The sequence below is a fragment of the Cynocephalus volans genome, chromosome 6, assembly GCF_027409185.1.
Source record: "Cynocephalus volans isolate mCynVol1 chromosome 6, mCynVol1.pri, whole genome shotgun sequence".
Taxonomy (NCBI): domain Eukaryota; kingdom Metazoa; phylum Chordata; class Mammalia; order Dermoptera; family Cynocephalidae; genus Cynocephalus; species Cynocephalus volans.
In genome coordinates this window covers 68248604-68763899 of record NC_084465.1, presented here as the reverse complement: position 1 = coordinate 68763899, position 515296 = coordinate 68248604, and the positions used below count along the sequence as shown (strand labels likewise).

The following is a 515296-nucleotide window of genomic DNA, read 5'->3' as shown; positions in this document are numbered from 1 at the left end:
AATTCATATATCATACTGCCCTCTTCTTTTATATGGAAATCCACCATTTAGGTATTTTTCATATACATATCTGATAAGAAGGATATGACATAAAATTTACTAAACACTGAGCATCAAAAGCATGTCAAATGAGCAACATGATGTACTAATGAATTTTTCCTAACAATTCTATTTTTTTCTGAATGGGCAATGAACCAGCAATTAAATGCCTTACTCATAATAGGCTACATGTGACTTAGTCCTTTTCTTTCATATGTGATATATACTAATTATGAAAGTATAAGTAGGCAATTGATTGGAATGATAAATCAATGTCATTTTTAACTAAATAAACAAGTTAAATTGGTTAAGGGTAAAGTGCAATCAACACATATTTTCCAACAAGACATATTTACGAAGAGGAATTTATACAAATTTTCTCATTCTTTTTTACATTTAACATTTCACGTGGTCACATGTAGGTAACACTTGTAGGCCACACTTGTAGGAGAGAGATCATTACTTGACACATAATAAATCAGTTTCTGGTGATGATGTAATGTTATCATTCCTGACAAAAAGTTATTTAATGAGGAAACTAGGTATTTGACCTTGGACAAGTCTTTCACCTCCTGAGGGCTTCAGTTTCCTCATCTGCTCAAAAATTCCATCATTTCAAAACTCATGAGATAAAATAATCTATATGTCAGTCACCTTGTACTTTTACTTTGAAGCAAGAGAACAACTATTCAGTACTGACCATATCCTTCTGTTTACTTCTATTACTTATAGCACTGTAAGATAGGTACTGTTTTCCTATTTAACAAATGAAGAAACAGGCTATAAATTTAAATCTGTCCAACTCCAAGTATAATGTACTTTGTATTAACCTATGCTGTCCACACACTGGTAAAGAATCTCCAGCTATCTTCTGGATGGATTATTTTCTGTGAGAATAAAGAAATCAAAAGTATGATTATATAACATGTCAAAAACTCTAAGAGCACTGATTTAATTAAATTATTAAAGAACTCTGGAATCAAAGCAACAAAAATAAAATTGAACTGTCATGAAACCGGGTCTTCCGGATTCATCTGAAGGCAATGGGATGCAGAGACTGGATGCTACTGATTATAAAAACAATGCTAAAAATGGGACTTGGACATTCGCTGACTGCTCATTAGTACCCACTTAGGTCTACTCACACTCAAGTGATTAATCATGGCTCTAGGTCTGATCCATTGAATTTTGTACAAAATTAAATGCCGGTTCGAAATAATCATTGTAATGAACACTCAAAATGACAGATCTGACTTAGTGCAGGCTTTCTTCATTAACCTGAGTGTTTTTCCTACTACTCTTCTAAAAGCTCTCTCTCTCTCTCTGTATTTGAAGATGAGGCCGGTAACGATGGTACCATTCAGGTGTCTGCATTTATTTGTGAAACCATTGTGTACTTTACAAGCTCCCTCCATTACATGCATGGTCTTCTGTTCAGTAGTTTTATATACTTATTACTGAGTCAGTACTGGCCCTTTCCTATTCTGTCCATAGAAGAGGCCCCCCAAATGCTTTCTAACTCAATGAATGCAATTCTGCCTCTTTATCTTGAAGACTTTTTTGCCTCGCCTGGAGTCCCAATGTTATACCCCATCTCGGTTTTTGTTGTGTGAAAGAGTGTTCTGATGACAGATTTCATTTCCCAGAATTTATTACCTATTGTATACAGTGCACTTTATTCACAATGACTCCATCTGCATTTAGGTTGAATGGGGGCCCCACCCTGACCCAATTTAATAAAAAAAATAATGAGGCCACTCAAAGCTCATAGATGTGTCAGCACTATGAAAAGAGTCTATAATCAATGCAAATGTGATGTTTTCCTGCTTTGTGGAGCACCGAGGTTTGACACCCATCTCTTTTGCTGGATCAAATCAGCCTCCCTCTTTGCTTTGAGAATCTAATGAAAGGTATGGACTCTCTTCTTCCCTCAAAAAAAAAAAAAAAAAAAAATGCATGTGGCCAGATAATTTATTGAAATGTTAATTGGTGGGTTGTTTCATGCTCTATTTTTTTCTTCTCTCCTGTTCCAAGAACATGGTCAAGCCTCTTGAGATGTGAATGGTGCCCCTGAGGTTGTACAGAGCACAACCTGTCAATCCATTCATGAGAGGCCTCCTGGAAAGTTCAAGAACCTTTGTACTGCCCAAGGGTGGGGCTGGGAGAGTATCAGTAATGACCAACCTTGGATTTCCTGCCATCCAAGGCAGAATGGAGATTCAAAGTCAAGTTTAATTTGATTTAAAATTTGGTAAATAATATGGTATTTTTACACACTTGTCTGTAAGTTCACGTCTTAATAGTTCTATAAACACACACACACACACACACACACACACACACACACACGATTTTACAGTGTTTTTGAGGATTGTGATCCCTATCCCCCAACCCACCCTACCCCAGTCCCTGAGGTCAATAGTAAGAACTTTAATGTTTATTAAGCGCTTACTACTGAATTTTAATAAAGAATAATTTATGTATTTTTCATGAAGAAGAGTAAGGTTAGGAGGTTAAATAACTTTCTCAAGGTCACACAAGCTATGTTGGTGGATTTGAATCCAGACACAAATGGGGCAGCAGTAGCTATACTATTACCACAAAAACTACTGCTCTGTGAGTCTATCCCCAAGACTGGATTTTATTTCTTTCATCTTTCTTAGCTTCCTAAAAACACCCTTTAGGAATCTACAAATCTAAGCCTGGTCATAAGTCACCTAGTCCCTACACAGAGATCAGTCACTGCACACACTCTGACATGTTGAAGGGGTCTCTGCAACCTGTCATTGCCTGTTAAGCCCAACTCCCTACTCTACCAACCCCACCTCTTAGAACTGACTACTTCACCTTTCCAAACTTCAAAACTTCTTATACATAAATGTGGATGATAAGAATACAGCAAGCCCTCTGTATCCACAAGGTATTTGTTCCAGGACCTTCCATGGACACCAAAATCCACTAATCCACCAAAATCCAAGTCTCTTCACTGCACTTGGCATCCATGGGCTCCACATCTGCAGATATGGAGGACAGCTGACTGTATCTATGACATGAGATTGTGGTATGAATCATATAAAAAGCAGAGCACAGTAAATATTTGGCATAGGGTCCATTACATAGTAAGAGTTCAATAAATGGCAGCTTATTTTTATAATTAAACTGCACTGATCTCTTTGTGAAGACTTCACCTCAGTTGTCTTTAAAAGCGAACAAGGCCATGATTCTGGGAGGACTCCCTCAGGTTTATAAATTCTTCCTTTGCACCCCATAGTATTTTGAACATATTTCATTGCTGCTTTTTGGACTCCATAAAAATTGTTTACACATATCCATTTTTTCCTAACTAAACTGAGAGCATCATATTGATTGTTGACATCTCAGTTTCTAGCACAGGAGCAAGTGCAGGAGTCAAGGGCTCCAGGGGAAACCATTCATATTGTATTCCTTGTAAACCTGCCACGCCTAGTTGTGCCTTGCTATGCCCTGGGCATGCCCAGAACAAAATGTGACTATAATAAAAATGATTCTGTATGTCAGAATCCTAGGTATGAAGTCATATTTGATAAAAAAAAAAAAATAGAAGAGTCAAATGCTGTATTTTCAGATATTTTACCACTTAGTATTAATCTTTTTCTAATTCTTCTAAAGTGTCATTTAATTTTCTGCTATAAAAGAAAATTTCAAATGTAGCAGTATCCCTCAAGGTAACACACATACCACTGTAGAGTATAAATTTTGTTAGATGTTCTTTACAGGATTTAATTTAGAATTTAATATTGAGAAAAATTACTTGTTGTTGACAATAAACATAAAACATCTTACTTTTCTCTAGTTTGTATAAATTGAGATCTTTATAAGTCAAGGCTGGTAACATAAAATATCTTCAAAGCTGGTACACAGAACCCCTGTACCAATCATTTAAATGAGTTCTCAAAGAATTTAAGAGAATACTGATTCCCTTCAATTTACTATCAATATGTCCCTTGGGGAGAAAAGCTAACTATTACCAAAATAGTCAGACATGAAAGGAGGCTTCATGAGAAAAAAATTAAAAGTTAAAATTTTAAAAAGTAAATCAAGCTTTAGAACAATACAATTCAAGCCAGACTAATTTCAAATTTATGATAATTTCATTAATTGCACTGAAGCTGCCTTGATCCAATCTGTGAAAGAGCAGTTTGCTCATCAATAATTACAAACTATGGGAGAGTTTAAGGCATTGTATTTAAGCATTGTTTGCATTTGTTGTTTTCAAGCCTCATTTGCTCATAAACTGCTAATTGTCATTTGAATTCATGTATTAATCTAGGTCTAACAGAATCTCTAGTTATGTTTTACTAGTCATTACTAAAGTTACTATAATTACTCAAAAACCATATAAATGTATTTATGTTCAAATAATAAAATTTAGAATTTTTAAGGTAATTAAACTTTATATACTGATATAGGTTATGTGTTTTTCAATTTACTCAAAAAGATTTAACAGACAACCTCTACCTACTTTCAACTACATAGTCAAGGATTGAACTGCTGTGAAGAAAGTAAATAAATAAAACATTTTTACAAATAAGTTGAAAAACTGTCAGAATGATTTTTTTCCTAAGCTACAAAATTTTTATCCATCTGTCTTATACTTACACTTATCAGATAAAATAATTCATCCCAGTTATCTAATGGAATAGGGCATCTTTTCCACTTTAATTAAAATCTTTACATCTCCACAGCTGTCATAATTTACTTTTCTTTCTCAAACCATTCATGTCAATTCTAGCAGTAAAATGATAAGTAATTATCATTTAAGTTATTATAATGGATGATTAGGTAGAAGACAACTTATATCAATCCAGGGTTGCTTTTCAAAATGATTCTATTTCTTCCTATCTCAATAGTTCTATAGAGCTCACTGGTCCTCCAGTATTCCTCTTAAACCTCTGACCAATCTTCTTAAAGGTCCTCCTGAGGCCCTTCTTATTAGGTCGTATGAGAACTCTTTCGGCCGCACCCCATCATGGCGCTGGCTACCCTTCTCTTCCACCTTCTCCTTCCTGCCAGCACCACAATACCTTCCTGCTGGCGCGAATTGCATGCCAATCAGCACAGGCTCCCTGCTCTTATCCCCTTAGCAACGCAATCCATCCAATCCCCGAATGCCCCATGTCCTCAGCAAACCTATCAGAAAAAACCTCCTCCGGCAAGCTGCCTTGCATTTGTGTCTCATCCTTTAACTGGTGCTGAATTTTATTCCTTTCATTGGTGCCGAAACCCGGGATGGGATTGTCCACTGTGGACCCCATCTCCATCTCAACCAAGGCGGCTCGCCCTCGTCCACCTTTTTGGGCGCTGGCTCTTCGCACTCACCACTGCTTCCACCCTTAGGTAAGTCTCCCTTATAAGGCTGCCACCCTCCTCTGGGCTACAGCGGAGCAGTTATCAACTAACTAGACTCCGATGCCCTTAAGAGGTGTAAAATTACACCCCATTAAGACCTTTATGGTCGTGATGGACCCTCCGGCTATCCACTCCCTTCTCTCCAGGAGCCTTTGAGCGTGAGGGTTCAGGGTAGAGGCTCCTTTCTGCTTCTTTCTCTCTCTCTCTCTCTGGATGCTAAAACAGGTTCCAAAAATCCTAGTACTAGGTTCCTTGTGGCCTCCGGCACAGTGCCTCCTGGGAGCTTGAAGTGTGGGTGACGACCCTCACTCTCCTCCTAATCCAGTTCCTATAGAACCTCCGTGGCTCACAAACTCCTCAGGGGATGCCTCCTGGATTTTGCTGACCCACTTCCGGCCCGGGGATTCATTTCCTCATTTTCTCTTTTTCTCTTCCTCTTGATTTCCTTATCTCTGTCCACTTCACAATGGGAGCCTCTGTCCCGCGCTACCGTCTCGCCAGCAAGAACGACGCGGCACACAAAGGATCCTTCTGCAGATCAGCTTTAATGCATCTTGAGAGGGAGAGCATAAGCTTGCCAAAAATGGAGACCCCGAGCGAGGGAACCCGCGCCCTTTATATAGAGACTGCTCCTCGCCTAGGACGTGCTCCTACCTTATTGGTGGCTGCCTAATCGGCCCAGGCGTGTTACCGCCCTCCACCGGAAATCAGCGCCATCTTGTAATGGCGATTTCGGGCAGCTCCTCACATCTCCCCCTTTTTTATCATTTAAAGCGGCTGGTACAAGCTCGGCGGTCGCGGACAAATTAGCCAGCGTTCCTGTCCTAGGTCGTCCCTCCACAGACTTTGACCTTACCCGTCATAGGTTGACCCTATCGCCACCGGGCACCATGTCTTAGGTTGGTTCAAGTCTGGGGGAAGTTGCCCGTCTCTGGACACGCTGGAGCCTGTTGTTACACATAGACCTGTTTGAGCAAGGGCGAACTCCTCTGAACAAGCTTCAGGGAGGCCAGCCAACAGGAAGGGGGAAGGGGAGTCAGAGCAGGCTAATCCTTAAGCATGGACAGCCAAACGTCAGGGTTGGCCCCCTGTTCCAGGGCTAGAAATGCCTGGGCGATGACTACCCTGTCTCTCTGGGTCTGGGCTTTTAATCTGCAGACCAACCATAGTAGGAGCACAGTTCCCCCACATAAGAACATGCCAACCCCAATCACTCCTGCCCACTCCTTGAAGTGGGACACGGCCGTTTTAATCCATGAGGACAGTCCGGCTGCGAAGGAGACATCCACTCTTGTTGAATTCACGGACACAATGGCCATGCGCAGCTGGTTTATCAGGTTGTCAAATTCTCTCGTCCAACCTGTTGAAAGATGCTGGGATAATTGTTTAGACAAATTTGCAGCTTTGGTATATTTTTCATATTGGATACTGGTGACACATAACCCTGAATATTTCCATTGACACCCCAATTGAGCAATTTGCCATAAAACGTCTATTTGTTCCTGCACAAGATCCACCCGCTGGTTAACCACCATTAATCCTCCCTTCAGCTGAGCGTTTAGCGCAGTCTGTGTTTCTAGGGCCTGTGTTACCACGGAGGACAAATTATTCAACGTGGTGGCAGTCTGTACCGTGGTAGTCAAGGAGACGGCAGCAGCTGTGGCTGCACCCGCCGCCAGGGATACGGCGGTGACTATTGCCGCAGTGAGACCAAAATCCCTCCTCTGCCTGAACAAGACCATAGTATTGGGAGCTTCTACTGGGACAGGAATCCATCTAGGCATTCGAGCAACTATGGCCAAATTGAACAGCGTAGCATTCCAGCACTGTGCATAAAAGCAAGTATAGTTATCACAAGCAATCTGACTCCTCTCATCACTAATATTAGTTAAAATAAACATGAAAGGAGGATAAAGGCAAACTGGTGTTGGCGGGACAGAGTAATTTGTTCCAAGCTGTTTTATGGACACAGTGGATTTAAAGGACTCAGTCACATTCCACTCAAAAGAGGCATTTCCCCAACCACCGCCTTTTGAAAAGGCAAACGGTGAAAGGTCCGTGCAGCTGCCATTTACCCCACACAACAGCCAAACATCAAAAGGGTTTGAACTGGTCGCCATCGTGGGGTTTTGATATGTCCAATTGTATCCTGCAAAAGAAACATTATACTGGGTTCCTATATAAGGCGAAAAGGTAAATTGATTTTTCACTGCCCACCCCGTCTTCTTGGACTGGCAGCCCGTCCAGGGCGGGGTTTCCCCTTTCTTAGGGAGTGTCTTCCAAGCCTTAATGGCAGTGTTAGAAACTTGAACATAAGCACCCCATGGGAAAGCCGTCTGATCAGCGGCAAATGGGCCCTGGCCTGTTAACATATCAAAGGTCCAATCTCGCTGCTCGGGGGTCAGTGCAGCAGCGTTTGCCCTGGCTTGAGCTTGTGCAGCCTCATGCCATAGCGCCTTCCATTCCATGTATTGACCCATGGTAGGGAGCGCTGCCTTAGCCAACATTTGCCAGTCAGCGGGTGTCATAGCCACACCAGCAAACCTTTCTAGCATTACTAGAGTAAAATTGGCATTTACACCATATTTTCTAACCGCCTCTGCTAGATCCTTAATTTGGGTGTACTCGACGGGGGCATGAACTCTCCCTCCGCCCTCAACCTCAAAAACTGGGAAGGCAGCTTGAACCTTTTTCCTCACTTTATCAGAGAGGAATGAGAAGGGATTAGAAGACTGCACGTAAGGAGGAGGCGCCGAGGGCGCAGGTCGTGCGGGGGCCACTGGGGGCGGCCGTTTTCTCCACTCGCCGAGTGGCCTCCGCCGCCTGCCGGGATGATATCTCTCTTCCTCGTACCTGGCAGCTTCTTCCTCTAAGTCGGACTCCTCGCTAGGGCTGAGGGGATCAGAGTCGGACTCATCCAGATTTAAATCTTCTAATTCTTGTTTTAAGGCCCCCAGCTCTTGCATAGGGTAGAGGCCTCCTTCTTTCCTTTCCAACTTTTGTCTGGGTTTTGAAATCCCTCCTTTACTGGCAGATGTGCCGGGAGTGTCACTTTGTTGTTTTAGAATCTCTCCCTCGTCCGTAGACTTACCAGGAGGGCCCTTTTTCTTATGGGAGACGTCTCTCCTCCTGCGGGTACCCATCCTCTCACTCCGTTCAGTTTCTGACATGCTGTCTTGGACCTCCTCTAATGTATTTTGCCCTACTATCACTACCGGTTTACAGCCCTCATCTTCTAAGCAATTTTTAATAAACTTCCGAATGGTCTTGGTGCCCTGACGGAGGTCTCCCTCCGCGTACTTGCGGTCAAGGTCTCTGCCCAGTTTGTTCCAAGAGCTCAGGGTTAGGGAGCCGGAACAGGCAAACCATGGCGCCACACGATCTACCTCCTTTACAAAATTTTTTAGTACTCGGCCCCCTACCCTTATATCACGCTGTCTCAGCACGGCCTCTAACACCGTAACCACGGACTGAGTGGAGCCCATAGCACGTCCTGCTACGTAGGAGGCGCTGTAAGACACGCCGCTCCCTTATGTACGAGAGGCTTACACGGGTCTCCGGTGCAGCTGCTTATCTACGTCAGTCTGACCACACCAACGGGCGATTTCAAAACCTTTTAAACCAACCGGATTAACCCCAGACCAAGAACAGGCATACCTCTCCGAACTTACCCTCCTGCAGTTCTGAATCCTCCCTGTCTCCAGGGGGTCTCCGAAGGTGCTGACGATGACACAAGTTCCCGGGTTTCGGCACCAAATGTCCTGCGCTACCGTCTCGCCAGCAAGAACGACGCGGCACACAAAGGATCCTTCTGCAGATCAGCTTTAATGCATCTTGAGAGGGAGAGCATAAGCTTGCCAAAAATGGAGACCCCGAGCGAGGGAACCCGCGCCCTTTATTTAGAGACTGCTCCTCACCTAGGACGTGCTCCTACCTTATTGGTGGCTGCCTAATCGGCCCAGGCGTGTTACCGCCCTCCACCGGAAATCAGCGCCATCTTGTAATGGCGATTTCAGGCAGCTCCTCACAAGCCTCCTCATCCCTTCCAGAAACTCGCCCCTCAAATGCTTACTCAGAAACCTTACTGTACTCTCCCTTACACCAGATATTAAGCCAAAGCTCTAGATCAGATTTTGCACTTAAGATTGGCCCCAGTACCCCCTGGACAACCAAAACCATTGGCCTTTTGAGGGATCGCTAGACCCAGACCTCCCCAGTGACCTTTTTAACTACTGCCAGCACCTCAAAAAGTGGAAGGAGATCCCCTATGTGGAGTTCTTTCACCTCCTCAGACAAAATCCTCATCTTTGTTCTTCATGCTCTCCCTCCCAAGTCCTCCTGGCCTGTAAGTCTCCACCCCTTCTTGACCCTCCTGCTTTCGATCCTGTGGAAGAACCACCCGCATATCGCCCGCCTCCCTCCGCTCCCACTTCCCCCTCTGCCTCAGTTTCCTCCCTGCCATCTTCCATTTCAGCTTCCCCTTCCACTCCAATTCCACAGCTGCCCTCCGTTTCCCCTCCTCCCGCAAAACCTTTTAGTCCTCCACGGACTAGATCACAGGAGCTCCCTCCGATCCCTCCCACTATTGCAGCGCTTCGAGAGGTGGCTGGCCCAGAAGGGGTAATCAGAGTTCATGTACCTTTTTCCATCTCTGATCTCACACAATTAGAGAAGAAACTGGGCTCCTTTACCACTGACCCCACCACCTATGTTAGGGAGTTTCAGTGGATCCTGCAAACTTACAGTCTCACACACCATGACATATACATGTTGATAGCTAACACTCTCCTTCCTAAGGAGTGAAGGCATGTATGGGAATTGGCCCAAGCCCATGCAGACGAAACACACAGGACTAATCCTAACCACCCTACAGGTCCTAATGCAGTTCCAGAACAGGATCCCCAATGGGATTATAACACCCCTACTGGCATAAATTCCCGTGATGTCTTTGCTTCCTGCCTTGTAGCCAGCCTCAAATGGGCTGCTCGAAAAGTTGTAAATTTCCAAAAGGTGCAGGAAGTAATACAGAAAAAGGAAGAAACCCCTTCCAAATTTTTAGACAGGTTAAGCAAGGCCCTTCAACAATATACCAATCTAGACCCAGAAACCCCAGATGGTTGTCATGTTTTAATGACCTATTTCCTAGCCCAGAGCTACCCCAACATTAGGGCTAAATTTAAAAAGCTAGAGCAGGGGCCCGCTACTCCTCAGACTGAAATTCTTACGGTGGCTTTTAAGGTTTTTCATAATAGAGAGGAGAAAAAGGAACGCCGCAAGCAGAGAGCTGATCAGGCAAATTTTCAGATGCTTGCACAAATAATCCAAGGACAGCCGCAATCCAGGCGCCCACAAACCCATAAGCTGCCCCATGGAACCTACTTTAAATGTGGAAAAGAGGGACATTGGGCAAAAGCCTGCCCCTCTCCTCGGCCTCCAACCACTCCCTGTCCCAAATGCCACAAAAGGGGCCATTGGGGATCTGATTGCCCTGCCACCCGAAGGGGAGAGGGGCCAATCACCCCATAATCTAAGCCCGACCTGTTGGGACTAGCAGGAGAAGATTGATGGGGCCCTGGGTCTCTGTTCCCGACCATGACTATCACGACACAGGAACCCAGGGTGCAGCTTGTGGTGGATGGGCGCCCCATTTCCTTCCTCTTAGACACCAGAGCCACTTTTTTGGTCCTGAGGGAGTTCTGGGGCCCAACTACACCTTCCACCTTTCCTGTTGTCAGGGTAGGAGGTAAACAGATTTTCCCTCGTAAAACCCCGCTATTAACATGCACCATGCAAGATGTTTCCACACCCTTCTCACACTCCTTCCTTGTCATGCCCCAATGTCCCATCCCTCTACTGGGAAGAGATATTCTCTCCCTTCTCAGGGTTACGATCAGCATCACCTCCCATGCCTCGCCTACCACACAGTTTTTTATAGCACTCCTGGCCGACGACTCGGACTCACGGCCTCCTTTTCCAACGTTAACTGAGCCTGTCAACACAGTTGTCTGGGACACGTCAAGCCCCTCCACTGCAAAGTGTTCCCCAATACACATTAGGACTAAGGACCCCACTAAGTTTATATGCCAGGCCCAGTATCCCCTGACCACCACAGCCCTTCTTGGCCTTTGCCCCATCATTCAGGATTTACAAAAAATGGGCCATCTCCGGCCCACTCACTCGCCTTTCAACACCCCTTTACTAGCTGTAAAAAAACCTAATGGGGCCTATCGCTTGGTGCAAGATTTGCGCCTCATTAACTCCTCAGTCATCCCTATCCTTAATGCCAATGTCTATACCCTCCTTTCTAACATCCCAGCCACCACAACCCATTTTTCGGTTTTGGATTTAAAGGATGCTTTCTTCTCTATACCTCTAGCGTCAAGCTCTCAAGATATTTTTGCTTTCACTTGGACTGATCTTCACACCCGACACTCCCGACAGTTTACCAGGACTGTTCTCCCACAGGGATTTCGGGATAGTCCTCACATCTTTGGCCAGGTTTTAGCCCAGGATCTCCCTGATTTTTATGCCAACCACCCCGACTCCATGCTCTTTCAGCATGTAGATGACCTTCTCTTGTGCACCCCCTCGTGGGAGCAATCTCAAACAGATGCCGCTCACCTATTAAATCACTTAGCTAATAAAGTATATTGGGTCTCCCCACATAAAGCCCAAATTTCCCAGTCAACGGTAACCTACCTCAGCTTTCTCCTTTCCCCAGGGAAAAAGTCAATTTCGTTTAACAGAAAACAACTTCTCATGGACCTTCCCACTCCCCAAACAAAGGCTGAAATATTGTCTTATTTGGGATTAGCTGGATACTTCAGAGCCTGGGTCCCAAATTATTCCCTCCTGGCCAGACCTCTGTATAACCTAACTAAGGGTCCCCCTGATGAACCCCTACTCTCCTCCCCCCGCCATCCCTTTTTAAAATTGCGATAGACCCTTGTACAGACACCGGCACTTCATCTCCCTGATCTCTCTAAACCTTTCTTCTTGTACGTCCATGAGAAGGGCAGACAGGCACTCGGGGTGTTGGGACAAAATTATGGACCCACCTTTGCTCCCGTAGCATACCTTTCTAAGCAGTTAGATCCCACCGTCCGTGGATGGGCACCCTGCATAAGGGCCCTAGCCGCCGGACAGCTCTTACAAAAGGAGGCATACAAATTAACTTTCAGGGCACCATTAACTATCCTTTCCCCCCACCACTTAAAGGATCTCCTGACATACAAGGGACTTCAATCCCTCCCTCCATCCAGGATTTTGTCCCTTCTCACCTCCTTCCTTGAAAACCCTGACATCACCTTTCTTCCGTGCCCCCCCTTAAATCCTGCCACTTGACTTCCCATACCTTGTCCTTCACGTATAGGCACCCCTTCCCATGATTGCCTGGAGGCCCTAGAAAACTTCCTGCCCTGTCACTCCTCTATTTCAGAAGGACCTCTCTCTCATCCCGATTACATTTGGTTTATGGACGGTAGTTCTTTCAGACAGGACTCTGCCCATTATGCAGGACATGCCGTAACCTCTCTCATTGAAATCATAAAAGCCAATCCCCTACCCCCAGGCACTACCAACCAAGAGGCTGAGCTTATAGCAGTTACAAGAGCCTGCATTTTAGCCCAAGGTAAATCCCTCACGCTTTACACTGACTCCAAATATGTTTTCCACATCCTGTTGTCCCATGCTGCTGTGTGGAGGGAACGGGGCCTACTCACCACAAAAGGAAACTCAATCACTAATTCATCTCTATCACCAAACTTATAGAGGCCTCTCGTCTGCCCATCCAGCTAGGGGTAGTTCACTGCAAGTCTCATCGGAAAGACAACTCCCCTATCACACAGGCCAATTCCAGGGCCGACGCGGCTGCACGAACAGTGGCCATGAATCCCAAACATAAACCTGCTCACCTTTTAGCTGCCCTCACTGACATACTGCCCGGGGACAATACGGCCCTGTTCCAGCTTCTACATGCTCTCTTCCACAATAGCCCCCAAACTTTAACAATCTTTTTACAAACTTTCTTTATGCTCACCCCTTTAAATAAAGCCCTCCTACAGGAAATTTCCCTTACTTGTAACATCTGCCAGCGCTCTAACCCCAACACTCCTTTAAAACCTAAACCTTTCCCCTCCCACCAGGCCAGAGGTCACACACCTGCAGCTGATTGGCAGGTGAATGTCACTAACATGCTGCCTGCACGACGCACCAGATATCTCCTAGTGTTCGTAGATACCTTCTCTGGATGGGTAGAGGCCTTCCCCACATCTAATAAAAGGGCTATTAGAGTGGTGTCCATCCTTCTCTCTCAGATTATCCCTAGGTTTGGAATGCCCACTTCATTACAGTCAGACAATGGTCCTGAGTTTATCTCTCAGATTACCTAGAAAGTTTCCCAAGGTCTCTCTTTTCAGTGGCACTTACACTGTCCCTATCGACCCCAGGATTCCGGAAAGGTAGAGAGATCCAACAGAACTCTTAAAAATATTTCAACAAGGGCCGAGCCTGTGGCGCACTCGGGAGGGTGCTGCGCTGGGAGCGCGGCGACGCTCCCAGCGGCCGCGGGTTCGGATCCTATATAGGAATGGCCGGTACACTCACTGGCTGAGTGCCGGTCACGAAAAAGAAAAAAAAAAAAAAATATTTCAACAAAATTATCCTTAGAACTACACCTGGACTGGGTTCAGCTACTCCCGTTGGCCTTACTCAGGATAAGGGATCTTCCAAAAAAACCCTTTCTGTTGTCTCCTTTTGAAATAATGTACGGGCATCCCCTCTTACCTCCAGGGCTCACTCCCTCACAGGGTCCAATACCACCAGACCTCAATTTACCTCTACTTTTCCATCTCTGCTCTGAACTTTGGAAATTTCAAGATTGGCTTCTTCCTGACCCTGCTTCCTCTCAAAACTTCTTGCCTCTCCATCCTGGACAACTAGTATATTACAACTCCCTGGAAGAAAAAGGACCTCTCACACCCAAGTGGGAGGGCCCCTGCCCAGTTATTCTTTACACCCCTACAGCCGCCAAACTCCCTTTACCTGGTAACCATTTACTCCCTGGATTCACATTTCTAGATTCCCCACCGGCGTCCAGGATATCTCAGAAGAGTCCCGAGGCTCCCCTCCATCTACTCCTTCTCCCTCTTATTCTTGTACTCCAGACCCATCTAATCCCCTGAAATTGCGATTTTCCCGCATTCCTGCCCCTCCTCTCATCAACCACAAGGATGCTCCCTTTTAGTAATTTTAACACTTTTAATATTCTCCTCCTCTTTCTCTTTATACTTCCTCAAAGTTCCTCTTCTTCTCCATCTTACATATGGAGATTTAAGGTGAGAGAGTCATATACACACAAAAAAAACACCAGTCACCCATTTGGCCGCTACTGCAGACTGCTCCATCAAAGGTTGCTCCGAGGCTGTCACTATCACTCTTTCCAATTCCAAGTTAGTTAAACAAGCCAACCGCCCTTACCTTTGCTTCCTCTTTGATCAGACCCGCGATTACTGCCGCTGGTGGCCTGACACCTATGGCGGCTGTCCATATTGGACATGTAAGATCCACTGGGGGTTAGGGTATATGGGACAGCCTACTGGTAGGAGACTTTTTCAGTGTGACGGCAAACGACAGTGTTCTTAACCATCCAGGACCCATAGGAGAGCCGATGGGCTACCAGGGTCCTTGCTTCTGTTTACTGTAATGGCTATGCTTCACACCCCTGCGGAACTTTTGAAATATCCCGTGAGTATGTTCCTCTTCACGACCCTATATCTCTTGTCTCTACAGACATAAAACATCATGAACAGATCATATCCTCTTTAGAAAATGCCCCTTCCCTTCATGCCCTGGGCTCCCCTATAGATACTTGGTTACAGATCATCTCCGATACCCTGTCCTTTTTAAACCAGACTGTTCCATCCATTTCCCCCGGAAATTGCTTTTTGTGCGCCTCCTTGGCTCGCCCCCTGCTTGCCGCTGTCCCAGTCAACAACACCGACTCACTCCTTCGTCCAAACCCTTCCCAGGCCCCACTGCCCTCTTCACCCCTACCCAATGTTCCTTTGTGGGAGCCTGAGGACGGCAACCACACCCTCCTCCCTAGAACATGCCTCTGTGGCCCCACTATTTCCAAATCTTTCAATGACCCCTTTTGCGAGTACAGTCTTAACCTCACAAATACCACTCATGCATCGCCTGGAACCTTTTTTTGGTGCAATGGAACCCTTATCACCACTTTCCTCCCCAACATAACTTCTCCTTGTCTTCTCGTAACTGTTGTTCCCCAGCTCACCCTATACACCAGCTCAGAAATGTTTCACCTTCTTAATCCCCCAGACCAATAGAAAAGAGCAGCTTTCCTCCCTATCTTGGTTGGTATGTCTTTAACCATTTCCGTCGCCAGCGCCGGCCTCTCGGGAGGAGCCCTGGGCCACTCTCTGTGGGCTGTCGAAGATATTAAATCCAGGTTAGAAAGGGCCCTCACATCCACGGCAGAGTCTCTAACCTCCCTACAAAAACAAATAACTTCTTCGGCCCAAGTGACCCTCCAGAACAGTAGAGCCCTTGATCTGCTCACAGCGGAAAAAGGTGGCACCTGCCTCTTCCTAAGAGAAGAATGTTGTTATTATATTAACGAATCGGGTGTGGTAGAAAATAACATCATTAAACTCACTGAATTAGCTACCAGCCTGCGTGCCCACCTGACTCCAGCCCATTCTCCTCTCTAATGTCCAACCCTCTCCTGACCTGGGTTTGGCCCATCCTCGGCCCCCTCTCTGTAATCCTTCTGCTATGCCTTTTCTTACCTTGTATACTCAAGTTTTTACAAACCCAAGTGGGCAAAATTTCTAACCAGACTTTTAACCAGCTTTTACTTAGAAACTACCAGCTCCCAGCTACTGACGAACCCTCCGCCTCTTCTCGGAAACTCCTCACCACATGCTGATGAAGCATGCAGGACGCGATGGATGCCTTCCTAGATGCCCTTTCCTCCACGCCTGGCTACTGCACTCGGTTTTTACACATCAGGAATGGACTCAACAGATTATCGACTTATGGCTGCAGGGAACTTTCATCCATTTCACCCCCCAAGAGGTTCTTTTATATTCCACCATATTATGGGGTCTCCTAACCACATTCCTCCCTGACATTCCAACCCCTTCCCAAATGACGCCCCCTACCAGCAGGAAATAGCCAGAAAGAGAAACTGTCACCCTTTTCCTAACAAAACAAAAAGGGAGGAATATTAGGTCGTATGAGAACCCTTTCGGCCGCGCCCCATCATGGCCCTGGCTACCCTTCTCTTCCACCTTCTCCTTCCTGCCGGCGCCACAATACCTTCCCAATGGCACGAATTGCACGCCAGTCAGCACAGGCTCCCTGCTCCTGGCCCCTTAGCAACGCAATCCATCCAATCCCTGAACGCCCCGTGTCTTCAGCAAACCTATCAGCTCTCTTCTAACCCTATAAAAGCAGATGTGCCCGCTGAATCAAAAACCTTCTCCAGCGAGCTGCCTTTCGTTTGTGTCTCATCCTTTAACTGGTGCTGAATTTTATTCCTTTCATTTCTTCTTTCTCTTTTCTCTGGGTTTCCCTTGGGATTCTCACCTAAATTCTTTTTCTTCTGCCTTCTCATTTGCTTTGTGTATAATTTCAACTGTTGCCATGGAGTCAACCACAGCATTGATTCCCAAATCAATAGTTGTCTGCCTTTTCACAAGCAACCCAATCCAATGACTCAAGTTGTGTCTGCAGTATATCTCTCTACATATAAAGCCAGAATAATTACAACTTTAATTATTCAAATATACTAATTGATGCATACATTTTTTGCTGAAATTAGTTTTGGGTGTTTTTGGTTTTTTGTTTTCATTTGTTTTTGGTGGCTGGCTGATGCAGGGATCAAACTCTGGATCTTGATGTTATCAACATCACGCTCTACCCAACTGAGCTAACCACTTAGTATTTTGAAATAAATTTTATGAAATAAAAAAATACATTAGCATTTAGTATTTATTTGCCTAAAACTTTGTTATTCTCAATAAGCATGGTTTGTTAAATGCTTTAAATGATTTAATTTTTTATATTTTATAAGCCTTTTTACATATAAGTACATTCACAGGAATTTTTTTTTCTTCTGGTTCTACGTGACAGATGAGCCCATGTGGAAGCCTCTCCCTTCAACACTGAATAACTAGAAATAACAGAAAATATGTGTGATTTAAAAATCAATTGTCACAGAGGAAAATTTGAATGGCTACCCCTGAAGAAATCCTAGAGAGAAAAAAATATATTAAACTACACGTAAGGGGAGAAATGTGCTAAAACATGAATAGGAACAAGCTAATACAATGGGTTCTGCTCTGGAGACTTGTGGTTCCAGACAAGATGGAGTGAACACATCCCATCTTATTCCTGCCACTAACTACAATAAAAAGTCCTACACACAAAAAAAATATAATACTTTCAAAGACTCTGAAAAAAGGAAAAAAGGAGATAGAATGGCTGGGATGTCAGAACTTTAGGAACAACCTAGCAATGAGTCCCTGGGTTTTTTTTGTTGCCTCATAAATACCTTGGCCTGGGTGCCAGAGAAGGCCACAATCTAGAAACACCAACAGTCACAGACAGAAAGTAGCCTCAGAATAGGTTGCTTTCTCTAGCTGGAGGATGAAGAAAAAGGTGTCCCAACACACAGAAACCCTTTAACCACACCTGCCTGTTCTTGGGATGAACACCAGGAAAAACACCACTCCACACCCCTCCCCCAGCATAATCTGTCATGGTAGAACCCGTGGGCAGGGCCCTGCCTTTCACCTGCCCCTCTGTAGTAACAAAAATGTGCCCCTTCCCTACAGAACTATGAGCAGAACACTGGCTTCCACATGCCTCTCGCAGCAACAGGCAGAACTCCCCGCAGAATCTTCAGGTACGTTATGATTTTGATTCTTTTCCTGAAGTAACAGGAAGATGCCCCTTTCCCACAGACCCTGAGCATAGAACTCTGACTTATAACCTCTCCCCCACTTTTAACAGGGAGGTAACCCTCCCAGCTGAGTCAGGGGGTGAAAACTTGACTTCCAAAGTCTGTCACGTCAGCAAGAACTTAAAAGAATTTAACAATATCATCAATCAATGAAATCTAATTATATTCATAAGAACACTTCACCCAACAATAGAAGAATACTCATTCTTTTTAAGTGTACATGGGACATTCACAAGAGATCATATCTTGGGTTATAAAGTAAATGTTTAAAAATTTAAAAGAGTTAAGATTATAAAAAGTATGTTCTCTGATTCTAATGGAATCAAACTAGAATTCAACAACAGAAAGATATTAGAAAAATCTCCAAGCACTTGGAAATCAAAAAACCTATTTCTATTTGTGTGTCAAAAAGATAGTCTCAAAGGAAAAAAAATTTTTTAATGAATTGAACGAAAATAAAAATACCACATATCAAAATCTATGGAAAGCCACAATAAGATATCACCAGATACTTACCAGAATGGCTAATAAAAATGATAACAGCAATGACAACACCAAATGCTGGTGAGGATGTGGAAAAACTGAATCTCTTCTACATTTCTAGTAGAAATATAAAATGGTAGAGCTATTCTGAGAAACAGTTTTGCAGCTTCTTAAAAAACTAAACTTGCACACCTATCACATGACCTAGAAATTACATTCTGGGCAGGCATTTATTTTAGAGAAATGAAAACTTATGTTCACACAAAAACCTATGTATAAATGTTCATAGGAGCTTTGTTTGTTACAGCCCAAAACTGTAATCAGTCCAGATGTCCTTCAGCAGGTAAATTGTTAAACAAACTGTAGTGTGTACAAAACATGAAAACTGCTGAGCAATTTCCCCCAAAATGAACTGCTGATACACACAACAACTCTGATGAATCTCCAAGGAATTGTGATAAACACAAAAAGCCAATCCCCCCAAATTACATACTGTATGATTCCGCTTATATAATATTTTTGAAATGATATAGTCTTAGAAAAAGAAGACTAGTGGTTGCTGAGATTAGGGAAAAGGAGGATGAGAGAAAGGTAGATGTGGTTACAAAAGAGCAACAGGAGGGATCTTTGTGGTGTTGGAACTGTTTGGTATCTTGACTATGTAAGTGGATACCTGAACCTACAGAGGTGATAAAATTGTTTAGTACTTAACACATACACACACACGCAAGCACACACACAAATGAGTAAAGTAAAACTGAGAGAATCTGAATAAAATCAATGGATTTTATCAATGTCAGCATCCTGGTTGTCATATTATAACATAATTTTTTACAAAATATTATCATTAAGGGAAACTGGACAAAGTGTGTGAGGGATCTCTGTATTATTTCTTACCACTGCATGTAATCTGGGGGATGTAGCAAAGCAGCGGTTAGGAGAAATATACAGCAATAAAAAGCTTATCCTTTAGCCCAAGTTGCCTGTAATTTTTACTTGGAAAGCCTTGACTGTGCAAAAACATGAAAATATTAGTTGTATTCTGGGCAAGTAGATTACAGACTTAAACGAATAATGTAAAACCATAAAAATTTTAGAAGAAAACATAGGAGAAAATTTTTGTGATCTAGGGTTAGATGAAGAGTTATTAGACATGCCACCAAAGGCAGGATTCATGAAAGAAATACTCAATGAACTGTAGTCCATCAAAATTTAAAATGTTTGCTCTGCAAGTTACCCTATTATGAGGACAAAAAAGCAAGCCAATCACTGGGAGAAAATATTTGCAAATCATATATCCAATAAAACACTTGTATCCAGAATATATTTTTAAAATTCTAAATTCGACAGTGAACCACACAAGCTAATTAGTAATGGGTAAAAGATGTGAACAGACACTTTACCAAAGGAGATATATGGATGACAAAAAAAGATTTGCAACAGCAGTAGTGTAGTGGACAGAATAACGGCCCCCAAAAGATGTCCACGTCTTAATCCCTGGAATTGGTGAATATGTTGTCTTACTTGGCAAAAGGAACTTTTGCGGATGTGGTTAAGGTTAAGGACCTTGAGATGGAGAGCGTATCCTAGCCTATCCAGATGGGCCAGTCTAATCATACAAGTCCGTAAAAGGTGATAACTTTTCCTGGCTGCAGTCAGAGATACATGACAACAGAAGAAGGGTTAGAGAAAAGCGATGTTGCTGCCTTTAAAGATGGCAAAAGGAGGCCACAAGGCAAGGAATGCTTGTGGTCTCTAGGAGCAGGAAGAGGCAAGGAAACAGATTTTCCCCCAGATCCTCCAGAAAGGAATGCAGCCCCGCTTACACTGTGATTTTAGCCCAGTGAGACCTGTGTCAAACTTCTGACCTACTGAACTATAAAATAATGTATTTGTGTTGTCTTAAAGCTGCTAAAGTTGTGGTAATTTGTTATGGCAGGAATAGAAAACTAATACAATTAATAATTTCAGAAATGCAAATAAAACCATAATGAGATACCACTACATGCCTATTAGAATAGCTAAAATAAAAATTACTGACAGTACCAAACACTGAATAGAATGCGAAGAAACTGGATCTTTATAAATTGCCAGTGAGAATGTAAAATGGTCGAGCTGTGGGAAACAGTTTTGCAGTTTCTTAAAAAAACTAAATATGCAGCAATCTTATGACCTAGCAATTGCACTCCTGGGCATTTATCCTAGAGAAATGAAAACTAACATTTACACAAAAACCTGTAAAGGAATGCTCATAGCAGCTTTACTTGGAAGAGCCCCAAACTGGAAACAATCCAAATGTCCTTCAATGGATGAATAAACAAACTATCATACATCCATTCTATGGAATACTTCTCAGTAATAAATAGAAACAAAATATAGATACATGCAACAACTTGGCTGGATCTCAAGAGCATTATTCTGAATGAAAGGGGTTTAAACACTGTATAATTCCATTTGCATAACATTCTCAGTGTGACAAACTATAGTGATGGCAAACAGATCAGTGGTTGCCAGGGGTTAGTGTGGGGGGAAGTGTGTGCCTATTAAGGCATAACATGAGGGACTTAATTTGTGGTGATGGAAGAGTTCTGTGTCCTAGTTGTGGTGATAGTTATTTGAATCTATGATATAGATTATATTTATAGAACTGTCACCCCCCCCATTAAAGTATATAAAGCATTATTCATAATAGCCTAAAAGTGAAAAGATCCCAAACATCCATCAACTGATGAATGGATACACAAAGTGTGGTATATCAATACAATAAAATATTATTTGGCAATAAAAAGAAATGAAGTACTGATATGGGCTACAACATGGATGAAAACATCAGGCAAATCTCTACAGACAGAAGGTAATTAATAATTGCTTAGGGCTGGATGGAGAGGAATTAAGAGTCATGGCTAATGGGTACTGGTCTTCTTTTTGGAGGTGATAAAAATGTTCTAAAATTAAATCCAATCAATGGCCGCACAACTCTGTGAATCTACTAAAAACCATTGAATTGCACACTATAAATGGGTGAATTTTGTGGTATGTGAACTTTATGGCCGGTGATATATGAATAATATCTCAATAAAGCTATTAAAAATGCAGGTGGAGGAAGGAGTGCATAGAAAAAACCTGGATTAGTATTGTTCTAATATGAGTTTCCTGGAAAATACATAGGAATTTTCTGTATTATTTTGCAACTTCTTGTTAATCTTCAACTATTTCAAAATTTAAAAAGTTATTTTTGTGAAAAGGGGTGTTGCTCCACGCATATGGATCGAAGATATTTGAAGGAGGAGGGAGCTCTAGGGAAATGAACAGAAAGGTAATGGGGTGATTGCAGTAGGAGTAGCCAAGTAGGTCACCCACGCTATGCTTCCCTTAGTGTAAAGCAACCAGCAAGAGCAGTTCCACCGTTAGGCAGCAGTAATAAATGTAGGGGCCTCTACTGGAAAGGAAGGACTAGGGCCTTAGAACAGTGGTCACAGTCAGGATAAATGAGGAGTGTCCGGTGCAGAGACTAGTGATAGGTACACCCCAACTAGCAGCCTATTCTGCCTCTCCTCAAAAGTGACTGCAGGAAGTATGCCCACCCATGCCCAGCATCACTTCAAGAATTTCCTCCAAAAGCAGGCTGAAGTAAGTAGATTGAGCTTTCACCGCATGGCCTAACAGGGCATCATAAAGATACACACACAACTAATCATCAGTTGAGGTGAGCCAGCATCCTGAAAGAGAGGCACCGCATAGGGAAGAATGCACACACAGACAAATAGTTGCTAGAGTGGGCACAACTGGACTTCAGAAATTCATCATTGTTTTACTGAACATATATGTCTTGAGCCTGTCCATATGTACCGAACACTCTTTTAACTTATGGGGATACTGTGCTAAACAAAACTAGCAAGTTCCCTACCATCACAGACCTTGCAATTTATGGATGGAGACAGACAATGAAAAAATAAACAAAACAAAATATCAGAGAGCAAAAAGTGTTTTGGACAAAAATAAAACAGAGATAGTAAGGGGTGGGGGAGAGAGAATGTGCCTGAGGACATTAGGTGCTGAATAAGGGAGTCAGAGAATACATCTCTGATGAGGAAGTGACCATTGAATAGGGATCTGCATCGTGTGCAGGAGCAAGCCTTATACATCCAGGCAAAGAATAGGCCAAGCAAGAGGAGGAGGAAGTGTATGTGTGTAGAGGGTTTAAAATGTTGACAACAGGGAGACCAAAATGTTTGGAGCAGAATGGGCAGGGAAAACGTTCAGAGAATCCACAGGGGGCCTGGTCATGTGGGACATTCTAGGCCATTATGAGAATTTTTAATTTTATTCTGTTTCATTAATACAGTATGTTCCAAGAGATGCAAGAGAGTATTTTAATCAGCAATTTTTTAAAAAATCAACCAGCAATCATGCAAATTAAAAGTTTCATCTCTGAAATGAATCATTCAATAGATGAGTAGAATAGCAGATGGAACACGAGAAAAGAGCAAATTAGTGAGCTAAAGAAAAAAGCAAAATATTTTTTTCCCAGAATACAGGACACAAAATAGAAAGACATGAAATAAAAGGAAGAAGAAGACTTAAACGATTCATCCAGAGGATCCGAATTTTATTTAATACAAGTGTTGAAAGAGACTATTAGAAAAGTCCTTTTGGGAAAAAACGAAGAGGAAGCAACAATATTCAAAACAATGCAGATACAAATATACACTTGAATAATTCCATTAAAATCTTCAATTTATAAGAAACAAAGAAATCTCTGTACCTAATAAAAATATAAATATTTTTCAAACAACCATGGATCATTACAAAATTTGATCATATGCTACATCATGAAAGAAGCCTCAAAACTTCCAAAAAATAGCCATAATGCAGATGATGTTCTCTGACCATATTGCAATAACACTTAAAACAAATAAATTGCTTTTCAAAATTCCATTATTTGTAAATTTTAAAAATATTCTAAAAGTTTATGAGTTAACAAAATCAGGTCTGTTTCACATATACCACACACTGGCAAAGGAAAAAAATATAATACCAAGTATTAGTGGGTGCAGAAAGCAACCTGAATGCTCGTAAGCTGCTAAAGACAATGGAAGTTGGCACAGCCGTTTTGGAGAGCAATTTAACATTATCTAATTAAGTTGGAGATGACTATACCCTAAGATCTACTCTTAGGTATATAATCTAGAAACTCCTGGCAAATAAGTAAAAGGATATGTGAATAAAAATATTCATTAAGGTATTGTTTCTAGTATCAAAAATATAGATTCTGCTTAAAGGGAAGTCAGTAGCTAGGTAGATCAATACATTGTAGTCACTTTATAGAAAGAAATACTGTATTACCCACATATATCAACTCATAAATATAGAGTGAAATCTCACAAAGATAAATACAGTATACTAACATTTCCTTAAAGATTATGAACATAAAAAACAATACGGGACATTGTTTATAAATATATCCACAGAATAATGCATACAAATTCTGGAAAGTGGATACCTTGGGAGAGAGGGGGAAATGTGTTTGGGATTGATTAGAAGGGACTTCAATTAGATCTATCATGTTTTATTTATTTAAACACAGGGTGGGAACAGTACTTTGGAATGTAAGCTCCTCACAAGCCCCATTAACTAAGTAACTAAATTTACCTTTACGAAGACTTCAGTTTTGGTATCTGAATAATCACCACCATTGCCAGGCTTCTGATATCCCTTCTGACTAGGACAGAGCAAAAAAAAAAAAAAAAAAAAAACAATAAACAGAAAAACAAATATCTGAAGGACATTTAACCCATTTTGTATGGCTAAAATTAGTTTTAAATTTTTATAGGTTAAAATGGGGATCACAAGAGAAATTATAAAATGTTTAGAGTTATAAGACTTTTGAAGCATTACATATTAAACTTTAGGGGACATAGCTAAAGTCATACTTATACAATTTAGAACACAAGAAGTTGAAAATTATTGAACCAAATTTCAACTCAAAAAAACTAGAGGGAAGAGCTGGGGGAAAAAAAAAAAAAACAGAAGAAAGAAATCTTAAAGCTAAGAGGAAATTTTAATGACATAATAAAAGAGAGTGAGAGATGAACAAGCAAAACCTTGATCGTTTGGGGCTGGCCCCGTGGCTCACTCAGGAGTGTGCGGCGCTGGGAGCCCCGAGGCCGCAGGTTCGGATCCTATATAGGGGTGGCCGGTGCGCTGAGCGTGGTGTGGGCGACACCAAGCCAAGGGTTGCGATCCCCTTACTGGTCACACACACACACACACACAAAAAAAACTTGATTATTTGAAAAATCTTTTAAAGTAGTTAAAACTTTGATCACACCGGTCAAAAAAGAGAGAAAAGACAGAAGTAAATAGTATCAGTTTAAACATGAAGTAAAACTACAGATAAAGTAGGCAGTTTTAAAAATTAGAAGATAATATAATCAATGTCAAGCCAGGAAACTTGAAAATCTAGACAAAATGAACAATTTCCCAGAAAAATATTGTTGGCTGAAAAAGAAGTAAAAGCCAGAATAGATAAGTAAGCAATAAAGAAAATGAAACCACGATCAAATCCCCGCCCAACAACCTGGTATCAGGTCCAGACATACAAGGAACATGATACGCAAATTCTCTCTCAAAACGAAAACAGAAGGAAAGATACACAGTTCTTCTATAAGGCTAACCTCATCTCAAAACAAGGCAAATACTGCCCAAGAAATAAAATGAAGAGGTCAGTCTCACTTAAGAACATAGAGGTAGACCTAGAGCAGTTTCTCGGCGTCTTTTCGAATCTCTACCCGGTCGGCCTGCCCGCCTCCTCTCCAGCCTCCACCATGTCCATCAGGCTGACCCAGAAGTCCTACAAGGTGTCCACCTCTGGTCCCTGAGCCTTCGGCAGCCGTTCCTACAGGTGTGCACCCGGGGCCCGCATCAGCGCCTCGAGCTTTTCCTGGGTGGGCAGTAGCAGAAGTTTCCAGGGTGGTCCCGGCACTGGCAAGGGCCTGGGCCTGGGCCTGGGTAGGGGCTACACTGGGGCCGGTGGTGTAGGAGTCGTTGCAGCTGTCACAGTGAACCACAGCCTGCTGAGCCCCCTTAAGCTGGAGGTGGACCCCAACATCCAGGCCATGTGCACCCAGGAGAAGGGGCAAATCAAGATTCTCAACAAGAAGTGTGCCTGCTTCATCGGTAAGTGCTATTCGTGGAGCAGCAGAACGAGATGCTGGAGACCAAGTGGAGCCTCCTGCAGCAGCAGAAGACGCTCGGGGCAGCACCGGCGCACGGTTCACAGCTGTACCGATACCTTCCGTGGCGGCTGGACTTACTGGGCCAGGAGAAACTGAGGCTGGAGGCGGAGCTTGGCGACAGGCAGGACTTCAAGAATAAGTACGAGGATGAGATCAACAAGCGTACAGAGATGGAGAATGAATTTGTCCTCAAGAAGGGTGCGGATGAAGCTGACGTGAACAAGGTAGAGCTGGAGTCGCCTGCAAGGGCCGACTGGTGAGATCGGATTCCTCAAGCAGCTGTATGAAGAGGAGACCCCAGAGCTGCAGTCCCAGATCTCGGACACGTCTGTGGTCCAGTCTGTGGGCATCAGCCACTCCCTGGGCAGGGACAGCATGATCGCCGAGGTCAAGGCCCAATACGACCGCAGCCGAGCCGAGGCTAAGAGCATGGACCAGATCGAGTGTGAGCTGCAGACCCTGGTTGGGAAACAGGGAGGTGACCCGAGTCACACGAAGACGGAGATCTCCGAGATGGACCTGAACGTCAGCAGGCTCCAGGCTGAGGTAGAGGGCCTCAAAGGCCAGAGGGCTTCCCTGGAGGTCCCCATCGGTGATGCCCAGCAGCATGGGGAGCTGGCCGTGAAGGACGCCAAGACCAAGCTGGCTGAGCTGGAGGTCGCCCTGCAGCGAGCCAAGCAGGACACAGCGGCGGCGCGGCAGCTGCACTATATCAGGAGCTCACGAACGTCAAGCTGGCCTTGGACATGAGATCGCCATCTACCTACCGCAAGCTGCTGGAGGGAGAGGAGAGCCTGCTGGAGTCTGGGATGCGGAGCTTGAGTATCCATACGAAGACCCCCAGCAGCTACTCAAGTGGACTGAGCGCGGCCCATGGGGCTTCATAGGCCCCAGTCTCAGCCACGGCCTAAGCTCCTTCCAGCCCAGCATTGGCTCTGGCGGGAGCTCTAGCTCCTGCAGGCGCACCAGCTCCTCCAAGACCGTGGTTGTGAAGAAGATGGAGACCCACGATGGGCAGCTGGTGTCCGAGTCCTCTGATGTTCTGCCCAAGCGAAAGGCCACTGCTTCCCCTCCCAACCTCCCCCATCCTGCGGCTGCCCCAGAGCCTGTGAGGGAGGCAGATGGGCCCAGGAGCGTGGAGAACAGGAGACCCACCCGAGGCTCAGCCCTAGCCCAAGCCCTCAGCCCACCTTTGGAAGAAGTATACTGTCTGGGGTAACCCTTTTTGCCCATACGCCCAACTAAGAACCAATTCAATTGTCTTTTCCAAAATAAAGCTTCCCCTGGCTCTGCCCCAAAAACAAAAACAAAAACAAAAACAAAAAGTAGAGGTAGATTCTTAAATAAACATTAGTACATAAAAACTGGCTATGTAAAGGAGTTCATCTCTATATACTAAGATTATTCACTATTTAAATATATATGTGTGTAAGTTATCATGTTAACAGGTTAAAGATGAAGCAATATAATCATGCTAAATGATATAAGGAAAACTTTGGATAGAATTTGAAATTCATCTACGCTTTTTTTCCAAGTAAAATAAAGAGATTTATTAAGGAAGGGCTCCCACGAGACACCGGTAAGTGAATGGGAGAAGAAAGACCGAAAAAGGGCAGAAGTGGTTCAAGGGTATGATTTTATGTGAAGTCCCAGCCTCAGCCTGATCCTAGAACAGCTTTGGAGCATGAATTACTCCTCAGAGTAGATCCTTCCTTGCAGTAAGGAAGCTGAGCTTTTGATTTACCAAACCAGTCAGTCTCTGGCCCCAGGCCAAGAGAAGTGGTAGGAAGGGCGGACAGGTTGGATGACCATGGGAGATGTGAAACTCCCAGACACTGCTGGCTCTCCACAGAACTGAACTGGCTCCAGTAGCAAGTCAGGTGCCATCCGTCAACTGCAAAGAACTTAGCTGGAGGCTGGGCACCCAGAGCTGGCAAAGGGGATGTGGGTGGCACACCAGCAGCTTCCACCACAAGTTGCACTTCCAGGACTGCCCACTCTCACCACCAGGCACCAGTTTGGGTCTTTCATCATGTTCTAAGAAATCAGTAATATTCTTTAAGGTACTGAGGTTGGCTTTTCATCCTCCAGAGACATACTTTCTTCTCCCAGTGGGTAGAAGTGGGTGTCCCTGGAATGTCTCTGTAAGATGGAGCAGCCGTCCCAGTTGAAGATGATTCCAGCCATTTGGAAGCTGCATCAGGCATCCTTTTGGATTACCTGGCTCTTTAGTTCAGTGATTTTCTGAGACAGGCACTTGTAAACAGATGTGGAGAGTAGATTTCCTGGCTATGGATGGCCAAACATTTCATAGAATCTAGCTAGGGATTTCTAAGTCCATCATCCTCTTCCTGAAGTGTTAAGCTAGCAGTTCTCACAGATCCAGGAATCATTTTCTTCAGATTTAGTTTTCTAACGTTTTCATTTATTCATTCTCCAATGCTCTTCATTTCTTCATGTAGGTCTGACTTTCTGAACTATATAATTTTCTTTCTCTCTAAGGAACTTTAACAAGTCTTTTTAAAAAATTTTTTTTCTTTTTCTTTTTTTTTTTTTTCTTTATTTTTGAGAAGTTTAACAATTCTGTCAAGGCAGATCTACTGTGACAAATGTCCTCAGTTTTGTCTGAGAAAGTCTTTATTTCTTAGCTTTTGAAAGATAATTTCACAAGGTACAGAATTCTAGGCTGGTGGATTTTCTTTCTCAACAATTTAAACACTTCAGTCTATGCTCTTCTTGCTCATGGTTTCTGAGGAAAAGTCAAAAATTTTTTTTTTTTTTTTGGCAGCTGGCCAGTACAGGGATCTGAACCCTTGGACCCTGGTGTTACCAGCAGCATGCTCTAACAGATTAATTCTTATCTTTGCTCCATTATAGGTGAGGTGTTTATTTTTCTCTAGCTTCTTTCAAATTTTTTTCTTTAACTTTCTAAAGTTTAGATATAATATGCCTAAGTGGTGTTTTTTGTTGTTGGTGGTGGTTTTTTCTTTTGCATTCATCCTCATGAATGCAAAGAAAGATGTTCTCTGAGCTTCCTGGATCTGTGCTTTGGTGTCTGACATTAATTTAGGTTAAGTTCTCAGTCCTTATTGCTTCAAATATTGCTTCTGTTCCTTTCTCTTTTCTGTTATTCCTATGAGATACACACACACACACACACACACACACACACACACATATCATTGTACCTTCTAGATATTTCATTCTGGGTTGGTTTTTTTTTTTTTTTTTTTGGTCTTTCTTCTCTTTGTTTTTTCAGTTTTGGTATTTTCTATTGTTATATCCTCAAGCTCAGAGATTCTTTCCTCAGTTGCATCCAGTCTACTAAAGAGCTCATCAAAGGCATTCTTTGTTACAGTGTTTTTGATCTCTAGCATTTCTTTTTTATTCTTTCTTAGAATTTCCATCTCTCTGCTTACATTATCCACTTGTTCTTGCATGTTGTCTATTTTTCTCATTAAAGTCCTTAGTATTTTAATCAGAGTTTTAAAAAATTCCTGGTCTGATAATTCCTGCCATATCTGACTCTGGTTCTCGTGTTTGTTCAGTCTCTTCAGACAATGTGTTAGCCTTTTAGTGTCCCTTGTAACTTTTGTTAAAGGTGGACATGAGGTACTGGGTAAAAGGAACTGTGGTAAATAGGCCGTTAGTAATGTGGTGGCACGGCATTGGGGGAGGGGAAACATTCTATATATTCAGTGATTAAGTGTCATGCCCTGGACTGTACATTTCACCAGTGCTTCTCAGTTTTTTTCCCCACTTAGGTGGGACAGGATTTCTAGAGTGGGCTGAGGTTGGCTATTTCCCTTCCTGCAGGTAGGTTAGACTCTAAGATTGGGCTCTGGTTAAACAGTTTCTCCTGAGTGTGGATCTTGTTAAGAGAAACAGAATACAATGAGGTATTTCAAAATATTTCCTTTTCCCTCCTCCTGCCAGAAGCATGAGGGAACTTTTCTCCAATATTCACTATGAGGATCTGTCAGAGCTCCTGGAAGTAAAATTCACAAAAGCGTGGAGGTCACCCTAGGACAGGGATCCCTGGAGTTCCCCCTCCAGCAGTTTGCCAATTGTCAGGTTTTTCCGTCCTGACACTGGTTTCCATGGAGACTTTTCCTAGTGGGTTTTTGATCCAGTAAGCTGTGATTCTCTGTATCCACCTGTCTGTCTTTCCAGATTTGGGGGCAGTGGATTGCCCTGTGGCTTCACTTCTCTGATGGATCTATGAAGAGTTGTTGATTTTCTGCTTTGCTCATAGTTTTACTTGTTGTTAGGATGGGGTGGCAACTTCTAAACTTATATGCCCTAGACTTTATTTTTTAAGTGGTCTTAGCATATTAGGTCTACAAAGGAGCTTCTTTAACTTGCAAAGATACCCATCAAAAACCTAAACTGTATTTAATGATAGAACTTCAGAAATATTCGTCTCTTCTCTTTTTACTAAAATTTAATGTATCTTGGGGGGCTTAGATAATGCTATAAAAGGGCATACAAGATATAAATACTAGAAAAGGATAAAACTCTCTTTACTTACAGAAAATATTATATCTACTAGAAAATCCAAAGCAATAAACTAACAAACTCTTAGAAGTACAAAATGTTCAGTAAGGCTGTAAGACATAAGATCAATTTTAAAAATAAGTATTTTACATATCAGCAAAAACAAAGTAGAAAATAAAAATTTTAAAAAGGTCCCATTCACATAAGCAACAAAAGCATATGTATTTGGAAATAAAACTGATTTAAAAATATGTGTAAGATCTTAGTGAAGAAACTAAAGCCTCATTGAATGACATAAAAGAAAACTTGAATAAATGGAGAAGTATTTAACATTTTATTAGAAGGCTTAACCAATGAAAAGAGAAAAAAAAAGTATAAATCGTGGAAAAAAAGATTTAAATTTTTTTTTGCAGTCAATAACATTGACTGCTCAGAAAATTAAAGTGAATCCAAGATGACACTGGCAAGATGTTTTCTTGGATTTTCAGGAAAGGAGCCTAGATATATGATCCACATGCAAAAATTAACATCTTTTCTACATCCAGTTAGTAACCAATTAGAATATATGTCAGAAAAAAAGTTTCTATTTATAGCGAATTGAATAATGTCCCTCTGTAATTCATGTCTACCCAGAACCTCAAAATGTGATTTAAAGGGGAAATAAGGTCTTTGCAGATATAATTAGTTAAGCATCTCAAGACAAAATTATGCTGGATTTAGGATGAACCCTAAATCCAATGACTGGCATCTTTGTAGAAGAAAGAAGGGGAAGATGTTGGAGACACAGGCAAGAAAGCCAGGTGAACACAGGGACAGAGATTGGAGTTATGTTGCCACAGGCCAACGGAAGCTGTAAAGGGCAAAGAAGAATCATCTCTCAGAGCTTTTGGGAGGGAGTGTGGCCCTGCCCACACCTTGATTGAACCTCTGACCTCAGGAAAAACGAAAGAATAAGATTCTGTTAGTTTAAGCACCAAGTTTTTGGCAATTTTTTATGGAAGCCATAGAAAACTAGTACACCATGATACCACAAAAAGCTGTAAATTCTTTTGGAAAAACCCCAATTATAAATGTGCACAGTCTCCATGAAAAAAAAAAATCATATATTTTTAGAGAAAGAAGAAAAGAAAAACTAAATAAATGGATAACTACCACGTTCATGGATGGGAAGATGCACCATTTTACAGATATCAATCCTCTAAAAATTAATGTCTAAATTCAGTGTATCCCATGTCTAAAGTCAAAATGATTTTTTATACTTTTACATGGTTTTATATAAAAGCGTAAATTTTTAGGAATAACCAAGACTTTTTCGTTTTCTAAAAAAGATAACTGGGCTGGAGCAATAAACTTGTTCAACCTAATATGAAATTGTATTATAAAATATAGTGATTAAAATAGTGTTATTGGTATAATATGTAAAACAGGATAATATAAAAAAGGATGAGATACCAGAAACAGGCCCATGAATGTATAAGAAAGCCAAATTGCAGAATTACAAATGGCAAATGAGGGGAAAAGGTATTTTCATATTGCGGGTATGTTAAATTACATAACGACTCTGGAGGGCAACTGGCAGTGCAGTCATTGATTAAAACTAATATGTACGTATTCCATGATTCAGCAAATCCACTTCTAGGTATTTATCCTGTAGAAGAAGCACATGTACTTTTTGCATTTACCCTGTAGAAACATTTGTACTTTTGCATAAGAAAGCACATTCAAGATTATTTATTGCAAGATTATTTGTGATTGCAAAAAATTAGAAATAATCCGAATGACTATTGATATTGAAAGAGTTAAATAAACTATGCAGTGGAATATTATGCATCGAAGAATGAAGTATGACTATAAGAACAGTCCCAACATGGAAAGTATGCATAGGTGACCACATGTTCAGGCATGTAATTTAAATATCCATAAGAGCTTTATCGAGCCTTAATGATAGGCATTATTGGTAGACAGTATACAAAAAGAATTCAGACAAGATTTATTCAAGCTCAGAGATCTTTACAGTTAGATGAAAATACATTTATTTATTTTAGCCATAGAAACACAAAATTTAATCAAGTGATGTTGCTGCCACCTGGGTGAGGATTCACATTCTAATCTGATTTAAATTATGGATAATTATGATGGTTAATTTTATGACTTGGCAGGGCATTTGGCCAAACATATTCTGGATGTTGCTGTGATGGTGTTTTTGTATAAGATTAACATTTAAATTGGTGGAATTTGAGTAAAGCAGATTACCCTCCATAACATGGGTAGGCCTCATCCAATTAGTTGAAAGTCTTAAGGGCCGAGCCCGTGGCGCACTTGGGAGAGTACGGCGCTGGGAGCACAGCGACGCTCCCGCTGTGGGTTCGGATCCTATATAGGAATGGCCGGTGCACTCACTGGCTGAGAACCGGTCACAAAACAGACAAAAAAAAAAAAAAAGAAAGTCTTAAAAGAACAAAGAGTGACCACCCCCCCCCTCAAGTGAGAGGGAATGCTGATAGTAACCTGCATTTGGACTCAGATGGCAACTCTTCCCTGGCACTCCAGCCTGCGTGCCTTCCCCACAAATAACCCAATTCCTTAAAATAAACCTCTTTCAAGAAAAAAAAAAAAAAATAGTGAGAGAGAAAGAGAGAAACAGAGGGTAGAATACTGGTTCCTAGAAGCTGGGAAAAGGGGGTTTGAGTGGGCCAGGGAAATGTTGGTACACTGGTACAAAGTTAGAAAGTTACAGTTAGATAGGAAGAATAAGTTCTGGTGCCCTCGAGCGAAAATAGTTAATAATATTATATTGTATATTTCAAGGTAGCCAGAAGACAAGACCATGAATGTTATAACCACAAAGAAGTGATAAATGTTTAGGTGATAGATATGCTAACTATTCTGATTGGATCATTATACGACATATGCACGTATTAAAACAGCAAACTGTACCCCATAAAGATGTACAATGAAAAAAATTAATTAAATAAAAAAAATCTCTCTCTTTATACACATTCTTTTGGTTCTGTTTCTCTGGAGAACCTTGACTAGTACAGTAATAATATCGCTAAAATCCAAGGATGTATGTGGCCAGCTCACTCTTGAGGTTATGGAGTCATTGACATTGCAACTATTTACTGTAAATAAATAGGGATCAGTGCATATCATAATTGTCACAGGGATTCAGTTACATAACAGTGTATATCCTCTGTTTGTTAGGAAACTCCATCAAGCAAAGAAAGCAACCCCAAAATTATATTGCAAAATAACCTCAAAAATCATGTCAGATTACATAATTTTTCTGTAGTAAATAAGTAGCTTTCAATTGCAAGAAAATTTGAAATTAAATTTATAAAAGTCAAGTTAAATCTGTATTACCAATATTTTAGTGTTAAGAATTTTACACATATTTATATTCTATATACCTATAATATTTAGAATGTGGTCCAGAAGAATAATGGCTTATTTGAGCAACAGTCTTGTGCTTCCAATTTTAAGTACATTATTAAGTAATTAATTTAGACTTGTGATTTCAATTTAATATGTTTGCTTCATAAGCATTAATGGAACTTTAAGAGAACTTAAGAATCACCTATCTATAAGTATAATTTATTTGGTATATGAGTTATTTAAGTACTTAGGCAAATTTTATTTGTTAAATCATACAATGTAGAACTTAAAAAGGAAATAGAATTTATCATTTTCATAAATACAGCTCGAAGTAAAGAAGTGTATATAACTACATTTGCAAATTGGGCTTAACATTAATCAAAGACCTCTTACAACTGATTGTCAAAATTTGGTTTTATAGCCTTAACTTTTATAAAGTATTTTACTACAGTATTATTATTATTATTATTATTATTATTATTATTGGTGGTGGTTGGCTGATATGGCTGGTAATGCTCTACCAACTGACCTAACCAGCCAGCCCTACAGCATTAATTTTTAAAACCAAAGATAACCTCTGAAGAGTGTTTTCTTTGGCAAAAATATCATGCTCAAGGCACCAAAAAAACTAGTTGACATTATTGTTTAGTAAACACACACACACAATACCATTCGTTTCTACAGGCATGTATATAAAAAAAAACAATAGATATGGAAATAAAATAACAAGATAAGAAAATGATAAGAAAAGATGACAGTAGGATAGATAAGAAAATAATACATAAAAAACTGAGGATAGTTTTCAAAACTGAGGATAGGAAAAAGTTCAGGAGACTTTAATTTTATCAGTCATCTTTGAATATTTTACAATGCAAAGGCATTCATGTACTGCTTATGTATGTAAAAAATTAGAGTCTTTGTCAAGTCATGTGTATCCATTTTGGGTTCAATAATCAGGGCCAACATATTTCCTACTCCATCCTGTCTCAAAATGAGTCTGTGCTAGACAGTTAACCTCTCTCCTTTCATCATTAACAGGAAAACATTCTGCTAGCGCCTCTGTTTCTTACCCCCTTCCTGCTTGTGGGGCTTCGTACAATGAGTAAGACTAGAAAATACAAACAAGATTCAGAATGTAAGTTTGGCACTAGTGTTGAGAGTTTAGTTGTATTCGACAACATTCTCATGGCAAGGAGTGAAACATCTTACAATGAGAGAGGTAAGGAAGACAGCTTGGAAAGGGGCACTGGAGGGGAGCTATTGTCATACAAGACCGTATTTTTCAAGTACAGCCAGGAGAAAACACTTGTGTTTTTTGTTTGTTTGTTATTTTGGTGACTGGCTGGTACAGGGATTGAACCTTGGACCTTGGTGCTATCAGAACCAAGTTCTAACTAACGAAGCTAACTGGCCAGCCCACACTGGTTGTTTTCAAATAACTAAAGGTAGAATTCCTTGTAAGAAGCTAAGACTCTTGTTTGTTTACTACTAAAAAAAAAAATTACCTGTAGCCAGCCAGCTGATCTAGAAGAGAAAGCAGAATAGAGGGAAGGCCGAAATTCTTGGCATAAAGATTTCAACCTCGGGCAAAACTGGAAGAATCCTAATATGTTCTAGGATCAAGGCCCTTTTAAAATTATCATCTTTGATCTTGTCTTGAAGAACAATAGTAAAATAAAGTGACATTACTGGAGCTTGTATACAAATGTTTGCAGAAGATAGGACACTTAAAATTATGGCTACCTGTTGAAAACTTATACTTAGAAAATTTTATTAGGTTATATACAATTATGGGGTTTAAAATTTTACTTATTTATTGTTTTAAAGAAGTAGATCAGTGATGCATACTATCTTCCCCAATAAGGATTTAGTAATATCTGATAGGATTGGGAAACTCCTTGCTGAAATTCTTTGTAAAAATTTTCCCAGCACAAGAGATAGCCCCACTCTGACCTGGAAACCAGAATTAGGAGCTGAAAGACCTGATCCAACCTGCCTTTGCTCCCACATGTTAAGCCTTAACAGAGCAAGAGCTCCAGGCTGTCCAGGAGAGGCACCCAACTCCTGCGCAGAACTGAACTCCACAGGACCCCCCAGGTGAGCACTGGCTCTCATGGGGAGAAGCCATGGCCCACCAGAGGGCACTGTCTGAGGGTGGTTGCAATAAAGATCATTTCTTCTCCCACATAGTCAGGATGTTCAGTGCGATTAATTAAGGGTAATTGGCCTTCCCTTGATTAATGGTACCAAACATCTGATTATCTACAGAGGAACATTCTTCAGTGCTCTCCCGGCACGAGATAAAAATGGAGAAAATTTTCTTTTTGCCCTTTGGAGACCTGAGAGGGGGAAAGAGGTGCTGGAGAAATGTTCCCAGTAAAATGGTGGAACAACTATGTGCAAGGAGGAAATAGGACCAGAAAGAAATGTCCAGTAATGAAGATGACTGGGGGATACGAGGATAGGTAAAATAAGGACCCTTTATAATAACTTTTATATTGTTTATTTGTCTGCTCTGTGCTGCGACTCTCCTCCAGCCCCCACTTACCCCCATTTCAGTGCCACACACATTAATTGTCTTAACTGTTCTTTGTGGATAACTTAAAGGAAAGGAAGAGAACTGCATACCATAGGGTGGAGAGAAGGGATACAAGAAAAAAGACACAGAGCACAGATGGAGAACTCCATGAAAGCAAGAAGTGTGGTAGAAGCCACTCAACTTAATGCTGGGGAATGTTTGGAGAGATTTGGGCAGTAGATTATGTGAGATGAGGCTTGGGCAAGTTTAAAAAATATATTAATGAGAAGGATACCTCAAAGTTTGGAGGTCTGGTTATCATCCAGGAGGCTGTCGTGTGTATTACACAATCATTGACACCAGACATAGAGAAATGAAGAGTTGAAAGGACGGTTCTGTGTATTCCAGTAGACTCTGAGATTTATTTTCTACCTTTTAATCCATCTGTCCATTGATATATCACTGTTTTTATCTATCAACTTGTCCATCTCCAGTTTTCCTCAATATCACTTTCTATCTCCTTTAAGCCTTTAATGGTTTATTCAATGTGTAAGGAAATTCCTTTTTTTAATTAACAACAGTGGTAGAACTAGTAAAAATAGACTCCTAATGTAGTCTGCAGCCACACCAACTTAAAACCAACAAAACACACAAATTCCTTGCAAACAGGGAAACTGGGTAGAGCGAGGACACAATGCATTTTCTTGTTTCCCTCTTTGGTGGCAGGAGGTTTCTTACCAAAAATCTAGGAGATGGCTGAGGTGAGTTTTTCTGTAGCCCCAGGGGTGCCACGGGGACCCCTTATAGACCCCAGTTCCTTTCCAGAGCTGCCCGTGGGCTTGTCAGCAATCAGCGTTCATGGACAAGCACCAGCGTGGAGTCTCAGTGGAGGCAGCTGCCCCGCAAGCCCTTCGTCCTTTTTCATCTCTTTGTCCTGTGTGCTCCCTGCTGTTTCCTCTGTCTGATTTCCTCCACCTGGAACTTTCATTATTTCGCTGGCCTGCCTGGACACACTCCTGTGATTTCATGTGGCTTGTAGGCCTCTCTGCAGTGCCCCACATTGCTGGAATTGGCTTCATTTTCCACTCAAGACACTAAAGTAACTTCACTTTTTTTCTCACATATGAGTCACAAGACTTACTTTTAAAGTTTTTTTTCTAATATATACCAGTGTTTAAAAAATGTAAAAAAAATTATTGGAAATGAAACGTAAGGTCACAAAGGATACTGAAAACTTAGATTAGCATCCCCTTATCTCTGCAATTAATCATACTTCATGTAAACAGCCATTATGTTTTTAAGTCATAAAGTATTAAGTCAACACAGATGAAGCACTGTCTGTGTTTGGAATAAGAAATAGGCCTGCACCTAACTCCCATGCCAAAAGTGAGCTCACCTTCCCCCAGAGGCACCCAGGCAAATTCAAGCTCCACAGTTTCTGTGAAATATAAAATAATGAAAAGAAAATGTACAGGCTTAAAAGAGAAATAATGATAATAAAACACAGCTTGCAGGAAAAATAAATGAAATGAAATAGTTCTCCAAAAGTAATTCCTCAAAGATTCTCAAGTCTATTCTCCTAAAATAATGCATATAATATGACATCTAAATTCCTCCTGCTTCTCTGTGTTATACACACATAGCTAATTAGCAACAGAGACAGGTTTCTGGAAATGGGAGCCTTAACCGAATGAGCAGTTTTGGTTCTTGTTACATTTTCCCTATAGAGATAGTTCTTGACCTCTCCCACTGGCTATCACTGACCCCAGCAATGATTTCTTTCAGCTTCCATCTGTTAAAATACTGCCCAGTTTTCCCAGGCTGCAGTCAGGTTCAGACTATCCTTGACAATGCCCAGTCTCTGCTAATCGACTGATCTTTACCTGTGTCCCTCTGATGTTTCCTTGAATGGGCTCTGCATCTCTCCTGAAATCCACTGTGAGGCTCTTCTTTTGCTTGCTGTGGCAAGCCCATTTCTATCACTTGTACTCCTTTTGTCAGACTGTTTGAGTCAAAGCTGTTCATCAGAACAAATAATAAATGGCAGGAAAGGATACTCAAAAGAGAAATAATGCATTTTTCACAACACTTACCTACTTGAAGAAATTACCAGAATAGTTTTGCACTAGCTCTTACTACATAGGAGTATATGGTAGCCCTCAGAATTTAGGAAGAATATACATACTTACGGTGTACTATCCTGGATGCTGTTTTCACTATTTCAGTGAAAATCTACATTGTAAAAAATCAGCACTGTGCAAAGTGGAATAAAATGGAGTAAGTGTGTAGTGAGAGGAAACAGTTTTTGAAAAGAAGTCAGATATCAATGCAGGATCAAAGAATTCTCAAAGTAGACTACCAGAGGGAATGCACTAAAAAGATAAGAGGTGGTGATTGGAAAATGAAATCTTAAAATTGAAGTTTTAGAGGTGTTCTAATTACTGGTAATGACAAAGTCTTAAAGTATAACCATAGGGATAGGTGGCAGAACAGGGTGGAGACAAGGTCATTGGAGAAAAGAAATTCATGGAATTGAAAAGTTAGGTATGGAAAGTTTACGTAGATGGATGCTAAAATCATCAGTGTTAACAGTGTGGTATAAGAGGGTATGGCTGTGAGCCAGGAGCTAGCACCTTCTAGGACAGATGGGAAAGTGTCCCAGCATTGGGGGTCAGTAGATAACACAAAAAGATGAAGAAAATATTTAGAGATGTTGAGATTATAGTAGATTTGTTAATGACTGACTGAGTTCCAGAGGACACAAGAAAAGGGTTTGGGGAGTTTGGGGTGAATTGGGAGATGAGAAAAGTACCCAACTAATGGGGAAGGGAGTCTGGAGGATGAAGGTTACTTGGGAGCCTGGGCTTCTTTTGGTGACTGCAGAAAATGGGGATAAAGGGCCTAATGGGTTGCACGGATATTGGAAGTGAGGTAGTAATAAGCATTGATGAGAGGTCTCGCCAGAAGCATGCTTCAGGGCTCCTGTCACTCCTGCTAGTGGAGATATAGAGGCCATGAGAAGGGCTGTCTCATGCCACGCACAAGTAACTCTGGAGATTTCTTTCCAGCCCCCACTCCCACCCTCCTCTTCCATGTGGTTCCCAGTCTCTGTGGATGGATAGCAAATAGGTTTCATTCCCCATGGACAGGGAATGACTACCTGGAGCACTGGGGTTTGAAGAATTTCAAGGCCACATATCCAGAGTCAGGGAAAAGGGAAAAGGGCTGCCTCCAAGCCAGTATTTGCTTTCATTGGTTTCAAGTGATCTCTAAAGCTCAATTCAGTTCCCAATTATTCATCCACTTTCCTCTTTCAACTCCCCTCCCCGCCACACATTCCCATGAAGCTCTTCAGACTGCTGCACATACCACTTCACTTCAGGCTATGACCTCAAACCTTCCCAAAGGTCGTCTACTCGGCTTGTTGCACTCTCCACTAATGACTACCTCCAGACAAGACCTCATTTCTGAGCACCAGAAACTTTCCTGCAATTGTCTCCTGGGCTTCAAGCACATCAAATGTGCTGTGTCCCAAACTGCACTCATTATCTCCCCCTGTCCCTGCCCCCCAACTTGTTCCTCTCCCATCCCAGTTAGTGCAACCTCCTTCACCCATTTGAACAACCCAAGTCACCTTCAATCCCTCATTTACCCCACATCTTATTGGTCACCCATTTCTACCTATTCAACCTCTGAAATTCTTTAAATCTGTGTCTCTCCTTATTCCGTACTGCCTCTGCCTTGTACACATCTGTATCTTTCCTCATAGACTTCAGCCCACCTTCCCCACAGCCATCTGAGACCTAGGTAAAACACTAATGTTTCTCCCTCCCTTAAAAGTCTGTCATGGCTTTGCATCACTTACAGGATAAAGATCAAAGTTCTTAGTCCCTGCCACCACGTACTTCGTGTTTGTCTAGCTGCCTGTCACACTAAACTATGACCGCTACCAAGGCAGGGAATGTTCGCCCCTTGTAGCTTTGAATTCCCAGTGACTGCTTGGAGACACAGAACAAAATAAATAGAAATTGAATGAACGCAAGCAGGCAGAGGAAAAGTATAAAAAGCAACCAGCTTTAAACTCTCTTGTGCAAGTTTATGTGAGATCATTTTCTACAACTCCCACTACCAGTTCATTCATCTCTGCTTTTACCATAGGTGGCAAAGAAATAGAAATCTTTTCATCTGACAATTAACATAAGGCATATCAAGGGTGGGATAGGGTCTGAGTATAAATTTTCTTATATTGGATCCTGACTCCTCCATTTCCAGGTGTGTCACCCTGGGCAAGATACTTAATATCTGGCCTCAGTTTCATCACTTATAAATCAGGGATAATAATCACACCTAATTCAAATGGTTGTTAAATGAGGTAGTGTGTGGAATGGGAAGTGCTCAATAAATAATAGCTGTGGTTATTATTTCAGCCAACTCCTTCGTTAAGCCTTCTTCATTAAGGATTCCAAAAGGGGCTGTGCACATGGTTCATGAATACATAACTATAAACAAAGTTGCTTTGGACAATGAAAAACATGCATGTATTTCCTAGAATAGGATGAAACATGTCTTTACTTTTTCCGTAGCTTTCAAGTCATCAAAAGTCAGCTTCAAATGAAGGTTGGGAATTGTTTGTCTCTTTCTCCTCCACCCCTACCCCTTTCTCCTCCAGAATTTTCTACCTGTCTGTCCTCTCCCTGCCGTGTCCAGCAACCTCCTGGAAGAGAGGCAGCAAAGCCTACATCCCTCTGAAGAAATACATGTTGGGTCTTGTGGAGAGAGGTGGGCCACCTGGCCCAGGCTTCAAGTTCACAAAGAGCCTTAAATCTTGACTTTCAACACTATCTCACAATTCATTTATTCATTCATCATAAAGATACATTGGCATAACTGGAAAAAACTCATTCTTTCAAACTTGAGTTCTAGGCATGGACCACTCCTTCTATAGTAAACCAAGAACAAGATTTATAAATCGCATAATTACTTTTTAACTAGCATATTACATTGTATTTTATATTTGTGTATGATTTTGACCTCTGCAAATAAGTTCATATTGTTCTGTCTAATATTTGAAGATGTTAATTTGTTGAATATAAATATTAAATAAGTATATAATCATTTTTATGTTTCACTCATGGCATTTCTTCACTTTTTAATATGTTGGAATTCTTAGAAAATGGCATGGCTGGAAGGAAATCCCCTTTACCCTCTGAGAAGCCCCAGAGTGAAGCATCTACAAGGAAAATCTTTCTCTTGCTGATAATAATCATCTTTTATAAAATCTCTTCAATGCGTTTTTATGTTCAAAGATCTGCCTCCTTTTTTAAACAAAGGTAAAGAAGGGAAGGCATAAAAGAGATATGGAGGGCCCAACGCCTTGTCACATATTATATAAAATGACGATAATCATGAGTCACCTATTTCACAAATTGCGTGAACATTGCACATGATAATACACTGCAAAGAACTCTAAAGAGTTAAAAGCACAGTCATGAAAGGCAGTGAGCTCCAAGGACCATTTTCAGTGTACTAACCCATTGTTTCTGGTTCACGGTGAGATAAGTATGAAAAATTGATAACAAAGTAATTTTATGTCTGTTGAATCAACTAATAAAAGATTTGAGCTCGTATTTTGTATGTCTGATATTTTACTTCATTTTCCAGTAATTCATTTTCATCGTATTTTACAAAGGTAAAGAAAAACCTGTCCTTCACTGCACATAGTTTGAAAAGCATTGATAAAAGGTATTATTATTTTTGAAATTTTGCTTAAGAACCAGTGAATTTCTAATTATAAACTAATCATAAGTCATTATTTGAAAAACTCTGTTTCATACCAACTGTAAGGTGTTGCCAGCATACGAGAAGGTTCGAGAATAAGTTTGTTTTCTATTGAGTACCTTGGTTATTTGTTAGTCAGAAACATCATAAACCAGGGCTTACATTCTTGGCGTAGCCTATGAACACCAGTTATCTCAAAAGATAGCTAAGCTATACTATAAAATTTAATAACCAGTATATCATTCCTACAATGTAGAAGAAAGGTTTCTGATTTCCAAATCAGAAAATATTTCTCTTGCCCTCTCACCTGTGAGATTCCTAGGTCTAGCCTGGTAGTGGGGGTGGGGATAAGAATGGGACTGCTTCAACAGCCACATTCAGAAAGAAGAGTATGGGTGCCCAGGGCTACTCACACAGTTATGGGGGAACAACTCACTGGTCTTGTTTATAAAATTAAAATGTAGTTTCTCTAAGATTCTCTGAGACTGGGGTTAGGTAGGTTTTCTTTTTTGTTTTGTTTTGTTTTTCTATCTTATTTTTTTCTTGTTTGTTTCTTTTAGTTTTTGTTTTCTAGGTGGGTTTTGCTGAACTTGAAAGCCCTGGTTCTTTACCACAAATGCTTCCATGCTAAAGTCCAGGGCATTGCTCCCCTTGACCACCCAGCACCAAGATGACAAATAGGCTTCATCCTAAACTGAAATCTATCAGTGGCTAGCTCAGGGATTTGTATTTCTCTTTTGTTGTTTGAAAAGACTGTGAAAACCAGTCTAGGTGTGGTGAGAAACATTGCTATCATCTAGTATTGGTATTTGCCATGGGCGAGGGAAGAAGGGGATGTTAGCACAGGAGCTGGTGTTTTACTATCCTGAGTCCAGCCTAAAAGATGTGGACCTCTAACCCTTTAATTTTAATTTCAGCTGAAACCAGGCTGGAACATGATTTTTTTTTTTTTTTTTTTTTTTTTTTTTTTTTTTAACAGCTTGAGAATAGCAAAAGGGAAATAGACACAGAGAATAGCAAATAACTAGGTAATCTTAGATACAATCTATGGTTTCCTTATTATGCAACACATGTGAGAAGGTATCGTAGCCTGGCTCCTGACTGTGAGGCATAGTTCTGTGAACTTCCCGCTACCCAGAATACTCAGAACAAGACTCTCAGACTTAAGAGAGAAGCCCAGGCAATAGTCCCAGGCCCTGTGTTTTAGCTCTTCCTTCTCTTCTCTTCCCCAGTGGCTGACACCAAAAATGTCTCTAAAGAGGAAATCCCACCCCTATCTACTCCCTCAGGCCCTATGTTGATGTTCTTAACTCGACTGGGTAGTTTGTTTGTTTTTTTTTTTTTTTTTTGGTCTTTTCTTTTTTTGTGACTGGTAAGGGGATCGCAACCCTTGGCTTCGTGTCGTCCACACCGCGCTCAGCCAGTGAGCACACCGGCCATCCCTATATAGGATCCGAACCTGCGGTGGGAGCGCCACCAGCACCTCACTCTCCTGAGTGAGCCACGGTGTCGACCCAACTGGGTAGTTCTTAACCCACTGGTAGTTCAGGAGGATTAATGATCTTGGATAAGAAAAAAAAAAATCTTGATTTTAAATGGAATTTAGCATTTTCTTCAATTATTAAGGTAGGAAGCAAACCCCAGAAGCATTAACACTAGCAGTACTTGAGACTCTATTGCTAATGGAAATAATTGTCATTTTCATTATTTTATTACAGTAGTTGCAAGTATTTTGAAATAACATTAGGCTCATGATTATTTGAAAGAATGTTGCTAGATCTTGCTGTTTAACTGTTAGATAATGTAGCACGTAGTATGTTACTATATTCCTATAGCACAAACTTGTTTTTTTGAAAATCGCGATAATTACATTTCAATGTAATTGGTTTCCTTTGCAATCCTATGCATTTCATTGTACGCACTTATAAACGTTATATTGAAAGGTATACGTAGGTCACCACTGACAGAAAGGTTCATGACACAAGAAAGGCAATCCTCCTGGGCTTTCAAAGTACAACTATTCAGCTATCTACCACCCAGTATAATCCAATATCCCTTAGGACTGAATCAGAGATACACACACACTGAAGCAGGCGGCTCTTCATTTATTTTTTTCTGGTGGAAGGCCGGTGAGAAACTGGCATCTGCTTTAATTTGCTGGTTGTTTATAAAACTGGTGTTTATTGAAAATTTCCAGTTGTGACTATTTCTGCTTACATATTGTAGGGTGACCATTAAACACTGAAAATCATTTGAAGCTTATTTCAGATGTCCTCACGTATTGCAACTGTCTTAATCTTAATGGGTAAGTTTCTCTTTTCCACATTTAAAAAAAAATTCTTCATGTTACAGTTGATGGAGTAAAACAAACAAATAAACCAACAAACAAAAACAAACTTTACTCTTATTCCCAGAAGTAGAGCTTGGATCTAAAAGAAGTATCTAAGTCCTGTCTGCAGTCTAGATGAACTACTACCAAAAACAGGACATTTCCTTCCTCCCATCTACATCCTGTTATAAAAAGTAGTCATTCCAACGTGAAAGAGTTTCAAGACCTGTCCCAGGAACATTTTCCCCAATAAAAAAAAGAATCTTTTAAGGCTTTAGGAGTTTCTCACTCGGATGGCGGATGGCGAGTCAGGAATGTCTTTGAAGACTCAGGAAATGAGGAAAGTAGCGGCTGCCTGAGGCTTTTGTGGGGTTGTTTGTTTGGGAGAGCAGATGAAGGAAATCAAAGTTTCACGCCATTAGTCAAAACTGGGGCGAGGGAGAACGGGTCCCTCGTCTCTGGGAAGGTGTCTGGGAAGTAGCTTTGCGGGGACAAAGGCCGGGATCCGACCCAGGGCGGAGCCTCGTCCGCCCGGAGCAGGGGCCCAGCCGAGGCGAGGCCCGGGGCGGAGCGCGGCGGGCCCGGCCGAGCAGGGAGGCTGGCGCCGCCCACCGTGCTGCCCGGCCAGGCCCCAGCGAGGCGGCGCGCCCGGCTCCAGCGCCATGGGGCGGCTGCTGGCTCTGAGCTTGCTGGGGGTCGCGCTGGCGCTCCTGGGCGAGAGGTTCCTGGCGCTCAGGTAGGTGGGGCTCCCGCGCGCCCCTCCTCGCGGGTCCCCAGGCGGGAGGTGGCCGCGGGCTGCGGGGTGGGGGCGGCGCGGGCCCGCACCGCGGCCGGGTGAAGACCTTGTCATCGCTCGCGGTTCCCCGGCTGCTTGAACCCCCGCCTCCCCCACCCTCAGCCTCTAGTAAGCCCCAGCCATGTTTGGACCGAATCGCGACTCCTTCGGGAAAGTTTGCAAGCCTCTGCTGCCTACCAAGTTGTCCGCCTAGGTTGACAAGCGAGTGCTTTGCAATTGCTCCGGGCAAACCTAGGTACTTTTCACTTGAAAACAAAACTATTACTCATGCACTGAAACTTTAATTATAAAGATTCATTTCAGGTCATTGGTGCTGCTGCTCTCTGTTGGCCAAACCAGCCCCCGTCTTTAATGAAGTTGTTTTCCATCTCTCTTCTGCAAAGTTTGAGAAACCCTTCGGCTCTCTGATCTTCGCGCCGCAGATCAAAGACCCTTGAGATATTCAGCTACTGTCCGTACATCACTTCTTTATCTGTTCACCAGGGAACCCTGAGGCCAGAATGCCAAACTGTACAAGCAGACTCCATCTCACGTTTTAGTTAGAATGAAAAATCGCCTGTGGGTGGACATCACAGTTTCTAAATGACCAACTCAAATTTTGTAAGCCTCATGTAAAAGAGTTTCAGAAATACTGAGCACCTACTATGTGTCATGTGTTCTCCTGGCCAATGTAGAGTAAGACCCCTATGGGGTTTACCTTGCTATAGGGGAGGAGAGAAGTAAATACATGAATCGGGATGTCCAGGTCAGATACAAAGGAATTCCTATTGGCTTCAAGAGGAAAGATTACACCTGTGAAGGTGGACTTCCCAGAGAAAGGAAGAGATATTTGACTTTGGCCTTGCGGGATGGGTGCAACACACGTGAGGGTGAAGAAGCCATCTCAGATGGAAAGTGCAGTGGGAGCAAAGGGGCTAAGGCAGGAGGTTTGGAGACTAGCAAATGGTCCCATTTGAGGGGAGCATAAAGTCAAGGAATGAGAATAGGGTGGGTGAAGGACAGGTTTTGAGTCTGTTAAATATAAATTGAAAAATTACACCCTACTTGGATAGGCAAAAGGGAAGTATTGACGTATTTTTGTTTTGCTTTGTTTTTCAGCCAGAACCTGATATAACCAGTTAGTTGTGCTTTATAGAGAAGAACCTGGAAGGATGGATTGAAGTAGAACAGGATTTTCTGTATATTCAGATTTCCTGGCGGGCTGATGTCTGGGCACCCCCAGAGATTCTGATTCATTTGGTCTGGATGCAACCCAGGCACTGGTATTTTTATTTTTAAAAACTCTCCTGATAGTTCTAATGTGCAATCAGGGTTGTGAACTATTAGAAAAGAGAGTAGACACAGGAAAATTAGTTAAGGTATTGCAGTAGTCTGGCAGGGATAACAGGGTCCTAAATTCTGGAACCCCAAGGATGAGGAGGAGTCAAAAGTGATACCAGAGTTTATGAGACAGCTTCATTGTCCCATAGCTGTAGCTTCTCATCTGCCCATAAAACAATGCAAGGAGGAATAGTGTGGGGGAAGGGCAGGGGCAGTAGAGTTGGGGAAGGAACGCTTATTGGTAGGAAACGGACATGTTGATCTTAATTTTCCTATTATGTAAATGCCCATCCTGCTCTGCAGAATGTTCATGAGTTGAACAGTCTTGTGTGATCTGTCCAGCTCTTGGTCTCAAAGGCAAGACCACCAAAATTCACAAGCTCATCAAGTTGTCACTAATAGTCAAACCACCAGTACTTCCTTCCACAAGTTGAAGTTTTCTCAGTTAATAGAAAATCTTTCCTCTTCTTAACTAATCTTAAGGTTTTCAATTTAGGTCTCACTGAATGATAAATTTATAGTTGCAAACCTAAGAAAAAGTAATTAAGAATTATTGACATCGTAGGCACCCGATAGGTAATTTACAATTTGATACAACTTTTCTTTACAAAGATTTGACTGTAGTAACCTTCACTGGGCAGTGACTTTATACAGTGGTAACATTGTTGGATAGTTGAAGCCCCAAATGGGCTCATGTGAGAATGTTGGGGTATGTGGTAGGTAGCTAGATTTAGCAAATAAAAATATAGGATGCCCAGTTAATTTGAATTTCAGATAAACAAGGAATCATTTTTTAGTATAGGCACGTAATACATATACTATACTTTTAGTATAAGCCTGGAATTTGGGACATAATTATACTAAAATATCATTTATTGCTTATCTAAAATTCAAATTTAACTGGGCACCCTGTATTTTATCTTGCAAGTATATGACTGAGGAGTAATGAGTGCTTTCTGTTTACAGAGTTTGGTGGAGTACTCACACGCATAGCATTTCTCTTTTCAGACTCTAAAAGTCTTACAAAAAGCAGGGTATTTCCACCTCCCCATAAGAAAAGACTCTTCGGTAGATGGTGAAAGGACAGAGGCTTTCTGTTTGTTTTTTGCTCTAATCTGGTGCCTACTATTTAATTATTCAATTTTTAGAGATGGTGCTTCAGCAATCAAGTTATTTTTCTGCCCCAGATGCCCACTTAAATTTCAACTTGAATTTCAGATAAACGACGGATAATTTTTAGTATAAGTATGTCCCAGATGGATAAATGAAATCAAAGTTATCTTTTTCCTTCTGAACTATGACTGGCTAAGGTTCCCAGGGGAGGACGGCATTCCACACACCCCTTTTCCACCCTTCCCTAGTTGAGCAATAAAAAAGAAAATCAAAATGCATAAATAGTCCTAGGCCAGTTACTCCCTGTTGCAAGATACACAGCCTTGGATGAATCATGAGACCTGAGTGCATCAGAGACCTAAAAGTCTGCAGGAACCCCGAAAACAAGCGTATGAACCTTCCGCTTGATGCCTGACACCTTTTATGATAGTTCCAACAAGAAGCTTCGCAGTCTGTCTGGAACAGTTCTGAAGGGGCAGCCGTTTTTTTTTTTTTTTTAACCACCATCCTCCTTAGTATTTATTGTGTGACTACTGTGTGCTGGTCACTGTCAGAAGTATAAAAAATTCTTTATATGAAACCAAAATTTATATTTACTGATGTTTGGAAAGAAAGCCCTTTTACCTTGAGCCTTCATTTAGTCTTCATATATGTAAATCCTAAGGTTTGGAAAAGTCAACTAGTCAGTTCAACTAATAAGTAGTTAGTGCTGCACCTGTATTCTAAGCCAGACCTTCTGGTTCCAAGTACAGTTTGTCCCAGCTCCCCCACAGTCTCCTAGCTTCTCTGCCATTCGAGCAAATTTTCCCTGCCTAAGCACAAATTCATAGTTACTTTAGTGCAAACATTGCAGGGCCCCAAAGAGTGAGTTCCAAAGGGTTTTACAAGTCTTCACATACAAGATAAAGCCCCTCTTTGTATATGTCTGTACACAGAAGATAAAGCCACATCAGTTGTTTGTAAACTCAAAGGCAGTAAGATACGGCACAAAGTAATGCCTGACAGTAACACTGTGTTCTCACTCTGCTCAGCGGTGCACCCTTACTGATAACCCACTTGAGACAAGATGGTAACTAACAGCCTCCTGTCTCATTCCGCTCTGGATGGGGAATGCTTCCTGAATGAGGGAAATAGAGATTGATTTCATGTTAATGACTGTTGGTTAAAAGTTTGTGCTTAATGGCCAAATAGCCTGAATTTATTCATAGCTCCACTATTTACCTGAAAATTTGGACTAGATTTTTCGCCTTCCAGTGCTTCAATAGCTTAATCTGTAGAATCTGCTCCATAGTGGGAGTGTGAGAAATAAATGAGGTTATGCATGTAAAGTGCTTAAAACAGTGTCAGGCACATAGTAAGCTCATTATGAGTTACCTATGATGACAATGATGTTCAAGCAAGGTTTCTTAAAAACTTTGTGCCATAGATCCCTTTGGCAATCTGGTGAAGCCTTGATCCTTCTCAGCAACAGGTGTTTAAATGCATAAAATAAAATCCATAGGATTACAAAGAAAACCAATCATGCTTAAATACTTCTACCAAACTATTTTTTAAATCTAATTTATGATATAATGACCTGTGCTTATTTATTAAAGCCTTAAATAGAGCTAGAGGTAGGTAAATGCCTAACAGATATTTTGAAGTAGTTATGAGTGTAAACGGTATTTTGAGATATCTATAACAACTGAAATGTGATGTAGCAATATCTATAATTTCTATTAGTGAGAGAGTCATGGGTACTGCCAATAGTGCTGTGGTTTGTGGCCCACACTCATCATCAAAAGAAATAGCCAATTTCAATTAGAGGTTTAAATAAAGATGTATTTTTCCCCCATCCAAGTTCATGGATCCCTGAATTCTACCCATGGTTTCCTTGAAGGTCACTGGACCCCAGATTAAGAACCCTGATGCACATGTTTCCTATGGTAGTTATTTGGGGAATGATTGCTAGCACATGGAAGGAAGCCAATGTCTACTGTTTCCTGCATTATACCTGCCGTAGGCTTGTAACTAAAAGAAAAATAACTGAATTGTAATGAAAATGAAGAGAAGAGACAGAAAAACAGAAGGAATCTAGAACAGAGAAGGCAAATAACTTTCATCTTGTCTGTCAATTTTAATAGACTGGCAGTGCTTGTGGGAACAATGTGTCTGAGATTGGCTCTGGGTTAAAGGGAAAGAGTGCTATGATTGCTTAGTGATGTCTGCATGACAGCAGAGTGACAACTCCCATGCCTTTTCTGACTTACCGCATTCCTAAGCATGCCTTGGACATAAAGGGTCAGGGAGCAAAAAGGCAATAGTAAAAGTAAAAGATTTTACTCCTCTCATATCATCACTTATTTGTGTATGTACCATTTATTTTTATAGATTTTGCATGTATATTTTTAGGCTTATTGATCTGCCAATCCAAAGAGGTTTGTATAGCTTTCTCTTATACATTCCTCAAACTTCTTAAATCTAATACCAGTTAGGAATGCCTTCAGCTGTAAGTAACATACATTGAATTAATGGTAGCTTATACAAATGGGGATTTTTTTGTCTCACATGACAAAAACTCTGTAGGTTGGGCCAATCTAGAGTTTGTTCACTGAATTAGTGATCGCAGCAAGGAACTGGGTTCTTCCCACATTTTCATTCTTTGATCCTTCACTATGGACTTTACAACCTCATTCTTATCAAAGATGCAGAATGGCTGCTGTAGTCTCAAGCACTGTGTGTGTCTTCAGATCATGAAGAAGGGAAAAGGAGTGATGTCAGCTAGCTCTCTTCTTCTGTCTGCTCTTTCTATCAGGAACAAAAGTATGTTTCCCAAAAACCTGTGTCATATGATTACACCTGTATACAAAGGAGGCTGGGTAAACAAATATTTGGCTTGGTCGCCTCTGCAATGGAAAGAGCAAGGGAGTAAGGGGGTGAAAAGGGCTTTAGTTTTGTCAGCTAGTAGGATCTGCCACCCTAGAATATAGAAGTCCACTAACAAGCAGAGGACTGATAGCTGTGCCAGGGAAAAATTCTGGCAGTTTTCTCCTGAAGGAATGTGGAAGTTTTGTTGGGCCACAAAGGGTTGAAGAAAAATCTTCTTTTTTGGTCATAAAGGAAAACCAAGAAAAAATTATTTGATTAACTAGAAGTCATCCATCGCTTTTATGTAACTCCAGTTTTAATAGCAGGCAGTCTGCACATCTGAAGATGATAAAGTATAACTAAATTAGTTGATGAAGATTGTCCTATTTAGCAAAGTGCAATCATCAATATTTGTGCAAACCTAAGTTGGCTCTGAAACAAATACCCCATATTAAACTGTTCAAACACATCTGAATGTTACTTTGAATAGCTTTTATTTAATCCATGTAGTTTATCTTTGAAAAAGGTAGATTTTAATCATCATTATCCCTATTTTTGTATAGTCAAATAGGCATAATAGTAAGTTGTATAAAACTGATACCCAACCCAATGCATGATAGAGATGCTTGGTGTAGAAACTACAGCTGTGACCTATTGATTTGCATCTACATCTGTTTCTGGAGTCATACAACAGTAGGGTCTTGGAAGTCTTCTATGTTCATCCTTATTTTATCCACAAAGATGACTGGGGCCATAGCAATCTTAGATCTCTTCAGTCCTTTTAGAGAAAAGTACAGAGTGAACTAGAGCCAGGGCTGCCTCTGGGTGGCACCTGGTACCAGCACTTCCTCACTGAGTCGAACCTTGGGAACATTGCTTTGCCTCTAGCAGTCTGTTTCCTTATCTCTAAAATAGGGATGATGTTGCCTAATTCATAGAGTTGTTTGAAGAATTAAGTGAATTCATTGAGGAACATCACTTACAACAGTGGTAGACTTAGAACAGTGGTATATTATAGCTATTTTTATTATTGATTTCCTTTGATCATCCATAATAATAATCCTCATCACTATTACTGCTGCCACTACATTAAGTTATATCTACATTTTTTTCTCTTTTAAATTACTCCTTGGACACATTGGAGGAGATTTATCATATTTTCTAGTGTTTTATTTTTTAATTTAACTTCTTTAATGCACTATATTTTTATTACATTTATATATTTGATATTGATTTATTTATATTTTTGCTTTATTTTTATCTTCTTTCAAGGAATTTAATGCTGAGTTATATTATTCTAAATACATATAGATTTACACTTTAAGTAGAAACTTTATGTAAGATATGAATTGCCAGATGTATAGTTGGTACAGCCTATTAGTAGTTCTGTGTTATCTAGGCCTAGGCTTTCTTCCATTTTGCTGAGAAACCAGCGGTCTCACCCATACCCCATGTCCAGAAGCCAGAAGTTGTCAGGGATATGAATAGATGGGGGACAAGTGGCAAATTACTATTGTTGTCTCTTAGATGTGTGGTATGTGGCAACCACTTTGAAAAATGTAAAGTTCTCTACAAGAACTATAGTTATTATTTATGGCCTAGAGAACAGAGAGAGAAGGTGGGAAAATGAGAGAAGGGAAAGCCTATATGGTACGTGGCCCTCGAAACGATTGATCCCATATGTGTTGGTCCAAACTGCTCTGTGGCCCTCTACTCTAGGGTGCAAAGGAAGGCAGGAGATGCCCTATTAGAGTTCAATGTTATCTCATTACTTCTTCTTTTTAGTTTTCTTTGAACAATAATAGCAAGTAGTTTTGCTAAAGTAGTCGCAAAAGTCGTTGATACTCCCCAACCTTCCTACTCTAATAAATATTGTCATGGGGCTGGGACGTTCTTCTCTGATTTCTTAACAACTATTTGTGGGGTGTCTTCAGTGAGCCAGGCTTTGAGCAAGGCTATTTTCTCTTGGCCTCCTTTCAGGCATTGTATGAGGCTTACAGCCATTTCTCATTATTTGGCCTTTCAGAAGGAAGACAGGGCTTCTGCTTCTACATCTGGAACTCTCTTCTCACAACACCAGAGCTGTGAGAAGTATGACCTGATGCTGTGTTTATATTTTATAAGAACTTGCATTGCAAGTTTTATTTGTTGAGTTATTGGCTTTCTTTTATGACCCATGTCCATATGTAGAACTTTGTGATATACACTTTTGTTTTAACTTCATTTTTGGTGCTGTTTTATGTTCCTGTAGTTGTTTTTCTATCTTCTCATTCATCTGCTTTAGATTTATGCTGTGTTTTTATGTATTGCTCCAAGCCTCTTTAAACTTCTTCTGAAACAAAGCAGGGAATACATAAACCAGCAGTGTGGTTTTTTGTTTTTGTTTTTGTTTTTGTTTTGAAACAGGAATCGACTTAAAGCCTCCAGAGAAGTAGAATCTATAGACCTTCCAAACTGCCACCTGATTAAAGGAATTGGTACGTATGAGAAAATGCTTGTTGGACACATTACATTGTTTGGCCACCAATATTAAAACACTCATTAAGAGTATTTTAGCATGCAATAACTGTTTCTCAGTGAATAAATCACATTAGATCAACAGAAGCCTCTTTGGTCAATCTCTTTTGATCTCATGTACACTGTATTTCTTCTTTCTTACCTTCGCTATAATTTATTACTTGTGTGATCCTATGTTTATTATTTGATTTCTTGCTTGTTTAGTGACTTCTCTGAAGTATTTTTGTAAATTCTAAATTCTTTGTTGTGTATGGTCACTGAAGTCTGCCTGTTAGCCTAGTGGCCAGCTAGTGAAGGGAGGTCAGAAGGAAGGTAGTTCTACATAGGCAGTAACAGTATTTACCTTGCTTACCAGTCTCACCAGCATCTGGTTTTATGCCTAATGCATAATTGATGCTTCACAGTATGCACAGAAAAAACTTATTGTTATTTTATCTTCAAAGCCAAGACTGCAGGGGAGAGAACAATCAGTGGGGTTTCTCTGTCCCCTTGACTCCATGCAGGATGTACCCAGTGCCAGAGTCCTTGAAGGGCTCTGAAGAACAGGACCTGGTTCTGCTCTAGAGAGTGAGGGATCTGTCCAGATTCTCCCCTAGCTCCAAGGGCCTCTCCACTTTGTTTACTTTTTCCAGGGCAGAGTCCACATCCTACTGTTTTTTACCTGTTGCCATCTGACAAAGACTTGAGATCATAATAGACTGCTAGTAACTGTTGTTCAGTTATCAATGAACAGTTAAAACATTGGCTTTTCTTAGAGCTAGTTCATGATATGATTAGAAACAAAAAGAGTTAAAAGTCAAAACACCTAGTTTCTAGTTACAGTTTTTCCACAATCTTACAATGTGACCTTAGGCAAAGATGACCTTTGTATTTTTCACCTGTAATGATAAGTTTATGATTAGAGTAAAGGTTTTTAGACTTTAAAAAAATCTTGGACCAATTATTTACAATCTTACACTGAGAGCCATAGTGTGGAAATAACTAGTCTACCATTGTATTCCTTCTAGTCCTTAAATTACAACATCCTTCTGTAGAGCTGGGAGATACAGTTTAATGTTTTTTTTGGGGGGGGGGGGTTGTTTGCTTTTTAAGAAATTAAAATCCAGGTTACACAGAAGTGCCCTACTCATTTCCTAATAGGTAACATTATTAAACAAGTTTTGAGTGTCCTTCCATACTTTTTCTGTCTATTTATGAATACTCTCTCACAATTTGTGTGTGTGCGTGTGCGTGTGTGTGCGTGTGTGTGTGTGTGTGTGTGTGTGTGTGTGTGTGGCTGTGGCTGTGGCTATCCTATTATACATAACATTTCAGAACTAGCTTTTTGCATCTAATATTGTGCTTTGGAAGCTTATGTCAGTACACAGTTATGTTTTTTTAAAAACAACTGTGTAGTATTTTTCTGTGCAGAGTTCATATAAACAGTATATGTTTAAACAGTATAGAAAGATACAAAATGGAAAATAAAAATCTCTCAACAAACTCTCCATCCTCCACAGAAAAAAACCAAGAAATAAAGTTTCTTTTGTCCTTCGTGACATTTTCAGTGCCATGATATTTTCAGTAAACAAATATATGCATATATATTTTTTTTCACTAATGGCATCTTAGGATAAATATTACACCTGCTTTATTCCTAACGCAGTGTGAGCAGCTTTCCACATCAGCACATGTAGATTTACCTCATTCTTTTTTAATATTTCCACGTTCCATTATTTATTTAACCAGTCCCCTTTTAATGCACATTTGGCTGGTTGCAGTTTTTGCAACTACGTATAGATCAGTTGTGAACATTGTTGCAATTGCATTTGTATATCCGTAAAATAAATCTTTAACAGTGGGATTGTTGTTCATTTGGGGTATACATTTAAAGTTTTGATAGTCATTGCTAAATTGCTCTGGAATTGGCAACACTAATAAACTCAGTATCTTACATTTGTAACCACTTTCACACCAGACAGGGTTCACAGTGCTATTTTAGTAAAAACAAACCATCAGTTGTCAGAGCAAGCTTTCCTGCTTCCAAGTTTCTTTACAGATCTATTGTTTGCCTCTCATTCTTTAGACATCTATTTCCTATATGTTCTGTCTCCTTTTTTTCCATTGCTACTTTTTATTTCCCCAGTTCTATCTCCCTTCACCTAGACTGGTTGTTCTTCACCTAGACAGTTCTTTCACAATCTTACAATGTGACCTTAAGCAAAGATGACCTTTGTATTTTTCACCTGTAATGATGTTTATGATTAGAATAAAGGTTTTTAGAAGTGACTCTCCTGGGGTTTCTCCTCTTTCTTGCAGTTGCCCAAACACTTAGCAAGAGGATGTAAACTCAGAATCAAATACCAGACTGACTAGATATGTGCTTGATAATGCAGACAGTTCTAGAAATAAGGTTGTTCTGGAATGCCAAGAAACTCAGCAACTTCATCCTACCTTCTGGCTGCAGTCAAGAAGAGCCCCCCAGAATTGGTCCCTAAGCAAAAGCCAGATGGCATCTGTGAGGGGTATTGGACAAGGGGGGAGGTTGGGTCAGTGATCTCTTAGGTTACTTGTGCTACTGAGTTAATAATTGTCACATTATTAAACAGCCCGTGGCCCTGTGAATCCCACCTTCTGTGAATTCAGGTCTCAGAGTAGACACAAGGGCACAACCAGACACGTTACAGGACAGACTGCCAAGTGTATTCCTGTTACAACTTACTGGGATGGAGCGTTCCTTAGAGAAAAACAAGCCCAGCAACATTTGTATTCTGAACAGGCGTCTGTCTGTGTTTGTGACCTTTATGTTGTGATGTGTGTGAGCTGCTGTCTGGAATTGGAAAGAATGAGGAAATATGTCACCTATGGCCCCTCTTGTGAAGTGTATAATGCCTCTGAGGCACTTCAAAAAGCGACAGTGCAGAGAGGATGAGTGATTAGAAACACATTTGGGATACATTTTTAGTTCTAATTAGAATTGTGGGGCTTTTTTCTTTCTTTTTTGCTTTTGCCCTGTGGTTAGCACATACCATATGAGCAGTTGTTGAGTGCTATGTTAGTGGATGCATAACGATTAATAATAATTTGTGTTTATATATTTTTAACAACAGTTGCTTATTCAGTGGTCTTTGATTATAAGGAATAACAGTGTGCTGGACACACAGCATACATGCAACTTTTTATGATAAGCAGCAAAGGTATAGAGGACCTTTTTTTATTTTCTATATTAGAAACAGTACTAACCATGCACTTGAGGTCAGATAATCCTGCCAAGTGCTGAGACCCCCTACCCCTTGCCCTCTGTCCCCTTCCACACACACACATCACAATGCTACAATCACCATCACTAGAAATGAACTCTTTGGTGCTCTTGGGTGCTTTATACATATCATGTTGTCTCACATCTTTCTGTTTTAATAAGTAAGAATCATTGAGTACATATTATTCAGCAGTCATTGTCTACATATCATATCATACAGTGTGCCTTCTGTGGGGCAGAATGTTAGTTCAATATTTATTACATTTTTTTGTCCTTCCCAGTCCATCTTACAGACAGAAACTAAGCTTTTACACACCAAAGATTTGGCATAATATCAACATCTGCATAATACAAAGTATAATGACAAGATCTAGTCAACTTTATTTCAGGCTTAAATGCTTAATTAAAAATCTTATTTTCTAAATGTCTGGCATTCAGGGTTCTGGACAAAACAAAATTTTGAATGGACCGTCTTGAGTTAACTAACAGTTTTATGGACTTGGCTGTTAAGACCTTTACAATAACTGCTGCTTGGGAGATTGGTTGGGGAGGGGAAGGCATTAAAGTCTGTAGCTCTTGTCACCACATAGTTTATAATCTACCTGTGGGGGGGGGACAAAACAAAATTCAGTATGGTATATGGACTTTTTTTTTCTTTTTTCTTTTTATAACAGATAAAGACTTGAGTCTCAGAGAGGTTAAGTAACTTTTGAAAATTCTCCTTCCAGTATAGTATCTTTCCCTGGGGTGATTACCATATATACCTAGCTAGTGGAACAAAAACAGTGGAAAATAATAGGCTACCTCACATACTGGATACTCTGATGGGTATGGTAAGGGCCGATTTGCTGTTATAAAGTTGTAGTAGCATAGAGAAGAGAAAAGCTTATTTTTATTTTTCTCTTATGTAACAGTCCTAAGGCTAGCAAATGGTCTAAGGTGATTAGATGACTGTGCTCCATCTGGTCATTCACGGATGAAGGCTGATGAAACCACACAGCTATCTTCAACATACTGCTCCCATCTTGATCCAAGACTAGAACTCCAGTTGTTTCCATTTTCTAGTACAAAGCGGGTAGAAAGAAAATTTACATGGATATATCATTTTTATTTTATTTTAACCAGTAGTTGCATACATCTTGTATTCTCACATCCCACTGACCAAAACTTAGGTCTATGGCCACATCTATCATCAAGAAAGGGTGAGAAATGTCATCTGTAGCTCTGTTGCCACATGCTTATTGCTAAAAAAGAAGGGGAGTATGGATACTGGAAGAATTGGCAATCTTTGAGACAGACAGGTAATTGCCAAAGTAATAAGGGATCAAAATTAGACATGCTAAGCTAGAGATGATAGAGAAAGGGTATTGAAAGAGGTTTTAAAGAAAAGTGACATTGATGAAGATCTTCCTGAGAGGCAAGAAGCAAAAATTTGGGGAAAGAAGCTAACATACGGAATTGACCACAGTTGCATTACAAAATGAAGTATGTCTTTAGAGAGGAACCAGGAGATAATTCTGATAGAGAAAACTTATTAAATGCTAAGTTGAATATTTTATAGATACTTCTAGGTCAGTCCAAAGGATATGAGTCCCAGCTTCCTAGTTTACAACCCTGAGCAATTTGCTTATCCTTTCACAAGCTCCATATTTTAAACTCTAAAATAAGGGATATTGCCTCCTAGCATTATGAAAGTGTATGAAATAGTGTACAAAGTACTTACAAAGAGCCTGGTACTTGGTAAGCCCCTGAAGTGCATTAGTAACTGTTATTACTACTATTGTTATTATTGAATTAGAGGAGAAAACATTTCTCCAGCATTGACTGCTCTTACAGTGATCACACCAAAGAGGTGATATGAGATGATAAAAGCCTACTGTGGTGGTGGCTATAGAAATGAAGATAAGGGTGTATATCTGGAAAATATTCCAAAGAAAACTACAGAAAAGACTCGTTTCTGTCATTGGTATTACGCAATCAGATTAAACAGAAAGAAGTTACAATATGGCTGAAATGAAAATATCTTTTAAAAACACTGTTCTTTTCTTGAATATTAAAACAACAACTATTATCTGTAGAAAAATTTAAACAAAGAAAAGTATAAAGAAGAAAATTAAAATCACTCATAATTCTACTACCCAAAGAATGGGCTGGCTGATTGGCTCAGTTGGTAGAGTGTGGTGCTGACAACACCAAGGTCAAGAGTTTGGATACTGGTACTGGCTAGCCACCAAAAAAAAAAGAAAGAAAACCAAAGAAACATTGTTAATTTTTATATATCCTTTTTGGCTATGTATGTAAGCTTGTACTCATTGAAATTAAACTTTTAAAAATAATATTTAAGGAAAAACAAATTTTAATTGAGCTGCTACTAAATGGGTCCAGAAAGCAAAAACTTGGGCGGGAATTCTGTGTGTGCATGCATGTGTGTTTGTATGTGTGTGTGCATGTGTATGTGGTATAGAATTCTGCTGATCTCTGCTCATTTCCAGTTGAGAACCATCATGGGACTAGAGTCGAGTGGTTCTTAACCTTTTGGGGGGAATCACAGACCCTTTTTTGAATCTGCTGAAAGTCAAGTACTCTTTTCATGAAGTTCTCATCTGTACATATACAAGGCATTTTTCATTTCAGGGAATTTGAGAAGATTCATAGATCCCTTGAAGTGCATTTGTGTCTCTTTAGGGATCCACAGACCCCAAGTTGAGAACAACCTTCTTTCTGAGGAACATCTTTACAAAGTAAAATTCTTGGCATTTTTATTTTGTTTTGCTTTTCTGCACTATGATAGAACAAGTAACACTGGAGGCAACCACCTACATGTAAACTCATGAATCAAAACCCAAATGGCTGGATAGATAGATGCTGTTTGGGTTTGACAACCTAGAAATAATCTTGGAGAAATCCTTTGGAGAGGTCTTTAAGGGGAAGATTGGATTTTGTGGACTCAAAGAATGTGTCATGATTTGGCTTAATCTAAGCCATTTTTATTTCTCTTTTCTTGTGTTTGGGTCCATTATCTGTCTGTGGAATTTATACAGTGAGACCACTGGGAAGGTCTATGTCTAATTATTTGCTGTGCTGTGTGGAATGTACTACAGACAATCAATAAGCAATCAATAGTAATTGTAGCCTGCCTCAGAAATGGGAGCTGGAAGCTTCAACTGGCTTAGGAGCATGGTATTTTTCATTCATTTTCCTCTGCTAGTTTTTTCTGTAATTTAAAGCCTAAATTTAAAGATTAAATGGAAAGCTCTCTTTGCTTAAGAGAACAAGGAGGCACTGTTTTTTAAAGAGGGGCTATGTAATCCCAGGTGTTTTATCCCTGCTAATGAGAGAAATGTCTGTATGCTTCGCATTGAATAAGGAGAGAAGAGGGCAAGGATATTTGCATGGTTAAATGACAATGAGCCCTTCCTTCTGAAAGTAATATTCCCCTGATGTCAATTACTTTTATACAGACATCTGGATGTTTATCATAAGAGTGTACAGATGTCAACTTTTTTTGTATTATAGCTGGAAATGTGGTGATAACTTGACTTTGATTTGAGTAAACATAAAATATCTAACATTTAAAGTCAGAAGTTCACTTCAGGAGGGGGTTTAGACTGACGTTTTTAAAAGAGAGTGGTTCCTTGGAAAAAAAATCAGAACCATTTTCTAAAGGTACAGACACTATAAAACAAACAAAATCCCAGCTTTACTCTGTCTAATAAATAAAAGAATTTGAACATGACATTTATCTATTCCTTGAACTTACAGAAGCTGGCTCTGAAGATATTGACATACTTCCCAACGGCCTGGCTTTCTTTAGTGTGGTGAGTATCTTCTTCCTTCCCCAGATTCAGTAGAGGAGGTGCAAGTGTGTTTGATTAGACCTGCAGAGCAGTCACTTGCTTTTAAAATTCCTCACTTTCTAAAATATGTTCTGAAAAAAAGATAGGTCAAGCAGGATCTTGGAAAAGTTCCTCAGGCTTTTCTAAGAGCGTCGTTGCCAGTTGATTTACTGCTCTTTATTTCCCCACTGCATTGCACTAAACTATTCCAAAGCAATCTATGTTTTAAAAGAGCATTATTAAAAAGGATATTCGAGGCATTATTGTGGATATTCGATACTACCATTATACTATTTTAAATACAGCACCTGCTCTTCTTTCCATTACATATTCAGTTTTGAGCATATTTAGTTTTACTTATTCATATTCATTAGTATTTATTTCAAACAATATACTTTCCAAAACCAAGGCCAATGCTTTTTCTTTCATTCTCTTTCCCCCTGAATAGCCTTCATAGGTGGAAAGTCATTGACTGAGTTTATTTATACCTTTCACTTTTGCCTTAATTCTCATAAGTTGAAAAATAATATCCTTTTTGAGAATACAATAAAAAGACTTGAAAACTGATTGGCCTGTGGGTGCTGGGCTGAACCAATATCCATTCTAATTGGAAATCCAGAAAAGCAGGCAGATGAGGAAGTTCTGACCACCTTCCTCCCTGGCTTGGGCAGAGATGAGATTTCTTGGTGTCTTCATGGGCCCAGTTTTTCTTGAGGAAGAAGTATCCAGCTCTAAAGACTGACTGTAATTATTCTGTTCCCTCTCAACATCCAGGAGGGATGTGAAAAACTTGGAGATACTTTTAGAATAGATTCCCAACACTAATAAAATAGTTGTCAGGCTTATGAGAAAGGTGAGAAAACTCAGCTTGGAAGAAAATGAGGGTTAGAACACTCTTCGGGTTCCTGATGGTTTTTATATGAACGATTGTGAGCAGCTGGTTATAACCACTGAGGGAAAAAAGAAATACTGTGGGCTTCAGCAGAAACACCAAGATTTGTATTTAATTTAAAAAATACAGTTTTAAAAGAAAAGTTTTATTTAATTGCCTACACAGAATGAATAAAATGATATTTATAGTAGGACTCTGGGTTTGTTTAGAAGCACATTTGTGCATGTGTCTACAGGCTTAGGAAAAAAACCTGGGATTACTAGTCAAAATTATTCATAATTAGAGATGCAAAAATCCTGAATAAAGTAGAAGACAGTTGCATTGATTTTTTTTTGTTGTTGTTGTTTCTTTATTGCAAAGATATGTTCTTGGAGATTTGTGTAATCCAGAACTCACTTATTTCAAGATTCTCTCCACGGCCCTCCCAACCCCAGAACAAATATGAAATAGGAGGGGTAAAATCTCCAAGCACATAAATCTATAGCCATTTTAGCTGAAGGGCATATTGCAGTCACAATGATTTTCCTTCTTTGGTTATATGACTTTTTTTTTTTTGCAAATGTAGATGCATTCGCACTTTACTACTGTTTTTCATTTAACTTGGCATTGTCTCTAACATTTCCCAGATTGTACTTCCTTCTAAATGAATAGCTTAAACATCGTGGGGGTTGTTTGTTGTTGTTCTTAATATTTTTGCTCTTCTCACCCATCCTATTCTACAGTTATGAGGCTAAGGGTCACCTCAAAACTAACATCACACTTAATGAGGGATTGAATGGCACAGAATAAAGTATAAAAAAGACAATGAACAGGAGAATATCATACAACAATGTGAATGTACTTAACATTACTGAACTGTACACTTCACAATGGTGAATTTTATGTTATGTCTATTTTACCACAATTAAAAATAAAATAAAGTTTTAAAAAGAGAGTCAAAAGATTTAAATAATAGGGAGTGTTAAAATAACCATGAATAGGTACCACCGTGTGGTACAGCGTCCTGTGCATGTAAACCATGCAATTGTTTATGGGGCACTGATAAAGAATGGAGATTATTAACAACTGAAGTAGCACTGCTGTGTAGCAATAGCATAATTCCAGTTTGCTCTACTTACTGGGCCTGCCAGCCCTGCAGTTATGCAGTTGTAGATAGATTTTTTTATAACTGGAAAGATTTCCTGTTATATCCAATTTGGGGTATGAGGTGAGTCTTTATTTTCTTATTGTACCCCTAAATTTACATAAAATATGACTGCATTGTATTAGTAAACTGAGTAAGGTAGTGCATTCAAATGAAATTTATTATCACCAAGAAGGCTTTACCTTAAGAAGGTAAGGATGAATCAGCATTTTGTAGATAATTTATTAATTAATTGATTAAAAGAGAAAAAACCTAGATCATCTCAGTGAGTGCTGAAAAAGCATTAAATAAAATTATACTCATTCCTGATTAAAAGCTCCAAGCAAACTAGAAATAGGAGGAAAATTCTCAGAAACCTATAAAAAACATTATTCTTAATGGTGAAACATTAGCTGCATAAATGTTCAGAACAGGAAGAAATTCCCAACACCACCACAACCATCAGTAAGCTAGGGTTCTCAATAACCCAATAAAACAAGAAAATAAATGTGAGAAAGAAGAAAAGGACAAACTACCATTATTTTCAGATAATGTGATTACATGTTTTTTAAACAATCTAAGAGATCCAACTAATTACTATTAGAACTAAAAGGAAAGTTCAGTGAACAGTTGAACTCAAGATGAACATATAAAACTCAATGGCTTTCTCATGTACTAGAAAAAACCAAATAGAAAATGTGAAAATAGTAATGTTCCATTCAGAACAGCACTTTAATCTCATATATATGAGATTATTATATATATATCATACATAAAGCTATAGTAATTTAAAAAGTGGTATATTGGCACAGAAATAGGCACTAGACATCAAAAAAATATATATATATATAGTCTCCAAATAGACCAATATGTAAATGGAGATCTAGTACATGACAAAGGTGACATTTTAAATCAGTGGGGAAAGGATGGACTGCATGCCTGGCACTGTTCCAAGCACTGGAATCTAGCAGTGAACAAAGGAGACGAAGTCCCCGCTGTGTTCCCGTGGGCTTGTGAATGAATATATTTCAGATGGTGACAGTGCTTTAACAACGAATAAAGTAAGAGGGCAACGGAGAGTGACCGCTGTGATGAGGGAGGCGTCATGCTGCCATGTTAGAGTGTGATCTTCTCCTAGCTTTTCTATGTCTGTCCTTAGCCCCCTGAATATATAATATTTATTAGAGGTATAATTAAGTATAGATGTCAAATGACGATAAGGACAATGGAGAAAAGTAAACCAGGGTAAGGAGGACAGTATGTGCCGGGTCAGGTGGGTCTTTTGTTCGGGCATGTTCTCACTGAGAAGGTTACATTTGGCACAGATAGAAAGAAATTGAGGGAAGGAGCCCTTGCTCTCTGGGGGAAAGCATTCCTGGGCAGGGGAAGTGTGCTTGGTTTGTGAAGAACCTCAGGGAAGCCAGGATGGCCAAAGTAATGTGAGTGAGGAAGAGTCGGAGCAGATGAGGGCAGACAGAGGGGGTGTCTGGTGTAGGGAAGGGGAGATGGGCCAGTTGTACAGGACCTTAGGCCATCATAAGAAATTCTGCTTTTTATCAGAGGGCGATGGGAAGCCATTAGCGAGTTTTGATCAGAGGTGTGACATAATATAACATAATCCAGGTGCTCAGGTGAGAATAGACTGTAAAGAGTCAGGTCAGAGGCAGAAAGGCCAATCGGGAGGCAATTGCCATCATCAAGGGGAGGACTTGGACCAGTGCAGCCATGAAGGAAGCTCACATCCTTATGAAGGGATGTATTTTCAAGGCAAAGTCAACAGGATTTTCTGATGGATTGGATGGAGGGTGTGAGACAAGGAGAGGAGCCCTGTCTGGCTCCAGCGACCAGGACTTTCTGGCACTGAGGGAGCAGAGTGCAGGAGAGGGCTTTAGGCTTGCACAAGCAGTATGTGAACTTCCACTCATCCCCTCCCCTCACCTCTGCCTGGAGTTTCCCAGTCCACCAACCTTCTGGTTACCCTCTTCAGAGAATACATCCCTGATCTCCTGTCTCCACTCAATAAAATCAGTTATTGTTCAGCTTTCAGCTTTCTGGCTCCCAATTATTATTTTTTCTGTTGTCTTCTCTCTGTTTTCTTTATGCCACCGCCTTATGCCACCGCCTTTGACCAAAGTCTCTATCATTCATATATAGTTCCCACTTTAGTCCATAGAAATACTTGTCTTTTTTTTTTTTCTCCCCTTCCCCCCACCAAGTCTTGGTATTTAACTTTTTTCACTGTTTTGTAAAGGGTCTGAAATTTCCAGGACTCCACAGCTTTGCACCAGATAAGCCTGGAGGAATACTAATGATGGATCTAAAAGAAGAAAAACCGAGGGCACTGGAGTTAAGAATCAGCCGAGGGTTTGATTTGGCTTCATTTAATCCACATGGCATCAGCACTTTCATAGACAACGGTAGGAGTCGATGAGCTGCTGATGTTAGAAAACTTATTATGGTTTACAAATGACTGTGGGAAACTGGATTTGGATCATATTTATAGAAACAGAAGAACAATTAACTCATGAATTATATCCATATTTTCTATACAAACAAGTTGTTCATTTGCTTCTTCAGCCAGCACTAGGTTATGCTGCATTTTGAAATTTCCAGCAAGTAACACCTGAAAGAATGTTTAGATTTCATAACCTTTTCATATATCTATGATCATTGTATTGAAAAAGAACCATATTTCTGAATTAAATTATAAACAGTTATGCATGAATTCTGTATATGGAGTGGGATGTCGGAAACACTCATTCTCAAAGGTCAAGGGACTAATGATCAGAAATAACACCAGACAGACAGAAATGGGAAAGACGTGAAGAAGAATGATGTTAGGTTGTCTAACAACTTAACATTCAACCTTTCCTTGCCGGTGGTATTTAAATGTCAGTGTCTGCCCAGAGGTCTTACGGTTATATCTTGTAAATTAACTCTGTTCTTTCAATTCTTTAGATGACACAGTTTATCTCTTTGTTGTAAACCACCCGGAATTTAAGAATACAGTGGAAATTTTTAAATTTGAAGAAGAAGAGAATTTTCTCTTGCATCTGAAAACAATCAGACATGAGCTTCTTCCAAGGTACTTCCTCCTTTTGTTCTTTCTCCAATTTGTCTCTGGCATTTTCAAATATTCCCCATGCGGGGTGGTCCTTTCACCTTTTATAAGTGCTAATATGTACAAGTATTAGCTAATATATGAGTTAATATATATAATAGATGACATATATTATATATATTACAAGAGCACATTATATATTTATATAATACACATATTTATGTGTGTGTGTGTAGTTTCCTTGTATATCAGGGAGAGCATAGCATATAAAAGTTGATGTCATTCATTATAATAATCATTGTTCTATGTGGACTCTTTTGATAAATGATGAAATGCCTGAATACAAGGAGATACTCTTCAGGTCCATCTTGAGAGTAGAAGACAAACCCTACCTTTTTTTCCTACTATAACCCTCCATCTTAGATGACTCATCACCCACATAATAATAATCATACCTGTCCTGCCAGGGAAGAGTAGCCTGTTTTATATGGGGTTTGTATGCTTTGTATGGGACTTTGTACAAAGTGCTTTCACAGGGTTAATGGTGGTTGTAGATGAATGACCATAAAGAATTGAAAGCATTCGAGTTGGAAATGGGTCACTACTACTTCAAGAACATAAAGCTGATGGATAATGTGGCTAACATAGAATCATGTATGCCCTCCCAGCACAGCTTGCATTAACCTACTGCTTCTTTTAGCTTAAACTTGATGAATATTTTTAATTTCTACTTCCCTATCTAGGGCATAAGCATCTAACTTCCAATCATTCATCCAGAAATTCACTTCATAATAAATAGGAGCATAAATACCATTCAGGCAGTCTCTGCATTATGGAGCTCTTTCAGAAAAAGGAGATCCACCTTCCCTGTAGCTCTGTATTTTTCATTTAACAATGGATAAAGCAGCTCTTTCACAAATTTTTGCATAGGGTAATTGGAATTTAAATTTAATAACACCCTTGCCTAACTGGTTTTAAAAATGTAATTGTTTTTAGCATATAAATCCCTCACCTGAAGCATTGCACTACGGCAATTTCATCATCCATCTTTCTGCAAGTGTTTATTGAGTGCCTGTTCATTCTTGGCATGTCAGCTTTGTGAGGCAGGTAGAAATTGAACAGTCAACCTTAGTTTGACTAATAACTAAGCGAGGGAACTCATGAAAACATAGCAACTGAGTAAATGGAAGCTAGGTAAATGTTATTGACGGCCTAACCAGCTCACCAGCCAGTCAGGCTCTGTCCAGCTCTATACTATGGACAGCTCTGTCCTTACATATAAATTGTTAAACCCTACGTTTCTTGCTGTCAAAAATCGTACCCTGATGGTACCAAGTTCACTTTTCTTTCATAATAATCCTGCCGTAATGGCTAAATGACCTGTCTTCAAATTACCCGGTTCCATACAAAATTATTCTCTAGTAGATGATATTGTATATAGTATATTGCATATGACGGTAACCATGTGATTTTAGCTCATCTCTTTCTGGAAAACCTCTTACCAAAAATTTAAAGCACATGTTGTGTAAACTTTATGGATACTTAATCTTTAATATAGAGACCGACAAGGCTTTTTCTTTTCTCTCTCATGTTATTTTTCTCTTTCAGTGTAAATGATATCATAGCTGTCGGACCGGCACATTTCTATGCCACCAATGACCATTACTTCTCTGATCCTTTCTTAAAGTATTTGGAAACATACTTGAGCTTACACTGGGCAAATGTTGTTTACTACAGTCCAAATGAAGTTAAAGTGGTAGCAGAAGGATTTGATTCAGCAAATGGGATCAATATTTCACCTGATAAAAAGTACGACCCCTTACAGAATATCTTTGTTTCTCAGTTGTGGAACTAGCCAAATTCTTTACTTTGTTTTTTTTTAAATGTGAAAATAGGTTTCTTGACATTTTTGGTATTTTATATACATATATATACTTTATGTATTTAGTTATTTATAGAGAGAGTTTAAATGAATATTTTAAATTTCTACTTATCTAGGTCATAAGCATGTAACTACAAATATGTGTGTATATGCACACACACAACATATATATAATCATGTGTGTGTATATATATACTATAGATATATTTACATACCATATATTATAAATATATATTATATTATATAGCATATAATTATAAAATATATGTAAATACATCTACTGTATATATACTGTAGATGTATTTACATATAATATATAATTATATGCATTATATGTATTTACATATAATGCATATAAATATATATTACAGTTGATCCTTGAACAACACAGGGGGTTAAGGGTGCCGAACTCCTGTTCAGTCAAAAATCTAAGTATAACTTTTGACTCCCCCAAAACTTTACTAATAGCCTACTACTGACCAGAAGCCCTTCTGATAACATGAACAGTCCATTAATACATATTTTGTATATGTATTCTGTACTGTATTCTTATAATAAAGTAAACTAGGGAAATAAAAATGTTAAGAAAATCATAGTAAAGAGAACTTTGGGAAAATTGTCCCAAATCCCCTCAAAATTTTCCAATATATTTATTGAAAAAATCCACATATTAGTGGACACATGCAGTTCAAACCCATGTTGTTCAAGGGTCAACTGTATATGTATTTACATATAATATATAAATTTTGATATATATGATTTCAGATTTAATTTTGTAAATGTAAATTTTAACAAAATGGGATCTTATGTATGTATATTAAAGTATCAGGTAGGTGTTTCCTTTTAAATAAATGTCATTGCTTTTATTGTCTATATATTATTCCATTATAAGAATGATCCTAAACTAATTTAACCAATTCTGTATTGATGGATATGTAGGATGTTTATTTCTTTTCTGTATAAAAACCATTTTATACTTCTAATTTTCCACTGAAACTTATCCAAATATTTTTTTAAGGAAGAACTCCCTAAGAGAACAGTGTAGCATAATGGTCAAACTTGCAGATTTGGGACTCATATAGACCTGGGTTCAAATCCCAGCTAAGGCATTTGCTAAATGTTATTACGAGCCCCTTCTCTTCTCACATTTGTACAAGTGTTTCTGTAGAACAAACCCATAGAAATAGAACTACTTGCTCAAGCAACATGAACCCTTTAAATGTTAACTTTAATAGATACTGCCAAATTGTCCTCTAGACTTATCTCACTATTTTTATACAAGTATGCACAACCACAACCTATAAGAAAGGATATTCAATTCTTTATTAGCTTTCTTTTCTACTGCTTTAGCACACTGAACAATTTAAACTACTAAAAAAATAACATGAAATAAATTTGGCATTCTTTGACAACTAAATGTCCTTATTTTTGTGATGCAGTTTCTCCTTCTTTCTTGATGATTACAGAAAATGAATGTAGAACAATTTAATTTACATTGTCTCTAACTGACCTGATCCAACCTCTCCAGCTGAATCAGTTTTTCCCCCAACTCTCTTATTTCCATTATAAGAATAAAATTTTCCAGTCACCCAAGCTTAAAGAAAATAATAATGAAAAAGGAGATTCAGCTTTAACTCTTTGTTTTTCTCCATTCCTATCCAGCCAGTGAGCGAGTCATGCTGCTTCTCCTGCGCCCTCTTGCCTCACTCCAGCCCCTTTTCCAATGACACCCGCCTGGTCTAGGTTGTTATCCTCTCTGGCTAAAGTATAAGACTTTCTTCCAGCTTGTTCTCAGTCTACTTCCATTTTTCGCTCTCTTGCCAATTTTGTCTTTCTATAGTCCATTAGGCTTTAAAGGCTCCCAAAAGCAGGAGCTCTGTCTTTTTCACCTTTGACTCTTCACACTGAGCACAGTGCCAGGCACAAAGCAAATGCTCAGTAATTGCTGAATAGAACTAAACATTTGTTATTATGCCACTTTGTTATTCTGAAAATTCAGTAAAATCCAATTGCTTATGACATCAAGGTGGACTAAAGGGTTGGGCTTTCTTTAGTAGTCTAGCTCCTACCTCCCTTTTTTACTGTTTCCATACCTTCCACGCTTTAGACAAAGAACTCATTCTTTCACAGACATTTCTCCCTTGTTCTTGCCCCTGTGTCTATACACCCACGTTTTCCTCTGCCTGGAAGGTGCTCCATCCTCACATCCTGAAATCCAATTTCTACTTCCATATCCACTGCATATCCCCTTCCTTTGAGAGCCTTTCTGTGTACTCAGGACTTAGATATTTCTTCAGTCTCTTAGACCTGAACCATTTCTCATGGTACCAAATCATGCTGTATTAGGTGTTTAATGTTTACAAACCAGTCTGATCATCCCAACACATATAACCTTTTGAGGAGAGAGGCTGTGCCCTCTTTGTGTTTATATCACCCACAACACTGAGTTCATAGCTTTACACGTGATAATTGCTCAATAGAACAGTTGCCACAGAACAGTCAACTCAATGAGTAAAATTACCTCAAAGTATTCCATTAACTCACCTCCCTTAGATGTAGACAGATTGTTCAGAATACTTACCTTACTCTTAAAATCCCCAGGTATTAATATCCTATTAAATGTTAATAAGTATTAACAAGTATTTTATTAAAATGTGTTCTGTACCATATATTTCTATATGTAAGTGACACTTAGAAATATCAAATTATACTGTGGAATGTAAAAGTTTTTCTTATGAAGCCAAACATTTGGTTTATTGTCAATTCAGTGGCAAATATCATGGACTTTATATTCGAAATCATGTCGCATATTATTTTTTTCTTAACAAAACCTTTTAAAAAATAATTTAATACTTCTATGATTGTTGTAGCACTATTGAATTGATTTTGAAAGCTTACTTTTAAAATAAAAATTGACCTTTATCAGTCATTCCTTGAGGGTCCATCATTGATTAACTTCTTGGCAGTTTATTAAGACTTATTTTCATACCGTATTAATGAACCTTATATTGGCATGGATCTCTAACCAGTGTGTCCTTTCTACAAAGGTATGTCTATGTTGCTGACATATTGGCTCATGAAATTCATGTTTTGGAAAAACAACCTAATATGAATTTAACTCAATTGAAGGTAAAATATTTATTTTTATATATAAAGTAGATATTAATCTATTATACTTTGCAGTTACATAGTTATATGATATTATAACAATACGGCACTTAAAACAGAATATAGATGCTAGCGTAGCTATTTTGGGTTTTTAAAAATTACTTTCCTACAACTAGAGAAACCTCCTGTTTCCAGTGCTCACCAGGATTGACCATGATTACATGCAGCAGCAGGTGGAGAGTGATACTTGCTTCAGATTTAGGGCCATTGCATGAAGTATTGATGGCACACAATGAATTCCAGTACGAATTTTCACAATTGAAAAGACTAACAGATAAATTCTCAAATGAAGATTTATGCACGTTGTCAGTTCCTTTAATAATAAATGAAAGTAGAAATTGGGTTCCACACAATTATTATTTTCTTCCTGCTCGACAACACATATTTTAGGTTAAAAAGTTCCTATGTTGCTTTGGTTGAGTTCCTTGAGCTAGTTCCTTGTGCATCTTTTAAAGGAGGAGTTCATTTTTTTAAGAGAAATTTCTAGAGAGATTGATTATCACTCTAACTTTCTTAATTTTAGAGAAGATGCAAAGTGACTCCAAACCAGTTTATTAAATTTATTTTAAGTAATATTGGTGTTAAAGGGGGTGGAAGAAGGGAGATGTGTTTAATTTCCCCACATGCATCAAGGCAGAAAAGCTTAGCTGTAAATTATTTAATCGAGTTTCTCATTTCATTTAGATATTGACATTTTCTTATTTGGAAGGTACTCAAGTTGGATACACTAGTGGATAATTTATCTATTGATCCTTCTTCGGGGGACATCTGGGTAGGCTGTCATCCTAATGGCCAGAAGCTCTTCGTGTACAACCCAAACAATCCTCCCTCATCAGAGGTTTTTATATTTTGTTTTTCAAACTTAATTATACAAATCCTTTTGAACTAATAATACAATAAACTGTCACAGGGTTGATTTGTTTAGTTCTTTTAAACCAATAATACAATAAACTGATGTAGTGGTTTTGTAATTGCTTTAAGCCAATAATTGGCAGAATGTTACATTGTTCAAATACTTTAAGAAAGGTAATCTTTTGATGTGTTAAATTATGGTGGAAAATAGTCAAAAGGCATTTTTATAAAGACGTGCCCTTCTTGTGTGGTATACTGGCAATTTTTTAAATATCTGGTTTATTGTCAGCTCACCACATGACATGAGTTTTGTTCATGTTGAAGTACTGTGAAATTAGGCACATTAGTAAGAAAGTATTTCTTTTAATGCTGAATTGCTATAATAACACTAAATCCTGTGTTGGCATGGAATAACTAGATGGCTTAAGAAAGTACTTTCTTTGAAGTTTGAGAAAGTACTTTAATTTAAACATTAAAAAGATTGGTCAAACTGCCGTTTTCAACAGCATATCCTCTTAGACGTAGTGGAAGACAAGGCTGCTTGGTGATTGAGGGGCAAGGGTGGATGGAGGTTCAATATTAATACTTTGTATCTCCCGAATAGGTTCTCCACATCCAGAACATTCTATCTGAGCAGCCTACAGTGACTACAGTTTATGCCAACAATGGATCTGTTCTCCAGGGAAGTTCTGTGGCCTCAGTATATGATGGGAAACTGCTCATAGGCACTTTATACCACAGAGCCTTGTTCTGCGAACTTTAAATTGTACTTTCGATATGCAGGTGCAATAACTTCTCTTAACAATTATTTTTCTATGAATCGCTAATTCTGAGGGAATTTAACCAGGTGACCCAGAAATGTATGGCATGTATAGTTAATTTTATTTCAGTAAGGAAAGGCCCCTTCAGTTCTTGTAGCACTTTTAACATAAAAGGAAAATGAACAGTTTCTTAAAATGCCCAGGAAGGGAGTAAGAAGAAAACTGCTTTCCAGTAAAGTAAATACACTTTGCACAAAATAAGCCTCACCTTTGCCTTCCAACTGCCAGAACACGGATTCTACTGAAACAGGGTGAGGTGTATTTCCTTAAAACAGAAGTGACGTCGGTTCCAACACTGTGACTGTGACTGTTCAGAACTACTGATAAATAACATGTTTTGTATTTACATCTTTGTTTATTATTAAAGAGTTGAAGTTATATTAAATACTAACTGAAATCCAAGTTTTGTCTGTGTTTAATTCTCATGGCATGTCCTCAGGGGGAATGGAAAAACAGCTGCTTTCTTGGGTTTCCTTGGGGAAGGTAGGCATGGCCATGTTAATTTCTCTCATTGAAAGTTGAAAGTGAATGGGCTCTTTATTTGAAAAAAAACTAACTATTGCAACTGGAATTCTCAATTTGTATGGAGTGTTCCCCCAGTTCTCTTTCTTAATAGGAGCCCACCTTGGATACAAAGAAGAGATAAAAGGTTGGAGCTAGAAAGTTATGCCCCTCCTCATGGAGCAGAACTGTGAACTGAAGCCAGTTGTCCAAGACCACATGGTTAAGCAGCAGTAATGCTAAGATCAAAGCCAAGGGTGCCTAACTCACGGGGGAGAGTTTTTGCACTCACTGTACCTTCAGTAAAACCATGTTAATCCCTGGAGAGAGTCTGTCATGTGTTTCTTTCCATTGTAACTTATCAAAGCACTTTGCTTCACTTTTCATATTTTTTTCCCATCATCATCATCAAAACATTTGTCAGTTAATTACAACATGCCTAATAATGAACTAAAAATGTTACATTCATTATTTCATTTAATCCTAATTGCAGTTTTGAGAGAATCGGTACTGATATTTATACCACTGCTAACATTTCACAGATGTTCAAGGTTATACACCTAGTTAAGAGGTGGGTATCAATTAGTTCTGATGCCAAAGTCTATCCTGTCAACCACTACATAAAGCTACTGCCATAGGATTAATGCGTATTTTATTATTTACTTTTTTTCCTAATGTATATAGTTTCTTCTTTTTCTGTGGACATCGTTTTGAGTTCTGCTTTCAGATGAATCATTTAATGGTTTTTAAATGTAAATTGCAGAAGTATTCTTAAACTTGGCCTCTGTCCATTTTGGCCTGTGTTTTTATTTATATTTTTAAATAATCTGTTAATAATGTGTTTGATGTATTTCATGTTAAAATAACTTTTTTTTTTTGCTGTTTCCACTATCTATGAGAAAAATGTTAAGTCACAGATGAATAAAGCAAGATTAAATATTGTTTATCTAGGGATCCAAACCCAAGAAGCATATGGTTTAGATTTTAGGAGATTATAACAATGACTATCTAAAAAGCTACATTCATATGAAATACCAGAATACCGTTTGTAGATATAAGTTAATAAGCATATGCATTATTTATCTTAGAAATCTCCCCCCCCCCCAAAAAAAAACTCTTTTAAGTTAACTCTGATTTTTGGCCTCTATGGGCCATGAGGGATTATATTTTGTCAAACCATAAGTATATCATACATCTGTTTATGGTGATCTTCCTGTGATCATGTATCGAGTTGAACAATTTGGTCATTAAGAGGTCATCATTCAAAACAACTGAAACTGCAACTGGGATATACCACCACTAGATGGTACAGGTCTCATGGGGCTGGGGGGGGGGGGGTGAGAATTCTTTTTAATCTGGTATCCTGTTCACTGACGATAAATAGCCTCATCTCTTTTATAAGTTAAATGTGAACATGAGTACTTAATACAGGGAGCAAGGAAAATTAAAAGTAAGATATAACAACAGTATTTTTTTTTTCTCATTTTGTGTATGGATTAATCACTAATGACAACTAATCTAAGGCTGACCCTTTCTCTAGACTTTGATTTGCTCACTTTGAATCCTATCTTGGAGTCACAGCCTACCTAGGCTGGTGAATGTCTACTGGGCAAAGCCGTGAAGAATTAAAGTGCCCACTACCACTCCACCCACTTCCACCTTTCTTTGCCTACTTGTGTTTTCATTACTCACGCTCTTGCCACAAAAGGATTTCTGGATGTGAGAGAAGGAAGGTTGAGAGAATCCCAGTAGCTCTCTTAGCTTTCTGCTTCTGCTTTTCAACATTATTCTTCCAGTGTGTTTTAATTTTCATTCTCTTACTACAAGTGAGTTTAAACACACTTTCAGATATTTAAGGAGATTAGTATTAATTTTTCTGTGAACTTTCTTGTCCTTTTTTTTTTTGAAGGCCTTTTTTCTTATGAGTTTCTAGGAGTTCTTCATGTATAAAGGATGGAATTGTTTTTCTAGTTCATAACTATAAATCATCAGTTATGCAGTTCTTGATAGGGCTTGAAAGGATGAGGAAATGATATTTCTCTTTAGAGCAGAATGCAGTACATAAGTTTTTAAACTTTCAAATTCATGGAAGCTTGACCCATCAGCAGCAGTACTGAGTGCAGGATACATTACTCAGAACTTTCTTAAGAAAGCACTAGTGTAACAATAAATACATGTATTGCATGAAGTTGATTCAGAGCTTGAAAGTGATGATCACAATAAACATAACTTTGGTCACTCTACTTAGAGGAAAACTCAAGATTTCTCCTATAACATCAAATGGAAATCACAGCTTTAAGTGGTGGTCCTATTTTCTATCCACATTGCTTCTGCTCTGTGGTTCCCATATCCATGAATACAGCCCTCTCTAGCAGATTCTCCAAGCCTAGACAGCTCCCTTCATTTCTCCCACTCCCTCATCACTCCTCTGCCCACATTCAACCAACTTCCTGTATTGTCAGTCCCCCCACCTAAATATTTCTCAAATCTATACATTGCCAAGGCCAATGGGAAACAATCCCTACAGCTTCTCCAATCACCATCATGTATCTCACCCAGGCTAACACAAGAAAGGCCACCAACTATCTCCCAGCCTCCAGGATAGGCAAGCCCTTTACGCATCCTTAATCCATTCTCTTCATTGCAGAGTGATGTTTCTAAAGCATCCACTGAGTCATGTCCCTTCAAGTGGTTTCCCAGTGCTCCTTAGGATATAATTCAAATTTCTTAACTTGGCCTACAAGGCCCTGCCACCTCTCTAGATTCAGTTGTCACCATCATCCTCCCAGTCCTTTATGCTCAGTGGTTCCCAGAGTGTGAGAACCTGCACATCACCTTTGAACTTTTTAGCGATGTAAATTCCCAGGCCTCACCCCAAATCTAACAAATCAGAAACTATTGGTGTAGGACCCAGCAACTGTGTTTTAACAAGACCTCCAAGTGATTCTTATGCCTGCTAAAGTTTGAGAGAACCACTTCTCTATCTATACTGGATTGGCATCATTTCTGTTCCCATTCCCAGTACCTGCAGATGCCCTGCCCTCCTTCTATGGGCCTCACCACCATTTCTTCTGACTCACCAACTCCTACTTCTCCTGGTCATACATTCTGATAAGTTCCTGTTGAATAGAATAATGTAATTTGTTGGATCTACCTTGGGGTGTAATGCAAACCAGATCCACTGAGGGGCTACAGAATATTGATGAAAGATCCTCTGAAGGGAGCTAAAGGGGTAGATTAATCTGGAAAGGCCCTTCTTGGCAAGTGTGACCCCTTGTAATTCCCCTTATTAGCTTGTCAATTATATAGTGAAACATAAGCCTGGTTGGGCCCTGCTGCTTCTTGCTGCCAAATAGACTCAGCACAGGCAACTCCCAGCACACCATAGGCTGCACTTGAAGTCCTGAATGAGGGCAGACTTTCCCCATGTTGGGTTGCAGGAGGTAACTGAACAGTGTATCAGATACTCATCACGTGGCTTCATTATTAGCTGTATCCTTAGAGTGAAATTGAGAAATTTATCTAAATTCAAGTACTGTATACCAAAAATACTTAAATATAAATGTAAAATAATAAATTTCCTTAATAATATAAATTATTTCCTAAAATAATACAAATCTGTGGTCCTCTAGCTTTTTCCTTTCCCAAACACAAGACACAAATCAATGACATATAGTTGTCTGTACTCAGGTTTCAAACATCTGTCTCTATAGCTCAGGACAATGTTTCCTAATGTTCTAAAATCCATATCTTCTATTTCTAAAACAGCTTGATTGAGATATTTTCTCACCCCCTTTTAATTTGTTGTTCTTCCCTCTATCACCACTTCTTTTTCTGGGCAAGATTCACTGACACAAACAATCTTTTTTAATTAAAAGTTTTATGATTATAGATGTGATCAAGACACATGGTTTAAAAATTTCAGGTATCACAGAAGGTGATATGATAAAGGCAAAGCCTCCCCTTCCATTCTCATGGGCCTCCTGTTCTCAATGACTCCAATCTTCTGCTCTTAAAGTAACTACTCTTTAGTTTATATCTAATTTGTTTTTATGTATATGCATACATGCATATAATGTATAATTCTCCTACTTTTTATACCATAGGTTTATACCATATGTACATTCTGCATCCCCCATCTAGTGTTTTGATTATCAGTATGGTTGGACTAACTAGACTTATATATTGCACTTACTGTTGAGACATATAATTTTTTTTTGGTCCATATTAGCTATTTGAAAAACCCCACTGTATGTGTAAGAAAAGAAAGGCCCAGAAGTGATAGGTGATTTCTAATGATTAAAGAACCAATTGCAGATGGAACTGGAACTTGAATTTAGGACTTTTGGATTCATTTGTCCTGCCCTTTCAATGACAACGAACTCCTTTAATGACACTGATGCATTCTGTGGCCTCTTGACAAAGCCAATTTGGCCTATTGCCAAGGTCTTTCTGTTGACAATTGTGAACCTTCAAAGATTAGAAGTGGATGAGGCTATAGGTCCCTTTCCCCAAGTGAAGGTTAATTCTATCTTTCGACCTGGTTAGATGAAGGAATGCTGTGTGGAATGTCATGATGGTGAATAAGCCATTCTCTAAGTCCATGGATGGTAGTTTTGGCAGAGGCATTTTATGCTGGGAAGTCAAATCCATATCCAGAGTAAGTGTATATTCCAGTAAGGACAAAACACTGCCCCTTCCATGATGGAAGAAGTTCAGTGTAATCAACCTGCTACCAAGTGACTGGCAGATCACACCTGGGAATGGTGCCATATAGGGGGGCTCAGTGTTGGTCTCTGCTACTGGCAGATTGGGCATTCAGTGGTGGCTGTAGCCAGATTGGCCTTGGTGAGCAGAAGTCCATATTGCTGAGCCCATGCATAACCTCCATCCCTGCCACCATGGCCACTTTGCCTGGCTAAGAAAGGAGTTACAGTGTTGGCTGGGGTGACTGACCCAGACCACCAAGGGGAAGTTGGACTACTACTTCACAATGGAGGTAGGGAAGATTATATCTGGAATACAGGAGATCCTTTAGGATGTCTCTTAGTACTACCAAGCCCTGTGATTAAGGTCAATGTTAAATTATAACAGCCAAATCCAAGCAAGACTACAAATGGCCCAGACTCTTTAGCAATGAAGATTGGGGTCACTCCACCAGGTAAAGAATCACGACCAGCTGAGGTGCTCGCTGAAGGAAAAGGGAATATAGAATAGGTAGGAGAAGAAGGTGGTTATAAATACCAGCTTCAACCACGTGACCAGTTACAGAAATGAGGATTGTATCGTTCTCCCTGTTGTGTTAAGATTATGTCTCTATGTATATATACTGTACACATATTAGGCAATTATCTTTGGTTTTGTTCCTCTTATTCTTTATCATGTACCATGAGACTTACTGACTTTATACCAACATTTTTTTTTTTGTGACCGGTAAGGGGATCATAACCCTTGGCTTGGTGTCGTACGCACCGCACTCAGCCAGTGAGCACACCGGCCATCCCTATATAGGATCCGAACCTGTGGCCTCAGCGCTCCCAGCGCCGCACTCTCCCAAGTGAGCCACGGGTTTGGCCCTATACCAACATTTAAATACTGTTAACCTTACCTCATAGTATTTGCAATTTTAAGTTACGGGATATTGGGAGAAGGATAAATATCATCTAAGGACTTCTTGGAAAGGGATTAATGCGTTTTTGGTTGTATGCAGGATAGTGCATCGTGTTAGGCGAAACTATCATGTTATTGTACCATTTGTAAATTAAGTGTTATTTAAGGAAATAGTATGGACAACAAGTTGACAAGGGGTGGACTTGTGAAGGTTAATTCTAGGTGTTAACTTGGTTAGATGAAGGAATGCTGAGAAACCTGATAAAGCTACTTTTATAAGTGTGTCCATGAGGGTGTTGCCAGGAGAGATTAGTATGATAATCTGAGTGGCCTGGGTGGGAAAGACCCACCCTCAATGTGGGCGGGAACCATCCAATCTGCTGGGGGTCCAGAGAGAACAAAAGACAGAGGAAAAAGGTAAATCTCTCTCTCTATTCGATGGAGCTGGGATACACTCTTCTCTCCTGTCTGTGGACATCAGAGATCGAGACTCTTCAGCTTTTGGGTTCCAGGACTTATACCAAGGAAACCATTGGCTTCCCTGGTTTTGAGGCCTTTGGACTTGAATTGAGCCACACTACCAGAATAGTTTATAGACGGCCAATCACATGAGCTAATTCCCCTAATAAATCCCTCTCATATATTTAAAACATCTCCTATTGATTCTCTTTGGAGAACCTTGACTAATACACCCCAAAATCCCACTGCCAGGTGGTATGGTTCAATAAACACAAGGCTCCAACTCGCTCTGTTACACTGAAATGTTTATTAACGAGGAGCCATGAAAAGCATCCTATGAGCCGTTGTTCTGTAAACTCAGTGGAGTCCCAGCTCCGTCCTTTTAGATATTTCAACAAGCACCTGACAAAAAGGTTCAGTCTGAGACAAAGTCCGATGAAAGAATTCAACTCACCTCATATCAGAAAGCAGAATCTTCTTGGGTCAGTCGTGTGGACACAGCACCCAACAGTCTTATCCAGCCAGACTGAACTCTGGACCTTGATTTTATCAGCAACACAATCTAATCAACTGACCTAACTAGCCAGAACTAAAGTTTGCAATTCTTTAATACTAATTTGCTGTGCTCAGGATTTGAATTACTGATTATGGTATTTAAATAATATCTAGCCATTTCTAAGGTTTAAAATGAATGTACACCACACACATATTCCTCTGCCTAAAGTGAAAAATTTTTAAACAAATCGTAGATATCACAGCACCTTCAATCAATTGCCAAGAACATACCTCCTTCCTCACCTCCTCTTCATGCTATGCTGCGAGGCAGCAAACACAGGGAAAAGGAACATGAACGCTAGTCATTTGAGTTGAGTCCAAACGAAGGCTCTGACACTTCTTAGTTATGTAACCTTAAGTGAGTTATTACTTAACCTCTCTAAGCCTTACTTTCCTTCTTTGTAAAGTGAGGCTAATGAGAAGTAATAGAAGTGATAAGGCAAGCAAAATGCTTAGCTCATAATATGATTATTACTGTTTCATCACCCACTTCACTTCTTTTTATTCTTCCAAGTTTTCTTTCTCCCAAGTTCATATCTTGCATCCATGCATCTAGTCATACTTATTGAGCCAGTATTAAGTACAAAGTTCTATGGATGGCACTGAAGAGCCAGTGATCAAAGGGATCGTGTCTCTCCCCACAAGGAGTCTACAATGTCAAGTGCAGGTTCAGACTTAATTAGTGGTTAATCTTCACTGACGTCTTACAATGGACCAAGCACAGGGCTGAGCACTTTACACTCATTATCACACTTAATTATAAGCCACCTATAAGGTGGATGCTCTCTCACAGAAGACGAATCTGTAGCTTAAGAAAGTTGAGTACCTTATTCAAGCTGTATCTGAACCCAGGCAGCCTGACTCCCAAACCCCGTTGCATGCCTGCACCAGACCCCAGGCCCCTCAGCTCTGTGAGCACTCCTCCTCCCAATTCCTCATGAAATCAGCATTCAATTCCTCCTCTGCGTGCATGCTTTTAAAAATTAGTCATCTTAAAAAGAATTGTCTTATGTATACAACTGCAGATGTCACAGAGTTCTTTTAGTGCAACCCTTCTTCCATAGCTTTAATAGAGGCAGCATGTTAGAGCAGCACAGAAGAGGGTACAGACTTTGGAACCAGACTGTCTGACACTGACACTCACCAGCTGTATGACTTAGGGCAAGGCACCCAACTACTCTGTGCCACGGTTGTCTCACCTATAAAATTTAGGTAATGTTGGAGGTTGTTCTGAGAATTAAAAGTCTTAACACACGTAAAGTTCTAAGCACAAAGCAAGCATATAGTAAGTGCTGCATAAGTGGTAGGCCTCATTATTCATCCCATAATTATGTATTCATACTATAATTACTATATGCATAGGTCAGGGCCCACCTTTTCTTTTCCTAATGCCTCCAGGTCTGGAAAATCTTGATCTCTCAACAAATATTTACTGAGTTGAACGCAATAGGACTATCTCTTCCGTTGGTAAATAAAAATAGATCACCCTTGAGTATGCTACTTTGCCCAAACTCCTCAAGTCTTCCCCCATCTTCGGCTCGTCTCCTCCAACCTGGTCTTCATTATGAGAGGGAAAAGTTCACTCTTGGCGTGGCAAGACGGAAGACCTAGAAGAAAGAAGGATCAAGGAATTTTTTGAAAGTCTAACTTCCTAAGGAAACTACTTTCCTTTTTCCCTCTCTACTCATCTTTCTGTTTCCTATTTCTGTTTCTTCTCTTTCAATTCTTTATCCCATCAGCTATGGGGGCAGATACTGATGTTCGCAAATCCATCTAGTCAATACATTGAACTGGACACCCCCATGCTCAGCACTCTGAGGCAGAGCACGGGGACCAGGTCCTGCGCCCCAAGTCTTGGAGAAGGACCACTTTAAAGCTCTTCGCTTCGATTATCTTCACCCTTCCAGTGCCTTGGGAGCAAATCGTCTGTGTCACTTCACGTCTTACCTCCTGGGAACTCGAAGTTCTGGGCTGGGAACTCTACCTGCCCGCTCTCCCCGCCGCTTCGGGCTCCCCCTCAGTCCACTTGAGGGGCTGAAGTAGAATTTCACGGCTTTTAGGCGCAAACTCTCTCCATAGAACTGCTGTGTTGTTTGCCAAAGCTTAACCAGCGATCCCCTTGGAAAGAGGAACCCCGCGCCTAAAGGCTCCCTTGAACCTGGGCGGCGGGGCGGGGGCGGGAGACCCCCACCCAGCGCGGTGGGGCCCGGGGGGCGCACCTGCGGGAGCTGGGGGCGGAGCACCTGCGGGAGCTGGGGGCGGGGCACCTGCGGGGGGGGGGGGGGGCGGCGCACCTGCGGGGGAGTGGTGGCGGCGCACCTGCGGGAGCTGGGGGCGGCGCACCTGCGGGGGGGTGGGCGGAGCACCTGCGGGAGCTGGGGGCGGCGCACCTGCGGGGGGGGGCGGAGCACCTGCGGGAGCTGGGGGCGGCGCACCTGCGGGGGGGGGGGCGGCGCACCTGCGGGGGAGTGGTGGCGGCGCACCTGCGGGAGCTGGGGGCGGCGCACCTGCGGGGGGGGGCGGAGCACCTGCGGGAGCTGGGGGCGGCGCACCTGCGGGGGGGGGGGTGGCGGCGGGCGGGGCCGAGCGCGCAGGCGGATGGGCGGGGCCGGAGCCTCCTGCCGCGCCCCAGGAGTGCGCCTTGCCCGCTGGTCGCCACTGGACACCCCGACCCCATGGGGAAGCTAGTGGCGCTGATCCTGCTGGGGGCCAGCCTGGCCTTTGTCGGGCAGAGGTTCCTGGCGTTTAGGTGAGTTGTCATCTTGATGGGGGCGTCCTCGGTTTTCTTTCTCTCCTCTTTCAAGTTGGGTCGAGGGCTACCTGGTGCCGACTTCCTAGGGGTTAGGAATGAGGGGCTTGAGAACCTCACTCTTCACTCCCACCCAGGAGTTCTCCCTTGAGAACCACTTACATGCGAAGTGAGTGGACTGCTTGCCTTTCCTAAGATTGCAGGGCGGATATGTCCCCATTTATTTTCTGAAGGTCATGTCCCTCCTTTCCATCCAGGTCACCCTCAACATTCTGCTTGTAAAAAAAATAAATCCAAAACCCAAAGCAAAAAACGAAGTCCGTTAGAAGCGCCGAACTTGGGGGAAGAGATCAGGCTACCAGGCTACCAGCTGCGTGTTTATGGCAGACTCAGACATTGCCCAAGGGTTAGACATTGAGAGGTACAATATACAACTCCTGGTAGATTCAACAAGCTAGCCAGACAGCAGGGAAGTGAGCTGAAACCTGCAGGTGGTAACTGGCATTTTGTATGAATCTGTCCTTTTGAAGTGGAAAATCTAGCGGTGATGGCCATCCCAGAAATGCTTCAGGAAAAATCTATACTGGGATAAAAAGAGGAACTGTTAGGTGGGGATATACATTCCCGAGTGAATCTAAAGCCTCTGCTTGCCTTCAATTGTCTTTGGTTTGTTTTTGTTTATTTCTCCAAGAAGAAGCTGGTCTCCTTTGAAGTTCACATCTAGAATGTGTTGAGGTGCCTGGTACCTTTTGGTAACACTTTCTAGTTTAGCTTGAGAGTGTTTATTGTTATATTTGCTCCAAGTGTGACAAACTTAAATAATCACATAACAACAATAGTAATACTAGAGTAGATCTAAGGGGTATTTTTTTTTCCTAAGGGGTATTTTTATGTGTCTATATGATAAGTCTAAGTGTAGAGTTTCCCTGCATATTGCTTAATAAAAAATTTAAATTATCCTTAAAATTTAGAAAAATGTTTCATTGTGGAAACAAGAACGCTGTATTGAAAAATAATTTTGCCAATTATTTAAATTGTGATTAGTTTATTGAACATATATTTGCAAAGCAAGCCGGCATAAAATTTTTTAAAAATTAAGTTAAAGCAAAAGCCACAGGGTTTAGCTATTATTCTACTATGTTGAATTTGGGGAAAGTAATTTGGGGAAGGCGTTTAAAAGACAGGATTGTTGGGGATTAAGAGGAGAAAGAGCAAATTTATAACAGACAATACAAGTGTACTTCAAAAAGTTCATGGAAAAATAGAATTGAAAAATAATACGAATCTTTCCATGAACATTTTGAAATACCCTCATACTCTAGAAAATTAAATGATGCTATTTTGTTCATTTAAATTAATAATATGGTTCAATTACTCATATTATATAGTGTCTTTTATTTGGGCAGCAAAGTGTTTCCCATGTGTAATCGCATTTTAGACTTTCAGCAATAACTGGGTGAAATAAACCGATTTAGGTACATTATGCACATACTGTCTACATTAGGTAAATAAACATAAATAAAAGGAGTTGCCTACTTACTTTTTATGTTACCTGTAAATCATGATAGAGTTAACCAATATGAAGGTGATTAAAGACCATGTTTAAGCATTGATTTTGGATGTTGTATCTTGATCTCCAGTGTTGGTTTTTATCTTCTACAGAGACAAACTGAATATATCTCAAGAAAAGGAGCCAGTAGAACCCCAGAACTGCCACCTTGTTGAGGGAGTTGGTATGTATGTGACAGTACTAAAAGGGGCAGCTCAATTTCTTGGTCACCATCCACCTGACTGAGCCCTGCCAACTAATTTACTTACCTTTTTTGCCTTACACCTTACTTTCTGCACTGTTCACTTTACCCAAACTACTCCATCCAAGGTCTCCAGGGTCTCCTAAATGCCAAATGGTGGAGCTTTTTCTCAGTCCATTTCCTTACTGACATCTCTCCATCATTTGAGAATGTCATTGACTGTACTGTGGCTCTTCCCTCGCTGAATTCTCCTCCTTTCCCTTCTGTGATAGTTCACTCTCCTTCCTGTCCTCTGTTACCTGTCTTATATTTTTTTTCTTTCTTTCTTCCTCCCTCTTTTCCTCCCTCTCCTTGGTGGCATTCCTGGCTTCAAGTGTTACTTCCTTCAAAATTTATCTGCAAGTACCAAGAGGATTTGACTTAGCCCCTACCCTCAAGAACCTCACAGCCTATCTAGATGTCTTTAAAAAATTAATTTGAAATCCACAGCCCAATCTCTAACTTCTCATACTGCAGGCCTTCTTTTCTAGTCAATTAAAGAGAAGGGTAGCTCCACCTCAGACTCAACCTTGGCTGAAATCTACTTTACATGTCTGTCATTTCCTCCCTCATTCCTCCACCCACAACCAGCTCTTCTAGATTTCTGTTATGTCTGGTACCCCCATTCTCAAGAGTCTTAGTTCAAAATCTGGGAGCCATTTGCTTTCCCCCTGTGCCTCCGGCTTCCACGTGAGAATTGCTGGCATCGATCTCCTCTGTGCACCCATATGGGGCTGACTTCAGCTTCTAGTTACTGCCACACTGCTTATTTGAGCTCCAAGCCATCAATTGTTCCTGACACTGCTGGTAGAAAATAAATAAATAAGTAACCCAGGCTAGATTCTGTCCCTTGTTCTGGGAATATATTCTTTCACTTTCTCACCTTTGCTTATGAAATTCTCTCCATGGATTTCTCCATCTCTGCTTATTGAAACCAGCAGCAAATTCATCTTCCTCTGAACTCTCAAAGCATGCTGAAACTCTGATTCAGTTATGACACCTCCCACATGCTTCCTTTCAGAGCTAGCAGTGTTCTCTCTCACCATCGGATTGTAAACTCTCTAGCGTCAAGGACTGTGACTTATTTATCAGTATGTGACAGGATAGTTGATTTTGTGATATGAATTTGTATCTTATTTTTCTTGCTATATATATTTTTTTTAAAAAACAAAACAAAACCAAAAAAGAACTCTGGATTTTGGTCTTCTGCCTTTTGTCCCCACTCCCACTTTCTAAAAAAAAGTAACCCGGACCTTGTGTTCCCTAGTCTTAGGAGTGGTTTGTGCTGACAGCTGGTATGCAGAAGGAACTGAGGACAACCCCTTTCCTGACTTTTGTTTTTAAAATCTTGAGCTTCTCTAAGGGATAAGAATATGTGAATTTCTTTGAAAGCAGGGACCCTTGCCCCACTGCCTGACAGCATTCTGGGGAAGGAAGAAAACCTCAGAAGAAATCTTTAGGGAGGCTGGAACGTGTGTACTACAAAGCAAAGACCTTGTTTCCGTGCATGACATGGAAGTGGCAGAGCTGTTTGAATTAAAGAGACCATATAGGTTTGGCAAGAGTAATTCAGTGGTGACTAGTGTAGAGTGAAAGCCAGATAGCCTTCCTAAAACATCCTGTTTGGTTTTAAAAGCCATCACCTAGAATCCTTGCATAACCCTAGCAGAGAGACCCATTAATGACTCACATTGATTTTCCTATTAACTTAGTGGACTGGGGAATCAAGGTCAGATTTAACTTGATTTGAAAAACAAGGAAATGTGACAATCACTAATCTATTTACTGTTTTGTGGAGTAATATTTATACTTACTACACATATATCTCCCAAAAGATATGAGCTTGCCAAATAACTTAGAGTGATTATTAGACAATTGCTGAGGTGTAGTCCAGCTCTCAAATTGTATCATTCAACTAGGTTTGAGAAGCTAAAACTACAGTTAATACTGTAAGTCATAGGTTAGTGTTCTGATTCTCCAAATATTTTTTGTTTTTCTGGGTTTTTTGGTTATTTATTTATTTATTGGCAGCTGGCTGGTAAGGGATTGAACCCTGGCCCTTGGAGTTATCAGCACCATGCTCTGACCAACTGAGCTAGCCAGCCAATTTCCGTATCCAAATATTTTGAAGAGAACGGCTTAAATAAATAGTTGGTAGCTGGCTGGGAGCAGAAGAAAAAAAAAAAAAAACGCCTTGTTACTTCTTGTGTCTAATGGCATATGTTCATTTTATGTTTGAAGAACTGAATACATTAGAATGATCATGGTTCATCTGTCAATAGGACAATACTGATAGATATCTAAGGATGAAAACCTGCCTCGTCAAAGGCCTTGTGTCAACGAGCATTCTGTTGAGTCTTTTGCAAGCTTCTACATTATCCTCACAACCCATCTGTAAAGTGGGTGCTGCTCTCTGTGCTTTGCAGATTAGGAAATTGATACACAGAAGAATTAAGCTACTGGCCCAACAGTCTAGAACTAGAGGGTGACAAGCCTAGATTATGAACCAGGGTGATTTTCTGCTATGCCTTCGTACTCTCTGTTGTGTAACACTGCCTTTCTTATTTGCTGACAACACACTTTTATTACAGAAGCTCCAGAAAGTATTATGACAACAGAAAATAGAAAATCTAAGATGCAAACAGCTGAAATATCACTAAGTATAGGCTGACCAAAACAAGGCAAGCTAGATATTTAAAGATTAATAAGACAATATTCATAAGACCCAACTAGTCAATGCCTTTATGAGGCAATGGAAAGCCACTGAAAGATTCTAGGTAGGTTGTATGAGGTTGTAACAGAGCTGGAGAAAACTTCTGATTTGTCTTTTCTTCAAAACCCAGGCTTTTGAGGTTAATTGTATTGGTGGAAGAAACTCTTCCTTTTTTTCCCCCAGCATTCTTTCTGGGAAGAAAAGTTGAAAGGTGAAATATGAAATATGATTTCTCCCTCTAGAAATCATATCTCATATGATGTATTAAGTTTATCTTTGTTCCAAGGCTTTGAAGGTCAAAGATTGTTTTAACCAGGAAGTTCTCTGGCTGTCCTTGGCATCTAATCAAAGCTGCCCGTGAAATATGAATAGCTCTGTTAGGGCTTTCCCTGGGTAAGATTATCAAGTGGCAGCCTTGGTATGTGCTGTCTTCCTATCTTCTCTTTCTCCCTTTCCCCCCTTCTATAGCTTCCTATGTCTCCATGATATGCTTCTACTCTGTAGTAGGTTCCATTTGTTTTCTCAGCTGGCTGTCATAAACGTTTCTTCAAGATGTGAAATGACAATGATAAAATTAACTGATAGTAATGATTTTGTGTAACCCTTTCGCAGTGTGCCTGAAGGAATGAAAAAATGATGAAAGAAATAGTTATGCCAAATAGTAGAGGGTTTTCAGGTTAAAAAGCAGTAGGCACCTATTCATAAGACTGATTTTGATTTGACAGGCTTTAGTGACAGTTGTGCACAGGCTGTGTGACAGTTGTTGCTGAGATGCACTGGCCCACCATGCAGGTGCAGTATAAATGGAGGTAAAGAGGGATGGAAATATTGTGCAATCACCTGGTTATTTTGTTCCACCTCTGAGTGCAAAGCACCAGCTTACACATGCTCTGGATGGAGCAAGTAAATAGACAGGCACAATACCTCTGGAAAATGCCCACTCTGCTGTAGGTCAGTTAGTGAGGTAGGTTTTTACTATCAGAGGAGATATGTACAATGATGTTTGGAAGAGGAAAGGAGCCAAACCAGAGAGCACACAACTCAAGATATCTTGTACTTAGCAATTGACACGTCAATAGTTTGACCTCAAAACAAGACCAAGTTCAAAAAACTGAAAGTGTTTATTTTATTTATTGAGCCAACCAGCTTTTATTAAGAGCTTTTATAGTGAAAAGGCAGGTATTATGTTGGGTGCAAGGATACACCACTGAATAAAACCCAGTCCTTGTTCCCAGGAAACTTACTATCTAGTAGGAAATTAATAAATGAACAGAGGGGTGTAGCCCAGTGTGAAAAATGTCATGATGGAGGTAGTCACAGGTGACCATATTACTACATAAAATGGACGCTGAAATCAGGAGAGTATGGAAAGGCTGTGGGGATGGCCCCCAAGCTCATTCCAAGAGCCTGTGATCTTGGCCACGTGGAGGTAAGGGTGGGGTGGGAAATGTCTCAGTGTGGCAAGATAGCGAAACAGCGTGTGCACAGGCATGCAGGTGCATGAGTCTGGCACACTTCACAAACGACTCACATAAGGCCCCCACACAGCTGGAATGTATAGTGACCCAAGAGTGGTGCCAAGATGTGGAGGGGTTTGGACCTAGACCAAGGATCCAGCCCTACTGGTCCTCTGGAAGGTTTTAAGCAGGGGAGTGATGAGGTTAATGTTGCCATTAAAACGACAACTGTCAGCAGAGAATGATTGTAGGGGAGCAAAGCTGACCTATGGAGAAGCTATAGTAGAAATGCAGGAGAAAGACCAAGAGCTTGAAAGATGTGATTAACTGGATTTGGGGATTAGGAGAAGGGAGTCGTCATCAAAGATAACTCCAAGGTTCCTGCTTTGGGTACTTGGGGAATGGAAGTGCCATTTATTGAAACAGAAATATAGGAAATGAAGCAGGCAGATTTAATGGAATGGTTAAGAACAGCTCTCAATAGTAAAGAGATCTGGTTAAACTCTTCCATATTCATTTATACTCTCAGCAGTCTAACCTGAGACCTACTGCTTTTATAACAAGAACAATCACTCAATAATTTCCCAACATGATTTTATAATGATAGATGTTTAGGCCTCAACAAGTTGGAAGAGTAGGAATGCTTGGCAAAGAGGTCTATAAGAGACCTTCACAATTATGACTTTCCAAATTTTATCACTCAGTCTGTAGATCAGCCTTCTATGTGGAATAAAGCTGAATGTCTCAGGACATGCCCTAGAAATTGTTATTTGAAGAATAAATCTAGGATATAAATTTATTTTCTAGTTATTTGATTTTTTTCTCCTGAAAGTGGTGTTCTAAAAAAAGAATTTTGTGTTTGAGGAGTCTGACTCAGGTTTTATTGTAGAGTGACATGCCTGTGGGATTCCTGAAAGTTAATATAGTTTCCCAAGTAAATGGTTGAAAAAGTCAATGTAGTTTCCAAAAGAAGTTCAAAGTTTGGACTGTGAGATTTATTTTTTAAGTCTTCAGACATGCATCTTTCTAATTCTCCACTTCTTTTGCAGAATATGGCTCTGAAGATATTGATATACTTCCTAGTGGGCTGGCTTTTATCTCCAGTGTGAGTATTTTCCACGCCACTCTAATGCTCATGTCAATAGCTTTATAGACAGCTGCATTAACGTTATCGGCTAGAGCTGCCAGATGGACCCCTGCACTCTCATTCCACTTCTGTGTAAACCAGTCAACTGAAAAAGCCAAAACAGGATTCTGGAGGGCTAATTAGAACACCACAGGAATGCCCAGCTTTGACTGCCCCATGGCTGCAGCTCCCTGCGGGCAGATGCACACTCAGTAGAGTCTGAATAAATGTGTATTGATTTCCATCGGATTCCTAGGCTAGTGTCCAGATCTATCCTGTTGCTGTCCATTCCCATCATTGCCCTATGTGACAGACCTCAGCTTCTGGTAGTCATCTCCTCGCTAACTAATATTCCTATCGCCTTGCCTGCCTATGTTTGGAGCTCTGTAAATGCTTGTGGATCAAATGCTAACCATGTTACTCAGTCAAAAACCCTGAGCACTTTCCATCTGGGGTTCCCTGTAATTCCTTCTAAGTCTTTTAAAGAGAAGGAGAAAAGAGCCTACACTTTTTCCCCTAATACCGCTTTCACAGATTTGGAAGGATCAGGAAGCTATGCCAGGGACGGAATTTCAATAAACAACAACAAAAAAATGTATATTTGTAAAATGTTAAAAATTACCATGTATTTGTTATATCATTTGCACTTTCGAATGGGGACTAAGATTTTGGAAAAGTGGATTTACCACATTTTCAATGTGAATTCTGATTTCTGGAATTGCATGTCTAATACTTCATTTGGACCAATAAAATACCACCAAAGAATATGAATTTTAAATCTAAATATTTGGGGTCAAAAAGGTCATGTATAATAACCATGGCCTGAATTGCTAAACTCCCCTGTATGCACAATAGAGTATAGTGAGGGTCTCATCTGGATTTAAACTGCTGGTAAAACTGGTGCTGGTGCTGGTAGTGGTATGCGTGGGTGGGATTTTATTTCTTTCCTTTCCTCTACAATCAAAGATAAAACAAAACTGTCTAGAAAAGCTTTTTCTTTGTTTATATAAATTTTCTATTGTCAAATTAGGTTTTCTGTGTTATGCCAAATAGACCTTTAAAAATGATTATTGTGTAGCTAAGAGATTTCTTTGCTGTTAGGAAATACCATTTGTCATTCCTATGCTGTACACTTTTTTTTTTTTTTCTATTTTCACTGGAACTAAAAGTTCTGAATTGTTGCTATACCGAGAGTAGATATTTTCATCACAAATAATTCTACGAGGAATGTTAATATGAAGTTCTAAATAATGGATCTTTTTTTGTAAACTAACAAATATCTTACAGACTAAGGATTATGTTTTCTGCTTATTTCTAATCGTTCTGTGCTATAATAAATTCAAGACCTTGTCTTCTTGGTTTCTCCTATCACCTCTTCCTGCAATCCTAGATGTTTGGGAGCTACTTATTTACAGAATAATTCTGTGCAAGAGATAGTTTCAGTCTATGTAGAGATGCCAAACAGGGTATTTTCTTCCCTGGCTTGGGACTTGGCACACTTCTCTTTTCCTGCAGAATTACTTCTTCCCTCACACTTTGCCAGCTAACTCGTATTTCTCTGAGAGATCTCACTGTAGTGGCACTTTACTTCCTCTGGAAAGTCTTCCCTAGCACTCGCTTGCTGGGTGAGGTGCCTCTTCTGTGGTCCCCCACATCCCTGTGCTTAGGCTAATATGTTCCATATTGTGCTGATAGGCTTCCTTGTAGCTGCATCACCAGACTTCAGGCTCTTTGAGGCCAGGACTTTGGAGTGTCTTGACATGCCCAGCACCTAACACACTACTTACCTGACATCTGCAGGTGCTGGAATATGTTGGGAGAAATAAGATGCCTGCACTTCCAGGTGATTTTCATCACTCTCATTGGTGAATTGTATAAAAAAATTGCTTGCAATCAGTAGCACACTGTAGGATTGCTGCCCCAAATTCCTACCTAATTGCCTTTAACAGAAAACTAGGTGAGTGTGAGCCATTTATCAGAAGTGTTTCACTCATTATCACACTTAATCTAGGCCATGTTTGTTTGTAGTGCCTCGCCCTTACCTCTCTATCAAATCATTTCCATTTCTAGAACATTCAGTCTTCCCACTAGCTGGCAGCACCCTCACATGCCCCCAAGCCACCAAGGCACTTGCTGTTTTGTTCTTCCTTAAGCTGCCTTCCTGAGCAGTATTTTCCACTTCAAACCTTTCCTTATGCAGCAACAGAGACAGGCTGTACCCTTAATGATCTGGATGGTGCAGGCAAGTCGATCGCTTCTCTGGACTTCATTTCCCTCATAAGAAAAGGGAAGCTGTGAGATTAGAGGCCCCTGACCTATTTTTTTTCCAGTATTACCATTCTCTGAGCCACTGTAATTGGTGACAAATTGACTATGGGTGAAAGGGTGGACTTGAAGATTGAATTTTATGACCTGTTATTGAGGAGAACAGTGATGCCCTTAACTGAGAAGACTAGATATCAGAGAGGAAGAATTTCCAGGGAGAACATTGATTTTGGCTTTGACACATTGATTTCAAGATGCCCAAAAGAAGAAAGTGCAGAATGCAAGCTCAAGCACCAGAAAAAGGTTACAGGTAAATGTGCATATTTGAAAGTCACTGGAATAAGGGAAATACCCAAAATCTTATGACTAAAATCTGCAAGAAAACAATATGTAGTGAGAAGGGAGGAGAGATAGACAAGGACAGAAGGAGGAAGAATCCAAGAGGCAAGAAGAGTAGCAGGACTTCAACCTGGAAACTCTACTTTGGATTACTTGACAAGAAAGAAGTGGGTATACTGCAGTGTCAAATGCTGCAGAGATGCAGATAAGGAGAGGTAGAAGGGTTATCAAGTAAGGTATCTTGAAGACCATTGATATGACCTGTATAGAGGTGTTTTTACAAACTGGTAGGAGTAGAATACTGATTTCAGGGAGTGGAGAGTTGGAACAAACCAGGCATCAAGATCTAGTGATGTTTCTTAAAAAATTTGATGATGAAGGGAAGAGAGATCAATGAGTATTGGAAGGGGTAGTAAAGTTAGGAGAAGATTTGTTTCAAGGAATGAGAAACTTGAGCAACTTTCAAGCCAAAGAAGGTGAAAAATGAGTGGTAAAGTGGGAGAGGGGGCTGTGATTTCCAAAGAGAGCCCAGAGGACAGAGAACCAAGAAAACAGCTGAAGAGGTTAACCTAAGAACAGAAGAGGGATACTCCTTCCTTGAGAAAAGAAGGAGAAAGGAAAAGAATGGGTAAAACTAAAGAACTACTGAGAGAGAAAGGAGAGAATCAAAGGAAATTCATGTTAAGTGGCATGGTTTTTTCAGAGAAGTAGGAGATAAAGTCATCTATTGAAAATAAAGAGGAAAAAGATATTGGTTCTGGAAGATAATGAAGTAAATTCAGAATAGATACTTGGAGAAATCCAACCAATTACCTATTAGAATAAACAAAAAATTTCAATGAACAGTATTGAATGTCCAGTTGAAGTTGGGATGATTGACTTTGTAGTGGAGCTATTCAACCTGATTTTAGATTTGACCTTTATAAGAGCTAGACCAGAGCAAAGAGAGTTGGTAGAGAATTTGGTAAGGAAGCAAATGATGTGGCTTCTTAGAGGGAGATCTTTTGATTGATGATGATCTAATCTGGAAGCAGAAGTTTGTGGCTAAAAGCATGTGGATCCCTCATGGGGGTGTGATAGCTTAGGAGAATGAAAGAGAAAACAGCGCCTCCTGTGGTGGGCTTCAGTAGTGCTGGTGCTGTCTGGGGGAGTCCTGGCTTTCCCCCAGACAACACTGGGACATAAGATGTGGGCATAGAAAGGTTGTTCAAAGAAAAGTTTGAGGATGTAGGTGGAGTTGTTCAGAGAAGATTGACTACCATAGGGAGGTGGGGAAGTGGAAGGACCAAGAATAGTGAGTGAGTGAGTGAGTAAGTGAGAGAGAGAGAGAGAGAGGGATAGAGAGAGAGAAGGCAGGGAGAGTGAGAAGGAGAGAGACAGAGAGAAGGTAGAATAGAAAAGAGAGAATGTAAACTGACTATAAATGGAGATAAGGGTATGGAAGCAGATATGTTTGTTGACACTGATATGTATCAGAGTGATGAGGAGGGACATGGAGAGGAAGTGGACTGTTCTTAATTGGTGTGGAATATGCCAACCCCAAAGTTTAACACAATGACCTGGGATGCAGCAAAGGCCCGATACATTCAGGGTGGCTATTGCTATTTAATAAACACCTGGTCCTTCTAGCAGAAAGATCCACTGTCCAAATTACTGGAGTTAACTTTTTGTAATAACCGGAAAAAAAAGATTCATGTCAGAATTTTCAGACATACCAGGTCAAAAGTAGTCAACTCTATGAGACTAGCACCCCATGTTAATTCTCAGCTGATTCTACTATTTGCCACTACATAGTATAATCAATATAAGGATGGAAGCAATAAAATTAACCCAAATACCCTTTCTCGCTGCTTGAGGAAGGTTGGTTGTAGAATACCAGGACTGGAAAGAATCCTAGCAATTATACATTTTAATTTCCTCATTTTATAGATGAGTCTCTTGGCCTGAGGCATTGGCCAAGGGACTCACACACAACGTAACACAGCCTAGTTTCCTGCATTATATTTTTTTGGCTTAACTCCTAAGTTAAAAATTCTTTCTTATCTTGAATATGGTTCTTCCCATATTCATGGCCAATGCTTAGGTGATATCGAGAACCCCTTCAGATCAGATAATGCTAACAGCTGACAGAGTGAAAAATCCCAGAAATCTAAATGAAATTTAGAACTTCGAGCATTTTTGTTTGGCTTTTGATTTTAGCTTTCATATATGATGGAGTTTGTATGTATTGTCCTCCCAGAACTCATGTGGAAATTTGGTCCCCAATGTGGCAGTGTTGGAAGCTGTTTGAGTCACAGGGTGGATCCCTCATGGATGGATTAATGCTTTCTCTTGGGGATGGAGGTAGTGAGTCAGTTCTCCCTCTATTAGTTCCTGCAAGAGCTGGTTGTTTAAAAGACCCTGGCACCTCCCCCTCTCTCTCTTGCTTCTTCTCATGCCATGCGATCTGCTTGTACCCACCAGCTGCCTGCCACTTTCCACCACGAGTAGAAGCAGCCTGAGGCCAGCACAAGATGCAGCTGTCCCAGAATCGTGAATCAAAAAAACCACTGTTCTTTATAAATTACCCAGTTTCAAGTATTCTGTTATAGCAACACAAAAACGTACTAATACAATGTTTTGATATGTATATGTATAAATACTCATTCTCTATTTCTTAAAGGGATTAAAATATCCAGGCATGCCAAACTTTGCACCAGATGAGCCAGGAAAAATTTTCTTAATGAATCTGAATGAGCAAAACCCAAGAGCACAAGCACTAAAAATCAGTGATGGATTTGACCAAGAATTATTTAATCCACATGGGATTAGTACTTTCATCGACAAAGGTAAAACCTGAATGTTTAAAGATAAGGGAGAAATGAGGGAAATAGAAAACATTGATCCCCAACTACTCAACATTTGTGTTAAAGGAAGAGGGAGAATGCCTTTTTACCAGAAAGCTGAATATTTGTAACATGATAAATGTGTATAAAAACATTTTTAAACATTGCATTAAAGAAGGAAGACTAAGATTTTTGGCCCTGTGTAGTGTCTTCCTCTTCGTCCTATCCACTGTTTTCTGTCACAAACTGTTTGGATACTGTTTGCAGAAATCTGACACATAAACTAAAAGCTCTTTGAAAATAATTGTGTGACATATAAAAGAATATAGATAAATTAGACTCATCAAAATTAAAAGCTCTTGTGCTTCAAAAGACACCATCAAGAAAGTGAAAAGGCAACCCAAGGAATAAGATAATATTTGCAAATCATATATCTGATGAAAGGACTGTATCCAGAATATATAAATAATTCTTACAATTCAACAACAAAAAGACAAATAACCCAATTAAAAAATTGACAAAGGATCTGGATAAATATTTCTCCTATGAAGGTATCCAAATGGCCAGTAGACACATGAAAAGATGCTCAGAATCCTTAGTCCTTAGGGAAATGCAAATCAAAACCAGAATGAGATACCACTTCACACCCACCAGGATAGTAATAATAAGAAAGACAGACAATAACAAATGATGGCAAGGATGTGGAGAAACTGGAACCCTCATACTTTGCTGGTGAGATTGTGAGATGATGTAGCCACTTTAGAAAGCAGTTTGGCAGTTTCTCAAAATGTTAAACATAGAGTTACCATATGATCCACCAGTTCTACTCCTTGGTATATATCCAAGGGAATTGAAAACACACAAAAACTTGTACACAAATGTTCATAGCAACATTACTCCTAATACGCAGAAAGTAGAAATAACTCAAATGCCCAACAACTGTTGAATACATAAACAAAATGTAGTATATTTATACAACGGAATATTATTTGGCAATAAAAAAGGATGCATTGCTGGTACATCCCACAATACTAATGAACCTTGTAAATGTTATACTAAGTGTAATAAGTCAGTCACTAAAGGCCATGTATTAAATGATTCTATTTACATGATGTGTGCAGAATAGACAAATGTGTAGACACAGAATATGGATTAATGGTTGGCAGGGGCTGGGGGCAGTGGGGAAGGAGGAGTGATTTTTTTTTTTTAGTGATGAAAATATTCTGGAACTAGGTAGTGGTTATCATCACCCAACTCCATGAATGTACTGAATTGTACATTTTAAAAGTCCGAACTTAATGATATGTGAATTATATTTCAAAAAACTGTAACAAAAACATAGCATAGTTATTAATACATTGTATATGCTTCTAAAACAATTTCCGATATCATTTTTTACTTGTCCATCATTCGTAATTCCAAACTAATTTCATTTTTAAATATTTGTGGGCCCATATGACATGTAGAAAAATAAGAACAGTGAAAACTCACTACACATGAAAGGAAAGCCAAATTGAAGTAATGAAATTCAGAAATTTTAAAGAAATGTTGTTTTTATTCTTCCAAATACCTACTGGAGTCACAAGGTATTGTTAAGTATAAATTCTCTGAGAGTGATTTTAATGGATTAAAAAAATGATTAATAATTATTTCTGTACATTTATCCAACAGATCTTTGTTCAGTTCTTTTGGTCTCCACCAACACAGATTTGTTCATTTTTAAATAAATGAGTACCTTTCAAAATGCATGAATACTATTCTATTAAGTAGGTTAAATATTCCCCCTTAAAATCCTATATACACTTTTTATTTGCTTAGCAAGCCCTGCTTTGAAAGATAATTGTATTTAACAATTTCACATTGCTTTACAGTTTACAAGGCATTTTCATATATAATAGTTTCTTTATTCCACAAAATAAAACCCTGGGCCCAAACTTAATACTTCCCCTCTCCCTGACCCATTCAGTCAACTCATTATAATGTTTTGTCCGGTTTACCTCTCAAATATATCTCCAATATATTGAGACACTTATCTCAAATAAGTGTCTACCTTTCCTCATCCTCACTGCCACTTTCCCAGTCCAAGCTCCTAACATGTCTTCCCTGGATTCTGCATTGATTTCCCAACTGTACCTTCCTTCTTGTACCACCTCACTCCAGTTTTATAGCAAGGCTTATCTTATGTGCAAATCTGATTATGTCACTCTCTTCTTAAAATTCTCTGTATTCTTTCCATCACTCTGAGGATCAACCCCAAATCATCAGAATGGCCTGGGGTCCTGAGCACTTCTGCCATCCATTCTGCTATCTGTGTACTCTCACCAGCTTCAGTGGATACCACTGTCCACCAGACTCTCTGGACCCGGACTGGATTTCTTTTACTTCTGTAAAGTGCCTCCTGCCTCGGGGCCTTTGCATGGCTGTTCCCTCTGCCTGGATTGTCTTTCCTCCACTTCTGACCTACTCTTCCTCACCACTTTAAATACAGCCTTCTCAGAGCAGCCTTCCCACCGTCTTGTTCCAGGTTACGTACCTCGTTACAGTTCCTCTCAGTGTACTACTTCTTTTAGCGCTCACCTAATGGTTTTTTTTTTTTAAATTTTAAAAGATACCAACCTTCTTGCCTTTTCCTGTTATTGCTCTATTGCTCCTTCTCATCTTCAGATCCAAGCTTAACTGTCACTCTTCAAGTAGGTGACACTCTATGAAGAAGGTATCTCCCTACTCTAGTATTTTTGTTTTTAGTTTATTTACTAATTTTCCTTCTTTTTTTCCTTTTAGAATATAATCACCATAAAAGCATATGTGATTTGTTCATTACTGGATTCCCAGAGTCTAGAATAAAATCTGATGCATAGTAGGTACTTTACGAATATGTATTAAATGAATAAATGAGTGAACCCTATAGGACAGGTGGAGCAGATATTAATACTCAGTTTTATAGATGGAGAAACAGAGTTTAGAGAAATGCAGTCAAGTGTGACTTGACTTTTGTCATTAGTAAATGGTCAATCCAGAACTGGAACCCAGGTGGTCTCACTTCTAATTCTATGTCTTTTACTGAGGTGAGATTAGTCCAGACCTTATTTAAATAATTCAAAAGCCTCTTTTGCATGACACTGTACGAGATACAAAATGCTTCATTGGAGAAGGTATAATAAGTAAGCAGGTTAACCTGGAGATATTTCATTGCATGGATAGTGTTAAAGGTGAGTTATCTGGGGAGGGGGTGGGGGAGAGGGTGGTGATGTGATATTTGGTTTGGGGGTTTTTTTTGAGATGAGACGAGTTTTCAAATTAGCCCTCAATCATATAATCAGTGTTCCAGAAGTTGAGTATATTATGATTGACAACTTATTTATTAGTGACCTTCCTTAATTAGGGATCTAATTCATAAGGCCAAAACATTACACATAGAAATAGGGATGGAATAAGGAGAGAGAGAACAAAAGTATTCTCATTAAGCATATTTTATATGGAAGGAAGGATCCACTAGAGGCACTCGGAGGGGTAACAACAGAACAGCACATAGGATTGTGGACACAGCAGAAGAGTATCTGGCTGAAGAGTCATGTTGGGGCTGAAATCCAACCCATGTTCTGCTTACCAAGCCCTGGGCCCTGGAACAAAGCTAGCTCAGACCAGAAGAAAGATTCATGTGTGAGGGAGCACCTTTCCTTAATTTGCATAAAGTTGTCAAAGGTGTTTCAGGGGCCCTGAGTACAAACTGCATCTCAGGGCTTGGGATAGCTCCATCACGTGCTTGGAAACTACATCAAGGGAAGGAATAGGAAAGACAAACACAGAACGAGTCCTATAGTAGGAGGATGAAGCCAGATCCTTTAAAACTCCAGAGCTCATCAGACTTAGGGCCCCTTTTCAGATGTCAGAAAACAGTACTCTGAGAAACCAGGTTACTGCCCTCAATCCTGTTCATAGCAGTTGGTATTATGATATGAAAACAGGACAGTGAACGTTCTTGAGGTTGCTTATACCTGGAATTAGCTAATTTGTTTTCTCTTTCATTCATATTTACATTCCATGTCCTTTGGGTTCACTAAATGTTATTATTGCAACTGCAGATATTTGACTTTGTCAGAAATTCTTTGTCTAGCTGGGAAATGTTGCTTGTATTAAGACACTGCCCTGACATTCCTTGAACTTGTTTTGCAATGTAAACAATTAGCACACACACAATAATTCTCAGAGAAGTTTTGTTTGCTTGCGCCCACTTCTCTTGTTGAAGGGCCATCTGGGGAAACCACATTCATGTTTATGCACCATGGTAGCTCTGTGTTTGCCACATTCATGTTTATGCACCATTGTAGCTCTGTGTTTGCCTGTAAGAAACTTTATGCAGGTGAGGCTAAAGAGAACATTGCAGAAATGTCTGTGCTTGTGGTGAAATCGCTGATGAGTCATTCACTTTCTGAGCTTCCATTTCCTCAGCAAAATGGGGATTCTGGCATTTGTCTGACTTACTTATCAGGTGAGGGTCAAGTGCAAGATGTACGAAGAAAACCCTTGCAAGTGACCAAGTTTTAAAAAAGTCTAATAACAGTTGCAACAGAAATAAACTGCTTGGAAATTATGCTTTTTTTTTCCATTTAGACCATACTGTGTATCTCTATGTTGTGAATCATCCCCACATGAAGTCCACTGTGGAGATATTTAAATTTGAGGAACAACAACGTTCTCTTGTATACCTGAAAACTATAAAACACAAACTTCTCAAAAGGTATGGAATTAAAGTATTATCTACTTCTATTTATTTTGTACCTCTGCTGTGTGCTTTGTTTTCTTTGATTCAGCAGGCTTTCTTAAACTTTTGTTTTATAGCATTTTTTCTAAAGCTTCCTAAAGATTCCCATGGTGACACTGCCCAGCACCTCACTAGTAATTGCTGTGTTCAGTATTGAATATCCCTGTATTTTCCAACTTTTTGAAAGCATTTTAATCCTATAAAGGTGCTCAATTAGATTCTCAGCTCTAATTTCGTCCTCTTTACAACAGCAACTCAATACCTACTATCGGGCTCTCTTTAAACACCTACACCCTTTTCTAGATATCCTGGTAGGTGGCATTCTGTGAGCCTCACCCACTGGCTATTATAACCAACCTCCAGATGGACAATTTTCTTTGTTCAATCAGAACTTTAAAGTAGAATTTGAAAAAAGCCCATGGGTGCTTCTAAAAATTGCATTTGTTAAGCATTGACTATTTGCCAGGTACTATGCCAAAATTCTTCATTTAACTGAATTCTTACAACAGCCTTTAGTAATAGGCATGAGTAAACTGAGTCTTAGAGAAGTTTTGGGTCAGGTAACTTGCCTAAGTCTCACAATTTGTAAGTGGTAGAACTGGGTTGTAAACATGTGTCTGTCTGAATTCAAAGCTGACCTCCCGATTACAATGACGAGCATCTTTCTTACTGCAGAAAGATAAAATGTTTTTTAATAGGCTGTTTCAAGGCTGTAGCAAACAGTGAAGAATTTGTCTTTTATAAAATGGGCTCAGTGCTAAAAGACTGGTTCTAAAACAGTAGATGTTGACTTTTCCATAGGATAGAAGAATAGGAAAAGAAAAGGACAGAAGTTGATCTCTCCTTTGCTCTCTTTCTAAACACCATGTGTGAATTTCTCCCCACAGAATTTTGGGGCAACAAATGCAGAGCACAGAAGAAAGAGAAGTTGAAGCTGTTGACTCCTCCCATAATGCATTGTGCTGGGTTTTGAGGCAATAGAGACCAGGACTTCCACTGAGTCTCGGAAAAAGGGTAGACAAGTCACTTAATCTGTGCCTCAGTTTCCTCAGAAAAAAGGGGATTCCCTCATTGGCCTGACTTACCTAAGTGGTAGGTTGTGAGGACCAAATACAATAGCATATGACCTTACCGGAAGAGTTCCCTAGAAGCACAGCCTGAGGGAAAACCTGATATGTGTTCACTTTACTAGGGAGTACAATCCCAGGAAACAGAAGTGAGAGACCAGCCTGAGGCAGGAAATGGATTGAATTGTGTCTCCCCAAAAAGATATGTTGAAACCCCAACCCCTAATACATCAGAATGTGACCTTATTTGGAAATAGCATCATTGCAGAGGTAGTTAGTTAAAAGGAAGTGATACTGGAGTGGGGTGTACCCCTAGTCCAGTGTGACTGGTGTCCTTATAAGAAGACAGATGACACACAGGGAGAATGCCATGTGAAGATGCTGACATTCGAGTGATGTATCTATAAGCCAAGAAATACCTGGGGCTGAGAGAGGAGAGAGAGAGAGAGAGAGAGAGGAAGAAAAGACCACAATAATATGTTGAACTTTCAAAAAGAGAGAACAAACCTAAAGATGGGAGTGAGGGAGGGAGGGGGTTTGGGGAGTGATTGGTTGCGTAAGGGGCATAAAGAATTACGATTTGTAATAATGAATATGCTAATAAAAAATACAAATAAATAAATAAACTTTAGAGGGAACACGGCCCTGCCAACTCCTTGATTTCAGATTTCTAGCTTCCATAACTATGAGACAAGAAATTTCTTTTGCAAGCCACCCAATTTGTGGCTCTTTGTTATGGCAGCACTAGGAAACTCATACAGGGAGAGAGCCATAGCAAAAGCATGATCAAGCCAACCACTGCTAAGTACAACCAATTGCTTGAAATCATGGGATTATCCTTCAGTAAGCAATATATACCTCACGTCAGGGCAATCTGTTCAAGATAAGAAAGGGAGAAGAGTGTATCCACCAGCCCCATCTCCCATTCGTCAACAAAGATTTGCCTCAGAGGCTCTTGACTCCCCTACATTCCTGGTTGTGCACATGCAAGTCATGTCTGCTGGCATCCCATGCTTTGACATCAACCTGGAAGGCTGGAAGTGTGAAGCAAAAGGCCCATCACAGGCGTGACGTAAGGCACTGTTCGCTGTGCCTGTGGGAAGTGTGTCAAACCCTATGTAGAACTGGCTGAAGTAGAGGCAGCTGGAGCAGGTGAGTGAGGCTGTGAGGATCTAAAGAGGAGCTCGAGGTGCCTGGATACGTACAATGACCAAGCACTTACAAGAAGCAGAACAGAGTGCTATGGAAACATACTGTGAGGGCATTTAACTTAATTCATTGTGTCAGGAAATACCTTTCAAAGGAAGGAACACTTAACCTGAAACACAAAAGATGAGTAGGCCAGTGACCTTGGAAAAGTCATTGTATGTTAAAATCCCAAAATATTTCCTGATTTTTCCAAATTTTTCTTTCCTAAAATTTAATCTAAAAATGTTTAATCCTTTCTACATTTTTTTCAAATCACCGTTTTGTTTTTGTTTATTCTTTTCAAAAATGGAAATGACTTCATTGTTTTTTGCTGGTTGAAAGAGTAAGGCTTGCTTCGTTTAAACGTTTTTGGGGGGTTGTGGTTGGCCAGCGTGGGGATTCGAATCCTTGAGCTTGGTGTTACAACTCTGTGTTCTTACTAATTAGATAACTGACGAGCCACATTTAAACATTTTAATGGTATTAAAGAACATGAGAAAGAACAATACCCACAATCCACCTACTCTGAGAAAATATGAAGGTCAAGACAGACTTGATTATGTCACAATAACAGAAAAGAAAAACCCTGACATCTTAGTGGCTCAAAAGCACAACGTTTTATTTTATTTTATTTTATTCCTTATGTTATATATCCAATGTAGGTGACTTAGGGACTCAGTTTCATATTGTCCTTACTGTCTATCATCAGAAGTTACTTGTTAGTATGGAAACATGAGGGAAACAGGGTGGAGCAAGCACTGGCTCTTAAAGTCGTCTGGAAGCCACACACGTTACTTCATTCATTGGCCAAAGCAAGTCGTGCGGCCATGCCTAACTTCAAGTAGAGGGAGAAGTCTAATTCCTGAAGGAGAACCATAACAGTGAACTGCAGCATAACTGCTGCAAATAACCATACTAGCATTTACAAGTCAACAGATTTTGGAGTTTGAGGCTTATTTGTGTATTTATTTCTTTTTACTGACCTCTATGGAAGGCAAGAGCGAGAAAATAACAAATGAATAAAGAAAACCCATCAGGGCAAGGCAAAATTATGTTCTTCCTGTGAAATTCTTTAATTCATACTATTCATGTATACTTTTTCAAACTGATGAACATATTGGTCTATGTAGACATTAGTGATTTGGACACCCATCAGAGTATTTAAATATCCCATGAGTTTCTCTCTCTTTTTCTCTCTCACTTTAGAGTGAATGACATTGTGGTTCTCGGACCAGAACAGTTCTATGCTACCAGAGATCACTATTTTACCGGCTTCTTGATGTCACTTATTGAGATGATCTTGGATCTTCGCTGGTGTTACGTTCTTTTCTACAGCCCGAGAGAGGTCAAAGTGGTGGCCAAAGGATTTAATTCTGCCAATGGGATCACAGTCTCACCAGACCAGAAGTAAGCTCTTTTACAATTTTTCTGCCCTCTGCCCTTGACAGTTTTGTGGGCTCTTTCCCTTACAAGATGGTTACTTCTTTAGGCCTAAGTGGTCAATGTGAGTGGAGGGACTAGGCACAGCCAGGGTTCACTAAATTAGTGATCTTAAGCAAACTATTTGTTCTTTTGCATTTCAGGTTCCCCTCAGTGAAATGAGGTATTTGGACTCAAGGATATACGATCCTTGTTCCAAATTCTTACGTGACTCTAGAAACACACTTGCCTAACACAGGAGAACAAATCTGCTATCCCTCTGCCCATTATGAGGCTAGAATATATTTAACCACTTATACTAAGTTCAGTTACCCAAAAGCTCTTATTTGAAAGAGGTGCCTAATTTATATTAGGCATAGTGATTGTGTAAATTTCAGACTTACTGAATTACAACAGCAGACCATTCAATGAGAAAACACTATTTTAAGAAGCATGCAATTTTATGAGAAAACACTCATTGAAAGTGTTTTAAAATGGAAGGTTTTTTTTAAAAAGAGAAGTAGCATGAATATTAACATACAAATTTGAGATAATGACAAGAGATGATCCCGTGTAAAACAAATCTGTTCTTCCTCTTTTAAAAAATGATCGTGATTGAGCTTCGTGGTCATCATTTTCAAGCACTAGTTTTGGGAAGTATAGACTTTTTTGGCCTTATAAAAGGTCTATTTACCTCCATTCAATTTAAAGAAAAAATTGTGATTCCTAAATAATGGGACTGAGCCTATATGTCATCTAGAAACACTAATTTCATTACTTTAGAGTCATCTCTCATGTTCAAAGTCTGTTCAAAGCACTTAAAGAATATTTAAAGAACCACCACTTCTTTTTCTACTGTGGTTTAGAAAGGCATTGCAGTGGTAGTTTGGACTACTGTGAATTTTTATACCTCTTCTCCAAAATAAAAGTTAGTGTTATCTCTCATTACTAGTTGCCTAAATGTAATTGTCATTTACTTCAAAGGTATGTCTACGTAGCTGATGTAATGGCTAAGAACATTCATGTAATGAAAAAGCATGATAACGGGGACTTAACTCAGCTGAAGGTAAAAGTTCCCTGGCTGCCCACACAGCATGGCTTCTTACATTGGCCCCCATGCTCAACCCAGAAGTATGCTTCTTGAATGAAGGAAGCATGACTATTTCAGAGCAATGCTGGTGAGACTGTACTCGCACTGCTAAAAAACAATAGCAAAGCCCCCTAAAAGTACCAATTTCCAGGGCCACAAGAAGCCATTGGGGTGGGGCAGGGGAGGAATAGTTGAGACAGTGTCTTCACTACTCCCTCTTTTTGGAAGGTGATACAGTTGGACACCTTAGTGGATAACTTGACAGTCGATCCTGCCACGGGAGATATTTTGGCAGGCTGCCATCCTAATCCCTTAAAGCTGCTGATCTATAACCCAGAGGATCCTCCAGGATCAGAAGTAAGTTCCTATACTTCTCTAAGCTCACAGGCAAAGCTGCAAGAGCAGTTTGTTGAGGTGACTTGGGAGAATTTAAGCAGGTCATATTTGATGTTCCAGAACTAAACAAATTCTACATATGAAAAGAGTAGAGAGTTTGGCAGGATAGCAAGTAGGGTTCATTAAGTATTTCAGGCCAGCAGGTGCCAATTTAACATCAGTGCCAGACAGTGTGGTCCATCCCTGCAAGGGCTATCCTTGCTTTTGGGAGTAATGGAAAAATATGAACTTGATTATTCATATTGACTCAGATTGCATATCATGTTTCCAATCAGGAAGCATGCTGTGAGCAGGTCTCACAGTTAGGCAAAGAGAGAGGTGTATATAGAATCATCTTCTTTCACACTACCCAATATGAAGCCCAAATAAAAAGGTTAAATAACTGTAGTCTCAAAACCAAATAAGTTTTCACCTGCAGGTTCTAAAATTTGTGATGGTGTTGAAGGATGTCTCATTTTAAAGATGTTGTTTGTTTTCCTTTAAAGTATCTTTTCTAAAACAATAGCATAAGCCATTGAATTTTCTATGGCATTGAAAACAATAGCGTAAAGTGTTGCATTTTCTATGGCATTGAGTTTAAGAATAAAAAAAAAATCTCTAGTAAATTTAAATATAGCTATAAATTCTTGGCATACATAATCAGAGATTTAGTCACAAAAATTTATTGAGCACCTATAATGTGCCAGACATTGTTCTAATGCTTAGGATATATCAAAAAACAAAACATACAAAGATCCGTTTTCTTGGGGAGGGGAACAGACAGTGAACTGTAAGCATAAGAAGTAAGTAAATTATACAGTAATTTTGAAGGTGGTGAGTTCAGTGGGGAAAAAAGTACAGCAGAGTAAAAAGGACAAGGATTGCTGTGAGCAGGGGGATGAACAGGTCCTATTATTAATTACAGAGATCAGAGGGAGGCTTCATTGAAAAGATATGGTTTGAAGAAAGATATAATGTTTGGACATAGGTTTGGGGAACTGAGAAATTGACATTCAAATCCTAGCCTTGTAATTGGCCCAGTGGGTAAATTAGAACATGCCGTTATTTCTGTTTCCAATATTGCTGGTTTTCAGTTAAAAAAAAAACATAAGATTTTTTTCTCTTATTAACATATTACTCACAGCTTCTTAGAAAGAATGCTAAGAAATATTCAATTATGAGCCTAGAACCTGAAGAATTGTTACCCTAAAGTAACAGGTATTCTTGCCTCAGACAAGTGTCCCTAGACATGCCAGATGTAAGTCACCTACAAAAGCCCAACCACAATGTCTACTTTAAAGGAATGAGAATATGATCCATAGGATAATTGAAAAACTGTTTAGGATCTGTTTTCATATCTCTATTTTCAAGTTGAATCATTTATTTTAGATAAGACTTCTTTCTTCACAATTACTGACATCCTTTATTTTGGGTTGAGTCTCATGTTTTCTACATAAGATCCAATCTTGAGCATTTGTATGTAACAAACCTGAGATGAAGTTGTTGGACCTTCCTTAGGATAAAAAAGCAAAACTAAGCTAAAGTCTAATCTAATAAGAAATTTTGGTACAGACTCATGAATCATGAATTTCTGATTGTTTTCCTCTGATTCCTATTATGTTCTGTTTGAATAAACTTCATCCAGCTATTTCGAAGCCTGAGTGCTTATATATTTACTGATTAGCAAAATTAAGTGTGTTAATTCTAAGAATCAATGACAATACTTGGCAGTGATGTGTCAGATGGAAGTCCATAGTGGTATGCATTCTTTTTGCTTCCTAGTCATTTTGCAGATGTGAGGGGGCTCTAGCTGTGGTGACTACCATTCTACCAGTTACCAGGTTGGGTTGGATTGCTAACTGGCTGTCCTTTTGTCATTTTGTCCTGTGTTTCCCTCCCTAAGCTACAGGCTCAGTCAGAGGCTAGACCTTTCTCACAGAGAGAGGACCACTATCTGCTCAAGAATTTGATAAGAGTGGCCTCAGGATCTTACCTCCTCCTTTAGATGCCCAAACTATCAAAATTGTATAAGCCCTCTGTTGAAGAATTTAGCCAATGTCAGATAACCGGTCCACTTTGGTGCATAGACACCATTAGGACATTAGAATGTTCGTCAGAAAACATTACTGAAGATATACAAATTTTAGCTTAGTGATTTCTGAAAAATATATTAGTCCTGGGGTATTTGGGAAGGAAAACATCACTAGATGGATGCTTGCTTATAAAGCATACTAATGAATGATTTTCTCTTGGCAGGTACTTCGCATCCAGAGCGTTTTGTCTGAGGAGCCCAGGGTGAGCACTGTGTATGCCAACAATGGCTCTGTGCTTCAGGGCAGCTCTGTGGCTTCTGTGTACCAAGGGAAAATGCTCATAGGCACCATATTTCACAAAGCTTTGTACTGTGAGCTCTAGACTCCAGACATTCGGTAAAAGTAAGCCCATAATTATATGGTATATGGAACTGTGAGAAAATAGCAAACATCTATTATACCTAAAATAGCAAAAAACAAAAGTATGTCTTGCTTTTCTTATGGATAGACGTAAAGGAGCAGAGGAAGGTTACATAATATCCACCAAATTACAAGTCATGTTAGTGACAGTACAACAAGAAGCCAAACTGCTCAACTCTTTGTCTAGCATCCCCAATGTTTCTACAATAAGAAGTGTGGGCTGTGGCCACTGAGGTCTCCAGCTCACCTAGAGCCCTTTGGTAACCATGTAATAAAATTACCTCCTACAGCTGCGATGTTCTGAGTCTCCTGCAGTCCAGACCAGGAGAAAAGCTAACATTCAAATATTTACAAATCCTCTTCTCTTGCCCCAATTAATGCTGGGCATAAAATGCTAATCAACTGTCCCGGCCCACAGGTAAAAGCAAGAACTGGCATCATGAGACTGCCCAAAGCCCTCCTCAAGCTCATGTTCTCACCGAGTATAGACACTCAGAAAATCAGGTTCTGAGAAATCTGACAGCAACAGGCCTTACTGGTTACTTTAGGGCAGGCAGGGCTGATCCATTCATTTGTAATAAGTATTTATTTGTACTGATACTTGTATCTGAAGTATTGCTAATGTGCTTGACTTTCAAACATTATCTTTGTCTGCTTATCGCTCACTTGTCTGTTTAATTCAATAAACACTTACTAAACAACCTAAATGTACTTGGCCTGAAGGAATCTGAAATGAATAACACAGTACTGGCCTAAAGTCCTGTCTTAAGAACCAACCCAACCTCAGTTTGATGAAAATGAATAAGTGTCCCTTTCTTGGTCAAAACCCGAGACAAACTTTAGCAAATCCTTCATGGGAATCAGTGTACTACCCAAGCACCTCCCTTCTCTTTTTTTGACCTTTACTGTGGAGTCGTTGGGTTTTTTTCCCCTCTTCTGAGGATGGGGAGTTGGGGAGGTTTCTTTATATCCTAAAGAACATTGCTCAGTTAGATATTAGTTTTGCTGAAAAGTTTTGTAGCTGGATGAAATTTTACTTTTTAACCCATGTAACCCTTTCTGATATAGCCAGTAAGATTTGTAGTTTTCATTGCTTCAAGGGAGGAATGGCCCCACAAAATGTTATAGTCAGTTATAAGATGCTAAGTTTCAAAAGCCCAGCCATCAGGGAACACAGAAAAAAATTAAAATTAAGGGCGTATATACAGTAAGTCTGTTTCAAAGACCATAATAATCATTTTTTTTGTCCTTAACCCTCCCACCCACTAGGTTAGATCAAGTTTACCGGACTGGGGAGAATAAAGAGAGTTAGAGATGGAACGGTGAAGGGAATTGAGGTGCTGGTTGGTTCCTGAGAACCGGCCCTGCCCTGCTCTCTCCTCAGGCCAAGATAGGAAAGGATCAGTGATAAAAACCCTCCAAGAAATTTGGGGCATCTAGTTGCTGATGGACAAATGTGTCCTTTCACAGGGAGGGCCTGGGAAAGTCACAAAGGCTCTGTGCCCAGCCTGACGCAAGAGCGGAGAAGAAATGCCAGTGTGGTTTACTGGGGGTTAAAGAGAAGTCCTGATAAAGCATCATGACATCACCTGCACTCAAACCTGGCACAGAGCAAATGGATTGCCATGTGCCCAAGAGGGGCATGGGGGTTAGCAGAGAAAGAGAACTGATGAACCTAAAGAGTTCTCACTGTCAGGGAAGAGAATACAAGTAGTCGTCTGTTTAGAATGAAGACTGGAGGTTAGATGGTGATGTCAATGAACACATGTCTTCCATGATGCTTGGCTCTACTGAAGCCTCCTGGAATTTAGACAAAACTCCAGGGATTGGGAGGGGTCTGTGGAATTGCCTTTTGTATTGATTTATGTTGACAGTCAGTATGGGAACTCAAAAACCAAATTGCATGATGCTATGGAAAAACTATTATTTTCTGATACACATTATGGTTTTAGCTTTTTCAAAGTTGGAGCAGTGTACAGTAGAAAATGTTGGCCCTTTCCTGGAATGAAAGATTCATCTCCAGCTTACCCTCTTTTACACTTTGTCCTTGCTTTTGCTCCAAGTGGGTCACTCTCAGCTTTCACTTATTGGGTCCCCTCACCCAGTGTGTCCCCTTTTTGGGAGAGGCCCTGGCAAGGTGGCCTGAGCTTGGATTTCTCCTGAAGTAGTCATCTTACCCATTCTTGCCAAAGAATAGGAATGTAGATTACCCCACTATCATCTTCTCTCTGCACTGTATCTTCCTTTGATAATCTCTCTCTCTCTCTCTCACACACACACACACACACACACACACACACACACACACACACACACACACACACACACGCTCTCTCTCTTCCTAAGTAAGCACAGTTTTACCAACAGGTCTGCTGCCTAGACAGTCATCCAACCAAACCAATTTCTCCTTCGTGTAATCACTCCCAGTCTTTGAGTATCTCGAGCCTCTTCCCTCACTTGACTCAGGAAGAATTGTCCCTCATGATAAATGCTTCATTCTAATGACACATTCTCTTTCCTTCCCCAGTCTTCTGCTTAATAGTCAGAAATGCAGATTGAGGACACTAGAGTGATGATAGGTGTGGTTAAGCTCTTTCAGGAGCCACAAATAAGCTTTGAATGTGACATTTGGCTCCAAATATTTTCAGGTATTTCTAGAATGTGAGATACTTGGTGCATTGTTGGTTTTATCTTTGAGCCCTTAAATACTGATTCCGTGAACACTGGAAAATTCTCATTCTACACTCCTTTGGTATTAAACAGGTCTTCCTTCCAGGTAGCAGAAATCACTGTACCTAGTTTAAGAAAAAAAGTATCAGATGCAGGGAACTAGATGTTCACAAAATGCTTGGGTATTTCCTTAAGATAGGGAATAAAACAAAGATTCTTAAATTCATCATGACTATTATTTAACATAGGATTGGAAGTCCTGGTCGATGCTGTAAGATAAGAAAAAGAAACAAGAAGTGTAAAGATTATAAGGAAAGAGATAAAACTATTATTTTTTGTAGGTGACGTGATCATCTACTTGGAAATAAAACAATGGAACCAAGTGAAATAGTATTAGAATATTCAACAATGTTGCCAGATATAATCTAAACTACACTAACAAAGACAACCATAAATTTTAACCAAGGGTAAGATACCAGTCACAATAAAAACAAAATATATATAGCACCCAATAAATAAATTAACCAGGAGTACACAAGACCTCTATGGAGAAATGTTAAAACTCTAATAAAAGAGGTAGAAAATTCTTCTGAATATGTAGATACATATTCTAGGCTCTTGGGTAAGGTGAACTTATAAGGATGTAAATTCTCTCCAAGTTAATAAATTTAAAGTCCAGTAAGTTTTTTGTTTTTGTTTTTGTTTTGGGGATTTTTTAAAAAATTTGGGTTTTTTTGTTTTTTTTACTAAATGAGATAAACTTATTCAAAATTTATGAGGAAAACTTCTGTTTGTGGTAATATGGCAGGCTAAATAATTCAGAACCAAGCTGCCTAATAAAAATAACAAAAGATAATGGATAAAATATATTTCAAAAATATTTTTGAATGCATCAAATATGTCACATGATAATATGGAATTGCCAAGTCATAATTTAAGTGAAAGCAAAAATCCAGAGGTAAGTAAAATTAAAAAAATCACTTTTGCCCTGAAGGCATCTTCTGAACTGGTTGAACATGAGCTTTGGCTATTTAGAACTCATAGGGCAAGGGGGTACAGAAGTCAATTCCCAGGTCAGCCCGAAGTGATCTAACAGAGAACCATCTCCTATAAAACCAAAATCCTGTGACCTTAAAGGACTAAATATCCAGTTAAGGTGGAAATAAATGTAAACTAGCCCTATCTATATTTCCACTCCCAGAATCCTAAAAGGAAATTTGCCTTGGCACTGAGAAAAGCAGAAGAAACAAATTTAATATTGCTGAGAAGTGGTAACAATGTGCCTATCACCACTCAGATTTTGAGCCCAAATTCCCTCTACTTGGTCAAAAAATATCTCAGGCTGTGAATTTAGTGTGAAGTCATGTCAGGTTGACAGTTTATCTATCTACTCACATGTCCTCACTGGATTTTATCCTAGGTCTTAAAAAATCCCTATAAACAAATTTTTAAGGAAAATGAGCAGATGTCCATAGTAAATAATAATAATAACTGAAGAAACAGGGTAACATAAACAAGAACAGTAGAAAAAAATGTTAGCAGAAATACACTTGCAAAAAATCCAGATACTAAAAAAATACAGATACTAAAACTATACTTACATTTTTTGAAGAAATAAAAAGACAAGCTTAAACTCAGAGCCCAGTAAACTACAAGAAATGACCTAACAAATTTGGAAAATATCAAATTGAACTTTCAGAAATGAAAACCTAGTAATTGAAATTTAAAATATAATGGTGTTGGAAGTACTAGACAGAGCAATCAGGCAAGAGAAAGAAATAAAGGTCACCCAGATTGGAAAATCAAAGTCAAACTGTCCCTGTATGCAGATGCCATGATACTATACATAGAAAAACCTAAAGACTCTACCAAAAAACTCTTAGAGCTGATAAACAATTTCAGTAAAGTTACAGGATATGAAATCAACATGCAAAAAATCAGTAGCATTTTATACTCCAATAACAAATTAGCAGAAAAAGAAATCAAGAAAGCAAGCCCATTTAAAATAATCACCAAAAAAATGAAATACCTAGGTATCAATTTAACCAAGGAGATGAAAGATCTCTACATCAAGAACTACAAATCACTGCTGAAAGAAATTAAAGAGGACACAAAAAGATGGGGACATTCCATGGTCTTGAATTAGAAGAGTTAACATTGTGAAAATATCCATACTACCCAAAGGGATCTACAGGTTCAATGAAATCTCCATCAAAACACCAATGCTATTCTTCACAGAAACAGAAAAAACAATCCTAACATTCATATGGAACAACAAAAGACTCCAAATAGTCAAAGCAATCCTGAGCAAAAAATATAAAGCTGGAGGTATAACACTCCCTGACTTCAAAGCTATAGTAACCAAAACAGCATGGTACTGGCATAAAAACACTCAGACCAATAGAACAAAATAGAGAACCCAGAAATTAACCCACATACTTACAGCCAACTGATATTTGACAAGGGCAACAGGAGCATACACTGGGGAAAAAACTGCCTCTTCAACAAATGGTGCTGGGAAAACTGGACATCCATATGTAAAAAAATGAAACTAAGACCTGTACCTCTTGCCATATACCAAAATCAACATGAAATAAATTAAAGGCTTAAATATAAGACCTGACACTATAAAGCTCCTAAAAAAAAACATAGGAGAAACACTTCAGGAAGTAAGACTGGGCAAAGACTTTATGAAAAAACCCCAGAAGCACAGGAAACAAAAGAAAAAATAAACAAATGGGATTACATCAAACTGAAAAGCTCCTATACAGCAAAAGAAACAGTTAACAGAGCAAAATGACAACCTATAGAATGGGAGAAAATATTTGCAAACTATGCATCTGACAAGGGATTAATATCCAGAATATACAAAGAAGTCAAACAACTCAATAGTAAGAAAACAAGTAAAGCAATTAAAAAATGGACAAAGCTGAATAGACATTTCTCAATGAAGATATACAAATGGCCAACAGACACATGAGAAAATGCTCAGTATTACTCAGCATCAGGGAAATCCAAATCAAAACCACATTCCGAAATCATCTCACCCCAGTTAGACTGGCCATTATCAAAAAGACAAAGAATAATAAGTGCTGGCAAGGACGTGGAGAAAGGAGAACCCTCCTACACTGTTGGTGGGACTGTAAATTAGTGCAGTCTTTATGGAAAACAGTATGGAGGTTTCTCAACTACAGATAGAACTTCCACAAGATCCAGCAATCCCACTAGTGGGTATATGCCCAAAGGAATGGAAATCATGTCGAAGTATACCTGCACTCCCATGTTATTGTTCTATTTACAGTAGTCAAGAGTTGGAATCAACCTAAAATGTCCATTGACAGATGACTGGATAAGGAAAATGTGATATATACACTTAAAGGAATACTACCCAGCTATAAAAAAGAATGAAATTCTGCCATTCACAGCAACGTGGATGAACTTAAAGAAAATTATATTAAATGAAATAAGCCAGGCCCAGAAAAATACCTCATGTCCTCACTCATAAGTGGGAGCTACAGGAAAGAGGAAGGAAGGAAGGAAGGAGGGAAGGAGGGAAAAAAGAAAGAGAATGAGTCACAATAATACATTGAGCTTTTTAAAAAAAGAGAGAACATAATAACTGTGGTTAATAGAAGTGGGAAAAGGGGATGTGGAGGAGGTTAGCAAGAAATTAGTTAAGGGTCACTAAGATTGATTACGTCTTGTAAACATGAGTATACTAATAACCCTGACTTGATCACCACATATTGTACACATGTATTGATATTCTATTCTGTACCCCACAAATATATATAATCAATTATGTTTTAATACAAAAAAAACTCAAAAAAATTCCACATAATGGATAATCAGGAAACATCTTCTTGAAGTACATTAGCTTGAAAATTGTTCAAATGTAAATTCACAAACACTCACAATTCACTTTTTACTTTCAAAGCACCCAAAAGGTGTTTCTCCATTGGAAAGACTGTAAGAGTGACTTCTAACATTGACGACTCAACTCAAGACAAATGCTTTGGGATAGTAACTCAAAGCTTATTAATACACATCCTCAAGGTGGATAGTTCATTACCTAGTGAGGTCATGGAGATTATAAATAAATTCTGGATCAAAACATCCTCAGATAAAACACAAATATGTGATTCATGTGGCTAATAATTGGAAAGAGATCTGAATTCATTCTCAAGTTTTGAGGTCAATTTTTAGGGGTTGTATTAAAGGAACTAGGGACAAAAAGAAAGAGAAGAAATGAAAAGAAAAGAGAAAAGGAAAAGCAGGGAGGGAAAGTAAAACAGAAATACCTTAATGGATGGATTTAACAGGAGATGAGGCAGAGCTGAAGATATAACTAGTGAAATAAAAGATAGCTCATGAGAGATTATACTCAATATAACACAGAGAAACTGAAAGATAGAAAATCTAAAAGAAAGACAGAGGCTAAAATAAGAAGATCTAGCATATGACATACTGGACCCTAGAGGAAAAGGGGAAAAAAAAGAATTGGGCACAGAAAATATTTTAGGTAATGATATTGATAATTGGATATTCACACCCAGCCACATCTTGGTGAAACTATAGAATATCAAACTCAAAGACCTTAAAAGGGGCCAAGGATGGGAAGAGCTATACTGTTATCAACCAAAATAGACTTCAAGGGGAAAAGTATTGCCACAGATAGAAAGGATTACCCAGAAGAAACAGTGTTTTTAAATGTGCATGCTGCTTCTAATACATTCTCAAAATATTTAAAGCCAAAATGTGCAGAACTATCAGAAGAAAAATACAAATAAATTGTTATAATGTTTGATTTTAACTTGTATTCATTACTTACTGGTACAATTAGAAAAATTTTCAGAAAGATTAGTAAGGATAGAGAGAATCTGAAGTACATAATTAGCAAACTTGACCTAATGGAATATATAGAGTCTTGTGCCAAGTAATTGGAGATACATACTCTTTCAAGTTCACAAGAAACATCTATAAAAATTGACTATATACTGGGCCATAAAGCAAATCTTAATAACAGTATATGTTGTTTGATTACAATGCAATCAAGCTGTGACTCATTTTTTTAAGCCTATAAAATCCCCATGTGTTTGAAAATTAGGTAACATTTCTAAATAACCCATATGTCAAAAAAAAAAAAATGAAATTTAAAAAACGGTTTGAATTGAATAATGAAAATCTTCCCACAGATGAAATCTTGTAGGAAGCTAAAGTTTAACTTAAGTGAAATTTATGCTCTTAAATGCATATATTAGAAAAGAAGAAAAACTGATATTAATGAGTGAAGCATTCATTCTTTTGCTGATAGAAAAGAACAGCAGAATAAGCCCAAAGAAAGTTCAAGGAGGAAAATAGTAAAGATAAGAGCAAAAATGAATATGGTAGATAGCTCCGGGATGGCCCCCAGTGATGCTTATTTCCTGGTAGTCATGCCCCCACCTAGTCCCCTCCCACATCAAATATGGCTGACCTGTGCAACCAATAGGATATTCTAGAAATGATGTTGTGTGACTGCTGAGGCCAGATTGATTATACAAGAACATTGCCATTTCCACCTTGCTCACAGAAACTGTGCATCATGATAGAAGTCTCTAATTGTTTTAAGCTGCTAAGTTCTGGAGTAATTTGATATGATAACTAATACAATTAATGAAACAGAAAAGCAACATGAAATAAAGAGGTTCAACAAAAGCTAAAAGTTCATTTAAAAGATTCTTTAAAAAGATTAATAAAAACTAATTCGCATCTAATGAGACAATCAATAAAAAGAATGGTTCAAATATCCAATGTCAGAAATAAAATAAAACATGTAGATAGTGTAGACATTAGAGATATAAAAAGAGCAGGTGATAAACCACTTTTTGCCAACAAATTTGAAAATTTTATGAAATGAACAAACTCCAAGAAGAAATGTAACTTACTCTATTAATTAGGATGAGGATAAACTACTCTAACAAATAGAACAAAAAAATACAGTGCCTTAAAAACATGGATGTTTATTTCTTTTTCATTTAACAGGTTTTGGGAAAGTTATAAGAAGGGCAGCTCCTTTTGATGGGGCCAATCTGAGACCCCACTTGTCAGATCCTGCAGGAAAGAGAAGGCACATGCAAAAGGGCTACTCAGGGTATTTCTGTAAGAGGACTGTTGACATAAGGGTGGGAAGGTTAAGGGAAACTAACATGACACAGTACAATACTCCAGTGCCAACAATGGAGTGGGAGAGGTGGGCGGGGGGCAGACCAGGAACTCTTTCCATCCTTAGGTTTGAAGGAGCAAGGCGTAGAAGCAGTTACTAGAATGAGAAGAGAGTAGTTAATGTGGAAACTCCCAATAGATGCTGTGGCCATTGGTACAAGGAAGCAAGAACCTGTGACAACTCAGTAGGGAGAGTGTAGTGGATTGAATTATGTCCCCCCAATACTCATTGAAGCTTGAATTGTGTCTCCCAAGTTTTATGTATTGGAAACTTAGCCCCCACTGTGACTGTTAAGAGAGTGGGAAATCCTATCATGGTAACTGTAAGGTGGAGCCTTGAAGTAGTGATTGGATTGCAGGACTGTGCAGTAGTGAATGGATTAATAATGGTGGTCAGGGGCATGGTTCTGAGGGCTTTAAAAGAAGAGGAGAGTCTGTCTTTCTCTCTCTGTGCTCTCTCTGCTTCTACCGTCTTGCATTGTGAGACCCCTGGGTCACTGTTGCCACCACCAGATGGACTTTGGACTAATCAGTCTTAGAAACTCCAAATAAATTTTGTTTTTCTTTATAAGTCACCCAGTTGCAGGTATTTTGTTATAAGCAACAAAAACAGACTAATACAGAGAGAATGGAGGGAATAAATATCTTGACTTAGCTCTCCTTCTACTCTCCCAACTAGATGCCAGAAGACAAGGGAGCTATTGATGGAAAGCATGATGCCTCCAGGACACAGAGCAAGGGGGAGTGTCCTAGAGATTGAATCTTGAGCAGCAATGCCTTTTTCATGTTGCTTTACAATTCTCTAGGTGATTGCAGTTATCTGCATTGTTAGAGTTAGGTCACCACCATGTCTATGTTCCATCAAACTGGAAGGATAAAGAGAATAGAGGATGTAAAAAAAGAGGTATCCAATGACTTAAGGCCCATAACCAGTAACAATACTCATCACTTCTGCTGCCCTTCCAATGGAAAAAACTAACCACCTGGCCATGCCTAAATAACTGCAAAGAGAAATGGGTAATGTCATATGACTGCAGAGACATATGTTCAGGAGAAAGGGAGAATAAATGTTAGTGAACAATTTGCAGTCTGTGCCACAGAACACCATTTAGCCACCAAATATCCATCTGTACTCTTCTCCCACACACTGATTCCCTCACTCCTCACCCAGAGATCTAACCCGAAGCCCCATCCAACTTCTACATGCAGCTGAAAGTACAGGATCTTTGGGTGATTTCCCAACCTTCACATTAGGTCCCGATATGGCTGCATAGGAAAGCCTAGAAAATAAAATCATTACCCCCAACACATCCAAATTACAATGATTAAGTGTGGTCAGAGTAACTATAATAAACAGTCCTAGTAAAAGCAAAAAAGAATAGGATACACTCTGCCGTTGCTGTTTCATAATAGTGCTATTATTCCATGAGAGAGAAATTGAGATAGTTCTCTGTCTTGGCAGTGGTGTACTTTCCCGTGTCCTCTGTGATTCCAAATTTTGCTCTTCGGGAATTCTTCCTCATCTATTATGCTTAAAGCCACATCTGAATTGCATCTTGGAAAGGCTATGTAATTTTAGTATCCTACAGATATAAGTTGAGCGTCTGATTACATTTTGAGGCCAGGCTTCTGGTTGATTTTGAAACATGAATACCTTAGAAAATCGATAAACTTCTGGGTCTGTTTGCATTCAGTGAATACTGTGTGCCAGTAATGGCACCAAGATTTCATTTCAGAGCATAATTTTAAAGCCAACTTTACTTCTGGTTTCCATGACCTATTTCTTTCTTCCTCATTTAAATGCTGTCTCCTTTGAGGCCATCGAAGTAGATGGGTAAGAGGAGGCAAGGGCTGACTAGAAGGATGCATCACTGGTCTCTCCCACAGACAGAGAATACATCAAATATGCAAGTATACTTGGACGAAAAAGGTGAAGGGAGAGAGCTGGAACACATCAAAAGGGCAGCGGAGATACTAGTGAGTGCAGCAATTCAGGATGGCCAAATAGAGAACAGAAGAAAATTCCCAGCTGCCACCACCCCATCCCCCAACCGGGAGCAGCAGGAACCCAGGAGGAATCTTTGCCTGCAGGAAAGAGGTGAGCACAGCCCAGTGAGACAGGAGTCCAACCCACAACCTAAATGTCTGTCAGCAGATGACTAGATAAGGAAAATGTGGTATATATACATAATGGAATACTACTCAGCCATAAAAAAAAATGAAATTCTGACACTCACAGAAGCATGGATGAGCTTGGAGAAAATTATGTTAGGTGAAATAAGGCAGGCATACAAAGAGAAATACCATGTCCTCACTCATGAGTGGAAGCTAAATAAATAAATAAGAAAGAAGAAGGAGCAACAATCATAAAACAGGTTAACAGTAAGTTAATAGGAGAGATAGCAAGAAAAAAAATGGACACAAAACAGCTAGTTAGGAAAAATAAATTCTTTTCATGTACAGTCAAGCTAGTTGCCTGTAATTAATTTACTTCATGTTATCAAATGACTAGAAGACAAGAAATTGAATGTCCTCAACACAAAGAAATTGTTACCTTTTGTAACAATGCATATGCTAATTATTCTAACTTAATCATCACACATTGTACACAGGTATTGATATTCAACTCTCTACCCCACAAATATGTATTCATATTTCAACAAATAAATAAATACAAAAAATAAATAAACATGTCTATAAAAATTTTAAAATACAAAAAGTTAAAAAAAAAAAAAACAGAGGCAACACCTCTGCTACCATCTTCCACAGTGCTGGATCTCTTGGTTTTCGTAGTTGGGAGGCATTTGGGAAGGGCTATGAGCTGTAACAATCTTACCTCCTACTTTAGAGGCACAGCACCAACTTTCTAGACATTCTCTACAGCTTTCTCCTTTCTGCCAGCTAGTTTTTAACTGAGCACATAATTTTCTTACTGTCCTCTGCTAAACATATCAAGGGATAGCCAACGCATATCAACATTCTGGTTGCTCTGTAGGTAAATGGTCAACTTTCAAGTTATTGGAGGAAATGATTTTTTAAAATATTTCGTGCTTGTTTTCATGACAGTGTTATATGTCTGCTAATTAAAAAAATTTTATTCTCTTTCACACAAAAGATCTCAAAAAATCCTGATACTTGAAGCACTTCAGGGGACTGAGAGCTTTCCATTCAGGTGCATGCATTCTGTAAGGAATTACCATTATCTTTATGATCAAAACTAGCTCCCCTTCACGTTGGATTCCAGCCATGGAAAGAAGAAAGAAAGCGTGAGGAGACACATCACACATGTTCAGGCCTGATCTGGGAATGGCACAAACCTCTTCCACTGACATTCCATTGGTAAGAGCATAGTTATATGATTACACCTTACTGGAAGGCAGGCTGGAAAATTTAGTTCAGCTGGGTAGCCCTGTGCCCAGAAAGGAAGGATTTTGGTAGGCCACCGCTACCTTCTACCACAGTTCCTTAAACTGACTCAAAGAAGTTTGAAAATCATTATAGTTCTATAACCATCAAAGATAATTAGTTATTTAATGAGTTAGTATTAAAAAAAAACTTTCACATTAAAAGAAAATAAAAACTAGGAACAATCAAATTTCCATAAATGTTGACACGCATAAATAAATTGTAGTAAATTTAAATGATGAAATACTGTGCAGCAATGTATACCACAGTGAGAGCTACATGCAACATGTGGATGAATTTCACAAATGATGTTGAGGTAATGAAAATAAAAATGAATTCATGTTGTATGATTTTATTTGGGGGGAATTCCAAAAGTGACAAAATTAAACAACGTTGTTTGAGAATGCATGCCTAGGTGGTTAAACTAGAGAGAAGAGGGAGGCAATGATTATCCTGAGTTAAGATATTGGCTGTCTCTAGGGAAAGTGAGGGTTGTAGTCAGGGGAAAATACGGGGCAACTTCTGGGGTCCTTGTCACAGTATATTTTCTGATTTGAATTGTGGTTTACATTGATGTTTGTGTTATAATTATCCTTTAACTGTGTATATGTATTTATACACTCTCAGGTACATATGGTATATCTCATGGTAAATTTTTTATGCATTTGGGAGAGTGAAATCAACTTCAATGAATAAAAATAAAAGGCAAGGATAGGTCTAATAATAAAAACAGTGTAATATTTGTGCCAAAAAAATAGACAAGTGGAACAGAATATATTTTAGAAAACAACATATTTATGTACAGAGAATTAGTATAAGATAAAGTTAGCAGCAACAATCAATAGGGAAAGGATGTTTTGTTTAGGAGATGGCATTGGAAGAATAGATTCCCTTTATGGAAGGAAATAAAACTATATCCTACGTAGCATCACTATATAACTGCCTGAATTCTGGAAGGGTTAAAGAGCTACAGGTAAAGAATAACCCTTAGAGTTAATAGAAGGCAATGTAGGAGAATATCTTTATGATCTAAGGGTAGAGAAGAACTTCTGAATGAAATTTTAAAAGCATAAACCCTAGACAAAAAAGTTGATTGAGTTTGGGTCATCAAAATTAAGGATTTCTACTCAGTGAAGGACACCATTGGCAAAGATAATAGGCAAATATCAGAATGAGAAATATTTGCCATGTTCAACTGACAAGGTATTAATAAGTAGAATATATTTGGAACTCTTGAAAATGAAGTGGGGATGGTAACCCCAAGAAATGACAGGCAAATGATGTGAAGAAGGAATTTGCTTAAGAGGGGAAAAATTAAGCACATGAAACATGCTCAGAATCTTTGGTAATCAGAGAAGTGCCAACTAAAATAGCACTTCTAAATTACTTTATACCAATTAGACTAGCAAAAATTAAATGGTTGATATTGCCGAGTGTTGATGGGGAGGTGTGGACATAGCAAACCTCATGCATCATTGGTGGGAAAGTAGATAGTTGCAGCAATGATAGGTAAGGTCCAGAGCTCAAGGAACCACAAGAACTGTGTGCTTCGGAATCACTCTTGCAGCCATGGTCTACACTAGCAAAACAGATGCTTGCAATACTGCCTCTTTGTTCACTTTATTTCTAAATTTTAGTTTTGCTCAAGTCCTGCTAACTTATAGACGCAAAATTACATCCTGTACTCTGGCTTAAAGAGAATTTGGGGAATATAAAATACCTCTGCAGGGTGGGTACACACATTAGAAAAGTGGAATTCTAGTTGGGATTCAGACATCCCTAACTGGGGTTCAGACACTGGTATTTTAGTAAAATACATGATTCTAATATGTAGCTAGGATTTTAAAACATTTCACCTGAAGGCTGTTGGAAAAGAATTTGAAGGTGCTGATTTAGTGTCTCCACCACACGTCAGAGAAGTAAGAGCTGAATGAACACTTAATGTTATTGATGTGCTTGTGTTTGTCACAGTACCACAGGACTTTATCTATAGCAAGAAAGCAAATCATTTGTTTTTGCCAAAACACTATTTTCACCATGCAACGAGGTTGTTGAAAAAAGTGATGTATGGGAGATGTAAAAGGCTGTAATTAGCACAGCCAAGGGCAAGTCATCCAACTGAGGAAAAACCAAGAGGACTGTTGCTAAGTAGAAGCAAAGAATTCAATGGAAACTTTTAACATATTCAGTTTCACGTTTTCTACAACAGACATAGCAGACAAAGCTCAGTCCAACAGGGATAACTTTGGGAAATGGTAAAATGAATACTTATAAAATTGTGTTCATTGAGCTCCAGGCTTTGCATACCAGAGGAGCTCTGTGGTTTTTAACAGCTAACTGTTGAATCACATAAACCATAGAATGTCACTGAGTCCATCACGAAGTAAAACCTAAATGAAGTGCAGATGGAGCATTTTGTGGAATGTTGCCAATTTCCACTACAGAAAAAAATATTGGCTTCCGTGGTGAATCTGAAGATTGTCTGTGGGTGGAATGCAGACTGGAGATCTTTGGAAAATAAATGGTTCATGAATGAATTCTAGAGAAGCCCACTGGTATTTAAAATAATCACATCATATGCTAAAAGTTACACACACACATGCACACAAATATATTCATACATACAAATATACAGAAATATTGGCAATATAAAGTCAGATGTGCCCTACCATTAACAGATTTAACAATTTTGGTCCTTTCCCTGTCTTTATCTTGCTACACTCACTTCTTTCCAGCATTTTTACTAATGCATACTCTCTCAGTAATCTTTTCCATTTCTAATCCTAGAGAACCAGACACAGACTTCAAACATGAGTCCGAGCTGCTCAAGGTATTCTAGTTTTCTTCTTACTGTTCTATTTTCAGTGGGCTGAGTATACAACATCTGTGAGCTGTGGAACTCAGGAGTGGCCATGTGACACAGTTTGACCAACAAAATGTTACTAGAAGTAACACAGGTTATTTCCAGGTGGAAATTTAAAGAGTCACTGTGATTCACTGTGTCTCTTTTCTTTTTGCCCCAAAGTGGTAATGTTATAGATATAGAGTTTGCTCTGCCAGACTGGATTCTAGACTGGTGGTGATAGGAAGTAGAGGTGCAGTCAAACCTGCAATGGACAGGTAGCATGAGTGATAAATAAACCATTGTTGTTACAAGCTTCTGTTGCAGAATGCTGCAGTAGTTCATTCTTTTTTGTCTGTTTTGCGTAATGTTTCATTGTATACTGCAATTTATTTACCCATTCTGCTACTCATGGACATTTATGTTGTATCCAAGTTTTGGTATATTGTGAATAAACTGCAATAAACCTTCTTGTACAATGTGTTTTAATGCACATATGTAAACATTTTTTGTTGCATAACTATACAGAATTGAAATTACTGAGTAATAGGCTACATATATGTGCAGCTTTAGCAGATACTGACAAGCAGCTTTCCAAAGTGGTTGTACCAGCATACTCTTCCACTAATGATGCTGAAGAGTTCTAGTTGCTCCACTTCTTTGTCAGCACTTAATTGTGTCAGTTTTTCCTTTTTTAAATTTTAACTGGTCTGATGTATGTGTAGGAATATCTCACTGTGGTTTTTATTTATATCACTCAGATGATTAATGGAGTTAAACAAATTGCCATATGTTTATTAGCTATTTGGAGTCTTCTTTTCTGCTGTGAATGTTTAATATTTTGCCTATTTAAAAAAATGGGTTGAGAGCTGGCCAGTTAGCCCATGTTATATAATATGAAGGTCAAGTGTTTGGATCCCCATACCAGCCAGCTGCAAAAAAAAAAAAAAAAAAAAAAAAAATTGGGTTGAGATTTTTTAAATTGATTTGTGGGTATGAGTCCTGATTAACAGAAAATCTGCAATTTTAATAAAGTTCAATTTATTAATTTTTTTATGGATTTACTTTGTATATCCTGTTGAAGAATTCTTTGTGTACCCCAAGATTATAAAATATGCTTCTCTGTTATCTTACAAAAGATTTATTGTTTATTTTTCAAAATAGAGTGAATAGAGATCAAGTTTCATTTGTGGCCATGTGTATATACAATTGATACAGCATCATTCACTGAAAAGAAAATCTTTTCCCCACTGCATTGCAGTGGCACTTTGTCATAAATAAGGTGACCACATACGTGTGGGTTTATATCTGAACTTTTTCTTTTGTTCCACTGGTCAGTCATTGCACCAATACTATATTGTTATAAGAAATTACAATACATTTTGATTTTTGGTAATAAAATCCTCCTATTCTTCCTCAAAAATTTTCATGGCTATTCTTTACGCTTCACATTTCCACTTAAATTTAGAATCAGCTTGTCAGTTACTTCAAAACTTAATGGAATTTCATTGACTGTATAGATGAACGTGGTGAAAATGGGCATCATTAATTTTTTTTAGTTATTTATTTTTTAATGGACATATATTGATTGTACATATTTATGGTGTACAGAGTTATATTTTAACACATTATGCAATGTGTGTTGATCAAATCAGGGTAATTAGTATATGAATCAGCACAAAAATGTATCATTTCTTTGTTATGAGAGTATTTGAGCTCCTTTCTTCCAGTCATTTGAGAATATACAATAAATTATTGTTAATTACAGATACCTAGCATTACTATTGACCACTAGAAATTATTTTTCCTATCTGTAATTTTGTACCCGATAATCAGCCTCTACCTATTCCCCCTCCCCACCTCCCCTTTCCAGCCTCCAGTAGGCAGAATTCTACTCTCTACTTCTATAAGCTCAACTTGATTTGAGCTCCCACATGAGTGAGAACAAGTAGTATTCACCTCTCTGTGCCTTACTTATTTCACTTCTGTGCTCATCCATGTTGTCTCAAATGACAGGGTTTCATTCATTTTATGGCTGCGTAGTATTCTATTGTGTATATAAACCACATTTTATTTATTCATTCATCAATGGACATCTAAGTTGAGTCTATATCTTGGCTACTGTGAATAGTACTGCAATAAACATGGGGTGCAGATACCTCTTCAGTGTGCCAGTTTCCTTTCTTTTTGATAAATATCTGGCAGTGGGACTCTTGGATAATATCATAGTTCTATTTGTAGTTTTTTGAGGAAACTCCATACTGTGTTTTATAATGGCTGTAGTAATTTTCATCCCCACCAACAGTGTGTGAGTTCTCTTTTGTCTGCATTTTCACGAACATTTGTTATTTTTAGTCTTTTTAACAATAGGCATTTTAACTAGGATAAGATGATGTCTCATTGTGGTTTGCATCTGCATTTCTCTGATGATTAGTGATGTTGAACTTTTTTCATATACCCATTGGCCATTTTTGCCATGTTTGCTTTCGAAATTTCCACTCAGTCATTTGCCTATTTTTTAATCTGATTGTTAGATTTTTTTTGGTGTTGAGTTGCTTAAGTTCCTTGTGTATTCTGGATAGTAATCCCTTCTTGGATGAATACTTTGTAAATATTTTCTCCCATTCTGCTAGTTGCCTCTTCACTCTGTTGATCGAGTCTTTTGCTGTGCAGAAGCTTTTTAGCTTGATGTAGTCCCATTTGTCTGTTTTGCTTTATTGCCTGTGCTGTAGAAGTCCTCTCCATAAAATTTTTGCCCAGACCAACATCTTGGAAAGTTTCTCCTTTGTCTTCTTCTAGTACTTTTATAGTTCCTGGTCTTACATTTAAGTCTTCAATACATTTTGAGTTGGTTTTGGTATATGGTGAGAGATAGGGGTCTAGTTTCTCCTACATCTGGATATCTAGTTTTTTGAGCACCATTTATTGAAGAAGCTGATGAGGATACATACTTATAGCCAACAGATTTTGAACAAAGGCACCAAGAACATATATTGGGGAAAGGACCGCATCTTTAATAAATGGTGTTGGGAAAATGCAGAGAAAGGGGAACCCTTCTACACTGTTGGTGAGAATGTAAATTAGTACAGCCAGTATGGGAAACAGTATGGAGGTCTCTCAGACAACTACAGATAGAGCTGCCATAATGGCCTAGCAATCCCACTGCTGGGTACACACCCAAAGGAATGGAAATCATCATGTCAAAGGGATGCCTGCACTCTCATGTTTATTGCAGCACTATTTACAATAACCAAGTTATGGAACCAACCTTAATGTCCACCAACAGACAACTGGATAAGGAAAATGTGGTATGTATACACAATGGAATACTACTTATCCATAAAAAAGAATGAAATTCTGCCATTTACAGCAACATGGGTGAGCCTGGAGAAATTATGTTTAGTGAAATAAGCCAGGCGCAGGAAGAGAAATACTGCATGTCCTCATTCTAAGTGGGAGCTAAAAGAGAAGGAAGGAAGGAAGGGAAAAAAAGAAACAAGGGAGGGAGGGAAAGAAAGAAGGAAGGAAGGAAGGAAGGAAAGGAGGGAGGGAGGGATGGCTAACAATTACATTAATATGTTGAACTTTCAGAGGAGAGAACAGAACTGTGGTTACCAGAGGTGGGAAAGGGAAAGTGGGGGTGGCAAGAAATTGGTTAATGGATACAAAAAATGATTATATTTTGATGAATATGACAATTATCCTGATTTGATCATCACATATTGTACACAAGTATTGATAGTCAACTCTATACCACAAATATGTATAATCAATTATGTTTCAATAATTAATAAATAAACCCATTGTCTGTGGATTTATTTCTGGGCTCTCAAATCTGTTCCATTGGCCCATGGGTCTGTTTTTATGCCAGTACCACGCTGTTTGGGTTACTATGGCTTCATAGTATATGGAGAAGTCAAGTAGTGTAATGCCTCTGGCTTTGTTCTTTTTGCTCGGGATTGCATTGTCTATTCAAGATCTTTTGTGGTTCCATATGAATTTTGTAGTTCTCTGTGTAGAGATTTTGTACATCTTTTGTTAGGTTCTAACAATTTGGCATTTCTTATGCTCTTGTAGATAGTATCTTTTTAAAATTTCATTTTTGAATTGTTTGTTGCCATACAAAAATGAATGATTCTGTATACTGACCCTGTAACTAGTTACCTTGGTAAATTCACATATTAATTTTAGTAGTTTATCTGTAGAGTCTTTGTATTATCTGCATACTAATCATGTCATCTATGAATAATGAGTGCTCTAGATCTTCTTTTCCAATCTCGAAATCTTTTCTTTTTCTTACCTCTAGTAAGTGATAGTACTTAATATTCTTGTCTCTTTCTCAATCACCAGGGAAACCTTTCAATATCTCAAGTGTGATGTTTAGTAGAGCTTTTTCTTTTTGGCAGATATTTTTTATCTAGTGAAGCAATTAGCATTCTATTTCTAGTCTACTAAGAATATTTTTATTATAAATGGGTGTTAATTTTGTAAACACATTTTCTGCATCTATTGAAATGATTGTATTATTTTTCTCCCTTATCCTATTAATTATAATTGGTTTAAAACTTTAAGCCAAACTTGTACACTGGGTATATACTCCATTTGGTTATATTATTATCCTTTTATATATTGTGGATTCGATTAACTAATATCTTGATTATGATATTAATGTCCATGTTTTTGATAAAGATTGGCCTATAATTTTAACTTCCCTTTTTTCTAATTAACTTGTCAGGTTTTAGAATCAAGAATATATTGGCCTGGTCAAAGAATTGAGAGATATTCTTTCTTTTTCTTTTTTTTTTTTTTTTTTCTTCCTTAAATATTTGGAAGAATTTACTCATGACGCTATCTGGGACCAAAGATTTCTTTTAGGGAGATTTTAAACTATGAATTTAATTTCTTTAATAAATATAAAGATTTTATGTTTCTTATGTGTGTTTGGTAAATTTAGAATTTCGCAATTTCATTTAAATTTGCAAATTTAGTGGAATAAAGTAGTTCCTAATATCCTTTTATTATTTATTATTTTTTAATATCTTTAGGATCTGTAGTAATATTCTCTTCATTTCTCATATTTAGAATTTTTTCTCTCTCTCTCTCTCTGCATGTCTCTCTGTCTTACTAGGAGTTCATACACTTTATTAGTCTTTTCAATAATCAACTTTTAAAGGCCGGCCCGTGACTCACTCGGGAGAGCGTGGTGCTGATAACACCAAGGCCACAGGTTTGGATCCTATATAGGGATGGCCGGTACGCTCACTGGCTGAGTGTGGTGCTGACGACACCAAGCCAAGGGTTAAGATCCCCTTACCAGTCATCTTTAAAAAAAATAAAATAATAATAATAATAATCAACTTTTGGATGTTTTGTATTCTTTATTAAAGTTTTTATTGTAGTAAAATAAAATTCAACATTTAACCATTCTACAGTGTAAAATTCAGTGACACTTAGTACATTCACAGTGTTGTGCACCCATCCTCACTCCCTTGTGCCAGAATATTTTCATCACCCCAAAAGGAGACTCAAACCCATTTATTCCCCATCATCCTTTCGCCCCAGCCCCTGGCAACTACTATTCTGTTTTCTGGATCTATGCATTTGCTGATTATGGCAATTTCATGTAAATGAAATCCTAAAATATGGCTCCTCTCACTTAGCATAATGATTTCAACGTGAATCCATGTCATAGCGTGTATTAAGATTTCTTTAATTCTTTTTTTAATTCTTTTTTAAATTTTATTTTTTCATGGACAAAAACTGTCATGTACAACATGACAGTTTTTGAAATATGTATACATTGTGGAATGGCTAAATTGAGCTAACTAACATGCATTTCCTCACATACATTTTTCTTTCTTTTTTTTTTTTGGTTTTTTTTTTTTTTTCGGTGGTGCGGACACTTGAAATCTACTCTCTTAGCAACTTTCAAGAATACAATATATTATTAATTATAGTTACCATGTTGTATGATACATCCCTTGAACTTATCCCTCCAGTCTAACTGAAATTTTGTATCCTTTGACCAACATCTCCCCAACCCTCTACCCTCAGTGCCTGGTAACCACCATTCTACTCTCTACTTCTATAAGTTCAACTTCTTTGGAATCCAATATAAGTGATATCATGCAGTATCTGTCTTTCTGTGCCTGTCTTATTTCACTTAACATGATGTCCTTTGGTTCATCCATGTTGCTGCAAATAACAGGTTTTCCTCCTTTTTGAAGGCAGAATAGTATTTGGTTGTGTGTATATACCACATTTTCTTTGTGAGCCTTTGTTTGCTCAACTTCCTTTGAGAAGAGGTGATCTCTTGACCTTGGTCTCTGGATAATGATGGTGACATTCCATAGATTTTACTCTTGTAAGCACTAAGAATTTCATTACTGGACTTAGTAATGCACCCTCTTTTATTTTGGCAAGAACTGAGCGTGACTGTCCCTCAGAAAATAAGTCACAGTCTGAAATAACTTGGTCATCCCCTATGTGCTGTATCCTACATACTCTCAGAGCCCAGGCTAACACTGAGCGCCACTTTACCATCCTCAAATCTTACCTCAAGCCTCACATTTTCTATCCCTGACTTTAAGAACTTCAGCTACTTCAAGGAACATTTTTCACATTATCTTATGGTTCTGGAAGCAAGTGTATTCTAAACACCTCATATGAAGTGAATCTTGTTGGCTTTGGAATCTTAGGGGACAAATTGAGAGTAAGATAGAGTGGGAGGTAGTGGGATCTCCCCACTCTTCCCTGTCCTTCCCTGGGATTAACCTCTCCAAGTAGATTGTGGGGTAGTGAGGGCCAAGGTTTTGACTGGAGGAACAAATCTCAAGATTGACTAGATTCAGACTTCAGAGAAACATACTTCTCTCCTATAAGAGATGGGGATTAGGAACCAGAAAACACATTTTTGGTTTAGGCAGTTGTCTTTCTCCCTCCCTACATAGTCAATTAACCTGAGAATGCTGTGGGGAGGTTAGAAAGAAGAGAAGACATTTAGTTAGATTAAATATTTGGGTCACAACAGAAGTCAACACAAGATGCGGTCTCATCCCACGTTGTTGTATCCTGTAAGTCACCTTGGGAAAACTTTGCACTTGGCTTTGAAAGAGATGAATAGGTTGGGGAAAGAAAGGAAGACAAGACTGGTTGAAAAATGAGGGAGAAGTCATGAAGAGGACAAACAGTCAATGGCCTCAAATGAACATCAAGAATTTGTGTGCCAGAAGGACCACTTGGGTTCTTTGGTGCCCGTAGGACAACTGGGCTAGAAGAGGAGACAGTGACATCTCTTGCCCACTCCCCAACCCACCCTTCACTCCCTGCTCCTCATACCTCCTTTATCCCCCACTCCTTGTCATTCATTCATTATTTCATTCCCTCTACAAATATTTGAGCACCTACTGGGTGCCAGAAACTGTTCTAGGAGTTGAAGAGAAAGTAGTTAGCAAATTAATTGAGGTCTACGTCCTCCTGAAGTCACGTGCTAGTGTGGGAAGGCAGGCTGCTTTCCAGTGAGCAAATAGATGAGGAAGATGATTTCATATGGCGAGGAGTGCTGTGAAGGCAGGGGTAACAGAGTCCTCGACAACAGACCCAGCACAGCCTCCATCACACACAACTGAGCAAAGCACCATTTGGAAGAAGGCTCCTAGAGACCCTGCTGTACCAGGTAACGACCCCTTAGGTGCTAGATCATGGCCAAGTGGGGGGGTGTTTCAGGGATGGGGAAATGGTCAGTGTTGCAGGGGACCTCTTGGGGAGCTTGAGGAAGTGGCTATTTATCAGGCATTGTGGAAATATGTCACTACTCTAATAACTTGTAACTCTAATACTAGTGCTAACCATTTTTTTTTTTTTTTTTTATAAATTTCCCTTGTAGTGACTCAGTCAAGGATTGCTTCTTTTTTTTTTTTTTTTTGTCTTTTTCGTGACCGGTACTCAGCCAGTGAGTGCACCAGCCATTCCTATATAGGATCCGAACCTGCAGCGGGAGCGTCGCTGTGCTCCCAGCGCCGCACTCTCCCGAGTGCGCCACGGGCTCGGCCCAGTGCTAACCATTTGATATCAGCTCTGGGTTCTTAGTGACTGGTGGTGGGAAGAGGGTTCCGGGGGAAGCTACTGCAGATGGTAACAATGGGAAAAGCCTCTCAGAAGAAGTGACACTTAAGCTAAGATCTGAATGACAAGAAAGAATTACACAAGGAGCAGTTGGGAGCGAGTGAGGGGATGAGAGCATTCGAGCCAAAGAAAAGCAAAGACTAAGATGGTGAGGTGCAGGAGGCTTAGCTTGTGTGCAGAACGGTAAGAAAGCTGCTGTTGCTGCAACATAATGCTGAGTGGGTGGTAAGAAATTAGGTCAGAGGGTGAGCACAGGCAATATCTTGTGGGGCCTTTTAGGCCATGAGAAGTTAGTAAAATGAGAAGCCATGAGAGGGAGGATTTTAAGCAAGGAAATACTATAATCCGATTTATATTTTTAAAAGATTACTCAGGCTGCAATGAAGGGAATTAATTAGGGGCTGGGGGGAAGGAGGTTAGGGGATTAGGGAGTGAAGAGGTTGTTCTAGTCTGGACACAATGGTAGCCGAGACCAGAGGGACCAGAGTGATGGTAGTGGAATGGAGAGAAGTGGGTTGAGTCAAGATTTATTTGGAAGTTGTGGTGGTGTTAAAGATATGTCCACACATTCTCTGATACTCCCACCCTCAAGAGGTGGAGCTTAGACCCTCTCCCATTGAATGTGGACTAGAGTTAGTAATTTGTTTCTAGCAAATAAAATATGGCAGAAGTTAAGGGAAGTCACTTCTGAAATTAGGTTATTAAAAGATTGTAGCTTCTATTCAGAAGCCATGCTGTCTCACTCTGTCAGACTGCTCACCCTGGGGAACGTCAGCTGCTTTGTTCTGCTGCAGTTCTGTGGACAGGCCCATTTGGCAAGGGACTGAAGCCCACCATGAACCCTGTGAGTGATCTTGGAAGCTGATCTCACCTCCTCCACCCCACCACGTTGAGCTTTCAGATGAGGATGCAACTCTGGCTGATAGCTCAGCTGCCAACTCATGAGCTACCTTGAGCCAGAGGTATCTAGTGTGGCACATCTGGATTCCTGATCCATAGAAACTGGGATAAACGTTTGCTGTTTTCCACTGCTAGGTTTTGGTATAACTTATTATGCAGCAGTAGATAATTAACACAGAGTAAAGCCTGTGGGACTGACTGATACATTTGGTACAAGGCAGTGTGAAGGAAAGAGATGGATGAAAGAAGATGTCTAGGTTTGGGGCCTGAGCAACTGGCTGATAGTGGTGCCACTTATTGGAGTGTGGAGAACTTAGAAGCCATAACTAGTCAGGTGAGTGGATCCAGAGTACTACTGCTTTGGACATATTTTGAAGAGACTATTAGGCATCCCAGTGGGAATGTCAACCAGGCAAGCTGCTGAGCTCTGCCCAAATTCTTCACCCATTGTTTATGAGCATAAGAAAATGATTGTTTGGTTTAGCAACTAACTTTGGGAAATATCTCCAATCTCCGATTCTCTCCTTAACCCATTCTAGTACAATTTGTGTTCCTTTGACTCAGCTGTAGAATTTGTTTTTATGAAAGCACCCATTGCATCTATGCTGTTAAATCCAGTGGTTAATTCTCTGCCTTAGTTTTACTCAACTCACAATTACATAGGACACAGATCAGGACTCTCCCCTTTTAAATACTTTTCCCATGTGGATTCTGTGGTCCTGCTTTCTCAGGCATATTCTTCTGCTCCACATGGTGTCAACCAGGGTGCCTCAGTGATATTCAGCTGGTGACTAGGCTAGTCTGAATGGTCCAAAAAGGCTTCATTCATATGTCTGCTTCCTTAGTAGTCACATTCCCTCTCCATGTGTTCAGGGCCTTTGACATGGATGCTCCAGTGGGGTGGTCAGATTTATTACACAGAAGCTCAAGGTTTAAGAGCAAATATTCCAGGAGCAGAGAAAGAGGGCAGTACTTAGAATATGGGGTTTTCTCCAGAAAACAAGGAGTGATAACTAAAGCATGTTGGTATCTGATGGCAATCTTCTAGAAAAGAGGAAGAAATAGATGTTGCAGAAAAGTGAAAGTGTAACTGGGACCAAAAGTCTTGAAAAGGGACCCAGAGAAAAGGGAGGAGCTCATCTTTAGTGAAGTAGGAAACACTTCATTTATAGTAACAGGAGAGAAGAGAGAGCTGAGTACAGAGGCACCTCCTTCAGGTCTTTCCCCAACCCACCATTCTTATGGCATCTCCGGTACTCCCTGTCTCTCTCCCTACTTTATTTTTCTTCATAGCAGATGTGCATATCCACAACACACATATGCATTCCCCACAGCCTTCTATATGCCATCGTGATATGTTTTGCTGATTTCTTTATTGACTTCTCCCACTGGAATGAATGTAAGCTCGGTGGAGACTTTTGTCATGTCTCCTAGCATCTAGAACAGTGCCTGACACATACCAGATACTCAGTGAATGTCAACAGAGTGAGGGAATGAATGAACAGGGGCGTGATGTCCCTGAGAGCTGTGAGGTCAGAAGTGGTGCTGAGACAATGAGATGCTTGAAATCCAGACATTGGAAGGCGACACGAGGTGAGAACAGAGTTACACCTGAGGGTTTCCAACCACAGCCTTCCCTCCCGTGCCTGTTTTTGGCTGAGTCACCATGCTCAAGTGACTGAACCCCTCAGAGCCACGAGGATTAGGACCTTGTTGGCAGAAAGGGAGCGCTCACCAAAGCGTGGCTTTCCTTTCCCATGGCTATTTCCTCCAGCTTGCTTGATCTTGCCTCCTGGACGCGTCTAGGCACCTATTCTAGGTCTCCTGTCTCCTCTCTCTAAAGTCTGGGGGGAAGAAAATGAGGCGCAGGGCTCAGCGCGCAGCTCCCGGCCTCTGGCGCTGACCCCGAGCGCGCAGTCTGTGCCCCGGGCCAGGCCCTCCAGCTGCGGCCCGGCGGGCGGGGCGGGGCGAGCCGGGGCGGGCTGAGCCCAGCCGGTGGCTGCGGGAGCGCGGCTCCGGCGGCGACAGGCAGGCAAGGGCTCCTAGCCGTCGGTGCATGCACGCATCCACCCGTCCGTCTGTCGCAGGCCATGGCGAAACTGATGGTGCTTACCCTCCTGGGGCTGGGACTGGCGCTCTTCAGGGACCACCGGTCTTCTCACCAGTAAGTTGGGTTGTGGTGAAGGCTGCAGCCCCGGTGCTCCCGCTCCCCGCCAGCTCCAGCAGCTCCCCAGGGGGAAGGGCCCACGCTCTGAACGGAGAATGCACAGGCAGGCCCTGGATGCATGCACATCCCGCAAAGGTTTCAGGAATATTTGTCCAACTTTCATGTGCCACGTGAAAACACACCCTTGCTGACAATCTGAGAGATGGGGCAGGGAGACAATCGTCAGGGCTGTGAGTGGCCAAATTGTCAGCATACACCAATTAATTTTTCATGAAGATCTGTGTGCCTTGACTACAGACTCACTACTCAACCTGGCTAAAACACAAAACCAACCAACCAAACAAAAAGCAACCAAATAACCAGACTGGGGGTCCCCCTGATACTGTGTGAATTAGACAGAGGAGTTCCCTCCCTCGTCCCCCTCACCTTGGCTGCCTGGCCAAAGCGCAGTCTTCCCAGATTGGAGATTCTCAATGTGAGGACACGCTGAGGGACACAGAAAGCCCACGCGTGGCCCCGGGGCAGGTAGGAGCGAATGCGCGCTGAGGTGGCCCGCCAGCTCCAGTGGGGGACAGGCGGGGAGGACAGAACCCAGCGCCGGCATACGGTGTCCCAGGTTCTGGCTCTGCCTCTTGAATCTGGGATCTTGGGCTTTACATCGCTAAACGTTACATCTCAACTTCAGCTGCAAACGATAATCCACACTCACATAGGAAGCAACTAGCACCTGCCTGGGACACAGCAGCTACTGAGCAAGTGTTAGTTCCCCGCTTCCCTTTAAAGTATTTCATACGTTGCTAGGTGCTGCATGGGGGGGGGGGGGGGGACAATGTAGCAGAAGTTTCATTGGAACTTTTTACAGGGGTTCAAAGTCTAGAGATCATTCTAATGCTAAGGCTTAGTCAATAATATCTTGTTATTTACTCCGAAGTAAAACATTAATAAAAATTAAATTGAACGTTTTGAATTTTTGAAAAATTATATATTCTTACAGAGTAATTAGAAGCTTACACTCAGAATAAATGTTTATGAATTTTTTCCACCTAGTTGTCATTTTTGAAATCACAAAGTGTTAGAAAAAAGTAAGAAACACTTAGTGATTTTGGATTTTTATTTTCATCTTTCAAAACAGCTTTATTGATATTTAATTCACATATAAAATTCACCCACTGAGAGTGTATAATTCCTTGTTTTGACTTTATTCAAAGTGTTGTGCAATCATCAATCCCTATTCCCAACCTATTCACCTGCCCCCCACCCCCCCACCCCACCCCCAGTAAAACACTAATCTACTTTCTGTCTCTAAAAATTTAGTTGTTCGGAACATTTCTTGTCAATGGAATCATATAATGTGTCGTTTTGTCACTGGCTTCTTTCAGTCAGTGTAATGTTTTCAAGGATCAGCCAGGTTGTAGCTTGTATCAGTACTTCATTTCATTCCTTTTTTTTTTTTTTAACATTTACTTGTTCATATTTGTGGGACACAGTGTGTTGTACCTCCCTCCCCTCCACACCCCACCCTCTGGTAACCATTATTCTACTCTCTACTTCTATTACTTGTATGAAAACCATTTTTTGTTGTTATTCTTGTTTTGATTCCACATAGGAGTGAGACCATGTGATATTTGTCTTTCCGTGCCTGACTTACTTCACGTAACATGATGGTTTCCAGTTTCATCCACATTGCTGCAAATGTTAAGATATAATGTCTTTTTGTAGCTGAATAATATTCCATTGTATATACATATCACAGTTTTTAAATCCATTCATCCATTGATGGACGTTAAGGTTAATTCCATCTCTTGGCTATTGTGAATAGTGCTGCTATGAACATGGGAGTGCGGGTAGGTGTCTTTTCGATTATTGATTTCATTGTTAGTTCATTAGGAGTCTGCAGAGAAGAGGGCTTTGGAGCACACTGTACCAGCCCTAGGCCAGCAAGACCACTGATAGAATTTCCAACAACCCACATAGGAGCAAGGAGCTGCAGCCAGCTGAAGAAAGGAACCACCCAGTGATCCATCAAGAGGGACCCACACATGGCCCACCCCACATGAAGCGTTTGGAGCGTGGAAGGCAGGCTGGCCTGGAGAACACTGGGGTGCAGAGAGGGCAGCTGATCTGCCTTCTGATCATCACAGGCCTGCTCAGAGGAAACTGGTCAGGATGATAGGACTGCAGGGGGCAGACTCCAGGCAACTTCATGCAAAGGGCTCAGCTGCAGCATCTGCTGGTTCCTGCTCCATATGCTGCAGCTTCTTCCTGCCTCTCACAGGGCTGGCCCTAAAGCAGCTGGGGCTTGAAATGGTCGGAGCAGTTTCTTCTTCCTCTCATCACATCTTCTCTCACCCTCCCAAACTCTGCAGGTCTCTCCTCTTCTTCCCTCAAGTTCCATTAGTCCCAGATTGACAGTCTTTGCTTTTTAATAGCTGTAAATTGGTCAATTGTAGGGGAGAGTGATGTGGGGGACCATCTATTCCACCAGCTTGATGATGTTACTCTGATTTTGGATTTTAAATCATGCAAAAATTAGTTTGTGAATTTTCAATAATCATAGTACTATTCGCAGCCAAAGGAGATTGTAAATATGGATACAAAGATAGAGGATGGGTACAGAGCCTCCTAGAGTAGCCCAGAGGAGGGCAATTGCACCCACTGTCCAGAAGGCCCTAAAACCTTCCAACTCAAAGGGGTATATGGACCAGCTGTGTAAGCATCACCTACATAATCTAAGGCCCCACCCCACGCTATTGAATCAGAATCAGCATCATCTAACAAACTCCCGGGGGATTTGTATGCACCTCTCTAAAGGACATTCAAATTCTGTTGTCACCCATGTTAGAACTAGATCAAGAGATTCTGCAGAATCAATAAATGACCTTTATCTCCATTTGAAAGATAAGTTACCTGAGTCCCAGAGAAGATCGTGAATCTGTCCACGGGAGAAAAGGGAAGGGATAATGTCCTGAGGCCTGCATCAGGGGCAAGCCTGATCCACAGAGTGAATATATATCCCTTTTTTCTTCAGAGATGGGGTATATGAGGTGGGGGGAAGGTCACAGAAAGCTGTATAGCCTGGAATTTAAGGAACTTGTGGAAGCATACAAGGGGTGTCTCAAGGGATTTCCTGAGCTTCCAGGATAGGAGCAGCACAGAGGAAGGAACTGAAAGAGCTCCTGTGGACAAGAGTCTCCTACCCATCTTCGGAGTCAACTGCATGTGGCCTTGCAGGGTATTTGCTGTACAATTCTGGGCAAAGTCTCAGACAGTAGAAACAGCGCCTCCCAGAGGTGTGGGATGTCATCATGCCACAACTCTGTGGCAACTTCCCCTGTTCCTAAATTGCCAATCATAATGCTGAGACCACTGTGTTTACCTTCTTTAGAAGCAAAGCACAAAACTAACGTTAAGCCTCTCAATGTATTTTTTTAAAACTGTACATATTTATGAGGTGCAGTGTGTTGTTTCAATGCGTGCATATACTGTACAATGATTCACTTAGGGTAGATAGCATATCTATTGCTTCAATGTTTATCCTTTCTTTGTGGTGATTATGGTCAAAGTCCTCTTTTCTATGTATTTATAAATACACAATTTAATATTATTAGCTCCAGTCAGCCTAGAACACCAGAACTTATTCCTCTTATCTACCCGTGACTTTGTACCCATTGATTCACCTCTCTCCCTCCTTCCCCCGACTCCCTTCCTTTCCTGGCCTCTGGTAACTATTATTCTACTCTCTACTTCTATGAGAACCACTTTTTTTTTTAAAGTGAATATTTCTTTTTTATCTTCATTTGTTTGTTTTATTTTGAGCACTTTAAAAAATTTTTAATTTATCAGTATACAATGTAGTTGATTTTCCTGTCCCTTTACCAATTTCTCCTTGCCCCCCATCTTTCCCCTCCCCCCATCAACATCATATCTGTTCACTTATCTTAACAAGTTCAAGGAATTGTTGTGATTGTTATGTCCTCTTTTTGCCCCCCCCATTTATTTGTTTGTATATTTACTTATTTATTTTTATTAGCTCCCACAAATAAGTGAGAAAATGCAGTATTTCTCCTTCCGTGCCTGGCTTATTTCACTTAATATAATTTTCTCTTAAGTCCATCCATGTTGCTGTGAATGGCAGTATTTCATTCTTTTTTATAGAGAGTAGTATAGAGTAGTATTCCATTGGGTAGACATACCACAGTTCCTTATCCACTCACCCAATGATGGGCATGTAGGCTGGTTCCAACTCTTGGCTGTTATAAATAGTGCTGCAATAAACATGGGAGTACAGGCATCCCTTCAGCATGATGATTGAGATATGAGATACCACTTTTTTTTTTTTTAGATTTCACATATGAGTGAGATCATGCAGTATTTTCTTTCTGTGCCTTCACTTGATTGTCTCCAGTTCCATCCATGTTGCTGCAAATGACAGAATTTCATTTTTTTAATAGATGAATAGTATTCCATTATGTATCTATACCACAGTTTTGTTTTGTTTTGCTTATCAATTCATCCATTGATGGGCATTAAGGTTGAGTCCATCTCTTGGCTATTGTGAATAGTGCTGCTTTCAACATGGGAGTGCAGGTTTCTCTTCAACATATTGATTTAATTTCCTTTGAGTACTCAGTAGTGGGATTGCTGGGTCATCAGGAGGTTCTAGTTTTACTTTTTTAAAGAACCTCTATAATGTTATCATAATGGCTATATTAATTTACATTCCCACCAACAATGTATAAGAGTTCCCTTTTCTTCACATCCTAACCGGCATTTGTTATTTTCTGTCTTGTTAATAACAGCCATTCTAACCAGAATGAAATGATATTTCATTGTAGTTTTAATTTGCATTTCCTGATGATTAGTGATGTTGAGCATTTTTTCATGTACCTCTTGGCCATTTGTATGTCTTCTTTTGAGAAATGTCTGTTCAGGTCCTTTGACCATTTTGTAACTGGATTATTTGGTTTTTTGCTGGTGAATTGTTGAGTTCTCATATATTCTGGATATTAGCCCTTTGTCAAACACATAGTTTGAAAACAGTTTCTCCCATTCTGTAGATTGTCTCTTCTCTTTGTTGATTGTGTCCTTTGCTGTGCAGAATCTTTACAGTTTGATGTAGTCCCATTTGTCTATTTTTGCTTTAGCTGACTGTGCCTTTGTAGCCTTGTTCAAAAATGCCCACTCCCATTTTGTGTAGTGTCTCTCCTTGTTTTCTTCTAGTAGTTTCATTGTTTTGGGTCTTAAATTTAGGTCTTCAATCCATTTTGAGTTGATATTTGTGTATTACAAAACATAGAGGTCAAGTTTCAATCCTCTACATGTGGATATTCAGTTTTCTCAGCACAATTTATTGAAGAGACTGTTTTTTCCTCACCGTACATTCTCGGCAGCTTTGTCAAAAATCAGTTGGCTATAATTGTGTGGATTTATTTCTGGGCTCTCTATCTATTCCACTAGTCTATTTGTCCATTTTTGTGCTGTTTTGATTCCTATAGCTTTACAGTATATTTTGAAGTCAGGTAGTGCGATGCCTATAGTTTTGTTCTTTTTGCTCAAGATTTCTGTGGCTATATTTTGGGTCTTTTGTGGTTCCATACAAATTTTAAGATTGATTTTTCTACTTCTGTGTAGAGCAACATTGGTATTTTGGTAGTAATTGCATTGGATCGGTAGATTGCTTTAGGTAATATGGACATTTTGATTATATTAATTCTTCCAACCCCTGAACGCAGGATATCTTTCCATTTATTTGTGTCTTCTTCAATTTCTTTCACCAATGTTTTATAGTTTTCATTGTAAAGGTCTTTCATCTCCTTTGTTAAATTTACTCCTAGGTATTTTATTTTGGGGGGTAACTATTGTAAATAGGATTGCTTTCTTGATTTCTTTTTCACATATTTTGTTATTGGCATGTAGGAACACTACTGATTTTCGTATGTTGATTTTATATCCTGACACTATGGAATTTATTTATTAGTGCTAGCTACTTTTTTTGGTGGACTTTCTAGGGTTTTCTATACATATGAGCATGTCATCTGAAAATAGTGATAGTTTTTCTTCCTCCTTTCCAATTTGGATGCCCCTTATTGATTTCTCTTGCCTACTTGTCTGGCTAGAATTTCTAGCACTATGTTGAATAAGTGTGGGCAAAGTGGGCATCCTTGTCTTGTTCCAGATCTTAGAGGAAAAGCCTTCAGTTTTTGTTCATTCAGTGTATTAGCTGTGGGTTTGTTATATATGGCCTTTATTGTTTTGGTATATTCCTTCTATACCTAATTTGTTGAATTTTTTTTTGTTTGTTTGTTTGTTTGTTTCATCCCTGGGTTGAATCTCATTGATCTTAGTGAATGATCTTTTTAATGTGTTGTTGGATTTGGTTTCCTAGTATATTGTTGAAGATTTTCACACCTAATATTCATTAGCGATATTGTGATATTCGTCTGTAGTTTTATTTTTGTTGTGTCCCTTTCTGGTTTTGCTATGAGGGTAATGCTGGCTTTGTAGAATGACTTTGGAAGTATTCCCTCCTCTCCAATTTTTTGAGGAGTTAGGGAAGTGTTACTAGTTCTTTAAATGTTTGGCAGAATTTGGCATTCTGATGTTATTGCTGCTTCAATTTTATTACTCATTACTGATCTGTTTCTAACTCTTCATGATTGAACCTTGATAAGCTGTACATGTCCAGGAATTTATCCATTTCTTCTAGGCTTTCCAGTTTGTTTGCAAATAGTTGCTCATAGTGGTCTCTTATAATCCTTTGTATTTCGGTGGTGTCAGTTATAATGTCTCCTTTTACTTTTCGGATTTATTTATGTGAGTCTTCTCTCTTTTTTCTTCATTAGCCTAGCTAAAGATTTATTAATTTTGTTTATCTTTTCCAAAAACTTACTGTTTCATTAATATTTAGTATTTTTAAAAATCTATAATTCATTTATTTCTGCTCTTATCATTGTTATTTCTCTCCTTCTACTAATTTTGGGTTTGGTTTGTTCTTGTTTTTCTAGTTCCTTGAGGTGTAATGTTTGGTTGTTTATTTGAAGATTTTCTACTTTTTGATGTAAGAATTTATTGCTATAAATTTTCTCTTAGAACTGCTTTTGCTGAATTCCATAGGTTCTGATGTGTTGTGTTTTCATTTTCATTTATTTCCAGGAATTTTTAAATTTCCTTTTTGATTTCTTCTTTGACCCATTCATTGTTTAGGAACATGCTGTTTAATTTCTATTTATTTCCTGTTATTGATTTATAGTTTTATTTTGCTCTGGTTGGAAAAGATAGTAGATATGATTTCATTTTTTTGAATTTGTATGACTTGTTTTGTGACCAGCATATGGGCTATTGTAGAGAATGTTCCTTGTGCTGCTGAGAAGAATGTATATTCTGCAGCTGTTGGATAGAATGTTCCATAAATGTCTTTTGGGTCCAGCTGGTCTTGTGGAGATTAACTCTGATGTTTCTTGGTTAATTTTCTCTCTGTGTGATCTGTTTTTTGTTGAAAGTGGGGTGTTAAAGTCTCTAACTATTATTTTGTTGATGTCTATCCCCTCCCCCATCAAGTTTTAATATTTGCTCTGTATATCTGGGTGATCCTGTGTTGAGTACATATATGTTTAGAATTGTTATATTCTCTTGTTGAATCAATCCTTTAATCTTTCTCTAATGACTTGAATTCTATTTTATTATTTATTATTTATTTTATTATATTATTTATTATTTTATTTATTTCTAAATGAGTTCAATTCTTTCCTTGACTTCAATTCCATTTTATCTGATATAAGTTTAGCTCCATCTGCTCTTTTTCAGTTTTCGTTTGCATCAAATATATTTTTCCATTCTTTCACTTTCAGATGGTGTGTGTCTTTATAGGTGTAGTGAGTTTTTGTAGGGAGCATATTGTTGGTTCTTAGTTTGTAATCTGTTGAGCCATTCTGTGTCTTTTAATTGGGACATTTAATTGAAGTACATTTAGAGTTATTATTGATATATGGAGACTTGTTACCACCACTTTGTTCCTTTTTTTTTTTCTGGTTGTTATTTAGATCCTTTTTTTTCTTTTTTCCTGTGTTACTGTCACCCTTTGTGATTAAGAGATTATGTCTAGTAGCATATTTTGATTTCTCACTAATTATTTTCAGTATATGTGTTATGGGTTTTTGTGTTATGATTACCATGAGGCTTTCAAAAAATATGTTATAGTTATAACAGATTATTTTAAGTGAATAACATCTTAATTTTGACTGCTAAGAAAAAAAGATAAAAAGAAAGCAGACTCTACTTTAACATCATTCCCCCTTGCAGCCCTCCAACCCTCCTCCCCACTTTTTGACATTTTGTAGTTTCAAGATACATTTTTTAATATTGTCTATCTCTTATATGGTTGTTGTATTTGTTATTATCTGAATAGGTTTCTCTTTTAATCTTCATACCAAAGATATAAATGGTTTACTTAATGTCCGTACAGCACTGGCATATTCTGAGTTTGTCTGTGCACTTACTTTACTAGTGAGTTTTATACTGTCAAAGGGTTTCTTGTTACACTTTAGTGATATCTTCTTTCAGATTAAAGAACTCCTTTTAGCATTTCTAGTAAGGCAGGTCTAGTGTTAATGAATTCCCTTAGCTTTCATTTTGGAAAGTCTTTATTTCTCCTTCATATTTGAAGGTCAGTTTTGCAGGATACAAAATTTTAGCTGACAATGTTTTTCCTTCAATGCTTTGAATATATCATCCTACTCTCCCCTGGCTTGTAGATTTTCTGCTGAGAAATTCACTGAAAGCTGTATTGGGGCTCCATTGAATTGTTATGTGTTCTCTTGCTCTTTCACTATTCTCTCTTTGCCTTTGTTTTTTTGATAATTTGATTATCATGTGCCTTGGGATATTCCTCTTTGAATTGAATTTAATTGGTGACATCTGAGCTTCCTGTACCTAGGTACTGTCATCTTTCTCCATAGTTGGGAAATTTTCAGCCATTATTTCCTTTAATATGCTTTCTAGGCCTCTTTCTTTTTCATCTCTTTTGTGTACTCCAGTTATGCAGATGCTATCTCACTTGATGGTGTTTCATAATTGCTGCAGTCCTGTTTCTTTTTTTTTTTTTTATTCTTTTTTCTTTTTGATGCTCTGATTGGGTAATTTGTATGTTCTGTCTTCAGACACACTGATTCTTTTCTCTGTTTGATCAAGTCTGCTGTTAGAGCTTTCTACTGAGGTTTTCCTAGTTCAGATAACATATTCTTTATTTCTAGAATTTCTATTTGGTTTGCTTTTTTAATTGATTCTATTTCTTGGTCAAGTTTCTCATTCTGCTCCTCAACTGTTTTCCAAACATAATTTAACTTTCTATCTGTATTTTCTTATGAAACTCTGAACGTCTTTAAGAGGATTATTATGAATTCTGTCAGACATTTCATAAATTCATTGTCCTTCTGGGGTCATTGCTAGTGCTTTGTTGATTTCTTTTGGTGGCAAGAATTGTATCTTTATGTTTATACCTCCACATTTGAGGTTTTGCAGATGTTCTTAGATGATATTATACCTTTACAACCCAATATCAGAACTTTGTTTCTGGTTTGCAGGGGTTTTTGTTTGTTTGTTTGTTTTTAGTTCTGTGGTGGATTAACAGCAACCACCACCACTTAAATAATGCACTTGAACTAATTTGCTATTCTGTCTTTAATTCCCAGCTTTGGGAAGGCTTACTGCAGAATTCAGGACTTGAAGGCTGTGCCTGAGCTAAATTGCTGCCTTGCCATTGTTTCTCAGTCTGGGGAAGACTTTTTGCACAGACTAAATTTTAACTGTTGGCCTTCTAGTCACTTCTGGGTTATGGAGAGACTCTGCAAGAGTAACTGGTCAATGTGGAAAATCTGGCCCAGGTCTGAGCCTTTCCTGCAGGTAGTCATGACCTGGTAGTTCTTCTGTGCCTACTGGTTTCCACTGTGTGCCCCTGCAGATTAGGACACAGATCAGCTGCCAACATTGCTCCTCAGTGCACTCTGGTGGATCAACTCTGTCCCCTCTTCCTCCACACTCTAAACGTTCCCATGGGGCAGGCTCCTTACCAGTTCCTCCTGAAGACTTATAGACCACTGGGCAGATAAGACACCCATCTCTTACTCTCTCCTCTCACCTCTGAGACAGCAGGTCTAGTGGCCTTCTCTGTATATAGTGCTTTGCCAGCCTTGAAGGTGAGGGATGGAACTTGGTAAAGCAATCCTTTCCTCCCACTGGTTACAGCCTCTCCCTCGTATGTAGGTACAGAGGAACCTCATGAATAGCTATGTTGGCTTGGGAAATAGGATGGGGTGTTCTGAAATGATCTTTTCTGCCAGTGGTCAGGCATTTTCTCCCTTGTAGGCTCCAAGTAGCTTCACTCAAAAAATGCTGTGGTGGTTTTGCAATCTCCATGGAGCTGCTCTGTGCACTGTGCCACACCAGCCTGGGGAGCAGCTGGGGCTGGGACTGATTGGAGTGATCCTCCCTCCCATCTGCCATGGTTTCCACACCTTCACGGACTCAGCAGGTTTTTTTCCTCTTCGCCCAAGTTCTAGCAGTTTCATGATAGCAGTTTTGTGCTTTAATTGTTGCAAGTTGATTTCTTATGGAGGTAAGGGAGTAATGCCAGGGGTCATCGAGGCCATGATTTTGGTGCTGCTACTCCTCATAATTCTCTCAATGCATTCCTGTCACCAGTGCCCACTCTAGGCTACCCACTGTAGTGGCAAGAGGGCAGTGGTGGATTCCTTGTGACCCGGTTTAGATCTCACTTCTGCAACTATCTAGTCACTTTACTATTTCACTCCAAGATCAATTCCAGCCTGTTTCTTCCTCTGAAAATTGTGGAATAATAATACATATTACAGTAGGATATATATAAAACCTGGCACGTAATTGATGTCCTGTAAATGTTAGCTTTTATAATTGTCATATGTTTCAAAAATCCATCTATGAAGTCTAATGAGTGATATCTGAGTATATATTATGGTCATACCTCATTGAAACCCTAGGCTAAGATCAAATAATCTTCCCACCCTCCAGTCTCCCTTATAAATGCAACAAACACCATCTTTTCAGTCTGACGCAGTAGCCTAGTAACTCTGCAAAACAGTTTGGCAGAAATCTACTGTCTTCTCTCTGCAAGAGCTGTGTCTACACTGAAAGTCATAGGGACATAGTATCCACTCACCCTAGGAAATAGTATTCACTGGGAGCAAAAAGACCAAAAACTGATAACTTAAAACAACATGGTAGGAGACTTGATAGGTACATATGTGAACATTCATGGGGATAATTAGTAGTTATATTAGTAGTTATGGGGATAATTAGTTAAATAGTTATTAATACTAGCACAGAAAATCAGAAAAAGCTGCAGAACATCATGAGTAGGGATCTTTCCAGAGGGTAAGGAGGTAAAGGACATTCTAGGTGGAGGGAAAAGTGTGAACAAATAAAAAAAGTATGAAATAGTTAGGGAAAAGAGTTCTTGGTATCATGTTACCTAATTTCAATTCCCTACTCTACTCCTAAGTAAGTAACTACATACAAATTACTCAGCTTCTCCGTTCCTCAGTTTTCTTACCAATAAAACAGGGAAAATATAAATCTTTGTCTCAAGGGTAGGTAAAGATATTACATGAGGAAGTATGTGTGAGCCCCTAGCACAGGGTTTGGCACATAGCAGGCCTCAAAAAGAAATATTGAATGAATAAAGAGTGTGCAGTAGCAGAAAACAGATTGATGAGGATGATTGTGGCCCCCCAAAATGTTCCAGAATAGATTTCTTAATGCATAGCTAAATGTCCTCATTTTCTTTTGCAAGGATCCAGCATAAATTTGCACAGAATAGTTCACCGCAAAGGTTGTATTATTTCTGAACAGAGTTTAAGGGCTTGTGATTCAGGGACATGTCTCAGACATTGCACTTTTTCTCTTAGACCTGGAACATTTGGACTTAATAAAGCTCTTGACAAGATATTTTCTGATAATTTGAGAATAAGGTAGAAAATATGAGCTGGATTATTGTAACAGAGGCAGTTTGGTCTTCAGATGCTTTCTCCAGCTTTTAAGCAGTATTTTCTATAAATTTTGCCTGGTTAGAGGATTGAATGTGAGCTTTGCATTCATACTTGAGTTTCAATCCCAGCTCAGCCACTTCATAACTTTGTGGGCTTGGAAAACCACTTAATCTTAATCATCTATAAAATAGAGAAAATAACACCGCAGGGAGGTGTTTGAGGATTAAATGAAGGTATATACAGTGCCTGATCTGTACTGGCAACGATTCTCCTGTTGTCTGGGCCACAAATTGGAACGCAAGGCAACTGGGTGATGACTTAATGCCTCCTTGCCTACCCAGGCCTCCCTAAAGGTAGATCATTCTAGCTTTTCCAGGTTAGAGATCTTTTTCCATGTGAGAGAAGCCTGAATTAGAGTAGAAGCTGAGTAGTTCTGCCTCTGTCTGTCCTCTGTGAACTGATCTCATCTAATGAACCTTCAAGCCAGGCAGGCTTCCTGTGTGGTTTTGCATTAAGAAAAGCTGATTTGTCTATCTTTGACATTTTTCACAAGTCCTGGCCCATTCAGTGATTTCACATCCTTGAATCTTTTCTTCCATGCTACTCTTCTCATTGCCCTTGGCTATGACTTTTACCCTTAACACCTTGCACCCATGTGAGTTCCTTGGAGACATGCTCACTGCACTGTCCCTAGGCCAGGGTTTTCAGAATGGTAGGTCACAGATTGGTTTAGTAGATCATAACCAACATTTTAAATAAATGAAGTTGAAGTGAACAAAAAATGTAAGAATGTGTCACATGGACTAGGGTGAGTATTGTTCTGTGAACCTTGTTTCAGATTGTGTGTGTGTGTGTGTGTGTGTGTGTGTGCGCGTGTGTGTCTGTGTGTGTGTGTACTGTGCAGTTGCACCACGTAAAATGCTTTTTCTAATGTAGGTCTCAGTTTGAAAAGTTTGTAAGCCACTGTTCTATCACTTCTCCTTTTATTTCTTTATTGTGAACTTTTCCGATTATAATGTCAGATTTCCATTTTTGAAATATCTTTTAGTTTCTCGGGTCATGATATGGCGACCACCTTTCCTCTGAAGTCTGCTTTCTAAATTCATGTCTAACATTCAGGGAACCACAATTTCCTTGCAGGCCAACCCTTCCTCATCTATTCATTCATCTCTGTATCTCTAGCACCCAGAATGGCATTTCTCTACCCTGGTTGTGCACCAGGACAAACAGTGGTGCTTTTACGAAGCAGATTATTGGACTCCACTCCTGGCCTCTTAAGTCAGAATCTCTTAGAGAGGACTTGATAGCCAATGAAGCATACTGACTTTTTCTGAATAAATGAATGAAAAATCAGTTGGCCCCAAATTCCTATCATTTTGTAACATGTCGGTAAGAATATTATGAAGAGTGTTTGTTCACTAGCTCATCCTCCTCCTGTGAGACTAAATTACCAGCAAGGCAACTTACAAATTTACAGGACTGTTTTTAGCCAAATAAGATTTCTAAGGATTCTTGGATAATTGTCACTACTCACTATGACTATATTGTGTCACTAGTTCTCAAAATAACACATTTATTGTTTAAATTTCTTGGCCGTGCTAACATTGTAGTCTGTTTCTTTCCAATGCCTCCACAGCTTTGCTGTGCTCAGACAGCCTGCTGGTGCTGCCTTCTCACATCTGTCCTTCACATGGTCGCCACGATATTAACGCACTCATTTAATAAGTTGCTTGTGTGCACGTACATGTGTGGACAAGTGTGTGTGTGAAATGCCTTTTTATATGTGGGCCTTGGGTATGATTTTCTGAAGTTCCAAATCCTTTAAAAACAACTGTATTTTTCAAGAACTACATCCAAAAGCAGACACCTACTCCAGGCTGGGCAGATGGTTAGGAGGCCCATCTGTCAGCAGCCCTAAAATGTCAATGGGATTAATTGGAACCTGTTGCCATTTAACCCAACTTTGGACCTCGGAATCTTTACACAACTGCTGAAATACTTCCTGTTCCTGCCAAAGTGCACAGAGCCCTGGAGAAGACACCACCTATCTCTTTTGTGTATGGATTCTCCTCTGCTAAATAAATACTGAATGTTGTGTCCAGAGATCCCCCTTTGGCTTGCTCTGGCTTTGCCTGGTAGAATTTCAGGTGCCCAGGACCACTAACACTGGGGTTGAAATCAAAGAGAACTTTGTGGATTGCTTATGTTTGCAACTTAATTATAATTTCTGAATAGTTTTATGTGTGTTTTATTCCTTTCTCTCCCACAGAACGCGATTTAATGCTTTCCGAGAAGTAAAACCAGTGGAACTTCCTAACTGTAATTTAGTTAAAGGAATAGGTATGTATGTGAGAGGAGGCAGTGTCTCATTTAAACTTCCAGTATTATCTTGCTATTTATTTGATTAATTATATGCTTGTTTAGTTTTGTTCAAAAATAAAACTTGGAACCAGGAGAGTATTCTTAAGTCAGTAATTTTAAATACCACATTGTTTGACTTTTGACTTCACCAATGGTGTTGGCAGTTTTGACTATTTTTGTTTGGTCAATAGAGAGAAAATAATAGTCAAAACAATGTTTGATTTTTATGGTAATATAACCTGCAGAGGTGGCAGGAGAGGGAAGGAACAGGGAGATAAAGCAATGAATGTAGGATAAATTTTTTTTTAAATCTGTCACAGGACTTTGCAATTACCACAAGGTTTCTCCTCATGCATCTCTCTTTTTATAGCAGAGAGGAGAATTTTCCCCAGAAGCTCTCAGCAGATTTCCCCTTAGATCTCATTAGTCAGAGCTGGAGTATAGGCTGGTGCCATAGCTGCAAAGGAAGCTAGGAAATAATTATCGGGCCTCCATTGTGGGAGGCAGGCCCTGTCAGCAAAGATCAAAGGCAGGGAACAGCAGCTGGCAGGTCACCAACAGGGAATGGCCCAGGGCTCAACTCCCAGTCTGGTTTCAACCAAACAGCTTTATTATTTGAGGACAACTTGTTTGAGATTCATTTTTTTGTTATGATTTGGGTTTTTTTGGTTTCTTTTTTGAGAATTTTTATCTCAGTTGACTAAGGTTCAGAAGGCTAGACCAAAAGACTTATTCAGTTAGTATCATTAAACTTGGCCAAATATTTTATGACACAGTTTTTTTTTTTTCTGGAAAAATGTGATATGAATATCAAATATTACTGGATATTTGAAAAACAAACATCTTTTCTAAGAGTATACATACAAAATCAAAAACTCATTTGTCCCTAGATGAATTTAAGTTTTAAAAATTTACATGTACTTAAAGTATATTTATAATTATAGTAAATTCATATCCTTGATCATCTGAAATTTATCCCCATTTTAACTCAAGCATTTGAAATTTGTTTGTATTTCTGATATGGTTTTCAAAGGGTTTGATTTGGAACTATCAATATATACTTGCAGTTTACTCTGTATCTTTAGAAAAACAGCAAGCTTTTTCAAATTATCACATGTATAGTACATTTTCTGAATTTTCATAAACTTTGTGTAAGAGGTTTCAGATTCTGAGGGAAAAGTTCTAGTCCATCAATTTAAAACAAATATATCCAGTGTAAATTTTAATTGCACTTTAATGATATTAATGTCTTTTTAATTTCCATATAATCACATTCATCAATTTGAATAAATAAATGAGAGAATGGATTATTCTGAACCTATCAAAGAAGAGCTAATACGTAGCTTCACTTTCAAGTTAGGAGTGTTGAAGAAGTGGGTAATCAATGATATGAAACAATCTGTACTGTCTGTTCTCTTTTCTGGCAGAAAATGGCTCTGAAGACTTAGAGATACTGCCTAATGGACTGGCTTTCATTAGCTCTGTGAGTGTTTTCTTTCATTTACTGTCCTCTAGAACATTCCCTAGGACTGGCAGCTTAAGTCTTTTGCTTAGGCCTTCTGTATACCAATGCCTGCCTTCAAATAAAATGAGCAGCAGTCAGATGGTTCAGAAAACAAACTGTACATGTGTTTATACTGGCTTTATAGTTATGATCAGATGTGTCCTATGCATGTTTGTGTTCTTGTGTGTACACTGAACTCTTATATTACCTTAGCTTCTGATGAAGCAATTTGTTTGCAAGCTCAATGTATTCAAGAATGGCTTCCCATTCAACTGTCTATCACTTGAAGCATCTAACTGGTGAGGTCAAGTATTTGCTGAATTAAATGTATGTTTATATATACTCCCTCATACATCATTTTGCTTTTTACATTTTTTTACACTTTTTAGAATAAGCCCTTTAAAGTTGTTGATATCATTCCAAAAGTCCCAAGCCTTGAGGAGAGAACCCACCATGTTTGTTGAAACTCTCCTCCATACAGAACACTATGGCAGGTGGTATAACTCAGAACAATAAAAAGTCAATCATTCGGACAAGGAATCATAACCACAACAGAGTTGATAGGATTCAGTCACCCAGAATTTAAAAAGTCATCCAGCCATTTAAAAACCTTTGTTACCTGTTATGATTTATTTTAGTCCAGTTTTTTATTATGGAAATGGAAGCATCCTCTAAAGCAGTGTCTTACAAACCTGTTTTAAGCAGCTGAATGCATATTTCAAGAAAAATCTTACATGGGCTCCCAATATATAAAACAACAGCTTTGTTGTTCTAATTGAAGGCTAAGACAGGAGGAGTTCCCCATCCCGGTAGACTTTTCCTAAACCTCCATCCCTGAGATGCTTCTAAGGACCTGCCAGGGGAAAGTTGAAAAACCATAAGCAATGTTCTTTCTGTATTCCTTGCTAATATTATTATTGAAGACTATTAGTAATTGTCCCTTTGGTCTACTCTCCCATTTTTTAATCTTTCTCATGGGCTGGAAGCTGTGGCATGGTAAGCACATGACTTTGCTGCGAGGGATGGAAGGGTTTGTGTAAAGAGGCCTGGTGGAGCATGTGGCTTCCAGAGTCCACTGGGGGCCTTTTGCACAAGCCAGCTACGAGGCTTCCCATGTGGGCCTGTGGCCAGCAGCCCTGTGTCCTGGAGCAGACAGTGAATGTGCCATCCACCACCTGCATCAGCCTTTGAAATTCTTGTAATGTGTCTCCTTATTCCCTCTCCCCCATGTTTTATAAGGGATTAAAATATCCTGGAATAAAGAGCTTTGCACCTGATAAGCCTGGAAAAATATTTCTGATGGATCTGAACGAAGAAGATCCAACAGTGTTGGAACTGGGGATCACTGGAAGTGAATTTGATTTATCTTCATTTAACCCTCATGGGATTAGCACATTCATAGATGAAGGTAACGATATTTACTATTTATTAAAAACAAAACCAATCTTTTTTAAAAAACAAGAATTACTTGCCAATGAATGAATGTTTCTTCACATCCAACCAAAGCATAATCATGAACAATGTTCTTACTCTGGGTCTTAAACTTACCCTTTGTATTAATTAAATATAATATTAAAACAACTTAAGTGCTTGAGAATGCTAAATATTTAGGATTTGTAAAGTATGTAATTTTTTTAAATACCAACATTCGCAACATCACTATAATTACTATAATAACAATATTAAACTCTAATCATTATGGGTTTTCCATTTTAAACAATCTTCAAGACCTGGGCATTTACAGGGATATATTTTTCTAACTTAAGTCATCTGTTACTTACGGATCCAGTGACAGAAAGTCACCCTGGTTAGCTTTCTCTCAACCCTGTCACCTTCACAGCCTCCCTGTCCACTGGTTCCTTTGCTCTGTGTCAAACTTGTCCTCTGCATTTTGATACAGCTCAGCATAACTTGTTGCCCCATCTTTGAAGCCTTCATCCCACTTATTCCCTTCTATTTGCTTTTATTTCCTTGTTGTCTATATTAATTCTCAACCTTAGTTGCATACAGAAGCACCTGGAGCTTCTAAAAGCCTGATGCCCTGGCCCCGGCCCCAAAGATTCTGATTCAGTTGGTCTTTGCGAGGCGTGGGCAGCAGTACTTGTTAAAAGTTGTCCAGGTGATAAAAGTGTAAAGCTGGGCTGAGAACCTCTCCCACACCATTGCCCCGCTGCCTCAGCAGGCGAGCCCTCATTCAGTCCTTTTTCCGGGCTTTCCCCAGGGTGGGTGTCTAAAATCACTGCTTCAAAGGTCATCAGTAAAGTCCTTGTGGACAAATCTCTCTCTTCCCTTCCTCCACCTCCTTCCTTCCATCCTTCTTTTCTTCTTTTCTTTTTTCCTTCCTTCCCTTCTCCACCTCATTTTACGTTGTTGTCTCCTTTTTCCATTAAAAACATTGCTCCTCCCTGACATTCCAACACACTTCCCTGTCCTGGCTCCGGTCCTAATGAGACTTTTCTCCCCAGTCTTTGCTCTGTCACTCATTGCCCCTCTCTGAGCATTCCCCCAGAGGTTTGATCTTTTGCCTCCTCTTTATTTTCTTTATTTCAGAAATTTAAAACCAGTGTCACTATGCCTGTTTTCTAGGAGAACATTACCCAATATGGGGTATTACCATTTTGTTATTTTCATCAGTTTTTTAGTTTTGTTAAAGAAGGTGCTTACCCAGATAAATCTCTTCAGGTTCCTCTTCTATGGCCACTTTAAACTCAAAATGTCAAAAAATAATTTTCCATTCTTTTTCCCCTCTTTCCTCTTTCTTCATATGGTTCCCCCTCATTCATATCTTTCAACAGTTTCTCCACCCATACAACCATTCATCACCATTATATTTTATTTTTAAAATATATTTAAGTGCAGAGGAATTAGTGTTTGGCATGTATACTTTTCTAAATGACAATGGGGTGATATTACACAAACCTTTTTATAAATTGCTTTTGCATTAAACACTACTTCATGGACTCCTTTTTATGGCAGTGTGTTTAGAGCTGCTTCTCAATGGCTGTTTGTGACTCAGTGGTGTAGGAGTGCTATAATGCAGTTCATCTGCTGGGGGGTATTTAGGTTGTTTCCATCTTTATGTTCATTGCAAACAATACCAAAATAAGCATTCTTGTACATGTATCTTCTGTGCATGTTTGTTTCCTTAGGATAAATTTCTAGATGTAGAATCTGTTGTGCAAAATATGAATTCAGATTTTAATCCTCACTCATGTTTGATTTCTGCCTTCCTCATGCCTTGGCCATCACCAGGATCTTTTGATGCTTCCTGTCAAATGCCTCTCATGTCCTTTTCTCCCTTTCTTGTCAGTGGCATCCTCCTGGTCCAGTCCCTTCTCTCCATATGCCTAGATGACTGCTGTAGCCTCGGGTCACATTGTTCCTTGGCTCAAAGCCCCCAGTGGGTAAACCCTGAATCCTTACTCTAAACCCTTAACAAAACTGATGCTGGCTGCCTACCTCTATGGCATCAGCCCTCCCACTCTCTCATTCTTTCTTTCCTTCACGCTGCTCCAACTATAACCTCATTATTAAGTGAATGTGTCAAAGAAGCCCCTGCTGCAGGGCCTTTGCACACTCTCTTCCCTCAGCCTGGAATGCTCTTTCCCCAGATATCCACAAGGTTGGCTCTTTTATTTCATTTACGTGTCTTCTCTCACATCACCTCCTTAGAGAGAACATTCCTGACTCCCATGAACAAAACACCCCATTACCTTCCATCCTTTTATCCTGTTGTATTTTTCCTTTGGAACATTTAACATCAACTAAAATAGATTAAAAACTTGTTTGTTGAGTGGGTTAATAAAAAGCATCTTAGCTGGCTTCTTAGTTCAACCTGCTAAACTTTGCATTGTTTTCCTCTAAACACCAATACGATCAGGTCAGAGGTTTCTAAAGGCTTACTGTTCTTAAGGCAAAAAACATAATCTAACTTCACTTGCCAACTCTGATCACACGTTCTTGACCACTTAGATTGGTTTCCTTCATGTCCCAAAATCCCACTGACTTGCAGAAGCTGCTCCTGTTTGCTGCCATCTCTCCGATGTTCTTCTTACAGCATTTATCATCTTATGCTATGTAAATTACACCGTAGCACGCCTTCTCATGTTGGTAGTTCCCACATCTTTGATCCCTTTTATCTCAATTCTGCACCTCATGGAAACCATTTGAACTAGAAAGTTTAACAAGCTCTTTGGAGTTTCCGTGTCAGTGATGCTCATTCTTAAGTTGATTTTTTTTTTTCCTCCTGTGGAGTTTTGAGTTTTTAGAGACTGTCACTGGTTCTTCCTTTAGCCACTTTTCTTTGGAGCAATCACAAATGCTTTTCTCTACAAAGAGATGAAAATATTCCATCTGGCTGACACCCTAAGTGCTAGTTGGAAGTGAGTTGAAATTGCTTTTTGGAGACAGAGCTGACAGCTGAGAGATCAGTTAATGTTTCGATTTTTGTTTTTAATCTCCTCTCAGATAATGCCGTGTACCTGCTGGTGGTGAGCCATCCAGATTTCAAGTCCACGGTGGAGTTGTTTAAATTTCAAGAAGAGGAAAAGTCACTTCTGCATCTGAAAACCATCAAACACAAACTTCTGCCTAAGTATTGAGATATATCATATTTCCATCTTCCTGTAACAGCAGTGATGGTTCATCCACTTTCAGTTTTTCCTTTTGGCCAGGGCGGGTATGGGTGTTCAACTTCCTGTCTAATGATTACAAACTCCTCCAGATGTTCTTCTGCAGCTTCTTCTGAGGACTCAAACCCCTCAGAGAAGGTCCCTTTTCTTTCTCCCCCATTTTCAAAGCTGGTTGGAGGCTGGATCCTGGCCTCATGATAAACATTCACGCTTTTACCAAGAAAAACTCCAAAACCAGATTTAGTATTACAAACCCAAACAGGCTTCGTAGACGATTTCCACATCCGGAGTTTATTTACTTATTTTTATTTATATTTTAAAAAACAGAATTTTAGATATTTCTGTGAATTAGAAACACATACTAAAAAGAAGACCCCAAATCGAGTGAATCTCTATTCCACCTTCCTCTATCGCGTCCCTGCTGTTTGGTTGCACACAATTTATGTAACGGCGGATCTGTGGTAACACTTAGCACCATCCTAGGCTCTTGGCAATAGAACATATGGAGGAAGAAAACACCCAAGGATCCCCAATCCTTGTCAACCCAACACAAAGTCAACTTCCTCGCTTGCCCTATGAAGATTTGGTTTATGAAGCTAGTGATGGATTTAGGATAACCATCTGACACTATCTTCTAAAACAGTTTTTACCTCCTAATTGTGATGATTTTCTAGAATCCCAACCTCTTTTTGTATGATTTATGTACAGTATTCAACTCAATATTTTTAAATCTAGACTTGTACTCTTTGCAGGTGCCTAAGAGTGCTTGACACGTAGTATGCACCCTGTGTTACCAGTGCCCCTTCCTCTCCTATCTTACCCAGTGGTTTTGAAGATGAGGAAACCGAGATTGGAGAGAAATTGAGTTACTAGGTGAAGGTCAATCAACTAGTTAGTGGCCACATAGGAACTATAGCCCAGGTGTTCTTCTACACTCCTGGGATGAATGTAAGTTTAGAAAACAGTTTTTGGTGGAAGAGTTTATTCAGACATTCATTCAACAAATATATTTTGCAGAGAGAATGAGGTCACTGAGTGCTTGGAGAATGTAAAGAATACCAAGATCTGAAGCAGGGAAAAGTATGTAGAATGGAGAATCTGGGTTAATGATAACAATATAATAATGGTAATAATAACAACTTAATGAACTTTAACTATAAGTAAGGTGTTACACTAACCAACTTAAACAGATTATTTTATTGACTTTCTACAAATGTCTTCTTAATTAGGTTTCACTATTATACCCTCTGCAGATTTTTAAAAAAATTTGACGCCTAGAGAATTTGTTGTTGCCCCACATGATTTGATCAGTAAATGATACAGCTGGGATTTTAATCCTGGTAGCTTGAGTCCGGTGCTAGTGCTCTGAACTACTACAAAATAGTGAAAACTTACTTTATTTGTTTTACCATTTAATTTTGGAAATCTTGGGTTTGTCCAATTTCCCAGAGTTAGAGTATTTTTTTCTTGGCCAGTTGCAAAAATATTGGTCTTTGGCAGCATAGAACCAGACTGAAAATAACAATAATGCCGCAATTAACTAGAATTCTGCTCTCTCAACCCAAGGTTTAGCCATGTGTATTTTCTGCTTTGTATTTGCTGGTTGTTTTATGACATTAATATTCCTATTACTAAATGTGTTATTATTTAAGCATGTTATTATTAATAATGTTACAACTGTTATTATTGGTCATTTACTATAAACCAGGCATGGTGCCAAGGCCTTTGCATTCATCATTTTATTTTATTCTTGTTCCACTCTTTCAAGGTATAGAGAGAAAACTGAGGTTCAGAGGAGTGGCTCAAAGTTTAGAGATGTGCTGTGGCCCCACGTTGTGAGGGTAGCAAGCAACATCAGGATTCAGACTGAGTCCATCGGATTTCAAAGCTATTACTCTAAATCATTTCACTCTGCTCCTTTTAATGAAAAACAGGCAAATGATAGTAAAGCATACTAATTTCAGAAATTTACTTTTTAAAAAAAGAGAGTAAAACCAGCTTGCAAATTTATATCTAGAGCCTGTACAGACTAATCCTAAATCCCCAGGCCTTTTTAAAAAATATAGTGATAGTGGCTACCATTGATTGAGGATTTATTGCATGTCAGTCTCCCTGCAAAGCACACAACAGGCATTGTCTCATTGTAATTCCCACTGCAACTTCACAAACTAAGACTCCGACACTTAGTCTTCTACTAATGAGCTGTATGACTTTGGGAAAATCATTTAGCCTCTCTTTACAGATGAGAAAACTGAGGCTCTGCATGCTTGTCTAACTCGCCCAAGAGCCCAGAGCTGTGTCAGAGCTGATGCACTGGCCATTACGTTTCTCAATAGAGCAGAGATAATTTTCTCCTGGATCATGGCTCTGGGGAACTTCCGTCACCTCAAGCAGCAAAGAATGACTCACTTACTTGTTCACGATTGCACCTATTAAAGCAGAAAAATAGACTCATATCTCACATTCTCAGTAACAGAGAGAGAATCCTAATCAGAAAGAAAAAAAGCCATAGCATCTTATTTCTGAGCATTTTTGTTCATGGATGTTTTATTCAATTTAGAATTACAAAACTTTAAGGCTGGAAGGTAGGCCAGTCTATCATCCTTCTTTTACAGGTAAGGAAACTGAGAACTGGACATGTAAAAGAATTGATTTGCCTTGGATCACACAGCTAATAGTAGCAGAGCTTTAACTAAAATGCAAGTCTCTGGACTGCTAGCTCAATGTTTTTTTAACCACCTTGTAATGCCTTGTACCAATGGGAGTCAATTCTATGTGAGCACAAATAGATTTACCCTGATAATAATTTCTGGCCTATATAATGGCTACTGAATTTAGTGTGTCTACACACACACACAAACACACACACACACACACACACATGCACAACATAACACTATTTTTAAAATACAGCTAATGGGATTTTTATGTTACAGTGCTATCGTCACCTCTTAGGATTTCTTACTGCAATTATTGTTTTTGAGGATTGTATAGGTAGAACTGATTTCATATTAATTCTGTACCATAACAGCTAGTGTGAAGACTCCAATCCATATCCTGATTTCAGGAATAGACATTAATGCCTTCCAATTCATAATCCTGTAATGTACAATACCTTCACCTGTATATATTATGTGTGTGTGTTTTAATTGCAGTTTGAATGATATTGTTGCTATTGGACCTGAACACTTTTATGCTACAAATGATCACTATTTTGTTGACCCCTACCTACGATCCTGGGAGACATATTTGGGTTTAGCATGGTCATATGTTGTTTACTACAGTCCAAATGAAGTTCGAGTGGTGGCAGAAGGATTTGATTTTGCTAATGGAATCAACATGTCACCCGATGGCAAGTATGTGAATTCTTTAAAATGTAATGGACTTACTCAGATTCTCATTAGCTATCTTTAGGACATATTCCTTTTCTAAGCAACGTGATACATTTTGACATGTTATCCTAATAAGAAGAAAATAGGAAAAATGTAAAATGTCTTAATTTTTCAGGGGGTAAAATTTATCAAATCAGAACTTTCTGTTTTGTGAAGGCATACTTGTTTTATTTTCTTTTTGAAAAAAAGTGTGTTTTAAGAAGACTGTGATGTTTATTATTACAAAATAGCTTTGTTTTGAAGGAAGACTTTTGAGTACATAATGAGTTTAATATTATGAAAGTATATATGTATATATATATATATTAGTAGTGCTGGTTTTTGACAACATAAGAGCTTGCATCAAAATGTTAATAAAGGCACTGCTTTCTTCATCAAGAAAGTCTTACTATGAAAAAAAAAGTCAGCTTAACTAGGCAGTGTGCTTAGTGATGTAGTTGATTTATAGTATACACTCATGGTGGCCCTGCAATAAACAATTCACAGACCAGCATTGGTCTGGGGACCACAGTTTGAGTAGCATTTGTATCTGTATAATGTATATCCATCCATCTATACCCTTCTCCATCTTGTATCATCAAAGATTTCAGAGAGTAAGTAATATATACTTAGAAAAAGCAACATGGACAGCTTTCAGTTATTCACATCATCTCCTAGTCTTCAAAAATAAAAAATAATCAAGCGGTCATTTCTTTTTGTTCTGGGATGCACTGTGCTTAGACTGTGTGGCATTGCACTCTGTGCAAAATACCAAATCCACAGGGTCAGGACCAGACTCATGGCAGGAGAGGAGAAAGACTCCTCTCAGTCCAGGCCAAGCATTTTGTCTTCTCTCATATTTTCTCTGGCCCAAGGCAAAGGGGCTGCTGTCAAAGCACTCCCCTGCAGCTACCCTAGGAGGGAACTCACTATCGTCTGAAATGCAGAACCTGGGCCTTGCCATTATACTGACAAAGCAAGGGAAGCACTGTGATGCATTTTGCTCCCAGATACGAAGAGCTGGTGTTGGGGCTAAATTCCTTCCTTACTAATCAGGGACAACCAGGTTCCCACCTTTTGAAATAACTTTTCAGAGATTAAACCCCTTCATGCACTGTAAACTCACTGAGTTATTTCAGAATTTAGTGTGCTTTGAGACGGGTTCTATTTTCCAGTCCCTAAGCACAGTTCTTCCCCTAGGAAGAGTTATTACAACTTCACCAAAACCTTTGGAATTGCTTTACTTCCAGTACTTTGATGTAGCTCCCTCTTCTTTGAAGGTATGTCTATATAGCTGAATTGCTGGCTCATAAGATCCATGTGTATGAAAAGCACGCTAATTGGACTTTAACTCCATTGAAGGTAAGAAGTATTAACACTGTAAGTTTGCAGAGTGATAATTAGATTCTAATTGATTTGTGAAATTAAAAGTGAGGAAAATAGGACTGTCTAATTGGAATGGGTGAGAACCAATTTTTCACTCCTTTATTAAGAGTCATCGGCATCGCATGTGCTTGTTCACTGTCAGTCGCAGGGTGGGAAACAGCAAACCACATGTCTCCCCGAAGAAACTTGGACTCTTTCTGCGCTAGGGAATTTTAAGCCTGGCACTGTGTCCCCGGGTCTCCCTCCCTCCCTCCCTCCCTTTGTTTCTTCCTTCCTGCCTCCTCTCCTTTCTCTCTATTTCCCTTTTGCTTTTCACCTGTGTTGACGGACCAGCCGAGACATAGCCTCAATTTGTATTTAATACAGGAGTGCTCTCCACAGTGTTTACAAAGCCCACATGCTCACAATGGCTGCTGTGTGACCACCTGTCACCCCTCCTGCCTCTGGGTGTTCCTGGGCTCTCCAGGCATGGCTTGGACTCAGGACTAGGTGCTCTTTCCCTCCGCTGGGAGGGATCTTCGTCCTGTCTCCATGGCTCTCTCCTGCATCTCCCTCCAGTTTTTACTAAAGTGCCGCCTCAGCGAGGCCTCCCCTCCTGACCTAATCTAAACTTGCAGCTCTGCTCCCCCGCCTCACCTACTTCCTGTCTCCTCTACTGCTTTATTTTTCCTTTCAGCATTTATTCCCAACTCACAATATATTTCATTTCTCCTCTGTATTGTATCACTCCCCCACTAGGGTGTAAGCTCCACAAGGACAGGTTGTTTCTATTTGTTCCTGGAACTGTTCCCAACACCTAGTAGGCATTTGACAAATACTTGCTAAAATTCATGTAGTGGGGCCAGGGGTGCTTCAGGGGTCACCTTCTGCCCCCACCAATTCTGGTCCAGTCTGAAGGTTTGGGTCAAAAGGGGCAAAAAAAAGAAGGAGAGGAAAGAAAACTAGGAGCAAAGTAGAGCATTATGAAAGCAGACATTGGAAAACAACAGACGTTGCTCTCCTGCCATGAACGCCCACAGCACGAAGCCCTGTCACCGCCAAGTATGACTGTCCTCATCAGCACATCTGAGGTACTGTCATGAGGGGCCTCACTCAGAGAAAATTACCTCAAAAAGCAACATCTAATGTAACATCATGTCTGACATTAAAAATCATTGGCAGGGCTAGTCTGGTATGAGCTGAAGTAAAACGGAATTTTACACACACATACTGGCTGAGGGAATAAAAACAAACTCTGGTCATAACAATAGCTACTTTGGTTTATTGAAAGCTAAGTAATTTTATAAGAAAGGAACCCAATCCAATATGCATTAAACACAGAATTCCAGGGCACTGCTCCCACCAAGGCAAGATGGAAGGCAAGGCTTATTTCAGGTTTAGCTCCTGCTTTTGGCAACAGACCTTGCACATTTCCCATCGTAACAACCCAGTAGAGGTTCCCCCTCCACTGTAATGGTATTCCTTCTTTTGGAGGATCATATTAATTAACACCAGTTAATGAATACCTGGGAGTGCCAATAAATTTGATAAGCTAACTGAGGCTAATCTTAAAATTTGTGATGAGGTGTGGATGGGCTTATGTCCTGCCTAAATATGGTATATACATGTAATGGTTTTATTCAGCCTTAAAAAGGAATGAAGTTCTGATAGGTACTACAATATGGCTGAACCTTGAAAACCTTATGCTAAGTAAAATAAGCCAGACACAAAAGGACAAATATCGTATGATTCCACTTATATGAAATACCTGGAATAGGCAAATTCATAGAGACAGAAAGTAGAATGGTGGTTACCAGGGGCCAGGGGAGAGAGAAAGAGGGAGTTTAATGGGAACAGAGTTTCTGTTTGTTACGATTAAAAGTTCTGAAGATGGATGGTGGGGATGGTTGCACAACATTGTGAACGTACATAATGCCACTGAGTTGTACACTTAAAAATGGTTAAAATGGCAAATTTTATGCGATGTATGTTTTTATTGTAATAAAGATAATTCTTCCTTTCCCTCCCCCCCCAGTTCCAAGACTCAGTCAATGAATTACACTTCAATGAGCTTCAGTCTCTAAAACTGGGGATATTTGTTAACAGAGAATACAATTTTTCCCAAAGAGAATAATGTATTAACTTTCCTTGATCAAGAAATGTAAAGTTTTCCACCTGGCTTTGTAGGAGTGTGAGACGTGATGCACATGCGCATTTCAGTGAGTTAGCACAGCTAAGGATTACTTATTTGCAAGGCAAGAGTCCATTTCTGGACCCAGAATGGGCTTCCTGCTGGGCAGCTGGCTCTTCCTTGGCAGGAACCATATCTGCCAGATACTCTGCGCTCTCCGGGTGCTGAGCTCCTTGCACACCACATGGTGGGAGCCCAGCAATTGCGTGTTAAATGAACGGGACCCCAGGCTTCTGTGTCCTTCTCCCGCTCCCACCCCCAACTCTCATCTCAGCAAGCTTTCATCTGCCATGGAATTTACCCATTGGCTGTACCCCTTCCAAAGATAATAGCAGAGCACTGAGACAAATATTTTCTTCATTTAAAGGAATTAATGTATCAAGTAAGTAGAGTGATGACACTGGGATGGATGGGGGCGCGGGGGACAGAGAAAGCCTGGGGCTGAGTTTGACCAGGGGCTGCTTGCTCAGCCGTCTCCTTTGGCTAACCTTGCCTGTTTCCTGGGTGAGAAGGAGCGATGGCTGTGCATGCAGGTGGGGATGAGGCTCTGCTGTGATGCTGGAGCCCTCCTAGCCCTTGGTGGACCTGTGGGGACAGCTCTCATTTTGAGGAGGAAGCAGGAGGAAGCTCTGGCTCACTGCAGCTGCCTGCCCATGCTCTGGCCTTTGCAAGGAGTCACAACTAGTTATTTACAGGGTCTTGGGCATTGAGGTCCACCGGCCTCCGAGGTCCATCATAGATATTGTTTCTCCAACTGGGAGTTAGAGATAAACAAATAGACGGGATTTCTCCCTAGCGGAAGGCAGACAAGATGATGAATGGTGGAATTAAGAATCGTTCGTATTATTTATGATCCTGGTACAAAGCCTCTACAGCAATCTCTGCAGTCATCACACGCTTGCAACTTATATTTAGAGAATAAGCAGCAGAAGAACAGGGAGTTGAATAACATCAGGAAACCAAAGAACAAACTTTTCCTCAACTCCAAGGCAAAAATTAGACCCTGGGTGATCATTCCTTCTTTGGCTGCACAGCCTATGGTTAGCCATGAAAGAGCCTCTCTTTCGTCGATGTTCTCATGAGAAATGAATCTACATTTCTTGATTGTTTCTTGAATGCTTATAAAAATATCATTTGCACATGCCATTTTAGAAGGAACTGTTTTATGCTGTGCTTAAAACTTTTCTTCTTTTTCAGTTTTCGGTTCACGCACAGATGTTAGTCCAAATGATTTCATCCAACTTTTAACAGGCTTTCTTGGCTTTCCGGATCTTCCCCCTACCCCATCTGTCCTGGAAACTGATGAGATACTAGCATAGACGGAAGGCCAGAGGAATCCCCTGAGTGCTATTGCAACGGGGCAGAATTGTGTCCCTGGGAGCAGCAGGGTTGTGACTGAAGACAAAGGATAGTTTTCCCCGACTTACTGCATCATCGCCTCTCAATTTTTTTCACTTCCTGTCTTTTGTTCTCTCCTTATTTTTAATCTTGGAAGTCCCTCGACGTTGACACACTTGTGGATAACATATCTGTGGATCCAGTGACAGGGGACCTTTGGGTTGGATGCCATCCCAATGGCATGAAAATCTTCTTCTATGACCCGGAGAATCCTCCCGCATCAGAGGTTGGTTTGAAAAATGAACCAAATGAGTGACTTAATTCCCAGCCACCATTTTTCAGTTGAAAATACAATTCTCCATTATATGTGGAAGTAAAGTGGGTGTGGGGGGGACATGGATAGATGATCCAAATGATCAGAAAGAAAAAGAACTTTTGGAGGTATTTTAGTCAGAGTTTAGGCAGGAAACAGTAATTTAAGTTGGGTAATTTGAGGGGAGTTTAACGAAATGACTCTATACATAGGTGTGGGCGTGGTGTAGGGACCTCAGCAGGGGATGATGCAATACCCCAGGGCTAGCAAGGGGGCAGGTAATGGGGACAGCAGTGTGTACAGAGGGTTGTCTGGGGGGGACCTGGCCTCTGGTTGAAGGAGGAAGCATGGAGAGTAAATACCCCACCTCCCTCTCAGCCCTCCCATCCTTTACTACTGCTGCTGCTGCTGGAAGTGGGGAGCAAGGAAGCCCCCCTCAAAGTGACCTCAGGGCAAGTCAGGGCAGAATGGAGAGTGAGCCTAGAGGGCCAGGGTAAGGAGATCCAGCACTAGACAGGACTCATACCTTTATTTCAATAGTTTCTCCAACTCGGGAATTTACAATAGTTAGAGAGCATAATGGTGCCACACAGCTATGGGTTAATCATTCATTCGTTAGCTGCCTTCCTATTGAACTCCCGCTTCCTGTGTCAGTGCATTCACCGTAAAGCACAACGGGCCATCCTCCCTGCAGGATGGGGAGAGAAATCACTCGCTGGAATTATTTTACCTTAGAAGACTTCTTCTTCCATCTTAGTTACAGTACTTAAAGACATTTTTTGTTGATGGTCTTTATTCAGCAGACTATCTTGGCAGTGCAAATAAGAATTTGAAACCTACTTTGTGTGTTTGAATGTTTATCTTACCTGGTATTTTCTATCTTGAGTCTTCAGTATGTGCTAATTATACTTGTTATTTACATAAACTACATGATATCATTTTTGACATATTTGTCTATTACTGTGTGTTTTTAAAGCTTAGTTTGAAGAGTCAGTCTTACCCATCCACCTGTCCAACAGAAAAAAAATTTAAGGCTCTTAGCTGTTGGATAAAAAAAATCAAATGTGTATTTTCAATTACATTATGGCTCTCATACCTTTTATCTCTAGGTTTACAGGGTAATTGTGATCATGTTTAATGGCAAATCTTTTGTGACTTTTGTAAGTTTTTAGCTATTAGGGTTGCTGAATGTTATGTTTAATAGAATTGAAGAAATTTATTCTGTGGAGTGTTCCCCGTTCAGAACTGAGCAGAACATTAGATTCTAATTTGTTCTTGCTTGTTAGCTCATTTGGTGAACTTGGGTCATTTGCGATAGCATGGACTTGGCTCGTTCTGGAAAAAATAATTCCTTTCTAATGATGGATCTGGTAAGGAATCACAAAAAGTAATAACAATCTATTATGTAGTGCCCTGCCGCATCGAAGTAATTTTGTTTTATTAACCAGAGGCTTAGTTAAGCCAAGGTGCACCATCAACTATGTCCCTGTAAGTAACTACTACATGTTAATGTCATGGCAATTTCCTAAGACAACTGTCATTGGTGCCAGCTGTTTTAAAGAGGTCATTTTGAATGCTCCCGGTGACCCTTTTATACCTAGGCACTAGCTTTCTTAGTCCGCCCTACTGGTGTTTTTCTGATGTAGGTGTCCTTTCTTCAAGTCACTGTATTTTATACTAAAAGCTTAATAATAGAAAGTTAGAGTTGAAAGGAAATTTAGACATAATCTAGTCCCACTCATCTCATTCTACAGATGAGAAACAAACAGTAAGTGGAAGGTCCAAGACGTGATCCACGTCTCCTGCCTCAGGGTAGTGCTCCTCGTATTAGGTTGAATCATGTGACATTGCTATTTTTGTCAGCCAGAATGATTAAATATTGGCTATTTCGTATGGTCAGCTTAACATGATACTACACTGTTGCTAATGATTCAATCAAATTTGTTCTCGACCAAATGAAGAAAACCGAACTTATAAAATCTCATACATTTAGAAATGAGACCTTAAGTTCAGAAGATTGGATGAGTGTGGTAGAGAGATGTGAATTTTTTGAGATGTTTTTTTTTTCTTTTGGGGTCTGCACTTAAAAAACAATGAATTAAAGGCAAAAACCCAAATTCTTAGCTTATCTGAAAAGACCAAAAAAAGGACCTGAATTACAGCCTGGCAACAGTCTGGCTGGTGCTGAGCTACAGCTCCCCGCTCCAACTTGCTGTCATCCCCACTGCTCCCTAATCATGCCCAGGCTGAGCTGCTCATTCACTTGTCCTGCCTAGTTCCCATAGGCCTTTGGACGCTCTGCTTCTTTTAACCTGTCAATTTACAAATGATGAAACAGGTCTCTTAAATGCAGAGTAATTTGGGAACAAAATATGATTTATCTAGTTATATGAAGTGATATGTCTTCATACGGATAAAGGACCCCATGCTTAAAGTTGTTTTAAGTGACTTTTAGAAAGATATTAACCTAATTTTATTTCTTTGATAGGTGCTTCGAATCCAGAACATTCTAACAGAAGAACCCAAAGTAACACTGGTTTATGCAGAAAATGGCACAGTGTTGCAAGGCAGTACAGTTGCTTCTGTTTACAAGGGGCAACTGCTGATTGGCACTGTGTTCCACAAAGCTCTTTACTGTAAGCTCTAACAGGCTGATTCGCACCCATGCCATGGATACTGTGAGTCCCTCATTTCAACCGCTTGCCACAGTCTAAGGGGACTCAGTTATCTCAGCTAAACAATGAATGTTGACCCTAAATTTGGATATCATGAAGCATGAAAGTGCAGTTTAACTGGGAGCAGATATGATGTGTAAGGCTTTTTGAGATATCAAATCGATCTTGCAATACTTAAAACCCTTATATACCAATAAATATCTTTTGCATTACAATGGCTAAATTTATGTCAGTTGTCAGGTCCTAATCATTTAACTGTACAATCCCGAAAGTACTTTCCCGACATCTGTTCCCTGAAAGCACCGGAGTGTATTGCCGCCTTGCCGTGTCTTGTTGGGAAAAGAGGAGAGCAGGACAAGCTCGTGTGTGGTCAGAACTCGCTCAGGAGCTCCTGCCCCCCTGCTGGCAAACTGGATGCACACTAAAGTCACCCTTCAACCCCAGGCACTCCACTTTAGTGAAGCTTTCTCAGTAACCATCCCCCTAGATAACGACAACTCTCCTTTTACTCTTCACTTTTTCAATCCTCCTGTAGCAATGGCATGGAAGGAAATCTTACAATTCCTGAGGGTGTCGTCACACCTGAAAATTCTGAGTGTCTTGTCTCGGCATAAATTGTACGTTTTAGTTTCTCTGACCTAGTGAAAGGAGGAAGTTTGTTCACTTCAATGACTGGATACAGAATGAAGCCCATAAGTGACTCAGGTAAAGATAAGTGTCCCCAAAGTCTATATTGTTGATGAGGTGGGGGCAGGGGGGTGGGGAGGGGTCCTATTCTAACTTGCTTTGGAGAAAAAAAAAATAGAAAGGCAAACAAACAAACAAACAGAAAAGATCGACTACCTTTTGGCTATCTTCTGAGGGACATGACTAGGAAGAACACGTGACTCTATTGTTTTGTTATATAAAGGTTACCTATCTTTGTTTGTTTTGAACGTAAAAGCTCCAGGCTGAAGTATTTCTTTGGGACCTTAAGGCAGTCACTTCAGAAACTTCAGAAAGTTTTTCTAAGGCACTTGTCATAATGATGGTCTAGCATTTGGGGGAAAATGTTTTGCTGATAAATTAAGAACCGCTAACAGTTTAAGATCACTGACTGAAAGTAATAAACAGGAACATTTTGTTTGGATCATAAAACAGTGTCCTCACATTGGGATTGGCATCTAGTCATGATTTCAGTGGGCATGTCATGTGCCCTATGAGGGTCAATTATTCAGAGATGCTGTTCACAACCCAGGAAGCTGGATTCTCTGAAACACTGTTTTGAAACTATCAGTGAGTGTGGTGCTCAGGGAAAAAAATCCCATATTTCCTTTAAAAAGAAATCTCTTGAGCAGTTAGCCTCCACAACATCTTCAATAAAATGACCATATTCTGTTCTTTCTAGAACAAGCAAATTCTCCCTCGAAAAGAATGCTATCCAATTGACATAGCATACACTCAAGATCATTCAAATAGGGACATACCTCGGTTAGGAATTTCATAACATACACTCCAAGAAAGAGGAAAACAGCTTAATTTATTCTGTAATGTCCAGATCTAATTTTTGCCTCTTTTAAAAAATTTTAACATTTACTTCTACATATTTGTGAGGTACAGTGTGTTGTTTCAATGCATGTACATTGCACAATGGTTCACTTTTGGGTAGACAGCATAGTTTTGTACCCATTAGTCCACCACTTCTCCTCCCCCACATCTTCCCTGGCCTCTGCTCTCTACGGCTATAAGAACCACTTTTTTTTTTTCTTTAAATTCCACATGAGTGAGATCATGTGGTATTTTTCTTTCTCTTCCTGACTTACTTCACTTAACATAGCACAGTGCCTGCCATTTAGTAAGCATTCTATGCGCGCGCACACACACACACATTTTGGCAGCTGGCCGGTAGACGGATCAAACCCTGGACCTTTGTGTTAACAGCACCACGCTCTAACCAACTGAGCAACCAGCCAGCCCCCTCAGATCTAAATTTTTGCACTGCCAAAGGTTTAGTCACAGATAAACTATAATTTGTATGTGTGAGAAAAATAATGGAATGAATACCTCTCATTTATTAGAGCCAAGTCTTCTGAATTCTTAAGGTTTTAGAAATAAAATTGTTTTAAAAACCCTGTACTCTAGAATGCACCTGATTCTTTCTTAGCTTGCCCCTCGCCGCATCACGCTGACTGCTTAATGGCTGTGTCACAGACCTGTTCCTGGCTGACAGGGATCAGGAACTGATGGAGAAGTAGCGACGGGGAGCAGAAGGGGGCGTGAGGGGGCTCCCACTGGTGGCTTGGCTCTTTTAACTTTATGGCCAGTTCCATAATTGTGCTTTCAAATGTAATTCCAGCTGCCGATTTACACTTTATCAGAGTTAAAACTTATTTTTAGTTTCATTTCCATGAAAAACGTGCAGTTTGCTCTTGATTGACAGATATGTTTTGACAGTTAATACAGGTTTATTCAGTCACGGCTCGTTTTAGTTGAAGGTGAAAATGGAACAGGGCAAAAAAAAATTACTTTGACAGAGCTCAGCATTTCTTTTTATTGCATTCGTTGTCTAACAACAATAATACTCATTGGCAAGAAATGTATTTACACTAACAAATTAAATTTAATCACAGGTATTTTTAGATTGGTCAGAAAACAAAGGATCACTGTGATATTTTGCTTTGAATGCTTCTGAAAACCAAAGAGTAAGAAATGTCATTTGAAACAGAATAATCTAGAGAAGTACATATTAACCAAGCACAAGAGAACAATTCAAACGTGGCACTATTGTCTCTTCCATGCAAATGATCAGACATCAGAGTGTACAAATTAAAGTTTCAGGTAACATGCTATTCATACTTATCAGACTTGAAATTATTTCCAAACAACTCTTTTCCTTTAGTGACATATAAAGAAAGATGAAAATAAACTTCTTACAGTGGAACAGAATTTATTCTCTCTCTTTTATTTTCAGCTGCCCAGCTTTGTTAGTAATATGTAGCAGGTGTACTAGTGGTTTAATTGCAACACCATTAAAAAATACAAAAGCAGCAGTTATGACATTAAATAATATTCAGGAACACATATACATATACATTTTAAAAATTTCACTAAGCACTAACTAAATTTGATGTTGTTGGGAGGTGTTATCTAGCTGGAGTGCCTCTTAATTCCCACTTTTTAAAGCTAATTTAATTATTTCTAGCCAATTGTTCTTTCATGAATGAATGAATGATTAGATCCTTCACAGAAAACTTCAGTGTATAAATAAAATAGCTGAAAGAAATAAAAGTGTACACCTTCCAACAACATAATCACACTGACAACCACTTGTGTTATTTTTGGTGACCACCAAATGCCATTACTCAGCACAAAATGCCATTACTCGGCACAAGAAGTAAATAAATGGTCATATGGTGGCAACATTTCTATCAGAGAGCCAGTAGCCAGTGACTTAAGCATCACAGCTACCATGTCATTTTAGAAGTGTGAGCAGATGCATAAGAACACACAGTACAATTTTCAGCCAGGAAAACTGCAGCCCGCACTTGAAAATGCTCAAAGTTGCACAAATTTCCTCTGAGCTCTAAATTAGCAATGTGCAATCTTGACATCAAAGCATTAACCAAACATTTGAGGAAATCTTATCTTACTAAAATAACAAATATCTAATAAATCAATTTTACCAAAATATATAAACATGTAGAAGGATAAGTGCATTTAGTAGAAATACTTACATTTAAAAAATCTCTTAAAATCTATGAGCCATTCAACATATACACAACACAAAAAGTGGCAAGAAGGCTATGATTACAGCTTGGGTTCTTAACTGACATTACCAAGTTCCATATACAATATGCTTTTTTATGCGATGTGATTGCAGGGTGTATGTGTGTGTAAGATGGAAGGTATATTCACACATATGTAGTTCTGAACACCTACACAAGTGGCATGCACATTATTGAGAAGTTGTCTGTTGTTCTCTCATTCCTTATGTCTTACTCATTTTGAATCCCTAGTGGTTTGGGGGTTGGGGTAGGACCAAGGATTGGAAATCACGTTTCTTTTCTTTGCCACTCTGAGGACCTGGAAGCAAGTCACAGGCTGTGCTTAGTCCACAAGCTCACACATGTGAACCTCCAAGTAACAACCATTCCCTCAACAAACCCACACAGACACCCATGCACAAGCACGTAAGGTGCCTCTGTCTGCTGTAAACGGAAATTGATGCTTTCACTCACCGGGGGAAATTGATTCTGCAGGCTTTTTCTTTCCCCTCCAGCTTCTTAGTTGGGCCTATTCTATGCTGCTACTTCAAGTTACTCAAATGTGTTTTGTCTGGTGTTATTTTTTCCCCAGTATTTTGGACCAAGACTAAATTTCCTGAGACTTTAAATACCAAAAACAAATGGAAACAAAATCTGCCTTTATTCCCAGGCTAGTTTTCAGGAGTGAATCACTGAAGTGCATCAGACTTCCGATAGCACTGCTTTCTTAGAATTTACTCTCCCTCTACCTCTCACCACAATGAAAACAATTCTAGTAGAAAATATGAACATTTTATTTTTGAACCCCATTCTTAAATGCTTAGCTTTAGAATAGTGCACAGGTAGATCCTTGATTAAAGGTAAATTTGAAAAGATATAAAAAGAGTGGGCTTTTCTTTTCCATTTTACCTTTTCATTCAGAGAGCACTGAGGCTTAGAATTGAGTAGGTGACATGAACTGCTATCCACAAAAAGGACGTGCCCCTCATTTCCAGTTCTGTTGGGAGTACCTTTAATAGCTCAAATGGAATTTGGTAATTCTTAAACATCATATTGTAATGAAGGACATTACGCTACAACACATCCAAAGTACAGATGTTTCTTTCAGAATTGTTGGGGCACCTTCCTTTAGAATCTTCTTGAACACTACTGTTAAACAGTGGGTCTCCTCTCTTGGAGCTTAGTCTATATAATCTTTAACATTTATAAATGAGTTAGAATATCTATATGAATGCCAATTTTTATTTACCTTTGTTTACATGTCATTTTCAAACACATGTTAATCCTATTTCACAAAGAACCTAGATGAGAATTCTCTGTCCTCAGCAAAAATCATAAAGGTTGAGGTGCTAGATCAAACAACCTGCGACCATTTTTGTAGGTTGAGCCTGAGGTATTTTGAGATTTCAGGCTAGAGACGACTATAAGGTCACAGGCAGTGGCACAGGTTAATTTGTTTCCTCACTCTTCCTCTTACCACTTTGTTTCCAACAACAAAGGAGCACAAGGTAGAGCTCTCCACCTCTTGCCCACCGAAAGCTGAGTTTGGCACTAGCATCTGTCATACTGCAATCATGAACTGTCGCAAGTTAAAAAGGCTTATTTGCTATTGGGGGTGAGAAATCAACATAAACCCTGGCTAAAGGATGAGAGCCACGGCATAGCTTTATTGTCATGACACTAACGGTGGACCTTCTTCGTCAGGGTGTTAGAATGTACGAAATGAGGTTTCTGCCCTAACTTAACACTCTGAAGTAAACTTCTGACTCTGGTAAAAAGAATGAGAAAATTATTACATAAACTATGAGTTACCTTAAAGGAAATGGTCTTAAACAAAGCAATCTGTTATAAAACTCAAATCCTTTAGTCAAAAACCCTGACCCAGACAGGGCTCACACCACACTCTCTGTCTACAGCTTGGCCTCACCACACATCACCTCCCCACAAAGCACTACCTATGCCCCCAAGCACTTTTGGCTATTCTTAGAGTCACACTGAGCAGTCCTTTAGTAAATATAGCTCATAGTAACCAGATATTACCTTTTTGTTCATTTTCTGATAATAAAAAACTGCAACATCTTTAAGCAACAACTTTGTTTTCAATTGTATGGACAATGAAAACCACTAGCATTAAAGCAGGAATTGTGCAACACACTGGAACCTCATTTAGGTATCATGCACTATAGTCAATAAAAGAAATAATAGGAAAATAAAATGTTCACAAGATCTGAGTTCCTTCACTTTTTTTCACACCCTTATACCAATTTATATTTTATCTTCTGTTGGCCAGTTAAATCAAGTGTCTTATAATGTCAGCAGTTTGAGTAGTAAATTTAAAATAACTCATTTAGACCTAAAATTACTATAATTTAACTAAAAAAAATCAAAATAGTTATAATACAAACTAAATGATTTGAGGAATAACAATTTGATTTATAACACTGTCAGCTGGACATTGAGCTAAACATTAGAAGTGTACAAATAAAGTTATAATAAAGAATAATTATAAGACATTTAAAAATGCAATATAATAGATTATAAATTATGTGCCAAGACACAGACTTATAGACATTTCCAATATATACATTCATTTTCAAATGTTACCAAAGTGTAAACATAACTTAAGATAATCATCCTTCTATTTCCATTCTTGAAACGAATACAGTAAAACTTCCAGTGTAATCCAGATAACTTTTTTCCCAAAAATAAGTACAAATGCCAAAACTTTACAATAGCAAGCACTAGTATTACCAGATTTTTTACTAATTTAGTCTTTTAGTATTAGAAAAGGTTTGCCAAATTTTGTAGTTCATTAATAGTGGCTCCTGGTTTCTCATAATACTAATAAATAGCAAAGCACCAGACATTTCAAGATATTAATAAAATATCCAGTATGGCAGTTTCATTATCATACCCTCAAAGAAGATAGACAGAAAAATATAATGGTGATTTTGATAATGGTAAAACATGATGTTACTTTGTGTCAGCATTTCTGAGGACTGAACGATCTGTACCCAGTGGCAAAAAGGGCTGAGGCTTAACAGACAATACTCTGGCACCAAAAAGGAAATACCTTGGAGAAAGAGCAGGGTTATAAACTTCTAGTTTAGACAATTCCAGAACTTGGACATTCATATAAGCAAAATAAATCAAATCAAATCAAAAAATAAATCACAATGTTCAAAATATGAGATGGAGCTATAAAAGCAGGTCCGCCACAGTGTCTGTTACCTGTAATACTCAAAATCCCTCCCCCAAGCTCTGCGGACAGAACAGTTCCCGCAGAAGACATGGACAGTGCTGGGAACAGAGCAGGGACCTCCACGTAGCAAAGGAAGTAAAGTATTTGTCCAAGAATTCATTTCGTCTCAAGTCTTATTTTGAAACTTGTCTCTTGGAAAGTGGATGACATCATTTTTAGAGTCAATGCAGCAAAGAGAACCAGGCACGTGAGCATAAAAAGTAAAACAAAAAACAAACCAAAGAACTTCAAAATTTGAAATTTCTCAAGATGACTTTATTTTCTCCTCTTTCTGCCCCAGTCTCCTGCACTTGACTTAAATTTGGTGAAATACTGAAATCCTTAATACTGGCTTTAAAATAAGTATAAATTCCTCCACTACTAAAGTGTATCCTATGTACTACCTTAAACAAACTTTAACTGTAAAGTGGAAATCTCTAAAGTATGGAAGAGAATGGCTCAGAACAACCATTCAAAACATCTCTAAAATGTAACTGACAGCTCTCCTTTACAGGAACATTCTATGTGCTCAAAAAAGTTGGTTCTCTGGTTGAATGCTACCCAAATCTAAATCTTCTTTAACTGTTATTTCCATTTTTCTTAAAAGTACATTTATTAAAACACTAACTGAGCCCACTTGGGAAATCTTGAGTAGAAAATATGTGATGAGTTCCTGACTGTGACATAGGCAGGCTGAAGACCTGCCAGAATGTTCCTCAGGAGAGGAAACCTGAAAATGGCAGTTTCCTTAAAAATCAATTTCCTGTTCAATTTGTTGGGGGGAGAAAAAGGAACTGTGTTATGTTTGCCAGTGTTGCTGAAATACTGAATGCACAGCAGTAGCAAAGTAAACAACAGATCCCCATATCCCATGGCTGCATTAATGTCTGATTTTTTCTTCTTTATTCAGCTATATCTGGAGGATAGATGTTACCCTCAGAATCCCAAGGTAATATCCACATCCACATTCTTAAGGCTTTTGCTTTATTCTATAGTTAACAAATAACTATGATTCTTCTCTCTGTTTCTGATGCCCAGCAAGCAGAACAGTTTGCTTGCTTTTTCCCTCAGCAGGTAATTACGTGGTCAAGCACTGATGCTGCCACAGAGGGGATATCTCCCTGTGCAGACAGAATTGAGGGGGAACTGTTCTCATACACTGGAGTAGATTCTGTAGCCCTAGAAGTACTGATCCCAGATCTCATGGCAGCATGCTCTCTGCCATGCATATCTACGCAAATGCCCGGTTTCAGGATCCCACAATGAAAATTCATGGCACTCCATTAACAACACCAGGGTGTGTCATGCTCTTGTTGGGCAAGGTCATGCTGGTTTTCCAAGTGACACAACACACCCAACGCAACACAAGATGTTGGTAAGAGAAGAGAGAAATACAGCTACTTTGCATCTCTCATAAACAAGATCTCTGGTTTGTTAATAAACCAGAGGTGGTTTGGGATTGTTTCAGTAGGTTAAAATGAAGAGTACGTCCTATTATTGCAGAAAATGCAGTTACTCAACACACGGTTCCTCATCTGCCTAGAGCAGCATTACCCCTATCATCAGTTTCTTCATCCTTTGGAGGAAAGCAGGGCAGGAAGAGGTGGGGACTTCTCTTGGAGCATCAACACCCTCCTTGAGAGGGTGTGAGTTACTGCTCACCAGTGCCCTCTGTTGCAGTTGATGTCATCTTTTCTGTTTTTTTGGACTTCCGCTGCATTTGCTCTTGTTCCTTCCTCCTCAGCTTTTCTCTTTGTTTTTCCATTTTCTCTTGGGCCTTCCGAGCCTTCTCTAGAGACATCTTCATTTCCTTGAGTTTTTTTTTGACCATGGCTCGATCCTGGGATGATGTCATTCCAAGTGCCTAAGAAGGAAACATATACACAAACTGGATTTGAAAAACCAATGACTCCTCTGCTACAATGAGATTAATATCACAGTATGTTCAAATTCATAAACTAATTTAAACAAAGAAGAGGTAAGAACTTAGGAAGAGCTGATTGCATTTGCTAAAAATTTACACACTGGGGGGGCTATGCTTTATTAACTCGTGAGTGAATGAAAAAAGAGCACAATTTTACCTTTCCAACTTTGGGCTGTAGGCATTTACAGGTAAAGTACCACTAACCCCGTCAATATTTTCAAAGGGTAGGAGTGGGCACCTGCTGCCACAGAGGGCTCCAAGAAGGGCAGGAAGAATTGAAATGGCTTCCTCTCTGCCAATGCATTCATTTACAATGAGAGCCAAAAATGTCTTTGGGGCCAGAATGCTCATGTCAGCATGACTAGGCATTCTCTCCCTGTAGGCAGACCTATGAAGGAAGGTTGATAATGAGGAGGTTGCTCGATGAGCTTGGAATTCAGAATAAGGGGAGTTGGTTATGTACTTTAAAATGTTTCATGACCTTCAGAATCAACAGCGGGATGCATCCATCTCCCCAACAGAGACAGCCTTGTCAATGGGGCCTTCCTATTCACAAGCTACTGATTGATCTCTAACCTTTTCAGGACTGTCAAGGATACTCATCTGCCCATCAGCCTAGCAGGGGGTTGGGGGACTGAGGGAATGGGGGAGGGTGCGTGGAGCTGGCTGTAAGCTCCTTCTGCCCTTTTTCCACAGGGGTGGGTGCCACCCCAGTCTCTAAGAGACATGGACTGGATGAATGGAAATGAGCGTGCAATGGAGGGGGCGGGAAGACATGGCCTGCACATGTTTGGTCAAGAGAGTTCTGGGGAGACCATCATCCCAGTGTTGGAGTGGTGTGTAGGGAAGAGTTGGGGGTGGAGGAGAAATGAATAAGAAAAGGAAGATTCATGGATCTGGGTCTTAACTAATGGGATGAAAAAGTTCACACTGGCCATTATTAAAACTCATACTACATTTGAAGTAAGTAGAGTTAATACATGGACCATGTGTTGCTGGGTGGAAGCAATGGAGAGGGTCCCTCGCTCTCCTAATCAGCAGCCTACCAGTTGATTTAGAACCCCTGATGGACTTTCCGAAACTTCATTTACAACTCAGAAATAATTCAACGAGAATTACCTCTCAGATATGCAGAATAGAATGCTCTTATCTGATGAAAACATTTTAGGTGCTATGAGTAATATAAATTATACCTGGTTACCTAACATAGACATATAATTCTTTACCTTAAGTTTATTTCCATCCAACTGCAGGAGCTGCTCTCCAGTGATGTTTTGGGCACTGAATTCAGATACATACTGCTCCAGATTTAGGCTCATTAACCAGTGAGAAACCTGCTGCACGCTCCATTCATGAACGGCCCGATTCTGACACTGACTGTGTTTGGGTGACTGTCCATCGTCAAGGATCTAAGATAGGAATGTTACGCAGTGTTGTTAAAGGACCAGAATGCTCTGGCTCATATTATGCTATCAAAAGGAATTTCTTAACCTACTAGAGCCACATTTATTTTTAAACCACAAAATGATAAGTTAATGGTTCTAGTTGTGTTAAAAAGAAACATACTTATTACCTACATGCTTTTAGGTATTTGCAATTTAATAAATTCCCCCAAATTAAACAGCATGATTAATGTAGGAAGTTTAATATGGAAAAAGATAGACACTAATGTTGCAAGCTTTTACCTTAAAACACACTGGAAAGATTATCAGATGTAGGAAACAAATATTTCATGAATCTCTACATGCAACGTATTACTCTGCCTTTATCCTCTGATGAGACATGAGAATTTTGTAAAATTACACTAAGAAATATTGAGGTATCTTTCACTTGGAAGAGGAGAGACACCTACTTGGGGGAAGCTTCACAACCATTATTTCATTTGAGCATCAAGAAAACCTATGAAGAAGGTAGGGCAGGCAATACCCATAATTACTTTTAATAAATGAGGAAACTGATGCTCAGAAAGTCTACGTGATCAATCCAAGATCATGCAGCCAGTGAGTGGCAGAGCTCAACAGTTAGTGGTTTACTCCAAATCTCAAGCTCTGTCTACTGCAGAATATTCCTTTGAATAGTGCAAAGGGGCAAGCTGGTTCCTAGAACCGCTAAGCTAAGAGGAGATGAAGGCAATGATGAGGTCTTGGAGGAAAGACAGGAGTCACCTGCGTGACCCGTGTAGGAAACACAGAGGAGGGGATGGGCTAAGCTGAGGTGAAGGCAAAGGAGATGAAAGAGAATAGATCATATCAAGGTAATGGTGATGGGATAAATCGAGGAATCTGGAGGTGAAATGTGAAGATCCCCTTGACTCAAGAACATCTTTTAAATAAGATACAGACAACGAAGTCCTCAATTACACAGAGAAGTGTTCTTGCATGGTTTGATTTTTAAGTCATCTGCAAAGAGAGCAGAGCTGTTCACACAGTACCACAGGAGCCAGCACACACAGCCCACTGATAGCTCACCTCGTCATCTATCATGTCCAAGCTCTGAGGGAGGGAGCAACAAAGGAATCAAGAAGAAAAGTGTTACAGAAGCGGCAGACACCACATGTACAGTACACAGTTTTAATGAAGTTAAAATCATGCCAATCTCGAAGAATATGGGCAGAAAAGTTTACAAGGAAAAACCAAATTTTACAAAACAAAAAAATCATGTTAGAAAAGAATAAATAAGAACAAATATTTAGAGCAAAAATATCTATATTTATGGTGCTCCCTGACTCCCTCCCATTTGCGGGGAATGAAGTCAACTATTAATGTAATAATTTCCTGCCTCTCGTACATGTTTATCTCCTGATAAATTTTGGCAATGCTAATCTTGTCCCTGGCTTCTAAATAAGCAGTCTCATCCTATTTTCCCGCCTTGTGGGAACTGTGCCTTTCTATTGCAATGATTCTCAATCAGAGCCACACCCTATTCAGAGGGAATATTAGAAACTTTGGGGTAGGGGTGATTTGGGGGAGACAAGGGAGAAGGAATGGATAACTTGTAAACCTACACGTGATTTCTGAGCTGTTCCCCCACTTTTGTTCTCCAGTGCCAAGTCCCCCTACCATGTGTGTTTCATATACAGATGTAAAAGGGGTCTGTGCAAAGCTTAAAGGGTCTCAGAAAAAACACATTGCTTTCATGTTGAGAGAGAGAAGGAGAGAAATCATGAAGACTTCATATTAAATATAAAGCCATGGTCCAGATGATTTCTATGCAAAATCTACCCTAAAATATTTTCCCAGAATCATGGGTAAAATGTCCAATTTGAGAAAGCAGTTCTGTCATAGTGCCATAAAAGTACCTCATCTGAAGACAGTACTAAGGACTGGGAGAGCCCAGGTGTTTTGGGTTCTGCTCCTAAGCCACTCAGGTCTGCCGAGCTGGTACTGCTGGGACTGAAGTCATCATTGAAGGTAAAATTCTGTAAAGATAAATCAAGCTCAGTGTTAAGTAAGCACAGTGAGTGAACCAGAGGTAGGTGTGCCTGCAAGTTCTAAAAAGGCTTTTTTGAAATAATCTTAGACAAAATTCATGTTTAGTTCAGTGATGACCTTCAACCAGGCAGTGGTTGAGAACACTGCACCTTCTGCAGTGGACAGGCAGTTCTGGGCGCTTTCTCCACCTGATGAAAGGATAGGTGTTTAAGGGAAATGATTCTTCAATTTCTCTTCAAGGGTACAGAATTCATTATCCTCTGCAACTGCTCAGAGGAGTTAATATGAAGAAGCCTATCTTCTCTGACCCTAATTGTGATGAGTAACAGTGTAAGTAAAAATACAAGATGGTGTGGAAAGGCTGAGTTATTGGGAACAGATGGCAATTCATATCAGAAAGAGAGCTGGAGCACTCCCGGGAAGGATTGCTTGTTGGCCGTGATAAATACCATGACAAATGGCAGATCCCTTCCTGGATGTACCCTTCAAGACAATGAGTTCTGGGAGCGGTCACAGTCTGGCAATACACTAGTAAATACAAGCTAAAATACAAGTGTCTCCCGGCACTAGCAAGTTCCACAAAGGCTGTGGCACAGAACGTTTCCAAATAATCACCCGGGGTGGGGGAGGTGGGAGTGTGTAAATGTAACTTCCCCAGAACTTCATTAGGATGTTCAGTGGATATTAAAACAACTTAACAATGGCTATGTAGCTCCCTTTGTGAAAGAAAACATTTTAAACCAAATCTGGAGTCTCTTCAGTGAAGGATTAAAGTAGAATTTTTCAAGCAAGTTTTAGATGTCTCAGATCCAATAATGAAAATGTTTCATGGCCGAAGTGGTCTACTGCTGTCAAAACTTCTTTTGCTGATAATTCTAGGATGGCTAGATTCCCAGGAACTCTAAGCATTTGACCAACACCATCTTGTTTCTTATCCCACTTCTTAGGAATTACTACTTTTCCATTAGGTTCCCTTGTATTGGGTTTAGTTGGTTATCAAGAATAAATACAATGTCAGAGGCTGAAGAATTCAGTACCAAACAAACTCCAAGGTTTGCTAAAACTTCAGAAAAGGAGGCTAAATCAGAGCACACGGAGCGAGGCCAGTAGAACATTTAAGCAGCAGGGCATTTAACATAGAAAATCACTGTTTGGTATTGTCAATGGAGACATAACCCCAAACCCCAGTCAAAACCCTTTGAGCTGTTGACCTCAAGAAAGGAATTAAGTTCAAGTAACATTAATCACATATTTCTGAGAAAGCAAAGTAAACACAGATAAAAGGAGACCAAACAACATGTGAAAGTTAGCCACTGTATGTTTTTCAATAAAATGTTAGATAAGGTTTGCAGCGTCATGCTGGAAACAACCATCATGCATTTAAAAACAAATAATGCCCATGCATATAATACCTAATTCTGCTAAAGTTAAAGAACTTTGGTGACAGAATTAAAACAGTCGCTCGACGTGGAAGTTTGGTATTAAAAAAAGAAATAAGTAAGGGTGCTATGTCAGCATTGGTTTGTTTTAAAGAGTTTCATTTAGATGTACTGAACATATATTCAGCCCCCAATTTATTTGTTTTCCAATAAATCTTGAAGAACCCAGTGAAATAGTTTTATAATGTAATTTAAAGTAGAATACTTGGTAAACAGATCTGTCATACTGTTTCATGGGATTCAAATGCATCCTTCCCAGCATGGCTTAACTGTCAAACTGAGATTAAATAGCAATATGTGAAAAGACAGGCAAATCAAAGAGTAATGCACAATCTAGAACAGAACAGCATCACAGTACCGAAGAAGGTGAGGTTAAATGAGGCTTTCTTTTTTCCCCCACACAAGAAATACCATGCATTGTTTATTGCAGTGTTATCACATTGTTTTTTCGGATCCAGAGAACACACACACAAGTTGAGAATGCCTTCCAAAGATTGAAGAGGAGGAGGGATTTGGGTTTTTCTTGTTTGCTTTTTTAATCCATGTGTTTTCTACCTTGGACCCCATTTTATCTGAAATTAGAGTCTCAGAAGAAGGCTGAAGGGGACTTGTAGATGAAGGCTGGTTCCTGAAGGAATAGGATCCTTTCCGGCTTTCATTAAACCAGGAGAAAGGCATGCAAGGGGAGCGAGTGGAGGCTGGAGCTGCTGAGGGTGACCTGGGCTTCCAGTTTTCCAGCCTGCCTCTGAAGATCCTGTTTTGTGGAAAAAATGGTGTGTTAGACAAAGAAAAGGCAGATGTAAGACCTACTGAACCAAATTCTAATAGGACTCAGAATATGGACTAAAGTTAACAGTTTGAGAAATTGTTCTACTCAATAGAGTAAAAATTTTACACTCTAGATTATAACACTAATCTTAATAGTTATCTTTTTGCATCTAAATGGATTCCACGAAAATGATCAACATTTCCTTATTGCTATTGCCCTGATAGATTTTTATTAAATGTACCTAATAAGTGTATGAGGACAAATTAAAATCAGGGAAGGGCACAGTCTTCGAGGAACTGCTGCTAGGCTAGTCTTCCCAGCATTTCCTTCATCTGAGTGACATAGCGCCTTGCCACTAGAGGCATTAGCTCACAACCAGCATTCTTTCCTGTCTTTCTCTGGACTCATGTTCTCCATAGTCTGAAACTTTAGAAAATGGTACATTTAAATAATTTGGCAATTTCGGGGCTCATGATACTTTAAGCAGAACACATAGCTTATTGATTTTTTTATCATAATTTTAGTGCCTTTTTTCAAGAGGAGCATGAGACCTAAAGCCCTCATATCCCACTAGGAGGTCCAAGGTCTACCACTTCCTGAGTACATGGCCTTGGACATTCTCTCAGTCTCTATATCCCCATCTGTAAAAGGTGGATATTTTTTGTATTTCATGTGTGGTTGTCAAGAATTAAATGAGATAATATGTGTGAAAGTGCTTTGAAAACTGTCAAGGTATAAAGGTCTATGTTTATTGTTTAACATTTAAAAAACTCAAAGGCATTTAAGGAACAATGTTTGAAAACTGTTTTTTCCCCCTTAATGCAGGCAGTTTCATATTGTATTTATCTTTTGGTTAAGAGAAAAATAAGGATCAGGACCCAAAGTAGGAACGGGTAGTGGTTTATGTGCATCTTGGAAGAGGTAGCCTCAATATTTCCAAATGATATTTGATGGTAAGCCTATTATTTGATAGCTGTTGATATCATGACAACAAAGAGATTCCCTTTCAATTAAAAGTGCTTGAACACCATAGCTAGACAACTTCTGACCCACACATATAATGAATTTCAGTCTTCTCACATCACATTTCAAATATATTTTGAAATATGTATTTCAAATTTATACAAATAGTATAATTCCTAACAATTTCTGTTTATTTCCAAATCTTGCTGTGAGAACCAAATGGGACAATAAATATAAAAGCATCTTGTAAACTGTACAGCAATATGCAAATGCAAAGGGATTATAAAAATGATAATTAAAGAGAATGGAGAAGTCATTTTGGTAAAATACTGAGATAATAAGTTGGGTGAGTAAAATTGTTGGTCACACTAAAAATTCCAGAAGATCTGATGATTTTAATAGTGTACTTCTTAAAGACAACAACAACAAAAAAAAACACAAAGAAGTCTGCAAGGATTACAGAAAAGACCAACCAGAGATATGTCAACCTTCCATTTTACCCTAAAGTCTCAACTAAAAAAAGCTGTACCCTCAAATCTACCTACTTATTAGTAAAAGATGGGAAGAGGGTACTACAATAATTGGACTCAAGAAAGCCTGCTAGCAGAGGCACACTTGTCTTCTGTAAGAAGCACTTTTTATTCCTGGGCCATGGACCAGTGTAGTATTTCCTAAACAAGCCTGATAAGAATCATCTGGGGCATGTCTTCGAATACCAATTTTGGTTACCCAGACTTACAGAAATAGAATTTGGGAAAGGGGAATGGAAGAGTTAACCTTAAATCGGTATTTTAACACAGGTCTGAGCTGACTCTTAAAAGTTTTTAACAGAGTATCAATATTTATTAATACTATCCTGAATGCAAATATGAGGTTTTTGAAGCAGAGGAGATTATTATTCACTTACAGAAAATTGTTGTGCTGGGTCCCCATGCCCAATTTCTCCCTTCCAGGGTAACACAATGAGAACCAGATGTCATCCTGCACTTGGTCTACACAGCAGGCGAGTGTCTCCAAAAATAGAAATACAGCAGAGGGACAGCTGTGTCTCCCTCCTTCACTGGGCCAGGTTTAGGCAGAGGTGAGTGTTTGTCTATTTGTGCACATATGCTCATCTAGCTCTTAACTCTTCTGAAAGAGTGTGGTTCCACCCAGCTCAGATGACAGGCAGGCGCTCTGCCCTTACTCCGCAACAGGGCAGAGATGCCCTCCAGGCTCTTGTCATAGAAAATAATCTCAAACTCACTGTCGTGACATGATTTATCCAAAGCCTCTTTGAGAGAAATAACATCTGCGAAGGACTGCCTGAAGTATAATCCATGTAGTCCATTGATTTTTCAAGATATTACAAAAGTCATGCTTGGATGAACAAGACAGTTAGTAAAATACATATGGAGAATACTTTGTTTCATATCCTTCCCATCAAATTTGTTTTAAATATGAATAATAATAATAGTCATTTATATTTATTAAGGACTTAAAATGTACTTAGATGTGACCCTTTTAAATTGTCCCAACAGTGTATATAGCTCCATTTTGCAGATGAAGAAACTGAGGCACAGGGAGGTTATGTGACCTGCCCAAGATGATAAGTGGCAGAGCTGGGATTTGAACTCAGGCTCTTAACCATGTTGACACTAGGCTCTTGGCTTTCACTGAAAGGCCACTGTTATACTTACTGTGAAGGTATTATTAAAGATGTATTTTAAGTACCAACCTTACTTATTTTTTGCTTTGTCTTATTTTTCCCTATTCAATTTTTTTAAATGAATTATATTGTTTTAGCATATGTACTTTTGTATATAAATAGATTATTTTTGGAGCAAAGAGGAGAATATAAATAAATAAATAAATGAGTACATGCGAATTTACAGACCAACAGAAAATTAGTTAAATATCAAAGGAGGATTTACTTTTCACAGAATCATATAGATCAACACTATCTAATAGATATATAATACGAACCACAGGTGTAAATTAAAATTTTCTAGCAACTACATGAAAAAAAAGAGGTAAATTAATTTTTAAAATAACACTTTATTTAACCCCCTCAATCTAAAGTGTTATTTTGTTATGTAATCAATATTATAAAATTATTAATAAGATATTTCACATTCTTTGCTTTCATTCTAAGTCTCTGAATCCAGCATGCATTTTCTCCAACAGCACATCTCAGTGCAGATTAGCACATTTCAAGTGCTCAACAGCCGTACCTGACTAGAGGCTACCATATTCGACACTGCACATAGAGATGGACGGGGAGTTACAGACCATGTAGTTTTAATCCAACCCATTTAGTTCTGGTAAGAAGCCAAGGTCCCAGGAATTTAGAGACTTGCCTATGGAAAGGACTACTACTGCTACTACTACTACTACCAAATCCAAGGACTACTACCTCAGATGGCAGCTCAGTGTTCTTTCCACTCTTCACACGTTCAAGATAATGCAAACTCATGTCCATAGAGAAGTACCATCGCCTTTTCCCATCATTTCCCCAACATACCACCCTCTAGCCTTGTCTGAGATACAGGCATCTTCTCAGAAGACTTTCTCTTCAGTGACTAAACTGGGGGCTTCTCCCCAAAGTTCCAAAGTAGATGCTCTACTGACGCCAATAATTACTTAGTTTAGACTTTAGGACAGCATTTCATTTTACTCTTGGTGTGTAGTTTAAAGGATGAACAAGCTCTAACAACTAAATGTTTCCTGCTTTTGTTATCTGCTGTGCTGCCTATTTAAATCAGAACATTTGCTGACCACACATTTGAGAAGGGAAAGAATCATATCTCATACTTTTTGTTGGGTTTATTCATTATTATTATTATTATTATTATTATTATTAGCCTCATCTATTTTCTTTATTTGCCTCATGTTGGTCATGTATCTGAGTCATGTCTCTGAAAGGAACACAACAAAGTAAACTCTTTACTCTCATAGGAAGGAAAAAACTAAAAGCAAGATTAAACTTAGCAAAAGTCTTGCCTCTTTAAAAATCTAGCAGCCCTAACCCTAACCCTAACTGACTGATGACCTCATCAGATTTTCACAACCTAATAAGAATTGATGAAAAGCCTAAAAGATAAGATTTCAAACTCAATCCATGAGTCCTTCCCTCCTTTTTCTGAGAAAGTCTCACAGGGTTGATAAATTTATTCCCAGTTCTTAACAACTGCTGTGCAGCCCTGTAGCTGCTGGTGCTGGTAGCCCTCCTACCTCCAGGGGCCCCGTGGAACCAACTCAATTGCATTAAGCTCCTGCTGGGCAGTAATTCTGTTCTTCCTGGAATATGTTTTACAAGGTCCTAGGCCCATTATCAATCTATATAGGAGAACAGAGGCTATCATTAGATTTGACTGGTGTTAATCAATTACTCTGATAGCTCAAAATTATTTTTTGAAACAGAAAATGTCCCTCTTCTTCCATTGTCCTTCTATTTCATATATGAATTTCTTTCCTGCCCACAAAAATATGACTGTAATACAAATAATTATAAAATTGTATATTTGTAGCATTGCCACATGTGGAATTATTTATGACTACTGAAGCAGGGAGACTCCAGAGTTAATGCTTTAAAAATATACAGGGGGCTAGACAGCCAAGCTAGAAGCCTGGCTGTGGGTTCCACCACCCTCGACTAGCTGTGGTTTTGCCTATGGTAGAGTGAATGCTCACCAACACAACCAAGATTTGCTTGATTTTCACCTGGAACTTACACAAGAAGATGTTAATTTCTGGCTACTATGAGGAAATCCAGTCAAACATTCTCTCTCCTGCTGGCTGCTGGTGCTTCCTTCTCCTTAGAGCCTCAAAGGTGAGAGGCAGTGACTGCCTCTGAATCCCAGAGAGCAAAGGAAGGACAGTGTCAGCTCAGACATGCCTGAGTTTCTCTCCCATCATGTATCTGTGCATCTCGTTTTCCCCTAAATGGTTTCACTGCCTTTTTTCCTGAGTATACTTGACAGTTTTCTACTCTTAATTTTAAGGCACAAAGTAGACTATTTTCTATTTCTCACTCCAAAACCACCCAAAGTTAACTTGCTTTTGAGTACATATGGCCTCAGATTTACCTTTATTTTTCCTGAGGTTGTTGTCCTCAATATAATGAGAGCTTTCTACCCTTTCTCCATTGTACAGAATAAAAGAGACCCAGACTAACAAAAATAATTAATTTGGGAATTCTCTCTCCTCATTGCCCACTCCATACGCCTGTAATCCCGAGAAGAAGATACAATTTCTCACCAAGGTGTATGTGAGAAAACAGAAAAAAAGAAAAGGAAACAACAGGGGACAACCTATGCAATGGATAAGTTATTTTATAGTCTTTTCATTTTCAGCATTTTGTCTGTTTCTTCCTTCGTCTATGATATTGAGATGGTTCTAAAATTTCATAAAGAAATATAAGCATCATCAGGTGAACAAGTAACTGGAGGTGGCATGTGGTGTTGGAAAGACATCTAGACAGGAGGCACAAGCTCCAGCTTGACATTAACTGCCTACTGCTTAGCCCTGGGCAAATTCAGTTCTATGAAGGTGAAGTTCTTCACAATAAAGTATGGCACTATTATCTGCCCTTCCAATCTTATTGTAAGGATCAAATGCAATGATAAATGTAAAATTACACTGTAGCCTGCAAACAATAATAATAACAGCAGCAGCAAATTGTTATCTTTATTATATGTTTTAATACCTCCTATGTGCCAAGTACCATTTAATCTTTACACTAACCTTATAATGTAAGTACCATTATTATCCTCATTTTACATGAGAAAATAGAGGCACAGAGGGTTAAATAAATTGCCCAAGATTTAAACTGTATAAATGGGAGAGCTATTATTCAAACCTAGGCAACTGGACTTCAGAACTTTATGCTTTTCTGTCTCCCTATACAAACCCTAAGTTTAAAATAATGAAATCTCAGAATAATATTGGGAAAACTTGACAACATGCTGATCAAAAGCTCACTTCTCTATCAGAAAGTCTTTATTGAACAGTAAGTATAGTGTATAGTGCCTGCAGAATCAATTAAATAGCTAAGTCCAGCAAGAGATTGTGGTCATTCCTATATGCATGCCAACAAAGTATTTAAATGCAAAATTACCCTTTCAGACTTTCAAACAAAAAGAGAAGGCACTAGCATTGTAGGTAACCAGGCAAAACATCTGAAGTGTGTTTAAAGCATCACATACATACATTTATGCCATATTTAAATAAATACATTGAAACTATTCATGCAATCATAATCAGCAATTAAGGACCAATGGATATGCCCGAGGCCGGATGCAGGCCATTATTAGAGTAAGGCAAATATAAACTGACAGTGCAATTTTTCTTTCTCATCAGCTCTAGGCACATCACGTCAGCTCAAAGGTACTGACCACTGATTTTGGTTAAATATGAAAGAGGGGGCCAGAAAGTTTAGCCATAGAAATAAATCTGTTCTTAATCACCCACTCGTACCTGCTACCTGCAGAAAACCTATTGGCTTCTTTTTCTTTCCATTTCTTTCCCTTGTTGGAATTCCTTCGCAAAGGTGCCCTATAATGACAGCACACAGTCAGAAAGGGGAAGTCGAAATTTTCTCCTTTACTCCTTTTACAAAGGGCTTGCTTTTTACATCATCAAGTGCTTACCCCAGATCCACAAACTTCTGCTTAATTTTTCCTCCTTGCACCACCAACGAACTGGATTCCCTTAGTGATCTGGGACCTTTGGCACCATCTAGGATATACACATATATGAAAAAGACCAATTACTATTATTTTTTACAGCCACGAATCAAAAGTCATTGCATCTCTGAATCTAAGGAGCATGCCTAAATTCCTAACTGTAAAAGAAAATAATGCACACCTTTTTATAGGATATGGGAAACATAGCTATGCGAGGAGCATTCAGTTACGCAGGAGAGGTCCTGCTGGACAGAGGCCCAATACTCATCACAAAGAGTTTTAGCTTTAAACATATTGGAATTAACAAGATGAACAAGAATAAATACTACCAAATCATCCTTTGCATTCAAAGCAGAGACAACAAGGCTTTCCTTTTGTTCTTTCTCTGGCTCCAATCCTTGGCTTGCCATACCTGGGCTCTGTCCTCCATACCTTTCTTGCCTTTGGGTTTTAGTGCCTTCTGACATGAACCCAGCCCACTTCCCACCATATCTCCAAAGCCCAGTACAGAATGTCACTCCTGAAAGTCTGGGAGATTTAGGGAGAAAGTTAAGAGTCAAAGTTTTCCTTTCTGGTCTCTCTCTTGCTTATGGCCTACGGGCCAGTCCTGGGGCAAAGGAGGGCAGAACATAAGAGAGACATAAGCAGAAGCAGCCATAGAACATTTATATCTTTGAAAGGTCTTTCTTAGTAGTTGAGTTGGAGCACAACTTGGCTGGTCTTCTGTGATATGGAAGATGCCAAAATCTCCTCTGCGCGTGAAGATGACTGATCTTTGCCATTTTGAGTCATGTTGACACTCTAAAGGGTAGCAGCTGCTGTAGGATAGGGCCACTCGGAGCGATGCCAAAATCAACCAGAAGAGAGATTTGTGAATGGAGTTCAATGTTAAATGTGGGGACTAGATTACACCTGTAGCACTTACTCCACCTCAGACAAGGGTGGTAATTCCTGAGGCTCTCCCTGCAACTGTTCATCAAACGATACTGTTTGGTGTTATGTTTCAGCATATCCAGTTATCTGAGGTGATTAACAAATGGTATTTTAAATTTGATGTGTTTTTTTGTGTGAAACTATTCCTTAATTGTCTATTGATGTCTATTTGTCCGTCTCCATCTTTTTAAAATTTACAAAATTTCTAGAAACTTTCTGGCACAGAGTGCAGAGAGAACAGCCCTTCTAAAAAGTGTTCAATTAACCTTGCAGGTTAATTTTGGTTTTGATTTTTGTTTACTTCAAGAGAAATTTCTAAACACACATCGACATACATCCTTAAAAAAAGTGAAGTGCACACACGGTTCTCATTTAGGAGTTTAGGTTCAAAGCTCTAGAGCAGCATAGGACACTGACAAATACTCCAAAGATTTTGAGCAATGAGCTTTTCATATTTTTAGTTAACAATACTCAGATTACAATAATCAATTTCTTGAAATGTACATAATGAAATACAAGAGTCAGAAATATATCTGTGTCAACATCCACTTCTAGCCTCAAATATTTATTATGGGTATTTGCATCATTACTCTTTGGGTGACCAAATTAAATAGCCACAGATGTGGCATATACACATTAAAAAAATATCCATAGACATGGCACAAATGTCTTCTAAGGTGATTTTGCTAATGGACATTTTAACAAAAGCAGGATTTCAATTTTCTTAATAGAAGTTGAAGAAAAGAAAGTGCTGAATTCTTCCAGATCAATCCTAAAGCAACTCTTAATGGCTAGTACTGTGCAAAATTAAAAGGAGACTGCCTAATTATTTTCTGAATTAGAGGTAGCTGGGAGATGTTTTAATGAGTGATGAGAAGACCAGCTGAGACAATGTACATGGAAACACTCTGAAACCTATTAGTGTTGCAGTTATTTGGACATCTTGGGACTAAAAGCCTGCTTCTGCCCATCACAGAGCCTGCTGCTAGGCAACCTTACATCATTATCTCACACATTTGCCAAAGTGTGTTCCAAGGAACACTAAAATGAATGCTTCCACAAGTTTAAAGAGGCAAGATTGGGCCGAGCCCGTGGCGCACTTGGTAGAGTGCTGCGCTGGCAGCGCGGCGACGCTCCCACCGCGGGTTCGGATCCTCTATAGGACTGACCGGTGTACTCACTGGCTGAGTGCCGGTCACGAAAAAAACGACAAAAAAAAAATAAATAAATAAATAAAAAATAAAGAGGCAAGATTAAGGAATGAGGCAAGATTAAGATTAATGTACTTTCCCATTTTAAATCAATCAAATCCATTTTTAATGCACATCAGAACTTCTAATCTGCACAAAAACCAACACTGGATTGGTATGATTTCAAGAAAAGAGAGAGAAACATGACATTTTTGTTTGCTTACTTATTTATTTAACTTTATGTAAGACTTCCATTAGGTTTTTTGAAATCTCTCTAATACTACCTTCATGACCAATCAGAAGTCTGAGCCCCCAGACTGAGTGCCTCAGCTTTAAGCTTTGGCAACCTGATTTTCATTTTCAAAGGTAATAGTTGATCTCCTGGTAGCTAAATCCTAAGGTCTTTTCTTGGGCTGCATTCTCCTTAATCTCACTGCAATAACACCTTCCTTTATGACGGGGACTCCCAAATCTGCCTCCCAGCCCCTGCTTCTCTCCTGAGCTCTCCACCTTCTCTGTTAAAAAAAAAAAAAGAGTTATTTATATTTCCCACATAGTGTTTCTCATTTCCTATTTTCTGTTAATGACAAGACCATATGTTCTGAGGCTAGAAATCCTGTGATGAGTTTTGACTCACTTTCTCCCATTACCTAATAGTCAACTTAGTTTCACAGATCTAGTATCATTTGTTCCTGTCACTGTCTATTGCTCATCTCTAGAGATTATGTGTCTCCTAACTCAGCTTCCCCACACCTAGTATCTTTTCCTTTTTATTCCTCTGCTCAAACATCTTGTGGTTTCCTAGTAATATGGTGAGCTATCTAAGATACTGAAACTCCAGAACTGTAGACTTAACCTTCCTGCTCGCTTTTATATGCAACCACTCTACTCTGCATAAACAAGCTGTTTCAGGGACAGCCCCATTCCCTTAAATTCATATTATGTGTTCCTGTCTCTGTTAATGCCATCACTCTGCCTTACATGCCCTCCTTACCTACCCCCCCCCCGCTTTTTAAATAGTTTTTCAATGGCTTCTCTAACTGCACTTGCTTTGTCAAGTTTTGTTTGCCAACTTCAGATGGATGCAATCTCTCCATCTTCTGAGCAACGATATAATTTTACTATACCCATACTTATAGGGGCCTAATGCAACATATTAATAATCGAATCCTGAAAAGCTTTTAAAAAGCCAGGTTATATTTACCAGGACATTAAGTCAATGAATACTTCTGAAGACATGTTCTATGTCAAGCAATGTGTTAATAACCACACACAAACTTCGAATAATAATCTCTGGTAATTGTGAGTAAAAACTGATAGTGCTTAATTTACTCTACTCACAATTACTAGAGATTGACCAAACAAAGGCCCATTGCTATGTAAGCCCAGAGACCAAAACTGTAGTGTTAGGCTGCTTACATCATAGAAATGAGGAAATACTTTCATGCCTTCTACTGCCATATAGTCTGTTTTACCAACCTCTAGAAAAAAAATTTACTTCCTCTAATTTAACCGACATCCAGTTAGATGCTTATTATTTAGCCAGTTATAATGGGACACTATCCCAATTACCACTGAGATCCCTCAAATATGAAAAAAAAAGATGACTTGTAAATGTGGCATTAACACAATTCAGGAAACACCCAACTCCAGTTAGAGTAACCTCAAGCTTGCAATCAAACAGCTGTAACTTAATCATCTTTGTAGCAACACGATAGACTAAAAGTAAGGGCATATTATTTTTAAAGATTCTGCATAAATAGCAACCAATGATTAAGCCATTTTCGGGTTTATCCAGCAATGCTGAGTAGAGGGAAACATATTTCTAGACAAGCTTTTTCTATAAGGAGAGAGATAGTAAATATTTAAGGTTCGTTTAGATATATGGTCTCTGTCACAATACCCAACTCTGCCCCTGTAGCAGTAGATAGTATGTAGTAGATAGTATGTAACTCAAAGAGTGTGGCTGTATTCCAGGAAGACTTCATTTACAAAAACAAGTGGAGACTAACTTTTGTTGATAACCCCTCTTCTAGAAGACCAGCAGCACTGGTTATCTGAATAGACATAGTAATTTATCCAAGAAAATTACCAAGCATCAGTTACATGGTATATACCCTTTGTTAGGGATGAAGAATACAAAGATATGTTTGGGAGTGGAGTGGGTGTGCCTAAGTCTTCACTAAAGGAGGTGAAATGTAAGCTGGGCTTTGAAGAAGGATCAGGATTTTCCTGGCATGAAGTGTTAGGTGAGAGAGTAAACATGATGTCCAGTTTTTCCCAGTGAGTACCACTAAACTCTGTTCTAGATCCTTTATTGATGTCAATGAGTTGTAAGAACTTCACACACAGGGAAGCCATAGGCTTACCGTACCTAACCTCTCCTGAGTCTAGTGAGTAGTGGATTAGTCTCATATAGGAAGGAACTCAGGGTTTTACAGGATGTTATTCCCTGAACTGGATTTTGAGAACAATGAAGGTAGAACCCACTCTTCATGGTATCAGCCTCTGCAATGTCACAATAATGGCAGCATGGCGTTTCCCTAAAGTTTGAATGATAATGAGGTCCATTTATTGGGATCTGGGTTGGAAGAGTCCCAGAGGGACGAGAGGGAGCTGGAGCGATGGTGGTGCTGCAGTGAAACAGGCAGCTCCTCAGCAAGCTCTAATTTTATGTTCACTGAGCAACTTTCTGATTTATGAACCCATTAATCAGAAGAGAGAGAACAGAACAAATGAAGGATGTTGGTTATGATGTCAGCTTTACCTCCCAAAGCAAATCAGAAAATTAGAAATCAATGTTTTGTATGTTTGAACAGCATAAATCAGTCACTCTGAGCTTGACTGAATCTGGGTGTATTACTTGGTTTCTGGATTTAGAAAACTGAGGACCAGACCCTTAACTCTACAAAGGACTGTGTGGAAATAGGATACCCAGAGAGAGTCAATTGGATGATGGGTCTTCCTCTCTGACATCTTTCAAGATGCCACAGAGCATGAGAGTGGAAGGCAAGAAAGTATAGGCTCTTCCCAGTTGTTGCTGATGGTGGTGATCATCGGGTATCAAAGAGGCAAGGTCTGCCATGAAACTAAATAGAGAGAAAGAGAAAAAGAAACAGAGAGAAAAGAAGAGAAGAAGGTGGAGGAGGAGTCTGTAGACAGACAGACTCTAGCATGTAAACTCCTTGAAGGAAAGGATGGAGTCTTGTCTATCACTGTATATTCAGCCTTTAGCACAATGCTTGACAACTATTCATTCAATGAATACGTGAACGAATGGACTAATGTCAAATTAACATAGAAGGCACAGAAAACTCTTCAAGACTGGAAACTTTTATCACGGCAAGGAAAGAATGTGAGGTTTCAGCACTGCTTTCATCTGGTCACAGTTAGTACCTAACAATGGTTACCACAGTAGTAACTGACTATTTATAAAGCTAGCACTTTATAAAATCTCAGTTAACTGCTTCTGCCCCATTACCAAGAAGCACGATCAGCCCAGGGAAATTGAAAATGAGAAAGCCTGAGCACTTGGTCTCTGGGGAGGAAACTACCCATGCCCTATCTTTTGGTCCTGCTTACTTCCACTGAGAGCTTAATCCCAAAGACCAGTAACAAACAAGGGAGGCACTGGGGGAAGAATGAAATTCTTACATTTTACTGCTACATTTCTGCTGAAGGATTACAAAAGCACAATTCATATCCATGTAAAAACTTCTCCAATCTTGGACGAAACATTTGCTAACTTCAAAGAATCATAAATAAATTAGAAGTAAAAGGCAGAGAGAAATTATCTAGACATGATTTAGCCACTTTTGGTCAGATTTCATGTGTGAGTGATCCACTCTCAGCCTATAATGTAATTTCTTCCAGAGAGCTAGTTATGTCTCATAAAGTCCAACAGTGGAACACAGAGTACTCACCTATAGCTCCAAAGTATATGCTGCTTCTATTTTGCCTTTTTAAGGACCAAAATATATATATATTTTTAAAGAAATGATAGCCTTGTATTTCTATAAAAGTGATATTATAGCCCCACAATTTAGGTTAATTGACAAAAGTTTTTGAAGGCTTTATTTCTTTTGAAAGTAAGCCAAAATCACAGTCAAGCTGTTTGCCAACCTGCCAATCACTTCTGATGATTTAGCAGGCCTGACATATTCTCTTGCTTCCACTGGTATTTTGTCCCCCATTAAGTACTCAATTTTTAACTCAAAACTGCTTCCAGAAGCGCTGTCCTTAGGACCAGTCTGTGGAAGATAATTCTAGCAGTCCACAGGCTCAGGAAAGTAAGCCAAGGAGAAAATAGCAGGAATAAAGTTATGATGCTTACCAAGAGTTACAAAATAGCATGAGCCCTCATAGTCAACTGCATTTCTATGTTCACAAGGTATCTGTAGATAGATTACAATTTCTGATCTGGTAGAGATAAATGAGTACTGAATTTTCAAAAATGTAGTGATGCACAATCATACCTGCAATGTATGGGTGTGTCCTATGTCACCTCTGGCACTGGTCAATGGAATTCTTCAAATTCCAATCTGAAGATTTTGGCAATCTGCCAAATTTGGCAATTTGACATCTAATTTAAATGGTAATTTCTCTGATGATTAGTAAGATTAATCATCTTTTCATACCTTATAAGTATTGTGAATTTTCTCTTCAATGAATTGACAGATTATTTCTTTAGCCTATTTTTGACTTTTAAAAAAATTAATTCTTTGGAGCTACTTATATATTAGAGAGAATGTCCATCAATTAACTTTGTATGTGGAATCCTTTTTTATGATTATTGAATACTAAAATCAAGAGTATTTATAAAATACTAGAGCATAAGCAAAAGATAGAAAAACACTCATTTGCCACCCCACCCTCATTGCAGTTTCTACTTAACAACGTTTCTAGTGTGTCCTTCCTCATCCCTAATTCCCCCAAATAACCAACTTTGCCATTATCATTTGTAACATCAAAATTTTGTTTGTCTCTCTAAATAATCCGCTATTTTGTTGAATTCTATACAAATAGAGTCACGTGTTCTTCTACAATTTGCTTTATCCTCTCAATGTCTTGTTTCAGAGACTCACCTCTGCTGTTATGTTTCAGTGCAGTTTATTCACTTTCCCTGCTGCACAGATTCATTATGTAAATCTACAGCAATCCATTTATCCACTCTACAAGTTTTGCTATTGTTCAGCAAGGCTGCTATGAATATTCTTGTACATGATTCTTTAGTACAACTGTGCAAGATTTCTCTTGGTTATACAAATATATACAGGTGAAGACTTGCTGCCATTTATATTTGTAATAAATAATTGCCACAGGAGAATGTCCATAAAATATTATGTGTAAAACAAAGTTGCAGTGTAATGTGATTAGTAGGGTTCCTTTTTTGTAAAAATAGAAAACGAGTATACAAAACCAAAACACACACCAAAAAGTATTGTGTGTGTGTATGTGTATTTCATTTCAGGTGCAACAGATAATGTAACCGAATCTACTTGATTACTTTAAAGTAACACACCAGACAGGGAGGAGGAGAATGAACCTATCCTTTATACATCTCTACATTGTTTAATTTGTTTAAGCAAGAATTTATTACTTCTATAAATTAAAACATACAATTAAAAAGACAAATCTATTTACCCTACTATGAAATTCTGTTGTAATTCTAAGAGCCTAAAAGTTAATTGACTGACCTCCTTGCATTATCATTAGCCTAGCTTTTCTATAACATGCTTTGCAATGTAAATCATTTATTGTGAAAATTTCTTCTAAATAAAAACCAGTTAATGGTTTAAGACCTATATCACTTTGATCTTCATATTATTTTTTTTTTATATGACCATGTTAATGTTTATTAAAACTCTGGGCTGCTATTCTATAAAATCTCTAGAAGGTCCCCCAAAGAGTTTCTTTCAACAGAAAACTTGAAGAGGGCTGAAGAGATAAAAATACTAAACCATGTAGGAAGAGATTTTTTTAAAAAGGTAGATGAGGGGGTGGGTTGAGGTATCTCTTATCCCACAACATAAAATGAAAGAAATAAAAGGGGTCTTCAAAAAGTTCATGAAAAGATTTGTACTATCTTTAAATTCCATTTTCCCATGAACTTTTTGAAATACCCTCCTATTACTAGTTGTGAGAAGACAAATGACTTATGATTATGAGAAAATGGCACTTTTATATTGCAACAAATCAAGGTATTAGTGAAGTCAGAGGAAGCAAAAGCAAAACAACAATAAAACTAACAATACCTTCTTCCTGTAATATCTTCATGGTGGTGGCTTGATGGTGGCAAGGAGATTCTTCCATATCATGATCAGATTTTGAAGGAGAGGAGAGTGAAGTGTCTCCCCCAATAGAGGAGAAAGGCTCCCTTTCTGGGTGCAGTAGTCTTTCTTGAAATTCAGATACGTGGTCAGACGAGAAGGGCACATTGCTAGCCACTGGGGTGAGGGGTGAAACACTAGAATCTGATTCTGGAGAAGAAGTTCTCGAACCCTTGGGTGGAAGCAATTTGGTAATATGCATGTGGTTACAGAAACTGTTTAAAGGCTGTTGGTACAAGAGATTATAAAGGAGGTTATGCCACTGAGTATCAGTTCTATGCAATACTTACTTTGAAACAAGACCGACCTTTTTTAGTGAATCCTCATGAAAACCATTTTTTTTGTTTTCTGATTTACAGATGAGAATGCATAGTTCATAACAATTCACCATATTAACAATGTAGCTAACACAGATACCTAAGACATATGGAAACAATTACTTGTAGATTCAGTATCTCCCACTAGATTAAACCAGCAGCTGAATATCAAAAACTCCATCACAAAATATGACAATATGGATAATGCTCTTGGTTAGTTCACTGAATGAGTAGAGAAAAGAATCTGAATTACAACAATGTATTGAATTGAGTAAAAATTCAGAAGACAAAGACATGAATTATTCTAGCTATTTTGAACTAGGATGTAGACTCTGGTTGCACACAAATCATTGTCTCCAATAAGCTATAGGAACAATGATACGGCCCAACAGTACAAGTCAGAAAATGGTCAAGTGTGCTCACCTTTCGCTCTAGACTGTCCTCCCCATCTGTTGAACTGACGCTATCATAGAGTCTTGTCCTAGAGGGCCTTTGGCGTCTGTTCTTCAAGGAGAGCTGGGCTCGAGTTTTCAGTGCTTTTGAATCCAGGCGCTCTGTCTCTGGGACCGCTTCATTCAAGTCTAAGAAAAGAATATTGTAAATAATGAGTGACAGAAACCTTTGGAAAGGACAAAGAGACCACAGACACTGATAAAAAAAAATCTCAAGGTTATCAGTAACACCAGGTGAGAAACAGGTGACAACCATGACATCCTGTCTGACATCCCACAGGTAACAAAGAATTCAGTGGGATTTAAGAGAAATGTACATAGCCTAAAGGAAGAAAGCAACACTAAGGATGATCAAGGTACCAAACAAAAGTCTAATATCCAAAGAGCATAAAACCTTCCTACAACATGATTATAAAAAGAACTTATTGTATTTGTTTATGTGTATGCATGTTGGAGTGTTTGATAATCAAAGATACAGGGGAAGCTGTATCAAAGTTGGGAGATCTTAGAATCCAAGGACAAAAATCTACAAATGTCAGTTTGCTAGGTCAAGTGTAGGCAATAGTAGGTGACCATCCATATAAATTTCCTACAGCAAAATTTAATAATAGGCTGTACGGACTGTACCATTTTGGTCTTAATATTTTTTTCCCACCCCAAACAGAATTTCTGAAAATCTAGCTTGTTCCTCTTTGAACTCTGTAGAAAGACCAATGAGGAATTTTCTCTCTCAGCAAATTTAAGATAGATGAGGAAATAAAACAAGGTCTGGCTACACAAATGAACAAACAGTTAAACAACCACAGGTACTTAATTTGCCAGTATTATGGATGGAGTAGGTAAACATTTCCTTTTCTTTCATTAACTTCTAAGTTTATATTCCAAGTTATCTGTATGTGCCTCTGACTTGTTTCTTTTTCTGAATATCTTCTCTCCCCACCAGAAACAACACTGATTTTCCAGAGGAAAATATTTAAATCTTTAAATAGACTCCACGAGAAAAAGAGAATAGAAAAAGAAAGTAAAGCAGAACACAAGAAAATGAATTAATAAAGACTGCAGTGAGAGTCCAATGTGGTCCTCTTTAATCTGGCTCTTGCCACCTTTAATATTGCTACCCTGACTTTAAGTTAGGATCTAAAAATTAACATTCTAAAAGAGAAGAGGAAAGGTGACCCATGTACCTACCCAGGTATTGGGTGGTGAAAAGTACTCTCTGGTTGAATTTATTTGGAATGTTACTACTCCTTACATCTGAATATGTGATCACTCCTTAAAAATAAAGCAGTTTGATCACTAATCATATTTTATCTTTTGAAGGTAGCAGTCATTAAATGAAGTCACAGTCAATGAATTAATAATTAAGTGCTTCTGGATTTAAATTATTAAAAACAAAGCAAATAACTGAGTTGCAGAAAATTAATATGCACTGGTACCAATAGAATAAAACAATTTCTTACATGATGATCATCCCTGGTATGTAATTCCTTTTCACAGCATTATTCTAAAGATGCGCTTGAAATATGTTATAAAACCAAAACAAGAAAGGACCTCAGGTTGTGCCTCTCTTACCTATGAAACCTCGCACTTGGCATATGCTTCTAACAAATAAAATTAAACATATTTTTGCCCAGGACAATATTTACAGAATATTGACTTTTCATCTCCTATACTTGAATGAAGAATGAATACTCAGAAAAGTCAGACCATTAGATATATGTGAAGATCAACTTTTCTATTTAGTAGCCTCTTTACCTTTTACATGTCAGTGGAGAAAAAATAATCTCCTTGATCATTTTAATTTCCTCCTTCCAATAAAATCTATATTTGCAGCTTCCCTTCAGGAGGTCATTAGTTGTGACAATTGGGAGAAAGTCAACCTTAAAAGCTCTTGTCTACATATAAAATGTGGAATACCACACAGATGAAAGCAATAATATAATTAGAAATAAGGTAGCCATACATGTTGTATATATTATCTATCTCATATTTGGATTATATGCTTTATAATGCAAAGCACTGCCACATACTTCATCTCATTTGTTCCTCACACAGCCTGTGAGACACTAGTCAAGTACGTTTTTTTTTCCTGTCCTGAAGCTCAAAGAACTTGAGTAGCTTGCCTCATCTACACAGCCAGCTGACGAGCTGCCATAACTATTCCAGTGTTTTAAATACCAGGCTACCAGGCTACTCTGATTTAGCTAGTGCTGACAAAGTTATTATCAAAAGATTTTAATGCCATTAGAGTTCAGTGTTTTAGGTTATAAAATCATATATGTTGTGACTAGGCTAGGAAATTCTCCAACAGGCTACATATAAAATATGATTATTAATCTTCCATGTATGTGTTAAGAGAACATAGAAAAAGGAAAATGTTGAAAACTATAGAACAAATTACTTAGATGATTTCTTGTCTGGGTGGCCTAATAACAGCTTTGGTTATCAGTGACAAAAAGACCCAAGGAAGACGCTCATCCCACTTTTGTAAACATGGTTCTTTTTGCAATAAAATCTTAGCCCTGGAGGACCCAGCATAGCACTCAATGTCCAGGACTGTAGCAGTTACTCCATTACTGGGTTCTGAACAAATAAAGTGAGGGGAAATGAGAACAACTTATTAGCAGGGTTTAATAGTGCATGGAATTTATGCTGGTACACCTGACTCCATTGCTATTCAGTAATTTGCCTGGTGCTGGTATCAGACAACTGCAAAATGGCAATCTAGTATTATTTGCTTTAACATCAGCTGACTAGGTGTAAACTGCTTCAGTGCACACATGAAATGATATCTATTAAAGATGCAGTTAGCTGGAGTCTGAAAAACAGTGCCTTAAATCCACCACCCAAGTAGCCAACAACATATCACATGCAATGAACAATTTTTGAGGGTCTGAAAGCATATATCTCTGAGCCACTTCATAGCAGTAATTCACAGATTACAAAAGCATTAAAAAATTTTTAATGTAAAGGAAAAATGGAATGGAGCTGAGAACTTTCACTTTACAGCACTTATACTGGCAAGAAGCTGGAAGAAACATTGTCCATAAGAAGCACCTACCAAAAACACTGCAAGTAACATACCCATTAAGAGTACTGGAGGAAATGTGCGGAGATAGAAGGAAAATGCATACAAGACTATGCTGCTGGGTAACTAAGGGGCAATTTGTTTGTCCACTATAGAAGTATGCTATCTTTTTTCATCATGTAACATAAGAATCAGAATATTACAACTCGAAAGAACCTTGGGATTCTGGTTCGACCTTACTTTTCATATAAGAAAACTGAGGCTCAAAGAAGGTTACTAGTTTGTGTACTAACTTGCACCATACAGTTAATCCGTGGGAGAGACTGGATAGAGCACAGGCCTGAACAGTCTTTTCTCCTTCTGGAAGGTCACTCTCAAGTCTAGGAGTAAACTTCACAAGCAATCTTCTGCCATCTTCAAATCCTCTTTTTAGTTTTACTTTATGCTCCAGACAAAAATACATGTCAAGGGCTAACTTTGCAAACTCACAGAAGTATACAGCATCAGGCAAAACCAAACCAAACCAAACATTGAGGGATTTTATTTGGCTTTTTATATATCCAAGGAATAAAGTTCTTAAAAAAAAATTAGCTGTCAGTTTTGTGGATGGCAATGTGGCAGGAGAAATACAACCGGCTCAAGGTCTCTAAGTTATGTGCTGCCAGATGTAAAGGCTTAGGTGGCCTTGTTCTCTCCTGTCATTCATTCCCTGCAGAGATCTTAATCAATAATATCACACTGTTTTCATAAATCCTGGATCTCAGTTCTTCCTTTCCCTCTTCTCTCCAGTATACCTTGTGCTGTTGTCCAGAAAGGCTGGAAGAAAATTTCCTTTTCCTCCTCTCCTTTCTTATCTATCCTTTCTTTCAGATCCTCCAGTCTCTGAAATAGCCAAATATCTGACTCAAATGCAGCTAGAGAGACAAAAGAGGAGCAGGCTAAAATGGATTAATATATATACACACAGATAAATACAGAGAAGATAAGCAGTAGCTAATGAAAGAGGGGCTTTGAGTGGGTGGGACTCCACTTCACTATACCTGCATTTTAAGACTAGTCTCATTATTACTCCAAATTGGATCCTTTAAAATAATTAAATGGATTTGATTATGATGTTAGCAGCTGTTATGAAAATGCTCTATGAAATTAGGATTTTACCGATCATATTACACAGAGACCAGTTCTCTACAGTAATGCTATGAGTCATTCAGCTTTTTTCACCAGACTGACGTTTTTGACGTACATGGAATGTTGCCCACGATCAGATGCGGGTGGCAAGGGAACTAGGGGAATGGAGCAGCATGACAGCGGGGCCTGCTCCACATTCTTTCGTGCATTATTCCCCTCAAGAACGGTCATACCTCCTACCACCACCCTGCCTTGCTTGTGCCATTATCAACTGAAATGCTGAGCATAATGAGGCAAGCGTGGTATTTGAAAACTTGAACAGTATCTGTGTATCATTCACAGTCTGCAAGTTCATAAAAGATGGGCCCACTGGGACTTGGGGTGACACATATTGTATTTGGGAGATAGCTCCATGAATCTCAGAGAAGTAGTATAAAATAGTTACCACAAAAGGAGACCTGTAGTGAGTCTTCCTTGAATAGAATCCAGAACAAGTGGCTCTGCCACTAAATTGGGCAATTTACCTAATCTCCCTGTCCCACAGGATCCTCAGCTGCAAAATGGGCATGGTAATAACATAACATAATGATAACTGCATTGTTATGAAGATTAAATGCATTAATAGATATGAAAGTGCTTAGAAGAGTGACTGCTACATAATCACTCAATAAATGTCTACTGACATGAAGAAATTGGCAAGACATTACATGAGTAAAGCAAGCTGCAGAATACCATGTACATTCATTTAAAATATTCAGAATATAGCAACATCAAATACATTTTCTAATGGTAAATATATGCATATAATTGCACAGGAAAACTGGAGATACGCTTCCTCCTGATAACAGTGGTTATTTCTAAAGAAGGTATTAGATTAGGGGGTGTGGGTCAAAGGGTACTTTAATCGTTTTGTATGTTAAAAATTTTTTTAATATTATGTAATTTGTATATGTATTTTTTGAATTGTGTATTACTTGTATACCTAAAATTAATAAAAGAGAAAAAACCACATATTTAGTACATTTTCTTTCAGAGACATCTTAATTCCATTGTAATGTGATGAGCACTGGTGTTTTAGAACTCCACATATCCAGTTGTTAACATGAGCCCAGGGAACTTTGTCAAAATCTGCATGACTATCAGTCCTTCCCACGTAAGAGGGCTGGTCTTTCATTACATATATGGTGATTGTTTGCCTTGCTACCTTACTAACTGCTAGATGATTTGGCCTAAATGTGGCCCTAAGGTTTAGTTTCCAGTTGCTACTTTTAGTATGGTATAGAAAGATGTATTGAATCAGATACAGAATGTAGGAAGTACATCGTTCCAGTTCCAGAACAAGCACAAGATTACTGCTATTTTCTCATCCCCTAATTGGGTCTGGCTTTACTGTTGTAGGAACTATTACATTTCATTTGCTAATCACTGAAAGAATATTAAGAAATTCCTTTTTACCTCTTTACCAACAAAACAATAGAAACTATCTCTATGGTCTTAGACACATAATTGTTTTAGTGTAGTGTTTATACAGTGCAGCCTGAAACAGCCCTGAATCAGTTTATGATCAGCCTACATTCCTGTTCTCAGTGGGCAGAGAGGTCCATATTATGCTCTCCATATCTCAGCAATGACTCTTCAGTATTACACCAGATTGTCCCAAGAAGTGGTGGCTGCCAGTCAGAAAAAACTATGTTAGATGTCCTAAATTCTATCAAATATTATTTGAAACACTTATAAGAGTTGCTTAATTCTGAGAACGTAAAGGGATGCAGAATTTAGATGAAAATGTTAAGGAAAAGCATTTAAATATCTCAGGATTTTTTCAGTACCAGAAGTCTTTAGAATCTGATAGAAGAGATCTGTATAACCTAAAAGCCAAAGAAATGTGAAATCCAATCAAATGAAAAACTGGTTAGGGATAGCAGACTTCTGTGAGTAGAACTAAGAGATCATATGCTGGGTCGAGGGAGGTGGGATGTGTGAATCTCCTTTTCTTGACATTGTCATTGTAGCGTCTTTGACTTGGCAATGGTAAACAAGCACCTATGTTTTCACTAGAGGTTGCTTACAAGAATCTAATCAGTTTCTAGATTAAAATCTCTGGCTATTAGTAACCCCAAGCATGCTAAGTAGGCAATTCCCCCTCCCCCCTTGATTAGTACGGGAAGGATTCAGATCTTATGTCTCTTGTAGAAAGTAAACTAAGTTACTTGATGTGATAGTTATTTTCATAAATGAAAAAATATCTTTAAATCATAGGAAGATTTAGTTATATACAGCACTAGAAAATATAGGTTCTTAATACCTGTGTAACAAGGTTCATAATACCAGTGAAATGCAATAAATGAATAAGAATTTCTTAAGTACTTGGGAATATTGTCAATAATGCCTGCCAATAATAGTACTTAAATAAAATATCAAATTAGAAAATTTAACTGAAAAATTTAATTTTAAATGTTTGTAGGTATTTAATTAACTAAATTTGTAAATTGTTTGGTTCCTATTTACAAACTTAGCTAATTAAACAAAGTTACAGTTAGATAGGAAAAATAGGCTTTGGTGATCTAGGTTGGCTATAGCTAATATGGTATTGTGTATTTCAAAATAGCTAGAAAAGAGGGTCTTGAATGTTATTGCCACAAAGAAATGATAAATGTTTAGGTGATGGATATGTTAACTACTCTGAGGTGATCATTATACAATATATGCATGTATTAAAACAGCACACTGTACCCCATAAACATGTACAATTTAGATAAACAAACAAACAAACAAACAAATAAATAAATATCCCTTAACGGCGATTTGCAAACCAGATTGAAAAACTTAAAGAACTATGTTTTTGATAATATAATTTGAATAAGTCAAACATTAATTTAAAACCAAAATAAATACCTGAAGGTCTTTTTCAGAGTTCAAAAACCCCTTGGTGTCATCAAAACACTCACAAGCAACAGTTCTCAGTGTACCTACATTCTAATGTTTCTCTAGTTTCCTTGAAAGTGGACTTATTTCCTATAGGTCTTAGACATAATTATGGTACACTATTGAAGTAGATCAAATTACTGCATGTCCACCCAAAGGAACTCAGTCATAACCTGATGTTAGTGCTCTGTAATAGTAGAAAAACCCTAAGGATCTGGATACTGTAACTACTGAAACACTATGATTGGTACTATTTCCAGAACTATACATAGAGGAGAATTTTCTGGACCTAATTCCAGAAACAGCTGTTCATCTATTCAGTTTTAATTTTACAGATGCTTTGACCCCTGTGACTGATCATGCTTTCCTCTTGACTGTTAGATATCCTAAGTGAAAACTGTGGCCCACCTTGACAAATCTACAGGGGTCCAGGGCAGCACTTCATATACAAACCACACTCTGTGCAGCATCTTCTCCTTCCTACTTTTAGATCCCTCCACCCTGATTTCCTAGCGTATTCTTTTAGTCAATTTCATCTTAGGTAATCATACAGTTATCTTCCAATCTATGAAACTAAAATTTCCTGGTGAACCAGACCATACACTTAAGTGTAAGTAATACTTTGGAATATAGCTTTCTGGTGAAGTTTCCTTGGAAATGAATTACCCACATTTGGGTTAAAATTATCCTTATTTCCAGAAGATCATCATCTACCTTACAATTCTATTAAAAGCAAATAAAACTGAAAAGCCAAAATAAAATATAAAGTAGTGCACTTTTCCTGAAATGAATAGAATATTAGTAATTTAAAGTTCATTCTGACAAAATAACTTTGCGTTTCCTATTAAACCAATTTTAGATATAGTACTAATGTATACCTCAGTATGACTGGAAGCTCTGGTGACTTTTGTGAACCTATGAAGATGCAATGAGAAATATGATCCAAGGAGAGCTGTCATTTGGCAGTTGAATATCTCTTTCTGAATATCTCATTGATTTGGCAACAAAAGTTTTAGTTTACATGTAGACAGATTCAAAACTTGCACAAAACTAGTCATGCAATCTGGGTACTCTGTTTTCTGAGTAAGAGGACAGATTCTGGCTTTAATGATATGCCAGAAAATAATCAATAATATTGATTTCTCATTCATTTGATGTTCATTAAAATTTTCCATATTGATTTACAGGAATGTGCACCCTTTAATTAATGCAATTCAATAACATTTCATGGTCAAAATTATTTCGGGGGAATTAAGAATTGAAAATAACTTGTTCAGGAAAAATGAAAATTGTGAAACTTTACCAAATTATATTTGTGTGCATAAAAAAAGAAAAAAGCTTGAGTCTACTCCAGAATTACCCCAGCCCCAGTTTAGAACTAAACAATGTGTCAACATGGAATAATGACCTCATTACTCTGTATCTAATACTCTTGTATGAGACGCTGCTGCTGATGCAGCACAAGCATTCACTTTCCCTTTAATGACCTTCCATTTAACACATTCTGGTTTTAATCATGCCTTTAACCTTATTTTAAAATTCTGGGCCCCAATGCTAAAAGTAAATGAATAATGCACTCAAACTCTGCAGGTGTTTGGGCCATGGTGGTAGGGGTCTGGCCGGGCTTCAATCCACAGGTATCTAAAAGAGCCGTGAACATTGAGGGCTCAAGAGAAAGGAAAAAAGGACATAGAACACAGTTTCTTGGAGGAGTCCAATGACCTCTGGAACCTCCTTATCGATGTAAATGACTGCTGGTGATGCTAACCTTTCTTTTTTTCTTACTAAACCTTAAACTATTATTTTAAGCCTAAAAAAAAAACTTCTGTGGCTTTTCTCATTCTTACTTCTCAACTATCCAACTTAAAAATTTCTATTTTGAAATATTTTATCTATAAAGTATACCATATATGAGGGTACTTCAAAAGTTCATGAAAAAAATACAATTAAATGATCATATGAATCTTTCCATCAACCTTTTGAAGTACACTTGTGTATAAGTCACATAAAAAAAGAAAAAGAAAAAAAGACACCTGTGTGTCTCCATCAAGCCTAAACAATAAAATTAGTACTTTTGAAGCCCTCTCTACTTCCTGTTTTTAGTTGTAGTCCTGTTTTTCCTCCTAGTTATTCCACAAATGTATCCTTAAAGAATATACTGATTAGTTTTTCTCACTTTTGAACTTTATATATATATAGCAATAAATTGTATATCATATTCTGAAAATTGTTTTTTGTCTGCTCAACATTATGTTAAAAGGTTTGACTAAGATGAATGCACTTTTCATTGTAGCTATTATGAACAATGTTGCAGTGAACGTTTTTGAACACGTCTTTTGGTGATCATTGACTAGAGTTTCTGGAGGATATACATATACATATCTCAAAGTGAACTTGTTGGGCCATGGAATTTGCACATCTTCCATTTTACTGGAAATATCAAATTGTTTTAAAATAGTTGCATGAATTTTCCTTCTATTCCCATATGCCGGCTATCACATCTTACTGTGAAACTTTATCTTTGCCAATAGTTTCATTTTTGCTAATAAGTTTGAATGTTTACTTATGTTTACTAACCTTTGAGTTTCTTTTGTGAACTGCTGGCTAATGTATTTTGTCCATTTTTCTATGATGTTAGTGTTTTTATGATTGGTGTGATTTCTTAATATATACTGGATAACAATCTTTTTTTCTTAGTTACATGTGCTACATATATCTTCTCTTAATATATCTCTCAATTTTTGGATTATCTTTTCATGTACTTTACAGTGTCTTTTGATAATCAGATTGATTGTCTTAATATTTCTGTGGTCAAATTTATCATATTTTTCTTATTTGGAATTTTTATGTCTTGTTTAAGAAATCATAGAAACATTCAATGTTTTCTTCTAGAAGTTTATATATTGCCTTTTATATTTGAGACTTTAATCTATTGGGAGCTTATTTCATGAATAAGCCCCCATTTGGTGGTCAATTTTCCAGCACCAGTGATTAGTCCATCCCTTCCCCACAGATCTGCACATCAGGTCTGTGTAATTCTCAAACTGACATGGGTGCTTCAGAAGTCAGTCTGCTTCTGAACTGTTCTATTGCTCTGGTCTACTTGTTAACTGCTGAGACCATACCACACTGTCTTACTTTTACTTCACAATGAATCTTGGAATCTGGAAGAACAAGTTCCTTTCCTTGTTTTTTTCCTCAGTAGTATCTTGACTATTCTGGGCCAAGTTGTTCATCCACATACATTTTAGAAACAACTTGCCAAATTCTAAAGAAGATAAAAATCCTGTTCAAATTCTGATTGATACTGTATGAGATATATAGATTAATTTGGCATAATGGTATTTTATAATATTAAGACTCCCTTTCTCTTCCAATTTATGTAGGTCTTTAATGTCTTTCCATGGGTCTTGAGCATCTTTTGTTAAATTCATTCTTGGCTACTATATATATATACACACACACATAGATATTTGCTATTGTAAATGATATCTTATAAAAATTACATTTTCTGTTTGTTGAGATTGATTGATATCTAATGATTCTTAAAGCCATCTATCCTACTAAATTCTTGTAAATTCTAATGATCTGTAAACTCCTGAGTTTTTTACGGTATTCAATTTTATTATCAGTGAATAATGACAATTTTGCTTCTTTCTTTCCTTTTCTTAAATCTTTTATCTCTTTTGCTTGTCTGGTAGCACTTGCTAGAACCTCTAGGACAACACTGAATAGAAGTGGTAATAGTACATTTAGTGGTAAAATATTAAAAGCACTCTTAATTTTAAAGGGAATTCTTGATTTTAACATTTTACCACTTAGCTGATGCCTGATAGAGACTTTTGTTAGCCTCACAATATCAATGTAAGGAGTTCCTCCATATAACTAGTTTGATAAAACTTTTAATCTTGAATAGGTATTAAATCTTATTAAATGTTTGTCTTCATCCACTGAGATAATTACATTCATTTTTCCCCTAGTTAATGTGTGACATATGAGTAGGTTTTCTAATGTTAAACCAACTTCATGTTCTTTGCACAAACACAAATTAGTTATGATATTCTACATATGTATTTTAATGACATTTCTGGATTCAGCTTGCTAATATTCAATTTAGAATACTTAATAGCTTTCAGTGTAACTTTTTCCCCCTCAATAATCCACCTTGAGTATCGACATCATTTTTCTTGAATCATTGCTCTTCCTTTTGAAGTAATCCTTTAGAAACTTATTTTCTGAGGGCCTACCAGTAGAAAATATTTGATTTTTGTCTGAAATGTATTTTTTACTTTTAAAAGATGCTTTTGTTAAATATATAGGTTTACAGTTATTTTCTCTCAGTATTTTGAAGATATTGTTCCTTGGTCTTCTGGCTTCCATTTTTGCTGATGCCAGATTTCAGTCTATTACTCTCTGGACACTTTCAGAATTTTCTCTTTGTCTTTAGTGTTTCATTATAATGTACCTAAATATAGATTTATTTTTTATTTACCACGCTTGGAATTTTTCAGGCATTTAAATCGTTTGCCCTTTAACCCAGTAATCTTAGTTCCAGAAATATATCTCAAAAATATAGCAGAAAAACAAATACATAAGGTGGTTCACTGTAGCACTATTTATAAATAGTAACATATTGTTAGTTCAAAGCAACTAAAACTCTAGCTTTCTCAACTTGCAGAAAGAGGTTTCCCCCATTTCCAAACTTTAGCTGGTTATAAATAACCACAGTAAACATGGACCTCATCCACCCAGTAAAAGGTTTTGCCTGGTGGTCAAATATATCTTAGAGAGGTTATAAAACGCCATGAGAAAAATTGGAAGTGATCGTCTGTGATTCTACACAATTTATAGGGTATTATAAAATTCTTAGTGTCTTGAAAAAGAAATCAAAATAAAACATTAAAAAAGCAGCTAAGTCTGGTATTTTGAGAGTAAAATCTGTGGCACAGATGCCCAGGATATTCTGCTAAGTGAGCCTGTGGATGTCCCAATCTCCCCTAACCCTTGGAATGCTCATTCTGCCAGCTCTGTAAGTCAATTCTTGGGTTCATAAAGAAACCAGGACTTGTTCTAATTAGGTTATTGTCACATTTCATTATTTCATAAAGCTTATAGAAATTCTAAGTTGAGTAAAGCAGTTAAAGATGTCTTTCAACCTGTAGAGCTATTTATAGACCACTGTAAGAGAAGCACTAAAATGCTCAAAACAGTTTATTATTAATGTTACAATGATGTTAAGGACTAAGTTCTTTCTATGTGCTGGGTACTGCTCCAAGTACTTAACAAACATGGTCTCCTCTAATCCTAACATCAGCACTCTAAGTTTTATAGTTTGATAATTATTCCACTTTTCTAAGACCAGAGCAATTAGATAACTTACTTGTAGTCAAACAATTAATAGGTGGAAGAGTTGATATTTAAATATAGGTCTGACTCCAAAACGTGTTATTTCCTACTCTGCTACCTCTGCTGACCCAAGTAAGAGGTATCCCATTTTTCGAAAGGAACAATTTTAGAATTGTTAAATTGTTAGTAAACCAGTTACTTGCTTTATCAATTACATCCTGAAATTCTTCAGGGTAATGTTGTACCTTATAAACAGGTAGATTTCAGATAAAACTATTATCGCACAATCCAAATAAGATATTATCACACAATCCTGATGGCAGGAACAAAAAAATATATTGTTATGGGCTCAGGTGTGTTCTTCCAAAATTTATATGTTGAAGTTTTACCCCCAGTACCTCAGAATGTGACAGTATTTAGAAAATGGATATTTAAAGAAAGAATTAAGTTAAAATAAGATGATTAAGGTGGGCTCTAATCCAATATGACTGGTGTTCTCGTAAGAAGAAATTTGGACATAGTTACAGAAAAACACTATGTGAAAACACAGGGAAAAGATGGCCATCTATGGGCCAATGAGAGACACCTTGGGAGAAGGCAACACTGCCCTCACTTTGAGCTCTAGTCTCCAGAACCATGAGAAAAGAAATTTCTGCTGTTGAAGCCACCCAGTCTGTGGTTCTTTGTTATGGCAGCCCTAGCAAACTAATGCATGTCATTTCAAACTTTTTAAAACTTTGTTTCAGTCTGTTTAGGAGATACAATTATGAGTTGCTGAGTTGCACAAACTCAATAAAGAACCTGTACCATAATCTTACCTCAAGAGTCAGAGTCAATTGGAATATGAAAACAAAATAAGCAAACAGCCCCCAACCCCCAAACTGGTATTTTAGTGTAAACAGCTTCTTCTTAAGATTTTGTTAATTATTTGATATCATATTTAATGAGTTAGACTATAAAGGAGAATTATTTTATAAGTAGATGATCAATTTTACTTTTTCAAACTAGCAGTGGCTTTTATAACTCAGCTGAATCTGCTGGCTAATTACTGCCTAAAAGTGAGTGATAGATCAACAATTCTGAAAACTGGAATGATCAGTTTTTGTCAGAAATTCTCCAATTTTTAATGTGTTTTCGGTTAATTATTCCATTTAAGTTACCTCACTTCATTAGTGGGGTATACATTTCCAAAATATTTTATTTCTGTGAGGACACCAAGAAACAGCATTACTTAAAGCAGGTTGCATTCTAGAGGGAGATATTATTTTGGCTGATGAGCGCTTTTGTTTACATTTACCTCAATTTTTTTTCAGTATAAAATTATTTTGACCTTATTTGGGATTTCATTTACCCATTTATCTTTGTGAACAATTAGATTTATTTATTTATTTATTTTAATGAAGAGAATCCTGGTCACTCAAATGAACGTTCATTCTGCTTACCTTAAAGTGGAGGAAGATTGTTTCTCTACTCCAGAACACAATTGTGCTAGACAGCTTAAATATCATAAAAATTTATTAACCCTATCTTCAACCTATTGCTTGTTAAGATATACAGATCTATACTCCACAAATTACACAGAAAACCATACTTAAGGCATTTGTTAGAAAGTATAACCTGAAGCTATTTCCACTCAATATTTATTAAAAGCTCATTTAAGAACTGTAACGCTTTAGTTGGAGATGTCTTAATAAATATTTGGTCCATCTTCATCTGCAAATATTCTAAATTATACTTGTAGGTATCCACTAAATGAGAATAAAAGTTAATAAAGGAACAAATGAAAGAAATAAAATCCACTTGATTCATCCAAAAGAAGGCCAAAAAAACCATATAAAAAGAACAAAGAGATGATTTGTGTGGGCATGTGTGTGCAGCTTCTAAACCTGGCATTGGCAGTTTGCTGACTGAGACCATCACCAGATATGCCCCCTCAACCTTGGACATCCAAGCCTCCAAAACTCGGCAGTAGTGGCGCCAGTGGCAGCACCGGGGGAAGCAGCACCAGCGGTAGCAGCAGCAGCAGCCGGACTGGGGGAAGCGGAGGCAGCGGAGCCGGCGGCAGTGGTGCCGGCGGCAGCGGCATGAGCAGCAGCAGTGGGGGAAGCGGCAGCGGCAGGAGTGACACCGTGCGGTACCGCCCCGTCACCCAGCAGCCTGGCAGAGTCCAAGCTGACCAGAGAGGTGGCTCCCCGGAGAGGCCCGAGACCCGAGGCAACCACACATGCAATGCACTAGTGGCCAACTGAGTAGTCACTGAGGTAGCCATACCAAATTGGCAACCATAGCAACATCATAGTCAGTCAATAGTGTCAAACCTGTGGACTGTGAAACCCCCTGCCACAATGAATAAACATCAAAGAAAAGATACCAGAAATACGAAAAATCAAGAAAGTACACCACCCAAAGATAATAAATCTCAAGCTCTAGATCCTACAGAACAAGAAGCCCTTGAAATGACTGACAAGGAATTTCGAGTGATAATTCTAAGGAAACTGAATGAGTTACAAGAAAACTCAGCTAGACATCATGATGAAATGAGGAAAAGTATACAGGACCTGAAAGAGGATATGTACAAGGAAATCAATGTCCTGAAAAAAAAGTAGCAGAACTTGCCGAACTGAAGAAGTTATTCAGCAAAATAAAAAACACAACGGAGAGTTTAACCAACAGGCTTGTGGAAGGTGAAGAGAGAACCTCTGAACTTGAAGATGGGCTGTTTGAAATAACACAAGCAGACAAAAAAAGAAAAAAGAATAAAAGGCATTGAAGAAAATCTGAGAGAGATATCAGACAACCTTAAGCGCTCAAATATCCGAGTCATGGGTATTCCAGAAGGGGAGGAAAAAGGAGATTGCATTGAAAACATATTCAACAAAATAGTGGTAGAAAACTTCCCAGGTGTAGGAAAAATCACAGATCTTCAGATCCAGGAAGCTCAACGATCTCCAAACGTATTCAACCCAAAAAGGTCTTCTCCAAGACATGTCATAGTCAAATTGGCAAAACTCAAAGACAAAGAGAGAATCTTAAAAGCTGCAAGAGAGAAGAGTCAAATCACCTATAAGGGAGCCCCAATCAGGCTAACATCAGACTTTTAATCACAAACCCTAAAAGCCAGAAAGGAATGGGATGATATATTCAAAATACTAAAAGACAAAGATTGCCAGCCAAGAATACTCTACCCTGCAAGGCTATCCTTCCGAAATGAAGGGCAAATAGTATATTTCTTAGACAAACAAAAACTGCAGGAGTTCACCACCACACAACCACCGTTACAAGAAATCCACAAGGGAGTACTGGGTTTGGTTCCTGAAAAATAACTACCACTGCCATAAAAACCCAAGAAAAATCAAAACCCACTAGTATAATAAAAATGGCATTCATGAAGAGAAAACAAACAAACAAAAAGGCTATCTACAACCTAAGGAACCAACAAACACAGAAAACAAACAGTAAATCAGAAAGCAAGGAACAAAAGACACCTAAGACAACCAAACAATAATCAATAAAATGCTAGGAATAAATCAACACTTTTCAATAACAACTCTTAACGTTAAAGGCTTAAATTCCCCAATCAAAAGACACAGACTGGCTGACTGGATCAAAAAGCAGGACCCAACTATATGCTGCCTACAAGAGACCCACCTCACCCATAAAGACTCACATAGACTAAGAGTGAAAGGATGGAAAAAGATTTACCATGCAAACAGAAAAGAAAAATAAGCTGGAGTAGCTATTCTTATATCTGACAAAGTAGACTTTAAACTAAACACCATAAAAAGAGACAATGAGGGACACTACATAATGATAAAAGGACTGATCCATCAAGAAGACATAACAGTCATAAATATGTACACACCCAATGTTGGAGCAGCCATATTTATAAAACAAACTCTATTAGACCCCAAAAAGGAAATAGACACTAATACTATAATAGCAGGGGACCTGAACACCCCACTGTAAATATTGGACAGATCATCTAGGCAAAGAATCAGCAGAGAAACATAAGATCTAAACAATACTCTAGACCAATTGGAATTGGCAGATATCTACAGAACATTCCATCCAACAACCTCAGAATATTCATTCTTCTCATCAGCACATGGATCATTTTCCAGGATAGATCACATATTAGGTCACAAATCAAGTCTCAATAAATTCCAAAAAATTGGAATTATCCCATGTGTTTTCTCAGACCATAATGGATTAAAACTAGAAATCAATAACAAATGAAATTCTGGAAACTATACAAACACATGGAAATTAAACAGCATTCTACTTAATGACATATGGGTCCAAGAAGAAATCAAGCAGGAAATCAAAAAATTTATTGAAAATAATGATACATCATACCAAAACCTGTGGGACACTGCAAAAGCAGTATTAAGGGGGAAATTTATTGCATTAAATATTCACCTCAGAAGAATGGAAAGATGGCAAGTGAACAACCTAATACTTCACCTTAAAGATCTAGAAAAACAAGAACAATCCAAACTAAAGTTAGCAGATGGAAAGAAATCATTAAGATCAGAGCAGAACTTAATGAAATTGAAAACCAAAAAACAATACAAAAGATCAATGAATCAAAAAGTTGGTTTTTTGAAAAGATAAATAAAATTGACAAACCATTAGCATGGCTAACTAAAAAAAGAAGAGAGAAGACTCAAATAACAAAAATTAGAAATGAAAAATGTGATATTACAACTGATTCATCTGAAATACAAGGAATCATTCGAGACTAATATAAACAACCATACGCCACCAAGTTTGAAAATCTGGAGGAAATGGATAAATTTCTGGACACACACAAGCTCCCAAAACTGAACCGTAAAGAAGTAGAAAATCTGAACAGACCAATAACAATAAAGGAGATTGAAGCTGTTATCAGAAAGCTCCCAACAAAGAAAAGCCCGGGACCAGATGGATTCACAGCAGAATTTTACCAAACATTCAAAGAGGAATTGACACCGATTCTTTACAAACTATTCCAAAAGATTGAAACAGATGCAAATCTCCCAAACTCATTCTATGAAGCAAACATCATCCTGATACCAAAACCAGGTAAAGATATAACCAAAAAAGAAAACTATAGGCCGATATCCTTGATGAATATAAATGCAAAAATCCTCAATAAAATACTAGCAAACAGAATACAGCAACATGTAAGTAAAATTATTCACCACAATCAACTAGGATTCATCCCAGGGATGCTAGGTTGGTTCAACATATGCAAATCAATAAATGTGATACACCATATTAATAAAATCAAACACAAGGACCATATGATCATCTCTATAGATGCTGAAAAGCATTTGATAAAATTCAACACTCATTCATGACAAAGACTCTCTATAAGTTTGGTATAGAGGGAAAGTATCTCAACATAATCAAAGGCATATATGATAAACCCACTGCCAATATCATCTAGAATGGGGAAAAGCTGAAAGCTTTTCCTTTAAGAACAGGAACTAGACAAGGATGCCCACTCTCACCACTCCTATTCAACATAGTGTTGGAAGTACTAGCCAGAGCAATCAGAGAAGAGAAGGAAATAAAGGGCATCCAGATTGGAAAAGATGAAGTCAAACTGTCCCTCTTTGCAGACGACATGATCCTATATATCGAACAGCCAAAAGTCTCTACAAAAAAACTCTTGGAGGTGATAAAAGATTTCAGCACAGTAGCAGGATACAAAATCAACACACAAAAATCAGTAGTATTTCTTTTCTCCTATAGTGAACATGCAGAAAGAGAAATCAAGAAAGCCTGCCCATTTACAATAGCCACCAAAAAAATAAAATACTTAGGAATTGAGTTAACCAAGGAGGTGAAAAATCTCTATAATGAGAACTACAAACCACTGCTGAGAGAAATTAGAGAGGATACAAGAAGATGGAAAGATATCCCATGCTCTTGGATTGGAAGAATCAACATAGCGAAAATGTCCATACTACCCAAAGTGATACACAAATTCAATGCAATCCCCATCAAAATTCCAATGACATTTTTCTCAGAAATGGAAAGAACTCTCCAGACATTTATATGGAATAACAAAAGACCACGCATAGCCAAAGCAACGCTGTGCAAAAAAAATAAAGCTGAAGGCATAACACTACCTGACTTTAAACTATACTACAAAGCTATAATAACCAAAACAATATTGTACTGGCATAAAAACAGACACACTGACCAATGGAATAGAATAGAGAATCCAGAAATCAACCCACACACCTACAGCCATCTGGTCTTTGACAAAGGCACCAAGCCTATACACTGGGGAAGAGACTGCCTCTTTAGCAAATGGTGCTGGGAAAACTGGATATCAATATGCAAGAGAATGAAACTAGACCCATACCTTTCACCATACACTAAACTCAACTCAAAATGGATTAAAGAATTAAATATACACCCTGAAACAATAAAACTTCTTAAAGAAAACATAGGAGAGACACTTCAGGAAATAGGAATGGACACAGACTTCATGAATACGACCCCAAAAGCACAGGCAACCAAAGGAAAAATAAACAAATGGGATTATATCAAACTAAAGAGCTTCTGCACAGCAAAAGAAAAAATTAACAGGGTTAAAAGACAACCAACAGAGTGGGAGAAAATATTTGCAAAATATACATCTGACAAAGGATTAATATCCAGAATATACAAGGAACTCAAACAACTTTACAAGAAAACAACAAGTAACCCAATTAAAAAATGGGCAAAAGAGCTAAGTAGGCATTTCTCTAAGGAAGATATACATATGGGCAACATACATATGAAAAAATGCTCAACATCACTCAGCATCCAGGAAATGCAAATCAAAACTACACTGAGATACCATCTCACCCCAGTTAAGATGGCTAAAATCCAAAAGACTCTGAATGATAAATGCTGGCGAGGTTGCGGAGAAAAAGGAACTCTCATACATTGTTGATGGGACTGCAAAATGGTGCAGCCTCTATGGAAAATGGTATGGAGGTTCCTCAAACAATTGCAGATATATCTGCCATATGACCCAGCTATTCCACTGTTGGGAATATACCCAGAGGAATGGAAATCATCAAGTCGAAGGTATACCTGTTCCTCAATGTTCATCGCAGCACTCTTTACAATAGCCAAGAGTTGGAACCAGCCCAAATGTCCATCATCAGATGAGTGGATACGGAAAATGTGGTACATCTACACAATGGAATACTACTCAGCTATAAAAACGAATGAAATACTGCCATTTGCAACAACATGGATGGACCTTGAGAGAATTATATTAAGTAAAACAAGTCAGGCACAGAAAGAGAAATACCACATGTTCTCACTTATTGGTGGGAGCTAAAAATAACTAAATAAATTCACACACACACAAAAAAAACCCCAGGGGTGTGGGGGATAAGACATAACAACTACAATTCCTTGAAGTTGATACGACAAGCAAACAGAAAGGACATTGTTGGGTGGGAGACGGGGGAGAGGGAAGAGGGAACGGGGTTTCGGTAAAGGGCCACAATAATCAACCACATTGTATATTGAGAAAATAAAATTAAGAAAAAATATTAAAAAATAAAAAATAAAAAAGAGAACAGAGAAAGAGAACAATTTAGAAACAAACAGTAAGGTGTTAGATTTAAACTCACATGTCAGTAAATAAATTTGTAAATGCATCTAAAATATAAAGATCGATAGACTGTAACAAAAAAACAACTCTATGTTGCTTATAAGATACATCGAAAGGTGGAAAGCAAAAGATGGAAAAAAACATACCATATGAACATTAATCAAAGGAAAGCTGATATAGCTCTTCAAATATTGGATAAAGTAGACAAAATGAATTATTAGATGTAAAGATGGACATTTCCTAATGATCAAAGGATAATCTATCAGGAAGATATAATAATTCTAATTGAATATACCTATTAACAACTCTTAAAACACATGAAGCAAAAATTGACATAACCAAAAGAAGAAATACATAAATTCACAATTATAATGTAAGATTTTTAAACACATCTCTCAGTATCACATTCTAAGAGTTTTGAACAACCTGGTTAAAAAGTTTGACCTGACATACGTGACAAACTTCTACCCGAGCGCCAAACTAGATCAACAGTGAGCAAGTGCCATGACAACTTATCCATCCCCTTTCCCCAGTAATTTCATTGCTTTTACTGAACACTACTGAACAGACTGTATATTTGTATGATGCCATTAGTCTACACTAAAGGTTACTGTGTGAAAATGTTCTAATAAAATCATTAGGTGATTTAATATAAGGATATTATCAATATTAATAGCAGTTTGCTACAAATCTTGCCTTATTTTATCTTGTTCCTAGTAGTTGTACTTCTCTTGAGCAGATGTTTTGTTTTTATCTTATGAACACTGTATATAATGTAATTGACAAGGTTTTCCTTTTCCTTTTGGCAACCAGAAAGCTTAGAACCAAATTAAGTGTCCAGCCTCAAAAAGAGCGTATGGTATACACACTTGCAGAATCATCTTTGGTTCCACCGTCTCTTCATCCTCATTTTCTCTTATCTGGCCACTTTCAATTCACCCTATTCTGTCTTATAACATACATCTCCAAGTTACTTCTATACAGTGCCTGAATGAGGGAATTATAAGAATTTAAAAAATACACAGGTGGTAGGAAAGACAGATAGCCTTAATGGTGGTTGGTTACTTCTTCTTCTTCTTCCTGATAAAGATCTTATTTAAGTCTGAGTAAATTTCAGAGAACTCAGATTCCATGCAAACCAATATGCTAATAACTGGGTCACAACAAGCAAATACCAGGTAGATGGGGACTGATGACCAGAGAATTGGCTGGCTTGAATATCTAAGCAGACTCATGTCCACAGTCCCGGGTTTGAAACCAGGTATACTGGGTTCAGGATACTGGTGCAGACTAACCTCTTAGAGATCTACTTGTGGGGAATCTGGGGCCATTTTGTGGAAAAAGAGTAAGGGAAAGCAGAGAAAACAAAAAGGTATTAATTATTTTCATATCTTTATGCTCCTGATCCCAGGATATTTTAAAATTAGCTGGAAAGTAGCTAAGAAATATTCTTATTTTTAAAGACACCCAGGATTGAGTAATTAATTCCAGCCGTAATCTATTACGAATGTCTGAACTTTCCTACATTCTACAATTTTGCAATTTAAGTCTTTTTCTTCTTGCTTAGTTCTCATGAGAGCTAAGGAATAGTAAGTAACTAAAGGAACTAAGTATAAAATGCTTTATACAGGTATAACACTCCATTTTCACACTTTTGGGAAGATAACATGCAGTGTTAACTGGTGGTCCACTGACTGAATAATTGGATGTGAGAAAGAAGCAGTATCAAACTTCACAAAAAGATCCTTGAATAACATTTACAAACCTGCAAGCAACTCAGTTCCTGTCATGCCTCAAAACTGTTACTGGGTCCCAATACTTACAAAATTATGTACAAACTCTTCTTCAGGTATTCAAAGCCTACATTTTACTCTAGGAATACCCTATACCACTCCAAATGGCCCCCCACCTTTAGCATAAAGCCTATGAGTTAGGAAAAAATTATCCTAATTTTATTGAATTTTTCTCTTCTTTGAATTCCCTCATTTCTTAAGATACTTATATAGTTCATTAAGTTCTATTATCTGTCTCCTACTGAACTCTTCCTCTTCCTCACCCTTGATCCTAACCACCCCACAAATTATATACCTTGTTGTATACTTGGCAGGGCCTAGGACTGACTTTCTACCTCGCAGCCACCCTTCCACTTGCAAGTCAGTGTGCCACCTAAAGCATGCCTCCTAGAAGCAGGTTTTCAGTGGTTGAAATAACCCCCCTTCTCATACTTACTCAGACCTCTCATGATAGGACAATCATAATAAATACGTAACTTCCACCTATTGGTCCTAGTCTTTCTCTTATTATCTCTATGGAATGCGCATAATCCTTCTCTTAAAAAAACAGCCTATAAAGTATTTGAAGCTGAAAACAGTATAATTATAAAGACCCTGGAATACTGAGAACCTCAGGCAGAGCATATTGTTTCAGTGACTATTCTAGAGAATCTAGTAAAACTAAGACTACAACCCTTTAACTTACCAAGATCTCTTAACAACCCTGTTCCCTGCTCTTATTCTAATTCTAGCCCTATTTAAGCATTAAGAAATGACAAACATGAAATGTAGTAGGGCAAAATTATCATTTTTCCTGTCCTGGTGAATAGGGAAAATAATGTTTGACCAGCACACTGTTGTAAACTAGAATGCATTTGGGGTCTCTAAAGGCTCTAGGTGAAAAAAAATTGTCACCTTTGCTTTATGTAATTATAATAAGAAAAAAGTATTAGAATGTATTAAATAATAAATTTGTATGTATAATTTTTATCAAAATTTTAACGAGATACTTGAGTTGGCTTAGTTTATAGAGAGAAACATACAAATGGTGTTCAAATATAATTTTAACTGTGATAAATTTCTTCATGGTTTGAAATGGTTTTATCCCTCAAAAATTTACAATAATTCAATATTGAGAGTTCCATAATTAACCCATTCCCAGTTGGGAAGCTCTGTTCTAGAAGTGCATAAGACCACGTGCAGAAATGTCTGCTTACAGGCTCTTCTTTTCCTCCTTCACTTGCCTTCCCTTTTCTTTCTTTCACTATTTCACTTTTTGTAATGTGTCCGGGCAATTGACATCAACTATATGTCAATGAAAGACAGATTTTCATTGACCTATAACTGATGATCCTTTTGCTTCATGAGCTACCTCAAGGCCTAGAAACATGTTAACCCACTCATCTTGGCACTCCAGAGCTCGGAAAGCAAATCACAGCTGGATAGTCCATCAGAAGTGGAGAAGATGACATGGCATCTAGATGGACAGAAACCAGGGGAACTGACTGTAATGGCTGTACCTATCCTGCAAAAAGGTGGGGGGGGGGGGGGTCTTTAAATGCTGAATGGCCTGTGTTAGGTCTGCAGCCTTACTCTCCTTTCGAAACCTCTAGTACTTCAGTGTTCCCTAGCAACAGAGGCAAAGGATCAATTTAGAAAACCGCTTTCCAGAGCATTCCTATCTAGCTACTGACCAAGCCATTTTAGTTCATGTGATCCAGCAACTGAAATTCAAGAAGATTTATCAATGACTGTCCTCAGCAGCAAAACTGGAAGAGCGCTGCTTGATATGTACGCTACTAATGTCTGAAATGACTGATTCTACCTCTATGGCACAAGCATGGATTGGTTTCAGTAAGAATTAGTAGTCTCTGCATCTCACTGTGAACCGACAGTGTTGCTAGAGAAACTGATAATTATGTGGCAAAATGGAGAGTACAGAATAGAAAAAGGGTTCAGAAGAAATGTAAGGTTTTGATCCAAGTCAGCATGTTAATAGTATAGTTTGTTGACCTTCTTTAGTCATCTAATTTAATAAATACCATTAATTATATGTTTGACAAGATACAGATTTCCAAATTAAAAGAAATGAATAAAAATGAATAGTTACTGGCTACTGATCATACTTTGTGTATGCCACAGCAAGAACATGTATTTACTACAAACTACAATTATTTAAAGTTAAGATATCTAAAAAGGTGAGCAAAACATATTTATATCCGAAGAAAAACATTGGAAATCAAACCAATCTCATAGTGTCCCAGGTATAAAAATTATAATTCCATAAAAGCTTTAATAAAATTACATTTTTTTTGCCTCGTAAACTAATTTATATACCCTCAAAACATCCTATAAGGTGGTGAAAAAAGAATTATTATTTTTATATTATACATAGTAAAATCAAGCTAGAGAAGCTGACTGATCTTCCTAAAGTCACATCGCTCCTCAGTTAGTGGTAATATGATGCTAAATCTTCCTCTTTCAGCCATCCAAGAGGCATTATTTATAAATTATATTCCCTTTAAGAAAACTCATCAGAAGACATAAACTAGTGAATAGATTCAAATCTCTAGATATCACCTTAATTTTAAATAAAGATTTTCAGTACTTTTCATTTTCAATGGTTAAGAGGTTAGTTCTAAAAGTTAATAATAGGACATAAACGCTTGTTTATCAAGCAAAATCTCATTGGGGACATTTTAATATGTGAGAAAGATGATCAAAAAAATAAACAGATCATTATTAACAGGTTTTTACTGCACATTAAATTGCTGCCTGTGAGTTGTCAGTCCTATCATGACAATCCAGCTGCACAACGTTCTTTTATTGTCACTTTCCAAGGACTATTATGCATGTATTTAAAAAACTGAAACCAAAAGTTTTACATCCTCCTGTGTATTTAGCTTTATGAATCTTAAACATTTTCTAATTTATAAATATAGATATTAAAACATTCATTCACACTCATATACACACAACCCATGAACAGTGTGTTTTCAGGAAAATAAGTGATTTATTTACAGTTGGTGTATGAAAGAAGACAACTATTTACAATAGAAAATATGTCCAGTGTTTTGGTCTTATTTCGTCCTTGATAGGAGAGATGTGAGAAGCACTAATTAGATAGCAAGGTAAAAGAACAAAACTGTACAGTACTTCTCAACTAAATGAATTCCAAGTGCTAGAAGCAGGCAGTCAGCCTTCTGATGTTATAGAAAAGATCTTTAGTCTAGCGATTTACAAATTCTAAGCCTTACTAATTAATACACAAGTAGTGCAACTCACCTTAGATGGGATGGAATATCATCTTTATTTTTTTTGTTTTTTATTTTTTTGCCAGCTGGCCAGTATTGGAATATCATTTTTAAAGCAGTTTATTAAGTCTTCCAATTTTATGATGGTTTTAAAATAATATTTGGTGTGTCTTTAGTTGGGATTTTGTTAATTCTTTACATTAAAACATTCATGTTTTGATAAGGCAAAAGCTAAAATGATACACTCCTACTTTGACAGGACTTTTCTCTTTCCCAGAATAGGAAGGCATTTTCAACTTTTAAATCTCTGGTCAGAAAAAGAAGAATATAGAGCCAAATTACACAGTCATTAAAAACAATCTTTGTGGTTAGGTTAAACAAACCTTGACTTAAACCATCTTGACAAGATGTCTGCTTGACATCCAAGTTCTCCATGGTATCTCCTTTAGAGACTTCACCAAGAGAAGTTCTTCTCTCAAAAATGTTGTTGTTATTGTTAACTTGAGTCCCATTTTGCTTCAACAGCCTGAACACCTCAGCTTCCAAATCTCTAATCTAGGAGAAGAAAAAAAAAAAATCTATTCATAAAACTCTAACCAGCACTCCTCTCTAAGTACTAGGCAAAACCACCTTATTATTTAGTGGATTTTAGAGTACAACTCACCCTCACTTGTAGGCCTTGAACTTCTACAACATGAGCTTTTTCCAAATCTTCTATTTTCTTTCTTTCTGCTTCCTGTCTTTTGATGAAATCAAGCTCTCTTAAGAAGAAAATAATAGATCTGATTGTATCAAACACTCAATAAACAAGAAAATGTGGAAGTTCTTATCTGAAGCATTAAACTTCACAGTGGGATAAACAACTGAATAGCTATTTAAATAAACAGAACTCAATCATACCTAGAGAAAAAGTATGAAAGAAAATAAGACATCTTTCATGGGTCACAAAGTAAAGAAAAATGCTTTGATTCTACTTATTATGATTTTCTTCTGTAGCTCCTGATTATAGAGCACCCATAACATTTAGATAGGAGCTATGGCACTAATGACCCACCTTGGGTAATTTAGTGGAAATAATTACATGTCAGGTAGAAATAATTCCATATTTCCAATATCATACACATTGTAAATTGATGGAACTGGATGGTAAGAGCTCAAAAAATATAATTGTAATAAAATTTCTTTCTATAAATAAAAGTGGAGAGGAGGCTGGTTGGAGTAGAAACACTGAGGGGAGCATTCACCTACACACTAAAGGATAATATGGGGAGAAGGAGAAATAGCTCCATTTTGAAAGCCTGAAATAGAATATGCAAATTTAATAAAATTTATTATAAAATTATTACATGAAGGAGAGTTAGGGATGATATTTTTGGCAAAAAGAGTTAAAAATAGTAATGTATTTAATTCACAGTCACAAAGAGCAATTACAGCAATCTCTTTTAAATATTAAAAATATTATTTTCGTAATAGGAAATAACAGAGATATGGTCCATCTTACATATATGCTCAGCTTCTAAGGCTTGGCATGGAAGATCAGAAAGGTATTCACACTACCTTTTTGTTTTAGCTAGGCAGAAGTAACTGATGGAAAAATCGAGTAAAAATCTCCCTGGTTTCCCTGACATTACATCAAGATCCAACAGGTGGAAGCAAAGCTGCAGTAGCTCAGAAAGAGCTGTTGAAATTCAAAACCAGAGTGGGGTGACTATCTTCTCACTGTAGAGAACTCAGGCCCTTGTGATTCTCTCAACAGCTGAGATATGCAGAGTGGGAGGGCAGTGGGTCTTGCTAGTCAATATTTACACTGTCTGTAGTGGGAAAATTCTGCAGTTACTGATTCTAAGAACAGAGCTAGGAGCAGCTTGATCTAGGCCCCAACTTCTGCTCTGTATGCACTATATCTGATAGTCAGTCATTCTGTGTGACTTCAGTTGGGCTTCTTTCCTCTAAATCACAGAGATATTTCAAAAAGGATGAAAAAATTCAAATGTTTTAACAGTTACTATCAATGATTATCAAAAAAATTAGGTTGCCAAAAAATTGTAAAATATACTAAGTATAATCTCATATGAAAAAAATGACGGATGTGGTTTCCAAAACTTAACGTCTATTTATGCTGCACTGAGAGGGATAATTCTGCTGTCATCTCTTCTATTACACTAGCTATGACAAAATTTTGGGACATAAACCTTCTTTAGACACACACAACTATTCTTTAGTCATTAGATGCTGCTTACTTTTGTTGAAAATCCTTGATCAATTTCTTTGCCTTATTATATTTCTTTTCCAAGGCCTGATACTGGCTTTGAGTCTCTTTGAGATGTTCATTCACTGTGTGGCATAATGTTTGAGCCTCAATCCAGTAGCTCTCCAACTTCAACATCCTTTCTTTATTCTCTTCTATGTTCTGTTGGAGTTGGGTTTTTTCTAGTTCCCACCTCACTTTCTCATTTTCTGCCGCCTGCAGCTGAAGAAAGCAAATGTCAGGGCAAGGATAATTTGGGTACTTCTGTAGCAAAAATCTCATATTTTTATAGCGTGTCTTAGATTAAATTCCACTGTTATACATACTCAATATTCAAAACACCTTGAGATGAGAAGAGCAAGTTTTATTTTCATAATTTTGTAGATGACAAAATGAAAGCCTTGAAAAAGCAAAATGATTTGTCTGAGGTCATACATTTGATAAATGATAAAACATGGATTTGATTCCAACTCCCATGATCTTTCCATCATACCATGTGGTCTGAAATTCTGTGAGCAGTAAAAGATGCTTTAGAGTTTGATTGATTATATCTAATGAATGCCAGTGTGTTATCTTTGAGAGTTTTTTAAATGTATAATTATATGTAAAAAATCAACTAGAAAGGGAGTGGAGAGAGGCAAGGAGGGAGAGAGAGAGAGGGATGGAAGCACAATACGGCCTAATGGTAATGAGGGGGACTCTGGAATCATTCAGCTTAAATTTGAACCCCAGTTCTGCCATTACTAGCTGGTAAACTGGACAAGTAATTGAAGTTCTCCAGGTTCAATTATATCATCTGTACAATGGAACTGTGATATAACACATCAGCATGCTTGGAATAGATCCTTGGGCATAACAATCATCTGATAAATGTTAGCTATTTTTACTTCACTTTTAACCCTTTTATTGATATTATTAAGTCTTTATTTCAGTTGACATGAACACAGTCTGTAGCTAATTATTTTACAGGCAGTGTTATGAATTTCTAGAGCCTTATAAACCTCAATTCCCATAAATGTATAAAAGATAGTATAAGTAAAAATATAAACCATTGCTTGATTGATTTAATCTCTCCAATGGAAGAGAAAGGCAGCTTTTTGTGGTTTCTGCCTCCAGGGACTCTTAGGAATAGACAGTATACTAGTCTAACACCCTCATTTCTACAGAAATTCAAGACCGATCCTTTAGGTGAGGGCTTAAAAGTCACTTATTCAAAATAACTGTCTGGCCTTCAAACTAGTGCTTTATCTACTTCATATACCTTCTTTAACATCCAAAAGGATGCAGAGTCATTACAAACTATCAATGTTCAAACTCAAGACATTCCAAAATCAAGACATTCCAAAATCATACAGCATTCAGCAAATGGAAATATGTATTTATATGAACATATATACATACACACACACACACACACACTCTTTTCAATTAAACACATTTACAAAACAGATGACAAAGTAAAAAGGTAGCCAAAAACTTTCCAAAATTAGGAATTCTATTATCAACACGGATAATAAAGAATCAAAGTAAAGTAAGCTGAACTGTAGCTGTTATGTGCCAATTTAATAAAGAGAAAAATACAAAATACTAATTTAAAATAATTTCTAAGTTTAAACGTTGATAGTCTAACACATAACTCTGTTAAAGCACTTACTATCACAGGGGAATCTTTTTCCCTTGCTATAACAAACAATTTTTAAAAATCTTCTATTCTTCTTTTCTATGTCAAGAAACAATAACAATTTAAAATAGGACTAGGTTTTTTTACTGCATCTTTTATTAAGCAATGCTTTGTATCAAGTTGTTTATTTACCAAACTAATTTAAAAATTATTATTCACAGAGCTGGGCTGACACCATGAATGATATATAGACATGTTTTGACTAAAGAGCGACAGTGAATTAGCTTAGAATACCATTTAACCAAAATAGCTTTGCTAACTCATCTTCATTTAAAACACATGAAAAAACCAAAACAAGTCTTCAGTGTGAACAAAGAAACAGATCATTAGTGGTAGAGGATTAATTATGTCTTAATTTTTAAAAAACCACAGAAACAACAAAGGATATTGTTTTAAAAGTAATTCAAAAGATATTTTCAAATTTCTGAAATTGTGTGTTTGATAAAACTAAACAAAAAAATTGCAAGACTATGTCTCATACAAGTACTTTATAACTTACCAATTAAAAATGCACTTTTGAATCTTGTATTATTTTACATATAAAGACTAAAAATACATACCCCTTATTATCAAGACCTTTTCTCTCCCCCAAATTTAAATAATGTGAACTAAACCTGTCTAAAAATTTCCAGTAGTAATTGGCACCTAAAATCAATTATGCATTTATTACGTTCTTAATATTTGTTATTGGAATAATAAATTATTTCTACCAAAGATAATGTGCTACGTCACAATACATTGTTTCTGATGAATAAGCTAAAAGTAAATGATTAAACCTATTTACAATAAAGTAAAGAGAAAGATATATTATAGCTTATGCTTAAAGAATTAGTGATCAAAACATACTAAGGATATTGAGTCATTAAAATATTACTTTCTGAGAAAAAAACTGGCCACATATGTACAAATACATACATGTATTTAAAATATGGTGTTATTTGCACTGAGGGGGAAGTAGGAACATTCTCTCACTGGCATGTTTGTCTATGCACCTAACAGTGGAAATGAATCTCTCTCATTTGTATTCTTTCAAATGCACGGAAACAAATCCTTTGGTCCTAGGGTTAAATGTATTCGTAAGTTTAAAAAGTGCAATTCAAACACCATGTATTGGTGCTTACCTTGGTCTTCAATTTTTGAATCTCTGCTTCTGTAACTGCATGTTTAATTTGCAACTGAAAATTGAAAAGAAAGAAAAAATTTGAACTAATATAGTGTATCTATATTTTTAAAGTCTCAGCAGCTAAGCATATAGCTTATTACATAGTAAAAGGCCTAGAAAAGTGCTGCAATGATGCAGGTTGTAAATTAAAACGTCTAGTGTGCAAAATGACACTAGGTGTAAACTCATTAAACACGGGGTTTATGGACCACACTCCCTAACATAAGATTAGGTTACCAATTTAATTGCTCAAGGACCAAAGAAAAGAAAACTCTTTTCTTGCCCTCTTTATAGTTCTTCTTTTGTGATACTAGGGTCAAAGAACTTTCCCTGTTGTGTCTAGCCAATTTAAGCAAGCCAGCCGGTAGCTGTGTAAAGATTCAATTCCAAATCTGGAAGAAAGGTGGCGCCCTGGTTCTGTGAGTCGCAAGCACATTCTGATAGGCAGCTGGGCAGCAAAGGGGGAGAGGAGAAGGACGCAGTTCCGTAGCAAATTCTATGATTTTTTTTTTTTTTTTTAATTGCAGGAAATGTACAGATCCAGATTTCGGTCCACCAAAAGATTTATTCGAACTGAAGACTCAGATCCCGAAAAGCTTCTGCTACAGTTTATTAGCATGAGAGTCACCGATTCCGTTTTGCTTCTCCCCACCCCCCACATTGTTTTCTTTGTAAGGGATGAGGAACGAAAGAATCATTTATTCATATCCTTAAGGGACAAATATCCCCAAACTGAAGTAAAACAATTTATGGGTTCACAATTTCTTGTCTGAAATCCTTGAGGCCAGATGTTTTTGGAATTCAGAATTCTTCCAACTTCAGAAAGGTAATGAAATGCACTTTCCATATATTACATAATACACAGCACGGTCTATGAAAGCACTTTGTAATCAAACGTGTGAATATTTTTGCCACCAAGCATATGAATATTCCCACTAAGCGAGGTATAGTAAACAGCATATTCTCAGTTTTGGGCATGTCATACCACCAAATTAGTTTGCCACAAACTTATAAAAAAGACAGTTTTCAGAGCATTTGGGATTTAGGACTGTACATGAGGGACCATGAACTTATACTATTCCTGTAATTATGCAGTCTAAGACGTTTTCTTATCAAGAAAAGTAAGTGAATCTGTGGACAGAAGGACAAAAATGTGTAGTTCTCAGACTGGCCACGTGGAAGTTTTAGACCACTGCACTTCCTAAACCTCAGCTATCTCTTAGGTTTGTGACCTGTACTTCCTTGGGTTTTACCTGGTTGGTAGAAGAACGATAAGGGAAAGAAGCAAGAATCAAGGACAGGTCAATTCGATTCAACACTCTTAAATGCCAATGGTTTAACAGCTCAGAACCTGGGGGTCCCCATGCTGCTTGCAAAGTGCTCCTTCCTTGATGTTTTCAGTTCTGGGTGGTCTGCACTGCCACAGCTGTGCACTGCTCTCAGTCACCTTGAAACTATATTTTAAATAGACTCTGCCCCACTCACACTGCTTATTTCACTTTCCCTCTTTCTGACTTGGTCCCTCTGGCCATCTTGCTGATGTGGCTATTGCTCCCTTTCACTCTCACTGAGTCCTAGGGGCTTCTGCACTCTAACTAACAGTCTCTAGTTATAATTCTTTTATGAGGCCCAAACAGCCATTCCTGGCTTGTTAGTTTCTTACCACAGCCCTGGTAGTACTACTCTTACTCACCTGCCTTTAGCAGATGCTCAGAACGCTACTGTGCCTGACAAGGAATCGATTGCAAGCTTTCTCAGTGACTAGGTTGTAAGAGGATACAAAAGATAGAGCAGTGCTGCTCTAAAATCCCTCCAACTCCCTTCCTCCTTGCTGATGAGGTATGTGCTCATCTGAAGCCCTGGTGTGAGTGTATCTTTCCAGAGCCTGACAATGCCAAGGCAACCCAGCCTGCTAGGCTCAAATGTCCAGTGGCTCCTCCAACTATGGGCCCTACAGTGAACTCACTACTGCAGAATCAGGGATCCTTAGACTTCTGGTCTTACTTTAAGTCCGGAGAACTAAGGCTCAGAGAAAAGAACCAACCTGGTCTAGTCCTCACAGTTAAACCATTAAAACCAGAACTAGTTACCATTAAAACCAGGATTATCACATGTGGATCTTTTGGTTCTGATCCAGTGCCATTTTCTAAAAAATAAGGATTAACTCAACAGGTTTTTATTGAAGAGTTGCTACATGCAAGATGCTGTGAAGATAACCCTTTCTCCCTCTAATAAATATTAGGGCTAACCTTCCCTACCAATATAAACTAACAAAATATGAGAAAAAAGGTAAAAGTACTTAGATATTAGACATATTACTTATATATAATTTATAAATATATGTGCACACACACATATATGGCTATAAGGAATTATTTTCCATGAAGATATTGTACTTCAGTGTGAACATGCTGGAGCATCCAGTAAAGCCATGTACCTAGGTGATTTTAGAACATCCATGTTATTGACAAGATCTACTCCTTGCTCTTTCTACCATGTGCTAATTGTGAAGGCTAGCTAAGTTATAGTCAGACCACTTGAATTCATCTCAGGCCTACCATGTACTAGCTACGTAGTGCTGAAAAATTACTTACCCTTCCCCACCTTTGCTTTCCTCACCTGTAATATGCAGTTCCTTGTAGTTCACAACCTTCCTTGCGGGAAGATTAAATTAGACAGCCCATGTAAAGCATTTAGCACAGTGGCTAGCACAGAATAAGTCCTCAGTTTAAGTCAGCCAGAACCAGGAAAGAATGATCCAAAGAACTCAAAATGACTACCACAACACTAATACTCAGCTAAAAGTGCTAAATGCTATAAAATGTCATACACGAAGTAAAATGAACACCTCTGATTTTATTTGAAGAGTAGCAAGAAATCAAAAGGGCATATTTCACAGTGGACACTGTACTATGAGAACATGCCAGATTGTTTTCTTGGTGGTTACCTTCTGGTAGGGTAACCAAGTATATGGTGTGCAACTCGTTGGGACTTTCTTTGCTCAGATCCTGTGACCTCTGTAAATTGTTTCTCTGGGCCTCAGTTTCCCATATGAAAAATAAGAGGTTTGGATGGGAAGAACTCCAAAGCCCTTCCATGTACTATAGGTGTGACATTTATGAAACAAAGAGGCTGGAGATAGTTGTCGTGGTTGCAAAGTCTAGAAATTCTTGTCCCAAGGCAGCATTTTCATTTTTATGAATGCATACACTAGATTAATCCACTGATATGTGGGACAAACTGTGAAACAGCCCACACTGATCTATCCCAACTCTCTCATGTCACCAAAACTGAGTAACAGAAGGGAGCTGAACTAATTAGTAGTGAGTTGAGAACAAATGAGAAAAGCTTGAGTGTTACTAAGTTCAGCTAAATTCTTTAGATACAAGAAAGCAGAATGAACTGTATAAATTCGGACATTATTCAGAAGATGGAAAAAAGTTCTAGTGAAAGGTTTTCTTAGTACTCATAGGCATAAAATTATAGACATGATTATTTTGATATGGTTAAGAGAATTTCTACAAATACATCACTATTTGTAGGAAAAGTATCAAAAATACATTAAGTGAGCCCTTTCACTTTACACAGTAAGAAACTGTCTCAGTGAGCATAAGCAGAGCTAATAGGTGCCAAACCCAGGTTTTGGAAACCTCAGCCCATGATTCTATCTACTAATACAAAATTTCTTGTACTTGTAGGACCCTTTATCTTTTTTTATCATCTCACTTTATCATTGCAAGTGACTCTCTTTATCATTGCAAGTGCTGTCAACCTCATTGTTCAGAGAAGTCACAGAGCTTCTTCAAGTTTCCACTAGGAATAGATGGCAGAGTGGAAACAATCCCAGGTCTAACTTCATACCTCTGTTCCTCCCTTTACCATGTGTCAACCTGAACCAGTCACTTTGGAATATAATTCTCATTTAATCCTTACAGAAACTCCATGGCACATGTCATCATTGTCACTTCTCATACAAGAACTATTACTGGAAACCATGGATCACTTATGGTAGTCTCTGACTAGTCTAACACTGAATGCAAAATGGTGTTCAATTAGCTGCTGTAATTATTAATGGAACTTAGAACACCTCCCTCATGATTCAACCAGCAGTTAGTGAATGAAACTATGTGCCAGGTACTGTGCTAGTCACAGAGGACATGTGAACATGACATAGAAGACACCTTCAAGATACTTACGTCAAGGAGATCAGTAAATAACACTTCCTGACAGAAGTTCTCCAGATCGCCCTGAGAGAAAGGTCAGAGGGGTCCTGCTCCTAGATGGCTTGATTAGTCTTTTATTTCTATAACCAGGTCAGATGACCTTTGGCTTTGGCCTGTTTGCCCAACTGTGAACCCTACCTTCCAGGCAAAGAGGGCACAATGTGCCTGAGATACCTCCATTTCACAAGGAAGAGAAAATTGCTTTTCAAGGGGGTGAAGAACCTGACAAAAGAAGCATGGTTGGCAAAGGTTGAGTTTTCTTCTTCTAAAGCAGTTCTCTTCCCACATGTTTAAGAGATTTATGTCAGGGATCAATAACCTTTCCAAAGAGGAGGTCCAAAGGTTTGCAAATCAGGCTGACTGACAGCAGGGAGAGCAGTTCAACAGGGCTGGTAATAGAAACAGAGAGCCTGAAATGCCTTTTGGAACTCAGGCTTCAGAGAATTGAGGTTTGGAGAAAAGACTTTGGCTGGGAGGACATGAATAAAAAGAAAAAGTTAACTTTCACGCTCAATCTCTTCATCTCTTCTGTCATCTTTCACACGAATGAATGCCACAGATATCCGCCCTAGAATTTCACCACAAATAAACATACACATTCCTACAGAGAACTGTGGCTCTCATTTAACATTCTGCAGGTGTACCTGCTGTGTATATTTTGTTTATTTTTTTCAGACAGATGAAAACAGAACATGTACTCATATCACTGAATCAATACAATTTAAATATAACTCCGTTAGAGATAGAAACATCCTTATACAGAAACATCAATAGTGAGATTGAACTTTTGTACTCTCTCTACTTACCCTGAGCAAGCATGAAAAATAATTTTCTTTAAAAAGTGAAAAATACTATTTTTGCAGGCAAGATTTTAAGAGAGCTCTAGTTCCAGAAATTTTACAAACAGATAAAAGCAACATTCTCTGCTCTTACTTTACAAGGGCAAAACAGTAACTGATATTTGCATAAAACTTTATAAAGTGGTTTTATCATTGGAATCAGAGTTTTTATGATGATCTTTGGAGTACCTGACTGATGTCTATCTTATCCACAACAGTATAAGCTCCACAACAGAAGGAATAGGAGTCAGTTTTGCCTACGTTTTGGTGCTATTAAAATGAAGCTATGCCATATTTCTTCATTATTTCTGCTCAAGTAGATATATTTGATATATGGCATCTATCTTTAACAAAAATGTTTTTCTCAGAGAATAGTGTATGCAAAATGAGCTGAAATTGGCTGCATGAACAATATCATTACCTAATCTGAATGACAACACTAATTGTAGCATATATAGCATAGAGTGAGATTTTCTTTTTGTGTGTGTGTGTGTGTGTGTGTGTGTGTGTGTGTGTCTCTCTCTCTCTCTCTCTCTCTCTCTCCAGTAAGGGGAATGCTCCCTCGGCTTGGTGTCGTCTGCACCACGCTCAGCCAGCAAACGCACCGGCCATCCCTATATAGGATCCGAACCCGTGGCCTCGGTGCTCCCAGCGCTGCACTCTCCCGAGTGAGCCACGGGTTCGGCCCTAGAGTAAGATTTTCTAACAAGGTCACTCCCGAAGTAGGTACCCATAAACTGATTATTAGTGATAATCATAAAAACGGCAATAAATACTGACAACAGTGTTTCTAGAAAAAAAACAAAACAGAAGATGCTGGATATAGTTGAAAATCTGTACTTATAGCTCCTTTTAAAATAAATATCTGTTTACTACTAAGTAGGTAATAGTTTATAGATTCTCTACACGTTAGTGGAAAGTTCCAGAAAGATTATATTATTATCCAATGCATTTATAACTTTTCTAGATTCTTTTTTCATGGACTTAAATAAATAAGATAACACAACTTTTGGACTCCATTTTTTCCTTAAGAGAAATGTGGTGTTGGTTTTACTGGTGCTAACAGCTCCTGAGAAGTGGTGAAGGGGAAGCATTGGACAGTCCATTTAAATGATGCCTGGCTAGCAGTGCCTGATGGAGCCTCTCTCTACTTTCCACTAAATTACCAGTAAAATCACATTAAAAAAAGAAAAATTCATAACTCAAAATAAACACCACAACTAAAAATAATTGTTCCTAGAATATGAAAGAGTCATGAAGTTGAATTAAGAAAAGTATCCAAGCTTCACTCCGAAGATAGGGAGACACTTTGTGCCACCCTCACTCACTGCCTGAGAACCAGTCTATCCAAAGAGGGAGGTAGACAACCTCTACTGTCTTGCCCAGGAACAGGGGACCTCAAGCCAGGTTCTGTAACTCACTCAGTATTCCTTATTTGTTCAGAAAGCAACTGTTAGAAAAGAGAGAGGGTGCAGGAAGGAGGCTGATGCACTGTGTGCAATTGCTTGTTGCATACTTTCAGCTATAGAGCCCAAAGTAGAGCAACATAGACAGGGGTGGTACTACTACATGTCTTGGTAGCAAGAAATACCAAGAATTATCATTTATTTCTGAGTGGCGAGATTTAAAAATATCTCACCTTAGTACAGAGAACTGCCCTGGATTGACAGACTGCTAGAAAACAGCAACTGTGCTGGAAAGTAGGCACGTAAGTAGGCCTTCCTGTTGTAGGTCGAAAAATGAAATTCATAATTTAAAAAATTAATGTCATAATGCCAAATACAAAAAGGCTGTCATATCATTTCATGATTAAAAAAAGGAAAACCAGGCAACTTGGAGCCTATTAATAAATACTACAGATTATGAGAATATCTGAGAAGATAATGAGAATATCAACTTGAAAACAGAAATAAGTAAACCTGTGACATGATGTATCCCATAAATATAATGATACTTTAAGGTAACTCTTTGTAATACCAGATTGAAGAGAAAGTAAAGTAGGATAAGTAAGAAAACTAAACATTTCATAAGAGAGATAAGTCATGCTAGAAGTGCTAAAGAGCATAGACGAGTTTGAAGTTAAAAGCATATTTAATGCAGCAGAAAATGGAATCACTGATATGACATGACAAATTAGAGAAACAATCTTAGAGAAAAAATAGACAAAATCATAAAGGCAATAAATACCGGCAACAGTGTTTCTAGAAAAGAAACAGAAATATAAAAAAAGAAAAATTGAAGAAAATATTAATGGGCTAAAATAAAAACAAAACAAAACAAAAACAAACATAAAACAAAGCAAATTAGAAGGAAAAAACACAATGAAAGGAGGTCTACATCAATAAATTCTCATTAAAAATTTAAAGTACAAAGCTGAAAAAAATACAAGCATCCAAATGCCAGGTTGACTTTAGACATTTCCTTTAAAGTATAGTTAAAACAATAAAGTTTGCCCTACAAATCTTCAGGAAAAAAAGTAGTAAATCAAAATGTTAAACTCAGCTAATTATTATTTCATGTCATGATAATTAGAATGTCACTCTCAATATGGGAAGCTCATGAAAACTATATCCTCCACAAATATGTAATAAATTTTTACTTAAAGACATACTCTAAGAAATAAGGAATAACTTAGAACTTAGGAATTAGGAAAAAATGCTATTAAACGAATAATAGTGAAAACCGATTAGCCTGACAGTGTAACTATTTGTTGTAAATATTATTATAAAGCTAACTGAAAACATAAGTTTTAAATTACATTTTAATAACAATCTCTTAGAGCCCAAGACTGTATCAAAAACTTCCATATGGAGCATTCAAATTGTATTATTTTGTTCTTAATTTTTAAAATTATAGATATGGTTAAGACAATACAGCAAAAACCTTTGAACCTATACATGAATTTTTTCCAATAAATATACTGGAATGCGTTTGTGACATACCTAACCAAATAGTTAAGTAGCCTAACTAACTGTAGGCTACTAGTAGGCTATTAGTAGTTATGTAACTACTTAACTACTACTTAAGTTATAATGAGTTCCCCACCCCCACCCCACAGCTTGGGGTATGCACCCTGCAGAAAGTTATATGAGGATTTTCTACTGGGGTAGGGGTCATCACCCATAACCCTTGAATTGTTCAAGGGTCAACTGTACTTTTTAAAAACTTGAAAATAACCCATAGTAAAAACCAATAAAAATAAAAGTAAAGCATAAAATGAAATGACAGCAACTAGACCTTGAATAATTATAACCATTAATTTAAATTGTTTAAATTTTCTTAGTAAAAGAAACAAACAGCAAGATTATATTTTTAAAAGTTACAATAAAACAAAAAGTTGCAATTAGATTTATGTTAAATGTAGGTGGACACTTATACACTGGTGTGTTTATCCAGCAACTACAAACAAAGGTAGTAGTCAGAATATTAACATCAGACAAAGTATACTTAAAAGTAAAAAAAAATCTTTAAGTTATATCATATGTACTTTCAACATAACGTCAAAATAGATAACCAAAGCTGTAAAACACAAAATATAAAAATGATGTATAACTTTCCTACATGATTTTCAGCTTACTAGGTTAAGTAAAGAAAAGTGAATGAGAACACAGGTGTAAATTTAATGTCATTTTTATCAAAAGTAACCATATTAACCTATAACAAAAGTATCATTTTCGAAAAATCAAAACTTGAAGACAATACTATCTGACCATGATGTAGTAAGACATTAAATTAATTAAAACATTATAAATTAAAAACTGTTTCCTAATTATTCAAGTCAAAAAGAAAATGAAATGGTAAAAATGAAAAATATAGACTATTTACAAAGTGATGACAAGAAGAAGAATGCACATTGAAACCAAAAGATCTGGCCAAAGGCATAAAAAGAGTCAGATTCATAATTTTAACTGCTTTCATATTTAAACAATAAAGTATGTTAATAAATCAAGCACTGATTGTAACAAGTTAGAATATGAGCAAACATTCCTATAGAAAATAAGATGATGAAATTAATAGCAAAAATAAATAAAGTCAGAAATGACTGAATTAGGTAGGGGAACACTTCCAGTTTAGTACAACACAGCAAACTAACAAAAGGTATTTCCTGTCTCTCTCAAATTTAACTTTGGAGATGCCAAAAGAGAAAAAAGAAACACATATGGGCTTCAGGGTCTCATTCATCAATTAATAAAAAAGCTTGTGAGAAACTCTTAAGAGACAAAACAGATATTTCCAGATGTCTTTGGGAAACTGAGGATCTGAAGCAGAATGTCAGCAACTAGATACGGGGGACAGCAATTTAATCTTTATCTTTTCTACATATCCTGGTGCTATGGATTGAATTTGTGTCTCCCAAAGTCCATGCATTAGAGACTTAACCTCCATTGTGACAGTGTTAAGAGGGTGGGAAATCCTATTACGGTAATTGAAAGGTAGGACCTTGAAGAGGTGATTAGATTGTGAGGACTATGCCCTAGTAAATGGAATAATAAGTTGATGGCTTAATGGTGGTTTTTTTGAGTGTGGTCTGAAGGCTTTAAAAGGAGAGCACATGAGGAACTCTCTCTCTGCTTACCATTCTGCCATGTGACACCCCTGAGTCACTGTCACCACCACCAAGGCTCTCACCAGATTTTTTCCCTGGACTTTGGACTTCTCAGCATCCAAAACTAAAAGTAATAAATATTGTTTCTTATAAATTACCTGGTTCCAGGTATTTTGATATAATCAACAGAAACAAAATAATACACTTGGGTAAGCCTACATCTGGAGGTAAATCAGGGATAACCTACTCCATGCTCTGAAGCTAGGACATCCTGGTCACTAATTTACCCTTTGGTGCCATGCAGTAGGAACCTTTGGAGACATGTGGTAGGAAAGCAGCAGCACCAGAGATGTTAGTTAATTAACATCAGGGAAGCACTGGAATCACATTATAGTTAGATAGAAAGAAGTTTAGGTGAGCTGGAACTAATTATTTTGTAAAAGCTACACTTATAAATATATTTAACCAAAACTCCTGAAATACAAAAAAAAATTGGTAAGGGAAGATAAGCTAGAGGACACTGTGCTACGGTTATTATTTTGTTAAATGATAAAGACATAGATACTGATCTGCTTTATATATTGCTAGGAAAAAGTAACCTAAGACTGACTCAAAGTAAGCTGGGATAATAAAAAAAAAATGTATAACTTTAAAACAGCAGACAAAAATTTGATTTATCCAATGGTAAGTGGGTAGACAGATATAAAAAAAGAAACAAGAAGAAAGTATGAAAAGTGTAAAATATAAAATAAAGTAGCAGGCATTAAGTTTTAATATTAAAGTGACTAAAGTAAATGAAAATGGGTTAAAATCACCAATTAAGTAACAAAGATTATTCAGGCAGTATGAAAGTAAGATTTAGGAATAGTCTGCCTAAAGGAAACACATTTGAACAAAATGATACAGAATGGCTAAAAATAAAGAGATGGAAAATCGGATGCTGTGAAGCAAATATAAAGCAAAAAAAATACACACACACACTATATTTTATTTATTTTTATATATATATATATATATATATATATATATATATATATATCTCCACTGTTGAATTTTTACTATCAGACAAGATAGAAGACAGAATCTGGGGCAAAATGCATCGTAAGAGATAAGAGAGATGTTAAAATAAATCAAGAAGTTGTAATAATCCTGAACATATACACAGCTAACAACAAAGATTTAAAATATATAAAACTACAACTGATAGAATTATAGGGAGAAATAAACAACTGTAGCTGGTGATTTTAACATATGCTCTTCAGAACTGATAGATCAAGCTGACAAAAGCTAAATCATGCTACAGAAGAAATATGTGTATGTGTTTGTATTATTAGTCTTATTTATATATATGAAAAACATATATAAACTTCACGTCCAAACACAGAATATGTGTGCTTTTTGCATACATGGGGAATATTAAAACTGTTTATGAATCAAACTACAAAAAATTCTCAAAAATTCCAAACAATAACTACTATAGGAAATATGTTTTCAGACTAGATTGCAATAAAGTTAGAACTCAATAACAAACTATGGCAAAATAAAGCTTCATATACCTGAAAAGTAAAAAAACAACATATCACTTTCATAATTCTTGTGTTAAAGAGGAAATCGCAATTATATATAAATGACAATGGCATTCTACATGCAAAAAATTGTGATGTGTAGTTAAAGCAATATTCAGAAAAAAATTATAGCATTAAATACACTTAGAATGCAACAGTTATTAAAAATAAAAGTACTAAGTGCAACTGATCAACAACAAAAAAGAAGAAAGAGGGAAAAATAAAGATATTGGTAGGAAACAATAAAATAATTTTGGTTTTCTTTAATTTAAAAAGAAACAAGAGGAGAGAGAAGAACTATGGTTACTAGAGGTGAAAAAGGGGAGGGCGAGGTGGGATAGCGAAAGGCTGATTAATGGACACAAAACTACAGCAAGATAGGAAAAATAAACCCTATTGGTGCACAGTCAACCCAGAATTCAATAATCAATAATGTTTTACTGCATGTAATCAAATGTCCAGAAGAGAGGAGCTCAAATATGCACATCACAAAGAAATGATAAAGTTGTGCAATGAAGAATAGGCTAATTATCCTGAATAGATCAACATGCATTGTATACATGTAGTGAAATACAACTCTGTATCCCATAAATATGTACAATCAATATGTTTCAATAAAAATATTTTTGAAAAAGAAACAATTAGGAATGTAAAAGCTAGCATGACAGATAAAATTCTGGGAAAAAACTAAAATATTAAAATAAAGAAAATATTTAAATGAAAGAATATAGAAAGGGGTAACTAATTATAGATATAAAATATTTTAATATTTATAAACATAAGTTAATGAATAGAAAATATTTATATTTTTAAATACTTTAATATTTAAAAATATGTCAATGAATTTGTAAAAAATCCTCTATGCATTTTTTCCAGTGAATTAACAAGGGTATTGAAATGTCTTCTTGAATAAGTTGAAAAATGAAGGAATTTTTGAAGAGAAGAGTCAGATGGACCTGATTTAGTCCATCGGTTTATGTATATTCTAACAATACTACACTGAAGAAAAAAATTAGTTAGAAGATGGAATAGACCATGAAAGCCAAAAGCAGTCCAGAGTGTAAAGGCACAAATAATGTAGAAAATAATACTGGCCCTCTGACCAGAGAGAAGTGGGTAAATGAGCATTTAGTAAAAGTGATAACCAACCTTTCAATTAGTTGGAGAAATTAAATTAGGTACCTATCTTACATTGTGCAAAAAATTCCAGTATATGCTTGATGCCATTCATCTACTAAATATCTAACCACTAACTATATGCCAAGAACTGTGGAAAGACTAAGTATATGTTAATGAGCAAAAGCAGAGGAGCTTAGAGTCTAGTAGGAAGATACACAGTAGGCCAAAAGTAGGATTAATTGAGATAATGCAGTCTAATGTGCACATACTTTTGCTTAAAATAATTAAGAGAATACTGTAATACAAGACTTTGTAAAGACTTCAAAACACTATATGACCCTCCACACCCAACCCAGGTTTTGTGCATAATCTTGTGAAAAATACTTGGTGCTATACGGTATTTGGACATGTGTGTAAATCACACAAAAAAATTTAAGACTGTGATAGTGGCAGTGTACAAGATACAAATACCATGAAAGAGTGCCACACAGTTGATAATCAGTGCCAATCTCCTAAAGAAATGAATACGTTAATATGTTAAGTATAAAACAAAAGAGGATAAAAGACTTAAAAGTGAAATGATGTGATATTTATCTGTTCTTGAGGTGGGGACAAACCACTAATTCTTAAAAAACCAGAATTCACAGAAAACTACAGATTTGGTTACTCATGCAGCAGTCTATACTGGGGTCAGCAAAATTTTTCTGCAAAGGCCCAGGTAGCACATAATTTAGGATTTGCAGGCCACAAAATCTCTGTTGCAACCATTCACCTTTGCTGTTATAGCATGAAATGAGCCACAAACAGTAAATAAAGAGATGGGCATGGCTGTGTTCAAATAAAACTTTATTTCCCCAAAAGGCAGTAGGCCAGACTTGACCAATGTGTCACAGTTTGCCTACCCCTTGTCTAGATCATGCAGTTGCCTACACAATAGTGCATGCTTAAAACAATATTTATGAAGCATTGAGTCCTTGGCTCAATTTGGAAAAAGGAGGATATAACCTTCCATACACGAATTTTATTTCTGCTTTTTAGGCTCTTCAGCTTCCATAACAGAATACAGACCCTTTTTCTAGCTCAGAGTAGGGGTCATACTCACTTGACAACAAGAAAGAGCTATATTATAGGCATACAACCTAGACTCATGGCCTCCAATATTGGTTGAAATTGGATTGAGAGTTGAAACATTCAAGGGAGATTTCCTAAAGAACAAGTAGTCTATCTACTCTACTAGATAACCCACATTCTTGAACCAAATCAGAGCTGCAGGGAAACTTGTACCTAAATTATACTTCTTCCTTCTGCTCAGCTACTTCCTGCAGAAGACAGTTTTTCTTTCTGCATTGCTCTTAGGTTTGAAGGTACAATTAATTGACAAAGTCTCTATAAGAAAGGGGGAAGTTGTAATCAATGACACATTTGTCTTCAACAATGGAGGATGCACCCCCAAAATGATGATGGACAAACTGCTTGGGGACCTATTCTGTTTTACATGTTGGGGTCTGAGTAGTTAATTTTGAAAAATAGTTTATGTGGTTATCCACATGTGCCCTCTCAGGATAAGTTTTTCATCCTTCTCTGCCAGCTCCTTGCCTCAGGAGGCTCCACAGACTTCATGCTTCCTTGCCTGGGTTTGGCTGAGGAAGCAGCAGGAGAGCAGGGTCATTGTGTTTATCAGCCCAGCCCCAGGATGCAGTTCTTAGCAGTGGCTGCATCCTGTAAAGCTGCAGATGTCAAAAGGCCCTCCTTCAAAAGAGTATTTCTTTACTTCTCTTTACCCATTAAGCCAAAAGACGGTGACAGCTTCCTGCTGCTGCCATTCCCTGTGTACTTAACCATCCCTTGTTAGTTTTATTAACTCTGTTCAAAATCCGTTCATTAGACTCTCTTCAATTAAACCCTTTGGGTACGCCATCTGATTCTTATTAGGATCCTGTCTATTTTAGGAAAGGAAAGGGAAAAAAAAGAGCCTTTTTAGAAAATTATTGCCTTAGAGGAAAGCTCATCACCAGGTAACAAAACATCCATAAAAATGAAAAAAATATAACTTGAACTTATCACAAAACTGCATTTAAGTTAAAGCTTGAAATTACGGGCTAGATACATCAGAAAGTGCCATTATGACAAATACTGAGCATTTAAATTAATGATTGTGGAATGAGATCTTCTTAATAAGTTTTGCCTTGAAATTCAATGAGACTCAAGACAATCAGTTACTTTAAAACTTGCATTTGAAAATTGATTATTCTTAATATATTATTCAAACAAAATACATTGTTAATAATGAAATGGACAGGTATAAAGAAATATTTTGCAGATCTATGGCTTACCTCCTTGAATTTGTGACTGAGTTTGTTTGTGTCCAGGTCTGATGGGGAAAACATGTCTTCGTTCTCAGGCAGCTCAAAGACTTCAATGGCCATGTCGCTGCCAGGAAGAACAGGTCCTGCCTCATCCTCCTCTTCATCTGTGGCATATTCTCCTGTCTAAAAGGAAGGGAATTTCAGAAATCAAGCTGTCCTTACACCAGGTAAAGGTGGGTTATTTGAAAATATTTTGTAAGAGAGAAATAAAACATCACCAAATGATAAAAGTGTAAGTAGGCTTTTAAGTCAAGCATGCCTCATGCAGTCCATGTTATGAACAAATGTTAGTTCGAAGATCCAAAGTGACAAGTCTATGCCATATAGAAGTGCTTTTCTAACAATCTAATAGTATCAGTAGCACCTTTAGTACAGCAACAGGATTTTTTTTTTTCCAATCTGAGAGTATTTGATGGTTTTAGTAAGTAAAATTATGTTGCTATGGGAAGTAATTTCCTTAAATTCCCCTCCTGTGTGAATAAGCCATCCAATACTAGGAGCCAGGAAGAAGGAAGGGGAGATCAAAGATTCATAGAATTCATTGAATCTTAATTCATAGAATTAAGAGACCTTAATTCAGCCTTGCAAAGGCTTAGCATATTAACTCTCCTAAGCTTTAGCATTCAATCAGTACTCTTTTGTTTGTTTGTTAATTGTTGTGGTGGTGAACTAGTGAGCTAAAGGACAAACCAAAGGTTTAAAACTCACAGCCTGCACATATGTATTGTTTTGCCTGTGCAGTTCTTTATTAAATGAGTATTTTGTCAATGTGAAAAAAATTTCACATAAAATTGTAGAGTTTTAGCTTTCATGAAAAAGCCAAAGATCTGTCAATATAGGCATATTGTGACATGATAACAATTGTCTAGAGTTAGTTGTGGCTGCCCCTTTCACGCGGGTCATACACTTTCTCATATACCACAGCCTCCCTAACTCCACATTGTTCTATGCTGTCAGCTTCACTTTTATAATACCCGCAGGCCCCTGTAGGTATTTTGAGTTCATGACCCCTAGAATAAATGTTCCTCTTTGACATTAACTTCCTTAACATTATTAGAAGGTAGCTCCTTCACTGGCAGCATCAGGCTATGAGACTATAATTCAAAATAATTGTTTGAAATCTATACCTTATGATATAATTTAAAGATAAATCACTGATTCACAGGGTTAAAAGACAAAGTTCATTTAATTCATCTCTGTTCCTTCAGGTAGTACTTTATCTAACACACAAAACACAGACAGGAATTCATATTGCCTCTAAAAAGAACTTTCATAAACAGTGCACTAAATGATCTATTCCTTTGATTAAACAGGATGAGCATCTGACTGCTGTTTTTTCTTTTGGTTCTGTACTATATTCTTCTTGCAAAAGCTAATCGCTTGTTTGTTTGTTTGTTTGTTTGTTTGTTTGTTTTGTTTTAATATCTGTACATGAAGGAAATCTGGTCGTTAACGTCAATGTAATGATTCCTCGTGTCTGGAAGAGCATTATTAAATTGCCTCCAGACCTCTCTTTTTCAAATAAAATAATTCTAGTTTCCTCAACAGATCTGAATCTCTCTCTCTCTCTGTAATTGTCTCTGTGGTTGTATTCTGACTTCTCTCCAAGTTCTCCACATTTTTCTAAGTTGTGGAGCATGGAGATAGATGCAATTTCTAATAAGGAATCTGAGGGTTTATCGTCCATGATGAGCATGCTGCCTCAGCATCCTTTAGACTCTGCTTCCCCACATAGAGGCGATCATCATGAAGACCTTGACTTTGGTGGCATTTGTATATGGAAGTAAGCTCAGGATATGTCATGCACAGCAGTGATTTTCCAAATTGGCTACAGGTTAGTTAGAACCTTTCTTTTTTTCAAATAAAGTCAGAGAGGCTTTGATTGAAAGGAAAAGAGGTTGGTGGCCTCCATCATGATCCTACTCTAGGAGTCTTTAGTCTGAAATATCTAAACTAAAAATACCATTCCAAGTGTCGTTGGCACTGGCAGGGGAAGGTGGCTGAAAAATGAGGACTGGCTGGTTCCAGACAGCTTCTGTTTGTTAGTACAATGAGATACTACAAATCTTAAAAGGACTCTAATTTCTGATTTGGTATTTTTTTGTGGTATTCTGTAAATTAATCTATCTCCTATAAATATGTGTGTATATATTTTAGAGCCAATAAGTGGTTTGTAAATCTCAATGATGTTAATTAATAGTAATGTAGCAAGGCTGGTAAGTAAACAATCTCAAGATACCTTGTTGAAAGTTTTCACGTAGAGGTATAAAACTATGTGCTTGTTTTTAACCCTATAATTACAACTAGCAGCAAAGTCAAGCCTTTATTATAAAGGCTTAAACCAGGTATATAAAACTCAGTTCTATATAATCAATTTGATGAATTAGTATGAATGAATCAATAAAATCTTCACCTAAATATAAAGTCTGACTAAGCCACAACAATGTGGTACATTTTTAACATTGGTTGAAATGAACAGTTTGAATTTCCTTTGCCAGCTTGAAAATAAATATATGTTCACTATATGTGAGAGAATTAATACAATACGTGCCTAGGACGGCGCCTGGCATATAACAGGATCTCAACAAATATTTTTAAAACAATAAATCCAAGAATGCCAATTGCATTTACGTGGTAATATCTAGAACTTTCTAAGGACATTTTCAATAACAAGAAAATGAACTGTAGTTATTTGTTAAGAAGGCAGTATTCTGTCACACATATTTTTTTTTTTTAATTTTATTTTGTCGATATACATTGTGGCTGATTATTGCTCCCCATCACCAAAACCTCCCTCCCTTCTCCCTCCCCCCCTCCCCCCCAACTGTCACACATATTTTTAATGTCCTTACAGTGAACAACAGGATTAGGATGTATGCAACATACGCAACTCTTTCATTCGAGTATGGTTCTGGCTTTGCTATACATATACACTTCATCGAAATTACCTTCTTAAATGTAAGCTCTAAGAATTCTTCTTAATTCTTTTATTTTTGACTTCCCCAGTCTCCTCTCCTTCCCAATACCCAAAATAACTGCAATCCTGCTAAAATTCCTATTCATTTCATTTTTCCATTTACTAAAATTTCTCTTTCCAATTTGCCTTATAAGCATCCTAAGGACAAAATATGCTTTCACTGTCTCGATTCTACTTATTACTTATTATAGGCTATGAATAAGGTGTTCAAAAACTTTATGCTGTCATTCTCACTTGCTGATCATTTGCCATTCCCATCTTGAATAGACTTTGGAATAAAGGATGCATTTAAAATTACAGAACCTCATAAAATCTAGAAATAAAAAAAGTTACATTTAACTATATCTTTATCTTTATTGAAAATGAAAATTATTTTTATAGTTACTCTGCAAGTAAAATAAATGATATGGAATGATATGTTAGCAGAATGTTATAAACCTCAAAATTAGATTAGATTGAATCTGACATTTACAGAGGAAGGTTGTACAAAAACTAATTGCTACAACAAAGTATTTCCATTGGTAGTTAGCTCCTTCTTCTATTTCTGGCCAAATTAAAAATCTTTAAAGTAACCAGGGATTCTTGAAATTCTTTCTCCCAACCCACAAATCCACTTCAAAAGTGGCAAGAATGAGAGAGATAATAAATGTTTCTTTTCATATCTTTGAATACCTTTTTGATCAATATCTTATACTTTATAATAGCCCCATAAAAAGAGGCAAAAAAAAAAAAAAAGTAAACTGCAATTCTTTTGCAACCTATGTGTGCCCAGCATTGTACATTTCTCAACAACTATATGACATGTGTGTCACTGTACTACCTTAATTTGAGAAACTAAAAGTCAGAGACCTTACCCAAGGTTAGGCAGTTAGTTACGTTGTTGAAGCTACATCTAACATATTGCAAAGCCCATTCCCATGCTCTTTCTTCTATTCTATGCTGCTTCCAATCTACAGAAACTAAAGCTTTGCAGGGAAAAATAAAAAAATCAAAAACACATTCCTTTCATATTTCTCTAACTCCAAACCCTGTTGCATAACCCTGATGTGTTGAGATTCACCTTCTACAACTTTAAAAATTATCATTCAAGTCACTTTGAAGACATGCACGTGTTTCTAATGGGCTCCAAAGTTTTTGTCCTCTACTCTTTTCTCATAATATACTTGCCCCCGGCAAGTACATAAATATCCCCTTCGAAAGGATGGGGAGCAGTAGTTGGTGGGCTAACTGCAATACAGAGAGGAATCATTAAAAAACACACATACCATTTTACATTATCTTAAACCACAGAAGTATTAATTTCTTTGCCTATCTTTTAATTGCAAGAACAAGTCTTCCTCTTGGCTTGAGTCTGCTGACTGATGTTTCATGCACTCTATCTTATATAAACCACAACTATAACCGATAACTTATAAAGTTACTGTAGTGTCATTAAAATGGTTAAGAAAGATCCTTGCAAAGCAAAATGGGCGGAAAACTCCTCCAGATTTTTACAGTTTGCCCCTATCTTTTACATTTCCTTCTTATGCTTAATTTTCTTGAGGTACCAGTATTTATTGAGTCTTCCGAAAGTATTGTATCTAGTTCTCATAGACAAAATAACTTCCCTGACACTCATAACAGAGCACTTAATATTTTATTAAATAACATAATTACAAGAACAGCCAACAGGCTCTGCCTGTTGGTAAACATACTTTTGACTGGTGGGAGCAGTGTGTGTAGACATACTACAGCCTGGAACACTGATGAGAGCTGTAGATATCACTTTAGGTTTTACAGAAGGAACAGAGAATATTATATCAATGAGTTTGTTAAGTGGGGATCAATGAAAGAATCTTGGTTTTGAAGTCACTTAGATCTGGGTTCAAATCCTGGCTATGAGACCTTGGGAAAGTTGGCTTCTACATCTAAGCTTCAATTTCTTCATTTATAAAGTGAAAACAAAAATACTTCCTTAGCATAACAAGGTTGTCATGAGATTAAGATAGATGGTGCCTGTGAAGTATTTAACACAAGGTCTCAAAATAAGAGATTGCTGCTGCTGGTGGTGGCACTACTACAATAACAACATGCTAAAGCCTCTCCCATTTCTATCTTAAGACCAGATGCTTGTTATGCTTTGGTCTCATAAATATAATTTCCTAGATCTTGACACATGAATGTTTTATAAACAAACTGGTCATTTCTGAAGTAAAACTTTTCTTTTTCCTAAACCTGCTCCTCTTCTTTTATTCCCAGTTTTAGAGCTAGGCACCAGCTTCTACTCAAGCCCAAGAAAACTTCCATGCTTCTGTTCTCCTCACGTACCAACCCCACAGCTGCCTGTGATCCAAGATGAATCTCCATCTACATTAGAATGTCCTATGAAGCTGCTGACCTTAAGACTTTTCTGATCCACTCCTATATGCTCCACTGTACGCATTACATCACCCATAACACTTTGTTGTTTTTATATCTGCCTTCTCCCATCAACTTCTTTCAACTGCAAGTTCCTTGAGAGTGCCAGGTACAATTTATCCCTGCAATCCCAGTGTGGCTTGAGCATTGCTTGGCATATAGTGGACATTGAACAAATGTTTGCTGAATAAATTAAGACAGTTGTAGCCACATCTGCACAGCACAGCAGAGCCCAATTTTCCTGTTAATCTCAGCTTTCCAGTATGAAATACAGTGAAGCACAGCTGCAGCTGGGGCCTAAATGACCCTTTGGGGGATTTTCTCTTGTTGTTAGGTTCAACCGTTAGCAGTAATTTTTGCTGTAGCAATGTTTGCTCTGGTGAATTCAGGGAAACTAAATGGTGCTAATGATAAAAATAGCCTTAATTACGCAGTTTTTGTTAGAATTTGTTTACTGGATTTGATTTTGGTTATATATATTTTCAGACTCAGTTCTGTGAGAGAAAAGAGAGTTGCTTTTTCTCTGGAGGAGAAAGACATCAAAACACTTTAGTGTTTAAAATTCCTAAATCTGTACCACCCATCCAGATGGCTTTTGGCAAAATCACCCCCCTCTGCAAAGGCATCTCTTGTTCCATTTTTTGCTAGTGACTTCTGTGTGTCCTAGTTTTGTAATGTTAGGCTACTTAGTCTCTTTGAATGTCATTTGCTCATCTGTAAAATGGGACTAACAACACCTTTATGAAGTTGTTGTGAGAAATTTATAGTAGTGATATATTCAAAGAGTTACTCACAGTGCCTAGAATACGCTAAATGACTACATGACTTTATGTCTAGGATTATTTTCACTATCCCTTGTTTCTCCAGGACAACACCATAAAGTAATGCAACAAAAAAGGAGCATAGGCTTTGGGGTTGTAGAGACCACAACCCCCAAAGAGAAAAAGCTTACTGTCATGGTTGCACGATAGTGGACAGGTCATTTAACTTTTATCTTTTGCGGTCTCATCTTCTATACAATGGTATAAAAGATACCAGTTTCATAGGGTGTCGAGAGGATTCAAGGAAATAAAATATGCAAAATATCCAACATGCTGCCTGGCCCATAATATACATGCCATTCTCCTCACATTTATCAAGTCATTCAAAATTTTCTGGTCAATCTTTTGTTCCCAGAAAATTTCCTGATTTTTCACACCATTCTAACTGTCCAGTCACCAAGTCAAGAAACATTTGAAATCCATATCTAGATTACTCATGTGACTTCCGTGTTTTCTGCCTTCAGGCTCTCAGCACCTCAAGTCATTAGTAATACTGCTGACAGATCATTCTTTCTAAAATTCTAACCAGACAGAGTTAACATTTGCCAATAAAATCTTTTCCAACAACTCAAACTCATCTTTCCCTTCTTAAAATTTTCTAGCAATTGTGGTAGATAGTTCATATATTAGCATTTCTCCTTTTAGAAAATACACTCCAATAGCAGGGACTCTATTTCCTGCTATGGTAGGAAGACTCTAAAATGGCCCCCAGTGACCCCTGCTTCCTGGGTATTCAGCCCCTTGAGTGCAGGCTGGACCTAATGACTCATTTCTAACAATCAGAATAAAACAAAAGTAATGGAATATTACTTCTCAGACTAGTTTATAAAAAGACTGTGACTTGTGTCTCTTTTGTCCTCTTGCTTTCTCTCTCTCTGAGCTCTCACTTTTGGCAAGCTGCCATGTTATGAGTATGGAGAGGCCTCTGCACATCACAAGTAACTGATGTTTCTGGCCAACAGCCAGTGAGGACCTGAGGCCTGCCAACAGTCACATGAGGGAGCTTGGAAGTGGATCTTCCGAATCCCGTCAACAGCTGTGAGCTTGGAAGCAGATCCTCTCCCAGTTGAGCATTTAGGTGACGGCAACTCTGGCTGACACTTTATTTGCAGCCTTGGGAGAGATCTTGAGTCAGAGGCATCCATCTAAACTAACCCACAGATACTGTAACATATAAATATTCCTTGTTTTAAGTTGCTAAATTTTGGTAGTAATTTGTTATGCAGCAATTTAAGGAGGTGCTGCCATAATAAATACAGGAAAAACAGAAATGTGGCTTTGGAAACAGGCAGTGGGTGAAGGCTAGCATGATTTTGAAGAATGTATTAGAACAAGACTTGAACATAGTGGAAGTCTGGAAGCGGGAGTCCTTGTTGTGTAGAGGCAGAAAGATTAGCAACATTATCACCTTCTCTAATGAGAAAGTAGGAAATGTACCTCGTGAACTGGGTGATCTAATTAAGCACATTACTAAACAAAGTGCTAGAGATGCTGCCTGATTTCTTCTCACTGCTTATAATAAAATATGAGAGAAGAGAGATAAGTTGAGAGTACTATTAAACAGAAAGAAAGCAAAACTTTTGAAAGTCTTAAAATTAAGTCTAAAATTAAAAAATGGCTTCCGAAGAAAGTTGAAATCAAGGTACTGCCAGGAGAACTCAGTCTAAAAATGAAGCAGAGGATGTGAACATAAAGTCTTGTTAAGGATGTGAGCTTAGTAAACCCAAATTTTTTGTGATGCGTGGTAAGCGAGTCTGTTTTCCCTAAAGGGAAACACTATCTCTATTTTCTAAAGCTGTTCACGATACAAATGCTGGAAAGATAATCTGAAACAAAGGCCATTGGTGCCACTGCTCACAAAACATGCAGAGAAGTGAGAGATCCATGGGGGAACTGTTTTCCAACTACGTCCACCCTCATTTCGACACTGTCTTGACATGTGGCGGATTTTCCTGTGAATGTGACACTCCCTTGGTCACACCGATCAGTGTAACCAAGAGCAGCTAGTACCAAATCCATTCAGTTTATTTTACAGCATGTAATTATGACTACGATCCATAGGACTCACGTAGCAAAATAAGCCCATTTGCAATACTGAGGTCAACCACATAGTCTCTAGGCTCCCAGGTCCAGTCAGTTAAAGAAATCCCAGAAATCATCAGGATCTACCTTAGAAACACAGGTGGCTTTCTCTTAAAGCTTTCCACTTAGCCTAGGGTACTAATCCAGGTATAGCAGCATGGATCAGTAATTGCACAGACTTGGCCTTGGCCCACAAGGTTGGAGTCTAGGATCTAGAGGAACTCTATCATCCAGAACCACCCTGGCCAGCGAGTTGAGGCTGACCTCAGAGCTGCCCAGGACTGAGGTCGTGCCATTGATCATATCACCTAAAGTCAGGAACACATTTTGTACTCATTTTGCAATGCTGAATGTACTAATTATCCTGACTTGATCATCATACATTATACACAGGTATTGATATTCAACTCTGTGCCCCACAAATGCATAATCAACAACAATTGTTTCATTAAAAATAAATAACAAATTCTGTACTACCTTTTCTAATTAAATGACTCCAATTGTAAGGATAATTGCCCACAGGGTGCATATAAATCACAAGTCACTTATCCCTCAGGAAGCTCCTCAATTAACCAAGGGCAGCCTCGTTTTGGTGGGATCTCTATGGTCATCTAAGGGCTACATGATCTAACATACAAAATACACAAAAGTCTTTTTTTAAAAGATTCTTTCTTTAAACAATTCTTAAAGAAAATATTTCCTTAAGAGGTTTTTCTTTAAATACACTTAAATAAATAAATATACCCCTAAAGTGCATATAAGCCCAAAGACTTTCATCAGTTGCCACAGTTTTTTCCATAGTTTGCCATCTGAAACTTTAATATGTCAATCTGTAATTTTCCAAGTGACAGACCAAACAGGTCAATGATGATAGCCCAAGAGTCAGTTAAAACATATAGCAAGGTTCACCAAGGGGAGTACTGGCCAGAGCTGTAAGTACAGCCTTGAGTTCTGCCAACTGAGCAAAGTGACCATGTCCATTTTGGGGTCTGCACAGCTGTTGCTGAGGCAGAAAAGCCCAGAGACAACACTGGACAATTTAGCTGAACCATAAGTGAACCAAGCTCAAGTACTTAAGAAAACTCCATAAAATAAAGGCACCCTGGGCCAGAGAGGGTTTCAGGAAGCAGAGTGGCAGAGAAGTTCCCCCCAAGCAGAAAGCTGCCACTTGTTCATGCAAATCTAAGAAGTTATTGGGTCAGGTTGGCATTTTTTTGAATCTATTATTCCCATTTGACAAACAAGGTTTGTTGGGCCCTTCCAATCTTGTTAGTCATGAGTTCACATTGACTATCTCACACTGAGACTCTCAGTCCACAGAATCAAAAGACATCCATGGGCCAGCCATTCAGTTTTAATAAGAGCTTAGTAAGATTAATACCTACTTTTTCTAAAGAGGTGTGTTTGGTGGCTGATCAGGCATTCAGTATTGTTGTACTGGCAAATGACCTAAGTATTCTGGCAACCATTAAGCGTCTGAATAAGCTGTGTTTTCCCTTTCTCCTCCTGGGATTCTATTGTTTCTACTGGCCCACCTGACAGAAATCAGGGAGAGTGATCTACATGTACCACTACCATTATTACTTTCTCTACATGTGGCAGTCCCTGAATGGGAGAATCCCCATGGACATCAATGGGACAAGGAAGTACAGGTACATAATATATCAATTCCATTATACATTTAGCATTGGAAGCCACAATAACATTACTGTGTCTCTGCCCAAAGAATCCCATCCAGAAGGCCATTTTAGTTTCCCTTCCCACTGTGAACCCTGCCCGAACCACACCAGTTAAATCTGGGCATCCTTCTCACCATGGGACCAGGTAAAATGGTGAGTGTGAGCTGGTACCCATAGAACCAAAAAGTTTAAGTGCCTGCCCTCCCCAAAGTTCCTCAGCATACTCAAGGGGCTCACAGAGCATTTGCTCTCCCTGGAGAAGAAGAAAATCTCAGCCCCACCCCTACTCTTCTTTCTCCTTAAAGGAGCAGAGTTCAAGGAAGAAGGAAGAGGCATCAAGGGGTACTGAGGCAGAGAGCAGCTCTGTGCCAGTCACTAGGCACATTTACTTTCATTTTAAACAGTGCAGTGGTTACTTATGTTTTAATATAACTTTCAGTGTTTACAGTTCACTTAGAGTGCTATATAAGTACCTTCACCAGCATAATATACCCAATCCAGGGCAGTTAGGGCCCAAACACTGATCTAGGGTTTTTCACAAGAGTCTATCTCAGAGAAATTTCTGTGACAGGGCCAATATTCTCTTACAGCAGCCAGGACCTACTGCAAAGAAGCTTGAGACTTTTTACTGTGTGACCAAATCTAAAGTTGGCATGATGGACAGGATTGCGTATAGGAAGGGCGGGGTCTAAAGACAGCCCAACTGTTGCTATTCCTCCTCCACGAGCACTGCACATTCACCTCATCACGTCCCCAGTGAAGGAGACAAAGTTCTAAGGATTTACTGGGCTTCTGACTGGTGACTGAAATCCCTTCCTTTCATGCTCAGTGTAGGTGTGTGTCTCTTAACTATTGCCTGAACGGGGTCAGAACCCTTCTCTAGCCCAGGGTGGGCTTTGTACTAGTTAAAACTATCAATGTTTTTGTGCTGGTTCCTCAAACCACAATTTCCAAAGGGTGATGAGAAGAGGGCCAGATGATTCCTGCACAGGTACTCATGTCAGGAGAGGAACCAAGAGCTTAAGTTACTCAATCTTTTATAGTAGGCAGTAAGCATTACTGCCCTTTGCTCTGAAGGGGGAAGACTGTATCTTCCAAGGCTCTTCACTACACAAACATTGGAAAAGATAGTCTAGAACAAAGGCAGTTAGCCTTGGAAATGTGAGAGGCCTTAGGAGAACTGTTTCTCAACAACTATCTAATGAAAAAAAAAGTACAGAAATTCAGCTGATTTTAGAAGTTCCAAACTATTATTGTTCAATTTACCTTTTCAAAGACTTTCTAATCATTATTGCTTTCTATATAATCGGCTCTGATGGTAAATTGGTCCTTTTATTTCTTGAACACAAGAAAATTAGCCTGTATTAGCTCTGCTTATTGTGCTACAGAAACAACAAAAAAAATTCCTTGCAAATAATAATTAAAACTAGAAACCTCAAACTGGTACTGTTATTTTATGTGCCCATAGTTGGAATGATTCTTTTACACTATGGTTATTAGACCTTTTGACAGGTTGTCTTTAAAATGACTTAATTCTGTACTACATATATTTACTGTTACCACAGCAAAATAGCAAGCTTCTTGCAAACATAAAATATATTTTTCCATAACTCAACATTGTTAATTCAATCCATTCTTAATTCAATTTATTATCTTACAAAGAGATAAATGCCACTGTCTTTAAGCCCCTGATAAATATATTCTGTACAAGGAGGGAACCAGTGATCCCTCTTTTTCCCACTAAGATCCTGAACTAAACAGTCAACAAACCAAAGTAGACCTCTATAATTCAAATGTCACACTGCAGTTTCAAACTGGCAGTCTTCCTTGGGTTTCATTTTACTTGCCAAGGAAACAATGAAGCCTTATTCTGATGCCAGTAGAACTGTGGGAAGAGACTAAGAGATTGCTATTTCTCTAATTTTTAATCTGCAGAAGAGGACATCTACAGTGACAAAAGAAACACGTGTTATTATCATTTTAATAATTCTATAACTATACAACTTACTGAATCTTGGAAAATATGGTATATTCATGTAAAAAAATGACTCACATGATTGCAAAAATGCTATCAGATCTTCAAATAGAACCAGAAATTTTAGTTACAAAATTTAAAATACAGGAAAAAGTAAAACTAACAAAAATGTCATTGATGGTATTTCTAAGGATTATCTATAAATTAATGATAAATATAATCTCAATCTTACAATCTCCTTAATCCTTTCCTTGCATGGCTATCATGTGGTTTGTGGTAGGAATTCCCTCTTGCAAAGTGTCTGCAATACCAGGACTCAAAGATTTTTACTTCAGTATTCCTGGTGTCTTGAAACTGGGCACCTCCAGCTCTGACTGCATCTAACCGCTTCCCACAAACTCTCAGCCCTAGGCCCCCTCAGCACATATTCTAATTCAGGAGGTCTAAGGCTGGGTGAAGAAATCTGCATTTTTAAAGTACCATGAGATTCTCACATTAAGGCAAGTTTGAGATGCAGAGTTTTAAGCCATTTTATATATAAGTCCTCAGACAGCAGTAACTACATTATAATCATTTTATATACCAACATAATTGCAAATATAAGATATTATAAATGGTGGATTTTAAATTCTATTTAATACTGTGTTTCTTATGAAATAAATTTTAAAAACATAATGAATAATGATATAACCACCGCCAATAAACTAACGACTTAGTTCAAGAAAAGGAACAATATCACTGTATTTTAATTGTGGCCCTATGTATGTGCCTCCTTAATCCATTCCAGATATTTACCCTTCTGAAGTAATTCTGCTGAATTTTATCATTCTTAGTTTTTCTTTAGTTTTACTATATTTTTGTATAACTAAACAATGTATCATTTACCTTTACATGATTTTATACTAAATATGTAAAAGGAATTATATTGTAAGTGTTGTTCTCTGCCTTTTTGCTTTTAACAGTATGCTCCTAAGATTCCACTAGATATTGTGGGCTGCTGAAACAACTTCTGTACATTATTCCATTGTTTGAATATACCACAATATATTTACCCAATCTCTTGTTGATAGAGATGTCAGATGTATTCAGTTTTTTTTTTTTTTTTGGTCTATTACAAGTACAATATTATACATGTCTAATGGCTTATGTATATAAGAGTTTTACTAAGGTGTTTAGCAAGAAATAGGACTGTCAGCTTCACTAAATAATGCCAAATTGTTTTTAAAAAGTGGTTGGGTCAAATTATTTTCCTATGTGCAGACAATAAGAGTTCCCCTTACTTGATATACTCACTGAAATTTAAAATATCTGATTTAAATCAATACAGTAGGTATGACATGGTATTTTGTTTTGGTTTTTAATTTCCACTTCCTAACTTCTAATATAGCTGGTCATCATCTACCACCAAGGTTTCCCCTTGTGACACGCCTGTTCAAGCCAATGACTCATATGTAGCCTTTTCTTATTGGCTCATACAAATAATTTTTATATAATTCGCTTTCAATTATTTATTTTTTAAACATTTTCTTCCAGATCCTAGTTTGTCTTTTTCCTTTCTTAAAGGTATAAAGGTATTCTTTTGATGGATGAAAGGTCTGAATTTTAGTGTAGTCGATTTTCTCAATCCTTTCCTTTATGGTTTTGCTTTCTTAAGTGGCTCATTGAAAAGAAAATTTCTAAACACTAAGGTCATAAAGATACTCTTCTACACTGTTTTCTAAATTTTATATTTTGCTTTTCACATTTCAGTAGTCAATCCTCCTGGAATGGAATTTTGGGTAATGGGTTCAATTTCACCATTTTTCCTTTAATGTAGAGTCTAACATTTTTCAACTCATTTAGAGTGTTATCTACATCACAAATCAAATTTTCATACATATAAGAGGCTATTTGGGGGCTCCTTTACCAACTTCTCTATTTTTTTTTGCCCCAGAGTCTAAATTACTACATATAATAATTATCTTTCGTTTAAGGCAAGTGAAAAGTCATGCTTATTTCTGATACATTGTTTTTTCATATATATCTTAGCAATACCTTATCAAATTTCATTTAAAAATCCTTTGAAATTATTTTTACTAGAATTGCATTGAATGTATAAATCAACTTAGAGAAAACTGATTCAATGAAGTTTTTGAATCTTCCGAAAGTTTTATATAAGGTCCTTTTATAGAAGCTTTCTTTAATCTGTTCCAATAAAATTTTTTTTTTCTCCATGAAGGTCTTGCCTACCTTTTGTTTCTTGATATGTTGTAAATGGTAACATAAAATTATATTTTCTCCCTGTTTGCAGACACATTGAAACAGATGTTATATTTTATATTAATTATATATCCAGGAAACTTACTGAAATCTTTTATTATTTCTAATAATTCATCTGTAGGTACTTTTGAGGTTTTCTCAACTAACAGTCTCATCATCTGTGAATGATAACTGTTTTATTTCTTCCTTTCTGATTTCTTTCTTTAATTTCTTCTTCTTGCCCTCCAGTACAATGTCAAATACAAGAAGTGACTGATTTTCAAATGTCAAATCATACTTGCATTCCTGGCTAAACCCAACCTGGCTATGATGTATTATCTTTTTTGTATGTTGTTGGATATGGTTTGCTAATATTTTCCTTAGATGTTTTTTTTTTTTTTGGCATTATTTTTATGAATGAATGGACCTATAAATTTTATTTCTCATCATTATTAGGTTTTGGTATGAAGTTCATCACCTCATTCATCTTATATTCTCAAGTTACTACTGCATTCTTGGTATCAAAGTTACACTACTTTCATTTTTATGTCTCCTGGAATAAGTTATATGCAACTGGAGATATTTGTTCCAATTTGGTATATTTGATAATAAAATGATTTTAATCATATCTTTCTTTCCTTTCTTCTTTCACTTTCTTTCGTTTTCTTCCCTTCCTTCTTTTTTCTGCTGTTTGTTACTCATGGTGCTTTATTTCCCTGTGAGTTTTGTACTTTGAAACTGTACACTCATATTTTTTGAAAGTTTAAGGCTTTGACTAATGGTGAAATGCTACAAGGAAGGATATGATTTTTCACCTCTCCTGAAAAGTAGCATAAATTCAGGCTGCTTACGATCACGATATCTCTGAGAAAATTTTTTCTTCACTTCCACTCAGAACCAAAGTTTAACTGGTAATTTTAACCAACTGGTAATTTTCCATGCAGTCCTTAGGGTGGTAGATTTATCTTCATTTTATAGAGAAGTAAATAGCCCATGAAATTCCAACTTTATGATGGAGTTCTCCAATTAGTCATTCGCCTTGAAGTGGGCCCAGGGTTTTGTCTACCATAACTCAAAGCAATACCAATTACAGTATCACCAAAACACTGAAGTATTTAGAATAAATATGACATTATGATTAGCAAAAGAAGCCAGAGATAAAAAAGCACTTTATGATTTGAGTTGAATAACATTCTAGATTTGACAAATAAATGTATAGGGTCAGAAAGCAGACAATGGTTATTTTAGGCTAAGAGTGACTGCAAAGTTCCACACAGTAACTATCCAGGGTAATAGAAATGTCCTATATTTTGATTGTGGTGGTGGTTACTCATCGAACTGTTAAATACATTTAAAATTGGTGCATTTTACTATATGTAAATTATTCCTCATTAAAACTGATTTTTAAACGGGGATATATAAAGATAAAAACTATCAAATTATACATCTAAAATCTATGCATTTCACTCTGTCAATTTTATCCCAATAAAATAAGTTTTTAAAATCCCTTAAGGAACTGGAAGTCTGAAACTCAATTAGAGTTTTTACCATCCTTACTAGCATTAATATCAGTTTAAAATAAATAACTATCCTGGAAAATCCCTATGATAAGGCAGCTTTAGCATATTAGTTCTTAGTCAGGTCACCTGTCAGTTTTTATTGCTAATGAAAATATATTTTTAAAATCAAAAATGTATTTCTATAACTGAAGGCTATTTCTACATAATACCCTGGGCCATTTTGATTATTCTGCTTCCATTGTCGGTTTATTCAGTTATGACTAAAAAGAAGTCATGACAACATGAGTCACCAGGTTGCTGTTTCAAAAGTTCCAAAGGTTTTCAAGGAATGAAATATGCATATTCATTGTCTTCTGGTATTACATGCAGAGGATTTTGGTGCGGTGTGATAGAGACAGGACTTATAAACTCATCATCTCTCAAGACAATGAGGCATCAAGCAAAAGCCCAAAGAAAGGTGCTAAATCACACAGCACCAAAAGGCAAGTACAGATTATTCCTTCAGTCCTTCCCCTATCACCAATCTCTAATCTTACTAGGTTTGACATTTCTCTTACTCCTGTATACTAAACCATTCTTCCCTATCTCAGATCATGTTTCTGATTAAATTTCCTTCCCATTTAAGTCTACTCTCCAATTTTCATCTTAATCTTTCCTTGTGTGATTCAATTCAGTTCAATTTCTTGGCTTCCTCTAATCTGTCCAGTACTACGCTCATCTCTGTATGTATTAAAAAATCAATCAGCCATTGAAACCTGTCATTGAAGAGACTGCAACTACTTGGGGGGATTTATGGGTAAATAATGATGGAGAGAGATTGCTATTGCTGTTGATTCATTTTTTAAAAGGGCCTCTAGGCTGGATGAAAGGGCCCCAAAAGGCTTTGTGGAGGAGGTGAAACCTAAACAGAACTCTGAAAGGTGAACAGGATTAAGTGCACATATAAGGGCAACAAAGAATCAGTGTAGTGAATGACATTCAAAGTAGAGAAAACAGGAAAAGCAAAGGCATGGGCAAATCAGGGTATCCCTATGGCCCACAGGAACGTAAGTCTATTTCCCATTCTAGCCAAGTCCATTGCTAACTGTGCCTTTTAGCATTTTAGAACTTCTTGATAAAGAATTATATTCAACTTATAAAATAAAAAATGTTTTCAAACAAATATTGTCATTTGTGTTTGTTTCTATGACATCTCTTTAACACTGTAAACTCTGTGGTGCGTCACTGTAATATAGAATTGTTCTAGCATGGTTTCTGGGTAGTACAAAGTCCATACTTTAGAGAAATTTAATGACATAAAATAATCTGATAAAGTTTATTTGGTATTCTGTATCTAGCTCATGAGCAAATAATATCACAATGTTGCAGTTGGAAAGAAAATAATAAGAAAACATATTCAAATCACTTGCATTATAATAAAAAAATAAAGAAAATGAACTACAAAAAGATAACGCTGTTTAGGTGAAGATTCCTCCTAACCTCTGTCTCCCCTTGACACTACCTATCTTCTTGTCTATTCTTAGTGTTATATATAATAATGTCTCTACATACGAAGAATATTTCCAGAGGGGACCTTTCAAGTAGAGGAGGATGTCCACCTTGTGGGGACAGTGAATGTGTGTATATGTGTGTGGAGTGTGTGTGTACATTGCTTAAGCTACATCACAGTCTTCAGCTGAATGTTTTCCAAGCACTTTATGATTCTGAGTTTCAGTGACAATGACCATTATCATAGATTTGGGGATCACAAACAAAAGAATGTAATCAAATTTAATAATTTAAAAGATCTAAATTGGAGTCTGTGAACAGCTATTAGAAAGGTTCTGTTTCTCTTATTCTTCAGGCTCCTCTAATCACATAAGCCAGTCTACCTTTTAAACACATCCTTTTAAGCTATCTCTATTAATGGCAACCAAAGATATATAAGGATTATTTAATTACTTAAAGTGTAATACCTTTTTGGCCTTTTGGTATGTCTACTATAAAAATCATGCAAATACTGCTGTAGTTAAAGATATATGCATTTAGTGTTTTGAAAAATTGGGACCTTTCTATGAAAAGCTTCTTTAAAAAAAAAAAAGAAAAACATACTGGATTTAAAGACACTATAAATCACTACATACATTGTATTGTGTAAACATCATACAGCCCTGTTGTTGGATATCTCTTTTTTCTCCTTTAATTTGAATCACAAAATATTTAAAGTGTTACGGGTTTAAAACATCCATGGCTAGATATTAGGAAATAAGTTCAAATAGCAGAACCTGTGCCTAAAATGTGTGCTAAGTGTAATTTTTTCAAATGTTCACTTTCAAAATATTGTCAACGCACAAAACACATGGCTCTAGAGAAGCTCTTCAGAGCACAGAGATAGTTAATAAGACACACAGAATATTTAACTTCACACATGAAGTAGGAAAGTACAGATAAGCATTATTTTCCACCAAAAAAACAAACCTTAAGGAAATAGTTGTTATTGTTATTGCAGTTGCCAGACACTCCTTGCAATTCAGCCACAGTGTTCTAAAATGGTTGACAAAAAAAATTAAAGAAGGTTTTTTTTGGGGGGTTTTTTTTGCCCTAAAGAGAAGCAGCCTAATGATAAAGAATCAAAAAACAGTGAAGTTCCAGTGCTCGCTGTTAACATACACTGTCAAATACTAAGAGCATATTGTGGCACCTTGGGAAAAATGCCCCACTCTTAGTTTCTTAACATTATAGACACAGTTTAAAGTCTATATACATTATTAAATTCACGTTATTTAAAGGCCATCCATAATAATTTCAGTATCTTGTTCACACAAGTGGTTTCCAACCAGGAACAGCAAATAGCATAAGTCAAATTTAATATTATCCCTTTAATACTTTTCACATAAAAATTATATTCTTACAAACCTTTTAATACTTATGCAAACCATAGCCTCCATCATATTTTTGCCTCCAATTATTACATGTTAACACAAGCAATAAAAATGCATATCCATTGTAGTAGCTGCTCTAAAGTATATTCAATACTTTAAAAGATTCTAAAAAATAATGTTCCTATAATGTTGTTATAATAACATTAATTTCCAGTAATGAAAACAAATTATAAAAGAATGACCAAATTATATTTTAAGAGAAAGGGCTTTAGATTCTGGAGTGATGATTAAACTTGTTATGAACTACTGCCTAAAGAGAACTTAAAATGCCATCTATAACCTAAGACTTTGCAATGTAATAAACACTATGTTTTAAAGTGGTATTTAAGGAAGCCAAATAATCACATAATTTAAAAACTGCATATAGAATAATTCATTTAAACGTCAATGACCATATCAATTTTCTAATGCAAAAAAGAGTACACTACCAGTTCATATTGTATTTCCAGTCTGAGCTCACAGCACTTCAAATTGCATAATGCTCTCTAATAGAATACCTACCTACAAGGGTACTTCAAAAAGTTCATGGAAAGATTTAAATTACCTTTAAATTCTATTTTTCCATGAATTTTTTGAAGTACTCTCATATAATGTACATACAAGCTACACAAAACATATACCAGAATTATATCATCTCACCACTAAAACACTAAACATTGACAGCCGTGAAGTATGACAGATTAGATGTTATTATAAATTAAATTCTAGTTGAAAAATTTACCATACCCCAAAATTTTGTGGGATATTTCTGAGTGTCTGAGGGATTTATTGAAATCCCCCATGGTTACCTTTCAGATTGTTTTAAAAAAAGAAGAAGGAGAAGAGAAAACAAAGAAAAACAAATGAACCATAATTTAAAAAATCTAAAGATACAATCACTAATCACAGATATATTTAGATGTATATTTAAAATTTTGCAATTGTTCAGATTTCCATCTCCCCCTTCTTTGTAGGATCCTCCCTTTTATTCTTCAGCCTTTAGGCAGAGCCATTTTAACTTTTTTTTTTTTTTAAATCAGAATGTTTAACAGATAACGAACAGAAACAAGAAAGCAAATTAAATTGCAATTGGCTGTTTGCTTATTTTAAACTCTTCTAGTTTAAATATTTGGGGGAAAAAATAGAAGAAGCAGGAATTTAAATAGAGTTTGAGGATTATCTATATATTTCTAATTCTGTTAGCATCCAACTTCCTAAAGCATTAAAACAAATATATATAAGCATAAGCAATACATGGTAAGGTGTTATTCCTAAATATAGTTGTGATAGAGGACCACTATACTTTCACAGTTTCAGGATATATTTCTCATATTGTGATGTTTTCCATGAAGCCAGTTCAAACAAGCAATTTTACCCTGTCTTTGTGACAAGTTCCAAGTTAGAATCAACCTTGGATGATTTGATAAAAAGCAGAAGCTATCTATCCTTCGACAGACAATGCTGATCTACGAGCTGGCTCTGGAAATTAGTTGGATGAACTTGGTTTCTCTGAATCTAATTAGAGGTTTTCCTGGTTGGCCCAGCAAATGTCTTAAAAATGACTCTAACTTTCAAATCACAAGATGATTCTATAAATCATAAGAAAAGTGAGAAGACAAATGATTAACTACACACAGTCAGGGCCTATTCACTCCAACCAAGATATGTAAATCAATAAATTGTTCAATTATATATGAAATTAACTTAATTACTTAAGGACCATTTATCCACTGGATATCCAACTTTGGTTCTTTTCATTTCCTTTATGCTTCTTGGACATTTTACTTCTCATTAACAGAGAGAGAGAGAAAATAGAAAATAGGGAGATAATACTCTAATTAATTAGATAACATTAGGTAGCATTATTAAAAAGAAAGGAATTTGAATCAAGTGATAATTCGGAGTCTTAACACTGGAGTGAATTTTCATTATTTGTACAGCTTTAATCTCTCCTAAGCACAGAAAATTAAGGTGGTTTTACACGGGCACGTTTTGGTGAGGCAGAGTGTAACATACAAGAAAGGGAGAAGGGCTGGCCAGTTAGCTCAGTTGGTTAGAGCATGGTACTGATACACCAAGGTCAAATGTTTGGATCCTGGTAGCAGTCAGCTGCAAAAAAAAAAAAATAAATAACGAAACTCTAATTCTTTTGGAGAATATTTGTGCACTCAAGTATTATTTCCTTTAATCTTTATGAATATGATACTTATGAATTGCTACCTAGAGTAAAATAATTCTTCAAGTATTCGGTTTCTCTATTATTAGAAACACAGAACAAAGAATCACAGAACCTAAGCATCATAAGAAACTCTATCACCCAAAACAGAAACCCTCTTAACATTTTTGGTTGCCCAGTTATTCTGTGTGTGCTTAAATACAGATAGACCCAGCAGGAGTGTTCTGTACACTCCATTCAAAGATGTGTTGCAAAGAGTCCAGGTTTGGTGCCAGGAGACCTTATTCTAATCCTAATTCTGCCAACTGCTAGCTGTACCACTAGAAAAAAACCTCAGTTGCTGCATTTCAAAAAAAAAAAATCTCTTCTGGTTGCTTTAAAGATTAAATTATATTATATAGGAAAGACATCCTGCAAAGTGCCTGGCACTAAATATTTACTTATTCCACATACCCCTAAAAATATCTGCTCAAGTGACAATGAATTCTGATTTTCTTACAAAAATAAGCAAACGAAAAAACCCAGAAGCAATCTTCCACTTGGTATATAATATGTTCCTAAGTATAAACATTGAGTAACAAATATTCTTTTTCCATTTACTCAAACTACCATGTGAGAGAAAAATCATATATATAGCATCAGTTACTTGAACTGAAAACTTTTGGGGATGAATGTGATCAATTCCTCAAAATAACTGGAGGAAGTATGTGGTATGTTATCTAAAAATTTTAATTGGAGGGCTGGCTGGTTAGCTCAGTTGGTTAAAGTACAGTGTTGATAACACCAAGGTCGTGTTTGGATCCCTGCACCAGCCAGCCACCAAAAATAATAATAATAAGTAAAATAAAAAATAAAAATAAAAATAAAAATTTCAACTGGGGAGCCTAGAAGACCTGACTATCTTATTTTTCCCCCTTTCCGTCTTAGACCAGAAGTCTTATTTTACACTCATGGAATGTTAGAAGCTAGAAGGAATTCAGAAGTTTAGTCCAATCCTTGTGCTTTAAAGCTAAGGACACTGAGGCACACAATGGAAAGCTTGGCCACCTCCCTTTCCATCACTTGATGTCACCGTACTACCCTGAATCTCAAATCTAAAATCTAGTGGAGTGAAGAGGTAAAAACCAAATCTGTAGAGAACGATTCTATAATCCTAAAATAGGCCTGGAGCCAAAGCAAATCAGTGTTTCTGATAAAACACAAAATAATAATGCAGAGAATAAAAAATTAAATAAGATGCAAGTTCAAATATATGAAGAAACTGCTTTTTTGGTTTCCAAATCTAAGATAACATATTTTCATATATAATATCTCAGTATAATGAGAAAATATTTGCCATTTCAAATGGACTATGCAAGTGAAAACTAAATCAAGTAAAAGAATTCTAAGACACTAATTCAATCACATAAAGGCTTTCTAATGTATCCTTTGATCTAAAGTCAACTGACATACATAATTTCTACTATAATAAATGGAGAATATATCCTTATTATACTACAAAGACACAAAAATTTAATATACACTTGATTAAAACATCCCACACAGAAAATACATAAAAATATTTGGATGTTCATTTATTAATCTTCTCAATGTCCTGGAAAGAAACCAAAAAAAGATCTGGAAAAATAATATATTCAGATGAATAGGGATTGAACGTATAAAGTTTCACTGTGCTTATATCAGCTGGCATAAAGAATAATATTTGTTTTATCTGAATATTTACTAGTTTATGGAGAATGAAATACTATGACTAAATTGTTGATGGATTTTTTGACATGCCAATATGAAACATATGCCTGTTTAAATGTGTTTATAATAAAGCATGTTGTCCCATTAGATCAACGTACATTTGGCATTGACATTAGAAATAGACCAACATCTGTATTGTATTACAACACACAAGGGTTCCGGAGAGCTGTTTTCACTTGGGGGTTAGCTTCTATTCATTCACTTGATCTTCTACAGAGAGTGGAATGTAAAATTATTCCAATATGTATCTACTCTATGGAACATGTGCTCATGGAAAAGCTTTGTTCTGCATTATGTTAGCACAAATCATAGTGAGCAGATCCAAAAAACTTTCTCTTCCTGGGGGAAAAAACCTCTGGAAATACTCAGCAATCTTTAGTACTTTCTGCGTATGTTTGTGTGTGAGGGGGTGTGTTTTTTCACTTAAAATGTTGACTGATTTTTTGGGGAAAAACATTACATATTTATCATGGAACATTTGGAAAAGATTAAAAAAATACAAAGCAAAGAGAGAAAAATCACCTAATTCCAGCAATAAGATAGCCATTATTCACATTATATTCTTTTTACCCTTTTTTGTTTCTATAAATTTCTTCATAACCATGTGGTAATAATATGTTTCCACAGGTTTCGCACAGTAAATAGGATACCATGACTTGATTCATAAGTTAACATCAAGTGCAAGCAGTATTTCTTTTCTGTGAGGTTGAATTTTAGCTCAGTATAGACACATCCTCCTTAAGAAACTTCAAAGAAGCTGTCACACTGTTACACAGTAGAGAATTTTATAAAGTAGGAAATGCACTGAAAAGAAACGCAGGAAAAAGAATGTTTGCGTGTGACTCACCTCGTCATCATCAGCATCATACTGGGCATAGTGCTGCTCCAGCAGCTCTCTCTGACGCCTTTCTTGTTCCAGCGTCTGGCTTATCAACTGGGCAACCTCACTCACTTGTCCTGGTTTTTCTCGCCCAATAACAAACCTGTAGAAAGGTTAATGAAGACATATACAGTTACGACTCTCCAGCAAAAAGAAGTGCTGAGAAAAGTAATCAAGCCTGATATCTCAGCAGGGTCCATCAGGCCTCAAAAAAGGAATATCACCTATGCACTTCAAATGGTATGCCTATGTAGGAGGTAAGGCTAGCTTGCAATTAAGCTGACTTTTATGGACACAGCTCATAAAGGAAAAGAAAGGAAAAAAGTAAAGGATCATAAAAAATTATCACTTTGGGAGCAGACATAACAGATGTAATCCATTCTGCAGACACATTTTTTTATACCTTACAAGATGGAAACAAACTTATAATTTCCTGTACCACTGAACTTAAGAATCATTTCCATAATTAAACATTCTGAGGCAAAGCATAATATAGGTGGTTAAACAAACAGAGGGACACTGACTTTTTTGCTAAGTTATTAAAACTTTGGAGACAACAGAAAGAAGGAGAAACAGAGAGTATTTTTTATTTTGTTTTTAAAATGAAAAACTAAATAACAAGATATGGTGAATTAATTCACTTCTTCTTTGGGGGAAAAAGATGGTATAAGAAAGGGTGTCATTCAGGACATAAAAAAACAAAAGGAAATATCTGTTGATATTAATTCCTGTAAGAAAATAAGCCTAAAGAAAAAAACAAGGAAGACATTTACTTATGGCAAGCTACAGTCACTAAGGTTACATCCTTCTCAACACAATGTGTTTTGCTCAACACATTAATATTCACTATTTTTCAACATCTTTCACACTAATACATGGTTCTATTTTTCTAATTATGTCATTTCTAATTATTAGTTAACATCATTATTTTGATTGTGACTCAGTTTAAACTTGTTTCTACACTTACTGTTTTCCTCTGATTGTAATACATTGCTATATTAAATCAACTTTAAATAAAATTTTTTAAAAACCCAAAAAACACTATTTTATGCCCCCCACACACTAAAGGTCAAATTTTTTATACTTAGATGTAAGGAATTAATTGTCTTTTTAGAAGTAATTTTATATAGTTTCAAACAGGAATTAACTTTGAAATTATGCTTAGGTGTTCATTTATCTTTTGAGTTATTCTCCTTTGGGAATCAAGTATAAATAAAATTTATAAATACAATAATTCTTATATCCATTTGGGTATAATTTACATACAATAAAATACATCTGTTTTAAATGTACAGTTCAGTAAGTGTGACAAATTTATAAACCTGCAATCATGACATCAATGAAGATATAGAATATTTCCATCAACCCAAAATATTTTCTTATATCCCTTTGCAGTAAATCATCTTTACCATGGGCCCACATTAGTCTTTTCTAGAATTTCATATAAATGGAATCACACAGTATCTAGCTTCTTTGGCTCATCATAATGTATTGGAGATTTATCCATGTTGTTGCAAGTGTAAGTAATTCAATCCTTTTTATCACTAAATAGTATTTTATTGTACCAGATATACTTTTGGTTTATCTATTCTTCAAAATAGGTATTTGAGTTGAATTTTGAATATTATAAATAAAGTTACTATACACATTTGTGTGCAAGTCTTTATGTAGACATAAGTTTTCATTTTCCTTAGACAAATAATAGTGGAATTGATGAGTCATATGGTAAATGTATGTGTAATTTTTAAAGAAATTGTCAAATTATTTTTCGAAGTGGTGATACTGTTTTATATTCTTACTAGCAATGCATAAGTCTAATTGCTTTACATCCTCACCAACACTGAGTATTGTCTTTTAAAATTCTAGCCAGTATCTAAGTGATATATCTTATCATGGTCTTAATTTCCCATGTCCTGATGACTAATGATATTAAGTACCTTTCCATACACTTATTGACCATTCAGATATCTACTTTAGCAAAATATCTTTTCAAATCTTTCACCCATCTCTAAAAATTGGTTTGTCTGACTTTTTACTATTGAGTTGTAATAATTCTTATACAATCTAGATACATACTCTTGTCTATATATACTGTAGATATACATACATACACACACATAATATACATGTATATGTTTATGTATTTAATTTTATTATCTTCTCCCAGTCTATGGCTTTCCTTTTATTTTTTAAATTGTGTCTTTCAAGAAAGTCTAATTTATCACTTTTTTGAAAATTCATGCCCTTTGTTTCCTATCTAAAAAAATCTTAGCATGATTAAATTTTACTAAGATTTTCTATTTTTCTTCTTGAAGTGCTAATGTTGTGCTTTTATATTAGGTCTGTAGTATTTTTTAACTTAATTTTCATGCATGATTCATAGTAAGAGTGGGCTTTCAGTTCTTTAAAATAGATAACTAGTTGTTTCAACATCATTTGCTGAAAGGATTATTCGTTACCACCATTAAATTGGGCACATTTGTTGAAAATTAGTTGACCATATATTTGTGAGTTCGTTTCTGGGTTTTCCAATCAATTTCATTGATGTGTTTATGTCAATACCACACTTCCTTGATTATTATATAGTAAGTCTTGATACTAGGTGGCATATGCTCTCCAACTCTGCATATCCTTTTTCCTCTTCATTTCCATATAAATTTTACATCAGCATGCCAATTTCTAAAAGAAAGGCATTGGAGTTTAATTTGGAATTGCTTTAATCTACAGACCAATTTGTGGAGAACTGGTATCTTAGTAATATTGACTTATCTGATCTTTAAACATGGTGCATCTCTGCATTTATTTAGATCTTCTTTACTTTCTCTCGGTAAACACTATAGTTTTCAGTATACAGATCTCAGACACTGCTGAATTTATCTCTAAGTATATCATGTTGTTTGAAGGTATCATAAGTGGTACTGATTTTTAAATTTCAGTTTCTAGTTATTTGTTGCTACAGAATGAAAACTGAACACTGGCCTTGAATTCTATGAACTTACTAAACTCGCTTATTAATTCTAGTAGATTTTTGGAGATTCCTTAGGATTTTTCTACATAAAATATCATATCCACAATGAAGAAGGATATATTTTTATTTCTTCCTTTCCTATTTGTCTATTATCTATCTATATATCCATCCATCCATCCCTCCATCCATCTATCCATTCGTCTATTTATGGCCTTACTATACTGGCTAAGACCTCCAGAATATGTTAAAAAGATGGTCTAAAAGTAGACATCTTTGCTTTGTTCCCTACTATTCTAGAATATGAGTCCTGAATTGCCTACAGATACAGAGAGATATTCATTTGTAGATATTACAGTTTCTATGGTTGAAGATACAGTCTTTAATGTGCTAAACTAATCTAGGCATATAATGACTACTTTGAATTTATTATATTTTTGGTAAATAGGCAAATGCCAAAAATGATGTCTTGTGATATAAAGATAAAGCAATTTAGAAATTCATATCATAGAATGATAGTTTTAGAAAAGCCTAGATTGACCTTTTAAATGTATCATAAAGTGAAGTTTGAGGAAGTATCACTTACCTACTATAAAGCTGGCAGTAAACTGAAGGAAGCAGCTAGTGTACAAAATGCACATTAATCAAAAACAGTAGCCACACTCAAAGTAAAAAGTAAATTAGAATTAAGATTCACTTAAGACATAAATTCTTTAAACTCATTTGGGAATTACATTGTTAAATCTTTTAGTTTAATAGTATTTCCTAGGAACAAAGAAGTTCATTTTCTCTGCAAGACAAGTGTTTAGAGTTACTCTGAATGCAATTCAGAGAAGGAAAGATGAGATTTGGAAATTATCCACTTGCCAAAGATTTGAACCTATTGCTGTTAATTCCAGAGATGAATGAAGACGTCTTAAGAAAGACCCCGTGAGAGATTTTAAAGCAAAAAATTATTTAGAAAACCCACAAGCCCAAATTATAATAGATTATATCATAAATTATATTGATCATATAATTATAATCATATATGATCATATATAATCATATAGTAAATTAAAACCCTAATATGATGGGCAAGTTTCTTCCTATCCTCAAAAAACTAATCCCTAATTCTAAGCCAGAATTATTCATGATGCTGAAACTAAAAAGAAATGGATGCATGTATAATCAAAGTTTCAGAGAAAATAAGAGTTGTTCCATACTGCATAAGAAAGTAGCATTTTAAATCATGAAGACACAGTTGCTCAAAACTCACAGCTTGGCTTTCTGAATTTGCCCCTACTATTTAACATAATGTGGTATTTGCCCAATATTGGTTTGTACTTAAAGTCACTTTAAAATCTGATGAAATGGAAATAATTTGCAATTGTATAAAAGATAGACAATTCATCTCATGAAATAAACTCATTTTTTAAAGTTTTATGTTACAGTATATATATCTCTTCATTCAGGCAGCTATTTTGAGCAGTGTTATAGCACCCAGCTACACACATCTTTAAAGCCAGTATATCCAGTATAATTTGTAGTACAGATTTGTAATAACAGAATGTCATCCTGATAAGTAAGGTCCAGAGGGAAAGCACACAGAAGTGGAACCAAAGGAGTCTCTCTGCCTCATTTTTCTCATGTAAAAATCAGTATCTAACCCCACGTGTCTCAAGGCACAATAAAAAAAAATGTGGTATGTACATGAAGGCACTTTTAATACATATTGAATGAACTACTGTTATGACAAAACTGATAAAATATCCCATTTTGAAAAATTTATAACATTTAAACTACCTTCCTATATGTTAAGTCTTTGGTCTACTTTTAAACTGTATTTATAAATATGTCCTAGAAGATCATATATACAAACTAGCATATATAGAATTCAGTAGAAAATGTAAAATTTAAAGTAAGGTTTTTATTTCAATTATGAATTCAGAGTATGGATATGCTGTGATAGCACAACTTAGGGGATAAAAGGGTCTGTAAAAGGGAAAAATGGCTTTGATAGGACAAATTTACCAAACTATAAATACCACTTACTGGTTCTGTGACCTTGAATGTATCAGTATTTCTAAGTCTTAGTTTCCATATTTGTAAAATGAGTATAATAGCTATAAAAAAGAAATATTGTATAATCCATATGAAAAGCTTAACTAAGTACCTGGTGCTTAGGAAGCATTTAATAAAGGTTTATTGCTATTGTTATCTAGATGATGCATTAGTTTTATCTAGATAAGGTGAAATGTATCTAAAAGTACTTACTGTACACACTGTCTCAGCTGCCTCTTATTTGATCACAATTTTGAAAACACAGTTGTAAGTCTACCATAGGAAAAGCATAAAATACTTGCACTAAAGTGTGTTCTGAAAACCATAATTTCAGTTATCTTTGAAATATAAAAGTATGGATTACATGATCACTTTAAATTGAATTTTAAGACTTTCAATAATATAACAACAAAGTCAGCAATAATTAGTCCCTCTAAATATATGTGACCAAACAAACTGATGTTTCTTCACAACTATGATTCATATCTCAGAAACTAACTCCACCTGAAATGAGAATACACATAGGTGAATCAGCCTGTTTCTAAAATTAAATTTTCTTTATGAGAAAAATATTTTTTGTCATCACTTTCTAATTTTTTTTCTTTGCTTCAACAGGAAATGGTGTGATCTTTTTATTTTTTAGCTATAAAAACTAAGTAACAGAAACCAAACTAAAATAAAAAATTGAGTATTTCTTAAGCTTATGATTGACAAATAATGGCAATACTAAAACTAAAATCTATAATTAGGGTTTATGTTTTTAGCAGGCTTTTTTCGAGTGTTTAAAAAATCATCTTTTTTCGGTGTGAATTATTTCACTGAGAACTGCCCACTCTCCCTCTCATGCTGAGATACAGTAAGCAAAGGCAGATAGATCAGTTAGTCCTTTTCTTTGCATCTATTATCAGATCAAGTAATGTCCACGTCCTGTCCTTTGGAGTTTAGTTGTCTAGATTACATGGGATTCATCTGATTAATTTACCAAATTCTCTGGTGAGCCATCAAACAAAAACTAAACTATAAAACTGCGTTTATAATTTGTTAAATTCAAGGCATAAAGACCCTACATGTTCTGTGTGAATGCTGTGAGAGTTTAAATCAAAAAACAAGCATTGTTAAATGCTTTGCTTTTCAGATATATAAGTTGTTCTAATAAAATGATATACTAGTCAAAAATGGCCTTAAATAAAGTTAAAATATGAAATTCTCAGTGTGGGATTAGCTAGTGTAAAAAAAGAAAAGCTATACCACAATATGATTATTAGTTCTTATATAATCAATTACTTTATTCAAATCTTCTTTAAGCAAATATTTATTATACGTACACCCAAAGCTGAATGATATATCTTTAAAAAACAAAAAGAAAAATAGATGCACAAACTTATACTTGAATATCGTGTTGTGACAGATACCCTTGTGAGCCATGGGTCATAAGATCACACAGTGCTTTTAAAAATTTTTATAAAAAGGGTCTCATTTTTTCTGTTTGATAACATTATATGGCCTTTCTCTGAACTTGACAGCTTTTTAAGTATTTAACTTAATTCTAATGAGCAAGTGGTGGTAAATGTATCTCCAGCCACTTCCAGTAAACTTCGCTGATAGTAGTTAAAGTCTTAGACAATCAAGCTTTCTCCCCCTTACTCATATCGTAATTGTATACTCTTACATATTTTTCCTTTCCATATTGGGAGCTAGATTAATATACCTTACTACATATTTAACATTTAAATTTTTAAAATTAGTCTATCAAAATGTTTGCTTTTGAAAGCTAGACCTGAAATATTTAAACTTAATGTAGGCATTAGTTCTTTGAAATGAATTTTTTTATCTAACCCAACACTAATTATAAGAAATATTCTTCTATACTATATTTCAATGTAAAAATAAAAGTTAAATTTTTAAAAACCACTGCCTAACACATGCTACTTCAAGGACTACATACTAGTTAATAGGTATAAACTTAAAAGATATTTTCCAAAAATGCTACATCCTTTCCAAAAATAACATTTTCATCTATTTGATAGTTAGCTTTGATGTCTCAGGTTTAAATATTTATGCACAGGAACATTTTAAAAAGGTAATTTGAACAGTTTATCAGATAGAAAGAACAAATTAATGGTTATTAGAGGGGGAGGGGATGGGGAAGGAGAAAAGGGCAGGAGGAAGGGGAAAAATTAGATAAGGGGCATAAAGAATAAGTATGATTTGTAACCATGAATATGCTAATAACAAATTTTTTTTAAATAGGTAATTTGTAAAATGTTAGTCTGTATATAGCGACACCAGAAAATGTCTCATCAAGTCAAAGTCCTCATTAACTAGTTTTTTAAAATCCCCACTGGTTTTAATCTTCCTAACACCAGTGGTTGTTGATCATTCTTATATATTAAGATTTAAAAGTTATTTTATCCATGGTTCCAAATCATTAGCAGCTTCTCCCCTTATGTGAAGGCAAGGGGGTAGTCTTAGGAATAAACACAAAATTCACAATGACTGATGATTTCCGTGAACATATTTCCCATTACATATGACACACTGTTATGCACAATTACAAATCCAAAGGCTCTGATGAAAAGTGAAATTCTCAATTGCCGCTGGTTCTATGATAGCAACAAAAACATTACTGAAATGATACAAATGAAGTGAAAACACTTCAAATTTATTGCACTTCAAATGAAGATCTAAGATATACCAACGATTTTGCAAAAGAAACAAAAGCTTCCATATTTACAAATTATTTGCCCAGATGTGTATCCAAATATAAACATATGCATATCCATAAAAAACTCACTTATAATTCATTTATATTTTCTTTTGAATATTATAACCTCTTCCAAAAGGGGTAGATAAATACTTAAGACCTTCAGATTATTTTTCTATTGTGTGGAACTACAATTCCTACAAAATCCTGACCTTCAGAAGTATTATATGGCTTCATGCTTAAAAGTCATTAAATCCAAATGCTGGGGATAAAAGTACAATAAATGCATAGTTATTGATCATGGGTAGTGAATACTTTCCAAAAAGCATTTAAAGTTCAATGTGAATGACACCGAAGTGCAAACATATAAATTATTAGACATGTCCTCATATGTAGTGGATTGTATTATGTCCCCCCAAAACTCACTGAAGCTTGAATTGTGTCCCCCAGGTTTTACGTATTAGAAACTTAGCCCCTACTGTGACTGTTAAGAAGGAGGGAAATACTGTTGTGGTAATTGAAAGGTGGAGCCTCAAAGAGGTGATTGGATTGTAGGACCATGTAGTAGTGCATGGATTAAAAATGGTGGTCAGGGGCGTGGTTCTGAGGGCTTTAAAAGGAGAGTGAATGAAGAGGTTGCTCTTTCTTGCTCTCTCTGCTCCACCATTTTCGCAATGTGATCCTCTGCCATCACTGAAGTCACCACCAAAGAAAGCCTTCACCAGATGCGTTCCCTGGACTTTGGACTTTCTAGCCTCAGAAACTATAAGCAGTAAATCTTGTTTTCTTTATAAAATACCCAGTTCCATGTATTTTGTTATAAACAACAAAAACAGACTAACACATCATACTGAAACAAAATCTCTCTGCTATAACATCATTTCCCTATAACTGCTGTCAGTACTGGGAAGTCTGTCTGGAGTTAGAAAGAATACTTACTCCTTTTTTCAGAGTTCACTCTTTCACATGCTTTACAATTGTCACCATGTCTTCTTTAAACTTTCTATTTTTAAGGGAAAAGGTTGTACAATCTCTTAAGAAAAAGATGTTTATATCTCTTACCATCCAGGTCAATCTGTCCTTAATAGTCTCAAGTTTTCTAAGGATCTTCTTAAGTTGGGTATGTAACATTAAATAAAGATTAATGTTACACCACAGTATAACATTAACCTATCTGTCCATCCACCTGTCTGTCTATCCATTAATCTGTCCATCCATCCAACTAGTTATTGGTCACTACGGTGGTAGACAGCCTCTAACATGAACACAAGTGGTCCCTGAATTCTGATATTCACGTCTTCAATAATTCTCTCCCCTTAAGTGTAGGCTGGACATACTGACTCACTTTTATCAAATAAAATACAGTAGAATTGGTGGGATGTCACTTCAAATATTAGGTTATAAAAAGATGGCAGATTCCACCTTGGTTGGGCACTCTCTGGGATGACTTTCTGGAGAAGCCAGTTTCCATGTTGTGAGACATCCCTGTAGAAAGGCCAACATGAGTCAGCTGGGAAGTGGAACACAGAAACCATAAGGTAATAAAAGCTTGTTGTTTCAGGTCACTAAACTTTGGGGTAATATGGTATGCAACAATAGGTACACCAACTATGCCAGACACAAACACAACAGGAAAGTTTCTACTGTAGACTCAAGAAAACATGAATTCTCAAAAATTATATTACAAATCCATTTTTGAATAAGGAAAAGCATCCAGATGCAGAGAACTTCATATAAGATATAATTTTTTTGTGGTAGAAAGACAATAAAAATAAAGGATTTTTTAAATAAAAGTACACAGTACCCTAAAATCTACAGATTACTAAGGAAATTCAGTTTGATTACATATGCCTTTGTTACAAAGATGTAGTCCTCCTTTTCAAATAACCATCAACAACAACTGATTAACATGGCATGCTTTTAAAGTTAATCATAGCTGTTATCACAGTTTTAAATTCAGTTTTATTGAGGTCAAATTTATATACAATAAAACTGACCGATTTAAGTTGCATAATCTGATGGGTTTTGGTAAATGTATACATATAGTTGTGTAACAAGCACAATAACCACAACATAGAAGACTTTCATCACCTCAAAGATGTTCCTTCCTCCTTGCAGGTAATTCCCTCCCTTAATCTGTGGTTTTTATTAGTCATGGATCTGCTTTCTGTCACTATAGTTTTGTATTTTCTAGAATTTTATATAAATGGAGCCAAGCAGCACAAAGTCTTCTTTTACTCAGTATAATGGTTTTGTCATATGTGGCATTGAATGTATCAGTAGTTCGTTCTTTTGTACTGATGGGAAATATTTCATAGTATGGAATGTAATACAATTTGTGTATCCATTTACCAGTTAAAGAACATTTTAGTCAAGTTTTAGCTATTATGAACAAAGCTCTTATGATTCCCCTAATGCATGATGTCGAGCAGCATTTCATGTGCTTAACTGTATCCCTACTTTGGTGAACTGTGTCTTTTAAGTGATATGTACATTTTTAATAGGGTTGAATTAAAATCCTATTGAATTATAAGTTATTTATATCTTCTAAATAATAGCCCTTTATCAGAAAAACTTTTGATTTTGATTTTATCATAAAGATTTTTGCCTGTTTTCTAGAAATCTTATAGTTTTAACTGCTGCACTTAGGTCTGTGATCAATCTTCAGTTAATTTTTATATATGCTGTGCAATGAGAGTCAAGGATTTTTTTTTTTTTTGCTTTGTTTTTGTTCTGTTTTGTTTTTAATGAGGCTATCCAATTTTTCTAGCACCATTTATTGAGAAGACTATATTTTCCTCCACTGAATTATCTTGGTGTCTTTGTAAAAAAATCAATTCTTTATATCTGTGCATGTCTATATTGCAACTGTCGATTCTGTTCCATTAATCTCTACTATTATCCTTATCCTTAAAACAGACTGCCTTGATTAGTGTAGCTTTCAGGCAGTGAAAGTTCTCCAACTTTCTTTTTAAAAAATAACTTCTACATATTATCCTGCTGAGATTTGCATTGGGGTTAGTTTTAACCTACATATTAATCTGGGGAAAAGTGAAATCTTAACCATATTGAATATTCTGATCCGTGAGCATGGTCTAATTTTTCACTCATTTAAGTTGTCTGTATCTCTCAGCAAAGTTTTGCTGTTTTAAATATAGAAATCTTCAACATATTGCTACATTTATCCTAAATATTTAATGTTTCTGATGTATAATGTTATTTTTAATTTAAAATTTCAATTATTTGCTCATAAGAGTATATAGAAATACAATAGATTTTATGCATTAACCTCATTTCCTGCAACCTTATTGAACTCTCTTAACAGTTTCACTACCATCTTTTGTAGATTCCTTAAGATTTTCTATATAGATGACCTTGTCATCAGTGAATAAAGAGTTTTACTTCTTCCATTTCAATTTATGTGCTTGCCAATTCTTATTCTTGTCTCACTGAACTAAATATAACCTCTAGTACAATGCCTAATAAAAGTAGTGAAGGTGGGAATTTTCATTGTTCTTGATACTAAGGTGAAAACATTTGATCTTTCACCATTAAGTATTATAGTAGCTTCAGGTTTCACTTAGGTGCTATTTATCACAGTAAGGATGTTCCCTTCTATTGCAAGTTTCTTGACTTTTTTGTTTTTTTAAATCTACATCTGTTGAAATGAGCAAATAACTTTTCTCCTTTATCCTGTTGGTATAGAAAATTCCATAGGTTGATTCTCAAACATTAAATCAATCATGCATTCAAAACATAAATGTCACTTGGCTATGATTTCTAATCCAATTTGGATTTCTGTATCTATAAGCATGAGGCATATTGGTATATAATGATTGTTATTTTAATGCATTTTTCTGATTTTAGTATAATACTAATATTTGCCCCATAAAAATAGTCAATACGTATGTCCTCCTTTATGTTCCAGAGACTTTGTTTAGAGTTGGTATTATTTCTCTCTTTATTGTTTGATAAGACTCACCAGTGAAACAAACTAGACTTAAAATTCTCTTTGTGAGAGGGCCTTAACTCTAAATTCATCTTCATGTACACACACACGAACATAAGCTTTGCTTATTTTCATAGCATTGTCTTCTAAAAAAGTTAACCATTTAGACCAAGTTGTTTTACTCACTGGTTAATTCCTATAATATCTGCAGGATTTGTAATGACGTCCTCTCATTCTAATAGTATCTTCTCTCTTTTTTAATCTAATAATTATGTCTAGAAATTTACCAATTTTATTGATCTTTTCAAAGACTGATTTCTGAAATTTACTTTGTCTAATATCAATATAACCACTTAAGTACTCTTTTGATAAATGCTGGCATGGTAAATATTTTTCCTTCCTGTTACTTTTAACCTATTTAGGACTTGCTTTTTAAAAAAAAATCTAAAATAATTTCTGCCTTTAAATTTGGTGATTAGACTATTTACATTTAATATAATTACTGGTAAGTTTTGGTTTAAGTCTACCATCTTACTGTTTGTTTTCTACTCATCAATTCTCTTTTGTTTCCTTTTCCCCTGTTTTCTTCCTTCTTTTGGATTGAGTACTTTTATGATTCCTTTTTATCCCATTAACTATAACTCTTCATTGTGTTTTCATAAGTGTTCATTTATATATTAAAGTACCACTTCAATTTATCACAGTCTATCTTCAAGTAGCATAAAACCATTTCACATGTAGTATGAATACATACCTTACAAAAGCATAATTCCATTTCTCCAAACATTCCATCAAGCTATTGTTCTAAATTTTATTTCTCAATGTTTATCTTTGCTTTAAAAAGTCAATGATCCTCAAAAGAACTTTTTAAAAAATTACTGTGCTGGAATAAGGGGGGGCCACGGGCCTGAATCACAGCCCCCATTCCTACTCCTTCCATCCTATTCCCCTCTCCTTTCCCTTCTCCCCCACCCCTGCAACTGCTCCACCGATCTTAGGATGTAAAAAATAATTATTTATTTATTTATTTAAAAAATTAGAAGTCTTTTATATTTACCCATGTATTTATAATTTCCATCTCTCTTCATTCCTCTAGATTTTCATTTCTTGTGATTTACATTCTGAAGAACTTCCATTAAAATTTGTTAAATTGATAGAGATGAATTCTCTCAGTTTTTGTATATAAGAAAAAGTCTTCATTTTACCTTCAATTTGAAAGCTATCTTCCTGAGTATGAAATTCTAAGTGTTCTTTCAGAACTTTAAAAGTATTACCCACTTTCCTTGGTGTTGCACTATTTCCAACAAGATATTTGGTTCTCTGTACATAAGATGTCTTCTGTCTCAGGATGTTTTTACAATTTTCTCTTCACTAGTAATTTCAAACAATTTGATCATGATGTGCCTTCATGTAGTTTTCTCCAAGTTCCTTCTGATTGGGATTTATTGAATTTCTTGGATCTGTGATCTTATTATAAATCTTACAAATTTCCTCAAATTTGGAAAATTTTCAGCTATTATCTCTTCGGGTATCTTTTCCAGAACCCATCTGTTCCAATCTGTTTGAGATTCTAAAAACACATATTAGTAGCTTATAAATTGTGCCATAGTTTCCTGATACTGTGCCCACTTTTCCAGTTTTTTATCTCTGTATTTAAATTTATATTCTTTCTTAGTTCAGTTGGGTAGAGCCTGGTGTTGCCTCGCCTTCACACCTCAATCCATCTCACTGGGGATGGTACACATCAGACCACCAGTAATGAAAATAATGACAACAAGCTCCAAATTGACCTGGGGTAAATTTAAAAACTTTAACAGTCAAATAGCTTTCAATAGCTCAGCCCTTATGCTCAGTAACTCATTTGAGAAACAAAAATTAACCTAAAATCTACCTGTTTAACTGGATGGTCTCAAATTTTCTGGCATCCAGCTGTTTATCTTAAACAGACTTCTAAATTCTCTTCTAGTCTCATCTATGTATTTCTTCACAAAATCCTATGGTAGAATTCTATGCTATGTTCTTAAATGGAAGAAAATCTCTGCATCTTCTCAAAAAGGCTTACATACTTTGCTTTACAATGTAAATTTGTTATCTTGCTTTCTTTAAGGCAGGGTGAGGCCTCACCAATAAGTCTTTTAAAAAACACAATCTAAACCTGACAGTCCTTTCTACTAGTGAGCCTTCTTTTTACATCTTGAACAAAACCTATAAGATCCTTGTTTGTTCTTGTTGTTTATGTCTGCATATATGCATGTGTAAGCTGTATGTTATGTCTATATGTTCATGTCTGTATGTGTAATTGTGTTGTCAGCAGGATACCAAATTGGCTTATAATTAATGCATGCTCACTAAATAAATAAGTATACTTTTCAAGTTCACATGACTTAAATTTTCTAAAGTTTTGATAAATATATTTTCAAAATTTGATTTAAACTTTTTACCTAAATTTGTCTCTAGGTCAATATGTCTCCTTGTTATCTCACGTCTGCCTCCTGGCCATGCTGGGAGAAACAATATCTTTTAGATATTATCTTTGTAAATACCACCCTCTGTCTTAAGCTCCGCATGGCTCCAAATGCCACATGGAAACCTGGGACCCAAAATGGCTAGTGAAAGAAAACCTATGCCAAATATTGCATAGGCTCTAGTTAACATTAACTGATAAGGGTATAGATCTAATACACCAAGTTTCTGGCTGGGAAACCATAAATATATATTTGGTAAAAATAGCTAAAACTCAAACTGGGCTTTGTATAATTTGCTTTGATAAATGGACACCTGTTTACTAACCTGAATGTATAAAAATGTTCTTATCAGCACACATCATTGCTTGGGTTTACTAATCAAACAGGATTACTAGCGGTCTTTTCACTTGACTGCTCTTAATACAAAATTGTAAAAGGTTTTCTTTGCCCCTTAGACAACTGGTTTAAGAACCTTATTTCATGATAATTTCTTGTGCTTTCTGCCTTTGAAACCCTCTGTCACTTTGGTTTTACTTTTTGTAATAATTTGTGATCTTATTCAGCTAAGTGTTTTAAGCCTTTTGTTATCTGACAAAGCTTTCCAAGTCTAAATTCTGAAAGCTTAAACTAACTTCGAGAAGTTCCAAGGGCCCTGGAGCTTCTCAAAGGATATATAAAAGATGTATCAAAACTAATTCGCTTATTTGATAAATTAGACTATATGGGAAAGCACTGTCAGTACTGAAGGTGTTATGGCTATGTGTTCCAAAATCGTGTAAAGTTCTTAAATATCTGTGTCTTGATATAAATGCTACCGGTCATAATCTTGGTTTAATTATAATTTTAAAATGTTATGTCTTCAAATATTTCATGAAAAAACTCTGATAGGTACAGTTTACTGACAAACCTTGAGTTCATAGCTTTAAACTAAAGTTTCAAAATTCTAATGAAGAAACTAATGGGTTTGTGAAATTGTTCACAAAGGTCAAAACAACAAAAGTTAATTAGTGAACTAATTAAAAAGAATTATGGGTTTTTACAATTTCCTTATTTTGAAACACTGCTGGTTCTCTTAATGTTTTGTTTTCCAAATTTAGGAAAACTCTCTCCTCTCTCTCTCTGTCTCTGTCTCTCTCTGTCTGTCTCTCTCTCCCTGTCTCTCTCTCTCTCTCTCTCTCTCTCTCTCTAGCTATCTATAACTAACAACAGTTTGGTAAAGTGTCACTTAAAATAGAAGTAAAAGCATTTGTTTTCTCCCTATTTGATCCCCCCAAAATTTAATAACTTATTCTTGTGATTATTATGGCAATGTGGCTATTTTTATAAATTCAATGAAAGTTAACTCTTTATAACAGGATATAATTTAGAACTTTTGATATAAGATAGCATGTCTCTCTTCTAAGTACTGACCTCTTTTTCATGTTGCCTTAATTTGGCCTAATTGCTGCTTAATCCTGCTGTTCATCTTTCCCCCCAACGTGGGACAGATCACCATCTGGGAAAGGGCTTCCCAGTAGCATGGGATTTACACATAGAAAAGACCTTTTCAATCAAGATATTGATCATCAATGCTTTTATGAGGAATGCCTTGATCATAAAGGGGGAAATAATGTCTTCTCTACAAAAGCAGTTCTCTAAATTTTCCTGGCCTTAAAGAGGGTGTTGTAACTTGGATGAGACACCCTGTTCCTAAACAAAAGACTTGTAATTGATCAAAAATTTTACAAAGACTAGATGCTTTGGAGACAGTAATGTCCTGGACAGGTGAACATTTACAAACTCTCTGGACTCAAAATCAACTATTATATGGAACAGAATCCCATTCCAGAGTTTCAGCAATTGATAATTACACCTAATTCATAGCACCTGGAAGAATGCCAATACAGCTGCCCTGAGATGATGAAATCATCAGTCCTCACCTGAAGTAAATTAAAAGGACTTGCCATGCTAAATGATACCAACTTTGCTTTAAATGCTTTTGTTTTAACTATGAAAACCTGATCTATAGCTTTTGCCTTTTCTTTTAATAAATAAAACAGGGGGAGATGTGAAGTATGCATAAAACAAATGTATTTCACAGGGCCTGGTTTCCCAAAGCCTTGCAGTTTCAAATACTTACCTTGCAAAGGACAGGAAATTTTCCCCAGGCTATATAGTCTCCGTTGTAAGATAAAGAATTGTACCACAGCAAGGTTGCTGGCTCAAAGTCAGACAGGTTACTGATTGATATGTAAAGATACTGGGAAATTGCTCTAAGAAGAGAATGTTTGCTAAAATCAAGCTTTTATTAGTGGATTGACTTAACTGCATTATAGAATGTCACTTACTGAATGTTATCAGCTTCTATTGTTAAACTTGTTAAACTATACTTAGCAAAAACCCCACCATGTTCTCTCCCTGTAACTTCCTGGTCTGGAGAAAAAATGCAGGAAGAGAATCCCAATTCAGGGTTAATTTCCCAAATGGAAGGAATGCCTCCATCTTGACGGTTCTGGAAGATTAACCCCTTTTTGAGGCTTCTCACTGCTCAGAAGAGATGGGCTTTGAGTAATCTTTGGTGGCTCCATCACCCAGGGGGAAAGGGGTGACAAATCTGTGGGTGGCAAAGCAACAGTGTTGTAACACCATGGTCAAGGGTTCAAATCCCCTTATGGGCCAGCCCAAAAAAACAAAAACAAAAACTTTAAAAAAAAATTTTTAAATAAATAAATTTGGATACTTTCTGTATGTCTTCAAATGAACTAATCTTTTCTTCTGCAGATTTGAATCTGCTGTTAATACCATCCAGTATATATTTCATATCACATATGCAATTAAATATTGGTATAAAATGATTTTTATTTTAATGCTTTTTCCTGATTTTGGTATAATAGTAATGCTTGCCTCATGAAAGTAGTTATAATGTATGTCCTCCTTTATGTTCCAGAGGAATTTGTTTAGAGTTGGTATTATTTCTCCCTTTAATATTTCAAAAGACTCACTAATGAAATGAACTGAATCTGAAATTTTCTTTATGAGATAGCCTTAATTCTAAATTCACCTTCATAAACACACACATAAACATATACAATTTTTTCCTGAGTGAGCTTTGCTTATTTTCATAGCATTGTCTTCTAAAAAAGTCCTATACAATTGCAATTGGAGACTACTTTACTTTTTGTATCTTCTTATCATACTCAGTCCTTTCTTTAAATACTTATATATTTGGAATCTAGTTATAATAACTGTTTTAGTTTTGTCATATACTAATTTTATCATATCTGACATTTAGAGATCTGTTTATATTGATTAATTTTTCCACAAATTGTGGGCCATGTCTTCCTGTTTCTTTGCATGCATGGCAATTCTTGATTGGGTGCCATACATTGAAATATTTCTTGTATTCAAATGAATATTCTTGAATATCTCTGGGACCATTAAGTTATTTAGAAATAGATCTTTCTTAAGGTTGTTTTTAGGGTTTTATGCATGGGAAAAAGCTACATTCAAAGCTCTGCCTTGAAATTTCATGAGTTAAATGGTCCAGTTTATTAAGTATATTCTCTACCTTCCACATTACAATGTTGATAATTTTGCTAACTTTTCTACCATTACACAACAAAGACCCCTTTTCTTCTGTAGAGGATTCATAAAGCAAATGTACTTCACAGGGCCTGGTTTTCCAAGGCCTTGCCGTTTCAAATATTGACCTTGCAAAGGACAGGAAATTTTCCTTGGGCTATAAAGTCTCTGGTGTAAGATAAAGAATTCTAACCTGCAGCAAGGTTGCTGGCTCAAAGACAAACAGGTTACTGATTGATATGTAAAGATACTGAGAAATTGCTGTAAGAGGGAATGTTTGCTAACATCAAGCTTTTGTTAATGGATCACTTAATTGCCTTACTGGCTTGTTTCACTGAAAGTTACCAGCCTATATTGTTAAACTATAACCCCACCTATGTCTCTTGCCATAACTTCCTAGGCTGGAGAATAAATGCAGGAAGAAAACCCCAATTCGGGATTAATTTCCCAAGGAAGGAATGCCTCTCGCTTGAGGGTTCCGGGGAAGTTAACCGCTTTGGGGCTTCTCACTGCTCAGAAGAGATGGGCTTTTAGTAATCCTTTGCAGCTCTGTCACCCAGGGGAAGAAGGGTGACAAATCCGTGGGGGGCAAAGCAACATTCTTCCAGTTTACAATAACATTTTCAGTTTTCTTCTTTTAATTCCTCACCCGCTGCCTCCTCACAAGCCATCAGGTTCTCGCTAACAGTCTCTGCAAGGCCTTTTTGGCTTTTACTAACAGTCTCCGCAAAGTCCTTCCATCCTTGCTAAGTCTAATCCCAAAGCCACTCCCACATTTATAGGTTTTTGTTATAACTGCAGCCCACATCCAGGTACCAACTCTGTATAAGCTGTATTTCCTGACACAAATTACCCTAAACTTATAAACATTTATTATCTTCAGTAGTTTCTGTGATCAAGGATTCAGGGAAGCTTGGCTGGTCAGTTCTGGCTTGTTACTTTCCATGTTCAATAAGATGTTAGCTGGGTGTTAAAGTCATCCAAATGCTTTATTAAGGCTGAAGGATCTTCTTTCAAGGTGCCACCCAACATGGCTGGCAAATTGGTGCTGGCTGTTGGCAGACCTAAGTTCTTCCTCATGTGGGTATCCGCAGAAGGATGTCTGAAAGCCTTCTCAACATGGCATCCGAATTTCTCCAGAGTTGGTGATCCAAAATACCAAGGTGGAAGACATGATGCCTTTTATATCCTAGCCTCAGAAGTCACAGATAATTACTTCCTCCATAATCTAATCATCTCAAAGAAATCAATATGGTAGGGGAACAGAAGAGATAATCAATACCAGGAGAAGAGGATCATTAGATGAATGTTATATAAAAAAACATAAAAATGTGATAGATTCTGACTTGGGGCTTGGACAACATAAATAGCATAATATGAGAAGAATTCATTCACTGAAGAGTAATTTTTAAACTGAGACTTCAAAAGGAGGAACCACCCAAGTAGATATCAGGTGATACAGGGTTTCTGTTGGGGGTGGGCAGTGAGGAGGGCAACAGACAGAAATGGTACAAATAAAGGAAAATAGTTAGAGCATATTCAATTTGATGTGACTTTTAGAAAGCCATATGAAGATGTCAAGCAGGAAGTTGGATATACTATTCTCAAGTTCTGGGGAAAGGAGACAGAGCTAGAGATAGAAACTGAGAATGAAGACTAAGGCACAGATCAGTTAAAATATGCCATGTCTGACAAATAATTGGTAACAATTGGTAATCTGAAAGATAAAATTGAAGAAACTCTTAGAACATACTAGCAAAAATGCAAACAGATGGAGATCCTTAGAGAAAAGAAGATTCTGGAAGGAAATCTAATTCCCATTTACTACTGGTTTAAGAAGAGAAGACCAAATCAATGAAGAAGAAATAAAGCAAATAATCAAATAATAGAACGTTTACCAACCCTGTCTTCAGACTGAATTCCAGCCAGAATTATGCAAAAACAAACACATACAATAGATCTAGATACAGGCTGGTAAATCTCAAAAACCCAATTATGAGGGGAAAAATCTAAAAAAGGAGCAAAAACAGAATACCATAAAGTATTAGGAATCAGATTAACACAAAACTTTTCATCACCAACTGTACATATTAAAAGACAGTGGAGGGGGATGCAAATTAAAACAATAAAGACACCACCATATACCTATTAGAATGGCCAAAATTCAGAATATTGACAACAACAAATGTTGGCAAAGATGTGAATCAACAAGAACTCTCAGTCATTGCTGAGGGGAATGCAAAATGGCACAGTGACTTTGGAAGACAATTTGCTGGTTTCTTACAAAACCAAATATACACTTAACCATATGATCCAGCAAACATGCTCTTTCTTGGTATTTACCCAAAGGAGTTGAAAACTTATGTCCACACAAAAACCTACACATGGATGTTTACGGCAGGTTTATTCATCATTTCCAAAACTTGGAAGCAACCAAGATATCCTTCAGTAAGTGGATGGATAAATAAACTGTGATACATCCAGACAGTGTAATATTATTCTGTACTAAAAAGAAATAAGATATCAAGCCATGAAAAGACAGGGAGGAAACTTAAATGCATGTTACTAAGGGAAAGAAGCCAATCTGAAAAGGCCACATACTGTATGATTCCAACTGTATGACACTCTGGAAAAGACAAAACTATGAAGTTAGTCAAAAGATCAGTGGTTGACAGGGGTTAGGGAAAGAAGTGGATGAAGAGGCACATACAATTGTTAGGGCAGTGAAGCTACTTTGTATGATATGTATACATGTCACTATACATTTGCCCAAACCTGTAGAATATACAACATCAAGACTGAAACTTAATGTGAACTATGGACTCTGGGTGGTAACGATGAGTCAATGCAGGTTTATGAGTTACAACAAATGTGTCATTCTGGTGAAGGATGTTGCTAATGGGGGAGAAAACTATGCATGTGTGGGGGCAGGGAGTACATGGGAAATCTCTATTCCTTCTGCTCAGGTTTGCTATGAACCTGAAATTGCTCAAAAAATTGAGGGTTTTTTTTGTTTTGCTTTGTTTTTTAAAGACAGCAATGTTTTTTTCAAAATACTGACTCAAATGGATCAGATGTTGCCTGAAGCATGGTACTGATCCTCGGTCAAAGCTATGAAATGTACCAACTAGGGACAAACAATGTTATACAAACATGAATCCGTGAATAGTTTCAAGACATGATACAGCACCCTGTCAGACCCTGGGAAAAGACTTTTTATAGACAATTAATTAAGACACTGGGTTATGTCATTTTAATCAATTAAGATCCTGGATTAAATAACCTGGTAGTGCAAAGTAGGCCCAAAATCCCATGTCTACATCAAGATTTTGCAAAGTGAGTAAGAAAATAAGGTATATGCCTTTAAAAGAAAAAAGTAAAATGCTATGTATTCTCAAGGTCAAAAAAGTGGTATGAATGAAGAGTTTTATCAAGAAGAAGGATCACTAGGGGCTAGGGGTCAAGGAGGACTTCTTGGAGGGCAAAGGAGCTGCAATATGTTCTTCAGGATAGGTGGGTTCTAAACAGAAGAGAGTATTTTAAGCAGGAAAAAAAATGGCAGAGAGAAAGAATAATGCACACTAGCTCATCTGTATCAGAGCATGAATATAGGGGAGGGAAGTGATAAGACTGGGTAATGAAAGATGTTTAATAATAGGCTAAAGGGCTTATGTTCTACACAGAATGTAGGTCCACTGAAGGTTTCTGAAGAGGAGAAAGATGTGATGGATGCAGAATTATTATTTCTGCTCACAGTCTTAGTTCTTCTACTACCGGATTTAAACAGAACAGGCCAATTCTTTTTTGCATGACAGCCCTTCATATACTTAAAAACTGCAATTATGTTCCTCCATTGGGATAATGATGAGAGGACAGACTGAGGAAGGGAGAAAGTGAAATCAGGGAGACCAGTTATGAAGACATTCGCAATTTGTATAAGGCTTGAAATAACACAAAATTATGTGGTCAACAGTCAGAAGGGAAAGAAAGAGATGCTATGATTTTATGTAATGACAAATACTTTTCCAACTGAGAAATATTCTTATAAGTTGAATGCATATCTTACATATTTCATTTTAAAATTTATTTTAAAGTCTAATGGGCAGCTTCAAAAACCAAGTTCTATACTGACATGGGAAAGGGCTAGCTCAAGAACACACAGAAATCTGCAGAAAGACAATCACATTTTCTGAGGGGGCCCACCTATGCAGCTCTGAGAGAGCAACACAGTTCTTCCTGCACTGTTTATTTTACAAACTTTTATCAGTACTGTGGGTACTCTGGAAGCATCAACATAACACTCACATTAATCATTTAGGTTGTATTTCTTAAAACATCTCTTCAGTATCAAAGGATGCTTTGCAGTTGAAAAAGTCTGAAGTCTAAAACATAAATTCATGCTGTGCAACATAAAACATGCTGTAATAAAATCCTAATGTTGCCCTCTTTACAGCAATGTTAACCCAGCAATATTTTCAGAACATTTGGCAGTTTCATTTTGATGATGAGAACACTAAATCACTTTCATAATTACACGTACTAAATAATGTCTCCCTTAATGAGTTTCTTCACGGAATTTATGGAAAAGCATAAGACACAGCAATGCTTAAAAAAATAAGTAACATATGACCAAATAAAACTGATTTCAAACCTTGACTTTAGTTGGCTCAAGACTGCTTTCTTAATGGTTTCCCAACCTACAACTTTCAAAACCCCAGGGTTGGATATAATTTTCAAGGTCCAAGAGAATGTACCGTCTGCCCCATTAAGTTGGAAAAGTTATAGTTCATCAAAGATTGGTCCTGGCTAATTCTATATAACAATAAGTAGATTTTTAAAATGCATTTATTATCTTCATGTCAATCAGCCTACTTGTCCAAATTGCATGTATGTATAGTCATTTCAATTTCAGTTCATTGTATAACTGGCTTTGTTAAACGGATTTGGGGCTTAAATCCATGTTTATTGAGGTTATTACTAGCAATTCTATCTTATTAGCAATTCTGAGTCTATTAGCAGTAAGGTACACTAACATAGCTCAGTAATTAACCATATTGATGCACAGTGTGCCCCACTTGTCTTCATATCTTTCTAGAATACTATAAATAAATTCAGCAAAATACAAAGTAACCAAATTATAAAGATATGAAGCCACATATTTACCTGACATTGCCCTTGGTGTTTCTGAGAACTGTTGCAGCGAAATTCTGTGTGACACCCACCAAGCTAATTCCATCCACTTCCACAATCTGGTCATTGACTTGTATTCTTTAGGAAGAAAAAATAAATTACCCATAATTAATTTTATGATAATGTATTACCATTCCCAATAAATGAACTGACAAAATACTTAATTTTTAAGATACTCTTATTTATCCAAAATTTGTCTTTTATGTGATGGTTCCAGATATTAGTCAAATGCTTAATGTTTTTAAAAGATTGTTTTGAAGAATAGAAGAGTAATACTAAATTCAGTTTGCCAAACATCCATATTCATATCACAAAAAAATGATAACAGTAAATGTATGACATATTTATATCCTTTTGTCCTTAATTAATTACATGAAATCTAACAGATCCAACTGAGATACTCTTTGGGCCTAATACCTAATCCCTTATAATGTCTATTCTGCCCAAGGAAAAACATCACAAGGAATTATAGGAAATCTTCCTATCCAAGTTGTATACTTCAAATATGTAATGCTCATGTGTATGTGTGTATTAACTTATTTATGTTTATGACCAGTACACACTATTAACACCTTACAGTAAAGTTGAAGCCCCTTTACTATTTGTATTTAATTTTATTCTCTCCACTGCTTCCAGAGGTAACCACCATAGTAATTTTGGTGTTTAGCATTTCTTCTGAGTTTTTGAAACAGAAACAATATGCATGAACAAATAGGCACAGTCTGTATACATTTGTATACTTTCAGAAAATATGAAGTTTACTTCTATTTCTACAACTTATTTTGCTTCACTCAACATTATACTTCAGACTTATCCATGGCTACCATAAATGCAATTCTAGCTAATTCATTTTAGTAACTATATAGTATTATCCTTTATGAATACACCAAAATATATTTATTCATTATTTTGCAGATGGAAAATTGTGCTGTTTTCAATTTTAGCTATTATAAATACTACTATAATAACCAATTTCATATATGGCTTCTTACACACGTGTGAGTTCTTCCAGAATATATATATCGAGAAATGAAATTCCTGAGTCAAAAAATATAGGCATTTTCAACTGTAGTAGACAATGACAAATTTCCACACTCTCAGGAATACTTGGCACAATCAGATTCTGTAAGAAATGCCAATCATATAGATGCAAAAAGATATTATATCAAATTGTGATTTTAATTGTATTTCTCTGATTACTAGTGCAGATAAACATTTTTAATATGAGTCATCTGCCTACTTCCACAAATTGTCAGATCATTTCCTTATCCATTTCCTGGGTTAAGTGTCTTCTTCCTTACTGATTTATTTGAGATATCCTTATTTATCCTGTATGTTAATACTTTCTCAAATATGTTGCAAATACCTTTCTTTGCCCAATCTGCAGCTTGTCTTTATAAACTTTTTTTCAAAATATGCTGGTTTTTAGAAAAACAATTTTTTTAAATATAATCACATTTATAAGTAGATATTTTTCATGTTTTGTTTAAGAAATCCCTTTCTGCCCGAAGATTATAAAAAGTTCCTATATTTTCTTCTAAAGGTTTTAAAATTTTGCTTTTCTGCATTAAGTAGTTATCCACCTAGAAATGATTTTTCTTTATTATTATAATGTGTTGGTGGTCTAGTTTTATTTTTTTCAAGTGCATAAACAATTGGCCTAACAACATTTAATAAAGAGCCTATCTTTTATTCACTGATTTGTAGTGCTACCTTCTGTCGAGTTTTCAAATGTGCATCAACATGTCTGTGGGCTCTCAATTAGTTATTTGTCTCTTTGTCTACCCCTGCATCAATACTACATTGTCTTAGTTAATAAAGCTTCATAATTAGTTTTCACCTTTCACAGGTCAATTCCCCTAAAATGGCTCATTATCTTCAAATTTGTCTGAGCTAGTCTTTTAGATCCTTTGCTCTTCTTAATTAGTTTTGGGTTTATTTGCCAAGTAGTATAAAAACACTTGTTGGGATTTTAATAAAATTAGACTGATTTTAAAGATTTCCTTGGGGAGAACTAACAACTTTATCATATTGATCTTCCCATCTATGAAAACTAAGTATCCCTGGCAAGTGTGGTGTATGTCATATTTTGCTGCCATGTGTTAAGAAAAGTTATTGAAAGCTTGAAAATAAAACCAAAAGTAGGGCAACACGTTCTTTCAATGTCATATAGGTGCATTATTTAACAGATCCAAGCAAAAATAATTAAGAGGAATGTACTTTATTTGACCCATTGTTTAATATTGATTAAAAGTCATAGGTATAGTTAAGTTCTCTGTTAATCTGTAGATTTTTGTCCTGGATAAATTCAAGTACTTTCAAATATAATCCCAAAGATCATGGTTTATTGCCATGTAGAATTTTATCCAGTTTTGTGTCTAAATCGACTATGTTATTCTAACTTTATTAACTTGCCTTTAAATAACTAGTTCGTAAAATGCTCTTTGAACCACATTTATTTTCTCACTAGTTCCCTTATTAATAAGGGAATAAAATCTTTGATGCATATTTGATACATATTCATTTTATATTTATGAAAGTCATCTTTTTCATTCTTTGTACATTAGCCTATAACAGTATTGCAGGTTCCACTGAGATGGCCAAGTGAACTCACAAAGCCAATCAAACTGTTACCAAAGGAATGCAATTCATGAGTTGTTTAAGCCCAGACACCTTTCTTAGTCTTCAACAATGATTCCCAAAAAGCAAGAGAACTTTACCTCTGCTCACATTCTAGTCCATTACAGGTTGGTACTTTTTTTTCTAATTCCCCACTTCCCATTTTCTTTTCTGGCTATTCACCATTTGAGTTCTGGATCTAGTTTGCATTAGATGTTGATGCTGCTGCTGATGATGATGAATACAATAATAATAATAACAATTCCCCACTGGTAGCAGCAATAACTGGGAGTGTAATTTTATGATCTGACTGTTGCAGACCTCTGTTGGGATTATGGGTATCTATTATTACTTCTCATGTGAGAAAAGACAGAATTTGGGTTGCTTTCCTCTTAATTCTTTATTTCTCCATTTGTGACATCAAATTATTTCATAAAACACTTCATAACTACTAGAAAGAAAAACAGTCCTTGGTGAGGTTTTTACATTTCTTACTTAAGTAAGCTACATTACTGAAGCTACAAATTCTCTGTTGCTATAATTGAGAGAAGCCATTATCTCTCATTGTGTTAAGTATAAGATATTTTCCTAAGAAGGTTATTAATAAATAAAGTTATAAAGACTCTAAAATTTAAGGAGCTATGACCTAATTGGTTTATATAGCATAATAAACAATTCATGAATCTAATACTGCAGGATCCAATGAAAACTTTAAACATGCCAGTCATTTAAGAAAAAAACTCTTCTTACACAATCTGCTAGCAACTCATAAACATTTTTATATAAGAATTCAAGTTCATGTAATAAAAGTGAATCTTTGGACATATCAGGCTAATTTGATTACTTTAGTCTAACATATATAGCTACGTTTTCTCCATAGTTTTGTAAAGGTGTAAGTTTGTATTTTAATGAAGAGACTAGTTAACCTGAACTACCTAAAATTCTAATAATGATTTACTGATCAGATAAGCTAATATTACATAAAGTTTAAAAATTATAAAAAAAGTGTAAAACTGTTTCCAACTAAACTCATAATTCTGACATACTTTTATTTATTTATTTATTTTTTCGTACAGCAGGGCTTTTTATTTATTTATTTATTTTTAATTTTTATTTTGTCGATATACATTGTGGCTGATTATTGCTCCCCATCACCAAAACCTCCCTCCCTTCTCCCTCCCCCCTTCCCCCCCAACAATGTCCTTTCTGTTTGCTTGTCGTATCAACTTCAAATAATTGTGGTTGTTACATCTTCTCCCCCCCCCCCCCCGGTTGTGTGTGTGTGTGTGTGTGTGTGTGTGTGAATTTATATATTAATTTTTAGCTCCCACCAATAAGTGAGAACATGTGGTATTTCTCTTTCTGTGCCTGACTTGTTTCACTTAATATAATTCTCTCCAGGTCCATCCATGTTGTTGCAAATGGCAGTATTTCATTCGTTTTTATAGCTGAGTAGTATTCCATTGTGTAGATGTACCACATTTTCCGTATCCACTCATCTGATGATGGACATTTGGGCTGGTTCCAACTCTTGGCTATTGTAAAGAGTGCTGCGATAAACCTTGGGGAACAGGTATACCTTCGACTTGATGATTTCCATTCCTCTGGGTATATTCCCAACAGTGGGATAGCTGGGATGTATGGTAGATCTATCTGCAATTGTTTGAGGAACCTCCATACCATTTTCCATAGAGGCTGCACCATTTTGCAGTCCCACCAACAATGTATGAGAGTTCCTTTTTCTCCGCAGCCTCGCCAGCATTTATCATTCATAGTCTTTTGGATTTTAGCCATCCTAACTGGGGTTAGATGGTATCTCAATGTGGTATACATACTTTTAGATCAATAATTATGCTTTGCAGAGTGTCCACTTACACATAACTTCCAAGATACTTATCTTCAAATCCTTAGTCATCAAGCATATATATCTTAAAATATACACAATTCTGGTTCTTACCTTAAAATGTTACAAAGTTACTAATAATGAAAGTGTTTATTCTTGCCATTTTAAGAAGACATAAAAATAATATGTTTGGCTGCAGAGAATATTTGCTGGTTAGCTAAATTGCTGGTGTGTGATAGGCAATTATGAATTTCCTATCTACTACAGAAGGTTAACTATAAGTTAATAAACCAGACTACAACTTAAACTTAACATGGGTGATTGAGTCCAGGCAAGAAGAAATAATATTAAGAAAAACTATAATTATGTTCAAAAAGTTTGTGGAAAAATAGAATTAAAAGATAAAACAAATCTCTCCATAAGTTTTTTGAAGACCCCCTTCATATATGTAATAATAGGGTGACCTTTTGTTTTTCAAAAAAGTAGATAGTAATTTAGACCTACAGTAAAGTGAAAGATTGTTACAGAACATAAAAGAACATAATGAAGACCAAAACATAAGTGTGTTACAGCAAGTTGAGAAAGGTTTGAAGAAGTGATTATTATTTGCCTTGATTTATAACATCTGGAACCAAAATGAAGTTATAAAATGCTGATAACTCAAACAACTTTACAAGAAAACAAGCAACCCAATTAAAAAATGGGCAAAAGAGCTAAGTAGGCATTTCTCTAAGGAAGATATACAAATGGCCAACAGACATATGAAAAAATGCTCAACATCACTCAGCATCCGGGAAATGCAAATCAAAACCACATTGAGATACCATCTAACCCCAGTTAGGATGGCTAAAATCCAAAAGACTATGAACGATAAATGCTGGCGAGGCTGCGGAGAAAAAGGAACTCTCATACATTGTTGGTGGGACTGCAAAATGGTGCAGCCTCTATGGAAAATGGTATGGAGGTTCCTTAAACAACTGCAAATAGATCTACCATACGACCCAGCCATCCCACTGTTGGGAATATACCCAGAGGAATGGAAATCATCAAGTCGAAGGTATACCTGTTCCCCAATGTTCATCGCAGCACTCTTTACAATAGCCAAGAGTTGGAACCAGCCCAAATGCCCATCATCAGATGAGTGGATACGGAAAATGTGGTACATCTACACAATGGAATACTACTCAGCTATAAAAACGAATGAAATACTGCCATTTGCAACAACATGGATGGACCTTGAGAGAATTATATTAAGTGAAACAAGTCAGGCACAGAAAGAGAAATACCACATGTTCTCACTTATTGGAGGGAGCTAAAAATTAATATATAAATTCACACACACACACACACACACACACACACAAACCGGGGGGGGGGGGGGAAGAAGATATAACAACCACAACTATTTGAAGTTGATACAACAAGCAAACAGAAAGGACATTTTTGGGGGGGAGGGGGGAGGGAGAAGGGAGGGAGGTTTTGGTGATGGGGAGCAATAATCAGCTACAATGTATATCGACAAAATAAAATTTAAAAAAAAAAAAACCATAAAAAAATAATAATAAATAAATGGTAATAAATACAAAAAAAAATAAAATAAAATGCTGATAAAATTCACTAAGTTTTAGAAGGCTTATTCACAGTTTAAACAAGAAGAAAAGAGTATATGGATCCTTTATTGCCAAATATTAATGTAATGCAAAAGTAGCATTTGATTATCTCTGTATTAAAATAACAATGAATCTGGAAGTATATGGTATCCTCTTCATATGGGGTTTTAAGAGATTGCTTCTCACCAGAATAATTTTCATTACTATGTGTTGACTTTATCATTTCCTGATTAATGTAAAAAATAAAAACCTTGTTAAAAAAAGAAAAGAAAAAGAAAAGCTTCCTTACAAGTTGTATTACCCTTCTTCTACCTTTTTGCTTTTAAATTAATACACTTTATTTTTTTCAGAGCAGTTTTATGTTCACAACAAAAATGAATGGAAATTACAGAATTCCCCTATAAACCCTGTCCCCAAACACACATAATCTCCCCCACTGTCGACATCATACACTATCATGGTAAACATGTTACAATTAAAAATACCTACATAGACCCATTATTATCATCTAAGTCCACAGTTTACAGAAGAGTTCACTCTTGGGCTGGCTGGTTGGTTAGCTCAGTTGGTTAGAGCACAGCTTTATAACCCCAAGGTCATGGGTTCAGATCCCCATACTGGCCAGTTGTGCCAAAAAAAAAAAAAAAAAAAAGAGTTCACTCTTGGTGTTGTATATTCCATGGGTTTTGACAAATGTATGATAACATGTGCCCACCACTACAGTATAATACAGAACGCTTTCACCTCCCTTAAAATCCTGCTCTGCCTATTCATCCCTTCCTCTCACCTAATCCCTGGCAACTAATGATCTTTTTATGGTCCATAGCTTTGCCTTTGCTGGAAATCACATAATAGAAATAATATAGCATGCAGGTACTTCAAAATGTTCTTGTATTATCTTTTAATTCCACTTTTCCATGAACTTTTTGCAGTACCCTCATATGTAGCCTTTCAGATTGGCTTCCTTCATTTAATACATGCATTTAAAGTTTCTCCACATCTTTTCATGGCTTGATAGCTCATTTAATTTTTGTGCTAAATATTATTCGACTGTCTGGATGTATCCATTCATCTACTGAAGGACATCTTGGTTGCTTCCAAATATTGGCAATTATGAATAAAACTGCTATAAACATCTGTGTGTGGGTTTTTGTATGAACATATGTTTTCAGCTGGATCATATGCAAAGAGAATGTTTAGTTTTGTAAAAAACTGCCAAACTGTCTTCCAAAGTGGCTGTACCATTCTGCATTCCCAGAAGCAATGAATGAAAGTTCTTATTGCTCCACATCCTTGCCAGCATTTGATGTTATCAGTGTTTTGGATTTCACTATTCTAATAGGTGTACAGTGGTATCTCATCATTATTGTAATTTGCAATTCCCTAATAACATATGATTTTGAACATCTTTTCATATGCTTACTTGTCTTCTTTATACATTCTTTGGTGAGACGTTTGTTCAGGTCTTTTGCCCATTTTTTGACTGTATTGTCACTTTCTTATTGTTGGGTTTCAAAAGTTCTTTGTATATTTTGAATAACAGCACTTTATCAGTTTTATCTTCTTCAAATATTCTCTCAGTCTATGGCTTGTCTTCTCATTTTCTTGACACTGTTTATCACAAAGTTTTTAATTTAAAGTTTTTTATTTAAAGGAAATCTAGCATATCAATTCTATCTTTCATGGATTATGCCTTTGGTGGTGCCATATCCAACCTTCTCTAGATACTTTCTTGTTATCATTTAGGAGTTTTACATTTAGGCCCTTAAACCATTTTGAGTTAATTCTTACAAACAGTGTAATGTCTGTGCCTAGATTCATTTTTTTGCATGAGATATACAGTTGTTCCAGCACCATTTGTGAAAAAGATTATCACTTCTTCATTGAATTGTCTTTTTGTCAAAGATCAACTGAGTATATTTACATGGGTCTATTTCTCAGCTCTCTGTTCTGTTCCACTGATCTATTTATCTATTCTTTCACCAACCACTGTCTTGATTACTATACCTTTACAGTAAGTCTTGAAGTTGGGTAGTATCACTCCTCCAACTTTGCTTTTATCCTTCAATATTGTATTGGCTATTTTGGTTTGTGTGTGTATTTTGTTGTTGTTTGATTGTTTTGTTATTTGCTTTGGGGGCCTGGCTGGTACTGGGATATGAACTCTTGACCTTAGTGTTATAACACCATGCTCTAACAAACTGAGCTAACCAGCCAAACCATATTGACTATTTTGGGTCTTTTCTCTCTTCATGTATACTTTAGAATCAGTTTTTCAATGTCTATAAATTAACTTGCTGAAATTTTGATTGAAATTTTACTGAATCTATAGATCAAGCTGGGAAGAATGCACATCTTGATAACAGTGAGTCTTCCTATCCATGAACATGGAACATTTCTTCATTTTATTAGTTCTTCTTTGATATCTTCAGAGTTTTGTAGTATTTCTCACCTTTTATTTTGTTAGATTTATACCTAAGTATTTCATTTTGAGAGGTACTATACTAATATAAATGGTAATGTGTTTTTAATTTCAAATTCTACTTAGTCATTGCTAGTATATAGGACAGTGAATGACTTTTTTACAACCTGATATCCTGCAAACTTGCTATAATCATTTAATAAATCTAGAAGTTTTGTCTATTCTTTTGCATTTTCTTCATAGACAATTGTGTAATCCATGAACAAAGACAGTTTTATTTCTCCCATCTAAATCTGTATATCATTTATTTCCTTTCCCTATCTAGTTGCATTAGCTAGGAATGTTGAAAAGCAATAGAGAGAGAAGACATCATAGCCTAGTGTTTGATCTTACTAGGAAAGCTCTGAGTTTCTCACCATTCAGTATAATGTTAACTCTAGGTGTTTTGTAGATGTTTGTAATCAACTTGAGGAAGTTCTTTTCTGTTCTTAGTTTATTAAGAGTTTTGATCTGACATGATCATGTTATTTTCCTTCTTTACCCTGTAGAAGTGATGAATTATATTAATTGATTTTTAAATGCAGAACTAGCCTCGCATACCTAAGATAAATCCCACTTGGTCATCATATATAATTCTTTATCTACACTATTCAATTTGATTTGTTAATATTTTGTTGATGATTTTTGCATATATGCTCATGACAGATATTGGTCTGTACTTTACTTTCCTTGTAATGGCTTTGTCTGGTTTTGATGTTAGGGTATTGCTGGCCTCACAAAATGAAATAAGTAGTATTGTCTTTGCTTCTATCTCCTGGAAGAGATTGTAGAGAACTTGTATAATTCCATCCTTAAATGTTTGGTAAAATTCACCAGTGAACCCCATCTGGTCACAGTGTTTTCTGTTTTGGAAGATTACTAAATACTGATTCAATTTCTTTACTAGATATATGCCTATTCAGATTGTCTATTTCTTCTGGTGAAGATTTGGCACATTGTGCCTTTCAAGGAATTGGTCTGTTTTGTGTAGCTTATGAAATTTACAGGCACAAAGGTGTTCATATTATTCCTTTCTTATCCTTTTAATGTCTATGGCATCCATAGTGAATTCTCCTCTGTCATATTTAATATTAGTAATCTGTGTCATCTCTTTTTTTCTAAGTTGCCTGGTTAGAGGATTATCAAGTCTATTAATCTTTGCAAAGAACCAACTTTTGATGTTGATTTTCTCCATTGACTTTCTATTCTCAATTTCATTAATTTCTGCCCTAATTTTTATTATTTCTTTTGTTCTGCTTACTTTGGATTTAATTTGCTCTTCTCTTTCCAGTTTCCTAAGGTGGAGGCTTAGAATCTCTCCTCTTTTCTAATATCTGCATTGAATCATATAAATTTCCCTCAAAAACTGCTTTTGCTGCATCCATCAAATTTTAATCAGTTCTTTTTTCATTTTATTAAAAGTTTTTTTATTTTTATTTTTTATTTTATTTGTTTTTCTATTTTAATTTCTCAATATACATTGTACTTGATTTTCATGACCCTTTACCCATTCCTCTTCTCCCCCTCGCCTCTCCCCCCATCATATCTGTTCACTTGTCTTAACAAATTAAAGGAATTGTTGTGATTGTTGTGTCTTCTTCCACCCCCTTACTTACTAGGTGTTTATTTATTTATTTATTTTTAGCTCCCACAAATAAGTGAGAACATGTGATATTTCTCTTTCTGTGCTTGACTTGTTTCACTTAATATAATTTAATAATAAAAGTCCATCCATGTTGTTGTGAATGGTAGTATTTCATTCTATTTTATAGGAAAGTAGTATTACATTGTGTAGATATACCACATTTTCCTTATCCACTCATCTGGTGATGGACATTTGGGTGGTTCCAACTCTTGGCTATTGTAAATAGTGCTGCAATAAACATTGGAGTACAAGTATCCCTTTGGCATGATGATTTCCATTCCTCTGGGTATATTGCCAGCAGTGGAATAGTTAGGTCATTTGGTAGATCTATCTGTAATTGTTTGAGGAACCTCCATACCATTTTCCACAGAGGCTGCACCATTTTGCAGTCCCACTAACAGTGTATGAGAATTCCTTTTTCTCTGCAACCTCTATAGCACTTATCATTCTCAGTCTTTTGGATATTAGCCACCCTGACTGGAGTGAGATGGTATCTCAAAGTGGTCTTGATTTGCATTTCCCAGATGCTGAGTGATGTTGAGCATTTTTTCATGTGTCTGTTGGCATTTCGTATATCTTCCTTTGAGAAATGCCTATTCAGTTCCTTTGCCCATTTTTTAATTGGGTTATTTGTTTCTTTTGCTGTAAAGTTGTTTGAATTCCTTGTATATTCTGGATATTAATCATTTGTCAGATATATATTTCGCAAATATTTTCTCCCACTCTGCTGCTCTTCTCTGTTGATTGTTTCTTTTGCTGTGCAGAAGCTTTTTAGTTTGATATAATCTGATTTGCTTATTTTTCCTTTGGTTGCCTGTGCTTTTGGGGTCATATTCATGAAGTCTGTACCCACTCCTACTTCCTGGAATGTTTCTCCTACATTTTCTTTAAGGAGTTTTATTGTTTCTGGATGTATGTTTAATTCTGTAATCCATTTTGAGTTGATTTTGGTATATGGTGAGAGGTACAGGTCTAGTTTCTTTCTCCCACATATGAATATCCAGTTTTCCCAGCACCATTTGTTGAAGAGGCAGTCTCTCTTCCCCAGTATGTAGACTTGCTGCCTTTGTAAAAGATCAGATGGCTGTAGGTGTATGGGTTGATTTTTGAGTTCTCTATTCTGCTCCATTGATTCATGTGTCTGTTTTTATGCCAGTACCATGCTGTTTCATTTATTACAGCTTTGTAATACAATTTAAGGTTGGGTAGTGTTATACCTACAGCTTTATTTTTTTTGCTTATGATTGCTTTGGGTATGTGCCATCTTTTGTTATTCGATATAAATGTCTGGATAGTTTTTTCCATTTCTGAGAAAAATGACATTGGAATTTTGATGGGGATTGCATTGAATCTGTAGGTCACTCTGGGTAATATGGACATTTTCACAATGTTAATTCTTCTGATCCAAGAGCATGGGATATCCTTCTATCTTCTTGTGTCCTCTTTAGTTTCTCTCAACAGTTGTTTGTAGTTCTCTTCATAGAGATTTTTCCACATTCTTGGTTAACTTTATTCCTAAGTATTTTATTTTTTTGGTGGCTATTGTAAAAAGGCTAGCTTTCTTGATTTCTTTTTCTGCATGTTCAGAATTGGAGTATAGAAATGCTACTGATTTTTGTGTGTTGATTTTGTATCCCGCAACTTTGCTGAAATCATTTATCAACTCTAAGAGTTTTTTTGTAGAAGCTTTAGGCTGTTTAAATAGTTTCTTAAATTTCTCATGAGATTTCTTCTTTGACCCACATGTCAAGTAGAAGTCTGTTGTATAATCTCCAACATGGATTGACCAGCTATCTTCCTGTTGTTGATTTCTAGCTCAAGTCCCTTGCAGTCTGAAAGCAGACACTGTATAATTTCTGTTCTTTTAAACATGTTGAGGTTTGTTTTAGGGTACGAAATGTGATCTTCCTTGGTGACTGTCCCAAGTAAGCTTGAGAAGAATGTGTAATCTGCTGTTGTTGAATGAAGCAGCCTGTAGATGTCAATTACATCCATCTGATTGATGATACTGTTCAGTTTGATTATGTCACTATTTTCTGCTTGCTGGATATGTCCATTACTTAAAGAGGGTATTGAAGTCTCCAACATACCAGTGAATTCATCTATTTCTCCCTAAAGTTCTATCAGTTTTGCCTCATGTATTTTGATCCTCTTTTGTTTGGTGCACACATATTAAGGGTTTGTATGTCTGCTTGGAGAACTGACCCCTTTATCATTATGCAATGCCCTTCTTTATCCTTAATAACTTTCATTATTTTGAGCTCTTTTCTTTCTGAAAGCAATGCAGCTACTCCCACTGTCTTTTGATTAGTGTTAGCATGGTATGTCTTTCTACATAAATTTACTTTTAATCTATATGTCACTACATTTAAAGTGGGTTTCTTAGAGACACCATATAATTGGGCCTCAGAATAGAGAAGCAAATGATAGTGTTTTACAAATAAAATCCAAGATTCCTTATAAATATTTCCAGCAAAAGTTAATATTCCGGTGTTACTAATTGCTTAATACAATATAGCATTAGATTTGCAGAATAAATTTAAGACAGTCTATATGGTTAAGAAACACCTTTGCTGCACATATGCAGTAAATTTTGCCAAACATAAGGAGAACAACCTTTTTGTTAACAAAAATTATCTTTGATATTATTTAGATCAAAGGAGTGGGGCCTGTCAAGAAAATTTATTTAAAACTAAGAAACAAGGCAAAAAGGTGAATAAATAGTCTTTAAGTTGTTTCTTGGGCCACTGTCTAACAGACCCACCCCAAAATTATTGACAGTATACTTCATTCAAAATATTATTTACAACTGATAGAAGGTCCCTATGCTAATGTATCTATACACCAATTTGTATATTTTTGTCTGGGAGAAATGTAAATAATTTGGGTTTATTAGAAAAAATAATCTCAAAGATTATGATTGACTGCTCTGTGGAATATTAACCAGTCTTATATCTAACCTCTCAATCTTATATTAACATTTCTTTTTTATTCTTTTAATACAAGTTCCTCAACTACCCTTTGGACCACCAGCCTTACCAACTTACTCATTAATTAGTGAGTTGAATAAAATCTTTAACACATGTTCATTTTTCATTCATATGACAAATATGTCTTTAACATTTTGAAAATTATATAAAACATGAAATAATACACATTCCAACATGTATATCATTGACATGTAAAAAATAATTATGCAGCTCTTTACAAAATTTAACCCTATATATAATGTGGATGATAGGTGTTAAGAACATTTAAATAGGAAAATAATGTCATCAAATCCCCTTGACAAATGAAGATTTTTTCAATATAGTCATCTAAACATTAAAGAACAACATTCATGAGTTAGAGTCTTTAAACATTAACTCTACAGTTCAGAAATACTCAGGGTGAAAAAAGATCACTCTACTTATTTTCCTTAAAATATTTTTTATCATTTTAATTCTACAAGCCAAGGGAATTTCACTATCTAGTTATGAATGAACACTATTAACTGAAAAACTCTTGTTAGGGCTAATGAAATATCAGACATTTGAAATTAAACAAATAAACAGCCCCTTTTCACTTATTCTTCACTATCTTTTAGGATATATATTGAATTAATTTGACAGACAGCATAACTAACTTTTATTTCTATATACTCCAAATATGGTATACCATTCAAATTTACATAGAAAATGTTCAGATGACAAATGGTAAAGGAAGTATAACAGAAACATTAGAAGAAAAATTTCACATTTTAGCAAGACAAATAAAAGCTCAAGGAATCTTATTTGTTAAAGTATAAGTAGCTGGCCAGTTATAAACCTCCAGACACAAATGAAACATAAAATATTCCACAATTTTAAATGCTTTCAATAAGTCAAAATCTATAATACACAAATGACTGATAAAACAGAAGTAAGCAAATGTTCATCTTATTTTTCAGAGAGAGATTAACAGTTTTTATAGGACAACATAAGAGGCAGGAAGAGGCAGTTTGTGTTTCATTCTTTGAAAATAACATATTCAGGAATATTCTGTCAGCTACACTTAATGTCTTCTCTAATAAGAACAATTATTTCCACCAGATTAATCACTTTTATTTGCTAAACACCAGGAAAAGAAAAAAGAAAAAGAAGAAGAATTCAATCCATTTTTTGGTGCCCACCTTCTGTATGGACAGCACTATAAAAAAATGCTGTGAGAAGAGAATGATATATAAGACCATCCTCCAAACATCTTACAATCTAATTAATAAAATGGGTAAATTATATGCACCATGAGGGCAGAGCCCACATCTGCTTTGTTCAACAAAATTAGTTTGTGAACTGCAAATATCTTGTAACCTATGTCCACTGGGGGAGAAATATTTCCACCTCTTCTCTGTTTCTTCAGTCTACTTCTGCTAACCCCTTTTATTCTTGTTCCCATCCCTTAAACATTAATATGGTTGGTGCGAGTCACTGACAAGCTTTATTCTCTAGAAAACATCACGAGTGCATGAAAAGATGATGACACTCTTTTCTCTGTCTTATCCCAACTCTTCTACCTGGAACTAATAGGTGATCTCATCTAAAGATCTGGTATCTTACTCTTTCACTGAACCTGTGACATATTGGTCCCATATTTAGATTTGGGATAGCTAGTATTGACATTTTGATAATATTGATTCTTCCAATTCATGAACATGGTATATCGTTCCATTTATGTGTTTTTCTTCAATTTCTTTCATCAATGTTTTATAGTTTTCTATGTACAGCTCTTTTACTTCCTTGGTTAAATTTACTCCTAAATGTTTCATTCTTTTTGACAGTATTGTAAAAGGGATTGTTTCCTTAATTTCATTTCTGGATAGTTCATTGTTAATGTACAAAACATACGGCCGAGCCCGTGGCGCACTCGGGAGAGTGCAGCGTTGGGAGTGCAGCGACGCTCCCACCGCGGGTCCGGATCCTATATAGGAATGGCCGGGGCACTCACTGGCTGAGTACCGGTCACGAAAAAGACAAAAAAACAAAAACAAAAACAAAACATAGCTAATTTTTGTATGTTAATTTTGTATCCTGCCACTTTACCAAATTTCTTTATTAGTCCTAACAGATTTTTGGTGGACTCGTTCAGGTTTTCCATATATAAGACCATGTCAACTACGAGCAGAAATAATTTTACTTCTTCCTTTCCAATCTCAACGCCTTTTATTTCTTTTTCTTGCCCAACTGTAAGGCTAGGACTTCCAGTACTATGCTGAATAGGAGTGGCAAGAGTGAGCATCCTTGTCTGGTTCCTGATCTTAGAGGAAAAGCTTTCCACTTTTCACCACTGATTATGATATTAACTGTGAACTTGTCATATATAACCTTTATTGTATAGAGGTACATTCCATTATGGAAAACAGTATGGAAAAGCCTCAAAAAATAAGAATAGAACTATCATATGATCCAGCAATACCACTTTTGGAAATATATCCAATGGAGATAAAATTACTATTTCAAAGAGATATTTGTACTCTCACGTTCAATGCTGCATTATTCACAACAGCCAAGACATGAAAACAACCTAAGTGTCTGTCAACAAATGAATGCATAAAGAAAATGTGATTTGAAACACACATACATATACACACACAATGAAATATTATTCATCGTGTTAAAAAAAAGGAAATCCTGCCATTTTTGACAAGATGGATGAACGTGGAGGACGTTATGCCACATGAAATAAGCTAGAAACAGAAAGGAAAATACTTCATGATCTCACTTACATGTGAAATTTCAAAAAATCAAACTCACAGAAACAGAAAGTAGAAGGCTGGTTACCAGGGGTTGGGGGGTGGGGGAAATTGAGCGATGTTGGTCAAAGTGTACAAACTTTCAGTTATAAGATGAATAAGTTCTGGAAACCTAATGTACAGCATGGTGACTATAGTTAATAATGTATCATGTACTTGAAATTCGCTAAGAGAGTAGAACTTAAATGTTCTCACCACACAAAAATTTGACTATATGAGGTGATGGATATGTTAACTAGCTTGACTGAGGCAATCATTTCATAGTGTGTAAGTATATCAAAACATCACACTGCATATCTTAAATATACATATAATTTTATTTATCAATTATACCTCAAGAAATCTAGAAAAAATAAATTAAAAATTAAAAAAAGATTTGGGATAGGGAGTGGAACTAGAAGATATCACATAAGATATTAGCTAATGCTCATGATCAGATCTGCCATTATCAGATCTGCCAAGTAATAATGCCAGGTAATACCTGCCCAGGTAAAAATAAATTAGCTCTTAGACTCCTACTGAGCCTGACATCCTTTCTCACAGGGGCCTCTGCAAGAGACTTCACAAAGAGGAATACTGAATGTTAGGATTTAGGTACTAGTAGGTAGGTGGGGTGAATACCAGTAAGGTCAATCTCAATCTAGGGATACAAACTCAATACACAAAACATGATGGCAGAGAATTGATCATAAATGCACGTGCTACAGATTATTACGTCCAAGAATATTGAGGCCAAACATTCAGCTGAGCTCAACTGGTGAGAGCTAAATTATTTCAGTGAGGAATTAAGACTCTAAGCTTAGCCTTAAAGTAGAAGGTAACAAATGTTGGAAAAAATATGTTTCTGGGTAGGGTGAAGAGTATGAAAGCAAATGTGGTTTTAAGAAAAGAACCTTGGTCTTAGAGTTGTTCTGACCTAAATTTCAATCCCAAAGCTTCCACTTACTGATTATTTAATTAAAATCCTCAAAATTAAAATGAGTCAATTTCCTCATCTGTATGTTATTTTAGAAATATTATAAATTTGTGTGATGTTGAGAATTAGAAAAAGGAATTACAAAATATGGAAAAAGAAAAGAGATAGAAGGTAAATGGCAGACTGGGTTGGAATGGAGGAAGCCCCAGAAGAGAAAGAAATGTGGGGTAAGGAAGCCCTGACCTGTGCCCCTGTCCTACGAGAATAGTGAGAGTAGAGAATGAATAAGGGAGACTGATGACCTGAGTTTCAGGGCCCCAAACCTTAGTGGTAAAAAATCCCAAATCTACAAAACAGGAAAACCAATGAATACTTGGGAAAAGAATGATGCACTGCAGGGGGAAAGCCACCACCACCACTAAGGTAAAACAAATTTACAAGTATTTTTTTGATATCAGGTGGGGGTGAGAAAGAAATATCCTATTAAATAGTTTGCAGTATGCAAAATATTAAATGTAAATGAATACTATACCTATTATAGCCAAATTTTTAAATATGCAATTTATATTCTTTTCTTAGTCAATTCTTATTGTTTTATTTCAGCAAATGTTTCTTTAGATGCTTTCTTTCATTTACTTCAGCCCACAGTTTTGTTAATGCCATTTGTCATAAAATCTTTCTTCAACCATGAATTATGCATAAGAATTAATCCTTAATATAGAGAAAGGCTAGTATAACTACTATGTATGCTGGGTGTAAAGATTAGCAAAAATGTATGTAAAAGGGTTAGCACAGTAATTGACATATCATATTGCCTAATTACATTGTAGTAATTATTATTTTGACTCAGATATTCAACGAAGTTGGGGTAGGAAACTAGTGCAGACAATAACACAATCTTTTTGATTGAACAGAGAATTGAATAGGCACTTAAGAAATAACATTGGTCTTCAATGCCAAGAACACCTTGGATTATGGTTGGCAAAAAATTGAGCAAAACTGTACATTGTTGTTCAGAAGGGACACACAAAGTAACAGTTTTATGAGAATCATCTTGGGACAAGGGCAAGAATATACAGGGAAAAATGAGCTGAGAGGAGCTCCACAGAAACTAAGAAATAGGCATTATATATGTGACACAGAAAATGAACACAAAATCAATCTGAGCAACATTCCAAAGAAACAAATACACAATATTATAAGAGATTGCATAGGCAGTATAACTACTATAAAAGAAATGAAAAAAATAAAAGATGACTAGAGTTTTACATCTAACATAATGAAAAATATGGTCAACATAAAAAAACAGGTTATTCAGATCAATGAAATGGAAGAAAGAAAAAAAAAGATTCAGTATCTTTTATGTTGAATTTGAGATGAATATAAGGTATTCAAGTGAATACATGCTCAAGGATCAGGGTGTGAATCTGGGAGTAATTTCTATGAGGTCATTTAAAAAATCAGTTCACTGACTGAATACAAAAATAACTTCAAGAAGCTAACCTTGGGAAAGAACGACCCTTATGATGCAGGATGAAAAAGAGGAAAGGATCCATAAAGAATCTAGAAAGTATCAAACAAAACAAAACCAGGGGGCATGGATCTCATTAAAAATAAGTGATCATAATATGACACTGAGAAGTTAAAGAGGACCTGATCTAAGAAAAAGCCACTTTTCAAAAAGTAGGTCAACACTTTTGAAAGCAATAAATTTAACAGAAAATAAAAATAGAAACAAATTCCAGAATTTTACTATGTTTAAGTTTAGAGTTCGACATTAATTGTGTTTATTGTACTTGATCTATTTTGCTATCAGACTGGGGAAGTAGGGGAGAAAATTCTAGGCAGTTAAGAAGTGAAGATGGTTGGTATGAAGCACTTATTTGTGGAGATTAGCACTAAAAGAACCGATGACAACATAGTTGTAAAAAATGCAACAGAAAAAAAGCAAACAAAATAACTTATGGGAAATAAAAGAAATACAAGTAGCTAGTAAACATCTCACAAGGCTCAAAAACAAGAAATTAAAACGTAAAGATAATAATGTCTCACATCAAATTATTAAAAATTCTCTAACTCAATATTCTATCTTAATCAGGGTGCAGTAGACTACTCTTAGACACTGCTAGAGGGAGTACAAATTGAACAACCTTTCTGAAGGGCAGTTTAGCAATGTGTTTATAAAGCACAGATGTTTACAATGATTTCTACATAAAAATGTTGACCTCACCAACACCTTGAAACAAAATTCTAGCATAATAGAATGTAAATGATTTACATATATAATATTATAGCATAATATAACCTTAAAATCTATTGTAAAAACTATTTAATGACATGATATAATGTAATGCATTATTTAAATACAAGCTCTGGAGTCAGATATCCTAGGTTTATAACCAGGCTCTGCCACTTACTTGCTGTGAGATTATATGAAGAACATTACTTAGCTTCCTTATATATAAAACAGAAATAATAAAAAACAAATTTAATCAGGCCTATTAGCAGGAATAAATAAGACACAAAATGAAAAGAACATAGCACACTGCCTGCCATATAGTACGAACTCCAAAAATATTATCTGGATGAATTAAAAGCATAAAGAACTACAAAACTATATATTTGGTTGATCCTAATTTTGTTAAGTACATAAACAAAGGCATATGCACACATACACACACGCATGAAAACTGGAAGGAAATTTACCAGCAGAATTTTAATAGTCAACTCTAGATGGTGGGATAATGAGATTTTTGTTTCCTTCTTTATATTTTTCTACACTTTCTAGATTTTCAACCATGAACAGGTATTACCTTTATAACTTTAAAATGTCATTGCACATGCTAATTTGACAGTTGATGATATATAGCATTTTATACTGATTAAGTAAATGGTCTAAAAAGTCTTCCTTTAGATGTAGCATTATAGTAACCTGCTCTTTATTAAACATGCACCTGTGCATAACCATAAAATAACTAGGCTCAAGGTTCTGGACTCCAGCATCTATAATCTATAATCTATAATCCAAGCCAACATGATATTTTGTTAATAATGTAAGAGACAGGGGAAATTAATACATATGATTTTGACCTTGTATATTGGAACAGAAATTTTACAATGCCCATCGTATACAATTAACTTAAATATGCAGAAAATAAAATAATAGTTATAGCACTTCCTGATTTTCTTAATGTGTCTATATAAACCTACTTATTTCACGCCATCCACGTACCCAAAAACAGGAAAGAAAAAAAAATCTAGAAAAAGTACTAAAAGAAAAAAAAAACTCAACCTAGAATTCTATACACAGAGAAAATATATTTTAAAAATCAAAGGTGAATCAAAGACTTCTTCAGACACACAAAACTAAAGGAATTCATCACCAGCGATAAAATGATACAGGAAGTCCCTTAGCGAGAAGGAACATGATACTGGATGGAAATACAGATCTCACAAAGGAATGAAGCATACTGGAAATGCTCACAAAGAAAACAGAAGAGATCCAAGCTGTTAAGCACTCTAAGAACAGAAACAGTGACAACAGACATTTGGCTGGATTTGCTCTTTGCATTCAGAGACCAGAAATCAGTGTGAAAAAAGAGAGATCCTATGACTAATGCAGATCCTACATAATTCTTCTTGTCTGCCTCAGTGCAGTGAGCATCATTCGAAGAAAGCTCAACATTATTTGATTCTTATTTTCATCAGAAGAATGTTTATTTTAAAAACTTTTTCTCATTTCAAAACTGATACATTCATTAAAGAAAAAAATTTGAAAATCTGATGCACCATTTAAAAACAAAAGGAATTAAAAACCATATTTAAATTTAAAAAAAGAAAGGAAGGAAAGAAAGGAGGGAGGGAGGGTTCGTTCTACAGAGTTTGCTATTTGAGGGGCATTTCAATATACCTTTTTATAGAGGTAGACTGTGTGATGATTGAGGTAGTGACAAGCTTGAAAAACTAAAAACGAACAGAAGAGGGAGAAGAGGTAAAGAAGATTGGACAGGAGATGAAAGAAATAATGGTTAAAAAAAGGGCAGCCACCCAAGTTTATTACTGCCATAGACTGCTCCTACAATCCACTACATCATGAGACGGCAGAGTATTTAACAGATAAATGGTTATTATGGGAAGCAGAAAGTTTTCTGGTGTCTGACACCCACTTTGCTTAAAGCTCTCACCCTGTGAGAGGATAACTTTAGATGCAACCTCACAGAATAATAACACTGATAATCTCTCTCAAATCCTGACTATAATTAAAAGCATAGAAAAGACAAGGGAGACTCCTTTTAGTAAAAATTAAATGGACAGATCTCTTAACATACCATCCCAGAGTACAAAAAATAATCAGTTCTACATATAATCAGGACATTACAAAAAATGTTCCAGAATAGCAGAGGAAATAGTCTGTTTTCCCTGGAAACACTGTCTACTGGAATGGAATTTATGGGAATGTACCTGGCTAGTTTGTAAAAGCCATCTCATGCTGGCCAGTTCCTCAATAGTTTCCATGTGCTTATATTAAAGAAAAGTGTGTTAACACCATTGCTCTTCAGCCTCAGTCTGATATTGCTGTGATCCCTCAATTCTTAATCTAAAAAACAGAATCAATGGACATAAGGCTAGTGAAAATATATGCATTGAATTATTCTAGGGTTTGTTAATGTTACTGGATAGTTATTTATTGACACGGTGTTTCTGGGAAGGGAAAACCCAACCCTAACCTCACAGGGCTTATGTCAACATACAACCAAAGATGAATGACAGAGACCAGCTGGAGCAACATTAATGAACTTTGGTCAACAGAGATCTTCCCCAAAATGCTAGATAGTGAAGTTTTAAAGATATGTGAAAATATATATCAAAGGAGTAATATCCCAACTCCCTAAGAGGTGAACAAGCTAAATATTTGATTAGAAGAGTGACACAAGAGTGTGTGCACAGAGAGGAAACTATCAACTAAGTGATTATGACAGATAGACATAATTGAAACAGCAGTTTCCATACACAGTTCTTCTAGGCTTGAAGATACCTCAGGGGCACAGATAGGTCCCTTGAGAGGGTGAGTTTGCTGCAGGATAAGCATAAAAATATGACTCTTCATCTGTTTCATATATTGCTATTACCCAAAAGATGGTCAAAAACAATTACAATCATTTGAAAACTAATACCTGAAATGCAGATTAAAATACACAGTACTTTAATTTCAAATTTGATATCTCTTCCAGTAAACTGAAAAGGACAGTGTTTTAAAATGATTATATGCAAAAGCTTGATAAAGAAAAATAGGAGCCAAAAACAAAGCAGATCTCAAATGCATTTTTAATTTGCTTCATTAGCATAGCTTTATTAATATCCTTTGTTAGTTATCACCCATGTGATTTATTTTACAATTCAATTGTGTTATTATAAAACTAATTTTGTTACACAGAATAATGAAAGAGGACTGGAGAAATCACTAGTTTGCAAAAATATTTTGTGTGCAACCAGAAAATTTATATTTATGGCAACAAAAGAAATAATGGTAAATACCTTTAATACTGTTTTACTAAAAATTCAGAACTAAAACAGAGGTGGAAATGGCTATCATATCATTCAGCTAATTTCCAAGTAACCCTGTTAGAGGCAGGGTATCACAAAAAACAAAATGTTAGACCCAAGTAAATGTTCTGTAAATGATTAAAGCATAAGGATTCACTCATCCAATATTGAATGCCCTCTACGTTTAAGGCATCATATGAAAAGGTACAGACATAAAAAGCTTAACAAAAGAAAATTTAGAATGGAGGACATAATATCAAAGAATAAGTAAGACTCAAAACTTTTTTACTATACCAGATAACTCTCTGAAATTCATTCTGTGAGGCCAGCATCACCCTGATACCAAAACCAGCTAACAATACAACAAAGGAAATCTATAGGCCAATATCTCTGATGAATGTAGTTGCAAAAATCCTCAGCAAAATATTAGCAAACAGAATGTAGCAACACACACACACACAAAAAATAAAAACCACACACCACAATCAAGGGGGATTCATCCCAGGGTTGCAAGGATAGTTCAACAAGTGCAAGTCGGGCTGAGCCCGTGGCGCACTCGGTAGCGTGCTGCGCTAGCAGCGCGGCGTCGCTCCCGCCACCGCGGGTTCGGATCCCATATAAGAAAGACCGGTGCACTCCCTGGCTGAGCGCCGGTCACGAAAAAAAAAAAAAAAAAAACAAGTGCAAGTCAATAAATGTGATACACCAAATCAACAAAATCAAGGACGATATTAGTGTACATTATGTGATGATCAAATCAATATTAGCATGTTCACCATTACAAATCATAGTTACTTTTTGTGTCCCTTACCCAGTTACTGCCTATCCCCCCAGCTCCTCCCCCTTTCCCACCTCTGGTAACTATAGGTCTGTTCTCTCTTTCTGAAAGTTCAATGTTTTATTATGTTCTTTCTTTCTTAGTTTCTTAGCTTCCATTCATTAGTGAGGACAATGTGGTATTACTCTTTCTGTGCCTAGCTTATTTCACTTAACATAATTTCTCCAAGCTCATCCATGTTGCTGCGTACAGCAGAATTTCATTATAGCTGAGTAGTATTTCATTGTGTATATATACCACATTTTCCTTATCCAGTCATCCACTGATGGACATTTAGGTTGGTTAAATATTTTGGCTACTGTAAATAGAGCTGTGATGAACATCCTCTTTAATTTTTTTCAGCAGTGAATTGTAGTTCTCATCATAGAGATCTTTCACCTCCTTGGTTAAACTGATTGCTAGGTATTTTATTTTTTTGGTGACTATTGTAAATGGACTTGCTTTCTTGATTTCTTTCTATTGATGTATAACAAGTATTTGAGAAAATTCAGCATCCCTTCATGAAAAGGAAAGTATCTCACTGCCAGTATAATAAGGATGCCCACTCTCACCACTCCTATTTAACATAATATTGGAAGTACTAGACAGATTAGAAAAGATGAAGTCAAACTCCCTGTTTGCAGATGACATGATCATATATAAAGAAAAGCCTAAAGATTCTGCAAAAAAAAACAAGTTCAGTAAAGTTGCAAGACACAATATCAACACGCAAAAATCAGCAATATTTCTGCTTATCTTAATTATTTCTTTCATTCACTAATTTTGGGATTGGATTGTTCTTGTTTTTATAGTTCTTTGAGGTATAGCATTAGGTTATTTATTTGAAATCTTTCTCTTCTTTTGATGTGTTTATTGTAATAAATTTCCCTCTTGGTACTGCTTTTGTAGTATCATACAGGTTTGGGTAAGATATGTCTTTATTTTTATTAGTTTCAAGAAATTTTTTGATCACCTGTTTAATTTCTTCTTGGATCCATATGTCACTCAGGAGTATAATGTTTAATTTCCATGTATTTGTATAATTTTGAGAGTTATACTTGCTATCGATTTCTAGTTTTAATCCATTATGGTCTGAAAAGATACTTGTAATGAATTTCAATTTTTTTTATATTTGTTGAGACTTAATTTGTGACCTAAAATGTGGTCTATCCTGGAGAATGTTCCTTGTGCTGAAGAGAAGAATGTATATTCTATATTTGTTGTACAAAATGTTCTGTAGATATCTGCCAGGAAGTAGAACTGGGCAATGACTTTATGAATAAGACCGCAAAAGCACAGGCAACAAAAGAAAAAATAAACAAATAAGATTATATCAAACTAAAAAGCTGAACAGCAAAAGAAACAATTAACAGAGCGAAAAGACAAACTCCACAATGGGAGAAAATATTTGCAAACTATGTTTCTGACGAGGGATTAATATCCAGAATATGCAAGGAATTCAAACAACCTAACAGTAAAAAAACAAGTAACCCTATTAAAAAATGGACAAAGGAGCCGAATAGGCATTTCTCAAAGGAAGATATACAAACGGCCAATGGACACTTGAAGAAATCTCTACATCACTAAGCATCAGGGAAGTGCAAATAAAAAACAAAGTGAGATATCACCGCCCCCCAGTTAGAATGGCCATTATCAAAAAGAGAGAATAACGAACATTGGTGAGGATGTGGAGAAAAGGGAACCCTCCTACACTGTTGGTGAGACTGTAAATCAGTACAGCCACTGTGGAAAACATGGAGGTTCCTCAAACAACTACAAATGGAACTGCCACATGATCCAGCAATCCCATTGCTGGGTATATACTCAAAGGAATGGAAATCATCATGTCAAAGGGATACCTGCACTCCCTTGTTTATCGCAGCTCTATTTACAGTAGCCAAGAGTTGAAACCAACCTAAATGTCCATCATCAGATGACTGCATAAGGAAAATGTGGTATATATACACAATGGAATACTACTCTGCCATAAAAAATAGATTAATAGAAAACAAACCTAACTTAAATAATGAGTGAGGGAAAAATGAATAGATGTGTGTTCAGAACAATGGGAACTGGTTATGTGCTAAATACAAAAAATTCTACCTTGTTTTTTAATCAACTTGTATTTTGGTTTGGCTTTGTGGCCAATTCAGATAAGAGAATGGTTCATTATAATTTAGTATTGTTTGAATACTAATTATAAGGATTGTTTTCTATCACCTTAAAATGCCTTATAAAATTTTTCATCAAATATAATAAAAAATGAGGTAGATTTTACCAACAAATTTTAGCTCACTTGGAAGAAAGGTGCTAAATTAATAATGGGAAATATTACAGTACCATTATATAATTCCCAGAAGGGGTAAACAGATTATTTCCTTAACTACTCTCAAAAGGCAGAAGACAAATTACTTGAAAACACAACATACTCATATCCCACTTTGTTTTAAGTGTGATACAAACACAGTCAGCTGAACACTCTCTAAGAAGATTCATTTCAAACCTTCTCTGTCCAGAGTATTATACTAAGTGCTATGGGAATACAAACAAGGCTACTGACTGAGATGTGGTTAGTCCCTAACCCCATGGAAAAGAAGATACAGAGGTATGGTTTTCTATTTACATAAATCAATTTGGTTCCCCTTGGGAAATATCTGCATATATCAATATGTGTTTTTAGGATTACAAAAGAAATAATGCTACTATGGGTCTTAACAGACATTCACAAATTATTTTCAATGGGTCTTAACAGACATTCACGAATTATTTTCAACATGCTTTATTATTTCCTGATAAGATGATGATACATACTTAAAGACTAAAAAGAAAAATAAAGCCATTTATTCAGTGTTCCAAAAAAAAAAAAAAAAAAAAGATGGTATTTCTTTGAATTTGGCAGTCATATTTTGGGGTCTACTTTTATTTCTATTGCCAACCTTCTGCTTCCAGCCCCAATATGATATATAAGCAGCCTAGTGTGAGGATTAATCAAAATCTTTACATTACTGATATGTGTAGCTTGAAATGATGAAAATTAAGACATAAAATAATGATTATCTGATGCTCTGCTGTGCATCACAATTATCCATGGTGGTATTTAGGTACCAAACCCCTCTCCCACTGATTTCAATTCTACAGGTTTAGGTGGTACTCAAGAAACTGTGGTTTTTAGATAGAACACATTTGGAGAAACAATTTCCGGAATTATCATTAATGCAGAATTAGAGTTCCTTATTTCCCTTTTACCTCTACCAGTTTCAAAAGTGCCAGAATTGTTATCATCTGTTTCGATGTTCCTGAAGAAACTACATGCTGATCTCCATGGTACATGTTCATCAACTATACACACCCATGTTTCTGCCCAATTCCCCCTAGATAGATAGATAGATGAATAGATAGATACGAAGGTAGACAGATAAATAGATAGACCCACCTACCCATTTACTAAGAGGATATTCCAAAAAGTTCATGGAAAGATTTGTATTATCTTTCAATTCTATTTTTCCATGAACTTTTTGAAGTACTCTCATATATATAGAAAGCAGATATCCCACCTACAAATCAGGAAGGAGTTCAAGTGTTTTAACATCTTCTACATCTGAAAAACACTCTGAAATCAAAAGAAGAAAGCTACTACTGAAAGAAATTCCCAGGAAAGTTTCCTGAAAGATTTTTAGTTACTAATAACAGTAGTTCGCTTACCTGCCATCCCGCTGAGCAGCACCACCTTCTGTTACTGTCTTGACAAATATTCCCAGCTTTTCAAGTCCAGCATCTGCTCCAACACCCATTCCAATAATACTTATACCAAGACCATCCTCATCTATGGAAAAGAAAAAGGGGGGGGGGGGAAACAATCTAGGTTTTACACTAGTCCACGATTAGCTGGTGAGGCCTATTTGCTGCTGCTTATTTCTTCTTTATGCATAGGACATATGACTACGATATGCTTGCCTCAGCAGAATTTTTTTCTAAGCTGGGGAGTAAGGATATCAAATAAGATCCCCTAAAAGGTTTGTGAGTTTAGTCTCATTTTAACACTTCAGTTGGGAATTCACTGTGGTCCAAGAAAAGGTAATAATTTCGTTACTAAATAATCAATCTGCCCTAAAACACAGACTCTCTAAATAATCCCATAAGTTATTATGGGAATAAAAGCACATATACTCGAACACATATATTTTAAATAAATGTTATCATAACATATCTGGAATTTGTCCTTTATTTGTGTGGTCTTTTTTTTTTTACTCATCCATTCATGTTAACAAGATAGTATATGTCTCTAAGTATTTTCCTCTGTGCTATACTATATAAGTATGTATACTTATAAACAGTTGCAATACATACATACATACAATATACATATACATATATACATATACACACACATATATATTTGGCTTGTTCTTCCTTCCATTTGCTTTACACAAATAAAATTATATCTACTTCTCTCTGTAACTTACTTTTTAAAATTCAGTGATACCTTGTGGATATCAACTTAACATCACTCTAAATCACTTCTAATGACTGCATATTATTTCAAAGTGAGATGGCATCAAAACGTAGCCAATCATTTCTCTATTGACAGGCACTCACTTTTGTTTCCATTTTACTGGCCTTGTGAACAATACTGACAAACAGTTGCATTTGTTTTTTAATTTACTTATAAATCATACATTTGTCCATATTTCCATTTGTCTTTTATGTGAACATATATAGTGTAAGACCAATGAAAGAAGAGACACTATTTTGTATATCACATTTTTTCATTAACATTCAAGGTTATTTTCTGATAGCATCAAAGTCTTTGTATTCATGGTTTATTGCAGCATAAAAAATAGATACTAGATGATCAACAGTGATGGATTATTTAAGGAAAATTGGCCTATATACTCAATGGAATGCTTGCTGCTTTTAAAAGACTTCAGCAACAACCTCTACTAAGTATTCTTAATTAGATTCTTTTGAAGAGGGTTCATCTTATTGATTATTACTTGTCACCAATTTCTGCTTTAAGTATCTCTAAGTACAATTCACAATCCTACATCTTTATTCTACTTATGTTTAAAAAGATGTCATTTGGCAAAAGTGTGACTTGTTTGCTCAGCTGTATGCCAAAGGAATCTTTATAGTTTTCCCTGAATGAGTTTTCTCATGTGAACCCCAGCTAAAGGCATTTCCACATTGATTCTAGGCATAGGTATCTCTCCACTGTGAGAAATTTTATGTTGACTCATGTATGAGTGATCACTGAAGACTTTTTTCATTCATTACATTTATTTATTTATTTTTATTTTGTTGGCAGCTGGAGGGTACAAGGATTTGAATCCTTCATCTTAGTGTTACAATTATTCATTACATTTAGAAGGTTTGCATACATGTGATTTCTCATATTATTTCATTCAAATTGTTTCTCTGGTATAAATACTCTTATGTTCATCAAAAGGATTTCTCTTGCTAAAGTTTCTTCTACATTCATTACAGTTTTAGAGTTTCTCCCTAGGATGAGTTTTCTTATGCACGTGAGGGTTACATGTGTGCTGAAGGCTCATTCACATGGGTTACATGCATAGGGTTTCTTCTCTCGCACATGTCTCTCCTGTGTGTATAAAGGTTAGCTGATGGCTAAACTCTTGTTCACATTTACCACATTCATAGAGTTTTGCCACTGTGTGAATTTCTTCATGTTGATGAGGCAAGAATGATTACTGAAAGCCTTCCCACAGTGTTTACATCCATGTAAGTTTTTCCCCCCAGTGTGTTACTCGTGTTGTTTGAGAAATGATAACTGTAGACTCTTCTACATTGAATAATGCCATTGAATTTCTCTCCTGTATGAAATTTTTGGTGTATATAAGTATTTGCATTCTGGCTGAATTCTTGCTCACATTCATTATACTTACAGGGTTTCTATTCATTATGAATTTTTTTATCATATGTCAAGCCTATGATGAGCTATGAGTGAAACCTTCTCATACTCATTACACTCAAAGGGCTCCTCTCAGATGTGAAATCCATGTGCTGTCATGCCATTAAATAGCTTCTTCCTGCAACTGTCCTCTGTGAAAATCACCTCTTGGTAACAACTCCATATTCCTGCAGGGTAAAATCTTCTTTCTTCCTTCCATTACTACTTTCATTTTTCTAACTGGAAAATTACTTCATATCTGCAGAGCTGAAAACTGGTTGTGGGAAAAGCAATATTAACTTGAGCCATCTTCAATTCTAGTTCAGACTACCTACAATGACAAGGTGATGACTGAAGGAAGGGCAATATAAGGAAGAGCACAATCAACCATCAGACATCAGATGACTGATGTTCAAGCATTCATCTCTGAGATGTGTCAAGTATGAGTGAAGTCCAGAGCTGCACACGAAAGCCACTGATAACTGGCTGCACTGTCAAGAACACAGCAGCCCCATCTTTCTCTGCAAACATTCCTAGAGAGAGGCAAAGCACTAAATAGGCAAAACACCAGGAAGAGACAGGCTGTGTTACTATAGAAGATGCTACCAGTATACTCTGGAACTCAAAGCTTATTTTTTCTCTCAGGAAAGAGCCCATGTTGGTTTAGCATTCCCCTCTTTACTAGTGAGACTTGAGCCTGTATTCGTAGGGGTGTAGGTCATTAGATTTCCTCTTCAGAAAATTGCCAATTCTTCTACTGAGCCATATCTGTTTCTTTTTTGCTGGTAATTTGCAAGGATTCTTAGCATACTATAGATATTAACTCTTTGTCATCTATAATATACATCCTCCCCCCTACTGCCAAATTTCTTAATCGTCTATTAGCTTTGTTTGACATAAGGGCAGTTAAAATTAAAATTTTGGATGATTGAGTTGGTCTATTTTTTCTTTTCTAACTTCTGATTTCCCATTTTGGTTAAGCCCCTCTTCCCACAAGCCTAAATATGTAATCTTAAAAATTTTCTTCAAATATCTTTATTTTTAATATTTAATTATTTAATTCATGTAAAATTTTTTACATATGATGTAATAAATGTGTCCAACTTCATATTCTTCCAGATAGATGCTCAGTTATGCCAGCACAATTTTTAAAGCATGCTGTTCCTGTAAGTTGAAATATCATGCATGTCATAAATTAAATTCTCATGTGTACTAACACCTTAATCTGAATTTTCTATTTTGTTCCACAGATCAATTACTATGTGATTACAATTTATTCTAATTATAGAAGCTTTACATTATGTTCAGATATTTGGTAAATTAAGTCCTTCGTATTCATTTTCATTCTCTCCTTAGATCTGTATTTTTCCATATAAAATTTAATATTATTTTACGCAGTCCCCTCTCCCTAACCAACCTTGTTGGCAGTTCTATTTGAACTACAGTAAATTTATATATTAATATAGAGAGAGATTTTTCTATACCGAATCTTCCCATCCAAGAATATGGTATATCTTTCAATTTGCTTAGATCTTATGTCTTTCAAAAAAATTTATTATTTTTTAGAAAAGTTCTATGTTTTTCTTAGTAAGAAATTTAATAAATATTTTGTTTGATGCTATTGTAAACAAAATATTTTTTTCCATTTTCTTTTCTAGGTTTTTAATGTGACTACAGAGAAAAAACTACTAATTGTTTAACATGTATCTTGGATCTGACCTACTTCACAAATAATGTAACCAATTTTAATATTTTTAAATTAAAATCAATTTGGTTTTCTAGATAGATACAGATGTGGATGTGCATATGAGTATGGACACAGATATAGATATTCAGGAAAAGGTGATGCTCTTCATCTTTTATTTCCTGTTGCTTATAGTGATTATTCCATTTAAGGATATTTGACTACTGGTCAATTGAAATACTGAAATATCATTGAATTGGATAATTGAAATATCTTCAGTGTATCCTCAAATTAAAAATAAAATTCTCTGTTGATATTTGATCTATAATTCATATAGTATTTAGGCAGTTTCTATCAAGTGCTAATTTACATACAATTTTTATTTGAAATGGCTAAGTGTTATCATATATCTTTTCATATGACCTCAGACTTTTCCTTTTAAATTTTATGTGGATAAATTTTCTAATAACAAACGACCTTGTATCCTTGTATATAAAACCCTATTTAGTCTTAATGTATTTTTCTCTTTAAATATTTCTATATTTGATATTTTATTTCACTTAGAATTTTAAAACAAAAATCCATAATTGGAGTTATACTATCTATAGCAATCGAAATTTTTTGTAGCATACTAGTTTTGGGTGTAAACTGTTAATACACTGTTTCGATGTAATGAATTAGAGTTTTCCTTCATTTTCTATGATGTTAAATAACAACAGTTTTATTTGTTTTTTAAAGGTACAATCTGGTTCTCATGACTTGTTACTGTCTTATATTTAGTCACTATTATAGTTTCTTCCATGGCAATTACTCCATTTTACTTGCATTGATTTTGATAATGGATTTTGGGGGGGGGGCATTGGGGATTAATTCTTTCTAGGTATTTGCCATTTTTGCCACAGAAATTCAGTAAATGACTACTCCCTAATACTGTATATTTGTATATGTTTGCTTTCCACTCCTAATTTGCATATGTTTGTTTTCAATTTTCTTCAGTCAGTACCATACAGGATTGATATATTTTATAGATTTATTCAATGAAAAGGTTTTGCATTAACTCGTTTTACCATTTTTTCTTTTCTATCATTAATTTTATTTTTAGTTATGTTATTCTCCCTTCCTAGTTTGATTACTCTGTTTACATTTTCTGATTTCTAAGAAAAGTTCTTTCTTCATTTACTTTTTTTTTTTTTTTTAAAGAAGTTAACGATATAACTTTTCTTCTGAGTAAGGCTTTTGGCTGTGTGTTACAAATTTTTTAAGTGTTAAGCCTTTCCAAAATGGTTTAGATTATTAGTTTTAATTTTCTCTTTGATCAAACATCTATCTAGAAATGTAATTACCAAATTCTCAATATATTAAAGGGACTCTTAAAATTTTTTCCAAAGAATAAGATTTTCTTTATAGCTTTAAATTCAAGTTGATTATATTAATCCACTCTTCTATGTCCTTTCTTATTTTCTGTCTATAGATTTGTCCAGTTCTGAAAGAAATATACTCAAATCTCCAATAGCTGTATTTCCTTTGATTACTTTCTAGTTTAATTTTTCTAGTTTAATTTTTTTTAGTATTTTTTAATTTTTGTTTTATTTATTTATTTTCATTTTCTAGTTTAATTTAATTTAATTTTATTTTTTTTTTCTTTTTTTTGTAACTGGTTGGCCAGTTAGCTAACTTGGTTACAGCGTGGTGTTGATAACACCAGGGTCAAGAGTTTGGATTCCCATACTGGCCAGCTGCCAAAAAAAAATTATTATAATGAGAATGTTCAGTATGAAATATAGCATACATACAAAAGAGTTTACAAAAACTATTATCAACAGAACATTATGTTAAAGAACAAAAATAAAACAAATATCCATGGACCGACAAAGACATACAATATTACCAACACCCTAAAAGCCCACTATGTGTCCCTCCCTGATATCCTAACTCTTCCCTTAGTGACCATATCCTAATTATTGTGCTAGGCTAATCTTTCCCTCCTTTTTTAATACTGCATTTTTGAAAAAGAAAAAAAAACAAAAAAACACTTATTTGTGTATCTCTAAACAACACATTGTTAAATTTTTCCTGGTTTTGAAATTTAAATAAATGTAATTATACTGAAATACTTTTTTCTATGATATGGTTTTTTAACTTTCCCTCAACTTCACATTCATAAGAATCATACATACTTCTGCATAAACTGTGACTCATTCATTTTTACTGCTGAGTAATATTTTATGGACTAGATATGCTACAACTTATAGACCCTTTCTTACCAATGATGAAGATTAGTACTGTTTTCAGTTTTTGCTATTAAAAGCAATACCACGGCCCACAGCAAAATCCAGCTGTATTTGTATGGCCCGTGACCTAAGAATGGTTTTAACATTTTTAAATGTATGAAAAATGTAAGTAATATTCTTTTATTTACTTTAACCCTGAATGAAAGTATCTTTTAACAGGAGTGATCAGTCAGTCATATTTAGCATAATGGCTGGCATTCTTCATATCTTTTTCATCCAAGCAATTTTATGTTTAATACGTACAAAGTTTTCACTTCTTTTTAACTTATCTCCACTGTTTTCAACTAGTTGCTCTTTGTTTCTTTTCCTCCCTCCTAATTGGGAAGTAAATTACTGAGATAAAATAAGTGGGTGATGTATTCTATAAATCCTTACCAAACAGCAAATTCCTTTCTTTAACCAGGATAAGTAAATGCTCTCTGGGATGGATAGAGAATTCTTGGATTACCATCTTTTTATTCTTAGTGGTGTGTGAAATTACATGTACCTCTCCGAGCTTTTAATGTTGCAAATAAGAAGTCTAATTTTTTCAACTTTGCAAGTACCTTTGCCTAATTGTTTGCTTTGTTTTTACGCCCTGGTATTTTGCAAGATTTTCACTTTATCTCTGAACATTAGGATTTTTCCCAGGCTATACCCAAGTGTGGGATCAGTTTGATTTTTTTTCAGCCCTCTCACTCACAGCTGATAAGCCCTTTCTAAATATGAGGTTTGGGTCATTTTTTCAGCTCAAGAAAACTGTATTTTATTATTTATTATGTCTTTCTTCCTCTACGGTCTTTTCCCCTTCTGTTGCCGACAATTTATATATTGGAGCTCCTTCATGATTTTTCTTGGATTTTTACTCTGTCATTTGACAATTAGTTGGGACATTTCTTACACTTGATCTTCAAGGTCACCAATTCGAGTCTCAACAATAACCACCCTTTTCTCATCAATTCCTCTAGTAAAATTTTTCTTTTGAAAAATTCAGGAATTTTTTGTTGCTAATTTACTTTGAATGTCTTTTTTAAGCCATACTTGAAAATCCTTGAGTGGGTTTTTGTTTATTTCTTTCCTTTTTGTTATAAGTTATTATCATCCATTTGTTCTGCTTTTTTTTTTTCCAAAGACTCTCCAATATGTTATTTTTCTGTTCATGCTCACAGTCCAGACCCTGGGTGCCCATCGTCCATGAGGATAAACACGGCAGTCTCCATTCCCATGGTTAGCAGTTACTGCAGCAGGCAGACTGTCTTTCCAGGAAGAGAAATCAAGATGAAGCCCCCCTGCTCCCTCTTCTCCCTGCTTTTTCAGCCTTCTCCCCTCCAAGAAGGGGAGGATGTAGTCCTATTATTTACATTCTTGGATTCAAATGCCCTCTTCCAAATGTCTGTAAATTTCCAAAGGCTAATGTGGGCATTCCCCATACCTATCACAATTTGAGCCTAACCATGACTATTCTACCCCCCCACCGAAAAAAAAGAAAAGAAAAGAAAAACAACCATCTGTCCCAAGCTCTCACTTATTCAAACTCTCTCTGGACTCTCACCTGCATCAGCCCTTTACAGGAACACCAACAAAGCATTAGACCTCACTCATACCTCCCCATCCTAACCACCATCCCAACTAGCTTAAGTTAGGTGAGTTTCAGCTGGGAGCGGGAGGAATGAGGGAGTCTTTGAACCCACCATATACCCAGAATCCATATCAATTCTTTCTGAAACTTAAATAAGATCCTCTGTAAGAACTGTGAGGGTACTTCAAAAAGTTCATAGAAAAATGGAATGAAAAGATAATGCAAATCTTTCTATGAACCTTTTGAAGACTCCTTGGTAAAACTTTATCCAATCCTTAGGAAAAAAAGGCTACACTTTGGAAAAATTGTTCTGCATTACAGTATTAACATAGCAACATAATGATATTATAAACACTGTAGTATTCATGTACCTTTCTCTAGTTCCACTGGGAAAAGTTCCAGCTTTTCTACACGCTTTTCAAGTTCATACTCGGCTGAAGCAGCCACAGGGTCAACTTCATCATTTCTCCTGTCATAGTCCTCATTGGAGTATGTGTTGAAAACCTGCAGTAAGAGGCCAACAACAAGATGATAATGTAAAAAAGATGGCTTTTTAAATTTTTTTAAAAATCTGCTGGTTGTTTTATCGTTAAAATCAATTGAGATGTTAAGAAAAGGAAAAGTGAATCAAAATAAAAATAACTTACTAATTTAAAAAATGTATGAGTCATTCTACCACTTTTAATAATTTAAGAGACAACAGTAGGCACAGAATACATTATTAAATAGCAATATTCATCACCTTTTTATAGAATCAGAATATACCGTATTAGCTACAATGCTCTACTGTTTCTGATAAAACTAAAGTAAAGCATCTTGAAGCAAACACCCACAATGAACTTGATGATCTGACCTATACTGGCCCCAAAGTTATACTATGACAATACCGTAATTATATTTCAAGCACAGAATCACTGAAACATTTCTATTCTGTGCTGTTCTGGGCTATGCTAAAGTGCTCTCATCTATCTTTCCTCATTTTACTTGCATATAGATTTAAATTAAATTCTCATTGAATCTTTCTATGAAATAATTATCAAAATATTACTCAAGAGCTGTAGAACAAACAGGATATTGACAATTCTTTATTTCTGAACTAAATCATTCAAAAGACCACTAAATGTGGCCATGAGATGTAGCCATAAGAAACTTGATTTTCCATATTTCTGCTGAAATAGTTTTATTTGAAAAGGAAATGAAATAGTTATCCAATCCCTCTCTTAATACACTGAAGATATTTAAAAGAAAGAAATGTATAATTCATCAAGTTCAACTAATATGTATAATAAAAACACACATTTTCAGTTAAATTCAATAATTTTAAGCATCTAAAATAAAATGCCTGAGAAAAACTATTTAAGTCCCCCCCAAAAATCTTAAAATCTAGGAGTGAGTTTTTGAAATATACACATAAGCAGTCATAATAAAAATAGATAGGAGAACAGAAGGTCAAAGATGAAAGAAATTATATCGATTTTGCCTTTAAAGCTGGCCCTTCTAGTCCAGGTATGCTTTACATTCATATTATTAGAAAACTGGCAATTCTTATATTCTTTATAAGGGTACTTCAAAAAGCTCACAGAAAAATAGAATTAAAAGATAATACAAACCTTTCCATGAACTTTTTGAAGTACCCTCGTATACGGTAGTCTATAAATCAAGAATACACATTGCCTCTATAGAAGAGATATAGTGTGGTTCCGAAAGGTATATATTTCTCAAAATTGATCATTTGTAGAGTTTGCATCTGAGTGGGTACTGTTTGTCTTCCTCACTTTCAACATGTTTTCATAGCCTCAGGCCACTGGGATCCTCATTTGCTCTCTACCACATTTTTCTACCATAGTAAATATTACTTCATGAAAATGTACATTTCCTATACTATGGCATTTGCATTTTTAATTTTTATTTCTCTTTTCATAAAATATGCTTCCTAAACCTGCTTCCATAGTACCCTATGATACTTTCCTTACATTGTTAGACTTATGACTTTCTCTTAGACAGCCCTTTTGATCTTTCACTTCCCTTATATTTTTTGGTAATCACTTATTCACATTTATTCATTCAACAAAAATTTACATAGTACCAACTCTATGCCAGACATTGTGCTAGACAGTGGAGAAGGTACAGTCTCAAGTTGGTCACAGCTTAGAAGAGACACAGAAACCAAAAGAAGCAACTACAATATAATGTGATAACTGTTGTAACAGAGGAATATAAAGTAATTTTTTTAATTTGGCTGAGAAAGCAAAGAATTTTGTGGCAGGGAGGATATTTCAGTTGACTTTTGAAGAATAAACAGTTATTTGCATATCTGAGTGTAGAAGAGGAGGAATGTATATTTCAAATATAAGAACCCAGACAAAAAAAATATATATATATATGCATATATACACGTATATAATGTATATACAGAGTATATGTGTGTGTGTGTGTATATATATATATACACACATACACATATATGAGGGTACTTCAAAAAGTTTGTGGAAAGATTTGTAATATCTTTTAATTCTATATTTCCACAAACTTTTCGAAGTACCCACATGTGTGTACGTGTATATATACACAGTTTTTTAAAAATATCAATAGTTGAGTGGACTACAATGCAACATGTCTAGAGGAATGAACTTTAACAACACACACACAAAAAGTTAGCAGGGCCTGAGTCTTACATGTCCTGGAAATCACTTACATGCCCTGGAAACCATTGGTAGGTATGACTGGAAATTATTCAATTAATGTTTGCCACTCATCTACTCCTGCTAATAGGTCCAAGTAAATGATTGCAGAATAAGGGTTTAAATGGTATTCATTCTGGAACACAGCTCAATTTCGCCAGTATGTAGTGAGTAAATATACAAATAAATAAATGTGTGTATGTAAAGGAAATATGGGAGAACTGTTTCAAATAAATTAACTCCTTCCTAACTTCTTTTTCAGGATGCCAAACACTCTGCTATTAAAATGTTCTTCCCCAATCAGATTGGTTTATAAAGTTCATTTGAGGGTATTCTGAACTTAAATAAAACAAACAAAAAACTACAAGACTACATATAGGAAAATGATACTTGTTGATACAGTTGGGATGGTATTGTCCCCAGAAAACTCATGTGGAAATCTGATCCTCAACGTGGCAGTGTTGGGAGTTGTTTGAGTCAACAGGGTGGATATCTCAAGAACCAATTAATACTCTCCCTGGAGGTCTGGGTTAGTGAGTGAGATCTCATTCTATTAGTCCCCGCAAGAGCGCTTGTTTAAAAGACCCTGGCATCTCCCCTCTCTCTTCCTTCCTCTCGTCATGTGATCTGCTTGTACCCACCGGCTGCCTGCTGCTTTCTACCATGAGTAGAAGCAGCCTGAGGCCCACACCAGATGCAACTGTCCCTGAATTGGGAGCCAAATAAACCTCTTTCTTTATAAATTATCAGTTTCAGGTATTCTGTTATAACAACACAAAAGTGGACTAATATTCTTGTGTAATTCTGCGGTCTCTAGCAATCAGATGACTATACCACCATTTCATTCTGTAGAAAATAAATAACGTAAGATACTCTTCATTTTCGGTTTGCTAATAGTCAGGTAAATTACATGGGCATGCAGGAAAACACTATAAATAATGCAAAAACCAAAGACAAATTCATTATGTGTAAATTGAACTATTGTTTACTTGGAAAATCCAAGAAATTTAATAGAAAAACTATTAAAAACAACTGGTTCAATAAAGCAAGGTAATTTTTAAAAAGCAATCACACAAAAAAACCCTAGCTTCAGAAAATATAATAAAAGATCAGAAACTATAAAATACTCAGTAATTACTAAAAATAATTGTGCAAAGACTTCCTTCTCTATAAACCTTAACTGAAAAACACAAAAAGCCCTGAGTAAGTATAATCCCATATTATTTTCCTGAATTAAAATCCGTAACATTGTAAAGATATCCATGCTCCCTAATTACCATAAATGTCAGTTTCCCCCAATTTAATTTATGAATTTGGAACAATCAAAATTAAAATCTCACACACATTTTTCATGGAAACGAAAAAGCTGTTTGAAAAAGAAGAATAAGAATGAAAGGAAAAGAAGAAGGAAAATAAGAATAAGGATCCAGGCCCTACTGGATATCAAAACATTAAAACTTCATTTTACAACAAAATAAAACTACATTTATTAAGGCAATGTAGTTTTGGCACTGGGGTAGATTTATTTTTATATTCTATTCCACACCTCTTCTTTTCTAATCAAACAAGTGACAATGATCTATTTAATAAAAAGTATGGAAAGAATTACATATCCATCTGAAAAATACTCCTATTTAATATCATTAACAAAAATAGAATTCAAATTGGTTAAGGACAAGAATATATAAATACTACAAGTGCTAAAAGAACATATGTGACTATGTTTTACTAATAGGCTAGAGAGAGTCACAAATCCTAGAAATTCCAACGGAAATCAATAAACTATTTGATTAAAAATCAATGCTAAAAAACTCTATACAACAAATTATACCACAGTAGTTACGGAAAAAGTCACAGATTAGGAGAAGATATTGCCAAATATTAAGATGAAATATGAATATGAAAAATATATAAATGGCTTTATCAACTCAAAAAGTTGCACATGTAAGTAGGAAAAGGAAACTGAGAATTCAACAAAGAAGATATACTAATGCCCAATAAATTATATAAAGGTGATCAACTTCATTAAAAATTAAGCAAACACAAATTAAAACAAGGAGATACTATGTATACACATTGATGAGTAGTTAAAAAAAAAAAAAGACTTCAACATCCAGTGTTTGTGAGGATATAGGAAAAAGGATACTCTTGGGAAAACAAACCAAAAAAAAAAAAAAATCCATAATTTGAAAACAGCAATCAACATTTTAAATGTGCCTTTGACCTAATTATGTGACATGTAAGTATTTTAAAGAAATACTTACAAATGTGCAAAAAGATGTATGTGCAAGGAAATTCATTATAGCACTATTTGTAATAGCCAGAAGTGGGAAATTACCTAAATGTCCAGCAATAGAGATAATGGCTTGCTAAATTATGATATGCACAAATGTGTGATTCTACACAGTGACTGAAGATATCTCTATCCCTGCTGACACAGAAGACTGCAATACATATATTATTAAACCAAAAGAAAACACTGCAGGTAAGAATGTAAATAGAAATATTTCCAATTTGCATGATATCCTCAACTGGTTTGGTCCCAATTTTAATTTAATTAAAGTCTCTTAAATTCCCTAGCTATGTAGCTCTTGCCAAGATGTAAAACTATGCTAAGCCTCAGTTTCCTTATTCACAAAATGGCTATTATAATAGTAATACCTACCCCATAAGGTTATTGTGAAAATGAAAAGACATAAACCATGTAAGTGTACTTAGTTCAATGTGTTGAGAGGGAACGCTTTCCCAGACTAAGATGAGAGATAATATCTCCCCAGATACCTACAACACATCTCATATTCTCTTTTATAAATAGGTTTTGAATATTTCATCCAGTATGATACTTAATGCCCTTTAAACAATAATCTGCACAACTAACTTGATATCAGAACACAGAGAGTCCTAGCAAAATAAGTGCCTGTGTCCAGAGTAATGTGCTATCATTATACTATGGTTCATCACCTCCCATGCTCTTTGTTTTGCCTTGACCAGGAAGGACCTCAGAGACGAAAGGAAAGTTGACCTAGGCAAATACCTCCCCTTTCATCTATATGGCCTTGACTCTTTCAATTTTTTTATAATAGTTCTACAATTTTTACTTATATTACCTTAATTGCTCTGCAAAAATATGGATAATTAATCAAATAATAATCAGAGCCTCATCATAGTATTACTGCAACACAAAAACTAAAGGCCAGCAGCATCCTGGATCCCAATATTCAACATAATCAAGACAGATATATTTTTAGTTCCATCACCTTCACATTGTTTCTGTGTTATTTCACTGAGAAAAGCAATCAAAAGGATGTTTACATTTAAGACTTCTTGTTTCAGAGCCAACAAGCAATATTCTGTTCCTTGATCAAAAGAAACAAAACAAGACCTCATCCATTGCTTCACAGCAGAGACAGGCTTTCAGGGTAACAAGTTTACAAACATTCTTAGCAAGGACATTTTTGAATGAGCAATCCAAGGCTATGAAAAACAAGTAAAGTAAAAATTTGCTTATTATAAGATTGCAACCAGAATCATTATCTTATTTACATTTTTGGTAGCTTGAGCTACAACACTTTTCTAAAACAACAGCAACACTTTTTCAACAATTACAAAAAGGAAAAAAAAAAACGAAAACCTTATTTCCTTTACTTCCTATGATACATTTTCTTTAATTAATGCAGGTCAAAATAAATTCAGCATTTTCTATAAATACTGACTGGAAGGAATCTCCCACAAGGCTTCCACAGGGTCTCCGTCCCAGCTGTATTCTGTGTTCTGCTTAATCTTCCGGACACATCAAAGATGGAAAACGTTCCAGGTTGCAGCACGCTGTTTCAGACGATAGCTTGGCACAGTTCGCTTCTGGAGATAAGCCAAGCATTCACATGCTTCCACAGACTACACTCATCACAAGCTTCCTTGGCAGAACCCTTACTCACCTTCACATGATTTTTGTGGCTTTGCTAAAGAGGCTCTGCATGGGAAGTAAAAGAAGGCATGGAGAAGACAGTCCATATCTTAAAGTTTTAAAAACAAAATTGGCAATAAACCATGCTCAGAAAGGAGGATCCTAACAGCCTTAGAGCAATGTGTAATCTCAATTTTCCTTTTCTTCCTCGCGAACCAAGGTTAGCTCACTGATTTACAATAGCTAGGTAGTTTCTTGAATGCCTACTGTGTGTCAGAAAATATATTGGGTTCCTATTGCAAAATGAGGTAAGCCAAACCACAGTTCACAATTATTAGACACTTTGGGGTAAACATTGGCAGTACAAAAACATTCTAAATAGATGAAGGCTTTAGTGTCTTCCTCTACAATCTTGTGACATAGGGAGTGTGTTACAACAAACAAAAAACTTAAACTAAATTTTGCTGCATGTAAAAACATTGCTGAGCAAGAAGGTGCAAAAACTAGACTCACAGGCCTATCCCATAAACTCAGTAAAGTCCCCAGATTTCTGTCCTTAAGTCATTTTGAAAAGTAAGCTGCGTGAAAGGTTTACTTAAAGCAGTTGCAACCATATTCTACAGTAGGATGCATCCAACTTTCCAACTGGATCACTCAACAGACTCCTACATACCAGAAAACAGGACCAAATGGAGTACTACAGTTAGGTGTTGCTCCAAAAGCTGCTAACTTGCTGGCTTTGCCTGACTCAAAGTCCATTCGCATAAAATTTTTTGTTGTTGTTGTTAATTGAAACATAATTGATGTATAGATCTGTGGGGTATAGCGCTGAATACCTTTGTGTGCTATGTGATGCTCAAATCAGGATAATCACTATATTTATCATTACACAGTGCAATCATTTTTACAATAGTATTTCTAAGGCTAACCCACATATCTACAGCATCACTAACTTCAACAATTTTTTATACCATACCTAATGTTAATAAACCATCTCGTGTAGATTTAGAGTACCCATCTTTAAGTATAGACATCTAATTATGGTTTTTCAAATACTAACTAATCGTAGAGTGTGAATTCATAATTGGCTAATTAAAGGTTCCTAAGACAAAATTATCCCCATATACATTATGTTGTATATGCTGAAATAATTTGAAGTAAATTACAGACAATATGAACTTTGCACAAATTATATTTAACTCTTTACAAACTGATCCAGTAAGGCAGAAAAGGGTAAAGAGTGTCCATTTTTCATATTTTTACATGAGAAACTTGAAGTTCAGAGGACAATACACATACTGTATATAAGGATAATTAATTGAACACAAAGTCCACAATGACAAAAGATATATTTCACTAAATGTAAACCTAGTGCTTTCATGGATTTCCAAAGCAAAGTTAAAAAACAAAAAACAAAACACACACACACACACACACACACACACATTGCATGATGGGAGGTAGAGATGATGATAGCTCAAAAGATCACACAAAGAAGCCTATATTTCTGTCAGGGTTCTCCAGAGAAACAGAAACAATTGGATGTGTGCGTGTTTATTTTATACAAAAAATATTTTTAAAATTTTATTTATATTAAAATGAGTTCTTTTTAAAGAACTGGCTCATGTTACTGTGGAGGCTGGCAAGTCCAAAATCCACAGAACAGTCCAGGAGGCTGAGGCCTGAATAATGAATGGCAAGATAAGGCTAAAAGGGAAGAAGCACTTGAGGGTAGCTTTGCCAACTGGTAGACCCAGAAAAAGTTGATGTAGTTTGAGGCCAAAGGCTGGCAGATTTCCCTCCTCATCAGTGAAGGTCAGCCTCTTTTTATGAAGGTCTTCAACTGATTAGATGAGGCCCACCCATACCATGGGGGGTAATCTACTGATTTAAATGTTGATCTCATCTAAAAATACCTTCATAGAAACATACAGAATAATGTTTGCCCAAATATCTGGGTGGGGGCCTAGCCAAGTTGACACACAAAATTAGCCAACACGAAGCCCTTAAAACAGAATATTCTCTGGCTGTAAAAACTGGACTTTTTGGCATTTGACAAAGATAGTCAGAGGAATATGCTTTTCTTAAAAGTACGTAGCAGGCTGGCTGCTTAGCTCAGCTGGTTAGAGTGCAGTGTTATAACATGAAGGTCAAAGGTTCAGATCCCCATACTGGGCAGCCACACACACACAAAAAAAATGTATGGAGAAATAAGACCAGAGGTTTAAACCCGCATTTTATTCAGATACATCTGACAGGTTAAAGCATTTCACATGGATAATACTATTATTTCCATACTTAAACTCCTAAGTTAGAAAAGAAAAAGCCAACCTAGCTGGGACTGCAGCAGAAAAGAGTGCTCAGGAGAAACTGCACTTGGCCCTCATGTGAAGAGCAGTGAACAATGAGAACTTGGGCTGCCAAGCTCTGTGGGCTTGGTCCACTCACTGGGTCTCTCTAAAGCTCGGGTTCTTTTGTGCAAGAAGGCAGGACCAATTCTGATACCCAGGCTGCTGCATGCAAGAATCTATTCACAACTCTGACACCTAATCAAAATTCTTGTCACTACATATCACTCTGATGACAATTCTTTAACTATTCACACCTACATTTGATGGTAAGTTAATTAGAAGCATGAATTCTGAGTTGTGGCTTCTTTATATCAAATTACCTGTTCAACTTTTTTAACATTACCACATAAATATGCAATCCTACGAAGTCTTCGAGGAATGGATCATCTAGGATCCATATTTCCATTTAGATGATATCATGATGTTTTTTACATAGTTAAGCTTTTAGTTAATTTTACCACTTTACTAGTTTTGGTGACTTTTCATTCTTGTTACATTTAAATGGTCGAGTACGCATTATAATTGCCAGATCAGAACACTTATTTCACTGCCCTCAGTTAAATATGGGTCAGAAATGTAGCCAAGACTAGGTAAAAGATAATACCCATAATCTACTGTAGAAGGGAGAGGTTTCTGAGAGATCCCCCCATTGGAGGGTGTCCATGGGTTGGATGTGCTCCTTCACACTCATAAATCCACTTAATGATTCAAACTCTGGATTCAGCAGTAATGTGCAAAGAGGGGAAAAAATGTTGAGTGAAGATTAATATATGTAAAAATCATAGCATCTGAAAAAGTAAGAATAACTTGAAGTCAATTTATATTTGTTCATGTAGACAGTAAGCTCACTTCGTAATCCATCTGAGCTAGCCAAATGAAAGGTAAACCTGTCTATCTACGGAGATGTTAGCGCTGCTGAACAGTATTTCCAGTTCTCCTACTGGGTACATCAGCATATTATATTTCTCCACCCTGTCTTGCTTTGGGGTGGAGCTATGTAAATAATTCTGGCCAGTGGATTTTGGACAGAGATGATGTGTGTCACTTTCACACTAAAGCAGTTTATTGCGGAGGCAAAACCTTCCAGTGTTTTCCTCTTCCTGTGTCTCTGTGATCTGAAACTATGTATGATAGAAATGGAGAGTCCATAAATGTAGAGTGACTACAATGAATACAAAAAGCTTTCCTTTGATACACAATAGACATGTAGCTATAGCACAGGTGAGAAATAAACGACTGGTTAGAAGATATTGGGATCATTCAGTAGGACAATATAAACTAACCTATCTTAACTAGTCTAAAAGGACCATTTGTTCACTATAATTATGAATTTCAAAGATCCTATCTTGGTTTAAAAACACAAGAATTGGGGCCAAGAGGTGCATCTGCTACCAGAAACCTTTCATCTCATTTTAAGTGAAAACGTTAGTGATAACAAATCAGATAAACAACCCAGAGAGATCTCAGAAGCACAAATCCCAAGTAGGGGCTTTCCTGTCTGTTCTCAGTCTGAAGAGCCTAAGGGCTTCAGGAAGGGGACTGAATATCACACCCTCGTGTGGTCCTAGATCTTCTTCCCAGTTTTTCCCCACACAGGACAGTAAGCACCCAGGGGTGGCTCTTTATAGTGGCATTGAACACGTTTTCCATAAGACCTACCTCTCATATATTTCTTCCCTTACACAAATCAATACAGTTATCTAAGAGCTAAAGAAAGAGCAAGCAAAATGGTCTTCAGAAGTCCTTAGTGAAGGTACCAGAAAAAATAAATTATTCTGCTTAGTAGATCCTCTTATTTATAAATTTATAGTATTCTTCGTAGATTATTTGGAGTGTTGCAAATTGTAACATCCCCAAACACATGCACAGAATGGGTACAAAAACCCTTGATAAAATCAAGTATACATTTTTGTATTATCAATGGCATCAATCACCTTATATTTGTAGATAATTAACAACCAAATATAGAGGATATAAATTCTTCAAATTTAGAATAGCCATGGTTGACTTTGTGGAGAGATAAGTTTTATACATATGAATATTTTTAATGAAAGAATGTTTCAAAATAAGTGGAGTCTTGTTAAGGTTACCATATATAGAAATTATCAATGATATAAAAAGATTAGAAGGTCCTATATCCCTTGCTTTCAACAAAATGGGATTTAATTATAATTAATACCATTTATCTGCAAACATGTGTTGTTAAAGTACTTGAAAAGTTTTAAAAGTAAGTTCTCCTTGCAACAATAGTCTATGCTATTAAAGTAATCAGGAAAAAATTCATTCACAAATAAACTTAGCTCATTCTAAATTTGGACAAATTCTAAGACAACAAAGCCCAAATTACTAAGTTTTTTCCAGAAGACAGTTTAACAGAGAACTGGGCAGTTCTACTGATGTTCATGTTTTGTTCAGTATTTTTCAAATTATTATAAACAATTAAACATATCCATGAGAAATTAGCAATGTTCTCTTTCAGCTCGGCCAAACTTTTAGTTTAAGTTGGAGACATATGCTTTGCAAACTGACAACTGGTGGCCAGCATGAAATAAATTAGTGGCCTTGGTCCAGTTCCCACTGGACAGGTGTCCTCATCACAGAAAAATTTGACTAATTAGCCCAACTGGCACCTTTTTTTGGAGGGTGGGCAATCTCCTAGGAAAATAACTGACTTCCCATTCCCGGAAGTGCACTCTCTAGTACAGATACAACAGGATGACTTAGTAAATCAGTTTCAAAATTTATCTTAGTAGTTGGTACTCACTACTCCTTTCACTGCAAGTGCCAGCACTGTGTTTCCAAAGGCCCATAAGGAGAGAGACTATTCTGAACAGGAAAACAGATGGAGAGGGGTACTGCAGACAGAGAGAGTATGAGGGGTGTATCTGTGATGAGGCTGAAGAAAGGAAAGGGGATATCAGCCATACCAAAGAGAGTTTGAAAGCTTCTCTTGAGCATTGGAGAGGAAAGTGAAACTTGTAAGTTCCTAAGGTACAGAAGTTTACACTTTCTTATGCAAAGCCCCCAAGGGTAACCTCACCTCTATAGAAGGTCCTAAGGGGTATCATGGAAATAAAACACTAAACTCTGAGATCTTGGTAACCTCGGGAAGAGCACCTCAGGCCAAAGATTTTGCCTAGAAACAGTACAAAACAGCCTTGAAGGGAACTTGACTGTTCAAGGAGATCATCAGAAATACAGTGTGAGCAAAGGCAAAAGGACTAGGCAAAAAGACTAGGCCCCTCATACCACTGTGATAGTCTTTTGAGATGCCAACATGACTAGGCTACATTTCCCAGTTACTTAAGCAAAGACTAATCTAGGTGTCACCGTGAAGGTATTTTGTAGATGTGATTTAAATCCAAAATTAGTTGACTTTAAGTAAGGAAGATTATCCTAAGTAATCTGGTAGACCTTATTCAATCAGTAGAAAGGCCTTAAGAGCAGAGTTGAGGTTTCCTGGAAATAAAAGAAATTCTGCCTGCAACAGCAGTTTCATCCTGTGCCTCAGAGTTCCTGCCTCCCATCTTGATGGCCCACCCTACAGATTCCAGACTTGCAGAGCCAACCCCCACATTTGCATAAGCCAATTCTTTGCAATAAATCTCTCCATTTATTTCTGCTGTTGGTTCTGCCTTCTTGGCTGAACACTGACTGATATATCAACCCTTCAACTCTTCATCATAGCAAAAGGTATGGTTATTTAGAGCAGTAGTTTTCAGAGTGCTGACTGTGACCTACAGAGGTTGTGAATCAATCTAATGGGTTATGAACAGCATTGAGGAAAGTTAAAGAGAAAAAGAATAGCAACAACATTCATTACAAGTAGTAAGAGTACATATTACACTTTAAAACTTACAGTTTCAAATAAACACATACATACATGCCTATGTGTATACCATGTCTCAATGTAAAATGATTATGATTTAGAAACTAAAGGAACAATAGCACTTAAGAAAAGTCATAAAAGTCAAAGCAGGGAATACAAGCTTCTCAAACTACCGAGCCTGTGAATGCTGACTACAGATGTAGAGTTAATTATGCTTCATAATTCCTCTCTTTTTGTAGCCATTGATTCTTACTTCAAATTCTTATTGAGCACCAGCTCACTGGCTGGCACTGTGCTCAGCACTGGGAAAACATCAATCCCAGACATGTGACTGTAACCAACATAAAAGCTGTAATACGGGGATGTGGCGATGCTATGGGAGTACACAGTGGAGATATCTAAACCTACCTAGGAGAGAGGGGAGGAGGGGAGCAAGAAAGGATTTCCTCAGTGACCCTAAAAACAGAGACTTCAGCCAGCTACAGTTAGAGTCACTAAATAATAAGTGGTGGAAGGGAGGTATGTGGAAGGCATTCTGAGAGGAAGAGTAGAAAGTGCAAGGTAAGAATAGAGAGAAGAACAGAATTATAGAACAGGAAGTAATTCAATACAGCCAAGGCTGGAGTGTCCAATGACTGGTAAGAGATGGACAAAAGGAGGGAAAGGAGATTTGTGACATTTGGTCAGTTTGAGTGAATAAAACTCACATGCTATGCAGACTCCCTAAAAGCATTTTTCTTTCAGAGAACGGGTGTTTATGAAAAGATTAGAGGTGGCCAGAATTAAAAGACAGATAAACCAGGAGCTCTAAGTACACTCTATCTTCACTCCTTTTGGGGGGATTTTGTGGGAGTCCAGGCTCTCTCAAGGAACTAAGAGACTTTTCCCCAAGCGCCCCTGGTGGTATGGCCAACCATGTGCACAACCGCAGAAGAAACGTGGGAATATGCTCACACCACCATTGTAAAGTGACTGAGAAGCAAAAGAGCAAAGGCAGCACTGACCTCAGAAGGCCCATGAGTAAACTAAGGACTGAGAAGGAACGCTCTTCTTCCAGGATCCATCAAGAACGAGAGGGGCCCAGGAGAAACAACAGCAAAAAAAGACCTACCTCAGCCAAATATATGTGGCAGGTTTAAGGTGAAATTCGGTAGAATACATGCATTGTAAAGGCCTATCTAAAATCCCGCACATATGGGCTGGCCCCGTGGCGCACTCGGGAGAGTGCAGTGCTGGGAGCGCAGCAGTGCTCCCGCCGCGGGTTCAGATCCTGTATAAGGATGGCCTGTGCGCTCACTGGCTGAGCACGGTGCGGCCGGTCACAAAAAGACAAAAAAAAATTAAAATTAAAATTAAAAAAAATGAAATCCCGCACATAAACGTAGTATCTGGAAGAGAAAATCCAGACATGGGGTTTAGCACCATTTACTAGGGGCCAAATAAAACAAAGCTTGCACAATTGCCTAAAATCTTAAACAGCCTCAAATGCTGATAGAGGTAAAAAATAGTTTCAGCAAGCATTAGTAGCACCAAGACCTACATAGCAAAACTGAAAATTTTAATTTCTGCAAAGGTCATGAGTAAAATATGCTTAATTTTTAAACTCTGAAAGCTGAGGCCAGACATCACATGGTGGAAAAAACTGAAAAACAAGACTGAAGCACAAATAACCAGTTGTAAGGGAATGCATCTATACATGAGGACACTGATGTTATGGTGCAAGGCTGACCTTGTAAACCTAAGATTAGATGCAAAAGGAACTTTACTGCATTCTGGGCAACTGCAATCCACATTAAAATTAATCATGTTACCCCCACAAAGCAGAAAAGACCCTGCTTTCTTCTAAACAAACTGTCCCTTCCATTTAGACTTCTCCAAGATCTACAGTCAAATGTAACTGACCGACTGTGGATCATCATTGAATATGTCAATATACAGCTAAATCTACAAATGGTGTCTGTTTCAACTTTCCCTTATTTATAGGCAAAACCTAAAGGGCAGGAGTGCTTTACAAGAAACAAGACAAATCAACAATCTTTGTCAAAACATGTGGAAGACACTGTTGTCACATTATTCTTGGTGTGTTTGAAGCAAAAGCTACCACCACTTCCATTATCATAAAATCTAGGAATCACTGACCCTTGAATCACACTAACTTTGACCTCATCTATCTTGTAACAGAACTGATGGCTTTGTAAATATTTTGTGAATCATTATGCTTCTTAAATCAATTGTCTCGCAACCTCAGAAAACTGTCTATACAAAAGAATATCCCAGCAAAACTGAGTGGTAATTTCTTTGTTAAAATAGGGGAATGCTGTGTAAACAGAAAAGAGGATGTAACAATCACTGCTACTCATGTTCCTGATTCTGTAGAGATTGTCCAAACTCCCGGACCAGTTCGATGCCTTGACAGCACCCCAAACTCAAAGTGCCCCAAAGAAAAATTATATGGGCTCTCATCCTCTGTCTTCTGTAAGATCTCTCCCATTTGAGGACAATAGGATCCTTTTGGTCACATGGGCTTGAAAAAACAACCGTGTAACAAATCTTCCTGTTCTTCTGCCCCCACATACCCTCATAAAATTAGTCAAAATCTCCTGTTGATTCTGTCTTTAAAAGGATTCTTTGAGCTGGTTGGTTAGCTCATGTGGTCAGGGTACAGTGTTATAATACCAAGGTCAAGGGTTCAGATCCCCAGACCAGCCAGCCACCAGAAAATAATAATAATAATAATAATAATAAAAATATAAAATAAATAAAAATAAAAAGATTCTTGTTTTACTTACTCTTTCCTATTCCCCCTGCCTGCTCAGATCCCTAATAATTAAGTTATCCTACAACTTAATTATTGCATTCTGCCTTAAACTCTCCTACAACTTATGATACACTATGTCTAAATATGATTCGTAAACTGTGGTTCTAATCACCTCACAGTGGGCCGGAAAACAGCATTAGGAAATGGGACCAGGGTGGGGTAACAGAGAAAAACAGTGAATTTATGAGTGATTTTACATTTTTCTGTAAACCTTTTTGTACTTTCCAAATTCCATATAATAACTAGGTATTACTTTCTACTGGAAATGGAATGAGGAGGACACTCCAAAAAGACTTCTAAGGTACTCCATTAACTGGAGAATAAAATTCATACATTTAGAAGGACATTCAAAGTCCTCCAAGACCTGGCTCCAGCCGACATGGCCAGCCTTTAACAAGCACTATTTCCTTTCTCTCATCCTATTATGTAAAAAATGTTACTACTTTGTTATATGTTTGCAAACCTTTTTTTCATCTTTTCTTTTCTTTCCTATAGAATTACATTATGCTATATTGTATAATGTATTTACCACAGTTTCTATTCAAATAAACTGTCAGCTGCTTGGGGGTGGAGCAGAGTCATTCATCTGTCTATCATTCACAGTTCACAGTACAATGTTTTAAAAGCAATGGGTCTTTTATAATTATTTAAGGCTGGTACCTTAAATCAGAACCATTTTTGAACAACAACAAAAAAGTGAACTGAGAAAGGCAAAAAAAATCATAAAAAGATTTAAAATAAAACTTAAAGCTTCAAAACAAGGAAGTCCTCACATATGCACAGTTTGGATGACTTTAGTAGTTACTGCTTAGCCAAATAAACCTGCTATAATATTCAGTTGGCATAATCATTTGCAAGTTTGTATTCTAGAAGAGATGACTTAATAACATGGTCTTAATGATTATTCATGTCAGGGATCAAGTATTACCAAAGAAAGAATATTTATTACTAAAATTAATTTTATAACCTATTGTAGATAATATGAAAAAAGCCTTCTACTGTCCTTTTGTAAGGACTAGTTTGTTCCTGGCAAGAAATTTTACAATGCTTCCCCTTTTGATCAGTTTTGTGTGACTGAGTACAGAAGTCAATTTGGTAGAACTTATTATTTCTTTAATGTGTTTTGAAATGCTAAAATAAAATTGTATTGGTAGGAATAGTACAGTCAAGGATAATTAGCTTTATTGATTATGAAAGTGTCTCATTTCAGAGATACAATATTAAGTTCTCTGGTTGAAAGGAGGGGCTGCTAGGAAGAATTTAAATGTTTAAAAGTATTTTAATTGCTATTAGAGAGGGGATTTAAACATATAAAATATATAAAAGGGGTTGGCCCCTTTTGTAGGCTTGAGTGTAGCAGCATCTGTCCCTAAGTGATAAGGGATCAGTTAGGGCCTTAATGCCCCACAACTGTGGCAGATTTGCTGATTAAAATACAGCAGTTACTTTTACAGTTTTACATTCTGGTCATGGTGGTCTCTCCCTGAGATACTCCATCTGCTGGTTTCTGTCATCTCCCAAACCAAAAAAACAAATGATCCAGTGTATAAGAGCTCAAGTCTGCCAAAACCTGTTCTCATGTCATCTCCACCTGCCACACTGACATCAAGAGTAAATGTGTATACCACGTCTCTTAAACCAAAGTGCAGATGTACTCAAATGTCCATTGCCTCTTGCGAATCACCCTGACATAGCCAGAGCAATTAGAAACAAAGGTTATTTAATACAGAGGAGAATTAGGCCTTACCCTTTCACTTTGGAAGAAACCAAAAACACTTTCAAAATGTAGGTCTCAATTTCTTGAATATTTTGGAACTTCACTATGACAGTATCTTCTAATACTCTGACTTCCCACTTCTCCAGAACACCTTGAATCCTAATCATTTCATACTTACATCCTGCCTTTCATTTGTTAAAACTTTTTTATTGTTTTAGTGTTTAAATGTTATCATTTTAATCTCATCACTATCTGGCCTCCTCAGCACAGGACTAATATCTTATTCCCATTGTATCTCCAATTTTGGCATTGTGCTTGATACAGGGCCAACAGATGCTTGCTACTGGAAATGCCTTACAAGGAAGACTCCCTGATAAATGCAGTTATTTTGGAAAATCTGTAACTCAACTCCCTTGAATAAGTACTCCCTTCATTCATTCAAATAGCTGTCTAACTTTTCCAGATAAACTGGCAACATGAGCAAAAGAATCTTCTTCACTGTCTTGCCTACCTTGCTGGCATCCACTTATAGTGCTGGTATTTAGGGCACCCAAGATTTTGGCAGCAGCTATAGTTGGCATAAAAATACACACAGGGAGCTGGTCCTTAACAGCAACAATAGAAAAAGCAAATAGTATCAGACACAGGACAAAAAAGGCTGCTTTCTGATGGCTGGGCCTCTTCCATTGTGGGCTTTCTTTCCACTCCTTTCTCACTGTATATAATTTAAATGTGTATCCATCAGCCCCCATCATAAGAATTGAAAAGAAGACTTCAACAGTGACCATTGGTGGACCATGAGGAAAACTGTGTTTTCAGGCAAACAGCAGACTTGAATGGACCTTTCCTTCCATTCTGTTCAAAAATGCCTAAACAAAAAAAATGACAGGTAGGTAATGATGAGGAGGTGAGGAGGAGGAGGATAACTGCAGCTACTGTTAAGTGATTCTTCTGGGAAGGTGTCTCATTTAAATGTCATAATCATCTTTTTTTGCAGATCAGTGAACTTCAGGCTCATAGATAACAGGCAGTTTGCCCAAGAGACACAGAAAATACATAAGTGACAACTGAAATCCAAGCCTAGGGTCTGGCTGAATTAAAAGTTCATGCTCTTTTCCCCATGCCATAGTGCTTTAGCAGAGAAAGTACTATTAAGAACACCGAAAAATAAAATAAACTCCTTATAGAATAAATAACAAACACACACCGCCGCCAACTGCACAGGGGCAAAAAACTGGTGGAAGGAGAAGAGATTCAAAACTACTAGTTACTAAAGAAATACAAGTTATATAAGTCACTTTTCATCTACAAAGATTTAAAATAAGGCAAAGCAATAGACAAACTGTCACTCTCATATACTGTGAATGAAATTTAAGCAGGTATAACTTTCTTTTAGTATCAACTGATCTAATAGAGTCTGAGGATTAAATCTAATAAAATCATAGCTACACAGAAATATTTATGTACACTGACATTAATCAAAGTATTATTTACATGAGGGAAAATATTGGAAGCATTCTAAATGTCCAAAAAAGGAAAGGTGATAAAATGATGGTAAACTCATAAGCTGGAATACACTGATTCTTACAAATGTAACATAAAAACCATGCTCTATAAGATTTAGTGACACTGAAAATATTCAAATATATGGCACGTGAAAAATTATATAACCACATTTCTATGTACACAAATATACACCCACAGAATATGAATGATCCCAATTACATATGTACATATAGACAATTTCTGGGTGTTGGGACTATGGATGATTTTTTATTTTCTTTATGGTTTTCTGGCTTTTTTAATTATAAAGCTTTGGTAAACAAAATAAAATTAATAAATGTTACCTTAAAAATGCTCACTACCAAACCTTGAATGATCACTAGGAATAAGTCTTTCCACATGCTATAAGTTTGTCTGACTTTATATTAATTTAAAATACATTTCACTAGCACTTCCAGTTTTTATTTATATACTGATAAGTGATGTTTATAATGATGAGCCTGAGGAACAAAAAGACCTTATGTTTTGTAAATTTTAATGAAAAATGAAATCATGTTCAGCTTTTTTTCTTTCTTTTTTTTATTTTTTAATTTTATTTTGTCGATATACATTGTGGCTGATTATTGCTCCCCATCACCAAAACCTCCCTCCCTCCTCCCTCCCCCCCTCCCCACCAACAATGTCCTTTCTGTTTGCTTGTCGTATCAACTTCAAGTAATTGTGGTTGTTATATCTTCTTCCCCCCGGCCTGTTTTTTTTTTTTTTTTTTTTTTTTTTCTGTGTGTGTGTGTGTGAATTTCTATATTAGTTTTTAGCTCCCACCAATAAGTGAGAACATGTGGTATTTCTCTTTCTGTGCCTGACTTGTTTCACTTAATATAATTCTCTCAAGGTCCATCCATGTTGTTGCAAATGGCAGTATTTCGTTCGTTTTTATAGCTAAGTAGTATTCCATTGTGTAGATGTACCACATTTTCCGTATCCACTCATCTTATGATGGACATTTGGGCTGGTTCCAACTCTTGGCTATTGTAAAGACTGCTGTGATGAACATTGGGGAACAGGTATACCTTCGACTTAATGATTTCCATTCCTCTGGGTATATTCCCAACAGTGGGATAGCTGGGTCGTATGGTAGATCTATCTGCAATTGTTTGAGGAAACTCCATACCATTTTCCATAGGGGCTGCACCATTTTGCAGTCCCACCAACAATGTATGAGAGTTCCTTTTTCTCCGCAACCTCGCCAGCATTTATCGTTCATAGTCTTTTGGATTTTAGCCATCCTAACTGGGGTTAGATGGTATCTCAATGTGGTTTTGATTTACATTTCCCGGATGCTGAGTGATGTTGATCATTTTTTCATATGTCTGTTGGCCATTTGTATATCTTCCTTAGAGAAATGCCTACTTAGCTCTTTTGCCCATTTTTTAATTGGGTTGCTTGTTTTCTTCTTGTAAAGTTGTTTGAGTTCCTTATATATTCTGGATATTAATCCTTTGTCAGATGTATATTTTGAAATATTTTCTCCCACTCTGTTGGTTGTCTTTTAACTCTGTTAATTGTTTCTTTTGCTGTGCAGAAGCTTTTTAGTTTGATATAATCCCATTTGTTTGTTTTTCCTTTGGTTGCCCGTGCTTTTGGGGTCGTATTCATGAAGTCAGTGTCCAGTCCTATTTCCTGAAGTGTTTCTCCTATGTTTTCTTTAAGAAGTTTTATTGTTTCAGGGTGTATATTTAAATCCTTAATCCATTTTGAGTTGATTTTAGTATACGGTGAGAGGTATGGATCTAGTTTCATTCTCCTGCATATGGATATCCAGTTATCCCAGCACCATTTGCTGAAGAGGCAGTCCCTTCCCCAGTGAATAGGTTTGGTGCCTTTCTCAAAGATCAGATGGAAGTAAGTGTGTGGGTTGATTTCTGGATTCTCTATTCTATTCCATTGGTCAGTGTGTCTGTTTTTATGCCAGTACCATACTGTTTTGGTTATTATAACTTTGCAGTATAGCTTAAAGTCAGGTAGTGTTATGCCTCCAGCTTTATTTTTTTTGCTCAGCATTGCTTTGGCTATGCGTGGTCTTTTATTGTTCCATATAAATGTCTGGATAGTTCTTTCCATTTCTGAGAAAAATGTCTTTGGACTTTTGATGGGGATTGCATTGAATTTGTATATCACTTTGGGTAGTATGGACATTTTCACTATGTTGATTCTTCCAATCCAAGAGCATAGGATATCTTTCCATCTTCTTGTAACCTCTTTAATTTCTCTCAGCAGCGGTTTGTAGTTCTCATTATAGAGATTTTTCACCTCCTTGGTTAACTCAATTCCTAAGTATTTTATTTTTTTGGTGGCTATTGTAAATGGGCAGGCTTTCTTGATTTCTCGTTCCACATGTTCACTATTGGAGAAAAGAAATGCTACTGATTTTTGTGTGTTGATTTTGTATCCTGCTACTGTGCTGAAATCATTTATCAATTCCAAGAGTTTTTTTGTAGAGGTTTTAGCCTGTTCGATATATAGGATCATGTCATCTGCAAACAGGGACAGTTTGACTTCATCTTTTCCAATCTGGATGCCCTTTATTTCCTTCTCTTCTCTGATTGCTCTGGCTAGTACTTCCAACACTATGTTGAATAGGAGTGGTGAGAGTGGGCATCCTTGTCTAGTTCCTGTTCTTAAAGGAAAAGCTTTCAGCTTTTCCTCATTCAGGATGATATTGGCAGTGGGTTTGGCATATATGGCTTTAATTATGTTGAGATACTTTCCCTCTATACCTAACTTATAGAGGGTCTTTGTCATGAATGAGTGCTGAACTTTATCAAATGCTTTTTCAGCATCTATAGAGATGATCATATGGTCCTTGTGTTTGAGTTTATTAATATGGTGTATCACATTTATTGATTTGCGTATGTTGAACCAACCTTGCATCCCTGGGATGAATCCCACTTGATCGTGGTGAATAATTTTACGTATAGGTTGCTGTATTCTGTTTGCTAGTATTTTAGTGAGGATTTTTGTATCTATATTCATCAAGGATATCGGCCTGTAGTTTTCTTTTCTGGTTATATCTTTACCTGGTTTTGGTATCAGGATGATGTTTGCTTCATAGAATGAGTTTGGGAGATTTGCGTCCGTTTCAATCTTTTGGAATAGTGTGTAAAGAATCGGTGTCAATTCCTCTTTGAATGTTTGGTAAAATTCTGCTGTGAATCCATCTGGTCCTGGGCTTTTCTTTGTTGGGAGCCTTCTGATAACAGCTTCAATCTCCGTTATTGTTATTGGTCTGTTCAAAATTTCTACGTCTTCATGGTTCAGTTTTGGGAGCTTGTGTGTGTCCAGAAATTTATCCATTTCCTCCAGATTTTCAAATTTGTTGGCGTATAGTTGTTTATAGGAGTCTCGAATGATTCCTTGTATTTCAGAGGAATCAACTGTAATATCACCTTTTTCATTTCTAATTTTTGTTAGTTGAGTCTTCTCTCTTCTTTTTTTTTTTTGTTAGCCATGCTAATGATTTGTCAATTCTATTTATCTTTTCAAAAAACCAACTTTTTGTTTCATTGATCTTTTGAATTGTTTTTTGGGTTTCAATTTCATTCAGTTCTGCTCTGATTTTAATGATTTCTTTCTGTCTGCTAACTTTAGATTTGGATTGTTCTTGTTTTTCTAGTTCTTTAAGGTGAAGTGTTAGGTTGTTCTCTTGCCATCTTTCCATTCTTCTGAAGTGAGCATTTAATGCAATAAATTTCCCACTTAATACTGCTTTTGCAGTATCCCACAGGTTTTGGTATGATGTACCATTGTTTTCATTAATTTCAATAAATTTTTTGATTTCCTGCTTGATTTCTTCTTGGACCCATATGTCATTAAGTAGAATGCTGTTTAATTTCCATGTGTTTGTATAGTTTCCAGAGTTTCGTTTTTTATTAATTTCTAGTTTTCATCCATTGGGGTCTGAGAAAATACATGGGATAATTCCAATTTTTTTGAATTTATTGAGACCGGATTTCTGACCTAATATGTGATCTATCCTGGAGAATGATCCATGTGCTGATGAGAAGAATGAATATTCTGAGGTTGTTGGATGGAATGTTCTGTAGATATCTGCCCATTCCAATTGGTCTAGAGTACTGTTTAGATCTTGTGTTTCTCTACTGATTCTTTGCCTAGATGATCTGTCTAATATTGACAGTGGGGTGTTCAGGTCCCCTGCTATTATGGTATTAGAGTCTATTTCCTTCTTTAGGTCTAATAGAGTTTGTTTTATAAATCTGGCTGCTCCAACATTGGGTGCGTACATATTTATGATTGTTATGTCTTCTTGATGGATCAGTCCTTTTATCATTAAGTAGTGTCCCTCATTGTCTCTTTTTATGGTTTTTAGTTTAAAGTCTATTTTGTCAGATATAAGAATAGCTACTCCAGCTCGTTTTTCTTTTCTGTTTGCATGGTAAATCTTTTTCCATCCTTTCACTCTTACTCTGTGTGAATCTTTATGGGTGAGGTGGGTCTCTTGTAGGCAGCATATAGTTGGGTCCTCCTTTTTGATCCAGTCAGCCAATCTGTGTCTTTTGATTGGGGAATTTAAGCCTTTAACATTAAGAGTTGTTATTGAAAGGTGTTGATTTATTCCTAGCATTTTATTGGTTGTTTGGTTGTCTTAGGTGTCTTTTGTTCCATGCTTTCTGATTTACTATTTGGTTTCTGTGTTTGTTGGTTCCTTAGGTTGTAGATAGGATTTTTGTTTGTTTGTTTTCTCTTCATGAATGCCATTTTTATTATACTAGTGGGTTTTGATTTTTCTTGGGTTTTTATGGCAGTGGTAGTTATTTTTCAGGAACCAAACCCAGTACTCCCTTGAGGATTTCTTGTAAGGGTGGTCATATGGTAGTGAACTCCCGCAGTTTTTGTTTGTCTGAGAAATATACTATTTGCCCGTCATTTCGGAAGGATAGCCTTGCAGGGTAGAGTATTCTTGGCTGGCAATCTTTGTCTTTTAGTGTTTTGAATATATCGTCCCATTCCCTTCTAGCTTTTAGGGTTTGTGATGAAAAGTCTGATGTCAGCCTGATTGGGGATCCCTTATAGGTGATTTGACGCTTCTCTCTTGCAGCTTTTAAGATTCTCTCTTTGTCTCTGAGTTTTGCCAATTTGACTATGACATGTCCTGGAGAAGGCCTTTTTGGGTTGAATACGTTTGGAGATTGTTGAGCTTCCTGGATCTGAAGATCTGTGATTTTTCCTATACCTGGGAAGTTTTCTGCCACTATTTTTTTGAATATGTTTCCCATGGAATCTCCATTTTCCTCCTCTTCTGGAATACCCATGACTCGGATATTTGAGTGCTTAAGGTTGTCTGATATCTCTCTCAGATTTTCTTCAGTGTCTTTGACTCTTTTTTCTTTCCTTTTGTCTGCTTGTGTTATTTCAAACAGCCCATCTTCAAGTTCAGAGGTTCTCTCTTCAACTTCGACAAGCCTGCTGGTTATACTCTCCGTTGTGTTTTTTATTTCACTGAATAACGTCTTCAGTTCAGCAAGTTCTGCTACATTTTTTTTCAGGACATTGATTCCCTTGTACATTTCCTCTTTCAGATCCTGTATACTTTTCCTCATTTCATCATGGTGTCTAGCTGAGTTTTCTTGTATCTCATTCAGTTTCCTTAGAATTATCACTCGAAATTCCTTGTCAGTCATTTCAAGGGCTGCTTGTTCTATAGGATCTAGAGTTTGAGATTTATTAACTTTTGGTGGTGTAGTTTCTTGATTTTTTGTATTTCTTGTATCTTTTTTTTGATGTTTATTCATTGTGGCAGGGGGTTTCACAGACCACCGGTTTGAGACTATTGACTGACTGTGATGTTGCTGTGGTTGCCAATTTGGTATGCCTACCTCCGTGACTGCTCAGTTGGCCCTTAGTGCCTTGTGTGTATGGTTGCCTCGGGTCTTGGGCCTCTCCAGGGAGCCACCTTTCTGGTCAGCTGGGACTCTGCTGGGCTGCTGGATCACGTGCCACAGGGTGTGTGATCTCTGTTGAGCTTTCACTTCCCGTGCAGGACTTCACCCTGTTCCGTGTGCTTTGGCCCAGGCTGTTGGATTGTGCAGTGGCGACCCCACAGGGTGTGTGGTTTCTATCGAGTCTCCGCCTCCCTGGCCGCACGTCTCCCCACTCTGTGCGCACTGGGCTGGGCTGGGACGTGTCTTCTGCAACCCTCGTCTATCAGCTGGGCCTTCAAGACCCTGCTCGGCACCGCCTTGCCCAGGAAGTCTACCAGGTTTCTGGTAGGCACAGACGACCGGTCACACTGGGTGCCTTTGTAGCACTGTGTAGATCTTTCTCAGGACTCGCTCACTTTTTTATCCCCCCGGCATGGACCGAGTCTAGTGCCCGCCTGCAGTCAGCTCTCCGGCAGGTTCAAGCGGACTTGGGAACTCTCCTACCACACTATTCCCAACCAGAAATTGGTTAGGCATTTTTCCAAACTGGTGGCCACAGAGATGGTATCTGCCTCCCAGTAACAGGAAGTTTACTGGGGGCCAGAGTCCAGGGTGTGGTGGAGTGACAGTCGGCCCCGCCTGTACTTCTTTGCCCTCCCAACACTGGCCGGGGACGCCCCACACCCCGCCAGAGAACCGCGGAGGGAGTGGGAGGGGACGCCAGCCCGCAGGCCCTGGGAAGCCCCGCACCGGGGCAAGTAAGTGGGAAGGCTCAGTGAGAAGCCTAGCCGGGCCAGAGCTGCCAGCACCTGGGAAAATGGAGGCAGCCCCAGGGCATTGAGTGGCCTGGTGATGCAGGCGGAAGCCGGGTGGGCGTCAGCCCCCGGAGCAGGGCCGGGCCAGGGGTCACTCACAGGGCTGTGCCAGGTCAGGCGCTCACTCTCTGCCTCTGGTTTGTCGCCTTCCCTGTTCTCGGCCGCCGCTGCCTCAGGCTGCTCGCTAGGTCCCACGGCACGGCTCGAGTGCTCCCGGGAATCTTCTTTTATGCCAGCCTGAAACCTCGAATCCTGAATAGGGCAGCTGGCCGCCTTCAACGCGGCCCCGGCCTCCGGGATCCTGTCTGCATCCACAGCAGCCCTGGCGCCATGTTCCCTGTTTAGAGACTCGCTTTTGCAGCTAAGAAACAGTTCTTTTCCTGCTCCACACTTCAAAGCTGTTGCCTGTAAATGAGGCAGCCTCTCCAGTAATGTCTGTCCTTGGGAAATGAAGAAATGACCTGATATAACTATGGTGAGAACAAGATACCCAGATTCTTCATTGGAATCAAAAACAGTTTCAGAGGCTCAGAAGTCCAAAGTCCAGGGAACACATCCGGTGAAGGCTTTCTTTGGTGGTGGCTTCACTGACAGCAGGGTATCACATAGTGAAAACGATGGAGCAGAGAGACAGACAAATTCAAATATAAGAGACACCCGGCGCGAAGCTGTCAGCTCCCGGCGGCCGGGCGGCCATGGCAGCGGCACCTCCTCCTCCAGCTTTTTTTCTAATGTAATAAGCATATATTGCCAAGCAGTTTGGAAACTATGCTTTATGGTTAAGCTGTCATTGGCCCAAAAAAGGGATTTAGTTTTGACCTTACATGCTAAAAAAACCAAAGGCTTGACCCTCATTAATAAAGAAGATCTAAGATCCCATTTCCTATACTGGGACACTTTGATTTTAATTCTGAGAATACGCTATAGGAAAGTAAACCTTTTTTCAGACATTTGGATGAGGGGCTGTTCAGTGGAATACTACTGCTTATGCTGAGCAAAAAAATAATACCATGCTTCAGTTGAAGTCTTCTGTGCTTAGTTTACAATGGCTTTGTGTGTGTGTGCTTATGTGGAATAATCTTTTCATCATATGAAAATAGAAGAACTAGTCCCTTGAGGTACATCTATAGATGATTATAGCTTACTGATTGGTCTGAAGAATAAAACTTTATTTAAAACTCAGTAACATTACAATTAGTTCAATTTAGAAAAAAATTAGCTTCTAAAATACACAACTGCAGAAGTTTAGAACAAGATAGGATCTAAAGGACCTAAATAGGGATGGAAAGAACCCAGGGCACATGCCACTCCCCCTCCTCCTGTGGAGGACTGTCCAGGTGAAGGACGCAAGTGCAGCCATCTTCCTAGCATCTTCAAAGCGGTCACCACTAATGATCAACTTAGGGGAAAGACAAAAAAAAAAAACCGTATCTGCTATATCTGGTTTAATCTTTTATTTTAGATTCGTGGAGAAAGTCTAAGTTCACACAGCTATTCAAAGCTGAGGTTAGAAAAAAATGCCCAGATGTGTTATGAAGTATTCTTGATGTTTACTTTGTATTCCTTCAGAATGGTTCTCTATAAAAAAGACAAGTAGCAAAATAAGTCTTTTCACATGAAGAAAAAACTGAGCCCTCCTCAGAAAACAATTCCAGTTCAGAGGTTGCAGTTATACTTCATACGTAAGTTTTATGCATTAAAAAGCATTCGAAAAGAACGGTGTAAAAATGATAGTTGCTTCAAGGTAGCTGGATTATTAATTAGCTTTATTGTCTTTAATATTCTCAAATTTTGGTTTTCTGAACAAAAATAGACAGAGAAATTTCATTAAATTTTCTATTGAAAAAGCAATACATTAGCATTCCTACTTATAAATAGATGTCAGCATGGTGACTCAGAGGATCTGCTCTTCCACTTGTGTTATCTTAAGTAAGTTGACCTTTTTAGGCCCACAATTTCCTTATTTGTAAAAATGAAGGAAGTGAAGTAAATAGTCTCCAAGATCATGTTCAGCTCCAAAATTCCAAAACTATACGTACAATAAATCTGCAGTTTGAAAGTAGCAGATTATCATTCCATTAAGGGTTTCCAGGCACTAGTGACTGGGAGAAAGGGCCTTACATCAATTAACGTATTCCGCCATGCCCTCCCAATCATTCACACCACCCCAGGTAAGAGTAATTTATTCACCTGGATCTTACGTTAGGGTTAAGAAACTGGGCCTGTGTGACACCCTCTTACTTAGTCTTTAACAGGTGATACTTTGATCTCTACGACTCTAACTTTTGTCTTGTCTCTCAAGAGGTTCAGAATTAGAAAAGAGGAATATTGTTCATTAGGCTCCTCAAACTCCAAACATTAAAAAAAAAAAAAAAAAAGTTTGTTCAGTAAACAGAGGCATTTGCAATTATGGTTGTAGTTTGTCCTCTTCTACCTTTGAGCTTCCCTGATTGCCTAGTGTTTTCATAATGCCACAAACTTCAGTGCAACTTCCCAAATTCAAAGTTAGAAAACATGTAATACAGAACATCATGATCTTTAAAAAAAATAAAATAAGTGGATAATCTTGTGAGTATATTCCACCTTTTTAAAAAAGCTTGTGTTTCTCTCCTCTTTAAGGCGATGAATGCTTTCTCATGGATAAATTACATTGATTATTACATCCCAATTCTCAGGTATCACTCCAATCACCCCACATTGTCACTACAGTACTCTTCTAAAAACATAAATTTCACCAGGACTCTGCTCTGCTTAAAGAGCCAAAAAATTTCTTTCTTAGTTTCAATTTTTAAAACTTCCAATGGCTTCTTACAAGCCACAGAATAAAATTCAAATAATTGTGAAAGTTGTCAAAATCAAAATGGAGTCCCTACGTCAGCCCTAATAAAATTAAGCCAGGAGGTCATGACAGGGGAGCTCTCATGCATGATTTGTCTCCTAACAAGAACTATCAAGAAATTTTTCCAAATTGCAGCTTACTATATGAGTCACACAAGGACAGCTAGCCACTTATACAGAAACACTTGTCTGACACTGTCTCCACTAATGATCTGACATCAACTCCTGCAATGAGCCTCTGTAACCAATGTTCTCTTTGTTTCGAAACAAGTTACGTGTTCTCCTCCTTTTGCCTTTAAAGGCTTACCATGACCTCAACCTCCTCAAATGCACCCATGGTTGCCATGGCACAAGTATTATGCATCGCAATCCCTGCTATTCCCAATTAAATTAAATATTTTTTGAGAGCCTCTCTCTGTTATTTAGGTTGATACAATACAGCATATCATACAAGATTTTTTTTTAATATTCTCACTTCCTATCCTCTACCTGACACACTCTTATCAGTATCTCCAGAAATCACAAGATCTCAAGCTACTTAAAATGACCAGAATTCCCTTTTATGATTCCTCTTACTCATCTGGAAAGCTACTTATCCTTTAAGGTTCAATGTAGACACGACTTCATTTATTAACCTTCTTGACAGACAGGGTTGGAATTAAGATCTTCTTCCACTCAAGTCCTATAATATCCTTTATAATACAACCTGGTGACCTCAGTCCAGTTCCAAGAGATGTTCAGAGGTGATGCCTGAAAAAGGATTTCTGGAATAGGTATACCTGGCAAATATTAACCACTATATTCACAAGGAGTATTATTATATTAAAGCCTCAGAGAAGACCTGCGATTACAAAAGAACAACAAAAAACATTTAAAGTCCAGCAATGACTAAACTTATTTGAACATTTTCTTGCAGCACACCTACAACCATCCTAAAGAACAGTATCTATAGGAAACACGTATATAGTAGACCATCTAACCCTTTACTATAAATATTCCACCGTGTTTCACTTTTTCCCATCAAACTATGAATCTTTCAAGCATTATACCCCATGATCTAGCAAACAAACTGGCCCATATTAGGGATTCAATAGTACTATGAATAAAGGAAATTTATTTTATTTGTAATTCAAAATAAAATTAGAGTAAAGAGACTAAAATATCTAATGAGCTACAATTAATGTTTATATTTCAAAAATTAAAGTATTTATCTTTAAATAAAATACTGGGACCATACCTGATTGGAGAAAGAGAAATCCAAAACACGTCAACAATTTCTCAATGGGATAAAAGTAAACATTCACATCTGAATTATGTCTATTTCTATGTCTTAAAGATTGAGGAAGCCTTACGGAGACAGATTCACAAATCTCAGCATAACTATAGTAAGTGTGTTAAATGGCTTCTCAGAATGGAATTACAATAATTTGAACTTTCAAAACAACGGATCAGCCTTATGCTTTTGGCTATCTCATATTCTAAACTCTCTTTTCTAAACTGAAATTTCATTTTTGTGAGTTTCACTGACTTCTTATCTAAAGTATCAACTATTTTGTATGTTAAGTTCACTATTTTCCTTCTGATCTTGAGTTGAATTTCAAATATGAGTATGACACCCCTTTTTGAGTTTTCCAAATTTTAATGCGTGCATTTTATTAGTGAAGTGCAATAGAAAAGCATAAGAATAAACATAAGAATGCTTGGCCTAATGCAGTGAAACTAGCGGAAGGTTTTAGGAGAAACCTTTATTCCCTGTTCTAGTATTCAGAACTGACTACAAAGGGCACTTAGTGATAATCAGCTCCTTACATTAACAAAACTTACAGCTGTAAAATGCTGCAAAAGAATTGAACAGTCATTTGGCCATGACAAGGCAATAAACTGAAACAAAAAACTTGCCAAGCTGATTAAAATTCTTCCCCAAGTCTTTCATTTTTACCAAACAATTCCACATTTCCCAATAGTTTCCTGTAACATTTCTATCACCATGATATGTACTGGGTCTCTTGCTAATTTCCAAATGAGTACAGTTCAGAATTGCTGGCAAGATCAGGAAACTACTCCAGTCTCCTGGACTCTAAACCCCTGGAAATGCCAGATTCCAGGTGGCAGATTCCTCCCATCTATGGAATTCTAACATACTTCTAATTACAACATAGAATATGCATTCTTCCATCTCTCTGCAAACTGATCTTCAGGTCTCCGACAATAAGAAAATGAAAGTAATATCTGCTCGCATACATGGACAACCGATGAGAAAAGGCTAATCTGAAGGGGCATTCCAAAGAATTTACAGCACCAAAACAAATCTTCACAAGATTACATTTTTCTGAATTGTAGTGTAAACTCTCTGTGGTCCTAAATGGGATTACCCAATTTAGGTTACCCATGTTGCCTTTTAATAATATTATTACTGTTACTGTTGTTGTTATTGGCTTATTGTCCAGTTTCTTTTTTACTAACGAGTATAGGATAACCTAATATCGGGATACTAAACACATTCTAGGATCCCAATATTGGGTTATCCATTCTCAGATAAAAGAGAATGAAGACTAGTACAAAAAAAATAATTGAAACATAGAGGAGTAGAGTGTTTAGGACTGTTCATTTTGGTTTTTTTCTGTGAACTTGAACAGAAAGCTCAAAGTAAACATAACAAATTTTAATTCTGACATTTGTAAATAATACATATTTAGTTCATAAAGAAATCACTTCTAATACAGTATGAATTAGTGAAAAGAAAACCTACCCACCAAACCCCAAATATAGGTTATTATTAGAAGCGGGAGGGAGGGAGGGAGGGAGGGAGAGGGAACGAGGGAGGGAGGGAGGGAGAGGGAACGAGGGAGGGAGGGAGGGAGAGGGAACGAGGGAGGGAGGGAGGGAGAGGGAACGAGGGAGGGAGGGAGGGAGGGAGGGGGAGGGAACCAGGGAGGGAGGGGGGGAGGGAACCAGGGAGGGAGGGAGGGAGGGGGGGAGGGAACCAGGGAGGGAGGGAGGGAGGGAGGGAGGGAGGGAGGGAGGGAGGGAGGGAGGGAGGGAGGGAGGAAGGAAGGAAGGAAGGAAGGAAGGAAGGAAGGAAGGAAGGAAGGAAGGAAGGAAGGAAGGAAGGAAAGGAGAGGGAGGGAAGGAGGGAGGGAGGGAGAGAGGGAGAAAGAGAAAGGGAGAAAGAGAGAGGTAAAAGACAGCCCACATAGCAGAGTTTAGCTTCCACTGGTCCCAAAACAACCTAGCAGGAAGCACAGATGCTAACACAAGACAGGATGCTGCTGGAACCAAGAAGTCCATTTCTTGCTACACCACAAGTCTTTTAAACTCAAAACTTAGAAAACATTTACCAAAAATACATATAAACTTCTGCTTAAGGTAACGTTTACAAATATTGAGCACCAGTGGTTCTTGAGCCAGACTCTGCATCAACAAATCCACATCCATTCTGAAGAAGGAAAGCAGAGAAAACATCCAGGGACCCTGTAGTGGATTGAATTATGTCCTCCCAAACTCACTGAAGCTTGAATTGTGTCCCCCAAATTTTATGTATTAGAAACTTAGCCCCCACTGTGACTGTTAAGAGGGTGGGAAATCCTATTATGGTAATTGAAATGTGGAGCCTTGAAGAGGTGATTAGATTGTAGGATCGTACAGTAGAGAAAGGATTAAAAATGTGGTCAGGGGCATGGTTCTGAGGGCTTTAAAAGAAAATGTTGGGTGGCAGCTACCTTCCCAGCACAGATGGTTGCTACACCTAATGATGACTGCTTGTTCCCTTCTTTGTTCTTCACACATGTTCAGGGGATGTAAAGGGGGAGTGACTATGGTGTCAGGGTAAAACCTCACCCCATTTACGGGGCTTAACATTATTGGTGCAGGGAGCCTTCCAGGCTCATGGACACTTCATGATCTTTACTATAAGCATAGGCAGGAGCCATGCACACATGCAGGACCTATAGGGTGATTGGCTTGTTAGGTGGAGACCTACGCCAGAATCCCCCTCCCATTTAGTCCATTTATGCATAAATATGTAGGCTTTGAGTTGAATAAACGGAACTGCTTGACAGAACCCCCACCGGGTCTGAGTGTTCCTTTGCGAGCTGGGTTGGGGCCAGTGGCTGCACTTACTTATCTCCTGGGCTCTCCCGCCCCACTCCCTCTCACACAGGGAGGTGGAGGCAGGGAGTAATCTTCGGCCTCGTTCCCTTGAGCTGAGCGTGGTTTAGCCAGTTGTCAGGGCGTGGGCGCCAACTCCCCCCCAACCCCGACAAGAAAAGAGAAGAGTCTGTCTCTCTCTCTTCTCTCTGCTTCCACCATCTTGCTATGTGAGACTCCTGAGTCACTTTTACTACCACCAGATGGACTTTGAACTTCTCAGCCTCAGAAACTGTAAGCAATAAATGTCGTTTTTCTTTATAAATTACCCAGTCTCAGATATTCTGTTATAGAAACACAAAACGGATTAACACAGACCCCTATACTTTGTTACATTCTATAGTTTCCATGATTCCTGAATGGTCCACATACCCATCACTTCCTCCTCTCCCCCGACTATGACTTAATACAGTTTAATCCATACAGTTCTGTGGAGTCCAGTCTGGGGAATATGATCACAAATCCATTTCACATACAGTACAAGAGATATTTAATATTATAATTGAGAACATTTATTTATATTTGTGCCTATACTTATGACACAATCACCCTGTTCTGATTTGAACTACCTTTAAAATATGCACACTGTCTTTAAAAGAGATAAGAATCCTCAACTGAATTTCCATAAACCGCTTCTACAAGGTATAGGACAATGTGTACTACAGTCTACTTTAAAACCATACTAACATAAGATGTGAACAGCTGGGGAAACTGGGTATGGAGTATAAAGGAATTCTCTGTACTATCTGTGAAAGTTTCCTACAAATCTAAAACTATTCTAAATTTTAAATGTTATCTGAGAAAAAAAGTTGGAAAAAGCAATTAGTTACTTATAAAAGTAAATAAAAACAAACTAAATAAACCACATCAAATCCCATCCCTACCTCACATAATACATAAAATAAATTCAAAGAATGCGATGTGGATTAGTAGGTTGAGGACAAAAACTGAAAAGCAAACTCTTAAAACTTTTAGGTAAAAATCCAAGAGAAAATATTTATGACCTTAGTAAGATGTCTAGAAATAAATAAAATATTAATTATTATATCTATATTAAAATTTAAAACTTCTGTATTATACAACACCATACACAAAGGGAAAATACAAGTTATAAACTTAGAGGGGATGCTGATAAATTGGTATTCGAAATATATTTTTAAAACTCATAAAAATAAGAAAAATAAAAATAAAACAAATAGAATAATGGGGTCAAGATAATTCACAAAAAAAAGAAAGTGTAATGGTGAATAAATACATGATATGGGGTCCTACTTTAACTAGTAATCACAAAATATAAATTAAACAAGGAATTCCATTTCACTTTCAACAGAGAGGTCAAGGATAGGTGAGAATGGAACTGGTAGAGCATGTGAGGGTTGGTACAGCCACTGAGAAGTAATCTGGGAAAAGAAGCAAAAGGTAAAGATAACATGTACCTAAAACCTTGCCAGTCCACACAGAGAAACAGCACAGAGAAGCATTTGCTCATGTGTATATGTACACATGTGCAAGGATGCTCACTGCAGCATGGTTTGTGATAGTGATAAACTGCAAACAATTTTAACGTCCATAACAAGAAAATCACTAAAAAAATTCTGGAATATACAATAGAATACATGTACTAACTATACAGACTACAACTAAGTAGGCTATATATAGCTCATGTATCAATAAGGACAAATCTCAAAATAAAAAACTAAGAAAAAATATTAGAAAAGAGTACAATTATTTCATGCCATATAGAGAGAGCTTAAACAAGTACAACATGTTCTAAAAGAATAAAAAGTGTTTGGTAACCAAAAGCACCAAATTCAGCAGAGCGATTACTGCTGGGAAGGGCTGCAAGATGATTTTACATAGGGTGACAGGCACTGTGGACATCTAAGTCTGTTATATTCTATTTGTTTAAATAGAAAAATACAAAGCAAATATGACAAAACATTAAATTTTTACAAAGCTGACTGGTGGGTACCCAAGTTGTCATACTATATATTTTTTCTATTTTCAAAATTCTTATATTAAAAATGCATAGACATAAAACTTGGCAGAAATAATTTCTTAGTGATGTTTAGCCTATTTTTCCAAGTTTTCACTAAAGATTCTTTTTATTTCATTGTGTCCTTTTAATTGTTCTCTTCCTTTACGTACACAGTCCTTCAAGTATCTAGTAACAACAGACTGACATCTCTGTCCAGTTTGACCTTTAACATACACTGAATTTTTTCCTAAACTTTTAACATAGGAATTAAATTTTGTTAGCTCATTGGTGAATGGCAACACATTTTTCTTTTTCTCTTTTAATAAAGTGATTCTACATAAGTATGAATAATTTTTTTAAAGCATGTCTTTGCCCTGTTTTCTAGCTTACAATGTTTCTGATAAGAAATCTGTCATCTTTATTTTTGTTCCTTTGTATGTAGTGATTCTTTTGTCTCTGATTACTTTCAAATTTTCCTCATTATCACTGATTTTAAGCAATTTGATTATGATGCACTTTAGTGTAGTTTTCTTCATTTTTCTGGTGGTGGAGTTTATTGGACTCCCTGGAGCTGTGAACTTACTGTTTTCATCAAATTTGGAAATTTTTCAGCATTATTTCTTAAAATAGTTTTTCATTCCCTACCTTCTTTTTGGAATCCAATTACACTTATATTTATTGCTACTGTTTGTTGTGGTGGTGGTGGTGGTGGTTGTTTGTTTATTGACTTCTAAACTAATTCTGTAAAGTATGTATTCTTTGTGGTATGGGGCCACTGAAGTCTGCTTGGCTAGCTTAGCAGTTAGCTAGTAATTAGAAAAGATTTCTTTAACCACTGGGAATCACTGTGTCTCCCAGTCTTTGCAGCAAAGCTCTGTGTGTTTTATGGCACACTTCTGACAGGGTTCAGGACATGCTACGACCAAATATAGCACCCTAGAAATTGGGGAAATAGCAGAAGCAGGAAAGCCACTCACATCTTTCCCTCACTCTTCTTCCCCGAAGCAGGCCATAAAACCTAGGAAGGTCACTTTCTGACCTTCTCCCTTTCTTCTCTGAAGGCCCTCATGTGACAGGTGTTTTGCCCTATACCCGGAGGGAATCTGAACAAACAGTCTTTAGTACATTCCCCCCAGTTTATTACTGTTAGATCATACCCTCTTGTCCACCAATCATACTTCTGCACAATGGTCCATAAAAACACACAGGTTTATCTATTTCTTTGGGTTTTTATTTCTGAAGGCTTCCATGTCATGTGAAATTTATATTAAATAAATTTGTATGATTTTCTCTTTTTAGTCTATTTTTCATTATAAGGTCTCAGCCAAAAACCTTGGGATGGGTGAGAAAAGAAATCTTTTCTATTGTACACTTCCAACACCCACCAGGCAGTAGACAACTCCGCCTTCGCCTTCACTTCTTGCTTGTGCAAAGCCTCAAGATCAACCAAAGGTGAGAGCTGAGGGCCTTCTCAGGTATCTCCTGAGCATGCTCACAGCTGTACATTTACCTGTGCTACTCCAAATTCCCAGGAATATGTCAGTTTCTTCAAAACCCCCTATCAATATTTCATTCCCTAGGTTTTCCTTCTTAAATTTCTGGGTTAGCCTATTGTTTGTTCCAACTGATATCTACCACTAAGGCAGCAGGAATGTTATACAATTGTTTCTTTGTGACGAACAACCTCTACCCCACCCCCACCACTCACCCCATCCCTCTACAAAAAAACTATCTGCACCAGAGATGCTGAGCCATGTCAAATAAAGACAATCTTTCTGAGTGGGGTCACCCAGAGAATCACTGGACAGATCAAATAGTGACAATTCTATGGAAATGTGATTTTGAAGGAGATCCAACACCATCTGCCCCCTCCAGTGGTTGCCAAGGTGGTGGTCTTCACCACGATTTCAGGCTGTCAGTTTTCACAGCTACCATAGCACTGAAGAGTTCAGGGGAAGGTAATAGATAAATTTAAAATGCCACAAAATATGCTGTTCTTTTTGAGATTTCAGCCACTTTCCTTGAATAAATGCTTCACAATTGCTGCAAGCCTTCAGTTAACTGCCAGCATTCTGAAAAAGTTGATTCTGACCATATTTGCCAGTGTTGCTTTTATGGAGAAGGAGGATTTTCAGAGGTCCTGACTCCATCCACCATTCCTGCTGACATTACTCCACGTATATTGGGCAACTCACGTTACCTCACAGTTTACTAATGCACCTTTCAGGGGTTTTCTCCAGTTGGTTTTTCTCTCTTTAATTTTGAAAGATTTTCATTGCTATGTCTTCAATTTCACTAATCTTTACTTGTTCACTGTTTAATGTGCAGTTAATTCCATCTAGTGCTTTTCCATTTCATTTTTCATTATAGTGCTTATCTTTAAAGTTTGATTTAAACCTTTTTTATAACTTCCATGACTCTTCCTAATACTTTTTTCTCTAGCACCTCAAACATGTGGAACATGGTCAAAATAACTATTTTAATATTCTTATGTACTAATTCTTTCATGTTTGTCATTTCAAGGTCAATTTTGTTTGATTTTTCTCACTATGCTTTTATTTTTTATACCTGCTATTTTGCATGCCTGGAAATTTCCAACTGAATGCCAGATATTGTGAGTTTTACTTTGTGGATGCTAGATATTTTTGTATCTCTACCAATACTTCTTAGCTTTTTCTGGGATGTGGTTAAGTTACTTGGAAATGTTTGATCCATTCAGGTCTTGATTTTAAACTTTTATGAAGAAATAAAGCTGCCTTTAGTCTAAGTTTAACTTTTTTCCCCCACTAAGGTAGAAAGATCCTCCTTTGGTACACTAAATGATACCTACAAACTTAGGTTTTCCACACTGACTGCTAAGAACGGGTACTCTTCAACACCAGACATAGCATTTGGGCATTGTTCCTCTAATCTTTCTGGTGTTTCATTCCTGACCTGGATAATTTTCTCACGCGCATGCACAGATCAGAATTTAACTAGATCTTTGAGGACGACGCTCTAGAGCTCTCTGGACTTGTCTACCCATGCAGCTCTCTCCTTGTCAGTACTCTTCCCTGTGTACTATAGCTGTCTTGACTTCCCCAGACCCCCAGCTCTGATACTTCATCTCAATGATAGCTCCAAGCTCTACCTGGGTTCCGCATAACTACACCATGGTCTTGTAACTTCCTTCAGGGGAAGCTGGGACAATTTTAGGACTCACCTTGCTTTTCCGCATCTCTCAGGGATCACTGTCCTTCACTGTCTGATACCCAATGTCTTCACTGCCATTGTCTCATTCCATTTGTCCATTTATTTCCTGTTTCTAGGATGATGGTAAATCCAATCTTTATTAGGACATCATGACTGGAACCAGAGGTTGAATTTACTATTTAAGTGAACTTGGAGAGACTGACTTTGATTTGACTTTATTACTATTTTAAAACTTTCTGCAGACAATGCACCTCCACACTACCTATACTCTGGGCATACCACTCCCACTGTCCTGCCTTTGGTGTGCCACTGATACACATAAGAGCACTGAAAACATTCAAACACTAATGGAAAATAACTACATTACACCAAGGAGCTTTGTCAGGAAATACGTGTTTGTTTGCATGTGTGTGTTTGGTAATGAATACCAGTCAACCAAGAGATTTATCAAAACAAAGATCTCAAGAATTGGAAACTGATGGTATCAAAAGACTGTTATTAAACTTCAAATCATTTCTGTAGAGCAGAGGTATGAAAAATACAGGCCATAACTTGTTTTTGAAGCCCACAAGCTAATAATGGTTTTTACATTTACAAGGGGTTGCAGACAGAAAATTTTAAAAATAATAAAACAAAGAAAATATGATAGAAACTATATGAGGGGTCTTCAAAAAGTTCATATTATCATAAGAAAGATTAGTATTATTTTTTAATTCCATTTTCCACGAACTTTTTGTAGTACCCTCATATGTGTCCCATAAAACCTACTAAAATACAGATGTTCCTAAACTTATGATGATAAACCCATCACAAATTGAGTAATATACTGAATGCTTATCGCTTTCACACATTGTAAAGTAGAAAAATCATAAGTCAAACCATCATGGGTCAAGGACTATCTGTATTTGCTATCTGGCCACATACAGAAAATTTTCCTAATGCCAGATATGGAAAATGAAGGCTAAACAACCCTGGAAATTGCATAATAATAAATAAAATAAATGCTATAAACATTTCCTATGTAAAAGTAAAAAAAAAAAAAATTTGTTTCAATGGAAACTATGCATGTTATATAACATACCCTCTGGATTAATGAATTCTAGTACTGTTCACCCTCTTTCAGCTATTTTGCAACTCTGTAAATTTTACTTAACTGATAAAAATGTAAATTCTTACCCGCCTGATAGTGTTTTAATTGACATGCTACCACATATAGAAAAACTAGTTTAAAGGTTCTGATCCCCATACTCACCAACTGCCAAAAAAAAAACAGTTTTGTTTCCATTTACAAGTCATCTTGACATTTCATTATACCTCATAAATTTCTGCTGTTTTAACTTTCTCTGAACCTACATCTACTTGATTCTGTGGGAGACCAAAATATGCCACCCCAAAATAAGCCTCTTTTGTATAAGGATTACTTTCAGCTGATTATTTTGAGAAACAGCAGACACAGGAGAAGCTCTAAAAACAGAGTCTAGATATTCTTTTGTATGGGAAATTTACATCTCTAAAGGAAATCTCATTTGTAAGGTGTCTCCCTCTGTAAGAGGAAGAGAAGGATGACTAAATTACAGAGACTCTTATCAATGGAGAAGATGCAGACAAAAATCTGCATAACAAACCTCACCATTGTTTCCCCTGGTTTTCCTAGTCATCCCCCCATAACTGGCCTCACTTACACCTTCTTTCTTTGTTTTAGCTGAAGATGGTATTTAAGCCTAAATTCTAAGCCACTTCTTTGACTTCTACTCATTTTTTTCCCCTGGGTATCTTTCATGTACACATGAGATATACATGTTTCTAAACTGTTTTTCTTTTATTAATCTGTCTGTGTTTATAGGGGTCCCAGCTAAGAATTCAGAAGGGTAGAGGAAAAATTATTTTCACCTACAGTTTCCTTATATCATATGACTGAAATAAATTATTTAACACATATTCATCCTTAAATTTGTAAGAAAGACATAATTTTATCTTTTTTCTAAAAATTATCTTTTAACACAGTAAATAATAAAAATCAAAAAGATGAAAGGGGAGTCAAGGGACAGAGAAGTAGGAGCCAATATCCTCATATTCAGTATCAAGAATAGTCTGTACTTGATTTTTTTAAAATGACAGGTTATATACATTACATGTTTAAAGATCACTACTCTGAGTGAAAATAACAAAAACATACACCATAAAGCAAAAACCAGAAAACAAAGGAAGAATTAGAAACAAAAAATATGGCAAAGATGTAAAATTAAGACCAAACGTTAATGGCATAACAATAATGGCTTACTGAGCAGTCAGCCATTTAAAGGAAAAATAATTTCAGACTGAATTAAAAACTAAAAGCCAACTACATATTTATACAAAAGGTTCATTTACAATAAATTCATTCAAAAAAGTTGAAAGTAAATGGCACTATTTGAAAGGAATCATTCTGTGAAATAAGACAAGAAAAAGAAATAGAAGATATAAACATTGGAATAAAAGCATAAATATCAGAAAGAAAAAGACAATACTATAATTTGCAAATAATATAATTAAAAAATGAACTGAAAAATTTCAGCAACACCATACTTAAGTAAAGAGTCAAATTATAAAACTAATATAAACTGAAAATTTTGTCATACATAAACACTAATGACAGAAAATCTAATGAAAGAAAATATCTAATTTATGATTGATGGATCTTGGATGTGACCTGCGCTATTTTATACACACTCAGCACAAAATGCCCACCAGCCTTTCCCTTAGGAGAAACTTCATGGTTTCTGAGAAATAGAAACTCCTGCACACCAGCACCAAACCCCTCCCTGATTACATCAGCCTTCCTTACAGCCTATATAAGCCCTCCTACCCTGATGCCAGTTGCTGCTCTCCATTTTTCAGTTCACCATGGCAGATTCTTTTCCATTAATAAAGCTCGATCGGTACCCAGCATTTTGGCTCACTTTCTTTCAATGATTACCTCAGGAATTAAGTCCCTTTGAATGTTAAGATATTAAGTCCTACTGCCTACTGAAATCATAAATTCAATAGATTCTCACTTAAAATAACCTACAAATATTATTTTTATTTTGAAATACACCAAAAAAATGTTTAAGTTCACCAGGAAAAAATACACACTAAAGAATAAACTAGAGATTTCTGAATAAAAATAGTATTGGGGAAGGATAGCTAGATATAAGAGAAATTTAAAAGCATTATAAATGTACGTTAGTTAAAATTGCTTATTACTAGTGTAACAGCTAACAGATTGATGATACAGAATAGAGAGTCCAGAAAGATCTAACTCAAATATATATATATACACACACACACATACACATATATAAAACATTTGTTTATGAGAAGTACAATATTTCAAAATAGTGAAGAGAAGGTGAATTGTCCAATAAACAATATTGAGAAATCATGTTAACTTATGGGAAAAAAATAAAATAAAGCTAGATCCTTACCGAATTTCTTACAGGACAGTAAGTTTGTGAAGGGCATCAAAGTATACCACCTCAAAATATGTCACTTTGGTATATTGTTTTGAGCTGAAAGTAATTAGCTCTGTGACCTCTCTTTCTGTCTAAAGGCAGGACATAATCTTCCCTTTGCAAAGGCGACATAAATTTCCACTTACAAAGGTGTTCTCCTCTTCCATACCAGGAATAGGAGGACCCTTATCTGCATAACAAACCTTAAAAAGAAAACACTTATTTAACATACATTTTCTAGTTACCTTCCCACAAGCTACACTCTCACTGCCCCGCAGAAACCCAAAACTCCTTTCCTTAGTCTAGCTACTTCCCCACATTTTATAACACTTTGTTAAGTTGGTATATAAGCACCAAATTCTAACCACCTCCTTGAGTCTCATTTCTTTAAACATATGTACATAATTAAGTGTTTTCTTCCTCCTATTAATCTGTCTTTTACTAGTTTGATTTGTGGGCTCCAGCCTCTGAACTTAACAGGGTAAAAGAAGTTTCCTCCCCTACATCTGCAGTAGATCAAAGATTTAAAGATAAAAATCAAATTACAGAACCACTACAGGAACAGATGAGTGAATCTTTTAAAATGTGATCTTTATGTCAGGAAAGACCTTTTGAAGAATGACATAATATTCAGAAGCAAAAACAAAACAAAAAATATATTAATCTGACAACATAAAAATTGCAATAATCTATACGGCCAAAAAGGCAAAGAAGCCATAAACAAATTATTCAAAATTCAATAATAAACTGAGAAAATTATTTGCAGCACAAATGGGCTGAAAAATGGCTATTTTCTTTTAAGACAAACTGTTCTTGTTAAAGCAATATGAAAAACATTGATAAACAGGCAGAAAAATCAACCAATAAATGTACATGTTAGGGCCGAGCCCGTGGCGCACTCGGGAGAGTGCAGCTCTGGGAGTGCAGCGACGCTCCCACCGCGGGTTCGGATCCTATATAGGAATGGCCGGTGCACTCACTGGCTGAGTGCCGGTCACGGAAAAGACATAAATAAATAAATAAATAAATAAATAAATAAATAAATAAATAAATAAATAAATAAATAAATAAATAAATAAATAAATAAATGTACATGTTGTAGTTCATGGGAAAAAAATACAATTGGCCCAAAAATATTAGATTTACAAGTTCACTTATAATTAAATATAAATTAAAAATTAGCATTCATCACCTATCACATTAGCAAAAACTAGAAAATTCAGTGATACCTAGTGTTGAAGAGGTAACTGTCTGAATGTGCTTTCATTGAATTTCAAGGGAAACTGTTACGAGGTCATGGCTGTTTATGTTTAGCAAGTAATCATTTCAACATTTATTTCTTAAGCTGTACCTCCACTCAACAATATTCTTTTCAAATATAATTAAACCAAAAATTACTTCTAATTGACATAAAAAGATCTTCCTTCCAGGATATATAACGAAAGAAAAGAGGCTTGCAAGGATATGAGATTGACAAGTATGATTTTTACACACTTTGGAATGATTTCTAGACAAAATCAAGTGCCACCAGAATGTTACATCAAGGTTAACACAGAGAACCAAGTAAGCCAATGGCCTAGACAACTATGGTCTGCACAGACTTCCTGTAAGTTGGGCTGACAAAAGTCTCCCTTGTAATAATATAATATTTGCACCCACATACAACTCACCATGTATAAAAAAGGTGCTTAAGGACAGTAAGAAATGGAAGGGAATTTTATGGTTGCAGCCTCAAGAGTAAGAAAAGATCATTTTATTGTGTGCTAACATGGACAGTATATAATAGCATTTCCTGCACTGCCAGTATGAAGCTGAAGGAGGACCCCAATGACCAAGGTAAGAAGAAATGGTTGATTTTACTCTCTTCCATCTTGGCTGTCCCTTGGTTGGTTGTTCATTCAGTCTCTGACACAAGGATTCCAAGGGAAAAAACAAAAACAAAAAAACAAGCACTTACAAAAAAAATGGAGCTTTCCTGGAAAGGCAGGCACCTAACAAGGAAAAAAAAGCACAGAGTTGGAGAACCCTAACTGTCACTGATCTAGCTATACATGTCGACACTGAAAAGAACACAGGCTGACCAGTGAGCACATAACTGCCTGTTTTCTTTCCTTATGTATCGTGGAAGGAAGTTTTGGTATATAACAAAGAGTAATCCTCTGCCCCCCTCTCCACACTCCTGCCTCCTCCTCCTCCCTCACTTTAGGCAGTGACACAAACATCACACTCCTCACATGTTGGGCAAAATTGATATTAAGTACTATTAGGATTAATATTATGTAAAAGTTGTTTATACCTGAGCCACTTCACCTGTATATTTATCTTTGCCTTCTTGCACAAATTTTCTTAACTCTATAGTTAATTGCCTTTGTTTTCTGGATAATTTTTTGTGCATTTTCAGTAATTCATCCCCAGACATTCCAAAAGGACAACAAAACTTCCTTCACTCCAGTGCAATATGTCAGATAACACATCCATTTCATGCTTGTTTGTTTCCCTCAGACATCCTCCTGAAGTATTCTATCTCTCTATTTTAATCTGGACTCTATGCCCTCTAGGCATTGAGTCACTACTTTCCTAAACTTCACTATCATTTTGGGAATTCCTTTCACTTCTCTCTGCAGAATCCCATTTCCTGTTTTCCATGTACTGCTTCTTCATTTACTATTCTCTTAGTTTCATGGTACACAACTCTAGCAACTTTCTGAGAAAGAGAAGAGGAAAAATATTTTTAAGACACTGCATGTATGAAAATATCTTTATTCTACTCATACACATGACTGATAATTTTGGTGTAGAATTCTAGGACAAAAATTATTTTTGCCTGGAATTTTTAAGACATTGCTCTATTATGTTTTGATCTTTCTTTGTTATAACTGAGAAATCCGATGCTATCCAGATTTCTCAACCATTGATGTTTGCCTGTTTTTTCCCCCTAAAAGTTTTTAAGTTCTTCTCTTTATCTCTGGTGTAGTTGGAATTTCATAATTACATGAATTGGTGAAAAATCTTTCTTTACTGCACATTAAATAAAGCTTTTTATCTCAGTATTCACTTTTTCTAGCTCTAGAAAAACCTCAATATTATTTACTTGATAATTTCTCTTCCTTTCCCAATGCTTTCTAATTTTCTGGACTCCAGTTAATTGGATGCCGGACCTCCTGGATTATGTTCTACTGTCCAATTTTCTCTCCTATTTTCCGTATCTACTACTACTTTTACTTCTTTGGGGGATTTCTACAACCTCACCTTCAAAAACTTATGGAATCTTAAAATGTCCACTATCATTTCAATGTCCAAGAGTTCCTTTTTATCCTCTGAATATCACTTTTTTTAGAAAACTCTATTCTTGCTTCATAAATGAAATGCCTTCTCTTCTAGTATTTTTAAAGTTTCCTTTTTCTTCCTACATTACCTCCATTCTTTTCTACTCGCATTTTTTTGTTTGTTTGTTTGTTTTTTGTTTTGTTTTATCTCTCGCTCATGTTTGGCTCTGCACACTTAATTATTTAGAGTGCAACGATTAGTTTGCTAGGACTGCCATAACAAAATACCACAGACTGTGTGGGTCAAACAACAGAAATTTATATCTAACAGTTCTGGAAGCTGGAAGTCCAAGATCAAAGTGCCTGCAAGTTTGGTTTCTTCTGAGGTTTGCAGTTGGCCGCCTTCTCACTGTGTGCTCACATGGTCTTTCCTCTCTACGTGTGTGTCCCTGGTTTGTCCAAATTTCCTCTTGTTATAAGGACACCAGTCAGATTAAATTAGGGCCCATCCCAAAAGCTTCATTTTAAACTGATCACCTCTTCAAAGGCCCTATCTTCAAATTCGGACACATTCTGAGGTGCTGGAGTTTGGGGCTTCAACATATGAATTTGGAGGGGACACAACTGGGCCCATAACAGTACATTTCCATCAAGCTGATTGACATGCTGTGACCTTGCTCAAAGCTTATTAACTTGTGAATCTCAGTGTAGGTTGATAAAGTGATGATCACATGAGCCAGTGCTTACTTCCTATCTCTACTTGGAGGAGCCTGTTCTTCCTTTGATTTCAGACTACTTGAATACCTTCAATCTCAGCTCTCTACTCTAGTGAGTTAAAAAATTATAATTTTGTAGTTTATCTGTCTTTATCCTTGTTGTTCTGGTGGAAGTAATACTCTTGCTAGCTCTCTACATCCCAGGCTACAGTGGAACCCTGCTGTGTATCCAAATTAAATTGCTACTCTGGTCTGAGCAGAAGATGTATGTTTCTTAGAGAATAACAGTACTTTATTGTCAACTTAATCCAGTAGTGGCTCCAATCACAACAGATATAACCTTTTTCTTCGAACAAATCATCAAAGCCCCTGAAACCTGGCATGTACCTAACAATCTTGAAAAATTATTTTTTGGGGTGGGAAGGCTGGCTGGTTAGCTCAGTTGGTTAGAGCATGGTGCTGATAACACCAAGGTCCAGGGTTCGATCCCTATACCAGCCATGCACCAAAAACAAACAAAAAATCTTTTTAAAAAAATTAAGCTTAGAGTCTTCCAAAGTAATTTAAATGACTATATTTACTAAGATATATATATATAGAGAGAGAGAGAGAGAGAGACAGAGAGACAGAGAGAGAGAGAGAATAATTATGAACTAACTAATCTTAAAAAAAGAGAAAATAAGAGTGGATTAAGAATAAAAACACTTGGGCTCCAGTTTCATTTCCACAACATGATAGGCAGGTCAACTGTGGCCAGTCCTTTAATCTGTCAGGATCTTAGTTTTTTAACTAAAGATCAAATTGACGATCTACCTGAAGTACTATGAAAATTTTATAAGGCACTATACAAATGTGATTAATTTTATTATTTAAAAATTAGATTTTACAATCAAAACTCATTAAAATATGTTATACTACATCAAGAATTTTAATTAATTCTCCAGATTCTATGAGCATTTAAGTAATTACATGGGTTATGCTTAATTTATGATTTTTAACAAAACTACCTACAGTCAATTCTCTTTATTCAAATTCCATATTTGCAAATTCACCTACTCGCTAAAACTTATTTGTAACCTAAAATCAGTACTCAAGCGCTTTTGTGGTCATTTACGCACATTCACAGGGTGGAGAAAAAATTCAAGTTGACCTCAGGCCAGCACATTCCCAGCTGAGGTCAAACAGGGCATATTTTGCCTCTTGTTTCAGCTCTCATACTGTAAGCAAGTGTCCTTTTTGCACTCTATTTAGTGCCATATTTTTTGCATTATTGTGCTTTTTGTTGGTTTATTTAAAATGCCCCCCAAGCATGGTGCTGAATTGCTGTCTAGTGTTCCTAAGGGCAAGAAGGCTGTGATGTGCCTTATGTAGAAAACACACAAGGTCAGATAAGCATAGTTCAGGCATAAGCTATAGTGCTGTTGGACATGAATTCAATGTTAATGAATCAACAATATATATTAATAAGGCATCTTTAAAAAGAAACACACATGAAATAAGGTTATGTAATGATTCACTGATGAAAATGTTCTGATCAGAGGCCATAAGAACTTAATGCTGCATTTGCTAATTCAGTGTTCGCTGTGACTTTAAAGAATGTAACTATTATGAATAAGGAGAACAGATGGTACTTCAAAAGATAAAAGGAAGAAATTCCTCTGAATGTGTGAAGTTAAGCAATTTAAGAAGTTCTAGTTAATTATTACCAAGATAAGTAGATCTCAAAAGTTCTCCTTTTTATTTTTCCCTCTTTACTATCTTGAACTCACATGGTAAAACCTACCCCACACATAATTTCAAAATAATGAATATTATGCCCTACCTCTAATATAAAGGAAAAATAAGAAGACATACGGTAAAATAATATATATTTCATTATGCATACCTCAGACTCAACTACATTAGAAGACAAGTCCCCAAATTTCTACAACTCTCCTGAGAAGAACCATCATCCATTTATTCATTTGGCTCTTTTCACAGTTTTAAGAAAACTGATTGAAGTATACGGCGCAGGCCAAAGTAACATCTCATATGCAAATTTACTACATATAAACTTTATCACATGCGCACATAAGCATCTGTGGTTAATGAACAGATACAGGTAAAATGTACCTTTAATTGAGTAAGGCACATATACGGGGTCATATGAGATTAGCTATGAAATGAAACATTCTTATAATAAATAATGGCCTTCTCTCTAATCAAAATACTCTATTAGTGACACTTCTTTCCAGTCATTCCCTAGAGTCCTCCTAGGGTTACAGCCCACCAATTCCCTGCCAAGAAACCTCATCAGCGCTAAGAGTTTCCACGGCTCAGATAAATGTTTTTGCTCTTTTCTACATTACACTTTCAGCTCTGCTTCATCACAACGACACTCTATTTGACCAGTCAATTTGCAATGGAAGTTTATTTTAACAGTATTTGCAAGACTGCAGCTGCAGCCCTGCAGTCCCCCATCTGCCATCAAACGCCCACAGCCACTACTGCTACCAAGCAACACTCCTCCCTTCATAAAAGGAGAAACAGATAGAAGTGCCCTGTGAAAGGAAAGCCTGTTGTGCATATTTTTTCTTTAAAACATTTAGTGGCTCTGCTAGAAGCAAAAAAAAAAAAAAAAAAAAAAAAAAGGCCGGGGGGAGATAAAGAAAAAGTATAGCTTTATCATCATACTGACAACAATTCTATGTGAAAGAAAAAATAATAATTTTTCTATGAGCTGAGGTCTTCCACTTGAGGGAGCAAGAAAGACCTGCAAAGGACATTTTTGATTCTCTTTCACACCAACACAGGGAATTTGGGAAGCTGGGGTTCGTAATGCCCTCTCAAATGTTGTCATGTGCTTTTCATACAAACATGGGTTAGAGTTTGAGTCTGAAGACACTGGTTTCCAATTCTGTACAATAATGGACAGTCTTGGGCAGATTGCTCCACTCACCCTGAAAGGTCACCTAATTCATTCCCCTGACTCCAAGCACCCTGTCAGCTGTTCAGAGGAGCCTCTCTTCCATTTTCAAGATCTACACAATTGCCCTTGTCAAAGGAAAATGAGAACTGAAACAATTACCAGTGGTTGCAAGCTAACGAAATTCTCTTCAATTAAATTGCCTGAGTGATTTAATTAAAAAACAATTTGAGGCCCTAGCATAACATCTTTTCATGGTAATCTAAGTTTGTTAAAATCACTAAGGTATTTTAAGGAAATTCTATTGTCACTTGCCTACACATCACCGTTTTTATTTTAAAAACCATTCATTCATAAACCACTTTCAGATACATTGCTGTGCTGTGTGTTAATAAAGTTTTATTGTATCCTGGGTAACACAGACATTATTCCAAATCATATTACTAACACAGACAAAGCAAAAGCTTATTATACGCCATTCAAAGAACGATGACAAGTGCTGTGGATTGAGTGAATCATGTCCCCAAAGTTCACATATTAGAAGTTTAATTCCCACAGAGGGTAGGTAATCCTATTATGGCAATTGAAAGGTGGGGCCTTGGAGAGGTGATTGGATTCTGAGGACTGTACCTTCATGAAAGGATCGATCCATTTTTGGAATAGTAGGCATGGTTCTGAGGACTTTAAAAGGTCAGTGCATGAGGAACAATCTGTCTCTTTACTCCACCATTTTCTGCCACATGAGACCCCGGAATGCTGTAAAGCCACCACCAAGAAGACCCTCCCCAGATGTGTTCCCTGGACTTTGGACTTCCCAGCCTCAGAAACTGTAAGCAATAAATTTCATTTTCTTACAAATTACCCAGTTCCAGGTATTTGGCCTAAAGACACCTGAAGACACTACAGCACTTACAGAGCTGGGGTTTTAGAGTGAGACTCATAACCTCTTCTGTGTAGGAGAATGGGGTTGGCAGATTTTAGAGAACCACCAGTCTATAACTGGGAGTTTTCCCATTTCCAGGACCATTGCCAAGTTATCTGCTGAATCTCTCTCAGCTAGTAGCGTCTCCCACACCTTAACCCATCCCAACATCAGAGGCAAAATATCTCAGCCACACATTTTTCAGACACTCTTTGATGTCCCTGTCTACCTTCTCTCAGTCTTGCAAGACGAGGAAAGGTGATGAAGGGAGGTCTCGATCAGGATCTGAGGTCTACACAATCTCAAAATGATGCAGTGTTAGGAATGAAGGGACCTAAATAAAATTCAAATTCAGGTCTGGGTGGTGGAGTACTGAGAGCTACAAAGTCTCTTTTTGGGGACTAATACATCATAAAAAATTTTTTGTCCGTAAAATCCATACTCGGTGTGCATAAATTCTGTTATGTTCAACCTCACATAAAATGCCAACTGCTTTTGTTCCAGTATTAACACATAGAAAGATAAAGTAATAAAATATGAACTTTAGGACTACCTTTGGTGCTCAGGCCAGTCTATTTCAGGACATGTGTTTGACATTAAAATAATCATACAGCCAGAGAGATGGCTCAAGGCTTTCTGAATCCTGAGCCAAAAACCCCAAGCCCATTACTACTTTGTTATTCTTGTATGTTAGCCTCTGAAAATGTGAATAAAGAAAGAGTGGAGTGTTCACAGGATTAAAAAGCTATTGTGGGGGAAAAAAAAAAAAGCTATTGAGAAGATTTCTCTGGGACTTTGTAAAAAAGAAACATGAAAGGATATACAAGAAACTAATAAGAACAACTGTATATAAGTAATGAGAAAAGGGACAGAAGCAGCTAGGGATGACTGTGAAACAAATCTCAGTATATTCCTTTTTATAAAATTTGTACTTTTTTTTAACTATGCAATTATAGCACCTATAAAAGTAAAGAAGAAAAACAGTGAAAAACAGCATGGTAATTGAAATTTTTTCTTTTTTAAATGGAGATGATATATGAGTAACTAAAGTTTGAAAATGACCGCTTTGATATAAGAATTTCCTGCCTCCTCAAATCTCCCCGACTTTTCATCCTTTTGCAAAGCCAATTTTCTAATACTCATTTATCTGACCTTTTCTAGCAGCTCCAACACATTTGACTATTTCTGTTCTTTTGCCCTGTCATGACACGTCCTCCTCGTCTTCTTCCCCCTTCTCTAGCAACTACTTCACAACCTCCCTTTCAGAACCTTTCCCCTTTAACCAAAAGCTAAAGACTGTACTTCCCGAGGCCTCAATGGCAAGTAAGCCCTCTTTCTTCTCAGTTTACATTCTCCCCCTAAGTCTCACTTACTCAGTTGGCTCGAGTTACCACAAATAAGTTTCTACTCTAAAACTTTATCCCCATCCCGGACATACATCTTCTGATGCATGTCTTTTCTTTTTCAAGGAAAAACATCTTATAATTCTTTTCATTCTCTACCTTACTGAGTATAACACCTAATACCTAGTAATGGATCTGTAAATAGTCCAGTTTGTTATTTTAATTTAGCCTAAGCCATTCTTCTTTACTTATATGCCAACTAAACAGTCCAGCTAAAGATACAACTTTTGGGAGGTAAATCTACAGAGGAAAAAAAAGACATTTTTTTTTTCTCTTTAATCCAGTCCTTAGAGTATTATCGAAGATGAATTAAAAACAACACTGTTATCCATTATTTATAGCACTCATTCACAGGGACACTTTGGGCTTACTAAATCAGAATCTCTGGATACAAACTTGAGAATATTCCAAATGTTCTCCATGTATTTCTAGTACTCAGACAGGTTTATAATCAATGCTCTGTGTATCTCTCTAACTGGCAAATACGGTCATTCAAGTTATTCAGAACAAAGATCTTTCCAATTCCTAATCTACTACCCATACCTAAAGTTCAAAATGAGATTCAGAAAAATGAATGGTTAGGGAAGAAGTGAAACAAATTTAAGAACAATCATTTGATAGAATTAATTTCTCTTTAATACTATACCGAAAAGGTACAGGAAGAAGGAATTAAATGGATACTGTTACACAGAAAATTATTCTAAGGAGAAAACTGCGTAAATGAAAGGGATAAAAATGCATAAGAAGATCGTTATTAACAAATAAGCTTAGAGAGGATTAAAAAAAAATAGAAGGGTGGTTTTCCAAGTTTCAGAGGTTGTGTAAGCTGTCTGTATTTATTTCTTTAATGTACCTAAATTCATCTGCTAGCTTCTTTTCAGGAAAAATGCCTCAAGTTCATGGAGTAGACACAAATTAAAACATGACCATAATTTCTTAGAAACCACTCTAGAGATGTAGAATATTGCACATCTGCACTAAATGAGAAACAAACCACCAGCATTTAATGTCACATTGAAAGCAAGGTAGTTACTACTAAACCATAGCATTTTGGTTGCATGAGTTATTCAATTACTCTGGAGACAGTTTAAGTTCTCCCCATTTTGTTTTCTTTTCTGTATTCTTTTCTTTTTCTCCATATTCAGGGAAAAAATCAATTTCATACAACTACAATTTGTGGCATATCTAAAACAGCTGTGGCATAATGATGTAGCATTTGAAATTCCCCAAATTATGTTAGTTCGGACCCTGAATTTCTTGAGAACAAACAGCAACAGAAAAAAAGAAAGGGAAAAAAAAAAAAAAAACCAACTCAGCATGAAAGCCAAACACATTCCCTAATGAGACTTTTGATGAAGTCATAAATTTCTCTCTTTTCTAAGTATACAAACAATACATGTGTCACGCAGAGAGAAAGAGATCAAAATTCAACAATTTTTAAAGCAGTAAATCATATTAATAATTTAATCGATTCTTACATGTAATTTGAAGTTGTCTTACAAATTTTACTGAGGGTGTGTCTGACTATTTTTTAAAATTGCCCTGGCTGAATTCATAGCAAATGTCCAAATACAAATATTTCATTTAGATTTTGGCCTTTTCAAGATTCAATGCTGCATGAATTCATTTTTCCTTAAGAACTGTTGCTAAAGCAAATACCTGTAAGAATACACTAGTTAAAATATTTGGTTTAAACAGATCAGTGATAAGTTTCATGAGGTGAACTGATATTATATACAGCTGTAAATGCCATTAGTGTTACATCAGGCAAACTTGGCTATCACCAAGCAACTTCTGGGAATATAGTAATATAATGCATGCAGTATTCACAAACTGAAAAATGCAGAAAAATCATACGGCAGAGAAAAAAAGCACATGGCAAGAAAAGCCTGTTATTTTGTAACACCATAAGCTTACCATGGTTAATAAGAATGCAACACTTCATTAACCTCAGACCACTGTGAGCTCCAGGGTTTGAAGTAACTAGTATTAAAAGAAAAAAAATCTGCTATGCTACTCAAAGAATTCCAGTGTTATACTGAAATTATCTTTGCATGACTATATACCATTGTATTGATTTGTTGGCTGGAAGGGTGAATACCACATAAATCCCATGGCTATAAACTATTTCCTGAATAATGAAAGATTACAAGGCAATTAGCAACTTCACTGAACTTTTGTCATTCCAATTTAATTGTTTAGATAAGAACTTCTTGGGCCATTAAAGTTCTTTAGCACACAAATTCCTAAGTATCAAGTGTGTCCGTGATATGAAAAGGCAGCCTTTAGGAAATCTAAAGTGTACATGCAATTTTAACAAGTGAGAAATTAATATTACTAATAGTACAAGTGGAAGAAGTATGAGACATGGGGCTTGCTTTCTGAAAGCTTTTGAAATTTTTATCATGAAAACATTTTATGATGAAAACAAATTTATTATCATATTTATATGAAAAACATAGTTAAATAATAACACAAGTTAGTAAATAACTGCACTAACACCTATCTTGGGTTGCTTTGTATTGATTTTTGCAATGCTTAAAACATTTAGTATATAATTCCTGGCATCCGGTAGGTACTCAATAGGTGAAAGGTGGGATAGCTGCACAATGTTTCTGTGACAGAAAATAAGTGCAAGAATTTTTGTAAGTATGTTGAGATCAAATGTGAAGTGTGTTGTCAGGAAAGGCTTCCTAGAGGATAAGCTACTTGAATAGAAGGGGCATTCTGGGGTAAAATGAGAAACAAAAGGAAAAAATGGAAATGAGTGCACTAATAAGAAACTGAAGAGATGGGCATGATGCAGAATTAACAAGCTATGACTTTAGAAGTGGCCCAAAGGCCAGGCAACATTATCAGACAGGCTACGGGGATCGCTGAAGGTTAGTGGCAAACATCATGTTAAGGAAGATCAAACAGCCTTTGGCGAGCTAGATGGGGAAGAGAAAACAAACATGCTAAATGTTATCACAGCAATCTAGGAAAAATTGATGAATCGGGTGTTAAGTAGTGGTAATAAAAACTGAAATTGGATATGTTTCAAAGGAAGAATTAACAGGGCAGAGACACTTAACTCCATGTCAAGAAAGAACAAGTGCGGAGAGTTAAGAATAGTTCTAAATTTTGTAGCCTGGGGTTCTCAATAGAAATGAGAAAGCTGTAAAATACCCTCTAACACTTTTCATAGCCCTTTCCCAAACATTTATTTTATACTAATAATGGTGAGAAGAGCAATGCAGGTATTATCTCCACTTAACAGATTTGGAAATGGAGGTTCAGGGAGGGAAGGACAGTCAGTGAAAACTTAAGACCTCCTACACCAAGGGTCTTTTCCCCAAAAATAACTTTTGTTTTTAATACCATGATATATAATTCATCAGGAATTGATCCCTTAAGTTATAACAGTTAACTTGCTTTTACTCAACAAATATTTTTGAACCTTACAAAGCAGGCACTGTGCTAAGCACTAAAAGTTGGATAATAAATAAGATAAACATAGTCCCTGCTTTTCATTTTATGAGGAAAGACAAATAAGTAAACAAATATATATTTTTTTAAAAATTCAAATGGTATTGAGTGCTATGAAAAACAAAGGTTGATGTGCTGGGAAGGAGAACAGCTCATTTAGGTAGGTGGGCAGGGAAGGCTCACTGATGAAATGAGTTCTTTGCCAACACCCGAATGACAAGAAGTTAACCCTGTGAAGACCTGGGGGCAAAGTGTTTCAGGCAGGAGGAAGAGAAAGTATAAAGGCCCTAAAGCAAGCACAAACCTAGACCAGTCAAGGAAGAGGGAAAAGGCCAGTGTGGAACATAGGGAGAGTGGTAGTTGATGTGGGAGAGGCAAGCAGAAACCAGGGAGCCAGGAGCTATAATAGGACCTTATAGCTTAGGTTACCACATCCTAATTTGCTTAGGACAGGGCAGCTTCAGATACAGTTAGTAATTTCACTCTCCAAAGAGTTCTAATTTCAATGATAAATTAAATGGCCACCCTTGTTCCAGTCAATGCATGGTAAGAACATATAATTAAAGCCAAAATACAGTGGGGAACCATTGGAGGAAGCCATAGTGGACTAATCTAATATGGTCAATATACCAATTCTAAAATGTCATATTTCTCTATATACCCAACAAAAGCTACCTATGTACACTTATTTTAAATGTTTAACACTCTCTCCGACCAGTTTTATTTTTTTAGGCTAAACATTGTTTTGTGACTGCCCTTCAGCTCTTCCTCTCTTCAATATACCTATATGAGCAGAATTGTCTATACTTCCAGAGAGCACTGTATGATGTATCTTTTTAGGGGGCTTTCCCAAACATGTAGTTCCCTTTCTCCAAGTTACTGCCTGCTGGCCAAATAGAACAGCTGATGAGGCTTCCAAAGTTTGGTAAAGGCAGCAGAAACCTAAACGTGAGAAGATCCTATAGACTACACTATAGACTACTACATGGAATAACATGACAGATACTGGACTGAGCTGCCATCTTCTCTTCTCCTCAGGTTTAGGGATTCAAGGTGTTAAGAGCTGTATCCAAAAAAGTGAGTGTGGACTCCACTCCCACCCCCTCTCCCCTACCATTGCTTGAAAGTAAAGTTATACCTAAAATTAGCTCTTCTATACAGTTTTCAATATTGTTGTCCCTGTTATCTAGCATTTTTATTTTTATTGGTCTTGAGAAACTTAAAAATGTTGAATTTTGCTGCAATATTTCTTTCATGCACATGAATGAGATTCCTCCAGAGCCCACTGTATCATTAGAAAAATGCAGATTTACTTCCATATTGTGAGGTTAAAGTTCCACCTTCACCCTACTACAAATTCCCTCTACTTTTGTAAAATACTGACAAGCATATACCAAAATCTTACAGATAGGAGCCATAACCCATTTCTATCACCTTCCCTCAGATTTGACATTGTGAAAACTTTAATCATTTTGTTTGCTTTTCTTTCAACAACCAGCTCCTTAACATCCATCTCAACACACAGAGACCCTAACTACAAACAACATTTTAATGGATCCCTCCTCCCTGCCCCTGCGAAGATGCAGGGGAGTAGTCCCAACAACTCCCCTACAAAGCAATGAAACAGCCTCTATGAAGGAAGCCGGAAGATTTTATCATGCATGAAGACTGCTCTGGGGATTTAGTCAATAATGAGTTGGAAGAGGAAGGAGACTAGAGGCAAGCAGACAATTCACAGGCTTTTGAGCTTTTCCAGAGCAGAACTGATGAGAGCATGACACAGAGCAGGCACTGTGAAAAGAGAAAGGAGTGGAGGTAAAAGAGATATTGCAGACTTAGATTTGATGGTGCTTGGCAACTGATTGAACACAGAATTTGAGGGAAGAGGAAAACTGAAAAAGACTCCAAGATTGCTGTCCTAAGTTCCTGACTGTTGGTTGATGCCAATAATTAAAACTGGGAACACAGAAGAAAAGTTAGGCTTTGGAAAAAAGATGAGGCACTGACAACAGGACACCCATTTAAAGATATCCAGCAGGAAAGGGAAAATTTAATGACTTAATATTATAAAATTCTGTGACATATACACTAAAATATGTCCATACCCTTACTCACTTCAAAAATTAAAATGCCTAAAATTCAACACATCTGTAATGAAACTCAATATCTTCTCCAATATCTTGCTTTTCTGCTTATATTCCTTATCTTGAAGGATGGCAACACCATCCACAGGTGTGATTCCTAACTCTTCCTTTTTAAACATCAGATTCATTCTAACCTTTTAACTCACCTCTTCAATCTTTCCACTTTTCTCCCTTCTGTCACTGTCTTAATTCAGGCCATCATGACCTCTTAAAATACTAAAATAGGCTCTTAATCTACCCATTTTCTTATTCTTGCTTTGTTCCAATCTATCCTCTACACGTTTAGCAAAACAATCTTCCTAAATTTCAAGCCAGTTCATATATCTCCCCATTGTTAAACCCTTTACTGACTATTCCTTTATAGTAGAGAGAGGCAATGAATATAAAATGCACCAAGGCCACTGCAGGAAGTGCCCAGGGCTCTCCTGAGCCAGGGTGGTGGGGGGCCTCGGGCCTTGGCCACGCCCACCCAACACTCAAAGCCAGCCCACTGGCAACAATCGAGCCACCACTGGAAGCACTCCAGGCTCTCCCGAGCCAGGGCAGTGGGAGGAAGAGGGCCTTGGCCATGCCACCTTGACACCTGCAGCCACTCCAGTGGTGACCACTGAGCCACTGCGGGAAGTACCCTGGTATCTCTCAACTCGGGGCGGTGAGGGACTGAGGGACTTGGCCACACTCCTCCAATGCATGCAACCAGCCTAGCAATGACCACCAAGCCATAGCAAAAAGGGCCCTGGGTTCCTGAGCTGGGATGGTGGGGGGCGAGGGCTTTTCCACACCCCCCTGACATCTGCACCCAGCCCAGCAATGACCAAACCACCACTGGAAGCCCCCCTGTCTCCCCTATGGGAATGAGAAGGGTGCCACAGGCCTCAATCCTATTCCTCCTCCTCCCTCCTTCTTCCATCCCATCTCCTTCCCCTTTCCCTACTCCCCCTCCCTCCACCTGCTCTGCAACAACATCCTAGAATGTAAAAAATAATATTAATAAAATTTCATTTTCTTAAAAAAAATAAAAAATAAGAAAAATAATAGTAAAAAATGAAATGCACCAAGTTTCATAGATGTTCAATAAATAGTGGGGGCCATAGTTAAATTTTTTTTGTTTCAGCATGAAGGGTGTTTTGTAATTGGCTTTTGAACTACTTCTCCAGTTTCATCTTCTTTGAACATTATGTTCCAGTAGTACCAAACTGGGCAACCCCAGAAAACAGTATATTTTTTCATACCTCAGTAAATTTATACATGCTTTTTCCTCTGTCTGAAATGTTTTTCACACCTCTATCTGACTAGAGAACTTAAATTCATCTTTTAAAATCCAATGTATAAAGATGTCAGTTCTTCCCAACTTGATCTATTGACTCAATGTAATCCCAATCAAAATTCCAGCAAGTTATTTTGTGGTTATCAAAAACTGATTATAAGGGCCGAGCCCGTGGCACACTCGGGAGAGTGCGGTGCTGGGAGTGCGGCGACGCTCCCGCCACGGGTTCGGATCCTATATAGGAATGGCCAGTGCACTCACTGGCTGAGTGCCGGTCACGAAAAAGACAAAAAAAACAACAAAAAAAACCTGATTTTAAAGTTTATACAGAGAGACAAAAGACCCAGAATAGCCAACACAATATTGAAGAAGAACAAAGTTGGAGGACTGATACTACCCAACCTCAAGGCTTACTATAAAGCTACAGTAATCAAGACAGTGTGGTATTAGTGAAAGAACAGACAAATACATCAATGGAACAAGATAGAGAGCCCAGAAATGGAACTGCATAAATATATGTAACTGATCTTCGACAAAAGAGCAAAAGCAATACAATAGAGAACAGTCTTTCCAGCAAATGGTACTGATACAACTGGACGTCCCCATGCAAAAAAAAAAAAGAATCTGGACACAGACCTTATACCCTTCTCAAGAATTAACACAAGATGGATCACAGACCCAAATGGAAAATGCAAAACTATAAAACTCCCAGAAGATAACACAGGAGAAAATTTAGATGACCTTGGATATGATGATGACTTTTTAGATATAACACAAAGCCACGAACCATGAAAAAAAATTTGATAACCTGTACTTCATTAAAATTAAAAACTTTTGCTCTACAAAGATACTATCAAGAGAATAAGCCATAGACTAGGAAAAAATATTTGCAGAAGAAATATCTAACATAAGACTTTTATCTAAAACATACAAAAAGCTCTTAAAACTCAACATAGGAAAACAACTTGATTTTAAAAATGAGCAAAAGACCTGAACAGATACTTCACCAAAGAAGATATACAGATGGCAAATAAGTAAGTGAAAAGATGCTCCACTTGCCTAATAATACCAAGGTCAAGGGTTCAGTTCCCCGTACTCACCAGCCACCAAAAGAAAAAGGAAAGAAAAGATGGTCCACATGATATGTGCTGTGGATTGAATGTGCCCCACAAACTCACTGAAGCTTAACCCCCACTTTAACAGTTGAGGGTGGAAAATCCTATTATGGTAACTGAAAGGTGAGGCTTCGAAGAGGTGATTAGACTATGAGGACCATGCCATAATGAACAGATTAATCCATTTGATGGTTTAATGGTGGTCGTGGGTGTGGGTGTGGTTCTTATGGCTTTAAAATGAGAGCCAGTGAAGAGGTTAGGTCTCTTGCTCCTGCCTTTCTCATAAATGTGATACACTGCTTCACTGAAGTTACCACCAAAGAAGGCCCTCACCAGATGTGTTCCCTGGACTTTGGAATTCCCAGCCTCTGAAACTTTAAGCAATTATTTCTTTACAAATTACCCAGTTTCAGGTATTTTTGTTATTAGCAACAGAAACAGACTAATACAATATGTCAATAGGAAACTACAAATTAAAACCACTATGTGATACCACTACACATATTAGAATGGCTAAACTCCAAAATATTAACACCACCTAAGGCTACTAAGGATGTGGAGCAAAAGGAGCTCTCACTCATTTCTGGTACAGTCACTTTTGAAGACAGTGGTTTCTTACAAAACTAAAAATACTCTTACCATACCCAGCGATCATTCTCTTTAGTATACCCAAATGAAGTGAAAAATTATGTGTATACAAAAAACCTGTACACAGATGATTACAGCAGCTTTATTCATAATTGCCAAAACTTGGAAGCAATCAAGATGTCCTTCAGTAGGTGAATAGATAAACAAACTGTGATTAACTCAGACAATTGAATATTATTCCGCACTAAAAAGAAATAAGCTATCAGGCCATGAAAAGACATGGAGGAAACTTAAATGCCTATTACTAAGTGAAAGAAGCCAATCTGAAAAGGCTACATATTGTATGATTCCAACTATATGACATTCTGGAAAAGGCAAAACTGGGGAGACAATAAAAACATCAGTGGTTGTCAGGGTGGAGGAAGGGATGAATAGGCAGAGCACAGATTTTTAGGACAGTAAAACTATTCTCCATGACACCGTAATTGTGGATACTCATCATTATATACACGCTGAACCTATAAAATGTACAACAAGTGTGAAACCCAATGTAAACTATGGATTTAGGGTGATAATGATGTGTCGACGTAGTTTCTTGACTGCAACAAATGTACCTCTCTGATGCAGGATGTTGATAGTTGGGTGGAAAGAGATTTATGGGAACTCTACTTTCCACTCAACTGTGCTATGAACCTAAAACTGCACTAAAAAATAAAGGCTATTTTTTTTTAAAAAAGGAATGACTCTTTTTCACACAACTTCTTCCCAAATTGGTGGTTTATGCTATGGGGATAGAAATTGACCTCTCTTCCCCAAAATAAATATATTGAAACAATTCCTCTAGTCTTAATGCCTGAAATAAAAAATTTTAGCTTATGATGCCTGGAACCAAATAGTCATGAGGTTAATCCTACATGTGGCCTTTTACATCCTCCTATGTTGATCTCTTTCCAGCAGGGTGTGAGTTTGGGATGACATGCCCAAACAACCAGTGGTCATATAAACAGAGGCATCTTAGTCCAGGGTGTGACAAATGGACCAGATTTATCCCTGTACTTGTTTGTATTTGTTTTGTCTTCTTTTGGTTTATTTGCCAACCATTCAAAACAGTGTAAGACATGACTTAGAACTGCCTGAGTCATTTTTACTTTTTGGTATTTGTAAATTTGTAGAATGACTACACTTCTGGTAACTGGTAAGTTTACATCAATAAACACAAAACAGATTTGATGGTGAAAAAAATCCAACATACACTTTCATTTCTCCAGAAAATCTTCCATTAACTACTCAAGCTAGTTACTCTCTCTTCCAAGATACTGCTATAATATTTCTATTATTGTACTTACCACATAGTATTTGCTTAACTTTCACATTCGAGTTTTTCAAGTTAGTTCTTTGAGGTTAAGTATGATTCTGCTTATCTTAAAGCTCTATCAGTCATATAATTATTTTGTTGAATAATTCTTACAAAAATGATAAATAAATGAATGGATTACAATACAAGAAGACATAAATTAAATTTAATGGATGCTAACTACTAAGGGAGGAAATGCTCCTGAATTTTTATCATCTTAGTCAACAAGAAATAAATGTCAATATTTGTATTACAGCCAGTTTTATGTTAGACATATTATGTACTACCATTAAATGTAAATTTTGTTTTATGTAAAATTAGATGAGGAGTTATTTCATTTTATTTCATAAAAATATAATGAAATCCTCTTTCTTATTTTGTAAACAGCTGTTTCTTTTTAAAATAAATATTCAACCTCGGAAAATACAATTAAAGTCTTACTCTAGTTCATCATACAAATAAAACTGTGTTCTACCTAAAGAAAAACAGGAAAGATTTATTAGCCAGCACGCTGCTATAGTTCATTCTATTTGTTCAGCCTACAGCATACATTTTTTTAAAACCTTCAAACACTTTCTATCTGAACTACTTTAACTGCAAAAATCTGATAGAATAAGCCGTCCCAACAACGTGTCCTCTTTAAATCTGTGCCTTATACCACAATGCAAAAGATAAAGGGGTCCCCAATGAATCAATCTCCATAAATAAACATTATTGCAAATCTAAATGGAAAATTAGTGAGGTCAAGAAAATTTTTAAAATCTTTTTCACTTCCAGCAAAGGTAGCACCTGAGAGAAAGCGTGTTCAGAACAGACTTTTAGGCTCAAAAAGCACGTCAGCTAGGGAACTCAACTATATTTACAGCAAAGCAGTATCAGAAACATTCTTCAGTGTGAATAAACAATGAACTCATTCAAAACAGGCACAAAAATATCCTGCAGAACTTTTGCAGAATTATGGCTCAAGAAGTGAATTTTTAAAAAGGAAAGTTTTATAGTGAGAAAAAGATAGTTAAAGATTATGTCATTGAAGATTGAAATTATATTGGTGGCTCTCACACAATACACACAACTAAAAAATGTACTCTAAAATATTTGTTCCCCAAAACTCACTTAATAATCCCTAATGATAAAATTTATTCATGTAAGCCATTAGAAATAATGCAAAGAGATGGCATGTTGACTTCAGTCTTGGGGCTGAAACCCCCAGACCTCCAAAGAAGTAAATGTGAAGAAACTCTCAGCCACTGCCAACAATGGTGTGTGTTACACAGCACTTGGAGGGCTCTAACTGGCCCCTCTCTACTCTCTTGAATTACTCCATTGTTGAAATCAACCAATCCAGGAGAGAACCCAGCACCACAACCAAGACACACAAAAAGCTTTCAATTACAAATATCATAATACATTTGACCGAGAAGTCACAGGTGGCTGCGCATCACTGTTTCTCTGAGAAGGAACAAGGAAAGAAGGCTTTTTCAACCAAGGAGGTTATAAACATTAGAGAATAATTGTGGAATGCGAGGTCAAGAATGTTTGCTTTTTATCTGAGAATCTGTGGGCTTTTATTGCTGGTCTAATTTAATTGAAGATGGTGTATTATTAAGAAACAAACAATTGAAAATTGGTATTAAAAAAGTAAGTGAGAAATCAGTAGCAAATAAATAGCAGCTGATGTCCCAATAATCTGAAGGCCATGAGAGAGAACCTTTGGACTCAATTCAGTACTATCCATTCAGTCTTTTCTCTCTAAAAAAGTATCTTCTTAGAAAATGTGCACATTAAGAATGTAAATACAACAGAAGAGAAAAAGAACTGCTTCATATGATGTTCCATAATCCAATGTTATAAAATAGCAGTCCAAAAGGTTATAGGCAATGCAAAAGGCCATCACATCATCTGCTTTTAGAAAAGATGGTATCTGAAACATTAAAGAGATATAATACCTAATCTTAATGATACCCAACACTGAGAATTCTACAGCCTCCTTTAGTAGCCCGTTACAGTGTATTAACCCCTTTAATTCAGAAATAATAATTAACTATTCCATTGTTCCAATTTAAACATTTTCTCCATTTGATTTTTGAGGAGACATAGTTTGTATCAATATAATATTTTATATGCTTGAAGCAACTAGGAGTTAATCATCTTATCTAATTTTAAAAGAACAAAATAAAGTCCCAAGCCTTTTAAACTTTACTCTTAGGACCTATTTTCTATTCTTTTTATCATTTTGTTGCTCTTTATTAAAGCCACTCATATTTTGCTACCTCCTTTAAATTCAAGTCTATTCCACTAACAAAAACTGGATCAAACTATATTAAAATTAAACAATGGAAACGACTGTTAATAACCCCAAGTTATTTATTGTATAGTCCTTTACTTTTCAAGCCAATTTCACATTTATTTTCCTTTTTTAGATTCATTAGAACTTTCTGAATTAAAGACAGAAAATGGAGATAATATTTCTGATTTTGCAAATGATACTTAAGGGGCAAAATTCTCATTTTTTTTATTTTAAACTTCAATTACTTAGGGTAGAGGAGACAGAAAGAAAAAAATGAGTGACAATAAAGAGCAACAGTTATGGTGAAAGAGGAGGAAGTAAAGGGAACTCACTTCAGGTGGCCCCAATCTTTTAGTAAATAGGAGGTGAGAATGATGAATAGTGTGCTTTCAGGACTCGAGGAGAGAGGAAGCAGTTTAGAATGGCCACTGGAGGACCAAGCCGGAAATTAACTACAAACAACTAGAAAGCAGTAACTGCCTCATTTCCCCTCACCTAGCCTAAGGCTTTTCAAAATTGTTCTCCTTTTCAGTCAAATTGTGAAACACAGTCTCCAATGTGTTATTCGTCTTTTAAGATAAGTGGAATTTAAACCTTGGTCAAGTTAAAGAGTGATCCATTAAATTTTACTTCCGAATTACTTCAAAACCTCGGAAAATCAGTAAACAAGAGGCTTAGGTATTAGACAACAGAACTGGGGAGAATTATTAAGATGCTAAGTGAAATTAGGAGTAGAAAACAAATGGCTTGGGGCAGCCAGTGAGGTAGACAGTTAAGTGCAAGTTTAGAAATGATGGTTTAACAGTTTTTTATTAGAGAAATCAGATGTTAGGATTCCTCAAACAACATTTGTAAGTTTTTCATTCATTTGTGCTGTATGTTATATATTGCTATCCAAAATATTTCGATTTAATAGAAAGCACAAGCAAGGGTATCTAGTGGAATGTGCCTGTTTTTTCTCAGCACAGTTATTCAAGGCAGAATTAAGTCTTACCACTCTGCCTGTATTACCCTAATGAGGCACCACTAATTACCTTACGGCATACCATACCTCGAGTAAAAGAAAACCCAAGGGGAATTTAAGTCTCCCTAGACTTTAATTTGAAATCTCATTCCCTTAAGTGATGGAAATATCACAAAAGAACATAATAATATAGTTTTAAAGAAAGTAGAGGAGAAAGGACCTAATTTAGCAGTCTCATTTTTTATACACGTTACTGCACAATAGCAAAATTTCCATGTCTCTAACCTATGTAGGGAAATCATTTTCAAAATATACACGTTAGTAAAATTGTGTAGCAAAAGGAAAACCTAAAACCTGTCTTGAACATTTTTCAGCAAAAATATACTTTTATATGTACCAGAAACATAATTCCAAAATGAGTGTTATCAGCTAAACTCTGTTTATTTCAACATGTGGATTATTTCAACACGGGATTTATTTCAGCATGTGGATGATGCTAAAAGCATTGTATTTTGACAGCTTAATAGCTTCCTCCTTGTCTTGATCATGAAAAGAACAGACAACCTGTTGACTAAATTCAACATCAACAAGAAGTTTTACAAGACATCATGAGTTTCCCATTATTATATACCTGTGAAGAACAGATACATTGTGCAGAAAGATACTTATAGATTGCATAAGAAAGACAACTGACAAACTGCCAACAGTATAAACATAAACGAATCACAGTGTATGGTTTATTTTTAGACATTATAAAGGAAGCATGGCTATAGCAAAATTTGGTATTTTCACCAATGAAACTAAAAATTGTATAGACACCTTAACACAAAAACAGGATCATAAGATAGCATTCTTAAATTCATTTGATGTGAAAAGTTCTCTATCTAAAGAAACATGCCCTCTTACTCTTCTAATGAAACAATCATTTTCAAAAAGTGGTAGCACAAGTAGGAATTTCAGGATTTTAAGCCAAATTTTCTGAAGAAGACCCATTTCGCTGCACATTATGCATGTATAACATAGATTCCCTAAACACTTCTTCCTCCTTTTCCACTCCTAACTCTACATCTTCTGAAAAAGTAAATACTTTTGGTATAATTTTAAAGTATGCTCAAGCATAGGTGTATTTCATGCACAACTACACCGAAAACTCCCTGGGAACAGTAAGAGTGTACCTGGCCACCTGCCTTCCCTGACGGCCCAGGTGATACCTGTTCCCCCAGGCTCAGCCACACACCCGGGCATGGAACCAGATGAGGCCATGTCCAGATGGATGTTAGGACTCTCTCCACCAGTGAGTGAGGCCTAGAAATAGTCTTCTGTTCCAAAGATGTACTACATGACTGGCCATGTATTTTGCCCTCTATCTGTATAAAGGTCCTACATAGAGAGTTATAACATCTTTTTATTTTTCTTTTGGTGGTTGACAGGTACAGGGTGTATCCAAACCCTTGACCCTTGGTCTTATCAAGAGAGTTATAATTTCTATTTGCACCACCCAGGATAAGTGATCAACCTCTCAAATTGGCCCTTCAGTACAGGTCCTGGAAGTTTCTATGAAGTTTAAAAAAATAAGAAATTTTCAAATTGTTATAATAACTAAAACAATATATAACAACCTACAGTTAATATTTTTGATGTGCTATAAGTCACTCTAGAGTGATATAGTACTTATTAAGGACATGTCAATAAATATTCAATTGTCCCTATTTCTGTAAAGCACAAGATTTCCAGTTACAAGAGAATGCAAATAAAAGAATACTGAATGAACCACAGATTTTGGGATAGGAACATTAACAAGTATACATGCATACTTTAGGATGACAATTGGATAAATGTAAATATAATTTTAGTAAGGCTATAAAAAGCACAAAAATTCATTAAAAATGAAAACACGTTATTCTTCTTATATTTGTCAAATAATCCTACATTCACATTGTCAAAATGAAATATAAGTATAAATGAAATAAAATGAGCTCTGTGGAAGACTTTAAGTCCTGCCAATGTAAGTTTCCAGAAACATGATTAAAATCGTTTTCTCCTGAGATTAAGAGCGGAAGGCTTTTTCCTCCTATTTTTCTGCATGACAGAGTCTGTGTAGATTAGAAACAGACACAGGGGATCATGCTAAGAATCTTGGAGAAGAAATCAGCATTTTGAGACTCATCTACTAATGTATGTCATGACCTCATATGCAGCTGTCTTATTCTCCACGCTCATTACTACCAAGATGACCTTAGTCATGTGTTCCCCTCCTGTTCCCATTCCCAAATGTTCACATTCTTCCTTCAATCCCAGCATTTCCCAAACTGTACTCTGCAAAACAATAGAGACCCAGGAGACACTAAATGGATATTTCTGTCAAATAAGTTCGGAAAATATTTCATGAGATATCTCCTCTCAGAAATCACAAAATACAGTTTGGGGCAGAAAACGAAGGTCTTGAAAAACATGCTGAAGAGGTAAATTTTATTCTGTAAGGCAATGTCAGAAGTATAGAAGATTTTCAGCAGAAAGAGAATCTCTTTCACGGAGAATGCACAGGATGCTGAAAAGACTGTATTGTGGAAAAAGGTGAACAGATCATCAAAATAATCATGCAAGACAAGCCAAGAGTTGAGGCAATAACTGTAGAAACACAGAGGAGAGAGCATATTAGACAATTTCTGCAGAGAATAAAAGTGCCTAGTAAAAACTGGATGTAACATGAAGGAAAGAATGGAGATACAGATGGCCTAAGTTCTGTATGGTCACTATTTTCTCAATGAAATAGATGACGAGATAACATGAGTGAGGGGAAAGACGAAAATTTCAAGAAGTGTGAGGAAAGTGACAAAGGTCAAGTTTCGGGTCAACTCCTGTGGGCAACAAGAAAGGAAGCTAACAAGTAAATAAGCTAATAAGTAAAATAACTGCTTAACATCATCATTCATTAAGCCGTTCCTGATCTAGCCATGTTATCTTTTCCTCTTTCAAATCCCTTTTAATGCTTTTTTTAATACCTCCTTTGTCATACTTTACTATCTATGCTGTATTTTTCTTACTTTTTTATACTAGATTTTAATTAATTGATTAGGGAAGACGGAAGTTAGTAGGTCTTATTTATCCTGTATCATCTTTCATGAAACATGCCATTTAGCAGGCATTTAAAACATCCACGTGAAATTGAAAGTACAAATACATGTCATTAAGCATATGTAACCTTGCTTCAAAATCCACCTTTCTGATCCTTGTTCCTCTACAGGTAAGGTGCCCCATCCCCCAGGCTTATTTCAAGATATTCTCCGCCTTTGACAGTTTGAATATAATGTGAGGGTTGTTGGTCTTTGGTTTTTGCTTTATTCCCTTGTTTTGGTATTTATGCTACCTGGTATTCTCTGAGCTTCCTGCATCTGTGATTTTCAGACTGTCATTATTGGAAAGCTCTTAGCCCATTATCAGTTCAAACAATTTTTCTGTTCCTTTCTTTCTCTTCCTGCTGGCAATCCAATTACGGATATGTTATACCTTTAAACATTGCCCCACAGCACTTGGATGTTCTATTCTAATTTATATTATATTAACACACACACACACACACACACACAAAACCATACACAATATTCTTTCAGACTGCTATTTTCAACAAGAGGTAAGGGAAGAAAATGTATGAGTAGAGCACATTCTAAGGTGCTAATGACTGACAGCAACTTAAGTATGTAACAGTGATGCAAAGCTGGTATGTAGAGTCAGAAGATTAGCCTTGAAACCCTTCAGACATAATATGAGAGTACTTCAAAAAGTTCATGGAAAAATTCATATTATCTTTTTATCTTTTTTTTTTTTTTGAGCACCCAGCTGGTAACAGGGATTGAACCCTGGACCTTGGTGTTATCAGCACCACATTCCACCCAACTGAGCTAACCAGCCACCCCTCATATCATCTTTTAATTCTATTTTTCCACAAACTTCTTGAAGCACCCTGGTATACTGCATCCATCACTTAACTGCTCTACTGAACTCACTGAAATAGATATGAAATCACTTTTTGTCATAACACAATGGGTGTTAATATTTACTATCATAACCCCAGGTAGCATTTTCATCTTAAAAGAGACTGAGAGTGACAATGCTTTATATTTATAAATGCAATCACTACTTTAAATTTTCAGAAAGCTTAGCGAATCAATATTCTTTGAATAGTTATTTATTTCTGTGGCTTAGTTTCTTTGTTTCACTGCTTATCTGTTACTTCCTCCCAAAAGTAAAAGCCAATTTTTTTAGTTAAAGAAGTATGATCAAATATTTACAAATATATCTATTTTTAAATTTCTAGTAATGGAAATTTTCAAACATATACAAAAACAAAAAATAATAGACCACTACATACTCATAATCCAGTCTTAATAATTATCAATATTTTTGGCAGTCTTGTCTCATCTCTCCCTACCACTTTTTTCCCCCCTAGAATATCTGAAAGCAAATCCCAGACAACAAGCAAATACTTCAACATATATCTCTATGGTGAATAGGAATATCTACCCACTAGGTATAGTGACTTTGCTCTAACCCCTTTTGGGGGAGAAGTGAGCTCATTTTCTTGTGTATGAATGACAGTGGCATGTTTTTGCCACTAGTGTTGCTGTTTGGAAACCTACACATAAATAGAAGAGTGTGTGTGAATGGTGAGAAATCAAAGGGGTGCACTGAGTTGGCTAGTGTATACCAATGCTCTTATCTGCTCTTCCACACTCAATCTAGACACCTACGGAGGTCAATATGCTAAAAACATTTCTCCTGCAGTTAGAACTCTGGATGAGAATTAGGTTCTTCAAATAGAAGCAACTCATCTAAGATGATGAAAGCAAATGTCAAGCAGAAGCCATTTTCCTGCATCTGCAAACAAAGATGAGAAAATGCAAGGTATTCTACAGCAGTGCTTACCATGACACTCTCCAATTTTCTGGGTGTAAAGAGACAATTGTGGCCACAACAGCTGCAGTTTAATTCTGGCTTCCTGGTTGATGGACTGCAGCTAGAGAGATATATTCTTAACTCACAGCTCCAACGGTTTTAGACATAAGCGGCTCTTCAGTGGATTAGTTCTGCACTCTCTGAAAGTCATTCCAGTAGGAAAAACCTAGAACCCATTATTCTAGATCTTCCAACAATTTTATAAGCACATAATTCCTTGTATTAAATATCTTCCTGTTGAAAGCACATTAGTTTCTGTTTCCTGGAATGAATCCCGACATATACTATTTGATAGTATATGTGTGCCTACAGAAATAATACTAAATTTTCATGAATATTCCCCTCCATTATGTGTGATACACTAGCTTTTCTATTTTACTCATCCCATTTAAAATTCTCTTAAAATTATATTTACTCTTTTAAATTTAAATTTTCATATATTCTATGTCTATTCATTAAATAAAATGCTGATTGCAATGCTTTTAATCTATTTCATGACACAACAACAGGTTTCAAGCCTCAGTTTAAAAGACACCACTTAGGAGCTGGCCTGTTAGCTCAGTTGTTTAAAGTGTGGTGCTGATAACACCAAGATCCCGGTTCAATCCCTGTACCAACTGGCTAAAAAAAAAAACAAAAAAAAACCGCTGTTTTTACCACAATCTTATTAAGAGAGCTGCAAGTATATTGCAGAATATCACAACTGCATTTATTTATTTTTCTTGTATTCCACCCTAGACTTCATGATAGACAGTCTGGAGTTTTTCCAGCTGTCATTTTATTGACCTCTTCCTAAGTAGGAGACAGTACTCAGGCAAGTCTCCACATAGCTAAGAAATATTTTTAAGAAATGAACAAAAATGGAAAACAGAGAAGAAGGGAAAAAGTGGTATGGCTGACATAAGGTTTTGAAGAAAAACTGCTCTTGATCTAAAAGAATGAAAGTTTTCATAAAACCATTTTCTGAAAGCTTTCATTGACCAGACTTGATTTTGTTATTAAAACATACCTCCAGAAACCATATGCAGTGTTTGATATTTTTCCTCCATCTACTCATTAGTCAAACAGAAATAAATCTAATGGGGACCAAAGGAACTTTAAAAAACTAAACACCCTTAAATCTTGTTATATGAATAGTGAACTATATTCAGATTTTAGTTCTTGATTCCAAAACCAATAAAATCAAAGCAAAATGTTAAATGAATCCACAGATCTCAGAGGATAACAGATCATAAAACTCCCACAGATTTGGCAAGGTAACAGTCACTGACAGAAGGAGAAGAAATATATAAATATAAGCTAAAATTTTACATTTTTCTATCCTAAGAAATTGAGATATTTGTAAAAAGTGGAGTTCTTAAATATAAAATATTCTTCTATTTTAACAAATATATAGCATTAATGATACTATATTTATGCATCATATATCCTCCTTACTATAGGAAAATAATTCTTTGATTAATTTGAATCAGAATTCAACCTCAGTATGCTTAAACTTTGATTTTAATGCTTTTAATAGAAATCTTTCCAAAATGTATTATCTTCTTTCTCACCTGATGAAACGGGATAAAAAGAGCATTAATTAAATAGTCTTTTGATGCTTCAGGTTTCACATTATCATAATCAATTACCACCCCACGCTCAACTACTGCACTGCCCTCAGGAGTTACTGACATGTGGCAAAATGTTGGAGTGAAACCATCACGGACACTGGTGTCAGACACAGACTGGTTCAGATCATGGTACTCACAACTTTGTAGCCCTGTGATATTGAACAAATTAATTAACATCCCTGCATTTAAGTTTTATCTGCTATAAAAGAGGAATCATAATGCTGCACTCATAAGGTTGTTAGAAGGATTAAATTACAGTGTATGCAAGAGAATACAGTAATGCTATTAACCATATAAAATCAAGTATCTGTTACTTCTCAAACTAGAATAACCCATAATTCTGAAAATTGATACAGCTGTAGAAATAACTAGTAAATGGGACACTACTGTATTGGTAGAATCAAATATATACTTTTAGAGATGAAAGCACAAAATATGGTGATAAATTTTAATCAGAACTTTAAACATATTTAGAAATAATGTTATTGTATTGTTTAGAATAAATATATTTAGAATAAAGGTTGTATCATTTTAAATTTTGTTTGTTACTGTTATATAAATACATAACTAAATTTTCATTTTTATCTTGTATACCAGAAACCTTGCTAAATAAGAATACATCTAACAAAAGACATATACAAACTTCTAAAGATAACTTTATAAAATTGTATTACGACATTTAATACCAAGATAAATTAAAGGATATACTATTTATACGTACTAAAGAGTAAACATCATCATGATGATGCCAATTTTCCCCAAAGTTCTCAATCATTATGTGTCAATTAAAGACAAAATTTTAAAAATCATGCAGTATACATTAACAAACTTTCCAGTTATAATTACTTTATTTTCCTTATATTATTAATTATTTTTCAACAATGTCATTTTTTAGAAATGTAACTTCTAGATTCAGATTTTCCCCACTGTGGTGTTCTAGAGTCAGACTAACCATCGTAGATAGAATACAATAACATTACCAATCACATACATTACTTTCTCCAGAGAAGGTTACATGGAAGAGGGGGCATTGATCCAGGTCTGAAGGGATAAGATTTACATATGGGTAGATTGAGGAAAGGATTCAATTCATTCTACTAATCCTACTGTCATTTTGATGAGTAAATCTTCCTGCGTGAGCTTGCTTCCCTGGATCTGTTTCCTCATTTAATTTTTAAAAAAGAAAAAGGATTATGCCTTAGTAAAAACGCAAGTATCAAGTTTTCTCTCCCTGGTGATAGGCTTTCATAACTTGTATGTGTGAGAAGTAGTCCATGGATCTGGCCCGTCTGTTAATGCTCATTGTGATTTTAAGCAGTCAAGAGAAGAACAGAGGATACCCTTGGCTGGCTACACAGAAAAAGTGACAAGCTGCATGTTTTACACCAACAAGCATGAAAAGTGCAATTAAACTGGGAACAAGGAAATTCTGTGTCTTAGTTACGTCAAATTTCAAATAGGAACAATAATTTCCATGCTATATATCTTGAAAGCCATATATCATAATGGTTACCAAAATGATTTGCATAGGACAGATGTAAAGAGGACCGTCACTTCTGAGCACAAATAGGGTGGGTACAGCAGAAATAACAGAAGACCAATGTTCTGGCTCAGGCATTTACCAGTAGGATGACAAACTACAGATGAGTTGGACCAACCTGGATGGAATAATTTAAGGTTCGTTTCTTATCTCTATCTTTATACGTAAATTAGTCCTAGAACCATATACCATCCTGGGTTCTGGATCTCTTAACATTGCTTTTACAACAATCCTGCTAAATAAAAATCCAATATTATACTTAAGATAAATTAAAATCACCACTTTATAAAAGAATTCAAAATAGGGTTTTCTTTAGTTTTCCCAGAATTGTATTTCTACTTATTAAAGGTAACACTTCATATATACATCTCCCTAAAATTGTGTTTAATGTTAAATTTGTTATACCTTCAACTATCTCCTACAGCTGATTAAAGATAAAAGAGGAAGAACAATTTTCCATAAAACAAAACTGAAAATCAGGTATAATAAATGCAGCTTTGCATATACACATTCAGATAAACTCAAGGTTTATATCCAATAGTCACACATGGGTATGTGTAGTACCTGGAAAGCAAGGGCCTAAGTGCTCCTTTCCCACATGAGCTCCCCAGTCTCCTCATCCAAAACCCTTCCTTCATGGGCCATCTCCCTAAATTGTTCATAGTTCCACAACTAAACATCTAAACCCTAGTAGGGCAGGTGGCCCCAGTATGCTGTTTCAGTCCTAACTCCTTGTGCCTAGGCCATACAGATCGTTAAATATTTGGAAAATCACCCTTGGGTAAACTGTAGTAAAATAGACTTTTTGCATTCTAAAGGAAGAACACGAGGTTTAGTGTGTCTGACTTCAAATTTTTCTCTCTCCTTGGTTGAACTGATCAGATTACTGGCAGCTTTATGTATGTAGACAACCAAAGTTACTCCTTGTCCTTTTCTGGGTTACCACCTCTCTCTCCTTTGTTGTCATAACAATGACAAAACTTTCAATACTAACACTTGGATACAAAAACTCTGCTAGGCTGAGTATAAAGTATTTGCATCTAGGAAAAGAGACATCTAAAAATATATATATCAGTCTCTTTCCCTGAGCTCAATCTGCGTGCGCGCACACACACACACAAAGGTTACAAAAGTGGTTTTCAACTAGACATATCCCTAACTACAGTCTCAGAGTAACTTAATGGAATAGTACTTACGGACTATCTAGAAAACTACCAAATGCCAAAAAGGTTGTCAGTTCTATTCAATTTGCTGATTAAACGGTAAAATAAGATAAATAACATCTGAATAGTGCTTTTAAAAATCTTTTTCCTAAATATTTAGATATTTATTTATTAAATTTTTTTCTAAATATTTCTCACTTGGATCTGACCATTTATCTTGCAATTAATGTTACTGTCTCTATTTCATATATAAGGAAACTGATGCTCTGAGACAATATTACCCTGCTGGTAGGAGAGTTGGGATTTGAGCAATGAAATGCTGACATTTGAAAAAAAGATCACTAGCACAGGGTGAGGCACTGTGTACAGCACAAAAGAGACCTAAGTGTTCCCTTAGGGAAACTTGAAACTCTAACTAAAGGACAAGATCAGAGGCGTAAAATAAAGAGTGTGGGACTGAATACATGCCTATGGAACCTCTTCTGTACTGTCATTACCATAGCCACCCCACTACTCAAGCAAGAGCAAAGCAATTGAGCGAGCCCTACTTCCCACACCAGCCATGATGCTCAGGCTAGGCCTGCTGTCACTGTAAGACTGTGATATGTGAACTGTAAGAGATGTAGCAATCATTTAATAAACTAAATGCCAACTAAAATGATAATATATGCCAGTTCTGATTCAGTAAAATATGCATCAGTAATAAGAAATCAAACTCATGTCTAAAATAATTTCCAGTAAAGCAAATAATTAATAAGAATGATAGAAAAGACAAGCTTCAAAATAGGACTTTCTTCTCTGGGACTTGTTAGTAAAAAATCCCATTTAAAATTAATGATAATAATTTCACCAATAGAGTGTTATAAGAACCTAATGGTTTTCCACCAAACTTCTTAAGAAAAAAAATTCACTTTACAAATATATATGGCTTCTCCTATAATTATTTAAGGCTAAACAGGTCTTTTAGCTCCCTTCAACAGTTAATTAAGTATCATTTCAATATGCATTCTATCTAATTGCTTAGAATTTTAACATCCTAAGCTATTGCCTAATATCGATTATCTCAATCACAATTGTCCCAATTTTTTTCCAAATATTTTTTCTAAATCAAAATCTGGCCTACTTCCAATGAGCTCAAAACCTGCTTACATTTCCAGAATACTCCAGAAAGTTCCATTAATGCAGGACTTATTAACAATGAAAATAATAATAATACATTTCAACTGATATTTTCACACCATCTTTTAAAAACCATCCTGTCCATCCATGAAACACTTTCTCACCCTATGGAACAGGTTTGTGACAGAGCAGTGTGAGGAAGGAAAGTATTTGGTGCAAAGAATACACAGAGCCTATGTATGTTAACATTTATCAATACTGCAGTGTCTAGGATGTAGTCTAGAGCTTACCCTCCAAAAGGCAAAAAATATTAAATGAAGCTCTTCAAACAGAAAGGCTCAGCTGTGACATATGCACCCAAAACAGGAGCTCTATTTTCCTTGGCTTTTTAAAAATAACTTCTGAGAACTTCTTTTGAGAACAACCCGCAAATAGACTGCTCACACTGACCTCCTTGTTTGTCCAAGCACGACCTAAAGAGTGAAACCACAAAGTTTGGTCAGTAAAGCTACCTTACTGCTTCAGGCTCCACTCAAAGAGGGCTATTATGTCAGTGCAGCCCTGCCACAAACAACTTCTGTACGTGTTTCATTTCTGTCACCAGGGAACATCTATCTATGGAATTTGTATGTATGCATTAAACAGGATGTTCTTTTTGTAACAGGCATATTAGAGTAAAATTTATAAGCATATTCTAAGAGCATTAAACTTCATTAAAAGCATTTTTCTTAACATTTTTTTTTTAAAAAAACACACTTCTTCTTGTATCTCCACACCCATTCTATCTATTTAGCCAAGCAAGCGCACATTCGTTTCTCTAGCCCTAGAAAGGTTATCTAACATTTGTCCAATCACATGATTTCTAATAAAAACTTACCTAGACGATTTTGTGTTAATTTTTAAATTTCCCTTCAGCAGAACATTTGAGATTACTATTCTATATTATTCCAAATACACAGTAAACAATATGAATTCATTTTTATAAAAGAAAAGTTCATTTTTCTTGTATTTCATTTATATTCCTGATTATAAATACCAGCTAATCCAGACTGAATTTTTACCCCCAGGCAGCTGTTTTCTGGTTGTCCAACTTTACTTTACTAGGTTGGTCTAAAATTATCTATATATTTCCCAAAAGAATTAAACATAATCTGTATGATGAAATATTCTTTATCTTTCTACAATGTTCTCTTATTCTGAATCCCAAAAGACCAATATACCCACAATCACAATACAGAATTTCAGTGACAGAAAAACTTTTGGTGATCTGATACAATCCTAAATTTATAGTTGAAGAAAGTGAGGCCAATTGAAATGAAAATACTTTTGTTATCCTAAAGCCTAAATATATGCCACTGAATGGACCAAAAAGTAAATATATAGGCAGATCATTCATGAAGCCACAGTAAAAAAATACATAAAATAAATAAAAATAAAGCCGTTTTGTATGATAAAGTTGAACTTATAAATTTGATATTCTAAAAAATAATAAAATATTTAATTTAAAATCATGTCTTACTTTTTCAATTTTATTGAAATTTAATTCACATATAGTGACCTACATATATTTAAAGTGTACAATTTGATGAGTTCTGACCTATACACACCCATGCCACCATCACTACAATCAAGATGATAAACATTTCTCCCAGCCCCAAGAACTTCCTTGTGACTCTTTATAATCCATCCCTCACTCTATCTTTGTTGCCAGGCTAAAGTTGATCTACTTTATATCACTACAAATTCATTTGCACTTTTTAGAACTGTATACAAATAGAATTACATAATATGTAATCGTTTTGTCTTACAACAGGTACCTCAATATTTTATATTTTTCAGCACACAGGTTATCTTTTGTTGTATTTATACCTAAGTATTTTATCATTTTTGGTGCTACTATAAGTGGAATTCTTTTTAATTTCACTTCCCAGTCATTTGCTATGAATACAACTGATTTTAGTATATTAACCTTGTAGTTTGCAGCAATAGAGATTCACTTACTAGTTCTAGTAGTTATTTTATAAGGTCTCAGGGATTTTTTCATGTAAATTATCATAACATCTGTAAATAATAGTAGTATTACTTATTTTCCAATCTTTATGGCTTTCATTTCTTTTACTTGCTATATTAGGTTCTTAGGGCTGCAATAAACAAGTACTACAGACTGGGTGGCTTAAAACAATATAAAGTTATTCTCTCACAGTTCCGGAGTATACAGGTCCAAAATTAAGGTGTTGGCAGGACCATGCTCTCTCTGAAGTCTCTAGGAAAGGATCCTTCCTTGCCTCTTCCAGCTTCTGGTAGCCCCGGGCATTCCTTGGCTGGTGGGAACATACAGTAATTCCAATCTCTGCCTCCATCTTCACATGGCTGTCTTCCTTCTATGTCTCCTCTCCTCTCTTATAAGGACACTAGTCATATTGGATTAGGGCCCATCCTAAATCAGCACGATCTCATTTTAACTTGATTATATCTGTAAAGATTCTATTTCCAAATAAGGTTAGGACCTATCTTTCTGGGGGAACACAATTCAACTGGTAACACTTGCCTTGCCTGGCTAGGATCTCCATTACAATGTTGAATAGAAGTGGCAAAAGCAGGCATCCTTGCCTTATTCTTACCCTCAGGGAAAAAAATTGTCTTTTATCATTAAGTATGAGCTATAGGTTCTCCACAGGTTCACACAATTTGAGGAACTTCTTAATTATTCTTCAATAAGCGAATATTGTCATATGCTTTACAGGCATCTACCAAAATATTAATATGATTTAACTTTTTAAAAATTATACTGATTAATTTTAGAATGTTAAATAAAACTTTCATTCCTAGGATACCCTCTGCTTAGGCATGTATTATCCTTTTATGTATTATTCTATTTGATTTACTAATAGTCTGTTAAGATTCTTGCATCTAAATTCATGACAGATTTCTGTGTAATTTTCAGCTTTTTCAATATTTTTATCTGGTTTTGGCATTAGGGCAATTCATTTTTCTTAACAGATATAGAGCTATTCAGATTGTCTGATTCTTGCATTATTTTGATAAATTGTAATTATCAAAACATTCATTTATTCCATCTAAGTTCATGTCCAATTGGTGTCAAATTATTGATAGTATTCTCTCATTATCCTTTTAATATCTGTAGTACTGTTGTGATATCCCCTTTTCATTCCTTATATCAATAATTTTTGTTCTCTTTTTATTTTTCCTTGATCTGTCTTCTGGCCTCCATAATTTCCAGTGAGAGATCTGCTATCATTAAAATCATTATCCCATTGTATAATGAGTCATTTTTCTCTGTTTTCTAGACTTCTTTTTATCTTTGGTTTTCAGCAGTTTGAGTACAATTTATCTAGTCAAGGTTTTCTTTGGATTTATCCTGTCTGGTATTCACTGAACTTCCCGAATCATTAAATTTGTCTTTCTCTAAATTTGGCAACTTTCGCCCATTATTTCTTCAAATACATCTTCTGCCTCAATCTCTCCTCTCCTTCTAGGAGTCTAATTACATTAATATCATATCTTTTGATATTATCCATTGGGTCCCTAAAGTTCTGTTCATTTTTCCTCAATCTTTTATCTTTATTTTTCAGCCTGAATAATTTCTATTGATCCATCTTCAAGTTCACTGGCACTTTCCTCTGTCATATCCATACTATTATTGAGCCTACTCAGTGAGTTTTCATTCAAAATTCTATATCCAGTGAAAATAAGCTTTAGTAATGAAAGCGAAATAAAGATATTTTAGATCAATCTTCTTATTATTACTGTGTAGAGAGTAAGCTGTGGCAATGATAAAAACTATACATGGTATATTTTTAAATATAGATAGATAAATCAATACAGAAATAGATATATACATGTATACAGTAGTTTCCCCTTATCTGAGGGGAATGCATTTCAAGACTCCCAGCAGATGCATGGAAACATGGATAGTACTGAACCCCATATATACTACATTTTTTCCTATACATACATACCTATGATAATGTTTAATTTATAAATTAAGCACAGTAAGAGATTAACAAGATCAACAAAAATAACTAATAATAAAATAGAACAATTATAACAACATACCAGCATCACTACTCTTGTGCTTTGGGGCCATTATTAAGTAAAATAAGGATTGTACTTGAACACAAGCACGGCCAATGCAACAGTCAATCTGATAACCAAGATGGCTGATAATAATGGGCCAGGAGCATATAACAGTGTGGATATGATAGACAAAGGGGTGGGTGGGTGGGTGTGTGGGTGTGGGTGGGTGGGGGTGTGTGTGTGTGTGTGTGTGTGTGGACAAAGGGATGACTTATGTCCCAGGCAGGATGCAGTAGGCACTACTCAGAAGAAGCTGACCCCTACTCAGAATGGCATGCAATTTAAAATTTATAAACTGTTTATTTCTGGAATTTTCCATTTAATATTTTTGGACCACTGTTGATCCCAGGTAACCGAAATCACAGGAAGTTAAACTGCTGACAAGGGGAGACTACTGTATATAATTCATATCTGTGTATATACAAATTCTATGTTTGTCCACTGAGAGCACCTAGAAGTAATGGCACTCCAGTGTCAATTTTCACGTGAAGTGCCTAGATCTTGATTTCTAAATATCATACTCAAACAAAAGAAACTATGGCTCCTTGGAAAAAGGATGATTCCTGGGCAGGGACAGATCAGTACACATTTGGAATATCTTCTTGTGCATCAGAATCAGGAAGACATCAAAGAATGATGGGAAATTTTTAACAGGAAACAGAGACATCCAGAAGGACTCTGACAGGCCAAGTGTGAGGTAATTTGAGAAAAAAACTAATATGAATAAGATATGAATATATACAGTAGACCCCCTTGTCTGTAATTTCACTTTCCATAGTAATGAATTGTAATCCATAGTTTAAAATAAGAATCCATGAGTTTATGCTAATATAAATAAATAGATAAATAAGTCAGTAAGTAAGGAGGGAAGAAAAAAAAGTTCTTCCCTATAATATAATGACAATTAATAAATATAAAAGTGACAGAATTAGAAAAATCATTTGACAACTATCATAGTAATGCTTGATTCATGCAAAAATCAATGTATGCTAACACTAGTGTGTTTAAGTTTGATGGGAATGGATATTTACAAAGTCTCAATGTATTTCCCCACAAGATATTTATTAATTAAAGGGTAAAATTATAACATCATGGTGGAGAAAACTGGCAGAAACCACTTTAACAAAATGATCAAAGTTAATGTCATCAATAATGGAACAAACCTTTATCATGTGTCTCCAGATACACTGCACTGAAAAGGAAATAAGAACATTGCCAGAGTATGCCTGCCAAGTCTGCATAACTTGAAATCTAATCATGAGGAAACAGCAGACAAACCTGAAGTGATGAACATCTTCCAAGTTAACTGGCCTATACACCTCAAAATATGTCAATATCATGAAAAACAAAGACAGACCAAGGAATTATTCCAAATTAAAGGAGACATGACAACTAAACATGATGCCTACGCCTGGATCAGATACTATTTCAGAATTATTTTCTTTTCCCAAAAAGGACATTAATGGGTCAACTGGTCAAATTTGAATAAGGTGTGCAGCTTAAATAAATAAGAGTACTGTGTGTTCATATTAAGTTCTTGATTTCAATAACTGTATTATGGTTGTATGACAATGTTTTTGTTTCTAGGAAACACATACTTGAGTATTTGGGGATAAAAAGGCAATTATGACTGCAATTTCTTCTCAAATAGTTCAAAAGGGTATCTGGGTAAAGGGTACATGAGAATCCTTTTTATTTTTTAAATAATCTTTCTTTAAATCTTAATTTCAAGATAAAAAGTTAGAATAGTGAAGAGAAAATGGTAAAAACTTATTGATTAGGTTTGAATAGGGCAAGAAGATTAACCACTTTCTTCTACCTTTTAAACATAAACTGGAAATTTCCTTTTGCACTGGTAGCAAACCAAACTAAATTATTTGACTAATAAGCATTAGTAAAAATTACTTCCCCATGAAAGAAAACAGAATAGAAGTTACTGAACTGGGGATCAAAATTTCCCACTGCTTTACAACTTCAGTCAGCTAGCAGTCTCTTCAATGACTACAGAGAAAAGGTTTGGTGAAATGGAGAAAAACAACTATTCCTACTTCCATTTCACCTTACTCTGGTTTGTTTCTTAAACATTTGAATCACCCTCTGCTTACGAGTACTAGACTAGTGCATTCAAAGAGAAGAGAAATTATGTAATAAAAAATGATGGTCCATGGAACCAAAACTATCTAAGGAATATGAGTCAGGGAAGGAAATCACTGAACTGTGCATAATAGGATGGGAAGAAGACATAATAATTTAAAATTGACTAAATTACTTTGCCATGTTGAATTGTTACAAGTGTCTAGAAATTATATACCCACACCCTGTATATATGTATCAGTAAAACAATAGAAGTTACCTATCAGTAAACCTCTATTCTTCAAATAAGACCTTATGCACTGAAAATTACAACACATGAGCTTAAAATATGGTAAACTGGGGTGAGGAGTCAGGATACTTACATCATAAAACCTTTTATAATTCCAACATCAACCTGTTTCCTGATTCTAATTTTCAAGAAGTGTACGAATTAAAAGGGAGACACAACAACAACAAAAACTTCCCAAGTCTTCAAAAAATCCTACTACATAGACCAGAAAAAGGAGGGCCACAGAAGTCACACTATCCAGCTGGTGAATTAATTTCTTCTCTATGATCATAGTCAAGACTGACAGCCATTCAGCTTGAGGCAAAAAATGCTCACTTCTTGAAGGCAGCCCAATCAATACAATATTGAGGGACTCCATGTTTTTAAACTATCACATATTAGTGCAATCTACCTCCCTAAAATTTCTACCTACTCAGTGATCCTAGTCCTGTACTTCATACAAAGGCAGAATAATTGTTTGCTCATTGCCAGAAATCTTTCCTTCAGATCAAGTACCCATTACAGCGAAGTCCTTCTCTGGATTTCTCATGCCCTTCCTTCCAAATAAAATGTTGCTTCCTGAAAGCATGATCCCATTCACTCTTATGGTCCAATTATCCCTTAATATGTGAAGTCTAGAATGAAACAAATACTCCAAAGGTGTCCCAAAAAACAGATAACACAGTTCAGGGGGCCCCTTGAAAACTGTGATTTATAAACTGTTAACTACTACAGCCCATTATCATTTGGGCAATTTTAGCAGCTTTACCATGTTGTTGGTTCATATAAAATACATAGTTGACTAAAACCATTTAACAGAGTTTTCTTGAAATTAAGTGAATATTTTATGTTTATTTAAATGCAGGCATATACATTTATCCTTATTAAATTAATTTTCTTTGCTATGACATAGCATATCAGCTTACTAAGATAATTTTAAATTCTTATTTCTTTACCCAGCATGTTAGCTATTCCTTCCAACTTTGCATGGCCTAAAAATTTGTTTTGTGTCTCTTTGTCTAAGTCATTCATAAGAAACATGGAACAAACTTAAAGAAAGAGCTTTCTTTCCAAGGGGAAGCTGATTCATTTAGTCCACTCTCTTTTGGAATCTTTACCACTAAGCTGTGAATTATTTTAACCGAACAGTTGTTCCCTCTAATAGAGTTTTTAAATGCCAGTTCTCATAATAATCCCTGACTAGTAGTAAATGAATGATTAACCAATTTTAATTGAATAAGTTGAAAAATATCAAGGAATGTGAAGAGATGAAAATGAATAGTGTACAGAGAAAACAAAGATAAAAGGATAAAAACACATAGATGTTGATTACTTTTAAAACATTACCTTAGATTTTAACTTGACTGTTCAGTTCGAAGAAAATCACAAAAATAAATAGCATCGTTTTTCCTCCCTATAACCAATAGCTCATAAAACAGATCACAACCTGCCAAGACTCTCCTATAAAAAAAAAAAGAAAGTCATACTTACTCTGAGGAAGACTAATTGTGGCGAAATTTTTCAGATGCTTTTACCCTTAAGATAATCTAAAAATCACCCTTGTAAAAGAAAGCTCTCTTGTAATTTCTACATTTAAAAGTATAAAATTAATTTTAGTATGATTAATTCAGACATTAATTTTTGAATGATTCTCATTTTAAATTTAACATAATATTTAGCATGAGGTATTTTAGATGTAACATGCTGATATGAACAAATATCTTTATAGAAAGGGTGAATTGTGAAAGGCAACATTGTTATCTTAAACTGAGTCCAGGTATAAAGTAAGTTATATTCAAAGAGAATAACTCTCTAAGACTGCATTCTGTCAAGGAGAATCTACCTCATCATTTTTATCCGCTTGCTTCATCATTTTTATCCAACATCAGTGTTACTTGTGTATTTTTATGGACAGTAACGTAACACAAGTAAATGCAGAACATCAATACAAGAGTATTATTTCCTTAAATACTTCTGTTTATCTTTAAATTTTAAAACATTATCTGTTATAGCAACAGAAGGCACAAGCTTGGGAGTCAGTTTCTTTAAAGAAGAGATATTTCCCCCAAATACTTAAATACATATTTTTATTTCTACTAATGACAGGTATTTAAAAGATAATAACCACTCCGCAATTTGATAAATCTATTCCTGGTTAAAATAATTATAATTTTTTTAAAACAGTACCATATAGAATTTTCTAAAAGCTATATGCTTTGGTTATATATTTTAGGGTATATCAAAGGAGAAAGTAAGGAAAAAAACTATCCCAAGTCCCACTAACTACATAAGGCATTAATCTGTCTTGCTCAGAATACTCTTTCAGTACTGAATAGTCAAACTAAAAGACACAAACTTGGACAGCTCACACATGCTAAGGATGGTGATTTTTTGGATGGGAAAAGACCTTGAAAGAACCTCTAGCTTATCCTGCAACTTCAGTCAATATCCCACTTAAACCATCCCAGGAAGATGTCCGGCAGGGGAGGCGGAAGCTCCACCAACACCACACGCCCTGCGGTGCCAGCATGCGACCCAGCAGGTAGGCCGCACCACCACTACCCGACTCCATCTCCAGCCCAGCCCAGTGCATGCAAAGCAGGGAGATGTCCAGCAGGGGAGGCGGAAGCTACACACAGACCACACACCCTGTGGTGCCTGTGCATGACCCAGCAGGTAGGCCTCACCGCTGCCACCCGACTCCATCCCCAGCCCGGCCGAATACATGCTGACCAGAGATGCAGCTGACCAGAGAGGCAGCTCCCCAAGACCCAAGGCAACCACACACACAAGGCACTAGTGGCCAACTGAGCAGACACTGAAGTAGCCATACCAAACTGGCAACCCCAGCAACATCCTATCCAGAAAATAGTGTCAAACCAGTGGACTGTGAAACCCCCTGCCACAGTGACTAAACATCAAAGGAAAGATACCAGAAATATGAAAAATAAAGAAAGTACACCACCGAAGGGTAATAACTCTCAAGCTCTAGATCCTATAGAACAAGAAGCCCTTGGAATGTCTGACAAGGAATTTCGAGTGATAATTCTAAGGAAACTGAATGAGATACAAGAAAACTCAGCTAGACATCATGATGAAACGAGGAAAAGTATACAGGACCTGAAAGAGGAAATGTACAAGGAAATCAATGCCCTGAAAAAGAATGCAGTAGGGCTTGCCAAACTGAAGAATTCATTCAATGAAATAAAAAACACAACAGAGAGTTTAACCAGCAAGCTTACAAAAGTAGAAGAGAGAACTTCTGACCTTGAAGATGGGCTGTTTGAAATAACCCAGCCAGACAAAGAAGAAAAAGAAAAAAGAATTAGAAGCATTGAAGAAAATCTAAGAAAGATATCAGACAACCTTAAGTGCTCAAATATCTGAGTCATGGGTATTCCAGAAGGGGAGGAAAAAGGAGATTGCACTGAAAACATACTCAACAAAATAGTAGCAGAAAACTTACCAGGTATTGGAAAAGACACAGATCTTCAAATTCAGGAAGCTCAAAGATCCCCAAACATATTCAACCCAAAAACATCTTCTACAAGATATGTTATAGTCAAATTGGCAAAACTCAAAGACAAAGAGAGAATCTTAAAAGCTGCAAGAGAGAAGCATCAAATCACCTATAAGGGAGCCCCAATCAGACTAACATCAGATTTTCCATCAAAAACCCTAAAAGCCAGAAAGGAATGGGATGATATATTCAAAATACTAAAAGACAGAGATTGCCAGCCAAGAATACTCTACCACGCGAGGCTATCCTTCCAAAATGAAGGGCAAAAAGTTTATTTCTCAAACAAAAAGTGCAGGAGTTCACTACCACATGACCACCCTTACAAGAAATTCTCAAGGGAGTACTGGGTTTGGTACCTGAAAACAACTACTACCACCATAAAAACCCATGAAAAATCAAAACCCACTAGTATAATAAAAATGGCATCCGTGAAGAGAAAATAAACAAAAAAAAAAAAAAGGCTATCTACAACGCAAGGAACAAACAAATACAGAAAACAAAAAGTAAATCAGAAAGAAAGGAAAAAAAGACACCTAACACATCCAAACAAAAATCAATAAAATGCTAGGATTAAATCAACACTTTTCAATAACAACTCTTAATGTAAAAGGCCTAAATTCCCCAAACAAAAGACAAAGACTTGCTGACTGGATTAAAAAGAAGGACTCAACTATAGAGCCCTTTATGGGAGAGACCCACCTCACCCATAAAGACTCACATAGACTAAAAGTGAAAAGATGGAAAAAGATTTACCATGCAAACAGAAATGAAAAACGAGCTGGAGTAGCTATTCTTATACCTGATAAAACAGACTTTAAACTAAAAACCATAAAAAGAGATGATAAGGGCCACTACATAATGATAAAAGGATTGATCCATCAAGAAGACATAACAATCATAAATATATATGCACCCAATGTTAGAGCAGCCAGATTTATAAAACAAACTCTATTAGACCTAAAGAAGGAAATAGACACTAATACCATAATAGCAGGGGACATGAACACCCCACTGTCAATACTGGACAGATGATCTAGGCAAAGAATCAGCAGAGAAACATAAGATCTAAACAACATTCTAGACCAATTGGACTTGGCAGATATCTACAGAATATTCCATTCAAGAACCTCAGAATATTCATTCTTCTCATCAGCACATGGATCATTCTCTAGGATAGATCACATGTTAGGTCACAAATCAAGTCTCAACAAATTCAAAAAAACTGGAATTATCACATGTATTTTTTCAGACCACAATGGATTAAAATTAGAAATCAATAACAAATGAAATTCTAGAAACTATACAAACACATGGAAATTAAACAGCATTCTACTTAATGATATATGGGTCCAAGAAGAAATCAAACAGGAAATCATAAAATTTCTTAAAACTAATGATATATCATACCAAAACCTGTGGGATACTGCAAAACCAGTACTAAGAGGGAAATTTATTGCATTAAATGCTTACTCCAGAAGAATGGAAAGATGGCAAGTGAACAACCTAACACTTCACCTTAAAGAACTAGAAAAAAAGAACAATCCAAACCCAAAGTTAGCAGACAGAAAGAAATCATTAAGATCAGAGCAGAAATTAATGAAATTGAAACCCCAAAACAACAGAAAAGATCAACGAATCAAAAAGTTGATTTTTTGAAAAGATAAATAAAATTAACAAATCTTTAGCATGGCTAACTTAAAAAAGAAGAGAGAAGATCCAAATAACGAAAATTAGAAATGAAAAAGGTGATATTACAACTGACACTTCTGAAGTACAAGGAATCATTCGAGACTACGATAAACAACTATAGGCCAACAATTTGAAAATCTGGAGGAAATGGATATATTTCTGGACATACACAAGCTACCAAAACTGAGCTGAGAAGATGTAGAAAATCTGACCAGACCAACAACAATAAAGGAGATTGAAGATGTGATCAGAAGGCTCCCAAGAAAGAAAAGCCCAGGACCAGATGGATTCACAGCACAATGTTACCAAACATTCAAACAGGAATTGACACCAATTCTTTACAAACTATTCCAAAAGATTGAAACAGACATAAATCTCCCAAACTCATTCTATGTAGCAAATACCATCCTGATACCAAAACCAGGTAAAGATGAAAATAAAAAAGAAAACTAATAGGCCTATACCCTTCATGAATATAGATTCAAAAATCCTCAACAAAATACTAGCAAACAGAATACGGCAACACATACGTAAAATTACACACCATGATCTAGTGGGATTCATCCCAGGGATGCAAGGTCAGGTCAACATATGCAAATCAATAAATGTGATACACCATATTAATAAAATCAAACACAAGGACCATATGATCATCTCTATAGATGCTGTAAAAGCATTTGATAAAATTCAACATTCATTCATGACAAAGACCCTCTATAAGTTAGGTATAGATAGAAAGTATCTCAATACAATTAAAGCCATATATGATAAAGCCACTGCCAATATCATCCTGAATGGGGAAAAGCTGAAAGCTTTTTCTTTAAGAACAGGAACTAGACAAGGATGCCCACTCTCACCACTCCTATTCAACATAGTGTTGGAAGTACTAACCAGAGCAATCAGAGAAGAGAAGGAAATAAAGGGCATCCAGATTGGAAAAGATGAAGACAAACTGTCCCTCTTTGCAGATCACATGATCCTATATATTGATCAGCCTAAAGCCTCTACAAAAAAAACTCCTGGAGTTAATAAATGATTTCAGCAAAGTTGCTGGATACAAAATCAACACACAAAAATGAGTAGCATTTCTATTCTCCAATAGTGAACATGCAGAAAGAGAAATCAAAAAAAGCATGCCCATTTACAATAGGCACCAAAAAAATAAAATAGTTAGGAATTGAGTCAACCAAGGATATGAAAAATCTCTATAATGAGAACTACAAACCACTGCTGAGAGAAATTAGAGAGGATACAAGAAGATGGAAAGATATCCTATGCTCTTGGATTGAAAGAATCAACATAGTGAAAATGTCCATACTACCCAAAGTGATATACAAATTCAATGCAATACCCATCAAAATTCCAATGACATTTTTCTCAGAAATGGAAAAAACTATCCAGACATTTATATGGAATAACAAAAGTCCACACATAGCCAAAGCAATTCTGAGCAAAAAAAAATAAAGCTGGAGGTATAACGCTACCTGACTTTATACTATACTACAAAGCTATAATAACCAAAACGACATGGTATTGGCATAAAAACAGACGCACTGATCAATGGAATAGAATAGAGAATCCAGAATCAACCCATACACCTACAGCCATCTGAACTTTGACAAAGGCACAAAGCCTATACACCGGGGAATAGACTGCCTCTTCAGCAAATGGTGCTGGGATAACTGGATATCCATATGCAGGAGAATGAAACTAGACCCATACCTCTCACCATACACTAAACTCAACTCAAAATGGATTAAAGAATTAAATATACACCCTGAAACAATAAAACTTCTTAAAGAAAACATAGGAGAAACACTTCAGGAAGTAGGACTGGACACAGACTTCATGAATACGACCCCAAAAGCACGGGCAACCAAAGGAAAAATAAACAAATGGGATTATATCAAACTAAAGAGCTTCTGCACAGCAAAAGAAACAATCAACAGAGTTAAAAGACAACCAACAGAGAGGGAGAAAATATTTGCAAAATATACATCTGACAAAAGATTAATATCCAGAATATATAAGGAACTCAAACAACTTTACAAGAAGAAAACAAGCAACCCAATTAAAATTGGGCAAAAGAGCTAAATAGGCATTTCTCAAAGGAAGATATACAAATGGCCAACAGACATATGAAAAAATGCTCAACATCACTCAGCATTCGGGAAATGAAAATCAAAACCACACTGAGATACCATATCACCCCAGTTAGGATGGCTAATAGCCAAAAGACTATGAACAATAAATGCAGGCGAGGTTGCGGAGGAAAAGGAACTCTCATACATTGTTGGTGGGACTGCAAAATGGTGCAGCCTCTATGGAAAATGGTATGGAGATTCCTCAAACAAGTGCAAATAGATCTACCGTATGACCCAGCTATCCCACTGCTGGCAACAGACCCAGAGGAATGGAAATCATCAAGTCGAAGTTATACCTGTTCTCCAATGTTCATTGCAGCACTCTTTACAATAGGTAAGTGTTGGAACCAGCCCAAATGTCCATCATCAGATGAGTGGATACAAAAAATGTGGTACATCTACACAATGGAATACTACTCAGCTATAAAAAAGAATGAAATACTGCCATTTGCAACAACATGCATGGACCTAGAGAGAATTATATCAAGTGAAACAAGTCAGGCACAGAAAGAGAAATATCACATGTTCTCACTTATTTGTGGGAGCTAAAAATAAATAAATAAATAAATACACAAAAAAAGGGAAGCGGGGGAAGAAGACATAACAATTACAACTCCTTGAAGTTGATACAACAAGCAAACAGAAAGGACATTGTTGGGAGGGAGGGGAGAGAGGGAGGGGGGAGGGAAGTTTTGGTAATTGGCCACAATATTCAACCACATTGTATATTGACAAAATAAAATAAAATAAAATTTGGAAGAAAAAAATAATAGGAGAGACTTTCCAAAAAAAAAAAAAAAAGATTTCAATATCTTGCAAAGGAGAAGGAATAGTAGTGAATCTCCTTGTACACATATGTACAACACTCACGTTCAACAATGATCAACTCAAGGCCGAACTTATGTTTTTCTCTTTTTTTTGCCTTCCTTTTTTCCCTAACTTTATTGAGTTACAGTTGACAATAAAACATTTTATGTATTTAAAAATAAATAAATAAATAAAATTTTTAAAAAATAAAAGACACAAACTTCAAATCAAATATTATATAACTTGACCCCCCTGCTGCTACAAATTCATTATGAGTGGGATTCAGTGACAGAAACCAAAAAGACTGAGTAAAACTAAAAGAACAAATTACCTTTAATTTCAAAGAAGAGATAATTATCGAACTTGCAAAGAAAAATGGGAAAAATCCAGAAATCAGATTGCATTTAGAGGAAGGTATGAAATTTAATATCTGCAAATAGTCCTTTACATTAACATTCTCTGAATAATACATATAGTACCAGAAATGCTAAGTACATGGTTTTATAAGATTTTAATATGTTCTTAATATAAGGTTCTTAATACGACACATCATTCATTAAATGATTTAATACAAAGGCCCTCTGTTTTTGTTATAATCAAATATTCACTGCTCACCTGCCCATGCCCATAAAACCTGAAGGGCCACTTACCCTGTCTGTCCTGCTCAGCCATTCTGCCCTCTATCTTCCTCTCTACCTGGCTGGGTTCCATAGCCTATTGAGGAAGGGAACCATATGCCATGTATACTACACTAGCCTCTTTACATAAGTAACCAGAATTTTTCAAACTTCACCAGTCTATAGATATATATTTATTTCTCTCATTTCGATTGGCTCTCAATAATTGCAAGCTCCTAGTTGCTTGGCTAACAACTCTAAGCCCTCCCCTACCTGCTTGACTGACAGAGCCCAACACCTGGCAGAGGTGTACAACTCCCAGGATGCCCAGGAATTAGAAGGGGCACTTTCAAGAGCCCACTGATTACTACCAGTCTGTACTTCCCATCACAGATCATCAAGGCCCAGCCCTGATGTAGACACTAGAGCATTAGAAAGCTACCACAAGTTTGTCACCGAGAGGTAAGAATACCAGCACAGCTGGATAGCAGAGAACAAGACATATTCCTTTTCAAGAGAGTGGGCCGCAATCTCTTTCTCTAGGGAAATATCCAAAGCAAAAACCAAAATCCATTCTCTCTCCTTCTTCACTGGGACAGGTATGGCCACAAAACCAAGTTCTCACCAAAAGAAGAATAAATAGAATATGAGAAAAATGTATATGCCCACTTCCAGACTACTGCTTTTAGGAGAGCAGTGGTACCTCTTCTATACTTTTACCTCTTCCATCAGCTGGGCAACAGTGAAGCTTATAATGGGAATGGTGATGCCATTAGACAGAAGGAGCCTCAAAATTCCTGAGGAAGTGTCTCAACAATCTGAGGCAGGAAAGACTGTTATGTAAGTAGGAAATAACTTCACTGAATTAATAAACAATACTGCAGCTTGGCCTACCCTAACTAAAACGGGATCCCACAATAAGGTCAATTGCCTTTCATCCATGGTACCTCCCAGCAAACAAGGAAATATATACAGAAATCCATAAGGAGTCTCTATAATGCATTTTAAAAGTTCATATATATCTGAATGTCAATTGTAGGGAGATTTCAAGTAGGTTTCCCCCCTAAAAATCCCATATGTAAATCAAAGAATACAAATGTTAAAATGGGGGTGTACAAACACACCCACCAAAGGCATCTGATTTGCAGCTGAGCTTAGCCTACTATATTTATCATCTACTTTGATCCTCACAACAAAATTATAAAATAGATATTATCTCTATTGTACAGAACAAAAAAAGTGAAGCTTAGATAGTTTCCATAACTTTGTAACAGTCACATATGGAATTCTAAGGATGGAATTTAAAACTGATCTAACAGATACCCAAAGCTAACTTTCTTATTTATACTATACTTGGATTGCACAATATTTCTTCTACGAGTTTTTACATATTTGTTGGTACACACAGGCTATAATATAAAAATTACCATTTCAACAAAGTATAATCAGGGGCCGACCCCGTGGCGCACTCGGGAGAGTGCAGCGCTTGGTAGCGCATCGGCTCTCCCACCGCAGGTTCGGATCCTATATGGGGATGGCCGGTGCGCTCACTGGCTGAGCGCGGTGCAGGCGACACCAAGCCAAGGGTTGCGATCCCCTTACCCGTCACAAAAAGAAGGACAAAAAAAAAAAAAAAACAGTATAATCAGGCCTTGAAATAAAGTCACTATTTCAAATTACAGTAAGTAAAAATTTGTTGGGTTTTTATACATATTTTACATGTGTGGAAAATGGGAGAATACAAACACAAAAATCCTCCATCTTGCCCTAGAACATGGTTCTCAAGGGGAGATTTTGCCCTCCAGAGGACATGCAGCAATGCCTGAAGACATTTTTGGTTGTCACAAATTGGAGAAGGAGGTGCCACTGGCATCTAATGGGTGGAGGCTGAGAACACTGCTAAACATCTTACAATGCATGGGATAGTCCCCCACAACAAAGAATTATCTGGCTAAAATGTCAACATTGCCTAGGTTGAGAAACCCTGCCCTGGAATAATTTACAATCTAGGGCAAAACTCTATACTCCAATGAAGCACCTAAAATTTAAGATGGCCTTTCAAGAATTTAGGATAGCAATTCAATGAAAATAATCAGGTAGGAGAAAGGGACAGTGGTAAGACAACTGAATTAATTGCCTGAGAAGCTAATAGCAAACAAACTCTGCTGGACCCTCACCAGGCCATATCAGAATTGAGAAACAGGAGGGATCTGGCAAACTATTCTTTAAATTAGAATGTAGCAAATTTTATTTTTTCTCAAAAGGTTACCAGAAGGCATTAACGTACTGCATGAAAAATGATTTCTTGTGATATTTTTTGTGTTGTAGAAATATTTTTAAACAACAATAACAACAGGTCATGTACTTAATACATAGGGCCTTCTCTTCAAAACAATCAAAAGCCTAGCCAAATATCTTCTCATATAAACAAACATCAAAAATGTTCTTAAGATATCAATTTATTTTCATCCTTTTGTAAACTGTAAATTGGAGCAAACAGCTCAGATCTTTCAGTAGGATTCTTGGCAAAAGTTAACAAATAAAGCTATTACAAGGACATTAAGGCACCAAAAATTTTAATAAAAAATCTCCCTACATGAAAATAACGCTAAGCTTTTTACAAAATTACAATCTATAATCAAGATGCTAAAAATAAGTGTAAATTAGTCCTAAGACACCTCCCATCTCTAAAATTATGTGATTCTGTTCATCATCAATTTTTTTGTATCTTTAGATGAGAATAATAATTTACTCCAGATAATAGAAAAAAAGCCAATTAATTTTTCTATTAGCATCTGTTCATTGGGGAGAAAGAATTAACAAATATTGTGAGCTGATAATGTTTACAGCACTTATTTTATTCTGCTATAAATACTCAGAACATTTTTCTACACCAAAGAACTTAAAGAAATTCTATATCAACCTTTCTGGTAGATGCTGACTGTAACCAGATGCTACTAGTGTGTTATTTTTACACTATATATGATCTAAAATGATCTGAAAACTGAATTTCTGAAAATGAAATTAGGTTTAAATTCACTAGGCAAGTTTGTAATTTAAAACCATCTTGTGGAAAATTTTTTACATAATTAAGTGTTTTGAAATGTGAATAAACCTATGTGATTCTAAATGGATTTCTTTAATATGTTTTATATCTGTGATTACATGCCTTGGAACTGTTTTGTTGTTTTTTTTAAAAAAAAAGCTTATTATAAGACAAAGGTTAAACACTAATGTTCAAGTCATTTGTTTTTTTAAAATTGTTATTCTCTATAAAATTAATTCATAAATTATTCACAAATCATCAATCATTAGTTTTACTCAGTGTCCTAACTAAATCGTACCATGTTACCAAATTTAACCCTGTGGAGAAAACTATAAATGGATTATATCATATAATTACAAAGTGAAATAACAAATAAGAAGAATGAAAAACATAAAAAGTAAATAAATGACTTCATTGAAATTAAAAACATTTAACTTTCATCAAGGATACAATAATGAGCAAAATAGACAAAAATCCCTGCCCACATGGTGCTTAGAGTCTAGTGGCCTGGAACCCAAACAACAGAATGCCAATTCTAACACAGTTTACTAACAAAATTGGATAGTTTTCCATAAAATTACTTCCGTTATCTCTGTTCTAAGATAACCAGAAATCTTTACCCAATTGATTGACAGAAAAATGAATTCCTTCTTTTCCACAGAGAAATATCCAACAGATTTTTGATAGGTTATAGACTGTCATCAGTGGGAGAAAGCATCATTTCTAGTGTGTCCTTCCCTTCACCATGGCAATGTGCGGCAGCAAATGTTGCATGAAGTGGGTGTACCCATCTGCCACCAAGAGTATATTTAACCAGTGACTACAGGGTAGCAATATCTAACGGGACACCAGTTATACAATGTACTACTCTAGACTGGCCATACACACACAAAAAGTGAATTCATGCATACAGTGTCCAGAATAGTCATTAACAAGACAGATTCCAATTCTACTTTTCAGAGTCTTTAAATAGCTCCATATACATAGAATTCATTCAATAAATAAGTATTCATAAATTAGTCAATTTAGAAATGTATAATTAAGCTTATAAAAATGTATAGCAGAAATGATATGAAAAAGTAAGTTTTCTTTAAAAATTTTAAATACTCACAGATTTTAAGAGAGACAAAATGTAACCCAGGTGTGTCCTCTCTCACTCTCCTTCTCATAGCTTTTTTTGGCTGTCAAACTGTTTTAAAATAAATTTCTGTACCAAATTACCAGTGATTGAGCTGTCATAGCTTAGCCAGAAAGCAAAAAGGAATGCCTTTAAACTTCTTTGGCTTGAAGTGATACACACAAATCTGTTCCATTCATATATTTTTCTGACAGATTACCTGATACTCTTGGCACAGTAATCCTTTTCCTAAAATACTAAAATAGCAGGAGATAGTCAACTTTTTACTCAAAGTCAAGCAGAATCAGAGAAGCAAAAACAATCTATCATTCCCTTCTCTCCTGGCAAGAAATGCCACCACACTGCAACAATGAAGCATATTACTTTCACTGCTGCACACTGGTCCATATGTCCTGGTACACTGGATGCAAAATCAAGGCCATCACCTGCTCCCTCACCTTGACCCTTAGAATAAGCACAGATGGGGAGCTAATGCTACAGGTCACTCCTTTTCTTCCTCTTTCCCCTTCTGACTTCATAGGAAGATCAAATAAAGTTGAACCGCATGTTTCTAAAGCAGTGATTTTCAACTCTGACTACATATTAAAATTATCTAAGAAAATCAATTAACCATGCCTGGGCCCTACACCAGACCAATAATGAATCAGAATCTCTGGTGGTGATACAACATTGGCAATGTTAGGGAGCTCCCCAGATGATTCTAAAGAATAGCCAGCATTGAAAAACAATATTAGAGGTCAAACAACTGAGGAGGTATATAACCCATGTTTGGGAACTAGAGTTAACCCCCTTACTTTAAATTATTTTGGTAAAATGATACATAAAGATTAAAACCAGCATTTCTCATCAAAAGAGAAGATTCTTGTTTGAGTATTATAGTACCAAACAAATGTTTTATTTTTGTTTTCTTATCAGACAGTTTCAGTATGGAGTATTCCCTTTAAAATATCATGTTTTATATGCAAATCAATAAATATGACATACCACATCAACAAAATCAAGGACAAAAACCCTGTAATTATCTCAATAGATACAGAAAAAGCATTTGACAAAACAACATCACTTCATGATATTCTCAACAAATTAGGTATAGAAGGAAAGTATCTCAACACAATAAAAGACATATATGACAAACCCACCATCAATATCATCCTTCACAGGAACAAGACAAGGATGCCCACTCTCACCACACTTTGTATTAGAAGTACTAGCAAGAGCAATCAGTCAAGAGGAAGAAATAAAGGGCATCCAGATAGGAAAACAAGAAGTCAAATTGTCCCTGTTTGCAGATGACATGATCCTACATACAGAAAAACCTAAAGACTCTACCAAAAACTCTTAGAGCTGATAAACAAATTCAGTAAAGTTGCAGGACACAAAATCAATAAACAGAGATCAGTAGCGTTTTTATATTCCAACAACAAACTAACAGAAAAAGAAATCAAGAAAGCAAGCCCATTTACGATAGCTACAAAAAAATAAAATACCTAGGAATCAATTTAACCAAGGAGGTAAAAAATCTCTACAATGAGAACTACAAATCACTGATGAAAGAAATTAAAGAGGACACAAAAAGATGGAAAGACATTCCATACTCATGGAGTGGAAGAATTAACATTGGGAAAATGTCCATACTACCCAAAGCAATCTACAGATTCAATGCAATCCCAATCAAAATACCAATGACATTCTTCACAGAAATAGAAAAAACAATACTTACCTTCAAACAGAACAACAAAAGACCTCAAACAGCCAAAGCAATCCTGAGCAAAAAAATAAATAAATAAAGCCAAAGGCATTACACTACCTGACTTCAAATAATACTACAAAGCTATAGTAACCAAAACAGCATAATAGTGGCATAAAAACAGACACACGGACCAATGGAATAGAATAGAGAACCTAGAAATCAATCCATGTACTTACAGCCAGCTGATCTTCAAGAAAGGCACCAAGAACACATGCTGGAGAAAGGACAGCCTCTTCAACAAATGGTGCTGGGAAAACTGGGTGTCGACGTGTGGAAGAATGAAACTAGATCCATATCTCTTGGCATATACCAAAATCAACTTAAAATGGATTAAAGACTTAAATTTAAGACCTGAAACTATAAAACTCCTAGAAGAAAACATAAGGGAAACAGTGCTAAATGTAGGACTGGGCAAAGACTTTATGAATAATACCTTAAAAGCAGGGCAACAAAAGAAAAAATAAACACATGGGTTTACATCAAACTAAGAAGCTTCTGCACTACAAAGGAAACAATCAACAGAGTGAAAAGACACTTACAGAATGAGAGAAAATATTTGCAAACTATACATCTGACAGGATTAATATCCACAACATACAAGGAACTCAAGACACCTCTCAAAGGAAGACATACATATGGCCAACAGCAACATGAAAAAATGCTCAACATCACTAAGCATCAGGGAAATGCAAATCAAAACCACACTGAGAGATCATCTCACCCCAGGCAGAATGACCATTATCAAAAAGACGGAAAATAACAAATGCTGGCAAGGATGTAGAGAAAGGGGAACCCTTCTATACAGTTGGTGAGACTGCAAATTAGTGCAGCTATTATAGAAAACAGTATGGAGTTTTCTCAACCAACTACAGACGGAACTGCCATATGACCCAACAATCCCACTACTGAGTACATACCCAAAGCAATGGAAATCATCATGTTGAAGGGATACCTGTACTACCAAGATTATTACAGTTCTATTTACAATAACTAAGATTGGGAACCAACCTAAATGTCCATCAATGTACAACTGGATAAGAAAAATGTGGTATGTATATACACAAATGGAATACTACTCAGCTATAAAAAAGAATGAAATTCTGCCATCTATAGCAACATGGATGAACTTGGAGAAAATTATGCTAAGTGAAATAAGCCAGGTACAGAAGGAGAAATACTGCATGCCCTCACTCATGAGAGGAAGGAAGGAAGGAAGGAAGGGAAGGAGGGAAGGAGGGAAGGAGGGAGGGAGGGAGGGAGGGAGGGAGGGAGGGAGGGAAGGAAGGAAGGAAGGAAGGAAGGAAGGAAGGAAGGAAGGAAGGAAGGAAGGAAGGAAGGAAGGAAGGAAGGAAGGAAGGCAGGCAATAATACATTGAACTTTCAAAAGAAGAGAACAGAACCGTGGTTATTAGAGTTGGGGAAGTGGGTGTGGGGGTAGCAAGAAATTGGTTAAGGGTCACAAAGAATGATCACATTTTCTAATAATGAATATAGTAAATAATTATCCTGATTTGATCATTACATATTATACACAGATACTGATATTCAACTATGTACCCCACAAATATGTATAACCAATTATGGTTCAATTTCTTAAAAAAAGAATATCATGTTTTTACACTCTACATGATAAACTTTAAGTTCTAAATGATTTCACTTGGAATCAATAATGACGTATTTTTCCCTACGGTATAGAATAATAGTTGAACAACCATGTTTTATAACAACTAGCAGAACCAACAAATTGTATTTCCTTGTTCATTTTTGAGATAAGCATGGACTACATTTTATGCATGATTCTTTACATTAATTGAGACATATAAAAACAAACATTCTAAGTTTTTCATAACAGGCTTGAATCTGACTAAAACGGGAGACAAATGTTTAATCACTATGAATAAGATCTCATTAAAATAATTTCTTGTATTAAAGAATCCTAAGGAGAGGAAAGAAACTATCACCAACATCTCATAAAGACAATTTTCTGCTGATTTATTCCTAATGTACTTTTTTAAAGACATCCTTTACAAGTATTTGATAGAGTTTTTTATAAGCTCTGATGACATTGGTGACTCTCCAACCAGAAGGGCTCTGGATCGGGTTTCCACACACATCCACTGGGTACTACTGCAGTGTAGCTATCCAGTGACTTACGAAGCTGGCCTTCCCTTTGGTAGACACAGCTATTGAAGCAATCACAGACATAATGTAAATGCAGAATAAATTCAGATGAACACTTTCACCACAGTGTAAGGACATCTAAAGAGCATAAACTATAAACAGGCAAATTAGACACCCATACTGCCCCATTTGATTAGCTTATCTCAAGTGGAAAACAAAACCATGATTTCTTTATGATCCCCACTGTTTGGTTTGTCTAGGAGATGATATTTCCTCTTTCACTTTTCTTTCCTGTAGGATCATACTACTTCCAATCTTAGGCCATGTAATATTTCTCTACTCTGTTTATTTTCCTATTCTTTATTTTCCTTTAACTCTGGGTTCTAAGCCCACATGCAACCTCAGGTCTATACTGCTCTTCCTAAAAGGCATCCCTAATTTGACTTTCCTTTGACTTTTAGACACCTAGCACCTTTCTCAGGTCCCCTAAAGCTGAGCTTACTCTCATCTTCACACGTCCTACCTAGACTTCCTCCTGGCTACCTCGAAACTCTCCTTTCTTAAGAACTTTATAAGACTTGGATAAACTCCCAGATTGCTCATAAACCTGACTCCTGCTTCAAAGGCCTTCTTAAATGGAATACTGTTCATATCAACATATTACTTTCTGTATATGAAGATATTCTATTCTGTAATTTTATAATTTTTGTAGTAATATTCATATACTTAAAATACCACACTCATATTTTTAATCACTTTTTTGTTTAACAGCTTGGTGCCTCCCATAACCATGGGTGTGTTAGTAAGTTTCAGTATGAAAGATAACTTTCACTCCCACAAAATGTATTTTGAAGAGCTAGCTATTTCCCTCTCAAGAGACCAACACCAGAATTTATCATAGATGAGGCCACTTTATAATCACTGCAGAGAGGGCACTTATTACAAAGTTCTCATTTCTAAAAAGCATGGTTTGTGACACTCACACAAATACTAAAAATTTAAATTATTTTGTCAATGATTAACTTCTTTGAGTAGACACACCTAAATTAAAGCAACTTAGAATACTGTTTTCCTTTGTTTCTTTGCTTGTTTTTCAAATATGCCTCTGGAAAGTGAGAGCTTAACATCAGATTTTAATGAATTCCTTTCTCTTCAATACATTTAGAAAATATCTAATGTAGGCTCCAGCTTTCAGAGGGCAGTAAAAATTAACTCTTTTCAACAAAAAGCACTAATCAAAAAGATAGGAAATATGAAAAATGAAAAATAATTGACTAAATTACAATAAATAGTGCTCACAAATCAAAATAAAATTTGTGTTTCAACTGATTTTAAGTGTTGTAAAAGTCCCTCAAGGCATTGTTTTATTCTGCTTATATAAGATGACATCATGGGAGTCATAGGGCAATTAGATCTGCTAAGATTCTCAGAACTTATTTCTTTTCATTGTATTATGTGATACAAAGGTTCTTATTTACCACAAAGATTTAATACTTTTGACTTTCAACTTTTCTGCCTTTATGCACAAATGCACGCCTATCACTGTGATGGTTACATGAGAGGTGATGGTAGCATGAGAGGAAAAGACCACTGAAAAGCTTCCACTTTTCTATGCCAAAAATAAGGTAAATTTCTGTTTTCTTACTTTCCATAGTTCAGTGGAATAGCTACATAAAGGCACGAATTTTACTTGTAATGTAAATACAACATTGTTTACAACAGCCTTCCCTGAATTCAAGTGCAAGTACAATTCCAAACCCAAACAATATGGGTCCCCTGAGACATGTGAATTCCAGACCAGCCTCCCACCAGTAAAAATTTTTATCTGTAAAACATCAAATTACCACAGCAGTAATAACAGATCTGGGAATCACTATTTTCTCACCATCTGCTTATATCAGAAACAAATAATTAAATGAGGATGTTAAGACACAGGGCTCTAGACAAGAGAATTATAATTACAAACCTTTTTAAAAACAGAGTCAACCTTTGAAATTATATTATTTCCACTAAGTACAGTTTCATTTCCCTATAATTCTCTTTAATCAAAACTGCAAGTCAATTCTAAAAAAAGTTAAAGTAAATAGATTATCTGTCACTTTTTGAAACATAATATCCAGAGACAGTGTAGAACCAGTAAAACAAAAAGAACATTGGCCTTGGAATCCCAACTCTGCAACTTAACTAACCATGTTATCTTGGAGAGAGACGATTAACCTATCTGCATCACTCACCTTACCTGCCTACCTCCCTTACAAAGAAGTTATGGGAGCAAACAAGATAATATGCATGAAAATCGTTCCTAAATTGCCCTACCTTTTATAAATATAAGGTCTAATCTATCAAAAAGCTACAAATTATACATCCACTATGTGGGAAGTTTTCACATGTAGAAAAGAAAAAAAATCAAATAAATTCAAGTTATTTTGGATATAGAAAGAGTACACACACAAAAAAGCATCAATTACCATATAAAAGAAAATAAGATTTTAAAAAACAATCTACTAAAGATCAATGGTAGAAAGGAAACAGCTATTAATACATATTACAATCAGAGAATAAATGCATGTGTATGTGAAGTGTGTATGCAAAAATCCGCATGAAATTAACAACAGCTGTGAAAGAATAGCTTTCTGGAGATCTGCTAGGCCTGTCTATGAACAAGCACTGCAACCCGACAGAACAGATTTAGTGCCTCGTTGCATGAATACTTTCTGTACACCTATATGTGAGAAGCACTGTACTGGGTGTTGAGGACACAGATATGAGTAAGAGGACATTTACCTGTACTATTCACAGAAGAGCTACATCAGGACTGGATGATGATTCTTTATTAAGCTGGTTTTTGCCAAAGAGTGACCTTATTCTTCTTGTTCTATAAAGTAACGCAACTCAAATAGTTACATATCATCAACAATTTCTTTAGGGATGGTTTGTTGGTTTTATTAGGTTTACTTCATTTGTTCATTGGACAAATACTCATTGAACTCCTAACATCCACTACAGATGTTCTCAAAGGAAATCTTAACTCTAAGGCTATCCAAAGACATATGCATGACTAAATTATTTGGTGTTTTCTGCTGACTTCCTTTTTAAGAAGAAAATAATAGAATAACAGAATAGCAGCAACCTAATGCTTCAATATTAAAGTCTAGGTACAACCAATACACTGAATGCTACGCCTCTGTCCTGCCTACCTACCTCTCATCTGTCTACAGTGGTTGCCCCATTTCTCCATCATAGGTCACACTGATAAAGCAGTGATCGAACACAGTCTGGCTTTCAGGATGAAACAATTAAACTGTAAGCTCTTAGATTCTAATTGCAGATGGCCCCAGGTGCACACAAAGCAGATTTCTGCCAAGTAATACAGTGCAAGCTGTTGACATACCCTGCTTCCTTCAATATGAAAGGTTCCCCAACAATTCAAGGTCACAATCAATGATCTACTATTTAGAGTTCAAAGTACAACATTCTTCAGAATATAGTCCAGGAAGTTTACAGGAGATTAAATAACACAAGCACGAGAACTGAAAAGGAGTGAGGAATAAAACAAGACGTATGTAGCCATCTTCATACAGAGTTCTTGTAAAATGGATATGCAGAAATTTTACATACTGAAGTGCTGAGAAAGCAGAATAAAGCAAAATGCTGGACTGGATTTAAAATAAACTATTCCAAGACTGTTTAAACAGCTAGACGTTACAATAGAGCCCATGTGGACTCAATACACTACACAAAGGTTAATAGGAAATGGAGTTCGCTAAGAATCTCTTGCTGAAACAGCTCAAAATCAGAGACCATTTTTTCTTTTTAATCAAGCTGACTAAGGAAAATAAGATGATGAGTTAGGATATAAGAAGTCTTATTTCAAATGCTAGAAAAAACCATATAAGCCAGACAGTTCAAGATTCATTACTTTAGAACAAAACATTTGACCCTTCTGGAAGCTAGTTTCCTCAGATGTAAAATGAGAGAGGTAAATAGTTCACTGGTGTTCAAATTTTATTTTCAGGAGTACCAGGTTGCTTCAGGGTTGATAGAGACCAAAAGAGTACTAAATTTCATTTAAATGAGAGTAAATGAAGTTTTAACTATTTTCTATATTGGGGTCCTGTATAGAATTTCATTTGAAAAAGGTGGGAGGGCCTCTACTGCTGAAAAGAGTTACTCACAAAACAAAACAAAAAAATAACATCAGATTATATTTATTCAAACTCATGATTGCAATAAATACTACTATTAACAGAAAGTGTTCCGCTTCTACCTTAATGGAATAAATAAAACTGATCATGCTATCTCTCTGTAAACTAGAAAACTTGGAAAAAAAAGTATTTTTTCATACGTTGAGACAACAGGCAGCCCAGGACTGTGATCCATGGGTGAAGGGAAAAAAATGAGTGAAATCCTTCCACAAGGCACTTTCCATGAGACAGCGCAGGCTGGGAAAACCAAGTAAATCATGGCAGTTTCACTTAGTTGAGCAGATAGAACCAAGATTCTGGGGAGACTTTGAAGACGCTGGAGTTTGTGGAACAGAGTACTAGTGACTATAAAGTTTGGCAGAGAAAGCTCCAGAAATCTGCACAGAGGTCCCTTTAGTCTATCACTGACTACTAAGCCACGCGTATGTAGGGAGAAAATTTCATTCGACTGGGTAAACTACTGGGATTTGTAAACTAAATAATTCCCACTGTGCTGGGAGACATTTGAGTTCTGATGGACGTGAGTAGAGAGATTCAAACAGCCCAGACATTGAGCACACACCCCAGAAGGGTCACACCTCAGTAATAGAGCCTACATAAAGGAGTCACCAGACCCACTAACAAAACTCTGATGAAAGCCTCAAAAAATCAATCTAAACTGCAGTAGCTTAGAAGCCACTAAAAGCAAATTTCAAAAAATTTAAAGGAAGATAATAAAATCTAGACACCTAGTATAATAGTCATAATATCCAATATCCAATACAAAAATTTCAGGCATGAGTAAAAACTTAAAAATGTGATCCACAGATGGGAGAAGAAAAAGAGACCAGTGAACAAACTCAAAAATATAAGATACAATAAACTTAGGAAACTTTAAAACAGTAATAAATAAGCTCAAGCATTTAATATAAAATATAAATATGATAAAAGTGAAAATGGAAGATATAAAAAAGCAAATGTAACTTTTAGAGATGAAAGATATAGTATCTGAAATGAAAAATGAAAATTGCAATAAATTTTAAAACAACACTACGAACTCATAAAAATGTAAGAGAAAAAAAAAGGACTGCAAAAAATGAATAGAGTCTAAGCAACCTGTGGGTCAATATTAAACAATCTGACATATCTGTAATTAGAATCCAAGAAGAGAGGGAAAGGTAAGAAAAAGCATCTGAGGAAATAATGTCCAATAACTTTCTAAATTTTCATGAAAACAATAACTCACAGAAGAAGCTCAAGTAAGATAAGCATAATGAAAATCACACCAGGGTACTTCAACATCACATTACTAAAAACTGGCAATAAAGAGAAAATCTTAACACAGCTGTAGGAGTTCTTTAAAAAGTCCTACATATGGCTTTTTTTTTTTGCAGATACATGTATGGCAAATATTTTCTTCTAGTCCTTAGTTTTCCTATCCATTTCTTAACAGTCCCTTTCATAAAGTGTTAATTTCAACTTTTCTTTTATGTTTAGTGCTTTCTATGTCCTATACAATAAATCACTTCTTATCTTCAAGACATGAAAATATTCTTCTATGCTTACTTTCAGAAATGTTAAAGTTTTAGCTATCTATTTAGGTCTATCATCCATCACAAATTAATTTTTGTATAGCATGAGCTAGAGGTCAAGGTACATTTTTTTCCCAAGATTTCAGCCAGACTGCAAAACATCAAAATTTCTGGAGCACTGGGTTGAATACTCAGCAGGGCCTTGCCTTTGTAGTGAAGAATAATGAGCCGTGGACCAAATGCTGCTCTTGTCTTGCCCCCAAATTTTTAAAAGCAAGATCTGAAAGGATCAAATTGTTTCTAAGTAACTTAAATGCATCCCAGAAAAAAGCTCAAGAATATTTATAGAAATATAAAAATATCTAGTACCCAAAAGGTAATATTCAGAACTGGCATACAAAGATTCTCTGAAATGCAAAGAAGCAGAAAAATTTGAACCATGATGCTGAGAAAGATCAATTAACTGAAACTGAAACAAATTTTAGAAATGGTAGGTAAGGACATAAAACTATCATTTTAAATGGATGGGTTAAACAGTTAAGTAGAGGCATGGGAGATATTAAAGAAGACTCAAATCAAACTTCCAGAGATGAAAATTATAATGTCGAAGATGAAAAATACACTGGATAGGATTAAGAGCAGATTAGACACTGCAGAAGAAAAGTTTAGTGAAACTTAACACATAATAGAAACTATCCAAAATGAAACAGAAAGGGAAAAAAATTTCTTTAAACAATAAAAGGAACATCAGTGAAATGTGCAAAACCTTCAAGCAACCTATGTATGATTTCCATCCCTAAAGGAAAGAGAAAAGGAAAAAAATACATATTTGAAGAAAGTAATGGCAAAAATTTTCCAAATTCCATGAAAACTAAAAACCCATAGATCCAAGAAGTTTAACAAATTCCATGCACAAATTCCAAGCACAGAAAAAGTCAACAAGGCATATATCATAACCAAATTACTCAAAATCAGTGATAAAGAAAAACTCTTAGGATCAGCTTAAAGATCATGAATGATTTCTCATGAAAAACAATGGAAACAGGAAGATAATGCAGCAGCATCTTTAAAGTAATGAAAGAAAAAAATTATCAACCTAGAAATCTATAATCAGTGAAAATATCTTTTAAAAATAAAGGCAAGGGCCGACCCCGTGGCGCACTCGGGAGAGTGCAGCGCTGGGAGCGCAGCAGTGCTCCTGCCTGCGGGTTCGAATCCTATATAAGGATGGCCGGTGCGCTCACTGGCTGAGCGCGGTGCAGCTGGTCATGAAAAAGACAAAAAAAAAAAAAAAATTTTTTTAATTTTAAAAAATAAATAAAGGCAAGAAAAAGACTTTTTTTCAGATGTGCAAAAGCTGAAAGAATTCCTCAGTACAATTATCAAACTGAATCAAACAGTAGGTTGAAATAATAATATGTTATAACCTTGTGACGTTTACCCCAGAAACACAAGTTCGGTTTCCCATCAAAAATCAAGAAGTATTTTTAAGAAAACAATGAATGTAATTCACCAAATTAACAACAACAACAAAACATATATGTGTGTGTGTGTGTGTGTATATATATATATGGTCATTGCAATAGATGCAGAATAAGCATAGAAAAAAATCCAACATTCATTACTGATAAAAACTCTCCATTAACTAAGAATAGAAGAGAACTTCCTCAACTTGATAAAAAGTATATACAACAAAAAACCTATAGCTAACATCATACTTAATGGTGAAAGACTCAATGTTTTCCCCCCATCAGGGCTCTCTAGAAGAGAGCAGAAAGATCACCCTCCGATCTCTTCCCACCTTTCTCTCCTGAGACCATAAAAAGAATTCTCCACTGAAGACCCTCGTATGATAAGTGTCCTGCCCTATACCCAAAGGAAAGGAATGGAGACACAGAGAAGAATCTGAACAAACAGGCCTTGCTGAATTCCCCCCGTTTATTACCATTAGCTCATACCTTTTTGGTCTGATACTTCTTAATAGACAGTCCATTCTTCATCTTACCTAAGCATAAAAATACACAGTTTTCCCTAGGTCTCTGAGTCTTCATTTCTGAAGGCTCTCATGTTAGATAAAACTTTGGTTACATAAATTTGTTATGGGCTGGTCTGAAAGTAATGAGTTATCTCAATTGATTATTTAGTCAGTTACAGATCAAACTCTTTGTTCTACTCTTTCCCCCCTTCTCACTACTGAACTTGACTAGTCTTTAAAAAAAAAAAAAAAAGTTATGCTTTTGTCTCATCAATCTGTCTTTTCTTATAGGGGTCTCAGCCATCAACCTTGCAATGGATAAGGAAAAGATATTACATTTTCTCCCCTATACCCCTACATTTAGGAACAAGATAAGGATGTCTGCTCTCACCATTTCTATTAAACATTCAACTGGAGGCTTTACTCAACACAATAACTCAAGGAAAATAAAAGCCATCTTGATTGAAAAGGAAGACATAAAACTATCCACGTCTGCAGATGACACAATAGTCTAGGTAGAAAATCTGATGAAACCTGCAAAGTACTGTTACTAATAACTGAATTTCAGAAGATTAAAAGATACAAGATAAAGTACAAAAAAATCAACTGTATGTCCAGATACTAGCAACTAGAAATTGAAATTTGAAAAATTATCATTTACATTAGCAACAAAAATATAAAATACTTATATTTAGGGATAAATCTAGCAAAAGATATGCAAGACATGTACACTGACAGAACACTGCTGAGAAAAACCAGACAGACCTATACAAATAGAGAGCTATAATTTGTTCATAAAAATTCAATATTGCTATGATGTCAATTCTCCCCAAATGGATTCACAGATTTAAAACAATACAAATCAAATACCAGTAGGCTCTTTTGTATAAATTGTCAAGCTAATTCTAAAATTCACATGGAAATGCAAAGTACCTAAAGGAGCCAAACAACTTAGGAAAAAAGAGCATAATTGGAAGGCTAAGTCTTCCTGATTTTAAGGCTACCATAATCAACACAATGTAGTACTGGCATCAACCAAATAGATCAGTTGAACAGAATACAGGGGTCAGAAACAGACCCACACATATATACACAACTGATTTTTGACATAGGCAATTCAGTAAAAAAGTGTGGTCTTTTCAAAAACAGGTATAGGAACAATTGGATATCTATTTAAAAAATTATAAAGAAACACATTAATCCATACCTCCCAGCCTATATAAAATTAACCCAACTTGTATAATATACTTTAAAACTATAAAAATCTAGAAGAAAACATAGGAGAATATCTTTGCAAACTTGAGTTAACTAAAAAATTCTTAGATATGACACCAAAATATGATCCATAAAACAAATATTGGTAAGCTGGACTTCATTAAAATTAAAAACTTCTTCTACCCAAAAGACACTGTTAAGAGAATAAAGGATAAGCCTCAGACTGGGAGAAAGTATTTGCAAAAGCATATAGTTGATAAAGGGCTTGTATCCAGAACATATTCAAAAAAAACTCTTAAAACATGACAGTAAAAAAGACAAACTAAATTTTAAAAATTAGTAAACTATTTGAACAGACTTTTCAGAAAATAAGATATATGAATGGCAAAAAAAGCATATGAAAACATGCTCAATATCATTAGTCATTAGAGAAATTCAAATTAAAATCACAATAACATTCTATTACATACCTATTAGAATGGCTAAAATTTTAAAAACTGACCATACCAAGTCTTGGCACAGATGTGAGGATTTGGGATTTTCATACACTGTTAGTAGGAATACAAAATGGTACAATAGCCTTGGAAAACAGTTTGGCAGTTTCTTAAAAAGTCAAACATACATCTACCATATGATCCAGTCAATCTAATCTTAGATGGTTACCCGTAAGAAAAGTGTATGTTTACACATAAACTTACATACATTTGTTCATAGCAGCCCTATTTGTAACATCCAAAACTGGAAACAATCTCCATGTCTATCATCAGGTGAACAGATAAACAAACTGTGGCACAGCCATAAAAGAGAATCATACTGGGCTATGAAAAATTGACATATGCATAACATAGATAATTATTGCTATAGTCTGAATGTTTGTCCCTTCCAAAGGTCATGTGGAAGCTTGAGCCCCAATGTGGCAGTGTTGAGAGGTGGGGTCGTTGGAAAGTGACTGTATTGTGAGGGCTATTCCTTCACGAATGAATTAATCCATTCATGGATTAATGGGTTAATGGATGAGTGACTTATCACAGGAGTGGCACTCGTGGCTTTATAAGGAGAGCAAGTGTACTAGTCAGGGTTCTCCAGAGACAGAACCAGTGGAATATGTTATAAATATATGAGAGGAGTTTTATTAGAATTAGCTCATGTGATTGTGAACAAAAGTCCCATGACAGGCTGTTTGCAAACTGGATGCCAGTTGCGTGGCTCAGTCCAAGTCTGAAGGCCTCAAAACAAGGGAAGTCGATGGTGTCCTTGTTGTAAGTCCTGGAACCCAAAAGCTGAAGAGTCTCGAGCTCTGATGTCCATGGACAGGATACAGTGTATCCCAGCTCCAGCAGATGGACAGATTCACCTTTTTTCTCCATTTTTGTGTTGCTATAACAGAATACCTGAGACTGGGCAATTTATAAAGAAAAGAGGTTTATTTGTCTTATGATTCTGGGACACCTGCATCTGGCATGGGCCTCAGGCTGCTTCTACTCATGGCAGAAAGCAGCAGGCAGCTGGCAGGTACAAGCAGATCACACGGCAAGAGGAAGCAAAGGAGAGTGGAGGTGCCAGGGTCCTTTAAACAACCAGCTCTTGTGAGAACTAACAGAGCATGAACTCATTCTACCCCCTCACCCCGGATGTTAATCTATTATAAGGGATCCCTCTCCATAACCGAAACCACTCCCAACATTGCCAAGTTGGGGATCAGATTTTGACATGAGCTTTCTGGGGACGACACATCCAAACTCTATCAGCAAGTGAGCAAATTAACACATGCTCTTGCCCTGTAGCCATGTGATACCCTCACAGCCTCAGGACTCCAGAGAGTCTCTACCAAGAAGGCTCTCACTGAATGTGCTCCCTGGACCTTGGACTTCCAAACTCCAAAACTATAAGAATAAATTTATTTTCTTTACAAATTACTCGGTTTCATGTATTCTGTTAAAAGCGACAGAAAATGGACTAAAACAACTATGCTGAACAAAAAAGCCAGGCAAAGAAAGTACATATTCTATATTTCCATTTATATAAAATTGTAGAAAATGCAAAGTAGTCTATAATGACAGAAAGCCCATCAGTACGTGTCTGGGATGGGGGAGGAGGAGGATTACAGAAGGACTCAAAGAAAAACTTTTGGGTGTGACAGTATGTATGTTCATTATCCTCACTGCAGTGATGGTCTCATAGGGTGCACACTATGTTCAAACTTACCAAATAGCATGCTTTAAACATGTGCAGTATATACTGAATGTCAACTATACCCCAATAAAGCTATTTTTACAGAAGAAACTATTACCAATCAGGCTTTGAAAAGCAAAGGAGAAAATGAGAAAGGAAAGGGGAAAATGAGAAATACAAATGGCGAACAACTCCAATTTAGCACACAAAGTTTTCCTCTGTGCAATATCCAAACTATCATATAATGTTAATGCTTAAGACAACCTTGGATCTCATTTGGCTCTATCATCCTGATTTTGTACATGAGAAAACCAAGATCCAGAAAGCAGGCTCCTGTCATCACAAGAGGCTTGTCACATTTATCTTTATGTTCTCATCACCACTGTTAACTATAATTATATATCTCACTAGCTATGAAAGGGATATAAACCAAAACTGACCTCCTAAATCCAGTGCTCTTTACATTATATCACTTGGCCTCTTAAAATAGCTGGGTTCTTTTAGAATTGTGAGACATTTTATTATGGGTGAAAAGACTCATTTAAGACAAACCCTACTAAATGATCTTCAACTAAAATTTTTAGTATTTTAATTAATCAAATGCTTGATGAAACACATTTTACACTGGATCAAATAAAACCTTTTTTCTAATTATGTTCAAAAACTTCACACCTACTTTATTACATAAATGCATATTAAGTTGCTTTATAGTCAATGAAGAGGTTAAAAATTTCAGCTAATGGGAGCAATCTGACGTAGATTTTTCAGATAATAAGTTGGCTACATACAAAATAATCTGTATAATGAGAGAAAACATATGATTTAGTAAATAACTGATAATGAATAACCTGTACTAAATCTTTACCCTGTTCCATTAAGACAATGGTTTTCAAACTTCACAGTGCATCAGAGTCACCTGGAGGGTTGGATGAAAAGGTGATCACTACCTTAAGAGCAAGTATTACAGTAAACCACAGTAAGAAAACTGAGAATGAGAAAAAAGATTAATGTGATCCAAGGGAAAAATATGAACTTTGTAGTGCACAACCTTCTCTGTTATCTGATTCTAGCCTTTCACTGACTTTGAGTTTATTCTACAACACAAAGAAGTTGTAGATAACTGTCATAAACAACTGAGAGCAATGCAAATTATTCTTGTCAACAGACATGATAGAAAATTCTGTCCCACAGAAGTTCAACTAACTCTCCCCAATGGAAAAAAGCCAATTTCCTGGCCATTTGTAAATTCAGTATTCCTTTACTCCATACAAATTTATAATTCTTTGACTTCTTTGAACCCGTTACAGTATCTGCTTGATCTCCCCATTAATAATGACAAATAAAATCATTAACATGCATTCTTTATAAAATATTTTTATCTACATAAAAGTAATGATTTTACCTTTTTTAAAAAAAAAAACATTAAGACTGAATTGTATAGTACATATGCTAAAGATGTAAACTTTCTGGAATTTTAGTTGTAATGAAGACCAAACATCACAACAAGGTAAGAGTTTCCCATCTGGAAACCCAGATAACAAATCCCTAGGCCTCTTGCCCATAGTGTCCGGGGTAATAACGAACCTCTGACCCAACTACAAGTATTTACTGTCTTAGCTATTTTTTAAATCAAACAAAAACTTGTACACAGAAATATGTGTTCTCTCACCTTTAAGCTAGGATATTAAGTTATTTAAAATGTAAAAGTTGACAAAAGAGCTGCATTTCAAAGGACAGTTAATATTTTAAAAAGAGAGTAAAGCTAAAGATCTGAATAAAATCCTAAATGTATATAATAGGATAAGGAGCAACTGGCAATAAATAAATAAATAAATAAATTAGCAAATAAGTCAGAAAGAAAAAAAAAGGCTATTCTAAACATGTTTTCAAAAGGAAAGGGCATTTTTTTAGAATTTTTTTAAAAGCCTCATACATAATAGTGGTATAAATTTCATTTTGTGAAACATTTTTACATGTCCCAGGTTGCTATAAATAATTCCATAAATATTCCTTTCAATAGTTGCATAGTATAGCATTCAAGGAAGATACCTAAAATGTTACACTTTTAGGATAAGGATATATAACTAACTGTTCACTTTCCTTCTTTTGGACAGTTAGAATACAATACAGGAAGTAGGCCTGCTAGTTCAACAGATATGAACATGTCTTGCTTTTTACTGGAGAAAATACCTCTTTTCCTGCTGTCACACTTAACAAAAAAGGAATGTTACTTAGTATATTGCTACAATACTGTTTTCTTAATAGAATTTAATTTCCAAATCTTCAACCATTTTTGTTGTTTCACTGAAGTTATAATTTTTTCCAGTAAACCAAGTTTGCGATGCTGCTTATCTGCTGAATAGAAAAGATGAGCTATTTTTTGTTATACAAACAGAGAGGCATGGTGAAAGCTAGGTTTAAAAGAGAGGTTTCAATAAGATTAATATCCCTTACTTTGTCAACCACATGATGTCTTCTAGTTCATATTTTATAAATTTCTGTCCATTCGGAAATATTTTATTTTTACTGCTAAACCTCGCTGGCTTACTTTGACATCATCAAGGAGCCAGAATGTTCATATCATCAGTTATGTTTCATAGTTGGCCCAAGTACTGCCCAACAAGAAAACAGCTCCATGCTACAGGCTGCTGCCCAAAGTCTAATGGCCATGTCATACATACTTGGAAAGTAGCAGATACTTTTACAGCACTAAGGATTTGAAATAAGCCAATCTAATAATGAGAAAGGCAAATCAAAATTACCTAAAACTAGAAGCATCATCTTTTTAAAAGTATACATTTTATCCAAAAGCCAGAATCATAAATACCAATATTTTAATCCATATATGACAGTAACTCTAACCATTTTATTGTAAGAGAACATGAAGTCAGGTGGACAAGAATATTGAGGAAGGGAGAGAAAACAGAACAGGTCCTCCTAGAACTTGAGCAATGAAACTACTACAGATTTAACTAAAAAAAACACAATAGTCGTGGTAAAAGTAAGATACAGTCTTGAAAGAACTTACCTAACATATCCAATATTATTCTATTAAATGAGGACTATAAAGTTTCTTCCCATCCATCAAAATTTGCTCCATTATATTTTCTACCTGCTGGTCTCAAGTTAATTTCCAAAGATTTTGAAAACTGTGTAATCTCTCTTCCCACTGGATATCCGAAAAGGGCTATCACTTACCCTCCTCATACCTGCCAAATCTTCTTCCAGATAAACATCACATTTTTCTCAAAAGTTTCTCATAACCATTTATGCATGGCAATAGCGCCAGCTATAGAATTAAGTTAAAAATATTTAATTATCTGGAAGAAAATTTTATGGTTCCATTTTACACAATATAGAGAGTTATTTGGGCAAACATCTTTTTTCATGAGAAACCCTACTCTATAATAACCACAATAATTTGTAACAACCTCAGTTTTGCTTCATGACTGCTGTGGAAATATGGACATTACTGTGAAAAGACTAAAAATAGAAAACTGTACTAGAGTATATATTCATATGTGTATATGAATAAGTTAATCAGGACAAATAGCCTCAGATGAGGATTTTACCTGAAAATACTAAATACCAACTGAAGTCTGAAAAGAAAATTATCTGTAACACAAAATGAAAAAATGCCCAGAAGAAAATTAAAATTATCTGTAATATTAAGCTTTTTAAAAAAAAATCATACAGTGGGCCTCCTGCCTAACAGCACATAGGTGGAGAAAAATCTAACCCCAAAAAAGGATATGTCACCTGAGACCAAAAACCTAGGCTTCTAGCTCCCACTGTCTTCTTTCAGCTATACACAAATGAGATGATTAAAAACTGTGAGCAAGCAATAATCTCCCATTATTCTCTATCGAAGCTGCATAGCAATTAACAAATATTTATTTACTTGTTTATTATCTCTTCCACCACACTGGAAGTTCCTCAGGGACAGAGGGCCTCTGTTTGTTCACCTTCGAATACGTGGTGGTGAGTTCAGAGTCTGATATCCAGTTGCTACTCAATAAAGACTGGTTGTATGGGGTGGCCAGTTAGCTCAGTTGGTTACAGCACAGCCTTGTAACACACAAGGTCAAGTGTTCAGTTCCCCATACTGGCCAGCCACCAGAAAAAAGACTGATGGAGTTTGGATGTGTTGTCCCCTCCAAAACTCATGTGGAAATTTGATTCCCAATGTGCAGTGTTGGAAACCGATTGAGTCATGGGGTGGATCCCTCATGAATGGATTAACGCTCTCCCTGGGGGAGGGGGGATTAATGAGTGAGTTCTCACTCTATTAGTTCCCACGAGAGCTCATTACTTAAGAAGATCCTGGCACCTTCTCTCTTTCTCTTGCTTCCTCTCACCACGTGATCTGCTTGTACCCACCAGCTGCCTGACACTTTCCACCATGAGTAGAAGCAGCCTGAGGCCCATGCCACATGCAGCTGTCCCAGAATCATAAGCCAAATAAACCTCTTTTCCTTATAAATTACCCAGTCTCAGGTAATTCTGTTATAGCAACAAAAAACAGACTAAAACAGAAAATTGGTACCGAGGAGTAGGGTGTTGCTATACAGATACCTGAAAATGTGGATTCATCTTTGGAGCTGGGTAATGGGCAAAGGTTGGAAGAGTTTGGAGGACTTAGAGGAAGAGGAAAAGACAAGGGAAAGTTTGGAATGTCTTAGAGACTTATGTGGTGAAGAGCAGAATGTTGATAGAAATGTGGACAGTAAAGGCCATACGGATGATGAGGTCTCAGATAGAAATGAGAAACTTATTGGGAATTGGACAAAAGATAACCCTTGCTATACCACAGCAAAGAATCTGGCTGCATTGTGTCCATGTCCTTGGACTTTGTGGAAGCTGGAACTTAGGAGCTGTGAACCGGAGTATCTGGCGGAAGAAATTTCTAAGCAGCAAAGCATTAAGGACGCTGCATGGCTACTTCTAACAGCCTACTCTGAGTTATGGTGGCAAAGGCATGATGTAAAGCCAGAATTTAAAAGGGAAACAGAGCATAAAGATTTGGAAACTTTGCAGCCTGGCCATGAGGTAAAGAAGCAGAGAGCCAGAGAACAATGCAAGCCTGAAGCAGATAAACTGGTTGCTAAAGACATTATCTTGGTGGTGAGACAGCCAGATGCTAAGAACCAGGACAATGGAAAAAATGTCCTAAAGGCATTTGAGAAGTCGGGAAGGGTGCCCCACCCACAGGCCCTGAGGCTTAGAACTGAGTTGTCCAGAGCACAGCTGCCCTCGGGAAACTGCTCCCTGCATCCCAGCTGCTCCGGCTGGAGCTGCTGGAGTGGCCCCAAGTGTGGTTCGTGCAGCAGCCCTGGAGAGTAGAGGCCCAAAACCTTGGGGCGTCCACGTTGTGTTAAGTCTGTAGGCCGGCAGGACGTGAGAGCAGTGGAGTCATGGCAGCCTCCACCCAGATTCCAGAGGATGTATGGAGAAGCCTGGAAGCCCAGGCAGAGACCTGCTGCAGAGGCAGAACCACCAGAGAGGTCATCTACTAGAGCAATGCCGAGCAAAAAAGTGGGGTTGGAGCCCGCACAGAGAGCCCCCACCAGGGAAATGTCTAGTAGAGCCAAGGCAGCAGGGCTGCTGACAGGACCACAAAACTCTGGGGCCACTGGTAACGTGCAACACAGGCCTGGAAAAGCCACAGGCACCAACGTGGCCCACTGGGCTGTGCCTGGCAGACCTGTGAGAACAAGGCTGCCTGATGCTTTGGGGGCGCAGATGCCCAATTGTGCCCGGAATGCAGGACTTGGAGTCAAAGAACATTATTTTGGACCTTTAAGACATAATGTCTGCCCTGCTGGGTTTCGGACTTGTCTGGGGCCTGTTTTTCCTTTCTTCTGGCCTATTTCTCCCATTTGGAATGAGAATGTATACCCAATGTCTGTTCCACCATTGTATCGTGGCAGTAAATTTGGTTTTGGTTTTTGCAGGTTCACAGCTTTTGATCTCAGAGGAGACTTTGGACTTTGGGCTTTTAAGTTGGTGCTGGAACAAGCTAAGACTTTTGGGACTGTTAGGATGGAATGATTGTATTTTGTATGTGAGATGAACATGAGTTTTGGGGGGCCAGGGGTGGAATAATGGCATTTGGATGTGTTGTCCCCTCCAAAACTCATGTGGAATTTTTATCTCCAATGTGGCAGTGTTGGAAACAGATTGAGTCATGGGGCACAGTCCTCACGAATGGATTAATGCTCTCTCTGAGGAAGGGGAGATTAATGAGTGAGTTCTTGATCTATTAGTTCCCATGAGAGCTTGTTGCTTAAAAAGACCCTGGCACCTCCTCTCTCTCTCTTGCTTCCTCTCTCTTGCTTCCTCTCACCATGTGATCTGCTTGTACCTACCGGCTGCCTGCTGTTTTGTCTGCCATGAGTAGAAGCAGCCTGAGGCCCATGCCACATGTAGCTGTCCCAGAATCGTAAGCCAAATAAACCTCTTTCCTTTATAAATTACCCAGTCTCAGGTAATTCTGTTACAGCAACACAAAATGGACTAAAACAAAGACAGAACAGAAGATTAGTTGTGTGAATAAATGAATGCCATATGCATTTCTTAAATTATCTAATGGTGAAGATCACTTTCTTATGATCAGTGGGCTTTGAGTAATAGTCAATACTTTTACCATTCTCATAAGAAACAAAAACAGAAAAAAATAAGTTATTTTTTATGTGTGCTGTCATAGTAAAATATTACATAGTTGTGGGGCACCTTGGAGATCAGATAGGCCTGGATTTTTCGAACAAGTCACGACTCAGTAAGGGGTTACAAAATCAATTTAGTTCAGGTCCAACATTTTTTTAAAAAGTAATTAGGATAGAAAAACATTAGAAGATACTGTAGGATATAAAGGTAAGTATTATTTCATGAAACTTTTCTTTCATGTGTATCATGTTACGTATTGTAATTATTTATTAATACATACACACACATACATATACACACACATAAATGTGCCAAACAGTGCACTGGGTTAGAGTGTAGAACAAATTTTTAGTATGAATTATGACTTGTGGTCAATTTTTTTGAACAAGCATCCATCTAGACAATTACACCAACTCACAAATATTATGAATTTTCAGATCTAATATTTCAGTCTTCATAGATAAGTACTAAAAGGTACTCCAAAGCCAAAAATAATGATTTTCGCACTGTCAACAAATATGAGTTATACAAGTATACAATTATTTTCTTCCTCTTACTAGACAATTGAGAGTTACACCTACATAACACCAAGCTAGAATTTGGCTTTCACCATGTTAAATAACTGACCATAGGACATAGAAGACAGCTGCATACTTATAATTAAAAACAAAAACTGAGTAATGCACCTTACTCTTCCACCTAAACCACCACAGAATTTGATATTTCCTCTGTAGAAAATTAAGAGGTAATAACTACACATGGCTCAATGGGTATTCAGAGATCTTCCATGGTGTGACCTTGATAATAACAGACTACAAGTAACTGCAAGTCAACTGAAAACAGCTTTCTAAAAAATTTTTTTTTAAGTCCACATTATCTAGAAATAACCTAAAATTACTGTCAAACCTTTGCATCCCTTAGTGCTTATTATCTTCCATAAAAATATAAGGGTGAAACAACTCAAACCACACATCCCATTGAGAGATCTCCAACAAAATTCACATGAGACAGCACTGCCTCATGGCTAGACTGTCCTACAAAGACTCACTGATAGAGATATATAAAATATGCCTGACCATTATTAAACTGAAATCAATGCAATTTTTTGCTGAAAAACTAAAAATGTGATCTGGAATTACAAATACATGACATATCTAATTTACAAAACTCTATGAGTTTGTTCAAACAAGTAAATTCTAACAGTAAATGAACTGTCTCTCCCTTCAAAATTTGCCAAGAAAGGTCCATAAACTTCATTTAAACAAAAATTGTCATTAAAATTTTTGATGTTTTAAAAAGGAACACTACTCTGAACACCTAAATAAATGGAAACTGTAAAATAAATCAGTCTAGAATTTCCAGAAACAATGAAAAGTTGAAACAGTATTCAGAATACTTAGACTTGGTCATTATTTCATTCTAAATATGACTGGTGCTTATTCTGGGGAAAGCACTCACCAAAAGACTGCTGAATGAATGTCACTCCACAAAAAAAGATCAAGACAGAAAAAAATCCTGAGGAATAAATTGGCAATGTACAATTTTTAAGCAGCCTCCCAGAAAAGAAGTAAGTTTATAGAAAAGACACTACACAAAATTATTTATCAGGCTTTCAGAAATTTACTGAAGGGAGAACACGTAACATTTATTCAGTCTTTCAAGCATTTACTCTTTCAGTAACCATTTATATGCCACATAAAAATTTAGTCTACTCAATCATAATTTGACTAAAAACATACAGGCTCAATATTTACTACTCATATATAGCCATAGTTTGGCTCTTTGATACAATTCAATCTCAGGTAGAGTGAAGCAATTTACTTTCCTAGATTATTCTTTAGGGAGAAGTCCTATAAGAAACCACTTTATCGCCCAAAGTCAAGACTGCAACCTAGAGTTCTAGGTGACATTGACCAGACTCTCTCCCTTCCCTATCCCTCCACATGCACAGACTTTGCCTCACAATCTCCTTTCAAGACTATTAGGGCTAAACACATCATGTCCTTTATCCCACTGCACATCAGTCACCACAAGAGCCCAAGATGCCCAAGTCATCCTTCACCACCTCATCTCTTATCACCATGACACTCTCTATATCCCCAATTTGGCTCCATCTCCCATCCTTCCTCAGCTCCTGAAACACTACCACTCTGCAGCCCACTGTTTGTCAACTGTCTACAGATTTACAAACAATCTGAATTGCTAATCTTTCATTTAATTCTCTCCTCTAAAATTCTCTCCTGAATCCACACCATTCACGCTTTTGTCCCCTCCCCTCCATGAAAATGACTCTTGTCAGAGGTCACCAATGCTCTTAATGTTGCTCCATCAACGGTCAATTCTCATTTTAATTGAACCATCCACAGCATTTAACCAAATTGACCGTTCCCATTTCCGTGAAACATTCTTTTTAACTTGGCATTTGGGGCACCATCTAACTTGGTTCTTGAAGTTCACTGGCTCTCTCTTTAGTCTCCTCTCAGCATCTGAGAGCTCAAGGGCTTATATTACCTTCGACCTCTTCTTTTCCTACATTCAATCTTTAACCCAGACTTCTCTCCTGAATTACCTACTGAACATCTCAATTTGAATGTCTAATAGGCACCTCAAATTTAATACATAAAAGCCATATTCTTGATCTCCACCCCATGCTCCATTGCCCCAAGCCCTGATCTCTTGCATTCTTCCACATAGTAGGGAAAGTCAATCACATGCTTGACCAATTATAAACTCAAGAAGACCCTAAACCAGCTAAGCAAAGATAATCTATTTCTTTCAAACTGATTTGGTATGTATTTTCTCACAGAAATACAAAAATATCAACTTAATAAAGTGAAATTACACAGTAATATTTAAGGTACATTTTGGGTTAAAGAGATTTGTGAGCTGGCCTGGGCATGCAGCCAATATTTTTTATACTGTTTTAGTTAGGGGGGAAGAAAAGTGTCCTGAGTTCCAAATAGCTATTGGAACATAACACATAAACTTTTGAAACACGACCCACTCATGTTCTGGAAACTCTCTGTATACAGGTTAGGTTTCAGGGGATTCAATTTGGCCCATGGCATTTCAGAATATGTTTAAGAATGAGTCACTTTACATTAGGCCTATTCAACTCAGATGGCACAGTTTCAAAGACCTCCGGCTTGTCCAGAGGTAAATGGACATGTTCAACATTTTATAAAATCTGCAGCAAAGCTAAAAGAAGGGCTTCAAGCTACTTGTCTTCATCTGTAAATGAACTAAACTCTACGACAGTGATTCATATCAATTTTGAGGTTGAAGTACAGTGTTACTATTTATTTGACTTAGAAACCAGAGCTTTTTATATACCCAGACTCTTTTAAATAATGCAGTATTTGTTTTCCAAATTATAAGAAATTAGAATTACTTTTTGAGAACTTAAAAATACTAGCTAAAATGATCTGAAAAGCTCTCTGGGGGTCCTGAAAAATATGTATTAAAAATCATTTATGTATAAGGATATATCAGATACTGTAAATGTAATAAAGATGTCGATGCCTACATTGAAATACTAAGGAGAAGAGGGCATAGAGCCAAATAAGTCATTGAAATATTCTCACAGATCAGTGCTATAATTATTAGCAGTGCTTCATTTATTTATGAATTATTTTAATGTGCCTCTACTGAATAACTCAAACAGCTGCCTAAAGTGGTTGAAAATACTGTCAGCTGTGTCAAGACCAGCTTGACTGTGCCAAAGACATTTATGTACACTTCCCAGGAGATGAGAAACAAAACAAGAAATGTCAATGTTCTTTTAGAAGAGAAACAAGACTGAAGCTGTGTTGAGCTGACTTAACCAAAGAGATCCATCGGTGCCCTGGTGTTTCTAAGGTAAATTAATCAGAAGAAAAGGTCATACTCTCGCTCTCTTCCCAACACCCTCCTCTGATACATCATCCACTCTCACAACCAGACAGATGAATTCCAACCCAATGCAAAGAAGTATTTGTACCAGACTGCTCTTTCCACTTGGATGTCCTGCCATTAAAATCTTTGTTAGTATATAAAGAACACACTCAACTTGTCCAAAACCAAACTCACCATTTTACCTTGAAAAATTACTCTCCTAATTTCATTTCTCCATCTGTGATTATCCCAGTATCTCTGGCTTGGAACTTTTGTTTACCACTTATGTCAGAATTGCCTAGACCACCTTTAAAAATGCAGACTTCTGCCCTCTACCCATTCTTCCAAAACCAGAACCTCAAAGGGTGGAAATTTTTAACAAGCACACTCAAGTTTGAGAACCTTTACCTTAGAGTCACTCTTAAGTCATTCAGTTCTTCCAATATCACATCCTTCTCCCAAATCCTACTATTGCTACCAGAACCCAAGATCCTAAAACCACAATTAATTTTCTAAATGGTATCTACATTTCCTCAAATTAGAATTTTTTTTTTTTTTTTTGTAACCGGTAAGGCGATCGCAACCCTTGGTGTGGTATCGCCCGCACTGCGCTCAGCCAGTGAGCGCACTGGCCATCCCTATATAGGATCTGAACCCACGGCCTCGGCCTCGGCACTCACAGCGCCGCTGCGCTCCCAGCGCCGCACTCTCCCAAGTGAGCCACGGGGTTGGCCCCTCAAATTAGAATTTCTAACACATCGTTTTTGTTTTCTCTGTTCTATAACTTGTCTTGACTTATATATCATAATTAAAATTCACCTTCCTAATTCCTAAGACTCTCTGTAAACTGATCTCAAGATCTCTCCCTCTCTCTGTCCCCTATTAATCCTCTACTCAGGTATCAAATGCTCATTCAACAAGCTAATTCCTACTTCAATAACTGTACCCATTTGAATCTGACATTCTCCACCACCACCACTCAACTCCCAAAGTTTATAATGTCCACTTCTCTCCTATCTATCTATTCCTCAAGGAAAACTTAAGTCCCAAACTCCCTTTTTGGCTCTCAGTCCATCACATTATTATAATTGCAGACATTCTTTTAGCCTACCATTCACTCTACATCTCCTAAACAGTAAGCTCACTAAAGAACTTTGTAAAAATCCCTCCCTAACTCCACAATAGTCAAAACTGGGTCTTTATTACCCCTCAAATATATCCAAATCCTAGGGCCAGCATTCAAGGCCCCATTAACAATATTAAATCAACTAACTCCAGTCAGTCAAAGTTCCTTATGGTTGTCCCGAAACATGATTTTGCTCAAGCTACCCTTTTCATCTAGAAGGATCTTTTCTCTTCACTCTACCAATCCAAATCCTATATTTCCTTGAACACACAGTACAAGACTCAGCATCATTAGATTAAACAAACAGTTTGGCCCTTTTCAGCTCTAGGAGCTTATAATCTAAGATAGAAAATACCTTATGTGTGTGTTTGTATATTTTGGTTATTGTTGTTTAACAAGGAATCTCCACAACACACTTTGGTTATTGTGTATAATAACCATACATTTTGGTTATTGTTAAACAATTCTGTTAAACAATAACCAAAATATACGAACACACACATTATGATGCAATGGATATATTTCTTAGTGTTCTGTGGAGGTTACTTGTTTTCACAGTATTTAAGACAAGGGACAAAAATCTCATAAGGTAAAAAAGTGAAGGAAGTGAAATCTCAGTATTGTTTTAAATAATTGAAATATCCTGAAACATACCAAGTAATTTCTACTTCTGGTTTTTAAAAAATTATTTTGTTCAGGAAGTAGTTATTTTCTTGCCATTAAGAATCTATTCATTTCATCAGTCTTTATATACTACAATGGAATCGAAAGAGCATGGAACATGGAGTCAGCTAGCGTGCTAAAATCAGATGGATGACTTTTTCCCTCTATCCAAGATTGAGTCTCCCTATCCGTAACATGGAAGTTACCAGCCCCATGACTTGGCAACATTTAACATTCAGATCACCGAAAGCCTAAAACATTCCATGTGCTATCAACCTATCTTCAGATTAATCTTCCTCAGGGCCAGGCCAGTACACACCTATTGCAAATCTACTTAATTGGCCATTCATTTTCTTCTTGCTCAGAAAGGCCAGCTCCTGGGAAGAAAAAACAAATCCAAGAAACACAGCTGGAACAAGTTAGTATCCTAGTCTCTCTGCTAATGCTAGAAAAATCACAAATCTATTATTCATGGAATAATGCTTGGCTACTTGTGACAAATTGAAGGTTGAGAAAATATTTGCACAAAGAACCATCATACCAGCTGAGTCAGGGCCAAGGTAGAGGTCACTGCCAGAGAATGAGCAGCCTGTCACATTTATAGCAAAAAAAAAGTTTTAACAGCATAAGTTAGGAATGCATTGCTTCATCTAACAAAGGTTGTTTCCCTTCTCTCTGCTCGATGTTTGATTTGCATCTATGTAATAAATCATGAAAGCTGAAGTCTTTGTAAATCCTACTCATTAATACTTGTATATCTGGAACTAAAACTTAGAATAGATAAACTACCTAATAAAAATAAAAAGACCATGAATAGTATGTACAGTACAAAACAAATGATATATGAAAAAAACAAGTAACTGCTTTTATGAGTTAAAATTAGGCATTATCATTCATGTCCCACAGCCACCTTCTGTGTGGGCCTGGGTCATCATGGCCATAACAGAAATATCTCTGTATTTTAATATTGAGCCAACTCATTCTGAGAAAACAAACTGGGTAATAAGTTATATACCAGTATTCAAAAAAAGAGTATAAGGGGGGTTTTAATAACAGAAGGCTTCTTCAATAAAGAGCCTTAAACCTTAAATCAGGTTTTAAAGGAAATAATGTCTATGAAAGACAGGTGCTTGGGAGCGTGCTGTGGATTGACCATCCCCCCAAAACTCAATGAAGCTTAACCCCCACTGTAACAGTGCTAAGAGGGTGGGAAATCCAATTATGGCATTTGAAAGGTGGGGCCTTTAGGAGGTGATTCGATAGTGAGGACTGTGCCCTTGTGAATGGATTGATCCATTCATGTAGTAATGGGTTAATGGTTTTATGGGTGATCATGGGTATGGTTCTGATGATTTTATAAGAAGAGCCAGTGAGAGTGTTCTCTCTCTTGCTAATGACAATTTCTCTTGCGATGTGATACCCCGAATTGCTATAGAGAGTCATCACCCAGAAGAAGGCTCTCACCAGATGTGTACCCCGGACCTTGGACTTCCCAGCCTCCAAATTGTAAGAAATAAATTTTGTTTCTTTATAAGTTACCCAATTTCAGGTATTCTGTTATAAGCAACAGATACAGACTAAACAGAGGGGAAGACAATTCTTATATCTTGACCAATTTGTAAACCCTCGAAATTTCAATAGATGAACAAAATTCATTATATTTTCTTTGTAACAGCACTGAAGAAATTTTTAAAATACTTGAACTAGATTATTGCTTCTATGAATTGAAATAGCAAGTCTCATAGCAACTTTTGTTGGTTATTGTTTTTGTTTCCCCAGTCACCTGCAATCACTTTGAACTCTCCTACCTAAAGACGACTACAGATTTCCCCCTGCAGAGGGTTCTGAAGTTACATATATTTCACCTGCTAGCTATAAAAAGAATAGAAAACTGTGAATTCTCTCATGCTGATCCCAAAGAGATTTGAACGTGAGTAGAATACTCTAAATAAGAGTTAAGAGTTATTTTTAAACTTAATCAGCTTGTTTCACATTCTTTCTCAATGAGAAAAATAACTAGGACGTCTGGCAATGAGTAAGTAGTAAAGAAAAAAAGTGGGGCAGTCTTTCCTAGCTTGGACAACTTTAACAATTCATTTACCCAAAATTTTAAGCATGAAATGATTACCAAGCAGCTTTGTCATAAAATGCCATTTACCCATTAATCCACTCAGCTGACTTCCTGAGGTTTGGTTAAGTGTCATTTCCACCAAGGAATCCTGCTGGCCTCCCCCAGCCTGCACCCTGGCCCCCACTGGTCCACCAACACTCAGTAATTACCACCTTCTGGGCACTCACCACACTGGCTTCTCACTATTGACTTATGAATTTTGCTTTTTTGCTCTTTTGTCCTTCTCCCCACTCTCTATTGGCCTCTAAGCTCCTCTGAAGACACTCTAGCCCCAAGTTCTTACACAAATTCTGCCAGAGTAGATATTTGACAAATGTTTGCTGAATGAAAAAACAGAGAGAGCTTAAGAGGTTAAATGGAACACAGAGATCTCCCAGTCCAACTCTCACTTGGTATCTAAGAAATTAGAGGTATAGAAACTTTAAAGGCTAGGGCCAGAATTAGACAACTGATTTCCACTACTCAAAAGTGCTTCCTTAAAAAAAACTTTCTCCAGAAGTCTCACCTCAGGATGCATCAGAGAACTCACACAGAAGAGAAAGCCTATGAATGTATAGCTATCCCTCAGCATTCACAGGGGATTGGTTCCAGGACCCCCTACCGAAGTCCTTTATATAACATGGCATAGTATTTGCATATAACCTTTGCACATCTTGCCGTACACTTTACATCATGTCTAAATTACTTATAACACTAAATGAAATGTAAATACTATACAAATACTTCTTACACTGTGTTTTCTTTTTGTATTATTTATATTGTTGTTTTATTTAATTTTTTTTTCAAATATTTTGACCCACAGTTGGTTGACTCTTTGGATGCAGTACCCATGGATATGGAAGGCTGACAAGTATTAATGTGAAAACGTTGTTTGTCAGAAGTCATACCATAGCAGGCATCAGAGAACTCACACAGGGGAGAAATCCTGTATGGCAAAAACTGGCTATGGATTTTCCAAAGCCCACTCTCTTTTCTTTTGTACACACAGCTAGCCTGCATTCTCAGCCTTTCATTATTGTGCAAGGGACCATGTAACTGAGTTTTATCAGGGAATATGGACGTAAGTGATGAACTTTACTTTCAGGCCTGGCAAAAAAAAAAAAAAGTTCATGCTGTTCTTTTTGATTTCTCATACCTTCTTTGACTGAAGTACAGATATCTCCCAAGGTGGCCTTGGGAGCCACAAATGGGAGGTCACTGTGATTTAAGATAGAAGAAACTGATTGGAAAGAGCAGAGAACATTTTAACTCTGTCCCAAACTCTTCATTTGTACTTTATGTGAGAAATACTTACTCTATGTGCATGTATTGAAAAAACACAGTACCCAACAAACATGTACAAGTCAATGTCAAAATAAATAAATAAAATACTTTTACATAAAAAAACATGTTCTGTTCAACCAAAAAAAAGATGCTTCATTATATCAATTCATTATATACAGAACCTTACTTTTAACAATGTAAAATTAATGTTTTCAAATACTAACTATACACTCCTAAATATACATCAAAAGAAATGAATATGTATGTCCCTACAAAAAACTTATACATGAATGTTCATAGCAGCATTATCCATAACAGGTGATAAAAGGTAACAACCCAAGTGTCTATCGAATGGATAAATAAAACATACAATGAAATATTATTTGACCATAAAAAGGAATAAATTAGTGCACGCTACAACAGAAATGAAACTTGAAAACACTATGCTAGATAAAAGCAGGCAGACACAAAAGACCACATATTGTATGATTCTGTTTAGCTAAAATGCATAAAACAGGCAGATCCAGAGATACAGAGTAGATTCGCAGTTGCCTGTAGCTATAATTAGATGGTAATGGAAAGTGACTTGGTATGGGGTTTCTTTTTGGGGTGATGGAAATTTCTAAAATTGATTGTGGTTGAACAATTCTTCAAACATACTAAAATCAATTTTATGATATGCAAATTGTATCTTGATAAAGTTATTATAAAAAATAGTAATTATAGTTAAAAACTGAGTTATCTGTCATAATAGAATTTGGAAAGTCTCATCACAAACTTTTACTTCTATGCTTCACCACTACAAGTTGTGTCACTTAATTGGTGAACCCAAAATTCATTTCAAATGCCTAATGCCATGTTTACATCATTTTTTTAAAAACTACTTATTCAAAGAAGTTTCAATATTAAATATATCTCATTTTAATATTTTGAGAATTGGTTGTTCATTTAAAGACTATGTGGTTCTATGAACCTGAATGCTTGATTCCCCAATCATCATAAAGAGATTTTTTTCCCTGTATTTAAGCAATTTTTATTTGGAATTTTAAGTGCTGAGACTTCATATATTCAAAAGTAAGTCATTTTACTGATAAAGCATATATGAAGAGGAAGCAAATCCAGGAGAGATTTCTTTCTCTAAGAGTTACTATGCATTATCTTGTTATTCTGTGGCAAGTCTCCTGCCTACACTGAAACCCACAGATACAGAAATTCAAAGGGAGCTGTGTTAATATGCAAGCTTGACTCCAGCAGGAATATACTTAGTCATTTTATGCTCAAGTCAATGACATTGTAGTCACTCAGACTCCCAAGAACAAGCCTCAAATTAAGGTGGGTTTCACCGCATTTAAGGCATATTTATATTTTAGATTATACATGCATCATTTCGATGTATTTTGTAATGCAAAGTGATTCTGCTAGCTACTTATCTGAATTTTTAACAGTTTTCTGGTTGAATACCATATGCTTATAAATAGAACTCTAGATTTTTCCTTATAAGGAATACCTTCTATACTTCTTTAAACAGAAAAGGTTTTCTTATGGGATTTTCTTATGAGGAAGCTGTTAAAGAAATCCGATTTAGTGTCATATGTCATAAACTTGCAACATGGGGGGAAAACTCTTTTGAACATTTTACATTTACAAAAATATGGAGTGGTTTGTTTTGTTTTTTTTAAATCCCCTAATTTCTTTGACAACCCAATATACAGTAATAATATCTAACAACCTTGTTTTATCAGGAAGTTCTCTAAAAATTTAAGAACAGTTAAGACACCAGAGTTGACAGTAGATACTTAATTCAATTAATTAATAACAGTTATCTTAACAGTAGCACATTTTTGTGGTTTATAAAATACAGCAACAGTAAACTGCACAAAATCACAGCACGAGCTAATCTGAGAATGGATTAGACATAAACCAATATGTTTAATGGTTAGGACCAATACCCAGGTGAACTACAGAAAAAATGATTCTAGGAGACTGAGTTCTGTCACTCCTGATAGTTGACAAGATTTAAATCAAGACTAGGAGATAAACTGATCCACAGTGAATCCCAGGAAATTCATCTGAATTGATAGTAAGTTTCCATCCCCAAAACCAATGAAGATTCAAAAAGTAGATCTGATACATTTTTCATAAGACACATATTGAGCACTTAATGAGCATTCAAATATTTCTATAATAATCAACAATACTCATAAAATAAGTCAAAATGACCATCTTCTAACACATGGACATTTGGGCTCTGACCAAATACACTGGCTGTAAAAATAAAAATCTGTCCTAGGATGTGTGCTTAAAACACAAGTAAAACAAGAGTGTTAAAGGGCTAAGAGCAAACATTTTCCAAATACTTTAACTAACTCATACTTTAAATAGTAACTTGTTGCCTAAAAGGATATTTGTGTCCAAATTTGGTACTATTTTCTACCACAGTAGGTAAAAATAATTTCAGAATAGTTTTTGCAAAGGGGTACCAATCATTTCTAAAAATAACCTTAACTACTTAGATGCTTCAATTTCCTATAAAGATAACCAGCTAAAACTCCTAAATCTATCTAATTTTATATTTATAAGGAACCCCACAATCACGCTTTCTGTTTAAAAGATTATAGATTTTCTGCTCTACATTAGTCTGGCGCAAGTGACTCAGGCTATCCATTTCTTATTTACTTATTAATGAAATGAGAATAATACCTGCTCTATCCAACCCAACTAGGCTATTAGAATAATATAATATTATTAGTCATGATACCATTTTGAAAAGCACAAAACATTGAATACAACCAAAAGATATACCTCTTATCTGAGAAAATGAAGAACCTCATAAGGTTCAAGTTTCCCTTTTAGGGCAAATAATCTGTCACTTTTTTGGCCAACTGTTTTCTTATGAAACAGAGAAAGGAGACGAGAACAAACCAGAGTTGGGAAGTCAGTGAATTTAGGATTTCCCCTTCTGGACTAAATGCCTATCATTACTCGACTCTCTCCCCTTTACTCTCCCCTTTACCTATGTACTAATTAACATAGAGAAAAGGCCATGAAGACCTGCTAGCAGATGCCAACTCTATAGATAATGCATCTTTCTCTGCCAACAAATAAGAAGTCTACAAAACCACTAGAGACAATTTAGAAAATGCATTGGAAATTTGCTTTTCTACCAAATAAATACATCTGCAGGGAAAACAAGCAAATGTGAGGAAAGAAATACATCAGCCACAAGAAACATTTTTTAAATAAACACAATCTTCATTTTATTTTCATTTATTTATCATCTGACAAGGCAGGAAAAGAGATCTGGATTCTTAAAAAAAATAAAAAATAAAAAAACAGATCTAGATTCAAATTCTGGCTCCATCACTTAACAGTTTTATGACCCCTGGCAAGTCAACTTCACCAAATGATTATCTCTTTATCTGCAAATAAACTTTATGAGGGACTAATAATACTTACCTGGCAAGTTTAAGGTAAGAATGAAATAAATTTGAATTAAATAATCTATGTAAAACACCTGGCAAAGTGTAGGCATTTAATGTTATTTCCTCTGGCTACTCTTACTTTCAAAAAGGGCTTCAGAAGTTCTTCCTTCATTTTATTTTGACCTAAACCAAAAGGAACTGAGGCCCTCATTTATAATATAAAGGATACCATGGGACTGTATCAGTGTACCTTTTGAGAACTCTTTTTCCCCCTAGTACAGAGGACATACACAAACCCTTGAAGAAGGGTCAAGGGACTAACAGAGTTCACTGATCATTTTTACTTAGTATCAGTAGAATGACCTCGGAAGTTCTGACTGAACAAAGCCTGAGAGAATGCCAGAATTCAATCAGATATTTTTAATATCAGTAAGATTTCAGTGCTCCTGCCAGATAAAAAGAACATGGGAAAAAAAAAAAGTTAAAGAATTCCATCAGGTTCAAAGATCTTTAAAGCTTGATGAAAGATGTTCAATTATCTTAAGAACCAAAGAAATAAAAAGTCCAGTCACGTATTACAGACCATTCTATACATGAGTAGAATAGGGATGTGGGCTACACAATAAAGAAGGAACTAACTTATTATGTCCCTGTTATCTACAAAGAAAACTAGGTATAGCTGCAAAATGAACTAACAAGAGTCTGATAAGCATCCTGCTGAAAATCTTCATACAGCCTCAAATACTTTAGAAATTGCTTGGGTTGATATAATCCTGAGGAGATTTATAATTAAATATAAAAATATTAAGGAGAATCAAACTCATATCATTAATATTTTATGATAAAAAAAATCAGTCAAATTTTAAGTACTTGTAGCTTTTAAAAGAATTTGATCTAGTAGAATGGCAGATAATTCCTTGTAATTCCAATTAAAATTGAAAAATTCAAAATTTAATAACTGATTTAGATGCATGATTATAATTAGAAATCTTCTTAGCTCTATAGATAGTATCAACATATTTAAAGGAACATTAGGATTATCATATTTATAAGTTCTTTTATAGAACCTGAATTCATAGAATCCCTCCAACTATACGTGGTTAGTAAATACTGAAGGTATAAATAAATGACTCCTTCCACAGGTAAAATGAAATACTAATCTTGACACACTTTAAACTTTCTCATTTGTAGCCAAATTAAATCTTGAGTGTCCTTTCATTATCACACTCTAGCTTTAGTTTGGATATAAATGAAAACTTTTTTCCTACTTTCAAGTGGTTGTCCATTAACTATTTCCATTAACTTTCTAGTAGTTGTTCATTAACTATTTTCCCAACTTTGTAATCTGCAAAATACTAACTACGTCCATCCTTCGTATTTTAAGCCACACTGTTGTAAAAGCCCGAAAGGAAATTTGGGCAGCAATACAGAAAATGTCTCTTTTCTTTGAAAATAACCAAGTCAATTGAAAAAGAAATTGTTTATATAATCTGGGATTTTAGCCAGGTTTCAATTTTTATGAATAGAAATAAATGTATAATCAACGTAACAAGAAAGCAAATACAATCAATTTCAAGCTTAATGTAACATTGCTGATGACTTAATGAAACTAATTTACATTAGAGCCCTGATTTGGTATGACCATTTATTATGTTTTAGGGCTTGCCTGTTATTTATTCCCATAATAACTCCAACAGTACCATCATAACAGATAACAACTACCCCCCCCCACGAAAAAGATTTGAATGAGAAAACGTATGTATTCATGAATGAGAAAATGTACGCATTCACTAAGTGAATATTTTTTGAGCACCTGCCATGTGCCATTCATGGACATAGGCCCTGAGGATAAAGAAGTGAATGAGAGAGACAAGGTCTCCACTGCCTTGGAACATCAATTCTAATAGGAGAGAAATAAATGAAGATGAAGACATCAGGCAATGCTAAGTTCTACTGTGGAAATAAAAAGAATGACATGATAGAGCCCAAGAGGCTAATTTAAACTGCAGAACAGGGAAAGTCTCTAAGGAGGTGACATTTAGGCAAATTTAGGATGTCAGGAAACAACCATGTACATAACTCCCTTCAACACATAGTTCACAAAATTTACCTAGCCTAGTTTCTACTGTGTTCTTGGCAAGCGCTAGATCTACTGAGACCAGCACCACATCTTAGGCTTATTTGCACACAAAGTACACATTATGTCTTGCCTTCAATGGGCACTTATAATTCACACTTATGGTTGATTAAAGACTAGTAAAAAAAATAGGGTCTTACCTACATTCTTCTCAAAAAAAAGCATTAGCTGTTTGTAAAATTTCTTCTCAGAAATAATGAAAACTGGCCTATCAAATATATAGGTATCTCTACATAACTAGGTGGCCAAAGGTAGAAAAAAATTAAAATTGCTTTACTTAGTATGGCTTATTTCCTACGATTCCTGTTGTTCCCACAAAAAGAAGTATGATGAACGGGGGTTACAGCAAAGTAACTCTGGGCTAGGTATGAAATCTCACATAACAATTTTTTACTGTACCAAAGCTAGTCACTGTAGATCTCCTTGAAAGCAACATAAAGAATAATAATCCAGGTTCCTTCTTGGTGTTAAAAGATGAAAGTTTGTTCCAAAATTGTACACTGGTAATTTCAAAGGTAGCTGCTTTTTAGAAAAGGAATTAAAGATAATGTAGTGTGGAATATACTATAAAGTATATGTACTTCACAGGGCCTGGTTTTCCAAAGTCTTGCAGTTTCAAATATTGACCTTCAAGGACAGGAAATTTCCCTCAGGCTATAAGTCTCTGTTGCAAAATAAGGACTGTGGCACAGCAGGTTGCTGGCTCAAAAGACTAGTTACTGATTGTTATGTAAAGATACTGAGAAATTGCTACTGGAAGGAATATTTGCTAAGATCAAACTGTTGTTGATAGGACCACTTAATTGCCTTACTGGAATGTCATCTGGCTTGTTTCACTGAAAGTTACCAGCCTATATTGTTAAACTATAACCCCACCTTTGTTCTCTTCCTGTAACTTCCTGGCCTGGAAAATAAATGCAAGAAGAGAACCCCAATTCAGCATTAATTTCTCAAGGAAGGGTTGGCTCTCACTTGAGCATCCCAAAGGGAGATTAACCACTTCGGGGCCTCTCACTGCTCAGAAGAGATGGGCTTTGAGTAATCCGTTCATCTCCATCACCCATGGGAAGTAGGGTGACAAATCCATGGGGGGCAAAGCAATGCAAAGCAACAATGTAGTGTTATTAATTTATCAAATTTATGTTAGGAAAAAAGTAAAAAACGAAGTACATACCACCTCCAATAATAGAACAAACCCAAAGTCTAAACAAACATTCACATCAGAAAAAAAATACAACTATCCCCCTTTCCCTTTCTCTAACCTTTAGAACCCAGTTCTACCCACACTGCCAATCCAGTCACATTACTGTTTGCCTCCTGATCACTCTCTTCCTAAAATTTGGCTTTTATCCTTCTATCAGTACTCCCCAAGAACATATTTTTCTCCCTTTCTATCTAGCATAATCATTTATTTTCAAAATTCTTCCTTCCTTAAGACACGGTCTTCCATGAAGGTTGTCAGTAATGTCGGCAGGGTATAATACTCAGAAATAAAAAAATTTCTAAGAGATAAGAAACTTTGGCGGGTAACCCCTGTCAAGTATGATAGCTGAGGAGCTAGACTGAAGCCCAGGCTGCCCTATGGCTTTATGCCATATGATGCATGAGTGACTAAGGCAGAAACTGTCTTCCCCTTCAACTGTCTGATGTGGTGCCAAGAATAAGTCCATTATTAACAGATAAAACTCACTGTTCGATTGTTTTACAACAAAGAAGGATAAAAGGAAATAAATTTTCTACTTATTCTGAAACAAGTGCAAAACTTGAGAACTCTGCCATAATTTATATGCTAAAAGAATAAAGTTTATGATATTAAATTTCTACAGATACATTTAAACATGATAGAAACCACTTTGATGTTTAACACCTAATGTGTGAAAAGGACCTACATCTTTGCAAATATTGACAAATGAAAATTCTGAACTAAACATTAATGCTAGCTCATCTGATTGATTTCTATTCAAAACATTAATTGAGGACCTACTATGTACCGTGGGCAAGCACTGAGTCAGGAACTAGGGAGTTAAAAATATAAGATTGCCTTCAGGGAGTTGACAATCTATATCTACTACTTTTTTACTTTAAGTAAAAAGTGGGTATTCACACAAGAAATTTAACGTAAACTGGATGGTATGGGAATTCAAAAGAAAGAAAAATTACTTCAAGATACCAATTAGATAACAAAATTATTTGAGGAAACAAATCTAATGCATTTACTGCTCACAATTGTCTTTATACTTAAAAGTACAGCTCATAGGGATAAAAATGAATATTCTAGAAAACATTTTTATACCACTGCTGCACGAATTTATAAAATTTCCTACTGTTAAATTTTATCCAGTCATACTATAGTGCAACTTCTGCTAATTTAGAGAAATCAATCACCAAGTAGCAACCAGAAAATGAAAGAAATCAATGAGGTAGTATTCAGTACTAGAGGAAAATAATCCATGTAGTCAAATTAAATATAACAGAATAATATGAAATGCAAAATAAAGAATAAAATTAAGAAATCCCTCTTTACATAGAAAATAGAAGATCTAAATTTCTACTCTATGACACATGGGTGGTAGCTATATTTTTGTTTGGAAATAAACTACAACCAAATATTAATACTCAATATGTTTTCAATAAAAAGAAGGTTCTTACTTGCAGCTAATTTTCTCTTAAAAGCTTGTGTTCTTTCTGAAGTGCTCACAGGTACATTAGAACAGCAGTTCAGATACCAACAAAATGGTTTGTCCAGGAAAATTAGACATGCCTACTGGAATGACTAGCTTGGAAGTTTATCCAACAGCATTTACTGATGGAAAGAATCCAGCCACACTGGGGGCCAGCAGTAACTGGAGAACAGAGCGTGGGGCAACAGGACAGAGCGAGCTACACTGTCACAGGTATGTGCAGGTGGCAGGCAGGCAGGCCTGGCAGCAGACAGCAAGATACCAGCTAAAGTGGCCCAGGAACCATGAAGGCAGGTAGCCAAACAGAAAGCAAGATAGGGATTCCCATCCTACAAGAGGAGCATAGAACATCTAAACTCCCCAGCTCTAAACAATATTGGCTCCAAAACCTAAATCACAACTGAGTCAGTTAGTGGCAATGCTTATGAAAGACTGGTAGAACTTGGTAACAGTCATGCAGGTTATCACAAGGGCAGGACTACAAATTTGCAAATGAAGAAATCCCAAATTCTATTTCTGTCTCACATAAGCTTAAAACCATAAGAAAACACAAATCTGCAACAAATGAAAATGTGTTGAGAATAGCTATCACCCTTTGATGAGGTAGGAAATTCAGTGCCCAGTTAAGGGAGCTAAAGAAAATTAACACAAGTCAAGATTTTTTTTAGAATAGCAATTAGAGCAAAAAAGAATATACTACCCGGCAGGAATAAAAAGAAACAGAAAAACTATTTGGAGCCAATTTTGTAATAGAAAAAAGATTCTGAATCTCCTACAGGTTATTCTTCATTATCCGTGACTCAAGAAAAGTATAGGAATATGGATAAAAGAAAGCAATAGATATTACAAATATCATTATACTTTGATATACATTTTAAAGTAAAATTTGTATACTAAATGTCTTACTATTTCAGTTTTCTTTTGAACAACAGGAATCAGATAATGTGCTATTTAAGGTTGCTCAGAAGTAAGCATAAAATTTCAGATAAAAAATGAGAGGGTTTAATACTAATAATCCTTTATTAAAGGATGCACACTTCAGGAAAAAGGAAACTAATCCCAGAGGAAGATCTGTGATACATGAATAAACAGTGGGGAAAAAAAATGAAAAATAGGTATATAAATGGAAATAAACAATAACTATGTTAACAACAATATAACTAGCTTGTCTGGCAAGTTGAAAAATAGATCTTAGTATGGACAATTCTGTAAGCATAGAAAGAGGAGTAATAAAGATTACTTGTATGGTTCAATAGGGGAGTAAAAATATTGAATAACTGTAGACCATAACATATACACATACACAGGCATACACACAAATATATATATTTCTAGACTAACCAATTAAAAAAATGACTTTATAATTTTCATACTAGTGAAGGGGACAAAATAAATGAGAAGTTTAACCCAAAAATTCACAAAAAAGAGGAAAAAAGAAAAACAGCAAAAGTGAAAATGCACACAAAAATGCTAAAAATTATCACAAATATATTAGTAATCACAATAAAGTTTAGTGTACCAAATCCCTATTTAAAAAAAAACTCTGGATTTTTATGAAATCCAAAGACATGCTGTTCGTAAGAAATGCCCAAAACAGGACACAAAAAGGTTATAAATAAAAGGATAAATAAAGATACATTAGGTCTTCAAAAGTAAGCTGATATAACTATGTTTGCATCAGACATAAAAGATCTTAAGTAGAAATAAGGAAATAGCATATACACATATAAAGTGATTTAAAAATTATAAAGGAAGACATAACTGTAAACTTGTAAATACTTAACAAATAGCTTCAAAATGTGTACATGAAAAAATTGTCAGTGGGAGGTTAACATAATTTTGTCACTACTAACATATAAAGCTTATACAACAACATAAGTGACAAGCTTCAGTTAATGTCCAGCTATAGAAAACAATAGTCATCAACTGGAGAACAAACTCCTTTCAAGCAAGAGGAAACTATTACAAAAACTGGCCATGAATTAAGTCTTAGAGTCTTAATTTCAAAAAATCAGTATCATATAGATCATATTCTCTGATCATGATGCAAATTAGGTTCAAAATAACAGTAAAAACATAAATGGGGAAAAAAACATTAGGAAAATTTAAAACATATTTCTAAATAATTCATGGATAAAGAAATAAACTCAATAGAAATTAGAAAACACTTTAAATAATACCAAATATACTAATATAAAATCTTCTGAAAGGCAGCTAAAGCCGTAGAGTAAAATTTAGTCTGAAAAGCTTGAATGAGAAAAGAAGGCAGAAAATTAATGAGCTAAGGAAAAAAAAATTTTTTAAATGTAAAATGGAGAAAAAATATAAAAAGCGAAATTAATAAAATAAAAAATAACAGAATATCGAGTCAAAATTTGGTTCTTTTGAAAAGGTTAACAATGATCTATCTCTGAAAAGACAATAAATTTAAAAAATAAGCAAGTTGGGCCGGCCCCGTGGCGCACTCAGGAGAGTGCAGTGCTTGGGAGTGCAGCGGCACTCCCGCCGCAGGTTCGGATCCCATATAGGAATGGCCAGTGTGCTCACTGGCTGAGCGCGGTGCGGGCGACACCACACCAAGGGTTGCAATCCCCTTACCGGTCACAAAAAGACAAAAAAAAAAAAAAGCAAGTTAACAATATTAGGAACTATATGCATAGCAGAAATGTAAAAAAGAGAAAATATTATAAATGACTTTGTGCCAGTGATTGTGAAAACTCAGACAAAATGGAAAAAAATCCCAGAAAGTATAACCTACCAAAATTGACTCCAAAATGGTTTTAAACTTAAGAGTGCTATACTCTTCATTCTAAATGAATGAAAATTTTAAATCTCACGAAACAAACAAAAAAAAAATGTCTACATGGTCTTATAAGAAACCGAATGAAACACTCAAGAAACAGATAAATCCAGTATTACACAAACTCTTTCAGAAAACATAAAAGGAGGAACCATTCCCTAGGTCATTCTGTGAGACTGATATAATAACCCTTATAGCAAACCCCGCAAGGATAGTAGGAGGACAGAAAATTACAGGCCCATCTCACTCACAATCACTGATATAAAACTCCTGAATAAAATATTAGTAAATACAATCTATGAGTGGGTAAAAATATAAAATATAACAAAGTTAGATTTATCCCATGAATTCAGGTGTGGTTTAACATCAAAAACACCTATCAATATAATTAAAGGAGAAATCCAACATGATCATCTAAATAGATGCATTAAAAAGTTCAATGAAATTCAATATCCACTCACAATTTTTTTAAAAAATAGCACATAAATGGCAATTGAAGAGAATTGCCTTAACCTAATAAAGTATGTCTATCAAAAACTTAAACCAAATGTTATATATAATAATAAAAATTTAAAATAATTTCCTTTACAATCAGGAAGAAGACCAAAAAAATCCACTGCCCACACCTTTTGTAAATATTTTAAGGGAAGTCAAGTAAGACAAGAAAAAAGAAAACAAAGGTACAAGCTTTATTTTCTTTTGTAAAGAAGAAATAAATTATCATTATTTGGATGCTATATAATCATCTATTTAGATAATCCAAAGTAATCTGCAGGCAAATTTTTTAAATGAATAATTGTCAGAAGGTCTAAGAAGGTTTAAGAAAAATATTAAAAATCAATCGCCTTTCAATTCATGGACCAAAAGAAAAGATACCATTCACAATAGCAACAAAAAAAAATTTAAACAAAAGTAACACAATAATTTATACAGGAGCACTTCGAAAAGTTCATGGAAAAACAGAATTAGAAAACAATACAAATCTCTCCATGAACTTTTTGAAATATCCTCATATAACTTACAAAGATATTAGAGAAAGCCCAAAGAGATAAAAATGTAGCTAAGGACTGGAAAGCTCATCTAAATTCTCTCAAACTTGACCTATAGATTCAATGAAATTTAACTAGACTGAAAAAAAAAGGTATTTTGAGCAATTTCACAGGCCGATTCTAAATTATACAAAAGAACAAAGGGCTAATGGGAGCTAAGCAGCTCTTAATGAAGAACAAGGTGGGGGAACTTGCCCTATCTGATACCAAAACTTATAAACCTATAGAAATTGACAAAATGAGTTTGTGATTGATAGAGAAATAAGACAAATCAACCAAACAGAAAAGAGATCCCTGAAACAGAATTCTGCTTACATGGAAATGAAACTAAGAAAAGAGCTGGCCTGGCCAACTATCCCTGACCAGGCAATCCAGCTCTCTCAACTGTACCAAATTGTGTAAAAATGTAAAAATTCCAAAATCCTCTACTCATACTCCATGAATGACAGGTGGAAACCTCACTCGTCCTACCTTCCTAGTCAAGTTTTTGAGAAAAAAATTTAAAAACTACAAAAGATAAGTGAACAGGGGCAAAACAATAGAGACAGACACTTTCCACAGAAACTTTATTTATTCTTCACTGTACAATAGATAAAATTTATCTAGACAGAAATGTTTTGGAGTCCTCAATAATTTTTAGGTGAAGGGAGGTGTCTTGACACCAAAAAGTTTGAGAATTGCTGCTTTAAAAAAAAAAGAAAGTACCCTTTAAAAGCATAGGACTTTTGACTGGGGAGAGGCAACAAAGTCATTCTGAAGCAGGAACCATTTTGAAATGCCCCGCCTACTAGCCAAAGGACATAACCTTCGTAGAGAAGCGTTCTTGTGGAGAGGAACAAACTACCTCAACATTACATCCTGTGATTTACCTGTCCATAAGTCTGTCTGACCAGGTGAGGCTCCTACCTCATTAGGAAGCTTTCCAGTGCTGTGTGTCCTACTCCAGTGCTGTCATTACAATGATCCCACACACTTCAATGAATTTCACCACTGTCTGAGCCACTAACTAGCCTATTAGAGGCCTCAAAAAAAAGTCCCTAAAATAAGTCATAGTAGGTTTTGACTTTAGTTAAATCCCATTCTTGTTTTATTTAGGGGCCCAAAAAACACTGGCCCCCAATTCTGAGGACCCTATTTTATGCCCTCATTGAACTGACCTTAGTGTCGTATTCCCTGCTTCATATCTCTAACCTATTGCTGAGTCATAGCCAGCAAGAAATTTGAGTATTGCCTTTCTTAATACAACCACTAAACCCAATGGTCCTCATGAAATTCACCTTTTACTGTTCCTCCACCTCCTTGTATGAGTGGGTGAATGATGCAAGTTTGTGAGGCTAGAAGTAAAAAGGCATATGAGGGTGTTGGGAGAATTAGACATTTAAACTCCCAAAGGTAAGTGCTAGCCCTTGAGTCTGTTCCATATATACCCAGCAAAGCTCACACACATGTAAAATCCATCTACATTGGTTCTACTCATGCTAGTAAAAACTGGATAAAGATGGGCCAACCTTTGTAATACATTTACATTTTTTAAAATATTTTCTTACCATTCTCCCTTAGTACTTAAGAATTTCTTTTTGAAAATGCTGGCTTATCTCAACTGTGCTTATGCTTAAAGGAAATAAAAGTAAAAACAAATTAGGCCATGCTTGGACCAGAATGTTAAGGCCAGAGTTTCCTGGGGAAGATTAAGGCTGTAAGTTACCCCAGGGTTTCAGCATAGTGATAGACACCTTATTGTGGTAAAGTGCACAGTAGTTAGAGTTTGCCAGATAATTCTGATGTGCACATCTTGCCTGCCCCTTCCTGCTCCTCCCCCAACACTGTACCAAGCAAGTGACAGGTTTTTAATTCATCATGATCATCATGGTCCAAATTTACAATGAATTCACTCATTAGTTTTTATAATATATACCAGTATATCCTTACTAACCCACAGGGAAAAAGAAGCCTATGAAAAGCCTGCTCTTGAGAAGGAGAACCCATCAAGGGACAGGCGGTGTGGGAAAGGACAACATGACCACATCAGAAGACCTGGAAGGGCCATAAAAATGGTGAGTACCAGGTGGATGTGCCCATTATTCAAGTAATACAACAGGCTTAGTCACATTCCCAGACTGGTGTTTCATTCAGATTCCCCCCCACTCCCAGACCTGACTACAAGGCTAGTGTCAGTCCTATCAAGGGGAGACACTTTTACAAACAAGCTTTTATCTTACTATTTTGACCTGCACATGTTATTAGCATATGTATTTTTCCCTGTTGTTTCGCCTTCTAGTTTATTTTTTATGAAACTTTTTATAAACTATAAGTCACTATTATATGTACTCAAAACATTAAAAATAGCAAAAACAATAAATTAGCAAAATTCTGCCTTTTCAAAAGAGGTATTGAGACAATTCTCAAACTGAAATGACACCTGTACTATAGCAAAGGTTCTGAGAGCACCTTTGCACTTTTCCCCTCTAGCACAGGCACTTCATAGGTCTCTGGGAATGCAGCTACTTTCCCCCCAGGGTTACCCAGTATCTGAACCCACTTTCTACATTTGGAGGATCTCTGACTTCATAAGGCAAAGCCCACTTTCCACTGCAGATGTAGAAAATGCCAGATATTCCCCTGCCCAGACTTCCTTACAGCTAGAACTTAGGCACAGGATCTAGGCCCAGCCAGCCAAGCCAACAGCTCACAAAGGTTTGCCACAGAAGCCAGTGACAGGAAGAAGCAAGGACCACAGGAATCCATTCCGGAGGCAGCAATTCGGGAGCTACGTTCAGTGGCCAGCATTGGTGGTCGGGCAGTGCAAGCCACAGTGTCTGCCTCTGGAAGCAGGGGTGATGTATATCACACCAGACCAGCTCCAGACAGCCACCATGCCTGTTAAGCCTAGTTCCATAGCCTGCAAGCAGAGTTCTCTCAGCTACTCCTGTTGCTTTGACATTGTTTTGACAATCTCTACTTAAAAGTAACAACCCTGTTCTAGTACTGTTCTGGATCCTCAAAGAAAAAAATTAAAAAGATAGAATGTCTGACCATTAGGCTTTTAGTATTTACTAATAACAATAATAAAAGAATACAAATAATAGAACACAGAATTCATAATAAAGTGGTGAAAAAGATATAAACACAGTTCTCAGAAGTAGGACAGATCAGATCAATACAGTTATTAAAAAAGTGAATCAAAAATCCACATATTTTTCTTAGGATGGCTCAAGATAGTAAACAGACATCTTCTTCTTACCTGCATTTTATATAAGCAATTAAAATACAGTACCTAAGATAAAGTCAAAATATTGTCAATATAGTGAAGTGGCATCTTCAGAGCATAGAAAGTCCATTTAAATTGGAATCAACCATATAGGCCACTGTATGATCCCCAGAAAATATGTGCCAGAAGCCTTGACAGTCAGTATGTACAGGCTGAATCCTATGGAAAGAACATGTAAATGGTTTTTAAAGTTTTCTGACTGAAGACAAACGAAACAAGTAAATGAGTGTTAATGAATTTCCTGTGAAATAAATTGAAGAAATAAGACCACCTAGAAACTCGGACTGAAAAAACTAGAATAACATAAAATTGGCCACTTGTGTTATAAACTTAAAAGATTGTTAATATCATTGGAAGTGATTAGGATGATTTTAACTATGGAATTTTCACCTCATCGCTAGATGAAACTTTACGCACTGCCTCCATAACAAAGTAGGACCTGTCCAACTAAGGTTTCTAACTATACTGACTTTTAAATCACACTTCAAAAAAGGCAGGTCCTGAAGTATCCTCTTCCTCAAACTCCCCAGGCTTGGCATCTATAAACCCAGATCAGGCAGAAGAAACTCAGTACTTAAGTATACATTTTGATATCTATTTCCCTTTAAAGAGAATGGAAAAATAAAAAACCCTCTAACTTCTTTAAGTGATGGTTCCTATGTAAATTGGAGATAACAAATTATAAAATATCAAAAATACAATGTATTCACTATTTTGTCATTAAAATAGATTTCATCTGTCCATACTGTTTTTAAGTACTTGAATTTATCTTTAATCACAATGAATTTTCAAATCTTTCTAATCAAGTTTAAAACCTACAGATTTATTTTCATGTGTAATTTTGATCTTTATAAGAATCTCTTACATTCTTAGCATCTTATTACCTGTCTGGAGACTAAAAAGTTCTTAGAATTTATTCTATGTCAGCCACTGATCTAGTAAAATAAATTAAAATATTCAGACTAATGAAACAAAACCCAAGAAATAAATTCTGTTCATAGTACATAAGCAAATGTCTTTGTTTTAAGTTCTTTTATTTCTATTTACAGTACTTTGTGCATGTCAAATAATCAGATTACTATGAAAAAATTTAAAAGATTTAAACTGTTTTAGCAAAACTGTTTAGCAAAAAGATATAAACAAAAATTTATATTTTTACTAATTCTTTTCCTACAAGATGGTTCCAAGTTTCAAAACATATATTCATTAATATTTTAGCCTATTTCAACTGATATACTTTAATAGAATGTTATTGCCTCCTGACTGTGACTAAACAGCAAGAGGATGTTTGTGAACTGTGCATAAATATGAAGTGACTACAGTGGCAGTTTTATGCCAATTTCATACAAAACAAAATGTAAGACTGGCAATTTTTCAGGGAATTGGGACAAGTCCAATGAATCAAGTTAAATTATTTAAATATCCTCCCTAAAATATGTCCCTTCATCCCACAAAATGTTTTTTCCCAAGCTTTTAGACTTAATTATCCAGATAACCCCAGCTATGTTCATTTGACCTTAAGATCCATGTCTTTTGTACGTCATTAAAATAAGCCTCATGATTTTCACTTAAGAAGGTATCATCATCCTCATTTTGTAAGAGGAAAGAAAAGCACCAGAGGTTAAGTAACTTACATGAGATTAATCAAGCCTGCAAGACTCAGGTCCTAACCTAAATGCTTTTACTACTATCCTTCTCTGATCTTTTACATATACACACATATATAGGATATATATTATATATCATATAATATATACTATATTCTTATGAATCATACACACACACACACACACACACACACACACACACACACACACACACATACACACGAGTGTATTCACATCCTATGAAAGTTAAGTAAAGGTACATATCTCGTGCAAGGAAAGAAAATCAAGGCAATCCGCAGATCTTTAGGAGCAAAAGTTTGCCTCTCAGCTACCATACCCTTTCAAAAAGTATTCTGTTGGGATCCTAAGATGGCGGTGGCTGCGGCGGATGGCGCGGAGTAGCTGAGGTGGAAAAGGAGGCCACTGGGCCTTAGGCAGCTGGGAAACTTGTGGACCTTCCTCTTGCCGTCTCTTAAGGGAGGACCGCTGCTGGTGGCCGGTCGTGGGGGCTGACCGCCAGTTTGCCCTTGGCAGGAGAGGCTGCCTCATTTACAGGCAACAGCTTTGAAGTATGGAGCAAGAAAAGAACTGTTTCTTAGCTGCAAAAGTGAGTCTCTAAACAGGGAACACGGCGCCGGGGCTGCTGTTGACGCTGCCAGGATCCCGGAGGCCGGGGCCGCGCTGAAGGCGGCCAGCTGCCCTATTCAAGATTCAAGGTTTCAGGCCGGCATAAAAGAAGATTCCTGGGAGCGCCCGAGCCGTGCCACGGGACCGAGTGAGCAGCCCGAGGTGGCGGCGGCCGAGAACGGGGAAGGTGATGACGCAGAGGCAGAGAGGGAACCACCCGACCCGGCACAGCCCTGTGAGTGACCCCTGTCCCGGCCCTGCTCGGGGGGCGGACGCCCGCCCAGCTTCTGCCTGCCCCACCGGGCCACTCACCGGCCCCGGGGCTGCCTCCATTTTCTCAGGTGGTGGCGGCTCCGGCCCGGCTCGGCCAAGCCTGTCCTCCTCGCCCAGCTCGGCTCCTCACTGAGCCTTCCCACTTACTTGCCCCGGCGCAGGGCTTCCCGGGGCCTGCGGGCCGGCCTTCCCTCCCACTCCCTCCATGGTTCTCTGGCGGGGCTGGTGGTGTGGGGCGTCCCCGGCCAGCGTCAGGAGGGCAAGGAAGTATGGGCTGGGCCGACTGTCTTTCCACCGCACCTTGGGCTCCGGCCCCCAGTAAACTTCCTCTTACGGGGAGGCAGATACCATCTCTGCGGCCACCAGTTCGGAAAAACGCCTAACTGATTTCTGGTTAGGAATAGTGTGGTCGGAGAGTTCCCAAGTTCGCTTGAACCTGCTGGAGAGCTGACTGCGGGCAGGCACCAGACTTGGTCCGCGCTGGGGTGATTCAAAGGTGAACCGTGTGCTGCAGGCTCCTCCGAGGAGATCACGCTCTGGTGGGGGAGATAAGACAAGTACGCAAATAACCGCGAAACCAGGAGGAAGGTGATAAGTCCCGAGAAAGATCTACACAGTGCTACAAAGGCACCCAGAGCGACCGGTCGTTTGCACCTAGCACAAACCTAGTAGACTTCCGGGGTGAGGCGGTGCCGAGCAGGGTCTTGAAGGCCCAGCTGATAGAGGAGAGCTACAAAAGACAATTCCCAGCCCAGCCCAGTGCGCACAGAGTGAGGAGACATCCGGCTAGGGAGGCGGAGACTCAACAGAAACCACACACCCTGGGGGGCCGCAACTGCGTGATCCAACAGCCGGGGACAGAGCGCACGGAACAGGGAGAAGTCCTGCACAGGCAATGGAAGCTCAGCAGAGACTGCACACCCTATGGTACCGCCCCGTGATCCAGCAGCCCAGCAGAGTCCAAGCTGACCAGAGAGGTGTCTCACCGGACAGGCCCAAGACCCAAGGCAACCACACACACAAGGCACTAGAGGCCAACTGAGCAGTCACAGAGGTAGCCATACCAAATTGGCAACCACAGCAACATCTTAGTCAGTCAATAGTCTCAAACCGGTGGACTGTGAAACCCCCTGCCACAATGAATAAACATCAAAAAAAAGATACCAGAAATACAAAAAATCAAGAAACTACACCACCAAAAGTTAATAAATCTCAAACTCTAGATCCTATAGAACAAGAAGCCCTTGAAATGACTGACAAGGAATTTCAAGTGATAATTCTAAGGAAACTGAATGAGATACAAGAAAACTCAGCTAGACATCACGATGAAACGACGAAAAGTATACAGGACCTGAAAGAGGAAACGTACAAGGAAATCAATGTCCTGAAAAAAAATGTAGCAGAACTTGCTGAACTGAAGAAGTTATTCAGCGAAATAAAAAACACAACAGAGACTTTAACCAGCAGGCTTGTCGAAGTTGAAGAGAGAACCTCTAAACTTGAAGATGGGCTGTTTGAAATAACACAAGCAGACAAAAAAAAAGAGAAAAAAGAATCAAAGGCACTGAAGAAAATCTGAGAGAGATATCAGACAACCTTAAGCACTCAAATATCCGAGTCATGGGTATCCCAGAAGGGGAGGAAAATGGAGATTGCATTGAAAATATATTCAACGAAATGGTGGCAGAAAACTTCCCAGGTATAGGAAAAATCACAGATCTTCAGATCCAGGAAGCTCAACGATCTCCAAACATATTCAACCCAAAAAGGCCCACTCCAAGACATGTTATAGTCACATTGACAAAACTCAGAGACAAAGAGAAAATCTTAAAAGCTGCAAGAGAGAAGCATCAAATCACCTATAAGTGAGCCCCCAATCAGGCTAACATCAGACTTTTCATCACAAACCCTAAAAGCTAGAAAGGAATGGGATGATATATTCAAAATACTAAAAGACAAAGATTGCCAGCCAAGAATACTCTACCCTACAAGGCTATCCTTCCGAAATAAAGGACAAATAGTATATTTCACAGACAAACAAAAACTGCGGGAGTTCACTACCACACGACCACCCTTACAAGAAATCCTCAAGGGAGTACTGGGTTTGGTTCCTGAAAAATAACTACCACTGCCATAAAAACCCAAGAAAAATCAAAACCCACTAGTATAATAAAAATGGCATTCATGAAGAGAAAACAAACAAACAAAAATCCTATCTACAACCTAAGGAACCAACAAACACAGAAACCAAATAGTAAATCAGAAAGCAAGGAACAAAAGACATCTAAGACAACCAAACAACCAATAAAATGCTAGGAATAAATCAACACCTTTCAATAACAACTCTTAATGTAAAAGGCTTAAATTCCCCAATCAAAAGACACAGACTGGCTGACTGGATCAAAAAGGAGGACCCAACTATTTGCTGCCTACAAGAGACCCACCTCACCCATAAAGATTCACACAGACTAAGAGTGAAAGGATGGAAAAAGATTTACCATGCAAACAGAAAAGAAAAACGAGCTGGAGTAGCTATTCTTAGATCTGACAAAATAGACTTTAAACTAAAAACCATAAAAAGAGACAATGAGGGACACTACTTAATGATACAAGGACTGATCCATCAAGAAGACATAATAATCATAAATATGTACGTACCCAATGTTAGAGCAGCCAGATTTATAGAACAAACTCTATTAGACCTAAAGAAGGAAATAGACACTAATACTATAATAGCAGGGGACCTGAACACCCCACTGTCAATATTGGACAGATAATCTAGGCAAAGAATCAGCAGAGAAACATAAGATCTAAACAATGCTCTAGACCAATTGGATATGGCAGATATCTACAGAACATTCCATCCAACAACCTCAGAATATTCATTCTTCTCATCAGCACATGGATCATTCTCCAGGATAGGTCACATATTAGGTCACAAATCAAGTCTCAATAAATTCAAAAACTTGGAATTATCCCATGTATCTTCTCAGACCACAATGGATTAAAACTAGGAATTAATAACAAACAAAACTCTGGAAACTATACAAACACATGGAAATTAAACAGCATTCTACCAAATGACATATGGGTCCAAGAAGAAATCAAGCAGGAAATCAAAAAATTTATTGCAACTAATGAAAATAATGATACATCATACCAAAACCTGTGGGATACTGCAAAAGCAGTATTAAGGGGGAAATTTATTGCATTAAATGCTCACTTCAGAAGAATGGAAAGATGGAAAGAGAACAACCTAACACTTCACCTTAAAGAACTAGAAAAACAAGAACAATCCAAACCTAAAGTTAGCAAACGGAAAGAAATCATTAAGATCAGAGCAGAACTGAATGAAATTGAAACCCAAAAAACAATACAAAAGATCAATGCATCAAAAAGTTGGTTTTTTGAAAAGATAAATAAAATTGACAAACCATTACCATGGCTAACAAAAAAAAAGAAGAGAGAAGATTCAAATAACAAAAATTAGAAATGAAAAAGGCGATATTACAACTGATTCATCTGAAATACAAGGAATCATTCGAGACTACTATAAACAACTATACGCCAACAAATTTGAAAATCCGGAGGAAATGGATAAATTTCTGGACACACACAAGCTCCCAAAACTGAACCATGAAGACGTAGAAAATTTCAACAGACCAATAACAATAAAGGAGATTGAAGCTGTTATCAGAAGGCTCCCAACAAAGAAAAACCCAGGACCAGATGGATTCACAGCAGAATTTTACCAAACATTCAAAGAGGAATTGACTCCAATTCTTTACAAACTATTCCAAAAGATTGAAACGGACACAAATCTCCCAAACTCATTCTATGAAGCAAACATCATCCTGATACCAAAACCAGGTAAAGATATAACCAAAAAAGAAAACTACAGGCTGATATCCTTGATGAATATAGATGCAAAAATCCTCACTAAAATACTAGCAAACAGAATACAGCAACACATACGTAAAATTATTCACGACGATCAAGTGGGATTCATCCCAGGGATGCAAGGTTGGTTCAACATACGCAAATCAATAAATGTGATACACCATATTAATAAAGCCAAACACAAGAACCATATGATCATCTGTATAGATGCTGAAAAAGCATTTGATAAAATTCAGCACTCATTCATGACAAAGACCCTCTATAAGTTAGGTATAGAGGGAAAGTATCTCAACATAATTAAAGCCATATATGACAAAACCACTGCCAATATCATCCTGAATGGGGAAAAGCTGAAAGCTTTTCCTTTAAGAACAGGAACTAGACAAGGATGCCCACTCTCACCACTCCTATTCAACAGAGTCTTGGAAGTACTAGCCAGAGCAATCAGACAAGAGAAGGAAATAAAGGGCATCCAGATTGGAAAAGATGAAGTCAAACTGTCCCTGTTTGCAGATGACATGATCCTATATATCGAACAGCCTAAAACCTCTACAAAAAAACTCTTGGAATAGATAAATGATTTCAGCACAGTAGCAGGATACAAAATCAACACGCAAAAATCAGTAGCATTTCTTTTCTCCAATAGTGAACATGCAGAACGAGAAATCAAGAAAGCCTGCCCATTTACAATAGCCACCAAAAAAATAAAATACTTAGTAATTGAGTTAACCAAGGAGGTGAAAATCTCTATAATGAGAACTACAAACCACTGCTGAGAGAAATTAGAGAGGGTACAAGAAGTTGGAAAGATATCCCATGCTCTTGGATTGGAAGAATCAACATAGTGAAAATGTCCATACTACCCAAAGTCATATACAAATTCAATGCAATCCCCATCAAAATTCCAAAGACATTTTTCTCAGAAATGGAAAGAACTATCCAGACATTTATATAGAATAATAAAAGACCACGCATAGCCAAAGCAATGCTGAGCAAAAAAAATAAAGCTGGAGGCATAACACTACCTGACTTTAAGCTATACTACAAAGCTATAATAACCAAAACAGTATGGTACTGGCATAAAAACAGACACACTGACCAATGGAATAGAATAGAGAATCCCGAAATCAACCCACACTCTTACTGCCATCTGATCTTTGACAAAGGCACGAAGCCTATTCACTGGGGAAGGGACTGCCTCTTCAGCAAATGGTGCTGGGATAACTGGATATCCATATGCAGGAGAATGAAACTAGATCCATACCTCTCACCGTATACTAAAATCAACTCAAAATGGATTAAGGATTTAAATATACACCCTGAAACAATAAAACTTCTTAAAGAAAACATAGGAGAAACACTTCAGGAAATAGGACTGGGCACAGACTTCATGAACACCACCCCAAAAGCACGGGCAACCAAAGGAAAAATAAACAAATGGGATTATATCAAACTAAAAAGCTTCTGCACAGCAAAAGAAACAATTAACAGAGTTAAAAGACAACCAACAGAGTGGGAGAAAATATTTGCAAAATATACATCTGACAAAGGATTAATATCCAGAATATATAAGGAACTCAAACAACTTTACAAGAAAAAACAAGCAACCCAATTAAAAAATGGGCAAAAGAGCTAAGTAGGCATTTCTCTAAGGAAGATATACAAATGGCCAACAGACATATGAAAAAATGCTCAACATCACTCAGCATCCAGGAAATACAAATCAAAACCACACTGAGATATCATCTCACCCCAGTTAGGATGGCTAATATCCCAAAGTCTCTGAACGATAAATGCTGGCGAGGTTGCGGAGAAAAAGGAACTCTCATACATTGTTGGTGGGACTGCAAAATGGTGCAGCCTCTATGGAAAATGGTATGGAGGTTCCTCAAACAAGTGCAAATAGATCTACCATATGACCCAGCTATCCCACTGCTGGGAATAAACCCAGAGGAACGGAAATCATCAAGTCGAAGGTATACCTGTTCCCCAATGTTCATCGCAGCACTCTTTACAATAGCCAAGAGTTGGAACCAGCCCAAATGTCCATCATCAGATGAGTGGATATGGAAAATGTGGTACATCTATACAATAGACTACTACTCAGCTATAAAAAAGAATGAAATACTGCCATTTGCAACAACATGGATGGACCTTGAGAGAATTATATTAAGGGAAACAAGTCAGGCACAGAAAGAGAGATACCACATGTTCTCACTTATTGGTGTGAGCTAAAAATTAATATATAAATTCACACACACACACACACACACAAAAAAAAAAACGGGGTGGGGAAGAAGATATAACAGCCACAATTACTTGAGGTTGATACGACAAGCAAATGGAAAGGACACTGTTGGGGGGGAGAGAGGAGAGGGAGGAGGAAGGGAGGTTTTGGTAAGGGGCAACAATAATCAACCACAATGTATATCGACAAAATAAAATTTTTAAAAAATTTAAAAAAAAATTTTTTTTAAAGTATTCTGTTAAACAGTTTTAATAACACAGACATCATATAACATCTCCTCAAACCCACTGAAACCAGCTGGAGAATCTGGGTACTGAGAATCCAAAATTTGATCAAGAATTTCCACTTTTTTTTAATACTTGGAATCTAACTATCCACACACATCTGAAAAGCATTACCCCCAATGCCCTGAAATAATGGAATTCAATTAAAATTCTACCTTCTCAAAGGTACCAGGAATAGCAAATCCAAGCAATCTGCTATTTTGAGGAAAAGAATCAGGCCCAACAAAGTATACAAAAAGTGGTTATGAAAACTGCTCCAAAAAGGGACTAGGATTTCTGCAAATGAACAAATCTGTCATGTCTTTGAACATTAGGTCATTACTCTGGTTTTAGTCAAAGTTTAACTTCTGCTGTAGGTTTAGGAAATGAGGGGCCTTCTTTCCCCTTAAGTAAAAATTAGCAAATCCAAAGAACCATGAATCAATTCTAAGGAACAGGTAGTAATGATCTTTTATTTAATAGAGCACATTTCTACTACAGTCACAAACTACTTCACTAACTGTATGTTAAATGTTTAGTGAGTGTGTAAAGGACATGGTGCTAAGCACTACTGGTGATAACATCTGGCATTATTTCATGTAAACATCACTAGCAAGATCTAAAGGAGCAGGTGATCAAAAGGGGTAAGTGTTGGGATGGGAGTGTAGGAAAGGCAGGAAAGACTCAACAGGAAGGTGTTATCAGAAATGGACTTGGAGGATTGGCGGGACACTCATACAGATGGAAGGAGGTTGTACTTTATACACAAAAATAACAGATTTGGAAATGAGAAAACCGACCATATTTAAAAAAACAAATATTCCAGTTTTGCTAAAAAGTAGTTCACAATTTGGTCTTCATTAATTTTCTTATCACCATACTGCACTGAAAGAGATTTGAATTCTCAACACATTTCTAACCTGTTTTATAAGCTATCACTATCTACCACTCATAGAAACGGTGGTTATTCATAGACCTATCATTTTATATGTCACCATGGACAGAGAATTAGCTTTGTATCTGAAATATACTCAGTAGATATTATCTCCATCCCACTCCCATGCCCCCCACCCCTGGGTCTAACTGTGATAGTTCAAAACATGTTAGTAGATGACACAGAGGAGTCAAAAGCCTTACATAATTCATCCAGTTCTCCCCTTATAGAAAACTATGAAATACCCTTGGGAGAGCAAAGCAAAATCTCTGAATAATAGACCTAACCAAAGTTAACTTATTTCAATAAATACTGCCTTACATTTTTTCCCCATTCTGTTGCCCAAGAACCCTAACTCATTCACCAATGAACATTCTCACAATTTCTACAGATCCTACATGGCATGAACTAGGAAATCTCCAAGGGAAAATATACAGCATTGGTTTACAAAAAGAAATTTCAGAAAATCTTTGTTTACATTCTAACTTAGGTGCCTATAATATTTTAGGAGAGACTTAGAAAACCTAACTGTAATAACAGAAAGGTACACTCCTCTGGGGAGATATCTAATGGCCTGTGTTTGTCCCAGACAGATGAAAACAGATGTCTGGACAATACTAAAAAAATGCTTATGAAGTGCTCACTTCAGCAGCACATATACTAAAATGCTTTATGAAATTATTTTAACCAGCAGTTTACTCAGTTTTAGTAATATTGAAATACGTTTCCTGAAACTTTGGGAAAATACATGAAAAATTAATAATAAAGACTACATGTTCTTCCCAAAGTAACTAAATAGCCCAACAATAGTGAAATAATGAGATCTATGAATTCAAGACCATGTTTTAGCCCACCTAGAATCAGTGCAGCAAACTCCCAGGAGTTATAAGATGGGTTTTTTAATGAGAAAATTAAGTTATTTAAACACAAATGCTTAAACCAGAGTTTGCCAGGAATGTTCAGCTAAAAAAACTGTAACAATCTTCTAAGTCTACAGTTGGTAAACTTATTTTGTAAAGGGCAGACAGTAAATATTTTAGGTTTTGCTGGCCATACAGCCTTTGTTACAACTACTCTGCCTTTGCAGTCTGAAAGCAGCCATAAACAATGCTTAAAGGAATGAGTGTGGCCATATTCAATAGACCTTTACTTACAAAAAAATAAACAGAGGTCTAGATTTGGCCTAGGGGACATAGTTTGCCAACCTCTGTTCTAAATTATTCAATTATGATGATTGCCTTTTAATTGATATGGGTGAATTATTCCTAGACAGGTTCATACTCTTTATTCCCCGACCCAAGTCTAGAAAGTGGCTGTTTCCTGCAGCAGAATACAGGAGAACTAATCTGAAACTCAAATTAAACTTTTATGGAACTCTATAGCCTACAGAAACTGACTTTATTCCTATTATGGCTTCTGAGTGATGAGCCAAGAGACTAAGAATCAGAGAGAAATATTTTACCTCACTGAGGAGAAGTAGGGTAAGTAGTATTTAGTGAGCAAATGCTACACACACACACACACACACACACACACACACACACATCAGAAACAAAACTAAGCCCTTTATATACATTTCACGTAACTCTACAAAACCATATGTGGCAAAAATTAGTACGATTTTCAAGTGAGGAAACTAAAGATCAAAGAAAGTTAACTTCAGCTCCAGGTCATAAGGATGTGAGAAAACTGGAATTAAATAGTCAAGTCCATGCTCTTTCCAGTTAATTATATTGCCTCTCTAAGAATTCAGTGATTTTTTTTTTCTCATTTCCTTGTCACTTTAAAAATACAGATAGGAGTCCAACCTTTATCATCAAGGTAAATTTTAAAAGATTATCTGTAAGATACATAGAAATTACTACTTAATTGTACAAAAATCTAAATTTTAATGGAAATTCGCTTCTCGTGCTTGCCAGCCCACAAAAGTCTATCAGACCCCAAATATGAATGGCTTTTAATTTGGGGAAATAAGTCAGCCTACGCCAAGAAAAAAAAGTGCCAATAATTTGCAGCTTGGCCATTTTAGTATCAAATCGTATTTTAAGAACCTTTAAATAAACTCCTTTCTAAAATAAGCAAACATACTTTCTTAACACTGAAGAGGTCTGAATTATCAATAAATCATACTTTCACATATGCAGAAGTACACACACTAGTCACCAGGGATACAGATGCACGTAAAAACTCAATTCCAATGTCCCTTTCTTGCGGTTTAGGTGACTATCTTGCCACCTACACACATACACCACAGCACCCCTTCATGGCAACACTGATCTCTGCTTTGTCTTTTTGTTACCAACTCTAATGCCACTACTTTTTTTTAAACCTCTTCTCTCTACATCCATTTTATCCTTATCTCTTGTATGTTACTCTCTGTCCTGTTATTTCTCAATTTTAGAAAATGTTGGTCTTTCAGAGACATCAAACCAAGTAGAACATACTTTTCTCTCCGGCAAAATGAAGACACACAGTGAGTGTGCCTAATGTAATCCTCAAATTTTCAGCTCTTCTCTGATGTTGTTGCTTGAAGGGATCAGTTTCTTCATTAAGAAAGACTTTTTATGGCTTACAGAAAGATGGGAGCTGAGCAAGGTATATTTTAGCAGAGCTAACACTAAAACACTTCTAGTTTCCTAACTTTTTTTTTCTGATTTATAAATGATTTTTCATAATTAAAAACATAAGATTGAAGGTTTCCAATTTGAACTTCTATGAGTTAGCAAGAAATCAGTAATGTACATGAGACTTTATTTTTTGAACTTGCATTCTGATCTTTGAAGAGAAGCAGATTTAAGTAGAGAAAGATACTAAAGTAGATGACAACATTTGGAGGGATTCTGGAGTGATTTTTAATCATTTTGAAGGACTCTAGAGGCTAACAGAACTGATTTATCTTACTTTAAAGCTTAAAGTTTTCCTTTTCCTTTATACAAATATAACATTAATACCAAACTCATGTTTATAAGCGATGATTAGCATCATCTTGGCTCACAGATCAAGTGAAGAGAAAGACTCTTCCAGCATAGCCACGAATGAGTTAGAAAGGAAACAGTATTAAGGAGGATGCTGTACGTCTGGATGAAATGGGCTAATAAACTCAAATGTGCTCAACTGCAGTGAAAGGGAAAAAAAAAAAGGAGAGCATATGCCATACTTGATCCTCCTAAACAGAAGAAAGGAAGAAATGGAAGGTGGCTCTATGGCATCGGGCAAATTATTTAACCTCTCTGAAACTCAAATTTTTCATATGTATAATGTGAATAATCACAGTAGCCTCCTCAAGGTGTTAGGAGAGGATTAAATTAGTTACTGTAAGTTACTTAAAATAGGACAGGGTGCATTCTAAGGACTTAATTAATATTAGCCATCATGATTTTTATGGTTCAAAATCTTTTCCACACAAATACTGTTAAATTAGGACCTTCATCTATTTATAATTCAACAAATATTACTAGAGCAGTTATTATTGTCCTAGGTACCATATAAAGTGCTGGTAGTACAGAAGTGAACAAGAGAAAGCCCTGTACTTGGCGCTTGCCATCAGTAATCAGGACAGGTCAAGGTAAGGGAAGAAGAAAAGAGATAGTGTGTGTCTGGCTGTCGAGAAGTCTGGGTGATCTACCCTTGTCCCTGTTACATTACACAATCCCTTGGGTTTGAACACATGATATGCTCTCAATCAATATTTACCTAGCTGATTAAGTGCTGAGTAAATAGTGTATGATTATTTCAATAATACACTATTTCACTAGTTCAATAAATATTTATTATGTAAACTGTGTAACATTTATAAATAATTTGTATAGTCAGTTTGTTTTGTTGACTGAAGTGCTGTACAGTCCACTGGAATACTGAGCAGCACATTGTTATTATCAAAATCTTGCCTCTGCCAAAAATCTATATATTAGACAACTGACATTTCTTTTCTTTACCTGGAACATAAAGAAGGAAGAAAATAAAAAGGGTAACCTGCATGTTTATATTAAGAAGCAAATTCTTCCACTTTAATGTTCCCTTATTCATTCATTCAGCAAGTATTTATTGTACACCCACTATCTACCAGCAGTGCTCTAGGTGCTGCCCTAATTATATAATACCTATAAATATCTATCAATATAAATAATGTCTATCAATGTAGATAATGCTTTTAAGTTTAGAAAGTGCCTTCACATACTCATTTAATTCCCAAAACAACATTATGAAAAAGTATCATGATCCTTTTCCCTAGATGAAGAAATTGAGGCTGGGAAAAGATATATACAAAGTCACACAACTAGTAAGCACCAAAGCTGAGTTCCAAACCTAGATCTTCTCACTACAAATCCATTATCCTTTCTCAATGCCTCCACAGTGATTCATCTTCATCACACATTAATGAATTCCTGGCTTAACATTCCTAGAAATTCATAGTCATTTTTTACACAACTTGGAAAAAAAGCCCACCATTTATCTCTCCCTTAAAATACATAACAGTGTATCCACATCGTGATACTTGTCTAAGACTAAACAAGAAAATATACAGCCAGAACTCTTTCAATCCAGAGCTACATACAACATAGAAGATTTCAGTTTTGCACCCCAAAAAGGAGAACTTACATAGAGAAGAACTAACTTTTTCTATCTCTGCTAATTTATGCTCTTAAAAGTAGTTTTACTGTTTGTTCACATGGTATGATGAAATTTACAGATTAGTTTAATTAGTTTAGTTTATAGATTAGTTTAAAAATGGGAATCAGGGGCCGAGCCCGTGGCGCACTTGGTAGAGTGCTGCGCTGGGAGCGGGGCGACGCTCCCGCCCCGCGGGTTCGGATCCTATATAGGACTGACCTGACCGGTGCACTCACTGGCTGAGTGCCGGTCACGAAAAAACGACAAAAAAAAAAAAAAAAAAAAAAAAAAAATGGGAATCAGGATCATTTCTGATATTATGACCAGCATATCTTAACTCAATTTGAAACAGGACCAGTCAAAGAATTTTTTCAAGTAAATCACATTAAAGAAGATGACAGAGAAAAAAGACAAAAGCTAGCAATAAAAATGTGAAATAATTAACAGTGGCAAATTATAAACACTTTTCTCCTGGTTATGATAGCACTGCCACAGTCAACACATTCATCCTAAAGAAAAAAATGTTTTGGAAATACCACATTTTCAGATATGTCTGAATGGCAAAAAAAAAATGAACAGTAATTGTTTAGAAAGACCTGTCACTTATAATAACCTTCTACTCTAACCAGAGTATCCAAGTGGTACAGAAAACTATGATGGATGTGTTGTCAGTCCAGCTCCCCTCAAGGTTTGAAAACTCTGAAGGTACCTGGAGAAGAAAGCTAAAATTTCCCAAGCACATACTGTGTACCAAATCCCACACTAGGCATTTCGCATTCAAGACCTCCTTTAATCTTTCCATCACTGTATTTTAATATATAATACTATCTTCATTTTACAGGTGAAAAAATTGGGTCTCATAGAAATCCATAAACTTGCCCCAAGTAAACGGCTATAGTATGCCACCGAGAAGATGCTTTCAAATGTCTGACTCTAAAACCTGTTTTCTTTTCACTCTATCACAATACCTATTACATAAAAGTTTTCATCCCCTGATTTCTAATTAGGAGAATTACCTCAAGAGACTTGTAAAACATTCATTCTGTAAAAAACTACATCTGTGTAACTGGGTCATGACAAGCTCCTGAAACAAGTTGCAAAGAACAGAGGAGCTACCCTATAATGTTGATGGCTGTGGACATCAAGGGAGCTATGTTATGAACTAAATACTCTAGGAAAAATAATTACTGCAATGTGAAAGAAGTCTGTAAAAGACAGGCCAAGAGTTTAAAATGATTTTCAAGTTTCAAGTTCAGCTCAAATTTACTTTTAACTACCATGTGCTCAGTGCCGGGGTTACAACAATGAATAAATGACAATCTGTGTCCTCTAGGAACTTCCAGTGAAGGGGACAGCCTCATACTGTCAATATAACATGGCTCAGTGCATGCTAGGGAGCTTTGTTAGCTTAGGAGGGGTAGACATAACCCAGCATAGAGGACAGGAAAGGAATCTGAGTAGCACCACTTCTAGGAATCTATCCCACAACGACACTCACATATGTGCACAAAATATATCAAGATGCCGTACTATTCACAGAAGCAAAAAAAACTGGAAATAATATCCATCGATAGGAGAAAGGTAAATAATAAATTAAGGAATATTTATACTAAGGAGCTATTAAAAATGATGATACAGAGACATGGAATGAACTTATATGTCTGTTAACTTTCATACTATTGATTGAAAAAATCAAGAAGCATGAAGACAAAAAATGTGATCCTTCATTTACTTTTATATGTATAAGTTTATTCAGATAATTCTAAGTATATATAAGAACTGAGGAATCTAAAAACTGGAGAAATGACTTGCCCAAAGTCAAGGAAGCAATTAATGACTATAGGCTGGTCCCTCATTAAACAGAACATATTACAGAATTAATGTTTCACCATTTGGTAACATTTCCCACCTGTATTTTTAGGATTCTTAATTATTTCAGTTGTTAGATTACTTTTTGGAAAAAAAAAAAAATACACACACACAAACACACACACACATACATAATACACACTCCCCTGTACTTGGTGGAAGATTTTATTAATATGTTGATCTAAACAACTTTATTTCAGGGCAAAGTACTTTACAAGATTCTTTCATGCAACCTTTGCCCAAGTTTCTCTGTTTATAATCCTACACGCGTACGTCTTACATAAATAAAATAGATCTGTTCAAATCCATTTAGAAATAACATAAGGACAGAATAAAGAATACGGTGAATAAAATAAAACAGAAAATAGTAGGATGAAAACAGAGACGCCCTTTCTCCCTGGACCTCCATTATTACTAAAAAACAAAGAATGTTACTGGCCTCACCCTGATTTGATGTTGAATTTTTTCCAGGCAAAACAGAAATGAGAACTAGAATTACTGTTGAGATACAGAATTTAAGAAAACTGATTTCAGGAGCTTCAGCTTAGCAAGATTATCTAATAACCCTTTCATTTTATAAAAGAGGAAACTGGGGCCCATAAAAAGATCACTCATCGCTAATGGTTACCAATAGAACACAGCCAGAAAATTCAAAAGTGTCTTTACTCCAAGTCCATTGTCTTCTCTGGTACCCACACAGCAACATTTAAACCTAGTTATTGAGGAAAATTACTTTAATTTAGGCTTAATTATCCAAGTGGGCTATCTCTAGGGGGTGAAATTACTGTTCACATCTTCTTTTCCAAATGTAAACATAGCCTAAAATATTTATTTCACTCATCAATTATTTAAAAAAAACAATGTTTTTAATTTTCCTATATTTAATAGCAATATGGTTATCATGAGACAAAAAAAATAGCATATTATATAATCCAGGCTGATTCAGGAGATTAAAAGAAAATTCCAAATCCAAAATTTCTGGTTTCTGGAATGAAATGGTAAAAATGGTCTACTTACTGCCATCAACAAGCTTTAGTTAAAGTTGAAACTATCATAGTAGAGATTTCATTAACTGAAACCACTTTATTATAACCCAACATTATTATAAAAATGTTAAGAATTCTGGGATAACCATGAGGGATTGTGGGAGAAGACAGTAAGAACAACTGAACTTTTGAAATGCAATTTCAAAGAATAATTCTATTTTAAAAACTATTTAACAATTTTTCCTAAAGTGTGGTCCACAAGTCATGGAATACTAAATAATATCAAATTTATAAAGAACAAGGCAAGACAAGAATTTTTTCAAAAACTTAACAGTGTGGTCTCTTAGGGGCCTTGAATAGGCTAATAGCTTCGTGATTCTCTAAAAAAAAGGCATGATATAAAGTTTCCCAAATATATTCAACCACAGAACCAGTTTTCATAGTGCTCCCTAAAGAACAAATATCAATAAAACATATCTTTGGAATATGCCGCCACACCTTGTCATTTGACTCTAGACTGTACAAAGCCCTTGCTCACCGATGCTCTATGAGGGATATGGGAAAAGAATAATGTTTAAGTGGTAGCTCATCTCTTCTTACCTTGGCAGACCAAAGAGCAGGAACAGAAGGTGACCAGTTTCAGGCAGTGAAAACAAGTCTCCATAAACAATGTATAAAAACACAATGTACATTATTTCTGAACATACAATCTCAATGTCTTAAAGTTCAAACCACTGCACTAATTATTCTCACACTTTATAAGGTAATATTCTGTTAGGATTATTATTCATCAAAAAATTATATTCATTATTCAAGAATCATGTATGTATTTTAAAAAGATAACCTAGAAAACAAGATAAAGGGCAAGAAATGACAAATAAAGGTTCAGATAATAGACTAAACAACACAAAGGTACTGTGAGTTGCTGACTATACTTATTTTGACATGTTTTCTTAACTACACTGAATCTATTCTGAATTCAAAGGCCAGATCTTACCAACAAAATAATTTTTTTTTTCTGTAAACATGAGCAGCAATACTTGGATGATAAAACTCAGGAGAGATCTCAACAGTAAAGGTTGAGAAGCTCTCAAATTCATACCACATGTTAGCAAATTGAAAGGTCATATTAGAGGAGATTAAACAAAGGACAATATGTTCAAAGCAAGTGTTTGATGTCTAAATTGTTAAGGGTGAGTTGCTGTGACTCAATCATACTTTCTGAGTTGTCAGCATGAGTCTGACACACGGAAGACGCATTAACTGACCTATGATCCAGTGCTCTACTCTGGACATAAAATGCACATCCAGTAAAAGGCTAAAATGTTACCCGAACAGAATTCTGCATCCAAATGACCCTGGGTCATTTCTTAATTTACCCTGATTTTGTGCACTTTACATTCTGTCTCCTGTTTCCCATCTTAAATATGAACTATTTCACAGAAATTTTCAAAGATCAGCCAATAAAATAACAAAGAAAAAATAGAAGTACTGGAGTTTTATTTGTCCCAAACTAAGAACATATGCTTTTATTTACTTTGATCAGGTTATTCAACAGCAGTCAGTTCTAAACTCAGTTAAAAGCATTAAAAATATTTTCCAAATGGGATAAAAATATAGTAAGAAGATAGCTTATCATGAAGGGCCTATTCTAAAACCTGACTCTTACATCGGTAAAAAGCACAGTCTCAGGCTGGCCCACACAGGCCACAAGCTGGATCCACCCATAAACTGTGTGCTCAGTGCTCAAGTTCTCTGTACCTGGGTTTCTGCTACTGAAAAGTGATTGACTATTGTAAGGGCTAAGTGAATTGAGATAAATAAAACTCTTTAAACAGTGCCTGGCAAGGTCGATGTTAGCTATATTTATTATCATCATCAACATGATAACATCCCATATAAAACTTGGTCTTTAGGAACAAAACAGAAGCTTTGTTTCCTGGGAGGTAAAAGATGCCATTTGTCCTAAGCATTAGAAACATGTAACTGAGTATCCTACTTTTCCCAGTGGTAACCACACTGGAACTGTCTCTCCAACACAGTTGCGAGCGCGAGGAGAATGCCTCCCACTTCACATTCTATTCTAATCTCTCTGCCTGTCTACATAAATTCAGTCATGACTTAGGAAGCACTTTGATACTTTACATGCTTCAATGGCATTTCTGCAAATAGTTTGGAATATTTTAACTTCACCTTGGTTGTATTTCTGACTGTTCAGAGAAGGAGCAGCCTTAGTTAAAAACTGAACCATAATAAATTTATCTGTTAGTCTCCTTGTAAATTTGCACATTTCAAGTGGAATCATGTCAAACTATGCTCCCAAATAATTTTTCAGCTATATAGTTTGAAAATGTAACTGTTCTTAATAATTAAAGCACTGAAATTTTCCTACATGGTGGCAGCACACTATATATAATATATATCATATATAATAATTGACAAATATATGCACATGTATATAGAGATGTATGTATTCATACATTGTCAAAGAAAATTGTATCTGTGTGTGTTTTATAGACAAAGTTAATTTTTTCCTGACTTTTAATCATATAATCACACAGTTCTGGTTCACTCTGTTCTACAGACACATACTGCACTCCTGACTATGTATTTCACAGGAGATCAGATAACAGAATGTAGATGGGTCAAAAACCTTATTACGTCTCCTGACAAACAACATATGCCCCAGGTAGACTGGAATCTCCATTTCCATCTTTGTAAATAAAGAGCAGCATATAAAAAAAAAGGATGTATCATAATTATTATTGGTAGAATAGGCAGTTAATTTAATTCATAAACTGTCATGATGTTGAGTCCCACCATCCACCTTTCCCTTCCTCTCCACGACTCCTACGTATAATTTCAAGTTCAAATGCTGTGAATATGTATTCTCCCAATTTTAACATAGGCATAAATTTAACTTCCCGAATTTGCTCTCCTCAGGATATCTCCAAAACTTTGCCTTAGTTCTAATAAACTTAGCAAACACTGAATTCACACCCCTCAAAACAGCATTCACAAAAATAAGAGGTCTGACAATTCATATAGCATATTATGAAGAATTCTATAATAAAAGTTGAAATTTTATATCTAGAAGGGACTTCTAGATATAAGAATCATCTAAACCAGCATCTTCATTTTAGAGAATTCAAATATGAAGCTGGTACCAATTCAATCTTTTTGACACAATTTATAAAACCATAAAGCAAAATAAACAACACAAAAAGACAAAGCACCTTTTAGCTGGCAAGAACTAATTTGTTTTAATAGTAATAATAATAATCCATTCTTTCTAAAGAAGGCAATACTAAATAGTTCTATTTCTGGCCACACCTGAGGTGGAAAGTCTCAATCACAAGCATTTACCAGCTTATCTTATGTAACAGCAAAAGAAACTTAATTTGTCTTTAAAACTGGCTAATGACTAGCCTAACACCTACCGCAAGTGAAGTAAATGCCAAGAGCCAGGTCAGTGAAGACTCAGCAGCAAAAATCCACTAAAGAAGAAACAGCCATGGAACAGCTACTCCCTCACATTTACCATCCAAACACTTTCAGAGGCACACACAGAATGGTATTTTTAAGAACCCACAGTCAGTCTAATTCATGCAGAAAAATTTCTTAAAAGAAACAATGACATTATTGTTGTGTTGGTTAATATACCTAGTATTTGCATAAACATACATTGTATCTTCTCTTCATTCATTTTCATTACTAATTTTAGTATTTTATAATGCGACATCTGTTTCCAGGAACAGAATCTCACTGCATGGCATTTGGTCAATAGGAAAGAGATTTTAATTTACAATGACTTGTCAAAGACCTAGTGCTTGAAATCAAATGGTTCATTAATTAGGAGTTACAGGAACACCAACTGAAGCTCATCATGCCTTCAGAAAAGAAAACACACAAACAAAACATCTTACTAAGCACTTATTTTTCAATGTAAATTAAGATTGAAAGAGAAAGTATTGTGTTCTACCACTGATGAATAACAGTATTCATGTATATTTCTCTGGATACATTGTTTAGAATCATTACAGACCCAGTATTCCAGAGAGCAAAAAAACAGCTGGAAAAATCTGCACAGGAAAAAAAGAAAAACTTCCCAGCTGACCATGCAAAGTTTGCAGAAGGTAACAGCAATCTGCATACCTGACTATTCTGTATGGATATGTTAAAAGTCTAGCTTAACCAGCAAGACTGACAGCTAAGCACAGCACGGGTTCCTTCAGGACATCATCTCTAACTCCGTATCTACCACTAATCTTGTGCACAGTCCGGAGTTACCATTACCTCGTATTTTCAATGATCCGTAATGCTAACTTACTTTACCAAAAGTAAATGTTAGGTCACTATCTTTAAATCTCTGTATCTCCCTTCTTCATCCTAAATATAAGTACTCTTTCTCCAGTCACAATTCATAAATACCACTAGCTTACTTCAGAGTTCCTTACTTCATCTACCAACCCACCAACAAGGTTGTTAAACCTTTATACTTCTTAAAATCTTTCTAATCTTCTCTTCTTCCAAAGTTTCTTTGAAGCACTGTTTCTCAAACTCTTCTCCAAAATGTGAGGCTGTCCTATTATGCTGCCTCCCAATAATCTCATCATGGTTTACCCCTTATTCTCATCTTTCCTCTCCTTTCGGTAGCCCAGTGCCATAGATGCCTGGATCTAACACTCAGATCCATGAGGATCCACTTGGATCTAAGGCCCCCATTCGTTTATTCACCCTATTTTGCAACTGTTGGATCAAAGACAATCAGCTTCCTCTTTATGTCTAGCTAAGTCCTTCACCATCTCTCATTTGCTGAGCATCTATTTCAAACTAAGCACTAGGCAAGATCCTTGGTGGGAAGAGGAAGAGAAATGCATAGATGAATAAGAAATAGTCAAGTATAATTTTTGTACTTAAAAGTTAATTTTATACAAGATAGCACCTCTTACCATCTTCTGCCTAATTCAGCTTGCCCATTGGCTTTCTTTATCCCCATTCTTAAAAGCATTCATCAGTGTTATCTCTGTTCACTTGGACCACTGCATATCTTCCCTACACCTGTCCCTTTGATCCATCTTTCATTCTCCACCAGAGTGTTCTTTCTAATATACAAATCCAACCATGCCTTTGCGTGCTCAAAATCCCCTCCAATGACTAATAAGTTTTCAGAAAAGCATGCAAATTCCTAAGTCTAGCACAAAGGAACCTTCCTGATCTGGCTGTACCAACAACATTAAACTACTCTGAGATCTGCAAAAGATAGCATTTTTTTTTTCTCTCCTCTGTGCCTTCCTCTACATTGCACACCTGTCCCTTTCTCTGTTAACACTTGCTTTAAAACTCAGACAGAGCATCCTCTCCTCCCAGGTGCTTCCCTTAACTTGCCTCTAGAACCCAGGTGCCCTTTCTCTATACTCACAGCATCACAGCACACTTCTATTGCAGTGCTGCTTTCACTACATTATAACTACTGACTTACGTGTCCATCTCACCCACTGCAATTCAGGCTCCTTGAAAGAGTATATGTTCTAACATATTAATTTAGGTGATCAGTATAGTGCCTAGCTTAGAGCAAACACTAGTTACAAGAAGCAATTTGGACTAAGAATGTGTCAGATAACTGAAAAAGGCAGTTAAAGTTGGGAAATTATAAAAACCGATGTATACTTCAACAGGTCTAAATTAACATACGACACCAAAAAGTACATTCATTCATCGATTTTTTGATCATGCCAAGGTCATTGAGCTTAGGTAATCAGATTAATGACTGGCATTATCTTTCTTGCATAATTCATTGCTTTGATGGCCAGTTTGAATTTCTTCAAAGTGGGGTGAAAACATAAAGACACTTGCAAAATAATCAGAGCAGGGAATCTTTTTAGATATTTGTTGAAATAGTTTCAGTCATCCATATCACTCTCATCTAACGGCAAGATTTTAAAGGGACATATTATTATTAGATCTTTCCAAAGAATTCAATTTACATTTTTAAAGAAAAAATATCTTTTCACATTCATGTTTCATATTGAATAAAATACACACTTTAAAAAAAAGTGGGCATAAACAGGTTTAGGAACGTACATAACCAACTCCTAGTTAGCCTCGAACTCAATTTGGCAAGATGAATATTGAGGGCATGCAAAAGAATAGTCTGTGAACCAGAATTATTCAGATGGGCATCAGTCAGTATGTTCTATCCAGCCAATGGAAGACATCAGGTAACCCAGCAAGTTGGTTAAATAGAAGTTGGTTGAAAGCTTCTAGGATGTTTACTGAATGAACAAGGAGAAAGAAAGGAAAAGAATGGAGAATTGACGTATTTCCTCCAACCTTCCGTAACCACCAGGAGGTACACAGCAAGGTGATGATATTATCATCTATACCTTAAAATTCTTCCATGATTTCCCATAGGTTGCATTCAGTTTCCAACCTTTGTATGCAAGTCCCTCTTTGAACTACCACCTGCCTACATTTCTTACACTATAGACACATGCACACACACACACACATACACATGTGTACCCCTACTATTCCTCTAATTGTTTCAATTTACTTTTAGTTATCTTAAATATGCTTTTCCTTTGGTTTAGGATTTCTCACTTTTCTACCTAGTTAATTTTCACTCATCTTCAAAGCTTCAATTCAAACATTAATTTCTCTAAGAAGCCTTCCCTGATGACTCTCTTCCTCCTGATGAAGGTAGACAGGTCTGTTCAGGAACACCAGTGCAAGCTGTTATATCTGTTGTGACCATGTGTACTGGCTTCCCTGGGTCAGTCCTAAGATATGCCTGTTGCTCCAGAATAAGTATTAATAGCATCTCCTTCACTCTCAAAGAGTGTCCCCATTTTGACAATAAATTATGTGGTCACCCTAGACACTGTGTGACACAAGACTAAACAATGGTCTATTCACTTATTCAAATAATAATAATCAGACTATGTAATTTCTCAAATATCTGTAGTTAATATTAAGCCCCGTTTTATTCTCAAAAGTCACAGTTTGGACAATAAGGTATATACAGTCACCCTATGTATGAACCTATATCAAAGCACTATCCTATAAATGTTTTCTTCTCTATCTCCTTCACAAGTCTATAAATTTCTTGAGGAGCTAGGGTTTGTCTTATTTATCTTAATATCCACACAGCAGAGCCCAAAGCTCAACACATTTAAGAATATTCAATAATGTTTATTGACTGTTACCAATCAATTCAGGAGATAATGCTCTATGAATAGATGTATTATAACCAGTTATTTATAAACACCTGAGTAATAGGTGATTTATCAGCCTTGGCTAACATTACAGAATGTTACAATCATATTATTCTCAAAACTAAAAAATATCAGCATTAATAAAATCACATCTGACATATTGACTCATTTCATTCAACTAACATGATGTACTTTCATATTAAGTCATATATCCTTTCATATTAAGTCATACATTCTTTCATATTAAATCATATATTCTAAAAGGTGCGTTTAGTATATCTATTTTAGAAATAGAAAAACAGTAACCTTTATAGTCCTACTTAAGAGTATATTATCAGGGGCCCCCAAAATACTAAGGTTATTCTTCTAACTCAATATCTATACTGTTTTTTACAGAACACTTTTTTTTTGTATATCTCCAGAAATGTACAAAACCCAGAAAAAGTTATTGTATATTTAAAAAGAAAAATGCAGAAAACAGCTTAGCCATCCTCTTCCTTAGGGTGCCATTAAAAACTATTTCTGTCTAGGATAAATTTGTTTGTATATAAATAAATTTACATGAACAAGCAAAGCCATTTCATATTTTCAGCTTAATAAATGTTAGACACTTTTAAGATAATGTAATTTAAGGAAGAAACATATGATTGAAAAATATGATTTTAAGACCTTGAATTATTTGTTCCCATGAAGTTTATGACTAATTAGTTACAAGTCACTGAGAAAAACAGAAAACTGTTTTCTAGATAAATAAAAGTCACACTCAGCAAAAGCTTGATTAGAGAATAAAATAACCAGCTACCAAAATAATTAAAAATTATAAGTTAGCTCTGAAATTAAAACCAAGCACATTTCTAAAATCAATATTAAGGAAGTAGGGGTGACAGAAATGACCCAAAAAAGTTATTTCTCTCTAATCACTGAAAAGAACAAAAGTAACCACATTTTAGTAATCAGGTCAGGAAATAAAAGGTGGGGGAGAGAGACTCAACGGTACGGAATCATTCAATTGCCTTCTTTAATTAAATTGTCAATAATTTTCATTATAAGAATAAAGATATATTCACATGCACAAGTTACCAAATTGTGTCAATTTCTAAATAAGAAGCTTTACAACTTTCTGATGCAGCCTCAATTTTTAGACTCTCTCACAACTAATTACAAGCTTGGATGATCACTCAAAGCAGAAATAAAGTTAAGGCAAAATGAATACTCTCCCCTTCAACCCCCACAGCCATAACTCACACAACCATACCTTAATAAGAGTTTCTGGTTACTTATGAGCTATTATTACCTTACAGGGCAACAGATTGAGATTGCCCAAATGAAAGAGAACACAACAGCTTCAATGAGCCAGAGCAGTAGCCAGAAAAGATTACAATCTGTAAAAGAATCACTCAGCTTTCATTTATAACTGCTAACTTGAAGTATTTTGCCTATAAATAAATCATACATGCATTATACATGTACCAATATTATTATGATCATCCCAACTTGGACCTTCCAATGGGGGCAGGGGATAGGAAGGAGAAAGAACACGGGTGATGGACATCAAAGGTTATTAACATGGACTATGTGCCTACTATGTGCCAGGCAGTGTGACAGTCCTGGAGACACAACCATAAGACAAAGTCCCTGCCCAACAAACTTTCTTAAGAAGATCATATGGCAGAAGGATCTGCATCCAGGTTTGTATGATTCCAAACCATGTGATATTATTACACTATGACATACTGCCCCAGCAGGTTTTCTAAGAATGAGAGGGACAGAACAACCAACTTCCCACTAAGATAGCAGGGAAAAATGAGTTTTCTCCCTGAAACAGCTTCAGAGGATGCAATCAAATAAGAACACTTGATTGTGATGGCTAATTTTATATCAACTTGGCTGGGCCATGGTGCCCAAATATTTGGTCAAACATTATTCTGGATGTTTCTGAGGGTGTTTTTCAATGAGATTAACATTTAAATTGGTGGACTTTTTCTGATTTCACTCCATAATGTGGTGGACCTCATGCAATCCAGTTGAAGGCCTGAATAGAAGAAAAGAGTGACTTCTCCGAAGCAAGAAGGATTTCTCCAGCAGATAGCTTTTGCATCTGAACTGCAAAGTCCTGACTAATACGCTAACTAAACATTAAATACAGGACATGGAAAAAAAGACAAATATTTCATATCAATATTCTCAGGTTTTTTTCATCATCGTCCAGTGAGAGGGACAAACTCTAATGGTTCTACTGAATGAACTCTAATCAATGGTTCCCTTTCTAAATTAAAGGTAAGAATTTCATAAGACAATAGGGGCCAAAACCAAATAACTCCAAACTAAAACTCTTCTGATTGCTGCATCTGCAAACGGGGCTATCTCCTGAGAGCTCTCTAGTTCTTTAAAGGTACTACTGACAGAATTCATTATTCAGAGAAGGAACCAACAATACAAAAATTTCACAAGCATCATAGTATCCAATGGAAAAACACAAGTCTCATCTCAAACTTGGTTGGGTGCATAATTAGCCAAGAAAGATATAACTGCCTCAAATCGTTTATGATGACAGATTTATATAAACATTCAAAACCACAACCAGTAAATTATATTTTTCTTGGACTCCTATTGTCTTTTTCCAATGTCACCATTTTATAGAAAGGAGTCAAATTTTTAAATATTTTGTCAGTTAATGTTGCCTCTTTTCCTTTAAATAGTCCTTACAATTACATACAACCGTCTAAGTATCCATACTAGAAACTCAGTATTCAACAAAATACTAACAGAATTTATTAGCCATATTGTAGTAAGGTTTAAGTACACCTACTGAAAAACTATAATGCAACACCAGGCTATATAGTAAGGCAATTTAATTAGGACTTCACCAGAACTTATAAAATGCCAGAATTGCTTAAGACTATAAGATTAGAGTTATCAACTGATCTAGTCAGACCAGAAGCAGTACTTTAAACTACTAATTTCAGAAAACTCTGTCAGCCAACAAAAGTAAGTTTTGCATCATTTATATACTGCACTATTATCCATCAAAGCTCTGCAAAGGTGGAAAACTATCCAATGCATGAGAGGAACTGACCCTTTGACTCTAAAAATATTATATACTACCATATAGTCTAATCATACATCAAATGAATCTCTTTTCAGCTAATACTTTTGTTAAGAGGAACAACAGGAAACTACATATTGGCTGGTGTTTTGGAACAGGAAACATATTCAAAAGGACTCTGTGGAGGCCTAGAACTCAAAATCCTGTTTTTAACTGAGTGTATGCAAGTCTTTTCATAAGATTACATGTAAGCAACATACTGAACTTGACATCTCCTATCTCTCAACAGAGAGGAAGCCTGTTGAGGCTCAATAATCTAACAGATCAAGAGACATGATCTCATGTGGGAAAATTGTTAGGCTTTCTCTAAACAAATGTTTATTATTTTTAGTAATATTACTCATTAAAATATGTTTCACTTCAAATCCAGTACACCCAGTTTTTCAAAGCATACTTTAAGTAACATGTTAGGGTATGGTGTACACAATACCAAAACTCAAGGAAAATATCTAATGACCATGCAAATGTTATAGTTACAATTTTAAATAAATTGAAAGGTCTTCTCCCCACGAATTTTACCAAGGGTTAAGAAACATGCACTTAATGAATTCAACTGTCAAAAGTTCACTCATTTTCTTAAATTAACACTTTCTTCAGTGTTACATAAATTTACGCTTTTTGACCAAATTTTTTTTCTTTGACATGTTGTCCTCCAAAGGAAATTATATTAAAATATTAACTATTAGAATCTTGGGCAGCATAAAAAAAAAAAAGTGACTTTGTTAACTTCCATAAGTTGCTACTTGCTGATCATTCCAGTTGTGTTCCCTCAGCACCTTTTTTAAAAGTAATTAAAGAAGTAATTATAGAAAACTTAGTAAATCTAGAAAAGTATAAATAATTTTTTAAATTTCACCTTTATTCTCTCTACCCAGAAATTCCTAGAGTTCACATTTTGATGTACGTGCTTTCAATCTTTGTTCTAGGTACAAATACACATACTTTAAAAATTAAAATGTGATAGAAGTGCATATTAAGTATTTAACCAGCCTTTTTATTCTGAAGTATTTCTCATATTTAAATAATCTTAGAAAACAGTTATACAGCTTTGCACTATTACACTAAATGCATCTATCATAATAAATTTAACCATTTCCTATCATTGGATATGTGAGTTGTTTAACTTGTTACCAACACAAATAACACTTGGATATATTCCTTACTAACAATCATTGACCAAAAAAAGCAATAAACAATACTCAGAACTCATATCAAAAAAGGCTTATGAACACATGATAACCGTCAACCTCACCAATAAATCAATGTATTACCTAGAAATTATGAGACATTTTCATATTCCAAACTGAAAATTATAACATATATAAATAATAGTAAGTGCTAGTTCAGAGATTGTGAGAAAACTATCCCAATGCAATGCTAATTATAAACTAATACAACCTTTCTCAATAATAAGTCAGGCAGTATGTATCAAGGGCTTTAAAATATTTTAGCCAATAATTGTATTTTTAGGAATCTATCCTAAATAAATAATCATAGAAAATTCTAGATACTGAGCAAAAAATTATATATAGGGTTAATTCCCTTTTAATATTAATTTAGTATTATGTACATGTATCAACAGTCAATGAAAACCTGGTCTACATTATCATTCTTGAGTTCTGCTTTCCGTACTATATCACAGATTTTCGTGTCTGGCCCAGCCTTTATTTTTCATAAGACTTTTTTAAATGTTTGTTTTCATAAGACTTGTTTACATGTCTGTTTGTTTGCTCAGTGCTCAATCTTAAAATTTTCAAGAGGAAATAGGTGCTTTGGGCATAGCATATTACATGAACAACTTAAATTACCACATTATTATTCCACCTACAGAATAAACTTCTAAAAATAAACGTGTTTTATGTATTGGTGAATAAGATGATAATCAAACCTCCTACAATTGCCTTTCCCACTGAAGAATGAGTTCTTTTAAAAAAAACACATATTATATTAGTTGATTAATAAAGAAAAGTATGAATTTATGTCCTTTTCATCCTTTACAAAATAACTTTGTGCATCCATTTTATCTGAACAAGTACTCAGTTTTTCCACTGTAAATGTGCCCTCAGGAGGCTCTATCCTAACATATTTTTGATAGAAGAGTAGAAGCAAAAAGAAATTTTGGGAGGAGAAATCTGACATAGATAAAGGAGAAAAATCTGCCTCACTGCACAGTAACAGACTCAGTTTCCTAGCACCATGCTGGTCCAGAGGCACCAAGACAGAAACACCAAATACCTACTGTGGAAGGCTCTCACCTGGTCACTCTTGGAAAGAAACCTCCATGGTCATGCCTTTTTTCACCTTTTTAATCCTCGCCAACTACAATGCACGTCCCAATCTAGCCTACTATATCTCAACTGGTATGGAAAATAATTTGGAAAATTAGCTCTCCCCAGCACAAAACTCATTATCTGACTTAAAAAAGAGGAAAGGAGACTAACATGTCTGTGTGTAGTTTCATTTAAAACCACTTACCATCATCCATAAACATACAGGGAACAGTTTTAACTCTATAAACACACTTTTTAAAAATCCCAGTGAAACAGATTAAATAAGCAGAGAATAAAACTTTCCTCCTCCTAAAATATAAAATGTCCAGATATCTTTTAACTCTGTCTGTTTCACTGTCTTCTTTGTAAGGATAGGTTCGTGAGAAAGAGATAGCAAGTTAGGCTGAAAAATAAGGAATTGTGCAAAAAATTATCAATATTTCAATCATGTTAAATTGTGCCATGAAGCTATTTCCAGAACAAAAGCAAGTGAAGCAATTAATATGTCAGCAACTACATTACAAAACCTTTCTTTCTTTATTCTTAGGTTCCTCAGCAGGGTGTTTTAATATATAGTTCAATCCATACTTTCAAAAGCCCAGTTGCTCTAAAAATCTACTCTATAAAAATGTACTCCATTGGTTTTACTATTTTAAAGTTTTTAGTATAATCTATAGCATAAATAACATTCTCTAGAGCAATTTAATATGAATTCTTCATTTTGATATTTCAAGAAAAGAGGTCCAAAATTTTCCCTTTGAAATAATAGCAGAAATATTTATGATTATGATACAATACAAACATGTTTAAGAGACTATCAGAGAATTACAAGATGTTAAAGTGGAGAAGGGATCTTAATGATAAATTACAAGTAAAATAGCCTCAATTACAAGTAAGAAATTCAAGGCCTCCACAGACAGATTTGTTCAAATTTACAGAATATCAAGTAACTCTCAGTATTTTATTATTACCAGTTAATGATGTTTAATAGTAATACATACAGTATAAGGGCTGGCCAGAGAGATCAACTGGTTAGAGTGTGGTATTTTTACACCAAGATCAAGGGTTCAGATCCCTGGACCAGCCAGCCATCCAAAAAAATAATTATACAGACAGTATACTTCAGTAAATCATATACAATAAACTAAATAAATACCTGTCCCCAAATCACTCATCTTATAGTTATAGTACAGATAATAGCAAGTAGGCATATGAAATCTATGTTAAAATATTGAAGAATAATATAAACTTTTAAAATAAAGCGCAAAGTTTGTCCATGAACAATTCTGCTCAATGTAAAAGAATAATGAAAGCAAGAACTTATGTTCATAAACCTATTCTTCCTCAGTTACAAATCTCATCCCTTCTTAGATTCTGCTGCCTCCTCAGGGGCATGTCTTATTCCTCTCTATGTAACAGCACAAAAGGGCAGACAACATTTGTTGCTCCCACATCCTGCCACTTAATTTTTAAACCACATTACCATCTAGAAAACTCTTTGCCCTTGCTCTGCAGACTTTCCTGTAGTCTACTATCCCCATGCTATCTTAAATTTAACCCCAAGTTATATAATATAATATGATCCCAAGTTATATTCATTGTGTCTCCTATATTCCCTTTAAAAAGCAGGCCCCTGATTCCATTTATATAAAATGTCCAGAATAGGCAAATCCTTAGAGACAGAAAACAGATTACTGTTTGCCAGAGGACAGAGAGAAGGAGAATTGGGAATGACTACCAACAGGCATGCAGTCTGTTGGGAAAATAGAGTGGTTTGGTCAGGGCCCTCACCTCGTCGGGTCTTAGCACATCCATTGTAAACAAATTGTGTGTGTGTGTGTGTGTGTGTGTGTGTGTGTGTGTGTGTGTGTGTGTGTGTGTGTGTGTGTGTGTGTGTGTGTGTGTGTGTGTGTGTGTGTGTGTGTGTGTGTGTGTGTGTGTGTGTGTGTGTGTGTGTGTAGTTAGTGCACATGTGCACCAATGTATCTTTTTAGTTTTGCTGCTATTCGTGTTTTCTTCAGAGGGAGAGAGAAAAGAGAGAGAGAGAGTGAGAGAGAGTTTGGTGAAACAGGGGGGCGGGTGTCAGCCTCGAGCATCTGCCCGGCGCAGCCATGCTTTCCAATCTATGGCTCCAAGGACCTTTTAGCCAGTTACCTAGCTCACAGACCTGCGTGAAGGGGTCTGGTGACCCAGCCTGGCATGTGTGTGGTCTGGGGACCCAGACTGGCATATGAAGGGTTTGTGACCCAGTCTGTGAATGGGCTTGAGGGGTCTGTGGGCTCCAGACCCAGCCTTAGCTCGACAATCGGCACAGTCAGTGCAGGATTACCAACAGGTAAAAGAGCATCACAATTGGCATAACTTTACTGGTCGAGTAGCTTTACAATTGGCATCACGAACAGGATTAAGAGCTAGACAATTGGCACTGTGAGGATTCAAGGCCTTAGCCTAGCTAGACAGGGTTCCTTTCTGGGGTAATGGAATGTTCTAGAATTAGGTAATAGTGATGGTTGCATAACACCATGAATATACTAAAAAGCACTGAATTGTATACTTTAAAATGGTAAATTTTATGTTATTTGAATTGTATCTCAATAAAAATTTGCAAATTAAAATTAAGTAAATAAAAACAAGCATGCACACAGACACATAGACAAAAGCATGCCCCTCCTTCTAACTTTCCTTTTACTTTCCAAAGTAATAAACTCCCCATAAATGGAATTATTCAAGCAGAAGCTAAAAGATCATCTGTCAGCAATATGCTATTGAAGACCTTCCTGAAGTGACTGAGAAATTACACTAGATTACCTTTAAGTATTTTTCATCTCTAAATTTCAATGTCACAAACCCAAATTGAAGAGATCAGAACCAGGAGAAAATTTTAAAAGTGACCAAGAATAAAATCTATAAAACTAACTTGAAAATTTTCTTCCTTTTCAGATGAGAACTATACAATATAATGAAGCAAAAGAATAAAAATAAAATAAGACTAAAATGGAAGAGCACAAAAAATTAAGGAAAAAAATCAAGTAAATGAGATAGTACAAAAATCAGCAACTATTTTCAGAGTTTAATTCAGCAATGTTTTGTTTATATAGAATTTATTCTACATCTAATCATATTTCTCTATAGAAATTCCTAAGCCTTTTTTCTTCTTGACTGGTGAAGATGTTAGAAAAAAATCTAATGCAGATAAGATTTAAATCAAATTACTCCTGATGGGCAGGTTAAACAATATATAGACAACAAAATAGAAAGTTATTTTTCCCAAAATTTGGCATCTGATATTTAAAGTCCATGAACACAACTGTTGTCATTTGTGAACAAGTTTAGAGGAATGACAAAATATTATGTGTGATCCAAAAACCAAGGAACTTTCTATCTTTCTACTACAAATAAACGAATATCTAAAATAATTTGCCGGAGAAAAGAGTCCCTTTTTAACATCACATGACCATTGTTCAGTGAAAAAAAAAACGTACAGTATATATCCTTGGATTTTAGAAAAGGGGCTCATTCCTTAGGTATTATTTTACACAGTTCATTAAAATATCTGACATATTTCATTTACCTGGTTATGAGCCATAGGTTACAAAACAACAAAATTTAAAAGAAAATCCAATTTAAATGTCATGCTATCAAAGTTATCCAAATAAAAGCAAGTTAAATAAGATGACACATTCTCTCTAGAAGTTTATTTAGGCTTCCAAAAGAATGAAAGAAATGGTATTTCTGAGTCTATCAACAACTTCCTCCTCCTGTCCTTTTATAACTAAAAACTTAGACCACACAAAGGGTCTACGAATGTGACTTTTTAATGACCTAAATTTATGAAATGAGGAATCATAATCCACTTTGGTATCCAGAAACAGAGTGCCTCATGCATTTTACAAGACTACAACTTGTTTCATCTTCAGAGAATACTATTCCACACAACCAGCTACAGCAATCCCATGTGAAAAGCAGATTCATTAAATGAGCTTCTCCGACAGTTTATGGCCAGCCCCTTTCAGAAACCAGAAAATTGTACTTCAAATTCTTATTCCAAATTCCAGTTCCTATTCAACCTGGTTTGTTGACCAGCAGCATCAGCACCACTTAAGGGCTCATTAGAAATGCAAAATCTCAGTCCCACTCCAGACCTACTGTCACATGAGTTTGCTATATTATTTGAGAATATTTAATTCTGTTATAGAGGTCAAGAAAACAAAAGGGATGGATGAAACTCATAGGATATGATAATCATAGATGGCAAATAAGCTAACAGCTTATGAGATAGATAAAGGCAACATTCACAGGCCCAGTTAAATATAGGTAATGAGAATGCAAGCTGGTAAAAAAAGGGAGTCAAAAGGTATGTTAAAATAGGTAATTAGTAACCTGTAAGATATAATGAAAATAAAATAAATAAAAAATACGATGGAACAAATGAAGTTTACTTATAGACAGAAAGGGATGGAAAGACCAAGTCATCATTAAGCCACCTCTGGACTGACAGCTATGTCACCTCCATGTGAGCCACCCACTGAAGACACGGGTCCTATTCTGATACCACAGGTGCTCAATCCAAGAAAAGCAAATAAAACCCATGGCTCATCAGCAGGTAAATTGGCAAAGATACAGCTGTACCCAGGTGCACTTGTCCCACATCTCTTCAATAGAGCAAGTGTGTATCATTGACCCAGGGCATCACTAGTCTGTGGAGTCTTAGGTTAAATATCAACTCTGGTCCTCATAACCACAATATCAATGGGGAAGGCTGATGTGAAAGACAGGACATTTTAATACTGTATATCCAGGATCCAGGTAGTGTGGTCCTTACAACCTTGTTTGCACCTTCTCTTAAGTGTGTTAACTTACTCCATGGCTAACCTCTTGCTTCTAGATTTGTGTTTTAAATTGATTTGATAAACGGTGTGTTTTAAGTATTTTAATTTAGCTGCTGAACCCTTCTACTCCATAACCTCTAAAACAACTTGCCTGGTAATGTTCTTGATGGCTAACCATTGCATTAAGGTAATTTCCCACAGAGTACCTATTGAATCAGAATCTGCATTTTAACAAGATCCCCAGATGATTCACAGGCATATTAAAGGTTAAGATGCAATGACAAAACTTTTAGAAAGAGAAACCTCCACAAAGACAAAAAATTAGATCTCTGAACTGTGCTTCTATGTTCCGATGACCATCCTGCACAAAAGGCTTCATGTGCCCCTGACAACGACTCGGCACCCCAAAAGAGGGATAGAATACAAATAGATCCATTTTCAATGACGATCATGTAAGATTGAAAGAGCAGCTGCCCTTGCAGATTCTCCTTTGAACTGTAAAGCTCCATGCAATTTGAGAAAACACTCAAAGAATAACACAATGCACCTCAACATTAACTCTGCAATCTCTTTGTAAGGAGTTAGGAAAATCTCCTTTTTCTGATATGCTATGTTTCAAGAATACCAGTCCAAATGACCTAATGGTACCAGAAACAGAGAAAGAGTTGTAATGTGCTTAATGAGGTTTCAGGGACCCTAGAAAGGTCATCAAGAACAGAGTTGAACAGAACAGCCTGAGAAGCTTCCTTAATGGGCTATCCACTTCCCACCCACCAGCAGATCCTGACTTGGTTAGCTCCAGTCATTTTATGTACTTATTATATTTGCATTGTTCCTGACACATATTAGGGGCTCAGTAAATGTTCTGAATTAACACAAAAAATAATGACCTATGTTACCCTCTTTATCCTTGACCCATCTAAACCAAATTTACTTTAATTCAGTCCATTGGCTTTGAGAAATTCCTGAGAATGAAGGCATGATTTTACATCTCAGATTAGCATGGTTCATAATATTTTCCCAGTCCATATCTCAAAGTTGGATTTTATATTTTCTATTATTAATCACATTCTAGTATTCCATACCCTATGAAACACATTAACCTATCCAACAAGAAACAACTGTGACCGTGAAAGACAGGGGATCATACTAGCTGCTGGCCAGCAATACAATCCAACCATTTTTTAAAGTCACTAACAAATATAAGGAATATGCTACACAGGAAAGATCAGCTATTATTTTGATGTTTCTCTAGGTCCAGATTTAAGACATCTTAGGGAAATAACTGTTTAAAACATCTATGAAAGAACTGAATGAGATACTGAGGACAATATCATACACACAAAGAACATAAATAAGACTTAAAACAAAAGACTAAGATGTTGGTAATATTTAATATAATAAAGAATAAAAGGGGCTGAGCCCATGGCGCACTCGAGAGAGTGCAGCGCTGGGAGCGCAGCAACGCTCCCGCTGCGGGTTCAGATCCTATATAGGAATGGCCGGTGCACTCAGTGGCTGAGTGCCGGTCACGAAAAAGACAAAAAAAAAAAAAAAGAATAAAAGGACAATATCAGAAAAAGAACGTAAAAGTTCTAAAAACCATTTTCAGAAGGAATATGTTCCCTATTCCTTCCAAGAGAAGAGTATGTTTAAATTTCAAAGGAAAAGATTTAGGTTAGAAATCATAACTTCCCATCCCATAAATAAAGCTTTATGAAAAGAATAAGGAAACACATAGAGAATGAGTAGGTGTACTCCTTTACAAGTAATCCATCAAATCCCTTTTGCTCTGTGCATTTAGTACAGCCAAGTACCATTAAAGGACTCATAGGGCATTAGACATTTTGGTATGGTTTTTGACACTGTGTTACTTGGGTTTTAAATACAATGTGTTTAAGAACTGACTCTACAGACTCACCAAGGAAAGAAGTAATCATTGATTTTTGTGTCTTTTAGGGCTAACAACATGATAGGACACACATGATAAGGCTTCAACAAATACTTACTGAATTTAATTAGGTATTACCACCCTCTGAGGCAAAAAATCTTAATTGGAGAATAACTGAAACAGTACCACCATCACCATCAGTACAAAGAGGCTCTCAAAATTTCCAAGTGAATCCACTTGCATGTTAAACAATGGAAGCAATAAAAAAGAGCACCTGCCTTATTCATTACAAAGGGCTAAGAATGAATCTTCTGTTTGCAAACTTAATCCACTCCAACTAGTCCTGTTAACTGCCTAACAAAATGCAATGCATTATCTTTGTTTCACAAATCTTATGTTTTATCTAAGTTCTTGATGAAATGTGTTAAACTTAAATGTAGGTAATCTATTTTCATTTTTTGCTATATAAAACTCAGTCTCTTTATTATATAAAAATTAAGGGAAAAATGCTTATTGTTATAAGCAATAATAGCAAAAATCACTTGAATTTCAAAATATCATCCAAAAAGCTAGTCTGTTCACATATGAACAGACTTATTTCAGTAATAAATCCTTTAAAATCTATTAAACCTACTACTACGTAGTTAAGTTTTGTGTAGCACAGGACTCAAATACAAGGCTGGTGTCCCATTTGGTTGAGTGGGTAGGGTTCCACTTGACAAATTTTCATAAGCTGCTATCCTCCTATTAAAAAGTCACTGGGCTTAACAAGCTTCTTGAAGAGTTAATTTCAGTTACTCCTGCTTTGCTCAATGTGAAACAACTTAGTCTTATTGCTTTCTTCCTAAGAAGTAGAAAGATGATATTCAAAGGGGACATGAATTGTGAAATTTAGGAGCACAATGGATAGGCTTGAGGGAAAGGCACATTTGAAGACAGTGCCTAGAGTTGGGAATAAGGGGCATGGGGAAGGAAGGCATGAAAGGAGAAAGAGAATAACAAAGGAAGAACTACAAAAAACCTAAGCTTACTTTCAAAGTAGATTCACATCTCTATTTTAAACACAGTTTTAACTTGACATGATGCATTCTGATCCAGAACTTCTGCCTTACACTAAAAAAATGAAAGTTTGCCTGCTAACACCTGTAAATAATTTCATAGATTATTACTTTATTTCGAAATAGTATTTCTTAAGGCAATGTCAGATTTCTCTTGGAATATTTCTACATAAATTATATATCTCACAGACTTATATAGAAGTTCACAAAATGTAAGTAACAGTAGAAAGTGATTTTAGATTTTGAGGAGAAAATTTACAAAGGTATGATATCAAATTCCAAATCTATCATACATACACACTGAATAAGCTAGAAGCCCCTAGACAGTGGTTTCAAACTATACATTCTGCTACCATCCTCCATATTCCCCAAAGGAGGGCATGCCAAAATGTTAGGACTGAGCTGGTAGACAAGAACACTTTGAAAAAGCACTCCAGGAAATTCTGATACTCAACTAGCCCCTCTTGCCCCTACTGCAATTATCCGCTACTAACTGTCCATCACCCACTGCTGATGTACTTTGTGCTATTTTTCTGTACCAAATGTTAACTAAGTGAAGTCATTAGAATCAAGCATCTGAATTCAACTGGCATTTATCCAGTTTTGAAGAGGTAAAAATAAATGCATGAATGGCAAATCAATTTTACTTCCTTTCACAAAATTTCATTTTAAAGCTACATAACAAATTCTGAACTCAAAACTGTTTACAGTCATAGATTTTCATTCAAAGTATTTAAGTCAGTTAATATATTCCATAAATCAAATTTTCACTACCAAGTAGGAGCACAAAAAAAAATTCCAACAACATGCCTCACAATCCACATACACTTAAGGAATAACTTAGATTTTTTAAGCAAGTAAATAAAGAACATTATTTCAACATTATCATAATTTTCCTATTGTGCATTATACCTCATATCTTACAGTGTGTAGATTCAGAAAGTGTTATTATTTATGGTTTTAGATAAAGCCAAAGTAATTTTATTTCAAACTACCACTCCTGGTTTTCAGTGTTCCTATTATTCATACTCCAGTCCATTGGAATGTATCTCACAATCCTCAAACTTCTTCAACTTCAATATTTCTCACTGTTGGTTTATGCCACTATAAAGCACATTAAGAAATGTAATTAATATCTCTCAAACTCCAAACTTTTAAAATCACCTGATAACAGGTATATATCAACAATTTTGAATTCCTTACAAAAACTTCTATCAGTAGTCAAAATCTATTCTGCCTTCAGTTAGGCCCCATTACTAAAAGCAAACTGAGAAAACAAACTTACCTTAATTGGAGCACTACTAAACTTAATTTTCCTATTTGCTGGGATTTCTTCTTCCTCTGGCAATCCCATGATTTCTGAGTATTCCAGATCGGGCTGATAGTAATTGTTCTCATCACTATCTTCCTCCTCATCCTGCTCAGTGCCTGTCTCTCCCCAGTCTGAATTATACCTGGATCTCACCCTATACACATTATAGTCACTGTGCATGTATACATGGGCACTCTCCAAATTACGTGAATCTTCAGGTACTTCTTTTCCACAACCAGACGCAGAAGCATCAGGAGAAGTGAAATCACCACCTGCAAGTTCTTTCCTCTGTTGCTTTGCTGTCTCACTCCCAACCAAATTAGCTTCAGCATCTTCTAAAGGTTTGCTCTGTGGTGAAAGGATTTCAGACTTGGGCATTGCCTTATTTTCAGCACAAAGTTCTTCAGGAATGTCTTTGTCGGTTCTGTCAGGAGTCTCCTGGTTAGATGTGGAGTCCTTGGCTTCCTTGCTCTGCTGTATCTCTTCACTAGGCATCAAAGCTAGAGAGGTACTTTTAGAAACCACTTCTAGCACTGGAGCTGAATTACACTTCTGAGCATCCTCTGTATCAACACCTTGTTTATTTGAAGGAGACCAAGAATTAGAATCCTTAAGGTGACCAAAGGTGTCAATATTTGTAACAGTAACAGATGGCAAGTTCAGGGGATAATGCCCAGTCACTGAGTATTCACTGCTTTCAGCCTTCTCGGAAATGATGGCACTGGGGGAATCAGTGTTCTCAAATACTGCACTCAGTTGACTCACAGTTGGGGAGACAGCCTCAGTCCGGGAGCTAAGGCTGTCCAAGGAATCAGTACTGCCTCTGTTGGACTTGGAACCACCCCATTCATCCTGTGCTTCACTCCCTCCAGCTTTCTCTTTCTTTGGAGAATAGCGGTTATTTTGTCCTGACTCATGCACACTTCTCTCAAACATCTTCCGAGTCTCTGTGAACTTAGAATATGAAGGGCCATCGTACATTGTGTCAAATCTACTAATTCGTTCAGAAACAGAGGACTCCAATTTAACAACCGAGCCATCTGTTTTCTCCAGAAATTCTTTGGGCTTCATTCTTCTCTGAGGAGATGAAGGTCCACCTTTCCCCCTCGTTTTGGCAATGACTGTGGCATTCTCATTGGGTTCCATACCCATCTGCATAAATAGATTTTTAATTCTATTGACATTGGATCCATATTTCCTCCCCCTGCTCTGCTGGGAGCCCTCACCTTCTTTTGTTTTTTGTTCCCCATCTGACTTGGGTTTGTCAAAGGTACTTTTCAGTGCCTGGAACTCAGTTCTATATGCATTTCTGTGAGGAGAGGCACTTCTGAGAGTGGTTCGTTCACCTGAAGACTCAGTTTTCAACATTTTTACTTCAGGGGTGAAAAGCCAATGTTCATAATGATCAGAAAGGAAAAAAAAAATACCTCTCTTCTCTAATCACCAGTATTTGGTCAAAAAAAGTACCTCTCAAACAGCATACTCTGTCAGTGATCGTCCCAACAGGTGTATTAGGAAATTATTCACAGTCAAGAGTTATACAAAATGGCTTTTTCAAAGCAAGACTAGAGGTTCATCTGTAATAGAAAAGAATGAATTTCTGATTCATATACTTATCTGAATACATGTTTAGTCAACTAATATACACTTTATTTTCCAAGTGGCTTAGTCACATGTCAAACAGAAGAAATTACTTACTGAAATGGGAACTTAAAAGTCAAGAAGTTAAAAGTTATCATTCTAAATGGTCTTTGTTAACAAAACTGTTTCAAACAATTTGGACATCCCTACCAAAATCACACACACATGTTACACATGAATACTTTTGAAAGCAATACTTTAGTCCAACTTTTGGTTGCTTGTAATTTACCTTAAAAGAAACCAGCAGTTCATAGATCTTTAAGAAATCATCAGACTGTCCAGAAAATCACCTTCACTTGCGATTCTCCATAATCAATTAGAACTTATTCTTTCTCAGTACAATTAAAAGTTTGGAATCTATGTTTACAAACTCCAAAACATGCCTACTGAGGCTTATTTCACTCTTGCTGGTCCAATATTCTCATCTACAGCATCCCCAAAGCAACACTTCTGCAATTTCAGACCCAAACAAGCGGAAAAAAGTTCTTGAGAGGCAATAAATTTCACTCTAAAGTTCAGTTATACCAAATATTTGGAAGTTTCCTATCAGTGGATATTAATTACAGAGTGGGATGCAGACTATCACGGGAATAAATGCATGAGAATGTGACGATCAGAAAACAAATATACCATGACACCTCTTTTCATAGCCGTGATTTGTTTATTCCTTCTTGTCTCTAACTTACTAATAGCTCAAAACATAACGCAATGCATGCTTGCTGGTCTGTAGCCCACAGCTGGATTTTATATCAATATGCGAGCAATCAAATACTTCAAGATCTGCTGAGGAGTAGACAGTGAAGTTCTAAAGATTTTTCATTTTGTTTTTGTTTTGTTTTGCTTTAGTATTAGACCGAGCCACATCACCCTCACGCACAATCAGCTGAGGAAACACACACTTTCACTTAAATCCTCTCCGAACTCGGCTCCTGGCCCAGCACGCATGCATGGCCCATGCAGACAAACAAGAAAGGCTTTAGAGTGTGGTGCCTGTTTTTTTCTTTTTTTGTAAAGCATCGACAAGCTCCTTTTTCCTCTGACATTTTTTTAAAGCCATAAACACCCTCCCCTCTCCCCTACACACACACCCCCATTCCCTCCCCCGCCAATTCGAACCCGAGGGGGCGGGGGCGGGGGCGATCTGGCCGCCGGGGGACTCAAAACCTGCCCTCACAAAAGACAAACATAAATAACACCAACTTGAGAGGCAGCCGATTCCCAAGCCTGGTTCGGGGACGCAATCCCTCGGCCCCGGGGCAGGGCCGGGAGAGCAGGTGACGCCAAGCGCTATGGTAGGAGGTCGCAGTCTAGCTTTGTGCCAAAAAGCACCTGAAGTCCTAACACATTGGCTGCGGCTCCCAGCGGCTGCCAGGCGGATCCCAGTGTGGCACAGGGAAAGACGAGCTCCCTGGCCACATTAAAAAAAGAAAGAAAGGAAGAAATTACAGGGTACTGATAATAAATCCCTTTGTTTTTCCTCCCAATGTGCCAGGAAACAATAGGTCCCACTGATAATGCCTCCGATCTTCAACCTATCGCTCCCCAACCGCAGCCCACCCCCACCCTGCAACTCAGCCTTTGTACATGCCGTTTTCTCCTCATCTCCACCCTCCCCAAGTCCTCGCCCCGCGCACAGCCTCCCCCTTACCCGAGCGGGAGCGCCGCGGGCGGGGAGGGTCGGCCGCCGCGGCTCCCACCCCCTCCTCGCAGGCGCCCCCCGCCCCACGGTGGCCGCCGCTCGGCTCGGCGCGGGCGGGCGGGCGGGCCGGGTGCCCCGCCACCCGCCCCTCACGGCGCAGCGCGAAGGGCGGCTGCGGCGGCCGCTTCCACGCGCGCCGCGGCCCCCACGCGCGCCCTGCCCGCGGCGGACGGCCCCGGGAGGCGCGCCGCGCTCCCCAACGCCATTGCGGGCGGGCGGCGGCCCGGCCACCGGCGCCCTGGCACACTCGGGCCGGCCTGGGGCGGGGTTGCGGGCTGGGGAAGGGGCTTGACCCACGTGCGGTCACCCGCGCCGGGCCGTTTGGCCGACCGCGGAAATCGGGGTGTAACGGAAGACAGGCCGCGGGGGTGAGGAAGGCCCGGGGTAACAGGTGCCTCACCTTGGCTGATGGGATTAACTCTAAGGCCGTAGAGAGAGGGAGCCCGGCAGCAAAATCCCAGGAGAGGGAGAGAGAGGGAGCCTCTGGCGGCCAAGGAAGGGCGAAAAGCACCGGCCTAAGGCGAGGCCGCCCCACCCCCTCGGCCGTGGGCGAGGGGCCTCTCCGGCCCGGGGCAAGGCCTGCTCTTCTGGGGCCTGGCAGCCTTCCTGTTCGGGTGTTGGTTGAAAACCGGGTTCTTGGGCTGTCTGCTGCTGAGGCCCCACACAGTCTGCAGTTAACTCCGTGACCCCAAGGTATCCAAAACCCGGGCCACTCTCCCGGCCTGGAAGGCTAAGACCTAGGCCCAAGTCTGGTGTGGCCTCCATCTAAGCCACTGCGGCGGGCCTGCTACCCACCTTGACCTCAAGGCCCCACTGCTAAAAGGAAAAGGGATTAGAAGATCTTCAGAATTTCTTGTATGGGGAATTGTTACCCTACTCCACCCTTTTATAAATACTCAGTACTCCCTTTCCCCCCCCCCAAAAAATATCGGAAGTGTGACAACCTTACTGGAAAATACAAAACTGATCATAACTGTCAGTATAGGCTTTTTTTTTTTCTTTTTTTTGACCAGTAAGGGGATCGCAACCCTGGGCACGATGTGGTCCGCACCACGCTCAGCAGCGTACCGGCCATCCCTATATAGGATCCGAACCCGGGGCCTTGGTGCTACCAGCACCGCTCTCACCCGAGTGAGCCACGGGGCCGACCCGTCAGTATAGACTTTTAAACCAATCCTCCCAAAAAGTCTATGGGCCTATGGAACAGAAAGTCTTAATAATTTTCCAAGAGGGTAAAAACACAATTCTCTGAGGTCAAGCGTTCGGATCCCCGCACCAGCCAGCGATTAAAAAAAAAAAAAAAAAAAAAAAAAAAAACACTACTTTCGTAGAAATGCAAAATAAACATGGGTCAAAATCTTTATTTTACTCCTTAATTAGTGAGGAAACCAGTAAAATATTGCAAGCCATTCAAATGAGAATGTGAAGAACAGACATAAATAGGTAATCAGGAAGGAGGTAAAACTGCTTAATATTCTATAGGGCACAGAAATGTTTCGAATCACCTGTTCTACAGGGCACCAACCAAGTGTATCTCTCAGTAACAAAATAAATTTGAATTTCTATAAATAAGGATCATTTACATTTCCATAAATTTCTACAGCGTATTGAGTAGTATAAAATAGACTAGTGAAATAGGAGTCAAGATGGAGACTACTGTAGAATCTCAAAAACTCCAAAGTCCTGTAGATAACATCCAGCATTCCATTGAAAGGACAAGCTGTAACCTTTTGCTCATTTCAAAGTCTTTTACGAGATTTCCCAACAGAAGTATTATTATCTCCATTTTTCAGATGGGAAAACTACCGTTTAAGTTTTGTAACTCACCCACAGCTTTATTAGCTAGTAAATGATTATGGCTGGAGATGAACCAGGCAAGTCTGTACACAGAATCCATGTACTCTGAAGCTCCAGTGGCGCAATCGGTTAGCGCGCGGTACTTATATGACAGAATCCATGTACTCGGGAAGCAAAATCTTTCATTTTCAAAAGGACGTTGTAGCTACTCAATTTTATGTCTCTTTTACTGTGAACAGTGAGGTTTTTTTTTTTTTTTTTTTTCCAAGAGTCACCAAATTCTGGGTCCTTTCCAAGAAATTGTCTACGAAGTGGATGTCACTTCTACAAGCATAAACAGATGTAACAGGCAATGTGAGGGGGCTGTGGTTCCAGTCTCCACTTTTGGAAAGAACATTCGTGCTGTTTGGGATAATCTAGTGGAAAAGTTTCTGTCATTTATTTGCAGTATGGAAACCAGGTTTTTTAGGAGAATAACCTAAATAAATGCAGAATCTAATCACTGAGTTCTGTCTCTAGAAGTGGGGGCAGAGTTGGCAATAAAATCAGTCTTACACCTCTTTGCAAGAAAATGATTCATGCAGAAAAAGCAGCCTAAAAAATTTGGTTGGTTTGGGTTTTATTTTTTGAAAATGTGAAACTTCTGGAAAAATTCATACCAAGGGAATGACACAGTTTTCAAAACGTAACACTGAGAATTTAAGATTCCTGGATAGCCCATAATAGACCTTCCACATTTAATACTTACTGCAATGTTTAAACAGTCTACTAAAACCTGTACAAACCCAGTACATGTGACTAACTTTAAATTAATGAAAATTAAATAATTAAAAATTCACTAGAAGAGATATCAAATGTGCACATCACAAATAAATGATTAAGTTTTGCAATGATGAATAAGCTAATTACCCTGGTTAGATCATCACACAGTGTATACATGTATTGAAATATAACTCTATAGCACATATATATGCATCATCAATATGTTTCAATAAAAAATAAATTTAAAGAAAACCTGCTTATGTAAAAGATAATCAGACATCATTACCAATTCAGAATACAGTTTAATTCTCTGAAATGGAGTACTATACATCTTTCATCTAGCTTGCTGTATTTTTTGCTTTTCAATGAACAAATGAAAACCCACTGGAAAAAAAAATTCAGTTTCTTAGTCACACTACCCACATTTGTTTTGGGGTTTTAGTTTGGATTTAGTTTTGTTTCCTTTTTTTTTGTGGCTAGGCAGGTAGTGCATACAGGGACTAAACCCTTGACCATAGTGATAGAGCATCTCACTTTAACCAGCTGAACACTACCCACATTTGAAGGGCTCAGTAGCTAAATGTGGCTAGTGGCCATCCTATTAGACAGTGTAGATACAAAACTTCTCCATCATAGAACTTTCTACTGGACAATGATATTCTAGACCACGTTTGTACTTCTGTAAAATAGGTGACATATATTGACTTTATAAGGATTAAATTACTCCAGTACACCACTAATGTATCAAGGATTTCTGAATATAGGAAAGAACAAGCCAAAGTATTTTTCCTATACTCTTACTAAGCAACAATCAACACAGAAGACTTCTGAGACCAAATATACGGGGGTCGTTCCCCACCAGCAAGCAAGCAATCAACTCAGCAGCAGTCACCAGATGGGTGTCCTTTAATTCAACTCAATTCTGACACTATTTACCTAGAGATAGTGTCAGATGCCACAAGTTAAGGACTCATTCCTCAACAATGCCCCTACCTCAGATACCAGTCACAAGTTCAGGCCTCCAGAACTTCTGACTGACCAGCTTCAAGTGAGGGTTCCCATGATCCCCTCTTCAGGTTTAATAAATTTTTTAGAGCTGCTCACAGAACTCAGGGAAACACTCACTTACATTTACTAGTTTATTATAAAGCATATTACAAAATATACAGATGAAGAGATGCAAGGACAAGGTACGGAGAAAAGTACTTGGAGCTTCCATACCCTCCCCAGATGCACCACCCTCCAGGAACCACCATGTGTTCAGCTGTCTCCTCTCTCAAAGCTCTCAGAACCCTGTCCTTTTGGGTTTTTATAGAGGCTTCACTGCATAGGCATGACTGACTAAATCATTGGCCATTGGTGGTCAACTTAACCTTTAGCCCCTCTTCCCTCCCTGGAGGTTGGGGGGTGGGACTGAAAGTCACAACCCTCTAATCCCGCCTTTGTCTTTTCAGTGACCAGTGCCATCCTGAAGCTACTACCTAGGGGTTGCCAGCCATAAGCCAACTTATTAGCATACAAAGAGACACTTAGCGATTTTAAGAGCTGTATGCCAAGAGACAGGGACAAAGACCAAATATATGTTTCACAATATCACAGGATTAGAGGTCATACACTTTACATGTTCCAACTGGAAAGGGGCAAGGGCTGAGTTCCGGTGTGGTTCCGGTGTGAAAGGTGAACTTCAGTATTGACATGCAAAGTATTCAAAATGTGTTTAGGGTGGGGGTGTTTTCAATTTTCATTTATGATTTCTCGCCCTCTCATAAATCATATAGAATATTGTGAGCTGCTATTTTCATTTCCTTTGCAACCAATAATATCATGATTAATAAGAATAGACCACAAGACTAATGAATAAACAAAAAATACAAAATGTTTTCTACATTGTTTTAGGGGCTTTCTCAATATATTTTCTAAGTTTTTATAATGGATATTGTGAGCTGCTATTCAAACAATTAAATTATTTATGTGTGTAAGTGTAATATAGGGTGTAGCTATGAAATTAAGCCTAAATCAAGACTGAATCAAATTTTAAAACTAGAGAAAACTCACTAAGCTGGGACTGATGATTGCCCATCCCATCTTCATATATAGCTGGAAGGCACCTGTCTGGTTGTATGTTAATGGAAGTTCATGAAGGGAGAGAAAAGAATAGAATACACTTAAAGGTCTATGGACTAACTTCTCTATGAAGGAGGCAGAGTAATGGAAGAGCAATTCCTATAGGTAATTTTACACATCATTTTACCATAAAAGGATACTTTATTTATACCACTGTTTCCTTACTAATACTAATAAGAAAAATTTGTTGATAATATTCACCTTGTTTATCAAAAGTTTAGTTATAACAGCTTATTTCACATTTGTAAATATCAGAGCGCCTTGTTGTTCTCAGTGTTGAATGTTGCTATTCAATTTTCTTAAAGGTTCACATTTTTTAAAATAAGCATCCCTATTTAAGGGTAAAAGTTTAAGTTTACATCATTTAGTCTTAGGGTTTTTCACACACACTCCATTGCAGCAGTAGAATATATTTCCCTAAAATAGTGACGGAGTCCTCAGGCTCACATTCAGAATACAATGTTGGAGATATCTATGATCTGTCCAATTTTGTTAGGTATAAAATTAAGATTAAATGTGTCATTTCTACCCAAATAAATTGCTCATAATTCAGCATGGCTTTTGCCTACACTCATGACTTGGGCATGCCATTGAAAATTTACACCATTATCTGGGCCCACTTCCCATTCTCCAGTACAAACTGTATCTTGGCTTTTCACCTAAAAGTTGGTGTGTGATAGATAGGTTGAGTACTTACTTTTATTTGCTATGAGTAATAAACTATAGAACTTCTTGGGATTCCTTAAAGTCATTTTTAAGTTATTATTAATATCTTAGCTCTTCAAACAAACCACAGTGGATTTACACAGTTTGTTTAGGCTAAAGTAAAGCATTCTCGCTTTTTTTTTTTCCTGTTGTTACTTTATTTGGCTGCCCATGCAGAATGCAGAATAACGAGTTTTATTGGACTAGACATTGGTATGATGTTTTAATTATTCTTGCTGCTTCTGAGCTTGAAACAACAACTGCTATAATCATTCTTTTTAGTTTTCAATTTTATAGTGGTGTACAATTGCATGTTAAAAGACAAGTGTGAGGTGTTTATTACTTTCAGCAGATTAACCCCTCAAGCAGGAGGATTCCTGTAGTGGTACTCCATCTGCCAGTCCTCCACCTACAGGTTGCACCTGAACTCTGGCAGCCTTAGGATTGGCATGTTGTCAATTCTTTTTTTTTTTTTTTTTTGTCGTTTTTTCGTGACCGGCACTCAGCCAGTGAGTGCACCAGTCATTCTTATATAGGATCCGAACCCGCGGCGGGAGCGTTGCCGCGCTCCCAGCGCAGCACTCTACCAAGTGCGCCACGGGCTCGGCCCGGCATGTTGTCAATTCTACTTAAAAATAATTTGTTATTTCAAGACTGAGACAAATGGGAGAGACACAGTAATCCTTCAATGAGAGAACAGTTAGCGATGTGTCAAATTGGTTCAGACTGAAGGAGTTTCCCTGTAACTTATATTCAATACTCTTTTAGCCTGAGACGTTAAGCCTAGTTCATGCGCTGTATGATAGCATAGTTCTCTGCACACAACTGGTGAGGGAAATAGTTATCCAAGACACTCTTAGTTGTGAAAATTGGCAGAAAGGAATCAAAAGGTAATGGGGGTTGTAGAGCTAGGGCTGGGTCTGGAGCTCACAGACCCCTCAAGCCAGTTGTCCAGACTGGGTCACAAACCCTTCACACGCAGGTCTACAAGCTAGGTAACCGAAAGAAAGGTCCTTGGAGTCTTGGGTGAAGAAACAGTAGTCTTTATTCAGCACACACACACACACACACACACACACACACACACACACACACACACACACACACACACACACACACACACACACACACACACACACCTACCTGAGAACTAGGCAGTCCAAAGAGAAACTCAGAAACTCATCTGCTACCGGCAAAGTCCAAAGAAAAACTAAACAGCTGCCAGCAAAGTAAACATGCTCTATTTTTAGACACAAGCTCTCCTCGGGCCATCAGTTCAGGGCACAGCTCCACACAACTCCTGAACACACAAAAGCAACAAAACTAAAAAGATATATTGGCATCCGTACTAACTCCACCCACACACACACAATTTGTTTACAAGAATGTACTGCACCACACCCAACCAGACCTGAGGCAAGGGGGCCTGATTAAACTATTCTATTTTTGCAACAGGGATATTTCAATAGCTCTATTCCATAGCATGAGCCTTGGTGAATTACCTATTAAAGCAAATAAATAAACTCCCCTGTTTGTTACAATTAAACAGGAGATTTTTGTGATTTTATTTCCATTTTCAGTCTAGTTTTAGTAATAAAACTTCCTTGAATAGGTCCATAATAGTCTCATTTTACATAAAATTCACATTATAACTGTTGTGGTGCAGAAAGCTGTTACCCCGAAATATAGTGCTTTGAAATACTGGAATAAAGAAGAGCCTCAAGGTCTCTGAACTTCCCCACCTCTTCCTGTCTCTCAATTCTCTGTCACTCTCCAAAGCAGAGGATGAAACTGTTCCTTTATCTGCCTACAGTCCAGACCTATGAAAGAAGACAATTACCTCTGGTTCTTTCCTTGAGTTTTCTTTATCCTAAATCATATCACAGGAAGGAAGACTGAAGTCTGTCAACACACCTGGACAGACTTTTGTCAGATCATTGTTTTCTATTTCAGTCCCATTCAGTATTTTGAAGAGAATCATTTACCATTGTCTACTCTGTAGGCCTGTAGTGGGTTGAATTATGTCCCCTCAAAACTCATTGAAGCTTGAAGTGTGTGCTCCAAGTTTCATGTATTAGAAACTTAGCCCCCACTGTGACTGTTAAGAGGGTGGAAAATCCTATTATGGTAATTGAAAGGTAGAACCTTGAAGAGGTGATTGGATTGTAGGACCATGCAGTAGTGAATGGATTAAAAATGGTGGTCAGGGGCACAGTTCTGAAGGCTTTAAAAGAAAAAGAGAGTCTGTCTGTCTGTCTCTCTGCTCTCTCCATTTCCACCATCTTGCAATGTGAGATCCCTGGGTCACTGTCACCACCACCAAGACCCTCACCAGATGTATTCCCTGGACTTTGGGCTTCCTAGCCTCCAAAACTGTAAGCAATAAATTTTGTTTTCTTTACAAATTACCAGTTCCAAGTATTTTGTTATAAGCAACAGAAATGGACTAATACAAGACACTATGACTTTGTCCCAGGCCATTTCATGTTCTCCAGGCCCATTTTGTCCACCTGAGAATCATTTACTCCTACACCCCACTTTCCATTTCCCTATGAAGAGTGTAAGATTTGTACCCCACTGGAAAATTGGGAAATTACTCTTTTATGATTCTCCTGTGCATTGCCCCCTCCCAGCACATTAAATAATAAAACTTGTTATGTCTTTTCTTCATATTAATCTGTTTATTAGTTGATTTTTCAGAGAACCTTCAAGGTTGAAGGGGAAGTCTTTCCCTTGGCACCTACATAAGAAACTGCATTTTAAGAAAATTCTAGTATTTAATTTTTGTATGCAATCATCTGCTTTTAAAAATACTTCAATAATAAATTTGATCTGAAGTTGTTAGTACATTTTTCATAGGCTTTTAAACAGCTATCCATCACAGACTTTTTCTTTTTCCTTTTTTTTTTTTTTGGTCTCTTTCGTGACCGGCACTCAGCCAGTGAGCACACCGGCCATACCTATATAGGATCCGAACCCGCCGTGGGAGCGTCACCGCGCTCCCAGCGCCACACTCTCCCGAGTGCACCACGGGCTCGGCCCCATCACAGACTTTTATTAATTACATCATTTTAACACATTGTTTCAAATAAAGTTGGAAAATACATCATAATGCCTTACATGTTTGTACACCATTAAATTTCTGAATTGGACATGTAATGAACAATCTTATCCTCATTCGGTGGGCAGATCTTAAGCATCTAGCCTTCTCATTCTTGTCCTGTGGAAGTACCCAGTGTTATTATTATATCTGGAAATGTTGCTGACCTTAGAATTGGGTTCTTCTTAAATAAGTTACTATGAAGTTATTCATCACTCAACTAGTGTCTTTGATTAGATTCTAAATGCATGGATGGATTACATGTTTTCTAGACTTTTTTTATTCTACAAAAAAAGGAAAAAATTTTCAAACTGAAACTAAGATTTTAGATTTCTAAAAATATATTTGCATAGAAAAAGATTAAAAAAAGAGAGTCTAGAAAATCTTGTGTCTGAGTCCTGCTCTTTTTTTAACTGAGCACAAAGCTGTTAAATTTGTTTCCCCATGGCATGGAATTCACTGAGCACAGTAATCCTAAATACAAAATGAACAATGGGTTAGCAATTGGTGAACATGGATATTTCAAGGAGAGCTCAAGATGTCAAATTGGGCATAGACTAGATTCAGATTCCCTGTGATAACCAGGACTCCACACTGGGGCCTTAGACTTTGCCTCTGCTAATTCTCTGGACTACAAGCCAAGTGTTTGTTTCTCTGTACCAAATTACTTTTAAAGGAAAGCTATGGGCACCAAGGTGGTATGTGTCAATGCAAAATGGATTTTGGACGTGACCGGGCACCATTGTGCACACAATAAGCACGAAATAGCCGTCAGCCTCATCTTCCACTGCAGCACCAAACCCCTCCCCCTTCCCTTTTCAAGATGCCTCCTGACTTAAACATAACCCTTTTGTTTCTGCAAGGGCACAGTTCTCCACCCAGGTCAAATAGCTTCCATATTAGCATAATGCACCTCCTTGATGGTATCAGCCAACCCTTGGTGCCCTATGTAATATAAGCTCTACCACCCCCACACCTGGTGCTGTCCTCCACTTGGGGCACAACCCAGCTGATTCATTTCCTTTAATAAAGCTTGATTGGTACCCAGCCTCTCGGCTCACTTTCTTTCAAAGACAATATGCTATTTATTTTTCATATTGAATTTTGAAAAAAGCCCCATAATAATCTAAATATCGTTTTTTTGTGAATACAGAAATAGAATGGTGGACAGTTGAAAGCAACTTACTACCTAGCTGGGTTAACAAAGAAAATTAAATTCATATTTTATGATAGTTAGAATAGAAACAAACACATTAATATGAGATGAAATTGAGTTGATAAGAATTAAAATCTTAGAAGGGGCTTAAATAGTAGAGTTTTAAAACAAAGCAAAATATCATTTGTGTGATACTGTGAAATATATATTTGGTCTTCCCTCCCATTCTCTTGGCATACAACTCCTAAAATCACTGCAATCGCCAAGTGATGAGTGTCTTTTTGTATGCTGATGAGTTGACTGAGGCCTGGCAGCCCCTAGGTAGCTTCAGGATGGGGGCCGGTCAGAGAAACGACCAAAGCAAGATTAGAGGGTTGGGACTTTAAATCTCACCTCCCAACCTCCCTGGAAGGAAGAGAGGCTAAAGGTCAACCTTGACCACCATTAGCCAGTGATTTAGTCCATCATGCTTATGTAATGAAGCCTCCATAAAAACCCTAAAGGATAGGGATCAGAGAGATTTTGAATAGCACATAGCTGAACATGTGGAGGTTCCTGGAAGAGGGTATGGAAGCCCCACGCCCCTCCCTCTGTACCTTACCCTATACATCTCTTCATCTGTATCCTTTGTAATATCCTTTGTAATAAATCAGTAAACGTGTTTTCCTGAGTTCTGTGAGCAGCTCAAACAAATTAATCAAACCCAAGGAGGAGGTTGTGGGAACCCCAATTTATAGCTAGTCAGTCAAGCACAGGTAAAACAACCCGGAACTTGTGACTGGCATCAGAATGGGGGTGGGAGGGCAGGCTTGGGGACTGAGCCCTCAACCTGTGGGATCTGACACTGTCTCCAGGTAGATAGTTTCAGAATTGGATTCAATTTGATAACACCCAGCTGCTCTCCGCTGCAGAACAGACTGATTGCTTCGTGGGTATGGAAAACCCCCTGCACATCTGGTCACAGAAGTCTTCTGTGTTTATTGTTGTGGTATGAGAGAATAGAAAAACAGTTTGTTTTTTCCACTCATTTTTCTACGTCATCTTTGTCAGGAATGTAAATTTGACCTGTGTAGCTTTAAAGGGAAAGAAACCAAATTCTGTGGATTTTTAAAATTTGTACTTAATTCGAGAATCTAACAATCTACTGTGACATTATTTTGTGAAACTTGAATAACTTTATGATAAATTACATGTCTGTGAGTACAGTGTGCTATAATATTATTTATCCAAAGTATACCTATTTTGCAAATTCATAAGTTGAACTCATCTCAAGAGCCTCAGAAAATAAGCAAGGCCAGTAACATACAAATGATAGACTACCACATGCTTACCCAAAGGAGAATTGGACCAAGGCCAAATGAGGTATTTAGATGCACAAATAAACAATTATTTGTTATGTAATGTACTTTTATTTTCTGAAAAGTAAATATACCTTCAAAAATATAACACTAAGCTTAAAATTGACACTAGGATACTCTTGGATGAGTGCTGACCCAGAAACTTACATATTTACATAAAGGCTCAGTTTCCAAAATATTTGTACATCATCATCACCTCATTAAAACTGTTCTAATCTCTTCTGTGGGATTTTCAAATCACAAGGTTATTGCATACTACAACGATTTTTATTTCTCTTTAAATGAAATTGTTTCCAATTATGGAAGATATGACTTCTCTGCAAGATTCTAACCATATGTTTGGGTATGTAAAACCTAAGAAATATAAGGACCAAACAATTCAGAACTGCCCAAGGGATCAATAAAAATAACACAAAATGTTTCCAATAGATTACTGTCTTGTAGGCTCACTATGTAGAAGTTGAATACACAATTAATTTTGAACAGTTTTTGGGAAAATTTAGACCTTAAAAAAAAAAGGTAAACTGCCTTGTATATTAGTTAGTTTCAGAAGAAACCAATTACGTGGCCTATGGAATTTATATTAAATAAGTTAATAAAACTCCACTATGTTCTTTGCTCATAGAAAGTTTGATTATCTGGATTTAAATCCCTGGCACAGTACTAGGCACCAAAGATGAATGTTAGTTGTCCTTGTTTTTGCAAAGGATGCTTGGAAAGCAACATAAGGAAACATATAAATTATATTGTAAATTTTAGTAAATATTTCTCAATTAGGAGTATCATATTCACTGGCTCCAAATTTTGGGTGAAAATAAAAATCACCTAGAAAGCTTAATTAGATTCAGATTTCTGAGTTCCACACCACCCTTCTGAATAAGAATCTCTGAGGTAAGATGAAGTAAACTCCAGAATGTTCCAAAAGTGATTTTTTATTGTGCAGCTGGACTAAGGATGGATGTTTGGAAAACACTAACTAGATGATGTAACTGATATTAGAATCTAATAAGTTGCCTGTGTATAGTATACACTGTAATTTCTCAGTCCTGAATTACTATTTGGCAGACCCTATAGAGTAGGCTTGCTATATATAGAGAGAAGCTTATGGGACCATGAGTAGGAGTTGTCAGAAACAATGCTGACCCCATCTTACCTACTATGTTTTTGGTTAAAGAAGTCCCCTCCTGGCTTTTTGGTTAAGATGATAGTGATAGCCATTGCTTTTGTAATTACTATCACTAGTAACTCTGTACATTGATACAAGTAGGCCAGAAAAACTTCAAGTCCCTCTGCTCAAAACTTTCCTTTGACTTGAAGACCATACAGAAAATTTTTAGTTTCTTGGACAGAATTTACTTAAGCTTGAGAGTACAATACTGTGTTAGCTACCTCTGTTGAGATTTCTGAAATTTCTAGACCAACTGGGTCTGACCAGTTAGCTCACCTGAGAGAGCATGGTGCTGGTAACACC

The 515296-nt window shown here is 36.9% G+C and overlaps 4 protein-coding genes, 1 non-coding gene and 1 pseudogene across 5 annotated transcripts; 5 read left to right on the top strand and 1 right to left on the bottom strand.

Moving 5' to 3' along the window:
* Window positions 1-25725: 25725 nt before the first annotated feature.
* Window positions 25726-27355, top strand: LOC134380934 (keratin, type II cytoskeletal 8-like; annotated as a pseudogene).
* Window positions 27356-45267: 17912 nt separating this feature from the next.
* On the top strand, window positions 45268-72422 carry PON2 (paraoxonase 2). The gene is made up of 9 exons (XM_063100089.1): window positions 45268-45369; window positions 53116-53186; window positions 60227-60282; window positions 64567-64732; window positions 65274-65400; window positions 66985-67185; window positions 70306-70387; window positions 71136-71264; window positions 71883-72422. Exons 1-9 carry the CDS (start codon window positions 45296-45298, stop codon window positions 72039-72041), a joined length of 1065 nt encoding a protein of 354 aa, XP_062956159.1. The 5' UTR covers window positions 45268-45295; the 3' UTR covers window positions 72042-72422.
* A 9508-nt stretch (window positions 72423-81930) lies between these two features.
* On the top strand, window positions 81931-106957 carry PON3 (paraoxonase 3). Its single transcript, XM_063099930.1, has 9 exons — window positions 81931-81973; window positions 83636-83706; window positions 88983-89038; window positions 94326-94491; window positions 99100-99226; window positions 102712-102912; window positions 103909-103990; window positions 104243-104371; window positions 106646-106957. The coding sequence occupies exons 4-9, from the start codon at window positions 94344-94346 to the stop codon at window positions 106802-106804; spliced, it is 846 nt and encodes a 281-aa protein (XP_062956000.1). The 5' UTR covers window positions 81931-81973; window positions 83636-83706; window positions 88983-89038; window positions 94326-94343; the 3' UTR covers window positions 106805-106957.
* Window positions 106958-133077: 26120 nt separating this feature from the next.
* On the top strand, window positions 133078-164892 carry PON1 (paraoxonase 1). Its single transcript, XM_063100541.1, has 9 exons — window positions 133078-133151; window positions 147441-147511; window positions 148960-149015; window positions 150276-150444; window positions 153504-153630; window positions 156823-157023; window positions 158319-158400; window positions 162090-162218; window positions 164734-164892. The coding sequence occupies exons 1-9, from the start codon at window positions 133078-133080 to the stop codon at window positions 164890-164892; spliced, it is 1068 nt and encodes a 355-aa protein (XP_062956611.1).
* Window positions 164893-173314: 8422 nt separating this feature from the next.
* PPP1R9A (protein phosphatase 1 regulatory subunit 9A) lies at window positions 173315-501017 on the bottom strand. The gene is given in 20 exon segments (XM_063100030.1): window positions 173315-173768; window positions 175055-175237; window positions 177127-177246; window positions 179138-179167; window positions 179170-179452; window positions 185888-185965; window positions 186061-186148; window positions 194474-194774; window positions 195289-195446; window positions 220763-220934; window positions 221044-221140; window positions 222620-222849; window positions 225430-225483; window positions 240096-240251; window positions 258275-258340; window positions 263490-263625; window positions 286373-286477; window positions 313324-313444; window positions 321434-321566; window positions 499457-501017. Coding segments are annotated over 20 exon segments (4119 nt in total). The 5' UTR covers window positions 500852-501017; the 3' UTR covers window positions 173315-173555.
* TRNAI-GAU (transfer RNA isoleucine (anticodon GAU)) lies at window positions 366656-366729 on the top strand. The gene has a single exon. It is a non-coding gene; the product is annotated as a tRNA-Ile (tRNA).
* Window positions 501018-515296: the final 14279 nt, after the last annotated feature.

Coding starts and splice junctions, on each gene's coding strand:
- PON2 (XM_063100089.1), top strand. CDS start 45,296: ATGGGGCGGCTGCTGGCTCTGAGCTTGCTGGGGGTCGCGCTGGCGCTC. Junction 64,733..65,273: donor CAGCACTTTCATAGACAACG/GTAGGAGTCGAT, acceptor TCAATTCTTTAG/ATGACACAGTTTATCTCTTT. Junction 71,265..71,882: donor ACAATCCTCCCTCATCAGAG/GTTTTTATATTT, acceptor TCTCCCGAATAG/GTTCTCCACATCCAGAACAT.
- PON3 (XM_063099930.1), top strand. CDS start 94,344: ATGCCAAACTTTGCACCAGATGAGCCAGGAAAAATTTTCTTAATGAAT. Junction 102,913..103,908: donor ACAGTCTCACCAGACCAGAA/GTAAGCTCTTTT, acceptor TTTACTTCAAAG/GTATGTCTACGTAGCTGATG. Junction 104,372..106,645: donor AGGATCCTCCAGGATCAGAA/GTAAGTTCCTAT, acceptor TTCTCTTGGCAG/GTACTTCGCATCCAGAGCGT.
- PON1 (XM_063100541.1), top strand. CDS start 133,078: ATGGCGAAACTGATGGTGCTTACCCTCCTGGGGCTGGGACTGGCGCTC. Junction 150,445..153,503: donor TAGCACATTCATAGATGAAG/GTAACGATATTT, acceptor ATCTCCTCTCAG/ATAATGCCGTGTACCTGCTG. Junction 158,401..162,089: donor GGACTTTAACTCCATTGAAG/GTAAGAAGTATT, acceptor TAATCTTGGAAG/TCCCTCGACGTTGACACACT.